This window comes from Melospiza georgiana, chromosome 1 (genome assembly GCF_028018845.1).
Source record: "Melospiza georgiana isolate bMelGeo1 chromosome 1, bMelGeo1.pri, whole genome shotgun sequence".
Classification (NCBI taxonomy): domain Eukaryota; kingdom Metazoa; phylum Chordata; class Aves; order Passeriformes; family Passerellidae; genus Melospiza; species Melospiza georgiana.
In genome coordinates, this window is record NC_080430.1 from 27,811,114 (window position 1) to 28,316,125 (window position 505,012).

At 37.3% G+C, this 505,012-nt stretch overlaps 4 protein-coding genes across 4 annotated transcripts; 2 read left to right on the forward strand and 2 right to left on the reverse strand.

Annotated features, from left to right (window-relative positions):
- Positions 1-45,642: 45,642 nt before the first annotated feature.
- Positions 45,643-312,125, reverse strand: THSD7A (thrombospondin type 1 domain containing 7A). The gene is made up of 30 exons (XM_058019397.1): positions 312,060-312,125; positions 270,459-270,592; positions 234,143-234,640; positions 161,409-162,240; positions 145,713-145,961; positions 143,997-144,178; positions 138,284-138,439; positions 135,696-135,899; positions 114,335-114,526; positions 106,366-106,600; positions 103,280-103,395; positions 100,983-101,115; positions 98,959-99,062; positions 89,427-89,621; positions 86,808-87,071; positions 75,524-75,702; positions 72,535-72,540; positions 70,863-70,996; positions 70,088-70,241; positions 69,123-69,264; positions 68,542-68,657; positions 63,109-63,226; positions 62,289-62,434; positions 61,540-61,714; positions 59,293-59,466; positions 58,219-58,314; positions 55,188-55,270; positions 54,647-54,857; positions 51,193-51,280; positions 45,643-49,532 (listed from the first exon to the last, which is right to left on the reverse strand). The coding sequence occupies exons 3-30, from the start codon at positions 234,282-234,284 to the stop codon at positions 49,448-49,450; spliced, it is 4,911 nt and encodes a 1,636-aa protein (XP_057875380.1). The 5' UTR covers positions 234,285-234,640; positions 270,459-270,592; positions 312,060-312,125; the 3' UTR covers positions 45,643-49,447.
- Positions 312,126-350,478: 38,353 nt separating this feature from the next.
- TMEM106B (transmembrane protein 106B) lies at positions 350,479-367,307 on the forward strand. The gene is made up of 8 exons (XM_058031077.1): positions 350,479-350,563; positions 353,701-353,922; positions 356,601-356,664; positions 357,975-358,134; positions 358,928-359,068; positions 359,175-359,224; positions 360,771-360,824; positions 361,567-367,307. The coding sequence occupies exons 2-8, from the start codon at positions 353,703-353,705 to the stop codon at positions 361,703-361,705; spliced, it is 828 nt and encodes a 275-aa protein (XP_057887060.1). The 5' UTR covers positions 350,479-350,563; positions 353,701-353,702; the 3' UTR covers positions 361,706-367,307.
- A 31,033-nt stretch (positions 367,308-398,340) lies between these two features.
- On the forward strand, positions 398,341-406,401 carry LOC131080449 (von Willebrand factor D and EGF domain-containing protein-like). The gene is made up of 6 exons (XM_058018747.1): positions 398,341-398,462; positions 399,019-399,158; positions 401,559-401,654; positions 403,833-403,937; positions 404,334-404,429; positions 405,985-406,401. Exons 1-6 carry the CDS (start codon positions 398,341-398,343, stop codon positions 406,092-406,094), a joined length of 669 nt encoding a protein of 222 aa, XP_057874730.1. The 3' UTR covers positions 406,095-406,401.
- Positions 406,402-411,376: 4,975 nt separating this feature from the next.
- VWDE (von Willebrand factor D and EGF domains) lies at positions 411,377-441,198 on the reverse strand. Its single transcript, XM_058034818.1, has 30 exons — positions 441,139-441,198; positions 439,184-439,415; positions 437,169-437,234; positions 436,172-436,431; positions 434,688-434,777; positions 434,227-434,371; positions 433,324-433,538; positions 432,948-433,021; positions 430,773-431,046; positions 430,483-430,691; positions 429,055-430,037; positions 427,759-427,895; positions 424,877-425,032; positions 424,187-424,291; positions 423,729-423,843; positions 422,157-422,407; positions 421,818-422,037; positions 421,149-421,286; positions 420,495-420,557; positions 418,323-419,003; positions 417,900-417,995; positions 417,714-417,809; positions 417,101-417,196; positions 415,745-415,840; positions 415,318-415,413; positions 414,728-414,823; positions 414,533-414,628; positions 413,169-413,264; positions 412,500-412,603; positions 411,377-411,425 (listed from the first exon to the last, which is right to left on the reverse strand). The coding sequence occupies exons 1-30, from the start codon at positions 441,181-441,183 to the stop codon at positions 411,405-411,407; spliced, it is 5,352 nt and encodes a 1,783-aa protein (XP_057890801.1). The 5' UTR covers positions 441,184-441,198; the 3' UTR covers positions 411,377-411,404.
- Positions 441,199-505,012: the final 63,814 nt, after the last annotated feature.

Here is a 505,012-nt window from a genome sequence, read left to right on the forward strand (position 1 = left end):
CTTTTCATGTTACCCAGAAAGCCAACTTTATGCCAAATTACTCTGGGATCAGGCTTGTGCCATTTACCTTATTGGAAAGCAATAGCTCCCCTTTATCAGTCAGTACAGTACTCATTTTCATTCCCATCTTTGCATTAAAGAAAGGGATAAGGTTTCTTTGAGAATAGCATTGAATTAGGTTTCATTCTGTGAATCCATGCAACTGTTGATAAATAATTCAATTTGCCAACATTTAAATCACTTGTTTTCACGATAAGGAGAATTTAAATTTTCTTTTTGTATTAGTTGAAATTGTATTGGTTGCAGGTTCTGTTCTACTCCTGGGACTCTCTCTGCCCCACTTAGAGAAAATGCCAAATTAGAGAACAAAGCAATTTTTTTTATTATTTCAAGCTTTATTCCTCCCCCAGAAACACAGACATGCATGTGCACATAATCATTTTGAGTGCTGGTCTTGGTCATTGCAAATGGCTTGAATTATTTAAAACATAGAAGGCAGGGACCTAGCAACTTTTTTATATTTAGCAGTGGAGCTTAACTGTGATGTTACTATGGCTCTAGTAGGCCATCTTTTCTGTTAAGGTTTGGTTTAGATGGTTTTCAGGTCTCTTAACTATATTTGTTAATTTTCTATTTACCTGACCTTTAAATAACTACTATTTTCTCTCAAGAATCTGAAAAAAAAACCTTTACATTGGATGCAGACACAAAAGAAGAACTTTGAGTGATCTGTCCAGCCTGTGAAAACCCATTTCCAGGTTTAAGATTCTGAGGGTATAGATTATTGCTGAGTGATATATTTGCACTTGATATTAAACAAGTAATGCATGTATGGAAGCAGCCAGAATGGCAAACAGTGGTTCCTTAATAGGGACACATGACACAATTATAAATTTTTGTCTTAGTGCAGGGCTGGTATCTTTCCCCAGTTCCCATCTTTCTAAATAAATTTGTTGTTTTTCGTACCCTACTTACTAATCAGGAAACTGGGAGACTTGCTGTCAGGGCAGAAATGAATGATGTGTAGAAGAAAGGAAAGCTTAATTTAGATTTAGGATTAATTCTTTTGGATCTTTTGCAAAATATTTTTATTCCACAGAGTGTGATCATGTTTGTAGTCCCTTCATGTCTTGCAACTCTTTTAATAATTGTACCTCTTTCTATGAAGCCCTTCTCAAATGATCATCAGTGTCCCTGGTGCTATATTATTCCATGCATATTTTGTGTCTGTTGCTGATTTAAGCCATAAACATTTCAAAAGCTCAAAGTTAAAAAAATAAAAATCAATGATAACATATATGCAGCATCCATAATATATAAAGACAGTGGTCTGAAATGGCCATTTGAAAGTCCTGGAAAATTAATCATCATAATATTTATTGCAGAACTGTCTCCTTTATCAACATAATTATTATTGTTATTGATATTAATAAAGGCATCCTATTATTATAGCCTTGTGCTTATTAGAGGGGAGCCTGTTTCACAGGAGCAAAGTTTCTACAGCTGTTTTGGCCAGGTATTTGAAATAGTGAGATGTATTTGGGCTTAGCTGCTCAGAGATGTTCCTGCTGCCCCACACATGTAGGGTAGCACTTCAGCACCAAATAGCTGAGCACAGTGACCCCCTGCTCTCTAGCCCATAGGCACAAGCGTGTGAAGCAATGGGAAGCATATACTCCTCGTGGCCTCCAGCCCTGATGTCTCTGAAACACATGGGCAATGTCCAGGAGATGCTGTCAAAACAGAGCTGGAGCTGTAATTGTACACTCTCTCTGGTTGCAGGCCTTTGGTGTCATGCTTGTGACTCCAAATGCTACCATGAATAATTGAATCCCACCTGGGGTTGCAACTCCCCTCTGTGTCTGATTTTAAACAATTATGAGTTTGGGGCCTCTGGGTGAAGACATATTATAGACATTTAAATCCCATATTCATTTATCGCCTCAGCTTTCTCTTTGTCAATTTGTTTTTCAATCCTGTAAAAATAAACTGCTGAGGACTATACAGGAGTTCAGAATTAAATGGCTATTAGCTGTGTGCCTCCAAATAGGCTTCACAGTTCTATGGGATTGCACTGTGCTGGTACTCTGCTGAGCAGAAATGCCCAGTGCCCAGGCTGAAAGGGCAGCCTTGCCCCAGCCAGCACAGCAGGTTCTGTGAGTTCCACACAGCACTGGAATATCTAACTCTACTTAGCTGGATAACCACAGTAATAATGATAACAATAGTAATGTGAATTTTACTGTTCTGTTGGGGAGAAACCAGACTGGCTGCCAACCCTGCAAGTTTCATCTGGATTTCCTCCAGCATGCTCCTCAATGCCAGTGACAAAGGCTGTGCAGCTGTGATTGTGCCTCATCCTGTTGCCTGCAGGTTTGGTCAGAGAGGTGTTTGCATGCAGCTGATGGGGCTGTCAGGAGAACTCTGGCCCTGAGGGTCAGAGACAGCTGAAGTCTCGGGAGTACCAGTAAAGTTTCTGAGTTTGCTGATTACAGAAAATTAACAATGTATTTAGACTTGCTGGCTAGAAATATTTATAATTGTAATAAAATAATTATTTGGGATGTAGACCCTTGTGAAGTTTTTGTAGGTAAGTTTTGGGAGTTTATATAAAAAGGATTATCCAGTAATAGAATTCCAGCCCACAGAAAGGTAAGTCCTGACATGCTTGTGACTTTTTGTGTATGTCAATACACTCAACAGTTTGCAGAGGTGACCAAACAACATTTTCTTTTCATAAAACAGTAAGATTGGGTAATCTGTTATACTTTCTCAATTAGTTGTAATGAAAGACATTGGACTACATTATTGGAAAACTAATATAATTATCAGATGTTGTATAGGAAAATTCATAATGATTTGGAGTTGCTGGGAACATTTAATGAGATTACTTTTTTTGCTTTCATTCATTCAAGTATGTCCTTAAGCAGTTAGATTGGTAAAGGTTGATATATTTTGGCATGAAAGAGTTTCTTAAATGCAGAATTCTTGTACAGTGGTGTCTGTTTGTGTCCCAAATCTTGTCTGAGCCTGATTAGAATGGAGAACATTTCTTTGGGGGTTTTTTAAATTTTTTTTCCATGATGAAGTTTCTGGCATAAATTATGAGAAAACTAGATTTTTCCTAATATCAGATTTCTGCTTAACCTGAAAATTGATTACAGAAAAAAAAAAAAAAAAAAAAAAAAAAAAAAAAAAAAAAAAAAAAAAAGCTGTATTGGAAGGTTTGAATACTCAGAATATTCTTGAGTTAAAAAAAAAGAGCAAAATAAAAAAAAAAAAAGACAAAACAATTGTTGTGGGCACTTTTATTTCTAAATTCTAAGCACAGCTTGTAGCTTGTGGCTATTCAATGCTGTAAGGCAGACTTCATGACTACATTTAAAGGTAATGGTAACCCAACAAAAATTCATTTATCCCTCTGTATTAGAAAAATGACTCCTGAAGAACAAAAGTTGTCTGGAGTTTTAAGTAATCTGTATCTTTCAGTGTAACTTTGAAGTAATTGTTTTTATGTTGTATAATATGACCCAAATATTGTGGTTTTGTCAGCATGTCTAATAGGCTGCTCAATACCCTTGTTTTGCACAGGTCATTGAGCCCATTCATGTTCAATGATATACACTATGAATGCTCATGGGTAGTTTGATACATCTTTAATAGAAGGTGAAGGAAATGGCTCAAGTTTCTTTTTTGACCTTCTGGAAGTGCATTTCTAGATGAAGTGAATTGCACTTTTAGCTTCATCAATGAAATGAGAAATTCTGGGGCAGAAAATGTTTAATTACTGCAGATAAACTTCTGAGAGCTGGCCAGTCATTTCCTGTGATTGCCATTATAATGCAAATTAAAGGAACATTTGTTTTAGATAAATTATTGTGCAAAGTGAAAGGTCATCACAAGCATTTTCATTTCACTTCTGTGTTCTTGGATTAGTTTATGCTACTTGAACAACTTTGTCTCTGCCCTCAGCGCAAAATGCTCTGAATAAGTAGCTCTGCTCAGGGGTTTTAGCTTGAGACTACATGAAAGAACTCTGAATAGTTCATCATAAGTAATACATACTAAAAGTTGATGTCAGGGGACATTAAAAAAATTAAAAGTGGGCAACTTACTTCTTAGAAAGTGATTACTTGATATAAAAAATCACTATGATGTTTATGCCAAAAATTCTCTAGTGTCCATAAAATGAATATTATATTGAACGTACAAATACGAAAAGAACCCTGAAAGCCTTGTCCTAGATGACCACTAACTTTATTAATGTAGAATTAATATGGTTTGAGGTAATTCTAGGCCGTTTACTAAGCTGCACAAAGCTAAATTCATGAGACACAAGGCAGGCACTCCAGGCATGGTCCTGTAACAAAGAGGTGGTAGAGGATAGTGCTGGTTATCTGAATTATGGAAATGCTTGTCCTCTCTGACATGCCACTGAACTGATGGGTGTGAGGAATAATGGCAGTGCTGTGGTGGAGTGTGACTGTGAATTGAACAAACTGGGGTGGTAACCATTCATCTCTTATGGTGGTCCTGGGAGAGGAGTCTGACCCTGGCCAAGGAAGAGATGTAGGTGCTCCTCCCATGTGCCTCTTCTCTGGCAGATCACCAGGCTGTGTCTTCTTGCTCTGAAAATTGCTGCCAGAGGAGTGGGACAAGTGCTCAATGACACATCGATAAGACAATTTATTGTTTTGTATCAGAGTATACACAGATAAAGAAGTTTTAAAACTTAGTGGAGGTACAATGTCACATATTCTGAAGGTCTGCATGGAGGGCTGATGTGGAGAAGTCTGGTAAAATAATATGAAGGGAAGAAGGATAAAGCAAATCTGTATTTAAGTGTCTTTTAACGTGGTGTGTCTAAGATCTGTAGCAGAGAAGTATCTTTCCCACTTGATGCCCTGTCTGTCCACAGCTGGTGGATGGCAGATGACAGTGTTGCTTACAGCTTGCACACAGTGTGAGGACATAAAGACCACAGTGGCCTCTCTCAAGCACTGTTAAGGTCCAAGAAGGACTTTGCCATGAGATAAGCATGGAATAGAGCCGCAGGCTGGCACTAACTCCAGACCCGGTGGAGGCGCTCTTGGAGTGGCACACTCACTCATGCTTCTGGGTCTAGGTTCCTTACTTTGGTGGAAAAAAACCAAAACCAGCTAGTGACATTGTTGTGTTTCTCTTCCAGCTTCAGCTCTTAAGAGTCTTCAGGAAATGGAAGTGGGGCTATTGTTAGTTACAGGACTGACTTATATCTGGGTGGCATTCAGTAAGGCATAACATTGCCATGTTTTTGGAAGTGTTCTACGATTGGAAAATGGCTAATGTTTTACCATTGGAAAATGGCTAATGGGCATTGCTGTGACATTGCTGTCAAATCATCAGTAATCAGTTTCCTTTTTATTAAAGAAGGAAGGTTATGAATGGGGAATGCACTAAGAGAAAGAGAACCCAAAAAGCTGTGCTAAAATGCAAATCAGCACTTAAGAGACAGAATGAAAACATTTAGAACATGGTTTGTCTAATTAGAATTTCACTGAAGTTTAGAGATCAAATACAGTGCAAAGTTTCTCCTCACTGTCATATTTCTGTTTGGAGATGTACTCTGCAGTTTCCAGCATATTACACAGCTTATTTCCAACCTAATTGGGAGGGAGTGGCCCTTCTTTATATTTGTCTTATATTTTGATTTTTTACTCCAGGCATACTTTATTAATTATGCCCCAGCAGGCATTAGAAATCTTACTGTACACATGCCAGTGTCCTGTAAATTGATCCAATGGGCATTTATGTTGATCTTTTGCCAACTCGTTGGTCCAGTTTCAATTTCCAGAATGTTTTTTAATCTAGTCTCAGTTCCACCCCTGGATTTATTGTGCCTTGTTTAAGATTGATCCAAATGTCTGCTTATTGTTGTTCTGTTGTGTTTGATAGAGAGGTTTAGCTGTTTGAAGGTAAATGGATGACAAATTAGTAACACTTCAAGAACAACTTTCAGAATTAGGAAAGCTCTTTGTGGTCACTGTAAGACCAGGATTTTGCCTTAGATGAGACAATGCAGTAATGCCAAAGCCTTTGCTAAGAAGGGGTAAAAGAAGGGACTAATTGCTTTGATACACAGTTTTGGAGAGTGAATGGATGCCAAAGTGTGCTACAAGAGAAGTGCAAAACCAGCTGTGAGAGACAGAGAGCTGCAGGGTGCTGTGCCACCAGGCAGCAGATACATGTGCAAGAGAGGAGAGCTCAGAGATGGAGCTCACCAACCCCACCAGAAAAACTATAAATGAAACATAAAAGGAGTGCAGTGAGTTTTAGGAGAGAAGGCTTCCTACCCCTGGTTTTATAGTCAATTGAAGGTCACAGGGATCCGTGCTGGCCCTGTGAGCACAGCTGTGGCTGTATCTTACCTGGGCTACCCTTGCCCAGGCTCTAGCATCCATGGCTGCTGGCAGGGAGCACACAAGGTGGAACATCTTTCTGGGCTCATGGCTCACAGGCCTGCTCTCACCTGGTCTTTGTGGTGGGGACACCACGAGACTGACATCAATCCCTTTGTCTTGGCTTTACCAGACTGGGTATGCACTGGAATCAAGACCTTTTCTTGGCCCTGGGGATTATTCATTTATGTAATTCCATGATCATTAAATAGATATCAAATAGTTTCTCTCCTTTATTCTCTTGATTTTTTTTTCTTATTTTCTTTTTTGCAGCAGTTTTGGTTGGCTACATGCTGAGTCTCTCACTCATTACAGAATTTAGTCTGTCTGGCAGATAGACTTGGCTTATGAATCCATTTTCATAATGTTCCAACATCCACATCATGGCTTTTTCCCTGACAAGTGGGAGATTTAAAAAAATAATAACAAAAAATAAGCACATTATAACCCAGCAGGAATGATTTTTGCAAAGCTATATCTTAATGCAAGAACTACATATTAGGAGGCTTTTTAGGTCAGCATAATCGAGCTCTAGAGTAGGTCTGGGTTCTGTTTTCTTGCATGTTTGTTTTTTTACTGCCTGCTATGGTTTGATGAACTGTGCCATGTGTGCTGTTTCAGAGACATCACAAAGAATCAGCAGTCACAGAAGGGGCACAACGTTGTCAAACTGGAGCAACAGGAATTTGTGATTGTGTCTTTTGTTTCAGTGCAGGAAAGTGTCAGATTTCAAAGAAATCCCTGTAGAAGATCAGTTTTGTGTATATAAATTTAAAAAAGATTACTGCTGATATGTGGGGGAGATAAGAGCAATCATATTAGAAAAACCTGCAGTGCCCAGGCTGAAGAGATGTTGCAGGTTTACAAGATGCCCAGGAGAGAAAGACCCTGCTATCCCCAGAGGCAGGCTTCTAACATCTGTGGCCCTAATTCTTCTGTTAGGGAATTAAACTTTTTCAGTCTTTAAAGAGATTTGAAAGGGATTTTACTGATTTATAGGCTCATCCTCCTACTCAGCAAGTCACCAGTGACTTCCCCTCAAGCCCACAAAATGTGATCCCACCAGCCAGAGCCATGCCAGGGGCTCTCCCTGCCACAGCCCGTGTGCTGCTGAGCCGTGTTTGTACCAGCCAGAGGACACAGCCCTCACTTTCCAGCAAAATAACTAAAAGAGGATGGAAGAAACAGAAAACCTTTCTCCTCTTTAGCCTTGCTGGGAAGATAAGCAGCACAGGAGCGTGTTTGCCAGGGAGATCATCATGCTGTCAGAAGGCATTAAAAGAGTCCAAGCAGCTTCAGAGCCCGATGTGCAAGGCAAGATGTGCACACAAAGCCACTGCTTGTGTCCTGGTGGGCTCACACTGAAAGACACATTTCAGATGGAGCTGCTTGCACAGGTTCTTCTTGGTCTGTTAAAATCTCCTCCTCTTCAACTTGGCCTGCACCAAACATGCACTGCTGAGCCTGAATATATATTTTTAATTTAGTCAGTGTTTTATTGAAATCAAATACTGCAATATGTCATGTACCATCAGAGAGTGTCTGGGGTTTTTTGAAGGCATTTTTTCTGTGTTTGTGGACTGTCTCACAAAAGTGGCTTTAGCTAATGAGATATAACCTCTACATTCACAGCATGTTCTGAGGCCACTTTGATGAAAGTAGTAAGCAATACATTTTAAGAGACAGATTGTTTTAAATATTTTATGAAATGAGTATTTTCATGTTTGTTTTAATTGCGGTCAAGGGGTCTTACATGCGAAACACTCTAAAAAGTTCACTTAGTGGAATGGATGTTTCTCTAGCTTGTTATTAGGATAAATCCTGTTCTTCAGAATATGGAAAAATTCTATAATTGACAGAATTCTATTGTTGACAGAATAAAAAATGTAATGTGTTTCTGCAAAATGTTGGAAATATAAAGACCTGAAGATTGCCTTTACTATACTTACAGTAATTATTTGCTTAATTTTTCTTAAATCAATAATTTAAAATTTTTAGAAGTGTTTTAATTTCCTCCTTGCTCATTCTCTAAAATATCTGAAATGTAATTAAAAATGGTCAAGACAGTTCTTTCTTAGCTGGTTCCAACAAACAGGCCTGTTCAGCCTGAGATTTGAAAGGCTTTCCACCCATCTGTTTTCTTTTTTGGTCTTTGGCATTTTACCCACTGAGATTAAGTGATAGAAGAGGTAACATCTGTACTCTTTCCAAACCTGGATTTCACTCTATGGGAAATAAACATAGGAAATTTGGTGGAATTAAATTTTTATAAAAGGTCTGAAACAGAGGAAACTCTGTAAGTGTGTGTACACAGTAAGTACAGCGAAGTCATTGCTTGTCCTCTGGGTTTCATGCTGGCATGGAGTGAAAGGCTCAACAGAAAAAAGAGAGTGGGTGTCCTTGTTTATTCAGGATTATGCATTTTCCTGACAAAGAGCTGTTTCAGATGACCTATAATGCTGGTTTTCTGCTTTGTGGGCTAAAAACAACTAAAGGAAATTAGAGACAATAAGGGAAATTCCATTTTATAAGAAATAACTGGAAGGAGTGTCACCACTTTTCCTTTTGTAGCAGCAAAGATGGCACTCTTAAACAGCAAAATCTTAAGGCAGAGCTTTTATACACACAGGGCTTCATTTATGGCACTCCAGCTTCTGCTAAAATTAGTGACTCAGAAATAAGGCATGTAGCCTGCCTTTGAAACAAATTCCTATTGCATGAATATTTCATGAAACTTTGTAGACAGATGGAAGCAGAAAACAAAACCTTGCCTTAGCTAAACAAAATATATCTCAGAATGAGAACCACTGTGCTGTTTGTTAGAAATATGACAAAGTTCTGGTCCATGTTGCAGGAGAAAAGGACAGAAAACCCAGTCATGGAGCTTACTGCTCCAGTGACCAATAGGAAATTGCCAATTTGGTATGAGTAATTATTACTTGGAACAACCTGAAAACACGAGTTCAATGGTTCCTGCTGTGGGCTTATGTTTGATTCTGTCCCCCAGTAGTGTGAAACTTTACTTCTGTTTTCAGGTGGTGGTTAAAAAAGTCACTCACTCTCCAGGACAGTTAATAGCAAAAGTGAATAATCTAAATAACCTCAATAAAACTCTGATTGTGAAAAATTTACATCCATTCTCTGATAATCCAATGGGGAAAAAAAAATTAAATAACCCAGACCTGCCTGTTGTAGTTTCTTACTTTGAGGGCTTTCCCTACAGAGTTTTGGGTAAAACCAGAATATTTCTATTGAAACTTTTGTCTAGGTTATTTGACCATTTCTTATCAGATGAAGAAATTCCAAATCAAAAAATTCCAAGAAAATTATGTTTACCTCCAAGAAATACCACTAGCGCAACATAGAGGCAAAAAAGAGAAATATATCGTGGCACAAATCCTACTTAAATAACTTATGTGCTGCTCTGATGTGTTTTGCCCTGTAGAGGGATTTTACTGCAAATAGTTGTATAAAAAAAGGTCAAATATTATAGGGGAAGCAGATTCAAAGGAGAAGTTGCTTAATAGATTGAATTGTTGTAATCATTTAAATCAACATTTAAATTGTTGAAATAGTTCTCTCATCATCTTGGAAGATTTAGAAATATTCTCCGTAAGATTAATTAGTCACATCAAATTCTGCTTTGTGCTCGCCCTCATCCAACTGGAAAACATCTGGCTTTGAGCTATCAGAGATCATAACTGTGTTAATAGAAGATTCTGAGAGCAGTGAGAATTATTTAACATTTGTCTTTTTGAAGTACTTAAATTGTCTTTTCTTAATGATGTTTCAGCTTCAAAAATTTGAAAAAAGGAGAAAGTTCAAATATAAAAGAGGAAAGAAAGTTCAGCACACACATAGAAGGATATTCTTTGAAGTCTTCAGCTACCAAGGACCATTTTTGCCATTAAGCCATGAGCAAAAAGAAACTTTTCACAGCTAGAACTGAAAAGCTTCTAAATGTTGTAAACTGTTGAGCAATAATGAAGATTTTGCATCATGTAGATCCAAGCTAGGACATAGTGAAATTGATCTCTGGAAGTCTGTACACACTTCAAGGTTTCAGAAATAATTTTCTACTAACACTTTGCCTGTGGTCTTTATAGACATTTTTTATCCATGCTTCAGCACAGTTCCTCTGTTATGATGCATCTTAGGACTAATGCAAACTTACCTTTTGGTGAAAATGTTCTTTATGCAATTTATGGAATGAAGAGCAGAGAAGTTTTATATCCTTTTATTGCTTAATGCTTCATAATATGGAACAAAGATTTTACATTACATTTCAGTGATGCTGATATAAGGAAGAGGAAAGGAAGGCAAATAAATACATCTTTAATACTATGTTAATTTGCAAAAGGACAAAGGATATCAGTGTTTGTTTCACTGACTTTCACAAGCTATCAAATCTTTGTGAAAATATTTAAACTTTTCTGTCAAGCATACTGTCATCACCTTTTCTCCTATGTTGGTACTGCATATTCTGTATTGTAATAATTCTTTAGGTAAAAAATCACTCTTTTATCATAATTTCAAAGTATTTTATAATCTAGCATAATTTCAAATGTTTTTGCAGTCATTTTCTAAACCTTAATCCTTGAACCTTTCTGCAATTATAGAATAAGACATGAGATATTTGTGGGTTAACATTCATCAAAGATTGTTTGAGTAATATGTTTCAACATATTCCCCCTGCTTATTGCAACAGCAGTTAACAACAACAATGTTAACAAAATGAAATTATCAATATTTCAGTTTTGTAAATTTTAAAAATTAATAACTATTAGAAGAGAAGTTACATTTGCAAACCTGCCTGAACTGGCTTTGTCTGTTTCAATGACAAAATATGATGACAACTTTGTGGTGTGATGAAAATACGTATTTACATATTGGTAAATCCACTCTTATAATACTTTTTAATTAATTCCACACAGTTGTTGCTAATATTGGTTATCACTCAGTAGTGTACACAATTTCAAGAAAATATACTTGTGGCTTATTTTTCAGGCCTTCTGCTAAGACTGGGTTTTTACAGACAGAAATTATAACACTTTCTTGTATGGAAATGATTCACCAGTAGACCTGATGTTGGATCATGCCTCAAGTCATTACATCTAGCCACGAGAAAAAGGAAAAGGGTATGAGGTTTTGGCATTCAAATGTTCAAAAATTTAAATGCCTGCTTACATTTTAGAATGTGGAAATCTGGGTGGTGCAGGGTGAAATATCTTCTCAGGATGAGCAACTGGTGGTCAAGACATGGTCAGAATTTGAAAAGTTAGAATTTTAAATGGGAATAAAATTTGAAGCTGCTTATAAATAAATCTGCTCCCAAACCAAACAGAAGCTCTTTATGTTAGAACCTCCAATTTTGAAGCAGAAAATGTGATCTGAAGTGGAAGACAACCACAGATTGGAAAAGTGGGGAAAGATAAGCAGGAATGCTCAAAATAGAAGAAAGGTTACAAAGGCGGAAAAAAATTACCTTTCCTATTATTGAATGCATTGATTTTTGGATTCAAACTCACCAATGTTCAAACTGCTAATCATGTCTGCAGTGTTTTTATATTCTGCTTCATCATTTACTCTTTCTAAAATAGCTGGTCCTTTGGAGTAGCTGATGGGATTTAGGTGCACACAAGGATGAATGTTGCACTGCATTGAAACGGTTTGTTTACTTCTTGTGATGTGTGGTCTAGGGCTAATGGAGTATTTAAAGATTGAGTGCCTTCACTAAATTAATAGAACTGGCATTTGTTCAGTCCCACAGGGTTTGGTACCTAATCCCAATTCAGTAGTGCCTTCTCAGGGTCAGTGGTGGGATTGAGACTAGATTGAGGAAAGGATTCATTAATGTTTGGTACAACGGAGGATGAAGCCAAAATGGTGACTGCAAGCAGCGTCTGATGTGAGGGCTGCTGTAGCTGAAGGTGCTTTTGGAAGCTGCTCTCTGCTGACTTGGCTCTTAGTACACTGAGAGGAATTTAATCTTGGTCTGGTGTGCCCTAGGAGAAGCTTCAGAAAAAACCTGAACCAAATGTGAAGCACACATGGAGTCTATAGAGGACAGCACAGAGGATGCACAGGCAAGAGTTTAATGAGGATGTTAAAAGATGATGGTGTGGTGTGCTTTATCTTTTCTATTTCTAACTATTTGTATGTCAGTAATGAATTAGCACATTTACACTGATATTTTTTTGTTATTCCTCCTGAACAGTTGGTTACAATATCTCTGGTTATTGTTAGCACTCTGTTGTAGGCATATTAGCAAGATGGGGAGTCAAACCCCTCATCCTTCTTCCCTTGAAGCATGTGGATTCCAAAAAACCCTCTAAAATTAAGGTTTATTGTATCCATTTGAAGCTTCCACTCAGGGGAATTTTCTATCAGACATCTTAAAGAAGTTCTATTTGTTCTGCCTACTTTAGCTTTTTTCCTACTTTGTGGATAAAATGAAAGATGTTTCCTTTAAAAGCAATTTTCTCAAATCCTCTGCAAAAGTGGAAATCAGTGGGTTTAATAATTCCCTTGGCAACCAGCTCCTCAGGCAACAATGCAGCAATTATAAATAATATTAATAAGTTCATCTGATTGCTTCTGATAACAAGCCATTTCAGAATCCCTCTTTTCTTTTTATAGCATAGGGCTCTGGCTGTTGAGAAAGAGGCAGAAATATTCATGTGAATATATGTGTGAGAGAGAAGCAGAACTGCTTTGCATAGTGAGGTACAGCACATAACTGGAAAAAGATCAACAGGAATTCATTTTTAGAGATTTACTCGTAGGGGCATTATGAACATCCTCTCCCAAACAGAACCAAGGCAAAAACCCAAAACTAATGAAAATTGTTTGTTATTCAGTAAACAACCCACATGAAAAATTTAATTGACTTACAAGGGTATAAAATGGAAGTGTGTCATAATCAGGGGTTTTAAGAACTAATTTGAATACTTCCATTTCTATGGCAGCAAGTCTGGAGTATTTTACAAGGCTTTGATCATTCATTAAGGGGCAGTCAAAGATTTCTGGCTGCTATGCCCAAAAATTAAATAAAAATATAAAGAAGAAGGATCCAGGCAAAGAAATCTTGAAATTCATGTTTTTGAACCCGAAAATATATCATGTTTTTTGTTAGGAAAAAAAGAAAAGGTGAAGATGGGCATGACAGAACCTGTACAGAATATTTCTCTGTGAAACATCTATGGATTCAAGAGCTATAATCTGAAGTAAACTAACCTGCTTTCATTCTTGCAATGTGACTCTGTTTTTCTTGAATTACAGAACTTAAAATACACAGAAATCTCATTTGGAATAATGCTTCAATAATTACAGCTCACAAAATAAATATATTTATGTAGAATAAATAGAATTTTTACTTCACAAACAGTGCTACCACTAGTAGGGGTTGATGTATATCATGTTAAAACAACCACTGATAATGAAATTTTTGCCCACATGTCCTCTTGAAGCTGTGTATACATGAGCATTTCCTTATGAAAAAAAATAAAATATATAGAAATCTTACTGTGTAGATTGTTAGGGACAATGTTCTGTCAGAAAAATAAATGTTATTTTATTTTGTGGGATGCAAAGGTCATAGGAAGAGATTTCATCACTTTCCTAGAATTCTCAAAACCATAGCTGTGTGACTGAATCTGATATATCAGTAATGGTTGTTCATCTAAATTACCTTCACTATTTTTTCCTATGTTTTTTTCTCATCTTTGACCCCAATAAACAATGATTTCATATATTTTCTAGTTAATTGCCCAAGGTTATTTAGTACTTTCTAGCCAAGAATGGGATGCAACTGGATAATTATTTCCAATTAGCAGTTAATTTATTTTTCCAGTAAAAATTAGTTTTATTTTTCACTTTGTGTTTTACATAATTTATTTTGTAATTTGTAATATCAGGAAATACCAAATCAGTACCTGACAAAAGACCAAGAAAACTTGAAACAGTGTAAGTCAATTTTCATAAAGAACTATTGAATAACTTCCCAAAAGGCATATAGAATTGTGTTATATACAAGTGATTCAAAAGTGCAATAATTTATCTAAATTCTGCCGGATGCCCTGGATTTATTTCTGTTAACTTTAAACAAAGATGATATTTTGCAATGTCTTAAATGTTCCAAACCTCTCTTGAGCAGATATTAATTAAAAGGAAAATAAATCTTGCACTGTTTTTTTCTTAGGCATTGCTGTGTTATTCAGACATCGCAGAGCAAACATTAAACTTCCCTGGGGATGGGACTTCCAGACGTCTCTGAAGACAATATTTTCATTGCACTGCACATACAAGAGCAGCTTTTAGATTCTGTTTCACAGTGGTATTCTCGCAGTACTATTCCACAACCACTGTTGAAGTCCAGAGTATCAGCTCTGTATGCCAGCCTAGTCTGAAACACGAATCTCAGTGATGATTGCCTTCATTTTAAGCACAGATGCAGAGAGATAAATTTAATTTGCTAAAAATGCCTTAAGTGGGATTATCCAAAGAAGTTAGGGAGTGTTAAAAATGTAAAAATTTACATTTTGTAATGTAAAAAACTAAAACAGATAAATGGTAGTTCAGGCTGAAACACTACAGGAAAGCTCAGATTCAAAATCGACCAGGATGAATGAGAGTTATTTTATTGATGATTTTTACTGCATCTGATTTGAAAAACCCAAGGAATTAAAACCCAAGTTATTTCTTCAACCCTGCTGCTGAATTTTCTGTTACTGTTATACATGGAGAAAATCAGTGATGATGTCAATTTCTTTGGTGCTTGGAATTCAAGTACTGGATTGAATATTTATTTACTTAAAAGCCATCATACATTTTCATTGTTCAAGGTGGTGGGGAGGGAAGAGAAGTGATTTTGTTGGTCTTGATGCCAGTGATAGGCACTGTAATTTCTCTAGGGAAATGACTAACTACATTCTACAAAAGCTTTGATGGTTGTCTTATTACCAGGAAGAGTTGAGACTTATAAAAGTGCATGAGATAAACTGAGAAGTAATGTCTTCTAGTTTGTTAATGTCTATTCAATGAATGTTAGAATTGTTCTTTCATAAAAATAAATGGAATTACAGAGAAGATAACTGATGGAATTACCAACTTCTTTTTCAAGCTAAAAACATCTCCAGAATAATTACATCTAATTTTAAAAATAAATAGATTATTTTTCCATGCAAAGTTATTTAATACTACTTTAAAGAGCCAGACATAATTTTGTAACATTTGCAGCCTGGCAGGCCCATAATCTGCTTGAGAAAGCACATACATATTCCACTCATAGCTAGTGGCACTAGTTACCTAGGCTGCTGTTGGAGTCCAAATTTAAAAGACAGGGAAGATGCATTTGGTGACTATAGCTCTGCCACAATTCATTCAGAGCTCCACTGCAGATGGACACAGGTAATATGGGCTCATTGTGTCTGAGCAGCAAAGGAAAAATCCCAAAAGAGCTTCACTCACACACCCTTAGGGTTGCTTTACTCAAAGAGATGGATTTGGGTTTTGACACAAGTTTCCTCATCTTCTCAAAAGATAAGGAAACCCCAGATCTGTGCTGAGTGCCTCCTTGCAAGACTCCTGGTTAAAGTGGTTATAAATTCCTATTTGCACATAATAGCCCATCTATAAAGCTACTAACAATAGCTGAGGTGTGCCAGTAAACACCTGCATTAAATCTGACTGCCCCAGTCGTGCTAAGCCTGAAACATGGCTCTCAATAGATGCTGGGCACACTGGAGCACCTTTACAAATTGCGTTGTGCTGTCAGTCCCAGAAGAATGACAAATTTCTGTAGAAAAAATAAGATTCAGTTTGGTGATCTAAAGCTTTTGTGTTGGCTTTGTTTTTCTTTTCAATGATCAGTACATTTGAATGCCACTGTTTTCCAGACAATTCCCTGATTGAATTGGGGACCATGTTAGTTCTCCCCATGACCCGTCAGAGATAAAGAATTTGTTTACTGTAAATTGCTCACCACTTTCTCCTATGCACCATCTGCCACTCTCACCCACAAAGAGCTGCATTCCTAATAATGGCTCTTATGACTTAAGGAAAGTAATACAAGATATTTCATGTACAAGCTTGGGATGGAATTGCAATTTTAATCTCCTATCCTTACATATAAATCCTTAGCGTCAGTAAATAAACTTATTTTAGTTTTCTCACTTTTATGTAACAGTTGAAGTTTTGCTTCAGAAAGTAATGAAGAGGATACTAATTTTTCCATAAACTTGTCCCAGCTGAGCCTATCTGTTTTTACTTCATAAGAAAATTAATCCTTTTTAACCAGTAATAGCCTTTTCTCATCACATATCACAGGACAATGAGGTCCTGTTTTTAGAACAAGGAGAAAAGGACCTTGCTAGCATATTGTCCCTCAAATATCGGTGTGCAGCCCCCAGGCTTATCTCTGGTGAGCCTTGTTTTATCCCTTTGTTCTTTCACATCTAGTTTAAAGCTCTTTGAGTGAGCCCTGCTAACTCCTAAGCAAAAAAACCTTTTCTCCCTTTGAAACAAGTTTTCATATAATTTTATTTGAATTCCAGACTTTCACCATCTTTCCTAGCACTTCTTTAGAAGCATCTGTCTAGAGGTGTCTTTCTGTCTTTCTTTTAATCTTTGGGATGCTCTTGTTCACCAAGTATCTTTTCTTGATTTATGCCATGAGTTTTTGCATTCAGCATTGTCCAGGACTGTGTATAGTGTATAACTCCTTTACTGGAAGCAATTTAATTCACTGGGTATGTGTCATGAAGGGAATATTCTTTTTCTTTCCTAGGTAATGGAACATTATTCAGCAAATCTTTCTGTATCCTAGCATTTTCATAGAATTACTGCTTTCATCCTTTATATGTATTTTTCCTCTGAAGAACCACAAATGCAGGTCTTCATACATATTAAATTAATACTTTCTTCTTTACAGAATTCAGTTTCATTAGTTCAACTAATCAGTAGGAGTTAAATAAAATACTATTATTAATACAGGTTCTTACTACATGTACATGGTGCTTAATTCATTTCTTTGCTTTCAGAACAACAGGTGTAAAGACCAAAAACTTTGTCAGCCTTCATATAAAATGCAACTTGATGTCTATCGCACCACCTGTTTTCAAGAACCCAGGAGCATAAATGAATGTAAACAAAATATGCTTGCCAGTTTTATTGTTATTTTTAAGGTCTTTTCCTATGTATTTTTCAAAGCACCTGTGGCAATGGTCTCTGGGCTCATTGCACGCTTGCTGCTTCCATTCCTGTTTCCATCTCCTAATGACTGAGGACTGGCCCAATGATTCAGAAACCTATCTAGATCTTAAATATTTTTCTTAGAAAGCAGCCACAGTTGTGCCTTTAAAAAGTGATTGCGTTGTTTATAAGAGTTCTCCAGAAGTTGTCAGACAATTGCTTTACAGGTAATTTCAGCTTCTAAAGCCAAATCTCTTGTTCTTCAAGAGCATTGTTCCCTGTAAATGCAAGTAATGTTGGGAACACTGGTGAAAATTGTGAGGCACAGTCCTTTATTGCCCTTTTCAGCCTCTTGTACTTGAGTTATGACAGCTGTTCATTAATTAAAATTCACCTATTTCCATAAAAAAAAGAATAATATCAAATTCTGAGATTATATGCATAACCAAAGATAATTTGGTCAAATTATTAAAATGTGGCTACTACTGGCTACAAAAGTCAGTAATGCTTCTTAAGAGGAATTTAAATATTGATGCAGAGGTCTGACAGTTTTGCCTTTGTATTAACTTTTACACTGCATTATTAAGAAACCCATTTTCCAAATCAGAATTATCATCTTTTTATGCTATTACTGTTGAAAAATCGTGATAGTTTTATTTAATTTTTTAATGCTATGAATATTAATCTATATTATTTCCTGATTCTACTCCTAGGTTTGTTATTTGTAGATAGTATGCCTGACAAGTTAATGCCTACCCTTTTATATTTGTCTTTTGTAGAGTAGTTGTATTGGTAAGTGACAAACTAGAGAACACATTTTTAAGGTATTTGTCTTTGGAAGACTGTGTAGTTTGAATACACAAGGAAGACTAAAAGCAGCCTTTTTAATAACAGTCAGCAAAATTTCACATGTAACTACCTGCTCATATATGTTGAACTTTGTAATTCAATGCCAAAAAACCCCAAACAAAGCAATTCAATAACAGAATTATTCATAAATACATAATCCAAATACATAACTTTTCCATTTTTATTTTCTGACCATTAGCTTGTTGTTGTGGCTGTAAAATGATCGAACATATTTACTCAAATCTCTCCTTTTCACCTGCAATGTCAAAAATTAGTGACACACGTTTGCCTGAACTACAGGTCAGCCTAAAAACGCAGCGAGAAGAAACAAAAATCATTTTCAGATTTGAATTTTGCCGTGTCTTCCTTTTGTTTACTATCTCTCCCCTTTTCTGTTAACAAGGAACTGCCACTTTCTCTTCCCTACACCACTCATTATCATCTTGTCTGCCCCTGCTGCTGCGGTGCCTCAGGATTTCCTGAGAGCGATGGGATTTGTCTCAGCTCTCTGATCATGGCAGAGGGAGGGGTTGGTTTGTGCTTGCTGGAGTGCACTTGTTCCTAATCATCATGCCAGGTCCCTGAAGCCTTTCTTTGCAATTAGAAAGCAAAGGCTGCAGAGAGCACATTCCTCCCTTCTGGCTTCATCTGCATGAAACACTGAAAGTTTGTAGGTTTCAGACTTATGTCCACTGCCTCCAACACCAGGCAGGCTTAATTGTGAATCAAAAATTAGTTTTTTCAGGTCTAAGTTTGAGAAGTGCAAGTTAGGAATGAGAAGACTATGAAAAGGGAAACAGAAACCACAATTCCAGTTGTTTAACTTCTCATGAAGGTCTCCAGGGCTTGTCCCTGTGCACACTCTCCCTGCTCCCTACCAGCCTGGATTCCTTTTCCTTCTCCCAATAAACAGGCGGCAAGGATAAATTGCGTTTCACATCTACACAGTCTTTCCGAGAAAATGAATGTGCTTGGTGGCTCAGCCAGACCCACTGGGTGTTCATGGGAGCCTTCCCAGCTCTGTCATGCAGCAGTGCTGCTGGCAGCTAGCTGGCTTTGCCTATTCACTCTTACTGTAGTGCTGCTGGTTTGGTTTTGTTTTCGTTTTTTTTCTTTTTTTAATAGGTTTCTATAGAAATGGCATGTGGTGCTTCATTAATAGAGATGGCAATTTTAGCAACAAACAGTTTTTCCATGGCAACATAAAAGGAGCTAATGCCCTTGGTATTCCTGGTGTCCAGTGTGGTTGTGCCCATTTTTTCAATTTTCTCTTACAAGAAATCAAGGTTTTTAGTTGCATTTTGGTGAGCTTTTTCACATCTCTAGTAATTTTGGTTTCTCCTTCCAACCTTGATTGTAACATTGGTATTGCTTTTTACTTTCTTCCTGCCACCCCATGTATATTGGGTAGATTTATACAGTGTTGCCAATATACAGTGATGTTTTCTCAAGAGAATATCTGGAAGATCACTGCTATTCATTGACTTCCATTTTAAAAACAAATTCAGAGCCAGTTCTGTATAGTCATTGCCATTCTGATTACAGCAGTGTTCTGATTTGCTTATCTTCCAAATGGTTTTTGTAAAATAAGAAGCTGTTTTTCATTAAATAGTTCTAGTCATCACTTATGAAAATTAAAATGATTAGCCTTAAAATATGTGGGGATAGGCAGAAACATTAACTATTTTTCTTTATTTTGCCAGATTCACAAAGGGAAAACTAATTTTTCTCTAAAAGAAATGATAGTATACAAGTGCTTCCAGAGGAAGTCTCATTTTTATTATGCTATTCACATGATTTATTATTCACAAAGAACATTTGAACAGAAACTGATCCATGTATGAGCAGTCAAATCCTGACTTTAGAAAGGTCCTTTGGATGTAGTTTCACTGCCCTGTGTAAATCAGTAGGGAACACTGCAAACACGTTGAACTTCCTGTTTGAAAGTAAATCTGACAAGATGTACTTACCAAAACATATATTTTAAAAGCAAATTAAGCATTTCTTTAATATTTTATGGTCTTTGTCTTGTGAGGTATAAAGAAATTCAAGATGCTCATTCTGTCCTGTATTTTCAGTACTTGTATCTTCTTAATTTAATTTTTAGGTTTGAAAAAGAAGTAAGAAAAATATTTAGGTCCAATCTAATTTCATTTTAATTTGGCTCAATATAATGTTAGCCAAAGGATGATAATTAGACTTGCTAAAAAGGAATGCAAAATGAAGAGGGGAAAATGGCCCTATTAAAAAAAATCTCAGACAGTAGGAAAAATTGACTCTTTTCTTAGTCTTTATGAACAATCTTCTCTCTCCAAAGGCAAGACATTTATTCTTCCTTACACCAATCTTCTACCCATAGGAAGAGATAATATGCTGGAGTATTTTGGGGCTTGTGAAATAAACACCTACAAATTCTTGGACTGTGTTGTAATTGAACAGTGTTCTCTTTTGCTGTTGGTAGATGATAATTATGCCATGCAAGGGAGGCTGTTGGCCTATTTACTAAGTTTTCATTTGTTCTGTTGTGAGAATTTTTCTTACAATGTACTTATTAAAAAAAAAAAAAAAAAGAAAAAAAAAGAAAAAAAAAAAAAGAATAAAAAGGAAGTTCTGGTATCCAGACTTATTTTCTTCCAACATTGCAGAAACCACTCTTTTATATACTATTGGCACTTCTGGATGTACATTTTGTGCCAGTGGCAGGCAGATCAGCATCAGGGAGGTGCAGCCTCACAGCCATCATGGGCTGGGAATCAGCTGGGAATGCAGCCTTTTGTAGGCAAATCTTGCTTCAAGCCTGTCCTTTTAGAAACTCATAATAGAATTTTCTTCCTTTTTCTATACCTGCTTCTCACAGCAGGAGGCTTGAAATTGCCAGAGTTAAGCAGTTTAATAATTACTTTGGAAAAGTGAAAATGCACATGGCCAGGCAATTTCATTTCTATTTCGAAAATAAGTTTTTCCTCTTGTTTCTGAAAAAGGAGGTGGAAATTATGATTGCTTATGAAATTAGTTTGTATAACTGGTTAGGTATTTGATTATTTGAGCATCTGTCTTTAACAGCTGAGGTAGTTCTGTTGCCTTAAGCAGAAATCAGTGAGGTGAGAGCAGACAGTGGGAAAAAGACAGAAATTGCTCTCAGGCTACTTGCCATACTAACAAGAGGTCTAGTTACAGAGGGCAGGAGTTGTACTGAAATGGCAGATGTAATGGGAAAATCAGAGAGATCCACTTTAAAAATGCACATTTCTGCAAGTGGAAATAATTCCATCTATAAATCATTTGGCATGAAATTCTTTTCCTTCCCTTAAAAATAACACTATGATGGTAAAGAAAGTCCCTTAGAAATAAACTAGTTGAAACTTCAAAGACAGTTCTGTGTTTTCCTGTCTTGCAGTAGTCCCATGATGCCTTGCAGTCCCTATGGCCTAACAGACATATTAGATTGAATAAAAGATATAAAATTTTGACCAGAGGAAAATAGTGATTCTCTAATAATTTAAAATATTTTGTAATCCGTCACTTCATGTAATTTTTCTTTTTACGCAATACCATGATTTTTGCATGATGCTGCCCCTTTGAATTCTTCCAGATCAGGTCATACATCTGTTCTTGTTCTCATGCCCCACACCTGAAAAACCAAATAGGGCAGGGAAACTGCAGATCAGCTAGGCAGCATCTCCTTACAAACCAGGCTCAGAGCTTTGCTGCTAATCCAGTTTCTGAGAGTTACCATTGTTTGCTGTTGGCTAGGATTAGCAGCTAGATACATGGATCAGGAATGTGACATGGGAGGCAAGGAAACACAAAAATTTACAGTGTATTAGATCAAATGGGAGAATACTTTGCTCTGTCAAAGGGATGAAGTAAGAATGTGGCATAATTCTGTTGCTATTCCTCATAAAGGAGAAGAAAAGTTAAAGTCATGATGGTCATGAGCCCGTGAACCACCTTGGGGAAGGCTGAGTGGGAATGGATCCCAAAGGAACTGTTGGCCTCTTACAGGATTACTGCCTTGTTCAGTCGGAAAGGGCAAGTTAAAAGAGTTTGTTGCACAGCTATTGAAAAGGTTTTTCTTTCAGGAGAAGTGAAGGACAGCACCCCCACGCCTGAAAGGACACACCACACCGTCTGCCAGCCCAGCACCTGCCTTCTGGCACAATCCCCAGGACCTCAACCTTGAGAGGCCAAAATATCTGACAGAGAGATAAGGTCCCCACATAGCAGGACTTCAAGTGTATTTGAATGATAACTAAAGTTCCCTTTTATGGTTCATATAAGCCAGCTATGCTGTGTCAAGGAAAAGGACCAAGTTTCTCAAAATAATATAAATTATGGATGAAAATATGCCTTGTCATTTGTGTCCAAACCTGGGAATGTGCCATGCTTTTTTATATAATGTGGCACATTTTTTACATCTACCCTGAATAAAGTAGTCAAAATGTGTAAAATATAGGAGCAGATTACTGTCCTCAAGCCCTTATCTTTCCAAAGTGTCACAAGAATAAATGACTCTGATGAGACTCCCTTGAAAAAGGTTTGATGGAGTAATTTTGTATTATATAAAGTATTAATATTTCCAGGTTTTGAATCCTATGCTAAGTTGAAACTATGTAACATGTAGTCATAAAAACTTTCTATTATTTGTGAATCATAGAACCATCTCAGAATATCCTGAGTTGGAAGGGAAGCACAAACATCAAAGTCCATCTCCTGGCCCTGTATTGGACACCCTGAGAATCACACCATGAGCCTCAGAGTGTTGTCCAAACACTTCTTGAGCTCTGTCAGGCTTGGTGCTGTGACCCCTTCCCTGGGGAGCCCCTGCCAGTGACCACCCTCTGGGTGAAGAACCTTCTCCTGATGTCCAACCTAAACCTCCCCTGAGGCCACTCCCTTGGGTCCTGTCACTGTCACCACAGAGCAGAGATCAGTGCCTGCCCCTCACAGGAAGATGTAACTGCACAGGTCTCCCCTCAGTCTCCTCCAGGCTAAACAGACCATGACCTAGCCACTCCTCATGTAAGTCTCTTTAAAATAATTAATAAAATTATATTTGGCGTTTAATTTTAATTTTTTTCCTTATATATCATAACTTTTTTTTTTTTATTTTGCTAACACAGTGTGCTGGCAATCTGTGAGTGGAGAATTTTTTTAAAGAAAAAATAAGCTTGATCACTGGTATGGCTGAAATATGGCTACTAATGTTTCTTCAGCCTGTTATGTGCAAGAAAGGTAAGAGTAAGAGAAAGGTATGTGTTGGGAAGAAACAAACCTTTTTATTGTCCAGGAAAGCAGAATTGGAATTGATTGGAAAATAGATATTAGGCAGGTGGGAAGTGTATCATTACCTAAAATGCAATTTCATAAGTGTCAGACACACAGTGCTGTCCTACAATACTCTGTCTGGTTCATAGATTGTCCTGAAATGAGTCTCAACCTGCCAGCCTCATATATTTCCCAAGTAACAAAGTTCTCTTGCACTCACGTCTTTTGCAAACGCCTGCAGTCTGTTATAAGCAACAGCATAGTGAGATAAACTACTAATGACTGCAAAACCATTATAACCCTTCACATAAAGTTCCTTAGAATTTGTGATGGAGCTTTTCTCAGCAAAAATAAGGATCATGAGGAGCAGAGACCATGACCAACCACAGGATTTCTAAGAGCAGTATATTACATTTGCAGATAAACCATTCTAGCACAAAGGGACATCTAAATGATGCTAATAAAAATGGTGCTTCTTTATCAGATATTAATAAAACTACATTTATAAAGATTAATGGAAAAGAAAAAAAACTCTGGGATCCTCTTGTTTTGCACATGAAGAACAGCTGAATTTTGTGTCTTTGAATTGATTTAAGGAATAGGAAGACAGATTGCATGAATCATTGCTAAATCCTTGTCATTGTTGCTTTAAATAACCTGCAATTATAAGGAAAAAAACCTTCAGTTTCTGGAGTTGTATCTAAAGGCCTTATTTGTAAATGTTGGGTTGTTTTTCCCCCTGCTCTTTATCTTTGGTAGACTGACAGAGCCTAATTACCCACAGAGCTGAGGACTAACATGAGTCCTCTGGGTCACATTAGTGATCCTGAAATGATGGAGAGCGACCATTTATTGAAGTCTGAAGTCCAAAATATTTAGGATATTCCAAGAAAACAAAATCATACATAGGACTATTTATTTGTTCACTTATGAGGCTGCTCTGGCACAGTTAAGTATTATCTTTAGACTGGAAGATGCAAATTGTAGTTGTTTGCATGGTTGGTTTCTTTAAAAAGATTGTATGTGACAGGATTTCTGCTCAAGTATCAATCTTGCCACAAATTTCTTTGATGGGGTTGTCTCTGAGGCTCTGAGACTCAGCCTCAGAAAGACAAAAAGCCAGTCAAACAGCTAGAGCCATCCAGATGGCTCCTTCTTTATTGATGACCCACCTCTTGTAGCACAATTTCTTTGCTGCTTTTAGGGAGAAAAAGATCAGAAATTCTTGGTTTTTTCCCTGCATGATTGTCTCTTAGTAATTCTTTTCATGATTCTATAAGTTAATATCAAAGAGAGAATCTGAAAGACATATATAACAAGAGGGCTTGTCTCCCCAGATGCAGGGGCAGGAGGGAGGGGAGAGCAAGCATCTTGCCCAAATAATGATAAATACTGTGATTTCCAGATGCACTGAAGTGAAGGAAGAGCCTGTGTGATATCTGTTGATGTTTTGCAACTGATTTAATGTTAATTGGCATCAGTGATAGCTGTTTTCTACATCACTTTCTAAATTATACAAACATCCTTCTCCCCCAAGCACTGCTTGAATTTAAGTGTGTGCCTGGTGTTTTTTCTGTCCCTTTGGCCTTCTGGCATTTTCTAAATCCCTGTAGAATGAAGCCTGCCTTTCACAGGGTATGATACTGGTGGAAACCACATTCAGCACAACAGTTCACTGGCAGCAGATGCTAATGGGAGCAGTCAGATATTTTGGCTTCTTTATTATTTATTTATTATTATTTATTATAAATAGAAAGAATTTTAGCCTACTGCTGCTCATGGTCCCTTTAACAGGACCAGCTAAAGTGCCTGTGCTCCACACAATCTCCTCCTTAAATGAGGAGTTTTAATTAAGTTTTTAAATCTAAACAGTCTTGTCCTTCAAAATATTTATTTTCTTCTTCAATGCTACTGCAAATATTTCTGCTTTAATGTGGAAAACTCTGGTCCCTCTTTTTGCAGAGTGACAGATGAATTTCTGCAGTTCTGCTTGGGCATTGGAGCCATTATGATTGTTTCTGTAGAGACCAGTAGTGTTCTCATCTGAATTTTAGGGTTTATGGAAGTGTGGAAAGCAAGCAGCTAAAGACATCTATAAAAGTTTGGAATTTTTTTCTGGAATTTTCAGGGTAAAAATACTCTGATGTCCAAGACGTTAAAAATTCTTCTTTCTATAGGAAAAAAGCCTGTAGAAATACTCCTACTTCTGTCTGCTACTAGTGTAAAACTCCCAGCATAGTAAAATAGAAAAAACCAAAATTTTCCATGAATTGAAGATGAAAAAACCATTTTTCTACTCATGCTTAGTTGTCCAATGCTCTTGAAACAATAATGAGTTTTACTACCTCAAAATATTTTCAGATACTTATCCCTAATAATGGATTTAGGTGTTCCATGATGTATCTGTGATCCATTAAAAAAATATATCCCTTTACTATAAATGAATATGTTCTTTAGAAGCTTCATGGTGAGCCATATTTTATGATTTTTAATATATAATTTCTCAGTAGTTTTCATGTTTCATGTGGCCACCTTCCACTTTGTCAGCTTGGAGTGAGATGGCATTTCCCTGACATTCAGGGACTGCTGTCATACCAACAGCCTGGGTGTGTTTGCATTCATTACCTTTTTGCAGTGGAATAATAATAATGGGAGAGGGGAAAGGATGGAAAAAGAGCAGCTCTATGTCATTTCTTTCTCAAATTCAAGTATATGCTGCTCTCTTGTGGAAATTCTGTGGTAGTTACAAGCATTAGGTAAAGGTGTCCTTGCTTTCTGACTTTTATTTTGGTCTATTGAATATTACTAAGAGAGATTCAGTGCATATGATGTAACAAGGTTTTTTTAAATACAAATACCAATTTTGCCTGTTAATGTGCTGTTGTTCTTTTTCCATTTTGATGGTGAGCATCCATTGTTGACATAGAGTTGTGTGCTGCATTTGGAATTTGATTTGTGCTGGTTTGTAAATAAACATACATTTTTTAATACTGAAAACTGCCTCTTCTACTCTTTAGGTAGTGATGAAGTGCACCTGTAGTTTTCTCTGGTTCACTTTTTCAATTAACCTCAGTGAGAAAACAAGTGCTTTAAAAAAGGGAATGAAAACTTGGGTATCTGTCTGCATGATGTTTGTTTTTGTGGGGGGTGTTGTCCAAATCATGGATTCTCTTGTCTTTTCTTGTGTATTATGAAACTGAGTGATGAGTGGAATTTTTAGAATAATGTTTCAAGGTGCATCCCCGTCCAGCCAAAGAATGGAGGCAGAACAGTCCCAGAGCCATCCTCACTGAGGCCCTGGGGTAAAAGAGCTCCACAAGCAGGAGAGTTTTGGTGCCCGATTTCCTGAGGGCGTCTGCAGGGGAGAGTCTTTGCTTTCCAAGGAATGTTTGTGAATATATGTATGTGAATATATATGTATTTGAGTTTCTCTGGCTGCTGCTCTGTCATAAAGAGAACGTTTCTACCTTGACATCTGTTTTCATTACAAGAAAGAAGTATTTAAGGTAGCTCTTCTGTCAGATGTGGTAAAAAATTTTATTTATTATTGCAGGATATAGAGGTGGAGCAATTTTATTACCTTTTTTACCTAAAACATATGTTAATAATCATAATAATAATAAGCTGTGTTTTTTGCCTGAACATGCCCTGCATTCTTACATATTCTACAGCATATTTGATCCAGTAAGCAATAGATAGGCTAAGCATCCCTCCTGAGAATTTCTACTGCAATCTTGATATTTTATTTGTTTCTGGAAAGTCTGGTTGAGTTCACTGATATAACACACACACAGCAAAATGCTTGACTACAAAGAAACACTTCCTTCCCTCACATAAATACTTGCTGCCACCTCTGAGGAAATAAATCTCCTTAGTACGATTAATAATCCTTTTAAGCAACAATTTTTGAAGATAAGTTATGTTAGAGCACCACCATCATTAAAATCACACAGGCAATTTCAAGAAGATTGAATTTACTCTTTCTGAGTGAGTCTTGTCCAGTAAGCTGAGGAATGATTCAGACCTTTGGTCTGCCCTAGCCCTTGGAGGAGCCCAGCCTGTTTCCAAACAGGCCCTAGAGGTTCCTTCAGTGCCAACTGAGCTTCCATGGGGCCGTGGCTCCTGCCCTGCCCCTGCAGCCTCTGGCTCCCTGCACAGCCCTTCTCTGTGCACCCCAGCCTGTGTTCTCTTGCTGGTGGACAGGGCATTATCTGGTGAAAAGAGGGAGTACAAAGAATCAAGTCATAATCAGCGTGCTTTTGTGAGTCCTGTGGAACAGAGTGAGAGCTACGAAGGAAAAGGAGAATTTGAGTGTCCAATATTTCAGGATAGGTTGGTAGAGGGTGTTTTTATGATATTCTATTATGTCTCCTCTTTAGAGAGAGGCTAAGCCAGTGCCAAAGGAATAGTTTTCCAATGTGCTATTTGTTCACAGGATGGATAGGGGCTGACAAGCTGACCATCAGAACAGCTTCTTTGTCCTTGGAGCTCCAGGTGGTTTAACAGTGCACAGAAGCTACGAGTTTTTACCAAAGTGACTGTTCATTCCTTTTTAGATGACTTTTCAGCCCTGTCCAGCTTATTTTCAAGGACTTTTTAAAGAAAAAAATATTAAGCAGTGTATATTAGGAGGGTGGAGGGGAGGTGAGGGTAAGGTACTGGGTGCACACATGATGTGGAAAAGGCTCTCTTGCCTTTTCTAGAAACACATTCATCCAGAGAAGGCTCAGACATAGAAGTATCAGTATTCATGACACATAAATATGTATCACAGCTTAATCATGCCTATAATCAGCTTTACTAGCAGCAAGATTAACATGAGTCTGTTACATCCCCTGCATTTTCTGAATGCATATTTAAGGGTGTAAAGAGTAATATTGAATTTATTCTCAAGAGAGTTACAGGATTTTTTAAATTATCATATTTGTTTATTGGTTTTAATTAAATATTTGAAAACTAAGTCCTTCATGACAGGTAAAGATAATTTGATAATTACCTAATGTAGGCAGCAAAAAGCACTGGCAATCATGATAATCTGGTTTAGTCCATGCAGATTGTGATAGAATAGAAGAATATGTTTATTTATTACTAATAAAGAAGCAGGGGTCATTCTTGTTTATTACTTTAGGTTCTGATTCTGAGAAGCTGGTAGAGATAAATTCAGTGCTGAGAGGAGCAGACTAATAACCTCCTTCAAGCTGTTGCTAATGCAGCCCTGTGTGCAGCTGGCTTCTCTGCCAGGGTCTGCAGCTGAGTCATGGTCAGTGTTTTGTCCACCAGGACTCATCTCCAGACCTGCAAACCATCTTAGCACCTCTGTATGCTCTCTGCAATAGTTTTAAGGAAATATTTCTTTTTTATTTTGCATCTTTTTTCTAATTATCTTTAAATTCCTTTCACCTTTGAAATCATCAAGCAAAATGTATAACTAGTTTAGCAAGTGGTTGTTAATTTTGTCCTGAAAGGGGTAGGAATAAAGAAAAGTTACTGCATGTATTCTCTGTTGCCTACTTGAGGGTGTAAAAAATCCTGACTTCTGTACACAGTAGTTACACCATTAGCTTTTTAGGCAAGAAATAGAGAAGAGGATTGCCTCATGTTGTATGAATTGGGCTAGAGACTTCTAATCTGTCAGTACTGGGGTGACTCAGCTAAGATCTGAGGAACATTGAGATAAAGAGGAGAATGGCATTGGCACCCTGAATTTCTGATAAAACACCATTGAAAATTCATCCAAAGGGGGAAAAGTATCAAGATCAGTGCATAATGGAGCAATTGTATTTCACTTTTATCATTCCTAACACCCAAAAGACAGATGTGATATTTAATGGAAACCTAGCCAGTTGTTTTGAAAGGCCTCACTGTTATATGTGTAGCAAATGGTTTTGTCTGAGCTTCTTTCCTGTACCACTTGTCCACTTTGCTGAGCTTCTGCAGGGAATGAGACAAAATCACTCTGCAGATTTTGATTAGTGCAAGAATGCCACTCCCTTAGTAAGACTGGTCTTTTTACCCAGGATTCACTTTTGCCTTTATGACTCCATTTCCTGAAAATGTTTGAAAAAGTTAAACTTTGGGTTCTTATTCCTTTCTTCCATTTTTTTACAGAAGCTGGTGATTGGTGCATGTGATTGTACCTGCTCTTCATCAGCAGCACGAACTGTGCTTTGAATCATCTCATCAGAAAACACCACTGTATTGTTTCCTTCTGTCTTGCCACTTTTACTTTCACCTTCTTTTTAAAGCTTATTCATAGCACTGAAACTTTCTTTAAAATTGTTGTGTTTTCATTAGACTTTTACCATGTGTGACATTCAGCTGCAGATGCTGGTGATGAGATAAACACAGGGCTGCATGAATAAGAGCTTGAAGGAGGTCATTAATTCCCTCTGTTCAGCCCTGAATTTATATCTGTATCAGATATCAGATGTGTGAAAAACATCAATCACTTGTTTTTAAAATTTTAAAAGTTTAATAGTAATAAAATGGTTATAAAAATAGTAATACAATTAGAGTAATAATAATTTGGACAATTAGAATTAGGACAACATGAGACAATAGAAACAAAGAGTTATGGATGGTTCAGGTACCTTTTTCTGGGCAGCATGAGCTCAAAAAAGGACCCCTGTTAACAAAGGATTAGTTCTTAAAACCAATAACCTGTTGCATATTCATACACCTCATACATGATGCATAAATTCCATTCAAACACAGGGTTCTGTCTGGTCAGTGTCAACTTCTTCCTCATATTCCTAACGGCATCATCCTGGCTGTGTGAGGCAGGAAGTTCATTTCTCCTGATAATGGATCAATAAATTCCCTTTCTCTGAAAGATTTGGGTGTCCTGTGACTGCTACTTCGGTGTGAGTCCTTTCTTTGGAAAAAAAAAGTATCCTACATAGCATAGTTTCTATTTTAACATTTTTTTACAACCTAAAACTATGTTTACCACAGTACTTAAGAGAATTAATACAGCATTACTTTCTAACACAACACATATAATATTCATTGTAATATTTGCGAAGAGCCAATCATAAAATATGCATTTTTCACAAGATGGGACATCTATATCCTGCAGTTTTCCGTGTCCATGTTCCTAGGAGTGCTAAATCGTCAAAAAAGCAGCACAAAGGGCTGGGGCAGTGGCAGCGGTGACAGCTAAAGCCAGGGAAAAACTTGGCAGAGCAGGGATGAGTCAGATGTACTGTAGTGGATAGTGCAATGCTGTATGCAAAGAGATGCAAATGAGAGAAGGGATAAAAAAAGGCAATTTTGGTCTCGGATGGGACATTCCCAGCGCAGTAATGCTGGCCTCTAAATCTCCACATTGCCCTGATTTGATTTCTGCGTCTGCTGCACAGGCAGCGTCCTGGGAGGATTTTCGGGACGCGCATCCCCAGGATGCGGCAGCGGCATCCGCGATCCCGGCGGGAATGTCCGCCCGCGCCCCGCCCGCAGCGCCGCCTGGCGGCCGCTCCCGATACTGCAGGGACAGCGGCGCCGCGGGCGGGACCGCGCGGGGGAAAATCACAGAGCTCCAAACTCACAGGGGGTGCCGAGTGTTTGATTGTCCGACAGGCACGGCTCTCACCGGGAAAGAGCTGCCTGGTATCGCCTACCTCCTCCCGACACAATGACTTAATTTCATTTCATTTCATTTCATTTCATTTCATTTCATTTCATTTCATTTCATTTCATTTCATTTCATTTCATTTATTTATTTTATTTTGTTACATTTTATTTTATTTTATTTTATTTTATTTTATTTTATTTTATTTTATTTTATTTTATTTTATTTTATTTTATTTTATTTTATTTCATTTCATTTCATTTTATTTCATTTCATTTCATTTCATTTCATTATTTTATTTTATTTTATTTTATTTTATTACAGTTTATTTTATTTTATTACAGTTTATTTTATTTTTTTATTTTATTTTATTTTATTTTTTGTTATTATTTTATATTTTATTTTATTAAATTTTATTATTTTATTTTATTTTATTACATTTTATTTTATTTTATTTTATTTCATTTCATTTCATTATTTTATTTCATTTTATTTTATTACAGTTTATTTTATTTTATTACAGTTTATTTTATTTTTTTATTTCATTACATTTTATTTTTTATTATTATTTTATTTTATTTTATTACATTTTATTACATTTTATTTTTTATTTTATTTTATTTTATTTTATTTTATTTTATTTTATTTTATTACATTTTATTTTATTACATTTTATTTTATATTTTATTTTATTTTATTACATTTTATTTTCTTTTCTTTTATTTTAATCTCTGAATCTTGCCTACCAAGTGCAGGATTGGCATGCTACAGCAGCACAGAGAGTTCCTGTGTCGTTAAGTGAAAGTTCCCCAGGGCTCCAGCAAAGGCGCTGTCCTGCTCTTGCCAGACCCACAGCTTCCCATTGATGCTGAAGTGCACAAATGCTGACGGGTTGTAAGAAGTCAGGTATTGTGTCTAGGTGAGAAAAGTAGGTTAGAGTAGGTGGGTCCTTTGCCAGAAAAAAAAAAAAAAAAGTCATTTTGTCATACCTAAAATATTCATCACCTAAAGATTGTGATGGATACAGAGATAAGATTTTTCAGGGCCAGCCATGGTGTTTTCACAATAAAAGACTCAATATTTTTCAGGTAATGAGGCCCTCCAATAACGAAATATGAAATATTGCCCATGGGTTCATTTCCAGTCTCATTTTCTATCTTTTTTCACTCTCAAAACGCATAAGCTCACACTGGCTACAATTTCATGAGCTTTGTCCCTTCATTTTATTGCCTATTGTCAAATACTTTTCTCTCCTCCTATATAAGCCCAGTGCACATTTCAGCATCAGTGCTGCCAGTCAAAATCAGCTGGGCAAAGTTTGTCCTAGAAGCTGTTTGCTGTAGTTTGTGAGGGACATTGGTGACTCTGTCCCTTGACAGCAGCTTTGCAGTCAGCCAAAAGTGGAGAAGCAATTTAATTCCACTGCTCTCTCCAAAGAAAATCTTTGAAGGGGCAACAATAAAGTAAGAATAACATCAACACAGAAAGAAGCAGCGGGCAAGAGAGACACTTCAGTTTTGTGGTTCTCATCCAAAAAGTTTGCCTTGTTCATTATTCATGTGCTCAGTGCAGGAGTTCTCATACCCATCTGTTCCTGAGCAGTGAATTGGAAGTAGATATTGAATTGGAGGAGCAATGGCATGAAGAGAGAGTAAAAAAACTTCTAGTAATAGTGTTAATAATTGTAGACTACAAGAGTAAAAATAGGGCAGAACCTGGTTTTATAAAAAAGGTATTATCAAAGTTGTTCTTCTGTATAGGGGTTTCTGTTGCAGGCCCATCATTAACCTTCCCAGATCTAACCTCTGGTAAAGGGCAGGTTTAACTGGCTTAGACTTAGAAAATTCACCTTCCCAGGACACCACAGGGACCACTTGTGAGAAGAAGACCTTCTTCTTCTTTTTAACTTGGTAATGTGTTTGAATGTGTCCACCTTAGTTCTTGGAGGTTTCACTCTGAGTTAAACTTTTCTTAGCATTGATACTAAAAAGAGATATTACTTTTCTTGTAGTGTTTTCATTTCTGAGAGAGATGTTATTTGATTTTTAAGATAAGATGAAAATAATTATAAACAAAAGCAGAGCTCATAATGGATAATATTAAGCTTAAAAATTAATAATTATCTTTCACTTCAACAAATATTTATCCAGAGGATGTCATTACTTTTTTCAGCCCCTCAAAAATGCAAGGCAGAGCCCTGGACACCTGGGTGCCTCCTGGGGGTTCCTAGATGTTGTATTCTCTCTGGTTTTTTGCAAGAGTGAAAATGTGGTTGTGACAGTCAGGACCTCAAAGTGGAAGCCTTTGAAAATGTATTGTCAACCACATATCCAAGTTAAGGCCTTACATATTCAAAAATAATCTTATATCTTGGGCTTAAATGTCTTGGCTCACTGGTACCTTGCTCAGATAGCTGGTACCCTGTGTGCAGTAGCTCCTACATCCATTGGTCATTCATGGTATTATTTATTTATTACAATTTATTAATGGCATTACTAGTATAGTTTCCAGAGCTAGGCCCCCAGCAATGGATGTGGGACATACACAAATTAAAATCACCTTATACTAGGAAGCTTCTGATGCAATGCTTTATTTTTCCTCCCTGGTCTTGTACCAAGACAATGCAACACACTGGTAGCTCCAGGTACACACATGTCTTAACACACACACACACACACCCACATATATATATACACACACATTTTATATATATGCAAGAAGATCTGTTTTAAACTATCAGTAAATTTTTCAGGAGTCTAAAGTTTGTGATAATTAGCACTTGAAAATGTTGTGAGGTTGTTCCTCATTCATGTTTTGACATGCAAAGACTAATGTTTGTTGCCAAAGATTCATTGCTTTCATTTGCACCTCTGTTTGATTAATCTTTTTTTCTTGGTCCATCACTTTTTTTTGTCAGTTATGGTTCTTTGCTGATAATCTAGCATGTTTGAAGTCCCTCTTTGATTCAAAGAAATGAAAGTTGGATGGTATTGTTTGAAAAGGTGCTATTCCTGCTAAATAATGAAGTCATTCTGGCTCAGTTTTTTCACTGATAGGTGTCCATTTGGCTAATTGGTCTGATGACATGTGAAAGTGTTTAGAGGACATCACAAAAGTGACAGGAAAACATGCCCCCAATTTATTTTGGTGTTCTTTTAAACTTTTCTGAAGTTAATCCTTTCTTCTTTTTAAAGCTGTAAACATCAGAAGGAGGCTTTGTTAAATTGCTTTTACCTCAGACTACAGGGGGCTTTTAATGGAAGAGGAGAAAATGTTTGAAACTGTTGAGTCTTTGTTCTGTTTCTAAGGCAAGAACACTGGGAGTCTACACAATGGGATTTTAATAACTGGTGTTATTACCTCCACAGCAGTAAAAGAGACGGGGGCACCTGGTTTTACTGGACTGGTTAAAGTAAACTAAGCAATTCCATACAATATGTACTTGAAAAAGCACACAGACCATAAACATGTTGTTTTCAAAAAGTCAAACAGTTCTACAGAACATATATATGAAGTTCTAAGAAAATATTAGCAGAATCTCCCTGTTTTGCAACATCTCAGGTACCACAGTGACACCTGGAAGCATAAATGCACTTCCTTGAGTAGTTAAGCCATTAGCAGCACCCTCAGGAGCCCTTGTGGAAACATCTGCACTAACGATGGCCCATGGACTGGTGCCTTCTCCAGAACTGAGAATAACCAACACGGCACATCTGCCCTTAACAGGGCTGCACTTCTCCTTTGCCTCTCCTTTAGCCAGCACCAAAACACCCCTCAGTGCCAGAGAGGCCTCGTGATGGCTCCATCCATGCACTGCCTGGGAAATTCCCAGCTCTTGCAGGGTGAGCCATCCTTGGCATTCTATCAGTTTCTCTGGGTCTGGATTGAAGGCACTTAAGACAGTAATTCATGTTTGGACTCAGGTGTTTTTTATTTCTTACCTGTAAAACAGTCTCACCACTGTGAGTGTGACAGCTTTTCATTAGCAAAGCACAAAATGGCCAACAATCTCTTGTTACAAGGTCTTTTAAGACTAAGCTATCCAATTAAGAACTGACACTTAGATTATTTCCCCTTTTAACCCAATAACTGATCCCACAGAGCCCACAATGGGACTTTTCTGTCCAAATTCAAAATGCCACCCAAACCTATGAAGAAAGAGGAAGAATGATGAAGAAGAAACCCAGGATGACACCCTGTGCCCTCCATCTTGCTTCCATCCACAACATACTAAAAATCCCAAAACCTGAATTTCTCACCAAGTGACACACCTACACTACTCTATATAATCTATTTCACACTTTTGTGGATTCTAGTCTATCTTGAAGTCTAGGAAACTTTCTCCATGAATGAGGGTCAAAATCAGTGCTCCCCTGGGTGTCAGGGCACCCCAGAGCAGACAGAGAAATATTGCCTGTGCCCTGAGTTTCCACAGCATTCAGGCCATGGCTACTTCACTTACTAGGTGGTGTGCAAATGTATGCTGTACATAGCAAGGGTCTCTTCTGTAAAAGTGAGCAGGAAAATAGATATTTACAGTATTATGTTACTGTATGTATGTTCCAAGGAGGCGTGTTTCATTTATTTTTAAAATTTCCAATTTTTTTAAGAATTACAATTGATGATATGAAATCAGACATATCAGATCCTCTATGACCTTGATGTTTTTCTATTACTTCCCTTGTAGTTTAAATAAATGCTTCATTTATTGCCTTCAAATCAAACTGCTGTCAAGACACCATAGCATTCTCGGTGGACTCTGTGTTGTCATGAATCTGAAATTCTGTAGTATTGACTCTGGGAGGAGATGCTTGTGGGTTTTCACACCAGTTTGCCCATGTTCTATGAATACTCTCTTTTTTTTTCTGTGTTTTATTGTTTCTTGGACAGTTGTTAGCACTGGACAAGAGAAACATGCAAATGTGGGAGCTCTCTCTGTCTGTCCTTGCTGCAAAGTCTCATAATGCTGTGGCAGCTCTCTGCTCTTCACAGCCCAGTACTCGCTGGAACTGCTGTCTCTAGTGCAAGCTGTAAGATCAAAGCAGATACTGTGAAAAAGATTATTTTGTATTGCTTCATTTCACATATTGTCTATTAATTGATCTCCTGAGTCATTTAAAGTCCTCACAACCTGTCATTGCTTTTGTAATTTCTCTTGTTTTGCCTTGTACCCAAACCCTATTTTTTTCAGCTTTTTTTTATGAAACAGAAGAAATTGCAATAATTAAGGAGTTTAATGCTAAAAAGTTTTGTAAAGTTTATATGTTTACCTAAATGTCTCATCTAGGTTGGTGAGTCAGGCTGACCAGTGAGGTATTTTTATACCCACTTCAGAGAAGCTGACTTTTTTTTATGCTTTGAGTCATTTGCTATTCCATGCTTTCAGAAGAGCTGTGTTGTTGCTCTGGCCGTCTGCTATGTGAATAAGCTTTGCTGCTTTTCCCTATTTTTTTTACCCTTTCCTAAGAGCATGATTGCTTATAAACTGTACCAGTGTTGTGGCTGTGGTTTTTTTTCCATAGCTCACCCAGCCATGCTTCACATCACTGTGCACATGCACAGAACTTGGTGCTCACGCCTTGAGCCTTGGCCCTGCTCTCATTAAACCATTGGGGAGCTTTTGGGAATCAAAACCGATTGGACCTGTTTTATGGCTACAAACATAATTTTACCTCAAGGTACTTTGCCTGGGAGCCCAGTGCATGAGAACCCCAAGTGTTAAAGAGGGTTTTGGGAAGTCATGCAGGTTCTGGTGGTGAAGCCAAACCTGGTGGTTGAGCTATTTCATCTTGCAGCAATACAGTGATTTTCTATGGAGCAGAAACAGAAGCCTGACTCTGTTTGCTATTGAAAGGTTATGAAATAGGTATTTGTTTTGCTAAAGGCATCCAGGTGCAACTACATCACCAAAGTCTACAGAAAATTTACATCATGCCTATAGATGAAGACAGGGGCCTACAAATGAAAAGGTAAGGCTTTTTACCAAAGGACTATCATGTTTGTTTTTTTAATTAGAAAGTCAATGTATGGTACCCAATTTTAGCTGAAGCTTTAAAACAATATTAAATCGCATAAAGATCAGTGAAAGTATCAGCAAGCAAAAACAGCTTGTCATAAAGGTGAGGTTTGCAATGTGTCACCCTGGACCACCTGGCCTATGAGAGCACAGCATTCCCTAATGGAAGGGAGCTGGGTGCCCCTCCCTGGCCAGCAGGATTGTTTGTCTCTGCAAATGGTCAGCTGCTGTAGGCAACTTGGTTTGAACACTTTGCAAGATGGGACTTCTACTGCTTTTTTCTCTCTGCTGCCTGGAGAGGGGTTTAATTGTAGGAATAATGAATATTGGAGCTGAAACTTGCTCTGATTTTCTTCAAGGTCATAGATCATATACCAAAGTATGTTTTTGTCTACATGCACTTGAGTTCCATGTTTTTCTTGCCTTATACTGAAGGAACACTGAATATCTGAACTTGCTGGAATTTTTGACTCTTCATATTTCCCTTCATTTACATTATGACATTTACATTCTTTCAAATCCTCCTTTCATAAGAATCTTGTTCCTCTCTCTTCAGGCCAAGGCTCTTTTCTCCATGCTGTAGCAGGAATGTTTCAGGTGCTTCCCTGTGTGCTGTGATCCTTGCTGCTCCGGGAACAGTCACACAGTGATGGAATGAAGACAGCCCAGCTCCCCTGCTTCTTGCCTTGCGTGATTCCTGGCCATGGTACCTGCTGTAGGCTGTGCCCCAGATCTGCTCCTAACCCACCACCCTGGAACCAGAAGGGCAGCAGATGCTAAGAGATGGAACAAGTTCGAAACAAATTGGGCCCCATCATAAAAGTTGAAACCACCTAAATCTGCCAGATATAGTGGCTGATGGACAATTGCTGCCCTAGGGAGTCCTGACACAAATAATATTTGGTTTCAGAGTGTAAATGCAAAAAAAAGCCTGCCAGGATGCCGTGAAAAGTTTGCATTTTTATTATTCTTTAAAGATTAATTTCAGATTTTTAACTCATTAATATATTTTGCTAGTAAATTGTTTTATAAGATATTTTACAACTGCTAAGCAATTCTTTGCTTATTCTGTCCCTGTCTTCATCAGTCATTTGCTGAGCTGTAGTTAAGGCACTATTTGACTATCACAAATGTAAGATATTTTGAAATAATTCTGCTCTGCTCTTGAGGCAGCCTCACAGCACATGCTTTGTCATGTTCTTGATCACGTCAGATTTTGCTGCGGCTTATTGCTTTATGACATATTTCCCCTTGATTTTCTTTCTTCCCCTCTTTCTATCTTGCAGTGCTTTGCAGTTAATTCCAGCTACTCTTTAGTTCACTTCAGGCACTTTTTTGTTCCAGTTGCTCATAATTTTAATACTTTCCATAACTAGCCCACAGGCTTCTTTACCATGTCTGCTCAGTCAGTATTTTTAGCATCAACCAGTTGTCTGTCCACATGGAACAGTTTTCTTGCTCATTGGTATATTAGTTGGACGAAATCAGTGTAACTGGTCACCCTTGTGACAAAACTTCTGCCATTATGGTTCAGATAAAAGTCCTATTCATGCTCAAAAATACTAATATATTTTTATAATAATTATAATAGTTGACTATTTTCTTTAATCACATTGCTTTGCAGATAATGCAGTTTTAGGATTTTATTTAGGATTTTTTTTTTCTGTTCTAAATTAAACTATCCTACAAAACCAGCTTGAATTTCTTAATTAAAAATAGCAAGAAATGCCTCCAAGGTAATGACAACCTTTTCTTTCATTTCTACACATTTTTCTAATGATTTGAAGCCAGAGTGTATCTAGCTTTCAAGGTTCTTTTGTTTCCTTTCCAGAACATGATGTACCAAGAGAAGATTAAAGTATGTCTATTCATATAACTCAAAAAGTCATCTATCCTTTTTTCTTATCAATCTATCTGCCTCAGAATTCCCTCTGCTGCTGTAGAGTTGTTACACTCAAAATCTTGCTCCTTATATAGGTAAAGCTAAAAAATTATTACCATAACTGAAAATGAAGCACTCTAACCACTGCTAGTCCAGATCCAACTGTTTAAAAAAGGAGGTTAATGCAGTTAAAATGTTTTTATATTCACCTCCTAGTGCCTATCTCCCAGTGCCAGGGATATCCCCACTGCTCCCTTGGGTGCTGAAATTGGTGGGGTTTCATACTGGTGGCAGTGGTGGGGTGTTAGTGAATTGCCAGCCTCTGGAGCTTCTCAGTGTGAGGAATATGATTTTTGTGTTAATCTTCATTCTAGAATCAATTTGGGGCCATTTTCATGTGCCTGCCAAAACCCTTTTACACTTCTGCTCTGTCTGCATTGGTCTGTTGCTCCATATTACACACAATTTACTACATAGAGTGTCTTTTGTGTATGTTAGACACTATTTCATTGTTATCTCTAAAACCAGTTCTGCCCAGCTCCAGGTCTGCAATCATCATGTTAGAGACTTAAACACTATTCTGCACAGAACCACTGATTCTTACTGCTATCTTTATAAAACTGTGGTCCTACTGTACAAATTAAATGCAGACATGTGGAACCCTTCCTGCTATTCCCACTTGTTCTCCTCTGTTGATGCTCTTAGCAATGAGTTCACCTGGGTTAAAAGACTTCCAGAATAAATAATAAAAAAATCCCATGGATGTAGAATAAAAACACATGGATGTGGATACATGTGCCTGATAGTCAAATATGTACAATGTTGATGAATAGAACAATGCAAAAGATTCTCCTCACTCCTGCACCCAAATAAACCCACCCCCCCCCAAAAAAGCCACCTGCAAAACAACAAGAAAACCCCAAAATTAAAGCAACCAACCAAACCTCCCCCCATAAACAAAAAAAAAAACAAACAAACACAAACCAACCAAACAAACAAAAAAGAAAATGTGGAAATGAAAAAGTCTCTGAGAATTTGAAGACATTGATTGTACCAGCTCTCCACAGAGAAACTGAGACCACAATGAACTTCCTTGTCCTTAAGGATTGTATAGTAAATGGTAGATCTGGAGACTTTTTTGAAAAGCAATTTGAATACAGTGATTTAGAGAATTCTCATAAATAATATTTTTTCAGTCTTTAAAAGCAATTTGGTGTAATTTTATTTAATTTTCCTGTGATGATACTACAAAAAAAACCAAAACAAAACAAAACCCCAAAAAACTCCAAAAACCAAAAGAAAAAAAAAACAACAAATAAACAAACAAAAAACCCCCCACCAAACAAACTAGCAAACTAACAATCCTCCCAATCCTGTTGCAGGATACATGATTTCTTGTTATGCCCATAATTCAATACAGTTAAGCAGACACTGCCCAGGATGCTTTGCATGCTAATTCAGAACTGCTTAAATAGGACACAAAAAGCTCTAAACAATGTAAATCAAGTAATAATAAATGGTATTATCACTTTTATTATTTTCTTATGATCTCTATAGTGTTATTATTGGTATATGAATCCTTAAATAATAGCAGACAGCTTCATAGCTCATAAGAATTTGTTAAACATAAAGACAATTTTTAATATGTCATGGCACAGCACTTTGTTGAGACCCATGAGTGATTCTGGAGCAACATACTGCACTGCCATTCCATTGATCTAAGGTGGCAGATGAAAGCCTTGTCACTGCAGTACCACCTCATTTCAAAGTGAATGCACTTAGACAGATGGAGTATGGCAATTTTCAATGTAAATAATGTTTTGCCTTTCTGAAGGAGCCATTTGCAGTCTTGAGGCCATTAGACCTCTGCTCTGGCTCTTCAGCACTGCAGCTCTGCAATTGGATTGGAGAGTCAGTGTGAGATTGACAATTAACTTCTCACTTGTGCTGCAGACCTTCCTTTTATATTTCTGTACAACTGAACAAATGACTGCTACTTATGTTTTGCTCATCAACTTGTAAGTGAAGGCCATTTAAGACAGAAATGTAGGATTTAGCTCCAGCTGCTGCTCTAATGTTGCAGAAAGCTTTTGCTGCAGTTCATTAAATTCAACTCCAAGCAGTCACAAAACTGCCAGCTAATTATTTTTTTCTTTCCTTGGCTGAGTGAATCCTGGTGTCACCAATTTCCTCTCACAAAATGGAGCTACAGAATTCTTCATTGTGAAGATTGAAGAAACAAAGCAGTAAGGAAGACACCAATATTATTTTGTTAAAAACAGGTAAGACTGAATCAGTGGAACTTCCTTTCCTACCAGTTTTTCAGATTGTCTAGGGAGTCAGACTCTGTATGGGAAATTGATTCTTTATTTGTAGGTCACAGGGCCTTTATTAATAACTGTTAGTTTATGTTTTGGGGAGTAATAACCAAATTGGAGCTTACATGGTTTCAGCCCTCTGGCTGAAAAGGAGCAAACCTGGGGCTGAGAAGTAATTTTCCTCAGTACTGAGTACATGAAGTGTTTTAATATCTATTATCTCAGTAAAAATCAGATTAAATTATGAAAATTTCATTTTGTGGAAAATCAAAACTGAAAATGAGATCCAAAATTGAAAGATACATGTATGGTGATGTCACTCCTGACCTTGCATACGGAATATCTACCTGGACACAGCTCTGTTAACACATGGATGATGCTAGACACCTCTTAGAAATTATTTTAAATATACCTCAAGATCATCTGTATAACCATGCCTTTGGATTGTTGGTATAGCTTATAGATAAAGTAACAAAAATCAGAACATCTATGTGTGTTTAAAATAACATTCCAAAACAGGAAATGTGAATAACCTCCTGCCATGGAGTTGTTCATGGAATGGGGATGTTGTGTGATTCCTGTGGTGATTCACTCTTTAGGGATGTTACAGCCTAAGAATATTTCCAAACTAGTTCACCCTGGAATTCTTGGAAAAATAATAGGTAATGGGAATTTGGGCTTATGTTAATGATTGTTTATTGTCATATCACAGTCAGGATTTCAAAGAGAGAATTCTCCCTCTTATTAATACACACAGAAGAGAGAGCCCTTACTATGATTTTACAATTAAAATATACACAAAATGAGTACAAAAGGGGAACAGTAGAGAAAAATGTAAAGTAAGAACAAAGAATGACATGATTAAAATATATAGAGTTAGGTATCTTCAAGGTTTCTAAGTTGCTTCTTTAGTTGCAGGAAGAGAGGAAAATATTACTTCAGCTTCAAAATTCACATTTTAAATATGCATATTTTTACTTTTGACAGCATGTTTTCATGTACTTGTAAGCTGTCAGCTGGCACCTCCTGTTGTCTCACTGCAACCTTAAGAGTGAGAAGACACATCAAAAGAGAATTGAGGCTATGATAGCACTCAGTGCAAATCAGAAAAGTTCCACATAAGGCTGAAATCTGGCAGTTGTGTCAAGCATCAAGACACAATGGGGGCACAAGAATAAAGCTGTTCAGGGAATTGAGTTAGAGTAGAAAGCAAGACACAAAATGTAACCCTTTGTCTTACATGACAATTTCACAGTTTTGCATGGCACAGGTTGTGTAAATTAGTTTGGGTTCAGCTTGGGAGAGGTTTTTGTGGGACTTCACTGGGCAGTGCATTAAAAATAATCTGTCAGTACTGTACCACCAAAAAACTGAATGTCCAGTCACAGAACTGTTAACTAAATTCTGGTCCCAGGCTCAAATCATATTGCTATTTCCGTATAGGTAGCTTAAGCAGCAGCACTGGAAGGAGTTAAGAAGCTGAGAATTGAGTCACATTTTGACATGTATAGTAAAGAAAGAGGGTTTGCTCTCTAATTGTAATTATTCAGAGAAGGAAAAAATTATATTTGTTTTGAAATGCAACAATGAAATTGTGATGAAACTTTTTTTTTGTAAGCTAAACAAAACTGATTGAGAAACAATTTTTTGTCATTTTAAAGAATTATATGATACTCTGAAGTGTAGTTTTGAAAATAAAAGAAAACCTCATTAATTTTATAATTGCAATTTCAGAATATAATTATGATCAATTTAAGGGCTAGGTTCTGAATAAAGTCCACAAAATATTAAAACAGACATGGGAGCCTCTGACCCCTCATCTATAAATTGACAAGTACTAAATCCTATTTTCAAAAGATTTTTAGATACATCAAAGATTTTTAGATACATCAACACATAATATAAATAAATAGGTTTAGTACTTGAATTGTTTGAAACGAGATTTCTTTAAACACGGAAAACAAGAGCTATGATCATGGATTATGATCCTGTGGCTAAGTTTTACCTTCACCATAATGATGGTAGGTCAAAGGACTTTTCCCTTGCCTAAAGGGGGCTCAGAGACCTTGGCACAGAGCCCAAGACACCTGTGACTTTGATTTTGACCCATGGAAAAGATTACCACCTCTATATGAAGAATTACAAGTCAAGAGAGTTTAAGCAGAATAATAGTTAGTTTGTCACGGGGTGAAAAATAGATTTTAGGGGTTTTTAGAATGGGGGCTCAGTGTCACAAGATGGAGGAATTTGGGCGTACCCTGTCCTTCTTTCTTCTTCCTAACCTCCATGTTCTCGGTGATGCTGGCACTTTTGGCTTGGTTTAAGGTAGAAACTCAATGTCTAACATAGGTGGTAGGTATTGGGAAACTATTGTAAAAAATGTACACATAATTTTTAGTATAAAAAGATAACACCACCCTGAGGGCAACAGTGTGCCTCTGTCTGACCTGCTGAACAGACCTGGGCAGGCCAGAGAAAGAACTTTATAGACAAGAAACAATAAACAACCTTGAGAATGAGAACAGATGAATCCTGGCTCCTTCTTTCACTGCTGGGCTGGGAAAAGAGACTTTCTAACGCGTCTCAGGGTCACTCTGACCAGCAGAAATCCTGAGACCTTCTCACTTTTCTGTTTAAGTAGGACTAAGGATGTAGAGATGTCTCACCAGGATGTCCCCACAGGAAATGCCCACCACAGCCAGGGGCACTGCCCAAATTCAGGTAAGCAAAATGACACACCCTCAGCCTCTGCTGAAAAATAAATGAATGGGCAAGCAGAGACTAAGATATCCACACATACACACCCCACCAATCCCTACCCTGTCCCAAAAAATGTGTTTGTCCATCTGCCTGGTCATTACCTGCTTTTGGATAGACAGCCAGCTTTCCTGTATCAAAAAACCCAAACCAAACCAAAACAAAAAACCTAATCAGAAAATTTAGAGATAACATTTTCTATAGCTAAACTGACAGTGGTGCCAAGCAGCTCAAGCTGCTCAAGTTCCCTTCTGTTTCAGCAGGATAATTTTCTAGATTTTCTAGGTTCTCCAATATTGTAGATTTTTATTGTAGACATTACTAGAAGGCTAAAACATTTACTAAGATTATCTAAGTCTCTTGATTTACCTCTCACTTCATGTCCTTTCATCACACTTTTACTAGAAAGTCCTACTCTCCTCTAATGTTTTGGGATTCTTTTTAAAATAAAGACAACCCTTTCCCATTAATTCAAGTCTTGCAAACATTGCCAAAATCTACCACATTTTCTTTACTGAATGTGAAGACTCTATCATCTTCATTATTATAACAAAATTAATTCTCTAAATTTAAATGAGAATTTAAATTTTCTTCTCAGATGTTTTTTAACTGGTTACAGAATTTTTGCCTTTATTGAATTAAACATATTTAAATGATCTTGAAAATCCTCTATTCCTCTATTAGGTTTTAGGTGGGAATTCAAGACCAATGCTTCAGTGGTTTTTCTGTGGATTCCAGCAGGAGAAAACGTAGATAGGAATTACTTGTGAAAATTCTGAAATGCCTCAAAAATCAGAGTTGTGTGCTCTCAAAATTGTGTTTAAATCTATTAGGGGTTAGCTTGGAAAGGTTATTGGGGAGGTAATAGTAACTGAAACAGGAAAAAACCCCATGATGTGGTGTGAAAATTACACAGCAGAACTAGACATGAAAAGAATTGAGTTTTGGAGAGCACACAGATTGAATACGAGCAATTATGAAAAAGTGCAAAGTGACTTCTTTTGTTCTTTTTCTTCTTGTGTAGGGACAGCAACAGATCCAGCTTGACTTGAAGTGAATAGATTTCTTTTCATAAGATCTTGATTGACCCCTTATTTTCTACAGAACAGTTGTTTTTTCTGATATAAAAGTGGCAAGGAAGAAAAGGTTATTTTTTAAAATTTCATTTATTGGGTATTTATCAGTCAACAAAATATGTTTTGTAAATTTCCAGGTCGACTAGGACTGTAACAACAGACTTGATTGTTACCATAGCATCAGAAAGTTTTTTTCTTTTTAAATAGAAAGACTAATATTTAACAAGAATGTGTTTCCTAATGCCTTTCAGAAAAAAGAAGAGACTATTTAAAAGGTGGTCATATTTTAGGGATCTGGCTTTTATTGTTACTCTGTCCCAGCATAGGATACTACATTTATTAAAAAAAGACATTAAATGATTTTGTGTTTATATTTATTGTCAGCAATATGTCAGTTATGTAAAAATAACCCAGATGAAAATGTAAGACTTGTTACATTTTCCGATCATCTGTATTAACTGAATAAAGCTTAGTGACAATATACACAAATTTGCAGTAGTAGTAGTACGTAAACATTTTGTGCATTAAAAAAGAAATGTACATAATTTAAAAAATAAAAATGCATTACACAATTTACAAATTAACATTAACCAAAAGAAAAGTAAACATTCCTCAGACAGCTGCCTCCTCGTTCTACAAAATAAATATTCAAGTAAATTAAGTTAGGCAAAATAAACTCTTAATTCTTAACGATTTACATAAAGGTAAAAAGACAGATTTCCATTTAATTCAAGGTATATTTTACAGTGATTTACACATAGACTTTTTAAATTGCTCTCTTCAAATTGTAAGATTGGAAAAAAAACTTTATTACATTTTGGCAGGAGGAAGGGGGTTTCAAAATTGATGCTTTATACCAAACATAAACAGGCTTGTGCAGTTGCATCAAAGCTTCAAAAAGGAACTGCTCCAGGACTCAAAGCAGACACAGTAAGCTAGAAACTACAGTTTTAAAAAGAAAAATATAAACCACCACATCAACAGGAAAATACCTACTTTGCTATTTTCTGAATGGTTTATTTGATCACTGGAAACATTACTTTCACAAACTAATAATCTACAGTAGTGGCTGCTTTAGGCACTGGATTTGTAGAAGCACTCTGATTTTTAAAGCAAATTGCTTTTCATTCTATATTGGTAATTCACATATTATTTACTTCAATTTCAATGCTAGAGGGCTTAATCACCTTTGCAACATTTAGATTTACATAAAATTTCAGCCTTCCTTACAGCCTAGCATTTTTTTCTTGATAATGAGGGAAGCCACTCTGGCTTCAGATTTCCATGCACTTTGTTCATAGAAAAAAATTATAATAAAAACACACTCTAGATTTTAAATGCAGCCCTAGTATGATGCAGATGGGCACCAGATATTCACTGATCAGATATAAAATGTAACACATACTAACATATTTGCATGGATTGCAAAGGCCAAACAGACTTGAAAAACCCTCCCATCTCTCTGTTTATCCATTTAATGTGGTAACGAAAAGGAGATGTCATATCTTTAAGTTATTAAGTACTTAGATTTAGGACATAAAAATCTTCAAGGCAAGAACTAGGCAACAGCTCCTGCTAAGACCAGCCAGTGTCATAAATAAAGATGACTCATTGCCAATGAAAGAAACCCTGTTCCCTCAATGCTCTCTTGGTTCAAAACTATTCGACAACACAGAATCAGACTATTAAAAAACCAGAAATCATCATAAAATCTGTTTCCACATGTATTTATTGTTCTTTAATACTTTATCATTTTTTCATGGCCTTTTTTTGGTGTCTGCCAAAAGAGGAACCAAGCAGGTTTTTATTGTTTTCTACTCAAGAATGCTGAAAATTAAAATGATCAAGATTTGTATTTTCGCAATGGACCTTTACAAAGTGATGCAAGACTGAATGCTCCAGTCCTGAAACACATATAGGAATGAACCACTGCTGTGGCAGGCAGCCATGAAACTTCATCAGCTGCAGCTCGAACAAGGTATAAAATGAGAAATTAAACCTGCACCAAATATTGTTACCATTGTTCCTCTGCTCATCATTCCCATTTGGGGAAAACCTACGCAGTGGGATGAAGGTAATTTTCTTGATGCAGTAACATCACACTGGTAATATGGCAGTTAAGCTAAAGTAGGACCATAATCTCTCTTGAATATCCACAAAATGCTCATTGGTTTCAAGAATTATTCTACATAGAACAAAGGTTTGTATTTTTAAGAACAGATGTGATGTCCATGAGATTCTTGTCATTGATTTCAATGGATCTGGGCCAAAGTTTGCAAAGTTAGTTTCACTCAGTGTGCAAAAACTGGTGCTTCTTGAGCAAATAGAGTGATGAGTAGGCAGAAGTGGTTTAGGTTATAAAAAAGACCTGAGAACCTAATACTGGACTTTATGTAACAATTCTTTTTGAGAGGTTGCCTGATAAAGTTTTGTATTGCTTAGTAGTGGCACAGTCACTTGCACGTTCCGGCTGCACACAGAAGCCATTTGAGGAGAATAACCCTTCTCAGGTCATGGAGCACATCCGTAACAGCCATGTCACATGAGTGGCAAGTCAATGAGCTTCATCTTGGAAGCCCAGCACTGAAACGCCATAAGCATGGAAGAGGTTAACAGTGAGTTTTCATACTGCCAGAGTTTTTGAAAAAGTCATGAGTATTAAAGTGGCAGAACTATTGATCTTATTGTTTACTTGCCAGTACACTCAGGAGTTTAACTGAATAATTAAAAGAGTCTATTGAATTATCCTAATTGGAAAAGACAAAACATCTCTGAGTATTGCACTGCCACTAACAGTGAAAGAGCTCTCATTAACAGAAGGAAAGAAAAGTAAAACCATTTTATTTCAGTTGAACGATCAGAACACCTTTTTAGACAAGAAGTATGTCACTCAGGATTACAGGGCAACCACTTTTCTTTTTCTTTTCTTTTTTTTTCTAACAAAGTTAACAAATATAAAAAATCTAGTCATAAACAGCCTTCAAAGTACAATTAGAAACCAGCAGGACAATCTATACCAGTATAGGTAGGTGGGGCAGGAAACTAGACACTTGTATTACTGCCATGGTGTAGAGTACAAGTGGCTGCTGTGGTGAGGAACGGTGTGTGTACGGCAAACGTCGCAGCTGATTCCATCCCGCCGCAGTCCAAACTGAACACTACTCTCTTCAGCATTCAAGACCTGTCTGCTTGACACTCCTTGCACAAGATACATCATTATCCTTTCTGAAAAGAGGCAGTTTCTATGGCAATACTAGTTAAGTGCATATCATGCTGCACTAATATAGTGCAAAAATTTGCCTTACATGTAGCAAAAAAGATGCAGGCAACACTTTGAGTTAGAGAAAGTAGAAACGTATTGTAACATTTACAGCAGGTATTTTTTCCAGACATCAACCACTAGAAAATAGTGAATCTGAGAATGCCTCCTCTCCGGATGTACACATGAGGCCTTTATAATTTGGAGTGGTAACAGGACAGAATTTTGCAAGTGAGTCATTGCCCTCTGAAATGCAGGTTAACACAAGTTATCATCAACTGGCAAACTGTTGAACTTGCTCAGTGGGTTAATCCCAGTTAAAAGTTAATATTGTACTAAGCACTAAAATGCTCTTCATCACATATATAATCTGATAGAGTAATACATATGGTTCAACCGAGTATATATGTTATGTTTGAATATAAAGAGTCATAGACAGCTTGGTACAAACTCCTCATGCGTACTGATTATACTTGGTTAATGATGCAGGGGCTTCCAAGTGTTAATACTATGTCAGATACAGTATTCTGGAGGCAGAAGTGGTGCTCTGTTCTAAGACTGAGGAAACACCACAAATCTCCAACTGCAGTGTCTATTAATGTGATTCTGCCTGATTTCTCGGTGCTGATGGTCTAAAGTAAAGCAATAATACCTTGAATATCAGTAGGCATTATGAAATCCATCCTTCTTTATCTATGGTGCAGTTACAAAAAAGAAAAATTCAAAACACTTAATCCACTCCATAGAAAATCCCTGTGGCTTTGGACACCTTCTGATTTCATTCCTATAGTTTAGACTCCATTTGTCACCAAGAGAAGTCACAGTTTACATGTCTGCATCTCCATCATAAGCCAAGGTTAAAGGTTTCAGTCGGTTGTTCTGCCTTCTCTGGGGCTTCTTTGGCTTTTTGCTGAAACAATAAGATAATTTTTAAATAGAAAAAGCAACTAATAACATACAAAAGTCGTAAATGAAAGATGAGCATGCTGAAATGCATTCAATTGTTTGTTTATAAAAGCTATAACCTTAAAACCTTCACTGGGATCACTAATTATCCCTTTATCAACCCAAAGCAATATCTAATTCAAAGCTCAGTTGTTCAGAAACAAGCTGTTATGATGCTGATGTGACTTGATGAAATCCTTGGCAGGTACTCCTGCAACATCACCCAGTTTTCAGAAGAATTCAGAGCCTGCCATGCAATATTTGGTCATGTATCAAAGCTGCAATCAGGTTCTTTTAAATTACGTGACTCAAATATTAAACTGCTCTTGACACATCAAGGGTTTCCACAGGAAAGATCCATCTTTTGATTGGTTTTATCTCATCATACTTGCTGGAATGCCTACAATTAATTCTAGATGTTATAATCAAACCAGTCATTAATAGCAGGTGTATGGTTGTTTGCCATAACATTCCTTGTCTAGCCTTGAATTAGATTTTAATCCAGCAGTATTTCCAATCCATTAGATAAAGTTTTAAAAAATTACTAGGCCAAAGGAAAATGAATGTTTATCCATGCTTTAGCACTAATCTTCTTTTAGAGTGCAATGTAAGCATTTCTTTAAATCAGGCCTGTGCATCCTCAATCTTGTCCAAAATCTTATTTCAGCCATGTCACTTAGGCTGCTCAAATCTGAATCTTTTATATGAAACTTTTTGTTACAATGACTTGCAGTAGCCATAGGTTCCAGTCCAAATAATCTGTAGTTGTTGAATACTAATGGATTTCCTTTTCCTCAAGCCCCACTCCCCAAAAAACCAACCAACTAAGCAAAACAGAAAGACCACAAAGAAAGCCCAAACAAACAAACCATAACAGCAAAACCAAAACAAACAACAAAACAAACAAACGCACAAAAAACAAGCAATGAATCAAACAAAAAACAAGAAAAAAAACCCAAATGAATTTTTATATTACTTAGACAGAAGTGAGGTTTTGGGCAAAGTTTACTGAATGGCAAACACACCCAGAAGCCCCCAAAAACCTACTAATGCAGTACAGCCAAGAGCCTGATGTATACAACCACACTACCCTCACCTTTCACCTGTACTTTCATTTGGATCAGAAATTCCTAACAGGACCTAGAAGACTTCAGGGAGCACATTCTCAAAGGTGACTTGTTCAAAACAGAATTCTTTCATGTATTAAAAAGATGAGAAAGCTTTCAGATTTTTTCTGGTTCTGTATCTCTATATCTTGTCAGATATAAAATATGATTTTTCTGGTTACTCAATGTCTTTGCTGCTATTTCTCTCAGCATTTTTTGATACAGACACAATAAAATTATTCTGGACATTGTATATATCATCCAAGATAAACCGAGCAAAAGTGAGCTGCACACTAAGCTACCCCGTGTTTGTAAGTTTTTATATGTTCAGAAGAATATGTGGTGATCCATCATCTAGAGTGCAACCAGAAACTGCTAACCTGAGTCTGGACAAAAGGACAAGGCAAATGAAACACTGCAGTTCACAGAAGTGTCTGCAGTTTCTACAGCAGCAGATGTAAACATTTTCATTACAGTCTATGAGGGGACTGTTTTCTTATAAATAATTAAAGAACTCACCAGGCTAGATAGATCATAGAAACAATAAAGATGAGTAAAACAAATGCACCAGCAGCTACACCATAAACCCAGGTCTTCAGCCTCCCATCTAAAAGGAATGAATGTTAGTCAGTAGTGTCTGAGTTAGTCTAGTTGAATTATTAGTTCAGATATAGCATAGAAATACTTTAATAATCCAAAATAAATGTCTTGAGTAGCAATTACAGTTTAATCAGAGTAAATATTGTTAAATAACTGAGCAATGACTTCTCTGTGCTCTGCTTTTCAGTTGGGGTCAGGATAATTCAAATGGAACTGAGATCTGGGGTAGAGGCAGCAGGTGAGAGACCCAGAAACTCAGCTTTGGGTCTCCCTAGTAGTGAGCAATCCCTCAGTGTGATCACAGGGCAGTGCATCAGCCTAGGACTCATTTAGTATCACTTTCTATTCTAGATCTGGTAAAGCAATCTGTCTGTTATTTTAATTCTTGTTCCTATTTACTTGTATGTTTTTAAATGCCCTTAGCATGCTGTACATCATCCATCCCTTAGCTGCACATACACAACCTTTACTACTGCATAAAGAAGCAAAATTTTAAATTTTCTTTCCCTACTAAATGCAAGTTTTGCTGTTATAAATAGCTTCTCCTCACAAAGTAAAAATACACAAAAAAAAATCCTAGCCCATGCTCCTAAATAAAACAACTGTTTGTTGATAAGGACTGTATTTATGTGCAGCCGGTGCAGTTTGTATTTTGGTCATGTCCCTGGAGATTTGGGCATACATACCACTCTCCTTCTTGCCTCAGGAAAAGAAAGAGGAAAATGATGTGGCTTTGTCTGTGGGGTTTTGCTTTGCCCCCCATATCACAACTAAAGGAGTGCATGCTTTTTGAGTCACCAGTTTTATCCAACTCATTTTTCAAATTTCTAAATGGCTTTTTTCAAGCACTGTTTTCCAGGGGATTAGCTAGCCTTGTTGCATCTCCTTGACAATAAAAAAATAACCTTTATAAAACTGAATTATTTCATATTCAAGTCGTACAAGTTTTATTTCATGAAGTTGTGTGTATTTTCAATGTAAGGAACTACAGCTAAAATTTTTCTAACCAAACACTTAGTGTTTCTTGTTAGCTCTTCAGAACCAAAAGACACCATCAATGCAGTTTTTATTTCCACAATGATATTAACAGAAGTCAGACTAAGATTGCTTGGTTACACAGTAGTGCTCTCCATTGCTATGCAGTTAAGCTCAGGCCTTCCGCTCTGCAGCAATGCAAAGTCTTGCTGTCATGTGGACAAGTTGTTCAAGACTAATCAATATCAGAACATTTTCCCTTCATTACCTTAATCAACTAATGAAACATCATAACTGATAATAACTGACATAACTTAAATAACAGATCCATTAAAGATTAATGGAACAGTAGATTTGACCTGACAAATCCTATGATACAATAATATCAATGAGAAGAATTCAGAATTTAGAACTGCTAAATAGGTTAGTTTCCTCTCTCCTTGCTTTGTTTCCATTGGTAAATGTAAGAGGCTTAGGTTTTTTTCAGGTTGGCTTCTTTTAAAATAGTTACATCTCCTTGGGAAAAAGGCTGGCAATGTCTTGTGTACAGATTTATTTGGTTTTGTCAAAGCAAGGAACTCTGCTAATGAGGTCATTCCTATTATGCAACTACTGACCTCTGACTCAGGCTTTCTGAATTCTCTCTGGACAGATTATTTCTAAGTATGCAAGGGAATTGGAATCTCAGATTCATCTTTTTGTGGTAATACCTCAGCCCAGACATTTGAAGAGGACAGTTTTAATACCTTATTTTCTGGAACTGCAATGTAATTTGTGGAAGAAAATGAAAGACCTATTTTAGATCTAGACTTAGAAACTGTGAGGAAAAATGATAACCATGCCAGAGTAAACCCAAACCTTTCCAATATATATCCAATCCTGAAATAAAACAACCATCCTGAATCTCATCAGAACTGGAAAATATTCACTTTCTCTCACATTTGCTCATAACTTCACTGCATAAAGTGTTCATTCTGTTAAACATGTTTAAGGTTATCTGAACTGAGCTATGTCTCCTTCCCAACTCAAATTACATAAAATTGGTGAGATTTCATGAAGTTTCTCAAACATACCTTGCTCCAAACCCCCCCCTGAGCTCACATGAGCATTCATATTCCTAAACTGTTGAAGGTGACTGTCTTATATTTGCTTATTGCTATCACTCTGCATGCTACAACATGCCCTCTGGCATTTTCAGGAGGGGTTAGCTGAAATGAATAAATGATAACATATTTGGTAAGATGTTGTTTTTTAAAAGAGGACCAGAAAAGTTTGATTTTCTATTTTTTATTTTTGATTAAAGTACTTGGAGTAAAGACTATTTTTATTGCAGGTATCAAATATAATATCAAAGTACAAATAATAGTAAATACTAGTAGGACTAATGGGATCTAATATAAGTATTTCTAATTTCTAGCCCAAACATTATTTAATCTGCATATTAGAAATATTTTTATAAATCTTAACTTGAAATACCTTATGGATTATGCATGTAAAGATATTACTTTCAATTCTGCAATTAAAAACATCAAAAAATCCTTTAGAAATAAATGACCACACTAATACCCAAGCATATTAGTATATTTAGCCCTATGTGACTTAAGAGACACTAGAGATGATAACCAATTGCCCTCTTCCATGTTAATAATATTTTGGACAAGCAACATATCTCTTATGTGAAAATATTTTGTTAATTAATTTTTTTTGGCAAATATTTAGTAAGACTAAAAATATTTACTGACATCTGATTACATGATGGACTTTATGAAGTATTTTTTATTAAATAACTTATATATTACACTCTTGCATGTAAGTTTTTGCACAGCTCTAAAGAACATGGTCCATCATAAAAGAAAATACTGCTCATAGATACTTAGACCAGGCCTACATTAAATATCAGTAATATGGTTAGCATTTGACTAACATGAATTAGTATAGATATGGATATGTCAGAAAAGCATTAGCATACTTATACCAATTATTTTCATACAATTTGTGCTATGTCAGCAAATTTTAAGAAGCCTTTACTATTTGCATTCTTCAGTGCTATCCTTTCATTCCTCTGTCAAGAGAATTATTGTTTAAGATATCACAATTTAATATACTGGCTTGCACCTTTGCAGCAAACTCACAGTCACATTTCAAATAGCTTCCGTGAATTTTAACAGGAAGAGTGACTAAAAGGAAATCTGCAATATATGATTTCACTAAATATATTGATGGAGTAGTGAGAGGGCTAGGTGTTTACTATGTTTCTTCCTATGTTTTCAGTGAGAGTATGTCTGCCTTCTCAAATGAACAGTCAAGGGTTCTTGTGGTCTTCCTAGGTACACAAAAATATGAAAGCCAGACCCTGCAGCAGTACTTAGCACTAAAACTGCTCATTGCATGACTTCACCTGGCCCAAAAGGCTGCAGAAACCAGGTCCTTCCTCGTCCTGTCTGGTTACTGGAAGGCTGGGTAGGGTTCACAGCTCGACTGGTTTTCACATCTCCCTTTTTGTCCTCCATGGTGGGGATGACCACCACCGGGATGAGAGTGCACTGCTGGAGTGTGCCATCGGAGGACATCACTTCAGTGTATCCGTCTTCACAACTGCATGTCCTGGTCTGCAGGGAACAAGTGTTGTACAAGGTGTAGTGGAAAAACAAGGCTTTCTGTGAGCCATAAAGCATAGCAACATGGATGACTGGAAGATAAGACTGTTTTGATGAGTGCTAGCCAGAAGAGTACTGCTTTGTATATTTTTATGCAAGTTCATACCATATCAACTCTTTAACATTAAATTGAAAAGTAGAAAATGGTGCAAGGTGGGTTTTAACAAATTTGTGACTTGTAAAATCACTGAAAATACTTTTTGTTGGCATAATCTTTGTAATCAAGAGATGTGTGGGAAGGCCTCCTGGGGGTGCTCTATGCTCCAATGCAGTAGCACATACCTCACTGCAGTAAGCGTGGGGCTGGCTGCACGGTGGGTTACATGACCTGTCAGCATCTGGTTGGCGCATCACTAAACAGCCCCCTGTAGGACAGAAAATCATATTTTCACATGGCAATACCTCACCACTGCTGAAATTACTTGCTGCACTGTATCATGGATGACAATCTTGTCGCTAATTTGAGTGTAAGAGTCCTTCTTTTCGAGGGTGAAGCATAATTGGAATCAAATGTTTTCTTATATGTAGAGTAAGGATACAGCAAATGTATTTAATTCCATGTGCATTTTAGAGAACTAGTATTTGAGAATGGAGCCTTTTGCTTTCCCCTTTTTTTTGATTGCCCAAAAAACCAATTTAAATGCTTTGTTGTACTCAAGGGAACAGATTTGGTTCTCTAGGGCCCTCCTTATGACTTACATATTGAAACTGTGGCCACAATAGAAATAAAAACACCTTTTTTATTTATATCTTTTCCTGTTGAACTGAAAACAAGATGCTCATCCTGTTTATGAAAGGATACCTGTTTTCCGCTGCTACTGGGTCACTTTTACACATGCCTTTATGAATCAAGGCTTCATGTTAGTCTGAGATTTTACGAAGGAAAGCAGATTTATCAGTAAAGCGTGTACTGAATATTACAATACTGATGATATTGTGGGTTTCAGTCTTTTCCCTTTTCATAGTTTTCATTTCTACAGCTTTATATACAGTGCAGTTACTGTTACGGACCAGTACACACCATCAGGATTTCAATATCACTTCAGCCAGAATGACTTTAAAATACATTTAGAATCAGTTTGAATTTACCTGTTTCCTTTTAGCTTATAGAAGAGAGATATACATCACATTGTTTAAAATTTAGACTGCTACAGGACAACTTATCATGCATCTCCCATATTAATACTATTTTTATACTGGTGTGACGTGATGATGAAATCCTGCTAGCTGAGGTTGGTCACAACCATAGCAGATGCAGTTAGTTGTGGTTACGCAGATCCAAGTGTTAACGGGATGGCTGATGAAGAACAAAGAAAACCCTGCTGGTTGCCATAAGTTTTCCCCACCCCCAGAAAAGAAAATCATACATCCTAGCATACAAATCACATGCCTGTGGGAATCTATGTAATAAAATATCAGTCATCCAAGGAAGCAGAAGGAAAGAGTTGCCTCATCGCCCATGGGAAATAACACCTTCAAGTAAAAAAGAACTATTCAGCACAGTGATATTATGCAAGTGAGTAAATAGAAAAAGACCTTAAAATACCAACAGAACTCACAATAATTATTTAATAATGTCTGAATTAAAATACACTATGTTGAATCCAAATGTGCAAGAATAAGGCTGACAAGACAAGTAATAGAAGATATGGGTTCTATTCTTCTGAATCAAAATAGGTGATCTCATTTTAAATCAATGGTGTATGTGCGTCTATCACATGAATGAGCTCATAAATACCATAGTTTATACAAAAACCTTTCAGAAAATGCACAAATGCAAATTAAAATCTGGTTCACTACTGTGTATTTAATGTAGAGAAGTTCCCTCTATGTTGTATATTAGTACAATAGAAGTACTGTGTTTGAAAACTATCATAAAATCCATTAGAACCATATTTTTGCATTTAACAGAAACTTATGAAAAACACAGTTTTGTGTTGCATGGATAGGGTTGCAATGGAGCCCAGTGATGCATGTTCTGGAATATTCCATTAGTCTTCCATTCAAACCAGAAATTTATCACAGCTTAAAGCCACGTACAAACAAACTTTGAAAAAAAAAGTGATACAATATAGGTCTGAGGTTTGTCTGCATTGGAGATCCCATTATGAAAAATCTACCAATAATACAGAGTCATATTTTGTCTTTCCTAAAATTTATCACAAGGCTGTATTCAATCACATCAGAATAAATTAGTATTTTCATGTGACTGTGATTTATGAATATACTCTAATTTTAACATCTCAGAGCTGTAACCTCCAAGATGCTATTTACTCCAAATCCTATAGGACTTCATAGATAATATCCTATATTAATCTCAATAAGAATTCTCTCTTATAGTTTTCCTTACCATAGAAGGATCTTAGCTAAGCAGGAAGCAATCAAGGTGCATGGATAATGATCTGTTGCAATTCTTGTGAATAAGATGGGTTTTAATAGTCCTACACAAGGTTGCAAGAGACTTTGAGTTATTATTTCAACACCTTGTAAAAATAACACAAATATTTTATTTCTATTGTCACAACAGAGAGTAGTGGTGGACTCCACCATGAATAAGTATTGTGGTGGCAATAAATTACAGCCCCTCTGCTGTGAGTGACCTGACAACAGCTGGCATTGAGGATATTTTTACACTCTCTGGGATTCTTTTAATATGACTTGGTCTGACACAAAAATTATTTAAATAAATGCATAACTCTGTGCTTAAATGAATCCCTATTGCCAATATATAAATCCATATAAATAGATTCATATGAAAGTTTTCTTCTGAGATCTCAGTCGTTCCTAATTCATGTTTTTTGTGCTTTGGATTGCACAAAACGTCACAACATCCCATAGCAGTCCATTATGTATCCTGATACAGATTTATGGCATCGAAGTAAAGAAATAAACTCATATTAGCACATTTATTAAAATTTTATATTTTGTAACATATATGGATGATACTATCAAGTTGTGCAACTTTCTCTGCCTTTGTATAGGCACTGGAATGACCTGTAATACATAAAAATTTTATTTGTTGTAGGGCCTGAAACCCTACATTTAGAAGTGTAAAGATGCCTATGGTAAAAACAACCCCAACTGTATACAACATAAAATATTTCAGGTCCACTACATAAAATAATATTTATATTTACCATAAGCATTACATACTGCATGATTCTAGAAAACAAACAACATCTTTAATATGCAAAAAGATTATTTTGATTCATACCCAGGAAGGGTGCGGGGGTGGGTGTTTTGGTTTGTTGGGAAAACACATTATCCACCTGTTTTTGAGATTTTTTTTTGTGTATATAAAATGAGTAGTTACCTGTGACGTTTAAACCATCTGACCTTTGGCACCACACAGTCCGAGAAGATCCCTTCCATGGGCTAGCCATCCACTTGTACTCGTAGCACTGCCCATCTGCACACAGAGAACATTCACATTTCAAGATATTTAATGACAATGTTTGAGACTACCATGGGCAGCAGCCACGCTCATCAGCTGACCATACTAATTTTGTGGTCACACTCGCTATGATTAATGGCTTTTACAGCTGTTAAGTATGCCCCTTTCTCCTTTATCCAGCACTGGACCACACATGTGGAGCTCCCAGGGTCTCCTGCACTTACTGGACACATTGAGAAGAGACCAGATGTGCCTGAAACACTAACTAGGATTATGAGCAAGCCTAATGCAGTAAATGGGTACAAGAAATGCTTCCAATAAGCTCATAATGGTTGTGGCCCATCTGTTGTGCAATACTCATTTAGGGATCCGGTTCCTTTCCTGGTGACACAAAGCTTCAGCTCCAGGGCTGGGTGAAGTGGCTGGGGCTGCATCTGGCTCCATGTCTCAGCTCTTCTGTGCACATCTCATATGGTTTGGGATATCTGGAATCATGGAGTCCTTCTGCACCTTAGCTCGCTAACATAAATATAAAATTCCTTTTTGTCTGATCCAGCCTCTGAATGGCCAAGTTGATATAGGAAACTACTTTTCTTAGACAATGTGTCAACTAGCAGTAGTAAGCATGGCTGAGATATTTTAATGATATTGTCATGCAATCAACAATTCAAAGAAATCTAAATCTGGTTATGAATCAAAACTCAGAGATTTCTTTTTGTTAATGTTACTAAGTGTATAGGGAAACTCTTTGTCCTATACAAAAAGAAATATCATTAAAAAAGAAATATTCTAGAGGAGTAGCATATGATAGTTACCACTTCAAAGTTTTTCTCTTTATGTTTGATCTATGGAAAACAACAATTTAGGTGCATTTCTGTTTATCAAATTTCCATTTGCCTAAAATTGCTACTACGAACAGAGAGAAAACAAAATTATGGTTGTTCTGTATTTTTTTCTTACAGGAACCAGCCTTAAGTATATTTTGGTGCTTACCATTGCATGGTCTTGTTTCCAAAGCCTGTTCTGGACAGAGATGTTGATTCTCCAAGTCCTGAATGATCACTGCTCTAGATCGGACTTGTACTCCTCCAAAACCAAGATCCTCACCATTAAAACAGGTTAGCTGGCAAAGGCTCCATTCTGACCACTCTCTCAAGTAACAGTCCCCTGTCAAAGAGCAGTTTTATAATATGAATGATCATTGTATGCGAAGAGTTTTTTACACTGAATATGTCTTAAAAAAAGTCCCAAGTACAGTTTTTTAATTTTCCTTCCTTTTAGTTCCTTTCCTTCCTCTTTTTAAACTTGACTCATAGTGTAGAAATCATAACATTTTGATACTCTCTGAATTTCTGTGTCATAGAAAATATTACAAAGATTGTACAAGGGCCCATTTGTTCTAAAGCAGTTTTAGTTTCTTGTAGCATTCCCATGAGATCACCCTCATTATGAATCTCTTTGCAATGCTCTACCCAATGTCTAGATTTATGTACACTTTAAGATATTGTGCATTTTATGTCTTATGCTAAATTTACATATTTTTTCAATTCATCTTTGATCTTAGAAAACATTGTCTAGTATTAAGAAGACTAATTATTGTTTATCTTTCTCTAAATAGACATTGAAGCAACTGATGGAAAATCCTTTGCAAGAAAGGGAAATGGGAACATGATTAAAATGTCTGTTCTTGCTATTTCATGTTAGGATAATAGACCTGTAGAATTCTATAGTGTAAAACTGAAAAATCAAATTATACTAATGACACTAATTAGCACAATCAGCTACAGAACATTTAAGGAAGATCTGAGGCACAACACAAAGAAACCATTTTGTTAAAACAGTAGAAAATGGGACTAGACTGTGCACAAACTCACAAATAAACCTCTTAGTTCTCATTATTTCAGAGAGAAAGCCATTAAAAATTCATGCTACCTTGCATTATACTGATGACAGATATAATCAGTACTGTGTTGACCGGATGCCTGATTAATGAAGGAATTTTATTTGCCAACCTTAGGAAAGCATGCAAAGAAATGAATAATTGACGAACTGATGTATACATAATAGGAAAACAAGTAGTGATTTTTGGAAACATTAGCTGGAGCCTATCATTAGCACATCCCCACAGGGCAGTTATTCTTGCTGGCTAAATGTGAGATTGTTGAAGAACAGGTCCCTGCTCAGCAAAATTTTTTAAGCAATCAATAAGTCACTATATGTTTTTTATAAAATTCACTAATATGAAAACATAACTGCAGTTTCTGTATTCTTCCAGTTTCCATTTAAGAAGCAAAAATAGATGAAAATTATGCAAATGGAATGCAATGTACAAAGCAGTGATGGAAATCTCTCAATCTTATTAATTTCTATTTATTGTGACAACTTTACCTTCAGTCCAATCTGAAAAAACTCTGGGAAAGAGGAGAGTTTCAAGAGAATGAAAATAGAGTGCTGTATGAAATGATAGCTACATTAGAACTGAAGGAGTTTATCACCTCTTCTGAAGACTCATCATTAATAGCTATTGAAAAACAGCAATATACTTCAAATTCTACAAGAAAGTGTTTGGAATGAACTGGAGTGTTTTTACTGGAAATTAAACGGCTCTTATATGATCTTAATCCTTCTCATTATGAGCAACATGGACCTGATCATTCAAAACAGCTCCTTTAGATTCAGTTCACAAAGGCAATGATAGAGCATGTCACATCCAGAGAGCTAAACAACTAGAGGCACTCATGTTTTCTCAGAGATCAAAACTTTAGTTTCATTTGGAATAAAACCTCTAAAGAAAAAAAAAGGAGATCTTAGTTTATCTTCCTTAGACACCCATAAAAGGCATCAAGTTTTTAGCCACTGGTAAAAGTATTAATAAAGCTGTTACATAGTCTACACACTTAACACTAATATTTATCTCTAAACCAACACCCTTTCTTATAGAGTTAAATACAGGGTTTATTTCAATGGATTTTGTGAAAAATATATACAAAATAGATACAAACTGTGACAGAGAGATCATGTCTTTTATAAATTTAAAATCTAGTATTTTTTCTAATTGATTGATTATCATGAAGCCACTCCTACAAAGTAATTCTGTTGGTCATTTGATAGACGAATCCAATCAGTAAAGCAGATGAAAAAGATTTAATTGCCTGTGGCTAATACTAGGCCCTAATAGCTATAATGACACCCAAGCAATCTTGGGTTCAAATGCAACATCTGTTTGAACAGCTTTGTTACCTGGACAAGGGAAAGTGCAGGTTTCCTCAAGTATTATCTTCTTGTCACCATCTATAATAGGCTCTATGTCTGCACAGAATTCCTCATCTACTATTTTGCCAACGTCTTCAATGGATCCATCATAAACCACACAGGAGATGTTCCTCACTCGTGTTCCCTCTCCACATTGAGCATCCTACAGAAGGAGAACATATATTGATTAATACTGAACAGAAGAAAGTGCCAAAATACTAGATTTGAGTTACATGTCACTCTATCTCCTATTATTTCTACTTAACTACTTATTCATTCCAATAAGGAGAAAAAAGAAGATGAAAAAGAGAAGACACGATTCACTACTTTTGAAACAAAATAAAAACCCAAGCGAAAATTTCTTCTCACTGTTACTTGTTCCTTAAATTACAGAGCTAATTATGCCTTTGAATTACAACCAGAGCAGTATGTCAAGTGAAGATCTCTTCTAATATGTGAATATATTTCCGCTGATATTCTTTTACAATAGACGTATTTAAATTATTAGCAAAGTTGCTGCTCAGGTACCAAAGTTTACATTTATACTCTGAAGATCTGTAAGACAATGTTGCATCTATTGATAAATATGAAATTTAAGGAAAAAAACAAACTTTAGTTTTTATGTAAGAGAGGCGGAAGCAAATTGTTTAAAGAGTTAATAAGGAGGTATCCAGGCATATCACAAATATGCCTCAATCCACACTTTCCATAACTTCTAAGTCCCATATGGCTTTTACCTCTACTTTGCAAGCAGACCATTGACCATATTGCCATCGATAACAAGGTTTTACTGGACAGGGTTTGAATTGCTCCATCTGAGAAGGACAAGGTCTCCCATCACCCTGAAATGGCTGATTTATGGTCCTTCTTCTTATCATTTTTCCTGTAACAAAAACCAGCAATATAACTAACAACAAAGTGGTTAGACTGATTTATTCCTCAAGATGGTTCTATTTTGCTGAAAAGTATCTCCAGATTTGACAAATTTAATTATAAAGCTGATCTGTTGGCTCTTGTCTGTTTTGTGGATTCATATTTTCCAAGTCAGGCACTTTATATTCTGTCATTTGTTTGTAGTGTAAGTGCAGAAGGATGCCTGATTAGGATTGCTCCTGTAACAGTAAAAGCAGTAATTTGCTAATTCAGAAGCCTGAAGAAAAATATTCTTTATGAATGTGACAACATGTTTGCCCATTTCAGTGGAGACTCCTGCTCCTCATCTGGGGCTCGCTGCTAGAAGAGGCCAGCATGCTGCGCTCTTCCCTCAGTTCCCTCAGAAATATGTGATCCATAATTGTCTGATTCCAGCAAACGAGAACTTGCAACTTTCTGTCACTGTCTGTGTGGGAAATATTACATGCAGATTTTGCAGAAAATGGAGGATTCTTCACTAAGGCCCAAAGAAAATTAAAATGCAATATGCTTGTCCAACAATTATCTCCTCTCCAGCCGTGATATGCTACCCAGCTTCACTGAGATACAGTTTCTATTTCAAATACTGATATAAATTGAAAAGGAAGTCTCAGACTTTAAAATATGCCAAAGGTATGTACTGACCTGTAAGGCCACATGTTTGAGAGCACTCAGACCAAGCGGACCAGTCAGAGAGCTGACAGTTCACAGGACATTCCACCACACAGGACATATTCATTTGCCATGTCTTTTCCAAACCAAGCTGAAAGACAATGTTAAATGGTTAGCACAAAACTCCAGGCCTTTATCATTAGTGCAAGGTAAAAAAGTGAAGTAACTAAGACATTTAAAATTCTCACTTCAAGACAGTCCTAATGCATATACTGATCTTCATATACATGCATAAATCCCATTTGCATCAATCAATTTCTAAACTAGAACCTATAAATGGAGGGCTTAATCTCTACACTATTACTTTTTACAACAGGTGAAGGCCAAAATAATTTCTGAAATATTTATAAAGAGGAATGCAAAAATACAGCTATTAATAAGTGAATTGAAATGATACTAGATGCCAAGTTCAAAACTAGCAAAAGGAAGAGGATAAACATGTACTAGATATTCAAAAGATGTTGCAGGTGCTGAAAGTTTACAGGAGCTCAAGAGAGACTGAACAAGTTAATGGAAGAGAAATCTCAAGGTTTAAACTCACAGAAACCCCATCAGGCAAATGCAGTTCAAGAGCTGGAAACAGGTGGAAGCTGTGAAAGGAGTAGGTGGAAACTCTTGTATGCCTGTGCTTCTTACTCATTCCTTACTAATTCTATTCTATTCTATTCTATTCTATTCTATTCTATTCTATTCTATTCTATTCTATTCTATTCTATTCTATTCTATTCTATTCTATTCTATCATGCTGTCCATACGAAGATATTGATATAACACTGACAATGATTTTTCTACAAAATATACATATTTTCATTTTCTTCTGAAAAACTTTGCAAAAAAAACAGAATCCTCTAACATCCATAAAGCAGAAGCTCCAGTTGCTGGAGGAGTCCGAGAGAAGGGGACAGAGAAATTTATCTCAAGACTCAAGTTTTCCCAAAAATATATTCTAGTCTCTGTTTTTCCCCAGGTGTGATTCAGCCTCATGTTCCACTCTGGGGAAGGAAGAGTTTTATAATCATGCTCAGGACATGGCACAACAACTACATGCCCCTTTGGTCTGATCCTGGACAGCCATTTCTATGTTCTTTCAAATTCACACTGCAGATTTTCCCTCATCCATGCAAGGAAAGACATATTCTCACTAGCACAGATGAAATTACATGATGCAAGATGAAATGTGATTGATGGCAAAAATATTAGCATAATAGCACCTGCATCCTGCACAGCTGAGTTGAAAGGGTAGGTCAGTTACAGGGTGTATGATCTGAAGTATGAAAGAAAATCATTCCTGCCAACATGAACAGATCTACACAAAGGACTGTCCTCTTCACTGGACCTCACCAGCAGACCCTGATCATCATTGAGGCATTTCAGAATCCTAGGCAGTTGTGAATACCTTTAACTAGAAAAAAAATCTCTACCTAGTTTAAAAAAAAAAGCAAACTATACATTTCAAAACCTATTAATTTTAATGACTGGAAAAGTTAATTATATAAAACCAGCATTTAAGACTTTAAAAAGGAGATAAACCCACGCTTTCCTACTAAACACAAGCATAGAGCAATAACTAGGCACAATATTAACATGCCCTCCATAAATAAACTACCACAAGTACTGAAAATATCTCCTCCTGATAGACTCACCAAGCTTTAAATTTGCATTTACAGTACCATTTATTGAGATAGATGAGGGTTTACACCTCTGTTTGCTTTTATACAGCAAAGAATGAGTTCTTGGCTTGTCTCGGTGGTTCACTATAGCCTTGATTATACAGCTATCACACACAGACAACACCTGAGACCTTTGGATAATCTGGAATTTGAATGATTAGAAAGCTAGAGAACCCTCTTTGAAGTCCATGTTTGGGTCAAACCTTCTGAGGAAAGGCTTTACAGCCTGCTGAACTGATTCCTGCCAATTATAGAAACATGACTGCTTTCTTTCAAGACTGGTCTTCTCAGCTGGACTTTAGCAGCTCAAGAGGGAAAAGCCCAAGAAAGATATTAACAGTGAAGAGGAGAAAGCTGAAGGCCAGATTACCCACAGTGACCTCCTATTTGCATGTCTTAGATACTGAAGTGCTGCTTAAATAGATCTGGGGAACAACTGACAGGTTGCAGTTCAATAGTATTCACATATTCCCTTCTCATCCCTCTCCTTCCTTGAACTGATGAGTCACAATCCAACTTGAAGAGCTTAGAAAATATTTGAAAAAGTGTTCATTAGCTCCCTGACCCTAAAGGTTTTGTTCTGGATGAGCTGTGGTTTGTGACTCAACCACGTCAAGTACTAAAGCCACCCCTGTGTGCTCTGTGCTTCTGGTCACACATGCCAGGGGCAGCAGGCTGCCACACCAGCATGCTCCTTAAATCCTGTGATCCTCAAGTATCTGTACTCATTTATGGGAATGTTTGGCACCAAAGATTAAACCCTGCGGCTGGAGGTTAATCATGTAATCTGACAAGCAGACTATTCACCAATAAACCAGCAAAGTCTGCTTTAATGCAGACACAACTGCTGGTTTCCAGGCTTTTCCCATCTTTAATTAAAGGTAAATGAATGCAATAAGTCTATAAAAATGAATATGAACAGGATCAGCTTGCTTTAGGTGATTTGATTTTTAAATATTCAAAGAAAGTCAAGTTCTTGTCATAAGCAGAAACCAAGTAATCCACGTATTACTATGCTTTGAGAGTTTGAAGAGAACTACATTAACATAACCAGGACTTGGAAATAAGCTCTGGAAATTGTTTTATCTTGGCAGTAATCAGGATGACTGGCTACCTTCTTTAGCTGATCAACTCAAATAAACACAAGATCACATGGACACATAAGGAAACCAGAACACAGGGGCTCAGATGGAATGTTAGCATTTAACTCTACTGATGCTCATACCTGGAGATGGTTATAGACAAAATTCTGCATCAAGGTTTTTTTTATATATGGCTTTATTGCTTTCTTGAACTATATATTATATAGAAACTCACTGCAATAATGAGACTTAATTTCTTAGGGAGCAGTGTAGGTTTATCTATTATGAGCTCTCGTCTTTGCATATAATAATAATAAACATAATTCAGTATATGTACCTACACATAAATTGAGCAGATCTTTACTCCTATATCTAGTACAAAGTTTTATGATAGCCCAGAGAAAATTCATTACCTAGGTCATTATAAAATTACTTCATATTTCTACTATTCATCAGATTTTCCTACCACATGCACCTTATTTTGAACTCCACTTAATATTTCTGCACTGCACATATAATGTGAAAACACAGTGGAAACTCCCACCCTGAATGATCATTAGCAAGAAGTGTTTAATATGTATTCACATTTTGATAATTTCTAGAATACTCTCCTCTCATGACCTGCAAGGTCACAGAGTTGGCTTTCACATCTTTAGAGTGAAGGGTCTGTTAAGGTCTGAACAGCTTGACTTTCCTGCTAATCAGGTTAACAGGTTTTACTCCTCAGTTATTGGATCAGCCTCTGACCTTGTTGGACCGCTGCTTACACATCCATAATTCAGCAAATAGTCTTAACTGTGTGACTAGGGAGTGGATCAGAGCTTTCTACAAGATGAATCTCTATATGATCTGTTGATAAAGCCAGGACATCACTGCAGTGATGTCTGTTGGCCAGCCATTTACAGCAAGTAGCTCTTGAGATATTATGTTCTTGCTCTCATTATTATTCTGAATAACAAATTTTCATTTCTTAAATGCAGAAAAACTCCAGAGGTTTTCTGAAATGAGATTTCAGTGTAAAATGTAATTGGTTCTAAATGTTGTTTTAAATCTTTGGATTTTTTGGAATAATTTCTTGGTTTTATGGTAGAAGAAATACATTTTCCCATAAAATCAAATAAATCATATTTCTTTCTGTTTAAATATTTATTTGCATGGATATTTTACATCATGTCTTGGTATTAATTAATCAATATTGCAACATCTTAGAAAAGACAGACATTTCTTTCTCTTTTCTAACACATTAAAATATTATAAAAACATTAATGCATTGCCTTATTAAATTCACAGCAACTTGCTGGTATGACTCAGGGTAGTCATACCCTGAGTTTTTTTCTTGAGACCTAATTTTTGTGGCTGTCCCATTCCTGGGAGTGTTCACAAGGCCAGGTTGGAGGAGGCTTTCAGCAACCTGCTAGAGTGAAAGGTGACCCTGCCCTCAGAAGGGGCTTTGATCTTTAGGGTGATGATCTTCAAGAACCCTTCCAACCCTAACCATTTTATGATTCTTAGAAATGATTAGATTTTATTAGAAACCCAAGAACTGTGAGGGAAGGAGAAACATGGGACAGAAGTTAAGTCTCAGTTGAAACTCTCTGCCTTTGATAAGAACTTATTGATTCAAGAATCCAGGATGTCAGAGGAGATTGGAGAAGTTTACGTAGGTCAGATACACCATTACAAAATTATAGTCCAAAATAAATTATGAGTTTCCTGACTCCCTCCACTTCTGATGAGACTCTTTTGTATGGGCACTTTCTGAGAGCAGCTAGTAGCCAGAAGGGTCCTGCAGAAAAGCTTTTGGTGCCAAAACTGCTATGGGGGCCTTTCCCCCTTTGTCTCCCATTGCCAGTTATTTTATTTCTGATGTCATTCTGATGTCATGGTGGTGGGGGAATGGCAGCTGAAACAAATGCAGTTACTTTCCACCAGAAATGCATGTAGAATGGCCCTTAAAGTAGTACTGGGTTTTGTTTTTTGTTGGTTTTTTTTTTGGTTTTCATGGTTTTTTTCATACTACAGACTCCAAGCAATTGAAAGCACTAGGATCAATGCACAAAATGTCAGAAAACCAGTGCTGTCAAACTAGAGGTTAGTTTGAACGTTTGCAAAATGGCTCTTTCAAAATTTTAGAGTTCCTGTCTGCTAGCTAGTTCTCCTTATACACTCCTATTTAATATTACATTCGTGCTGCACGTTGTTTCACACTAGCTTGGGTATTTTTTGCATCACACAGCTGGATACAACAAGTTAGCATTCAGCCCAGCTGCAGAATGACACGTGAGAAATATTTTCCAACACATTGAGTAAATGATTGATACTGGCAGGTGTCCAAGACTCCATGCAGAAGTTGTATCAAATTAGGATTATGATTAGTATTCTGATTGAGATTTATTACCTTTATTCTACTTTATTAATTATTGTTTCTAAGTCATTTCCTTCAGGACATAATAATTAGCATATGTTCACAGAGGCACTTAAAAGTAACCAAAGGAAATAGTATAAAAATCAGTTGATGGCTCGGTTCATTTCAGAGGTACTTAACAATCCATGAATAGCGTTGCAAAACATCTGGTGAAGATGCCATACAGCTCAGTTGGCTCAGTATTAATTAGCACAATTAGAAGGGAGCTTTCTCATAGGTACCCACTCACCTCTTCACAGTATTTCAGGTCAACCGATTTGCCATCACTGCGAACGCAATCGAGCATCCGCGTCTTGATGCCGCTGCCGCAGACAGCCTTCTCGCTGAGCTGACACGTGCTCCAGTCTGCAAAGGAGGAACTCATTAGCATTGCAGACTTTCAGATAGAATTCATAATGATCCAGTCTCCCACCTAATTCTGATGGCCTAAAACAACCCTCACAAGTAACTTTTACACATGCAAAAGCTCACAGAGCCCAGCTGCTACACGTTTTTGGAAACAGTGACCTTACTGCAAATGTCAATGTCATGGTACTCTCCTGAAAAGTGCAAATTTGATTTTGTCTGCGTGGATTTTGAGGAAATTACAAAATTATATGAGAAATACTTTTCCTGGAGTTAGAACATGCAGATTTCACACACAAATTATCAATTTAATATTTTTTCTAGATCAAACAGCCTGAGTCAGCTTCCAGCACAAGTTCCACAGCTGTGTCTGGGTAAGAATGGAAAGCAGAAAAATCCATCTTGTAAGGTGAATGGAAATGATCTGTAAGATGTGGTCCCAGGCTGTCACCATAACACAAATACCTGTCACATTGTAGTCATAGTGGTAGCAGTTCTTGTTCAAAGTGCAGGCTTCTGTCTCGGTGGCAGCAGGACAAGGCTTTCCATCATCTGGTTGTCTAAGGCATTCAGCTGACCTTTCACGGACACTACTTCCATTGCATGGCTTGAAGGTAAGATTAGAAACAGCTTAAATATTTTGGCACACTGATACCTCTTTATGTAGCAATACAATAACCTTTTAAATAATCCCTTCAAAAAACACAAGTGTAAAATAACAGGCTCCTGCTAATGTATAAGAGAAACCCTCTTCTTTAACCTAACTTGGTAACACCATTCTATTTTCCTAATCAATGCATATATGAGTGAAATAGTTCCAAAGTACACTATTAGTACTTTGGAACTATTTCACTCATAAACAGGATATTGAGATGCTCACTTTCCAAATGTTATAATGTAGTGCACCAAAGCCTCTCGGGGTTTTTTGGGTTGTTTTTTTTTTTGTTTTGTTTTGTTTTGTTTTGTTTTGTTTTTTGTTTTGACATTTCTTTTTGAAATTCCTGTCAGGAAGGAAGGGGAGAAGATACCCAAAATTACTTTTCTATACTCAGTCTTGATCTGCAGACTTTGTCGCTCATATCAGGATAGTGACATTTTTAGTTCAGTGACTGTGCTGCTGTGCAGAGGCTCAGAGCTAAGCTCAAAGACAAACTCACAAGCCACTGCCACAGCTATTCCACTACACAGAAGGCACCCCACAATGGGAAGAGTGACCACTGGGCACCTTTTAGTCTGTGTTCTGGAAGAATTTAGCTTAATGGAAAGTACTGTCACACTTCATTTGCAGCCAACACAAAACAACCCTAAAGATGACACTATATATAGATATATACAGGTGTTATCAGTTCAGCAGCTTTGCAAAACACATCATACATACACTTTTTAAGTATTCTCCCAAAACCAGAAATGTGGCACTTCATTATACTTACCAAAGAGCACTGAGACCACGATCCCCATTCAGACATAACACAGTCCTCAGGACAGGGCAGCGTGCATTTTCTAGCACCAAGTGGCATATCTTCAGGATCACACAGATAGTCTTCTACTGTATCAGATGGACCATCCACAGTGTTTAGCATGCACCTGGAAAAAAGAACTACACATCAACTTCACTTGCCATGGATTTCATATGGTATGTGCTCTACAGTATTCTGAGGCATTTTAACATTCTGCCAGCACATAAATTAAGTAAGTGTTGATCTAGGAATGCCCAAGAAAAGCTGAAGAGTCAAAAACAATCCTTGTTTTCACAGATGACAGCAACATAAAGGCATGCACATAATTTAGACAGTCCCTATCAGTGATTTCCTGGGAGGCCCTGGGCAGGTGATTTGCTTGACATTAGCTGACCTCTAAACCAGAATAATGCAAATCACCTATTGTTTAGACATATTTTGTGCATACTTCACTGGCAACTTTAAATCCAGAACTATTACAACTTCAAAAATTTTATATTCTTAGTATTAATCCTTGATTTACACAGATGCCTTTTAATTACCAATAGTTTAAATTAGGAATCAAGGTCTATATCCATTACAAGTAGACAGAGTCATATTGCACTCCCTGAATCCATTCTGATTTACATCAGCCAGGCTCCAGATCTGGACTCAACACTAGGCATTACATAGAATTACATCAAATAAAATACACCCAAAACTGAAAGTGAAGGTTCTTTAAAGTGAAGGAGGAGCAATATTGTTTTACCTGACTTTCCTTGTTTGAACACCTTCTCCACAATTCTCTTTTAAGTCCACGTTGGTCACCTTGCAGACACTCCAGGGCTCAGTTACCCATATGTACTGGCTGCAGTCACTGTGGCAGGGGACCACCTCATACACCTGGAATCCACACTCAGTGTCAGTTTTGGTGCACACAAGTAACATAAACATGCAGAAGTGATCATACAGAAAAAAAGCATTACTGCTCTTGGGAAGAATAAAAATAAGGGACTTGATGATTTAGACACTGTGATAATAATAAAGATTAAATACTTGCTAGAAAACTACTGAAATAACAAAAAGAAGCTATTGAATGCTGGATTCTCTGGTTTTCTCTGCCACTAAGCCCATGCTGTGCCATTTCCACCAAAAAACATAACAGAACTAACATAAGTTAGTTTATGAGTACAGCTTTTTCAAAAATGCTCTTAAAACTCTGCTAGCACTTTAGCTCTGTGCTTCACCTCTCTTCTCTATGATTTCATCCCACTATTATATTATTATCCCAGTTATTAGTTGTGAGGGTTTTGTATCACTAAGGAGAGGTGACCTCAAGAGAAATTATACAATATATATTGATTCACTTTATTTATTCATCATGTATGCTTAAAATCACTCTAATGTATTTGTGTACCAGAATTAGTGTTATGTTTAGATTTAAACGCAAATTTTTAAATGGCATCTCATACAGCAATTTCTACAGTGTTCCATGTACTGACTCAAATACACATTACAAAAAATGGGACAGACAGCACATGTTGAGCAAGAAGCACATGTTGATCTTAAATCTCTATTTTATAAACACTTACCTGTGCCTGAAGAAAGTATTTTCATGAACCCAAAAGAAAGGAAAAAAGCAAAGAGAAAAAGTTAGCATTGTATGAGTGAAGCATAAGTATTTAAACAGAATCAGTTTAGACACAATTTTATTGTATACAATATACAATTTTATTATAGACAATATTCTCTTAGTTCTGCAAAGAAAAAGGGCATTATTTTTTTTCCTCTTGGATCTCCTTTGCTATCATAAGGCAATTTGCAAAAAGCTTGCCCTTGGAAGAAAATAAATTTTACAAATCACAACTGGTGGGAAGAAACTGTACATTACCTAGTCTCTTGGTTAGACAGTTGAACTGTTTTCCCTTTTTGCCTATAATGAGCATCAAACTTTCACACAGTAGGGAATCCCATCTCTCTTAGATAAGAGAAAATCCTCAGTGTTTTTGGAGGACACTGGACTTCTCTATCAATTGAAATTCTTCTGACAGCATTAGATGCAATAGATTCAAACAAATAAATGGAACTGTCAATTCTCATCCTTCCAAAGTTCCTACATCCTTCATGGAATATCATAATTATGCATAAATTACTTAAAGCCCATTGCCTTGAAATTATAACAGCTAATTTAACATATCCTTCTAGGTATCAAGTCAGCAAAATCAAAACTGCTAAAAAATCTAAGACTTGTCTTAAACAAGTTCTTGATTTCTTTTCAGTAACCCTTCTTTTGTAGAAAAAGATTGCTGATGTTTGATGGTTAACCTGCAACAAAATACCACAGAAAATAGAATGCCTTGGACACTAAATGTGTAGTCTGGTATCATATCACTGTGCAGCTGATCAGCCCAGGCACAAGACCACCAGCATGGTCAACAGACTTGGGCCTTCTCTGAACTACATTAACAATAAAAGGCATAAAAGTGTGCGGTGAAAATGCATGTTAGAGAAGGTACTGGATTCTGTTGTCAATTTGTTCTTTAGAATTCTTCTCCAGAATTTCCAAAATGAGAACAGGGAAGCCTTAATTCAGGGAAATGTCTATATGTCTGACCCTGGTTACCATAAGAAGAAATACATAAACCCCACACACTCAACAGCTTTTGCAGTAACATAAAATTTGGATGTCTTGACAGAAAGCCAGAGGAGAACTTTATATAGCATTGCACATGTGATTGGTGTTCTCCTGACCTTACTGGCATTTTTGTAGCTATGACTGCAGATCACAGCAGTTTGGTGGTATAAGAATTGCATACCCATCCTGCTCCTGATAAGAGGGAAAATAATGCTTGTAATCAATGAAAAAATGGATGTCCTTAATTTCTCTAACAGTCTCAGATTAGTCCCTTCATTTGAAACCATCTTATGGCCATTGACATGATTTTATATCAAACCTGACTCCATTATTACTGTAATTATGATGTCTTTTAGCCTACTGAAGTGAGTACTGAGCCAGCTTTATTCAGCTGGAGTGTGGTTTGGAAACCACCCTGGCATGACATTGAGTGACACAATCAGCTTTCACTGTGCTCATCCTTCCTCAAATCACAGGCACACATGTCAGCCCTGAGAGACACTGAACGACTTCTTAACAAGGTCTTAAGGATTTTATTTCAGTGTTTCCCTGGCCTTACTATTAGAAAGTTTTCCCAAGGCTTAACCCAAATCTTCTTGCAGCAGTGTAAGCCCACTGCTTTTATCCTATCCATGATGGCCATGGAAAATGGATTATTTCCTCCTTCTTTGCAACAGCCCTTTATGTCTGTACTAGCAGTCTGCCAACATCCTCCCTCCCATCTCCTGTTTTCTGGGCTAGACAACATGTTGTAGGCCTTCCCCAGGTTCATAATTCCTAGATGGCATCTTACAGCATAGTTCTTCTGTAAATCATAGTACTCCCACTTGTGGGCACCAAAGATCCAATTTTACCACTATGGATCATATGTATGCAAATAAGAGTGTTACATTATTAAGTAATAAAAATGTAACCTAAATACATTAAAATGAATGATTATTAAATCATGACTCTGAAAGCCAGTTCTTTTCCAGCTGAATGGTGGATCATATTTAGTTTAAATAACTAATTCAAAATTAGAATATCTGAGCATTTCTCTGCAAGTTTCTGAATTGAAGGGGAATACATTTAAAAATGAAAAATACAGGTTCTATATTTTTCAACATCCTTGCATTATCTGTGGAATGTCCTTCTCATGAAAGTACTATATTTCAATTTTATTTTTACAATAATTACATTTGGAATCAAGTATTATTTGTCAAAGACCGTGTAACCACAAATCAAATGAGCCAAAGCACCGGCAGAGGGCAATAGTGCTGCATAGAAGTGGTGAACAGACCTCCAGCAAAATCACCTTTGATGCAGAAAAATACAAGCCTATTATGTACTACATGAATATTAAAGAAGGGAAAAGACTTTTGTATAGACTATAATTTGCTCCTATTGAAACACGTTCCCCCTAATTTAAAGCATATTTACATGCTGACCCAAATCCAGCAACCCTCATTCTAGTTCGTATTTTGTTAAAGTAGATCACAAACTTGGTTTATTAGCTGTGGTTAAACACTTATGATTTTCTAAATTAGAACTAATTACATCCCCTAAAGTAGAAAATTAGATCAACAAGCCATTTCATTTTGTTTTAGCAAAATGTCAATAGGATAGTATTAAGTACATGCATTTTTATTCAAATGTAAATTGAGAGCACATTTTTTTTTAATCTTTGAATATTTACAGAAAAGACCATGTGGTTGTTTAACATGCCTCTGCAGACTAAATTAAATTCAACAGTAATATGAATATAAATCAACTTTGAAGAGCATAAGTTAATTGACAAGGAATGTTTTTCCTTTCCAAAACTCTCCGAGGAAAGAAACTTCAGGGTTTAACTTGGGCTAGTGCTAAACTTGGTCCCAAAGACTAAATGCTTATTATCAGTCCAAGCCTTCCAGCACTGCCAGGGTGCTCTTGGATCACATTTTACGGTTTAGTTTCACTTGAAGAGGATGCAGACTGTATGGTCAGACTGCTCCATACTGCAATACCAAGTGCAGTTTGTGGGACAGCTGGGAGACTTGACTTCAGAATTGCATTTGTGACTGAACTGCACTGCCAGAGCAAGTGTACCCAAGAATGTCAAGCTCCAGCTTGAGGAGAATGCACCAAAGGACACTGGAATGACTGTGTGAGTTTTGTTTTCTGATCTAAGATGGTCAGGGAATGACACTAAAAATCTTCCCAGTTTGAACAACAGTAATGAGACATTTTACCCCCTGTCATATATTAGAAGATTAGAAGTTTAGAAGGGATCCTCTAGTTCCAAGCCCCCTACCGTGAGTAGGGACCTTCCACTGGACCAGTTTGCTCAGAGACCCATCCAATCAGGCCTGGAACATTTCCAGGGATGAGGCATTCACCCTTCTCTGCATAACCCATTCCAGGGCCTCATCACCCTCTGAGTGAAGAATTTCTTCCTAATGTGTAATATAAATCTACTCTCAGTTTGAAGCCGTTCCCCCTTGTCCTGTCACTACATGGCTCTGTACAAAGTTTCTCTCCATCTTTCTTGGAGAATCCCTTCAGGTAAGAGATCTTTGGAAACACAGTATTCAAAATCTGCATGTAAGCATGTTTTATTGTCTGCAGTCTGCAGTTCACAAAATATGCAAAATTCTTGCAGATGAGGAACTAAGACAGATCCTTTACTGCCTGAGGAACTCTAAACCAACACATACTCCTTCTACCTCCATCTGCTCCTTATGTTAGAATGTTTTTCTACAACAAAAAAACAGATAAAAGGGTTATTTGAAGTTTGGAAAATTCTATATCAATAATGTAAATATAAATCCAATTACCTGGTTGACGTGATCTAGCTTTGGACAGGGTCTTCCACCATTGTAGGGTTTTTCACGCAGCCATTTAGACCGAACCTTTACCCCACTCCCACAGGATTTACTACAGCGAGACCAGTTGGACCACTCACTGAGCTTGCAGTCTGAGGGACAGGGAATAATACAGGCTTCCTCAATATACCCTGGATGGATGGAAAAGAAAGTGAAATCTCTTCAGCATGTCAGTTTGCGACTTCTCCCTGAAGCCCTCGTCTGCTTCATTTAGATTCTCCAAAGTTTGACTTGACAGGACTGTGTGAATAGAGAGATCTCTTCATCATTAGGGATAAATTAAATTCTGCAGAAAATTGACACATATAGTTGGAGACTGTTAGAGCAGCAGCTGAGCATCCTCACTGCTCATCATCCCATCTGATTAGGATTCACACTCTCCAGATTTCAGCATTCAAACTTTCTGACAGCTTCAGTGTAATTGACACTAACCATCTCTTGGCGGCATCATTCTTACTCTGTAAAATGATACGTGTAATTTTTTAAAAAGAAAAAAAAGGTGTAATTAGAGGATACTCCACAACTGTATCAAGTAATTCAATTGCAGTTATACATCAAAAATCCAACTGAGAAGAAATGCATCTTGCCAGCCTGGAGCAAGGGAACTTAACACCTTGTGACCTTTCTAAGGCTAGAAAGAGAGAGTAGCCTGCCACATTAATGATCTGCCGATTAACAACCATCTGCCCCCAGCAGCACACTGAATAATTGCACTGAATGGAAAAGCAGATGTTTGTTTTGGTTAAGTCATTGGTCCAGAGAGCTTGGAAGGGGGTATGACATGGTCTGCAGGGAGTAACATGAGGCCTCAATTCACTGAATAAGTGAAAATGTCTTTCTTTCAAAAGCAGCATATGTCATAGCTCTACAATATGTATAATTTATTCCAATATTTAAAGGAGAAGCTATAATCCATCAAATAAAAAGCTGGCCTTAACTGCATGTTTACTACAACTATGTCCTGAACTCTCTTCTCCTCTTTCCTGTGTCAGATTTGCAAAGTATTTACCATTAGCAAATATTCACTTTACAAATTTAAAACCTTGGTGGATTTAAACTTGTATTAAAATATTTCATTAAAATATTTAAAAAAAACAGTTGCAAAATTTTCCATACTTGGTTAAGATCATCCCCAAAAGATTGCCATGGTTCACTAGGCTTCAAATGTTTCAATTGTTTGTCAGATATATAGAATTTCTTAAATTTGAAGGGGATCAATCTTGTCATCAGAGCTGAATTGTTTTTAACGTATGCTTCTAAACAAAGTTGTTCTGTCTCTTCTAAAAGGAACCAACAAAAACCACTCTCAAGGTTTGTAAAGAATCAAACCACTTAGTTTTCAATTCTATATACCTATTTCTAGTTAATTTGTTGGTTTAGATATAGTTAATTTGTTTTAGATAAAAAAATTTTTAAATATACAGTAGCATTTATAGTATTTTATGGTCAAGTTCAGGTGATGTTTTTATTTTGTATGGTTTTACTCTGTTTAGAAGTGTTAAATATTTAAATAAATATAAGGAGCACATCCTGGACTTGAGCACTGTGAAACTACGGCTCACCAAACGTGTCTTCGTTAAAATAACTAGAATATTATTACCTTGAATTACAATCATATTTATTAAATAGCTGTTACTATTTGAGCAACGAGTTCAGTGAAAGTGTATGAAGTGATACTGTGTTAGAAAAAATAAATTGTTGAGGATCACATCGCTGCATATAAGAGATGGTGACATAGATTGCCCTGCAGCAGTAGATGCAAAATTGATTATGCTTCACCTTACCTGACATGTCTGAGTCCTAGAAATCTAATGCACCCTATCTCAGAGCTCCATCCTGCACTGAAGTTTGATTGCATAAATACCAAAGTCTGCACCGGCATCAGAAATGAGTTTTCAACAAGTCCTCTCAGGTGCTATACAAAACCATGTACTCACACAATCAGGAAGCTACTGAATGAAAATGTAAAATAACCAAAGCAAGTTAAAAGAAACAATTCCCTTCAAACAAAAAATGTTTAGTGATATTTCTTGTCTGATAGAACTAAGTGAAAATTTCATTGCTTTATGAAATTTCTTGTGATTCTGAAATTCTGCTTTTACTTTCAACATAACTTCTAAATACTGTTTTTCTGGAGAAATCTTTCTACTATATCTCAGTTATGCCATTTACCATTTGTGAAATTTTCATCTCTGGTAATTAAGGACTGAAAAACCCAAATTCAAGTTGCTTTAAATATCCTTAAGCAGGTAACTTGAATTAGTACAAGCTGCTCAGGAAGACTTTATTTTAAGGTCCAAAGACCTCTGAGATTGTCTTAGTAACTCTCAAAGGGATCTTCCCAGTCTTTGCCAAGATCTTCGCTGGGATACCATGGTATTTTGGGATTTTGGTAACACTTTACAGCCTACCAAAAGGAGCCTGTGTGGAACATACTAAACTTAAATAATTGACAAACTAGAAATTATTTTGTTTCATTTCTCTTCAATTCATCCACACAAGGGCAAAAAGTTTAACACATTTAGAATTTGCAGAGAGAAGTTGTATCAAACACATTATACTGTATGCAATTTCCAGGTAACATTTTAATTACCCTGAGCTATATTCCAAGTGAATCCATAAATTTTCAAATGAAACCATGTCACTAGAGTAACATTTATACTATCCATGAAATATCAACATTGAAGTCAGCCACTAGAACTGAACTGCCTTACCATAGAAGGCAAAAAGGGAAAACAACATCCTACTACAGATACAGAGTCTTATTAAGAGTTATGGCATGGAAAACTGCAATCTGCATTTTACAGAGGATGCAGAGGTCCATATGACACTATCCACACACTCTATAATGAAAAACTACTGAATTGCAATCTTATACTGGCTCTTTAATCCTGCAAGCTTCATGGAATGGCTTCTGTTCACCATACAGCTCTTTCCTGCACCATCTCCATGATGTCTGGCCTATGATGTTCTCCCCTCCTTCTTTTCTATTTTCTCAGAAAAGCATCAAGACACAAACTCCACATCTGAAAGCTAAACAGCTGAACAAGAAGAATGGAAAAGGCATGTTAAGAAGAGAACAAGAATGGAGTCAATCAATGAAAACACCAAAAAGGAGCTCTAACAAGGTAGGATCACTTGGAGATTCTGGAAGTGTGGAGCATTTTTGGAGAGCAGAGAGAAAAACACTTATTATTTTGTAAGATGAAAGACAAGCATTTAAAACCCCTAACCACTGTTAAACTAACACAGTTAAGGGGGTCCACAAAGGAATTTCACAGCTTCTCCAAACAGACAGAAAAGAAAATAAATAATTTTTGCCTCTATCCAAGAACACAAAGACTAAATTATATAATAGAAAAATATTCTTCACACAGAGGGTGTTTGGGCAATGGAACAGGCTCCCCAGGGAAGTGGTCACAGCACCAAGCCTGACAGAGTTCAAGAAGCCTTTGGACAATGCTCTCAGGTACATGGTGTAACTCTTGGGGTGTCCTGTGCAGGGCCAGGAGTTGGACTCTGTGATCCTTGTGGATTCCTGCCAACTCAGGATACAATTCTATGAAGTTACTTTTCATGGCAAAGAGAATTCAAAACAACAGAGGAAATGCAAAACAAAAGAGGGACTAAGGAGGAATAGAGGAAAGGGTAAGAAAAGACAGCGAGAGGGAAGAGGAAATAAATGGCTCAGAACATAAAGTCAAGAGAATTGTAAGGAGATACTACATGGAAACAATGAAAGAGGAGAAAAGAAATAAACATCCTGCCAAAAGTAATATCTTGGTGAAGCACAAACAGAACAAAATGCTCTCAAGAGCTTATGCTGGCATTCTCTGGCTAGAGAGTGAAATGCAATGAAGAATGTTCTCACAAATCAAAATAGAGGACAAAGGGAAGAAATACAAACACTGTGCTCTCTGGTTTGTATTCCATAAGTAATTAGTATGCAGAATGAAAATGACCTTGTTATATCTGACATCAAAAAGTTTTTGGCATATTCATCCCTTGGCATATATTTCCTCTCAGGGGCCTCAGTATTTTGCTCAACAGACTGTTTGACATTTAGCTATTCTACTGGACTCCCTTAGAACTGAGGAAGAAGCACACTTCAAATTGCTTACAGAAAGCACTTTAGTCAAGAAAGAAGGGTGAATTAAAAAATAAATTACTTGTTTAAAATTACTTGTTCCACTCCACTTACTACCTATCAAATGGTACTTTTCAGGAAAAGCTTCTCTGGACTTGTTTTCACCTCAGATGACTTTTTTTGTGTATGAAGTCCAAATATCTTTTAGGGTGAATAAGGATGATCTCTGTAAGTTCATAGCAATCCTCCCTCAAATCCAAGAAAGCAGATGTTAAAGAACTTTGAAAAGTTTGCACTTGGTTGATGTCGTTGTTGCTGTTTTTGTTAAATTTCAGATGGTTTTACTTGTAAAATGTTCACACTGCAAAAATCTTAGCAAATGAAGACCGAATATTGTTATATAGAAAAATATTGAAATGAAGTCAGCAGAAATACTACATTCAAATGAGACTGGTGATGCAGATACATAGTTTCTGACATGAAAAGGATGTGAAGGAGCCATTTTTAAACTTTCAGTATTGTTTTCAGTTTGATCAAATCACCTTTGAAAAGGTGCTGCTTGTGTTAGACCAACCCTGTGTGTGTTAGCATAGAACCTTATTACAGAAACAAGCCTCCAGTGTGTGGGTAAACATCTCTATGGTGGAATGTCACCAAATTATATCACACAGACTGGTTGGTTAATATAATTGCACCAAAAGTCATACCAGAGCTTTGAGGTTCAAAGAAGCAAGAAATTACCAGGGTAATGGCAGGGAGAAGGAAAGAATGAGAGCAGTGAAATGTCTATGAAGAAGAGGTGAGAAGATGAAGGAGGGACAGTGAAATAGAAACCCAACACTTTAAGGGCTGAAGATATGTTCTCTGGACATCAGCAGTTCACTTTTTGCCTGCTGTTTCTCATCCTGACTGAAGTGTTCCACAGCATCATTTCCTTCTCCTCACAACATCTGAGGGATGTTGGAGAAATGGGACTGTGGTACAGGGTACAGCTCTGCATGGTCCAGAGAGGTGTTGGAAAGAGTTGCCTATATCTAAGGCCTGTGTCTGCTCCCAGAGCAGTAGTTTCTCAGTTATTTCAGCTCCTGTATGGCTGTGAAATGGGCAGTTGTCTGCTATGAGTGAGAACATGGCTATTCTGTCATTAAAGATTACTGAACCACAATTTAACAAATGGCTTTGAACCACTAGGAGCATGAACTGAACTCATTAGTAAAAGGGAAAAGTTTACTGTCCCACTGCTAATTGGCTATAAAATCTGGACTCCTAGAGCAAAGTAATTAACAGATGTGATGGATAATTTATAATGGAGGACTTTATTGGACTTCACACTTTCTCTAATAACAAAGCAGGATAAGTAGGTGGATATAAGACCTTTCCCCACAAACTGCATGTGCAATGTGTAGGAGCAGACTGACTACTCCAGTTGAAGGGTGCAAACATAAACATCTCACAAAATGTTTACATGAACTCTTTTGTCCCTAGGACTGAAAGAATTATGCTCCTGCTTTCATGAGTAAATGTCATGCATGCTATGTTTCAAAGAAAAAAATGGTTTATGTTGTTCTCATAGATTTTTTTCCCAGGAAATACAAAGTTCATGTATCACATCTTCCAGGATAAAGAAATATGCAACTATTTGTATTTCATTTGAATCAGAAGATATGTGTTTCTAGAGAGTGTTCATATTTCTGTTGATCCATGGAAAGATGTATTGAACACAATAAGATTTTTTTCTTTTTTTTTTTCAGGATTACCCTTCAAAGGCTCAAAATCTGAGAGCAATTCTTCATGCTTAACTATCTCCTGCATCTGTAATTCTTCCTCTGGTGAACTAACTGCAGCTCTTTGGATTGATGGATGACTGCTTTAAGACTGATGTCCTGTTGACAAGGCAGATGTGGAAGCACCAGAATTCAGAGGCCTGAGGTAGGAATTCTGGTGCAGGGCAATAGACAACATATTGCAAGAAAACACATGATATAAATATATATAGATTTTAAAAAATAAGAGAAAATATATAGGCTATGAAACAGTAATGTATCTTAATAAAAGTTTGAGGATCTAGGCTTACTACCATGCTAGATTAGAATTTCCAAGGGGAAATATATTTACTTTTGAATAAACATTCAACAGAAAGTCCCAATTAAATTTTAACACTGATTTTTTTTTTTTCTGTATAAATTTGCATTGCTTCAGGTTAGACTATTGAGAGTGAAAAAGCCACATCTAAAAATCCTAATAAAAGTGGATAAAGCAAGCTGTGATAGACATTTTGGACTATACAGACTCTGTTATACCATACAAGATTTTATTTTATTGCACATATAAGCAATTAAATACAAAATTCCTCCATTCACATTGATACTCCTAGCAGCTGTTGCAAAAGTATTCACTGATATGCAGATATTCCTCTCTAATCCTCCACATAAGCCTTGTAGCCACAGAGGGCTTTGTAGAGTCAGCACAAATCAATGCATCTCATTTAATTAATGCTGAAGGGGGAAATAATCTCACACTAATAAGGCAGCAGACAAACTATCCTGACTGCTTGACTGTGCCTAAGGTCTTAACAGTAAACGGACATGAATTAAGCAGAGTAATACGACCTATATAAAAATGCTGCATCTGTCTGCCATGCTACTCTGTTTGCCTTCAGCAGGCACACACAAACACAACCACCACCCAGCTTATGTGGGTCATGATTCATAATTGATATATGGTGGAGAAAAACCGAATACTGAAGAGCAAATAGTTTAGTTCATAAGCACGGCAGTGGCTTGCTTTTGGGTTTTTTGTCATGAAAATTTAAAGGTACAATTTAAAGGAACAATGAAGAGAATCTCTCTCAATTTTTTTCACAAATACATGGAAACAGATTGTTGGCAGACATATGTCATTATCCACAGAGTTCTAGAACACAACTCATGGCAGAGATAAAGCTATGAAAAACAACTGTGGCTTTTCTAATGGGGGAAAAAAACCTCTCACATTTGATTAACAAAATAAGTTATTATATTTCTCCAATAAAATTATCTATGTAGAATTGAAAAGCAGGAAGCAGAGAAAGGGCAATTCGTGCGTCTTCCACTAGGGGAAACGGGTAAAGAGCAGCTCAGTTACCCCTTTTAGCTGATGCTCCCACACCTGCTGATACCTGGAAGCTCTTAGCTCTTGCCCACACTCTGCAGAACTGGAATGGATGAAAATACCAGTGGCAGAATATTTCAAATGGCTGCTGAATAGTGTAAACTTTCTTACCAATAAATTTAACTCAAATGTGAAACAAAATATTTTTTAAATGAAAGTAAAAATACTCGGCATATATAACACAGAGAAAAAAGAAAGTAAGGAAAAAACAAACCACCTTGCCTCTCTGCAGCTGAAACTTAGGTCTACTTTCAACTGTGTGGGATTTTTTTTGAAGCACCTGTTAAGCTACAGAAAGCTAAGGACCCTCTGCAGAAGGATTTCTGCCCTCTTCTTCCCAGACTTCTAACCTAGCAGTACCAATAGAGGTACTTAATTATAATTTGCCTTTCTTTTTCTTTCACAGTCGCTCCTGTCTTCTTGAGAAACTTGTTTGCACTTGGTACTTTATAACTGCACCCAAAATTTCAAAAATTATCATGAGAATACTCAGACAGGTATACTAATTTAGGATGGTCCTTGTGTCACATCTGTCCTTTAGCTCCTTGGTGTGAAACACTGTTAGTTAACTCTTCTTAAATCTTTTGAACATGAGATGTGCCATGCAGGAAAGAGAGCCCTGAAGTATTTATTCTTCTGGCTCTGTTTACTTTTTGTTTTCTGAATAAATAACCAAACTGTGATGATAAGCAAGCAACATTTTGCAAAACAAAAAGCTTAAAAAATTTTTGGCACAGCAGAGCAGGTCTGTTTTCTCATTTCTTCCACTCAAAACAACATGGCTTGCAACACTGACCTGTTCATGGCTTTGTAAATTTACATGGTAATATTTACATAAAACTTTTGAAAGTCTCACTATTTGAGTTTCTTGTGTTATTTGAATATATCACAAAACATATCTCATGATGCATTAATAATATCAGTGTGGGTGCAGTTTGTCCCTCCTGACAGATTTAGAGGTTGTTGTCACAGCTGAAGAAGTTAAATTATCTCCATTTCCCATTTCAGGATTTCACAGTGTGAGAAGACAACAAAAGCTCAAGTTGGATATCAGACAGGAAATATCTTCCCTTAAATGTTGGACTTATTTTCCCTCCTAGTACAAGCTAATTTGCCAAATCATATGCTATAAAAATTTCAATTACATAATATATTATTTGGAAAAGAAATAAGAGACCCACAGGAACTAAGAGTAGAACAGGTAACATAGAAGAAAAATCTGATGACACTTTAGATCAGCCAAAAATATTAGCGAAAAATCCAGTGAAAAATCAGTTATAAAATTAGTGAAAAATCATTGCTGTAGGGAGATAAGATCCTCTGTTAAAATTTACAAAAATAACCCAAGCAGGCTTGAATTATGTGTCCTGTCAAGTTCTGCTAGAAAAGCCAAATGCAGATTGATGGGAAGCTCCAAGGCACTTTTATTTTCCAGCAGGTGGGGTACTATTGTGATACTACAGACGTCCCTTGTTAGTTTGGCATCATATAGCTTTTATGTTTGTTCTTAAAGAAAACAAAACAAACCAGAAAAACCTCCAAACAACAACAATTAAAAACCCCAACCAAAATAAAACAAAACCAAACCAAACCAAAACAAAGGGCATACTAAAACCTAGAGATGATGCCAAACTGAAAAACTGTCACACAACAAGAGCATGAGAATAATGAGAAAAGTGTTGTAAATAAGTCCTGGGAAAATATAAAATAAGATTTAAGTGGCAAAGCAGAAGTTTGTACACGTTGCAAAAAAATAAAACAAATCATCAGAATGTAATCCATGAATACAAAGTAGTTATTCAGAAAAGGCAGTAAACATATACTGAAATTAGATTGAAAAACCTATATAATTTGCTCTAGCTCCCCTGTATTTTCAAAAATATGCTAAATCTGTAAAAAATGCTGAAGGAAAACAATAAATTAGGTAAGATTTATGTAAACCTATACTATGTGTATGTACAAAACCTATCAATTATAGAGGATCTACTGGAAAGGAAACCATAAATTTAGTGATGTATTCATTAGCATCAGTTTAAAACTTTATCATCAGAATTATGTTAGATTCTTCATTCCCTGTATACATGAAACTCCTGCCAAGCAATTTTAGGAAAGTAAAAAGAATACAGGATTAGTTCAATATGAATTCCAAGCTTTATATGCTCACACATGTCACCATGGACCAAGTTAACGTGTACCCTCCCTCTCAGATGGAACTGATGGGAAAACACAGACAGGAGGGGTGTGAGGTGGGGGGTGGTGTAGTGGAATATCAAGGAACCAGACATCTTAGTGAACTGATCTAGAAAGAAAGAATTCAAAAGAAAACAACACCTAGAAACAAAGTTTTCAGGCATCCCAACCTACAATAAATACAGGAATGACAAGCAAACACTTCCATTTTACAAAGTTAAAAGAGACTTCAAGTCTCCTGTGACAAAAAAAAAGAAAGAAAAGATGGAACTTGAGAAAGAAAGAGCACAACAAAGCATTGCTATACTGTGTTTTTGGAAGGATGCCTGTGAGTGCTAATAGCATTTAAACTGTTGCCCTGGCTGTAGCAGGAATGACAGTAACACATTGTTAGCAGCTTTTCCACTGGATTATTATTCATTGTGGTCACTGTGAATGTAGGCCACATTCCCTGATAAAATCTATTGGATCAGAAATTACTATCATGAAGAGAGAATTCTATCAGGGTAAACAATGATGGTTTAGAATATACTTTTTTAATACATTTTTCTTCCTCTTCTATTTCTTTGACTCTTGCAATGGAATTGCTCCTCAAAATGCACTGCCAGGGCTTGAAAGCAGATACATCCATATTTCTTCTACACAAAAAGTTGTTCCTAGCAGAAGGTTTTTACTTACCACATACAACAACATGCTCTTGGACAAACAGTTTCTTTCCTTTCTTTTGATACAAAAGCTGGCAGTGCCCATTCTTCAAGTCACTGAAAACTGATTGGCAGTGGGCCATCACTTCTCCTACTTTCCTACATATTGAAGTGCTTTTACAATTTTCCACTTTTCAAAGGTCACTCTAAACTTAATGCTGAAAAAGTGATTAATTTCTAACATAGTATATGCTAACACCTTGGCTTGATACATTGAATTTCTAGTTTATCATATCTCTAAACTAGAATTAATAGTGCAAATTAAAATTGCCTTATTTAATTCAATCTCTTTGATTAGTTATTTTAAATATATCCAAGTAAATAAATGAAATATCTGTTATCTTAATTTAACAGTAGAAAGTAGAAGCCTTCTGTGAATTAAACTTAAATCAACATTTTAACAGCACTAACACCCAGCTTTTCATACCAATTGCTCAGATACAAATTTTCACTGCAAGCAGGAAAAAAATGGAGACAAAAACTCCACTGATGTCAATTAGGACATTTCTGGCTCACTGAAAACCAGAAACAGCCAGTTTTGATCCCAATGCTGCAGATGCATCCCCTTTAGGAAGGAACACTGTTCCTTCCTGGAGCAATGTAAATACAAAGAATATAAAGTCTTTAACCATCCTAGTTTTACACATCACAGATTTACACAGAGAAAAAGTGCTGTGTGCTGTTGAACTCAGGTCCTGTTGGTTAAGGTATTGAAGAGCAAATGGTAGAGACAAGGTTATTTAAGGGTTTAAAGCTATCTAAAGAATCTGTGGAAATAATTTCAGCCTTTCCAAAATAGTCCTGTGTTTGTTTAGTTTTTTTTTATTTGCCCCTTGTAAATGGCTTTATTCTCAGATTTCTAGCTACAGTAATCAGGAAGAATAACAAGAATTTAATTTTTTCAATAAAAATACCTAGTTAGTAGTTTACCATTACTTAATTGTACTATTTTAAAAGTCAGCAAAAACGTGCTAGGTTTGAAGGTATCTTGGGATAAAAGGCAGCCTAACCAATAAATATTAATCTGCTAATTCTACTTGTACATATATTATGTTAAACTTAAAGGTCATAAGTAAACAGATGAAAGAAAATAAGTTTGTAATACCATGACTGTTGCATCGCGATGTTTCCACAAGTCGATTGTTTTGGTCATAGCACGCCATGGCCTGGTAACGATAGCCTTGTCCACACTCCTTAACATCTCCTTGGACCTTCATTCCCAGCAGCACTTCTGTCTTACCCTCTGGTAAAATACAGTCTGACCAATTTCCCACAGGCTGAGCGCTGTACTTGTCACACGGGCAAAACTGATTCTCAATCAGAGGATACAGCTGAGAATTTCTACATTTGTCCTTTTTCTTACTCTTTCCTAGAAAGAAGAAATAGTTATTAGCAAGTTTGTATCAGTTTACAGCTTATCTCCCAAAAATTTAATTTAGGTTTCTGTAACAAGTGCTTGCAACTACATACATACATACACCTAATGCCTGTTACATTTATCTTCATTAAATTAGGTTATTGAATTGAATTTCTAAAGTAGTGGATACCTAAAATTTGCATAAAGGCAATTTCTTTTTTAAAAAGAAGATGTAATTTATATTTAATTTGGATAAAAAATGTTTCAGGAGTAAAGTTCAAAAATGTTAGCAATTAAAAAAATACACTCTTTTCCTGCTATTTCATCAGCAGTGTGCAGTTTAATAACAAGATTTCTATTGGGATCAAGCTTTTTCAAGTTGAAGGGAGTAACATGGATCTTTCCTACACTAGTACCTTCTTTCAAAATATGAAAATTCTTTCATCACCTGTTATCATACATTTGTTCATAATTACCATTCTTCCCCTCTAATAGAATAAGCTCCTTCTCTGAATTTGTTTCCATTCAGTACTGTTCTTGCTTTCTTTCCTGAACTGTAGCATAGCCATCACTCAATTTCCCCTTTCCAATAAATTTATTAAAATCTTCTCTTTGGTAAAGTTTGCTTAGTTTTCCTTTCCTAACCAGTTTATATAAATTAATGTAGTAGTCTTTGCAAAAGTAGTGGTTGTTACTAAGTAGTATCTAAGTAGCTGTTACTTAGATATTACTGTAAATGTAATATTCTGTTGTATTTTCCCGCTATTCAAAACAAGGCACTGGACATTGCAGCAACAACCTTAGTTCTTGTATTTGCTATTGTCTTCATTTAGAACAGTAGAATAGAAAATGGATACCTGGAGAAAAGTTTCTCATTCTTTTGACAACACAAAATGTATGCTTCTCCTCTGGAAGTATTTACCAGGAATAATTATGAATTTATTCCAAGTCTGGGTAACACATTGCCACAGAGAATACACCACAGCACACATCACAGAGTTGTCAAGTTTGAAGGGGTAACTTAAATGAGGACAGGAAGTATCACAAAGTGTTAATATTGTGGTAGGAAGAATGTGTACTTTCTTGCTCTGTTTTTAAAATAAGGAAAAACACTGTTAGTCAGTTTTGTTCATTTTTTCCCTTGTGGAAGCAAACCTGACATAAAGCTTACTGGAATTACTAGACAGTCACAGTGAGGCTTCTTGAAGATCATGAATTATTCATTTTCCACTGGTCTTCTGATTTACAGGGGGATGGAGACAGGGATAGGGTTTGGATCATATCACATTCTTTCTGAGCCTGCTAATGGGCACCCCCCTTAGCTACCTTTCCTGCACCACAGACAATACAGACTAATTGGCAAAGAGTGCTGTGACAGAGGCCAAGCCTCACTCTTGAGGTTTCAATTATAATTTAGAAGCAGGGCATTTTTTTTTTCACTTCATGCAGAAGAAAAAATAATTTAAAAAAAACCAAAACCAACAAACAATAGACTAAAAAGAAGTTGAAGAAAACAATGTTTGAAAGTGGAACAGTGTCCAGACTAGGACAAGTCTGTGCAAGGGCATCACTGATAAATCTTTTTATTCTGCTAAATAAAACTTAAAGAGCCTTCTTGGGACACAAAAAAAGAGCATTATTACTTATCTCAAGAAATAAGGCAAAAAACGAGCCATTGCCTTATGTGGTCTGTGGTGCTGTATGCAGACGATGAAAAATGGCGAAAGAAAGAACTGGGAAACATTCAGCCAGAGAAAGGACTGGCTTAATCATAAGGACTGGCTTAATCTGACATTCAAGACTGCAGCTAAGTTCAAAAGAGGTAAGCAAAAGCTTAAGGCTGAAAATGGTGGTTTATAACAAAATGCTGAAACACACTCAGCTGCCATAGTGGCTCTAAATGCACCAAAGAACACCATGAGAGAAGGAAGCCTGCTTTAGCTGAGACCAGGTGTGGGAAGAGGAAGGCAAGCGTGTTAACATCTGATCCTGTTAAAGTGAGATGACTGCTGACTTTTCTGACAAAAAGAACCCACAAAAAAAAAAACAAAACAAAACACAAAAAACCTCAACATAACAAAAAAAAAAAAACTATTATGTGCACTATATTTAGGGGGAAAAAGTATTCTTCTATGCTCTCCCATCTTCTCATCTCTCTAGCCACTTACCCATATCAAGAGCCTCTGACATATGGCACGAGTTTCTACTCCTGGGTATTGTTCCACCAGTAGCATACAGAGCAAGAAATTGGATCTGCTTTCTGCCACTGTAACACTTGTCAAAAGGGAACCTCTGAAGTCCTCAGGTTTTAAACAAAACATTATCAATAATAAATAAAAGCAGCATTATTTTGCTTGATACTCTTACCAACAAGAGTGCGTTTCCTTGTCCTGACTCCTCCACAGTCCCCATTACAGGGAGAAAATTTTGACCAGTTCGTGAACTGACAGTCGTCTTGGCAGGGAATCTGGCACGTCTGTGTCAAGGGTGGTAATGGGCCAGAGTACTTAAGGCACTCACTGATGTCAGCTTGTCCTCCATCTTGTCTGCGACAAGTAATTGCTGGAAGCAAAAAGAGATGGAGTCTAATTCACCGTTTGTTTTTTTTTTAAGGAGTGTCGCTATTCAATTACGTAAAGTCTACAATATTCTATCATTCTATCACACTGAAAGCCCAAAATACCTATACAACAGCTTAATATTTGATGCCAGTTTTACCTTGAATTGAATACATTTCTAATTTCTCACTTAAGATTTTGTTAAAAATAATTTATCAGGACTTACCAGGCAAAAAAACTACATACAACTGTAAATATAATAAATGCATTGCTGGCTTATGTAAAGCTCCTTGTCCACTAGGACCTGCAGGCAGAGCAGCTTTCCAAGAGGTCAGTCCTGGTGCATGGGGCTGGACCCTGCACTTGCCCTTGTTGAATATCAGACAGTTCTTTGCCCATCTCCCTCAACTGTCCAGATCCTTCTGAAGGGCTACACAGCTCTCTGGGGTAATAACTACTCATCCCAGTTTTGTATCATCAGCAAACTTGCTGAGGAGGCACTCTACCCCTTCATGAAAGTCAACAATGCTCTATAACTGTTTCTCAAGTTTTTTTAAGCATGGTTGCTTATCTATTCTAAGCTCAATAAACCTAACTTTAGGTCCTTCCCCAAAACATCATAAGACTTATTATACAGTAACAAGATAGGAAACTTCTAGTTGTTTGTTCACACAATAGAATTATATTTATGCTTCTTGGCATCTGACAGCACACAGTAGATGCAGCACCTCGACTGTAAAATAATTTGGGTCACCTATTGTTGCAGTACCATTGCATCCAAATATTCTGTATTCATATGAAGGAATATAGCTTTTTATATTACACTCCATAGTTTAAACATAGCTCTTCAATTGTGCTGACAATAATTGCTTTATTAGCACGAATTTTTAAAAAAATCAAGTTCAACTCTTGGAGAAAAGGGGAGTATGAATGCAGCACTTCAAAATAAAAGAGAAAACTGCCTATAAGTGGGCAAGAAGAGGGGCAGGTGCCCAGCTCTTCTCTCCGGTGACCACTGAAAGGATGTGAGGGAATGGCTGAGGCTGTGTCAGGAGGTGTTAATTTACACTTTAGAAAAGGATTCTTCACCCAGTTGGGAGCTGAAACAGACTTCTCAGGGAAGTGGTCACAAGCCTGACAGAGTTCAAAAAGCATTGGGACAACACTCTCAGGTGTATGGTGTGACTCTTGGGGCTGCCCTGTGCAGGGCCAGATGTTGGACTTCAATGATCTTTCCAGGTCCCTTCCAACTCAGGATATTCTATGATTTTATAACTATTTCCTCCTGGAGTTAAAAAAAGGAAGCATAGCTAAGGGAATTTTTTTTTTAATTTTTCAAGGTAATTGTAATGGTCTAGTGAGCTATGATTTCTTAAAAGGCTTTTTAGTCTGGCAGTTCTAAACTAAATTTCTGCCTCATGATGACTTAGGAAGCTGAACTTGCTGACCCATGTGTTCCATTTCAAGTCCATGTCCCTACTAAAACATACCCAAAGGTCCCAAGGGGATTGTTTTTGCCATACATCTACTGTAAAACACTGAGAGGGAGGGAGTGTGTTTTTCCTGAGATACTGAGCAAACAACTTCCCTGATCCTTAACTGCCCTTTGGTGCAGGGCTGCCAGCACTGTTTGTAATAGGCTCAGTACTGCATTAAGTTGTGCTTACTGGGGGACTGGCCAGCTGCACACTGTCTAATACAATTATTCTGTCAAATCCTATTACTATTTGTGTAGTTTACATGAGGAAATATTATTTTCAGATATAATTAAAGTGCTTCAGTGAGAAAAATCAAATATCCAAAAACTGAAAATCTGAACTATCAGAATTCTAAGATCACACAAATGTTTTAGAAAACCACAAGTCAAACTTGTGTGATCTTCCAATAGAAGCCTAGGCTATAGCTTTGGATTTTTGTGAGATGCTCTTCTCTGCTAATAGCACACATCAATATCTCTAAGGTAAAACCACAGTTCAGACTAGTTTTACCATGTGGAAATTCACAGAGGTCAAACCTAAATCCTCCGTCTTGAGTTTGGCCTTTCTATATGCACACATTAGCAAAACTAATTGCATTATCTTCACTGCACTCTCAGTGAGTGCAGGCCACCATTTTTAGCAGTGAAAACTATACCTAGCCAATGTCTAAATGACAGTCAACTAACTAGCCTTTAATTAATTTCCTTTAATAACTTTAATTTAATTAATATCCTTTACTAACTTTCTTCAAAAGTTTAATTCTCATTTTACATACTCCCTCTCCATCTAGCTCTTGGATAGGATAAGAAATGTTGTCCACCAAAGAACATTCTTTCTTTCTAGCTAAATTGACTTTTTCTAAAACCAATATTCATTCCCTCCTCTTTCCTAGTTATAAACATTACTCCATGAGCAGATACCCATTATGTCATAAATTTTTTCAGACTCATATTAATGCATCTAATTTACATCCAGCAGACTCAGGTGAAAAGCTCCCCTGAGAATTAACACTTTGGTTTTTTCCTAGATTAACTGTCAGTTGTACCATAGCAATCAAAGAAGGAAAACTTCATTCTCAAGATCTAAATATTTCACCTTAATAACAATACAAATTAGAGGACAGCGTGGCATACTAAATCAATTCCCAAATCTTAATTTTCACAGTGCCTGTCCATAACTATTCAGCTACTTCTAGTTGATAAGACTTGGGTGATTTGCTCTATATCCCATTTTCCTATTGTTATTTTCCAGATTTGGGTATCAAGGATTATATTCTTTATGACAGCTGAAAAATGTGTATTTTTCCACTATTAGAAGCAGGGATTTTGCCAACTGCATACATTCCATTAATACACTCTTTTGGCCAGCTAACAGTCTTAACATCTGAAATGCTCTCACTGTTAGAGAAGTTCCTTTTTCCACTCACAAGCTAACCTGGGCTAACTCATCCCTTCTCTCTTTGATCAAGCATATGGGTGTTTAAGAAGAGATTGCTGAGATCGATGATTTACTCACTATACAGAGAAGTGTCTTCAGCTACTATAAAGCTATACCATACCAGGCTAATTATTTTACTTATACAACCACCTTATATTTATTACACACATTAGCAGTAAGTGGAAAGAGCATGGTTCCTCCATTACTGAATTAAACATAGTAATTATTAAGTGAAAACATAAAACAAGCCTAACAGAAAAATCCAATTTAACATAGAAACCATTCACTTATAAAATTGTTCTAGTATTTAACAACTATTAGCTCCCAGAAGAAAGGTGTGAAATAAATAGCAGTCTAAATTTTATAGACAAGGGACTTTGATGTAATTAAAACTTTGTTGGATAGCATTGTTTCCACCAAGTACCCACAGGAGACTACAGGCTAATATATTTCTTGTTGGCATAATGAAACACTGAGTCTGTATTTTAGCAAGTCATGTCATGTGTGAGTTTATAGAAAAACCTTTCCAGTGTTTCATCATTAGCATACTTCACTGACATTTCACTGAGGTGTGAGATTCAGTGCCTCCTATATCTAAAAATTTCTTTTTAAATTAAGGTTCTTTATTGTCCTTTCTTTTACAATACATTTGTGATATTTTTTTCAATTGCTAACTATTTTTAACAACAAAAATATTTTTTCCTATTCTAGAAAACAAGAACTATTTCAGCACACTAAGTTTTCTTATGCCTTCTATCCATATTGTCTAAGCTATGATTTCATCTATTTTTATTTCTTTCTTTGTGGTACACAGTGGACTAGACACAGTGTGACAAAATATTCCTACCACAAAGTCTCTTAAGGAGTATATGCCCTTAATATTGTGAAAATACAAGACTGAGTGCTCCTTATGTTCCAAAGACAATAACAATGCATTTCTGCCAAATAAAGTTGTATGGAGATTGTGGCTCTGTTTTTGCAAATAAAAAGTTATGTTCTCATGTAAACACTGCTTTTTTTTGCAAATAAAAAGTTATGTTCTCATGTAAACACTGCTTTTGAGCAGTTGTCCAAATTCTTACTTATGACTCCTGAAGTTGATCACTGTACGTTGCAGTGACTAAAACACAATCCAGGCAATAGAGCACTCTCATCTGTTAAGGCTACAGTAAAATAGTAGTTTATAGCTCCATGAAGAGCAGCACTCCATGATTTTGACTTCTTTCCTGTGCTTTCAGTAAGGGCATGTAACACCCACCATAACTGCCTCCATAAGCGATGCCTGCACAGGGAGGCTGCTGTCCCTGTTAAGCTGTAGAGTGAGAAAAGAGATTTTGAACACTGGTTCTGCCTTCAAGCCTCCTCATGGCTCTAACAAGCCTGCAAGGCCTCTCTGTGTGCCCATGGCCATCCTGGGATGCTTCCTCCCATTCCTCTTTCAAATAACTACAAACACTCTGTGAATGAAGAACAGTGAGAGCTCAAGACCAGGTCTTCAATAAAGGCCAATTCCCAGTGACATAATGCAGCTACTCAGGTATTTTCTCTGACAGCCAGGTCACTTAAACTTCTGTTTAAATTTGCAAATAACTTTCCTCTTGCTATTGCAGAATATGCTGACATCACAATTTTTATCCCATTCCTCCTACAAGACTCTGAGGAAGATTCATGGTGGCAAGGACTTCAGGCTGTGCATCCTTCTGCCAATCTCTTTTGGGTCACTGGGATGGCCCTTACCATGTGCACCCATCCATACACATCATGATGTGATTCAGTTATTGCAGTTTGGGCACTCGAGCTTCTCATCTGCTACATGTCCTCTTCATTACCATTGGGATGCAGCCCAACAAGCCCTATCTTACACTTGCAGGAGCTACTGGCAAAACAAATTTTATTAACTTTCTTAGGTTTTCCTATACAATGCAAAAGGGATTTTAGCTGTCTTTCTAAGTTCCTTCACAAGTCACTGAAGCTGAGATTGACTAACACAGATTTAAGAGATAAGCATAACATCATGCATGCTTGCCTAAGTTGTTCACAATTTCAAACTTAGTAGCTTGGTTTTATTAAGCAATTATTCTCTAATCTAGTTTTTGGCTGGTGATTGTTGTCTTATTTTCATTTTCTTGTCAGGAGAAAGGTGCATTTTGTATTTGCCACCACTGTGCCTTTCTCTCCTGGTTTTCAGGTGACTCATCAATGCATCTAATCAAATAATCTTGTTAGCTGAGAAACAGCTTATGAAAATAAACATACATTTTGTTGCAGTCAAATATGGCTTTTCTCTGTGTTTCCTTTTCTTGTTGGGTAGGGTCAAAAGGAAATTTCAAAGTCCTTGCTGATGCACACATGTCATCTCCTCTTGAGGGTTTTGAACAAAAGACAGAAGCCTTAAGTTCCTGAGATCTGTAATACACTCCTGCTCTGCTTACCCACTGTTAGAAGACATTTTATCAGTGGTACAAATTCAGATTTTCATTCATCATAGGAGTTCAATACAATTGTCATGACCACCAACCTTCTTCAAATAAAGTTTATGACTACTGCAATGAATTTGCTACTCAGTATTAAATGCCACTTAGGATTAGATATAAATGCTTGCCCATTATGTGCATGAATAGCTAACAAACACTTAAAAAAATACTTTTAGAGAAAATCTTTTTTAAAACAAAACCCAGAAACCACCAAGCTCTTTTATTCTCTTTCCTCTGCATTGACCCAAGTTACAGTTTTACAACATTCATTTAACTTGACATGATTTGTAACAAAACCTCCATTATACAAGACAGATAGCAACAAAGCTGTCTTTAACAATGAATCACTATTCTAAACTTTATGATTCACCCAAGTATCTCTTTAGCCAAGAAGGATGAAATGTGATAAAAAAATCTGAAGAATGGAAGAGTAAATAGTAAAACTGTGATACAAAGCAAGGCATGCATATGTTCTCATTACTCAGAGACTCCTAACTGTAATTTCTAGTGATTTCTAACTTCTAGTTTTTCCTTCAGATTTAATTATCTTTCTAACTAAAACATTAACAGTAGCAGACTATTTTGTTCAAAATAAACTGCTAATGAATGCATGGTCAGATGTGCCTTTTCCCTGGTGTACATTCCTATACTTTCTCATTTAACACATTTGCTGATAATCTATGTGTTACAGCGTCTGTGTGTGGGCAATCAGATCAGAAGTAGGACAAGCTGATAGCAATGGCAACATCCCCTTGCATTGAAAAAGAGAACTCAGAACTCTTTCCACAAAGAAGAATGGAATTACTTGCTCTACTGAGTATCAACACAAAATGAAAGAGCAGTGCATGGGAAACCAAATGGCAGAGATTACTTCTAAAAGATTACTATTTTGTTTGGTCATCAAAAGCAAATTGGCACAAACAGATGGATCAATGTGTGATTTCTGCGTGCATGAGCTTGAAAGTTGAAACAGAACTCTTTCTCAACTGGAAAAAAAATGCTGGTGTGTCAACAATTTTCACAGTATGGTCAATATTTGTACAGAATTCACCAACAAACAGTTAAATGTACTGATCAAAATATCTGTATTACAGTAGCAATCATAAATGCAGCACCAGAATGTTATACCAAATGGATTTCATATTTCAGTGTTTAGCAAATTGTGATTTTGGAGTGGTTAAAAAGAATTGCACAGTAGTAGCTCAGTCTTTTCCGTATCTATATCACATATTAAAGAAATTATATATAGTACAGAATTTTTTAGCGATATATTATTATGCAAAGTTTTCCTCAGCCTGTGGAAATTTTATTTAGGAGTAGCTAAGTGTGCAGAAGGAGCCAAGAATTAACAGGGAGAGGAGATAAAACTTCTTCTCGAGTCTTCCTTCAGGTGAAATCTCTCTAATACTGTCCAGTGCACAGCTCAGTCAGGCAGATGTTTGCTTTCAGGTCAGCCTCCCTTCAGTGAGCACCTCACATTAAATCAGCTCTTGTGCAGGGGGCCAAACAAAAAAATGTGTGCCACTTAAAATTCTTACATGGCTATTTTGACGGCAGAATTTGAAAGGCAAGAGGGGATAGGGAATTGATACCCTATGTGGTATCAATTATGTGGGAGATAAATTATATTATCAAATAAAACACACTATTTATGGTCAAAGTGCAATTTTCTGAGGTGTGAATAAAAAGAATTAGCTGATAATCTCTAGTATTAGAGAAGTGTGTTTTCCAAAGTGAAATTTACTTTTGTGCAAAAATTCAACTTGTACTTTCAAGCCATATTCATTGTAAAGGGAAAATATTTCACCTCTGTCAATCTGAGGAAAAGCTGTACTACTGTGTTTAGCTGCCACAGATTATGAATTTACATTACTCAGTATAAAATATATGGTCAACACATTGTGAGGTATTACAACACTGAGACATGATACATATTAAACTTGAGTTGGAAACTTACATTATATGTTAATTTACATCACTTACATAAATGGGAAAAAATATTGGCCAAAATCCCCTCTGTCCTTAGTGCCTATAACTTTCAACCCTGCAGCAGCCTAAACAACATTTAGATTCATATTTTGATATCTGGACTGAGGTTCAAATAAACTTCCATTTTCCAACTTGAATAATTTGCTCTGTGAATTCTACAGTGGAATTTATATATGAGATAGACCTGACAAAAAGCAGTAGTAAACAAAAATCTTCCTTTCTAACAATTGATCTCAGAAACATTCACAGAATTCTATCAAAAACACCGGCTTTCTTCAGGCTTAGCTGCTCCAGGGGTTCCTAATTAAGGATTACTCATCCTACCACTTGACCACATTACACTGGAGAGCTACTTGCATTTTATCTGCTTGTGGGAACAAGATTACTGCTTGAATACATCATCTTTCACAGGATCGAAGTCTGTGTAGTACCAAAGGGAAATTCTGTCGGTCTCTTTTAACAGATTTGAAAACTACATGGCCATTAATTTCAAAATCATGTATTACTCTATATATGTGTGCCCTGTACATGTTTGGAATTACATTTAAGAAAATATAAAGAAACTCTCATGACACAAAAGAATAATAAAATCCAATCTGCATGCACTATTATTAACTGACTGTCTTTATTAACTGACTTTGAGACAAAGTCAAGGGATTTAGGTACTACCATGTAAGCACAGAAGATAACACTTTTTACTATTTGAATTCCTACCATCAAAGACAAAAATCTTATTTTCTCAGTGTGCAATCTGAATGTATCCTCCAGAGCTGCTAGAAATAGATTCCATTGTGATAGACCTTTGAAATAATTACCGCAGCCAGAAGTCTTTTGTATTAGCAGGCAATGCCTTAAGGTTTCATTTTGTGGTAAGCTCTAAATTGATCTCCTGTGACACTTTCTGAGTAAGTGGTAGGAGCTACTAGCTTAAGATTTACTCCATAACTTTTTAAGTACACCATGACCTCCTTTAATGCTGCAAGGAAGTTAATGACCTGAACATTTCACTTCTGCAGTTAGCAATGTCCTTCCTCAGCAATGGCACAATCCGCTGAGCCAATAGTGCTTTAACAAATACAAGTTTGCACTCAGATACAACAAAGGAGAAAAGCCTTCCTGGAATTCAAGGTTGACCAGTAGTTCAAAGCAATTTGATTACTATAACAGTAAATAGGAACTGCATTTATTTTTCCCATTGAATGTATTTAATGCATCTAAAAAACCCTTATCCTGGCTATATTTAACAGAGTCACATACACAATTCTGTTAAAGCCACAAAATTCTCTATGAAGACAGGTGACAGTAAAGCTGGATTTGGATGTAAAAATTATTTGCTATATAATGGAAATGGTGCAAAAATATCTGGATCATTGGGCTCAAAGGGTCAGTGGTTTAGAAGTCTAACCAGCAGCTGGTTAAGATTGTTTCACCTCAGTGGTTAACTCCAGGCACAGTTCTGTTTAGTCTCTTTAACAACCTGTACAGAAAGCATGCTCAGCAAGTTTGAGGACAATGACAGTTTTAGCAGTCAGTACCTACCTGGAAGGACTGCCATTCAAAGGACCTTCACAACCTGGAGAAATGGGCTGGCACTGAATTCTAAAGTGTTAATGCAAAGTCTTCAATCTCATGCTCTGACTGCTCTCTGTAACTATTTTAATTTGAGAGTATAGAGAAGAAATAGCCAAAATGCTCCCGGAGATGTGCAGAGAAAGGATAAGGGGTCACAGACAAAAATTGCATCAGGGAACAAGTGCCAGAAGAGTCTGTAGGATCTCCATGCTGGCAGAGACTCCAAACATACTGAGACATGGCCCTGAGCACTTTCAGAGTTTTCCTTTGCTGACACACATAAAGATAGATTAAATTAATGTTAGGTTACAAGGCCTAAAATGTAAGGCATTTCCCACACCAGTGTATCTATAGATTTCTGAGAATAAACGATAGAAACAAAGGGTCTAACCTCTTGCTTGTAGCCCAGGTCCACAAGTCTCCTGTGCTCCCGGACTGTCTTGGCGCACGTACCATGGTACCAGCTGGCACCTGCGCCATTTGTGTGTCTTCCACCTGAAATGAGACGGGAAGAAATCCATCTAAACCTTGTAGACATCAAACTTCAGGCAGCACATGTGCTAGATAGTGTTGTAAACCACCATAAGCTGTTGTTTATTTTTACTAATTGGTAACGGGAAATTCACAAAACAACCAATAACAATATCATAAACTTATCCCTATTCTCTTAAATTTTTTTCTTCTTTTAGGATGAGACCATTAAGAACACATGGAAGAAAGGAGGAAGCAAAGGTAGAAAGAAAAAAGGAGAAATAAGAAACAGAAAGGAAAGGTAGCTGCAGGAAATTATTGGGACAGTGGGCTTGAGTGACTGCAAGGGTGCCTCAGGAAATTCCTGGGATCTTGGGTTGCTGAGTGGCAACACCTTGCAAATGTGCAGCCAGCTAAGAAAACCAACACGATGGGTCCACCATATCAAAAATAAAACAAACAAAAAGAATTTTCAAAAACCCATCAATAACAAATACAATATTGCACTGCTTAAATTATTCTATCATTAATATAAACTGCTATGAAACTTTTACAAAGTTCCCTACTAGTGCTGTACAATACCCCAGCCCTTAAATATAACAAATCCAGCCAAGTCTGTTTGTTGTCACAACTCTACAATAATCCACAGCTCCAGCCATCAGCCGTTTGCATATTTTAAAGTATCTTAATGGTTTTGCACCCAGAGTTTCATTGCAACCTGCCTCTTTGGGACAGCAACTAAGGCACAAGCCAGCTGAGTATGTGAGTCCATCTGTCGCAGCATGTGTGACAGAAAGAAAGGTCAGAAAGATGCTAAAGGAAATATATGGAACATGTGTTTAGTATTAGTTCGTGTCATGAAATATAAATGACCCCATCTACCACTCTCTAGCAACTCTTCTTTCTTATGCTCAGCATATTATCATATAGCTCAGATACTGAGGATACTAAAGAGATGAGGAGCAGCCAGCATTTTAAAAGACAAAACTCCAGCTCTCATTCTGACTATAAAAAGTTCTTGATCTCTATTTCTCTGGTGTTTAGAGTACTGATTTTTGTAGCTCCCCAATGCCCTTTTCAACCTTTTCATATCTTTTAGTTGCATAGAGTGTGATCTCCTAATGAATTTGCAATGATAATTCTTATGAGATGATGAAAGCAACACATTACTTTAATCCCAATTTCCTTTCATTAAGCTAAGCTTAAATTCTATTTGTACCTCTGCAACAGATAGTAGCTTCATAGGAGTTGTTATTATTAATTTCAAAATATATTTTTTATTATTTTGTCAAGTAAATCTAACTAATGGCATCAGAATTTTCTAAACTTTGTCTCCATCAACAAGTTCTTCTTGTATGTCTAGACCTTCCCACACACTCAGATAGATATTACAGAACTACCCAAACCTGTTCTTAAGCAAAAATTGTTCCACCTTCTGGAATAGTCCTCAACATTCTATGATGAAGATCAGGGCAATGCAGAGGACACAGGGCATATGGGGGATATCTTCAGCTCTGGACTGTCTCAGGGCTTAGAGGGATAGAAAAATCAAGGCTATGGTAGGTTGAACAGTGTGGCACCAGGAATCAGCTCTCCTAAACACATAAGCTTGAAGTTCAGCACTTTGGATATTTTAGAAAGATCTGCTTTACATGTTTAGAATGTCAAAAAAGTTTCTATGAAAAATTTATTCTGGAAAGTAATTCTTAGTTCTTGCAATGTTCTTTCCAAGGAGCTGGAACAAAATGTACCACTGATTCCCTGTGGGCCCAACTGAGTCTATATATCTGTTGTGAAACCTTGATTCAGATGTGTATCCTACTTTTCTAAATAGTGCAGAGTAGAAAAACAACTACTGCTAAGTAACGGAATTCAGCAAGCTCTAGAGGTAGTGCAAGTTTAAAAATCATATCTGAGTTGTTTCTGGTTGATTGTCTCACATACCTGTAACTATGACAGACAGGAGAAGCTTCACATTCCCTTTCCTCAAACAAAGAGTCTGGGCACTCCCGACCCCCATTGGCAGGGAGCTGGATGATGACTCGGTGACGGGACTGCTTCCTGACTGTGACACCCCCTGCAAAGAGTACAATAGCTGGTTTCTACTGCTGATACTTAAGGTTGAAAATAATTAGGGTGAAAATAAGGTTTTTGAACCAATTGCCATAATATTGACATGCTATTTTACCCATAAGCAGAAAAATTAAGCCTAATAGAAAAAACACTTTAATTTCATCTCAAAGCCAGAAAGCAGAACTAAACAGAAAGCAATACCAGCAATACTGAACAAATTACAGTACACGAGAACAAAAACTAAGCTTGATTAGTTTGCTGCTACACTTTACAGTTTGAAGGTGTAAGCTTGCTTTAAACATTTACATGTAAAACTAGAAACAGAAATTCCACTCTAGAATTCCTTTACAGTTTGCAGTTTTTAATTATTATGGTTATCCATTATTAATGCTAAACAGTAAATAGTTCCTGTAGGAATTTTGATTTTAGTCATCTTCAGGTATCGGTTCCTCAGGCAGAAAATTAAGAGAAAAGCTACATATCTGTATTAGTTCCACAGCAATGCCTGTGTTAGGTAAAAATCTTGGAGGGTTTTTATTTTTTTCATAGAGAGCAGTAGAGCAGACATTTGGCTGACTGGGCTGATATCAGCTTTGGGTGGGTTATTACAGCAGCTGCAGCTTGTCTGATCACAGAAGCGTGCTGGACCACGGCCAAGCAATTGTAATTAGGAGTGAGCAGTAGGAGAATCCCGGCGGTGGCTCTCCACCACCTGGCCACTCTTCAGCCCAGAGGAAACCCTTCACTCCCCAGTCAAACAGCTCCAGGAGATGCCAGGAGCTGGCACAAGGGGCAAGACAGACGCGCAGCCCAGCAAAGCCACTGACCTTCTTGCTGGCACAAATGGGTAAACCCCATGAAATAAAAATTTTTCTGGTAGTATGGACTCACTGAATAGACAAAACACTCATAGTTCACAAATATACTGTTTTACAGAAGCTTGTACAATAGTTTGTGGTGAATACTCAGGAAGATATGCTCATTGCATCAAGAACTTTCTTAAAACCCACAGAAATGGGAACAGAAAACGATGGCATTTTTGCCCAGTATGATCTCCTCCAACAAAAATATTTCAGAAAGAACAATTAATACTGCTGTAAAATAACACATATATAATAATGAATAACTATTTCATAGATTCAATTCCCCGCTCTTTTTCAAAGGTTATGAATTTAGTCTTCTTAACTCCTTTTTTCATTTGTTAGAATGCATTGAACACTGATAGGAATTACTGTAGAAATGCCTTTATGCTTTTGTCCTTTACCAAGCATAAAGAATTGGCCGTGACAGCCCAAGTCTGGATGTTTGATGTAACAATATCTTTTACATTCTGAGAGTAGCTGTGAGTAATCACCATGTCCCACACAGGGATTAGCACCCTGTGGAAGAGGGAATATTACAGAGTCTGTCTGTAATAGTACACATTAGAAAAGTGCCTCATGTTAAGCTTAAGAAGAGAAAAAAAACTAATACTAGCATCACGCTAACTTCCTGTGTGATTTCATCGTAATAAAAATTCAGGGGAGACCTGCACTGTTTTAAAAAGCTTTGCCAAGTATATTAAACTGGTGTTGGATTTTATGTTGAAATGAGAACACTCACATCAACGTAAAGTCTGTTGATTTTTATTAACTCTCCTTCAATTTTCCTTGAATAGAAGTAGCCAGACAAAATTATGTACAACTGCATATCTACTTAGCTACATATGTATCTCCTTGTATATAAAGACTTGGGTTTTTTTGTATATAAAGACTTGGGTTTTTGATGAACAAACAGCATAAACTTAGGTATTTCCAAACCCCGAATCTGTCCATTTTATAATCTGACAATTAAAATGCTAACATTGTGTAAGTATTGATGTTCAGATGACAAGCTGATGATAACAGCTATGTGTACCCTGTAACTAGTTATCTCTTTATCAGTGTAAGATGCAAATAGGAGTTTGTGACATTAGGCAAAATATGGGGAAAAATCCAAACAGATGCATATAGGAATAACTGTTCTTTTCAGCAAAAATTCTATGTCCTCCCTGCAGCAGCTATACCAGATATTTCACGTACTCTGTCAGAAGAGATGTGTATAAGCATTCTCCCAAAAATGATTGCAAGTAATTGACTCCCCATCTTTTACATACTTAAAATTTATTAACATGCAATGGACAAAATTACCTTCTTGACAAGAAGAAGGACACGGTGTCCAGTCACTGAATGGAGTCACAATGCAGTCCTTCCTACAGGGAAGCAGACAAGGTCTCACAGTTTCAGGTCGGAGACTTTCAGGACATCTAACAAAAAAATTACAAAGAAGCATTATCAGATAAACAATCACTCTGCAATGAAGTAGTGAATTGTGTGAGGTACTCAATGCTTGTAGGCACATGAGGACAGTGCTTGTTGTCCAGAATTCACCAGGATGGAGCACAGCTATAAAAACTAGTAGCAATTAAATACATGTGGTGAAAGCAAGCCTAATCTAGTGTATGCTGCACCTCAGGATTTAAATAATCATCATCCCACACTCACCACACTAGACTTTGTATTTTCAGGGTAATTTTCAAACTTTCACATAATTATGAAGAAAAGCCATCCCATTATTTAGCTTAGTAAAATACATCTTCAGGTCTCATCACTTTATCATAAAATAAACTCTGGAAGGAGGCATATTTAAAATAAATAACACTGCCAACCCAGGAACAAATAGGCATAAGCTGGCTGTGTTTATGAAAGAAACCAGAAAAGGATTTGAAACTGCCAGATCAATGAGACTGAGAAAGACTGCCAGAAAAGGCAGAAAACCTTGCTTGTTTTAGGGAGAGTCTTGATCAGCATATAAAAAGGATTATTGGACTACCACATATGGGACTCATTACCCAGGTCATTTTCCCCATTCTGTGGGGATTCGGTCTTTTTTCATCAAGGAAAAACAACTCTCTATGCCACAATACTTGCTTCAGAATGATACAATAACTCTCACAGAAGTAGTAAAAATATTTGAAATAATTTCAAAATTTCTGTTGCTCCAGAAACATACAGACTGTAGACTGTCTGAAGAATATGTAAAGATGTAAGACAAACATAACATTCATGTTTGTGAGCTTATGGATCCTTATAGAAAAACATTACTATGATTAGCTTTTCCTGTTTTCAGTCCAGGGCAACTGGGATCAAAGAGGTGAGAGAGGCAAGTCTAATGGTAAAATATCAGGAAAATCGAGTCTCCATGGTCAGGAGAGAGCTATGCCTGAGCAATGTGAGGAGGACAAAAGCTGATTTGCAGTTTTACAGGAACATACTATAGAACAATAATACTTGCTTGTGCATGCTTTCCATCAGATGTCTCTGCATTTTCCTCAGCATGTGATCAATTACCATGAATGAGCACCAATTTCTTGGTGCCCTCTTAAAATGGGATCTCCACCCCTTCTCTTTTTTCCCCTCCCACCAATGTGAAAAAATATGAAATAACACAGCTATAGCAACACAAATCTCCATTGCCCCTATGTAAGTTCTCTCTACAATTTTTAGTCAACTTGTGCCTCAGTTCCATGTGATTCATAAAATCAGATTCTATATGCAAGGGTGTGTTTAGATATGATCAGATACACTTTAACAAAACCTCTGCTTCCAATTGCATATATTGACAATATTGTCAGAAATTTCTTTAAGATTAAAAGTAAATAATGTTTCTGAAAAGCAATGAACGTTTGCTTGCTAATGTTTTTTCTTACATTGGCTTTTCCCTTTAAAAACAGGAGAAATTATAAGCATACAAAACAGTCTGAAATACACACATTCACCATTTTATGGAGAGCTTCATCTTTCAGGAGTGCTAAACACTACAATTGCTCTTCAGATACTTAGGCAAGGCAATTAGTTCAATTAGAACACCATTTCTATGCTTTATATTGTTTGTGTTTACTATATATGGCTTAAAGCAAAGTATTGATTTTTTTGCAGTCCTTACTCAAGGTCAAATTAAACAGAAAAGATACATGCTGGAGTCTGTAACTTGTGAGGCAGATAAGGCCAATAATATTGATTGTATCATACCACAGTAATCCTTTTTATTAAGGGAAGTTTAAAACAAGGTTCCTATTTACATTTTCATGTTAAACGTCTGGGTCTTTAAAAATGATTCAGTGATTTTGATGTGACAATTTGAAGGAACAACCAAGACCTTTTTTCACTTCACATGATTCATTTATGAAAGAATAAAACAGTCCTCCTCCCAGAATTTAACATCAAATCAAAGGTAGTGGCATCTAGTAGATTTAAAAAGGATGATACATCATTAGAGATTTGTGGGCTTTTTTTTCTGTAAATGTACCAAACAAAAGATAATTCTATCATGACTAAATAGAACAGCAACTTAATACAGATACACAACAATTTAGATTACTGAATGTGCAGACATTACTCCCCACATTTCCATTTAAAGTAAATTAGGCTTAAATCTACAGCCAAATAAAACAGCAAATGGCAGGCATCAAGCAAACATTTTGTGTGAAAATAGCTGCCTCATGAACTTTCTAAATGACCTCTGCTACCAGTTCTTAGAGTTTTGAATCTGTTCTGAGTGGGATATATTTACAGACTGCAAATCCCTACAAAGATATTATCAAATGCATTTTACTAGCAGCTAATCTGTATTTAACCCTAGTAACACATTAAACTGTAAACCCAAATCACTGGGCCAAGGAAATAATTAAAAAAAAACACATAAGTGGGGAAAAATCCCCACAAATTTTGTCAAACTAATGTTCAAACTAATGCTTCAAATTAATGCCATGCCATTTTTCACTGTGCTGCAGCTCCTTGGTCTGGTTCTGAGAAGGGCTTTAGTGTATTTAGATTCATATCACTGTTTTTGAGTGGAACTGCACTAATCAATACAGCATGTTGCTTGTTTGGAAGCAGCACAAGGATCTTTGAAATGGTGCCGCTCTGCATTTCACACACATACTCCAAGAATTTTATTGTGACTCAACCTGATGGTGGTAAGGAACCAACTGGATTTATGTAGCTGTCAGCAGAACCACCATCATAAATACTATCCATTAAAATCCATACTGAGAAAGGTATTGTCTAGTTTTCCCGTTGTGCCAGTCTTGTATTTTTAGAAGGCGAAATGTCCCCTCATGAGAACACACAGAAGAGGGTATTTTTGCCTTTGCAAGCAGTTTTTGGTGATAAAAATATAAAGCAGTAAAATCCAAACATTATTACAGCATGAAGACACTTATAAAGATCGTTACTTTTTCGGGCCTACTTGTCCCACGTTGACTCTGACACAGATGACCTTTCTTGTCTGCATCCCCACGGAACAGGTGGCCTCCCCGTTCCAGCTGGCAGAGGAGTTGAAAGCAGAGACAGACGTGTCCTCTATGCACTGTCCCCACGGGCCAGTCTGCCAGTGGTACACAGTGCAGGAGTGCTCGTTGCAGCTGCGCGTCTGCTGCAGGGCGCTGCTGTTCGGGCACTGCACTCCTCCTGCAACAGTAACAGAGGGCAAATGATCCTTCACTGGAACGAGATATAACTTTTATTTTAAAAAACCCACACACCACAAACTCACTTTGAAGTTTTCTTAGTTATATATTATGTTTGATTACATGAAAGAAATGCTGTTCCTTTTTCCTCCTCTTCATATGCCCAATATCGACTTTCATAAATTTCAGTCAACAAGCCACACAGAACAGACTGTTCATGGACAGTATTTAAGTCTGTACCAAAAGGATAACAAAATAATCATAACTTCTATAACACTAATGTGCTTGGAGTGGTCTACAGCCTTATTTTTTCAGTGTTCTCTAGAAGTGAACACTGAAAGACTGCAAGAGATCACATAAGAATGTATGAAGGCTGTAGACAGAAGAAATAGTCAATTATTCTAATTATACATGTGTAAAGACCTCTGTTTATGTCTAATTCACAGATGAATTGAAAAGATTTTTGCAGCTCTTCTCCTAGCTCCCAGTGGATGTTTATCCATATTATGTGAACCAAAGAGGATGGCACAGCTGGCAATTCCAGGTCCAGATTAAGATAACAAAGCCTATTTCAGGTTAAGATTAAAATGCAATCAAGTGTCAATGATTGTGAAGAAAATCTATCTTTGTTGTGCTTGGTTTCTTTGATAGTATGTTCAGTTCATTATATTCAAGCACTTCAAACTTACTTTGGCCTCCCAGTCCTCCAGCAGAAATGAAGAGGTCTTTCCTATGAGTGCTGATCACAGGCTATTCCAGGTCCAGCCCTGTGAGCAGACATCACACCTGCTAAATATCTGGTGTCACTAGAATCTAGGTCTGAGATTCTGGCCTAAAGTAACAATGGGTCCCCTATCTCCAACTGATGGAAAGGCAGCAAAAAACCTAAGCAACATTTTAGCCTCTCCTAAAAGACAAGAAAAGTAGGAGAGACAATTGAAAGAGGAGCTTTTTATTAGTTAATGCTGATGATCTATATGACTTTTCTCTAAAATGCATGCTCCCACCAAATGCATGTTGTAGAGTATATTATTTATACCCTATCACTGAACTTCAGGTTTGCATGTCTGCTAGACAGATATGTGGGAGGGAGGGAGTTTTATGCACCCGTTGTTGAAATTAAACAAAAAATGTAAATGTAATGAAAGAAACAATGAATGCTTCAAACTCTCCAACACAAGAAAATCAAGTTGACAGTATAAAAATACTTTATACAAGTTTCTCTGTATGGTCTAGATCTGCAGCAAACATGAGAAAAGGTTCATTCTAATGAAAACACAAGATAAAGTCATAATTCTCAATTTATTTCTCTAGGAATATTTTTAATTTCTGGCTTTTTCCTAAAAATATTGATTCAACTAAGTGACAGGAAACATCATATCAGTTGAAATTTCATGCCACAGACTAGCTAATCTTAAATTTCGCAAAGCGGGATTAGAAAAACCTACGAATACGTGAATTTAATTAAAGAATAACTCAAATTTTTGGTAGAAAATGGATGCAACTCAAGTCTATCAGAACTGTTTAAAATATATTTAAAATATAGATTTAAAATATTGAAAAAATGTTAAAAATATTGAATGCCACAGGCACCATTTCTTAAGACATTTGAGAATAAAGGGATAACTTAGGTTCAGTTTCGGCAGCTGGGCAAGAATATATATTCAGGGGAAAAAAAGAGATTGACATTGACTTGTAAATGAAAAACATTGGGGCATGAATGTCTGCAGCTCAGTGGGAATCCAGTTCTGTTCAGATTAAACCAGGAGTTAAAAAACATGCAAAGACTGAACAAAATGTGGAAATAATACTACTAAAATAAAAATCAATGTGCCATTCCATCCAGGAAAACAGCATTCTCTTGTGCTTCCTCCAATTTAACTAGGTACAGAAAATCAGAAGGGGTTGGAAAACTGGCAGTTAGAGATGCCCTTTACAACATCTGTGTAGGGGTAATAACTTTATAGGCATATCCCCAGTAGAGGACAGGTTTGACAGGAATGTAAAAGTTAATGAGTATCACAGAAAAAAAATAAAATAGACATTTGAATTAATCAGAATATAGGAAAAAGGGACATACAATAATAAACACATCCTTTAATAATAAATGATCAGATGACAGTAAATGACTTCTTGGCAGTACTAAAAATAATAATTTCAAGGATACAAAAACCAATTGGGGCTGAAGCATTTAGTTTTGGGTTTGGATTTTTAAGCAAAGTAGACTTGGAAGGGAAAGCCTAGCTTTGCAGAGGGGCTTGCATATTGCTCATAAAGTAGTTGACAGAATTGTCATACACTTAGGTTGCTTTTCTGCCTGGTTTGGAGCTGCTAAAGGGGTAAGACACCTTGCTCTAGGATATTCAATGATTGGATTTTAAATTTTTTTTTTTGGTGACATTGACTCGATAACTTTGAAATTTCAAAATGTTAAACATTTTTTAAAGCATTTTGGATCATTCTAATTAATCATCTTGATATCCCTTGTTTTTGTAAAGGCATATAGTTTTATAAATGCATTTCAAAACAGCTGGAATAATCTCAAAGTTTGAGAAAACAGATGTGACTGAAGTGCCTGTTGTATTCTGGTGAGTGAAATGGGTGTAACTCATTTCTTTGCTGTATGCAGGAGGTATGCACTTCTTAAGGCAATCGCACTTCCTGAGGACAGACACAAGACTGTTCCTGCTCTGCAGACCAAGACTGTTCCTGCTCTGCAAACACTGATGCTCCCTCCCTTGGTTTATATCAGTTTCACAAACCAAGCAGACCTGTCTGAAATACACAACAGGTCAGGATGCAGAGTGGGCTCATGGTAGATGTCTGTCCTCAAGAATTTTCCAGGACAGAGTATGAACCCCTGACTCTCACCACACTCAGCAATCTGAGGAGATGGGCTCCTGAGCAAAAGAAGCACAGTAACATACACTGCCCTGGCTCACCTTTCTCACACAGGTGTCAGGTCACTTAGTAAGTCTTGCCTGAAAATTCAGGTTGCACAGTTACAAAACTAAGTGGGGGTTTTTTATTCCTGTTTCATGAAAAACCTCATGCTCTCCAAAACTTATTTTTTTGTGAATGAGAAATTTGCTGCTGAAATAAATACTCATTCTGTGCTTTCAGATTTAATTACCAAGCACTGTTCTTTCAAGCCAGGAAAATACAAAAATTAAAAACAAACTCAATAAATGTAGGAAGAATAAATACATTAAAAACCCCTAAGCATAATTACTTGTGTGCAACTATGTAGTCAAACTGTATTGGAATTTAACAGGAATAAAGCATATAAACAATAATCTGTTAAGTATTGATAAGAAACTCCGTTGATCCAGATATTTCTTACTTATTCAATAAATCAATCTTGCAGATAGATGAGAAGAGTTGTTGGTCCCTGTCAAACAGAATATCTGATGAGATGGACAACTGATATTCTATACTATCTAAATGTGATGTTTAGTGCTCTGTGCTGTATGGTCATGCCAAATAGTCCTTATGGCATTACACTTTGCTGATCTATGAGCATGTAACACCCATAGCAAAGCACTGGTGCACATATGCATCCCTGCCCTAAGTGAATAATATTAAAAAAAATTCCCTTCCCTCTCATTTTAATAAATTAAGCTTTTAAGTTTTCTTATTTTCCTCTTTGCATTATTTTCCTCTTTTGAATTTTTGGTTTTTTGGGTTTTTTGGTTTTGGTTTGGCGTGTTAAATCTTTACTTTTCCAAAATTGGTTTTACTGATAAAACTTAGGATGTACTCACAACATTACTGTTATGCTGTATTGCACCAATTTTCCAGTCTATGGCAGTGTATAATCAAAACAAAATCAATCTACATATTTATTACTTACTGAAAAACTAAGATTAATTCAGTTCTTTTGAGTCTCAGGTCCAATAGTAATGTGAAACAGTCTTAGTGCACACTACTCATTGTATAAGATTTATTGTAAGCAGGGAGTAAAAAGAAGAACAGAAATATTAAACAGAATATAAATCAAAAGTAGACACACCCTACATTTGAGAGACAGGCTGAGCTGTATACAATACCTTACTGGATTTATGCAGAACAACTGCATGATGTATCAGCTAACATCACTCTGTCCTTTGCTGTCATTTTTTATTTTGAGACAGTGACTTTTCTGAGTTTCTTACTGTACTGTGAAGATATATTTGACAGTGACAGAAATGAGCTAACACTATAGGCAGTCTCACAGGCAAATTTATAAATCACTTTGCCTTTCAAACCTTCAAGCTGAGGACAATGATCTCAGAAAAAATAACAAAAAATTTTTATTGTGACAGTCATTTTCACATGGAGTCATCTCACAAAGCACAGTAAGTCTTTATCTTGTGAAAAGACTCCTTTCTTTCCCCTGAATGCAAGTAAATAAGCCCATCCCAGATGTGCATGACCACACCGTGCCTGAGGCTCTGCAGTGTGTGGTTTGAGCACATGAAAAGGGTCTTGTATGGAATGAGGAAATGCTGATGAGAGGGTGTACAACTGAGGTCAGCTCCTGGCTCAAGCAGAAATCAGTGTAGTGCTGGAGGGGCAGTTGGTATCCCAGAGCTCATTAGAAAACTTTGTCACTGTTGTAATTTACATATGGCTTATATTTGTTGTATTTTACATACAGCTTATAGCTTTTCTGTGAACCTATTCTTTACACTGAGGAATTATTATAATACTACTGAATTATTCCTATTCCAAATCAAATTAAAAATTGATTAGACTGTGGTTGTTTTCTGGTGGCCAGTCGTGTTAACTTGATGGTTTCTTCAAACCACTTCAGCAGCAGAGATAGATTGGTACTAAGAGGAAAAAAATTTCTTAGGTGTGAAATAACATAGCTCTATTACAGACAGTTATATGCCTATGTTAACAAGAAAAATGGTAGAATATAGTATTTTTCATTTCAAAGAAGAGAGAAACTGAAGAATCACAAACAATACTTGATAAAAAGCCATCTGAGAGCCAGATAAAAACCTATTTCACATGTATCTATAGAGCCTCAAAAATTTCAGGGGGTGCTCATGTTTAAGTACCCAAATGAATGAGAATTAAATGTACCAGATACTTTGATGGATTGCAGTATTCATTGTGTATGCAATGACTGCAATGCTTTGATCTGTCTAGGCTTGTGCACTGAATGACTAGCAGGAGGATGTGTGTGATCAAGGACTCACACCTGGACTCCTTATGTCATTTTAGAATACAAATTTAGCCTTATTCATGGATTTGCAACAGTCTTGCATATTTTTTCTTTAATAATATCAAGTTCTGATATATAATAGGAATAGTATATATTTATTCGCAATATATTTTTTCTGTTGTGTTTTGAGTAAAAAACTCAAGGCAACAGGATACAGAAATTACTATGGAATAGCTCACCTACCCTGGTCTGTCGCTCATACCAACAGCTCAAGAAAAGGTTCAGAAATCCAAAAGAAAACTTGTGTGACTGTTCACCTGAACAGAACCGATAGCTGTTTTCAGAACTCAGCTTTAATGTGTAGACGGAATTATTGGTCTTACATGAGACTTGGAATTTTTAGTTTTACATGATGCTTGCAGAGCTTCCATCTACAGTTCTGGGCATTTTTCTAAGTTCTGAATGGAACTGAGAACTGCATGTTTTCCAAAAAATGCTCAACATGAAGCTTCCTTTTATATCAGTGGAATACAGATATTCAAACACATTATTATATTCTGTGCTCCTAGAACAAGAAATGAGCTCCCAGCACCCAGTACTTTATGTTTTGGGAACTCAGCTGATCTCAGTCATGGGATTCTGGAGGTGAAAAGTCAATCAGTTATTTGTCATGTAACAAATGACTAAGAGGCATAACAGGAGTATGAGGAGAAACATGAAAATAACTCTCATTCCACTGAAGCATAAAAAAAAGTTAAACTGATAAATGTTTTAATATAATACAAGAAAAGGTGAAAAGTACTTTCCAGTTAAAATTGTAAAAATACGCTAAACCTTGGAAGCTTCTTTAATTTATTTATATACTTTCATTCTCTGAGTGAGTACTTTTTAAGATTAAGCATAAGAAAGTGGTTTAATTTTTCCAGTAATTTAGGTTTTTGACTTCTATGGCATGCTTGTCAGGATTTAAATTTCTGTCACCAGCAAAATTACAAAAGTACACCAAAAATCTACTGTCTTGACCTGGACGGACAAGCAAGAAGCACATGAATATATATTTATTTGAATTATATGTCTCTGTTTCCCACAAAATGAGTCTGTTCGACACTCTATAAAAGAAAGGGAAACAACAAACCAAATTTTTATATAATTTTAAAAGTGTTTCTACTTTGTTACATTGGACCCATCTAAATAATTTATTATTTGAATCACCTACTAAAATAGAATACAGTTCTGATTGCCACTAACATTTCTAGCAAAAATTCCTTTCAGAGAAAAAGTTGGAAGTGCTCTGCTATTTTTTTTACAATCACCCAAATTCTGCCAAAAGCAGAGTACACTTTTAGCAATGTTAGCTGTGTCTGCAAACAGCAAAGTGTACAGCTGTTCCATTTCATTGCTTCCATATCTTGCAGCTTTCATTTCTCAGCTAAATTTGATCTTAAGATAAAGTGATAAAATGCTCAATAGTTTAAAAGAAGAACAAACACATGCATGTAATCCTTTTATATTGAGGCATTTAACTTTTCTCTCAGTAATACATGTGAGTAAACATCTTTCAAGAACTTTGTGGTGGCTGTGTCTCCTGGCTCCTGGTGTTGCATGAGGCATTGGCACACTTGACATGGCCATTTTTGAATCATGTTATATACAGAATATGTTTCCTCTATTACCCAGCCACCCCTCCAAGTACTTAAAACCAAAACAAAAAGAGCTGTAGGAACCATGGAAAATCATAAAAGAATAGCCATGAATCTGCATTTAAAACCTGTTTTGTCTTCTCCTTTATATTCCAGCTATGTCTTCTCTTTGCATACGCTGCAGACACTGCACAAGGATCACTTGAACAAATGGGAACCATTCAAGAATGAAGACTTGTAGGGCAAAACCCAAAGTTTTGCTATGAATAACAATGTTAGTGGGTTAACATAAGTTACCAGAGAAAAGAAACCCCAAAACCCTTTTGCTAACATTTGAATCATTAAAATTCTCATCTTTTCAGTATTCAGGATACTTCTATCTTTCCAAATTGGACAACATTTGAATCATTAAAATCCTCATCTTTTCAGCATTCAGGATACCTATATCTTTCCAAATTGGACATAAATTAGCATCGTTAACCTGTATCGGATGAAAAGTTTGTCTTGTTTAATTTTAATGAAAACAAGAAAATCGTATATCTGAAAAAGAAGCAGTAACATTAGGCACACTAAAAAAATATAGTAACTGAAATGAGCAAAATAAACCCTCTTTAAAACAGCTTTAGGTACCAGAAGCAAATAGTAAATATAGATATATGCCTACACATACACTTGTGTGTGCATACATCTGCATGTAACAATCAGTGAGAAAGGAGTTTTGTTCAAATGTAACCTAGTACGGTTATCCTAAATGTAGGATAACCATAAAACAGCTTTAGGTACCAGGAGTAAATGTAGGACAGCCATTTAAACAATTCTGTTTTATTTTAAAAAACTCAAAATATGATCTAACAGTTTGTTTCTGTCGATCAAGAGATCACTTTGACGTTACGGAGGCAGTGGAGGATTGGCAATCCCAGAGGCGAGGGCGAGCCCTTACCTTCCCCCGCGTAGGCCAGGATGGAGCGGGCGCGCAGCTGCTTCCCTTCCGTGGTTTTTCCGGAGCAGGTGTGCGAGCAGGAGGACCAGCCAGACCACGCGCTGAGCACGCAGTCCTTGGGGCACGGCGCTTCGCACACCACCGGGATCGGGTAGATGGCATCTCTGCACAGCTGCCTGTCAACCTCTTCTCCTGGGGGAAGAAAAATAAAAAAAAAGGCCGTAGCAGTCTATCATTTGCTAAATTAACTTAAAATGAGCAATCCAGTCCAGATGGGCGCACAAATAAATTAGATTCTGTTCTTGTGTATAAACAAGGTAAATAGATTTTTTTATTACTTGTCTCGTCTGCCTCAATTCTAGAAGAGCATACTTAAACCTAAGTTGATTTGATATTCTCATGAAGTGAATGCCAGCCTGGGTGGTATTTAGGCTTTTATTTTGCAATACATGACCCCACACAAAATCCAAATATAACAGAGTATATAACAACCCTATGGAAAACTGTACATAGAGATGCATGTATAGAAATGACCCAGTTTTCATCCAGATTTGTGGGAGAAGGGGAAAAGCATCCTAATTTACCCAGTTTATAATCCACGATTCATCCTTTGAATTGCAGCTATCCATCAAAACATGCAGTAAATTACAGTCAGAGTGTTGTTTGGTTAGAAAGATCTTCATTTGTTAGCAAATCAGCAACACATCACTCTTTGTGTCATGGAGGTATGACAAGATCTATGCATTTGTATTCTGTAGATGCACATTTCATTATAATCATAAGATCCAGGCTGGTGTGAATTGCTTAATGAAATATTAGCTAGTATTTAAGTAGCAGGGTTGCTTTTGTTTTCAATCAGGTAATCACAGGACCACTGTGTCTGAGGTCTGTCCAAACAGCTCCTTAATCACAACATGGATAGTTTTGTGAGGTGACATGATTTCTTGATCAAATAAGTTAATACTTATTAAGGAGGAAAGAATGAATGATCACATATTCTGGTATCAGTAAGCAATCATGATAGATCTTCATATTGGAGCAAATGATGGAAAAAACGAAGGAGAGAAAGATTCAGGTCCATGTTTTAGAATTCTAGCCTTGTTAGCACAATATAATGCCTGTTATGAAGAACTGAAAATGTTGAATCTAAGAAAACACTGGACTTCTGAGGCATTGACAACCACATACAATTAAGGAATGAAAGAGTCAGCTCATTTGTAAACATAAAACTTTTTTTTAAATTATTTTCTAAAAAGGATAATACTTCAAAGCATCTCAATGCCTTTGTGCTACATGATCTCTGCTGTACTAGGGTATAAAACCTTCTGTTATGATTCATCTATTGAAGCACTCTTGAATTTTACATAATCCTGAGCTGTCTACATTATGCACTTTCTAAGACCCATCACGTCAACCCCTTTGTTTTAATAGCCAGTGTCAACAAAATAATGTCTTATCAATAATTGCAAATGAATGTTAGTCTTCAATACAACAAAATATTTGTTAGATATATTGATCAAATACCCTGTAATTGAATCATAAAGGCATCAGTTACTGTTAGTAACTACCACAATGGATTCTGAAAGCTAATTCAGTAAGAACTGAGCACATTATAAATGAAGCTAGATATGTAAAAACTCTGCTTTATCGAGTCCCAAATTAGACTTTATTGCCCAAGAGACGTATAATAATTAATTTATTCAAATACTAATCAAAACAGAAACTACATAAACTACATTTTTGTCATTCAAAGTTTACAGTCTTTTAAATAAGAATCTCTTAAACTGAGTTCCTGAAACCAGGAGGTGTTTTAGTACTAAATCAGACCACGAGATCCAGAAGTGTTAACCAAATTCTTTGTGAAAGAGTTACAGATGAAGGCCATCCATTCAATATTAGATCCTTTTGAACAGTGCCAAATATTTTAGTCATACAGAATATTTAGGCACAACAGAAGTACAAACATCAATCTTCCCTGGTTCTGAAAACCCAGGAAAATTCTGCAGCTCATGTTTTTAAAATAGCCTAAAGTAGTCATAGTCATCTGAATTATAAAGACCTTTGAGATCAAGTCAGTCTCAACGGCTGTATTTTCCCATATTAAAATACAAATTTGAGCCCTGCCAAAGGCTTTGTGGTTCTCCCATGCCAAGTTCTGCTTCCCTCACTGGACTCAGTCTTTGCATCAACTGTTCCCTTTGTTATATTGCAGGTCATCACACCCTGACACCAGTGCAGGAGGGATTCCTTTCTGCTTCATCAGAAGGGCATTTGTTTGGGCTCAAGGACAAGAGATGGAGGAGAGGACTAAACTTCTTTTTCAGACAGGAAGAAAATCTAGCAAAGAGGTGAAACCTACTCTTAAATTGTTCCATTGCTAGATAAGACTCAATAAGGTAAACTGCTAGGACACATGCACACTTTGCAATAAATGCTACTATTACAATAGTGTGTCACAGTATAAACAAACAAAACTATACTGAACTTATTTATCACTTACTGTCTTTTAACTTTTTTTTTTCAATTTAAACTCAAGCTTAATTTGGTGCCACAACAAAAAATTTTTTGACCTAGTTTCAGTCTGTTTATATCTCAAATGAAACCAAGTCTTCACTCTCCCCCAATATCAAAGGCCCTATTTTTTGTTTGCTTTTACAGAGAAAACATTCTAGAGATATCTATCTTACATATTGACATTTCGTTTTTGTCATGTGTCCAATTCTTATCTGATGAATTCAATAGCATAGAAATGTAGTTGGAAGAAATATCTTATAATGGGTACTTCTTATCTTCAGGGAAATATTTTACTTATACTAAATTGTTTCTGACATTTCAGTAATGATTTTATGAACAACTTGACCTTTTTTGCCTTCCTCTTTAAAGGGTGTAGTGTAGTCAACCACCAGGAACCACTCAACCATAAGCTGGGAACAATGCCAGTGTAAAGACTACTTAGAAAAAGTCCCATTTGAAAATCTGAGTGTTGAAGCTGGTCCAGAGAAGGGCCATGAAGGTGAGCAGAGGACTGGAATATGTCTCCCATGAGGAATGAGAAAATTGAAGTTGCTCAGCCTGGAGAAGAGAATTCAATGAGACATTACAGCAGCCTTCTAGTGCCTGAAAAAGGCTGACAAGAAAGATGAAAAGGGGCTTTTTGAAAAAGCATGCCCTATGTAATGACAGGACAAGGGGGAAAGGCTTTAAACTAAAAGAGAGAAGATTAAAGAAAACATTCTTTACTACAAAGGAGGAGAGGCACTGGATAAGTTGTGTGTAGACATGGTGGATGCCTCATCCCAGGTTAAAGGGAGCTGTGAACAACCTCTTTTAGTGGAAGGTGTCCCTGCCCATGTCAGAGAGGTTGGAACTAGATGACCTTTAAGGTCCCTTCTAACCCAAACCACTCAATGATTCTATGATTTCATTTTAACATTACGGATATAAATTTATGTTGCATAAGTACTGAAGACAGAACTCAAAAAATTTACTGAAAGGCATCTGCCCTGGGTTACTTATACTCTGAACAACAGAATGACAAAAAAGTAAAAAGCAGAGACATGAAAACAAAATATGACATTTCTGTCAAGAGAAATCTTCACCACTTATCAGTTGACTTGTTCATTAAAATCTAGCAATGGAATCTAGCAATATTCCATATTTGCAGACAATGCCTATGTTGTTGAATTGTATTTCTCTCTTAGGCAAGAGACACACAATTTTGACTAAATTCTCCAAATAGCATTTAAGGAAATGACAGCATATAAAAATGGCAGGAGGCAAAAGAGGGTTTTTTTTCAGAAACTTAAAATATCAAAAGTTGTTTAAACCTTTCCTGGGATATTTTTTTTTTTTACAGATTTACATCAGTGAGGAGTGCTGATGGGATAGTCTTTTGAATACACATCTCTTTATCAAATAATTATGCTGGATCCATCTGAACAATCAGCAAAACAAGTTACTACATTAAGACCTCCTCTTGGCCAACTTCTTGGCTCAAAGACTTCCTGATATATATGCCCATGTGAGAGCCACTATTGAACTATAAAACCGTTTAGCTGTTTTAAAACAAACAAACAAAAACATCCAAAAAACACCAAGCCAACAAAAAAAAAAAAAATCCCAGACTACAGAATAGGCAAATTTTTATAGATCAGAGAGGTAGACTGTGAATAGCATTCAGGAGAAACTGATTAATAATATCAGTATTCATATCGCCATTCTTGTTTTATTACATTCACAAAGCAGGTACTGTATCTGTAAAATTTAGTCTGAATGCTAAAAGTTGAGCTAGACCACGTTGTGTGGTTAATGCAGTTGAATCATGTCAGCCCTTTGTGTTTTTGTCTACTCATCTGTAAAATGTATCTAGTATTTAAGTTTCTTGTAAAATGCTTTAAGTTCCAATGGGAAGCATTCCTAGAGCTGGAATCACTAGAGAGACATGTTAAAGAAACCCTCTTGCTTATTGTGCATCTTTTAACATGGTGCATGCTTCAGTGCACAGTAAAAAATTGCTGTCAAATTCTGACCTGTAGGAAATGGGATGGCAAGCACTTAAGAGAGAGAAAAATGTTTTTAAGCCTTAAAATGAACAGTAAAATCACTGCAAGAATCAATGAGGCATAGAGAACAACTTTAAAAAAAATCAGCATAAAATAAAGTTGCTGCTGGAGCCCTATGTAATAAGTCAATGAGCCTGGTCTCAGTTCTAAACAAGGAAAGCAGCTATAGTTTCTGAAAGGAACCTGTAGCCTGATATAAACTAAGTAAATTTTGACAATAAAATAAAAATAAGAATTAAATAAGAAATAATACAAAAATAAAATAAAATAAAAAAGAATTAAATCAAGAGAATTTTTTGAACTTCAATGGCTAACATTATTTTTAACATGCCTGTGTAATCAGTAAATGACAGGAATATCACACATTGATAAAACAAAGTTTACAGTAGTATTTCAAAGTTCATAAAAGAAGTAATGGCAGCAACTGAGCCCAAATGCTAAAATTGAACTGCAAACTTCATATTACTTATTGCTTGTTTCAATATATTCAAATTTAGTATTATATCTTCAACTTGAAATAAAAAAAGTCTATTTTATCGGTATCTTGTACATGATGTGTCATCCATTGGAAAACTGCTGGGCAGCTGAAATGTTTGGAAAAGCAATCCAGAGCTCAACTTTTAAGGTGATCGTGGGTGAAGGAGGCTTTGTCATTATTTAACTGCCTTCAGTAATGTCCCTAAGCATGGAGGCTGCAGGAGAAAAATGCAGTATTACTTCACACAATAGCAAAATCTGTGAGCTGTGTTGTTTGCCACTGACTGTTTCCTTCCTTTCCTGTGCAGAAAAATAATCAACAGGAAAGTATTGAACTGCCTCTAGTATGAGTTGTAAAGGCTGAAATGGCGGAGAATGTTCTTTGTCTTGAACTCCTATGCAGTCTCCCAAATGCATTCCTTTCACATGAGGGCCTATACCTGTCCTTAGACTGACCCTCTTGTCAACCTCAAAATGTGTCAGACTGGCTGAGGAGCCAAAAATCCTGTGTGGACTCTGTCCACCACCAAGAACAAAGTATGCCTATCCATATTCAAAACTTACTAAAATCAGATCTGTGCTCTGTGCTCAGTCCTTCTTTCAACTGGCACTAACTCCAACCATAGTCACAGTTAGTAAACCATATCCTTCTCCACTAAAAATCATCAGTCCATAATCCACTTGCCTCAATGTTACAGGAATGTTATGACTACACTGTAAGAGTAGAGAAGCAATGTTAATGAGTTTAACTGTAATGACTCTAAAGACAATTTTTAAAAAATTTGAGAAAATCATTAAGTAGGAAACTGTACAAACTTATCCAAATGTGAAATTCTACACTAGATTTTCTCTAGTAATAACCTGGTCAACACATCCATGCAAAATGGAAATTCTTCACATTACAGAAAAGCTATCTAAGTTATCAAATTCTTATACATTTTCACATGCCAGGACACCTTACATCTGCAAATGAGCAGACAGTAATCAATCATCAGGATAAACTGAAATTATTGTTTTAATTTCTAATACTTCTGCATTTCTGTCAAATCACTAATACCTTACCAAACTTCACCACAACAGGAAAAATCATGCCTGCCTAGTGTGAATGGTGACAGCAAATTGTGTTTTCCTTCCAAATCTAGAAGCTCCAGAAGTAGTGTGATGTTTTCTTTTTAAAATGTTTGGAAAAGGACCCAGAACTGGCTTTTTTTTTTCTTTTCTTTTTTTTTTTTTTTTTTTCTGGTAATTCTATTTTGTTGTTTGTTTTTCCCTATACAGGAGGAGTTCTCTGAGGAACACTGTCTTAGAGCACGTGTCTCTAATTAAAATGTATACACAACTTCAAAACCATGACCCAGATTTTTCATCAGGGAGAATTTAGAAGTGAATTTCTGAAAACCTAATCAAATAGAAAGGAGAAATGATAATATTTACATGAAAGTGATCATTTACCATTTTGTTTAATTGAACAATCTTAAGAGTATTTGGAAGAAAAAAAAACAGCACTGCAGCAGTATCTGACTGACAGAACAAGTTTTGCCCTTCAGTCAGCTCAATACTAGCAAATAGCACATATTTTGATAGACAATAGGAAACTTTAAATGTTTTACTAATCCCATTATCCTTCATATCACGTTGATGGTATTTATTCATACCTGCTCCAAAAAAACCTTTTAATGTTAGTAAAATGGCAATGTCTTTCAAAACAGCAGCAATTATTTTCCATTACAGTTCTTGAATCAAGTGTCAAAAAATATCGATAAACTTTCAACACTTGGAACAATTTTTAACCTCTCTAATTATCAAACTGTAACATAAACGACAGATTATGATCTCAATATATCCTACTTTGTTGCTATTAAGTTTTTCAACAAACTAAATGCGAAAAGATTGTGTACCTTTCCCTTGTGCTATTATTATCAAGTGAAGCTTTTACATTCCTTTCTAATGCTTAGGTGCCTAGCTGGTAGCTCCAAGTGTTAAATCAGTTGTTAATTCCCTAATCACATGCCTTTCTCTCAATCGCTTTTGCTAAGTAGCATTTGCATTTAATTAAGTACATCTTAATTAGCTGATGGTTAATATTCTTGAAGTAATTTTCTTCTAAGAAGCCTAAGCAGAAACGGCACTGATTTCAATGAAGACAAATACACTGGTTACTCACATCTGTTCATTATGCAAAAATGACAGAAAGTTGGTCTAATTGTTTAATGATATGTAAACATTGCAGGATTGTAAACTGTTTGATTTGATGGTTTGTGTGTACAAATTTTCTGTGGTTTTGCTTTCAGTGTAGTATCATGCACTCTATTCCTCACTGAAAGAAAAATGGCAAATGTGATACTTCTGCCACTTACTCAAAAAACCCATTGTGAATCTAAACATGTATGCTTCTGGTTTTTTCTTTTTTTTTTTTTAAACAAGAAAATTGAGAGTACAAGCACAGATATCATCATCTTATTTACATTTTTACACTTTCTGCACAGATAAACCAGAGACTTATAGAAAAGGCCACTGACTGCTGTTCTTTGCCTATGCAAATACTGGAAGATATATATACCTTTTAAAATTAAACACTAAATTTTAAAATATGATTTTGACTTTTTTAAAGCAAACATTTGCAATGACAAATTACTATCAATGATAAGAAGTAATAATATACAAAATGAAAATAGCTGGATCTTAGAAACCCACCATATCCAGTGTTTTGACAATCAAAGATAACAGCATGGTAACACACTCAAGGAAAAAATAATGATCTTTTAATTATTTTCTATTCCTTAATGAGATGAAACACCACATTTTACAAGCAATAACTTCTTGTTAATGGCTATATGCAAATTTCTTCTTTATTCACCTTATGGGAAAAATAATTCTGATGAGTGGGATGACACTGGCTTCAGGAACTCCCACATTCATGCAGAAATATAATTTCAAAAATAGTACCTGAACACTTCAGCTCCTTCTCTGGAACCAAACAGTAAATGAGCTCAGTCACAGCTTACAGGGTAGCATTGTGTTTGCTAACCTTTCCTACAACACAGCATATCACCAACTGTGTAGGCAAAAGGCAGAAGCAGGTAACACTCTGCAAGTGGTTTATAGGAGAGCTGAACAGAGTGAAAGCCATTCTGCTCCAGAGGTAAGACAGTGCTGGTTACAAGGTTTCTTCTCTGTCCTTAAATTCATCCAAATTTTCAATCACGCAAATATCAAGAAAAGTGAATAGTTGATAAAAAAATTCAGGTCAGTATTCGTTAATACATCAGGTAAATAATACAATAATCCACCATGAACCATATACAGAGCAGTTACAAGAATAACCAGAAACAAAATAACACCCTATACCTTGAAATAATGGTAATAATAAAGGGAAAACTCTGACACAAAAATTAAGAACATATATTTAAGATGGATATTTCCTGCTATAATTGCTTCAGATGGAAAATATCTTTGCATATTCTTTGGCAGTAACTTAAAAATAATGGTTAAATATAATGAACTAACACCTTCAGATAAAATATTAATGTTTCCAGTAATCCCATTTTCATGTCTGGTAATGACAGAACATATGTACCTTCATTTATATTAAAGTCATCCATCAGGATTACAGTCATGTAGACAGAGTCTAAATTTGCCAGATAAAACCAGGGAAAGAAATAGTATTTCTTTACCCAAATAATATATTTTTATTTAAAATGCAGGGACATTTGGCCAGATCAAACAGCAGTATGAAAAAATAATATCCCATAACTATGCTAAAATAGAAATATACAGAAAATTGAAGAAGAAAACCCCAAGAAACCAAAATCAAAACCAATGGAACTTTTTTTCCATGAAAGGAAAAACTTATTTGGGCTTGACTTCTTTACTCAATGAGAGTGAGAAAACTGAAAAGTAACTGTTCTCTTTTTGCCATCTTAAGATTTCTGGTAGCCACTTTGAAATGTCACTTCATATTCCTTTATGCCCTTTCTAAATTTTAACCATATTTTGCTAGATTTATTCAGGTTGAAAACATGAGTTTGCTCAGAAAGTATTGAAAAATATTTTTCCAATTCTCTCTATATTTCTAAGTGATGGAGGTGACAGAAGCCACAGTATCAGCTCTCCCAAGCATACAACAATCACTTGGCTACCAAGGTCTCAGCTAAAAAAAAAAAAAAAAAAATTAAAAAAAAAATAGATACACAGATGAGGCAAGTTCCTTCACTACACACACAAAGGCACACTGAGGGTGTCTTGTAGCACTAAATATGGTTTAAAAAGTAACACAGACCTTTTTATCTCTGACACAACCTGAGTAAGGTACTCAGCACATATTTTGTATTATATGAATCAAAGACTAATGGAAAACTCTTCCTACAGATGATACTTCTTTGATTCTTCACTACTTCTGATAGCACTGAATATTCAACAGCATGAAATAGGCTGTAAATGAACTACTAAAGTCAGTATCTGTGAAAAAGCCTGACCTAAACAGGGATACTGAAGAATTAATCCAAATTAATTAAACTGAGACTTTGAAGGAGATTAGTTAAACTGTATTAACATTTTATATGGCTATCTTAGTCAGAAAGAGAAAATTCTTGACAAATAAAATTAGGAACACTTTAACTTCAAATAAGAAGATTTACAGACACATTTAATATAGTTTAAGTAATTATTTTTGCAGTTAATGTGGATCAACTTTGGAAAGTGCCTTCATGCATATAAGCAAAGTAAACAAAAACTGAAACATGATATGCCTTTAGCTGAAAATCTCCTGGTCTTTTAACTTGATGCTATAGTAGACTTGTACCACAGGGACAGAAGTTCAATAATTCTAATAAAGACTCCAGCAGAGTACCCAAACACTGCCTAACAACAGGAGTAAAATTTTCCTACTGCTTGACAGGTAGTTGAAACATTTTCATGGTTCATTTGCTAATGTAGTCTTACTGAGAATGATAAAGAACAGAGAATACAAGTGTATTGATCATAACCAAGCAGAGTTGCCTTCTAGTGTCAAATAAGCCAATCAAATGTCATCTTGATATGAAAGAAAAAATAAGTTTGATGACAGGCTACGGTCCCATTGAGAATAAAATCAATATTAGTCATGGGACCAACTGGGATCAATATGTCAAACCAATAGGCCATTTTAGCAGGAAGGGGAAAGGAGGGGAAAAGTGCTGACAGAGCTAAAAGGAAAAAAGAGGACAGTGAGAACCTTGAGGATGAGATCACTTGAAAATTCACATTGCATTTCTAAAAACACTTGTCAAAAGCACCAAGCCACCTTGAAAAGATACAGCTAGTTCCAAGACTAGCTAGGTAGTTCCAAGATCAGTTTTTTCTCATTAACTTTTCTCAATCAAGCCACGATTCATATAGTGAAAAATATATGTTCAAGTATGACTTCCAGAAAAAAGATTAACAAAACTTCCTCCATTTGCATTTAAAATGTTAAAGAAGGTCTACTGTGTTTAAAAGTCAAGAAAAGTCTTTTCATGGGCTTTAGAAATAGTGATGGTGTTATCTGAATACTGGTAACAGTAGGATTTAAAATACATGGATTTGAAAATGCAACATGCATTTATTGAAATGTGTCCTTTTGATTATTTAAAAACCCCATGTTTTATTAAGCACTGAAAATTACTGTACTACTTTTTCACTGCTGAGTATTCTCAGCAAATTTTTAATTTCATCGTATATGGACACATAGACTGCTATAGCCTTTTAAAAGGTATTTCACAGGTAAAAGCCTTTTCACAGGTATTTTATTGTAAGTGCTATTTTACACATTTCCCCCTCCCATTCAGTAATGTCAAAATAACCTGGAGAACAAGTTTGGGAAGGGCACTGGAATGTCAATGACTTCAAACCAGTTTGATTAGAAAAGATATTTCTGATGTGCTGATCTGAACTAGACTAACTTTTAGGGATATGAGTTAGGAATAGAAGCATAAAAAGGAAATAATAGGCAAGAAAAGCAGTAGCACGAAAACAATGTGACAGTTCCATAATGTCAGTAAAATGACAGTGCTCACCACAATCATTCCAATGATTCCCTACACTGAGTTACCAGTCTGCATATTTTCAGCAGCTACCTTAAATGGCCTGGTTTTTCAAGACACAATACTTTCACTGACTTCAAGCTTCCCATTTTCAGCACAAACATTATCTTTGGTTAATAAAGTTATACATTTAAGCTAAAAAACTACAAAAAGTTGCATCGTAAATGGGTTTATAAATACTTCAGCAGTGCAGTATTTTCCTAGAATTTGGCCACCAACAGAGTAATGATATTCTTTTCTATAATGCAAAATCTTACCTCACAGATGAAGTGAATGATTAATGGCCTGCACCTGACAGAATATTAAGTGAATTTTTCAGTTGGTCAATTATCTAATATTTCACTACCATACTGTGAATTTGCAGCAAGTTTACAACTGTGCCTTCATATACATTGTCACACCTCCTGCCACACAAAGACACATGTAGCTCAAAAGGGGGTTTAAGAGAATAAGAAAAATTATTTTATATGGCAAAAGATGATTGCAAACATTTTCCTTGCATTATTCATCCAGCTGCAGCTAGTAAAGAGTTGTCACCCTCTATATAATCTGACAGCTCAATTCAATCACAGTTAAAACATAGGACCCAAGAGGTGTAAGAGAGATCACTGCCACTGTCATGTTTACACATTTCTGAGAAATGGTTTTTAAATTAATTTCATGGATGCTTTTGTCTGTGTCCTACTACTGGCAGATAAAATGCAGTCTTTGGAGAACACCTTTTTATCCATCTTGCAATGAATATCTCATCATTATGAGTGGAAGGCACAGCATGTCTTTAGGGAGCTCAGACTGTGAATTAATCTTCTCTTTTGGAAACATTTTCCTAGTCTTTCTCCCAAGAAGACTAAAACTAACCCATCCTTTTGACTTTTTTCTTTTATCTAGCTTCTACGTGTATGGATTCAGAGAAGGAGCTGTCATGAAAACAACCAGAGGTAAATGCCACTACATCCTATAAACCTACTCTGTGGAAGGAAATATAATAGCATTGTCACAAATAAACAAAAAAAAACCACCTCCAGGAGTACATCTGCAAGTTTAGGGACATTAAAACTTCTTCACTCTATTAATAAGTTATGCAAGATAATGTCCTAAGTCACAGAAGCCTGAGAAATTTCATTGTAGATTGACACCTACTCACAGAAATAAATTGTACCCTGAAAATAAGGTTCTCCTTCCCTGGTGGTTTTCTAGAAGCTTCCCACAATGTATAAGATGCTTCTAGCTTATGTAATTCTTCTTCTTCCCCTCTTTAAATAAAAAACCTCAATTCTGAGGCATCCAGAACAAGAAATTTCATGTATTTTCTTTCTATTATCTTTTCTCTGGAAAACATGAATACAGCAATTTACTATTCATAAAATAGTATCAGTACCAATAAAGGATGTCTAAATAAAATTAGAAACAAACATCTGATAATTCCTAGGACAAGATTTACATACTTAATCCACAAGTTAATCCCCCAAAACTACATCAAGAAACCAAAGAGTAAATGCCAAAATGAAAGGTACCTTTGTATAATGCAGTTTTTTTAACTGTATAATCACATGCTTATTATTTTTCCACTGGGTCTCTTCCTCCTTCAGTTCACAGATTGGAAACTCCTTAATGGGGAGCTATTTGGTATTTTTAGTTTTATTCTCTTTGTTCAAGTCATGATCCAATGTTTTATTTACCACACACTAATTAAAAGTGTTATTAAAAGAGAATTGGCATTTTTGCTAAGATCTTTCTGTCATGACTATCAGACGCCCACCAGCACAGCATTATTTTCAGAACACTGCAGATGTGGCAGGTCAGCATTATTTATATTTTGCTGATGCTGAACAAAAGCAGAGCAAAATTAAACCCTGAAGAATAGGACAACTAAGGTTAGTTGTTTCACAGATATTGCATTCATTACTACAAAATACCCACTTAATCACCAAAGGAGATATAACTGTCACACAAATAAGTGGCAGATTCTGTGGAGAAAATGCCAGGTTGGCACAGTTAAATTCTTCTTTCTGATGTATTCACATAAGGACTGGACAAACTTAATTTCCTAATGTTTGAAGGCTTTCTTTTGAAAATTAAAATATGAAATTTTGATGTAATATTTCTTTTCAGTTTTCTAGTTTAAAATAGAAGTCAAATGATAAATAGTATTTCTGCCATGGGTGTTGCACTGATGCTTGAAACTGCTGCTGTGTCTGTTCTCATGAGAAAAAAGTAGAAACAGACTAAAACTTATTGCATTCCAGCCCAAGAAGTCATGAATTTTCTTTTCTTCCCCATTCTCTGACTTCTTATCCAGCCTTATTTTCTCCAGACACTATTCTTAGTCTGTCACCTCACTGTCCTTTTCACCCATACCCCCAAATTCTTTCCAGCTGCTTGTCAAATCCTCCCATGGGCTGACCCTTAGCAGATTAAATACCTCACCAAATCCATTCCTAATGCTTGTCATGTAGAGACATTTTATAACTTTGAGTTCTTTACTTGGTCTCAGGAAATTGCCCTGGAGGAAACCAGGGTCAAATCCTATCTTTCCCCAGCTTTCAACCCAATTTTTTGGCCAGAACATTGCAGTTCTTCCTCTTGTCTTGCCTTCTTTCACCAAGTCCGAGGTATAAATCTGTATTTCCTTCTGCTGGGGTTGTGGCTACATAGTCACAAACTATCTGCACTCCAATATCTGAAAGAGATCACTGGGAACACTGAAGAGACTGGTATCTATTGTTGACCTTAATTTTCAGTAATCCTTGTGTCTCCACATGTTTTACTTCGAAGTTTCTGAAGTATCCAGTGAAGCTGCTGCTTGTGCTGTGCACAAGAGTTGCAAGAATTGCGAAATGACAAGTATCATCTTAAGGCTCTAAGTGACCACTGGAGCAGTTGTCTGGCAAAATCAAGTATCTTTTCGCAGATAAGGGTGATTTTTTCCTCAATCAGTACGCAACACAAATTATGATCTATGAGAAAGGTCAGACAATGAGCTGCTCTAGGCTGGAAGTACTAAGAGTAAAATTCCCATTTATTCTCTCTCAACATGAGTAGCTCATGATGAGGCCTTTATCCTCACCATTTATCAACACAGTGGTTTCACAGCTTTGAAATTTGGCAACATTTATCTAGAAAATGGACCATAATATGCAAGTTGTTGTAAAATATAAATAAGCCTGTGCAACATTTTCTCAGATGGAAAACTGACTCCTGTCAAACCTAGTGAGAGAATATACTGTCTTAGAACATTTTATCATAAAGATAAAAACTAGTAGTACTGTGTCATATAATCTTCTGAGAAAGTGGTACTTAATGTATAGCTATATAGTATTATTTTTATATATAACAGAATTAGATGCAAAATTGCCTCTTCTAAATAAGTTTTGTAAAAATATTTCAAATATTTTCTGGGTATTTTCTAGGCCACACAAACCCAAAACCAAAGGAGTTCAATACAGTTCTAGAAATCCTGTTCCATAATCCATCCATAACTCCTTAACCTCCTTTTTCTTTCTTGCCTCATAATAGCCTAATTTGAAGCAATAAATGGAAAAACTGTACCTCATTAAACTGACCTTCCTAAAGAAATTCTAATTGTTATGAAGTATATCCACTATTATCCCTCTCTGTATTCTAACCATGATGAACCTTGGAGTCTAATCAGAATTGGGTTCCTGCATTGCTGAATATTACACAAATCAAAATGCATGCATCAAAATCCCTCCCCTCTAATTTAGTAACATGCAGTTCTTGCAGTATCCTACTGGTGTGCCATCAAAAACAAAATAAAGATACTAATAATATAGATAATATAAAACACTGCACTCTCTTGGATACATTTAAAAAATATTTGCACTTCCCACTCCAGCAGCTTCTACTCTTAGAAGTCCAAAATTCTTACAATAATGCAGCATTACATTTTAGAAGTAAACTGGTCAAAATACATCAAAATTGTCTGACCAGACAACCACATTATGATCTATTACACTAGAGAAAGATTTTGGTAATTAGGTTGGCCCACCTGTTTTTACCTTAATTATATTATTTGTAGACATTAATGTTTCATTACACATTGTCCATACCATGTGCACCTCCATCTTCAAACATCTATGACAAATTGGAAACAAGGGCCTGATGCACTAAGTGCCAATGTTTATTTGACTATGCAGATGGAACAATGGTTTTGTTTTATTTATCCCTTAAACTGAAATCATCACATCAAACTACAGGCAAACTATTAAAGACAGGGATATAAAAAGTTATGTATTTTATTCTTTCCATATAATTAAATTACTACCTGTTACACAAATACTAAAAACATCCATTTTTTTATGAAACTCAGTAGTGACATGTCACTTTCCTAATATCAAGATGAGAGATAAAAAGGAATTGGTGTCATCAATTAAATGTGACTTTTTATTGACAGAAGAGTTATCAATTATCAAACTATTCTGAGACTTCAGAGATAGTTTAAGCAGTATACTGTACTCTTGTTTTTCCTTATTTTCCTTTATATTAAATCAAACATTTTTTTTAAAATAAATGCCTTAAAAATCCAATGGTGTGAAATATAATGGCCTGAGAGTGTCAGTTTTAAAGTCCTTTAAATTCAATTTATTTTATTGAAATTTTTGTTTCACTAAGAAATTTGTAAATATACCAAGCATCTAAGAAACATATTCAGTAGTTCCTTATGTTACCAGAAAAATTAAAGGAAAGGAAGGAAAAGCTTTGGTGTAAGTTTCATAGCCTATGTACTTACAGTGAGGAACAGAGTATACATTTTAGATTTGATTTAAATGCCTCAGATGGACATCCAAAAAGCTGTCAGCAGCAAAGAACAGTTTAAAACAATGCTATTATGATATTAGCTTGGAAACAAAATTGGGAAATGATGACTAATGCCAACATAACCAAGTTCCTGTAAGCAAAAGGCACTATGAGCTCAAAGGAACTGTCATTAGCGACTGTATTTTTCTGCTAATTGACGGCTGAGCGTTGACCAGATTTTGATCTGGGTTTTCTTACAGGCATAACTGAATAATTCAATGTAATTTGAACTTGAATCTGGCTCTTCATTCTTTATAAAGAACTAAGTCATAAAGTGACACAAAGTGGTATTTTTCTTTTCTAAATAATCATAATAAAATCCAACCAGTCTGATGGTTTTTTCGTCAAATGCATAAAAGCTGCACAATAAAAATGCCAGAAAAATAGATTCTTTACACGTGGGGACACCTACAAAATACCTCTGCTCAGGTCCATTGAATCTTTTATTGTTTCCCATCATGAAAATAAATGACGACCAGAAGACTACTCAGCATTTGATTCAAACCATAAATATACAGAAAGACCCAATTCTGAAACCAGCTAAAATAATTTAAATAAAAATTGTTGCACCAGCGAAACTTCAGCTTTTCCTGAAACTTATTTGACATATTTCATTACCTGCTTATGGTAAGATGATATAAAGCCACAACCAAAAAATTAAGGAAGGAAATTGAGATATTGATCAGGAAACTATAGAAGAAAATTTAAATTAGATGAAAAAAATTTGTAAGATTTACTTTAAAGTAAAATTTAACAAAAATAAGAGAAGAGGTATTTCAGCTTCTCTAACTGTTGAGAAAAACAGGAAGGCAAATGAAACATAGGATGTTTTATTGCTGAAGTATGGTGTCTTTTGTTAGTCTCACTAGCTGAGAATAAACACAGATAAAGGACAGAAATGTCCTCTGTTCCATTTTGGTCAGTATAGTGTTTTCAGCTCTTGACAAAGTGGCTAAACTATTTGGTTTGTTATGTCTCTAAATCAAACAGACCAATCTACCTTCTATGTCTTTTAATTGATACCAGCACTACTGCTTTGCCTCCAGTATTGGAGAACTGGTAAAATCCTCACATTTGAATCAGAAAACATTGATGCCAGTGGCGTCAGTCTCAGAAAAACCAGACCTGTGTCACCCACCTCCATACAGGTGCCAGAAAGGACCTTGTGGCACTCAGCTGCATCAGCATCCACCTCTGCCTACACAACTCCAGCAGCAATTCTGCTACTTCATGGAGTTGTAGGAATTTGCATATACACAAAGAGCCTTGATGTTGCCATGGCTTCCTCGTCCAAGGCAAGTGACTCTCAGCTGTGAGGCAGAAGATGGCAACGAGTCCACTCCTGTCTGTCCCCTGTAGAGCTACTGTAACCAACAATTAGTGACTCCAACAAGATCTGGAAGAAATCTGCACTTCAAAAGTGAGATCTGTTTTGTCTGGAGTAACACATGCAGCAGTAGACAGCCCAATATGCTATAAAGGCCGTAAACCAAATAATTATCTTTATCTATTATCTAAATTCTAATATTTAGCTATTATCTAAATTCTATTATTTATTATTATCTAAATTCTTAGAAAATGAGCAAGTCATTTGAGATGACTGTTTGAGGATCAGGACACTCCAGCCAATGCCAGTACCTGAGCTACAGCCTTCAGCCCAAAGGAAAAGCGAAAAAAACAAAGTGAACAAGCATTTTAAAGAATTTAATCAGTAATAAATATTGCAGAATTTTATGTCAGAAATTATATTTCCTTATTATATATGCGTATCACAAATATGTCTGTTAACAAAGTGGAGAAGCAGCCAGCTTTCCCACTATGGACTTTAAATAATGCAGAGATATTTTTGAAACTGTATTCTTCACAGACTGTCATAGCTACAGAGAAATAGAACAAATTAATCTGTTCTAAAATTACTCTTCTGTGTGTGAACTGTGTTAATACACTTAATAATAGATAGTGTGTACATAGGTGTGGGTGTGCATGAATGCGTGTGTATGCCTTGCATATGTTACATATGAAACAAAAATATTAATATCAATTTATTTTTTAAAAGGCCTTCTATCCTTACCAAAAGTTAATCTGTAGAATGGAACATAAGCAACTGATGTCTAATTATTAAAATTATGTATACAACAAAGGAATTCTGAACACTTTATATTGTGTCTGGAAGCTTCCAGTTTTTTTTCACCTAAAAAACTCCTTTGTAAATTTTCCTGGAAGATTTACTAAGAATATTTATTCAGAAAATGTTCTTTCCACAGTAGAAGACTGAAGTTCCATTTATATAATAAAATACATCAAAGTTAATTATAGCCTCTGCAATGACAACCTGGGGAATGTCATGTTTTTTCAGCATGAATGAAAATTCTGATTACTGCCATCCACTGTGGAAAGAGTGACAATCACAGGCCTCCAGCAATGAGATAGGAGGATAACTTATTGTTTGCTGTTGTCTCAGAGGCTGTAATGACTCTTATCTAAACACCAAAATGAAGAGAAAAGCTAATTCCAATTATATGAAACAACTTCACAAACATTGCTGCTTGGTTCTATCTGAGAAGCCAAACATCCAGGTCAAGACATATTATCCCAATTAATCATGCTTAAGATACATATGAGATGATATGATATGATGCAATGGTGCACAGAAAGAGAAGCTACAAATCAGTGTTGGGTTTATTTTACATTAAAGCTACGGAGCTTTATCCATCTAGGGCACAGTGCTTAGTCTGAAATATCAGCCTTTTTCATTTTATAAAGCAGAAGGCAAGGGCACAATATGCTCTTTTTTTGGATACATTTCAGTTCCTTCATTTCAACCTTTCCTATCCAAGCACTTAAAGATTTAAGGTTGGCTTAATACCTGATAATAATAATAAGATGATCACTTAAAGAGATGGAAGATAACATTGTCAAGCAAAGTTTAGTTTGAGGAACAGCAATCTTATGCAATAGTTAATGATTTCAGTACTGTTTTCTTTTGTGGTCCCTTTTATCTGTAAAACTGAAATTAAATCCCCTGTGTGCTACTAAGATCAAAAATTTAGGAATACATGATTATTATAGAAATTATGTGCCCTGTTAATAAAGGTACAGTATTTAACTGACAGTCAGTGCAGTCTTCCCCAAGATGTGCTCAAAGAGCAATGACTATCACAAATTCCTTACGATGAATAATTTAAACCATAATGTTTCAACAGTGAAGAGTAGCGTTCTCTAAACTTTATTTTAGTGGAACTAGCCTGAAGCTGTGGGGCTTGAAGCAAGACTTGCCTGACTGCAAAGTGTTTCTCTCTTGTATTTTGCAGAGCAGAATCTAGATGCCTACAACTTTGGTTGAAGGACACCATAGAGATTTTCTTGATTGCCAGGGTAGGAGGCCAAAACACTAGATGGGAATTATCTGGGAAGAGGTGGTGGTGTTTAGAAAGTATTTAAGAGTTGTCTACAGGATTTCCAGTGGGTTGGTGCTGTGGGAGGCAAAGTAATAAGATGCTTGAGCAGAGTCAGTTTTGGGGGGAGATTGCTGAGGTGAGTGGGTCTTTGTTTGCTTCTACTGCATCATACTAATACCTCTCAGGGGAGAGTGAAGCAGAAGACACTTGGTATTACTGGTGAAGTACACAGAAGATTGTTTACTAAGAAAGGAATTTCAAAGAAGGAATTTCAAAAGGCCTGGAGCAGTTCATTACATTACTCTCCATTGCTTTTGCATCTTCTCAAATGTAATTGAACACATATTTTTGTGACTGGACAGCTGGATCATCAGATCTTTACAAAACAAGGCATCATTGCAATTTGTTTTCTCCTTTCTTTGAAGCTAAGCGCACAGCTCTTCAATCTTAAAGACTGACAGGCCAAATCCTGACTTCTCACTCTTTCTGAGGCAGATTACTGATATAGGCAATGTAGAAGGCCATATATTTACAGCAAAATATAATTCAGAAAGAGACAAAAAATTGATACTGGGAGTAATAAAGTTAAACACAAGTCTTCAAAGTCACATTTGGCCAAAACCAAAGCCCATGAAGTGCCAAGAGCAAATCCTGTAAGCTTCAATAGAAAATATCATATACATAAAAATCTCAAAGTTTTTTTAATGGATCAATCGATTGCTCCAAATATGCAATAAGTTATAGTCATTATAAATTACTAAATTACAATTTAGAAAGAAATTATGTTAGATGTGTGAGAAAACACAATTCCTCAAAATAAAGGCAAGCCAAACTAACCATAATCTAGTAAAGCAAAACATAGTCTTTTTGTTTTACAGATTTTAAAGTATCTTCACAATTATTTAGGAAACACCTTGATTTTCAAGGAAAAGGCCATTTTTCATCTGAATATGTATACAAAAACCCCTGCAAATAGTTTCAGTATTGTTGCCAAGAAATTATCAAATTGCAAAGGGAAATTTTTTGAGTTAAGGACATAGAATATGGTAGATTGAATATTGTAATTCTAGGCTAATCTCTTTCTGAGCTGTAAAGATGGTTACTAGTTCTCTTAGGTGTATGCAGAAAAATAACATTATAACTAAGCATTTCAATTTAATCCCCAAAACTCAATTACAATCTAAAGTCTTCAGCAGGAAAGCTCAAGATTTAAATATCTCTATAATCAGTTCTTATTACTTCTGACTGATGTAATTTCAAAATATTTTTTGCATCTGTTAACACTCATCAGAGGTGTCCTCTTACTTAATTCTCTGTTGGAACTAAGAAGCTGCTTACCATACTACACTGCAGTCAATACAATTATTTTAATTTATCTGCTGCTCTAGACTATAATATTGTTAATGAATAAAGACTATTCTCTCAACAGTAATTCATGAACCTTCAGTAGATTAAAGTATTCTGTAAGCAGCTTTCAAAATTGGCTTTTATGAGTGTGTCATGCAAGATCTGTTTTGTCTCACAGAAGATAATTGAATAGTGGTTGTATTTTTTTTGACCTTTTGAAGAAGTAAGACAGCTTGGACTGTCAACCCAACTCTGTAACGCTCATCAAACCATCCTTTTTAATAAACATATTATTATTTTTCTTCCAGCTACACTTACTGCAATGCATCTTACTTTGCTCACATTTTATTTGTTCCTAGGCTCAGAGGATCAGCTTTGTTAGTGGGATTACATCAGGGAATTCAGTCAAGCCACTGCAGGCATGAATCTGATCCACTGGCAAACAATAGCTGTTTTCTATTTAATTTTCTCTAAGTCATTTTGTGAAGCTTTGAAACCATACACAGTGAAGGAGCTTGGTCCGAGAGCAGCTAGAGGTCTTACTCTTCCTCTCCAGTATTAATGGACATTTATATCTATTCCAGACAGCTTGGTTTTCAGGATCAAGAAAGCTGAGAACAACAACTGATACCCTTTTGGACCCCTTTTTAGCGTCTTCCCTCTAGCTGGCGTGGGCTGTAGGGAAAAGCATCCATCTTACCATCGCTGTTGACGCAGACGACGACAGGAACCTGTGTGCCAGGGCCACACGGCTTTTCATTGTCAGGAATGCATTCCTCCAGCCCCGTGATTCTCCAGTCATAGCAAGAGGGCTCTTCACATGGAATGGCTTCCAAAAGGTGAGGACAGTTTCCCGTTCCTCCTGTAGGCTCATTGGTGATGCGACGTTTCCTTAGTTTAAAGCCTGAAATGCCCATGAAAATAACAATTCAACTCTAAAAAGTGAAGTGAAACACTTTTTATCTGTCTACACCTGAGTGAACAGTTCTGTTTGTCTTCTCTGTAAAACATACCACAGACACTCAGCAGAACAATGCACTTCAGATAATTGGGTAGAAGAACTCAATAAAGAAGGACTAGAGATAAAATTTCACAAGTTTCAATGTTTTGAGCCTCCTCAGGCTCAGGAAGCTTTGCCTTAAACCCCTGTTTATCACAGTCATGCAGACTCCAGCAAGGAGACAGGATCATTTCCTGAGCATCACTCTTGCAAGATCCATCTCATTTTATAAATCTTGACTACATTGTTGGGTCACCATTTTCTCAAATAAATTGTTTGTTTTCTTCTCACGTATGTTCCAACAGAAATGGACTATCAATTGAAATCAGCTTACAAACACTCGTTCCCTCTCCAATCCTCCAAAATAAAACAGAATAATAAAAAGACAACTTCTGAGAAAAACAAAAGCAGGAAAATAAACTCAAAATAAACCTGTGACTACATTTTCAGTAATATTTCGTTGCAAGCATCTAGAAATTTCCTTAAGATTACCTAAACTCATTTTGGAATGGACAAACTGATGGACATTTATGCACTGTGTCATCTACTGGGCCAATGCCAGCAACAAAAAGCAATCCACTCTCTCCTTTCAGGATGGCTCATTGAAAAAAAACAGACTAAATGCAGTCAGAAAAACCTAACCATACTAAATGGATTCAAGAAATAGTTTGTCTTTTCACATCTTTTCACAATCTCTTTTGTTTTATATCAGTAGTCAGGCAAGCTAGTAATATACAGATATTTTTTATAAAATACTAAATATAATATAGTCTGTCATTTCTACCAAGACACAAACTGAACAGGAGAGTTTTTGCACACATGTGCAAGAACTGATTCTTTGAAGATATGCCTCTTAATTCAATTATAGTAAGTATTTACTTTAAAAATACTGTTCCATTTATCTTCAGTTGCTGTTTGTTCTCCTTTTTTCTAAATTGAAGTCTTCAGCTAAATTATGTGCAAAAGGTTTAGCAAGCCTGACACAAAAGGCTGATACAATTTCAAAAATAAAGAACTCCTATACCTACAAAGCAACAAAGGATGCAAATGATCTGGAAATATGTAGACAGACATGTTGCTAAAAGTGGGAGTGCCTGCACAATTTTCACATAATTCTCTCAGAAGAACTGTCAATGCAATTATAAAATAAAATGTAAGAATTTCCAGATAAGAGAAAAACATTGGCAGTTGAGAAAAGATCCCTGCTCATGTGTGCAGCAATAAAGGCTTGCACAAAGTGCATCCTAATGTCCTTCTATTAGACAGATGTCCAAATCAGTCTCACAAACCTAAACTTTACCCCTGAAAACATAGCAAATCTTTCAGTGATGGAACAGCAAGAGAAATAACAGACTATTTGACAGCTGTACTCAGACGAGACTTAATCTGATAGATTTGCAGAACTGAACTGCTTTTTCCTTCTTGAACTGATCGAGGTTGGGTCAGAGTTCCGATGAACAGCTTTGTAAAACTTTTATTACTGCTGCCCAGACAGAAGTGTAGCTAGCAGCATGCCAGAAATATCCAGCTAAGCAAACACAGTAATCACAGTTCCTCCTTCCAGTGGACATATGTGGCTGCCCTTTCTTACAACTGTTTTCAACCAAGAAACCAAGTCTGTATTCCCAATTTTATCACATAATCACTTTGCAGCAATGACTAGGCCAGTTTTTCTCATTTGCAGCCAGAAGCCCATAGACTTATAACATGAGGTCCCTGTCACTATATTCTTGCTTTTCTATTTTGATATCAGGTTACTACAATCTGTTCTGCATGGCAATAAGTTGTAAAACATGCTGAATTTGAAACCAACACATATGTCATAAGTAAAACAGCATCACGTATCAACAGTGAATGGTGCCATCTCTTTGCCAGATCATGATTTACGGTCTAATGGTGAATTCCTAAGCTATTACTGAACTGTAAATATCTGCCTTGTACACTACATACCTCAAAGAAGGTTTCTGTCCTCCTTTTGTGACAGTGCCAAAGTTGTGATTTGAACACACAAACTGTATCCCTTTCAATCTAAGAGGAAAGGTTGAAACTGGAATTGACCTGCAAAAACCCAAACTGATCTTGAGAGCCTAGTAAACAGGTTGCATTTTTGCTACCTTTGGTGTAACAGTGATGTCAAATGTAGTCCTAATTCAATAACTTTATTTTGATACCCAGAGGCACTAGATATACACTTCTTGGCACAAAATTTCGTGTGCTTGCATAACCTAGTGACTTACTTAGGAATAGTAAATATCACCATTAAAAGGCTCTGCTGAATTGTTACATACCCTTCTTGGCCTGAGGGTCATCACAGCTTTCATAGGTGCATGGTCCCCAGGCTGACCATGCTGAGGTCTCACACTCTGTAGGACAGGGAACGTGGCACAGCTGGGAGGTGCTGGGAAGAGGTCCTGTACACAGTTTACGGTCTACTGGCCTTGAAGCTGTCAAAACAAAATATTTCTCATATGTCACTGGTCGTGATCCTTAGCTCTAAGTGGACAGAACCATCCTTTAGTCAGAAAGGTTGTATTTCATAATTTTAATCGGATGACGTGATGGAAAACTGCCTGCCTTGAAAAAAGTTGAATGGAAGTCAGTTTACTCTTTGCATGAACAAAGTCAAATCCCATTATGTGGAGACATGGAGACTGTAGATATTGCAGCACCCTCTCAGACCCAGTCGTTTCCTTTGAGGGGTAAATTATACCAGCATAGTAATTTTTCACTTTGGATTCTACATAAATTGGTGTCCTGGTATCTCATTACTTCTTCTTTTAAGAAACTTAACACAAAGCGGCATAAACACCTTCGCACTTGGTATATGTAAGCTATATGATACTATAACTTCAAAGGCCTGGTAATTAATATTTAAAAGATTATTTTTAAGCTTTAACCTGAAACACAGCTAAAATTTTGGCAAAAAGTTTTTTCTTTAAGGACCATCAAGTGCACACTCAGCAGTAAGATTTGTGCAGCAGCAACTTTAGCTCAAGAAAGGCTTTGTTTCAGCTATATATATGCTTTGCATTTACTATATATGTGTCGATAAATATGTATAGATCATGTACATATGTAGTTGTAAAAACTGCACAAGACAATTTAGTTTTTAAAGTGTTATTAATCTATAGAGACACATGTGAAAGAAGACTCTTCTGTTCTTTAAAAATCAATAACTGAAATCATCCTTCCCCTTCCATACTTTATTCTTTTGAATAGTACAAGTAATGGGAAAATTCTACAAGGTGCCAGAGTAAGGCACAGCACTCAAACTGAAAATGTACTATTTAATTGAAAGCAAGATTTTCATTCTCTTTCATAATACAGGACTTGACAAAATATTACAGTAAACAGAGAATATCTGCTAGAAGTCTGCCACATTAGTTTGGTTGATTAAGGAAACATAAAATTCCTTAACTTAAAGCACTCTCCTTCCATTCAGTTTTTTTTTTTTCCTGTGGGAAGTCACATCATTAATTTTGCCACCACTTTTGATGGAAAGACTCTCAAATTAAATAGATACAGTATATGACAAAATATCTGTCTGAAAGATGAGATCAATAACCACTTATGGAATGTGAAAGTAAACACCAGGCTGTTAAAGTGCAGTCAATCTTGTAGACATGTGTGTATGTCTTTCCATTCAGATTTTCTAAGCAGATGATCTTTACAATTTTGGAAAAAGCATCCAATTCTCACTTTTTTTAAGGGGAAAATGAAATGAAAAATCCTTATTCTATTCTGGTTTTCAATGTTGCCTCCTTTGGCACAGTTTTCCACCGTGTTGCTCCACATAATGAAGCAACACCGTGTAAAACTTTAAGATTACTGTCTCTAATTTACCAATCTCTTGAAATAAATTAATAAGAAGCATAATATTCCAACATTTGCATAATGGTATGTTGAAATTAATTTTTATGACATACTATTGATTTTTAGAGTAATTTTTACATGCACAATGAGCATGCATGACACTCAACATAATATACCTATTTGGTGTAGAAAATGGATATAAGTAAACATAGTTTGCCCATTGAATTTGCAGTGAATAGTTTCTAATTAAAAAAGAAAAAGAGTAAGTAACTTCTGTTCATACATTTTAACCTTTATTTAACTAGGGAATCGCCCAAGTGAGACAGTTAAAATTAAGGGCCAATCACACCCCTGAGACAGTCTTGCTTCAGGTAATAGAGAAAGTGCTCTGAGGAATTCCATGCTTCATCTCTAGCCTTCACCATGATAAAAAACTTATCATCACAGTAGTTCAGGGAATTTTACTCAGAAAAATAACAAAGATCTTTCATTGGGAAGCTTTTAGCAGTAGCAGTTTTTTCATATCACAGGTAACAATCAATCTTTAAATATGCCAAAATGCTTTCCAAATGCTGTGTTTAGACACTAAGTGATGTATAAATGCAATCTCTTATATTTTGTTTTTACAACAAAACAATTCAACCATAGGACAGAAAAGTTTTATTTCAGGTTATTAAAAAATGTTTTCATCACTGAGCACTTAGGATGAATTTCATGCAGGATTACTCAAAATTCTTTTCCTGAGATAACAGTAAAAGAAAACAGCTGTGTCTGGGCATCTTATGACCATCTTGTTCCCATGAATTTAAATTAATTTCTTTCAGCATCACAAAAGAATGACTGAGCATAGGTTTTGACATGTATTGTTTAGCAAAGACACTCTGATGATACTGGATGTATATATTTACAGTTTAAAACCTTGTCTTATCTCTGTCCTTTCATACTTTCTTGTGTCAGCATTAAAGATTGTTCTTTATTCCTTGGAAGTAATGCTGAATGCCAAATAGACTATGTTTAATACTACAAGATCTATGTGAAATTTGACCAAAATTTGGGCCAAAATTAGAAAGAAAAGTTAATGCATTTTGATAACCTCTCTTTCTCCTTCAGTCTAACTAATAAATTAGATTCGGTTTTCAAGGAATTTCAGGTTTGAGGCTAGTAACCTAAAAAATAAAGTAAGATTTAATTATCCATTCCTGAAATAATCTATATTAGGAAATTTTAGCTGAATATATTTTATATCATTGGAAAACACCTCCTTGAATTACTGCATTTTAAAAACAACTGAAAAGAAAAAGAACAGTTCTGCTTTTATGCATTTGCTACACTTATCAAGACATAAAACTCTCCATCTTTCTCTAAAGACCCTCAAGAGACTACAGCCCAGTAATGACCAGGCTGGCAAAGAGACTGAATTTGTATGTGACTGCATCAGTATAAGCAGACACAATTTCGCATTTCTCTTTCTGTTCATTTGCCACACTGGTTTCATGGCAAATAACACAAAGAAACTTCTGCAAGTACTCTCACTCAAAAATCCCAAGAAAAAACCAAGCCTAAAACACATTATGACCAACAAGTAAATAACATTTTCTTCTCATTTTCTATAAATCTGAATTCTCTCACCCAAAAACATTAGATAATTCAGAACCTTATGCTCTGAGAAATGGCACAATTCCATGCATGTAAGCAGTTCCCCTGTGTTTAATAAGGCAACAAATGTGTATTTGCAGATGTAGAATAAATTTATGCCCATAAAGGAACTTTCCTCCTCTTTATTCTACATCAAGGGTTTTAAAGGTACTCAGAATAAGATGAAACAGTCCACCTCATATAGTAAGAGAAACTTCATGACTAAACCAGTTAAGTGGATGAACAGAGATGAAACAATTCAAGACAGTGGCAAGAAAATGGCAGTATGACTGTGGCCTTCAGGAACTTCATTGTCACGGCTTAACTGCTACAACAAATGCTCCTTCTTCTTCCTACTGACCTGAGTACTGCGAGGAATTCTGCTTCAGCTCAGTATTAGAAGTTCAAATTCTTACCAGAGGTCTAACTTGATGTTTTAAATCTACAGAAGGGACTGGAAACAGCAGCTATGATGGAAGCTGAAATAGAATTGCCGATGCTCAGAAGTGAGAGGAAAAGCAGTCACTAGCTAAAATGGTTCAGGAGTGGAGCAGGCAACTGGTCCAGCATCCCAACTGGCTTATGAGCTTCCTTAACTTGAATTTTGGCCTGTCACTTTCAAACTGATCTGAAATTTCCTGAGAATGCTCAAATCCCTTTAACTCTTTCAGAGCCACATAAACATGTTAAGCGTAGACATATAGCAAACAAGGTCCCCCAAAAGAGCATCGCCTCCTTTGCATGTTCTAACCAAGAAATCAGGTTGGAGGCTTTAATTTACCTACCTGTTATTTCAAAAGTGATTGATAGCAGAGGTGCAGCACTAGCCTTCGACTTGCTCTGTGACTGACTTTCTGAAATAACAGGGAAACGCCACCATGAGAATTTGAGAAGGGAGGTCTTTAAATCAGCCTTACCAAGACAGCATTTGCTACAACCAGCAGTAACCTACACTGAGATGAAGGCGTTTCCCCACACCATAATCTGGTGGGTGTGTGCCCTGGCTTTTTCCCAAATTACTCATAATTTTCTATTCTATGACGGGAGAGAGAGGGAGGATGAGCAGAGCAGCACCTCTTCTGAAAATCTGTCCCCTATCGTGGAAACAGCCCAAAGCTCCTTTTTAAACTAAGATCCACTTCACCCCCAGTCTGAGCTCTTGAAAAACTGTTCTCATGTTTATGCATCCAAAGACTAGTTACATTTTAATCAGCTTTCAGGAGCCTGCAGAGATTACCTCCTGATGGGCTCCATGTATTCCTGTCACAGTCTGATAAGGGTAAATTTCACACACGCCTAATCTGGCGAGACTTCACAGCCTACCAAAATCCTAATCATCATTCTGAACAGTAAGCTGCCACTGGTCTTATTGTTACCCCTCCTTAGCTGGGAGGTTTTTGTAGCTCACACTGCGGCAGAGGCATCTAAACTTTGTTCAGCAGAGGCGATTTACTAAAAGCCCTTGGGCAGAGCTGATTTGCATAAGACAAAGAGGCTTGAAAGCTTCTTCTTTTATAAATACAGATGTGGGGCTGCAGAGCTCACGAGTCACACCCTACTGATCTGAGCAGTCACGCTGAAATGGATGTTGGCATTAACATTCCCCACAAACTCTACCTCCACGGCAAGTTTGAGAGTACCTTTAAACCACAGCAGGAACCTTGCTACTCTGCTGTTTGGCCAGCCCTGGACAAAATGTGATATTACACAGGATTTGCATATTGATGTTGTTTTTCCTGAAGTATATGGCTGTGTGTTTGCAAGAAATAGGTGGAGGATAAAATTTAATCAAAAAGTTAAATGCATTTAGCTTAATTCACTGATTTCTGAATCTACAGTTCTGCATTACTATACAGACGTAGATGTAATATAAAATATTCAAGTGTTGTTCTAAAATATGTATACTACCAAATGAATTAAAGATTTTTGTTCTAAGCTATTCTCTCTTTCCTTAAGAAGCTGTGCAGGCTTTAACAGTAACCAGGAAAAATCTCTTTTCTCTTTCAGTTAGGTAAATAAATCCATGAAATTATATTGGCTTCAAGTACTGAAAGCTACTTAAAAACTTGACCAAATCAAGGAAAAAAGAAAATCAGTTCCTTGCAAATTAAATCTAATAATATTTTTGCATTTTTCTATATTGAGCTTACATGCCAGAATTTACATATTCCATCTGCACGTCAAACAGCACAGGTTCATCACCCAGATGAAGGACACACAAGAAATTGACAGTAGATGAAAATACCAAGTCTAGGACTTCTGACCCTCCTTTTCATGTTCTTTCTTATGGAAAGTTGTCCTGCACAGTATTTTTCAGTAGACACTAAGAAATAGTAATTTGTAGGAATTTATATTTGGAATCTATATTTGCAGCATAGAGAATGAAATCTTTGCTACAGCAATTAAGCGTTTTAATCTGAATTTAAAAAATAGCAGTAACTCACAAGATAAGGAGGCACTCGTGGCAGAAGACAATGAAAGTTGTGAAAGAGCTCTGGAATGCTGACACGCTCTGACTTCACACTAACTTAATTGCAATTGAATCTAGTTTACCTTCTTTCTCCTTGAGGGTGTTTAGGTAGGAGAGGAGGTTCTCATTGGCCTGCACACAGTACACCTCCCTGGTCTGAACGCCGCCTCCGCACAGCGCCGTCTGGTTCCCGCGCCTCTTGTCCTGCTGGCTGAGGAGAGGATCCACGCGGCACTCGGTCCACTCGGTGCTGCGCCAGCCGTACCTGCGCCACACGCGGTTAGTTGGGTCTCCAGGAATCACCCAGCCATCTCACACAGGATTCAGTTACACAAGCTGAAACGCCTCAGTACCTCATTAATTTCATAAAAGGCCTGAGCGCCGCCATTTCTTGCACACAAAGGTGCATTAAATCTCCCATTTCATGCATACGGAAACTTTTTTTGCATTATTTAGCTTTTTAAATCATTACCCTTTAGGAGGATCTTTTCTGTTCAATTCCTGAAACATACCACATATAAATAGTTTATTTGAGGGAAGAAAAACTTGATATACAGAGATATATAGTCCATGTTCAGATAACTTTCAAGACTGTGACTCTCAGCATTTGTTTAGAGCTTGACGATTTATATAAACAAAATCCAAAATATGAAGGAGATGTGAATGCTGAGAAACATAAGAGCCAAGAAATGAGGGAAAAACCTCACAACTCCCCCTCCCTCCACCCTAACAACCCAAAAGCCTATTGTTATCTTTGAAACAAAAAGTTTCTTCTGGATATCAAGGTGAAACTATGATTATACTTTTTATTATGACTTCAGGACAACTTTTCAGTCAGTTCTCTTTTTCACAGTTAAAAGGAAGATCATTCTGCAGTACAAGCATCCCTGCTGGGTACTGATGAATTATGAGAATCTGGAATCTTCCTAATCAGTGAATACACAGCAAAGATCTTTGACTCACAGTTAAAACCCCAATTGGGATTATGAACTGCAAGAAATGCCACAGAATTCCTTACCTAACAAGTACTTTAAGGCTAAATATAGCAAAATGCTTCCTAATGCAGCTGGAAATAAAGAAAAATGATATTTCAACTCTTAAATGAAAAATATATATCAGAGTCAAAGATGCTTAATATCAAGTGACATTTCTCCAGACCCTATTCTTAGTTTGATAAAGAAAAAACTCAGTTGGGACTTTAATATTAATTTTGATTAGATAAGGATTAGAGCAATCTCTTGAATCATAAAGTGCTCGCTGTCATTTCTCCTAAGGTTTATTTGCTGTCACTGTTAGCCTCTCCCACTTCCCATCTAGGGTCTTCCTTGTGCTGAATACAACTCTCACTAAAATAGTCTGTTAGCTAACCAGATGTTTATCACCCCTTTCCTGTGTTCAACACTTGGTCTGCAAACAGACAAGAAATTCAGAAAACAATGATTCTGGCATAAATGTTATGTAGGGAAAAGATCCTGACAAATCAATACTATTCCTTTATTTTTATCCTGCCTGAATCTGCATATGTGCAAACATTGTCTTTTAAAAACTGAAATGAATGAAAAGAAAATATATTTATTATTATTCCGGTATTTTGAGGAGGACCTGGTTACACTACAATGGGAACTATTTGCAGATTTTGGACTTTCAAGAACACTGAATAAACAGGGATAAAGAAAAAGGGTAAAGTCCTACCCATTATTTCTTTAATAATGGTTTGGTTGATATTCCATTACCAGCTTTGTAGGCTTAATTGAAATTGCTCATTTTAGTTAGTGGAGAACTGAAACGAGCCAACTTACGTAATGCAGGGTGCTACGCCGTCTCCTTGAGAAACACACTGCTCTGCTTCTTCTAGTTGTGGGCATTCACTCTCACTGCCAACGGGGAGCTGCTTAATGGTCCGTGACCTTGTGCGGTTCCCTTTAGGAGTTGTCATGTCAAAGCAGGTTTTGGAGCAGGGGGTCCATTCCGACCACTCTGACACCTGGCACTCCTTCGTCATCACACAGGACTGAAATGTGATGGGCAGCTTTTCCTGATTGCAGAAGCTGCAATGAGAGAGCGTTCACAGTCATGAACTCCTACAGCAAAAGCACTGTCAATGGTTACATGAAAGTCAGTAAATATTTTTAAAGCTGTTAAGTTTTACTCCACGTTTATTTGATCCCAAATAGTCAGCCAAAGGGCTTTTGATTAAAGCTACTTAAACCAGAAAAATAAGATATAATAAAAAATTACCAGTATTGCCATATCTGTGATCAAAATATTGCCATATCTGTGAATAAAACTAAAATCTAAGTCCTCCTACATGTATGGAAATATAACAGAGGAAATACATACATTTTTCACTTCTTATCTTTTATTTTTAGGCATACTCTTTTTTCCTTTTGGAACTAAGTACCAAGTAAGGGACAATTCAAAACCGAGATGACTAAAGGAGTTTTTGCTGAGAAAAAAATACTGAGTGTCACGTTGTCCTAATTTCCAGATGACAAATGGTTTAAAAACACAATGGCAAACATATTGAATCCTTGGCCACTACTAACTTACTTTGTTAATCATTAATCAACTATTGCCATAATTATGCCTCATCGTTCAAACAGGGAATGATCTCTAACCGAAAGTGAAGTGTTCCCTGCTACCCATAATGCTTTCCTGTTCCTTACGAAGGCCATAATTTAATTTCCATTTTCTATCTGATTGCCCCATTCACTTATCACATAGGCTGTCAGCAAGATTTTCTCCCTCTAAATCACTCTTAATTTTAAAACTTATATTCTAGGTAAAAACTAGCATTTCTATTTTAAAGTTTGATTCACAGTAGAAAAATGAGAAATAGAGAGGGTAAACTACCATTAAATAAAACATAACTTTATCTCCTTAATTACAATTACAACAGAGATTTCTTTTTTTTATCATGTCTGGGTTGGAATAAAAATCTGCCTTCTGAAGCAGTTAGACAGGAAAAATATTTACTGGTACTGCAAGTAGCACTCTGTTCAATACCAGGCCTATAAACTATACTATAAAGGCTTGATTTTTCCCTTTAAAATAACACAAAATAATACAGAGAAATTGATATTTACAAGTATTTCACTGCTATACAAAATTGGGTCCTACCCATATATTCAACATGATTTTGAACCTCTATTTACAAAATTTTGTAATAGAACTAGGAATACTTGATGAAACTGAGAGATTTAAAAACACCATAAATGAAAGCATAATATGCATAAGAAACAGACCAATTCTACATCTTGCTAGCAGAAGATCCTGGTTATGGAGACAGTGTCAGCATGTCCAAACAGAGGTTGACCAATCTGTGAGCCATCATCCCTAATACATTTACTTTGGATATTGGAGAAATACAAAATGAATGGACTTCAAAAGACAGTCAGGTGTCATATTTTTGGACTTTAAATTGCATCTCCCTCTACTACTGGAGACAATAAGCTGGAGACACTGCTGGGCTTGACAGACCATAGGGGATTACTCAGAAGGAGATTTCTAATGTTCTTATTATGTCAAAGGTAGTGGTGATGGGGAGCCCTAACACATGATAGTCATCTTTTATTCTGCTTTAGGACAAAAGCTATATCCTGTTTGTGGAGAAAGGCACTCAGAGTTTTTTAAAAAAATTGTTTTTTAATAATGTTTTTTTTCACCTACATGTAGCCCCATCTGGCATAGGACTACAGTACTTTCAAAATCAATAAATCAGTTTCTGTACCTTTGACAAAACATCTTAATGACTGGAGAAAAGACACATTCCTTATGGTTTCTAACGTGGGCAGTATTTGCAAAATTTTTTGTACAACAGATGAAGTATCCTCCCCTTCCAAGTTCCCATCCAATGTGACACCTCTGAGGGCAGAGTAAACCAACCTCTTCAACACTCACTGTGACTGGGGCTGAGGTTGATTATAGATGCACATTGCCAGGGAATAGGCACAAAATTGCCATCACAAAGTAGCTTTGGTGAGGAGGGAAGACGGTAGCTAATGACGAGCAACAGTCCCTGGGCTTTGCATCTGTTTCAAAACTTATTGGGGAGAAGTGTTACATGAGAAAGGCTAATGTTTGTTACTAATTATTTCCATGTGGGGATGAAGAAGACCTAAATAGAATTGTACCATGCTACTAACTTCATTGTTTATTTATGATCCTTAACAAAAATAAAACAATAAAGTGTGCCTCACTTCAAATACTTACTTGTAAAATAAAATAAAATAATTTAAAATTAAATATAAAACAAGGATGTTCTTAAGCTCTTGTAACTGGAACATAAATATTACTAGGGAGACAATCAAGAGGTAAGGTGAGCTATATTTATTTCCTTATTTGTTTACTAAAACCATTAACCACTTGCACTACTACTAACACCAACAAGAAACTGATAACCTAAGTCACCACTACACAACCTCTTTTCTCTTACACATACTGTCACATTATTTTGTGAGAGAGCAGAGATAACAACAATTAGAAAAAGGAGAGTTGCCCAAGCAAATTAGCTGCTGTTTATTCTTTTAACATTTGGTTTTCTTTGAGCAAGTTAGAGAAACTGTGAGAGCTAACTGGAAATGGCCACTATCAAGAGTTTTCCTTCATATTCCAGGCAGCAGAAGAATATGTGTTGTACTCTAACCAAGTAAGGAAGGGAAAAATCACATACTTAAACTTTATTTTACCAGAAGAAGACTGATTCTAAATCAAACCATAGCAATGTGTTTGCTAAACAAAATGGTTTCTTCAGTGGCTGGTACCTAATTCTACAGATTTGATCTCCACAAATAACTGAAAGCAAAGCTTACTTGGAAGTAAAGCTCTCTGCACTTTTTGATGGATTTATGTGTCTTGTTTAGCCATGGAGACTTGGTGTGAATCTTTTCACAGAATAAAAGGCAAATGGGCAAGTAACACAACAGAAAATAAAAACAAACAATTAACATTCATTTCTTGATACTGCCCAACTCACTAGAAGTTTTGCACCAAACATCTTCATGTCCTTGATTAATGTGTAAGTAGACAACATATGCAAATTTAACCATTCAAGAAGCACAGGGAGGACACAAATAAGTCCTCACTATCAACCCACATAGCTATGTCCAGAAAATTGCTTGGAAAGCTCAAAGAAAAGCATGAATTACATAAAAATGCTGTTAAAAGTCAACAGAGCTGATGGGATACAAGAAGCAGCAGCATAGGGGTAACATATAAAGTCTGCAGTATCTTGCTCTCAATCCAGTGAATATATTCAAAGGACAATGCCCCAAGATTTTTGGCAAGGAAGAAGGAATTGTATAAATTGAACTAAGGCTGTGGTTTGAGAAAGTACCATTTCACAAAACAGTTAGATATTGTGGGGAAATGAAGCTTAAAGAACAAAAGCACTTTAATGACACAATGGAAAGAGAAAGCAGTCCCAAACAAAACAATACATCACAGGGGATGAATGGTCCCTGTTGCTATTAAGTCAACAATAAACCTATTCCTGACCTCAAAGACATAGATTAGACAAAAGAAGTAAAGAAAAAGGTTCAAAGGACAACCTACAGAACACAATTACTGCTCAACCTCTTCTGCAGACATGTGTCAAGAATTTGTGTATACTCACGTTCCACAGCCTCGCTTGTGCTTCTACAGCAATAAATAAAAACTAAATATCACTTAAGAATTAAAAATAGGAAGGTTACACCCAGGGATTTTGAAGTAATTTATGGGATAATTAAGGCTAAAGACATGGGGAGAACAAAGGTTGACACATAAGCCTGGAGCAAATTACACCACGGTACCTGTGTACAAATGAGCAAGTTGTGCAGTTGAAAGAACTCTTTTCAGTCAAAAATAAGCTTTAAATGATGTGAAAAAATTAGATTAAGTCAGGAGAAAAAAAATACTTCTGAGGTATTCTAAAGATCTATTAGAAAATGAAAAATACTTTTATACCTTTAAAAAATCAGGAAAACTTGATTTTATATGCTATTGACCTGTATGAGTGTTTATAATCTCAATCTCAAAAGCTGTCTTTTAGGTTGTGTAGAAGTCATAGAAGAGACCATTGGAATTTTCTCCTCTACAAATTCAACTAGACAAGAAATGGGTTTTTCTGATAGATTTTTTGCAATAAATAAAGCTGTGCATACTGCATTCATGAAGCCAAATGCATGGTAATGCATGACAGCACAACTGATCTCTAACTTCATGCAAGATGAACAGAAAAAATAAATAGGCTTTAAACTAGGCAGTAGGACTCTGCTGCATGAGCATACTCCATTCATAACCTGCACAACTAAGAGATTTTCTGCTTTTGCTGGTGTTTGTCCATATTGGACTGGACTAGTAATTTGAAAGAAGAATTAATGAGAGAAGATGAAAAGCAGCATCAGAATGGCTGGGAGGTTCTAACTATTGACTAACTAATAATCCATGAAGTCGGAAAGCTGCCTTGGCAGTAGCAAATGGAGGGCAAAAATGGAAAGACAGCAGGTAGTCAGTCACACTATCCCAAGATACGCTCTGGTTTTCTAGCAAACTATGGCTCACAGACTTTTGGAACACAAGCTGAATCTTTGCACTGAAGAGTTTATAGTGCTCACCTCCATGAACTAAGACAAAAGTGTCCTAAACCTTGGCAAGATTTTGGTAGGTACATCATCTTAGAAACAATGCATTACAGAACTCATAATTGTAGATAGTTATTTTTGCATTAAAAGTGCTCAGTGAATTTCATTTTCTGACTTCAGGCCTTGCATAACTGTATTTGCTTTCTCTGTGGCATTTTTGAGCTTCAACACCTCTATAAGATCTTTCCTTGACTGTCTCATTGTTAGGTCCAAGAGTCCCCTTACACTTGATCTTGTTTTATTTGAACACAGTTACATCCTTGAGGACTGTTCAATGTTCATGCTGAAGACACTCCTAAAATATCTACACATTACTATATCTCAACAGTCTATAAGTTAATGGAAACAGGAGTCACAAACACAAGGTATTGAGGAGACACCATTTTGAAGTTCGATTTTGTGCTTTTCCTGATACACTGCTTTTTATGCTCAAATGTAATGGAAAAACACTGTGAAGTTTGTAATTTAAATCTAAAATTGAACAGTGAAGAACATGTCCTTTACAATAAATTCAATTAATTCGCTCAGTACTGATATGTAACAAGAACTGCTATTTATTGGTTTTGACTATAATGTAAAGATGTAAAGTAATGGAGCCCAACTGGCAAGGTTAATGCAAACTAAATAGTCTCTTCAATAACTTTTGTCTGCATTATTCTGCCTCAATTCCTTCACCATTATCAACATTCAACTTTGGTTTTCCCATTATCCACGTTCAGCTTTGATTTTCATTAATGAAATTTTCACAGTTACTATTCCTTACTTTCATTCACTATACTCATTCTCTCAGAATTCTGATATATTTGTTTTTCCTTTAGCTGATTTTCCATTTGATTACATACAGAAATTTCCATTATTCTGAAATGAATAACCTGGCTACGGTTCAGGAGACTGATGCTCTTGGCACTCAGGAGGAACAAAAGACAGGGCTTTGACTGAAAAGTACTTAAATAAAATTTCTCATTTTTTTAAATCGAAAACTGTGATATTTTAATCCTAGTTGACTGTTTGATGTAGTAGTGGATCATGTATGTCCACAGGGTCTTGGCTCCTGTCACTCTAGACTTCTTTGTAGATGTACCTGCAAATCTGCCCAGTTGCTCCAGTCCTGGCACGACTGACCTACTCTTGCCACTGATGTGGAAAGCAGACACAGAGAGTGTCAGAGAGCTCAGCACAGCCAGAATTATTAAGAGACACTCAACAGACATCTACATGGTCAGACACCACACACAAAACCTAGGGAAAAATGGCATTCTTCCTCCTCTTGACTCTCTCATACTAAATAGTGTCACAGTGATGAGATACCACACGCCCTTCAAGATCAGGAAGAGCTGTGGAGTCAGAATGTGTTCTATTTTCCCACCTACTGGGAAGGAACTTCATTATTCTTTTTCAAGTTCTGCTTGCATTCTCCAAAGCAAAACCCCGACAGAATCCAATTATGTTTTGAACAAATAAGACTGACTGAATGAATGAATTAAAAACTTTAGAGGACTGAAGAAGATGCAATCAAAAACTAGGCTATCTGCCTGGAAGAAACACATACTAAATATCATAAGAGGAGGTTCAGCAGTTCAGCAGAAAAAGGTAGCTGCTTCTGAAGGTGTCAGATCAAAGGACAATCAACATTCTAAGGAAATCCAAAATGCTGTAACAGGCTTCATCTAAATACTAAAAAAGAAGAGCAAGAACTACCTAGAAGATTAAAAGAAAAAAAAAGTCCACAGTGAGCTCCCTCAGAGTAGAATAATTTAACCATATCCTAGCTGCAAAGTCCTGTACACCATCAGGCATCTCCCACAATCAGCTACAGCATCAAGAACCATAGGATTTTCTCTTGAATTCTTGCTGATCTCATGAAACATTACTTCATTGAATACAATTAGAAAAATGGTTTCCAACCTTTACCACCAGCCACAAGATGAGAACTGCTGACATACAAGCCCATTTCACCAAACTCATCTGCAGAAAGACTTGGAACAATAACCAATTACTTGCAGAACACCAAAAGTACATGTTCATTTAGCACTTGAAAACCAAAACTGTGCACATACACAAATAAACAGAAGCAGGCTTGCAAAGCCTGACATTTTTGACTGAAGGGCAAAGTAAAACTAGAGAAATCTTTTGGAAAAGAGTCAGTAAGCAAATTTGTGTTTGAATACAGCGACTGTAAATCACATTATAACAAGTCACAAGGCTGAGCAGCATCCTTGCAAGACAACCTACAGGCCTGCATGAACATTGGTCCAACTCCCAAAGAATCCTTAAGACAAAGAAAAAAATTTAAAGTAGGAGCTGAGTACAAGCACATTTTGCCTTTCCCAGTGGAGAGAATATCAGCAGTTTGCTCAGAATTTTTTTTAAATCTCAGTAAATTGCTACAAGACTAGAGAATATTAGGAACAGTTTGCAAAGACCACATTTGCTTCTCATAAATGTAACCTTACAGCGAAGGAAGGGGTAAAGTCTGTACCACACCACTCATTAGCATCACATCCTAGAAAAGCTCAGGCTTAAGGTGCTGGGAAATCTGACGACCCATGGGCAGACCCACAGCCTAGATGCTCACATCCTTAACAGAACTACCTCACAGAAATGATCTGGTTAGGTCAGGAGGTCAAATCAACCTTTGAATTATAAGGACCCATGTGTGCAATTTTCTACATTGCAATTTTAGCGTTAAATGATCACACTCGTGGGCAGGAAGCCTGAGGAAACACAGCAGTATTCATGCTGAATATCAATCCTTTGTGTTATCTGGAATTAAATCCAGATCTTAATATTGCATGTGGAGTGTCTTCTCCTTGCTCTTTATTTGACCACCTGGGAACTTTAAGACATACTCTGAATGAGTAAGAGGGATTTTGGAGTTATGGGTAAAAGAATCAAGCACAATGTCCTGATGTGCTGCAACAAGCTATTTATTTTCCGTGCAGTGTTCGCCTCAGAGTTCATACAGCTTGTTGGAGGCTTTAATCTCTGAAGTAAAATAATCAAATTAACTCTGTGCTATACTTGGACCACAAGTATAGCTGGATTTTGAGACCTTCGCCTAAAGTCTTTTGCCTAAAGTAAAAAAAGGATGTTTTCTCATAAATAAAATCAAATTTTAAAGAATTCTATTTGATGTGCAGGTACTAGATAGCAGTAATAATAACAGAGTGATTTAATTGCAGAGCTTAGATAACTTCCATGATCTACTCTGAAGACGTAAAATGTCATTTGTGAAGTCTAGTCATGCTTGAGAGATTCAGTTTATGGTGGGTACCAACTTTTTTCTTGAAAGAAATCACTGAAAATACAGTGCCTGTACTTTTTCCTAGTAGAAAATGACATAGTCCTCATTTTATTTTCCATACAGCTGCACTGTTTAGTGTTGGTCATCTTGCACATTGTTCTGAGAAACTGTTAGTACCTTCCAGTATAATGGGCCATTATAATCACACAAACAATGAGCCCACTTCTATTCATTTACAATTCCAATACTGTCCACTTAAGTGTTTTTCACAAGACTATTTTCCCATGATCCTTTCACAAGTCTAACTAATTCTGCCAAACAATTTTGAAATAAACAAAACCACTTAGGCTTTCTACACTACAGAAGATAGAGGTTACATACAGCTACTGTGTCCAGAAAAAACACTGGCAAAGCAACAAGGGGTGCTACTATACCCAAACAAGTGTCAACAACAGCTGCTGTGGGGCTGTTGCAGATACCATGAGTGTCTGAGGAGACAAGAAAGCAAAAGTGCTCAGTGAGAGTGCGATCTTTCACAGCCCAGTGATACAGCGACATGCATGCACATCTCATGCTACAGATAATTTTGAAATTGGCAGAGCAGGTTATTTGGCAAGCATCTACAGGGATGACTTATTAAAGCTTTAGGGAGGAATTTCCCTTTGTCAGTGGGAATTTTCGTTACATAGCATTAATCAGAATCTACTTTGACTCAAAATAGCAGCTAGATTCACAGGGCTGTCAGCAAAGAAAAAATAAACTAAATGCCAAACTTTATGAATAACATATGCAGTATTAACGTTAAGATATAAAGAAATATATTACTGACATTTATATTACTACTATTAGTTGTGTTTTAGGCATTAGTTTAGATTTGGTCCCTATATTGATGCTTAGATTTGGCAGTAACACTGGCTCCGTTGCATTGTCCAGCACTTGGAAAAATGTGATCAAAATCAGGAGGTGAGTCACACATTTTATTTCCAGTGGGACTGCTGAAAGTTGGGCACTGAAATAGCCAATCCTGATGTTCTGGGAAGTCGTGGCTTCTGTGTGTGAGTACTGTGCATTTCCACCTTGAGGGACAATATGTCCCAAGAGGATGCTCAATTCACAGGCTCCCTTACCATAACTTTATTAAGCTGATTGAGAAAACAAGGGCATACTCTAAGTCCCAGACTATGCTTAGCAGTTTAATAAAAAAACAAACAAAACCAAAACACAAAATAAATCTAAAAAAGGAATACATTCTATTTTGTTCCCTATAGGACTCTTTACAGATTATGATATAATACCAGTATAGGAAACCAAAAATTTAGAAAAATACTCCTTGATTAACTTTTATTCTATCACACTGAGGTCAATTAATATTAACTGACAACGAGGCAGAAAAGCTGCATAAAAGTATAGTAGGAGAATCTTCATTAAAAATCTCAGTGCCTAATTCAATTTACCACTGTGCAACATAATCTCTAGATTGAAGTTGAAAATTCAACACTGCATTCATTCAAGGAAATTATTTATTCATTCATAGGATTTATTGCCACAAGAGATTATCAGAACATAGAGTACAGCCCTCATTACATTATAGCCTATTATATTTTGCTAAGGAAGAAAATTACATCTATTTGAATAAAAACTATATACCAGAAAGGCACCCAATCTTGATGATTTGCAGAGAAATATATGAATGTCATACATCTAGGTGGCAGAACAACTGTTCACTGTATGAAAATAGGTTAAAATATGATGTGGAAAAAGGAATCATTCATTGCCGTTTCAATTATTCAGCACGGTGTGTACGTTTCCATCCTAAATCTAGATTTGGGCATGGTATGTCAAATGTGTAGCAATACTGACAAGACACTGTCAAAACAGCAGCCTCAGTAAGATGATGGAGCAGGTACTTACAATAGAAAGGAACACCCATTGAATAATATTATGCATATCCACAGAAATTACTGTCTCCACCAAAATCGCATAAAAAACTACAGGATGATTCTACTTTCAAATTCATGGAAATTCTAAAGGCATAATGGAAAACTACAGGAAAGCAATGTTTGCATCCTGTTTCTCTAATAAGAGTTTACATTTTTATTATCCCAATGCACCTGAAAAATAACCCTTTAGTTTTTAGTTATCAAGAAGGTTTTCATCCAACATTCATTTCTTCTTCCCTGTTCTCCATTTATTAACAGAATGTGCTCTAAATAATTCCAAATTAATGAATCAAGATGACTGTGTATAGCTCATTATCCAAGTCTGTGATATTTACAGGTGCTCTGTGAGTGAACCACTTATGGCTTTTAAATCCTCACAGTATGGTGAGCTTGGAGGCTTCCTCTACAAACAACAGTAACATAAAAAGCAGGGGCATATACACATGCTCTCATCTGGTCCTCAGTAACAAAAAAAGGTTGTTTATGCTCCTTCATCTCCACAACCCATCCTCCCTGCATTGCTATTCCCCTCACCTTTCTGCAGCCCATCTCCTTGAAGTTATGCACCTTAACCCCTGCCACCTTCACACACATCCCCCTTTCTGCCTGTTGCCTCATGGAGGGGCTCAGGGAAGTACAGAGAATCTCTTAAGATGTTTTTTTAAGCAAGGGATACACTACCGGGCCCAACAAACTGTGCTGCTGTATTGTGTGTCTGAATCTTTTCTCTGTTTGCTGACAGCATATTCCTCTGGGTGACATGTCTGCTTTCCAAATCAATGGCATAAATAAAGCAACAGGCTTGTGATGGTTTGGCTTGGTTTTTTATTTTCCTCCTTCACATAGTTTATAATTTATAGGAGTGAAAGTCCATAAAGTGAACACAGACATTTATTTTGTGATTTGGAATGGGAGAATTGGGTTAAGAGGTTTAAGGACCTGGAAAAGAAAACAAAGCTAAAACGCCATTCTAGAGGACGAGATTCTCTCTCCTTGATTTTCCTGACAATATCTTGAGTATTATTCACTCATCAGTCTAAATACTTAATTGGCCATTTCCAAATTCCTTCATTTCTGTCTACTCAGCTTAGCACCTGTGGCCATTAGTGAATATTGTGACTCTGCTTTAAACAGATACACGTCTTTGTGAAGTAAGATGAAAAATTAAGTATTACATATGCTCAACATCAGCAAGACAATCCAATCATTTTGGTCCTACTGTCATCTCTCATGTCTCAACTATAGTATTGGAATAAATAGAAGCTCAAACTCTCCAAAACTTGAAATTTAGTAAAGCACTGCAATGAGATTATTAGGACAACTTCCAAAACAGTTAAATTTGTTACAAGATGTGGATATAGTTTTCTAGATGCATTAATGAATGAACAGAATCAGTGAAGAAGATTAAAATAATTGAAAAAAAAATTACTTTCTCAGATGAACAGATATGAAACAAATCAAAGATGATCATATGATCAAATGCATTAAGGCTAAGACAATCTACTAAATTATTGGTTGGCATGTCTAAAATTTTGGATTCTTTTCTGCCCCTTCATTTTGTTCCACTAGCGTAATTGCATATGGTCATATTCTAACAAAGAAATAAAAGCTCTGAATATTTATAAAATTCTACTGTTTTTTCTTGAATTCTTACTTCAGGTCATTTAGGTCACCAATAATGTTCATCTTCACATACAGGTCTCCCCCACAGTGGTGCTGCCAAGAGAGTATTAACCATTTATGGGGACTGAACCAGAGCTGCTGGGGATGGTTTCCTATGTGATCTCCTCCATTCTTCCCCCATTCAGAATTTTTTTGGTCCCAGACTAAGCAAGATAAGAAGTTATATCCAAATGACATAGAAAAATAAAGGAAACAGTGCAGAAATTTCTGGAAATTTTTTTTAAGAGGCAGCTATATCCTTGAAGAACTGCTTTAACTACAGCCCCCTTTCCAGCCATTTGAGTTAAGTGACTCTTAGCAGTGACAGCCTGTCCCCACACTTATGGAGCAGCTGCTTCAGGGGAACATGATGCGCTTTGTCACTGGATTTCAAAATCTTTGCTGAAGCACAGAAACATACAGTTCAAAAAGATACTATAGTTCTGTTCCATATTCTTACAGTTATAAATGACTATGATCAAGTCCTTCAAAATTTCCCAATCTAGTGGGGTCCCAAGAAAGCATTTCAGTAAAAAGGCTGTATGAATTAAAAGCAGTTTTAAAAAAAAGCTTTTCTTAGGCTTGTACAATTTGTACAAATCAGTCAAACACTTTTTGCTAAACTATCCCACAAAAGTCTGCTCACAAAGAAAATTATGACTAAATGTTTGAGATACAACAGCAACAGAGTCCATATTACAACAGAAAATTATAGGCTTAACATGAGGCATAATCATCACAACTTGTAATAGGACAAACAGGTTTGCAAGTCAAAATCAACTTCTTCATACATTCTATGTTTCTCTACATAGCCAGTTTGTTGTCTAACAGTTCTCTTTGGTAAACCCCAATTTCATCAAAGAGAAAACATTTCAGACAATCAAGTTTTGTCCTCTACACTAACAGCAGTGCTGCCCAGATTTTGTTAGCTGTCCAGAGAAAAGTCATTTTAATTACAGAATTTGTTTTTTCCTTCAACATTTCTATTTTTCAAATATTTTCAGTCCACCAGAATTTCAGACTAAGAGGAACATGAAGCAAACACAGGCTGTGTAACACATACATTATTGCAGAACGGCCAATACAAAATCCAATATTTCATCCTTCACGGGAGACTATCTATTGTTCACTCAGCAATAAAGTATATAAATTAAACTTTGATTTTCTTGTTTCACTTCTCTTTACCATGCCTGGTGTGCTGATATGTCAAGAGAATTTTGCCTTTTTCAAGTTTTGCTGACAGCGTTACAGAACCATTTTTCTCTGTAGCACCCTTGTGAAAGTTGTTCTTTTTTAAAGCACTTTTTATAATATATCAATTTTGCTATCTCTGCAAAAAAATATTACTCGCCTGAGGGTTTTTATTCTTCTTTCAGTCATGCTGCCAGGGGGCTGATTGTTTCTGATTGCTAAAGTCAAAACTCACTGAAAATGGACTACTTAAGCTGAAGAGCATTTCACATGAGAACGGCAGGTTTTCCAGTCACCTTACTTCTCTATATTATTTAGTAACACAGTTACTATGTGATGGGGATTATAAAATCATTTGAGCTGGCTGCATTGACACCCTGGGCAGAAAAATAATTCTATTGTTTCAGATTCTGGAATGGCAGTCATAGAACAAAGCATTTGATTACTTAGTGAAGGGTGCAGCATAAATGATGCAAATGGATATGCAGCTGATATACATTGGTCTCTAAAAGCTATGTTATCAGCACCAGAATTTCTCACATGAGTCATTTCACCAAATTTTCTTGTTTATACTATGTAACTGGAAAAAAATTCTATATTAAAATTGATGTGAAGACTAATAAAAATCCTTTGTGTAATTAAAACATATTTTTTCCATTAGATATAAAAATACCCACTGCATCATTTGTTTAATTTTCACTTCTTTGAAGAATTGATCCTACATTGTATTATCAATTGTTTCACTGCCTTAGGCAAGAGGGTTTCATTCACTTCCCTGCACCAGCCTGAAATTGCACAAGACACTGTGGTATCTGAACTTAAGACAGTGCTGGTGATCTAAGGGAATTCAAGAGTGAGTGAAAAGATGATGAGTAAAGTATACTACTGACTTCCAGCTATACTTTTACTTTCTTTTACCATTTATCAGAGCTTTGGCATGACTATGTCATTCCTCCCTTTTTTTTTTACTCAACAATTTCCTTAACCTTTCAAAAACTTAGGGACTTTCAAAAAAAGTGCCTGGCTGCTATCTGATAGCAACTGATGTATAATAAATTATTCCTTGTATTTAAAGGATAATGATGTTCCTGGGCTAGGCACAGTGAGGGCTGCATGATGTGAGGCTGGAAAAGGAAGGAGTAAAGGCATTTTTTTCTGTACCAACAATGAGATTGTGCTGCAGCCAACACCTGGGACTGCCTGAGCTGCTGATTTTAAGATTTCTTGTGAAGACCTTCATCGAAGTGAGGATCAAAATCTTAAAGAACTAAAGAAAACCAGACCTAGAAGAGACTGCAAAAAGACTATGCAGTCAGTCCCTCTTCCCTAATCAAGAGCTACTCCAGCTGTGTCATCACTGACACATGCATTTTTCTAGCCTTTCCTTATATACCTTTGAAGATGGAGGTGCCACACATGGCCCAAGCAATTTTCTCCAGGGTCTCACTATTCCCAGTATTGAGAAGCCCAGCCTCATTCAGCACTGCTGTGATTTGCCCATTATTGTTTTTTTCAATATATCCATAATATAGAGACTAGATTGTTCCATTCTTCCTTTTGATGGCTTGTTACATACTCATAGGCATTTCATTCACATTTCCACCCATATGTCCCTCCTTCAACTAAACAACCCAAGCATTTCAGTTCTTTCCTGAAACCAGGGAACTCATTGTTTTCCTGTTTCACTGCTCGATCATCTCCTGAAAGAAATTATACTCAAAAAAAGTTTTCTACACTTGAAAAAAAAGATATTATTGGGTTTCTAATTGAAAAGGTGGAAGAATTACATGTTCTGTGATAGAACGTTTAAATGACACAACAAAAACTCAAAAATAAAATACCTTGAAAGAAGTTCCTAAACACTAACATAGCAGCAATGACTGTCAGCCTCATTCAGCAAGATATCCTAGTCATTTCACAGTTGAAGTAAAATTGATTAATCAGGCATTGAACGAGGGGGCAGGAAATAGAATCACATCAAAGAAAGGAAGACTAGACTGAAAGAAGATTTTTTGAGTTGAATAAAAACATGCTGGGGGATAGGAAAGAAATACTTGAGCTAGCAAGATAATGCCAGAAAAAACAAATCAAAGGTAATACAATTTTAAAAATGCATCCAGAAGACTGTGGAAAGAATTATCAAAACATCAGTGATTGACAGAACTCTTGAAAAGTAAAGTAATAAATCCAGATATAAAAATAAATATCAGAAGAAAATCAGGGCAGACAGCATAAAGGCACAGATGAGAAAGAAATAGAGGAAGTACATGGAACAAACAAAGAGGTTTTACAGTCTCCCTTTCAGAAATTTTGCCACAGGAATCAAGAGGGACAAACAATATTTTATGCTCATCTATATTAAAAAATACACTGGAATGAGTAGCTGCTGCTTTCTCATGCATCCTTCTCTCTTGTTTTATACTTTTACTGTAAGTCTGACTCAGTCCAGTTTCCTGTTAGTCTTTGTGCCCATCCTCTACATCACCTATTAGAAAAACGCATGACTTGTTAGAGATCAGACGCCTGCCTGAACCCACAGAAACAAAGCAGACATTTGACATGTATCTTCAACCATTTGGGGGAAACCTATATAAAAAAAGAGAGGCTAGGGACTAGCTCAGTTTAACACTGCACATGTATGTGATGCTTAGTATGTACACCAGCACAGTTTGCATGTTTCACGTCACAGAAAATACTTGAGCTTGATGATGGATGTAGAAGTGGAAATAGCATGAATTTCATTTTGAGATTTGGGTTTATGGAAAAGAATCCACTTATGCATGTTTTACTTAGAACAGATAAAAATTAAAATATGCAAACATAAATAGTGATTACCTCAGAGCAGCGGTTTTCCCATTTTTGTGAGTACACGTGACCTGTCTTGTTTGGTACCCAATTTGTATGTCCCAGTATTTGTTCTCCTGTCTATTCTGTCTGTTACGATTCCTCTTCTTCTTAATTAACTCGCGAGCCTCGGGATCTCGAACCGCCTTTTCTCTGTCCTTTTCCTTGTCTTTGTTCTTCCCTCGTTTCCTCGCTTGCCTTATTTGTCTGGAATGGGGCACCGTGCACGCGCTCCATGGTCCCACGTTCAGGCTGTACAGGCTTTCTTCAGCAGCGCACGGGCTGGACCGGCACATCTGGAATTCCGTCAGGTTGGGGCAAGCTGACCCTCCGAACTGCGGCGGAGCCACCACGTGCCGGGTGCGGTGCTGGAGCCCACTGCCGCAGGTCTTGGAGCACTCGGACCAGGGCGAGAACTCGGCCACGATGCAGTCCTGCCGGCACGGGATGAGGCACGCCTGCTCCTGCCGCGGCTTCGGCTCAAAGTACTCGCAGATGACATCCTCAGCTGGAACCCCGTTGGACTTCTGTATGCAGGTGATGTCCCTTGTCTGGATGCCTTCCTCCCCTCTGAGGCACTCCAGGGGCTTCTCGTGGCTGCGGGAGAGGACGGGCCGGCACTGGTTCCAGCCGCCGATCTGCCAGTCGTACAGCTCCTTGTGCCAGTCACAGACACGGAAACAGCTCTGCTGGTTGTCCGGCCGCTCGGGCTGCTTGCAGTTCGTGGGCAGCGTGGTCCAGCCCTCCACGTGGGCACACCACACCGCTCGCGTCTGGATGCCTCCTGGGCCGCACTCATCGCCCATGCATCTCCCCCATGGACCTGGAAAACAAGAGAAGATGCCAACATTGTTCACTCAAGTTATTTCTCTGCTATATGGCAAAAGCAAGCTCTCAGCATTTCCTATATGTCTAAGAATTTAATCCTTGGGGAAACTCAAACTTTGAGAATACAAGCATGGGATTACTCTACATCTACATACTCTACATCTTCATTCTCTTCATCTTGTTATGATTAGAGATACATTTCACTTTTTATCCCAGAAACACTGAATATTTAATATTGAATATCCTGAATATCCAACATACACATGAATTAATCACATTAGAGAACAATGAACTAAGCAATCACATTCACAACTTAGTTTTTGCTGCCAAGGTAGGAGCCAAAGCTCTTCCCTTGAAGGCATGAGTTCCATCTCTCTTGTCCACTTGAATAACTTTTCCTGGACTGTTTAATTTTTTTCTTCACATTTCTATTGCACTACACTTTTACCTTGATGCCACTTAATATTGTCTTCTCTTCCTTCCATATTTCATGCCAAAATGAGAACAACTACATAATACATTTTGAAAAACAGTGGTGATTTCAAGTAGGCCACTTCTAGTCTTTCCTCTATTACAACTAAAATAAAAAATAAAATCTAGTTAAAAAATGTTCGTTCCACACAATCTGTGATATTATAGAATAGAATAAACTCTTGAAGACAGAGACATACCAGCTGGTAACTCTCCAAATAACAGAAGCTATTGAATCACAGAATCATAAAATACAGGGTTGGAAGGAATCTCAAGGATCATCTGGTCCAAACTTTCTCTGCAAAAGCACAGTCTAGACAAGATGGCTCAGCACCCTGTCCAACTGTAACTTAACAGTGTCCAATGCTGAGGAATTTATCACTTCCTTGGGGAGAATATTCCAACTTCCGATTGCTCTCATTGTAAGAGTTTCCTCTTGTGCCCAATTGGAATGTCCCCAGGAGTAATTTACACCTAACTTGTTCCTACCATTTTCTTTAATCTCCAAGGTCTAAGGGTAACTATTTGACATGCAATATGTTGTTATAAGAAATGTCAACAAAAATAAATAAAAGGCTATATCCTTGAAAGATAATGTAGTTTTTCTGCTATAAAAAATTGAAATATTCACCCAGTTCACCATGAAATTCACAAGCCAGAGGTTAAAAAATCCTGCATTTTTAAAGGTTTTTTAAGATCTCCCCTCATACACACTGTACATTGACTTACCACATAAGAGCAAAAGAATAAGCAATTCAGAAAAAAACCCTGCAACTATTTATCAAAGAAAACTTGTCGATCTGCAGACACTTGATCACACAGAAGACATTTCCTCTGACTGAGGAAGTCTCTGTCCTATAAAGAAACTGGGGCCAAGCCACACAATCCTCATTCACCTAAATGACCCCTGTACAAGACTATTTCTGTGAGCAAAGCTGTTGAAGAAGCCAGGCTGAGCCTTTACTACTTTCAAAGCAGGTTAACAGCATAATTTTGGTACTGCACAGGAATAAGTGAAATGAACTATGGCAGATACAAATTATTTACAACATCTTCTTATTGAATGACTTGACGGAATATGTGGCCACATCTTCTTATTGATTCCCATGAGCTTCAAAACTCTCATTGCCTTCCACACAATTTTAATCTGTTTATGCAGCATTAACTTCAGTACCAGTTTGGGAATGGGCTGATGATAGGCTATACATTCAGCCTGTGCTCCTCATTGTCTCTTTTCCAAGTGAACACTGTGGCTGAACAGTACACTTGTAGTTCTAAAACCCTGAGAATGAGCACTAGCCGGCTGAAAATAGCCATTGCAGCTGGCAGATTCAGCCCATGGAAAATCCCTGCAATTTTTTGCAAGTTAAGTTTGAATTATACTTGCCAAGAACTATCTAGCTATCCAGAAAAATTAATGCACATTAAATATAAACACATTTCAGTTTCCACTTCAGCAAGACAGCGCTACTTTATCTTTAACACAAATTACATAATTTTTACTGTATTTAATTTGGGTGTATTTACACTGAGTTGAGAGATGCCATTTTGAACACCTGCCATTTTTAAAAAAATAAAGACTGCAGAAAATCTTCAATTAGAGCAGAGATACAAAAAACACTCGTGATTGAAATAAATTGCTCATCTTGCAAACTATTAATTTCTGTCTTACCATGTCATTACACCTTGTGTATGGTTTGTGTGTTCAATTAAAAAATCCCTCTTTCTAAAGATCAGGTTGTTACTGTACCCCAGATGAAAAATTTGCCCACTTGGGACTCTATCACATCTCCATTCATCAAGTCAAAAAATCACATTGTACCTAAAAGACACAGTTGTTTTTACAAAAAACATCAAAACATCTTCAATCCAATTCTAAGGCAGGTTTACACTATTGAAAATTGTAAGAATCTCAGTCTTGATGCAGTAAATACTGCCTTTGGAAACGTAAATATGAACAAAAACTCTGTTATGTGACTGCTAACTGGACAAAAAACAAGTTATTTCATTAGATTATAAATATGTTGGTTTTGGAACTGAATACAAAACAATGATGAGATGCACAGATAGACTCATGTAGAACATTGCCTTATTTTGCTCATACTGTGAAGTAGTAGTAGTAGTATTAAATCATTATAGTGAGTAGTATTATAGTATAATCGTTATAGTAGAAGTATTAAATCATTATAGGTGAGTACCAACAAACGACATTGATGCAACCCTTTGAGCAGACTGCTGCTCAGTAATTCTATGTTCATGTGCATATCAACACAGAGCTCTTAGTGATATATCTGACCCTCCCTCTTATCTACATTACGCTGATTTTTAAGTTTAAAGACAAAATAACCCGCTTAGAGAAAAAGACTGCAAGTGAAAAAAAGCTTAAATTTTCACTCTACTCCACACTTCTTTACATGACTATGACAGGTTCTAAAAGGGAACCACAGCTTTGAGGCAAGGATTGTTTAGACTTTGTCCTCAGTGAGCTTCCTCAAAAAACTAAAGTGCTTCCACACTTGACCAAACCAAATTTCATTTGCACGGAAAGCTAAAATTAGGGGCAGGGGGCAGGTATTAAAGAGAAAGCAGAACACAAAACAAAACAAAACACAAATACATCATTCTTCCCTGCCCTCTAAGTCTTCCCTGATTTAAACGGCAGGAAACTGTCCCATGCTGTCTGGCCTCCAGAGATGCGTCTGGCCCTGCAGTCCCGGCCATGTACTCCCTCCATTCCCTCCTCTCACTCAAATGGTTTCTCTTTCCTATGCTCAGGATCCCAGGATATTCTTAGTTGGAAGGGACCCACAAGGATCATCAAGTCCAACTCTCTCCTGAATGGTCTATCTGGGGACCAAGCCCACAGCCTTGGTATTATCAGCACCATGCTCTAATAAACTGCTTGTTTGTGTTTCTTTTAACCTGGAAAACTTTAAACACAAACCTAAAACCCTTTTTCTATGTCTATGTGATAGAATTAAGGATGAATATTTGGTTTTTAATGCATGCTCTAATATGTACAGGAACAAAAAAAACCAAAAAACAACTGATACCATTCTTCTCAATCAGTTACATTTCCCTTTGAGATTATGGAATATACAGAAAAATAAAAATATAAAGAAAAAAGACCTCAACCCTAACACTTCCAGACTCAGCAGTCATTAAGAACAAGAGTATCAAGCTAATTTCCAATTAATTATTTTCAAAACACCTATGAATATCCAAGCAATTTCAATAGCTTAATTAATTCATCTTCTTTAGGATGAAGGACAATTGATATTTCATTTCTTTCTTTAGTTTTTAAAGAATAAAATATTATCATTTCATGTATTTCCAGCTGAATTAATAAAACTTGCTTTGACCAAAATTATAACAAGAAATATCATTTTCTTTTTCTTTTGAAAACTATTTCTGCCATCCACATCAACCAATATTGCTGTTATTTTTCAGTTGTGCACTTTGAAATCTTTAATTAAGTTACCAACATTTCCCTGTACCCACAAGTCACTGTAGGCAACCCCTAGCACTTGCTGAGGAATGTTGTTGCTATGCATTTGTATGTGAACATCACAAAAAGAGAGGGAGAGGTTTCTCTTCAATTTTCCTTACAACTACCCATCTCCCTCCCAATTATCAAGAGCCTAAAGTAATTCACTTCTAACTTAAGTGGCCCCAAAAACATTGCAAGCTTCAAGGTGAGGCACGGTTGTCCTTTTAAATTAATCACAGGAAAACAGGAAAATAAATGTCTCTGAACTGAGTAAAGGGGCTTTGTGACTTTTCCAAAAAACCAAAGACATGAATCCCAAAGTATTGCTAATCCACTTTAAAGTTTTGAATGATTCTCAGAAGTATGAGAAAATCACACAGAGGTTACCTGCACTATGCTTTTTAGACTGTATCATTATTCTGGGTAGTACATTTACCAGTGTGTTTGTAAATATGAAATTTTGGGATAAAATTCATTTCACAGAAACTAAAGTAGCCTACATATGCAACTCAGACTGAAAGAACACAGTGCAGAGTCTCACCCACCATTACTTAAAGGCTGCAGGAGGTGGGGGGTGGCTGCCCTTTCACAAATTTTCTGCTGATGTTAAGCTCTAGTAACAACAAGAATGTCTTTAGGAAACCTGTCAAGCCTAATCAAGGCTTTATATAATATTTTAATTTGGGCTTTATGAATATTCTTTAGGTTCTCTCCTTCCCAGTGAAGCAGCCTTCACACAGACACTGCTGTCCCTGCTGTGTGCTGATCCAGACCCGCCCTGCCAATGGGATGCACGTGCACTCAAACCATTTCACACTGGGGAAAAAGGCTGCTGTTGTGAATGCAAAATAGCTTCTCTTTGGATTTCTTCTAAACATACTTAGATGAACGAGTCATACTTTGCCTGTAGTGAGCTGAACTTGTTTCATGAAAATACTATCATTTATGCACTCTTAATTTAATCAGTGTTTCACAAACGGCAGCTACAGAAATAAATAGGAAGCTTGCTTCTTTTTGTTCTGGGAGTTGTCACTGAATTTTACTGAGTTTAAAATGTCAATTGTAATTCTTTGTCTTCTAAAGAGATTACTGTAAAATACAATATGAAGATTCCCTCTAAGCTTCTGAAGGATTAAGATTTATTTTTTTAGAGAGCAGGAACATAAGTGAATTAACCATTCATGCAAGTTTTTTTCTGAAATTTCAGGGACTGATCACAATGGAGTTGAAAACTGAAAACTAAACCCCCACTAAAGCACTGACAGTTTTGCAGCTGAGAACAAAGTAAGCAATCATTGTATTTATTATAGTATATTTAATATAGTAAATTTTAATACTGTTTCAGGTATTAAAATTATCTCTGTTTTAAAAAGAACTTACTTTGAACTCTGATCCAGGACAAATAAGGCTATGTGAAAATCCCTTGAGCTCTTCTCCTCATAGAAATACAAAGAAAGACAAAATAATCCCCCAACTATCCTCAAACATGAAACTCCAAACACATTTTAAAGCATTGAGCAAGATATTAGTTGCATTTTTAACAAATGAGGGTTGCACTGATCTGAACTGAACTTTGCTGTACTTTCCGTGAGAATTGGTTTTGACCCATTTAGTGTTACTGGTTTGGCGCCTGTAAGTAGCATTAACAGTTTAATGCCAGGGAGAGAGACTCAGACTGCATGAGACAATGAGCAGCTTAGTTTTCAGCATTTTGAGAGGATTGTATTTAATGGGACTATTGAGAGACTGATTAGCAAATATCTACTTTTTCTAAGTTCAGAAGCAACCTAACCTTACCTAATATTGGAGACCTCAAATTTCTTTGTATCATGAAAAGGTTCTGAAGAGGGCAAAAAAGGTTAACTGGGTGATACAGGGCTGAGTCAGAAGAACACAAGTATTACAAGATAGAGTTCAATCCTAAGCAGTAAATCTCGAGAGAGGTCAAAAAGACACAGATCAAGAAGTATTTGAAGGACTCAGAAAATGACACTGAATGCAAACTGCAGCTCCTGATAGTGGAGCTGGTCGAAGAGCTGGGTGAACAGCAGGTCACTAAGAATACAACAGCTTCAGATTGCCTAAATCACTTGCAGATCTGCTTGGCTGAATTAAAATATAAGCACATCTCGTAATTTGGTACAGTATACCTGTATTATTTATATTTGCTTTACACAAAGGAAAAGCAACCACTGCTGCAACAAAGTATTTCTATCACAGGCAGTAGCTGACTGTGGAAGTCTAGACAGGGAACAATCTCACTGATACAGACACACTGCCTGTCACACTGGCAAAAGGTAATACAGCAAAATGCTGTAATTCTAGATCAATTACTGGCAGCTTCTTTTTTTTTCTTTTTTTTTTCTTTTTTAATACAGAGTCTGTCGTGCTGCCAATACCACATGCTGGCCGCATTTGGACAGACAGATTCTATAATTTATAGTACTGGGAGTGCCAGCACAGTAGAAGAGCACTGATAGACAAAACCTTATTTTTGCGTCTTTCCCAGCCATGGCAGGGCTCCCTGGGTGCTGTATGACTTGCTGCCTGCTCTGTTTGCCAGCAAATTTTCCCCTCCAGGAGTGCTATGGATCACCTTGACTGCCGTTCCTATTTAATGCTTTTGTCTTTCCTGGCTCCTCTTTCAGAGGTTGAAAAGAACATGCAAGGCAGTGTCTGCATCAAAGAAAAGGGATTTAGGATATAGAAGAGAGATAAAAACAGAAAGGATTCTTAATATAATAAAACATAACACCTGTGATTCAGAGGAATATAATGAAGTATCAAATATGCCTACAAATTATTTAACGCTTAGATCAATTTTTTTATTTTCTAATAGCAGAAGGAAGAGTGTAAGCCTCAGTGCAATTCAAAGAATTTCAGAATCTGAAGAACAAGTTTTTGAAATTTCTCAAATTAACAATGAAATATTAAAAAATACCACTAAAAAGTAATGGCAATTGAACCAGTTTATAAATTGCACATTGTTTCCCCAGCTTTCCAGAGTACTTCAAACAGTGGAATAAAGACAAATCCAAGCATATCAAAATCAGCCTCTTAGTTACCTTTTTAGGTGTGCGCATAATTATTAAGGCACTTAATAAAATGTGGGCCCTTTTATTTTTATTTTCCTCTATTAATATCCATTGTGAAAATACATTCACACATGTTACTGATACTATTAATGGTATGGTAATTAACATTATTCATCTGTTTTCCAATTTTTCTAAAAATCATGAATGTAACACACATGACACAAACCTAGGAGTAACCATAACATTTTCAATTCTGACATCAACATCACAGTTATTCAGTGTTTCCCTAACAGCACTGTCATATTAAAACTTCACAATTACTAGAACCAAATATTTATTTTCCTCCAGCAAAGAGGAAATTAAATTTTGTACATTAAAAAATTGGTGAGTCTAAGGCAAGGTTGTATATTCCCTAACAAAAGTGTTGAATGCAACACGATTTCCCAGTGTTGATATGGTTTCTTGTGCTGTAATTCATGGCAGTTTTAATACCACATTTCACTTGGTAGAGAGGTTATTTGGCTGCTCTGTGGTTTTTCTGGGCTTTAATATTGTGACAGCTATAATAGAAATTGACTCCTTTTTCCATTTGTTATAAACACAGAGAGGTTAAAAAGTATCTATTTCTACACTACCAAAAAAAAGGAAAGGAAAACAAACTTAAAGAAATTAAATTATCTCAAAATTTTTCTCCTCTTTTTAATAAAATGGTAGTTCTTCATCTGCCCTAGACAGCCAGGGCTGAGAACCTAATTCAATACTCACATTAAAAAACCTCAACCACCTTCTTATATTTGTCACTGTTTAATATTTATTTTGTTGCTCTGGCAGTACATATTCAATTTTTAAAATAAACTGCATCAGGATCCGCACTTTTCATAACACATTTCTGCCCCAAGTAATTTGACCGTACAGTGGCGGAACACGCTGGAAATTGCTATCTGCACCGAAGCTATCAAGAGCCTTCAGCTTGCAGGACTAGTGCAACATGTTTTTCTGAAGTCCATACTGGCACATAAACAAACATGAAAGGTTGACAGCTCACTGTGCAGAACATTTCTGGCTTTGTGCTGTTGTTATCACCTGGAAAGAAATCCTCTCCTTTAGGCTTATTAAAAACTCAAGCTAATTCCCAAAACATTATTCAGTTTTAAAACAGTTCTTTCTCCAAATTTCTTTAGCACAAATTCCTCTCACTGTTCATTTCCCCTTTATATAGTATAGCAGTAGCAGACAAAATGAATATTAAATGAACACACAAAAGGAATATTTAATTGAAGCAGCATGGTTTAAAGAAAAACAGAGCTTCTATGTTCTACAAAGCAATTACATTGCTTTGAGCTTCTAGTCATGTTGGAATAAATACTTCTGATATTGAATAGAGTTTCTTCTAGCCAACAGTCTGTTTACATATAAAGCTGGTTCATGAATGTTTCTTAGTTTCATTAGAGGTGGTGTTAAACCATCCTAACATATTCCTCCCATTGCTCTTTTTATGTTGCCTCTCTAGTCACGCTGGTGGCTGAAAAGCAGATAACGCTCTTCTGACAAAATGATGATTCTCATACATAGCAAACACTCTTGCAGGCTTTGTAAGATGGATGAAAGGTTTTATTAACCTTTGCTTGTATCTCTGCCACAAGTCTGTTTTGGTTTTCTTCTGATCATCCGCAGTTGAAAGCCGCTCTGCCTCTCCCCTGTGAGGCAGCTGCACCGAGTCAGGCCAAAGACCCCCCTACCCCAGCAACAAAGAACTGGAGCTTGCAGAAGGTACAGAAATATGGTGAGCAAATATGATGTCTTCCCTGGTACCTTCCCAGCTTCCCATCAATTCCAGCTCACACACCACAGCAGACATGTTGGTACAAACTTTCTCATATAAATAATACTTATACATGGACATCAGATAAAGAAAATCCATGTGTTCCACCACCTTCTAAGTAAGATCAGTTTTAGAACTCATATGAGAAACTCCTAAATTTACTGTTCTTTTCTCCAAGCTACCAGAATGTAATGATAAAAATGTATAGAAATACCAGAAATTTAATGATAGAAAGAAAATGGAATGAACCTATTTTTTTCATATACAGTAGGCAAAGAAAAATGAAGCAAAAACCAATCCCATGAACAGCAGGGCCAATTGCAAGTAAATCCATGAAATCAGCAGTTACTCCCAATTATTATTCAGACTGTAATAATGAGTAAATATTATCATTTTACAATGAAAGCCCTATAATATGTGTAACAAAAAACATCACCATGAATTATTCTTATCTATGTCCCTGTAGACTTTTACAGCTCCGTCTCTGTCAGAATCTTATTTTAAAAGATAGGTTACTGAGAAAATCAATTCAGAATCCAATGCCTAGTAAAGAGAAGGATTTCATTTGTATAGATTAGGATGAAGTTTTCTCCTTGGTTTTGAACAAAGATTCACTGTTTTCTTCCTATAAGCATTTTATATTCATTTTATCCACAAATCTGAAAGCAAATTTTAACCAAAACACTGCTGAGACAACAACTCACATAACCTGAAAATCACACTGTCAATGAGTGTTCTCACTAACCATATGAGGAAATGCAGATTTTTGCACTAATTTAACTAATAGTGGCAGAATGAATCCCAACTAAATCTATTGTAAACACACCACTAGTCCTTGTCATGACACTTCAGGCATCAGCAGGTGTTGCAGCACCAATTTCTTGGTAATGTTAGGAGAGTTTATTTTTGTGCAGCCTCATGTAATCTAATGATAATTAGTCATATTGAAGAGTTAACAGAGACTTTAAATCAGATTTAATTTTTATCATAAATAATTTTGCAGTTCAGTTTGTTAAATGCAATTTTCTTTAGTGCACACAGACTGATGCCTCAAAAAAAAAAAAAAGAAAGAGTATTTCTGTTTCAATTTTCATCAAGACCAAGTGAATGCTTTTATTTTTCTGCCTCTGTTTCATTTTCTGCCCTTTGATTTCTTTCCCTTGTTCATCATAGCCTCCTGCTGTGGTGCTGATGGCCAGAAGTGCTAGTTGTGAGGCTGCTGCAACCACAGGGTATGCCTGTCAGCACAGGCCATCATGCTTGTGCCAGCCCAGTGGTTTGTAATTCCAGGCTCTACTCACATTAGCCAAGGGCAAACAAGTCAAAAACCTCCTCCACTGAGAAATGAAGGAATTCACTTATACAGCTTTTCAGAAACTGGCTACAGCTTTTCAGCTAGGCTACTAGAACCAGAAACCAGAAATTAAATGTAGCATCTTTGCACACTGGCTTGTTTAAAAGGCCAGACTTTCTGCAAGGTATGATGTCAGACAAGGTAGCCAGAAGCTGGTTATAAGAAAACACTACAGTTCAGCTGCTTGAAGTCATAAAGAGATTTTGGTTCTCAGTCCCAGTGCTACTAGCCTGCAGGGTGATCTATGTGCACCACTTCTGTCACCTTGCACTTCAGCTTCTTCACTGTAAAGCAAGGACTACAAAATGAATTTTTAAAGGCCATTATAGGTATTAAGGAAAAACTGTGTGCAGTAAGTACACAGTAGTAAGAATACATGTTCTGTCATTTTGTCTCTGGAAGCACACAGTTTACTCAATATCTTTCCCTGGAGTTTTGCTCTAAATCCCAGTTGTGTTGAACAGCGTGTATTAATAAAAAAGCAAGAAGCCCAGATGATAAACTAATACTTTTTCTTACTCTTGACAGAAATCTTATTCATAGAGCACAGCATGTACACTTCTCATCTGTGTCTTCCCTCTGACTCCTTGGCCACAAGAGAGTTAATACAGATTTTCAAAGATCAAATAAGGTTTTTCATACCTCCGGACTCTTTATAGCATTCTTTGCCACTAATGGAATGAAATAAAATAGCAGATCTGAACTTAATGAATATCACTTAAATAATGCAATGGACCTGTCATCCTTTTGGCTTTCTTCTAATTCATTGGAGCAAAGAAAACTTAATGAAATTGCATATACTGAAAATTATGCAAAGGGTCAAATGTATATAATTATCTTTATTTACCTTTAAATATTTCATTATATAAATTGCTTCATTCTTGGGCTGAAATAACAATTCAGTCATAACTCTTCTGAAGTGCACTAAGACTTTATGTCTTGCTGAGATACATTCTCCCAAGCATATGCTCTGTTCATTTATTATTCATTATCATCTGCATTTTGCCAAATTCCTTTGAAACCCCTTTTCCATTTAAAATGGCAACATTTCCATAAAACTGTGGTGCATTCATCATACACACATGGTACTCAAAACTCTGTGAATGCAAGGCAACTAAGTCTTGTGGATATGCCCAATATACAGGTGCCACTGTATATCAGAGAAGAATAGATCTATATTAGTTTTGAAGAAATCTCATCAGGACCATATGACACCTGTCACTGCAATGTATGCAAAATAAGCAATCTCTTCATCTGACTGCCCTGTAATCAATCATTTTTGTTCAGACATAACTGGGAGAAGTAATTAGCTCAAGAAAGTGACTATTACTTAGTCACTTATTTCCATCTGGCAAATGTGTTGTAAAATTGTATTAAATAAGCAGTTTTGTCTATTTTTGTGATATTGGAAATATATCTGAAAAACCCCTTTATGTATGTAATTTTTTCAATTTTTGTTTTAAAAATAAGTAATATGAAATATTAGTCTAGGCAGTTATTTCAGTACTGTAGACTATATCATAACATTGACTTTTAAACAGAAATCCCCATTAATCCCAGCAGGGACTGCTACTTAAAAATACATGAACTTGAGCTGATGTTATCACATTGATCTATCACAAGAACCCAAGATGTCCTATTTAAAATGCAATGAATCACTGTTACAGAAAAATTAAATGTACACATGTATTTTAAGGACTGCACCAGAAGAATATCTCAGAAATCTAGAAGATATCTTAAAATTCCTCTCACCCATCAAAGAAACAGAAACACAGCACCTAACCTTTGCTTTAGTCTTTTCTCCTACCATAAAACCCACTTTCCACTGCCAGTATTACCTTTGAATTTTAGAGTCACTTCACAAAGGTCATTTTATAAGTAACAGCAAAATCTTTTAGCAAATGCTCAAAGATTTTTTGCTATTTCTCTTGGCATAATTTTAAACCTTCTGTAAACTTGGAAGGATTTATTTGATTACTATATTGGGAAACCTCCCAGTTAAGAGAAGGTGAGAGGCAAAGAATGTATTAGGAGACCTCACACATGCAAAGCTACACAGTATCAGGGCAAACTGCATGTTTGTCTCCAGAAAGACAAAAACAAAAAATTAATTTCTGTCTTTTCTAATAATCTGCTACTTTGAAAACTGTGCTAAAGCAGTGAATTTAGCAGTGAGGAATGTCATTGATTACTCCTCTGGTACCCCTTTTTGTCACTACTATTCTCCTGTTAGATCCTCATTCAGCATTCAAGAAACCTTAGATTTTCATCAGACATTGTTAAAGTAAAATTTCACACAATATGTACCATGAGGTAGTAATCAGATATTTACCAAGGAAATTCTTTCAGGTTTAATTTTTGAAAGAAAAAAAATTTTAAAAAGTTCTAACAACACGTAGGTCTGGCAGAATTCTAGTGAAGATTAAAAAAAAAAAAAAAACTCTACAGGAAAGAGAAATACTTCCAGAGAATTTAGCATAAAGTAAAGTATAATAGGCAGTTATAACTGCTATTAAAATAAGTAGAGAGAGGTAGAAACGAAATAATCCTTCTGTTTCTGCTCTTCCAGAAAGCCAGCCACAATTCTAGAAGGTCATCCAGTAAAGATAAACCACACAGTATTTCTTCTACCAAGTACACCTCTAAGTGAAAGGCATGCAAATGCAAGTAATATTCATATTACTACAAGATTTTTAAAGGCACCCATTATACTTAACAAAGAATGTTTTAAATCTGATCTTGACTGTTGCCAAATTCTCGCAGTCAGCAGAAACTTAGGGACCATTTCATCAACTGCTGAGATAAAACTTGGCAGTACTTAATGTTCCACAAAATAGGAAGGCCTGAAGGAAGGGTGCGAAGAGGATGGAGCCAGGTGCCTTTCAGTGGTACCCAGTGACAGGACCAGAGGTAACAGGCACCACCTGAAACACAGGAGGTTCCCCCTTGGACATTAGAAGACAAGTTTTGGCTGGAATAGAGTTCATTTCCTTCCAAGTTCATAGTAGTTCACACGGGGTTATGTTTTGGATTTGTGCTGAAAATAGTGCTGATAATCTAGAGATGTTTTCATTATTACTGAACAGTGTTTACACAGAGTCAAAGCCTTTTCTGCTCATTATACCACCCTGCCAGCAAAGAAACTGGAAGTGCACAAGCTGTTGGGTGGGAAGACAAGAAACTCTTTTATTGTGAGGGGGATTGAGCACCTGAACAGGTTGTCCAGAGATGGCTGGGAGTCTCCATCCTTAGAGATACTGAAAAGCTGCCCTGAACAACTGACTTTAGGTAGCCCCACTTGAGCAGGACATTTGGACAATGTGAGAATGGGACCTCTGCTGCTCCCTTCCAACCTCACCTGTTCTGTGACTCTGAGAAACACACATATTGAAACACCCAATTTGAAACTTGAAAGTCACAAAAGCACTATTTGGTCATGTATTTTCCAGAATCTCTTCAATTTTCTAACTTCACTATGTCAAAGGTTAAAGCATCATACGAAGTCTTAAAGACATTAATGCATTTGTGAAAGCAGACACCAAGAAAGTGCTCTCTGTTAAGGTTTGGAATCCATGAATCATTGGCCTTTTTATAAAGTCTGTACCTTTCTAGGAATGGCTATTTAATTCCATGCCACAGAGTCTTTATCAGAAAGCTGACAGGAAGAACAATTTGTTATGAAAACCATTCACAGAATTTAATAATAGACAATTACCATAAACTTAAATGTGCAACATGTACTCACATTTCATTAAATATTAACTACATCAGAAACTAATTCCTAAATTTTTTTGTAATTATTACATGCAGTTGAGTAGAGAAAGAAATGTGACAGATACAAAATGGCAGAAAAGAAATTTAAATTATACATTGAAAAATATTAATAATGCACTTTTTATGGATTACCACAAATGCTAAATCTCATAGTTTAAGCTTCATTGAGCAATGTATACTTCTATTCTTTCTAAAAAGCCCTCAAGTACTACAAAGGATTAGACAAATACTAATTTTCTAAATAGTGAAGGATCAGTCCTTTTGCAAATTTCATTCAATAAAGAAAATTATTGAGATAATAATTTTCCACAGAATTCAGTCCATCAAAACTGCTGAAATTATGCTATGCTACCCGGTCAATCAAATTTCTAGGTAGGTAAATTATTTACTTCACATTCTTCAATTTTGCTAATGACTGATTATACCTGAATGCCTTGTGTAACTCAAAACAGAACTTCAAGAATGAGAGAAAGCCCAAGAGTGTCCTTTTATGGTATAATAATATTCTATGAAAGGCCATTCCAGAAAGCAACACTAGCTTAGTGGGAAGCTATTGTGGCACATCCCAAGGAGTCTCACTAAGCTAAATAACAAATCCTATCCTTTTAAAAGACTGAGATAACATTATACCACTTTAGCACAGCTCCTTTGGCTACATCACTTAGGAAATTAGAAATGTCATTCTCTATTTTAATTCACCTTCAAGAAAGAAGGTTAACTCATTGGCAAGGAAATTTTAACAGGCCAGATCTTTCAAAATCAATAATGAACTGCACTGGAGATATCTTTCCAAAGGGATAACTTCAATTAAAACAGCCCTCACCAGAGATAATGAGTAGAGAAGGAAGATTAGGGTTGGACAAAGAAACACCGGCCCCTTTGCCAAGTACGTGATGCAAAGATACTTATCAGCCTGAATTATGCAGAAATATCTTCAAAAGGCCCTGAAAAACAGAAAGGTCATGTTGTCTCAAGGAGACTCTCTGCAAAGGGCTAAGAGTGAATGAGAACCTTTCCTAATAATTTTTAAAAACTTATCAACATCAAAATGTTCACTGGGCTCAGAAACAAAGAAAAAACCTGTTATGGGAATTTCAATGTCACAAAGGACGTCGACAGTGATCGTATGGCCACTGTTTATTTTTCTGGAGAATGTACAATAGGCAATTATCCATCCGGGCTACATTAGCAGTCATAAAATCTCCCTCACCTTCTTCAGATGCACTATGGAAAAAGCAATGTGTTCAAGCAGGGACGCATCTGAATTTCACCTAAGTCTCCATCATAATGTAAAATTTGACTCAATTCCAATTTTACTGGAGAATTGGAGCAGCTCTTGCTTCCTTTTAAAATATAAAATCTATGATTGGATAACAACAACTGCCTCATGGGGAAGTATAATAAAACAATTAGAAATCAAATGCAGGAGCCTAAATTTGTCTATCTTGACCTCATTATTGAATTTTTGATTCCAGTGCCTTTTCATCCCTCTTCTTACTTTATAATAGCACCACGTAGGATGCTTCTTTTCCTTGAAGTGAAAAATAGCCACAGTCATCTAGACAATGGTGACACTTTAAGAAGGGCACATTTATTTGTTCAACAGCAGGTTATTGCAAGCAAAGGAAAGCTCAACCCTGTATGAGCTGAAACACTGAAAGAAACTGAAAAAAGTCAGCTGAGTAGCAAAGAGAATAAAATATACTCCCAACCATGGGAATCTTATTATTATATGCAAATCACAGCACTCTGTTTAATTAGTAAGCTCTGCATTTTTCCTTCCAGTTTAGATCTTTAAAGGCAATGGAGATATTCTAGAAAAGGAGGTTATAGCAATAAGAAACCTGACTTCATGCCAGTCAAACAGAATTTCAGTTTAGCATAGGACCATGTATATCTATCTTATCAGGCAGGGCATTGTAAAATAGAAAAGGAACTCAAATCAGAAAGGAGACTTCTTTCTTTCAACCATTCAAACAAACCATCAGGAAGACAGAACTCTCTCCCTAGAAACTTTGAGAATGAAACTAGATGCTGCCCTGGAAGATGCATTCCATTACTTACAATAATTTTTGTTTTTCTAAGATCCAAACACACCTGACCTTACTGTGTCAGATATTGTGTGATTCCAGAGACCTGGAGTGTCCAGGTGCTACTCCACAGTGCTCACAGGCTGGACTGGCTACTTTGAGATATGTACAATGCACATGCAGAATAAACAACTTGATGACTGTGTGTTAGTTGGACTAATGTTTTTCTTTGATTACTTGCTCTACTGGGCTTTCCTGGGAAAGTTTATGTCAAACAAAAAAAGGGAAAACTGTAGAGAAGAGCCAATAAGAAGTGTGAGTGGAACTTAGGTACTTCAACAATAAGAAAGGCAAGAAGAAATGTCTCAACAGTCAACCAGAAAAGGAAAAGAAATAAAAACAGTGGCTTTCACAGACAAAATCCACCTAATTTAGTTATTTCTGAAGCTGCTACTGCAGGTAGCAGGTCTTCAACTGTCTCAAAATCTACTTGCTTCAGTTAGTCAGCAATTTTTAATCATTTTCAAAACAGACAGTAATTGTGCAATCCACATAAATTAGTGCAGTATTTTGTTGCAGAACACCTGAAGACATTCACACAAGCATTTGCTTGCTTAGCCCTGACCCCCCTGCTTGCAGACTGCCAGCCTGAGCAGGGCTGGCCGTGCAGGCACACTGCCCACACCCTGCCCAGCAGGGCAGGTGGAGTGCTGCTCACACCCCTGATGTGAGATTGACTTCCTCCAGTCACACCGGCCAAGGAGCTGCAGCCAAAGAGCACCCCAGCCTGACCCACAGGCAAAAGGCATTTGCAGAAGTGGCTGTAGCTGCCAGATGGCCCATAGTCCAAGCACCCCTGGCAGTTTGCCACAGCCCTGGCATCTCTTATGACCCCATGTTAGCTATTGGTGATTAGGTGAGTGGCCATACGGGTGCCATGCTGCTCATCTTTCCTACTGCCTCCTCAAAGCCGTGGTTTATAAGGTCTTGTCAGATCCCATCACTATTTGAACTACAGCACCTCACCATGCATTCAAATTAAGACACCTGTTGCAAGTCCAGAATTAAATTTAAGTTAGATGATAACTCAGAGTAAAAATACCATTACTAGATCAGGAAGCATTTTTCCAGAATAAATTAGTTTGAAGCAGTCTATTAATATTATTCAAATAATGTATTATGATTCTATGTTAACAGAGTAAAATATGACATAAAACATGCTAGTGGGTGAACTTGCTTTCTTGCCTTTTAAGGGAAAGTAAAATAAAACACATGTTGTCTACAAACCAGTATTAATTTAAAGCTGCAGAGAGCACCAGTTTATGAAGTAACTGAGTATACTGATTCATAAATTTGAATTAAATTTATTTAGATCAGTAGCTCTTATTGAACCTATATTTTGATTTTTAAATAAGGAAATACACATTACAGTGAGAGATTTGAAAAAACCCAGCTCTTTTAGTGCTTTGCTTTTTCAATAATTCAAACACTAATAGCTAAAATCCAACAATAGAAGTTCAGACAGTGATTCTATTACTCCCTTGGTGGCCTTTAAGACCTTGGTTTCAGTCACTAATCACAACACTAAAAGACCTTTCTCTATTATTAGGAATTAGGAATATCAGGTTTCATACTTTCTCTGAAAGAAATGGAACACTTACCCAAGGAAATTTAGTATTATTTGCATGTTTCACTTCAAATGCTCTTTATAGCCAACAGGATTTTCACTTTCACTACACAGGTCAACTGTATTATGCAACCCGCAGACCAGAAATAAGAAAAAGTCTCAAAGGCAATGCAAGAGATTTCCTATAAAATTACCCTAGGTTTTCTTTAGATAATAAAAATTATCTGGAATGGTTTGTAATGAAATTATTCTTCTAATTGTTCTACAGCTTCTTTTTGTTTCTCTGAAACTTTCCAAATGTAAAGGTTTGAAAACAAGAATAATTAAAGATGTTTCTCTAACAGGGGATGTCCATATTTCCGTTGTGCTGCAAAAACCATCAGGCTGATGTCTTGATTTTGGTTTGCAAGAAACATTTGCAAAGCATAAAACACCTGCAAAGCATAGAAAGATGGACCCATTGTCATCACATAAAACCCTAGAAGTTTCAAGAACAAAATAAGGACGTTTCCCTCCCCACCCCATTATTCAGATACATACTCTTTTATCAGATGGCACAAAGCATCCCTAATAAACGTACTGCATGGTTTAAAAGAACTCTATTAAGAATAACTCAGTCCTAACTGAGGCCTTACATAAACATTCAATATAAATGGCATATATATCCCCTCTTTTGGACATTAAAGGGTTGATTTCTACCACACATATAACAGTAGCAAGGGAGGAAGGCTGTTTCTGTTACTTTGTGGTACCCATCTGTTCAATACATGCAGTCTATTTCTATTCAACAATGCTTACTTATTCCTGGTATTACTCTAGCCTTTAATGAGGTTTTAATACATATGGACCTCCTAGGGTTTTACTGAAAACATGGTGAATGCTACAGGGAATTATTTTAAAAATGGGAATGAAAGTGTTTTGGGGCTGTAGTGTTTGGAAACACTGAGATTGCAGCTTGGCACTTTTGATGGGGAGCAAAGAAAATTACTTGCCCAGAAACAACGATGTTGTCCTGAAGAACACAAAATTATTTTTCCTTTCTCACATCAACATCAACTGGAAGCAATGGAAAAAGGTACAGCTGCACATGAAAAAAAAAAAAATCTATATTCTGCAACAATACTGTGAACTAAGAATTTATTACTTCTAACAGCACAAAATTGGATCCCTAAAAATTTGCTTCAACACACGGAATTTCACATTCTGGGCTTTCACATTCCAGCTCAGTGCATTTTTGGTTCATGGGAAATACACAATGCATTTCTCTGACACTGCATTATGTGTCAGAACTACTTTCAGAGTCAAGATAATACAATAAAAGTTTCCGTGATACATGCATACTGAGAACAAACATTTCAAAAGACATTTCATATTTTTAATGGCATTTTCAGTTGGTTAAAAAGATTATTTTCTCAATCAAAGAGAATTCCATTAATATATTTCAGATGAAGCACAAGACCACAGCTACAATCCATTGGTTGCAACCATCAAAGCCTCACAGGAGCACACACACACATATATACGTATATATATGTGTGTGTGTATATAGAGATATATATATACACACACACATATATATGTATATATGTATGTATGTATATACATACATATATACATACACACACATATATAACTAACAATTTTACAGTCTAGTTTGCTTTGGTCTGTATATTTCAAGAGGTCCAAGATGCTGAATGATTAATACCCACATAGGGAATGTTTTCTTGATCTGAAATCACATGCTTGCAGAGTTCTAGAAACCAACTACAAGATACTTTTTTTTCCCCAGTAGTTCATGAAAGAGATGGACAAAATAGATAGGTCAGTCACATTCTCAGAAGTTAATCCAAAGCCAGTAAGTACACCTCCATCTTATATACAACTGCATTCATAGTGTGACAAAATGGAATCTCTTGATTGATTTTCAAGATGAAAAATGATCCAATAAGCCCTTGCCTCCTCTACACACATTCCTGTACCATCTAATGCTGTCAAAAGACCAGTGGCTTCAGTGTTCACATAATGTTCCTACTGAGGCGTCTTATGACAGGCTAACATTCCCAAAATGCATGTCAAGAAAGGAACTGGAGGTTTTGCAGAGAGGGGTGATGCCATTCAATGAGTTTAGCTTTAGAGACACTAAGCAGCAAACACAAGTCAGTGTCAGCCACTCTCAGGTGACTGAAAACCTCTACAAGCTCTGGGCCCTTGATTTACAACAGGTGATTGAGGGCACTGAGCCACATCTCAAAGATGCACACCCTCCCTCAAATCCCTACCCAGAAAACATTTTTCTAAACATACATCTCAGAGGAGACTTAGGCCATACTGTTCTCATGCATATGGAACCATGACAACTTTATTTTCCTCCATTCTTTAACACCCCCAACAAACCCCTTTTCAGTAGCCAACGCTTCATTGCAGATCTTGGATTGAATGACAAAGCTTCCTTTAAATGCCAGTAAAGAGCAAAGGGAGCAACTGAACTGACTGTATGCATCTCAGGCTTTCTCTTCACTCTTCTGATCCCTTAGGGTTCACTGTTACATCACCATTTAAAAGTTTGGCTCAAAAGAGGCAGGTCTCCAACACCCATTGACTAAGGGAGCTCGCACTTGAGAAGCTCATCACCCAAACTCGCCATATCACATTAGCAATGACACCAGCTTTTGAACCATGCAGAGAAGGTGTCCCAGATGAAGTCCATATTCGCAATCCAGACAAGCTGAGCCCCAAAAGACACTAGTAGGTGGCTGGACAGTGACAAACAATGGCTAAGCAGCAACTCCTGGTGGAGGCTTCCCTGTATTTTCTGCTGATGTCCTCCTTCAGAAACACAAGAAGGAATTGCATGCTCCTCTACACTCGTTATTTTAGAAATGCTCTGATGATCATGCCATGGTCAGAATTGTGACCTAGGGAAATCCTCCAACACCAGTCCAGAAAGCACAGTAGGAGCACTGCTAGTAAATCAATCTGCTTCACAACTGTAAATTTTATCATTGTCCTGGAAGCTGTGGCCTAAATAAATACACTAAAGCTGTGGAAAAACAAAATAAAACAACTCAAAACCAAAACCATACCAAACTAAAGAGAAAATAAGAGAAAAAGAATCCAACTCTGAGGACAAGAGATGATCTGCATGTTCAAACTGTCCCTGTAGGGTGTTGTGATGTTCCTGAGGCCTGCTCCCTGTGAAAGGCTAGATTACTAGCTGGGTTATCAGCATATAGGCTTTAATATTTGGTCAGCCCTGAAGTGGTGAGGCAGTTAGAATAGATTATCTTTGTAAATCCTTTATAACAGAATGCTTCTATTCTATTCTATATGACCATATTTTACCTGTGACTGATCTCCTTAATGAATAAATAACTATTTCTTTGAAATCTACTAAGCTCTTGACCTCAACAATTTTATAATTCTCTAATTCTATCATTCTCAAAAGAGCTAATAATCCCTAAAGGAAGGAACTTTAAAAACATTTATTTATTTTACAGGTTTTATAATTACACAATATTCCCGTGAAAAACTGCATAGATCTGAGGCATTGGAGACCCACACTGGGATTAGCATTTACACTTCTGCATACAAATAAGGTGGTGGGGACCCATGATGCTAAGATTTGGACAAGTCTTATTTTCATGAACTGACTATTTACAATATTTTCTAATAAATGAAGGAGGGTTTTCAAACATAAGTAGAACAAAATTGCAATTAAAATCATACAAAACAGGATGTTTCTCACAAAACATGTAAAAACAACTTGGAAAATTCTTATTGTAGGTGGTTGTGTGCAAAGATCAGCAGGACGTGGCTAGAGAGGAAAAAATCCACAGTAGTTATTAGACAGAAAGAGATTACCATTGGTTTAGAAAGACACAATTTGCTGGAGGCAAGGATAGTATTTGGAGGTGGTATCTGTACATAACTGTCCTCATTTCATACTCTTCCCCAGGCATCCAGAAACAGGCAAGGTCACAGAAAGGATATTCTGTTAAATTCACCTTTGTTTTGATTTGATATGAATGCTCTCTTTTTTAATTAGCATGCGTAAACATCCATGCTGATATAATTCTTCATTCTATCCCCAAATTATCATGTATGCTTCATTAAATCCAGTAAAGTCCATGCTGTCCTGTGTGTCCCAAATGTTACCATACTTAACACAAGGAACTCCTGAAAAAAACAAATTCTTACTGAACTGTGTGGAAGAGCATGAAAAGATACATCTTATGAAGAGAGTAATGCTTTAGAGGAAAATCAGGTGCGTACAGAAGCTTCAAAGAAAGCCTAAAAGAAAAAGGAAAACTTCCTAAAAGTTGTTATTTGTTCAAAGGGAAATCAGCCAGAGCTACTCTAGGCTTGCCTCTTCTTTAGCTCTGGATATTTCAGTAAATAAATGATGTGCAAGATAAATACTTGTAGGACAGTTTTCTTCATTATTATCTAGAATTAGATTAAATGTCTTTCTATGAGGTAGAAACAGACGACATTTCCAGGGCTGCTGCTTCTTTTTTTTTTTTTTAATACATTTACACCTGTGCATATGCACCTATCAAGTAACTATGGGAAAACATAAAGATGCTATCAAGTTTTGATAAAATATAGTTTACTCTTAGTGTTGCATATACAAAACACCAAGTGCCCTATTAATTAAGGGAGGAGGGAGGCAAAAGAATGAAAATTATGCAAGACGGCAAAAATTCCCTCAGATCTCAACAGTGGAATAATTTACTCTTATTTATCACTCTAATCAATAAATATGAAAATAAACCTCACATAGCTCTATCTACAATCAGAATTTTAAGGCTTTATAGCATGGCAAAATTTTTGCTTAATTGTTCCCTACTCAGAAAATATAAAGCAGCTCTCAAGAAGAAAATCTTTAAGGAGCCTGAATATTTTTCCATTTGAAGGGAATAAACCTCTCATCCCATGACAGCAAGACCCCATTACAGAATGTGCTAATTGGCTGCACCCTTAGGGAGCTCAGCACACTTCACCTTTTATTTGAAGGCTGATACTGCACCTTAGTGTGAGGTTATCACATTAGTCAGTTCCTGTTGTGAAACACCATGTGTGAAACCAGAATGGAAGTGCAAAATGACCGAGATTCACTCTGACTTCAGTCAGCACAAGGTTCCTGTCATATGCCACTGAGTGCATGTGATGTGTCTTTGTCCACCTTACTCACACAAGTATCATCAAAACTTTTCAGTTTGCACACTGATGTCACTTTATGAATGCCTGTTGTTACTTCTTTCATATTAAAATGTGTCTACCTTTCAGCAAAAGGTAGTCTTTATTACAAAATAAGGTATCATCTGTTTTTATTGGAATTTTCTTTATTGGCTTTAGGAAGGCAAGAAAACCTGCAACTGATCATAATTTTCACACAGCCTTATCCCTGCACATTTAAGTACAGTGAATAACATGGAGATAAACAGGAATTTGAAAGGTATTCCTGTGCTAACAGAGGCTGCATGAGCTGTCATTTTTAAAGATGCAGAAAATGATGATTGAAGAAAATCAGGAAGGCATCAACTTTGTTGTCCATCTACAAACTACTGTAGAATGACCAGAGTCATCATTAAACCTTGAGATTCTTCACTGTAACAGCATAATGAGAAGGACTAAATTATACACATCCAAAAACCCCTTAAAGAATGAAAAACTACTGTCCCTACTTCCTCAACATATGAAATTCCAGCCAACTCCATGTGTGAAGCCTGAGCATAAGCCGAATAACATCAGCTCACATGCAGTGAAACACCCAGCTGGTACAATGAGATGTCTGATTCTTGTTTCATAATATTATACCAGGAATCACAAACACATGAATTAATTATATACAACCTTTCTGAAAAACATCTTTTTCAGAAAAAGAAAAAAAAAGAGATCCCTTTTATCAAATACTGAAGCATTCCTTATTTCTTTATCTACATAGTTTGACATATGCACACACATTCCCATTTCACCAAACAGGCAAAAATATTCAGGATAAAATGTTGGTTTTTAATACCTAGGCAATCTGCCTAATAGTATGAAAGCTATACCATAGAAAGAAACCAAACCTAACCAAACCCCTAAAATGTGAATCTGCATCTCACATTCCCTATTAGTCAGTTCTGTTATCATATTAATTACCCCAAATACTTCTGTTGCTTCTTTTCAATTCAGGACACTTAAAAACTCCCCAAACTACATAACCAATGTTAGAAGCCAAACTAAATGCACACTCATTGTTCCCTCTTCCACAGGCTTCTGAAATTCCAAGATGTTGAAATCAGGCACAGAAAAAAACTTTTGCTCTGAATTATATGAAGTAAAATTATAGTTAAAATAATGAAAAAAATAACATTGACAAAATATTTTATGACATCTTAGTTTTCAATCACAGTGGGTACTAATAAATTCTTTATAAATCATAAAGAATTAATTATTACCCACTGTGATTAAAAATGCGGCTACCTGTCATGAACACCTTGTCCAATACTTGAACAATGCCACTGCATGGGTGGCATTTATGAAAAACCCCAGATATCAGAGTATTGACATGAAATTGATCCAGCCATAGAAATATTTTAGATTTTTATTTTTCAAACTACTTTTTCATTCCATGAGGAGGGATTTTTAATTCTTCAGATACCTTATTGTATTAAGACACAGAGAGGAATGTAAATAAATATGTATCTATCAGTCACAGTCTTGGGAACAAGAGAAGAGTGAGGCAGCAGAACACATTCTCAGGTCAGTGGATATGTCAGGCACTACCATCCCTTAGACTTTGGTTCAGTTCATAACAACTCCACTTCTACTTCCAAAGCCATAATGACATTTCAGATAATATTCTCCAAATTGCCCCTCTGAATTCAGACTTCATTACTTTTTATGAGAAAGTAGGAATCTATTAAGTTTTTGAAAAACAAACAAACAAACAATACAAAAAAAAAGCCTCCATTTAAAATCCCACTTCAAAGTGCCTATGTGCTTACATTTCTGAAAAATATCTTTATGGCTTAATACCATGTATAGCTTTTATTGTGCTACTTCATTTCCCAATTTTTTTTTATTTTTTACAGAAACTTTTTTAACAATCAGAATTTTATCACTTTCATGAGTTTAGGGTATTTGATCTACTCTGATTTTGTATTATAAGCATTTCACCTAATGCTTCCTTTTTTTTTCATTATCCTTCTACAAATTCAAAATAGTTATTTTCAGGATTAGAGTTATTTTGGAGATTATTCTAAGTGATTACATCAATGCACATTCCCTTTCTCCGAATAATGATTATTTGCTAGACATGACTGCAAGCCTGTAAGAACACTTGATGTCCCATGATCTCATAAAATTCATACTGCTTTTTGCATATAGCTTCTATTTAAAAGCATTAATAAATATATTGGTAAGTACCAGATCAGCCATTCTCTTTTTGTATTTAAGAAGGCTATTTCTTTCGCTGAATGTTTCCTTTTTTCTGAGTGAACTTGAAAAACATAAAAGTTGAAAAAGTGAGAAGAAAACAGTTACTAAACCAGCCACTAACAGGAATAAATAAATAGACTGAATAAATTAGAAGATTGTTGTACCTGAAGAAGAGTTTATTCTTTGGAGTAAACAGAAGTTTTGTCAATATATCTGTAGTTTTTCATTTATTAAGTTGCAATGCCAAAGAACCATATGTGGAGAGAAAAGGGGGAAATGTTGTGATGCATTTGCTTTGCGAAAGAAAAAGAAACTCAAGCCCCAATGAAATTTCTACTATAGAAAAAATATTAGCCAGATTGAGTAGAAACTCTTCATGAACATGTTTTGACAGTAAAATAGGGACTAATGAGATTGTAATTAGCAACAGTCAAAGACTGTTGCAGAAACAGAATAGATTTCTGAAGTTATTAGTGTACTACTTAATTAGTGTCTTCTATGAGGCATAAAAAATGTTGATACTTAATCTGCACAAGAAGAATTTAAAGGATAAATCTAAGTGAGTCTGCTGATTTGTTTTCAGCATTGCTTAAGCCTATTTACAAAAGAATTTTGTACAACTGTACTGAGGAAATCATAAAAAAGCCCAGGTGCATTTAACTGACATTTGATGCTTATTATACAGCCCTGAAGACAAAATATAAATCCAAGATTTTAAGAACTTATCAGCTGAAGCAAAATGTATAATGAGATATATAAAGGAATACCATGATGGAAAACAGTCAGGATAACATTCCTCATTAAGAAACTACTATGGACCAAAAATAATCCTTTTCTATAGAATGTATCTATTACTTGACATTAATGAATGATTTGGGAACTTTGAGAAATGCTTATACTGCTACAGGTTTTAGAGGGTTTGTTCAGAAGGCACAGAAAGAAAGAAGAGCCTTTACAGGCTGATTTGAAGGCAAGGAGGGTGAACTACACCCCTCACATTGCAATATGAGCAGGAGGAGAGGATTGTGGTAAAACTACAGCACCAACCAGCTTAGATTTTAGGAAAAAAAAATCTTACAAAAATAGTAAAGAAGTACTGAAATACTTTATCTCATGATGTCACAGGATTCCTAATTCTGGAATTCCTGAAAAATAAGTGAAGATAAACTCCTTTAAGGATGCCCACGGTCAAATTAGAGCACCAGCTCACTCTCTCAACATGATGATTCTATATTTATGCAGTGTAAAATTTCTGTGTACATTGCAATTCCTGTCACCAAGTGACAAGAATTTAAGTAAAACTCCTCAAGGGAGCAAAACTGGGAAGGCAGGTAGCTAAGGCAATACTGATACCAACATGTTGAGTAAGGAAGGGATCGGAAACATGCAGCTGAAATAGCAGTGGATAAGTAAGTTTACCAGGGAACAAAGCTTAAATCATTATGAGGAATCAATGAGGGAATGCAAAAGGCACTGGGAAAGTGCCAGAGTGAGAAGGGCCAGCAGCAAGAGGTGCCATTCAGCACAGCTGTGATGGATGATGCTGAAACTGTTGAGCAGATGAAAACAGAGAGGACCAGAAAAGAGGGAACGTGTCAGAGAACTGCCTTGTGACAAATGCACTGCACTGAATCAGCCTCTCAATACTCTCTAATTCTTGATGTCATCCTCCTTTCAGAAAAGGGCTCTCTCATTTGATAAGCTGGGCAATGATATTCTGATGTGCAGAGACTTTCTAGGCCTTTGCACAAGGGGAAGGAGACAGGCACCCAACAGAGCAGAGAGTAAGCACAGATATATTTGTCAAGGGATTTCTTTGTAGCACCATGACTTAGCTTTTATGGAAGATGCAAGCAGAGGCAAATGGAGTTACTTGGAAAAGTGTTGCTGATCAGCATCCTGGGATTCTGGTTGTCTCAGTGGGTAGGGTAGCACTGAGCACTGAGTGACAAAAGATGTAGTGGGGGACACAATTTGTGTTTCAAAGTAGTTACAGAAGCTGTGAGTCTCTCTAGAGAGGCTCTATAGAACCCCTCAAAATTCACAAAATATAAAACCTGAGGCATTTAAACAACATCCAAATGACAATTTGTTGCATCTAGTTAAGGTAGGTGCAGATTTTTTTGATGTCCAAAATAATTATTTTTTCAATTGGTAACAAGGGGGTAAGAGAGCTGAAAACAAGCTTATTTGTGTCATCATTTTAACTCTCTTTTGCATGAAAATATTTCTGAAATGTATTATGTTTTCTGAAAAAAATTAGGCCTTTTAGCCAAACTGCTACTATTGGCATGAAAACTGGAAACCTGTTTCCAAGTCTTCCTCTCCATTTCTATTTGCTACCATACATATATACATGTATCTATTTTTCCATCTTTGAGCTGTTAATGCACTATTAACAGCTTCTTTTCACACAAATTTTTCTGATATTTTTCTTTCTAAATGTGTTCAAGGACAACATGAAACACATTTTCTTTAAAGTTTCGCTTCTTGATTGAGCAAAGCAGCCTCATTTAAGCCCTTCCTGCAAAGGGGGCTGAACATCTCCTTGATGCTCACAAGTACATGTTTGATAACACCAGCCTTAGATATTGAATGGTTTACTTTATGAAGTAATATATATTCTCTTGGTTTACTTTATGAAGGAAGAGCCTGATTAATACAACTCTATTGCCACACAAAATAGAAAAATTTTACCCTCCATTTTAATTTCACATTTTCAGTGGCTACATGGAACCTTCAAGCCAGATTGTTATTTCAACCATGATCCTGAATTTGGCAGCAATGAGAAAAAAATTCCAGCTGCAAAATATGTTCAGAAACTATTCAATGTACAGGAACTGGTTTTGTATATGAATTTTTTACTACACTTTATTTTTTTTCCTTCTTTGAATAGTCAAAACCTCAAGCATTATTCTTTTGCAGCTGTAACAGTTAATTCTATTAATTATTTTTTCGTATCATAGTTTTTCCCCAAACATCAGAATATTGATGGTGAAATCAATCTAAATATCAGATGTGATATCTGATTGGATGTTAAAATGTTATAGCTGTGCTATATAAGTTTCTAAGAGCTTCACAAGCTACACATTTTCTATTGGAAAAAAATGTAAATCACTAGACAGGCCATCATTCTTAAAATATTACAGTGACCTACACATTTAGTTCAGAACCAGACACAATGCCCGTCATATCACAATATCATCATACACAGAAGTCTAAATAAAGGAAAGGTGATGTGCAAAAATGCTTCTTTATACATAACATTCTTTTCTGGCATTTCTGCACTCATAAAATATTGTTGCTTACATTTACTGCTTGCTTTTTGGGATCCCAATTTAAATCTTCGAGAAAAATATTCTGATTTATGTGACAATCAAAATGCAGATCTTCAATGGTTTATAAGCACTACCAAAAAGGTGGAAAACTATGCTTGTATCATAGTTAGAAGTGCTGAATTTGGGAGCAAAGAAGGGTAAACAAGGGAGTGAGTCATATATCAGATAGCAGTGTTTGTGCAGCTTTCACATAAACAGTAGTGCTGTGATCACTCTCGAGCTCTGCATGTGTCAGCCTTATGTTCAGAAAGCAAATATGCATTTTCTCTAACCAAAGAAAAATGTAAACTCAACATCAGCACTCATGTTTTTATTATATTAAACAATGCTTCAGAGCTCTAGTTCTGAATCTGCATGAGAGGCTGTGTTGAATATAGTAATCTAGAGGGACTTCTATTAGGAAAAAATAAACTCCAGAAGATGATTGTTACATTCTGATTTGACAATCTGACTCTGTCCCAAAGGCTATGCTTACTGCACTTGCAACACAAGTCCAATCAAATCTGTACCAAGCTAAAAAGTAATCACCTTCTGTGAAGACCATTAGCAGATTAAGCCTCAGATAAAAAAGAAAAAAAAGAGTTACATGCATTTATCAAAGAGCAGAAAACCAATAGCTTGTACATAAGCCATCTTTTCAATTGTATTTAGGTAAGTGATTAGTCTTTCTCTTATCACTATCATTTGACTATTTGACTTCATTGTGGCCATACTGTGACCCAAATACAGTAGATATATCAACAACCAGATCAAGTCTGATTCCAGCTGCAGGCTTTTTATGTCTACTGATATATTAGGCATGGTAGTTCTCTTGCTTTTACTTACAAATGACTTATTGAAATTAAGTGCATCTATGGGAAAATAAAAGAAATTCCAGAAATCATTTTGTTCTACCATCTTTAACAATCAAAAGGAAAATGGATTGTGTGAGTGAACACACATAGTAAGGATTCAAATACACACTGTTAGCATGCTTTCAAAGGCTGCAGCATTATGAAATTATGTATTTCAGGAGTGGGCTAGGAACAAAAAACTGTTACATTACTACTAAATTGAGACCAAATTTGGATATTCTGGAATGAGCAAAACTTTTAGGGCAAATGAAGGGGATGAATACTGTGAGGTTTCCATGAAGATTTCCCTGTCATTTTGTTCAAGAGAAGCAATGAGGATTTTCCAAATGAAGTAGGCAGTGATTCAGTGTCTAAACCACTTGATCCTGTGAACCCTTTGAAACATGAGGCCATCTGCTACAGAAACTTTTTTCCACCACTTGTAATATGCACCCATTGCTAGCCATGTCCTTTGATTTACATCATGCTATCAGAGTTTTCCCTGCCATTACTATGAAAACCAGAAGGATACACTTCTTGATTAATCAACTTGAAACCATGAAGTAAGAGAATATCCTTCTCTCTCTGGCTGCATTTTTACAGTTACCTTATATTCCTTTGAGGCCTTCTTTCACCCTCTAGTGTATATGGTAAACTTTCATTATTTTATTCTTTACAAGTCCCTCATTTTTCTCCAGTGAAACTTTTGATCAGAGAAACCTTTTCTCCTAAATGCCTTTTTTTTTTTTTAGCACATGGCAAAAGGCTTTTTTTTTTCTTGTACAGTCAGTATTCTTGTGCCATAGACAACAAAAACCTATTTCTGCTTTCTTCCAGGGCAAACATTCTTGCTGTGCTGACTTTCACTTCCCCCAGTCTTGTAAAATAAGTAACCTTTAATATTTTCACTGGTAAGAGCCTTAGGATCTTGCTCATGCCATGGCCATTGACTTCAGCTGTTACAGCACAATAAGAGTCAGTAGACAAAATGGTATTAATGTCTATATTTTTTCTAGACTCTATCACCCAGTCAAACTTAGCCTAATTTATATGGATGATGGGTATGGAATTCATTTTATGGGTTTGTACAATTTTTCAGAGTGCTGAGGTTATGGACCCTTAAATGCTTTCCACCCATTCCTATCATCAGCTTTCATGAAGGATCTGGCTGTGTCCCAGTCTCTAAATATACATCACAGACTTACAGGGATGGTGAAGTCTATCACATAAACTATGTATTTGTTTTGTACTGCCATTACATCTGGGACACCTCAGTTAGGCTGTGTTTGGATAGCTTTAGCATGTGGAAAAAATGGGCATTACACCATCACAGACCAGGAACTGTAGCCAGTGTCAAGCCCTTCATGCTGCCAAGTAGTTCAGACACAGCTACATTTCTGCCAGGAGTATTCTTGTGTTATGATTCAGATCTCCAGTTTAGGTAACAGCTGAAGCACACACATAGGCCCACATGCAGCTATAATTAATACTTAACATAGGAGATAGAGAAATTCAAAGAAACCTGTAAACACTTAACACTTGTCTTTGTCTGTGATCCATTATTTCTCCGAAGCACTCTCCACAATGAGCTCAGGATCCCCAGTCATTCTCCTTAGATAGTTACTGGAGGCACCCATGTCAAGAGGTGAAGCACCCTTCCCTAGGTGTATTAAAGTATCTGTCTGATCCCTCTCAGAGCCCACTGCACTCCTGCACTGACCTGAGTGCTTGCTCCTCTCACAATTCCTTCTTAAATATCAGACCTTTGATACTTTCGTCCTATTTTCCAGACTATACAATTGCAGTTCACTGTGGAAAAGTCAGGATAAACAAGCTTTGGAATGCAGTTGTCAGGTATCACAAATGACCCCTGAATGGCTTAACTACTAGTATCTGACAGATACATGACAACATTTTTATCAATTTATGCCAAGCTTTCTACACATTAAAAATTTTAGTACAACAGAAAGATGTAACACATATTACAAATAATTTACTTCAAATCTTTAACAGAAAGAACAATCAATAAATCCAATGCAAGGAAAAGGTCCAAGCCCTCAGAAAATCAGCTTGGCTATCGGTTATAATTAAGATCAGAAATTAAATTTAGAAAATGAAACAAAATCCACCACAAAATAAACAAAACCCCAGACCCTTGTTTGAGGGTTCAAGAAGGTCCAAAAATCTCAAATTGCACAGTGGGCTGACACAGCAGAGAACTAGCTATTACATCATCCAAGTGACATACATATGCCTCTATAATTATTTTTAATTATTGTTTTTCTACTACAGCTACAGTTATGAAATAGATCATTCCTGACTTAACCATGATGCCACTTGGATTCACTCCAAGTTAAAGTTGCATGACAGAGGTTAAATTTATAAAAGATGAAGGTTAAAATATTAGAAGCAACAGAAAGTGATATTAATGGAAAAACATATAATATATACACTTTTTGGACAACAAATATTACATAACTCTTTCCATCCTATACCCTACCTGCCAGTAAATCTTCCAAACCTCTGATAAATAGTTGCTCTCAAACATGGAGTTCTTTCTCCTCTCACACTCCTACAAATATTAGATGACCCAAGGTCAATTAGGTGTGTTAGTCAGTACTGGCCAAAGTACAATTTATAGTACAATATATCATAATTTTTCAGTGTCAAAAAAGTCAGTACTGTTATTTGATTAGCCGAATCCATTCCAATCTGAAAATGCCTCTGGCTTCAATATTCTGACAAGATTGCCATCTCACTGAACTCTAAACAATACAAGCAACGACCCCTGAAAGAAAAGGCAGTTTAAGTTGTGTGTGTGATTTAAGGGAGAACAAAACCAGGCATATAGCATATATATATATATATATATATATATACACAATTAAAATTACCAGACTATCTTTGCACGCATGCAAGCAAATACCACAGATTTCAGACTGCAGGTATCAAAAATATGTCTCTTAGCAGGAATACATTTGTGATACATTATGCTGAAACACATCATTTATTTCACAGCAAGGAATCTATTTCAGTGAATTCCATGTATGCAGCTATTAAAATTAGAGATAGAATGGTTTAGAACCATTCCCAGGGCACACCAGAAAGAAGGTAACAGGCTGTAAGGTTGTTACAGCAGAGTACACAAAAGTAGATATCTTCAGAAATATACCACCACCACACCCTTGCCTTCCAAGCCCATCACTTACCTTTTGTGGCCTTCCCTTCTCTGGGATTGTGAAGGAAGGCCCACTTGCCTAAAGTGATCTAAAGAATAGCCACATAAATCAGCTCTTCCACCAGGAGGATCAAATTAATTTTGTTTAGTATGCTGATAAATAGCAATGTTAATCAGCCTGAAATCAAATAGCAGCAGATTTGGGATGTGTTAATCCATCGTTTGTCTGAAACTCAGATGCCTGATTCAAAGCACCTCTCATAAAAAGTATAATCTAGAACTGTAGTTCAGTTTTCAACTATTTTGGTCTTTAGCCAAAATAATGAAGGAGAAAGGCTGAATTTCTTTTCTTAGAGAAAACATAATGGCGAGGCACTCTCTCAAGTACATGGCATTTCACAATTGAAAGTTATACACTAGAAGAACTGCTAAGCATTTGTCAGCCTACAGCAATTCCCAAGAATCTGATCCATGCATATTTTAATAACTTCTGGAATCCTGCCAGACTGACAGCTACAGTTAAAGGAGGCCAAAATGATATGTTAAATAGCACCATGATTACTTTTTATCTTCTTTATTTGGGATAGATGCAGAATCAGTCCAGCTGCAAGCCAAGCATAACTTTCAAGTCACTGACCAGAAAAAGAACATGCTAGAGTTTGCTCTTTCTTTTCAACTTGAAAGACTTTAAGGTTGTATCAAAAACATTATCAACAGCAACTAGGAAAATAATTAATCAATTTTTTTTCAGTTAGCTGAAAATAGAAACAGTCACATAATCATAATTTTTTCCGAAGCATTAGTAGAATATTATTGGATTTTATAACAGTGGCCTAACATTTCAAGTGAACAGCAGCCCCTTTGTGAAAAGACCCAACATAATTTTAAAAAGTGAATGTTTGACAGCATGCATGTAGTAGCTGCACTGAATGGATGGAATGGGAAAGGTGATTCTCTCTATGGACCATCCTCTTCCTTAAAAATAGCACTAACTGTAGCATATACAGTGAGGTTTATGCCTATTGTCCTCTAAGTGAAAACCTCAAATTTGAAATCAGTGTCAAAGGGTGTAGAGCAGTCTAGTCTTTTCATTTTTTACAGGACATATTTATATTGCCTTGCGTTTTTTAATCAAAGCTACAGCAGACTCTTTCACTCTTCCCCTAGATAAAAAAACAGCCATGCTTTGTCTTTTATTCACATTGTGTTGCAAAATACAGCTTTGTTTTGGTGTTGGGAGATTGGAAGGTGAAATGGAGGTCACCCAGTTCCCCAAGGTCAGCCAGCACTAATAACAGCAGCCTCTAGAGAATGCCAGCAGTGTCCCGTTTCTCTCAAGGTCAAGAAACTGCTGTAATCATTCAATGAGAGACTAATAAGACAATTCACAAGTCTTTTTTCTTCAGGAGTAAAGGACACACATCCATACTCTTCCAATGGTTTTAAAATATTGGAAACAAACTCTTGTTCACAGAAAGATTTAAAAATATGGAAAAGATGAGCAGTAACTTCAGTAACAATCACTTGGAAGCAGTATTTTTTTGTTTTCAATAGAGATGAACTAATAATTAATAAGTACAGATAACATATAATGAAACCTGTGCACTTGGGCCTTAATTCAATGTCAGGGAGTAAAAAAGAAAATCAATGAAGTATGTTAATTCATTTATTAAAACTATGCATATGGTCCTGCTCTATCCAGAATCGTGGTTATACATGCAGACCCTGGCCCTGCACATCACACAGCCTCTCCATCCTCATCACTCTTGCAGATCCACTTAAGCCAGCTTCTTCCTTCTCAGGGCTTTTCCCAGCCTTGCTTTCACAATCTCAATGCAACATCCAGATCTAAACTGCAGACTCTCTCAATCCTCCCAACACATTTTACTGTCTCAGAACACACGATGCCACAATCCCATATGTGCCTCCCTATGCACATGGTATTCAGATAAAGACTTGCTTTTCCAAACAGTCATGGACAGGCAACCAAACAAACAAAACTGGGGTGTGTCCATGAAGGAAATAGGCAAATGGTACCTTAAACTTTGGATATCAGTACATCCTGCACCTACTTGTATGACATTGAGGGTAATGTAATCTACTTCAGCCAAGGGGGGATCAATCAAATCCAGTTCTCTGCACAAATGTATGCTTATCCAAAAGTTTACAAAACGCTGAAAAATGCCCAAGTTATTATCAGTATCACTTAATTTAGAAGTTTGGGCAAATAAATTTAGAAAAGCTTAAAGAAAACAAAGCTATCTTCCTGCCTATTTGATAAAGTTAACAATTTATTTTGTTAGTGATATTTTACTTTTGTTTTACAGTACCTTTAGTATGACCACTGCTAAACGTGATGTTGGACAATTATTAAAAACCACACACTTAGAAATAAGAATATTGACAAATTACTTTGCTATATTTTCATTCAATATACATACATATCAAAATGGAATGTACCAAGCGATTACACAAAAAATATCCTACAATTCCAGAATCTGAGAATAGTACTCGGAAGCAAGGCTACAGGAATCCTGAGCAGGCATAAACTTGTTTTTTGAATGAGCTGCAATAAAACCCCCAAGTTTCATTACATCCTTTTATGACAGAGGTGTCACAAATCACCACGAGTTATAAGCAGCTGTATGTCAAAACAAAATGCTGGTATTACAGCAAGATGACTTTCAAATTTGGAGCAAAATTGTTACATTTTCTTTCTCTCTTGAAAAGTATTTTGCTTCTTATTTCACTGACTTACTTGAAGCTTATGGGGAGACTTTTGAGCATCTCAGACAGAAGGCAATGACTTTACATTTCTGCTCTGAAGAAATGTATGGCAGGATGGAATAAATTATTCCAGTCAATATATGATTACTTGCTCGGTGATAGTGCAACCTTGCAAAGAAGAAATTCTCTTCACCTTTCATCTTTTATTTTCCACAGTAGATAGCAATTCACATTTTTACACTTTCATTCTTTTTACTGCAATGCACTTGTTTAAAGAGCAGTAAAGAAAGCTCATGTCAAAATGCTAAAATATATCCAAGATCTGCAGATAAAACATTTTTATTCTTCTGTTTTAGATACCTCTTTCAAAATTTTTTGTAATGATGGACATAACAACAGTAGTTTGGGTGCTTTTCAAACAAAATGGCCAGCACAATAGAGAAAACTATAGGTCAAGTTGGTGTGTCTTACAGGCAATTGTGAAGTGACCAAAGAGGGTTAAATGTGGGTAGAATTGACTATATATATATATATATATACACATATACATGTATGAGGTATGTAAGAATTGTCTCCATAGTATTATTGATTTTTCAAAAGGAAAATTACTATTAATGCTATACTACTTTATGTCCACATAACCAGAAAGCACAAATCCTCTCTGAGACAATACATGCCACAAGGGGACAACATATTATCCACAGCTGGAGTTCCTATAAAATGCTCAATTAACATGTTAAAAACATGGCTTTTCAATGGTGTGCATCCACATTAGATATCTAATTTTGACCCCCATGACCATTCTCTCCAGGGCAAGGTAATGGGCCGGATACTCTGCTATTTAACCTCTGCCTGTTCCAAAAGACTTTCCTGAAGTTAAGGTGATACCCACCATCAGCACATGACCTGAATATTTGCTGAGTTTAAATCTTAAATTCCTCTTTGCCTATTTTTGGTTGGATAAGGAGAACAACAACAACCACAAAAATTAGTGGTATGGTATGTTGGTATTTTGGGGGTTGAAACTGGGGGTAGGAAGGTGTTTTATATGAGGAACAGTTATTTTATTGCTTGAAAATAATTTAAAGTTTTGCGGTTTTTTAACCTTTGGAATGGAAAGTAGGGGAGAAAAATGATAGGTATACATACATACACATATCTATATATAACAGTAACTATACCAAAACAGCCTTAATCTATAGAAATATCCATCTTCTAAAGTATTAACTAAAATGCTCAAAAGATATGCTTTCCTCTTACATAAGAAAGTTGAAAAAAAACTCTCATCAACATATTCTATTATTAAAATTGGGCAATATATTTACAGAAAACAATACAATAAAATTAAAATATTTGAAGACTATTAGATCATAAGACTACATAAGAACTTGCTTTTCATCTCACCATCACTGTAGTTTACCACATTTTAAAATTCTAGGACATCAAGCAAAATGAAAAAACACGGATGCAAAACAAATGAATAATTGTCACTACTAGAAACAGTCACCATGGGATTCAAATAGTCACCATGATATTCAAAACATAAATTCATTTTATCATTTAGTATTCAACATAAATTCATTTTATCATTTTCAATAATGCAAAGTCGATGGTTAACTACAAAGCTTGAGCTATGGCTCCTGTAAATGTCTGATTAAAAATCATTCATTGTCAGCTTCACTGATAATTTGCTACTAAATTACATCCTTCCACATATTTTTGAAATTCTTTCATAGTTAGGTGAACTGGACAAAATCTAAATTTACATTTCAAGCACAGAATAATTTCTATCAGATGGCAGAAAGCTGGAGTTATTCTATTTTACTGCTGCCTTTTGATCAAGATTAACCATCCAGTTTTGAAAACTTGTTTCTGTTTCTCTGTACTTGGAACTAAAATAATATTTACACTGACAGTGAACATTTCACAGTTGCTTCTCAGTCTAAACCATTTCTGCTTATCAAAACCATGTATAATTGTGACTCAGACATCAAGCTGAAACCGTAAACACACTAATCCAAAACTAAAGGTTCATTACTCACATAATAGAAGACAAGTTGAAGCATTTCATAATGACACAGAATTTCCCTTTTGACACTTTTGATCTTCAATCTATTTTGGCCTGAGGTCAGCTGGCAAACAGATACCATAGATTGATATCTGTGTATGTGTGTTAATGATTCCCCTTTCCATCCTTTGGCTCCAAATTGTCCTAAATTGGCATCGACTATGATGATATTCAAAAAATAGACTCCATAGAATTGTCCCAGTACTGGTTATAAATAAAACTGAAGGTTCAAAAGAAAAGAGTTCTTAATACTTCAAGGGAATACTGAATTTGATCCTAACACTATTTAAATATGCATAGTTTAACTGAGTTCATCACCTTTAACTCACTGCATTCCCCTTTTGTAAGCATAGAGAAACTGTTTTAGCAAATCTAGATTTTTCTATAAATACTGGATTCTATTTCCTTTCAAAACTAAACAATTTGCTCTGAAAGACACCAGCCTAGGAAATTTGAGCCTGAAAAGGCTGACCCCTCTCTCTCTTAGGATCAGGCAGTATCACACAGTCAGAATGTTTATTCATGCAGCACATGAGATAATTAAATGACTCCTTAACTTCTGAAAGTGTCTTTTCCTCTTGCAATGTTAACTCAAAAATCACCAGTACAGACATGACAGTTCTCTAGCAATTAGAGACAAAGTGTCTGAAGGGAGTGCATACACAGAGTTGGCCAGAATAAAGTTTACCCTTTCCAGCAGTCATGATGAGTTTACTTTAGAGAACTACTGAATAATACCAACACAAGCATGTGGTCCATGCCCAGATACCATAAATCTACAAGAACCAAATTACAATCCCTGTGTGAAGCCTTCCCTAAAGCAAAGAACTGCTGGGCCTCACCACAAGTAGTACAGGTGCCTGGCTGCTGGTGGGCAGAGAGCTGTGCCTCTTTTCAATATTGCTTTTGCAGCGTTGCAAATAAAATAATGGACTACGTGACTGCCTGGTGAATGAGCTGCCAAACATGTGCTCCTCTTACACCAGTGGGCATGTTACAGCAGTCTGGTCTCTGCTTGGAGATTTTTGAGACACAAGAAGGCAGATTTGATAGGAAAATATCCATGTGAATATAAAATTTCTTAAACAGCCAACTCCTACATTTTTTTCCAGAAGCCAATTCTTCTGTATTACAAGTGAAATAGCAAACAAATTGAACAGAATACTTAAATAGTTGTGACTTAAATCTTGGGTTCACCTTCCGACATAATAAGCTATCTTTTCTCATTTTATATTGGAGAACACAATCTTCAGTCTCCCTATACATATCATAACATATTTAGGCATTTTAATTTCCAGATTCAATCAGCTCAGGCATATTTACATATTTATTAGGAGAAATGTTAATACAAATCATTCTATTTGGATTCTATTGCAAGCTTTTTGGGTAGGAGCAATATAAGTCAAGTGCAGCCATTGCTAAATCACTAATAACCTCCTGAAAGCTTGATTTTTACTATTCCAGTTTCATATGCTGAAATAATTACAATGATAAAATGAAATGGAACTTCATAAATGGGCTTATTATTCTGATCTACAAATGAATAGAAAACCTTTGAATTCATTGTTACATAGATTGTAACAATAAAGGATTTTTACTATCATTACTCAAAATCTGAGGAACTTCATTATTTTCTTGAATATAGACCCTGCTCATCCATTTTCATGGACTTGTCAAGAAAACAGAATTATGCAACTGTCACTCAAATTAAATGAACTTAATATATTACTGTCTACAATAAAAGTGAATGTTTACCTAGGAAGCTTTTCCTTTTGTAAAGGGACAATATGAGACCTGCAAGACATTCAAAATATTATTGGAATGATAAGAGAAGGAATAAAGTATAAAAATATTAATATACCTTTCAAAGGAGGTATACAAGAGAAATATTGACCTAATAATCAAGTGAAATGCTACCCTAATATTCAAGTTCAGTTAAGTGACATAACTGTGACATAACTGAGTGCTGGACATAGATGCTATATATTGTAGAATTGACTGAACATAATAAAAAACATTCACAAATTTCCAAAACAAGATCTGCTCTATACGAAGTACAGCCCAACATGTGTAGGCTGTGCATGCGACATCTTTAAAATGCACTCACTTAAATACATTGTCAGCAGCAAAAGCAAGCTCAAAGATCTGGGTGGGTTGGATGTGGGCTGGTTAGCGAAGGATGATCTGGCAACGACTGACACAGTTCAACAAAACTTCATTGTCTTGTTCTTCACATAACAGCAAGCTTTGGGAAGTGTGACAGCCCAAACTGAATATAAACTACTTAAAGAAACTGGACAAATGAAAACCCATAGAATTAGAGATTATTTAGGTGAGGGTGCTGAACACAGGTTGCTGTGCCTTCAAGGCCATGTTTATGATTAAAAAAAACAGAGGGGGATAATGGGAGAAGTGACAACAGCTGGGCAGATCCAGGGACCCAGAGGCCTGGCCAGCCACAGCACAGTCACAGCCAAAGTCACAAAGCACATTTCTGAGAAATTACTCACAAGAACAGTAAGGACAATAAGGCAGTATCATGAAAGTTCAAAATAGATTTACCAAGGGAGGATCATTCCTGTGCATGAGGAGAAAACACTGCAATATAAGTTGATTTCAAGAAGATTTATGTTGACTCCTGCAGGATCCTCATTAACAAGATGAGAACTGGACAGACTTCTGGATGTTTTGAAAACTGTCTGGACTGCTGGGCTCAAAGTCTAGCAAACAGTAGCTCAAGCTGTAGCTGGTGTTCACTGTGAAGCACATTACCCCAGGGACTGATGCTGGGGCTCATATTGTTCATACTGCACTGTATTTTAAGTTAAGACTGCTATTAAGTAAAGAAGACTGCTTGACACCCTGAATTGCAGTTACAACTTACTGGCATCTTTAGAAATCTGAGGACCACTCAGTGTGTCAGCCAGACCCTCTAATTTACCTAAGTGCACTTAAATGAGTAACAATATTCTGTACGTGCAAGTTTCATGTTTTTTCTAAAATGAATTTAATACAAACTAAATACTGTTTGTGTTTCTGCATGGAGAATAGCTATGCTAGTGTTCACATCATTATCTAACGCTACAGAAATGACAAGATTAGATTCCCTACTACAAAGCAGCAACTCACAACCACCTAGTAATTTCTAGTAAAATTTTCAGCCTATAAAATTTGTTTCCCGGAGCTGCTGTTGATTTATATATGATTGGAAGTCAGCTACAAGGACATGTTTCTAGTGTGTGAATTGTTTTATTAGATAAACTGGTTCTTTCCCATTCCAAAAAGGCAACTAAAATCAGATTTTTAAGAGAAATAACCTTCCCTTGTAGTTGTTAACCACATTTGAGTTCCACATTGGAAAGAAAGAAAATGATCATAAGCCTATAAAGTGGGGTGGCATCCTTTTTCAATCACATATAACAGTCACACACTGAAACCAACTCAGACCAAGTGGGGAAGGAAGTAACATGTTCCCCAGTAAATACAAGTAGATGTTTATGTATTCTACACAGTCGGCACCCCAACATTTACAAAAAGTGACAAGAAACCTCAGAAACTGAAGTCTACTGTGATCACAGAATTCCTCATTCCAGTCCTGTATATGCTACTTTTACACTGGATGGAATTGAGGTTACCAAGCAAGCAGTATCAATGTAACACAGAAATCCATGTCTTCAAGGACTTCTGGTTTCATTCCATGGACCAAAATCTATTTAGGAGTAGGAGACAAATCCTACTGTGCTCCCAAACAGCACAGTTCAGCTCAGTTTCACCCAAAGGAATCTGATATGCACCCAGTGATTTCCAGTAGGAAGGGAAGCACAGCAAATGGAGACCAATGCATAGCTCCACACAAAAACCACATTCTGTCCCAAATAAAAACACTAATGCAAATCTACCTTGGGCATCCTGTAGTACCAGGTCTGGTTTAACAGAGATTCATCTTAAGAAACAAAGGTCTCCCAAGCTACTGTGCTTAAATGAAAATGTTAGGAAACGTTTACAGAAGACAAAGTTAAAATCAAAATTGCTTATAAATTTTTCAGAAAAGATACATTTATCCTATTTATGTATTTTATCCCCATTTCAGAGTCTTTGCTGGGACCTCTCATTGCAGATGTGGGCGTTTTTTAGAAAAATAAAAAAATCAGCGTCAACAAAAACTAGAGCTTTTAAGAAAAAAACAAATCTTGCACAAACCAAAAACTAAACCAACATTTTCTTTTACTTTGTCTAAGATATAGAAGGGCCAGATCATTAACTAAAAGTTAAATCTCAATTAATTCTCATCACAGAATTATTGCCTCACATTCCCTTTTCCTCCTCTGTCCATCCAGAAGAGTAGACAAGATGCCTGTAACCAAAACCCACACCACTCCCAAAGCCAAACCAAAAGCTTTAATACCTGAAGGTTCCCCTAAATCCAGGCAAATTTCTTAGCTAGCAGGAAACACAAACTTCAGATTTTAAAAAATCTACACTTTTACAGTGTCATTTGCATTCAGAGTGATTGCAAAGAGTGCTGAAAGTTGTTATTAATAAGGATCCCTGCTGTTGGTTTATGTTGTTTTACTTAGTGATTTATCATCTTCATATCTAAGGAGGAGGAGGCCAGGCCACAGAAAGGAAATTATTCATTCCAGGTGGCATTTCTCCTTCCATTGTCAGAATGGCTGCAGAAAAAAAAAAATAGCAATTTCTTCTTTCTTAAAGACTGCATATCAAGGGAGCACTATCGTGTTCATTCAGGTTCACAATAAAATGTGCTGCCCAAAACAGACTCTTCTGAGAATACAACTTTCTAATCTGACTGATCATTCCTCCTCAAATCTCCAACATATACAAATAAATAATACTTCATCTCTTTTATTTCACAATTTCTACAGAATTATGTGATTTCATAATTCATACTATTGCTAGAGATTATCACATGTTCTGTGACTTATATCACTAGGGTAGCTGTATTTATTTACTAGTTCTGGTTTGATAATTGCTTTGAAAGTTGACCAACATTGTTATGGTGCTGATGGATATAACAGTCGGTAATCAATCATAATGCTAAGTGTATAAAGCAATTGAAAGATTAAATGTTAAAGCATTAAAATACAATGCTGAAATGACAAGTAATACATTGTTGCCTGTTTTTCTAATGAAGTGGAAGTAATCAATCCTTCAAAGCATAGCACATGAGTCATCCTATTCCTCTTCAAAACATTTTTCATAAATCTCACAAATTTTTCACTCAATACCAGTCAAATTTGCAAAACTCTCTCTGACACATCTTTTTGTTCTCTGCAAATGGTGGCCAACAAAAAGGAAGCTCCTCATACTCATCCAGCTGTAATTTGCTCCATTTTTCCCAGCCACAGACTTTATTTTCCTGCTAGGATTATGGGGCTTTCCTACAGAAGGTGGACTACAAAGTGAAAGAAAAAATATGAAAATGTCATATCCTCTAGAAGCAAGCAAGAAGAATGGCTTCTATTTCCTATTTATGTCACTCCACTCCCCTTGCCAGCAATATCATCCAGAGTATGGTCTTCCTCCCAGCTCTAGTTTTATTTTCTACTCTCTTGTGCTTTGTGGGAATCAGTTGTCTGCAGTAACAGATCATCATTTTGAGCTGTTATATAGTATACTGACAAAAAGGCTTTGCTCATTTTTATGTTTACATTCAGAATATCAAGCCAAAATAATTACTTTTTTCTGAAATGTATCAGAATTATGTCCTGGATTTCTGTATTTCATCAGAGTTATTTCATCAGCTACCAGTAGAAACATGAATCAAATTGCATCATGCAAGTAAAGCTTATTTAGGACTTCTTCCTGCCAGAGTTATTGCACAGAATCAAGAGAACAAGATAACAAGCACAATACCAAATAAATCTACTGTAAGAACAGAAAAAAAATAATATCTTTGGTTTGAAAAAAGACATAATTATGGCAAAACACACTTCACAGAGCAAAAAGTTTGCTTCATGAAGAAAATTTTAAAAGTTGTCCATGGGAAATAGCACAAATAATTAATTTCATTTCACTGCCAAAAACTTAGCTTAGAAATTAGGAAATTAAAACATTATAAAATTAATGAGTCATGTAAAAGAAAGGCAGTTGACATAGTATCAGATTGTCCATGAATATCATGAAACCTCTACTAACATAGGCTTAAAACCAAGTAATCTTTAAAAGGCTGAACTAAATGTTCCTTATAATTCAATTTTCTACAGTGCTTTGACTTTGCTCCCTAGAACTGCATGTTCAGATACTAAAACAGAATACATTACAAATGTCAGAATTGCCATCACACCATAGTTTTAATGAGGTAGAAATTAAAATACTGGGCTTTGTGAAGCAAAAAAGTCACACCAGCTGAGCTTTCACTGTAGTCTGATAAAGACAGCCCCTGTTAAGAAGTATTGTAGAGAAGGGTTTGACAATAATAGGGATTCCTATCTGTTCAGCACAATACAGGAATGATGGCTGATACAAGCAGCCAAACTTCAGACAACCAGGATAAAAGAGGTGTTGTCACAGTACAGAAGGATATTGAAGGAACAACAAAGTGGAAGACAGAATTGACACTTGCATACATCTCATTAGAACGAAAAATTTGATTGAATACTTCACTAAATGTAACAGATCTTTCAAACCACAAAGCTAGCATTTTAATTAGTCCTATCTCAAAAAAACAAATGAGAAAGATTTATAACCATACAGAAGAATTATAACCCTGACAGCTGATGGCTTACAAGGAAAAACAAATTAACTGGTCAGGAAACCAAAATGTATCAAGCATTTCCATGTGTGGCCATGTATGTACATATGTGCTATACATAAGATGTCTAACATATTAGGCATTTTTCACATTAAAAATTGTATATAGTATTATAATAGTATGTTGTCTATAGAATATACCCCTTCTATTGGTAATCTGTAAAAATAGCAATGTGTTATATGTATGTTAATATGCATCGTATTAGTATGTTAATCAGTATGTTAATATTGATGGTATATAACTAATTCTGAATAAGTTATTTCTATGTATACATATATATATAAACACACACATTTTTTTGTAATGTCCATCAGAAAGTTCTCAGATTCAGATGAAAACATTTCACTAGATACATGAAACTCCCTAGATCAGCCACAGCTTGTAATGAGAGTGAAGCCTTTGTTTTCAACTCACAAGACTACAGTAGGTAAAGCAGGTAAGGCAGGTACACAAGCATAGATTTGCCATATTTCCAATACACTCTACACATCTGAGGTCACATCCTACTTCAAATATTTATACTCCTTTTTTGTATTTATTATGTCTTCATTTAATAGTGAAGTTGCTTTTTTACTTTACTAACACATTGCTAAGACTCTGATCTAAAAGTAGTCCTGTTGTGCTGCCTATAAATGGGGAATGTGCTTACCTTCTTCTAGTTTCCAGTTGGGGAGTTTTATCATAGTGCAAAAATAGCACTAGGAATTCTTGAAGATGATGAGAAACCAGTAAATTTGGAATAAAGCTGGTTACAGCAAATTAGAAATAAAATCCAACAACAAAACCTTAACCTCTGCACTGGAGTACAAATGAAACTTGCAGTCATACTTTTTTTATACATAAATGCACACACATCAATATGTAAAGTTATATAGCTCTTACCTACAAAGGATACATAAACTATGTCTGCCTTCTTTAAAATCAGTTTAAAATCAGCAGTTAATTGACTATGGACTTAAGGAGGACTTTGTGGTGACAACAGCAAAGTTTTTCTAATCATACTTTCTCAGCTATAGTAAACAGATTTTTGAGCATTCTTAAACTACTTTGAAAAAGAATCTTTCTAAATTACAAAATAAGAGCTTCTGTAGACATATTTATTTTTGTTATTCTCTGAATTTCAGCATCAAAATAGAACAACAGAAACTCCTTGAAAACAGGGGAAGGGTTACACTTTAATTAAGTGTCTTCAATTTTTTCCAAGGCAATCCTTTGGAGCTGCACAAAATCCCATTCAACAAGCATTCAGTTTTTCATTGAAAAGTATCAGAAACCAAAGCAAAACTTAACAAACAGAAAATATACTTTTTTGAATTTTCCTATAGACATATTTTTTGCAAGAAACACCAATATACAGTGTGTAGCAAAAAAAAGATATGCAGGTATTTAAGAAGGTTCACACTGAGGAGATGCTCCAGAGCCTTAATCATCTTAATCATCAGAGCTGGACACAGAACTCTAGAATAGAGACCTCACTGGTGCTGAGTGAAGGGGAAGGATGTCCCTCTTCAACATGCTGGCACTCTTCCTCGTGCACCTCAGGGCACTACTGACCTCCTTTGTCACAGGGCACACTGCTGGCTTGTGTTCAGTTTGGCACCACCAGGAACCCCGCCAGGAACCCCAGCTCCTTTTCTGCTGAGCTGCTTTGCAGCTGGGGAGCCTCAGCAAATATTGGTGCCTGGGGTTGTTCCTCCCTAGATGCAGAATTTGCACTTGCCCTTGCTGAACTTCAGGAGGTTCCTGGCAGCACATTTCTCTAGACTGTCAAGGTCCTCTGGATGACAGCGTGACCCTCTGGCATCCCAGGCACTCTGCCACGTTAGGTGTAACCTACAAAGCTGATGGGAGTTCACCCTGACCCTTCATGCAGATCATTAATGAGTAAGACAGGATCCAGTGTTATCCCTGTGATACAGTGCTAGTTACTGGCCTCCAACTACAGGCCAAATTCTAATCAGGATAGTAGTTTCAGAGTCTTCTTTTTTATTACATTTGTAGCTTTACCACAGAATGCTACAGATGACATGACATGCTAACAATGCTACTCCTATATTTCATGACAACATGAAGAAAATTAATTTATCCATATTACAGTAGAATAAAGCACAATTTATGGGTATAATTTCTGTCCAAGAGTCACCTAATTCAAGTCAGTATCTCCATCAAGAGAGCTTAAAAGAATTTGCCTCATCACAGTATCCACATCAAAAATCCAAAATTGGGACTGAGAATTTATCCCTTTTTCTTTACCTATCAAAGCAAAGCAACTCTAGCAGCCTGAGGGGTCAATAGACTGAACAGTAAATTTTTCATTAGATTTTTTTAACCCTCCTCATTCTCTCTTTGCTATTCTTTTTATATCTCCAAATTCCTGTTTTCCTTTGCATCTAGCATTTATCTTTCAGCAGTCAAATGCTTTCTTTTGTCCCACTTCTGATTGTCTCTCATTGTGCTCCCATATTTCCCATCTCCTAGATCTGCATATATTAAAAATCTTCCTTGCTTCATGTTACATTCAAGTATCTGGATATCTGATTAAGAGACTCCTGTGAATAAAAGTCTGAAATTAAATGGATAACAAATCTTGAAGCCAAAAGCATTGCATTAAATGACATATTCAGTATTAAGCAGCATTTTATGTTACTCAGGATGCAAAGTAAAATGTCTTCTTATCTTTCTCTCTTCTACACGTTTCATTACCATGGCCAGTTTTTGACAGCATTTTTCTCACATTCTGTACATTGCTGTGTATTTGCAGAAACGTAGGATGCCAAAACCTGCTGTTTATAGTCAATGAATTGTATCTTAAAATCAGAAAGGAAGACAAAACTTGCTCAAACATCCCAAATGTCGAACAAAGCAGATCACTTGCCGCTGCTGTCATCGGTCCCCTTAACTACCTGTGGTGCCCTAAGCAGAGTTTAGATTTTGGCAAGATGGGGCAGAGGAAGATGTCATGCCACTGCTGCCAGAAGTCTCCTAGCAGTTACTTGCCGTATCTCAACAAAACCTATGGCTTCTGTAAGCTGGTATTGGAGTTGAGGACAACAACTCAAGCACGGAGGAAGCTTTTCTTCCAGAGCAGCAGCAATTTACCAGTCATGTCAAAGCACACAATATGGCCTGACAGGGCTCTCCCACTCTGTTCACACATTGCTGAGTGCCCACTGTAACTATTTAAAAGCTTGGCTTGCACCAGATTCTTAACAGAGCCTGAAAATCTAGCAGGCAATTATATAATGGCTCAGGGAGGGAGGAAGAGGGATGCTCTGCCCAATGCTGCCAGCACAGGCCCCACAGCCACTGACAGAATTTCTTTTAAGTAATTTCTTAGCCCAAATGACACTGATGAACTGGAGTTGATGGTGCCATGCTCACTCAAGAGCTGGCACTACTCATCAGTGTGGGCACATGGCAAGCAGAGCAAGACTCCTCTCTGAATTGCTGTTTTGCATCACAGATTGAGGATCAGGAATTAAAACATTTTGGATCAGGTCATACACTGAGAAGAAATATAAAAAATACTATAAAATAAACTATGAATTTAGGGTAGATCTTTTATTCCAGCTGTATGATAGAATTTAAAGACTGACAGAGAAGTTTGACTGGTTTTGAGTGAAAAATGCAGAACTGATATACAACTGAAAGAGAATGTTGAAATGTGGCCAGTACATGAAAAAGTCATTTACCTGATTACCCTCAGTGGGGATAGTAGTTTCTGGGTTTCCTTCCTGGATATTTCCCATTTACACATTTTTTAGGAAATATTTTGTCTCTGAAGGTCTTCCAGATTTCAATTCTGCATTTAATTATTTAATGCAATTGGGTCCAAAATTACAGAAATGGATAACAGAAGAAACACATGTGACAAGGAGCACTGGTTTGAGTAAGGAAAGAAAAACGTAAAGTAAGAGAACCATAGGGGCAAGGCAAAATCATTTGGTTATTCCATTCAAGAGCTTTTCTTTCTAACATTTTCTCTTGAAAATAGAAATTAGCCCAAATAATGGTTTGAGATTCAGCACAAAAGCACATGGCCCACAATGGAGTTGTGTTTTGTTTTGTTTTTTTTTTGGTCTAAAGATTCACTTACTATATATTTTAAATTCTTTGGCCACTTTAACTCCAACATGACCAAAAAAAAAATTAAAGGTTACTAAATATTGTTACCTGAGGAGCAGTATAAGGGATAAACAAGTTTAAAACAACATCAGAGCAACATTTGCAACCAATATTCAAAGTAAGTTTTAGTAAGAAATAAGAAGTTCCATGTATTATTACTATACCAATGCACTCCTTAATTTTACAGCATATGCTATTTCCTCCAGTACCACTCATTATTGGAGTAATCCATTACCAAATTCCTGGTAAGAAAAAGAGCAGTTCCAAATATTTGTGTTTTTACAAGGACTGGATGCAGACTGGTATGTTAGGAGTCCTATAGTTCTATTCTGTATCACTAATACCCAGACATTTCTTATTTACTACATTATTTCAGTCATACAAGAAGCAATTAGATGAATGTGAGGAAGACAACTAAGAAGATACACTTAATAAAAATAATTCTAGAAGCCCTTTGACATACGGCACAAAACTTTGCCTTTTAAAAGACCTTGGCTTCATTGCTAGCACTAACAGGTGAAAAAAACCAACATATAACAAAGGAATGATACCCAGTTCCCACTCAACCCCAACCTGCTCCCTAACAAACTAACAAAGCTTTAAAGAGTGGAAAGAAAGAAGCACCAGCAGCACAGGACCTTGAAGGGGAAAGCTGCAGAGTGCACCTTCAGCACTGTGATAAGGGTGACAAAGAAAAGCAAGGTCAAGAAGCAGGAGAGCACCAGCCTGTGTCAGAGAGCAGATCATGCCAGCCCAAAGACAACAGGACCATATAAGCATAAGGCATTAGGACTAGAAGGTGAAGTCTCCTAAATAGTGCATTAATATACTCCAGACCAGTCAAGGAAAACTTCTTTACAGCTATTAAGGAAATACAATCTCAAATAAAACCATTCTAATTTAGATGCTGCTAATGTTACACTAAATGTTGCTAATACTGCTGCAAGACTGTGGCAAATTTGCGATAAATGGGGAAGAAAAAAACCCCTTGAGAGTTAGAATTATACATTGGGACTAGAAAGCCTTCAGAAAATAAAAAATTTAAGAGATTTAGATAACTGGGTAAAATAATAATGTGTGAATATCTAAAGATATTTGCTTCTTTCTCCTTTTTCTTAAAAGCCATAAACACGCTTTGAGAAGAAAACATGAGAATATAGCACTGTCATTGGAACATTTGGGCTCAGATTGCAAAAGCAATTCAAAGAGCACCAAAACAATCATTATTTTTCCATTATTTTTAATGTGACTTTTTAAGCCTTATAAAAAAATATCACTTATGAATGCAAACTGAAAACACAAAGTACAGCAAAGACTGCTGGCGGATGCAGAGAAAAGGACAAAGAAAAGTCTTTTCTGAAGAACATTTATATATAACAAAGCAAAAATGTGTATGAAATTGAACAGCTAACAGCATACTTTTCTGTTTAAACACTGTCTTACGTGTGTTCATAACCTATAAAGTTTAACTTATTATAAACCAACCTCGAATGTTTGGATGTGGATGCCTGGTTAATTACAACAGGGTTTATGATTTTTCAACAGATGTTCTACCTTATCTTTTACAAAATCCTAATATGCCAAACAGTTCCAAATTGCCACATTGCTCTGCTATTAATAGATCAAAAACAAACTTCTATTAACACTGCCCTGGAAAACAGTACCAATTAATCCATCTTATCCACCTACTTTTTAAGAAAATGATGTAAAAAACCCTAAAATCAGAACTGTATGTATTCATATTCAAAGCATCATAAAACAAAGAACAGAATGATAAATCAAAATATAAATAAATATTATTCTTCTGAAGTAATTGTAAATGTAAAAAAATTCTTAGTTTTCAAAGAAAACTAGTGATGTTACACTGCTATACAGGGATTGGGACATCTCCACCGGCAGCAGTAAAAGCTTGGATGTTGCAGCATCTTGAAATTTCTAATCTACATTAATTAACCTAAGTAAGATAGGCAGACAGGTTCATAGGAAGCATATTTGCATAAATATTTTCCTGGCATTATTTTAAATATTGGAAAAAAAATTGATATTTTTTTCTTATGAATAGGAAGAGTCAAATTTTAAAAAATAGTGTATTTTCTACAGGGAAGTATTTCCTTGAATTATCTATTTGCACCTACCATATGTTTTTGCTTTCCACAAAACAATCATCAACAATATTTTCTGGCATGCAACTTGCCTCACATTTTCCCTCCTGGAAAAAACAAAACCATACCTAAGATGCCCAAATGCACTCCTGTGAGTGCCCATGTAATTCTCTGAAAGAAAACAACCTTGATGGAAACAACGTATTATGTATGACAGTGGTTCTGCTTTGGAGCTGAGCTGGATATTCTTCCCACAGTTCTGGGGGAATTACTGGCAGAATTTCTTTGCAGATGGAGCAATACTACAGCTGTCCTTTATATAATGGGAAAGCTTTAGATACCAACTGTCCCCATTCTCATTTCCCTTCTGTCCTATTACTCTTAGGCAAACTGCATAAACAGATATTTTAAAGACACATCAGTAGGATTGTTTCTCAGCCTTGTCAACTTTCTTCACCAAACAAACTTCAACATTAAAGATGCCCTGTACGGGTTCAGAACACAGAGGTAGCATGTGTGAAATAATAGTTTATTTCCATTTGAATTAAATATGAAGAAAAACTTATGAGCAAATTCCAACAGATTAGCTAATTGAAGACCAACTTCTAATATTTTGACTGTTAACTCCTACTTTCTGTGGTGCGATCCTTATTAGAGCTAAATTTTCATAGGATAAACATCCCAATTCACACACCTCCTATAGTGGTGATTCATCAGGCAAGCTGCTGCCTCATGCTTGAACACTGACAGTGGCTGATATTCCAGAGTGTCAGCAAAAACATTAAAAAAAAAAATGCCACAGCTAATGCTCAGCACTTCATGCTCTCAGTGATGAGGAGCAGCTCCCCATCCCGAGCTTGGCAGCACCACTGGCTCTGACCCTGCCCCTCCAGGCCCAGGCCATCACAGCTTTTATGATGGGATTGGTCTCTGACCCAGATACTGCACTGATTATTGAAGCTCTCACTTGGCAGGAGTAACTCTGACCTACTGTGCTAATAATTTTGCTGATGGGAACTAATTAAATCCCAGACAGTCTACACACTCTCTTTAACCTAGCTGTTAACAAGCTTGTAATGAAACTTCAATCAAGTCACACTGTGCCCTGGGTAAACAAGCTTGTTCACACACATGCACGTGTGTCTGCAGTCCTAGGGAATGAGTGAAAGTAAAACAAAAACCTGGTGAAACAGACTGAAGTGGCCTGTGTTTACATACATCTCAACAGTGACCAAGATAAGGATGAGAAATGAAAGTGGCTCCATTTCTAACTCTAGGGCACTTCATACAGGTCAAGTTAGGACAATCCTAACTCAGGAGACCTGAATCTCACAGCTGTGTAAGTAGAGCCCTTCTCTGCATTAATGCACCAGTGCTATGGAAGCACACACTGAAATTTACCGAATTAAATACAAAAAAATAAGTTTATTATACAATCTCAATGATTTGAAGTAATTTGATATCCATAGCTACTCCTCGAACAGACTAACTTCTAAAGATACTAGCAAATTGGGTGCCTAGAGTGAAGAGTTGCATATACATTCATGTTAGAATAGACTTGGTCACTTAGATGATTCTGAAACAAAGTTTGCATCTACTTAAATGGTGCCACTCTGCTAACCCCCAGGATTCCCAACAGCCATGGTTAAGACTTATAACAGAACAAATCTAACAAAAAAATTATCTCCAGATGTTTCAGGTTGAAATACAAAAATAAAATTAAAAACAGAGGAAGTGAGGGAGCATTATCATACATGGCAAAAAGTCCTAACATACTATACAATATTCTAACTTGGAAGAAAATTCCTGTGTACTCTGTATGCATGCATCACAGGTAATAGATTAATGTGATCAGGTTAACAGAGAAAGCAGGAGGTAACAACATCACTTCTCTTGCTAAATCACTCCAAAATTCAGAATAATCAAACAGAAAATAATCTTTGTGGATTATAACAATATATGTTGAAGAAAAATATGCAGATTGATTGTTCTTCATTTCTCTTCGACAATTTTGAGCTTTGGCATAAAAGTGGTAACTAATGCCATTTGAATGAGGCAAGTTCTGAAACAGCAGAAACTCTGCAGAAAATAGCCTGTTAAATTAACCAAAATATCACATTTTAACAGATTAATATCTACCAGATTTCACTAAAGGTTTGTGTCTAGTTCTATGAAATATTAACTACATGTATACAAACTTTATGACATAACTAAAAAGTTAGATTTCTTCTGTGAAAATTGAAGACAAGTCTAAGTCTATAACTTGTATTTTGTTCTGTCTAATACCTATAAACTGACAGCCTGGGTGACACTCTAAAATCTTCTGTGCTACTGGTTTGCCTCCACCACACTCACCTACACTGGATGTGGACACTTGGCTACATCACGTACTTTTACCTCTGAAAAAGAGCACTAAAATTAAACAATCTTAAATCAGGCTCTTTGACCTTTTCTGATTACCAGTGTCCACTCAACCTTTCCAGGATGAATGGTAGATATCTTTGTCCCAGACAGTTTATGCAGCAATCACAGTACTTCCCCTAAGTTAGATAAATTAGGCGGTCACTTAACAGGGAGAGAGGCCAACATCAATTGCAGCAAAGGTCACTCAGTTCAGTTATCATACACTGTATTAAATTGTCATCAGATCTGAACAGCAATTTCATCAATAACCCATCCAGCCAGAATGACTGTGAATGTTTGAAAGCATACAACCTCTCTGTGGGGGACAGAGAGCAGTCAGAACACACACATGTAAGGCAGGGATACAAAAGGCCACAAAATAAACACCTGAAGGGAACAAAGGCTCTCATCCACCAGTCTGGGGCAAAAGAAGATGGAACACACACTGATAAACTAATGATATACAGTATAGACTTTCCCATAGGACTGTGAATACCACCCTATCTGCTACTGCTTGAGGGTACAAACTCCTTCCTTGAATCTTTGCCTCTCAAGCTTTTTTGGGTGTTCTAACAGCCACTCTGGAAGTACCCTGCTCTTTCCAGCATTCCAAAGCACCTGCTTAGTTCTGCTGGGACCTTTTCACCAGCAAAATGCAATAGAAGAAATAATTACTGGAAACTTTAAATAAATAAATATGAATTCTATCCAAACTCTGACACAGAAAACTGTTTTGTTATTTTGATCCAGTTACTAACAAATTTCTAAATGTCAATAAAAGCCTCTTAGCTTTTACTCTAAGCAAGTCTTTACATTGTTGAGGAAAGCATTAAGTCATCATTTTAATGAAATTAAAATACTTTAGTAACTCTAAAATCCTAATAAATGTGAAGCATTTCAACATGAAAATTTTATGCAATGTAACATTTATGCATTCTATGTGTTCATATTGCAAGGAAATTGAATACATGTAGCCCGATTCCATAGAGAGGTTTGTTTTTTGTCCATTTTTTTTAAAGAGATACAATTGATTACTTCTATTTGTGAAACTTTGTAAAAAAAACCCCAACAGTTTATGCATTACCAAAATACCCGAAAATGCCATGCTTTTATTTTGCATATAAAGTCCCAGATTGCTAACTGAAAATACTCCTACTTTTAAACAATATTCATACTTGGATGTCTCATATTTTCAAATAAATCTCAATCTAATTTTCAGACAATCCATCCTGAAAACAAATATGAATGCCTGAGCACTTGCAGATGAAATCTATACAGTCTACTCAGGAATCTGCAAAGTAACAGCTGGTGCTACAGCTGTTACATTCAATCAGGGAAGACAAGCAATACCATATGGCATGTTCTTCTAAAGCAGTTCTCAACACTGAATATCCAGGATACTATACTTAGGGGGAAGAAAGAGGGAGTCGAGATGCAACCATTACTAATAATTAGTCCAATCCATCACAAATAATTACCAAAATGATTTGCCATTAATAATTCCTTACTGAGGGAACATTGCCTAAAACAACAAAAAAGAAAGTCTCATGTAAGCCTTGTATTTTTCATTTAGAGAATCACTTAATTACTTTTCACTATATAAAACAGTGTTATTTCTAAACACCAGGAATAAATCTAGAAAGTATCATTTCATGTTGCACTTTTAAGCAGGGATAGCATCAAGAGCTTTGAATAAAGATAGATTAGTTCAGGAATCAAAATTTATGATGATAAAATTAAGGCTCATACTTGAAGGCATCAAGGTATCAAAAAGGAAACACACCTAAACATACAGGTTTAACCAGGAAAATGTTTCTTTTCTTCCCGTTACCTAGAAACTTTGTTTTTAACAAAGAACAAAATATAAACTTTTTAGAAACTGTCAGGAAGAAAATTTTCTCTACACTTTGAGAGAAGAAGCTAGTTCTGGTTGACAGAGATATGTATTTATAGAGATCATGATTTTATCTCTATATTCTGAAATGCAGTTATAACAACCTGTCACCAAATCCACTGAACTAATGGCAGAATACTCTGACACAAAGAGAACACATTATATGAAAACAACATGCTGAGAAAGTAGTATTAATAGTGCTGTGAGCTTTACTTATAACCAACCATTGTATTGACAGCTTTAACATATGTGCTTTTCAAAAAAAAAAAAAAACACCAAAAAACCCTACAAATCTTAAATATACTTTTTTGACAATGTACACTCTTCAAAAATATACTTTTATACAGTTTGCTCCAAATGTTCAGAAAAAGTTTAATACAAGCAATAAAATATTATATAATATGCAATTAAGTTGAAAACCCACATGAGGGAATTTCCTTATTTAATACATTTATTGCAAAATACAGATATCTGTTTCCTTATTTGGTCTCAGGTGCTCATCTTTTCTTAAACAAGGTTGGTTGACCTCCCTTTGACAACTGTAAAGGGCTTTTTGTGGAATAAAACTGTCATTTTCACAAATGAGGATTTTAAAGACATCAAAAGTCAAGTACAACAATCCCAAATGTCAGCAGCACTAGCTGCATTTCACAGCAACATTTACTGTTCCAAAGAGCACTCTTTATGACAACTCCACTGAACAGGGGGAATCCATCTGCCCCACTATTAGTCCACAGCTAAGAATGGAGCAGATAAACGCCAAACTTTCAGTCTGAGTTCACTGATTAAAGATCAAGTCTGAGACCATCTGCTGAGTTACAATAATCTGTCAGGATGTTAGAAATCCTGACACTGAGAAACAGACAGCAAAGATCTTTCTGAGGAAAACTACATTAAGTAATTCTGTGGCATCACTACAATGATAGAGTCATTTCCAAGAGGCTACTTAGAATCACCACAAAGTATTTAGGAATATTCTAAAAACACAGAAGCACAAGATTATATTCGTGAAATATAATATGTTCTTACAAGCAGATGAGTAATAATAAAAGAGTCTAATAAAAGAAACTCTTAATTACACCAGGCAGAGCATAAATATTGCATTTCAAAATGCTTTACCCAATTTCCTGTTTGTAAACAAACTGCCAGTGTGAGCAGTGTTAGCCACTGTGAATAGCTGGATGGCACTGAAACTGCAGGCAAACTTAGAGCTGCAAGAATGCTTATACATTTTTTACATCCCTGCAGCAGAAGAATTGTTTACCTTTCCAAATTGTACTGAGAAACCACATAAGGATACTAAATTGGAAAAGCAAAATCATCTTAATACTTCACAAAAACAAAGGCTAACCAAAATTATCAAAAAATAATGACTTAATTACTAATTCATCAAAAGGCATTGCACAAGCCTGACCTTTAAAATCAAAATGGGTGTTGCTTCTGTGCTGCTGGGATCAATTTCTGTATCTTTACCAGCATAGCAGATTGATGCATTATTATCAAGGCAGATAAAAGCAGCAGCTTGGAATCATTCTGAACTGCCTGACTCATAAATGGCTACCATGAAGTAAATTTCAATTTGAAAGCTTCTCCATTATGAAGATTTTTAAACAACTTGTTCTCATTTTGAAACTCTTCTTGAAATCACTTATTTTTAAACACACATAGCATTCTCTGCTTTGGAAATGGAATAGCTGTGAAAAGCTTATTTAGACACAAAATCATTGCCAACAGCCAAGCCATGGGTACTCATTTACCAGATTTCAAAATTATGGGTATTATATTTGAAAAACTTAATTTGCAGAGACTTTGTTATTGCAAGGAGTAAATTCCTTTTCACCTACACTGCATTGATATTTTTTCCCTACTAATCCAAAGCACCTCAGAGGTGTTAAGCACCACATGAGCAAGAAGTAATTTCCATTACTTCAATTCCATAGAATATTTTTCTTGGTAGAAGCAAAAAGGAAACAGAACCATTAACTACAAATATACAGTAGCTATAAGAATTATCAAAAATCTACATTAAACTTCCTCCTCACCTAAAAAATACATCCTTAATTACAACTGAAAAAATAAAGATGCAAGAATATCTTATGTTAATCTAAAACTCATATATTTGTTTGCTTACCAGATCTGCTTGATAAAGTTACATTGGCATTGTGCTCAGAATAGATTCTAGCAGGCACCCATATTCCTGAAGAATAAGGGAGTTACCTTTTCTAAAAATTATTCTAAACCAAGAGGAAAAACAGTCACTTAATTTCATCTTCTGCTTCCATCTCCTTCTGACTCAAGGATTAGGTGTTGTTCCTTACCTAAGGCATACAGGCTAAGCTACCTAATAGCCAAGAATCTTCTGAAAAGGGAATAAGATCAAGACACACCTCATAGCTTTTTTTATTAAGTAGGTTTTAACATGGTTGTTTAAACACAAGAAAATTGGCACTGAGCATTTTGTCTGAATGTATATTGTGTCAGCATCAGCAACTAAGACATATATATATTCATTCCTTTAAATGAAATTGAAAAAAAAAATATAAGTGCATGAGCTTCTGAAAAGTCAGGTGTAATTCCAACAAGACAGAAGAAAGCTTAAGCATGCCTCTGTGACGGGAAAAGCCCCATCATTGTGATCTATATTAAAATTTAATGGATATGACAAAGGAAGTCTCAGTGTATTGAGCTGCATGAAGAAAGTGATACTACAAAATACATATTAAAGAAGGTTAATATTTATTTAAAAAAATGTAAATTAAAATGCAAAAAGAAAACATCTAGGAATGTCTCATAGAGACCATTTCCTCCTTTACTATCCCATGAAAATGATGAGCACTTGCACTGTTACCTTGAGACATGACATTAAATTCACAGGAGATAAATGTATATTAGGTTGGACCAAGAAATTTTATCTTCCCAATGGAAAAATCAAACACATGCACACTGTTATTACAACAGTTAATTAGCTGAACTAAACTTCATCCTAGAAAGATTCAAATTTACCTCTCTCTTGACTGTGATGAAAAGAAAAAACTTCATACAGTTGTTGAATGAAATGGAATTAGATAAAAAGCAAAAATTCCTGTTTACAGATAGTAAAGCTATTTGTCATATTTTGTTTATTAAGCTTACACTAAAAGTTTCTCACTTTCTTAGGAAGTGAGGAAAAAGCTGTGATCTCTCAATGTCATAGACTGGATGATATCATGAGTATCACATGTGACAAGGTGGCTCATACCCTGGGAAGTAGAGCACAGCAAACCACTGACAGCTTTATCAATTTCCCTATCTGGCCTTCCAGGTTATCTTTGAGGCCCCAGGCTCTAGAGAACAGCAGCCTTCTGAAGCACCAAATGTCTCCACGGAGAGTAGCTGAATATTAAAATCCAGTTTGCATTGCCATCATGATGTGCCTGATATTCAGGGCTTGTAACTTACCCAGATCTAGAATATCATTAACAAAAGCACCCAATTGGCTCAAGCTTTGTCTTCCAATTTCCATTCATCTTTGATGAAAATTTTTAGATGTTGACAGCATGAGATAAATAAGGCCATCTTCATGGTTCAACTTTCTCTTTGGAAGTACCTTAACACAATGTGACAAAAAGGATGAACCACAATTTCTTGATGCAGGTAGAGGCCTGTGGCAGTAAAAACATGTTTCTTCTCCAAAATACTGAGCAGTTATTGAACAGGCAGCTGGAACAAACCCAGGCCACAGCAATCTCTCACAGAGTATCCATCAGCCCACTGAAACAAAAAAGGGGAGGATATGGAAGTGCTAATACAAGCCACGTGAGAAACTGGAATGAGGACCTAAAAACTATCCTATGTACCAAAAATAAATGGAAAAACAATATTTCTAGATGATAGATCTGAAAAATTAGTAAAACCTCTATATTATACAAAAACCTACTGTTTTAAAGAATTTATAAAAATGTTTCATTTCTCATCTATCTGTACTTGACATAGAGTTCAATATATTTAAGAAAACAATGCATATCATATCAAACTGATGGCAACTGAGATATCAGAGGAAAATATCCACATTGTAGTTTTTTGACTTTTCTGTTTGTGTGCATTGTTTTATTCTGCTTGGTTGTTATGTTGCTTATTTTTATGAATAGGTTCTGCATGAAAAAACTTCCATGTGCTTCATAATTTTATTAAATTAGTGATTAGGAGTAAACTCAGTGAGTGGAAAGTGTATGTATTTGGGCAATGATCACATTTCAGAAGGAAGTAATTCTCAGCCTGGGGTTGGAGTTCCATTAAACCAATTAGAGTAACCATTATGTAAATGGCAGGTCCTGTGCTGCTTGGCACAGCACTAGTCGGTGGATTTATCAGGAAAGATTACACTTCATGAAGCACAGCTCAGCTAAGTCATAGCTGAGGGGCATGACAACTGACAAACTACACTTGAGTAATCCAGCCACAAAGGTAAAAAGGATTAAAAAAAAAAAAGCAAACTAGTTATAGTGCAACATACAAACAATAGTGTAGCCTTTCTATTACAGTCATACAAACTCTACTGCTTAAAATATTTAGAATAAATGTAAAGCAGAAATTAGGAAAGACATGGCAGTTTGGGAAGAAAGGAGAGAAAAGGGGTGAATTATTCAGCCTCATTAAATTTTTCATCACAAGCAGCAAACTATCATAGCTTGAGCATTTTCTTTTTCATTAGAGTGCTTTTTAATATTGACATCCAACCAATTATGTTCAAACTAATTCCCAGAATGCTGTGAGACTGTAGCTACTTTCAGAAGTTTTTCCACATTAATGAACTGTATTATTTTTTCATTAGAAGCTCCAGTGTGCTCAGAGACATACAAAGTGGAGAACAGAAAACCACCCTGAATAGAACATATTCTCCAAAAAGTCTTTGGCTTTCTTAATGAATTTCTCTCTTCAGGGAGTCTTGTTCATCTTTACTTTAAAAATTCAAAACCAAAAGCAGCACTTCTACTTCAAGTGGACTCCTCCTTTATAACCAAGCGCAGCAAAATATGTGAAATCTGTGCCTAAGCTCCAGACAAAGGGGAAGTTACAGAACACAAAAGATTTATATATTTTTTTATTTGACATGATATCTTTCATGGTCTACATTCCAATTTATATATTTAGGGTTGTTTCATTGCTTTTTCAGATATGCCTGACTAGATTAAACTACTTTAATAACATTCTGAAGATTTAATAAGCCTTAGCTAATGATAGCTTGTTTCTTTTTTACATACTCTCAATGAAAAAAAAAAAAACAGTTAACAAAAAGGCATTGTATTATCTGATTCATTACACAGCAAGCAGGGCATCTTTTTTATGGCTTCTTAACATATTTTGTCTTTTCTTTCCAAAATAACTCTCTCTGGTAATATTTGCATAAAATGTGATGAATGTCTGTCCTAAAGGGGAGTGAAATTGCAACACAGAATTGCATTAGCAACTAATATAGGCATGACAAGACTGAAAACTAATTCTTTATTCTTCCTTTTAACATTTTGTTTTGAATTAAATTGCACCTTTTCTTCATCTCACTTTCTCCTTAAACCTATATTTTGTTAATTAACACCTGCCTCTAGTTGTGCTACTTATCACTCTCATGGGATTATATACAGAATGTATTCCATACACAGAAATGAATAAATAAAACTAAATAATTATAATAACAACAACAACAAGTTTCTGGATAGCAGTGTGTTACACTGTCTGAGAAACAACATACTTAGGACATGGGCTTATATATAGAAAAGTGCCTTTAATGAACTAAACCTGCAAATTCACAAGGCACATTCACAACCTTTGTGAAAATACATAAATTACTTTACAAGCAAATTATCTACCATCTTTCTTAAAATGGCTTACACCAAATAATAGCATCTATATGTGGATAGCAACAATATGTCATTTCCTCTGAGACACAGGTTCACTGGTTTGCTACTTTCTAGTCTCCAAATAATACTCTTACCAGTATGAGAAAACCCATTTCTTAAATAAGAGTGATGAGGACATTATATAAGCAACAGATTGTTCAAGAGACTTTTCTGCATGCATGGCAGGAATTTTTAGTTCACTGAATTGTCACTCCATTTCTATCCATCAATTTCCTTTTATATGTGAGGCTTCAGCAAAATATACCAATTTTAAATACCTGCTTCTGCAACCAAAAAGTAAAATTGTTATTGCCCAATTTGGCTTCTGTGGACCCTGACCCTTAAACTCTATTACTTTCCTGTTAAGAGAGAAACCAAGCTGTATAGTTCAGAAGAAACTATGAAGCACGCAATCTAGAAAATTCAGAGACTTCAAGAGAAGATATTCACTACATCACATCCTCAGAGCAATAAAATGAACTTCTTGCAGAGTTAAGATAAAAAAGGCAAAAAAGTGATACTAGCTCAAAAACAAGTTGTACTATAGTTTTACAACAAACTCACAATTTTACTCTTATCACATGTAATTGGCAGTATACCTGGCAGAATAGCTCAAATCTGTACTGTGACAGAAGAACCAAGACTCAGTTATAATCAGTACACGTGCTCATCACCTGGAGTTCTTCCATAAAGCTTTTAAAGTATATTTAACATAGAGGGGAACAAAATATAAATCACCTATACAAATCTGTCATGAAATTTACTTTGTAAGTTTCAAAGAGCACGCACAGTAACATTTTCCTGCAGCTCCCTACAAAGACATGAAGTACAGCACTGAAAATAACCTGAATTTCCCAGCTTTATGGTTCAGGTACCCAAACTACTCCCAAGGTGTTGACATTCATTTATCAGGCTGAAATATGGGGAGTCATGAGTCATTCATCCATGTCAAGTTAAAGACTACAAATCTTCCTTGCATGCTCTGTCACTTTATCACTCTTCCTGCTCTTCCTTTCATCATCTCCTGCGTGGCACCAAGAACACCTTACAGGAACAAGTCAATCTTTCCAACGCTGCCATCTAAAAAGCAATGCTGACTGTGAACTTCATTTAGGATTACAAAAACAAACAAATAAACAAGAAAAAAAAAGTTGTTTCAATGACAGCCTTCAAAGCATATCTCCTAAAAGTAGCAAGCTCAGCAGTCATGAAGGTGGAATTTCTAAAAAGGAATTAGTGGTATAGAATAAGTAGACTTCTTATTAGATATGATCACTAATTCAAGCTGCGCCATTGTTCAGGAAGAAGATGACTTGGGTAAAGTAGTTCTAACGAACCCATACAGAATTGTTCAACAGTGCCTTTAGACCATCACCTACACATCACATATGCAAGAATGCACATAGAGCATATGGCATGAAAATAGCTTCCAGGCTGATTCATTAGAAAAATCATGTTAGTTTAAAAAGTCTGTATCTGTTCATAGAAGAATTTGCTCCTTCACTCAAGCCCTCTGAGTTTTTCAATCTCACTCAATTTCTCTCAATTTTAAATATTTGATTTCAACATTAAAAAATACCCAAATATGCTGGTTGCTTACCCCATGCCTTTCATATTTGAATACTCCATTCATGTTAACCTCTTTCTTCCTTTCTCTCAAGTGTCCTGGTCTTCTCCATTACATCAATTTTTGCTTGCATATGTCACATACTACGAGGGTGCTAAAGCACTGGTACCTTGGGTACTGTCTAATAACTGTATCAAAAACCTCAAGACTCAAAGTTTGTCCTGTTCTGATTTTGCATATACCTATAGAAAACTATATTCACGTAAATGGCACTTGACAGACAAGCAGATTCCCAGTGTCACCTCTGCAAACCATGCGCAGAGCTGAGGCTGGATTCGAGATCCAGCCTCTTTACTAGCTTATAACATAACTTTTGCAAATAAGGTTTATGTTCCCTGTTGCAAGATGTAACAGCCTTGTGACTACTTTAATGGTTTTTTTCTCTTCTTGCTTCACCTTTTTCCTCTTAATCCAGGAATATTGTAAATCAAAGGCGACTCCGACAAAGACGAGAGAGAATGACGCATCTGACTCCATCATTAGAAGGCTAAAGAATTATTTTAGTATACTATACTATGTACATTGTATTTAAACTGAATCTGCCATGCACTCACTCTTGCTCACAACTGCTCCAGAAATGCACTCATCTCTGATTCCCTCATGACTGTCCTGTGACAGTCTGACACACACACACTTCTTGGCCCTGATAGGCCAAGGGAACAAAACATCCTCACTTTGGGTAAACAATCGCCACACTGCATTCTACTTTGGCACAACACAGGCACAGCAAGCAAGATAAGAATTGTATTTTCCTTCTTCTCTGCTTGTCTCATAGCCTCTCTCTGTTCAGAGGGCATGTGAATACCACACAGGAATTATTTTGACTGAAAGCCACAGGAGAATGAAATCAAGCAAAAAATTCCTCACAACATGTATTTGATTAAACCACCAGTAGAACACTGCAAAACAAGCAAAATTTTACACAACACAAGTGATGTTTTAGGATAATCAAGCACATTCATATAAAATTCAAAACAAGAGTTTTGCTACACTGCAAGAAGAAGGCATGACTGCCATATCTGTGAATGCAGTAATACTAAGTAACTTTTGCAAACATGTCTCTTCTCCCAGTGTTTTCTCCCAACAATGCATTTTGGAACTATCACACATAGAATCAGCTTTCCAAGGATTTTTATGATGCTGTTTTCTTATGAAAACAATTCTTTCCTCCAGTATCCTCTAGTACGGCATCTTGATATCAGCTATTTGAACTACTTGATGTTATTTGGATGCTCATTTAGAATGTTAATAAATTATCTTCAGATCTTTGTAAACAGCATCTTTAACAAGTCATAATTATGTTGTTTTGTATAAAGCTGTGGAACATAGGAACACCAGCAAATGAAGATAATTCAGTTGGGCTAGGCATCGTACAAACACAAGTTATTATAAAACAATCTCTCTCTGTTCTATTCTCTAATGGCTTGGTGGTAAAATAGCTATTTCCCAGCACACATAAGGAGAGTTATACCATTGTTCACCAATAAAACATTTCATTTTGCATAATACAGGAGGTAGAAAGTAATAATGTCTCTCATTAAGAAATTTCTTATTGGATTAGTGGATGTCATCAATCTCAAAAATGTTTGTCTCACTACATCAGAAACCCTTTCCAATTAGTACCCTCAAACTCACTTTATATAATACACACTGCAAGGAATGGTCACACAATCTCTTTCTCCCTCAAAATACCTATGGAAATCTCTTACTGGTATTTGGACATTGGGAAGCTTACTTTCTAGCAACATCATTCACAAGGAATCACACAAGAAACCTCCACTTGAGCCACTCAAGGTCTGCATCTCATGGCACTCCTCCCCTGAATCCATGCAAACACACCCGATTTTCCTTCTCTATTCCACAGACATGAAATTGCCAAAATAATCTTGGCAACGCTCACAAAGTACAGAAAGCAACTTAAAAACCTCCAGCTATTGTGGTCTACTGATGACTTTGAGCAATGTCAGCAGCACCAAAACTCAGAGTGCTAATTAATGCTGAGAACGTGCTGATAGCTACAATAAATGGCTGTTGGGTTGTGTTTGAAATTCCAGACACTGATAAGTTTAACACTGTACAGCACTCATATGAAAATGGTAAGCAATGGGATTTCCTAGGGGAGAATAATTTGTGCTAGCAGTAACAAAAGTGCTTGCATTTAATTTGACTAAGTTTTAATATCTATATAGTACAGTTATTTAAATTATGATTAACTAGGAAAACTTTTACCTAATAATATGAGTTTTTAGGATTTCTCTATATGGTTTTCTCTTCTAATTGTTCCATTACTTTAGTGACTCCATATATTTTTTCTGCCTCACCAGACAGAAACAGACATACGAAGAAAGAAGAAGCCATACTTAGAATCCAAGCCAGTGCTACTGCTGCCTCCCACTGTGGGCTCTGTCAGCCCATCATCTTCTCTGTGGTGCTACACAAATCTTAAACTTCTGTTACTGAGGATTTTAACATATCTCTACCCACCTATGGAACCCACCATTTTTTTCAGCTTCACTAGTCTATGAAAGCGAAACAGAGATTTTGACTGGACATGCATCCAGAAAAAAAGGTCATTCTGCCCTGTTACAAAAAGAGGACTTGTTTTTGAAGAGACCACAGAAGAATAGAATAAAAAACCATGTGAATCCAGGACATTTCAATCAACAGGATAAATATATGTATTTTCCTTTACCCCAGAAATTACTTACAATACAAAGTGTAATGCACAATTTAATTTATACCATAGAAAATTTTAACTCAAAATATTGATTCTTACTTGTCATTGATAATACTGTAGTTTCTATTTTGGGAATTGGGCATCCTGTTAAATCTGGAGTTATTGTATCAAAAGATACACATTTTTGTTATCTGAACTCAGAGGACACACAGGATAAAAAATAACATCAAGTGAAATAGGGAACTGTAAAGTTAAACCCTGGTCTATAGGTATTAAAAAACCTGAATTAATTCAACACTGGATCCCAGCCTGCAGAACAAAACCATAGCTTTTGAGGCATTCTCCTATTCCAGCATCCCTATGAGCTGAGGGATTGAGCTGATCCAGTTAGCATAAGCACTTCAGGGCACTTGCTAAAAACAATCCAGACATCCTCTGCAACCAGTACAACATTACCAACTACCATTTTTACTTTTCTGACAGCTTCAAAATGCCATCCTCCAAGTGAAATCAACCATTACCATAGCATATAGTACTTGTTTATCTTAACTAGAAGTTTATAATATCAGCCACACTTTTCTATTTTCCTACTTCAAATATGGCAAAGTAGATGCATAAGAGAAAAAGAATTTCACAGCACAGCATTTTTATCCAAACATTTAAATATTTACTTTGATTTTGTTAAATAAGGACAGAATACTAAACAACATTTATAAATAGTTTCCTTAAAGAACCCATTTTCTGCATCTCTGCCAAATATTCTGTTGCCAGGCTGCACTACAAGTCTTTTGCATTAATCAAAGACTTAATACATGCTTTGCAAAATTTCTTTTGAATAAAATATCTGAAAGGATATTTTATAAATGAGGGCAAAAAGCAACAGTGATGAACGTGCCTAATGAAAATGAATATGTCCTAATTCAAGACCCAGATAGACAAGCCCTATTTGACTCCATAAAATCAGATTTAACTAGGAGATGACAGCAAAGAGTGTGGTTGCTTAGATGCACATAACAGAGAGTAATAAAAGTGATAAATTCTAATTAATATGAATTTATGCAGTGTATGTGTAACCAACACTTAATCAGATTCTATCCTGGAGGATCATTTATATTTAGCAGTAATGTTTCTTTAGCATATTTTGCTTGAATAATTTTTATTCTTTGAAAAGGTGATAGAATACATTTTTTCTTAATATTCCTTTTATCTTATTCTTTAACTGAAGACCAGATAATCAAAAAGATGAATCCCCCAAAACACCTTCTACAATCAAGGACAGTTTAAAAATCTTGACAGACCTCTCTCCTCAAGGATATGCAGGCAGCAGCTGAAGTTCACCATGCCATAACTAGGGCTTAATTTCCCCTTGAAGAAGGTCCTCACTGCCCTCTTTCATCATCATATCTGAATTCCCTTCCTGACAGTTAGGCCTCAAGATAAAACATCTTTTTCTCATTTAGCATTTTCCCTAGCATCTAATCCTGTTCTTCAGATCATTTCTTCATAATCTCTTTAAAATCAGGAGTTTCCCAGTTACTGACACAGGCTTATCTGTCTTCAGTCTCAAGGTGCAATTAGTGCAAGGAGTCTTTACTCAGGTTTTAAAAACAAACAAAAAATTTAAAAAAATAAATCACAAAAAAACCCAATCAAACAAAAAAAAAGAAGAAATACTGGAACAAATGGGGGAGTTTCACCTATGTAATGGAACAGCTCAAGATGACACAGTCCTTGAAAGGCTTGTTTTAATCAGAGGTGTGGTTAGGTAATTTTTCTCTTTCCCTCTTCCCTTCTGATAATTCCTGTCAGCGTGTATTTAGGTACAATTTGAAATGCCTGCTGGATTGCCAGTCCTAGGAAGGACTTCTGTCCTCCTCAGGCAATAATATGAGATAGGAACACTCAGTGCAGTGAAAATAGGACAGTCCTAGGGTCACACAGAAGGAAAATAAAATAGACTTTTTATTCTGTGATTTTATGAGTTTTAGACACCAAAGATGTTAGAAAAGGAATTTCAGGACTGTTGAAAATTCCACTTTTGAAACCAAACCCTTAGAACATAAAACCTGACAGGCATGCAATGGTACAGATGTTGCATTTGCTGCTCTCTATGGGTAAGTAGAAAACCAAGGTGTTGAAAATCAGAGGAGTATTGAGACCCAAGTTCATATCAAGCAGTGAAGTGTGATTTGGTTACAAGATCCCAAAGTAACACCTTGAAATAGAAAACATTTGTTTATATGGAACTAGGAGGCCTATGTGCAGCCCTCTTGCCAAGGCAATGGAACAAGAATAAATCACGTACAGATACTGTTTGAAAAAGATCAAAAAGTGATTAAAAAGAGCTCTTGTCTGCAGAGTTTACAACACCCCTCTGGCCCCAGTAGAAACCACCTGGCCCCTGGTTTCACTCCAGGCCTCCACTACCCCAAAAGCACCAATGATATTCTGTATGTTGCCTACACACATATTATTGCCTTTCCTCCAGTTCTTGACTGCATCAAAGGTTGAACAAGTTATCATCTAAGGACCAGTTCTCATCTAGGAGACACAACATAAGCAGGAAAATATAGATACTTTATTGTTCTCTTGAGGAAACTGCCTTCTTCCTATTTCCACTTTAATTTTAAAGCAGCACTGTTACCCACAGAAAGCCTATGTCAAGTTGTACCCTTGTTAAAAAGAAGGGAAAATGTCAAACTGTGATTGTTGTACCAATAACCAGTCTCAGTATCAACAATTGCAGATATCTCAAATAATTCTGCAGAGCTACACCTATCTGTACTATCTGAGATCTGATCAAGTCTTTAAAACAAATAAAAATGGAAAAGGCACTGCCTCCTGGATTTTTGTCTCATGACTTCTTTTGTTACAGAGACATTAATCCAGTGCTGCATCTTCCACTTCAAAGGTGTCATGTACACTATTTCAAGCTGTTGGAAGACGTAATTTTAATGTGATCAAACCTTGCAGACTTTGTGCATTCTTCAGTAATTAATCTGCATATAATATATATATATATCATAGTAACTGTAGGCAAGCATTACACCCAACACCGACAGCACATCACACATCAACATGTGAATTCATTTAACAAAAACATATGAAAGAGAGGGTAGAAAGAAGTAAAAGAGACTTCTGATGGGGCAAGAAGCACCTATGCTTGGTCATTTGTGTAAAGGAATGGTAAATACATGTCCTGCACGATGACATGAGAGACTAAGAAAAATATGCACCTTCATGTAAAGGGAAAAAAGTGAAAACTTCATGGGTATCTTCATTTAAGAATCAGCAGTCATCACACTGTTCAATGCAGAATTTACAGATACAACAACATCTTAGCCCACGGTGGGCAGTATCACAAGATCACAAGGCATCTTTGAATATGAAAATCACAGAATGGGTGAGGCTGGAAGGGACCACAGTGGGTCCAACCTCCCCACCTAAACAAGGTCATCCCAGAGCACACAGGACAGGATTGCATCCAGACAGTTCTTGAATATCTCCAGTGAGGGAGACTCCACAGCCCCCCTGGACAGTCTGTTCCAGTGTATGGTCACCTGCACAGTAAAGAAATTCCTCCTTGTATTCAGATGGAACTCCCTGTGCAACGGTTTCTGCCCATTGCTTCTTGTTTTATTGCTTGGCAACAATGAGAAGAGCCTTCTTCCAGTCTTGACAACTCCCCTTCAGATTAAATTCAATAATATTCAGCAAAATTCTGAAGCAAATCATAAAAGTTAAGGCACAATAAAAATGGCATTTGAGAAACTCGCAGAAGTTAAGTGCAGCTGTGTAGAACCTGAAGCAAACAACAGGTCATTGCAAGTGAAATCAGTTAAATCAGAGAAAGGAAATTACTCATTAACAAAACATGCCATTAACATCTTTTCAGCATAAACAGTTCAACACTTGGCAGTCTGTGTCTGCCCCACACCAATATAATGACCAGTCCCCAGTTTCACAACTTCTCTTCCATGAGTGGCTAAAAGCTGCTGCTGTCTAGCTCAGATCATCAACCAGATCCGCACCATGACTCAACACTGGGAATCTTGCTGTTTCATCACTTTGCTTTAGTTTATGCTAAAAAGCCAAGATGGCTTTCCCAGTGACCACACAAAATGAACCAAGCGTGTATTTGTAATTGAATAAAATGGTCTGCATAGAATGGAATGAGAAAGTTTGGTGAGAAACCTAGTTCACTCACTTGAAGGTATAATCAACTATTGCTCATTAAAATGTGATTCAGAACGCTGAAGATCCATTAAACACACCAGAACATCAAATACCCATTCTCTCAAAAGATCAAAAAAAGTAACAAAAGCCAAAATTTCAAAGTTGTTTCAGCTGGAGCAGTAAAAATGACTCAGTGATGGCACCCATCTCACAGGATGGGTGGAAATTAGAAGGGACCTCTGGAGATAACTTTTGGCTCAACTTCCCTGCTCAAAGCAGATTATTCACAACACTGTATATGTTGAATCAAAGATAACTAAACCCCCAAATGGTTAAACTGAGAATTGCAATAACCTCAGATTTTTATGGCAGTAGACTGGAGGATGGTAGTAAACAGGAAATCAGGTCCTCTGAGAGCTTTTCAAGGATTGAAAGCAAACACTTGAAATTTGAATTAGAACACTCCTGCCCTCTTTCCAACAAAACAACAACAACAAAAAAAAAAACCCCTTCAAACCCCATAAATATAAGAAAACATAAAAAGAAAACTATTATTATATAAAACAAAGCATGCCTCCACTCAAACCTCATAGTCATTGCACATTATTGTCAAGGGCATCCTTAAGAAAACATAATGCAGTAAAGCAGTATAGAAGACACAAAGTAGACATTATTTCAAAAACCTTTAGAAATAAAAACAAGACAGATGCAAGTCATGAACAGCACTTAGAAAAGCTGATGACAGACTAAATTCAATACAAAAATAGCATGGTTCTCAAAAAATGGACATAAGAGGTCCCAGAAGGCCTATAATCCAGCTAATTGCCTTGACAAAGTCTCAGACACATTCTCCTGACCTCTCTCATTCACAGAAGGAGAAGGAAAATATCATCTCAAGTGCATGAGCTCACTACTGTTCAGTTTTGTTTATCTCTCTGATACTTTAGCTGAACTCTGTACCTCTTGTACTACATGTCACTTCAGACCACTGACCAGCAGTTCTTCCAGTTCACTTTCTCAATCCTCCCACGACTGGAGGGAGGGAAAACAAAAGAATTCAATACACAGCTGAAAAAAAGAGCGCAAAAATTTAATTTGGAGCCAAACACAGATGCAGTGTCTTATTCACTGCATCTTGCCTTTCATCATCTGAAAAGAGCCACTCTTGTTTTTCATTACTTGTTTTTCATCTTGTTTCCATTTCATCACTGATGTTATGGCTGCAGTATTTCTTACTGTAGGCAAAACAGGCGAGAGATGTCACAGAAGAAAAGATGAAGGGAAGAGCTAGCTCTTCATCAGGCAAAGTAATTGGATCATACCTGTCCTACACAAAAGTTTCTTAAGAGCAGTCTTTGCCAGGAAGGGAAAAGGGGGTGAAGACAAAAGCCAAGACAGTTTCCTTGGTGCTGGTTTAGCTGACATTACTTCAAAGCACGAGTACCATGTGCAAAGTAAGTGGAGTTAAGTCCATAGCAAACTGATTGCATGTGTCCTTAAGTAGTAGTTCACCAGAATTATTATTATCTTCAAACTATGTTACCGTTTTAACATTTTTAAATACAATCCATTACACTGTTAAATGGAGACATAATAAAATGCTGGAGAGTTTATTCTGCTGATGCCTAGCAACTTAGGGTAAATGTGAAATGCTTTATGAAAATGTTATATTATTACTGTGCCTTTCCATAAACCTGTGCATATATATCACCTCTTTTTAAGTGTGTGTTGAACATTTACAGATCTGTAATGGAACTGTAAATTGGTTTTGTCAACAGTTTAAAGGGAAAAAAGGTCACTGTCATTGTGTAACCCATCTTGCAGTTAGAAGTGAAAGTTGCAAAGGATTTTCCCTTCTTCAGATTTCTCTTTCTAGTGTTATTGGAAAGCTTGTCTTCTTGTTTAAATGAATTTCCTTTTAATCTCCTCTCTGAGCAGCTGGATAGATGGAGCCTCTTAAAAAATTCAGGATATCACTGTAATTGTAAATTGATCTGCTTCTGTGGCAGAAAGCAGTGTCCCTCCATCTAGGAAAGAGACTGTCTTCTCCAAGTTATTTTTCAGACAAATGATTAATTTGCAATCTCTCCTATTATTGTATTATCCTTCAATGGAAAAACACATTTTAAACAAATCTACTACTTTTTGGGTTGTTTTGTTCCTGGCAACATACAGGAAAGTAAGGTAACTGCCAAAGCCAATGTGAAATATTTCCCAGTCAGAAATTTTTAAATTTCCTAAATGAGAGTTTGATTTTACTTACATATGAACTGCAACTCTATCAAGACAACTAAAATGCACATATTCATCACTGCTTAAGTCCTGAATTAATGTAATATATTAATAGACACAAGAAAATTCCCCACTGATTTTTAATGCAGAGTTAAGTTTGAAACACTGTTATGACTATGCAATCTTTAAAACAGACACGTAACTCATTAGGATCAAAGTAGAGGAAATTATCCATCTACTGTGGTGCTGAATCCACACAGCCTATTTGCCTTTGGCTCTTTGGTTATGAGATCTGGCATCACTTGGATTATTTCACCTAATCCATCATTAGCTTTCCCGTGTCCTATATACCATGGAATAAACCTAAATTTAACAAACCCAACTCCCCATCAATTACCACACTGAATATATTACATGTCAGCACAGGACACAAAGATTAGATGTGCTGAATCACATATTTCTTTGTGAAAATTCAGTATGTTTAGAGCACTTTTAACGATGCTGACTCCAATTGTAATAATTGTTCCTTCTCACTGATGACAGGCACTAATGCTCTGACCTTTATGTACAACACAGAGCTGCTAAACAGATTTAAAAACATATAAGAGATCCCAGTAACAGTGGCACGGACTAAAACGTGAAGTTTTTTTAATTGCAATATGTGCCTGGATGGTGGAATCCCGTAAGATGACCTATTTTCCCCCTATAATCCTGCCAGCAAACATTAGTTATTTTAGATTAACTTTCTCCCTCCACATACACAAAGCACACAAAAAGGTCACTACTTACAACAAAAAACTCAACACGCTGCTGCTGCTGCGTTATCACCCTGACTTACCGGTCTTCCACAAATACACGGACGAAGTTTGGAATTCACTTTGCGCACGGGTGTCCCAGCTCTCCAGCAGCAGCAGCAGCAGCAGCACGCCGAGAGCTGCCCCCGGCCCGCGGGGCGCAGCGCTGCCCTCGCTCAGCCCCATGCCGCCCGCCCGCCCGCAGCCGCTGCGGAGCCGCCGCCGAACCTTCCGCACACGAGCCGCCCTCCTCAGAATCTCCTCGCGGGCAGAAAGGGACCGCAAGGCTCTCTCCCGCCGCTGTGCATGGCAGTGGGGAAGGAGAAGCTGTTTAACGCCAGGGAACAATAGAGTCCGCGCTGGCTCCGGCTGCCGCCGCTGCTGCAGCTCCCCGTGCCGGTATGGTCGCTGCTCCACGCTCTTCCATTCAGCGCTTATAGCAGTTTTCCATCAGCTAAAAGCGAGACAGCTGTCCGCAGGGGGCTCCAGCTGACTGAGCAGGTTATCTTGCTCTGGGAGGCAGCAGCAGTCATTTACACCAGCTGGAGAGAGTGAGAGACAGAGAAACAAGGATGAGGAGAAACACAAATAGCCCAGCGCTGTAATCTCAGTGCAGAGAGTGACTGCAAAAGGCTGGCTTCCCAGACACGTCTCTCCCAGGAATATCCCAAATGATACACGCTAAGAAGAAAAGAAGAAATCATCATCAGACATGCTTCAGAAACACAAGTCATTCCACCAGAACAGATATAAACAGAACAATATATAACAATTAAGAGAGCATCAGACATTTGTCCTGGTAATACCGTGTACGCTGCATTAACCATTTTGTAAACAACAAAAAAATAAGTGATTACACATGCATTGAACAGACAATTAAGACCATATGAAGGCAAATTGAAGAAAATCTAGAAAAAAAATTAAAAGCACTACCTTGTCTTGCATATATTTATCAAATCTATTTCAGGTAACGGCATACAGCTATCTGCTCTGAGCAAAGATTAATATGTGTGTATGATAATGTGTATGTATGTGTAAGCCCATCACTTCTGTGGTAGATGAAGTGTGCACATAATATATAACACAAGATAACATCCTTTCTTATCCAGCAAGTATGTACACATATATACATGCATAAACGTCAACTGTGTAATTTAAAATAATTTGAAGATCAAGTTATCAATCATTTTACATATGAAAGTATGCAGGCTACATTAGGCTGTCAAGATGGTACAAAAACGTGGAGAGAGACAAAGCTTTTTAAATAGGGATCTTTATCTCTCCCACCCACTAAGCAGTGAACAGACACTGTAACAAGCCTAAAGATTGGGCTTCTGACACCTATAAACTGGGAAGCAAATTAGGAATTTTAAAGAAAACCAATATTATATTCAGAAAGTTACATTAAAAATGCAAACAAAAAATACACAGGAAGAGCACAGGACCCAGAGTTGAAAAATGATGGAGCTATTGTTGTTTAAAGAAGAAACCTTCAGTCAAGCTCTCTTGGGACGCCTGTCATTTTGCACAGCCTTCCCAGACTCAGCCTTTTCACATGCATTAGATTAAAATCAGTTGTGATCAAATAATTCCCAAGTCCTTGCCTGTTTAAATATTCTGACATCAGAGCAAATTAGCAATGTTGAAGGTTGCAAATTCGTCTTTGTTTACTTTCCACTCTGTTACGCCTCTAAGAGGGAATTAAAGGCTCAGGGAGCTATAGCACCATGAGGCTGTGATTAAGAGAGATAAGCAAGTGTGGATTACTGTTCCTCAGCTGTTGAAAAACAGGCAACAATCAGGAGATTATAGGTTGATAAGGGATACATAGAAAGCCATGATCTTAACAAATTTATAGCATCCTGATCCAGAACTTGTACCCTCAGCTAAAAGCACTTCAGGAGATACATTTTATTCACTTCTACATCATGCTGCATTAGCTTTAGAAAGCATGGTTTCCTCTTCAGCTTTTGCCTTGGACTAGAGAGAACATTAATATAAACCAAAATTTTTTCTGAGTTCGTTGATTTACATCAATTTTAAAGCTACATCTGTGTTTAAGTTAATCACACACCCACATTATTTAACAGGCTGTGCAGAGGGACTTAAGAATATTCAACATAATAAAAACAATGCCAGCTTCACAATTTATGAAAAGTAGGATTCAGAATCTAAGGGTTTGAAGAAGTTTTAAAAACCTCAGGAAATCTACAACAATAGCTGTATTTACTTGCGTACTTAAAACATAGGTAGCTTATATATTCCTTTGAAAAATTAAGAGTAAGCATTGGCTTTTTAGCCAGAGCTATGCATGAGAGGAAGACTCAAGTTTATAGAGAGACTGGGGGGAAAGGCACCCTTTTCAGAGTTATTAAATACAATGGATTCTATCTGGAATTTTTAATGAATGTGTAAAGAAAGCCTCTGAGAATATTTTGTACGTGACTCAGATCATCTGGAAACATCATCAGGGAACAGATCACCCATGTAGTTGGCACAATGAATCAAAGTGGGTTTTGACAGCAGAACAAAGCAGCATCATGAGAGAGGGTAAGGACATGTACACAAACACTCAAATATTTTCTTATATTTGTGCAACTATAGAATTCCATATTTCAAAACCATTAAATATAGAATATCAAAGTAAAATATTTTCACACTACTTTTTATGGTTTTACCATTTTATCAGTCACAAAATCAATGAACCACAAAAGAATAATTCCACTTTTTTTTTTTTTTTTTTTTGTCAGAAGATATAATGAATTAAAACTGTTCAGAAATAGGTCGCAGAGACAAAATGGAAGGAATATTTATTATTCAAAAGTATTTGTGTGTCTGGAAAAAAAGAGGATTTCTGAAGAGCTGGTTTTGGGACTCAGTCGTTTATGCCTTACATGCAGTCATTTTCTACTCAGGATGGGGAAAGGCCAGTGATTCCCCAGGCCAAAGAGCAGGCTGGGGTCTGAAGACACAAACACCACCAACAACCTCCCCAACCTATCTGCAGGAAGTAGACTGCTCAAACAAGAGGGAATATATCCTGATTTTAAGTTTCAGTGGCTGTCAGCATGCCTTTCTGGGAATGCTGTTGTTAGCCATTTCCAGTGTACCTGATTCCCTATTATCCTCTCCCATTTGCTACAGTGAACATGGACCCTCCCTCCAGTAAACAATGCACTATTTCCAGCCTACTGGTAATCTTCTAATACATACTTAACAATCATAATTTATCAGTTGTTTATGGCTTAGACATTCCCAAATAAGTGGTTAAGTATTTCTGAGAAGAAGCTTCTAGATAAAGCATAGAAATGAGTTACAATTGACATTAGTATGCATATCACAAACTTAATAGTGCAATTGTTGCTCCTTAGAGCACCAACATGTGAGTCTGAAGAGATCCAATTATATATTTAGACTTAGAGGTGGCACTTGGGGTTATGGTTTAGTGGTGGACTAGGCAGAGATAGGTCAGTGGCTGAACTCCATGATCTTAAACATCTTTTCCAAACTAAATAATCCTATTATTTTATTTGAGGCAAAACAGCTACAAGAAGTCTGTAAATTACTCAAACAAATAATTGAAAACTTAGCACCTTTTCATTTCTCTTCAAAAAGTATGACTAACCTCAAAGACCTTTATGAAAATGACAAAGTGTTATTCATTAAATATTCTGATAACTTTGCTCACATTTCCTAGCATTAAAGAGTTAGAGGATGACAAAATAAGCATGAAATACCTTTTATTTTTTGGAGAGGGAAATTATAAGATACATATTTCAATATAGAATCCGGCTGGCAGTATTCCTCTGCTACCAGGCAGTCCCATGCTCACACCCTTCTCTTTATGAAAAGCCATGAATCAAAGCTTCAGGATCATATTATCTTATATCCTGATGATGTTGTATTTCTACACATAGTAAGGTCAAAAAGCATGCAAAGATTACTAAATATATACACACATTTGTTGCTAGAGTAAGCAATACACAACAAAGAGCAATGCTCAGCACCACTTTCTTCTGCCTTCAATTTCAGACTGGTCAAAACAGAAACCTTTAGAGAAGTTTCAGGCAATTTTTATAGATCTATATAAGATGTTTTACAAACTCTACAACTGCACTCCACTAAACCATCTCTGCTGCATGAGTACTAGACTAGTACAAAAAAATCCTCCAGAATGAATACTAGAATAGCCTAAATTCTAGAGAGTGAAAAAATGTTTTATTTCTTGTACAGAAAAGTGAAAGTCCTCTTCATCTGAACTGTGCTAGTTTTGATTGATCTCCAAGACCTTTCCTCCTCTCTTAGGTATGAAAATAACAAATATTGCCAAAAACAACTAGGTCACCTATCTCGTATTCATTTAGCTCTATGGTTATAAGGAGTTTATTGTAGCCAATGCCCACTGGATAATAGAGTAGCAAATATTTCTGATTAGTATTCTAAATTTGAAACATGCTAATCTGGTTCTGTTGCCATATGAGGTAGGATGTCCTTGGATATATCCATTTCATGGGATGCAGTGACATGGTTGCCCCACTAACTTTTAGAGAAGTTAGGAAGGTACAGTGTATTCCCTTACATGTGTATTTCCTTGTAATATCCATGATCTAATTAATTCACATAATAGTCAAAAGAAGCTTTTGTTCTCTTCATTCCCTGACAAACTCACAGGTCAAAAATTCTAGTTCTGCACTGTGTGAGAGCCTGACATTCATGAAGATATTTTACTACAGCTGCAAGCATATTGTAATCATTCTCTTCAGATGGGACCTAGAAGAACTTTGTTAGATATTGACTACTTCAGGATGGAATAAGCTGCAGAGGGCTCTTTTAATCTTTGCTGCACAGCATTAAGAACTCTTTACCAGATTCAGAAGGAGTCTCTTACTTTTCTTTATATCAATGCTAAGGATCCTAGTCAGGGAAGCCACAAAAATATGCTAAAAATAAAAAAAAAATTATGCTAATTTTTCAAAATATGCCTGCTCCAGTCTTTAAGTCCAAAATTGCACATGCTGCACAAAACTTGCAGCCAAAGTTATTGTTTAGGAATCCTAAACATATGGCCTCTAGGTGTCACACTCGACCACGTCATGCTATTGGAAATTTCTATTTTGCTTTCAAAGCAGGTAAGAGGTCTTGATTTTACCCTTTCAGGGGTTTTATGCCACATCCCCTTTGTAAACTTGCAATTTTTAAACAAACAAGCAAAAGCCACCCAGCTTCTTTCATACAAGTAGTACAATTATTTATGGTTTCCCCCAGAACAACTGTTTTTGCAAATATTAGAGGTATCACAATGCCTGTCTGTTAAATTTGTTTCATTCTCTTAGATCATGGATTTGGAGAACAAACTATAAACTTTAAGAGTTATATGTGTGAGCTGCAGAGAAGTAAGAAAGCATTACATGTACAAAGTGACTGGAGTATATTAATAATGCACACAAACTCTTCAGTGTTTCCTGATTACTACAAAAGAATTGCCACAAGACAGTTATTTTTGAAAAATTATTGAAGATTCTACTTACATGAATGATTAGAAACATCTCATCATCTAGTTCTGGTTTTATAAATTCTTTGCTTTTTTTAAGTTAAGATAGCAATTCTTGGACTGATATATGTTTTTTTAATGATTTATTGTTTCATTATACTGGAGGGTGAAGGGTGGTGTTTGTTTGGTTTTTAATCTATTTCATACCTAGACATTTTTCTAGCCATTCTTTCATTGGTATAGGGTGGGTTTTTCAATCAAAAAAACCATAAATGTAGGCAAAAAAATCAACATCCTTGGCATGAAATAGTCACAGAAAACAAGTATTCTTTGTAAGGAGAGCACACTGAGGTACAGCCTGGAATTATGTCTCGAACTGCTTGTTGGGAGATCAAGCTAGAAGAATTCAAGTAAGAAATCAATGAATTTATCAAGGAGGCCACTCAGCTTTGGATCAAGATACATGATGAAAAACTGTATTTACCATCTTTGTTTTCAAGAAAAATGTTCGTTTTGACTTGGTAATGTAACCAAAGTTTACTGGGCTAAACAGATCAATATCATGGTGAAATGCAATGGTCCAAGAACTGAAGAAAGTCAGATTAAACTGCCTAATTTTACTTTCTGGCTTTAAACTGTGAATAAATATTGTCCTTTCTGCTCAGATTACATTGACTTCAATGCCAACCACATAAAGAAGATCCTATCCAAAGATGAGAACTGACTGGGAAGATCAAATCTGGCTCCATTACTTTTTCTGCCTTAATAAAAAAGGGCAAAAAAACCACACGAGGAAGTGGTGAGATTTTCACTTAAAAACTTTTGGTAACCCCTGTTTTGGGGAAAAAACTTAACTTCATTTGTGCTGGCAATGATCAGTGTGCTCTTCCCATCACAACCTCCAAAGGGAAGCCTGCACAACCTAGAACCTCCTCCATAACTGTGATCCCAGTCTGCAGTTGCTTCAGAGTGCTGAGGGGAAACAAAATAAGATTGGGTACAAAAGTGGAAGATAATGGTGGCCTCTAAGTCACTAGGATAGAAAGCTTGGAAAATAGCGATAGGAAGAGCCAAGAAAACAGGCTGAAATCAGGATAAGAAACCTAACTGGAGGGAAAAAAAAAGACTGCAAGGAAGTAGGGACAACCAGAATTTGTGAGGGTGTGCTATAGACTGTTTATTCTTTTAATGCATTAGTCCTGTATCTATATAGTTTGTATAGGTATGTGAAGACTGCACACAGAACGGAGCGTTTTTAATCTAACTTTAGTTACTTCAGTTTTAGAGGGCCCAATAGGGACTTCACTAATGGACAAAACAAACCAACTCAGCTGACCATAATTGCCATTTGCTTTTTAATCCAAGCCCATTATACTAGATTTTCCAAGAGGTAACCAAAATACAATATTTTAATGGATCTTTCCAAGTCAAATCTGTTCCTCCGGTGTGTGCATGTACTTTTGAAATTTGTGTTCAATGGGAACAGCTAGCCCCCATGTCTAGCATGAACTTAGACTGAAAATAAATGTTTGTCTAGACAACAGGCTCACTGGAGAAAAACAGTGGTTAAAACTCATAGTTTTAAATGCAAATAAGTAAAATTATTCACAGGACCTGAAGAGCAGGCAGGGAGATTTCAAAGACACAATAGAGAGGTAAGTACTGAAATCCCTGGCAAAAGGGGAACAGAAAGAGAATGAAATAAACAAAGAAAATCAGTGCCCATTATTGTGTTTGAAAATCCTCTCAAGGGAGGGCTTAGTAATATGCACATACCAAATCACCTTAAACAAAAGCCACCTTCAGTCAATTTTAAAGCTTTTCCTTATTAAAATCCTATTGATTGATCATTCTTCATCTAAATGTCTGACAAGCCAATTTCCATTTTCAAGGAGGGAAATGTTGGTCTTCTTTTCAGGCCATAAATCACTCAAACATTCTGTTATCAATTCTCAAATTAGTTAGGTAATACAAATTAATAAGAAAATTAAACAAGGCTGATTTCTTTAGTGAGTTGTTTCATTGGTGCAGCTTTTTTTAACTTAACCAATACATTCAGTGGTTTCCAGAAATGCATAGACTCAGTAGTAGTGACAAATACAGTATAGGTGGAAATAGCTTTTAAAAACTTGTTAACTTCTTAAGAGTCTTAATTTAGCTTGCCAAAAGTACAGCTGTGTGTTTTGTGCTGGCTTCAACAGAACAGTAATCAAGAGGAATGTAACTTTAGTAAACTGATTAATGTATCTCACACCATTCGGACACAGAGTAAGTTGGTGTGAGATTTAAACCAGAATCGTAGGTTATAATTAAAGTTACAGCCCTAAATATGTTATCTCAAAATAAATCCTGTAATACTATACTAATACTCTGTAATACTATCTAAAACTTCACAAGTCTGTTCCACCTATCATACTTGCATTATATGGTAGTTGCTTTAACTGGGAGATGGAAGGCAAATCTGTTCCTACTGATCCATCTTACCATTGAAAACTATAGGTCACTCATCAAAGTCAACTCTGGAGCAAACTACAATGCAAAAAGTAAGTCTAAATAAGGAAGGTCACAAAGTTAGCAAATTCTAAGGGCATATTAATCAAAGCAAGTTATCATTTCAGAACACACAGACTTCAAAATTCTGAGTTATGATAACAAAAACTCCCATTTCCCTAAGTGCTGCCTTTTCTTCCCCTTCTGCTGCTGGGCACCATCCTCAACTCCAATTCATTACAGCAATATTTCTATGGCAAAATAAAGCAAGTAGCCAACCTGTGCACCAAGGTACCTGATACCACAACCACATATAACTTAATTTTCTGCATATACATCACAATGCATTTAATACATTCTGTGTGCTGCTGAAAAATGTATCCTAAATTATCAGCATTAGCATTACAACTAAAGCCTCATTAAAAGGGATCAAACCAAGCTTAAGGTGATGTGACATTTTCAGGATGGGAAAAACCTTCATAAAATTGGCAACATTCCTTTTCGCTGTGATGACAAAAGACAATATAACGTGGTTTCTCCAATCATTATTACATTTGGGTATCTGAAAATAGGATTAAAAGTTTTCCAATTAACTGTTGGTGTGAGCTCTGGTACTTCCACAGGTTTTTCCCATGAGATTCAAAGCCACCCTTGGTCTAAATAACCAACAGTGGCATACACTCCCTGCAGAATTATGACAGCTTCATTTGATATACTACTCATTGAAGGAAGAAATGATGTGGAGGAGATTCTCAGTGACTGAACTATTATTGAAATATTATAGAAACTTGCAAAGCAGTTGTCTTTAGATCAGCATGCAGTTCAGTTGTTAACATCCAGTTAGATGAATAGAGCCCGATTTCCCTGGGACAAGGAAATTTAATTTACACAGATAAACTGAGGTGGAGAGCATTAAAAATTCGAAGCATGACTTTGAAACCACCATGGCAATGCTTGAATGATGCTGAGTTCAGGTAAATAGATAGACATGATTTACCAGGGCAAAAAAAAAAAAAATACATCATGTATATACCAGAAGTCAAACTTCACATAAAAACCTACTTCCTAGATGTATCAATAGGAAAAAAATAAGTCGTTATGCTTTGACATTAATGATTTAAATACACATATTAAAATTCATATGTTAACTAGATACTAACACAATTTATGTCAGCTTAAATTCTCTTAGCCTCCATATATAAATACAGATACAACACACAACTTCAGTTGTCTGGCTGATATATCAGTGCCTAAGTATAAGGTTACTTTTCTAAGACATCCTACACAGTGAAAAGAAAATAGCAAATTTTGCAATATGTTGCTAAAGTACTCTCACCACCAGGTCCACCTCCACCCACTTCCTGCAGACACTTCTACATATGCTCAAATATTAATTTCTCCATCAGACAGATTGGTTCAGAGGGATTTTCAATCCTTAAATATGTACAAAACATACTACTATAATATTACTATTTAGTATTTTTCCTTATCAACTTCAAAACCAAATAATTCAGACTTTTGCATGAATTTGAAGATAAGAAAAAATATATTCTGCTTCCTCCAAGGTCAGTTAGAAAACAATTATAAGGAACCATCTTTGGAAACCTTGGAGGATAACTGAATGTTAAATCCCCAGATCATTGTAGTCCTTCCTTCTTTCTACAGATATACAAGAATAACCATAAGATATGTAGAAGTTTGCCCAAATCTGATTATTGTACATGGTCTTATCTAAAGGAAGTTAAATATCTTATGGTCTCTGATTGCATCTTGAATACTGAAACTCACTGAATAGCAGGATACATTGTACAGGAGGGTGCAATTCAATAAATTCATCTCCTGTAAAGCTACAGGGTTGCCATAGCAAAGTAATATACTGACAGGATTCAGGAAAGAACCATTATGTCAAACACTTTAAACATGCATATGCCTACACCAAATCCCCTCTCTGTCAATAAGTGGTTGACTGGCAGTCAAAAAAAATGCTTGATTTCCAACCTTGTGAATCAAATTTTTTTCCTTTAATATAAAACTTAACTATATTGAGTTATTTGATTGCAGTGGTCTCTGAGAAAGATTATTCTTGATTTGCAGATAGGCAGTTTGACAGGGCTTCCTCTAAACTCCCAATGCTTAATTTTTATATCTGAAAGGACTGGTGAAGTACAATAAAGGTTCCTTGCTTCTGTTAAGAGTCCAGGCTTCTGACTTCATATTCTAAGTCTTCTAAGTGAATACATAATTTTGACACAGGGAAGAACCACACACCTTGAATCTTTGGTGGAAAAGAGGAAAAAAATCTTCCAATCTCTCTTGCATGTATGCACAATGAAAATTGCTATTATCTTTGATTAGGACAAAATATCTTCTTTCCACCAAACTTTTAAAATTATCAAGAACATCTATTACTGGGAGGTTTTCACAGGGCTGTCTTTGTAAGGAATTCTACAGAAAGACAAATAATTGAAATGTTAATAGAGAATGGCATTTTCACTACATTCACGGTTGGTACATAATTCAGAAATCCACTCTCATTTTTTTTCCCCATTTGAAAAAAAAATTTGCAATAATTCCCTTTCTCTTCTGTGTTTCATATTCTATTTCAGGTTCCCATGCTTATGCTAATCTGTAATTTCAAGTAGTGATCTTCACACAATATCATAATGAAACAATCAAAAATTAGTTTCTTTGGCTTTGTATAATGGAATACAGAAGACTCTATTCATTTGATTTCAGAATGGATCATTAGCCACTGTATTCTTAAACCATTTAAGAGAAATAATTTGAAATCAAACAATAAATAAACCTAATGCGTACCTCTAAGCAGAAAGTAATTAAAACAGATAGCAAACATTTGCTTTATTGTTTCTTTCCCCCCCCTAAATTATAATTTTTGCAACAGTTCTTAAAAGGCTTTCACTTAAACTGCACTGCAAAAAATGAGATCATATTCATTGTATGCTCTTCATTAACTCAACTGATGGTGTTTTAATTCCTACAACATACAGAGTCTGATGTTCTTTTTGTAATTTGACATAGCTAGAGTGTGCTGAGAATAATTAGCTTCACTATCACAGAACAAATGGTTTCTTTGCAAAGCACACACACCATTTTTTAACAAAGATTATTGGAAAACTTTGAAGGTATTTTTTTTCTTACACAGAAACAACTCTTTCATTATTAATTAACTTTTCTGTATCCTGATTTTCCCTAATGAACTAAAAATCCATGTTCTATCTGCTGGTAAACACTAAGAACTAAAAGATAAGAAATGACACAGCACAAGTGTTATGTCTGCTCTACTGAAACACATTGGATTATAAACAGTAAATGCAATTTAAAAGACTAAGGATTAATCAGAGAGACAACAGCAAGGAAATCCATTACAATTTACCAATTCATTACAATTGCATTACAGATTATTAAACTATGATGGCATATTGCCTATGATTCCCCATAAAAAGCCAAACACCTATAGTTTGGTGAACATACTATGTTAACATATGTAGGTATATAAAAGAAGTTAAACATTTACAATATTCAAAAACATTGTTCTACTCAGTCTATTCTCAGAACTACAATATGGTTTCCATGTGGCATCTGGAAACATGCTTTATGTTAAAATGTTATGAACATCAGTACAGGCCATGGATCAGCAAGCATCAGGATAACACCTGACAGTCAGTAAAGGTGCACCTGATGCCACTGTGGGCTGATTTCACTGGTGGTCTGTGGCTGCCTGGCTAGCACACACAAACACACACACACAAACAGATTGTGGGGAAGTACAGGTTAGACATAGGCTCAGTAGCTTGCAGATGCAGAGTGCCCATATTTGGAGAAGTACAGGAGGCTGTCACTAACCCAGTGCCCAAAGCCTGGCTCTGGGACCAGCCAGAGAGAACACTGCCTTCTCTGCTCTCTCCAGGTCAACTGTGCCAAATCACTGCAGTGCTAAGTGGGGATGTGTCAGGTAACTTTCAAGACATGCCTGTTTGTGTTTGCACAAGTGAGATTTCCTGCACAGAGCTCATCCTCCCTTTTTAGTCCACTAACAAATTGAGCACAACAGCACTCTATTGTCTAGAGTTCAACAACTCCTCTCCCCACTACAGCACAGTCAGAATCTTCTCCCCAAATGCTGGTATTTTTTGTTCCCCATGCCAGAATTAACATTTAGCCGTTATGGTATTCTCTAAAAGCCTAAAGCAAGAGAATTAATCCTACAATCCAAGAACAACCACTGGAATATCTCTTATTCCTTATTCCCTACACCAATGATATCCAAGGTGTTTTTGCAGTAGTATCATTAATCTCTTACTGTGATAGCATAACTGTGTAGGCTCCATGAGTTAGACATAATCATTGGCATTTAGGCCAATTACACCTCCTTGAATATCATTCAGATGGGAAAAGGCAGTTACTGTGATCTTCAAAAAAAACCATGCAATGCTAATGTTGCATCCAGAAACGGTAACTAGGGTGGGTTTTTTCTCTTACTAATGAGTATCATCATCATGTGATACAACAATAATCCTAGCCTATTCTCATGAAGTTTCAAATTACCTGGGTAAGAACAAGAGAAAAAACTCCAACAATACATAATGAGAACTATTTATAGAACTGAATAGAACTCCTATGTAAAGAAACAGAAACACCAACATGAACTAGGGACAGTAGATAAACTGAGAGAGTTGAAAATGTTGAGATTTAATCATCTGTATATAAAACTAGCAAACCAAATATCATTTTTCTATAACACCCTGACATTCTACACAGACCAGGTAAGAAGTTTAGAAACAAAACCAGAACATAAACAAAACAACAGCAACAACAAAATCAGAAACAAGACTTCAAAAGCCAACCCAAACCTAAACCAAATGCCTCTAAACCCCAAACCCACCCAGAATATAACCCTGAGGCAAGCACAATGGTGGCAGGTGAGCACAGTCACCCCCTGAGCCAGTCCCTCAGCACGAGGCACTGTCCCACAGCGCTGAGATGAACACTAACCCTCAGCACCTTGGACAGAGGCTCTGGAGAAGCTCTGTTATGTCAAACCCTTTTCTGCTTCTATTTGTTCATTTAATGGAGCCCAAGGACCATCTTGACATCTTACTCCTTATTCTTACATCAACATTTGGCATTTAATACACATGCACAGCTAGTAAAACACAGATGGATTGGGATAAGCTTTAGGTCATCCATTCCTTGGTAAAAACACCAGCAAAGCCTAAAATTAGGCTACAATTTTTTTACACTCATCAGAGAGACACTGTGAAATTATAACCCTTAAAACTTCTTAACTATTTTACAGGAAATAAAATATTGTCTTTGAGATGTAGTCCTGTTGCCCAGTTGCCCACAGAAGTCAAATTATCTCTTTTGCTATTTCTCCTTGATTCGTCAGAAGAAGTCATACTACCAAATGAACACAAAATAAATTCAACAGCCGGATGAAATTAATTAGAATAATAGAAAAATAGAATGTTCAGAGTTTGGAGGGGCACACAAGGAGCACACAGTCCAACTCCTGGTCCAAAAATTGCACCATGTGCAGAAGAGCATTGCCTGAAAGCTTCATGAATTCTGCCTGGTTTGGTGCTGTGTTCACTTTCATGGGGAGCCTGATCCAGTGCCCATCCTCTTGAAAAAGAGCATTTTTCTAATATCCAACTTAAGAAACCCCTTACACAGTGTCCTGCTGTCCCCTTGGGTCCTGCCACTGCTAACCATAGAGAAGAGATCAGTGCTTACCCCTCCAGTTTCCCTCATGAGGATGCTGCAGACCATGATGAGGTACTCATACTTGATAAAAATATATTAACACAGTTGTTTTAGTAGAGGTGAGATAATAGAGTGTATAATATATACACTTCAATCCTGATTAATGTAATAAAATATTATCAAAGTGGTGAGAGTTTATGGAAAGGGAGAACAGAAACCCAAGTAAATACAATATCAGTGATTCTGCCTTTAAAAAACAGAAGAAAAGCCCAGCATTGAAGAACAAGATTGTTTGCAGGGCCTTCCCTTGGATGGCAAAATTTGTCACATTTATAATAAAACATTACACTACTTCTAAGATGAAAGGAAAGGGGGAAAGGGAAAGTTATTATTTTAATAATATGAAACAACTGTGATTTTATTGATTCAGTTTAAATTGTTATTCTTAAAGCCAATGTAAGCACAGCTAAATTTAAACCTCTAATTATCATGTAGATTATACTTAGATGAGACATAGGAGAAATTTTGCTGATGTTCACTACAAGAAATCAATATAAAGCTAAAAAAAATATTTCAAGGATGCTCTTAAAAATAGACTTAAAAACTACTATTTGGATCCACCTGCAGGCCATTTCAGAAAGACTGTAGCTGAGGGGATGAGACAGCAGGGAAACCCATTCAAGCTGATCCAATTTAGATATGCAAATTTTATCTTGTGTGTTTGAAAAGAACATTATGGCACAGGATAATTTGCACCTTGAGTTGCAAAGAATAATATTTCTAATCTAATGAAAACATGCCTCCATTGTTCACTTCCCCTCTCTCCAGGTTCAGGCCAATCTACTGCTCTCCTACCCATTTCAAACTGCCCATGGAATTATTTCTTTTTCCATATTTGAAACAATTCATTAGCACTAAAACAAAATTAAAACAAAACAGCACCAAACCCACAAAACAGAAAAGGGGAAAAAAAGGAAAATAGATATTCAATTTTGTAGTTACCTGGAAAAAAGTAATGTTAAAAGTGTCTGACTGATGAATGATACAACCTACAATAATCATGGGCCTAATGTAATTTCCACTCTAGGGATAAAATGCTAAATGAAACAACTGCAGTTGAAGATCACATGTTTGATATGGTGGACTGATACCTTTTGTTTTGTCTTTATTTTTTCAAATATTGATAGTAGCTTAGTGGTAAACTTTCATAAAAGCTGCACATGTTTTGGGATGTTTCAGTGGGAACACCATTTCTAAATCACAACATTAATAGACACATCAATCCTACTGGAGCACGAGAAAATATGTGAACTACAGTACCAGAACTGTAACTTGTACCTAACTAATACTTATCATTCTAATACAATTCTATAATTTTAAACCCAAAAAGAAATATATTTAAATCACTCAATTCATAAAAATTTAAGTGTAAATTAAAATGTTGAAATCATTGAAAAAAAAAACTTGATTTTTGTGAAATTCACATTTCAGATGTGCCTTTAATTTCAAAGGGGAACAATGCAGTTACACTATGTTAAGAAGCACATTTTGAGGTAAATTGAACATCTTTGTGGAACCTCTCCCACCCCAAACAGGTATAAGACTTATCTGACATTCATCCACTCTGCTCACAGTGGTAATAAAACAACTAACACTAAGTATTACTGAAGGTAACAGTTACAAGTACTTTAGCTATTAACCCAACTATACCTGACAATCCATTAACAAAGGTTAAAAAAGTAAAACAAAGACTTTAGAAAGAAGTTACTTCCAGATTCACTACATACAGCTGGTCAGACTGACAGTTTATTAAAAACATAGCTGGCCAAACTAAAGAGATTGGTAGCAACAGAGATATGGAAGCTTAAATTCCAGGAGTATGTCTGCCTCCATCACACTGTCTCTTAGTTATCTAGTAAAGATTAAAGTAATTTTGTAATATATAAACTTCATAGTTATATTGTAATGACACCATAACTAGAGGTCATGTAAATAAAAATGCCATTAGAAGACAGACCAGCAAATAAATGGTTAATCTGCTGAAAGTGAGCTTAATCGAGGACTCCTCCTCTGCTCTCCATCCAAAACAATTACTGGAATGGCCCCAGTCCTGACATTAGTGGGAGCTGGCACAAACTGTGAATCAGGAAATCAGCACAGGAAAAGTGCAAGACCTACTCTTGTGCCGTCCAAAACAGAAGAGCCACAAAAATAACTCCATAGCAGTAAGCTTGAAGCACCCCATTAAACAGTGCACAAGAATGAGAGTTCTGAGGGTGCTGCTCAGCCACGGCTTGGGGGACAAGGAATGAGCTGAAGGAGCTCAGCAGCAGCAGCAGGCAAGAGTGTGGGCTGTGCTAAAAGAGCCCTCTGTGGGAGGGGGCCTGGAAATGGAAATGCATCAGGAAAACTTCCACTCTCCATCAGATCACAGCTAAACCTGCAGTGTGCTAGAGAGGCTGGACCTTGGCTTTAGAGGAGGTACTGCTCTACCACAAAGTTTCATAGTAATAGTAACCTCATAAAAGATCTCTTTGTTTTGTGCCTGATTCCAAATTGCTACCTTAACCATGGGGAAAGTCTGATAAACATGTAAGGGAAACTGAGAAAATTAAAATACTTTAAATTTGATGAAGCCATTCAGAAATTTTCTAACTGTGAAAGGGCACAGAGGAGCTAAGTTGTAAGAGCACTCCATTTGTATGGGTTGAAGAATTCACTTGACATCCCTTTGAGTCAAAAGCACTTAGCCACACAGTTGCAATAAGAACTACCTTCATCATTCCAGCATCCCTCAACTGTTGTCTTCCTCACCTTCCTCACCTTTGCATTAGATTTTTTTTTTTTTTTAGATTTTTTTTAGATTTTTTTTTTTAGATTTTTTTCAGCTGGGACTTCTGTGGCTGTGATGCAGGATTTTGAACCCAGAAAATGCTTTAGCTAAATTAATAATTTCAAAAACAAAAAAGAAATGTATTTTTTGTGCATGTTAAACTTTATAAAAGATAAAGTTTCCAGATATTTCAGTCAGCACTAGGATTCAGAAACTGCCAAAATAACAAAACATATTTATACAACCTATGAGCTGTATTAGCAAAACATGAAGCTTGCTACATATCACAATTTGCACTTCTTCTATTTAGACACCTCCTATATATAATTTTGTTTATACAATAGGTTAATTCTGTATAGTTTTTATGTTTTTCAAAATCCTATTACAATTAACACTTTCCTTTCCTACTTTAAAAATAGCCCTCCCTTTCCTGTTAAATGTGCTTTCCAAGTAGATTGGAACATTAATTTCCTTTCTATATATCTGTCATAGGGCAAGGGAAGAGTAAGACTCAAGATTTGAAAACAAATCCTTTGACAGGAAACAAACTCCTCAACTGAATTAATAGGTTACTTAAATTTTATTATACCAACTTGTGTAAGTAGCAAAACACCAAACCACAGTTAAGAGGGAGGAAAAGTCTTCTGGGGAAAAAAAAAGTGAGGAAAAAAAATCTTCTTCAAAACAGATTTCACAGATCCACCTATTACATATTAGTGTCTGGTAAAAATAAAAGAAGGAAGGTGGATGTAGAGACAGATTTTCATGAATTCCAACTGTATTCTGTGTTTCAGCATACATCATAAATAAAAAAAGGAAATTCAACACATTCAAAGTGTTTCTAAACAAAGCTTTCATTCACTTCAATCCTCTCTCCTGTCATTTAAAAATGATCCTTCTAAGAATAAATCCTGAAATCTTTACTTGAACTCCAGGGAGAGACTTATTCCAAGCTGAAAGACAAGAATTTGAATTAGATAAATTAAAACTCTTGTTATAGCTACCACTTTGGTGTTTTATGTGGTCCTTAATTCAGAATAGCTGTTCACCAATTCACAATAGCTGCTCACCACTGCCTTTCAAATCTACCAGATTATCCAGCCATAAGAACACTTGCAGCCCAGCAAATATTTGCAGAATAGCCTCTGTTTTGGTGATTAACAATCCATAAAGAGATTTTAAGCAAAGCTGTCAGTTTAATCTGGAAGGGCTTTGCATCCCCTATGCCAGACTGAGTGGGACAGTTTTAGTAGCAAGGCAATGATGCAGCTCCAGCATCTGAACCAAGGCAGTGCATTTGTAAGAACCCAAGGGAGTTACAGCCCCATTTACTCCATCTGTGATACACCATGGGGGAAGAGAAGCAAGCTTTACTATGTACTTATCTACAAAATATGTTGTCAAGCAGTTATTTTCAGTACATAGAAGTAAGTATAATGTTTGGAATGAGTATAAAACATCTGGAATATGATTATTTTCAGCACAAACAAGCAATATTTTCATATTCTGACATGAAGTGTTTTTATTATAGTCATTCTGTGTAATTTCTGAGAGCAATAGTTTTCATTAGAGCTGACAGTGCATTTCTTCATAGTGAAGCCACACAGGTTTGTCCCATTACAAATAAGCAGGCCATTGTGGCCAAACCAAGGTAAGACCTCCAAGATCATTCAGGCAAATATCTGGGTGATTCTTGCCCTGCTCTAGCTTCTACCTTCTGTTTTCCATTCACTATTGCACTAACACAGGAAGACAATAATAACAATATGAGAAGTTGCTTCTGGCTTTATAAAGCAGGACTTCACTACACTTCATATGTACCTTACAGTACTCCCCAGCTAAGGACATCTTTCCATCTTTGTGCCATTGGTGAAGGGTCATACTACCCTGGCAGCAATCTGACCCCAATGGACAACACTGAATTCTTAGGGTGATAAACAACAGAACTTGATAGACACAATACACTTTCTAAAGTAAAGCAGAGACTATTTTCATTTAATGTAACACAACTACAGAAATGCACAAAACACAATTCTTATCTTTTACAATAAGCTTGAAACTGAAGCTGCTCTCCCAACATCAGCAAAGGTGATCAACCCTAAGTATTTTCAAGTTAAATTTGTCATCAATCTGTTGGCAGCAGAAAGACAGAATTCTAATTTAATGAAGTCACAGTATATGTCAGAATTTGACCTATTTTCTCCATATGGAGGTGAACATGCTATGTTTAAGTAGACTGCTTAGATATTGGCTCTAATACTCAGAAAGCTCAAGTAAATATGCACAAATAAATCCACAACAGAAAAGCTGTGTTATAGTAAAGTGAACTTATCTATCATTATATCTCAATGTTTTCAGTTTGATAAGACCCTAGAATTTACTTTTACCAAAAAATAATAGATCATCTGAAAAGAAAGAGACAATGAGGAAATTAACCAAAACAATGGTTGAAATAACCTTATTTTTGTGGAACACCTTGGTCATATTATTGTTTATTTTTAGATATTTTGACTAAAGAGGCTGACCACTTCCTACTTGCCATCACAGCATTTTACAATTTACTGAGTTTTGCAGTGTACTCTGAAGAATAAAATAATGTAAATAATGTTCAATTACTGGCAAGATTAGTCTGCACACACTTCAGATATTTTTTTTCTGAAATCTAATACCCAGAAGATTTACTTTTTGGACCTGTAGTTCATTTATCTTCAGCAGGTATAACCTATGCAAAATCAACAGTGTTGATTCCAAACTGTGTTGTGGAAGTTCAGGTTTCTACCAAAACCCAAAAAAGGTTGTCCAAAGCTTGTCTTTTTAACGCATTTATTTATTTAACTTTAGAACAGAGTACTGGCCTGGTTATTAAAATGCTGTCTTGAGCTAAAAAAAAAATCAATGTTAAGGTAAGAAAAGCCTGAAGACAGAAAGATCTAAGCAGTGCTGGTAGTTGCTCAGGAATGGGATTTCACAGAAAGGACAAATGTCTTCCACCAGTCAGTGTTGCTGCCTAGAACCCATGGTTTTACACTACAATAAAGTTTATGTTGACTGAGGATATCTGTATAAAGATACAGTGTTTGTAAATCCATGGTTTCTAATTATTCTAACAATGCATCTCAAGAATTCTGACCACAGTGAAATTGTATTAGTAATGTTTCAGTCTTCAGTCATTTGAAACTATAGGTTATTACTGCTTAAGAAATTCATATATGAGTCGCTTCTACTGTTTTCAAAATAATAATATAAGTTTGAATAAATCCAAATGCACTGTTGCAAAATCTCCAAGTCAAGGTCACTAAAGGTATTTTAGGCAAATTTTGTTATGCAAAATGTGAGAGTTCTAAGCTATAGATGACTGCAAAATTGACTATATTAAGTGCTTGAAACTCTCATTAACTCATAAATTGTAATATTATGACTTGAGTTATATCTTCTCTATAAAATTTCTAAACACTTTCATTAATATTTGAGAGAACATATAAATTAAAATGGATTCATATAACGCCATCATTCTACCAAGAGTTTGTTGTTTTTTTTTAGTTTACAGTGTAAGAAAAATATCAGACAGTTCAAGTATCAAGTATGGCATTATGTTAGTACAATGTGCTCCTGGAGAGTTCTCATACCTATCTCTCATTGTTATTTCAACATCTATCATTTCATTATCAATACTGCCAGGGAAGCATGAAAGTTAATGGAACATATGTCCTAATCCTGAAAAGACAGACTGACACTTCAAGTTACAGATAAAAGCAAAAGAGGAACATATTATCAGACTATTTATTGTAAGAGGTACTGGGGAAAAAAAAAATAACACTAAAAAAATCAAAATCCATACAGATTTCTTGCTAGTGATGGAATGTCTATTTGTAGTCCTCACTTCTATGATTCTACTGAAAAAAAAAATATGAGCACCAAGTCAAGGAATCATTGCAACACAGAAGAGAGATAAAAAATTACAGAGATGGATTTATTATCCAGAAGCCCTGGATAAACCAACAGAATTAGAGAGTACTTTAATTAATTTATAGTCCAAGCAAACTATATACTGAAAGTGATAAAAAATTTAATTTCATTACTAGTACTCATGGACATGCTTCTCCTTAAGATTCAGTTATCAAACTGTGTGCAGGATCCTGTTTCATGCAGAAAAAAAAGAAAAAGAATGAAGCTAACATGAACTGCAAAGAGAAGCCACTAAATATTACCAAAGGAAGCAAAAATAAGGTAACTCAATGTTTAACTTAAATACAAATGTTTCTATTCACGTAGTAGACCTTACAACAGAAAATATTTAGCTGTACAAGAGAGGTCTGAGATTAATTACAGACTGAATATGTATAACAAATACATCTAAAGCTACTTTGTAATTCACCTTGTATTGCAAGAAGATTTATTTATTATTTTATTTTCCTGGTTATTTCCCTGCATTTTTAAATAAATGCATGTTTTCTATATGTAGGCTCCTCAGAGAAGCTATTTGGCAGACATGGAAACCAAGACTAACCACTGAAAAGCCAATAAAAAGAAATATTTTCTGAATGGGATACTTCTATAAAGTGTACTCAGAAGTAGCATCCTCAATCACTGTATGAAAGCAGATAAAAGCTGGAAATTACTATTTCCTTAACCTTCAGTGTGGACCTGCCTTATTTCTAAAACCAGCAAAACAAAACAAAAAAAAATAAGCTGGCAAGAATAATTTTAAGCATATTACAGATATAACATGGAGACACTAATTTGGATTATACCATAAATATATATAAATATATATAAATATATATAATATAAATATATAAATAAAATATCAACAAAACTATCTTCCTTTGTTTACACTTCCTTCCATCTTTCTGTTAAAAGTTTTTAGTTTAATCCTTGCAAAAATATATGCTCCACCTCTATTAGGCCTTCATTCTACTTTTCTCAATTAATTACCAATTCCAGTTATTTACCAAAAACTAACTTACCTTGTGCATATTTAACAACTTTACACATGTGTTTATAAATACAGTGCTTGAAAGCACAATTTTCTGACGGACATTTGCAAGGAAGGGTGGTGGTATGGCGGGTCCTGTTGTCACCTGGCCACTGAGGGAGATGCTGGGGAGGAAGGCAGCATCTTGTGCCTTCTTCTGATGGTTTTTAGGGCGTCAGAAACTTGTGGTGGCTTTTAGGGCATCAGCATCTGAGGGTGATGGGGCACGTGACACCAGCAGGCAGCACGCCTTGGGCAGCACCTGAGCTCAGCACTGCAGCAGGAGCAGATCTCTGGAACAAACCAGAACATCCCCAGCAGGGCAAGAACACACCTGCAGGCTGAGCATCACCCTCCTCAGCCAGTCCTCAAAGCTGCCAGGTGCACTCATGTCCTGGGAAACACAAAGCTCTTGGCAGCCCTGGTTGTTTGCTGAACTCCTCAACTCTTCCAAACTTCCTTACACAGACAGGATGAAAATTTGTGCCAACAGGACACCTCCCTTTCGATGACTAAACATCTATTCATTTCTAAAGGGAGGTTAAATATTTGAGAGCTATTGAGGGAGATAATGGTGCTACATTTCAGTGTGCAAATCTATTCCCAGATCCCCTTCTGGGCATACACATGTGTTACCAGTATGTACAGCAAGCAAAACTTCAGGACTCAGCATTCCTGTAGAATCTGGAATAAGTTCTTGGCCTTGCAAATTCCAACAGGAAGTGTATAAAAGCAGGAATAGAATAACTGAAAAATTGCATCAAACCACAGCATTTGAGCACGCTTAATTACCAAAGAGGAGACTTTTTCCACTCCCAATTACTGTTCTAAATACAAACATGAGGTGATTCATTAACACAAAACATTATCAAAGCTCTTAAACTTTCAAATCAGTATTTCCATGGAATTTCCACAGGTCAGGAGGATACATACCATAACACAGCACGTAAGAAGTTTCCTTTACTCTCTGACATACAGTAAACATATCTAAATTGTTTAATTAATTATAGCCTCTCACACATCCAATTAGCTCAAGGTGTTAAAATGAATAGTTCAAAACAGCAGAAGAAACTCAAGTGGTCAATATATGCCTGATCACTTTGGGGTCACATGCTTTTATTCTATTCAACAAAAGAATAGAAATCAACAGAAATTATTATTCTTGAGTTCTAAAGTTCTCTGTTTCACCTACTACCATAAATATTTTAAAGCTACCACAACTTGTCCATTGATTTTATACCTTGTTCTTTTCATGAATAAATATCCTATCAACAGCTTCAGTCCTGCATTTTGAACTTTATTGACAGTTACATTCTCCACAAAATTGGAAAGGACACAGATGCTTCAATACTTCAATATTATCATAAAGAAGAAAACATTCCTTTCCTTGTTTTGAGACTGACCAGGAAGGCCATTGTAAGACTTTCCTGCATGCATTTTAATAATTTCTCTAAATATGAAATGTGTTGACTAAAACTTTAGGTGATATAGGAGCCTACTTGCCAGCTGATGCAAAACCACAGGGTTCTGGCAGCATCCCATTGCTTATTTTCACTAAGTCACCAAAGCTCTATTATTTTAATATATTGCATATTCATGGTATCAACACTTCAACTCATACAAAAGATTTCAATATTCTCATTAAAAAGTACAAACTCATTAAAATTTAATATCCAAGTTACATTAAAAGTAAAAAAACAATAAAAGGCTTATAGAAGTTCAATATTGAATCAAACAACTTTAACAGAGATTAAAAGAACAATGTCCAGTTTAACCTGGGTATGTTGGCAGTCACTTTAAAATACTTGTACTTCCTGTAAAATTATTTCTTTGAAGTATATAAATAAACCTCAACATCTGTGTGGAAAGGTACATGAACAAACACAAAAAGAAAGCTTAGGCAAAATACTTCTGAAGGGAAGAAAGTAGAGGATGACGGGTCAGAACCACACATCCAAACTTACCTCCTCTCCCTCTAAAATACCAGTTAAAAGCTTACTACAATTTATTAGGAGTGGGGCTGTTTCTCAAGCCTTCATTAATGGTATCCAGGACAGACAATGGCTAAAGAAATCTGTCCAGCTTTTGTTTGAAAGAACTCTTTTCTTCACATATCTGTTCAGTCACATCTGCACAGAATGTTCTGAAACAAAAGTTACATAATCCAGCCTGACCTGCAATCTGAGAGTTCAAAGATAAAGAGCATTTTTCAGCATAAATCAGCCAACCATACAATGCATTTGATTTCTTTTTCTCTATTAATCAAGTGCATGAACTTTCATACTGCTAGACTGAGAAGAATGGGTATAATTTTCTCACAACTATTTCAGAAGTACATGCATTTTTGATGGAAATTTGCAATATTGCACAGCCTGTGGTGTTCTGAATACATATCTTGAATAGGATTCATCAGCGTCCATTGATGTTAACTACATTTCAGCTATATTTCATTACAGTCAATAAAGACCTAGTCAATAAGATACTATTTATCTTGCCTGGAAATATATTTCTAAAAGCAGTCAGAAGAATCTTACCTTAAAATATCAAAATACACTTTGAACATAGAAGAAGTGCCATATCACAAACTCAGCTACAGACACCTAAATTAGATTACGCCCATGTTATCTGGCTTCCAGATTTGGAGTATGTTCCTTCCTTCCGTAACAATAAAAAAATTCCTATTTATATGGTAATTACAGTTCTTCAGCACCTCCATTCACAAAACACTCTATTCCCTGTTCTCATGCTTTTCATAAGCTTCCCTTCCAGCCAATCACTGTTCTGGACTGAGAAACATTTACAGAATTTGCTTTCTTACACTTCCAGTATGACAGACAACTGTAGAGATCTGGCTAGGCAGAGAAGAGAACAGCCTCTGCAGCCTGCCAACAATAATCAAATGCAGAAAAACACAGCTGCCACAGCCAAGCAAAAATGCTCTGAAGTCAGGCTGGAATGTTGGTTTGAGAGCTTAGGGTTGGGCTCTATGGGATAAATTGTGTATATTATCACCCAGCAAGGCAATGATTTTTATTATATTAATTGAACTTATTGTCATCATACCTGAAGTTCCCCTGTTTGATCATAACCAAAGTGCATAACCCAAGATATTTGTCAGGGATGGAACTTTCCTTACCACCAAAAGCTGGCCTCTAACTTTTACACAACACTCCCCTTCCAAAATAAACTCCATCAGCTATTTAAAAAGGAAACAAACTGAAATAATTATTATTTAAATAATTAAAAAATCAAACTCTTCACCAAAAGAAGATATTTATGAAATTAAATGGAGCTACAGAATCTCAGCTCACCTTTGGAATTATCAAATCTCAACCTAGCTTATCTGTGTCCACTACTACACAGAGGGACTTGTACTCCTCATACCACATCTCTGACTACCTGCAAAATATGCTGCCTCAAAGTTTCACATGTTCCTAGGATTTACTGGACCAGATTTTGCTTGGTTATTACCAATCTTTAAACTCCCCCCAGGTATTTCCATATCACTACATGCAATCCATTCCAGTTTTCAAAAACACATCTATTTTAACAGAATATTTTTTGCCCCCAATATTTATTCCCCGTCTGAAGGATTTATGCCTCTTATACCAAGTAATACTAAAGATTGCTATCAATGAAATAAACAGAGGGTTTTGTACTTTCCTCAAACAATATTTATGTGATATTTTTCTACATCTTCTCCTGCTCTTCTACAAGCTTTTAAACTATCAACATCAATCACTGAGAATACTTCCAGTATTGATTTCACAGATTAAAACATGTCTTTTAGTCTTTCTACTAAATGCTGATTTTCAGCATTTCCTACACTATTTCACAGCCAGAGACTGAACTAATATTTGTCAAACTGGTTGCTCTTGAGGAGTTACTTTTTCTTCTCTGACTCCCTAAGTCCTCTCTAGAGTCACTGTTTTCCTCAGTCAAGAATCCAGGAGCTCTCTGAAAATAAGGCCTGCACTTCTTGTTTCTAGAGGCATCATTTTGACTTTGTTAGACCAAATCATATTTTACCTGCATAAATCCATATTACCAGCCAGTCCAGATTATTCTGCAACTCTAAAAAACAAGTTATCAACTGCAAATTTCATGGGCATTGATTTTGAAAATTAAAGTCAGTCTATTAAGTAAAATACAAAATATCACTGTTTCCTAAAACACGTCTGTACAACACAAACAACACAATTCAACAATAAACCCGGTTTGGGTTTTCTTGCAGTGTGACCAATAACAGATTTTTTAATCCAGTTGATACATATTCCTTCATAGTTTTTTTTATTTCCCACTTCTAGACAGATAGTACATTTCTATTTAGAGTTCTGCTAGGCACTTTCCATGTCTTATGAGTAGCCTGGCTACTCATCTTCATCAGATAAAATTAAAATACCTTAGAGGGCATATACAACACATATAAAATAGGGTATAAAATACATAAAATTGAGGTTTAACTAGACCAAGTGTAAGGTTCAGCATCTGGGTGGGGGCAACCCCCAGTATCAACACAGGCTGGGAGATGAGCAGGTTTGAAGGAGCCCTGATGAGAAGGACTTGGGGTTGCTGCTGGATGAGAGGCTGAACATGATCCAACCATGGGCACTCAACCAGCCCAGAAAGCCAAACATATCCAGGCTGCACCCAGAGCAGCGTGGGCAGCAGGGCAGGGCAGGGGATCCTGCCCCTCTGCTCTGCTCTGCTGACACCACACCCAGCCACAGGGCTGCATCAGCTCTGGGCTCCCAGCACAGGAAGGACAGGAACCTGTTGGAGAGTCCAGAGGAGGCCACCAAGATCAGAGGGGTGGAGCACCTCTACTATGAGGTAAGACTGAGAGAATTTGGATTGTTGAGCCTGGAAAAGACAAAGCTTTAGGGTGATCTAATGACAGACTTCCAGTACCTGAGGAGAGCCTACAGGGAAGCTGGAGAGAAACTATTTATGTGAGTAAAATGTGACAGGAAGAGGGGGAATTGTTTCAAACAGAGTAGGTTTAGATTTTAGGAAAAAATTATTCACTCTGGGACAGTAAGACACTGGAACACATTTCCCAGTGAAGTTGTAGACACCCATCCCTGAGAGTGTTCAAGGCCGGGTTGGATGGGGCTCTGAGCAACTTGGTCTTGTGGAAGGTGTTCCTGCCCATGGCATGGGGCTGGAACTAGATGATCTTAAAGGTCCTGTCCTGGCTTGGGACACCTCAGGACAGGTCCCTTCCAACCCAAACTATTCTATGATTCCATGAAAATACAGAATTCAGGACAAGGTACAAAGAAGTGTCAGACAATATATTTCAAGGGAAAATATGTCCCATCAAACACTTTTTAAAAATCATTATTATTTTTACAAGCATTAAACTCTTTCTACACAACTCTTGGCTTGTGTGCTTAGCCACGATGGTGAGGAAACACATTAAAAATATTGGAGATATTTCAGCTCTGGGAAAGGAGAGTGGAGAAAGGCACCATATTCTGAGTTAATTTGAAGGCTGATAGAATTGTGATAGAGTTGAAATTGTTAGCAGTCAATCCTGTGGAGAAGCATGCAGATTCCAGAGATGAAGTACAAACACAAAAATAATTTTAAAACCTTAATACACAATATGATAAACTCAAACTGACAGTAATCTTGTGTAATTTTTTGCCCTGTAGGATTCACAAGGGTCTTAGGAAAAAGTGTTCCCACCACAGAAGCAGGTGCTGCTAAGAGCCCCCAGTGCTCCATACACAGTGGTGGCAACAACAGCACCCACAGACCAGAGGGAAACCCTGTCCCTGGCTGCAGACAGGGACAACTCCAGGTACACAGCAAACCCATCTCCACACTGCCAAAGAGGAACTCAGCTAAAGCTAAAGGCCTAAAGGTAAAATATTAAAAATAAAAAACAACAAGAAAAAAAAAAATCTACTGATGGAACATTTAAACTACAATGTCTAATTCTAGGCATGATGAAAAATGGTCACAATTAAATACATATTAAATATCTATACATTAAACAAAAGTATCTATACAATCAGATTTTTGACATTCATGCAAAATCAGATAATCTTAATATAATCACAGTGTAACATGATTTAAGAGTGTCCACCTGAAATAATACCAGACAAGGTGTATATGCTGTTCATCATTGTGGATTAATGACAACATGTGTCTTTGTGAGTCACTACTGTGAGACTCTTATCTTACAGACTCTAAAAGACCCTTATCTTGCAGTCTTAGAGGAGATGAGATTTTAGACTTCGGAAATAATATTTTTATAACAGATTTTCAAAACAGCTTTATTTCAATGCTAGCAGAAGCCCTCAGCCAAACTCCAAAAGAGAAATTATGAAAAAAGTAAGTAAACAAGCAAATCTAGCAAAATTATCAAGTGGAAACAGTGAATCACAGGTTTTAATATCAGTGTAACATCTTAACTAGTAGTTCCATTGGAATGGAGGAATCAGATCAACAAATAAGCTTAAGTAAGCAGGAAATACTTCCAAAATGAAAAATCTACAGAAAGACTTATTTCTAAAGATATGAAGATTTACCTTCTGCATTTATAAAGGAGAACAGACAAAGGCAATGGTAAATTTCCCATGATAGGTAAGAAAAGCCCATGAAACAGAAGAGTAAGAAATGCATCAGCACTAAAATCCACCAACTGACTGCATCGTCCCACCAACCACATCCTCCAAAAGAAAGAGAAAACCACAATCCTATTTTTCCTACAGTAACAAAATAAAATTATTAGAGACTCCATAAAAATAAAATTATGTCCTTTGGAATATTTCTGTAATATATGTAACAAGCTTTGCTGTTAAATTGTTAGTCCTAAATATATAGCTAATGAGAGTTATGCCTCTGCTTGATATTAACAATTTCCATCGAAAAACTATATTTTAGTTGATCATTACTAATTTAATCTAGCTATTCTGCAACCAAAAATATTCCTTAGGGTGATTCTTGTGGTCATGATTTGGGTTTGTTTTCCCTGGGTTCTCTTTATGGAGTGGGGAATAAGAAGTTAATTCAAACAAACAAACAAAACCAGAACACCCACAATTTAACAGATAAACATCTGGTAATGAATTCCCTTAAAATTACTACTGTGATACTTTTACAAGATAGAAGAATTTGAAGTTTAGGAAGCAGAGAGTGTCTGCCACCAGAGATATACCTTTTGATCTATTCAAAACAAGAAAAGAACTCTTAGAATTCTAATAAAAGTTTAAGAATCACAAGTCATGGAATTCCTAGCAGAGGCAGTAATCACAGAACATCAGTCAAAGGTTTCATTACAACAACTTCACTCCACATTCTGTATGAGACTCATTACCCAGGTGCAATCCTGGCACCATGAGAAGCACTGCAGCAGCCAAGCATGGACCTTTCTGGCACTTAATTTTGTCACTGCAAGGCAGACCTGGAGCAGATTCCCTTTGTTCCTACACTGTCTCCATAAAAAGGCTGGTAGGTAGTAGAAATAAATTTTCAGACTAGAGTATTAGGTAAGGAATTAAAAAAGACAAACTTGGATAAAAGAGTGGAATGGGGACAGGAAAGAGAGGAAAAACTGTGGGTGATACCAATATTGTTAGCTCAGGATTGAAACATTTCAAACTGGATCCTACCTAAAGCAAAAAGACCAAGTTTCATATGCCATGGGAGCACCCATTCCAAGGCTTCCAGTACTATAATCTAACACTTCATAAGAGAATCAGGGAATTATTTAGGCTGAAGAAATCTTCATGACCATGGAGCCCAACTGTTAACATGGCATTGCCAAGTCCACCACTAAGCCATGTCCCTAAATGCCACAACTGCACATCTCTTGAACACCTTCAGGGCTGGCAACTCATCCACTTCCCTGGTCAGCCTGTTCCAATGCTTGACAACACTTTCCATGAAAAATGTTTTTCCTAATATCCAATCTAAACTTTCCTTGGTTCTATTTGAGGCCATACAATATATTTTGCCCAAACTTTTATTCAGTTCATCTGAAATATGTTGTAGTTCCATACACATTCGATTTAATAGGAGAGCCAGTTTATGCTTTGTTCTTTAAAATGTAGAAAATCTCCTTTCAAATGTACACTGAATTCTATATAGTTATAACTTTATCACTGTGGTTACACTGAATTACACTTGATTTTTACTATTTTTTACTTTGTTACAAAAGGAAACAATTCTAGTGAGTAAGCCAAACTCTATGTCTTTGGAAAGATTTGTGGAGGCCAATGTACTGGAAGCTGTCTCAAAATATTGCACAGTAGTTTTAAAAAGACAAAGTCCAGTCTCAAAACCTGGTAGTTTTGAAAACAAAAGCCTTCAATTATCTAATCACAGATTTCTGAACATGTTAAACAGCTTTTATTTCCCCTGCTAAAGTGCACAATGCTCTGTGTCCTTGTAGTCTGTCCTCAGATGCATTCAGTTACACAAAGATGTGCAGAGCAATGATGGACATAATCTGAAGACAAAGCATTTTTCCTGAAAACTGTTTTTCCATAATAGTCTTCCTAATAATGCAGCTGCTAGTCAGGACTTCAATACACTGTTTTTTGGGAAGGTGGGTTAATAATGGGGAAAAAAAAGTCCAATTACCCTACTCAAGTAAAATGAACAAAAAGAATTTAGATTCTGTTGAATTAGGAAGGGCTTTTTACTTTTTTTTACATTCAATGTCAGAAAAAAAGAACTATTCCACAAGCTATATACAATGCCTTTCCAACCTCAGGAGACAATTCCACTGTTTAAAATATCATATGGTAAGGCTTGAATACATTTTACACTTAGTGAGTATCCATTACATAACTTTCCTCCACTGCCTTTAATTACCCCATTAAGCAAGTTGGTATTTGCATTTGCACTTCCAGCAGCTGCACTAGAGCTGCAGGGCACAAGAATATAAAACCAAGAAGAAAAATTAATAAAACATTATCTTTTCCATTTAGTAAGTTCACTTTCTTTTTAAATGGAAACATTTGTATTAGTAGACTACTCCAGCACTGTAAGATAATAAATCACATAAACCTTGTATTATTCAAGCCAACTGAACTGCCAGATAGAAGTATCATCACTCACTAACAGCACAACTTGCCCTAAAGCTTTTCTCATTTTATGGTATTTCTGAGGAGTCACTTTGTATCTGAAATTGTTATTCAAAACATAAAAAGTGGTGCAAATGTAATGCAAGAGAAATCTTTCTTGTTCTAAACCTTTCACAGAGAAAATAAATTAGAAGTTTATTTTAATGTATTGCACATCTTTACTAATCTGGACTCATTTCTGAGTAAACAAAGAGGAAGGTTTCAATTAATTAATTAAAAATCTGCAAGTCATCACACATTCTTAGAAACAGTTTCCAAGTTTCAAGACCATTTATTTTTCAGCTAGCCTATGTAGTTCACAACACATTTATTAAATATTGCAACAGTAATTATTACATAATTTTGCAATAATTAATATGTAACTATTAAAAACTACGTTACTTATTACATCCACGTTTTCTCTAAACATTACGTATATAATAAACATTAAGAAACAGAGCAATGAGAAGTATCAATTTATTCATTAAGAGCCATTGATCCTGAAAAGTCAATTCCACACTGCTGGCTGCTACTTTACTACTTCCAGGCATATGGAAGCCCTTTTCCTCAGAAAATACGGAATCATGCTTCTACCATGTATTAGAATACTGACAACCTGTGCATGCGGATGAAGGAAACAAAGCAGCAGTTTTGATTTTGCCTACGTCCTTCATTTTGAAGTCTTAATTTTGTATCTGCCACAAAATATCCTATTTGTATAAAAGTGTTATTCATGAGAATCTCACTACAACAATTTCTTGTATCTGGCAGGAATAACCCTATATCAGGCTTTCTGCTGTCTCCAGACTTTTCTCTTTCTGAAAATTACTCCACCTGAGATAATTTTCAGCAATCTCTATTTTACATTTTAGAGCAACACTAAAATACCTATTATTAATAAGCAGAAAAAACACTATTTTAGAAACATGAGAAGCATGTTACTGCATGGACTAACTGTCAATATCAGTTCTTGTGCCAAAATTCAAATATTAACACAATGTGAGCATGCTTAATATCCTAGAAGTTTCCCCCTTACACAAAGCAGGTGTAGAGAGAAGAAGTTCTTAAGGGGTGTAAGAGAACCATATGATTATGTACATTACAGCAGCTCTATAACTTTAATAATGTCATTTTCTCTGTGAGCTTTTTATGTCAACACAGGATAGGCCTAAGATACACTGGTTTGAGTGCTACAAACACTGGCCTAAATTAAATCCTACTAGTATACCATTTTTCATGAGCTGTTTAATTGCATTGTTCATGGAGAATTGTAAGGGCAAAGGAAATGTGATTCAGCTCAAGCAGCATATTTATGGAAAACCACATAAAAGTAAGAGCAAAGAATCAGAAGAGGCTGCATATCAGACATTTCAGACCAATAAGGAAGAAACTAAATTATCATGCAACTTTCACAAGCCTTAATCTGACTCTCCATTTCAGTTAAAGAACTGACTTAGCAATATCAAGACTTTGGGCACAGCTGCCAATTCCTCCCAGCTGGACAAGAAATATTTCTTCCTTTCTTTCTGAAAAATTTGACATCTGATTCCCATGGAGCATCTCATGCCAGTGGTTAATTAGGGAACATTTTACAAGAAGAACTAAAAATTGTCAGCAACACAGCAGGCAAATACTGACATTTTTTACAAGCACAGCCATTCCACAGCTTAATTTCTCTTCCCAGAGCTCTTGCAGGCAGGCAGCTGCTGCCCAGACAAGCTGAGAACCTGTACACTTACTGCAAATCCCAGATCTCAGATACTTATTCAAACTGGCAAGAAACATTCCTCCTACATCAATTTCAAACATTTGACAGCCTGGCCATTCATTAAATGCATCTTGTAGCAATGTCCATGTATAACTATATAATTCTTCCTGCCAGCTACTGGGAAGTAATGTAATAGGAAGCTGGGAGGACTCCCACGTCTCAGAGTCCCTGACAGGCAGAGGGAAAGCAGGAATAAAAGCAGGGAGAATGTGGTGAAGGCACGGGGCTGATGTGAGAAGGCCAGTAACAGATTACACTGATTAATGGCTGGGTTGGAGATATCCTCCTTCCCTGAGCAGCTGGAGAGCAGGGTTAGCTGCTGGTCAGGAGGTAATCAGATATTTGCAGTGAGACCTGATGCAGCCTATGGCCAAAAGTCTTGTCACTCAGATCTGTGCAAATGCAACAACAACTGCCACAGGCTCCCAGAGAATAAATAAGAGAAACCGGGAAAAATACAAAAATAGAGAAAAACAAAACAAAACAAAAATGGCAAAACCAAAATAAATCAACAGAACAACAAAAGCCCTAGATGTCCTTTCTTCTCCTTTGCCATACATCCTACTACATTTAAGGAAAATTCCACTTTCACTCTAAGCTTGAGAGCCTTGTGCCAGGTGTGGCAGATGTGATTCAGTAATGTCATCTTCCTGAGATGGAGATGGGGCCACAACCACTGCAGTGGGTATAGACATACACACCCAATTATAGGAGCAATTAGAGAGGATAAAAGACAGATTAGGTCCTCCCTCCAGAATACATACCCTGCCAGAGGAGCTGAGGCCAGGGTAAAAGTGGTAGGGGTTAATTACCAGCTGGAACCCAAATGCTTTCTTTTTCATGGTTCAAAATGTAAATCTGTATAAGTGCCATCATTTTAGCCAAGCACTGACACATTTTAACAGAAACATCCAGCTATTTCAGTTATTTTCCCACTTTTCTTGGGTGATCTGAATAAAACATTTCTTTTCCTTTCATTTACACACCACCCACAAGATTAAAACAACTTAAAAAAAAACTGTCAGTATTAAGACCAAACATTTAGCATAGCCATATTCAAACAGTTTCATAAATTTGCCACTGATCACACTCTGTTGAAGACATTGTGCTCTGCAGCACAAAGAAAAATTTTGAAAACTTCCAAAACATAGGAAAACCATTGTTTTATTATCACTGTAACACATGCAATTCATTTTCAGACAAAAGGTCACCTTCAGCAAACACTGCTGCATCTTTTAAGGGCTAAGACTGGTGTGTTTAGTGACGTTGTCATGGCCTTAGTTCCAGCAGCCCAAAATGCCCAGTGCCCACCCCTGCATGGCTGCTGGGGGCTGTGAGGGACACCCAAGGCAGCTGGGTGCCCCCTGGACCTCTCTTGGGGTGCTCCCTTTGTTGTGAGAGATCAGCTGAGGTCAGATGTATCAACGAATGAGCCTGAAGTGTCTCTCATTAAGCAAAAAACTGTTCCCGTTCTGAGATCTTCTTAAACACATATGTGCCTTTGACAAATTATCAGATGATGTTTTTCAGCTCCGTATGTCCATCAAGATGACATTTTTGCAAAGCTTTAGCTATATCAGATCAGCCAGTTGGACTCAGAAAACAATCATTGATTTTTTAATTTAAGACATACACACTGTTTGATTTTCTAACTTTACTGTCAATTCAAACTTACATCCAATATTTATTTAACATGTAGAAAATTTAATTAAAGCAAAATGAGATATTGGAGAACTTAGGAAGCAGTATCTTTTAACTATCACAACAACAGTTTTACATAAAACCAAAACAAAATGTTCTTGTGTTGATTCAGCTGGTAAAGTTTAGACTTTGTACTTCCTATGCTGCTACATTGCCAGGGACTGCATAAAAGAGCAACACTGCTTAATCAACAGAGTTCTTTTAACACATTTATCACCATGCCTCCTCTATTAGGAAGTTGAGCTGGTTGCATGAACTAATCAAAATGCCTTTGAACATCCATTAATACTGTTCAGTTAAATATCTATTGGGTTTAGAACCAATGTGAAGCTCATTTAATACTCTCCATGTTCTACTGGCATAAATCTTTTAAATGACTTCTCTTTTTTTTTTACCACTAAAAGGGCAAAGTAAATGGTTCCTCTTATTACAAAAGATTTCAGAGACCAGAGAGAGAAACAGCTAACACTTATTGCTGAAACTATTAATGATTTTCATTAATGACCAAGGAAATACTATTTGAACCAGAATAAATAATTAGGAGTTTAGTGCTTCAAAATATAAACACTTAATAGAAAACATGTTTTTCTGTTATAAAAATGCAAACTTTTAAGTTCAAATTAAAAACATACACATGCCATCATAATATTAACTTGAAAGCAGCATTTATAAAGAAGTGAAATGGAAAACAAGGAGATAAAACTTTTCATCTTTCCCAGTCCATGGCTGAATATGGAATTCCCAAAACAGATGGTAAAGAATATGCAATACAGTGAAGGTCCTCTGGGTGTGATATTCACCTGTCTCTTTCCAGCACCACCAAATTATTGTAACCACAATTAATATCTGCCAGAATCAGTAAAATGACATCTCGCTACTGTTAATACTATTTTGTTTGACCTTGATATCACGAACATAAATGCAATTATGATAATGTGCCAATTATTTTCTATATTATTTCTATATTGTATATGGAAATCAAAAATACTAGTACTCCCTGCCTTTCTTATGATAATACCTGAACATTCTGGCTTTATTTCATCTTCAATTTCTACCATCCAACCACTAACATTTGTTTCATTTTTATTTCTTATTTTTAACAAGAAAAAAAGCCCAAAACAAAACCAATCAGTGAAGTTTTAGAATATTCATAACAGCATGTTAGATGTATGATTTATGGAGGATAATAGACAAGTATTTTAATGTTTGCACTATTTTACTGGTTTTGCTGGCATAAATTTTGAATGACAGCACATCTGTCTGTTAGGACAACTAACTGTCAATAATGCATCAGCTACACCATACGCTCTGCATATTTTATGTGGTTAATATAAAAAGATTGTTGATGATTTTTGAGAGGATTTAAGCTTTTTTTAATACTTTTAGACAATCCAGCCATATCTGCCTACCATAGGATTTTTGGCCCACAATTTTTCCATGTTTCATAGAATTTTGTCCAAAATCTGTTGAACAAAACCAAATAATTTGGAAAAAAACCAGTGGCTTGCAGATTATGAAAGTAATGTGTACACTTTACTGTGAGGTCAGATCTGTCACAGTGGAAAAGCAAATAAATTAGAAGCCACTATGTAAAAGTGATTAAATAGGTTTGGACAGACTGAAATATAATTAGCACAAAACTGTTATCCTAGTCAGCTTATTGACTGTTAAAATAGTGGCTCCACAAAAAACTCCTGGCTTTGTTCTAAAGGTCATGAATTGACTAAAAATCAGGCTATTTCAGAGAAAAGAGTCTTTCCTATCCTGGTCAGAAATGAATCTTTGCAACTTTGATCATTGTAGGATTTATGGTCAAACTATACTGACAAGTAAGTTGCAGATGAAAAGAACAACGTTATTTCGTTACCTTCAATTACATTTTAAGTCAAAGATATGCTCCCCACAGATAAGTTCACTTGTGATGAATTGTACAATCAATTTTTGACTTGTAAGTGTACAATAGCAAGTTAACTATTATTTCTTAGAGACTTTCCTAACTTTCTTTACTCAGACATTTATAACTGGAACAAAAATATAAACCATAAACTCTCTATATTTCATTTAGATAAACTGCAGCTCTCTGATATTCACATAAGAATCATGTCCATTTTAGCAGTCTACTTGTGGAACTGCTTCACGCAGATTGCAGCTCTATCTGTAAATTACATCTTAGGTAAAGATAATTGTTATTGATTCGAGATATTTCAAATTTTCTGTAAGAAGAATCAAAGGGGTTTTAGGAAAGAAACAAGCTCCACATGGAAAGTAGCGAGTAGCACAGATTAAACTCACCTTTCTGCCACACCAAACATTAATTCTCCACTGCCAGCCCACTGGAAGAGACTTCACAACCATCATGATTCCAGAGCATGTCAAATCAATACTGTAAGGATGGGAAATGTCCGTGTAATGAATTCAGAAGCAACCTATAAATAAGCAGACAAAAGAAGGCAAAAATTGAACAAATTACCCATATGAGTTCCCCAGAGGATTCACTAAAGGAGAGGTGGTGATGATCTAAACCACGTAAAAGTGATGGTTAATTCAGTGTCAGTATCTCTGTATAGCCAAGCACATTTGAAGATATTTGAAGCACATAATAGCATTAATGGTTCTCTACATTTCAAAGTTTACTGTGTCCCACATGCCCCTGGATACTTTTGAATTTCCCTAAGTAGCGCAACGTTTACCTCTCAGTTGCATAATCATGTCTAGGACATTCCACACATTTTTTGTTTCTGTGAAAAATTGCTGCCAGGCATCTGTTTGGGACCTTTTCTACTCCCATTTTTTTTCTATTTATGCTATCTGAGCACATTACTTATATCCATCTCAAAGTTCTAATTTAAAAGGACATTCCTCTGAATCATGGCCTAGTCTTGCCCATTTCTTTCCAAGTCTATTGAAAAACACTTTTCAGTTGTGGGATCTCAGCACCTCAGGACAGAGGTGCAGAGTGGCCGAGAACACCCTTGGGGGGCTCGGGAGTCCTGGAATGTTGCCAGAAGTGTCTGGTGGCTGGACTTTGATCCTACACAGGAGATAACATCTGTATGAGGACTGGGAGGATTTCACTGGGGTGAATGGTGAAGGGATAAGTTAATTAAGGTGTAGAACACAGGGTTTAGGATTTCTGTACAGGGGGGTCTAGAGAAGTAAGATGGAGGAATTGGGGCGTGTCCTGTCCTTCTTCTTCTTCTTCTTGGCCTCCATCTTCTGTGGTGATGGTGGCACTTTGGGATTGGTCTTTACTAGAAGTGCACCGGTTAATAAGAGTAGAAGGTATTGGAGAAAAATCATAAATATTGTACACGTAACTTCGGGTATAAAGATAAGTGACCACCCCAGGGGCTGCGGGAGTGTGCCCATGGCTGACTGCTGTGCAGACCTCTGTCGGGCTGAAAGAAAATCTTTTAGATAAACAATTAATAAACACTGAGACCGAAACAAGATCAGAAGTCTCTCCTCGTCCTTTGAAGCGCGGGCTGCCCAAGGTCACTCTGGGCCTTTCCAGGTCTTTGAAACAGCCGAGAAACCGAGCAAGTGGCATCCCTGAGCTATCTCCGGACATAAAACAGCCGGGAAGAGAAACAGAAAACCGAGAACATGAATCAACCATAAAACAGAAGAGAAAGAGAAAAATGGGATCCGACATCTGGCGTCCCTGGGTGGGCTCGAACCACCAACCTTTCGGTTAACAGCCGAAATTATTTTTAAAAACTGAAAAATATATACCATTTTTTACCTGTCAGGGCTTACTGCCCCAAACTATGTGGATTAAATTTTTACAGAAGCTTACTAAAAATCAAAAAAGTCCAACCTTCTGATAAATTAATTGGCCCGGCAACCAAGCAATACAAATGTAATCCGGTAAACTAAGTGCAGAACATTGGCACCAACAGGCAGGATGATTCTGCATTTATACAATCACAGCTCCAAATTTCCTTAAATATGAGAAATATGCCAGCCAAACAGAAAAAAATAGCAACTGTTAGCCCTTCTCTTCTGCTCCACTTGCTCTATGTCCCAATTAATTTTTTTTTTGGAGTTCAGTGAAATCCTCAGCCCTACAACTAACATCCTATTCTATCTTAAGGACACAGAAAAATAGAAGAAGTTGAATATAAGAAGATGGACTACAATCAGGAATTTTCCCCTAGCTGCACATATTTGCCTACATTGAGAAAATTCTAGGATTATACCTGATCTCACTTGAGAGCTTCTAACCCTAATTTAGCTTGTCCTGTTAAAAGTCAATAAAGATAAATAAGGCTCAGGTAATGTATGTGTAGTTAAAACTTTAGGCAAAGAAGTTTTAACATAAGACAGATCTTTTTCTATAAAGTGCTTCTCTTCACATTTAAGCTGTAATATTACGGTTGCATATTGATTGCTGTAAAAGAATGGCAACAAAAGGAGACAATTGCATCCTTTGCATCATCATAATTGTGAATAAGAACATTTTATTGAAATCTCACATTACAAAAACTGTTTCCCTTTTCCCTCATGAGGAAATTTTAAAATAAGGAGCTGTCTGGTACTATCCAAAAGCAGTGCTGGTCTGTATATCAGTATGCCACCTCCTAGTTGAGGACTTGAAGCAAGAAGCCCATTGGAAAACAGAATGAATTATCCTTTGGGGTTTATTTTACATCAGTAGCAGGATGAGTTAGATACCTTCATTTAGCAGCAAATCTATGTAAGTAATCAACGTGAAAATTCACCTTACTTTGCTTTTAGTTCTCTTTGAATTAACACAATGTACTGGTTTGGGCTGGGATAGAGCTAATTTTCTTCACAGTAGTTCATAAGGGACTGTGGTTTGGATTTTTACTGAAACAGTGTTGATAACACATGGCAGGTTCAGTTATTGCTAAGCAGTGCTTACAGAGAGTCAAGGCCTTTTCTCCTGCTCACACAGCAGGGAGAAGCACAAGAAACTGGGAGGGGACACAGCTGGGACAGATGACCCCAACTGAACAAAAGGATATCCCATACCATGTGGGACCATACTCAGCCCCATATATAAAACTGGAGGAAGAAGGATGAAGGCAGGAAGGGACTTTTGGAGTGATGGCATTTTTCTTCCCTAGGAAAGGTCAAACATGATGGAGCCCAGCTCTCCTGGACATGTCTCAACACCTGCCTGCCCAGGGGAAGGGGTGAATGCATTCCTTGTTTTGCTTTGCTCCTGCACAACACTTTTGCTTTACCTATTCAACTGTCTTTATTTCAATCCATGAATTGTCTCATTTTCACCCCTCTGGTTCTCTCTCCCATCCCACCGGAGGAGTGAGCAGCCCACCAGGTTTAAACTGTAACACACATTTACTCTGTTTCAGGGAATTTTAGACCAAGCTGAAGCAAAAGGAAGTCTTACTGAGATGAGTTACTTTGGGAGATATCCATATATTAGTGTTTATTTTCCATGCATAGAAATGGCAACCATATAAAGTAAACACTCCAAGAGTTTCACATAAGCAGCACGAAAGAGCCAGTTACACACAAGCAGTAATTTGAGTAATGCACACAGCAAATGTGCATTTTTTGGTCAAATTTTGGTCAAAAAAACCAAAATTTCTTTTTGGATGAACCTTTGAACTACTCAAAATGAAGCCAAATTCAGCCAAATTTGATAAACCAAGTTTATCAAAAGGTTAATATTTCACATCCAGCTTTTGGCTTAAAGCAAATTTTTATAGCCTGAAGAACAGAATTATAATAAAATGCTGACAAGCCCATACCACAGAAACAACTTTCTGCTAGAGGGTGGTTTCTCTATTCTTGACATTTCAAAATAAATGAATCTACATTTGAGAAATAAGATAGAGCTCACATTCAGTAACTGTAATTCTTTATGGTTTTTTTCTATTTGATACATGGGAAATAATTATTAACAAGAAAAAAATTCAGATTCTTTTCCCTTCCTAAGTTCAAAGTTGAAATTCTTCAGAGTTCATCTGTAAGGCCAATTAGGTCTATTAAATCTCAGACAACAACAGTATTTAAAAATGTGACATATCATTTGCAAAAGCAGAAGGACACATGTTCCTGTGGCTCAATTCCAGCCCTTGTGACTTGAATACAGCCCCAATGATTTAATGCAACAAACAGTTGATGTAGATTTCTCCCACCTTCTGCCATATAATTGAGTTTTAACTTTAAAAAAAAAACAAAACTAGTTCTGAGCCTTCCATTAATAAAGAGTGGTGTCACTAACAGCATTCAGAAGAAATGCATAACCAGTGAAGGGCTGTCATTTGCTGTCATTTATAATAATCTGCAACAGATTGCACAATGAAACACCATGACACTAATACAGCATCCAAAACTTATAAATATCGTATGAATCCTGTTGACTTGCAAACAGATATATGACTATTAAAACTAGAATGCCAGAATATCCCAGTTTACTATTCTAACACACTGAAGTTTATCAGTTGATATGAATGTTTTAGACTTTAAAAAGAGACAATTTTTTATTACTGTGATAGTTGCAATAACTAAAATATATAAACTCAGAAAACAGGGACTTTCCACAAACTTTAAAGTAGCCTTGATGTGATGACCTCCTGTTCACAACAGGATATATTCCTTTCCAAAAGGTACAGCTTTTCATAAGTAATAGTTTTGTTTTAGTTGTGCTTGCTAACTTTGTGATATATGAAAACACCTGTAAACTACAAAGTAATACCTTACAGTATTTTGCTGACAGATGATGGACTGCAAAACTAATTTCAACACTATTTTTACTCATTCTGGTTTGCTTTTTCTTTTATTCAATCATCATTTGATAAACCTCATTTTCAATCAGAACATAGTCTTTCAATATTTGTTTGACTAATGATAATTTTCAAAATAAATGCTGGGTAGTCCTTTTCCATACAGTTTTTTTCCCATCAATTTACAGTTTTTATATTTACATTTACAGTTTTGAAAATATTTATTTTCAAAAATACTTTGTTCCATTACAACTGTTACTTCAGCAATAATGTCAATGGCACACTGTTGCATTCTGTAACTGTTATGTAGATCCATTAAATAGTCCTGAATTATATCGTGTTTTCATCTTGCATAGAGATGAACTGCATGAATACATACAGCTCATGCAACTCAGTTTAACTAACCCCTCTTGACAGAAATCCTAATTTTCTGAGGTAAAATACACCCAGAGCATGCTGACACACACACAGAGAGAATTTTCAACAGCTCCCTTTCTCCTTTTCCTCTTTTGGGTGTAACAGAGTTGGTGATCTTTTTCATTACACTTGGGAATACTCTGTGAGAAGTTTCCAAGCCTTTGGGAACCTCCTCTCTAAGTTAGCTGCTATACACCCAACCAGCTCATCAGAAGAATCATTTATGTAATTAAACCCAAGCTGAAGTATGAAGACAGCTCCTTATCTCAATTTTGCATATGTTAATCTGTCTTGAAATTGTGTCTCAGACATGTAAGGAGTCCAAATTCACTTTGGCTCTTTTCCTTTTGTGTCTTTTCTGACATTTACTATGTGTATATACTATTTGTATCTAATATTCCCATCTGCAAATGTACTTTATATCATAACACATATATCAGAACAGAATAATAATAAGCTCAGAAATAGCAATTTTACAGCAAGGCTAACATTAAATAAATCTATTTAAATCACAGAATCCCCACCACAGCTATAAACACTTTGGCAATGGAAGGTTTTCTTTAGATTTATTAGCACTGTGTGTGACTCCTTAGGCCCAAGCAGCCCTAATAGGGACATTACTGTTTTCATACCATTTTTGTGTCTTTAAATGACATAAAAATGAAAAATAATATAAATTTTAAAAATCCATTACAAAATCCTCTATTTTTTAGAGAAAAAAGTTCATCTGAACAGGGAGCAATAACAGCATGGCAGATGGATGAAGGTGTTAGATGAATGAGTAAAAAGGTAATATATAGTCAATGATATGTTACAAGTATTTCTAGGTCCTTATGCAACTACTGGAAGTAAACTCAAGGGAAGAAATGAAGTTTTTTTTGAAGTTTTTTCTGTGTTCTTCATAAGAGGAGGGGACAGGTTTTTTTATTTCTAGCCTTCATGAGTGGTATTATTTCATTCCTACCACTATGCAGAGAATTTAATTGCTATCATTTACAGCACACTGTGCCCTTTAAGGAAAACAAGCAAAATATTCCCCCATATGAAAAGGAGATCTGCCATCTTTTTTAGTATTTCAGGGCATTTATAGCAGGCAGAGATGCAAACAGTGAGTCACATCAGTATGAAAATTTACAAACACCACCATCCCAGTTACTTTAAGGGACAACATACATAAAGGAAGAGGGCACTCATCCAACTCCGCCTTCAGTGTTTACACAGAGCATTTTATTGCAACTCTCCTTTCCTCTTCCTTTCCTGTACTTAACCAGAATAATGCTATGAAATACTTAATTCTTGTACCTTTTCATTTCCTCACAACATTACAAATCCAGATCACTATCTCATCTACTTTATATCTGGTTTTGATGCCACTGAATGCCTAGCTTCAGGAAACAGCAAAACAATTCCCATGGGATTTTATGGTTCTTTCACATTATGCTTCAGGGATTGACACAAACAGAAAAATCTTGGATATTGCCCTCTGAAAAGTACATTCACAGCAGGGCAACTTGAATGCAATTTGGAATTCACTAAGGACTTTGATAATAATTTATATTTGCCAAATATATGTTAATTAATTCTAATGACATTAAAATAATCTCCCATTTTAGTGTTGTCATAGTGCAAACAGAAATTACTAAAAGGCAATTAATTCTTATATAGACTTTATTTCATAACACCTAAAAGAGGCTCTTATTTGATCAAATTTAACAATACTGTTTCTTGAAAAGTAAAGACCGCAAGAAATTCTTCAATAGACCATGAAAATCTATCACTTGAACTCATTAAAAAAATAATACATTCATTTTAAAACATAAAAAGTCATGTTCTCAATAGTTTCTAAATTAAATTGCTTTAGGATATGGTTATTAGTAGATAGAGTACCAAAATTTATATTTGGATCCTATTCCCATCTAGATTCAAGGGATTCAACAGATCACTAACTAACATCACATAAAATTACTTTCATGTTACTTGCTTTAACTCACAAGACAATGAAGGGTTAAATGCTGACATGGGACTGTACTTAGCATCAATGATGCAAGAGTACACATACACACAGATATGGCTTAATGAAGCTATAACAGCCCTGTTATCAGAGTGCAATCTCTGTTATTATGCAGCCATTGGTAGATTACTGCAAATTTATAACCTCAAAGGGTGTGTAAAAGTTAGCAACAATATATTACAGTTGTGTCCATGTCACAAAAGTCCCAAACTTTGTTGTTCACAATTTGTGATAGCACCTTAAACACAAAACAGTGTCTACAAATTGAGCAACACCCTTACAAGTGCTTACGGTAGCAAGCCCTTCGTATCATTCAAAAGAAAAATTCACAACATTTTACTGTGATTTTTTTACCTTACTTGACTGAAATCTGTGTGTAGATGGCTTAATGGTTTACTTGAGTACTGAACTGAAAGTATAAAACCTGTGTAAGCCTAGATAACATATGCTCATGAAGTGCTAAAATAAATATTCCCATTCACACTGTTCTGTAAACTGTGGTTTTTTACAGGGCACACAGGGATTCAACTGCAGAATTCATTAAGGTGAGTGGAAGGAATACAGCTAAAATTTACTGCCACAGGAAGATTTATCTTTAGAATACATCTAATAAAATTTAAGTATGAACTGCAGTATGTGAATACTTTAAAGAGTCACAGGAGAAAAAAGTGGTTGTGAGGCTGCAGCATAAAGCTGAAGGAAAAGCAGCTTTATATTGTCTTGGTCCAGCAATTGTGGTAAAATACTACACACCTCTTGTAAGTATCTAATTACTAATGTCCTGACTTTTATTTCATTTATTTTGACAACCTAAACTGTCTCTAAAGTGCCTATCTGCATTTGCATTTTAATGAATAATAATTGATATTTATTCAGCACATTATATTTGCATCTCTGTGGTTCATTTACAGATTAATATTCTTATTACCTAAAACAAACTATGCACAGATATTCAGGTTTGGGAATTATTAGCAAGCAAGCAAGACACTGTGGGCAGCATTATAATTTGGTCAACCTGTTGCCCTCAGCTTTGGCTTTTGCATGGTATTAGGTGTCAGTGGTGGCTGGGAATCCTGGACTCCAGCAAGTTGTACTGCAGTTCCAGGGAGATAAAGAATAAGACTTCTCACTGATTTCCCTAAAGGTTTTCAATTTATGCCATTTTTGATAAAGAAAGTACTGTAAATCACACAGAAGAAATGAGTAGTACTCACTGCTTTCTACAATCACACTGATAGTAAAGAAAAAATGGGAATATATTGGTATATTGTGATCAAAAAGAAAACCAAAATATCAAAAAACCCACAGATACTCAGGCTTGTATAAGACTTGTATAAACCAGACTGATACATATTCTGCCTTAACCATGCAAATCCAAAAAAGAGCAATGTAAAGGTCCAGAATTGATTCCAGAAAGTGCATTCCACCTGCATTAATTTGATTCCTGATTTTGACAGTCACAATTCAGTAGTCACTACAATGATTTCCTTACTTTGAAAAAAAAAATAAAAACACTAAACTTTACTGCTGTAGTAAATTTGATTACATATTTTACAGCTTTGGCTATTCACAACATAAAGAAACAAACCCACAAGCACAAAAGTGACATTTGGATTTTATATCCATGACTGGTTCTCTGGCAGATCAGGTTTAAATGTCAAGCTTCTGTGAAAAGATTTACCCCCCAGCATTAATCTTTCTCACCCATACATTCTTATCAGGACATTTATATTCCAGCATCTTGGCAAGTACTTGGTATTCTTTGCTCTATAATCTCCCTATTTCCTAGGATAAGGCTGGATCTAATATAAACCAAGCACTCATGCAATGGGCTCCCCTAAATTTTAAAACTGTCAAGTGAAGGCTGCTGTCTCTGAACACTCCTGTCTTCAGATTAACCTTTTATCATACAAAAAAGAATCTATTTAAAGCAGATATAAGGTAGATATCTAAGATAGCCTCCTAGGCAATGCAGCTTATGAACAAGGCCAGTCACGCTGGAAGCAGACATCTAGAATAAAAATGAAGATACCTTGAAGTGCCTCTTTGTCTCCTCCAGCTCTAAGTGGTGCTTATGCTAACTCAGTGATGCACACCAGCTCTGCAGGCAACAAAACCAGATCCCTCCTTATGAAAGATACTAAGACATGTTATCAATTCTGAAAGAATTAACAATATTTACATACAGACTTTGCAAAGGCATTCTGACTTAAGAAGGCTGCAGGTATGGGACTGCACTTTAAACCTAAATCCAATAACAGAATCTAACCAAGAATCTAACCAATTAAAATATTTTTAAGAAACTTGTAGACGATGAGGAAGAATATTACCATATGATGTCCAGTGGCATAACCTCTGGAATTATGAATAATCCAAAAAGAAAGCTACAATCAAACCATGCTATCCTTGGTTAGACAAAATGAACATTCTCAAACAGCCTCTTCTAGCTATTTTCTTTTTAGATGGAAACAGAGAAAGCATGGCTCTCAGAAAATTTCAGCTCACACTGACCAAACTCAAAAGCTAATGTCTACTGCAGCTGATAAGGAGATGAATTACTGTTCAGTTAATGCTAAAAGAACTAGTAGTTCTAGTACTTTTATCACATTGCTATATATATAGGTTTGTAAATTAGCATTCTTGTACCCAACCATCTCTTCTAGTGATGGTCCCCACACACCCTTCCATCAGACCAAGCAAGACCCAAGGGAGGACCCCCAGTGCTCACCAATAAAGAGGTTGGTGTGGAGATGCCTGCCTGAAATCCACTCTGCTGCAGCAAAGGCAAACAGGACTTACTGTGCTGAGTCTAACTGGGTAAGCACAAACCTACAGGATTTTGGCAAGAAGCAAAATACAAGGAAGAGAGCCCACATCAGTCCTTTTTTCACTTGCTTGAGGTTTCTTTTCTAAAGTCTTCAAGCTGATATGTTTTGCTGAAACCTTAACTCTTAACTGTTACAGTTCTTACTCCTTTCTAAACTATAAAGAAGTTCAAAACTGCAGAATTACAGAATTCTCTCTTTTTGGTAATGTGTAAACATTACTGTCTTAGCAATCTGGTTTACTTAAATTTTTTTTTTTTGTTTTTTGGGGTTTTTTTTGGTTTTTTTTATGTAAGAAGCTAAGGGAAAGAACAATTTCCATTCCAGTGCAGCCTTCTTTTCAAAATCCCAGGCTATTAACATCATTAATGTCTTTCCCACCTAATTATTTTTAAATAAGGGTGGAAATGAGCAAAGGCTGGCCCACCATGTTTCAAGTATTTCAAATCACATGGTTGAAAATGAAAGAGAGGAAAGAAATCAGATCAGACTTCAGAGCAGATTTACAGAAAGCATATAATCATTGCATAGCATGGGATGGCCTCTGGGCTGCAATCAGTCAGGAACCCTCAGTAAAATTATTACAGTGATACAATGGAGAGTTTCTGGCTCAAAAAGAAAGAGTATTAACACTGGGTGAAGTCCTTGTCCCATTTGATCTTAATAAAGGATTAAGGCAGAGAGATACATGGCTCCTTACAGGCAGATCCCTACAGCTTCACACAGCGGTTCTGGGAAACCAATGTCATTGCTGTTCCAGGACAAGCCTGCAGCAACTTTTTTTATATGCTAACTCTGCTAAAATAAGAAAGAAAGAATTTACAATAAAGATCATGATGTCTGGAGACTTGAAGACAAATGGGACTTGAGATTAGTAAAGATAAATCAAATATATCCTTGTAAGCTGAGAAAAGTGTTCTTTATCTAGTTAAACTTGATAACCATGAATACAAATGAATCTGAACATTCAGATACAAAGGAAAATTAAGCCTAAAACCAGTGATGAATAAAAAAAGTTTAAATCCCATTTTTAAGCTGTCTGAGGTTATCTGATTTCAGATATGCAAGATCATTATATGGTTATTCTTTTCTACAGAAGTGGTACACAATACTTACCTCCAGAGGAAGCATTTTAAAACATTAAAATTGAAATAACAAAGTAAATTTTCCAGGAAAGGGAATAACAAAAGCCTAAAAATATGTGATAAAAAGTATAAATAGAGATGAAGATAGAAAGAAAAATGGGCAAACTTCAGTGTGGAGGGAAATGTCAAGGTCATTAAGTCTGTTTAAACATCCTTTCCATGTAAATTACACATTAAGAAGTAAAAAAAAATCTGTAAAATACCAAGGGCTATGACTAGAAATGGTAAAGATACACAAGTTGTACAAAGTCATTTAAGCCACACAGGAATGACCAAGAGCTGTAAATGCCCAGAAATCTGTCAGGAGCTGGACGAACTCTTTGGTCTGCAGAAGCAGAGCAGGGATGTAGCACTGAAAAGATAAGAAAAGAATCAACCAATTCCAAGAGAGAGAAATTTATGATCTGTAAGTATTCTCATGGGCAATTCCAATTAAATGCATTTGTGTCTAAAATATCAAGAACTGAAATCCACCCTAGAACAGTGCTAGACAGAGAAGTTCTTTTCATATATATCAAATTCCCAAGTTTTCTTGAAGGAAAAAAAAATGCAGACACATTACTTTGAAATTACAGACACTGCAGAATGTTTCATGCTTTTAACTGATGGATGCAAATTTTAAAAATAGAAAAACTTCCCTCTTCCTTTTCCCCAACTCACCTCCTTCCCATGCACAAAATAAATAGAAACCCCCAAAGTCTTAACTATGCATAAATAATTTCTAAAAAATAATCCAAATTTTTAAACAAGTGGTCAAAGCCATAGTGTTGCTTTACTACAAACTGATTGCATTTCCCCATATTCTTTCATCTTTTTTTCTACATGCCGTCATTTTTTTTTCATTTGAAGGTCTGCATATCGTTATGCCTTGTTTATTAGCTATCTATTTAATGATTATTGCTGAAAAAAAATCTATTGGCATTGAAAAATTTTAAATTTATCTCCACTTAAGCATTCTTAGTGCTTTATCATGCTGGAAACATGTTATCTTTTTTAAAAGCACAATTGCACTTCATCCTAATAAACACTGGAGAGAGTAGCAGAGATGACTATAATAATGCATTTTAAACAGTTTAAAGACTCTCATTCAGCCAGACTCCAGGGAAACAGATACAAAATAAATGATCTATTTCTTCAATTAAAAAAATAAAATTAAATTTAAAAACCACAAAGAAAAAAAAACCAACAACCTACAATCCCATTTATAGACAAGCATTTGAATCTAAGGATTTTTAATTCTATGAAATGATCACATTATTCTCCACATTTTTGGTGTATACTTTTGTATCTAAGTGAATGTAAATCCAGATGATAGCTGAGATTGCAGAAGTTCTACTTTTAAAAATCATGAAACTTCATATAGTGTTATATTCCACTATCCAAAAGTAACTAAAATATGAAACCCTTTTTGAATGTGTGGCTCAGCAAAAGACCACAAGAATTTGATGCACATCTGGAAGCTGAGTAATGTGTGGGATGTGCAAAATAAAACAATGACCAAAAATTGTGGGTCAAGGGTCATTTGGTTCTATTCTTCTATTTAAAGAAAAAAATTGTTGAAGTTAGTAGAAATTGTGACAGCACCATATAATCTGTGCAAATGCTCAGGCCAAATAATAACACAGCAGGGCATGTTTTCACTGACAAAAGCAAAATGACGTAGAAAGACATTGCAAGGACATTTCTTTTTTTAAGGTCTAAATTCCTCATTTCTGGAGCTGAATGAAGCTAGAAAAAGTGTAGATGATGACAAAATCCTGCTTTATGTCCCTGTAATAGACTACTACTGAGAAAAAGAAAAACCAGAACAACTCTTCAGTAGAGGTAGATTGTGTGTTATCCAGGGCTCATAAGAAAAGCCCTTCTGAAGCATGATTGGGACTCACAACATACATCCACCACAGAGTGCAACACGTCCCACACCCAACACATTCCTCTCATTGCAGCATTCCTAGAGACAAACAGACATCTCTGCTTCACTGAAGAGAAATCTAACACACACTTTGGCATGTTCTGGACAGGCTGAAAATACTGAGCACATGAACTTCTTTGCAAAAGTAGAAGAACCTGGAATTCTAAACTACTTCTCCATCTAAGGTGCCAAATGTCAGGAATTTCAGACAAAAATTTCATTACAGATGCAGAGGAACTAATGCTGGTAAATACAGATGTGTACATACAGAGATAAAATGGAAAGTATCACTCATATATAATTTTTACCTTTGCTTTGCTTATTTAAATAGAGTTCAGCCTCTATCTGGAAAAAAGAACCCCACAACTCTACACAAGACTGGCCAAAGTGTCTCCCAAAAGGTGTCTCATTCTCATGGCCCTGTTTTTATCCTCTTTGAACATTTTTTCCCTTAATTTTATTTGTAACCAAGTGTTTTGTTTGCCCACTTCCTAGGGAAAGTTACACAATTCCAAGGGGCCACCTTCTCCCAGTGCTGTCAGGCAGACAGCATTCAGCTACACTTCAAGAGGAATGCACACTTCCAGACCCTCTGGAGTATGGCAGATACATCAGTAGGATGGCATAATTTACACTTTCAGGACAGACCCAATTCACAGCTCATGTCTGAATAGAATACACTACTTTAGCTGGAAGGGACCTGCAATGATAATCTGGTCCAACTGCCTGACCACTTCAGGGCTGATCAAGTAAAATATGGTTTTAAGGGCATTGTTGAAACTCCTCATGAATACTGTTGTGTGTCATGTAATCACCAACCTCTCTACAAAGGCTGTTCCAGTGTTTGACCATTGTCTCAGCAAAGAATTGCTTGATTAAATGCAAGAGCTAAAAAAAAAAGAAGATTAATTAATTATGTACAACACCTCTGGATATAATGAAAACATTCAGCTATTTCAAATAATAAAGCCTGAAGTAAGTTCTATGCATGACCAGTTCATCATGTGCCTTAGTTTTAATAATTGATACTGTTTCATGGCATTTGCATAAGCATTTCCTTCCGTATCATGTAGAACATGTTAAATATTTTAACTCATCTTCCATCCCAAGACTATCACTATTCTGGAAGGGAAACACAATTTAGGGCCTCCTACAGACAACAAATTATTTTACTCTCCACTCTTTCCTTTAGAGGAAGGAAGTCCATAAAGCTTTTTACAAATTACTGCAAAGATGATGGACAGTGAAACAAAGGGCAACTTGGAACATGTGCTGAAGCACCTACCTAACATCTCCTAAAGTGGAGCCATCTTCTGTAAAAGAAATTCCTGTCACAAAACATTAATGCCTCCCTGGAAGCTTTTAATCCATTAAAATCTTGGCATTAACATTCAGAATCAACTGCACAAATAAAACAGGTTGTGTTCTACAAGTTCCAGTAAGAGTTGTATTCCCCTGGAGCAGCAGAGATCAAAATCCAGAGTCACTCACCTGAGGCCTTGCTCAGGGAGATCTGGCCAGTTTTGTAAGGCAATACTGAATATTCACCAGAGGAAAGAGCAGGAATGACTATCCCAACTACAATTAGCTAACCTCTGTAACTCAAGTATTTTATGCTGCAGAATGCTTCCACAAAGGCAGAAAATATTTTTCCCCTAGTCTATGCAATCAGAACCATGGATACAAGTCCTCTGGACAAAAGCAAAAGGCTTACCACTAAAGAAAATGTTTGAATCATTGGTAAATAATTTGAAAGCAAGGATGGATGTTCCTCTAGTTCCAGCTCTTCCATTTCCTGACATCTACAACTGCACCAAGCTGAAAGAGGATGCCCTTTATTCTATGAACAAATTTAAAAATCAAACCTTAAATTAAAAATGTTTTTGCCTGTCACAAAACATCACCTTGAACAAAACACACTAATAGCCATAAAAATAATCTCATAAGCTTTAAACAGGAACTATAAATACTTTTATTCAAAACTGCTTCTGAATCAAGACCTGGGTATGACAAAGCTTTCAACACCTATCACCCATTTCAGGCAATAATGTGGTCTTGTTTTCTACAACAAAGACACGCTGTCAAACCACTTGCAACACAGCTCAGCTCTCTTGTATGGAACTGCTGGCCAAGGTCCCTGAAACCCACAGAGGGTTTCATTCCACAGCCATGGTGCACAGAGAAAAATCTGATACCAAATAGGTCTTGTTGACACTGGAATTATTCCTGCAGGTTCTCTCCTTCAACAAATCTTCACTTGCTTTAACAGGAGTTTTTTTAAGTCTCTCAATGATGACTTCATATACTCATTCTAAGTGTTCTAACAACAAACTGCCATGGTAATTACCTCTCAGAAAGCAGGGAAACCACTGCACAACTCTCTCACACAACATGCATTCAGATAAGGCTTCTGCATGAATAGTTTTAACACCCACTCTCATTTTCACATTCTTCTTATGTACAGAACAGTCACATTTTGTTTAACAAAATATGTTAGGATCTTCTACAAGAAATTCTACATAAAGCAAGGGTGTGTGGAACACTAGTAAACCATACAAAACCAGATATTTGCATCAAAACCCATATAGCTCAAGTGTTAGTACAAAAGAAACCCGAGACACTCAGATGAGTACTTTTAACTTCAGGTGAGAGAATGCTACCATATCCAGTGCTTCTGCAGTGTTTAGAGTTTCTTAACAAATTGCTAATTCCAAGAGCAGAGGTTCCAAACAGGTGTTGGAAAAGTTACATTAGATTTAATAGGAAGAAATTAAAATGGATCTTCTCTTTCTCAGAAAATGTAAATTTAGGCCAAACATCTTCTTTTTCTTCTCCCTAGGGAAGGCTTAGAAAAGCTTATTGCCCCATTTTACCCTACAGAATTTTGCCCCTAGCAATTTTCTCCAGTTATGGTGGTATCTGATATGGCTCACATCTTCAGCCTAGATTACATACTTAATTGGAATTCCTTTTAAAAATTAAGTGCTTAGTATGAGCATACAGTCTTACTCCGGCCTCAGAATTAGCATACTCACCCAAATCAATTCTCCCAGTGAGAGGGGTTTTTGTTGGGTACACAAAGAACTTTATAAACAATTCACCAGGCAGAAAAAAAAATCCCATAATGATCATTCTCATTACACACATCCTTGTGATTTCATGAAAGGAATGGATAATACAATAGGTTACTATTCTCAGTGAAAGAATATATGCTAATAGAGCACACGAAACAAATTCTGATTTCTGCTGTACCCATGCAGTCCTGCTGAGTGCACTGGAGCTGAGTGAATGACCATGGAAATACAGTTTGGCTCATGAAGGCTATTCACTCTGCCTAGCTAACATATATAACACAAGTAAATCTCCTCTAGGGTGCAAGCCAAAAGTATCTTCACTAAAAGTTAGGTTCTTGGCCTCAAACATAGTAGCTAAAGTAAATATGAGATGGAAGTGATGTGAATAGCTCCCAAAAATCACTGTGGAAAAATCCCCACCCTCTTACATGAAGCTGGTTCTAGTCAAAGACCACAACAAAATTTATTAACCAACTTTCACTCAGATACAGCTGCAAGATGACTTCAATAGTTCTGTGATGAAATTGAACACCAAATGAAATAATCTGTTTCAATGGCAGGACAGAGTTCTTGGATTTTATCTATTTTTTTTTCTTTTATTTTATATGAATTATTTTAAGTTCTATTTGCCTTTTTTATCATAGTAATCTACAACCCCCATAACATGACATACATAACATTATGACAAATAGCTAAGAGGCATTAGAAGATAAATTTTACTCACAGATAATAATTTATTATCTCTTAAATTATAGGTATCTCCTATTCACACAGAATACATAGAAGGAGGAAATGTAAATTCTATCTTATCAAATGTAATACAAAATGTGACGTGAATTTGTAAGAGAAATTGCCAAACAGAAAACAGAAACAGCAGCCCTAGACTTACCATGTCAAAATGCCTTGAGCTACTTAGAAAACTTGAGGCAATTTTCAAATACCCTAGAGCAGAACTGTATCTTTTTATTGCTTTTCCATTAAGAGGAATCATTAGTGAAGACAGTTGTAGTATGCATCTAAAAATAAATTTTTAAATAGTAACAAAGAAATTAAACAATAATTTTCATTTTAAATCTCAAATTATATACTTTTTATTTTAGAGATTGCCTACTATTACAAATGCACACAGTCCTTTTCCACGAAATGCTGCATTATTTTAATCTAGTCAATGAGATTATTGACAAGTTTGATTGCTAACTATGAGAATCCAAGTCAACCTTCACACCATCCAATGAGCAACTAGTGACAATGACAACAAAATGTTTTGTGTTGCTGTACTGCACATGGCTCTATATATACCTGGCATTTAACCCAATTTCTTGACCAAGCAAGGAATAAACACCAAAGCTAGCTACATGATTCAGTTCCTTTGTATTACTTAGGGCTTACTATATCTTGCATATAACCATTTACCTGAAACATTTCCAGGGAAGGGAACACAATGCAACACATTAGTTTTATGCTTGATAGCCTAGTAAAGAAACTCTGTAAAGTTTCAGTGTGACACATCAATCCTTTTAAAAAGGATATTATATCAGGATATTCAAATGCTTACAATTCCTGTCTGCCAAGAGGAAGTTGGACAGACTGAGGGGAAAATAAATCTGTTTTATGCAACTAAAACAATTAAGAAATTAATCTATCACAGAACAAATCTTATGCAATACAGATTTAAGTCACAGTTAGGATTCCACGTGGAAGAAATCCAAGAAAGTCTTGCCATCTGAGATTTTTTACAAGAGCTACCTCACAATACAGCCCAAATATAATCACATTCTACTGAGTGACACACAAGTTGTGAATTGCTGGAACATCCTCTTAGTCATTTTAAAGTCATGAGGAATGTGAATGACACAAAAGGCGGTGTTTAAAGAACAAATGGATAACTGTGATCCCTGTGAGCACTGCTGGCTGCCAGGCTCAGACAGGGTCCTGTGCAGCTTCCTCACTTTTCACTGACTTTAAGGCTGCAACAAATAAACAGCTATGAAAATTGAAACCAAGGGCAGCATGAGCTTGTGTATAATGTGCCCTTTGAATGTTCTACTACATGCAAATTTATATTTTCAAACTTTCTCCAGGCCTTCCTATTGCACATATTCAATGAACGATCTCTGTCTAAAAGCTACACACACTTAATCTTAAATTACAATATGGTTCATGTTGCACCTTGCTCTCATCCTCACAGCAAAAGGCCTGTTCAGTGAATTATTACTGCCATATTAACACAAGTAAGAAAATAAGCTTTGCTTCTACCCAAGTTAAGCACTCTCTAATGAAGTTAAGCTCAATTGAAATAGGCCAGACTGCAATAAAATAAAAGTCAAGATGTACTATTACATTTTTATGGAGAAAAAGAGACTATGAGTAGGAATCCAATTAGATGGCTTTAACTGAATATAAGCATTTTATTGTACTAAGAGGTTAAAATGATCTATCCAAATGGACACCTGGAACATATCCTTTAAAAGGGCTGTTTGAAAGAGCCCATTGAGGCTTACTCTGATTTTTGTGATTGATTTCAGAAGTTCAATTGATAAAATAACCAACCACTAGCATTGGAAAGAAGAACCACGTCTGAAGAAAGCTATGTAGACACACAATCTCTTGAAGCATCTTTGCCAGGGTGCTGAAGGTGATTAAAACTAGCCCTGAACACAGTCCATGAAGGCAGAAGATTGTATTTAGGAACAAGCAGATCATCAAGCCATAGAAGAGTTCTGGTATTTTTCCACCTCCAGCAATACAACCATGGAAGCTTTGTTGCCTTACCTAATCAAGAGACATTGCAAAGAGGGAGCCACTAAAGATTTGGTTTCTCTTCAGCTCATTTAGGTTTTACTACAGGAGCATCTCCTCAGAGGATGAGAGTCCCTTACAACGGCCCTGTCCTGGCAGGAGAAGCAGCAAGTCCCACCCTCCAGATTTATCACCCTGCCCCACTCAGATCTCCAGCCTTCCTTTGGCTTCAGCTGGCATGAAAAGGAAGGATGCTGTCTGTCTTCTAAAGGGACCAAACAGAGATTTACGTCACCACAGCAAGACTTCACCTTACATTTGCACATTCAATACTGGGACATGGACCTTACAAGTCTGGGATGTAAAACAGAGTGTGAAGCCTTGGCTCAGGGACAGCTATTTTAGCACTTACTGATATCTAGTTTCCATTAAAAAATCTGAGTTTCAAAACCACCACAGTGATCAAAATAAGGGAGGAAATAAGCAAGAAGTAATTTTCCTACTGGTGATCTATTTTGGACCTGCTACGCCAGGTAAGTGTTAAGACCTATAGAATAAGTAAGTAAGCTCAGGCCCAGACTCAGCTATGTGAGTTTCTGTTCCACCTGTGCCCCATCCCTACAACTCTTCACTGTGCTGCACTGTCACAAACTCACAAACAACACATCTCCCACAAACCCCAAAGGGTGATTATTATGTCCTCCACACCTTTCAAGTTTTGTCACCATGTCATTTCTCCTTCAATGCTCCATCACCCATCTGCCTGCCACCTCCTCTGCAGATACTGGCACTGCAATCACTCCATGGATTTTACACACAAGTCCAGCTCCTCTGAACTTTTGGATAAAAACTGGCATTTGTTTTCCTGGTAAGCATTTAAGAGTTTGAATAAGCTGCAACTAGACAGGCTACTTCTATTTCTATCCTCCCTTCACTTTTGCATTTACTCTTCTGATTTTTTCCATTATAGGTCTTTTGTCTTCCAACTATTTCTTCTGAGCACACAGGCACAAATACAAACCATGTCTTCAGTGTACGGGATGACTTAGAAAAAGGTCATTTAGCTACAAGATTATCTCCACTTGAAATTGCAGAGAAGATGAAGGAACATGACAGGTCCATTAACAAAATTAAAAAGGCAGACAGAACCCAAAAAACACAAAACAAAAAGCAAGCTCTTATTTATCAACTCACATGGACTAGGGAATCAGACACTGGATGTGCAACTCAGAGGTAGATTTGACAAACTCAATTTCTCCTAAAAGTCAGTCATTACCCTTAAAATTACATCAGGTGATTGCAGTGACACTAAACATTAAAAAAGCAAATGCAGAAATTATTTTATCAAAAAGAACTTCACTGCTACAGCATGGAGAAGGTGGATTTCAATAAAATCGAGTGAGCTATACCCAGTGGAAGTCACAGTGTCATCCATTTGTCTTCTGATACGAAAATGAATAAAAATCAGTATTTACAGTTAAATCGTATTGAAAAGTTTATGCCTACATTAAAATGTCGGGCATGAAAGAAGACAGCACATTCTGATTAAACAACATTCAGGACAGCTTTTGTGCCATATGATCATTTTTCTTCAATTACATGTAATTAAATACTAAAAAAGGATGGGGAAGAGGACAAAGTATTTAAAACATAACGTAATATTACTACTGCTTGTTAGTTCAGTGTTGATAGTGCCACATTCAACAACCACCCCATTTTCCATCACTTTAAAATAGCTTTATTCATGCTGAACTGTGCTATACTTTGAACTGATATATCAACATGCAAGAAAAAAAATAAGCAAACATTGTGATTTAAATTTTAAAAAATCAAAACTCACAACCAAAAAATCTGCTGCCTCCTCTCTCCTGTAGCTGGCTGTTGTCTTATGACTACTTTTATTCCAGATCTTCAAAGTCAAGCAGGAATTTTTTCTGGGACAGCATGTCCTAATTAAATTTATTTGTGGTGGCCCATTTCTAAAGATTCAAATTGAACATCTTTTCGGTAGCTGAATGACAGTTTCTAAATCATTTATTAAGCAAGGAGAGTTCTCTGTGGACAATACATGGGACTTCTGTAAAACAGTATTGACAAACACAAAAATGTAACTTATGCTTCCCAAATTTAGCTATAGATGAGGTGTGCAAAATCACCTTGCTCCTGAGTGAAAGAGAGAAAAGTGGATTCAGTAAAGGAAAAGGATTCAGTAAAACCCCTCTTTGTAAACCGTTGGAATAAAACCAGCCTGTAAGAGGACTCTTATAAAAAATCAAAAATCTAAAAATTTAAATTCTGAGTCCCTTGTGGAAAGAGTTAAAAGAGTTAAGGTATAAAAATAGGCTACAGTGTAATTTCTGAAGTAATAGCAGTATTCTTATGAGTGATGTGCATTTAACAATTGCCAGTCTGAAAACAATGGGCTCAATATCCTGGTCCCAACCTGGGAATTCAAAATTTACAATGGGACATTTTCTTTAGTTTTTAAGTACTCAAAATCAATTGTCCATTGCTTTAGGTTTTATGACAAAGCTTGTACTTAAAACAATCTTTCAACTTTTTTGGCAATCATGGGAAGCCTCAGAATTTAGCAATATTAACTACGATAATTCATGTAAGATTTCATATCAATCCAGATTGTTGCACCTTTGTTTTAAAGCAACCAAAGGAGAAAGATTGAACATATTAAAGGATCAAATGATAAAATCTAAGTTAAACTAAAATTGAAAGTCTTTCAGTCACTAGGAAGGTATTATTTCATACTGCTAATTACTTAGGAGACAGCTTGAGAGTCAAACAGAATTTGGGCCTAAGGACAAATTGATACCAGTGAATTTTATACTCCAATTCATACTTCAGGAACAAATAGCACAGCTTAAATTGTTTATGATGTATGAATGATTTACAGTGGTGGAGATGAAAACAGCTGTGAAAGTAAGACTAAAAATAAAGCCTCTGAATGAGAAGGGTGTATCATTACATTCTCTCCCGGTATATTGTCAGTCAAACACAAATAATAACCACAACTGCTCTGTGATTTCTGATACAATTTTCAACTTGTTCCTTTTATGATCAAATTATAATACTTGTCTTAAAATGCTCTGTGGTAGCAAAGACCCTGAAGCAAGCCCACATCTCCTGGCACTCATTTGTTATAACAGACTGCTCATAGGTTCTTAGCAACCTTCATTTTCATGTTCCTTCCCAAAAAACTGATAGGATTTATTTTTATAACTTCTTTGTTGAAGGACTATATGGAAGACAATCCCACATACAACCAACTGTTAATAGGCCTCCTGAGACCTTCAAAGATGTTATCAAACACCATGTAAGGGCTTTTATCTGTTTTGTTACCATTTGTTAAGGGAGGAAGCCTCACACATTCTGACAGCTGATGAACAGAACACACTTTTGAAGGCTCTGCCTCAATACCAACTTGTCACTTATACCTTGGAGAGAAAGGGCTTTTGTTTTCAAAGTACAAAGCCCAAAGCCCCGCCAAGCAGTTCCACCAGGGATCCAAAGGCATCTCAAGAGTGAATCACCTGAAGCAGTTTGTGTGAGAGATGCCATTTCTGGAGCGGCTGCACAGGCAGCCAGGACCTCACAGCCCAACCCACACCGACCCAAACACCTCCTCTGGATGATCCCTCCCAGGGCCCCCTCTCTCTGCTCTGAAAGAGCTTACCATAAGACACACAGTGCCACATCTTAGACTTGGGGTGAAACATTTCAATAGGTTCACTGTTCACTGCATGAACAGCTCACTGCGGCTTCCTCATAAACTAAAACCCATTACAGACCAACACGATCAAATAAATGTTTTCACGCCAGCCCATAGTCCCACAGGTAATGACAAAATTTCTCAAAATGATGGTGATGTCTAAGTATTTAAATATTTGACAATTTCTTATATTACATTTTTCATGGACATTAATATTACTCAAATCCCAAATAAGAGATTTCATAAGACCTACTCTTGATGAGTAAACACTCTTGATGATGATAGGGTATTATCAGCACCCTGCTCTGACCAACTGACGTGTTGTTTTTCAAGTTATTGGGTTTATTTCACAGTGGTTTTCCTTCATTATATCAGCACAGGAAAGAAAAACATTTAAAAATAAAATCAGACTGGGCTTGCACTAATTGTATCAGCATTCAGTTGTAGTACCCAAGCTCAGTTTCCTGAGCAAAAAAAGAATACCACCCAAGAACGACAAAGGGAGATTAAGAATAGTAGGGAACAGTGTTTAAAACTTAACAACGAAACAATTTCCTTAGAAGCACATGATAGAGTACTTGAAATCATGGGATATACTTTAAAGAAGTTAAAATATTATAATGCTTATTTATAAACATTAAAAGGAGACATAAAAAGAATGTGATAAAATAATCCAAAATATTTCCAACAATCCTAAAGATTCCCAAATATTTAGATAATGTGATGAACATATCCAAAGGGTCTTGACCAGAATATACATTACCCCTTTTAAAATAAATTATATGTTTTAAATAAATTCTCCTCTTAACTAAGAGAAACCAGTCTGTTTTCTAAAGGAAACATTTCTATTGCTGTGATATTTCTTAGTAACCAAAATCCCTTCTGTAGTTGTGTTGATTTCAGGGCCAGGAGCTGTCTGTTCTAATTACCTCAAAGAGAATTCACAGAGCAGATCCTAAAACACTTCAACATTACTCTTTCTATACTCTAGTTTCAAATAAAACCCAATTTACCAACACAGTTAGAGAAAAAGATTAATTGTGTCTCAATTTACTCTCAAACAAACACAAACCTATTTGGATCAAGCTTAATTAGACATTTAAAAAAAAAAAAAATCACACTAAACAAAAATCCCCACCCAAACTGGAATTATTAAGGCTATGGTTGAAACTCTCCTGGCTACTCTGGTCATGAAAGCACCACCTTTCACAAATTTGCACACTCTGCTGAAGCTCTCACAGTTAAATAAAAGGCACACCTGAGTTACCAAGCAATGTGTTCAGTTAAAAGCTTTTATCTTCTGATAAAGTTTTCTTCAGGAGACAAAAGGCAGAAGTGTTCAAAAAGTACCTCTCCTGCTTATAAAGGAAGTAGAACAATGTATCAGTGTTTTACAGTGATTATTACATTCTAGTTATTAAAAATTTATTAAATAATGACCATTTGTACAATAGTTTTAGGTCTTCAGAAACAGCACAGATCCCAAAGTATTAAAAATGCCAACAGATTTCCCCAGTGTTGCCTTAACAAAGGAAAAGTTCAAACAGTTACAAAGTAAAACAATATAAAATGACAAAGCTAATGGTGCTTTTAAAACAAAACCAGCCAACCAAAGATGATCCACAGATCTGTACTCAGTGTGACACTGATTCTGAAAATGTCACAGAAAGGTCAACAATACAGACAATTATATAAAAAAGCACCACCTCAACAGCAAATAATTGAAATGCTTTTAAGATTGTCTTATTGTTTTAATAAAATATGAGTTTTTAATGAAAAACATGTTAACAAATATAAAACAGAGCATCAGACATGGAATTGCTAAGGAGTACTGCTGTACTGGGACTTTTTTGGTGACAAATCCTTGCAGAATCCAGAAGTGAGGACAAAGTAATCATTATTAATAATTCATAATATTTGCAAGTTATGAAGTTGCTTCACTGAAAACAGTGACAGGGTTTGATCAGGTGGCAGCTTAACACACCCTGCCTAAGGTGCATGCCATCAGTTTTACCGTGGATGGAAAAAGAAAAAGAAAAGAAGAAAACAATAAAAAATCCCAAGCCTTACACATCCTCTCTCTCCTGATCCTAGGAAACACCAATAACTGGTTATTTATTTTACTCTCTTGGTGTGCTGCCCATTCAAACAAAATAAATTTTAGTTATTAAATTTGCATTGAGTACTAAATATTAGATGAAAATGCTTCAAAAAGAGACAGTTTCAAAATCACATATTTACCATTTAGAACAAATACATATTCTCTATGTAATGAAGTAGTGCTCTTTCCTCAGCATTGATTCAAGAACAAGTAATTTAAGAGATTCCAGGGGAAAACAGACTCCTTAGCTCTTGGCAGCACATAGCAGACAAACAGTGCTTCTAGAAAGTCCAAGTAGGCAAACTTTATCTCATGCCAGATCTAGTCAAAAGTATTAGATACAGTGGCTCTAGATCTTATAGCATGCATTTTTTCAGTCTCTAAATTTGCATGACCACCACCAAGTATTAAAACTGATCATATCATTAAAGATGACTTCAAGGACTCAGAAGTCTTTATCAGGGTCAGTAAGTTCACCCTGGTGTATTAAATCCATCTACTCTGTGCCTTCCCAATCTGTGGAAAAGGTTCTCCATATGCTGAGAGCTACTTTTCTTCTTACTCCCCACTGAAATTCATTATCTTATTCAACAACAAAACTATCTACAGCAGAGACAAAGGTGTTAGAGACCTGATATTTCAGGATTTAAAGCACCAAGAACCAGCCTGGTTCCTAAAGAATCTGGTCTTCCTAAAAGCACTTGTAATATACAGAATAATGGAGTGGAATTTCAACAGCAAAATAAACTATTTTAGTTTCACTTGCTCTTTTTCTCAGCAGCACAGTGTGATAGTGTGCAGCAAATGCTCTGTGACAGGTTTTGCCTGGTGCAAATTCCTCCCAGGAAGAAAGACCTCATTGCCTATTTCTCCTTACGGCAAATTTTAAGCAAATTAAACTGATAACCATGTCTTGAAAAACAATCCTGAGGACAGCAGTGCTGATAGGACCCCCAGAGGGACAGGGTCCGTGCCAGCATGACAAGTCCCAGCAGAGTGGCACTGCAGGGGGACGCGCTGTGCATTGCAGGCAGGGGAGACGAGCAGCCAGCCACGGGATGCCAATTAAAGGGCACTGAGATCTCTGCCAGCCACAGGGGCTCAGGCAGCCCTGTCCCCACCCCAGGCAGCAGCAGGGAGCACAGCCACACCATGGGCACTGCTTTGTGTGTTGGGTACACCACACAGCTCGCTCTCGGGAGCTTCCTCAAGTGCCTGGGAGCAGCAGCTGGTGCAGAAGCTGCCAGAGGTGCCCCTGCCCTGCTCAGGTGACTGAGCTTCAATACAAGGGCAGCTCTGGCCACTGCTTGGCCCCTTGGAGCTGGAGCAAGGGTCCCTGCCTCAGTCAGCTCTGTCCTGCAGCAATGGGAGCAGATCAGGGCTTTCCACCCCAGGGCTCATCAGTAATGTCCTGCCCCAGGAATTTCCTGCAGTGCCACAAGCAACAGGACAACCAAAACACTAAAATCGAGGCATTATGATTTAAAGTGAAACATTTTTCACAGCAAGGGGCTGAAGAGGGACCAGTGGTATTGCACTGGTCCCTGAGAGACACCAGTCATGGACAAATCTTGCCACAGAATACTTAACTTGGAGTCAGCTAACCATGTGAGGTAACAAAATGTTATAACAGGATTAAAGTTCAGCAGGTTTTAATCCTATTTTGTATTAAAGCCAGAGAAAAACCTGTAAAAAGAGTAATTTGCCAATGGAAAGTAGTTCAGGTCTCATCCAGAGTTTAACAAGTGCACAGCACCTTCTGTCCAACTTCTGGTTGACTTAAAGTGAAGGTGGATGTCAATCCTATGTAGAGAGGACCCCAAGAATGTGTCACCTTGTACCTTCAAGTGATGTATTTGTTTTTGTAATGCTAGAAGAAGCAGAAGCACACACAAAAGAAAGTCTGTTTCAGCAGATATGGTATTTAATGCAGTGAAACAACCACCTCTTGCTAGATCCTTCCTCTTCTTACAAACCTGACTGAATATACTTTAACAAACACTAAATTTTAATCACGGGTTTAGTTTTTAATTATCTCTCACAGAAAAACAGTCACAGAGTCATCCTTTGTCTTAATTATTTTGGTTATTTCTAACACCAACAAACAAAAAGTATTCTCACATAAATCAGATTATTGAATGAGAGAAACTAAAGTTCCTATGAATTTGTCTATTTTTTCCCAGCAATTTTTCATTCAGATGAGGAGTTATAGAGAAAATAGCACCACGGAAGAAGACAGGCAACATTTCTTGCTTATCCTGGCTCCCTCTGAGGCCAGGGGTAAGAAATGGCTCTACCTCAGCCCTCTGAGGTTTTGACTTTGCCTACAAGAGTAAATTTCCATCCTGTGCTTACCAGACAAAAGCTAATTAATAAACAGCAAACCACAAGGCACAACTCTTCATAGCTGACAGGCAAGATTAAATCAAGAAAATATAATTCCTACATGAATTCCTACTGTTATCAAAAATCTTCAGACTAAGCCTTGCCATCACTGCTTAAACTGGAACTCATATAAAAGCACTCACATCCAATAAATGGGACCATTTCAAGACACATGCAAACATTTGGTTCTTCTCCTAACAAGAAGTAACACATCTTAGCATGAAAACAAAGTACAATTCCAAGCCTAAGCAATGCTTTCCAGCTCATTCTTTTTAAAATTAAATGCAGATGCACTCTATTTCAACATTAATTATAATCAATATCACACAGGAGGTCACACCATATAAACAGTACTTGAGAAGCACTTCTCTGAAGAAAAAACAAACAAAACAAAACCCCCAAAACCCAAAATAAATAAACTTTAAAACAAAACAGCAAGAGAAATTCATCCAAACTCAGCTTCTCATTGCAACAACTTTCTGCTGGAAGCACTGCAGTGCAAAGCTGACTAGGAGACATTGGCTCAATCTCACCATGCATCTTTCCATCTTTAATTAAGTTTAAATGTGACATCCAGATTTCAAACACATTTTAAAAAACTCTCCAAGTTTATTTAAGCAAGGAGGTAATTGTTTTCCTTCAGTTTTATTTATTTTGTTAATACAGCCTCTCAGCTGGAAAAAAAATTGGTATAATCCTTTCTGGGTTGTTTGGAGAGCCTGATATTCCTTAACACTGTTGTTCAGACACAGCTGAACTCTTTACTGAGTTTGCTCAACAAACAGAGGCTCTTTGTCACACTCAACTGCAAGAAAAACAACCAACAAGGATGTCCTTACCCACCATGGGCTAAGAGCCATATTTTAAATGAGCTTATGGATTCCTAGACGGGAAGCACATCCAAACACACCAAGAAGTAACCACATGGAACACCCTCAGTGGAGCCCTCTCAGTGTCTGACTGGCCCCAGGTGTGACATAAAGCAGCATTACTATTGCACACAGACAACAAAACACTTCAAACCATAACCTTTGACAGCAGGTGAGCAGCCCTGACCTGGCTCTAACCCTCCCTTTCACCACTGCCCATGGACAGCACTCAGCTGCCAGCGAGTCCCTGGGGCTCTGCTGTGTAAGTGCAGAGCACACAGACAGAGGAACTTTCCCCCAGGTGAGGATTCCCAAAGCCCACGGAACATCCCCATGTGCTCAGCAAACCCCCTGCCCAGGAACACTGCTGCCATGGCAGCGTTGGCACCTGTGATGGGAGCACACACACAGATATTGCTGCTCCTTATGCAGCTCCTGTGCTGCTTCAGGAAGGTATGAGCCCCTCTGGTTCCTCTGTGACCAAATCTCCCCAGGATACAACAGCAATTGTAGGGAGAGAGCAGCAAGAGACAGGTGGAATGAAATGTCACTGATCTCTGCAGACTGGGCTTCAGTGATATTTTCCAGTTGTGGAACTTCTCTACCAGACAGCTATTTCCAAACACTTGCAAAATTACAGTGAATCGTTTGTAAATCACAATTGCTCTATCCCACTGCAGCAAAAGTTAAAACCACAGAGCCAGAGCTTTACAAAGTTTAAACATCATTAAAATAATTTAGTCTTGTACTCCAGGGCCTCCCCTCCATCCCCAAAAAAATTACTGTCACCAGGTGAATCCTCATTGCAGATGTGGGATTATTAAAAATTAGTTTTGATGCCAGCTGCCATTTTTAAGCATCTCTGTATAAGTCTTAGATTTGGGCACCCCATGATGAGCTCTCATGCAACATAATTTTGACAGTAGAAAAAATGGCTACAAAATTAGGAATTGTCTCTGGCAATTTTACAAAACCGGCACCATAAGGATTAAGCATAACATATGAAAATTACCAGTAAAGCTAAGATTAAACATGATTGTACTTTTATATTGATGGTAAAACCAAATATGGGAGTATATGAATTCATGTATGTGCATAAACACACACTTCTGTGTAAAATGGTGTTTTAATCAACATAAATAGACCAGTTATGAGTATCTACTGCATGTGTATTTAACAGTAGCACAAAGAGCACAACAGAAGACAGAAATTATACAGGAATTAGAGGATATATTGCATCTATAAAGGAATTAATTCATTACAACACATTGCATAAGTATAAATATATATTATGGATATATGATCTCTAAAATATAATATATTTAATCCATCTGTAGATAGAAATATTTACATTTCCACATGTAAGTGAAGAAAATTAACTGTTCAAAAATTGGTAATGAAGGAAAAACATACCTGCCAATAATTCAGAATGATGAAAGCTGCAGAAGGCTTTCACACAAGTGTGGAAAGTTGAATTACAGGTGAAATCCACTGCCTATAAACATAAAGTGATGTATTACAAAAATACACACACAAACCCAATTACAAATAAACAGAGATGGGCTCTATACCAGCTTATAAGAATGGCATTTTAAAGTCATCAAGAACAACAGTCTGAAAATGCCTCCTTGATGTCCAGCAGCAGAGAAAAATCTATTCATTTTGGCAATGGGACAGAGTGGGAGGAGATTTAATTGGAAAAGATTTCGATAGCAAAGCAAGAATCCTCAAAATGTGACTTCATGAAAGTATCTCGAATTCCAGTTGTTGTTTGTTTTACACCATTACAGAGAAGAACTAGAAAAGACACAGGGCATAACATGGATGCTCAAAGATTATACTGTGACTTTTAGATTTTAAAAAAGTGTCTTTCATCATGAAAGAGAAATGCACACAGAGTGGCTAGATGAGAAATCCATAAAATCAAAGGTATGAAAGACAAATTGAGGCTTACAAACTAGAGGCCATTTAATAAAATTACTGACAAGTCTCAAATGCAACTAACAGTTTTTTTACAGAAGCTTTGGTGTTGTGCAATTCATTGTCACAATATACTCTGAAGGTCAAATGCTAAAAATGAGGATTACAGAAGGCAGTAAAGTATAAATCATTAAATACTATGAATGTGTTTCATATATTGAAGACTGTCAAATTATTCTCTTCTTGTCTTGCCACACATTGTTTTCAATTGGAGAACTGTTCTTCAGAAATATTACACAGGTAACTAATGACTGTTAGCTTAAAAATGGTTATTTAAATTATTTACTAACAGATGTCCTTCTGAATTATTAATTTCTCTTGGAAGTCTATAAAGCTTTATAATGAGGCTAGTTAAATAAATGTTTTAGCTGTGACCTGAGGCAGAATTTTTTTCAAACAGCATCCTTCAGCTCATGAAGCCTGAAACCAGAATCTCAGTTCTTCTTGGTATTGTAACCCTCTCTTGGAGTTCATGAAGGAGTTTTCTACTCATTAGCATACATTTCCATTTATATTTCCAAAAGAAAGTCTCCTTTGTTCATGAGGAAGAAGCAAACAAAAATGACAGAAGTTAATTTTTAAAATGCCTCACAAATTGATTTTTCCCAAAGTCACTCTTCCCACGCCTCATGCACTGAATTGTAATTGCCTGCCATGCTTAAGCTGTGCTTCAGTCCCTATAAAGATATTGCATTAGGAAACTGCTTGTAGGGCTAACCACAGTATTACACAGAAAAAAAAATAAAAAAAAAAAAGAAAATCACAGAAGTTAAGCAACCAAAACTTTCTAATTACTTTAGTTGAATAGCTTTATTTTTCTTTTGCATTATTTCAGTAAGCATTGTTAGTCTTCATTCTCTGTACTTCTTATTTGGCAATTAGGACAAAAAAAAAAAAAAAACAAACAGGAAAGGGCTTTTGTTTCATCAGTAGCACTTTTATGACAAGTTATGCCTCAAGCATACACAAAGACCCTGCAGCATTCAGATGGGAGCCATGTAACCACTGCTACCCATGAGTAAAACTTCTACTCTGACACAAAGAATTGACACTAGAAAGCTGATTGTAGCAAAACTGTGCCAAATACTTGCTCTTTTCCCCAAATAAGTATCCTTCAAATGAATCTGCAAGTTCACTAAGCAGTTAGGTCACCAAATCTGCTGCCATCATGACAGAGAGTTATGATATTTTCTTCATGTCTTCACAAGCTCCTTTTGGAATACGGAAGAAAAAAGTGATAGTCCCAAAGGCTCCTAAAAACTTGAATAGGGCAGGCAAAATGATCTGAAAACCACCACATTCTTCTAACACAGACCCACAGAACGACATTTATTACAATCTGTTAATTGGAAGATATTTGCCCAGAAAGCAGCATCATTTAAAGTATTGCAAATGGTGTAAAGGGAATATAAAAGTGGTCCAAAAGGACCCCATCTAGAGTAAATTTTACAATGTCCTTGGCATCAGCTGATCAGATCATGCCATAATTTTCTCTGTGCTGGATGATTTCTACACCCACCTTCCTCCATTTTCAAGTGGTCCTTGCACATGCTCATGGGAAACTTGTAAAGCCCCATTAAGTCAGCATATAAAATACTGAATTACAACAGAATACTAGGGGTAGTCAGTGCCAAAAAGCCCAAGTGTAAATCTATTTGAACACTACAGGCGTCTCCTATATAAAAAAAAAAACAAGTTATAGGTCATTCTTTTATGCAGAAATCCTAGCAAATAAGAGCTATTGGGACTTAGTAGAGGATTTTGAAAGACCTGGAAAAACTAAAAGAGGGCAATCTAGATCAGCAAAAGAAAAACTGCAGTAACTAAGGGTAAATACCTCTTCTTTCTCAAACTTTTTTTGTATTCTGGTGGCCATCTTTCCACTTGGAAAAAGTAGAGACAGTAATTAAAAAAGCAACACACCAAGTCACATCATTGGCAGGCATTCCCAACATCACACTTTTACTAATGCTATTAACAGGGGTTTTTTTTAAATTAAGAATAGACTGAAATTTCCATAAATCTTTCCAACTCAAAAGTCAGACAATTTGTTTCTTCTGTGATGAACAGGTAATAGCACAATAGGCAAAGGATGTGGACTGTGATGTGCTTTCTGAGAAACTGTAGCATATTAACATAGCCAGAGACAGAGCTGATCAAAACATATTGGAGACTTGTGACACCAATCAAAGCAGTAGCACTTTGCAACAGTATCAATATCAGTTCTGTAACATTCTTAATCTTTTTAAAAGAGAAAAAGAATGTTTTACTTCTAAAATACTCAATTCCACTACTGGAAGAAGCAACAAATCATTAAAAATCAGAAGGAATCACTTTTCAGACATACCTTTTTAATAGACACATGCCCGGATAAATGCAACTTGAGCCTCCTCTGCTCTTACGCAGATAAAATTATAATAAACTTCACTTAAAACTCTCAGATGAAGAAATAAAGCAGCCTCTAACTCAGGTGCACATTAAATATATGAGTTTTTGGAACGAGATTAAGTCAGTGTCCAAACTTCAATAATTCCGTGCATCAAAAGAAGTTTACAAGATTTTTCCTTCAGCCCAGTTTCTAAAAGTCCCAGTTCAAAAATATAGGTCAAGTTACCTACTGCCTCCAAACTTTCTCAAAGTCAGCTCAAATAGTGCAAGCCTGACCCATTTTGAGTGGGCTCTTCAAAACTAACTAAATAAATTAATCAGGTGGCTTCATGACTTTTCATTATATATATTTTTCTGCATTAAAGGTCTTGCACATTAAATATATTGGCATTTGAATTCCATACTCGGAAAAGATTGATATGCAGAATTCACAGGCATTTGGGGCTCACTAGTCAGCTCAAGGTAAATTAGTTCTTTGTATGTTTTATTTAATAATTACTAGAGTAAAAAAATATTAATATAAAGGTTGAGCACAACAGAAAAATCACTACTTTTTCTGATCGCTATCCATTAGTTTAATTGAAGGAAAACCAAAGCATCAAAAATCAGAATATATAAATTTACTATTATAATACAATTACTATACTAATTCCTTCTTTGGACAACCTAAGCAATGAAAATTCTTTAACTCAATTCTACTATCTTCTCTTATTAGTCCTTGAACCAGAGGAATGGGGAGCAGTTGGGGACAAACATTCTCTACTTAGTAAAACTGACCCATACACTATCCCATGGGGGAAGGTCCATTGGGAAATCTTGCAAATTTCATCCAAAATACTTCAGTAAGAAGAATGATATTTCTACAGTAAAAGTCCCCATTTTCTGAGATATTTTTAAAGGTAGCTTCATTCTGATCATTAAGCAATATTATTCTGAAAATCACTTATGAGGGGTTTCTAGTGAATTGTTGTCTTTTTTTGGCTGATTCTGCCAAAGCAAATATCATTGCGGCAAGAGCCGGCATATATGAGTCCTCTCTAGATTCCTGCATTACATTTCAGCAGTAATGTATTCTGCAATACATTTCAAAGTCTTATTTCAGGTACAAATAAGGCAAATTTCTTAATATACCCACCACAGATTTCCTCTGAGGATAACTACTATGAGAAATTCAAGAGAAGTCCACTGATAAGAAGAGCTGCTCAGGTAAAAGGACATTTACAGCCTGAGAACTGCTATCTATAACCATGGCACTTTGATCTCTCAGAATAAGAACTAATGTATCTGTAATGTAGCTCATTATTAATAGTTAAATATCTTTAAATGGAGCAGCTTTGAAGATCAGTTCCAATATCAATAGCTTGCATTTATATAGGGCTTTCATTTTTAAGGAGAGTGGTACATGGTCCCTGAAACATGCACATGCGCACGAACACAGAGACTTCTATTTGCATTCAAACACATCACTAAGATTAGAAATATGTATCCATTTTAAAATAAATATAAATGCACAATCCATCAGCTTACATATAGTTTTTGGAACTTCAATATATAAGCCTAGGTGACAGTCCAAAGTATAATCACAGATATCAATGTAGTTGTAGTGATTAATTGTGGAGAACACCATCCAGGGCTCTCTGCAGAAAAAGTTATATCAGAAGATGATTTCTGTGCAAAAAATAAACAAAACAACCTTCATTTTTTAACAGGTTCTGAATATAAGGGGGAAAACTTTATCTTTTATAGAGGAATCTTCTACAAAATACCATTTGCATTATTTCACTTAATACAAGATAGGCATTTCAGTCAATTCAGATCTTCACAGATTCACTTCTCTTGAAAACTCTCAGGTAGGATACTTAAAAATTTCCACCGGGTTATGTTTAAATGAGCTGCAGAAGCCAGAGACTTTATACCAGAAAAAAAATCAACAAAAAAAAATCTATTAAAGACAAAAACAAAAAGTTCTGTTCAAAGATTTCTGACATAGCAAGCAACATTAGTTCCCCTTCATTTAAATTGATTTTACTTGCTATGCAATATTCCAAAGATACATTGTATTGTAATTTACTTCTTCCACTTGTACTTCTACAACTGCACAAATAAGTTTCACCAAAACATCTAAGGAAAAGAGTCAAGCCAGAAGAGACTTTACCATTTAAAAAAACCAAACAAACTAAACCTCTCTAAACAAACATAGGTTAACCTTTTCCTAAACACCAGTTTATGGCTTCCAAACAGGGAGGGCAAATTCCCTCCAGCACTGAAGCAAAAGGAAACTTCATTACCAACTTTAATGGTTATTAAAACAACTTTTTGTTGGATATCATCTCTCAAACTAAGGAAACCTGAAATGAGCTGAATTTATTACTTATTTAAATAACTAATCTTTTAGCAGTTGATCTGTTTTGTTAGATACTGCACCTTTGTAAAAGATTATTTTCCCATAATTACTGTAAAACCTTCCACAACCAACATTTGCAGTATTGCATCCTATTTCCAAGTGTAATGACCCTCAAAATCCAAGATTGATTTTGGCTTTATTCTGATCAATACTAATCTCCAAGATATATTTGACTTCGCACTGACCTAAACAAAAAGGTCACTATCCATGTATTAGTCAATCTCCAAAACATTTATTAAATTAATTTCAGAGACCACAAAAGGTGCATTGTTACAACTGTTTCTATCTGGGATTTCTATCCATCATCCTTAGTAAGATTTACATGCAACTGATAATCCACATAATCACATTGTCACTGTAGTGGATTTCTCAAAACGTCTTTATCTGTCCTCAATTATTTTAACATTAATCTTTTTTGTATTTATCTAATTGGAGGAACACTATCATCTTATTTAGTTACTGGACTACTGGAATCCAGTCTTACATATATTAAAGTCAATGGGAGAATACATCTCCCTTCAGTGACAAAACTGAACTCTTAAAGACTCGGGGGAATATAAAATACTGCATTTATACTTTAGGTCCCCCTGAAAGCAAAGCAGGAGAAGCCTTTTGAATCCAAGTACTTTGACCAGCATATATTTAAAGAAAATTCACAGCACCAAGAAGCATATTTCTATAATGTTCATTTTTTTTAAATACAGATTTCTGATTCGTTTTTTTTTAATTTATTGGCTAATTTCAAAGTAGGACTTAAAAACTATGCATGCATTAAGGCAGCAGATAACATGATAACTAAATTGTTACTGACTGATCTGGGGTAGGCTTCTCCTCACTTTTATTCTCTTTCCTCAAACAAACAAACAAACAAGCTTAGAGAAACACAAAGAAAAGAGAAAGACCAATAAATATAGGATATAATTATTAGTTGTTAAAATTACTACATTCATTAAATACCTTTTTTGTTCTTCTTACAAAATGTAGGTTTTTCTTCCAAGGACATTACAAATATCAAAAGGACTATCTGCATTTCTGGTAGATACCACAATTCAATCTTTGTGTAGTAAAGATCCCATATAGAACATTACTTGAGGCAAGAACCATGTGTTTATTTCCTCCTTTAGGTAATTTACCTTAAATTAAATAATTTTACAACTTGGCTAAAATTTTCAGCTAAAGTAACACTAAAGACTCCATGAAATTTCTGTCCAGAAGTATTATTAAAAACCAAGTACTTGTAAGTTACCCACGTATACTTCAATATAATTCTATTAGACCTTATACACCTGGAATTTTCACCCAAAAGACACATTTGCTTAAAAATTTAAATTTAAGCTTTCCACTGCCTCTGAAGTTGCAGACACTAAAAAACATAAGAGTAGGAGGAATAAAGTGAATAGTAAGTAAAAGGGAGATGTTACTTAAACAAAAATAAAACCAAAAGAGTGTACAGTAATCAAGACTACAGATGCAAAAAGACAGACAGGAGGCAAATAATTTCATAAACATAATGAAAAAATCATCCAAGTTTCCTAACCATGGTATAAATATGGGTCTCACAGCTATTTTCACTCTGGCTGGGTGATCACACCCCTATTTCAAACTCATCTGTTTGATGACTTTTAGACTCCCACTTCCATACTGCCACCACCACCACTGGTCTTGGGCCAGGGAAGAGAGACAGACTTACCTTTCTCCAGATGGAACCTACTTAAAATTACTCATGTAAAGTACCTTTCTACTAAATAAAGTTACATTAGAAGTAAACCTTTTTCTACCCTACAAACGGACAAACAAATGGTCCCAAAGCACCAGGTTACCTAAAGACCCTCCAAGGGACAGAGCGACTTTTGCCAAACTTTGACATCCTGACTTGAAGCAGGAAGAGTACAGCACACACTCTGCTATGGTTGCTAACGGATTCATCCAAAAGACATCTCTAAGGAACAACAGAGGGATAAACAGAACCCTGTGCTGCTATCTGAAATGTGAATAGTTCCACCAGAGATGCTGGCATACTAGACAAAAGCAAAATTACACTCTCTTACACACAACACAAAATGAGAGATAAAAAAGCCAACAAGATTCAGCAGACTAAAGCTCTTCTAAAATTTTATTTTAAAAATCTGTCATTTTTAGCAGAATTTCAGCTCCACAAACTACTACATTCCCTTTCCTCACTGCTTTTGGTATGTGAGGGTGACAGAAGAATGTCTAAAAATATCTACGTTGCCAATTTTTTTATATTCCTTTACCAAACAGCTCTCATTTGAAAACATTTTGAATATTATGTGTTTTCAGAAGAAATTTGTAAGAGTGTATGTGGAAACCCAGGGCACCAGGAATATTTCTCTGTCTGCTCTGGGGTGCCTGACCACCAGGGGAGCACTGACTTTGACCCTCATTCATGGAGAAGGTTTCCTAAACTTCAAGATAGACTAGAATCCACAAAAGTGTGAAATAGATTTTAGAGAGTAGTTTAGGTGTATCACTTGGTGAGAAATTTAGGTTTTGGGATTTTTAGTATGTTGTGGATGGAAGCAAGATGGAGGACACATGGTGTTATCCTGGATTTCTTTTTCATGCTTCTCTTTCTTTATGGATTTGGGTAGCATTTTGTAATTGAGTAGAAAAATCTGCATCGTGGGCTCCTGGGGATCAGTTATTGAGTTAAAAGGGGAAATAATCTAGGTGTCAGTTCTTAATTGGATATTTCAGCTTTAAAAAACCTTGTAACAAAGATTGTTAGCCATTTTTGTGGTGCTTTTCCAGTGCACTCAAGTCCAGTATAGACAATGTACAAAACTCTAAATAAGATAATAATAAACAAAAACCTAAAACCCAAAAAAATCCCGTAAGTTTCTCTTTCCTAACACAAAACCACTCCAGAAAAATCTCTCCCAACAAAAGAGCCCAGCCAAGAGGGCCCAGCCAAGTCCCAAAAGTCAAAAAAATCAACAACAAATACCCCAACAAGCCTATAAAGTCATTCAGAGGAAGACACAGACCTAAGTACAGGCTGAGGAGTGAGTGAGCAGAAGAGATTTATGTCCCACTTCAGCCAGCCCAGAGATCTGCTGAAGCAAATGCAAAAGAATCAAGAATAGAAAGGCAGGCTGCACACAATACAGCTTTAGCCTGCTAAGGAGCAAGAAGCAGCTTAAAGCTGACGTAGACGAACAATCAATCACTCAAGAGGGGCTGAACATTGGCAAGCACCAAAAAGCAATGAAGAGTTTCTGAAGCTTCATTATAAACAGCCTGAAAGGAGAGCTGGACTGGCATGCTGCATGGCACGACATTTAAACCTTGGAGGGGAGCTAAATGCAAACACTTCCTGGGCACATATAATCCCTTCTGGAAAAATAGAGAAACTCCATCTCAAAACTCCTGCAGTACTTCCCAACGACTCTCTGCTGCCACTGGGTGTTCTACAACCCATGTGCTCTTACAGGAGGATGTTCTCCAAATTTCTGCAAGACAATTTTTTCAAGGGTAGTAGTCAGTTTTTCTCTTGAGAGCAATTTTCTTTACCAAAAGCCTCTGCTTCCCTTCTGCTAGTGTCCTCCTGAGTTTGCAGATGGAGTCCTGGAGTCCATGGAGTCCCACATAGCTTTCATTTCACGTGGTCAAACAAATCAGGACCTCTTATCTCCTCATGACCAGACCATCCTATTGGCCCTTTACAGCACCTACCCAATTTCAATTATTTCTTCTTGAATATGAGTGATCAGAACATTTCCTCTCATCATAAAGTGTGAGTTTATACTATTATATTTACCAAATCTTTCAGAACCCTCTCTACACATGCATCATAAAATTACGTTTTGCTTTTCCCACTGCTACTTTATATGACCATCCAGGTAAATATTACCTTTATTTCTCCTCCAAGTTTCTATCACAAAACAAATCTTAAATAGGTTACATATTTATATATGAATATGAGGACTAATGAATATGAGGACTAATGAATTAATTACAACATCATTCAAAGACCACAACTTCAGCTGCTTGGATAGGAACATCTTTGCCAAATATATGACTGAGGAGATAAGGACAACTGTGGAAAGAGAGACTTGGTCTTCATACATAAATTTCAAGAAAGCTACTATGTATCCACATACCACCAGTCAACCATGTGAAAGTTAAAGCAGATATTAAAGTGGGTACCCATATATTACAAAAGTAATTTTCTGCTTGTAGTATGCAAATTATTTCCAAGTGGCCTAACACACACAATTAAGAAAAACTGGCCTGCATAAATCAAAACTTAAATGGCAAACTGACTACTGTAAAATTGCTCATGGTCTGTGAATTGAAATAAATGCAACAACCACTTCTTATATTATTTGGATACCTGCCTTGTATGTGGTAATTTGAGTTGAGGGCACAGTTCTGACAGGCATTCTATGCTTATGATAAACTAACAGCTCAAAGAAGATATTGAATATATTTAGCTCATGAATAGTTTTGCTTCTGAAAGGAAGAGTAACTTTTACATCATCACAGTCCATCAGAGCAGAGTGAAACCTGTGATCTATGTGAATATTAGCATTCCAGCTCATATTTTCCTGCATCTCCTTCACAAGACATTCAGTCCTGGTTGCAACCTCTGTCAAGTAAAAGTCTCAAGCACAAAATAAAGTAAATGAAGATGCAAGATTTTTTTTCAAATTAAAATAAGAAATTCTAGGATATCTTTTATATTATCTACACATTTACTTGTCAGTCTAATGAAATAGAGCTAGAAAAGTTACACTGCTATGGATAAAAATCAATTTAATACAGCTTTGCAGCTGTTAAAATAAAAACTAAAATTCTTTCTTTTCCTGATTACATTACAAATACATTTGGGATATTGGTTATCTATCAATTAAGTGTGATCAACCAATGACTTACACCTTTAAAATTCAAAGCAGTCAGGAAGACATAAGTGAAAAGGTATTTCACCCTACACATGCTGACCTAAGGAATTACAAAGAATGGAAAGCATGGGATTTTACTACTTCAATTAAGTTTATTAATTCAATAAAAAATTTAGTCTCAAGTACAACCTAGTACAGTAAAGTTCTCTTTTTCTACTGTCTACATTAGTGTTTCAACAGGATCCAAATAAAGACTTTGTTGCTCTCTTGTGGATGTGGATGGCAGGCCTGAGTGCAGCAACCCCTCCCATCAGATCTTCTGGCCAGCTGTGACAGACACGCTAGATATGATTGCTGTAATATATGGTACACTAGTGTGATGTATAGCCTATAGAAGTGCTATATCACAGTGTTATCACTTTGTCAGCCTCCCACTACTCCTCCTTGTCATAAAATGCACAATGTGGGAGATAAATGTGGACTCCAAGGGCCTAACCACAGCTGGAATTTCTGGTATTTTGTACTGCCTTGGAAAATGTATTATAAAGCATCAGAAATAATGTGGTAGTTGCTAGAGATGCTCCAAATTCCTTAGTTTACAAAGGCAAGCCCCTGACAATATTAAGACTTAATCTGTTCCAAGGAGACAAAATAGTGATGAATAAGAGCCCATACCATCTCACAAGAAAACCTGCATTACTCCAGAGTAGTGCCATAAAACCAATGAAGCATCTGATAACATAACAAGAAGAAACATCTCTACAGTCCTTCTGAATCTCAAGTCAGAACAGGCCTCACAAAATGAACCAGTCACATAAATCTGGATTTTTAAAAAAAACCCTTACAATCTCTAAATTATTGTCTCTTATTATATCAATGGCCTTAGGAGAAAGTGAGTCATTCCAAAGTAAAGCCAATAGTATAGCTGAAACAGGAACAAGTCATGGACAACTTGTACCTAAGAAAATCACCTGCTCCCAAAGCACAGCATGATGTTCTCAAGTGACTTTCACAACAATTGTCCCTGACTGTCTTCCAGGTACTCTCAAAGAGACTTCTTATAAAAAATGGCTTTTTCAACAGAGCCTTTGGCAAAAGAGAACTAAAGTCAGGAAAGGACAGCATAGGTCCTGTGACCTATACAAAAGGAGCAAATTATTTTAATATGTTATCTTACACGTATTAAAACTAAAGGATGACCTGGTCAGTCTTTAGAAAGGGGACATTTTTAGTGAAGTTCGAGTCTGTTAAACCAACTTTCTTCAGTGCAGCTTCTCTGAATTTAGTGCTGATTTATAAATTGTTAAATGTAGCCACATCAGGAAATTCACTCAGAATTAAGCCTCCCAAACTCAGTGTTAGACATAAAATATTTCACACAACATAGAAAGCCACACTCATAATCCAGAACCACTTTTTTTCAGTTTCCATAATAACACAGATTTACATTTCACTTAGGCTGAATTATTAAAAGGAAACATCCGTGACTTGAATTTAACTTTATGCCAACAGCCTTTACTACTAGCCTTTATTTTCTTTTTTAATTATGCCTTGTTCTTCACATTCCTTGTGGTTGGTTAAGAGAGCTCCAGAAGTCATCTAACCGTACGCGATGTAAGACTGTCCCCACGCCCCCTGTTCTCTTTCCAGATGAGTCTCGGCGGCTCCTGCAGCCTCAGCTCCGCCGGTCCCGTTACCAAACGCAGCCCGAGCGCGTCAGTGCCAGCGCTGAGCGCTCCCGGGCTCGGAGCGGCACTCGGCGTGTTTAAAGGGCGCAACCACAGCCCTGCTCCGACAACACGCACAAATGCACCGGACAAACGAGAGGTTTTTTCCTTAAAATAGCAATTATTGGCTTTCGCAAAGCCAATGACAGCTTCAGTCCCGGGCCAAAGGCTCGCTCACGGGGCGCTGGGCAAACCTTTTCCGACGGCCTTTTTACTTTTTATAGGCATGGGCTTCACGTCACGCCTTTTTGCTTTGCCTCCCCACCAAGGGCGCATCCACAGCCGAGCAGCGGCTCTGAGAGCGCAAAACTCTGCGTGACACCCACAAGAACCCTGAGCAAACAGTTCTCCCAGCCGCCGCCCGGCCCCTCCGCAACTCCGCGCCGGGAGCAGCCGCACCGCTGCCGGAACGCGGCACGCACGGGGTCCGCCGTGACCGAGCCGAGCGGCGGCGACAGGGCGAAGGGGAGGGCGAAGGGGAGGACGCAGGTGAGGCCGTGAGGCCCGGCTCCGCGGCCGCCCGCAAGCAGCTCCCGCCCCATCCCCGCATGGACCCGCACCTCCCCGCACCTCCCGCCGCCGTGAGCGCCCGCCCGCGCACTCACCGCCCCTCGCCGCTGCGCTGCCCAAGCCGGGACACGGCGGCGGCACCTCCCTCTCTCCCTCCTTCCCTCTCCCTCCCTCCTGCGGCGGGGCGGAGGCTCCGCGCCCCCGGTGCCCCGCGCCGCCCACGCCGCCTTCCGCGGGCCTCCGCCCGCCCCCGGCATCACGGGCCGCGCCTCCCCGGGAGCCGGCGCTCCATCCGCAATGCAGCTGCGGCCGCCCTCCCTCCTCTCCCGCGTGTCCTCCCCCGCCCGGCCGTGCGGGCACCTGCCCGCTGCCCCGCGGGTGCGGCAGAGCGAACCCACCCGAACCGCGCCGCCGAGCCCGGCCCCGCGGGCACCGCGCCCGCTGCCACCGCCGGGAGATCCCGGAGCGCCGACAGCGCGTCAGACAGCAGCGAGAGGGGGGGAAATACCACACACACACACAAAAAGGAATAATAAAGGAAAGAAGTAATAATGGGGAGTGAGGTGGGATGTGAGGAAAGGGTGTTAAAGGGTGTTCTTTCCAAACAGACTTCTGCGGGTTGTTTCTACCCCCCACAAACCTATTACTGCGGCGGACCCCTGGGACCAGCCGAGATTAATTGCTCTGTGTTATGAAGAAAATGATAGATGACATTAATCAGGGAAGTTGTAAGTCATCCACGTTTGTAGATGGAATTTGGAGATTAGCTGGGACAGATGGCAGGCAAACACTGCGCTCTCCAGGTCTGGCGTAAATCATCAATGTCTGGAATTATTAAACAGCCAATGACAAAACCTCATACATTTTCCTGGAGTGTATCTATCTTAGAAAGATGAATATTCACTGCATATCATGAAAAGCTTATCCAATCATTGTTCTGTTTCTCTTTCTAAATAATGGAAATATTTGGTTTTCCTTTCTGGATGTCAGAAACTTCAAGCTCAGAAGAGAAACTAGACTTTTCACGCCTCTTGTCCTTCAGGACGTTGATGAGAAGCAAAGTCAGGCAAACAAGTACCTAAACCACTGCTTTAATGCCCTTTCTTAAGTAAGCAGAAAAAGTTGCTGGTTAATAGGCTTGTCTTGACATCTCCAGTAGATCTATCGTTATTTGCAGTAATTACTGCAGCAAAATATTTTTTTATTTAGGTTTTATTTTTCTTCATGCACTTTGAGAAAAGGAGTGAATCAATGCAACTTTTGTTCATAACTCCTAAAGGAACATTAAACATTCTGTGGAATCTAAATAGTCCAAGTGGAGAGAGGAACTTTTTCTATTTGTGTCCCCTAATTTTTTATTTTTTTCACATAGCAAAAATGAGTTATGGTATGATCAACTTCAGTAAATCTTTCATGGTATCATATTGATTGATATGTCAAATGCTTGTCTAAATATAAGCTTAGCCCCAATACCTATGACTGAGTAATTGTAAGCTTGATTGCATGTCCTGCAATAATGTGATCCATCTACAGCAACATTCAGAATTTCACAGAAACCTGCTCTATAAATTCAATAATAGCATCTGTTCTATCACATTAGCAGGATCACTGTTCAAAACACTGAATTTACAATAGTTGTTCAAAAAATATTAAAATAGTAACTACTTGTATGTAAACTAAATATTCACCAGGCTTACCAGTTTAATATCCATTATTAAAAGCTTATTTTAGAAAAATTATTGTGATTTTTATTAGATTTAGGAAAACTGATGTACAAAATAGCAAATGTGCCTTCTTTTTAAAAATCTGCATTTGGATTTTGTGAGCACTCGACCTTGAATCACCTTTAAAATGCTTCAGTATGTGATGTAGAAACATCCTTCCACACAAGTACTGCCTTTCCTAACTTTGCTGTAACTCTAGGAGGAAATCAGTTTTAAGTTGTTTACTTTTTAGATCACAAGGGCAAGGCTAACACTTCAAGTGGAGAACCACATCATTGCTATGACTTACAAACATCACTATCTGCAATCAGCCATATAATTGAACAATATAATTTAGGTTGATAAGAGATGATCTGGTTCAACTCCCTCCTCAAGGCAGTACAACTTCTAAGCTAGATCAACTTCCTTAGCACCTTGTCCAGCCTCATTTCAAAAATCCCACAGAATGGGGATTCCAACTTCTCTGGGGAAATTGTTCAATTCTGACTATTGCTTATTGTAGAGAGTGCTTTTGTTTTTCCAAATAAGAATTTCCCTCTTGCTGCAGCTGGGATCTGTTGCCTCTCATCCTTTCTCAGGGCACCTGAGCGGAGTGTGGTTCTGTGTCCCCTGTAAGGACTCCCTCAGCAGTTGAAAATGGCAATTACAGCCTCCACCTTAGCCTTCTTTTCTTCAGACCTCTCAGAAATATTATTAACCTTTCGTGAATTCACTACTCTTTCCTTATTTCTTTTTTTTAATAAATCACACCAAATTTAATATTATAAGGCAAAAGTCTTATTTTGGGGATTTTTTTTCCCTTATCTCTGAGAGTATTAAAAATGGATAGTCAAAATGACTCATCCCTCTTCTAAATAGTGTACTCATGACAAATCCTACACCGATCAGCATGGTCAAAGTAAAACTTCATCCTATTTCTAAAGTTCCTATTTCTATTTGAAAGGCCAAAGATAAAGGTCAAAACAGTTTCTATCATTGGGCCATACAAGTTGGTCATGTGGTACCTTTAAGGGTATCAGTGCTACAGAGCAGACTGAGTTTCCCAAGCCTAAAGAAATGTTTTATACCAAATATTAGGATTTTGCTCTGGCCATAATGACTTTTTCCTGAGATGAAGCTTCTGAGCTATATTTGAAAACTAATAATATTTTTGTGCCTGTGGCCTGTGCACAGCCACAGGAGCTTGTTCTGTGACAGGCCATGAATTGAAGCTCTCAGGGGCAGTAGCACAGAGAGAGGCTGAGAGGGGGAAAAACAGGCAGAAAGGGTAGCCTAGGCTGGAACTCTTCCCTTTCATTTACAAAAGCTCTGGGTTTGTCCTCCATCTCAGCAAAGGAGAAAACTAGGATTTCTACTCATTGTGTTCATCTTAAACTATTTGACAGGTTTACCAGTATGCTCCTTAACACTACCTGTATTTTAACTTATTCTCTATTTTTTCAATGCATAAATTATGTGCTCTTTATCTTTATATACACATATACATAGGTACCTTATAAAAAATACATATAAGGTAAATAATCTTAAGCATCTCATGGATACAGGCATTCTTGTTTGAAAGAATCCTCATTTCACACTAGAACCAAGCTGCAGCTATACCTGAAATGCAATATTCTGATAGGATGCAGAATCACCATCATATTCTAAACAAATATATCAGCCTTGCAAGGTGTGCTCATAATTTGTTTTGTGTGTGTTTTTTTCAGACCCTTTAGAGCAAACCAAGGATGAGAACTGAAAAGAAATTGGCTGAAGTGTTCTGTGGGACTTTAAAGAAATACATTCATAAATCTGTTCAGAACTTCTGAAAGCTTTCAAAAGTTTTGTGATCGTGCAAAAAATAAATGGCAAAAAAATTATCCCTAAGAGACTTGACAAGTGAAAATACATGTTCATAGTCAAGGAACTAAACCATCCAACAAATTGGAGAGCGGTAAGGAAGCTCTTCCCTCTGTTCAGCAAAGCTGTGATGAATTGACTGAGTTGTCACTATTTTACACATCCTATGCTTTATGTGACATTAATTAGTTATTCCAGTGAGCAGAAGTCTACTCAAGAAATCACCAGCACAGCAGACCCTAACTAGCATCCCTGTTCACTCTAGAAAGCTTTAATTTTCTAGCACCATGTGGATGCAGACAGCACACACAACTAGACCCCTGATTACAGAGGAGATTTAAGGCAAAACTGATGAAACACAGACAGATTTACATTGTCCATGCATAACATGCAGCTCAGACTTATCTGCTCTTTTCTAAACCACTGTCTCCTAGCTTTATTTTAAAATCACAAACATATTATTACTGAATAAATGTATTTTTCCTTCCTCTATGTGAAACATTATCCCTAACATAAAATCAAATATCTGGTAATTTCTTTTTTTTATTCACAGACTGCTCCTTACAAATTTAAGTCATAGGGCAGTTTGAAGGCCTTCCCTTGGTATTTTGGCCACATGTCCTAAAACAGAAGAAACTTGAAATAATGCTTATTTTTCTATCTATTTATAGATGCCTCTGGTTTTGCCTCAGAAACAGAAATGTCTCTTGTCGTATCTGAAATATACAAATTGGGAAACCTTCCATCTCTTAGTTTTTCTAACAAATTAGCATCTTTAAAAAGGCTTCTGCTGGAGAACTTCCTAGGACGTCATTTGAATGGTTAGCAGCACATTTGATCTACTAGAAATAATTATATAAAATATATTTGAATTAAAACAGATTTTTGACATTTCTGTTCAAATCCAATTTTCTGTGTATTCTCTGAAAACTGAACACTTAAAAGTACTGGGATATAAATCAGTCATTGAGGAAAGTCCTGCCCTGCCATAAAGGCTTGAGAGAGAACTGAGATTTCAATCAGCTATTAAGAAGAATGGTATAATGATATTACTCCAGCAGCCATGATCAGAGCAATAAATATTTACAGCTATCAAGAGTAAGAAATATGGAAACCTTTGTAGGGACAGGAGGGAAGGCTGGAGACACCAGGCAGGAAAGGGAGAAAAAAGGTCCTGAAATCAGACTGCCAAGCAATATGAAAGGGCAGAACAGCAATGGGGAGCACAAAGGGGCTGCTGGGATCTGAGTACAACATTTATGTAGGTGTAGGAAGAAAATGTTTCAGAACAGAAAGAGATAATATTTAATTTTTTAATCCCCGCAGGAATTTAAGTTCTGAGGTAAATTTATTTTGCCTAAGGCCTGCAAGCCTTGCTTTATGCAACAAGCAGTAAAAATTTTATTCATATCAAGGAAGTTAATAGAACCATTCCAACACTGACACTTTAAGAAATTGAAAGAGGAAATAAAGTTAGGAGCATCCACTTCAATTTGTATCCGTGATCCTCTGTGCTTGCCATGCCAATAAGCACATTTGGTCACTTGAAGGGAATCTTATTACCATACTGTCTCTCCCAGCAATGTATTTTGAGTACATTCCTATGAAAAGGACAGGATGGCACACAGCTGGAGATGTAGGAATGTCAGTTGTCAGCCATGAGATGGGACAGCTCAAAGTCTACCCTACCTCTACTGTTAGGGAAATGTTATTAATTTAATGAAGATTTCAATGTATCCAATGGCTATATATCCTTGATCATCACAAGGGGAAGAAAATAGATGGTTTCATCCCAAGTTAATGACGGTATTTTAACTCACTTCTCCCTTTGTTTATGCTGAAGGTATAAGAAGTGTGTGAGGAGAACATTCTGCTCCTGGATTCACACTCCAGGGACACACTCTGCACTGGACTTTCTGCTCTTCTTTCACAATTACTTACCTGCAAATTTGAAGCTCTATCATTCACTGTACATTCAATATATACCAAATAAAAACATATCAGCTTCAGCATTATAAAATCTGACAAGAACCTTTATTGCACAACTTTACTACATTTGTAATGCCTGTATAAAACACCAGCTGTATATCACCTTTATTTAATAATAATAATGAGCCTTCTTAATATTAGTTATCTATTAAATAGAGAATTTTTTTGCCAGTTTAGTGTTTACAGTGGCATTAAAATGACAAAGGATAATTTACTGAAACATTCTCCTTTCTTTGCTCTTTTTTTTCAGTAGAGTTTGGAGACTAGAGAAACTCCAGGGAGCTGGCAATTTGAAAAATAAAGGTCAATTTTTGTTAACGAAAGCAGAATTTACATGGAAAGAAGAAATTTGCATGAAAAGCTGGCCCTCTGTGAACTAATTGCTCATTACTCTCATCATCCCTTAGGAAAGATGTGGATAATCCTATTTCAAGACATATAGCATTACTGAAATTTTGACAGAATGAACAAGGCTTGAATCTACTACAAAGGGCCCCATATCAAAGGCAGAAAGGACCCAATTCATTGCTAAGTCTGGAACTGTAAAAATCCACTCTTGTTGAAGCACACTAGGGTAAAATTTTCCTAAAATTGCCTGTAAAGAGCTAAAAATGTATCCCCAACAGCATCCTTAAGTGTCCTGGCAAAAAATCACTAGTTCATCAATAAGAAGAAATGTAACATCACTCAGCGAGCCCTTCCTATGAACTACTTTTCTTTCAAGGGAATCCACTTATTAGAGCTATATGGAGTAAGATCTGTTTGGTCCTGGGAGTAGATGTGGTGAGAAAAGTTCATGTAGGCTTTCATTTCTTTCAATTTTTAGCCACACATATGATTTTTTTAAAGTGGAGGAAATACCTGATGCCTATGCAGATGCTGTGTAAGTGGCATGCTGTACATAAAAAATTATTGTGTTTGGTCTGGCAACATAAACATTTATGGTTATGGGTTAAAAGCAGATTGGATGGGACTTGGGACAAGCCTTGCTTTCTCCACAGCTTCTAACCTACCCAAGTCATCCTGTCACTAAGACATATGAAATGATCATGGCCACTAGAAGTGGTTATTTTTAATGCACTACAATATAAAAAACATATTTTTAAATTTTAAAATTGATATAAAACTTCTCTCCTGTGTTGGGTTGCCCAGGAATGGCCAAATGCAGGCCACACCTCACTGTGATTTTGGCTCAGAAAAATGGCTCATTATTCCAAGAGACACAATCAAGGAATGGTGTATTTGTCAAAATGTACTCCATTTGCACTTTATTATTCATTTTACTGTGATAATGCTTTTATTTTCAAAATATGACAATTTTCTAGTAGACTGCAATATTGCATACCATACACAAATACTAATTTTGGAATTTTGCTATAGAGCATTATTCCAATACCTCAGAAAATGAGTCACATTGTCTAAGCTGACTTGATCACTGATACAGCATAAACTGTCGTGGTGTAGAATGGTCCATAAAGGATTATTTTGGAAATGCGGATATGGAGTATTTAGCACATTTTTAGACTATATAGAATATAAAAACATTTTGTGCTGTAGTATTCAGATATTTTACTGTCACACAGAGCGCTGTCATGGTTTAAACTGGTCTCACAGAGGCATAACCAGAAGAAGATATATCATAATAAAAATTGCCCAGCAGAAATGGTTGCAGAGCTGTTTGTATACGCTAAAATCCCTTGGGGAAAATAATAGCTGTGCATGTCTATTCTTATGACTGGGTCTTCTGAAACCTTAGGGAATTTTCCTTTCCTGACTATAGAAATATTTTGGGGCTGGTGGTTTTTTTGTTTTGGGTTTTTTTTTTTCTGGTTTTTGGGTTTATTTTCAGATTTTATTCAGATCAGAGTTGGGCTGGTTTGTTTTTAAATGAGGTAATAAGCTCACAGCATGTAAAGAAAGGATAGGTGTAGCTAAGAGAAAAGGCAGGAATAACTCATCTTCCTTATCCTACACAAAATTCTGTTCACAAGCACTACAATTGAAATCGGTACCATTATCTAAAATAAAGTATCAAAAAGGAATTTATAAAACATAAGTAAATAATAAACAGCCTCTCATCCTGAACTCAAAATGTTGCAAGACTCCTGGGTTGGATGGGACTTGGGACAAGCCTTGCTTTCTCCACAGCTTCTAACCTACCCAAAACTGACCAGTAATCACCCACACAGGAAAAACACAGTGGAAAGGAGAGGGGAGGATGAGGGAAGGGAAACAGAATCAAAGCAGAAATTTTTTCAGTACCTGAAAGCTTCTGGGATTTAGGACTTCAGTTACAGGCTTTTATTTTGTGGATGCACATCACCTAGTGACAAGACTGATAAACCCAATCAGAAGCATCTCTGTAGGCTCTGAGGTACTCAGAAAATTATGTAATTATTTCTTCTAATTATTTTTATTAAATGAAAGTGCTATTGGCCATTACATACTCTAAATAAAATAAAACTTTCATTCACCTTTGATGTAGTTTAAAGTTATGAGCATGATATTGGCTAGAAAGTAAAACAATGTTCAACTTTATATGTTGTTTTTTATTTTTGCCTTCTTATATTTACCTCAGAGCATAGAAAGTTGTTTATGAACATGTAGATAAAAGTCATATCAACCCCACAAGGCAGAAAAAATCCTCAGGTGACAGGTACAGAGAAACATTAAATGGGATCCCTGTAATCCTATCTTCTAGTCCACAAAGCATAGTTCATTACATTTTAGGTTGAATTTATTTTTAAAAGCCTTCCAGGGCTATCCCTTTGTAGCTGTAGGGTAACTGTCCTAATGCAATGTGGAGAGAAGGCAAAAGAAAAGCTCAGGAATTCAAGTTAAAGTCCTACTTTCAAAAAGCACTTATAATGTCTGACTGAAAACACATTGAAAAGCCATATGTAAATCCTTCTGAAAATGAGAAAATTATTGCAATCTGTCTAGGCAATGGTTTGAATTTCCAGAGAACTATCTGGCCTGATCAAAAGCTGTTGTTGTTCCCCACCCCCTTCCCTGCTCTATAGCTGCACAAAGCCCCTAGTGGCACTAATGATGCTATCGCTCCTTTTTGCAGAGCTGTCATTTCTCCTAATTATCATTTATATTGGGTTCTGCTGCTTTCTGATATTAATATTACCACATATATATTTTAATTGTTAGGCAACACTACACGGTGCTTATTCGTAAGAGAATTTCATCCCTCTTGGCTTCTCTGAAGCCTTGAAATGTTGATGATGTCTTTTAGGATGGTCTCTGCTTAATCTCATTACTGGGAAAGAGTTAGCTGTCCATAGAACCTTTAATTTCATATACACAGTTGTCCATTGTCTGAGAAAAATGGATAATTGAGCATCCAATTAGTGAATACCTGCCTGCACATACAATTAACCAATTTGCAAGATTAACCAGCTTGCAAAATGTCAGTCCCTTTCATAGGTGACTCCCTTTGATCTCTCAGGTTTCAAGTTACTGTCCTTTTGCAGAGGAAAGGTAGGAAGGGAATTATGCAGGTTTTGGTTGGAGTAGAGATAATTTTCTTCATAATATCTAACATGGGGCTCTATTTTGGGTTTGTGTTGCAAAGTGTTGGTAATTCAAGGATGTTCTAGTTATTGCTGAGCAGTGCTTACACTGAGCCAAAGCCATTTCTGCTTCCTTACCCCAGCAAGGAGCCTGAGAGGGGACAAGAAGCTGGGAGGGGGCATGGCTGGGACAGCGGACCCCAAGTGACCCAAGGGACATTTCTCACCATATGGTATCATGCTCAGCATATGGGGGAAGAAGAAGGCAGTGAGGGATGATTTTAGTGATGGCATTCATCTTGCCAAGCAAACAATTATGTGTGATGGAGACAGATGCCAGCAAAATCTTCCCCTTAAAAAAAAAAAAAAAAACCAAAAAAACCCAAACAAAACAAAAACCAAACCAAACAAGCAAACTTATAAAACCAACCAAACAAAAAACCCCTCCAAAACAAAGCAAACAAAAAGAGAGAGAAAAATGGATCCTGGTACGACACCACTGTTTGGCCTCTCTAATAGATTTAATTACAATTAGAAAGCATACTTAAATTTGAAGAAGTTGTATGAGATTCTAGAGTTCTCAAAACCTCTTTCTACTTTATGTTCTCTTAAGCCTTTGTAATGACTGAGTTCCTTATATCGTTATAATAATTTTATTATTTTCCCCTCCCAGAAGAAGTGGGAAGCATTGATTATATTTCATCATTTAAAAAGTATGATGGACGCAGTATGGGCATCTCTGGAACAAATTGTTGGTTAAAGTAAATTTTACTTATGAAGAGAGGTGAGGGGACAGATCCTATTTTAACTAGCATGAAGCAGAAGTAGAGTTTTTCATAACTTTAGGAAGCAATAGGATTCACTCATTTTACCAATACAAACCTGATAAATTCTAATTCTGTGTTCTACAGAGATTAATTTGCTGATTACCTTCGATTCACCTGTGAAAAACTAAGAAAAATAAGTCAGCTGATAACATTACATATTGAGGAACCTTCTGAGTTTCTAGAACTACTATTTTTTTTGTGAACCTTAATTCTGCCTTTATTTTCTAATTTGCAGAACTAGAAGTTGCCTAAAGCAATTTCCCAAATAGCTATCCTTCAATAATGCTGCTTAAAATAACAGCTTTTAAAATACATACATACATATATATATATCTGAAGACATACTTTGATTTAGTTCTATGCGGTGTGTTTGCTTAAAAAATAAAAGAACATCTACAAACTAAGCACTTAAGATTCCTAGTTTAAAAGGCTATTCTGTCCCTTCAAAACAAAACCAAAGGGAATCTATTGTACTTAAGAAACAGTCCTTAAGGGGATATAAACAATAGAAAGTGCCAAGCAGTCATTTTCACTAGAAAGTCACCCTCTAACGACAAGCAAACATATTTTTTATGAAGATAGCCTGCATTGCATCTGCTAAGAACCAATAATGAAATTAGTAGCTTCAGTATATCAAAGATGCTGCTATTTATGCCCTCCATTCATATACACCTGTTAGTAAAAGCCTTTTCATAGCTTAGCAACCAGTTTCAGTTACTTCATCCTCTGTTTTCATTGCCAGGCTTGGCCAGTTGATTTTTGCAAATTTTAAGAGTGTGCTCTTAAGTCCTGGAATCTTAATGGTGACCACATAATGGACAGTACGCCAGTGCAGCAACCTTCATCTGGCTTTCTGAACTTTATCTACAGCTGCTATTCAGCTCAACCATTTCATATTTACATAAATTATAGTTTAACCAACAAAGTGCAAGTTGAGAATTGGTGCTGGTGTAAAACTTTGAGAGCTCATTAATGTACAAGGGGGGAAAAAAAAGTGGTTTGAGATAACATTTCAATGACCAAACTAATAAATATGAAAATCCAACTCACTAGGCTTAAGAATCTCACTGAGTGTCCTTAAAGTTTGTAGTCATTTCCTCTAATTGCCCATAAGACAGTTATGTGTTATTTCTACGTGGGGGTTCTCATAATTCTGTCCTACTCTGCTGGTTTCATTAGGAATAAGGTCTGCTTGTTAAAAAAATGAAAAAAGGAAACAAATCCTGCAGATCGGTTCTTTTCTAAAACCAGTCCAAAAACCCCTTGTTAAAACACTGAAATCTGTAAGTTAGTGTCACTGCAAAGGACAGTGCTCAACTCAAGTTATGAGGTCGATGGGACATGGCTACTACATGCTTTAAATTACTATTTGAAGTATTCACATTCACTTTTTCTGCAGAAAAAAAAAAATAACAGTTTTCTGAACAGCCCTCCCTTATTGTTTCTCAACATGGGAAGAATATGTCCTTATCTGCCCTGCTATGGGCATTACATCATGCAATATACTGCTCAAAAGACAGTCTATTTAGAAACTTTATTCCCTGAAAGTCAGGAAAAGTCAGCACTATATGGTTTTTTTGGAACTCTAACCCTGCTGTTAGGCAACATTTAAATCATTTATGACCATGCCTTCAGTTCCCCTGCAACTGGTTCCTCCTTTTTAAGTCAAATCTGTGTTAAAAATACTGTAGACATGTGCTACTGTAGTCTACATGTGTAGATATGTGTAGGAATTGGAATTCCTACAATGGCTAATGCCATTGTGGCTATTCTGAGACAGTAGTGGTAAACCAGAAAAAAACAAAAAAAATTATCTTTTTGTTGCTGTGAAACTTTGCCTGTGCTCACCTTTCCTTCCAGTGTCAGCTGTAGCCTTCCAGACCTCCTGAGAGTAACAAGAGCAAAATTAAAATGTAGTTTAAATAAACCACAGAAAATTTATCCTCTCATGGTAACGCTGTGATTAAAGTAGTCAGTTGAATTATAGAGGCTTAGATAGCATGAAATGAAAGCAGAAATACATCAAGAATCACTGTTTCATGCAGAAAAAAATCATAAAATGTGTAATGGTACACAGGGTAATATTTATCTGGGAATAGATGACAGAGGACTTTATGAGACAGAGCTATAAGGCATGAAGGATATAAAGTTCAATAAAAACAGAATAAACTCAGCTACGCTTATAAAGAATAGATATACAAATATTAACCCCCAAATAACTGACATACCTACCATTTGTACTTCAAAAGTAAAGATTTTTATCTTAAACATTGCAAACACTTAAGATGACTCAAAAAATAAATAGCCTGATATTTAAATTTCTTTTGAATACCAAAATTAAATGTAATTTCCCATCTCCAAAGCTGAAATTATTATCTACACAATCTACTTCATCTTTCAATTCATCTTTTAAGAACACATTAACAACTTTAATAAAACTCAAAAGGAAACACATTACAATATATTTAAATTTGTCTTTTAAGAAACTCATCTAGTGATAACTGCTGAGATGTTCTTCTTGTTTAAATTTCCATTTATAGAGGTATGCACAATTACCAAATAGTATCAAAAGAAAGCACCATCTCCATCTGTGGGCTGCTGTATCTAACTGCATCTCCAAACCATTCCAAACCCCTGAACTTTCTGCCACTTCTGAGAAATGGGCTGCCCATTAAGTTACAACAATTAAAACTGGTCAAGATGAAAACAGGTCAAATCCTGTTAACTGTGTTGTTTAAAAATGTGTTTTTCCAAGTGTGATTGACTAGATGGCACGATTCAAATGCATAAAGTATGTTTATAACAATTTGTATCATTGAGGTCTGAGGTCAGCTGCATAATATTTTGTAAAATATTAAAAGTCTTTTTGATTTATGCCTAACAGTCCATTTTTAAATCTTCAAGGTGGAAAATGTCATCTTTGTTACCACATGCTTTTAATATCTCTAAAAGATGTGTCATTTATTTTGAGTCAAAATATTCAGCAATTACTTTTTCTTCTTGTTTTTCTTTTTGAACTACACTAAAAGATGCCTTGGATGTACATTGTCTGTCCAAGGCTAGTTTTAGTTTTCTTGAATGTTCCTTGTAAACTGAAAACTGGACTTTAACCATAGCTTCCAAAGGCATTTAATTGGAAGGTTGGTCATTACATACCATACATGTCTAGACAGGAAGGTGGCACTTTTTTACCCTTAAGTGAGTCAGGCCCACTAGTTAGGCTGCTGTTTACTGTGCAGTCAAGGAAAAAAGAATAATTGAGTGCCAGAGAAATAAACTTCCACCTTTTGAATCTCCAGCAACAAGAAGTAATGGTGTCTCATTTAATCAACAGCTCATTCCTGCACTTACCTATATTAAATTATATATTCATTCATGTTATCCACTCTGTAAGGGTATTGCATTAAATTATCTCCATATTTCTGTTTAGTTGGATAATTTTATGGTTTTAACATTTCTGCCTCTTAAGAGATGGGATAAGCAAATCCCACGCTGCAGGCTCCGAAGGAATTGCCTTGGGGAGTCCCTCCCATTGCTTGGGTCAGCATCACACACTGAGGGAGAAATGTTCTTCCCTCTGCACCTCACCTGCCATCAGCTACTGCAGGTGACAAGATACATCATTTAGCAGGCATTTAAGCACTTGAGATGCAGCATAATGCCCCAGTACAACATGCTTTTGGGACAACTCCCAAAACAAACAAATGATTAAGAGGGAACAGATTCTGTTTGTCACTGTAAGAAAAGAGAAATGCTGGACTCCAGAAAATGCATTCACTTTGTCTCTGCTCTGGCACTACATATGTATGAAGTGTGATGAGAAAACCAAATGGACATTCTGTTTATGCTCAGGCCAGGTTAGCAGCACACAAGGATGAGTTCACACTTCATCTCTCTTCCAAATGAATTTGAGTTCTCATTTGAATGAGCTCAGTGAACACTGAGGTAGAGGCTGGAAAGAATAAATCCAGTCCTAATTGCTCTCAGGGTTGTGGTCACCCCAAAGTCTAGAAATCTTGTGACTACATCCCTTTCAAAACCTCTTGACCACAAGAATGTGGTACTTTCTAATCCCTCCATTTTATCCAGGTGTAGAGCAGCTCCTCGCTGGGAAGTACAGCTTTGCTCATAATATATTCACCTTTGGATTACACTGAAGCATCTGTTAAGATACTTTTGTCTTTCTACACTTGTGTCATCATATCAGCATGCTGACTTGGGTTAATAAAGCATTATTTTTAATTTCTTCTCTTTCCTGGCTGTTTGGATTCCTAATCAGATGCTGTAGCTCCTTTGTGGCTATGGTGACTCCAGAAAAAATGCATGGCTAGGGACAAGGGCCTGCTGCCTGAAGCAGTACTGGCTTGATAAGAAAAGGGATGAGAATTTTCCAGAACTATGCAAACAGTTCATTGAGGAGAGTTTTGAAGCCCAGAAAACTTCTGCTGTTCAGCTTTCATAACACAGGGTTTCTCTTGTTCCAGAGCTGTCTGGAGAGGCAGCCCCCCTCCCCTGATTGTCTTATTTTCAGAACCTATAAGCTGGAGAATGCCCTTCCAAGCTCTCTGAAGGCCATGATTAGTTCACAAGGTTACACATCTCACCCAAATGTTTCATTTATGGTGTCAGGAGTTAACCTGACACTACTCAGATAATTTGCATAACTTGAATTATTTAGTTCTCTAAGACCAATAATTAAAATTCCTTCTTTGTTTTGGGGTATTTGGTGACCTTTCTTTTTCAACAGGCTCTCATAAAACATGATGCCTGGAAGTGTGAACCCATAATTTGCCTCACTTCAAACCTGATGTCCCAGAAGTCACCTAAATGTTTTGAAACTGCTGTGACTGATGACAATTATATTGTAAATTATAAAGAGATGTGGCAATGACTGAAAGAACTCAGGTTTTTATTATTATATAAATCACCATCATTGCCAAAGCTACACCAGAATTTCTAACATCTAAGAAAAACTTTAAACTTTCCAGAAGAAAGGCTTAAGATTTGCTGCACATTACAGCACTGCAATTAGGCTTAAAAATTCAATCTCACTAGACTCATTCATTCAGTTATTATTAATTATGAAGTAGTGCACTTAAATGACTCTTGCCACATAATTACCCTTTCCAAAACACTCTCCTGACAAACAGGTCCAGCAGCTAGATCCAAACAGCAGCTTCCTGCCATTTGACAAAACCCAGAACAGACAACTGCTCTGCAAATTTACAGGAGTGATGTAACTCTGCATGCTTGTCTGCAGTATTTACAGCAGCTCATTTGCAAAGCAGGCCTGTAAGTTGGACTTAAATCTAGAAACATTAATTATAATTCCATTATCTTCTTGTATATAACCCCAAAAACAGGGAAGAAATACATTAGCCAGAAAATAACTCAAAAGTAAGCAGGGCAAGATTCCCCACAAAAATAAAAAGGTAAATATTTTAGCACGAAAACCAGTTTAAACTTTTGACTAACCTACACATATTTATGAGAAAAAAATTATCTAGCTCTGCCTAGTGGCTGCTGTTGGTTTCCTGTAGCCATATGTCAGACCAGTGAGGAAGAGGATCCTGTCAGAGTCACATTCAGTGTGGTAAGGGGATCCCCTCTGGAGAAGCTGAGGGATGCAGCAGACGCAGGACTGAGGAAGAGAACCCTGAGAGTCCTGGGCTGCATCTGCCCCTCTGCCCTTCACCAGCGGCACCACAAGCCAGGACAGCACCTCTTGTGCCCAGTTCTGGCCCTGGCTTGCCACCTCCTTCCAGCTGAGAAGCCCTGAGGCAGTGACTGCCTCTCCCTGCTCAGGAAGCAGTGTGCCCCAGCCTGCTCCTGGCTCTGGGTGCCAATGTAGGAAGTCCCTTTGAAAGGAGTTCCCAGGAACTCCCTTCCTGTCCCAAGGAGCTGTGATCATAGCTATATTATTAAAGTCAATGCTGTTGACTAGCAGCTCAAAAATGCAATGAAATCATCTAGGCCATTGTATTTGGCCAGGTCAAAAATAAATGAGTTATATAAATAGTGCCAAGAAATTAACAGATTGAATATTCTTTTTATTAATAACGTACAATTTTTACACAAATGAGGGTAGAAGTAATATTAAAAAAAAAATTGGTAGCATCCTTGAGAACAGGGTATCATCACACAGTCCTGCTGCAGGCTGTCCTGCTGGAATGAGCAGCAGAAATACCCTTGATAGAAAGCTGTTTTATCAGTCATTTCCCTTCTAGCCATGTAGCCTTACTGGTTTAGACAACCACAGCCACTCCTGAAACCTTTTCCTCTTCTGTGCTTGCCTGGTTGAAAATGAACGTAAAGCATACGGAGTATCAGTGCCCTTTAGATAACCAATCTATCTCCCTTGATAGAGAGATGGTTTATGGATTTGAGACAGGTAATCCTAAAGCAAAAGGCTTGTCAGTGATCAGAAAGCCAGTTCAGAGGCTTTGATTACTTCATTTTTGGATATTGTGATTTTTAGATGCTTATTTTTCATAGAAGTGGCCCGAGGAGAATGTTTTTTTTTTTTTAAGGTAAGCAACCAGTAATTAATTAGTTTCCCACATGGCACTTTCACAATACCATTTTCTTTCTTAACTGTTCCCTTTTCCTTTTGTTCACTAACAACCCACTGCAGAAGAAACTATATACCTGTCTTCTGCAGTTTAAACCTCTGCTTGTGCACTAATGAATCTAACTAGGTGTCATAGCAGGCTCTAATGAGCACCACTCGCTTTCATTTAACTCTGCAGCTTGCCATTACACACTTTAGAAGATCTGTTGGTTTATTCATAGCAATCACTAGATATTCTTTTTCATTAGATAGATACGAGTTTTCCCTGTTGTGCCTTTCATTATTAAGGAAACTATGAAATGTTAATACTGGCCTCAAAACCCAGGGCAAAAAAAGTGCCCCCAACCCTATTTGAAATGCATTCGCTTGTATTGCAAATGATCTTACAGATCTGAGCACAAACAGCTTGAATTTTTCTTCATTTATTTATGAAAGAATGAAAGAAAGAAAAATCAAGAAGGTGGCTCTGTATGACCCACTTGTCAGATTTACCTTGTTAACTGAATTTCTTGTAGTTAATTTAAGCAGCAGGACTGCAATTATAAAAGCCTCCATAAACAACTATTAGGAATTGTCATATTCCCACCCAGGTTCTTATCTCAAATTTTAAACCCAAAAATGCTTACACTTTTCAGTTTAACTCTGAATCAGTTTTGAGAGGGTTTTTCCCTACAAACTGCTTTTGTAGATGCTAACAAGAATATTACAAAGTAGATCACAGCAACCACAATTTTGACAGTATGTCAAATAGCTTCTATTAGACTTGACATAAAGCTTTTTTTAAAACAATATATATTAAAAAACATATACTATTTGTCCAGGTCTAGGTTTAGTAGAACTGTTTAGCTCTGTTCTGATCAAACATAAAATTGGTATTTAAGTATCCTTCAGACAAAAAAAGGCGAACAGACAATTTTCCAGAGTTTACAGAACAAGTGTCATTTTTCAGACTATTTTATCTCATATCTGCACCTGATTCAGAGTGCAGACCCTAAATTAAGATAAATGAAGTCATTATTTGGATTTAAATTTCATTATTCTGTCACTTCACACACTGGAGATGATTCATTTAATTTGCTTGACAGTCACATCATCCTTGTATATAATCCGCCACAAATAATGTATCCCAAAAGATGTCCTAGAGCATCAATGGACTTCAACTAATTTATGCTACTTCCTAAATCCTGCCAATAAACACTTGGCTAAACAGTATTTTTGGTTCATTATGGTGCTTTAATTCTACTACATAGCCATGCTCTGAGTACTAAAGGAATCTTAAAAGCATAGGAAACTTTTTTTTCTGTAAGATTAGTGAATCTAAATGGTAATAATGGAGATTATCTTCAGTCCTCTTTAGCAATTACTAAAAAAAGAATATAACAAATTCCTTATGTCTCTGAGTAGTAAGAGATGCAATCAGTCATTTCCCTTCCAGCCATCTAGCCTTACTGGTTTAGACAGTATGTCTAAAACCTGACTGGATTAGACACAGCTATTCCTGCCACCTTTTCCTCTTCTGTGCTTGCCTGGTTGAATATGAACATAAAGCATACTGAGTGTCAGTGCCCTTTAGATAACCAATTATAATTAGTAACCCATGCCTCCTACTGACTGGAACACACCTAAGGATTCTGCTCCAGCAAGAGAAATTGCTTAAGGAGAAGGTGTAATTCCTGAAGAAGGTGTAATTCCTGAAGAAGGTGTAATTCCTAGCTAAGCATCTCTTGATATATTGGATAAACACAGATGTTAAGTATGTCACCAGTTTCTCACAGTGGAAATGAACAATAGGAAAAGACACACTTGTTGAAGAATTCTGTTCACAACACTTTGAATATGAAATGCAAGAATTCCTCTCCATATGTAGAAAACATTCAGAAATATTTTTCAAAATACTTTGCAAACTTCACCTGTGCATGTACGTGTACTACAGAACTACAGATAGGCAAAACTTTGTAGAAGGTACTGCCCAGAAAATTCACATTAAGTGCAGGTTTAAAAAAAAAATCAGCTGGTTTATCAGGTAGAGTAACAACTTGAAAAGACAGTAAGAAAAACCCTCTCACCAGCTTGAGTTAGACACAACTTTTTTTTTACGTCAGTATCTGATCTAAGATTACCTTTCATTCAGACCAGAGTTTAGTTCTTTAAAGTTCATAAGATTTCTTTTTTTGCAAACATAAAAACCACTAAGGTGGAAAAAGCATCAAACCATAAAAGCACCTGCTAACATGAGGTTTGATTGGCCTTTTGCCAACACTAGGCAAAGTCAAATCTTCCCTTTACAGACTCCCTTCCGTTTTCTCTTCTTCTTTTTAAGTGCAATTTCCTTTTTGTTCAGAAACTGTTAGCTTTTAAATTTAATATGTAATCAAAAATCCAATTTCAACTCAGAGTAACACACATAAAAAGAGTAAATTTGTTACAGGCTGTGGAGAAATAGGAAGAAAAATACACTTCACTGTTGAAGCCTTGGTTATTTATATAACCTTGCACAGACAATCTGTGATAAGACTCAGATTGAGCTGTGATACCTCCAAGGCTGAAGAAACTAAGAAGTCTCAGTGGTTTTTTTTTTTCTTTTACTTGAAAAATAATTGAGAATTAGAAGCCAACTTGGCAACTTCTGTGGTTCCTTCTTGTTTACCACCATAGAGCAGGAACTTGTTTCTTTGATATAGAATTGCTATCAGAAGAATCCATTAATTCACTGAGTTTTCTATTAACTCCATATTGCTTTCTTTGTATTTTCTTTTTTTCCTATAATAGTAGTTACACGAATATTTTTTTTTTCCGATAACACGGCTAAAAGCTCAGGTATTTTCTTAATTATACAAAAAAAAAAAAATCCCTAAAAGTTCCATTCACGCTGTTTGTATATACTTTGTCAGTAAAGCCATATGCCAACAGGGTATGATAGATTCATGCAAATTGTTCTCAGAGTAGTTTATCTTTAAAGGGAATAAGGGAATGATCATATCTTTACTGCAATCAGTTACAAAGTAAAACCAGAAGAATTATAAAGAAGCCTAAAGAACAAATACTAACTAATTTTTATGATGTCACCTTGCTGAGAGCCCAAGTGGTTTTTAAAAACTTGGCAACATCATTGCAAATGTTGAATAAAGCTGTAAATATGAAAACATTTTAGCTATTCCAGAAATTTATTCATTTCTAATTCACATTAGCATGCAAACATAAAAGGGGGTTCCCCCCTCCCCCCCCAGCAGCCTTTTTCACTTGTTAATTACTACTTTGCCCTTGGGCTCCTTTGTCTTTGGAATGACTGGAGTTTTGCATTTTAGTTTAAATAAGAATACCAACATTGAAGCATTGTTTGCTTACAGTTACAGACAGATAGAATTATTCCTTATTAAATGCAGAAAACAGCATTTTGCAAGAAAGTATTGTAGAAAGTTTCTGGACAACAAAGAATTTTGGAAGCATTTTACGTAGATAATTTTCTGATGTATTTCCTACTTCCTTTAACTTTGCTTTTCTCCCAGCCACACTTACCTCCTCATCTATGTTCTGTTACTCTATTTTCCCTGCACTAAGAGGAAAAAAGATTAGTGGATCAACAAAAAGTAGTGGAAATGTGCTCTTAACAAAGATAGTTATGTTATAAATATTCTTATTTTAAAGAGATACCAAAATTTTCCTATTCTCCCAAACTGGGTGCAAACATCTAATATAACTACAAAACTGCCAAACTATTTCATGTCTAAATTGCTGAAATTAAAAGAAAGAAGCCCTACAGACAGAATCACACAAGCACCAACAAACCAGTCTTTGTTCTCACACAGCTGCCTCACTGTCACCCACCCTGCCACACAGAATCCATCACAGCTCAGGAGCTGGCAATCCATCAGCATTTAAAGGTAAAATAACAACTCTGGGAAGGGAAGGGGTGGGAGGGGAGAGATAAATCACCCCCAGGCTTACACCTGAGATCCAAGAATGCTTCTGCAGGTGCTGCTCTGCCCCAGGGGGCTGCCATCTAATTAGGCTCCCTGCTCATTTAGTGAGGGTGTTCTAATGAAACAAGATTTGCTAATTTAGCTGAATTATACATTGAAAGTATTACATGTTCTCAAAGGAATAAACTGGAGACCAAAAGTCCCTTACTGGGCCTTCAGGAAGGAAAGGCCACACACATGCAAAAAATGGCCCTGTAGTCCTAACAGACGTTATACTTCACCTCTAGGGAAAGAGGAAGATTTGTGTAACATAGGAGAACCTGAAAACCTTCTTTCAAAAAAGTGAGAATAAACAAAACCACCAACCAACAAAATCAAAAAGCCCAAAACAAAAAAGAAAACAAAACAAAACAACAACAACAAAAAACTCTAAAACCCAAACCATGCTAACTCAGGCCAGAGGAGAACTACGGTGAATTAGACCATGAAAATATTCAAATATTCATTTAGCTCAATTATCCTTACTTTATGTTTCATAAGAATGCATAATAAAAGGAATAGTAGCCAGAACATGACTTTCAAATTAATTTCAAATAAATCTATAAAAAAACAATGTATTAGCATTTCAAATTTTTGGAAAAAGCAATGGGCCCATTAAGAGATCAAATCCCATTTCATCATTTCCAGTTCAGTTCAGACCAGAAGTAAACTACAGCTAATATGAAACGTTACTCGCTGACCAATATAAAATGAGTTGTTGGTCTCAGGCCAGTCCCTAACAGACAGATATGTACCACACAAAACCATCTGTGCTAATTGCTCCCCTGAGCCTTGATCTTGCAGATGTTGGCACATGAACATCGCTGACTCAAAGGCTTTCAGGTTTTGGCCTTGTATTCACAGTAACATCTCACATACGTGCAGATCAGTACAAGTGCAAGCATTTCAGTCTCAGAATACAGGCTGAGAGCCTGGGTAGAACAGTCTGAAAGGGAAAGAAGATAAAAATTAAACTACACATTCTCCTATTTGTGTGGGACCTCTAATTCTTAATGGAAGAGCTCTGATGGGTCGGAATCTGGCTGCGCGTCAGCAGGCTGCCACTGCACTGTCCTTGTTCTGTGGATAAAATATGTATTATTAGAAGAGCTTCATTATAAAAAACCAAAACCCAGTGAATTGCTCAATGCAAGTTTCAATGCTTCATCTGTCCCCATTCCTTGCCTTTCCAAGACATGTGACAGAAGCATTTACCACTTCATTAACTCATGGAGACTGTAATAATGATGCCTCTTATCAAAGTCAGATTGACCAACAAATGAAAACTCCACACATATGTATGAATAATGATTAATGTCTATTATAGCAATGAACAGATTGCATAGCTCTGTGCAAACCACAGGAACAAAAAGACCATTTTGTCACTGTATCTGTAGGTACATGGGCAAACAAAAGTCCATGTAAGTGATCCTCAGGAGACAACAGCTTATTTTACTGCAACTGGTCTCTTTTGTAGCTTATAGAAAGTTAGCTAGCTTAGACCTATTTCAATCTATTGGCAAATCAGTGATGGTCATGTCTTGCTAGTGCTAAAGAAAGAACATTACTTCCAGATCTCTTATTTCATTCTTTCTCTCTGCATACAGGCATCTCTTACCCGAATTACAACTATGCACCAAACAAAGATTGAGTCCTAGCACAGGTGAAGGGTGAGCCCCTAAATTTGGTGGTGTGAGCTGGATGTCAGTCTGAGGCACCAGAACTGGCAGTCACCTCCTAAGCTTGGAAAACTGACAAATCTACCTTATAAATGTATTTTAAAACTATAGCATTGAAAATGGTTGAGTGATTCAGTTTTTATGTAAATACGTGACTGAACTTCTTTTTCCATCAGGAAGATGAGATTTCATATGCACTGGCCATTGAACAAATGAGGAAAATCTTGTCCACACATCTTAGAAGCAAAGTGAAAAGAGCACTTCTAGTGTATGAATCAAAGTTCCCATCACACATTTTAACTTGGCCATAATATCACAGAAATTGTATCTTCCTGTAATTATGCCATTGTCTAGAGAATTATTTGAAATAGAGGAAAATCTTTAAATAACCCATCAATGTAGACAGATACTGAGTTAGTCACTTATTAGGAATAACAATTTATACAAGCAATGCAGATGCATCAGCAGACAGAGTTCAGGCAGTATTGATTCCCCATTTGTTCCTAAGGGGGAATAGAGCTGTACTTGACAGCTCTCCATATTCACTGTTCACCTGCAGTGTAGGATCACAGGTAGGACTGAAATCAAGCCACAGGAAACTTGGCCATGCAACTGGCAAAGGAAAAGAAGGAATGGGCTATATCTTTTGTAAGGCTGAGGAAAACCATAGCCATAAATTACTTTTAGTATTTTGAAGTGAAACTACTTGTGGTATTTCTGGACTTTCTGAGCTGCGGAAGCCATTATGGTGAACCTTAATGTTCCCAGAAGCAGGGCTGTACTACTACTGCTGACAAGAAATTACTATTATCTAGATATTCTCAGGAGGAGAATATCATGATGTCCATTCTGTAAGAGTTTCACTTGATATTTGGTTCATCTAAGTCAATTACCTAAGTAGCTTCTGTTTCAGTAGGTGCAGTCAATCTCTCTCAAGCGAGCAAACTCTGATTCAGTCAATAGGATCGTTACATTTACATCATTCTTCATTGTTAGCTTCATGCTGCTTGTCTTGATAAAAGGTGAAATAACTGGGAGCAGCCAAACCGAGTAAATAAATATAGAACAAATTTGATCTGGCAGCCACATGTACATTGAATTGACATATATTGATTTACAATTGCTAGTAGACTTTAAAGTGTTGTCCAAAGCCATAATCAGACTGCAAAGAAAAGTCTTATCTTTACGTGTGTTACATGGCTCACTTTAAGGGAGCTCTTTATTACCCAAAAGCAAACATAATCAAGTTTAAACAATTTATGCCTAGAAAGTTAAAGAATACATTGTTTCGTCAAGCTGTTAAGGCTAAATAAAAAACAAAAGAAAGATAAATTCACCCAGTACATTCAATCTCAGGTATAAGTGACTAGAGGCCACCAAAATGCTGAGCTAACAGAGGATTCACAAATACAGCTGATGGCACTGATGGGATACTGAGACAGGGCTCTGCAGAAGGATTCTCCCTCTGTGGAAGTCACCCTAACCCCAGGCAGCAGAAGTATTCTGCTATTGCTCACCCTGCACTTGTGCAGACAGACAGCAGAGTTAGTGAATGCAAAGGTGAGGGACTGTTACAAAGATATAAACCTGTATGGCCTTTATTATTGAAAGTTACACAGGACAAAAAAACCAAACAAACACAACAAAATAAAACACAAACAAAAACCGCAAGCAGACTTGGTCTTGCATCCTGTACTAATATCTCTAAGTTTAAAAACCAAATTTCAGATTGTGAATTCTATCTCCTTCTGCTTGCTTGGCTTCTCCTGAGATCTTCAAAGTAAACTTAAACTCTGAATTTAAAAAGTGCTTAGAATATCATCCATAACCAAAAGAAGATACATGCTTCATAATGTACTTTATGTCCAAAGCCAGGAAGGCCCCCTCAAGCACCACCTGCTACAGCTCTGAGTGATGCCTGGGGCTCACCAAACATCAAGTGTTTTGAGCAAACCCAAACTGCTCTTCTCAGGAGTTCAGAATTTACCCTTATTTGTAATCCTTAGTAAAACCTAGAAATGCAATAAAATAACTTAAACCTAAGAACAGGTGTGTGCTCAGCACAGCTGGTACTCAGCTGCAGTACTGAACCTTCCACAAAATATTTTAGTAAGTGCTTTATTTTAAAAACATGATTGTATGTTTTTAAATTAGTATGTTTCACTACTGAGTTATTCAGCAAGATTGATGTCATCACAACGGGATTATAGAACATCTCCGTTTCCTGACATGGACTCCAGTGAGCCAAAGGGCTTCTCTTTAGCGGGTCAAAATGGAAAATAGCTGCGCTACTGAATGGAAGCAAGTCTTTTCCCAACACTGTGGTTGGTTTTGATCCTTGTTTAAGCATTCTTAAATGAGACAAAATATTCAGAGTATATTTATGTTATTTTCTAGTGAAACCTGTTTATTGATCTGTTTTGGGTAGAAATGGGCCATCTTCACTCTGATCCCTGGAGCACGAGGCAGCTAATTACCAGAAGTGAGGCTAATGCAAGACAGAGACTGGTGACAAGTGCTGTCCCTCAGGAGTCCCACCTGGGACTAGAACTGTTCAATGCCTTCAGCAGCAGCAGCACGGACAGTGGGATTGAGAGCACCCCGGGCAAGCAGGCAGCCAGCACAGAGCAGAGGGGTGCCATCAGTGTGTCTGGGGATGGGATGGGATGGCATCCCGAGGAACCTGAACAGGTGGGTCCATGTGAATCTAATGAGTTCTGCACACGAGCCAGTGCAGCCCCTGGTATCAATACTGGGGATGAAGAGACTGGGAGAAGCACTGCAGAGAAAGACTTGGGGATGGAAAGAAAGACTCGTGGATGAAAAGTTGACATGACTCAGCAATGTGAACTTGCAACCCAGAAAGCCAAACATGTCCTGCCTACACCAAAAGCAGCGTGGCAGCAGGGTGAGGGAGGGGATTCTGCCCCTCTGCTCTGCTGAGATCCCACCTGCAGGGCTCATCCAGCTCTGGGGTCCCAGCACAGGAAGGACAGGGACCTCTTGGAGGGAGTCCAGAGGAGGGCCAACTCTGCTGATCAGAAGGATGCAGCATCTCTACTATGAAGACATGCTGAGGCAGCTGGGGTCATTCAGCCTGAGAAAGATCAGTGGAGATCTTTCAATAGTAGATTTAGACTAGGTATAAAAAAAAGAAATTTATTATTAAGAGAGTGGTGAGACTGACACAGGTTGCCTTGAGAGATGGTGGATACTCCATCCCTGGAAATATTCCAAGTCATGCTGGACTGGGCTCTGAGCAACTTTATGGAACTGAAGGTCTCTCCCTGCTCACTGCTGGAGGTGGGGGTTGGACTACTGGACCTTTAAAGGTCCATTCCAACCTAAACTATTCTATGATTAAAGTGATCAGTCCGCAATTCTATGAAGTTTGGCTTCTTTGAAAGGCCTTCTGACTTTCTGACACAAAAAATCCTTTCAGTGTTTGGGAATTGCTTTCATGCATTATTCCAAATTTCCCAGTTCAAGGAGGTTGAAATATCCTTTCCCATGCACTTGGGTTTCACTCTCCAAATTGTGACTGTAACTATTCTGAAAACATACTTAGATGATCATATATTGAGACTGGAAGTCATCTATTTGTCTTTTCTTCTAACCCTCTTACCCACCTGCACATTTTTAGTGGTCATCAGTTACATTTTATCTACAAAATCTGTTCCATCATTTGTTTTCTTGGAGGAAGGCAGCCCATTCTCACCCAAGCTCCAATCTGATCAATCATCAGATTATGATCACAATTAGTAGTGGAATTAAACATTTCCACACCTTCAAAGTCAGCTTCTGGATTTTTCAAGATACAAAACATGTTTCTTCCCATCAGGAAAAATACGTGTTACAGCAAAATGATTTTAAACAGATATAAAAGTTTGATATAGTAACTCAGGGTGTAACAATTTCAGTTTTCCTTTCCTGGTAAAAAAGCCTGACAAATTCTGCCTTCATTTCAACTGTCCTTTTCCAGGCAATAGCAGAAAACAAAGTTTGTCTTTGTAGTTTAATTGTCCCTTCTTCTAGGACAGCACTGAAAAATCCAGAAACCTGCAGGGAAAGCCTTTGACCCTTCCTTTCCCTCATCAACAGAGATATGGGAGTGGATTTGAAATACAGAAATAAAATTTTTAATACTATATCCATGAAAATAAAGAGAAGGGGATGAAAAATATATACCAGGCAGTTTAAAAGTGTAACATTCTCCAAGTCAAAACTCAAGTAATTTTCTACTTAATTTTATTTTTTCTATATGACACTATTCACAAGCTGATGATTTTCACACTCCATGTCATAGAGTATTGTATGTTTGAGAGATTATAGCTAGCTCATTCTGTCTGGCCCTGTGCTCCTTAACTCTTGAGCCATATATAAGCTTTGAGGTGTCAGCTGTCACAAATCAAGTGTCAAAAGTGTACATTTGGGAATAAAAATGAAGACAGAAAAACAACCTTTCAGTCTGACCATATTGATGGCAAAAGCTATGTCATTCCAGAGATCCACTAGGTGGACTTAAAATATGACATTAAATCAATGTGCTACTGTAATATATTAATAGGACTCCTATAAACACACCTACACTTCACACAGTCATTTCAGGCTCCTCTGCTGCACTTGCACACTAACCTCAGTTATCTCCAGAAAGATTCCAAATTCTGGGACACCATATATATGTTTATAAAATCATTATCATCCCCTCTGCGAACGAGCTAAAAAAAGCAAGGCTGTTGTCATCATATTGCAAAACTCCCATATCTTCTCAGTGATTGCTCATAGACAGCTCCTCACAGCACGGACTCCTGCCCAGCACAACCAACAAACTCCAACACTCTCTTCCCAATACAACCAACAAACACCAACTCTCGTCACCACCAGCTAACCCACTCTTTTGTAGCCCTCATCTCCTTATTGGACACAGCTGTGGCCTGTTAAGGGCAGGACTTTTCCTAATCTTTGGTGATTGGCACAGCTGCAACTCCTCAGGGGTGAGATTACCTTCTGCACTATTCTCTTACATTCTATCCCTCCACACAAGGCCACAAATTACTGACAGACTGACTTCTCCTTATAGACAAATGCATCTACCAACCTGCATCTCTTATGTTTGTGCACAGCCAAGACAGATACACAGATATAGTACTTGAATATCTGTATATAGGCCTTGCCCTGATAAGCCCTGATTGTTCTTGATGGGCTGCAGCTGTGATGTCCTTAATTGGGTGGCAGCTGTGGCTAATGAAGATAACTGGGATAAAAGGGGGGTGGGCTTGGCTAGTCAGGGAGAGCTTTGGAGGAACCCTGATGAAGAAGCAGGAACAATACTGCTGTAAAGAGCTGCTTGTGAGAAAGCTGCTCAGAAGGTATGGGACTCTAGAAATAAGATAACAATATAATAACAACAAGTGGTGACCTGGATGTAATAGACGTGTGCAGCCTGAGAGCTGTGGAGGTTAAGACAGCCAAGAGCTGTGAAGAATATGGCCTTTGAGTCATGGGAGAATGTATGTATTGTAATGTGGCCTTTGAGTCATAAGTAAAATATCTGTGTTGTGTTGGGGGAATATAGGTAGCCTTTGAGTCACAGTAAAATATCTGTATTGTCAAATATATAAATATGTCTATGTAAAATCTGCTCCTGTAAGTAAATGAAAAGGGGGAATATTGTACAGGTGGCCTTTGAGTCCTAGTAAAATATCTGTAAGTAAAAGAAATGGGGGAAATATAGTACTTGAATATCTGTATATAGGCCTTGCCCCTGTAGGTCCCAGTTGTTCTTGATGGGCTGCAGCTGTGATGTCCTTAATTGGGTGGCAGCTGTGGCTAATGAAGATAACTGGGATAAAAGGGGGTGGGTTGGTTGGTCAGGGAGAGCCTTGGAGGAGCCCTGATGAAGAAGCAGGAACAACACTGCTGTGAAAAGCTGCTTGTGAGAAAACTACTCAGAAGGTATGGGACTCTAGAAATAAGATAACAACACACAGATATAAGGACATGGAGCTGGCTGTTGGGGTAAGCTAAGTCTGGTGGGCTGCAAGACCCCAGGGTGTTGTCCTGCTGCTGAGTATGCTGCTGTGGTTTTCCTAGGTCCAGAAGTTTGGCTAGGCAGGTATCCCAAAAGTGCACGGACGTGTGTCTGGCAGCACAGAGCAACCCAAGGAGACAGCAGTGGCTTCACTGGCCCCTGCACACCCATAGATTTACACCAAAAGCATTAACATGAACAAAACTGGTGGCCTGATCATGCCTTAACTGCCAGCTAACCAGTTGCCTAATACTTGCTTGAAGACTTGCTGCCAGTTGTTCCAGGTCTATGGTCCCTACAGTGCCAAGCTCAGGGTCTTCTTACTCAACTCACTGGCTACTCCAGCTGTGCTGTTCAGACACACAAATGGGCCCCTCTGCCAGCTGACCCATGTCTCCAGTCACTGTCCACTGGAACTACAGCCCCCTTTTACCTGTGTAAATGTGTCAGCACCCTGAACGTTCATCCCCGCCAGAAGTTCACTATTTATCAGATACATCCACATGGAATCAATGGTTTAATTGCATGATAAGCTGTGCTGTGGTAATCAAGCCCAAAGGTTTAGCCAGGGAACTGTACTGGCCAGCAGCTCATTTCACTCTGGACAGATTCATTTTATTCTCCTCTCCTTTTTTCCTCTCTGGTTCTTCACCATCTCTTCCTTTCCCTGCATTTGGCCCCTTTTCGATATGTGATATAGTAAACTTTATTCGTTCCTTCAACCTGCTCTAGTAAGTTTTAGAGAATTTCTGAAGTCCTTTCAAATGTTCCATTAGAAGCTTGCACCTCCCCATAAGCTCTGTGACAATCTTGTTTCTTGCGTTCTTTGTTCTTTCAGCAACAAATTTCTGGTTGAACTTCTTCAAGGCCATGCTTCAGAGGTTCCTTCAGTGGGCATCAGTCAGTGTCCAAAGGACCCCTGTATTTCTTATTGCCTTGCTATCGCCTCTTCCTCAGTGTTGCTGTACTGGTGTTTAATGCTCCTCTTGCTTCTTGTCCTTGTTTTTTAAGGTAACTGGTTATTGGCTAGATATCCTTGCCCAACAGAGTCCACCTATCCTTATCCTGGCATGTCCTCTCTGAAGAACATTATTCTTCTCACAGAGCATGAAATTACATGAATGGAAATCAAATCAGCAGACTGGGAAAATGTAAGCCAGCTTTTTCCATATGTTTAAATTAAATTGAGAGATAAAATCTTCTTGCTCTTCACGCTTGCTAACAGAAATGTCCAAACAACATTATTTTGCACATAAACATTCTCAGAAACACAGATTTCAGTGACTGTGCTACATCAGTGAAATCTTCACACTTTCAAAATAAGCTGCGAACTCCTCAATTCATAAAATCTGTCCTTCAAGCATTTAGTTTTCCCCACACTTTCCAAACAACCTAATCAGTAATTGTATATATATGTTAAACATGCTCACCTCTAAGCTTTATTTTCTCATGGTCTAATCTAGGCCAATTCATGTCATCCACTCTGCTGTTTGCCTTATGCACAAATATAAATGTACAGTTTCCTTTGAATGTTCAGGCTACCTGTATCTGGTTCTAATTGCAAACAAGTTAGCTATTAATTTAATTACTTGTAATTAGTGAAAGGGTATTTTTACCATGGCTAAAACCTTCCTCAGACTTCATACAAAAGTTATACAGCTGTTTTTCAATTCACAACTGGCATAAATTATTTCTATTTTAGATTTTCCAGTTATGATGACACTATTTAGGATATGCATACACATGGGAAACTGGTTGTTAAAAGATTATGGGGCACACAACATACTAAACATCTAGAAATGAAGTGCACAGTTAGATTTTCTTACTCTTAATGATTGTTGCTTTATCTCAGACACCAAACCTTAAGCTGCAGGTTTATAATCCTGTTACTGGATCCTTTGCTAAGACAACACTTAAGGTCAACCAAAGCTGTGAGGCTCATAGCTGCAAGACAAAATGGAAATTCACTAATCTATTTAGCAACAAATTCATATTATTTGTGGTGTCTACAACTCAAAAAAGGAAGGAAAATGTAGAGGTTAATTTTTGAAAGACATAGCAACAGACATGTAATCAATTATGAATGAATAACACTCTATCTAGAATCAGTGATCTGTCCTATGTACATATTGAAATAAGCATGATTCCCTGGGGAAAAAAAAGATAAAAGTTTAATCTTTAAGAAACTAAAGTGTGTATTCTTCAAATCTCCACTGTGCCATACAACAACTAAAGCTTTCTCCTGTATCACCCAATAAAAAATAGATGGATAGTTTAATATGGTATTATTGTGTTTAGAAATGGCATTGTTCTTTGTTGGAATGGAATTCTCTGCTTCCTTTAAAAATAATTAAATGACGTTGGGTATTACAGGAATGAATACACTGTCACTGTGTACTGACTAGAGACACTATTCTGTAGCAATGCATATTTTGTAAAAGGTCCATCTAGGCTGTATTGGGTTAGCGTGGCAAGGTTTTGGTAATGGGAGAGGCTACAGGGGTGGCTTCTGTGAGAAGCTGACAAGGTTTTCCCCAGGTTTGCCAGAGCCCATGCCAGGCAACTCCAGTACAACCTGCTGTTGGACAATCAGTAATGATAGTATTGCTTCTGTGATAAGAAAAAATAAAATTATTGTGCAGATGTAATTGCCACCAGGGAAGTGGGGAGTAAGAATATGTGAGAACAGCTCTGCAGACACCAAGACCAGCAAAGGAGGAGGGGCAGGAGGTGCTCCAGGTGCCAGAGCTGGATTCCCCTGCAGCCCATGGTGAGACAGCTGTGCCCCACAGCCCACAGAGGATCACGGGCATGCAGAGATCCACCTGCAGACTGCGGAGGAGCCCCACACCAGAGCAGATGGATGTCTGAGAGGCAAACCCATGGGAGACCCCTGCTGGAGCAAGAGTAAGATTTTCAATCCCCCGTCCAGTTGTGGAGGGATCTGACAGAATGGCTTTGGTGTATATCTGGCATCCAGCCAGAGTCAACCCAGCACACTGGCTGAACTACTTTTGCAGTAAGATATCATGCAATAATAGCTTGATTAAATTATCAATAAAATATTTCAATGCACTTCTCATGACAGTAATGTAAAATATTTAATAGGATCCTATTTTGAAGAGCAAAAGTGGACAAAAATCAGACATAGCAAATTATACTTATTAAGATAATCACAATGTAATTATATGGTCATTTTTTCCATGACAAATTATTTTGACGGTCATGATATGTTAAAATATTAATTTCTAGTTCCATCTCTTCTATATGTATTCCATTAAAATACTGCAGAGTATATTACAACAGACACATGAACACTGTCTCTGATAGCACTTTGGCACAGTAAATATCAAATTATTATCAAAGTATTTTTCTAAAGAAATAAAATTAACTTTAGAGTAAAAACTTTAGCTGAACAGTTGCTTAAAACAGATTTATTTTCATTTGCCTTCACAAACTGTATGCAGTTTTTTAAAATAAACAAATATTTTCTAAGTTAAAACCTTTAAGAGATGGGCATGGGGGGAAAAAAGCGCTTTTGTTTATTAAATAAAGGATTAAAACGAAACCCTACCTGAGTGGACAAGAATGAAAAATTACCATTGCGATTATGTGGAAGACCCTGTTAAGAAGCAAGGGAATTCAGGGTGTTCCATTTCTAAGGCACAAATTTGTAAATCCCTTACAAAGCTTCTGACTCTGTTCCAGACCACAATAAGCAAAAATTGTAATTGCTAGAAAGCTAAACCTCTAGAAATGTAAGTAACCTCTGTGAACTGGTTGCCTCTATCTATTTTCCAAGAAATAAAAACTCACATCTTCTGGCACCTTCACTTGGCAAACTTGCAGAAGAGGCTGAGTGGGGCTAGACATGACCACAATGACAAAACCATTACAGTGGTAGTGTTTTGAACAGCATTCCCAAAATTTCATAGCTGGCAGGCTACTACAATGTGATTTTAACAGTTGACCAAGCAGCTTATCATTTTGCTACAATAGGCAGGCTATCAAAGATGTCTTGACATATGCTACTGATAAACATGATATTTACTGCTGCAATGCATACAATAAAGAACACTTAAGCTAAAATGCCAGGAACAGGCTTTAGGCTGTATGTGAAATATTTTCCTCAAAGTTATCTGTTCCCACTTTTGCTCCTGATGCTGCACCCTCTGTTATGTCTTACTTATCTGTTACAGGTACCATTTCTCATATTTTGTGGCTCAGAAAAGTACTTCATGTATCTGTAAGACCGATGCTATAATCAATATCTTTATATAAATAATAGAATAAACTGTGCAGAAGGTTGCACACATTGACTTTTGAGTCTTACAGTAGGTGGGAGATTCCTAAATGAAATATGGAGAACTCAATACCAGATTTCTCCAAAGGTGTTTCAGAAGAACACTATGGGAACTTTTTAAGTAAAAGTGGATTTTCTTGGCTCTGATCAACTTAAATAAAAAAAAATTAGCGAACTCGTGTATTTCTATTGCATTGTGACATACTGATTTTGTTGTTAGTGAAGTGAGTCATCATCACTCACACAAGTTTCCAACCACATGAAACTAGATCTTCTCAGAGGTTTATGTAACTCATACATACGTCATTACTTTTTGCAAATATGTGTTAAAAACATATTCTTTTTAAAACTTAAATAACTTTGAACGCTTAAAGGCCATATATTCCATTGGTGGTTGAAGTCTTCCCCTGAGGAGCTACACAATTTTAAAGGCCCCTCAGTAATAGGTTTAACTCTGCAGAAAGCCAGTTTGAATAAAGCTAGACAAGTCCTGCATTAGAAATAATAAAGATAGAATATCCTTGTTTGTACTTTCCTCCATCAGAAACTGCAGCACAGATCACATGTAAATTAGATGAGCCTCAGATCTATGGGAGCGCTCACTATAGTGTTTCTCTATGCCCTTATGCATGGCTGAAGGTGGCCACATCTGCCACCCAATGCCACTCCTCTAAGGTAAAGAAAAATGGTTCTGCATGTAATTTATAAAAATCTTGTTCTGAAAGAAGCTATTCAAAAGCATTAAAAGTATAATCACAAGGACATTCACCCAGTCAATCCAAAGATTTATTCTTTGTCTAGATCTCTGGACTGTTGTCAGTTTTAGTTTTTCCTCATCAATATTCAGCTAGTGTTTTTTCAAAAATAAAGGTGAGAATATGTAAACAGGAGAAGTAGGGGTCATTTTCCCCAGAAGGTGTAGGAAGCATGTATTGCAGCGTGACACAGCTCTTTACAGCCTCAGAGTTGTGGAGGAATGGGCAAAACCCATCTTCTTACCGAATGCAATCATCTTATTCATTTGTCAACTAATGCAGAATTTAAGGTTTGTGCACATGTGATGAACAAAGAGCAGCTGTAAAGTATACACAGCAGAAGACTGTGGAGTGTTGCAACACTGACAGCTACTTGTAGCTGTGAAATATATCAGAAACACATTGGTTATAAAATACTGCTTATGTTTTATTCATGAAAAATAACTCTGTGCTCAGCCCCCACCATCAGAAATTACAGAGCATTGAAAGTATCTGTGACAAATTGCACCCAAGTATCGTGTCTAAAATATTTACCATCGAATACCATTAAAAACAGCAATTCACAAGTACAGCTTATACTTTAGGAGGGGAAAAAAAGATGTTTCAAAACTGAACTTTTAGAAGTCTAAAATAAGACAGTGGAATATGTTTTTAAGATAGTATAAGATAGGATATCTTAGTTAGTATAAGATTTAATAGACATTAATATTAGAGGGTTTTTTTGTTTTGATCTGCCTGTGACTTTATCTGCCTTTCAATGATGGAACTTAGCATATTTTGCAAAACTGAAATTAAGTCACTGTTGCAAACCCTTATAAATCAGTCCAGTGCATCTTGGGACTAGGGTAACTTGCAAAAAAAAAAAAAACCAACCAGGAATAAAGGGTAAATTCACTAAAAATTAGGTTTCTTATTTGTGTCTGGTTAACTTGTATCTCTTTTCCAAAATTTTTTACTAAGAAAACTGTAATATAGGGAACGAACATTTTCTTTCAGGTGTCATTAACTAGAGAGAAATTTAGGAAAAAACATGATCTTTACCACATGGCAGGATAAGCATTCCCTGGACTACTTAAGGTGGAGGAGGAACCCAATCCACACAAACAACTGTAACAGTTCTGCAAAGCCTGCTTTTCCTTATATACAAAACTCCCAGTGAAGTAATAATGAACCTAAAGTAATTACAGGAGCTCATAAGAATCTTCTCTACCACTGTCAACAGACAAACAGACACAATCCCCCATTCTTTATACATTATATGAGATGAGGATTACAGTTTTCATAGTCTTTTATTTGATTTGTTGTTTGTTTGTTGGTATTTCTGGACTTGGAGATTGCTTGCAGATAAAAAAGGGTTCTGTTCCCTTCAGCATTCAGACAGGATGCCATCCAATTCTAGCCTGCTAGGCTACAGGAAAACAAGGTTTACGCAATCTCTGTCTCTCCCTGTCCCAAGTTCCAACCTTGAAAGCATCATAACCTTGAAAGCATCATCCAGCTTCAGTGGAGTTTGAGAGATAATATGGTTCACAGAAATTTCATAGAAATAGATAACCAAACAGGAGACACAAGGAACAGAACATTTAGGACCCAACATTAAACAACTTCCTATCCAGCCAGCAAATTTCTACAGATTTCCACTTCTGAGCATGGCAACCTGCTCTTTGCTGTCAAAATGTTCTGTAGTAGAAGATGTTAAGCATATGCAGCCATAACAGAAAATATCATTTAGGTAAATAATAGCCAACCAGGAAGAAACTCTGCAGAAAAACAGGCTTAATCACCTTCAATATTCACAGAATTAGTAGCTTATATTCCTAAAGGATGCAATAAATGTGGACAGCCTGAAGTTTTTTCAGATAACCAATGTTAGTCAATTGCTATTCATCTTAGGAGAAAATTAGAAGTAAATATAATTCTTCACTGGTATTTCAAGGGTCTAAGTCTCTTGCTCACAGGACCTGGGAGGCTGCACACTGGTGCAATCAGCTCCTTTATGGATTGCTAACTCCAGACCTTTCAAGGCCTTGACTCACTTATCATATCCCAGCCACAAAACTCAACTTGAAAGCAGATTCATTGCTTGGATTTCTTTACTGATGTACTATCAGAAGTATAAATTGCACTCCTTTTGTGATCTATGAGAACTAAGAGCTCATATTACTTGCAGCTGTCCCATAACTCAGTCCAAAGGTGATGATTCCAGCTTCTCTCCTTCTGCCATCTGAGTATTTCTGTTTATACCCTTCCTACTAGCACCAGTACTGCATGCCACCCCTCTACTATGTATTTTGAACTGATTAATTGCTGTGTTTCTGTTTAAGTATGCAATCCTCATCTAGATATAATTTATTCAGTTCATGCAATATTGGATGTTGTACATTCTATATCTCTTTACTGCAAAATACTCTTTCATAATCACAGGAACCCTGGCTTGATTATCCCAACCTCGGTCTCATTTCAGTAACATTTTAAGTTAAATAATATATTTAAGCTTAAATATGTTATTGACATTTAAATAGCATATTTAAGCCCTGCTTCTAAGTTTTACATCTTCTTACCACATATTTTTCTTTTTTTTTTCCCAAGACTATTCATTCAGTGTGATACTTTGTATTATTGTTTATTATGTTTTCCTTGAATGATTTTAACTTATACCAAATAAATTATATTCAAGGTGACCTTGAGGATTTATGGCTGAGCTTGATCCTTACAGTGTTTCCATTTCTCTTTCTACAATGCTATCTTTAACATGTACTTTCAAAGTGAAAATAACACAAAGCAAACAGATAGTCAGAGATATGTTCCCTTTCATCACGACAGCTGTAAAGAGACAAAAACCCCAAACCATTCTGTTTGTGTCAAAATTATGGAGGAAGGGCTCTGCCAAGCAGTAAGTGTTTAACCAGAAACATGTCTGTTTCCTACAGAATGGAGAACTATCTCTAAAGCCCGTACTGATTTCAACTATTGCTTCTATCGTGGCAGGGGAAAAAACTCTGTCCAGCAGTCTTATAATATCCTTGCCTGCATGGAGCCTTATAAGTAAGTTTGAGAGCTGGAAGCATTGGATAAAAAATACTGCAGTTTAAGGTGCAAAATTCTAATTTGATAAAGAATCTCCATGCTAATTACAATTTACCAGTAATATTTCTCTTGAAAAAATTTACCAGTAATATTTCACTTGAAAATTTAGTTGCCAGATCTCGGTGGGACCTCTCAAAGCTACTCCAAACCCCTTTTTTCTCGACCTTTTCTGGCACATCCCCTGTTGTGTGATGATTCAGGTCAATGTGATTGGCCACCACTACTATTTAAAACAACGTGAAAGGCAAAGATTTGGTGCTTACTTTCTGTTTGTACTGTTGAAAGCTATGAGTATTTTTCACAGTGCATTTTGTGCTCCCTGGATCAATGCACAGTTGAGCCAGATCCAAAAGCTAATAGCCAGTGAAATTACTAGCTAGACCTGAGCATTCCAAATTTGGGATTTGCTGATGTTTTAAAGTGAGATACAAGCCCCATATTGATCCTGAGCAGGCCAGGCACCTGTTCAAGGTATCTGACATGTACTGTTTTGTAGTTAAGAACTCACAAAATACCATGGTCAATATTGCTGTACGATGGGTATCTCAGGAACCTTGAACAGTGATGGGCCAAAGATTCAGGTGGAGATCTACCAGAAGGACGTGGAACATGCCAGCTTTTGCCAATATTGCCAGGAGCTTGACCATGCCTGGCTAGCTAAGTAGAGCCAAGCCAGCTGTGATGCAGGACTCACCATTACTTGAACTGGATAAATGAAAGCTAGAGACTGCTGCGAGCCAAGACTTCTAAAACTCCCAGAAAACAACAAGTTCCAAGGATAATGAGAATAAATGGGCTGGCATTAGCCTGGTTAAAAATAAAGGAAGATTTTTTTTTTTCTCTAACCACATGCTTGGCTGGGAAAAAGTTCTTTTCTGTGCTGATCCTATGCTGGTCCCACTACCAGATGCTGTGCACACCACAGGCAGATGGCCTCAGAGCTGCACCTGCTCTGGGTGGCTGCTGGAGGCAGCCTGTCTCCTCCCAGCCTCTGGAGCAGCCTGGCACCCTGCCCCAGCCTCATGATCACCCCAAGAGTCATAAGAACCTCTCTTCCTCATTCTCTCCCTCGAACCCTGACCCTGTGCTTGGCCTTGCACTGCAATACATGGTGTGAATCACAGAATTATCCCCAGCCTGATTCATTCCTGCGGCTGGGTCAAGATTCCCAAACCAGGCAGAGCTTCTGCCTGCTTTCCTTCTGAGTTGTGTGCCCTGTGCACAGATCTCATCCCTTTGGTGCTCACACATCCCCACGAAGTTGTCTGGAGCATTTCCAAGGACAGCAGGTAATGGTTGAACAAGAGGCAGACCCATGAAATGAAGCCATCACAACTTATTTTCAACGCACTTCATCTTGCTCTGGCAAATCTTTGGGAGAATATCTCATGTCCATGCCCTGATAAACATCCTCTGTACGAGCAACTTTGTATAATGTACAACATTGTATAATGTACAAACTGCACTTGCTTCGGGCACCTCTTCGTGCTGTCTTGCCACCGCTTTACTCCCATGAGCATCTCCTTTCTCCCGGAGCACAAGGGGGCGAGGAACTTCCACCAGAGCTATCGAGGGGGACACAGAAAAGAGCGATGGTGCCTCACAAGGCACCACGAAGCTGAGGACAGAAAGAGGGGGCGCTCATAGCTGCGGGCAGCGCGGCAAACTAGTAACAGGACGAGAGAACATGGGTTTAACCTGACCGGGGGTTAGGCTGTACATTAGGAAGAATTTCTTCACAGAACGGGTGATTAGGTACTGGAATGGACTGTCCTGGAAGGCACTGGAGTTACTGTCTCTGGAGGTGTTTAGGGAAAGACTGGACATGACCCTTGGGGCCGTGGTCTAATTCACACCGTGGTTCGGTCGTAGGTTAGACTTGACAATCTTAGAGGGTTTTTCCAGTCTAGATGATTCTGTTAATAAGATTCTGAACGCCGGGAACCAAGGAAATTCCGGATGGGATCCCTCTGTCCCCTTTAGACTCTCTGCCGCAAAGCGGGAATGTGCGATGTTCCTATTCCCATCTCCCCGACCTTTGGTCCCACTCCCGGATACGGGATCGCCCCGCACCCCTCGGGAGGGCGGTGTAAGAGCCATTCCCGAGCCTTGGGCCACCTGTTCCTTGGCACGGCCAGGAGCGCAGCCCCCGCCGGCTCCGCCCGCGGCCGGGCGGGACGGGACGGGCCCGGCTCCGCCCCGCGGCTGCGCACACGCCCGATCCGGGGCTCGGCGCCGGCAGCTGCGTCGCTCGCGGAGCCTCCGGTTCTGCCGCTGTGCCGTGCCCGGCCCGGCCCGCGGAGCCGCGCCGCAGGTGGGGACGGGAGCGCGCTCCGCTCCGCGCCGGGCGGGGGCTGCGGGGCTGTGCGCCGGGCGGGGGGCGCTGCGGCCGCCCCTGGGCCTCGGCGGGGCCTGGGCAGGCCCGCGGCGGGCGGGGGGGGGGGGGCCGGGGGCCTGAGCTGGGCCGGCCTTGCCTTACCTGGCCTGGCCTTGCCTTGTCCCTTGCCCTGCCGTGCCCTGCCCTGCCGTGCCCTGCCCTGCCCCGGGACGGCTCCTGCGCCAAGACCACCCCAGGCCGAGCGGGGACCGGGGGCTGGCCGAACAGCTCAGCAGCAGCCGAGCTCGCCGGGCCTTGGTCCAAGCCTGCCGGCTGCAAACTTCGCCATGTTTGTGAGAGCAGCTGGCGCTGACGGACGAGAAAAACCCTATACCGCAGGATTTTTGAGTCCTGTATTTTGGCTGCGCCCGCCTTACCGCTCAGGCGGTGTCCGAGGCGCGGCTCTGTGGCGGGGTCGGGGTAGGCAGCGCTGGTCGTGCCCAGCCGAGCTGGCCCAGCCTGTGCTGCCAAGTCACTGCCTTGCCCCGCCGCGGCCTCCGCCTCGCAGGAGCTGCCGATGCTCGCGGTTAACGCGCAGCTGATGGGGCCGACGGTGGTTGCGATTCGAAATCTTTCGCTGTATTGAAAAAGAAGTAGGTTTGTAATCTCAAGTTTATACGTGTGCATATAAAGGGTAAGAACATCAGCCTAACTTGCTGGAGAAGTATAACAATTTAAATTGACTCAGTGAAGTTCCACTGAGTTTATAAACAAAGTAGTTTCCTATACGCTTGCATGCAGCTCAGGATGTGGCGGTTCAGTCTGTCTTGTGACGCTGTTTGGGTTTTTTGTCCACCTGCTATTGTGCTGCAGTGCACGGCAAATTGAAGGGTGCGGTCGTAAACAAAAGCCACTTGTCACATTTTTAATTTACCGAAGCCGTTTTAACAAACTGTTAAATTCACGGAAATCCCGGCTAAGTTCGAGGGGATTGTACCATCAGTTGCAAGGGAGACTGCACCAAAGCAGAGCTGTTCATGAAGTAGGATTTCTGACTTGGGTGACACCATGGAAGCTGTGACATACGGAGATGTTATATTGTCGGAGTTACTACTGTTTAGCCTCTAAGTGCTGGATAAAAGATCAACGTGCTTTTGATTTGTGGTCAACTGTAACTCAGGCTTGGCTAGGGGATAAAGCATGTTGGTGAATCTAATTTTGCTTGAAGATGGTTCTGTGTTTTCCTGTTTGTGAACTGAGATGTTTCTCCCTGATCTCTGGCACCATTAAATTCAATTATTGAAGCGCAGGTACAGTTGGCATTGAAGGATGCACCTGCTTTAGTACTTTAATTCAAATAAAGGATGCACTCTTGAAAAAAGATCCCAGTCAGCCTTGCCTGCTTCACTTTGGTTCATGTCACAGTGTGATCAGGGAGTGTGTGAACTTTTCCTTCTGGAAGGAGCTAAAACTAGAAGGTGCATTTCAGTTGTCAGTGGGTGTTGGATGAAGTGGTGGCAGAACAGCACGATCCCTGAGCTTCCAGATCTGTAATTGTGACAGCTATTGCCTAAGCTTCAGGACTCAGGTTCCGTAGCTTGAGGGCTGTAGGTCAGCTGCAAGGAGAAAAGTAAACAAAAACCCCATGTGAAATAATTGTCAACAGTGTCAACAGCTTTTCCAGGATTTTTTTTTTTCAATAGCTCAGTAGTTTTAATTTTCAGTTCAACAATTTCCATTATTGAATGGCTCCTAAACTTGGAGTATTTAAAAAGTGCTGTAGCAGCAGAAGGGTAAATAGCTTTCCTGCTTGTAAGGGTTTAATGACATAAGTGGAAAAAATAATCCCGCATATTTGCTAGGGCAGTAACTGGGACTGGTTGGCATTTATTGACTTACTTTCCTTCTCTCACATTCACCTAGGCTTTGTGGCAATGTAATGAATTAATGTTGTGTTTGCATCAATCAGTATTGAGGTGTTTCTGTTCTGTCTTGAGTAGCTGGTTTAAAATCTTCTGACTTATCTTCCTCTTTTCATCTTCCTTCTAGGGCTTCCTTTTAGTGAATGAGCATGATAATTCCTAGCTGCCACTCTAAAAATACCTCTTAATGGACAAAAAAAAAAACCAAACAGTGAAGTTTTGCATGTTCTTTTTTAATCAATTGATTGATCAATTGATTAGTCAGTCAGTTTTGATCAAAAAACTGATTGAGTGATTGCTGTCTTTGTGTGTTAAGTAACCAAAATGGGTTATGTGGATCAGCTGAACAACTAAGTGCCATTGCTGTAGAGGTTTATTTTTTATTTTCTTGGAGGTTTTTTCCCACATGCTCCAAACTGGAGTGTTTCTGCTTACTGCACTTTTTCACAGACTTTAGTTTCAAATGTTCTGTGTTTCAAGATATTTTCAGTGTCATGGCTGAAAAGGTACAGTAATGAGGAAAAATTAAAATACACACAGGTAACAAAAATGTTTGTGTGAGTGGTACTCTTTTTTAAGCAGGTCTTTTTAAATGCTGTATATTGGCAGCTGCTATGTTTAAGTAACTCCCATTTTTCAATTGACCTCCCTGGGAACTGGTCCTCTTTTGAATTAAAGGGAGGCATCAGTTTAAACACCAGGTGATCTATATTTGTAGCTTGGAAACTAACAGCCAATCCTATGTTCTCAAAACAAGTCCAGGCTGAAAAATTTACTAAAATTGGATCTGGCGTGTGTAGAATTTACTCAAAATTGCTTTCTATGGCCCAGTGTTGATTTTGTTTTTTTTTTAATACAAAGATTAGTGTGTTGTGTTAAGGCCTGTACAGTAACAATCCTTTGAGAAGCTGTTGCAGCTTTTGCCTGCAGTTGTACTGTTCTAACTTTAAAGCCTGTCACTGACCCCCTTTCATCCTGTGCATATTGGGGAATCTGAACAAAGCTCCCAATTAATTCAGGTTCTTTACAGTTTGGGATTGACTCCAGCTTGACCAGGCCTTAGTGCTTTGTGGATCCTAAGGAGTCTGAGCAAAGGAGAACTGAGCCTTGTCAGACTGTGGCCACACACTAACAGTCACTTGGTGCAGAGGAATAAATGCAAGCCATGTTTGAATCGTTGTCCCTGAAAACATCCTTCTGCCTTTGTTTTAGACATGGGAAAATCGCTTTCTCACCTGCCTATGCATACGTGCAAGGAAGATGGCTATGATGGAAGCTCAGTGTCTGATAACGTCAGGAATGGTTTAGTTCACTCGGAAGTGCACAATGAGGACAGCAGATGTGGAGATGTGTCGCAGTTTCCCTATGTGGAATTTACAGGAAGGGACAGTGTCACCTGCCCAACCTGCCAGGGAACAGGGAGAATTCCACGAGGTAAGTTTCTTTGTTTATTATTTTATTTTTTTTAACCTATAAATTTACATCATAACCATATACAGTTGTAATAATGCATAACAAATAGCTTTTCAAGTCAAGATGAAGTTTTGTAGTCTTTTTGACTTTTTTTTCAGCACTAAGCATTTTGTTACACTAGATGAATGTAACAAATTGGGTCGACTGTTACACCTTGGCTGTTACAACTTGGATCTCCTATTGTCTGTACAATGCAACTGTTTCTTCCTCCTCAGCTTTGAATCCACCCATAACCCTAGGTCTTGTAAGTTAAATTAGCAAACCTTTAGTTTCGTGACATTTTATTGCATTTTTTGCTTTTGATACCTATTCTAAACTATTTGAATCAATATATAACTGCAAAAATGGCTGCAAATTCAGAGATGGAAAAGTAGACCTGGGCTGCAGCACCTCTTCCTGATTTATAGTGAATTCTTTTGCCCTCACTGCTGCCAGTGTCTCTTGTTTTCCTTTACCCTGCTTTTGTCCCACTGGTGCTTGCTAGGTGGATAATTCCAGCTTGGAGTTTAAAATTTATAGGTTCTTTGGCTGCCTTGGAAAGGAGTAGGCTACACAGCATTAGCCTCCATACCTAACTGTTTTGTTTGCTTTGCCCTCATCCTTTACTTTTCCTCTTGGTAAAACATGTTGCTTTGTTATGCTTCTGTCCTAAATGAAAAGCTCCCTCAATATTTATGAAGGAACTAGTGGAAGGAGAACATGGGTTATCTGAAACCTGGCAGAATGAGAGTCAAGTGGGCCAAGGCACAGCATTTTGCTTCAGCTGTGAGATTTTCCCTTTGACTGGGGAAGAGCTGATGACATGATTTCATGTTAGAGTTTCCTTTGCCAGACCTCTTACCCAAAATAGATTATTGGGTGTAAAAGCTCTTGGAACTGATTTTGAGCAGCTGCTCAGGAAACTTGAGTGGTGTCTGTGCCATGTTGTCCTTCTACATGTGCTTCAGTGGGATTAGGTTATGGCACAGCTCACACACACTTGTGTCTCACCTTTGTAGAAGGACCAGGGAGCACAGAATATTTCAGTGGTTGCAAATACCACAGGAAATTTGTGTTTTAGCTGTTAAACTTTCTACTAAAATGTATTCTTGGAGTACCTCTGAATTAATCAAATTTCACGCCTAGAAAAGCTATGAAATTAAAAATTGCCTTAGCCAGAAAGGGTAAAAAAGTTTGTTCTGTTAACTCGTTAACTTGAAATACTTGTTAATATCAATATAATGTTTTACTCAAAGTGCAGAAATAGCCAAATTTCCATGTTCAAAAGCTTCTTATTTTCACTGTAGAATCCTTGGATGCAGTACTTAAATAAATGTTAGTTAATTATTTTATTAAAGATTTTGCAGTAACTATAAAAACATGCACGTTGTGTATACATTCTAATGAAATAATGTGGTTGAACTTAAAATGAGTTATTAGAGCTAAGAGGATTGTGTTTGTAATCATTCCTTAGTATTTTAGAGAAGAAAAAATGTCACGTTTTGGGGTCATTTGAGGAGAGAGGGGAAAAATTAAGAATGACAGCATGACTAGTAGGACTGTGATATGATGGTTAAACTATAATAAATCCATGAAATTACGTTTTGTTACTTGAACAGCTTTAGTTTTTAGTATAATGTATGAAAGGATTACTGTGATATTTTCTTATGAAGTAGAGATGAAAATGTGTTTTAAATCGGTAGAGGCTGTTTAGAATGTTGATGTTTTGCATGCTACTGTATGCTTGGTTAGCATGTTTTGCTTAGCTTAGTGATTCAGCATGGACTCATTGCCAAGTGCTTGGTTAGCTAAGTGATGATTTGATCAAATTCTGCACTTGGCTTAAAAATTGCAAATTTGGCCTTGAGGCCTCTGTTCTCATACAGTTCCACAACAAACAACAAAAGCTCTACTGGCAGATGTAGTACACATATTTTTAACTACTCATCTGTGCATGTGCTCTTTACTTCTGCTGTTAAAAAATAAACCCTATAAAAATGCTGTCCAGTGACATAAGTTTCATGGAGAAATTCCAGTAGATATCTATTTTGACTCCCAGAGTGCTCAGCAGCACCATGATAAGTGTGGTTTTATATACTTCTGATTTCCAGAATGCAGTGTGTGCATAGCTTGTGTTGCCCAGATCACCTGTATTGTTAGCTTTGGTTGTTTCAGTTTGGGCTTGTTGTTTGTTGGGCTTTTTTAACCAAAACTAACTTCTGCTTTTTCAGAAGAGTACATGCAGAATGCCTTCCGTATCAGTTCTTACTGCCCAAGCTTCTGAACGTTTTGTCCCATGAGTTCATATGGTCTGGCATAAATAGCTCAGAGCTGTTCTGCATCTCTTTTTCTCCAGGAAGTGGTGCCAGAGGAAATACTGCCTCTGGTCATGTGTGCAGCACAGAGGCAGAATTTATTGCTGTTTTGGTCCTTGTGGACTTGGTGTTTTTTCATCTTGATGTTGTGTAAGCCATGCTCTATTTCAGAAAGTGACATCAGCTACAGTAGCATTCGACCTGGGTCCTTATCTGGAATTTAAATGTTTGTCTTTAGTGTTTATTCTTTGGTGCCACTAAGTTGTAACGGTTACTCTTTGTTTAAAAGAGCTTCAACAACACTTATTCTTTGTTTAAATTCTGAAAGGGTGTTTTTGTTTCCAGGGCAGGAAAATCAGCTGGTAGCCTTAATTCCATACAGTGATCAGAGACTGAGGCCAAGAAGAACGTAAGTCAATAGCTGTTTGTGATACCTGAATCTACAGTTAATTATTCTCTTCTAGTTAAAATTCAACAATTCAAAGGGAATAGCAATAAGAAGAATCAAGCAAAAAATCACTGGAATGCTTTCTTGCATTCATTATTGGAAGAACAGGGCTTGTGAGTAATATCAGCCTTAACCTCTAACTCTTGGTGAGTTATTTATTAACAGGTGTGCATACTTCCATCACAATACATCTTGGCTAAGTCCAAAGCTAAGGAGTACTGTATGACCTATCCATGTTTACAGTAATGATGTGAGTAGGGTAACATCCTAATTGATCTAAGCAGATCTTCACTGTTAGAGTTAATCAGTAGCGTCTTTGAGCCACTACTACAAAATAGGTCACCTTCAATTAATTAGCAACATTCTGGTTTTTGCACTAGACCAATCAACAATTTATGATACATAATTATATTTAATTTTACCATAGCATAACAGCCTATTTAATTTTTTTTTCTAGGATCTGCTTAGGGGGGTTCACTACAATCCTCAGGGCTTCTTGTTCTGACATGTTTTGGTTTTTACTTCTTTTTTTCTTTTTAATGTTTTGATATTTTTGTAGTAAACAGAAATGAGTGCCAGGTAAAAGAAATATATTAGCTTCACGTGATACTATTCTGGATAATGTATCTGATGTAATGGTAGTACAAATATGGGACATAGTACTTTACTGTTCAAATCTTGACAAAATTGGAGCTGAAGTAGATCCTTTTATTTGTGGAGGGTTTTTTATTATCTCTCACACCACTACCAGCACCCCACCCTCCTATGCACACACACACACAGCCACACCTATACAAACACACCCTTTTCTATTAGCTTAATTGTGAATTTCCTGCTCCTTAGCTGCAGTCCTGACACTTTCCCTGGAAGTCAGGATTCTCTGTCATAAGAGTTTTATTTGTGTTCTGGGTGGTTTTTGTGAGACTTCCACAAAATGATGGAAGTTGTGCTATAAATAAATGTTAAGAGGAAGTGAATTTGTTTCAAAGCACATAAATATTTACTTCTTCCGTTTTCCTTTGCAAGTTACAATTGCTGGGGTAACCACATGATTTGAAATGTGGTTTCTGATATTTATGCAAGAGTAACAACTGTTTAAAACATAGCTGTGAAGTGCAGCATAGGTTTTTTTTCCTTTTTTGAAGCTAATGGAAGCTAGAAATAGACTGAATTAATTGTATTCACTAGTCCTGCTCCTTATCACTTAAAATAGCATGTCATTGTTTTTTAATGTGCTTTTGACTCTGAATTGTCCTTTTTTTCTCCTCCAGAAAGCTCTATGTGACTGCTTCTGTAACTGTGTGTTTGCTGCTCTCTGGGCTGGCTGTATTTTTCTTGTTTCCTCGCTCGATTGATGTTCAGTACATTGGTGTGAAGTCAGTTTATGTCACTTACGAACAGGAAAGGCGGATAATCTATCTCAATATTACGGTACGTCTGACTTTCTGGGTGTTTGGAATGCATGAATGCAACAGGAGATAATGCTTTGAAAGTTTAATGTAGAAACTGTGGTCTGGCTGAAAAGCTTAGTTGGTGCCTTAAGAGCTAGAGTCGGTGACCAGTTTGAAAAATGTAACTGAGCCTGCTGGGGCTGGTTCCTGTAGCTGTAACTAATAGAGATGTAGTTGCAAGCTGACACTGGGTATTTTGTTTTCAAGGGAACAGTAACTTTGGAGTTCTCAGTGTTACTTCTGGAATATGTCTGAATTGTAGTGTGTGTATGTAGGAATGCTGTTTGCTACTGCCCTGGTATTTTGCCTCTGTCAGAGTTGGTGTCGAGGAAAAATACTTTTTTATCCACCTTAAAACTTAAGAGGAGCTCTTCCCACATAGTTCTTGATTTCTTCGTAATGACCTTCATACAGGTTTGCCTAAAGACTTTTGGTGGAGTTCTTAATTTTAAATAAAGCAAAGCTATCATGGGAGAAAGTGGTCCTTTGCTAGCTAAATTTCCTGGAAGGAATAATCGAGGATAGGAAGAAATGCAGTATCTTAAGTGGAGGGTTGTTACCACGAAAGTTGTGCAGAATTTTGTGTTACTCAATATTTTCACTAAACAAAATCAGAAGTGATGGTGACCCTGCTCCTGTCTGCAGTCCTCACAGGCAGGAAAATCTGCTTGCAGAATGTCTGATATTACTGTCCCATGCACAAGATTCAAAATGCTTGCTCATGGAGATACACAGAATGGATAAGTGTTACTGTTTTGTGTTTGTTTTTTCAGAACACACTTAATATAACGAATAACAACTACTACTCTGTTGAAGTGGCAAATATCACAGCCCAAGTTCAGTTTTCAAAAACAGTTATTGGCAAAGCACGGTTAAACAACATCACCAACATTGGTCCACTGGATATGAAACAGGTAAGTAGCTTAGGCTTTCACAGTTAAACATGTGTTAATCTTCATATATAAACCTACTTAGTGGTGTTTTCATTGATTTTTTTATTGTGGTTTTTTTTTTTTTTAGATTGATTATATGGTGCCCACAGTCATACAAGATGAAATGAGCTACATGTAGTAAGTGTACTCACTTTTAAATATCACATGGATCTTATTAAAAGTTGCAGTGCTGTTAAAAACAACTTTTTCCAAAGTTAGCAGGAATCTGTTTGAAGAGATGCTGGGGCATTTTCTTTAAGTTTAGTAGTACTGAAAGATAGGCAAACCACAATTGCTTGATTAGTTTCATATAGTGGCTTGCTGTACCTGGCTATATACCCTTTAAATGGTATCTCTGTTGTGGTATTTTAGGGATTGGTGCTAGTTAGGACTGCTGCTTTAGGGGTGGAAGTGCAGGTGTGTTCCCCTAACAAGTTCTCTAGTAACTTTCCCACAATTTTCTCTGCAGTAGAAGGAAATTTGTATTTAGTGGTATACAAATTAGAGGCTTCTCTTCACATGTTGTGTATATAGTAAGCAGTGTTTACAGCCTGCCCTTTGAGTGGCTTTATTCATAGCTCCTGAAAGTTCATTTGTCCAACAGACAAATTATCTCTTGGTCACAAACCCCAGTTTTAGTTCTCTTGCACTGAAATTCAGACTGAACAGAAAGAGTTAACTATTGAGGCTTCAGGTCTGTGTGCAGTTCCAGTGGATACCAGCCTCTTTGGGATGGGAGAAAACCTTGTTGCTTTCAATTGTTGAAATAAAGTGAAATAGATGTGAAATGCTGAAAGGCACAGACTTCAACAGAAAACATTGAACCTCTGTCACCTTTTAAAATTCTGTAAGTTACCTTTATGTAAAAAAAGAATCTTATGAATCTGCTCACACTTTGGATGCATGAGGAATAAATAAACTTCATAAATAGCCTTCATAGAGCTCCTGATAATGCTGTATTTTCTTACAATTTGGATAAGTTGAGTTCACTGACTCTTTATATTTTATTTTTGTTGGTTCAGGAGGAAAGAATGACTAAGGCATGTAAATATTGGTAGGCTGGCTGCCAAGCAGTCTTGCTGCAGTGATCACGTACTTTTCATTCTAGAGCTGATAAATTTGTGACCAAGAGCAATGATTTACAAAGCAGGGATTAAAAATATGCACTTACATGGTGCTGCTCTTTATGGCTGGTATGTAGGCATGTGTCAGAAAATGAAAGTCTGAAAAGGGTATCTTGCAAGAGAACAATAACCTTGACTTTGGAATATCTGTATGTTGCTTAAAGGTTATTTTGCGTAATATAGAAGTGGATGAGTTCAAAAAATAGGTGACAAAGTGATCCTGACTGGCTTTAAATGTGGTGGCTCAGATTAACCTTGGTTAGCTTCTGGAAGATGGAATGAATGCTTTCTGAGGACGCTTCTGTTGTGTCCTCAGCGTTACATGAAAGCAAACACTTGTGAAGACAGTACTTGTGAAAGACTGTGTATGTAGCAGCGGTCCAGGAACAGTCACTGTGATACAGTCACTGGCAAATTATTCTGTTGCCATTGCCAGCAAACTCTGTAGTCTCTATATATAGACAGCAGAATTTCCAGTTGAAGCCAGAAGTCTTGCTTTTCAGATGATTACCCTAGAAAAGTTTGATATCAATCTAACAATTGTTCTTCTTTTTTTGCAGTGACTTCTGTACTTTACCATCTATCAAAGTACATAACATAGTAGTGATGATGCAGTAAGTATGGTAGTCTTCTTATGTGTGAGAAACAACTTCAGAAGCCATGTAATTCTCATTAAAATAATACTCACATATTTAATCTAAAAGGTTTTGCATCATAAAAATAATGAAGTCAACTTGCTTTTTTAGTGCAGTAGCTTTATAGTTACAAAAAATGAACTGTGTCTTTTGACAGGTTCTGGTGGTGTAAGGACTGGATTGACAATCATTGTTACTGTATCTGCTGTGCAGCTGGGCTGTAGCCATGGAGCTACTGATGTCTCAAAAAATTTAAAATTGCTTTGTGTATCAGCCATGGTTCAAAACTTGCTGAGAACTTTGGTCTTGAAGGAGTTTATGGTTTTAGTACTCTGTCAGAGACTGCTTTGTGACAGTGCTTTTTTGTGACTTAGCATAAATTTCAGAATGGTGGGGTCCTTTGTTGGTGAGGGAATGGGGCATGTCTTTACAGTAGATGTAGCATGGCTTGTAGTTTGTTTAATCATTTGCTTTCTTATCACAAACAAGAAATATTATTTGTAATGGTAGATTTTACAAGTAAACCTCAGCTTTAGCATCTTTAGGAAAAGGAACCAGATGTCTGTCATGGAGAAAATCTATAGTGGTAAATCAGTAATGTTCTTAAATGTATTTAAAACATGTTTTGTTCCAAAACCTTTTCCTTAATAACCCTAGTAATATAAACACAGTGATTTTTAGAATAGGAAACTCAAAATCTCTTCTCTTCTGTCTTTTTAAGAGTGACAGTGACAACCTCGTACTTAGGCCACCCTGAGCAAATATCCCAGGAGAGATACCAGTATGTGGACTGTGGAGGAAACACGACCTACCAGCTGGGCCAGTCAGAATATTTAAATGTCCTTCAGCCTCCACAGTAAAAGCACCTGTTGGTTGGTGTGGAATGACTGCAGTTGGTGCTTGCAGAGATCCTTTGGACAGAACTGGAGTTCCATGGAGCAGAGAGTACATGTGATGTACAGCATAGCAAACGTGGAGATCTGTACACTTTAGATGCAAGGAGGGAAAGGTGCAAATTGTAAATAGGTGCACTTGTTAAATGTTGTGTTTTCCCCTTCTGTTTGCTTTCTGTTACTGTAAGCACTTCTGTCAAGTTGTGTGGTGGGGGGGAGAGGGGGAATATCAGATTCTTGAACAGAACTGGGACTTTTCCTTACAGTGTGGTACATCAACTTAGAGTAACTGTGTGTATGTCTGTGTTTAGGTGAAATGTGTCACTAATGAGCATTTTTAAAAAGTAATACTCATAAATTTTCAGTTTATACTTCAGTTCTTGATATTTGACTATTGAAAACAGAATGTTACTACTTAAATAACAAGATTACTTTGAGGTGTCTGGGTATGAAATTTCTAGTAGTGACCCAGTGGTAGTAGCTCTTTATTTTGGGATTCTACACTTTATTTGCTATCCATGATTACAGGTGACATGCAGTCTATGAAAGCCAGGAAAGCTCTCTTGGATGACACTATAGTTGAATGTCCAGTTTCTAGAATCTGGCATCTTTTCATTCATATTCCCTCTTGGTATCAATGGGATGTTATGAGGAGAATATGTATTGTTAGATTTAAAGCTGGGTTTAAAAACTAAACAAGAAACAACCTCCACAACAATTACTGACAAAAGAAAAATACAAGACTCTAGAAAACAAACAAGACTTTACCAGTCTGTTTTTTAGTAAGCTTTTTAGAACAGGAATTAAAATCAAGATTGCGCAGCTGGAACTAGGTGGGAAACTTTGAGCATGGGTTTGGAGAGCTTGGTGTAAATTTTTGTGATTTTTACTGTTTTAATATATTCTGTACCTAAGCAACTTTTAAGTGTTACTACATTGGGTTGTGTTCATTTCTGGCACAGGCTCAGCAAGCAAATTCTGTAGTTATCTGTACCTCCAGAGTGCTCAACGGTCACATCCAAGTTCTGTAAGGGAAGATGAAGCAATTCTTTCTGTAGGAGTATAAGCTGATGGAATTGTGAGATGACTGACTGACAGCACAAAATAGTTTCTGTAGCACAGTTTGCACATGCCAATTTCTGGGGTAATTGTCAATCATGATGATTATAAACTTTGGGTCCGAAGTTGTTTGACTCCTAAAGGCTGACTCTTCTGAGGGTTAACTTTTTAATTAGCCTCAATCAGGATTGTTTTATTTCTGAATTAGCTGAGATGCAGCTGTAAGAAAGTGCTATTGAAACTATTGCATTGTAATGAAAAATGTATTTTTTAAAATAGGTATTACTGATTTTGTGCTGCCTATCTCCTGGAAATAAGCTACACAAAATGAATTGGCAATAAACACAATAGAAAAAGGCTTCTGAGTAACTTGCCACTAACAATCTCTGATGCTCCAGTACTTCAGTGAAGATACATGTCTACATTATTCTCTTCTTTGCTGGCCTCTCTTAGATGGACCTAAGGGGTTGGGTGGGGAAAAAATGTGGGTGATGTAAGACTGATTTAAGAGACATTAATAACCACAATAAACCCCTCCCCCATCCTTTATGTCAATTGCTCTGAGCCCTTACTCTAGAGTCTATGAAAACCTTTGGAACCTCAACTGTCATATAGTTGTTGTCATATATCAGTTTCGTGTAGTTGTTGATAAGATGAAGACTTCATCTTTTGCCTTTAGAGAACTTCTGTAACTGGAGTAGTCAGTTGAGATGACTTATTGTAGTTAGATTCTGAAGGTTATTCTTGATTTTGGGCCCTTAAAGGTAAACATTCTTTATTACAGCTCACAGTCATGAGGGAAACTAGTCCACAACTGACTCACCTTTCTAGAGTTTAGGTGAGGTTCAGTCCTGTAGCTGCTAAAATGCATTTATAAGCTTGTCTGATAGCCTGCAAAGATACAGGTGATAACTAAAGACCAAGAGAGTGGAGAGCTGGCTGGAAGCAGAGAGGTGAACTCATGATAGCTGGTGTAGAAATATATGCTGATAAGAGCAAGCAGGGAGAGAATTCTGGTTTAAATATATCAGAACTGAAGTCTGCCAGCCAGTGATACAGGCTCTTTTCCTCTAGCCTTAAATATCTACACACTGGAGTGTTATTTTTGTTTGGGGGTTGTTTGTGGATTTTGAAATAGAAAAAGAAGAAAACAGCTGTAGGCAGATAGTAATATTGATTTAAAACAAATTTTTCTTCCAAGGATGAAAAGTAATCTAAAATAACTGGAATAGCACAATGATCAAATTATTTGGTGACAATAGTGAATGCTGCTTTTGCACAAGCATGGCAGGGGGAAGTTACACTTTATGCAGTGTTGAGACTCAAACTGGCTTTTGAAATTTTGGTGTACTTGTTGAGCTAAATCAATACTTAAATCTGTGATTGTTAACCTTGCATGAAGTGCTTGGAATTCTCTGATTTAAATTAAATAATTGAGTGGAGTTACTCTTTCCATGTATGTGTCAGAAGAGGATAAAACTCAGTTTATTTCATCTAGAATATCTAAACATCAATTTATGATAGACTTACTGAATGATCAAGAGTTCTCATCTTAAGAAACAAACTGTGGATTAAAAATCCCACTGAATTCACAAATTAAGTCAGTAATGGGAGAATAAAAGGCTGAAGGTTCTAAGAGCTAGAATTCCCTTGCACAGCTGTCAGCATATTACTAACCAAATAAGGCAAGTATTTCAATTTATCTACTGATTTTAATATAGCATTTCATCAGATAAACAGATAAACATCTGTGTGAATATTTAACTTGTACTTGCTTTATATGACCAAGCTTGGAAACATGCTAAGGGAGCAAGGGAACTCACTATTAACTTTTATAACTTTGTAAACAAGGTATCAGTATAGATCCAAGTGCCAGACCTTTTGTTTTTCACATTCATTTTATCTTGATCTTAAAATAAAAAAGGCAGATCTTTCCAGTTCAGTTGTAAATCAATAAATACAATTCTCTCTAGAAAGTCGAATTGAAAAAGTAAAACTTTTTCCTGTTTTTTCTTTTGTGTGTCTTCTGAAGTGATTCATATTTCACTTGTAACTTCCTCTGGTCTTCAAACACTATCAAATACCTTTATGCTGATATTGCAGTGTGTTTATTTCTAGTAGAATTCTTTTCACTTGAATACTTTGTAGCAATTCCTTTGCCAATTCCTGTTGCACTTTAAAATGGAAGCTCTGATAGTTATTTCTTAAAACAGTAAGAAATATAGTCTGGATGTTGCACTGTAATGGCACTATTGAAAATCAGCTTAATGTATTCTGTTTAAAATAACTATAAAATTTCAAAAATATAACTGAAGTATGGAACACTTAAATGCATTAAAATGTTGACTATTTGACCATTGGAGAACAAAATTATTGTATGCTTCAAATATACTGCTTTAAAAATATAAGAATTAATAAATAACCATCCAAGATCCAAACCATCAAAGATCTAATAATCAAATATCTATTTGGAGAGTTTTAAAGGGAAGCACTCTTATTAAAAGATGAAATAACTGACATTCCTGAATTTCTGGTGTGGGAAAAAGCCTGTAGAAGTTCATTCATAATTTCTTTACTCATCTCAATGTCATAGAGATGGTTGCTTAATTCCTAATATTTTGTGAAGACAAACCATAAGTATCTTTTTCTTCTGTGGTGTAACTTTGAAGTTCTTTATGCACTTCTGATGTGTGCATGACCTTGATATTAACATTGTAGTGTTTATATTTTGCCGGCCTGGTGTTGGCAGATTTGAGTACATGTTTTAGTTGACTTTGCTTCAAGTTGTCCTTGCAGTTCTGCAAATGAATATATTTTTTCATAGTAGTGCATTGCAAACATGCCTGGGCTTTTCAGCATGTGGTTTATAAAGGGAACCATTTAAACACCAAACCTCTGAGTGCTTGGATTGAACCATGAGAGTCTTTAACCTGACTGAAGAGCTGTGCCCTCATGATGGAAAGGATAGTGCTTGGAGTGGTATGAGAGAAATTTCTATATTCAGGGAGTGTCAAAAGAGAAACAGTGTTATTTCTTATTCAGCATTTAAGGTTTCCCTTTTTTTTTCTCCTTTTTTTGAGGGGTGGTAGTTGCGGTTTTGTTTTTCTTCCCAACCCCCTAATCTGTAGCAAGACATCTCTCTGTTCCCTTCTGAAATGGGTGATTTGTTCCAGAGTTGGGCAGCTGCAGGAAGCTTCACGTCAGCTGAAGTGCGCTTGTAGAGTTAAGAGATGAGAAAGACTAGTAATGGCACCTCTAAGAACTAAATTTTTTACTTGCCTGTTTAACAAAATGCCACAACCCTAGTAATGCTTCCAGGCTTTTCACTACTGAAAGGGAAGGATAAATAAAGCAAGTGCAACCAATATACTTTAGCAATGGACTACTTGCAACCAGCAAAATATTTGTTAGTGATGGTCCTGGTCACACCAAAAAGTCTCATTTTTTGCCTTTTGGCCCAGGGAAGGAGGAGGAATAGATCTCAGCCAAAAGATGTGAGAACAATTATGTGGCAGTGGCAAACACCCAGGGTTTGTTTCACATAAAAGTCACCTTCCTATTTTGTTTAGCTCTGGAATTGTGATCATTACCAGAGGGGTGTTTTGGGGTAGTTCTACTACCTACAGCTTTTGACATGTAAATCTGCTTTTCCATGGGTAGGCAGGCCAGGAAGACCAGTCTGGCATGGGATCTGCACACTTGGTGTGGAGAGCCCTCCAGTCTAGTGGGAGTAACATCCTGATCCTCATACTCTCCTCCAGCCATCACAGGGGTCCTACAACTTGGATGCATGTGTTTCCTGGGGACTGGAACTGCTTTTGATTTGCATGGGCAGGGATGTTTAGTACCACACATGTAAGTGTATTCGGGTGCCTGAGTATTTTGGGTCTGACTGACTGTGATTTAGTTCTTTTGTTTGTTTTAAGGAAGCAAATTTAACTGCTGTTAACATCCAATGTACAGAGTGTGCATATAATAGCTTGAGATATGTATAGAAATACTAATGAGTGATAACTATTTTTGTAACTTAAGATGTTCTTGTAAGTGTGTAGCAAACAATCTATCCAGTAAAGCATGATAAAAACTCTAGAAGTTAAAGAGTATTTTGGAATGACATGTAGGACACAGAAGCTATGTTAATGTAAGCTAACTGGGGCACAAGGGATCTTGTTATTCAGAGGTTCAAAATCTGGACCTAACTTCATTATGAATATGTTTCTAGGCAGGATTGTTTGACTCAAAGAATGATATTAAATTTTCTATTTAAAAAGCTTGGATCACGTATATTTTTTTTAACTGACTTAGTATTTTTCTCCCCTTCTTTCCTGTCTCCCACAGGTTTTCTCTCTATCTCACCATATTTTTCCACTAGCTTTTATGTATTTTCAAGGATATGACTTCAATTTTTGTAACTTGGCATTCCATGATGTGAAGACTTTGCAATCTACTTTTTTTATACTATGTTTTATTGTGTTTAATCTGTAATAAACTTGAGTATCTGAAAGCTGAACACCATATGTGAATGAATTAGTGTTGTCTCACTAAGCTACTGAAGTAACTGAGTCCAGACTTGGGCTGTTGTGATGGTTTGGCACCTGCCACCAGGTGAGCCCCCACGCCATTGCTCATATGCTCTTCCCTCTCAGTAGAATGGTAGAAAGAACTGGGACAAGCAAGAAAAACTGGGAAAAGCAAGAAAACTTGGCTCAGGATGAAGACATTTTAATACAAGAAGCACAGCTGTGTTCACAAGCAAAACAAATTAAGCAATTTATTTCCTTGCACCAGGCAGATGTTTACAACATGTAGATAAACCCCATAACTCTGATTAGCCTCCCTTTCTGTTCTTCCTGAGCTTTTATTGCAGGGCATGATCCCATATGGAATAGCCCTTTGTCAGCTGGGAGCATCTGTCCTGCTGTGTCCCCTCCAGCTTCTTGACTACTCACAGTCAAACCCTGCAGGTTTGGGCAGACACAAAGGGGGAAGATGCAATGAAAAAGGAAACCTCTGGTGCTGTGTGAACTTGCTCTAGCCAAAACATTGCTGTGTTATCAGCACTGTTTTATCCACAATCCCAAAGCATAGAGCTGTATGGCTGGGATGCTGTAAGGAAAATTAACTCCATCCCAGACAGACACAGTTAAACCTATCTGCAAAGCTACTTTAGGGAACCATTGTTGCTGAAAAACCTGAATCTTTAAAAACTGGACAACAAAGAACATGACTTTGGAACATTCAGAACACTCATAATACTCAAATATTACAAATAGCTTTACACAGATGTTTTGGAACAACTTAGTGGGATATTTTTTAATGTTTGTCATGGAGAAAACTTGTATATTCACAAGTGCTACACCAGTTTTCTGGTTTGGATAACAAATGGGGATCTTTTTAGGTAGAGGGTTTTTGTTACACCTTGTGAATGTCTTTAGAAAGGCTGACTTTTTTTAAACTAAGTTTAGGTGGGAAAGTAACTGCAGTCATTTTCTTTCTTTCTGTTTTCTTTTTCATAGAGTCATTTTCCATCCCAGAGTTGTCATAATCATTGTTACAATTGTCCAAGCCCTGTATGGAACACTGTAAATAGGAGAACAACCTTTAAGCATTACTGTCCTTTGTTTAGATAAGAGCTTGAAGAGATGGAAAGATCAGGTTCTGTCTTGTTCTACTGATCTGGAGATGGATTGACAGAAATGTATCTTTAATGGTGAACAGTTTTATTTGATCCAAAAACATCAAACTATATTATTTGGATTCCTCTCCTGTGTTGTTTTTTTTTTTTTTTTTTTTTTTTTCCATTCAAAGCATGGAGGGGACTACAAAGATGAAATTCTACCAGGTGAATTTCAAATGCCACTTTGCCTATCTGGGGAGTATAAAGAGCATTAAAAGTGAATAAATGCACTAACAGATGAGAATATATAATCAAATATGAATTTGGACAAATTGAAAGACCTAGAAATTCTTATTCTGGAACACCCAAAGCAGAGTATTTTGAGATCTAACTCCTGAAAGGTGTGACATCTTGAAATAGACTTATTTCAAAGACCTAACTGACAGAAACTTCGGAAAGATTTTCAAGTTTCCCTGGCTGTCTGTACATTGCTTTACTTTTAGTTCTCAAGATTTCATGGAAATCTCAGTATAACTGTGTAACTGAGTGCATACTTGGGATGTGGTTTTGGGACATATCCACCTGAGAGTGCTCTGGGTACACTGATTATGAATGACACTAATTGCCTTCCAGTGTAAAGGTGATGTCTATCTGGCAACTTAAGGAATACCAAATCGCACATTTAATTTTGCTAGAAGTCTCTTGATGTCAGATGAGGTAACAATCCTGCTACATTTCTGTTGTGATTTTTTTTTTCTTTTTGTTTTTCTTCAGGAATCTTTGCTTCTTAAGCCTCAGAGCTGAGGTGTTTTTCCTGTGGATGGGTAGCAGGTGCCACACAGTTTAATGAGCTGTCATGGGCACTGACAGCTGTGGAGCTGACCTTGCTCCATAATGGAGCTGCTTTTTCATGAACCAGTGAATCACCTAATGCAGGAAAAGTAGAACTTGATTAAGGAGCTTTGGCATCACTGTAATGTAACATTCCACTGACTGCAGTTATGGATACCTGGAAGGTAATGATGTATGTCATACCTGAGAGGTTTTTAGGAAGTAATGCTTCTAGTGGTCCTAGCATTATAGTTGATGTTGAGAAATGAATATAATTTGCCTCAGTCTGTCTTTTCTCATGACAATTATACCACAGGACTTTTGTTCTGGTACAGTTAGAGGAGTGATATAAGGATTACCTATATAGATGGTAATAGCTAAAAAACCAGGTAAAGCCCTACTATGTTTTTTTATGAGTTTTGGAGGCTTATATCCTACACATTATATATATATATATATGTGTGTGTGTGTGTGTGTGTGTGTGTGTGTGTAGGATATCCTATATATCATTCCTTAATTATGAAGTGTGTCTCAAACAATTTATGTGTGTGGAATGTTAGTGGCTGTCTGCATTGAGATCCATGCCTACAATAAGCCTGTGACCAAAGTTTACATTCAGTATGTTTAAACATGTTGAGACAATCAATGCAACTATTTAACTTTCCACACTGACACTAAATTTGTGAGCTTTTCATCAAATATGCAACAAAATGTTAAAATAAGACTTAAAAGCCCAAAATGTTGCTGCAGAAGGTAGATTCTAAAACTCATACTGTCTACAACCACTTTTGCTTGCTGCCAATCCAGAGATGGGGCAGAGTTGCTATTTTCATGTCCTTTTTAATATACTATGTGACCTGGCATGTCCCCTGAACAATATATGATCAGGAGAGGATCCTGGCTTCTTTAACATTTGTAACATCCTCTGTGGCATTCTGGGATCCAGCTCTTCAGTACTGGTAAATATTTTCGAGGGTCAGGGCTGAAATGTTGTTGTCTTGTAGACATCCTGAGGGCCAGCAGTGTTCATGGATGAAAGCTTTGTGTCCTGAAAGCAAATGAAGCTGTTGTGTAAATATACCTGGTGTCTTGCTCCTGCAGATGGCTACCAAGCTTGCCTTTGGTTTGCTCTCAGTAAAAATGCAAAATAGCAGGACAGAAGGAAGCTAAGACTTAGAAAAAATAAAATGTGCTAATCTTATGTTGCATGCTGTCAACTATACTGTTTGATATGCTAATGCTTGAAAAATCCTATTTAAACTGAAAGCTGGGCTTCTCAAACATGGGAGGGATTCAATTTCCTTCTCAAAAGAGCAATAGAAAAGCTAAATACAACTCAAGGTTACTAAGTAACCTTGATGAGGCCAGCTAAACCCAGGGGAAGATGTGTGCTGGGTCTTTGATTTAAAAAATAGAGAGAAGCCCCTATCTAAGACACCCCCTAAAAAACCATAACAAACAAACAACGTCCCACCACTATAATTAACAATTTATTTGTATATATATTAATATATACAAATATTATTTGTCATTTATAGTGCAGTCTGAGGCATCCTAGTTTTTATTGTGGGCGGAGGGATGGGTTGTAGGTTTTTTTTAATATGGAGAACTGATGTGCCAAGGTGATCCAGTGCTGCTGCCTTCCTCCACCAGTGATGCCAGTAGCCTGCAGCATGTGCCAGTGGCAGCAGCCTCCCTAGTGAGATGGGGGTAGTTCAGGTGCTGCTTGAGGAGCTGAAAAGTGCTCTCTGAAGAAGAAAAGAGGGTTAAAGTGTGTTTCTGCTTCCCAGCCCTTCACTGCCCACCTCACTCCAGTATTTAACTGCAGTCAGAGGCAAAAATAACCTCTCAGGAAAGAAAAGGGCTGTCCTGGTTGAACTGTTCAGATGAAATGGACTTTCAATCTCATAAATCCAGTATATGACTTTCATTCTGAATGTGTGAAATACCCCCACTCAGAGGTCTATTTCAGATTTTAAAATGGAAGAGGTCTGAATATGTGTTAAGTGAGCAGTGAAGAGAATCGTGTTGATGCTGAGACATTTAATTTACTGGAAGTTCTTGAGTATCCCTGTTTGTGTCTGTGTAGCTGATTTCTACAGACTCAGAAATGGCAGATTGACCTTGCAAGGGCATCAGCTGCTTCTCCCAGTACCCCTTGATGCAGAATTGCAGGGGGTGAGTCCACAACTCTGGAATGTCAGCAAGGGGCCCAGCACCTGAAGAATGAAGCAGTGAATTTAAGACCCCAGGCCGAAGGAAAGTTTTTGGAGAAGATTTTCTACTGCTGAGAAACATATTTTAGTTATACAGCTATAAATTTCAAGATTACTCTAAAAGAGAGTAATATTCTAATCTCCTGTAAATCAACATTACTTCATATCCTACAGTTTTACCATGACCCTTGGCTGCCTCTGCTTTCAGTCAGTTTGAATTGTTCCTAAATCTTGACCTTTGCAAGGTCACAATAAATCTGTGGGAGAGGATGGTGCTGGCACAGCCACTGACACCATTATACCAACAGGAATGTAGGTTATTGTATTTGTGGGGTGCCCCGTGGCAGGAAGGAATGATGAATCTGGCTCCATGTTCTTGAAGGCTAAATTATTATTTTAAGATACTACATTATATTAAAGAATACTATAGTAAACTATACTAAAGAATATAGAAAGGATACCTACAGAAGGCTAAAAAGATAATAATGAAATAATAATAAACTCTCCTTCCAGAGTCCTGACACAGCGTGACCGTGATTGGTCATTAAGTCAAAACAATTCACATGAATCCAATGAAACAATCACCTGTTGGTAAACAATGTCCAAACACATTCCAAAGCAGCAAAACACAGGAGAAGCAAATGAGATAATATTGTTTTCCTTTTTCTCTGAGGCTTCTCGGCTTCCCAGGAGAAGACTCCTGGGCGAAGGGATTTTTCCAGAAAATATGACAGTGACAGTAGGTAGAACTGAATAAGTGTGTGTTAGACACAGAGGAACTCTATGAGATACTCTGCTCATCCTCTGGACTAGGAAAACACCATTAAGAGATGATCTTGGTTAAAAACCGTAGCTGTAGACTCTGTTCCAGGGGCACATATGCTATTATTGAGACAGCTCCATGACCTTACCCCTCTGCATGCTTCCCTCCACAGTATCTGAGTGATGGCTTGAAATACATACTGTGTAAGAGAGTACTAATATGTAAATAATCTCTTTTTCATTGTGCAAATGTACTTTCTTGGTATAAATGTCTGATCCTGTTCTTCATGAGATGTCTTCATCAGCTATTTAAAGTACATAAAATCAATATTTAACATCAAAATGTAATTTTTGCTGCTGCCTAGGTAAGGAGATACAATTGTACATGCTCAGACTGTTAAGAGTTTTACCACATGACCATGCTTAAATAGTGAGTTTTTAACAATACATTGAAAAACCTATCCCAAATTCAGTCTCTAACATATACCTGGGAAAATCTTATTTCTCAGACATGCATCCCTGTGTAATTTTTAGCACACTCACATGGTAGACTTGAATTATGCATGTAGTCATTTATTTAAAGTCAATCATATCATATTGCTTAATGGCTTGGACCCAGCTGTCAAAACTAAGAAATTCCTGAATTCATTCCCATGCTCCTGAATTGTGACCTTTAAAAAGCAAATTGCCTTATTGTGAAAATTTGGATAGTCTTACTCCTTCATTACAGAAACACTGATTAGGATGCAATACTTTCGAGAGCTGCATGTTAATCATCATTATTAATGCAAATTAGAATATGAAAAGCAATTTTCCTATTGTATGAACAAGACTGTATTTAAGAGCTACATGTACCAGTGTATGTGGAGTGGCATCTATTTCCTGTAGACATTCAATTATATTTTAAAAAATGGATATCTGCTCCAAAAAATAGCCTGGGATGAATGAGTTATCTCTTCATAGTTGAGGGAGGAAAAATTCACTGGTAGACTGTAAAAGTGTAGTGTAACAACAAATGCAGTAATCAGGTTTGTTAGTGTGCCAGATGTTCTTTCATAGTTTTTACATCTCTAAGGCGCTGCAGAACATCTCTGCTGCAGCAGAATATGCAGTGACCACACAACAGACAAACTGGTCTGGGTTTTTAGGTTGATGAGAATAGCATTTTGTTTAATTTTATTTCTTTTCTTAGTCACCTGAATTATTTGAATAATAAATATTAGCAGTATTACCTTACAGGCTAATCAGTGGAGCGTTCATCTGGCAATGTAACACATTTAAGATTAGCTTCACTAAATACATTCCTGGCATTCCTGTTTTATTTTGGGAAAGTCTTCTGGAGAGCCTTTCTGTGCTACTGATGATGTGATACTGAAACAGAAACAGGGTGGAATCTCATGCATTACTGCTTCTGGATAATATTTCAACACCAATAGTCCATGTATGTATGATTAACTATATCCAGCAATCCAGACTCCAATTCTTTGCCGTTATATCTTCAGGAAAGCTTGGATCTGGGTTGGCAGCTTCTGTTGTGAGGCTGATGTGGTCACATTGCCAGGCACTGTGGCCATGACCTCTGGTGAATTGCTGTAGTGCAGCACTGCAGGGGTTTTTCGTGGTTTCGTTACTCAAGCTTGCCCATTTGAACTAACTGCTGTAGAGATTTGTGAATTCTATGCTGAAAACTCATGGTAATAAATTTCATCATTAGCGTAAGGCTGTTCACAAAAGGATGTTTTCAGGTCTGTAATTTGAAGGATAATCAATACTTTGTGTTTTCTTTGTGATTATCCTTTAACTCAAGTAAACAAATTCTGGTCTGAAAAACATTCATATTTAACAAATGCTAAATAGTGATGTCATCAGGGTAGTTTGGAGCTGATTTTACAGTTGATGATGTCAAAGAAGATCTGTATTTCTGTTTATTATCAATAGTCATGTAGTGGTGCAACTTTAGCCTGAGATTAGTGAGCACTTTCCCTGAATAACATCGAGTGTCCCTGTGAAAAAAAGCACAAAAATGACAAATATTGAATCCTTGTGTAACCACTAAAGCACAGTTGTCATAGGCATCTTTTTATGAAAATCCTTTCCTTAGGATTTTTTCCTCCTGAGAAGCTGAGAGGCCTCAGGAACAAATGTAAACAATGATTGTCTGCTGCTGCGGAATGCAACTGGTCCATCTGTGATTGGTCTCATGTGCTTGTTTGTAATTAATGGCCAATCACAGCACAGCTGGCTCGGACAGAGAATCTGAGACAGCTGCCTTTGTTATCATACTTTCTACTTTTAGCTTAGCTAGCCTTCTGAGAGGAAACCTTTCCTTCTAATCTTTTAGTATAGTTTTAATGTAATATATATAATAAAATAATAAATCAAGCCTTCTGAAACATGGAGTCAAATCCTCGTCTCTTCCCTCAACCTGACCCCTGTGAACACCGTCACACATAGTCATTATTAGGAAAGGTCTGGACATATAAGTAGGTGTAAAGTTATAGAAATGTTAAATTTTTATAGACAAAATACTTTTAAATGGAAAATTAACTTTGGAGTTTATGCAATACATCATGTAATGAGTGTGTTGGTGAATCCCATTGGAAAACAAAAAAGCTAACAAAGTAAATGATATATATACTAAATATACCATACAATGTGTAATATAGAGCATATAAATAATTTTCACATACTTTATATAATATATACTTTAGGTAATACATGTAATATATACACACTCACCAAAAAACCCTATATATATGCGTGTGTACATATATATATATGTGTGTGTATATATATATATATATATATATATATATATATATATGTATGTGTGTGCATCCCAATAGAAATTACCAGGCCAGAAGTACAAATGCATTACTTTTGACAGTACTTTACCCTGAAATGCTGAATCTATATTTGATACATTGATAAAGTGGATGGGTTTTTAAATATCCCCTGGACAGCTAATGAGATTTGCATTGGTGTTGTACCTTCCAAAATGAAACCATTCATTTCAAAGATGAATGAATACCCATCTCAGTGGGCTTCTGGACTTCGATCTTGGACAGGAATATTACTTCTCATTTATTATATTAAGATTCTGTAGTTCTCCATTTGGCAGACAGTGACAGGAAACAGGAGAATCTGGAGAAATTAAATTGTTCAAAGAATCACTGTCAATGAACTAACTAGAAAAAAATCCTTAAAAGGAAAATGAGCTCCCTCATAACAAAACTGTCTGTATGTAGGTATCAGAGGGAGGAATGCTAAAGTAGATACAAAAATTAACTTTATAGCATTGTTTAGTTGTTGTTTTCTCAGATTGAATAGAATAATTCTGGGTTTTTTTCTTTTTTTTTAAATAGAAATAAGTGTCAGGTTTTTTGTCATTGCCTGTTACAAATACACTGGTGTTTTCCTCATCAATTTAATCATTAAACTAAAAATATAAAGCAAATAATTTTAAATAATTTTAAAATTAAATGTCCTTCTAATGAAATATTAAACGTGTCATGTATAAGGAAAGCAATCATTCAAATGTAGCAAGAAGTAAAGTGTAATTAAATAATGTTAGTAGAGTTCCAAGGAGTTGGATAGAAAGATACATTGCTCTTTCCTAGTGGGTTTAAAATATGATTTATCCCTTGCACACTTAATTCTATTAAGAAGTAATATAAAACAAACAGGAAGGAAGAGCTGTTTTATTTATGTTGTACTACTATTGTTGTAGTACAACACCCAAAGTCCAAAGTAATTTTCTAGAAACACCTTTGTCCTTTGTAATTTTAATATCTTGATCTTTCTTTTTATAGACTGTATAATCTATAGATGTTTGCAAATTAGTACTCAAATGCCTAAGTCTTACCATTAAACTACCAGTGCTGACTAAAATTTGGTATCCATGGAAAAAAATTCATTTTATTATGAATCAGAAGAAAAATCATGAGTTTTCCAGGAAGCCTGGACAATGCTGATTGAAATATATTTTGGAAACTCAGACTACAAGGATGTTATCAAGAAATGTATTTTACTCATGGCACATCTTGCATTGCAATCCAAGACAGGGACATTTGAATTTGGTAAAGACTTAAATATGAGACCAGTGATTAGTGAATGGTTTGTCTGGTAGAAAACAAATAGAAACTATGAACTAGACATTAGCACTACCAAGGACCAATGCTGTTCTGACAGCCTTCCCCCATCAGGTTTGCTTCTCTTCTGTGCATAAAAGTGCATTGTATTTTCACCTCCAGCACACGAGAGGTGTGTATATGTGTATGTGTACACATACATGAGGAAACATTTTAGTTAATAAGCTCTGAAGGCCCATGATAAAAGACATATACATCGATGAAGTCATTGAGTCTAAGGATTGTTCTGGTTTTTTGCTGATGAATAGGCTATTAGGGTTTAATATAATACTGTTTAAACTACATTTTTGTGGAAGAGTTATTTTATAATGACTATCTCTGCCATCTTTGTAATATACTGATGCTCTTGACAGATTTTCAGGATCCATTTGTTACCAGTCCCGGGAGGGGTGTCATGATGATAAATAATGACTGTATCATCCAGGGCTGTCTCTAGAGAGATGTTCCCCCAGAACAGGGTGACTGGGGAAAAATGGCTGATGGCTCAAACTGAATTGACACACAGACTGAAGGTTTCATGTGACAGTATTTCAAGCTGAAGGCAGATTCTGTATACTGGTATACATCACCTCTCCTCTGTGTGTTGTTATAAAAATCATTTCCTGACATAGTTTATTCAACAGCGTTTCCTGCTTTCCTCTGTCCTAATTTCTGCCTTCAAATGGTGCAGCATCCATTCATAACGTGTGATGGAAGTGTCTGGTTTGTAGGCTGTATCTGAAAGCATATTAAGCAAAAACACAATGGTGCCTGGAAGCCATAAGCCTGGACATGTCAGGGGGATGATGCTGGAAATACAGTTTCTAGTTTAAATGTCATTTGAGATTCATTGAAAGCGAATAGTAAAGTTAATGTTTATATAAGTAATTGTTTTTTTGCGTTTTCCTGGGATATCCAGGACAAAACTTTCCATCTGTTCATGTATAAAATGAATCTTACAGCCTCACAGTCCTTATACTCTCCTGTCCAGGTACAATTTTGTGCCTAGCTCACAAAGCTGAATCAGCTGATAATAGACCTCCAGGCCAGCAGCTGAAGTGGAACTGTGAAGGAGGGAGGAACAAACATTAAAACCTTCTCTATTCTGTGAGTGAAATACTTGAGATCCCCAAAACACATTCACAGACTTGAAGGAAGGAAATTAGAACACAAACCTGTTTCTCCTTACATGTTTCTAACCTCCCATTTCCCCTCTGTGCTGCGGTGTTTTCCAACAAAGCCATCTCAAGAATAATTTTCTTACATTAAATTTTTGCTCTTCCCACCAAAAATAATTTCACCTTTTTTTGCTGGCTGGAGATTAATACATTGTTTTCCATATTGTCTGTTTCTATTTATTCTCATGAATATCTATGCCTGTGCATGTATCCAGAATACATGACTTGTACATCAGATTGTGGTGGAATCTGCAGCAAGAAACATGAACAGTATGAGGCCAATAATATTCATTAAAAAAAAATTGTTAGCAGAACCTTTTTCTACAGCTCTGGCAAACCTAAAGGATTCAGTCAGAAATATCCTTTTGTGTCACATTCTGCAAATACCAAGGTAAGCAGTCAATGCAGAATGAAATGCTTCACTAGAAATTAACTACAGACTAGGTGTAAGCCCCAATACAGTCAGCAGAAGACTCACTGAACTGGAATTTTGGAACACAGTTTAGCTGAATCAGGGAAATTAATTTTTTCTAAGTTTAGTTCATGTATTTAGTTACATATCTTAAAAAAATTTATTAGGTATCTGATTTTTAAAAACTTAATAAAAGTTTTGTGAAGTTTATGAAATTTTGTTAAGATCTTTGGTCAAATTTTATGTTAAAATGTCGCTGAAACTTTTAATATAATTTAAATAAGACAAGAAGCTGCTTTTTTCTCTTAAAGCCAAAAAGAATGTTGTAGATTAGATAATGAGCTTTAAATTTTTGGTTTGGGCAATCATCACTCTGCCAAGGACTTTAATGTAATCTGGAAAGGCTGGCACCTCCAGAGCTATGATAACATTTGCTTCCTGCACAGAGCAGTACAGAGCTGGAACTGGGGAGAGTTAAACAAGAGAGGCTGCTTGATCCAAATAATATCCAGAGGTTGTAATGTAATGTGAAGAACTGTCTGGACACTCTGCCCCATTCCATTTGCTCGTGCACTGGATGTGACACTCCTGTTGGACAGCTGGAAAATAGCCCTTAGCTTTGTGGTTGCTTCATGTACCTTCAGGCTGCTCATCTGGGGAACTTGTCAGTCACATTCCCCACTGGAAGTGCAGGGACAGAAGGACAGGGTGGCAGTGCCAGGGTGGCAGTTCCAGGTGCAGACACAGTGCCCATGAGGAGGGAGCTCTGATACACCTCACACCACCTCATGCCTTCTGCCTGAGTCCCCATGGCTTTCCACACTCCCCTGCCTTTTCCCAGCAGGTGCTCTGCCTGTGCCTGCAGGTGCTCCATGGCCATGGGGTGGCAGGAGGGATGAGCTCTCTTACACTTCTTGTGTGCATCCTGCAGCAAAGTCCCTCGAGCCTTTCCTCAGGAAACCTCCGTACCCAGTGTGACAAACCCTGCTTGTCAGACCGCATCAATGTGGGGATTTCATGTCCTTAGACAGAAGCTGTTTGTTTTTTTAATCTTATTTTCATGCCTGCATTCAAGGTAATGGCTTTGTGCACATGTTTCCTCCCTCAAATATTCACACTCACATTCTTGCACCCTTGGGTCATTGTACATTTAGGTGGAAAGAACACATGTATAGCTAATACACTTAATATTTAATCGAACCCTATTAAGATTTCCACCAAACTAATGTTCAGAGAACTGAACAGATTAAAAAAAAGGCAACCATCATTACTTTTTACAGTCTCAGGTGAACTAGGTTTATATAATATTATATATGATGGATAAAATACCGTACAGAAGATAATCTTTGTCGTGTATCTACATTTTCAGAAATGACAAATGAAAGAGCTGTGGGGGCTGCATACTGCAGATATGGTTCCCATGCTGTTTAAACAACATGTGCTTGGATGAGTTAGTGTCCCATCATAAATTCAAGCCTTCAAGCAAATTCTGACAAATCCTACACAGAATTTAATTACATTTGGACGAAGAAACAAAGTTATTTTTTAGACTAAGACTTTGCAGAAAAATATAAGTTCCATCCCTCCTTGCCTAGCTTGATGCAATGTACTGACTGCAGCCAGCTTGAACCAAGCCCTAGAATTGTCAATGGGCTTTTTATCCCAGGTTTCTTGCTGAAAAAGTTACTTTTTTGTGGTTATGATTGAACTGTGAATTAACATTACAAAAGACTGTCTATAGTCTCTGGTTCCTGACTGTACAGCTCCTGTTTGCACAAAGTCTCCTCTGAATTGTGGAAGAACAAGTTGAATCTATCCCACACTTGGACAAAAATTGCTATTTTCAATTTTGTGTGAACAAACACTTTAAAGTACTTTATTATACCTCATAAAAATGAAAGATTTTCTCATGTAGACAAGTCACATCACGTGAATGACCATGTTGACAGAATTTAACATTTCCACTTTCTTAACCCCATTTTCAGTCTCTCAGGCTACAGATTTCTTCAGACTACCAAGCCTCAGCCATGGAGTTGGCTCAATGTCCAAGTTAATCTTCTGCATTCTCAGTGCTCTGGAGAGAGATGAGTTTGTTCTGTCTCCAGCTTCCCAGGAACTGGGGTGGTTTCTGTTGGGGTTGCACCACTGTTCCTGTTCTCAGTGCTGCTTGGCTCATGGGCTCTGCACAGAGCATCCTTTTCCTGCAAAAGGTTTAGCAGAGAGATGAGTCCATCCCTGGCACATCTTCAGGGCACCACAATGTCCCTTGAGTGTTAACAATGAGAGAGGGCTGTGCCCAAGTTCCTCCTGGTGGGAAACTGCCTAGACAAGCACGTTTATCCTTGCACAGAAAGACATTTCCCATATTGTTCCTCTGTGACCTAATGACCACACTTCCATCATGTTCCCTGCTTCTGTGCCCCAGAATACTCTCTGCTCTAATGGCTAAAACAGATCATTGCAATGCTGGTCTTAGTGTGTTTGTATTTCAGATTAAAGGATATGGTTTTGACAAGACATCTGCTGAGCAAACCACTTTTTCCTTAATCAGCATGCTCTGCCCTATCTGCTTAATCTCTTCTAAATCTCATGACAAAAATAATTGAGGCCACAATCTCAGGAGCATGGGCTCTTAGGGGATTATTTATGGCACTGACTAATTTGGGATCTATTTCTTAGAGGGATGCTGTGTCTGGAAATCTAGGCACCCCTAATTTTCCTTCCTTTAAAACTTTTATTACACTTTCTCTTTTCCGTTTTTTTAACAGTAATTACAGTGTCAGATAAATCAGTAAATCTTTTAGGTTAGATATTTTGCAACTGGACCATTTCTGTGTGGAGTCTTCTGTGGTCCATAAAAGGTGGATTTTCCTACAATGGAAGTACTTTTGACATCTCTCTTTTATATGACTATCAATTTTTGCAGCAATTGCAAAGGCCTGATATCTCAGTTGTCTTTGCTTCTGTGTTTGATTGGTGGTGTTGAGCAGGTTCAAAGACAATAGGCAAGCTGGAGGCAGGCAGATACACTGTGTCTGTGTGCTTATTTGGGTCTCTAGAACCAAGCTAAAATCTCATAGTCTCTGTTCCATCATGACTGTACTTGTTAGCTACTTCACCCACAGATTTGATTAATGTGATTTTGATTTGGAGATGCCTTGCAAATCCTTATGTAAATGGAACTCTGCATGATGCAGGAGTCAACTGAATTTTCACTGAACATGAAAAACCTGACAACCTCTCTGCACCACGCCCTGCAGGTGAGGGATGTGGTCATGAAGGAACCATGAATAAACAAGTTCATTCATGAGATACACAGGCATCTCTCATCAGTTCATGTGACTTTGATATACCAGATTTGGAGCTGGTTTCTGAAACTCACTTCACTGCTGAGTTCACTCTGTGTTTGCAGAGGATGGTATAAATCAGCCCCAGGTCCTCTGTCCTGCTCCACAGGTGACTGACCTCAGTGTAATTATTTGCTCTCTCAATGTTGTAATCTTTCCACATCTGAAAAAAGGAGGGGTGAAAATGAACCCACCTTTTCTGCTGCCTGGACACTAAGGAAGAGCCCTGTCTAAATGCAAGTTATGAATACATTTCCTTCCCTAATGTCCTGATCAGCCTGTCTCTTATGGGAAGTGCTGAAATTCTTTATTCTCTTGGTGATTTTTTGGAGCAGGGGGTGTTAATGACATCACACAGGCAAGCAGATAGTCACACAGACAAACACAATTAAAGCTAACTTTCCCTGTTTGTCATTACAGTGAGAAAATATTCACATGCTGAACTAACTTTAGCTCTGAGATGAGGAGGAGGTAGCTGGTATTTGTGAATCTCTGGGAGGAGAGTGGAAGTTGGAGGGTCAAAAACCAGGAGGAATTGAAATCACTGCCTTTGATATGTGTTATCAGTTGTGGAGAGCAGAAGGAAACTGCAGTGGTGCCAAGAGCATGGTTGCTGTCTTTAATGACATATTTCTTTGGGGTTTGCTGCATTCCTGGTTCATTTCAGAAAAGTGTGGCTCCCTGAGCTGCTGTGCACACCCTCTGAGTGACGGGCAGCAGCTGGGGCAGAGCACACCCAGGTCACTCACAGCTCATGGCACCAGGTGTCTCAGAAAACCCTTGCCATGATGCCTCTGCTTTTCCTGCTTTTCCTTTCTTCTTCCCAGCTGCTTCCATTAAACATATTTCACCTCTGGGCAATATCCCACTGGATGAAGCCTGCTTTTCATCTTGGCCATGCACAGGTGGAGTCATGCTGGTCCTGGCATGCTCATCTGTGCCTTGTGACTGCTCAATTCATGGTGTGACTCTGTACAGGTGAATTGGTGCTGCAGGCACCATGTCAGCATTTGGCTTTGCCTGTTTTCCTGGCTCTGAGGAGAGCCTATCATCTTCCCCAGAATGGGAAGGAAAATTATGTTCCTTGATACTTTCTTTGTTCTATAGAACTGGTTTTTGTGAAAGGGAGGAAAAAAATGTTTCTCAGCTTCTGAAGTATTCTTACCTCTTAGAAATATGCTCATGAGATGCTCCAAATGAAAAGCTTTTGTCTACATATTTTATCATTTACCCAGAAGTGCCGCTGTTGTGGAGAGGCTGCATTTATTACTTTGCTTAAGTGTTCAGGTTTAATCTGAAGACTATTTCAGACTTGAGCTCTTTGGAAAAAGGAAATGAAAGTGGGTTCAAGAGCCATTTGTTTCTAAGCCCCTGGTTACCACTCAGGAAAATGCTTTTATGCTACAAATGGATAAAAATTACAAGGGTTCATTCAGGAATGTAACATCCATTTAATTGATCCATTCACAATCTCAAAATTAAAGACAGGATTTATTAGGCTTTGACATATGGGTTGAGTATGCTCCTTTTATTCTAGATGACGTTTTCCTCCTCTCAAATTTAGCTAAAAATGTAATAACCCCTCAGTTCAACAGATTCACAAACCTCCTTTGTCTCTTCTTGGTCAACCATTGACTCTTTGTAAAGCCCAACAAGGAATCACAGTCTCATGGACAGTCCCACTATGCTGTGGAGTAAAAAAACCAAAGGGACCATCATGAATTACTTATAAAGTTCACTGAGATACAGCCACTGACAAGAAGAGTAATGACTAGCTTCAAGGCTTAGCTCTTCCAGGCTTTTCTTCCTTTTTCCCTCACAAAAGACTTTCATTACTGAGCCACAAAGGTGTAAATGGGCTGACAGTGTTTCCTGCATTCGTGGAGTGATGGAAAATCTAACAAGTACTGTGGGACATGGATATTTTTCATGGCATCATGTTTTAATTTTAAGCTCAGAAACACCAGCTTCTTCAGATAAACATACAGTCTCCCTCAAACATGAAAGATACCTCCTGCCTTCTTCTTGACTCTGCAAGTCACAGCGGCTGGGCCTCTTTTGAGTCCACCAGGAGCAGGTTAATCAGACCTCACCACAATTTCAGTATTAAGAGGAGAAGCACAAACTAATTGCTTGGAATGTGTGTGTGAGATTGAAGGAAATGTGCTAAGGTGGGCTTAGGGCATAGCCCTGCTTTTCCAGCCTGTGCTGAGCCAGGGGCTGAAGCAGTGAGCAGCCCTCAGTGTAACTAGGTTCCTGAAATACACTGCTTAATGTCACCTCTGTCACTTGGCCCTGCTAAAGGGTCACAAAGACTCTTTCTGCAATGTCACAAGCTGCCCTGACAGCCATAAACTACATCAGCCAAACCATGCAACGCAAACAAAAACATTATTCATTTATTTACTTTAATTTCAACCAGAAACAAACAATCCCACTCTTTCACCACCTTACATATGTCAGATTTTCTTGCATGTCTTTCAAGATAGCTGAGTCCTCTCAAACTAAGCTGCTTATGTGGGTTAGGTAGAAGTCCAGACTTCTGGACTATAATGTTGATGAACCCTCTGAAAAACATCCTCCCACTCTGCCAAAGAGCTCTTGGAAAGGGCTTGAGGTGTTTCTCACCAGTTCTGCCCTCTCCCCACAGCAACTCCAGCTCCCCTAGCAGGTTTCCCTCGGCTCACATGAGACTGTCACATGTAACTACACCAAAGGCTCATCAAACTACAGGGGCAAGTGCTAGGGCAATATAAATCCTCTTGCAGTTAAAACTGGGAAACTCATCTCCTAACCTCACTTTCATGTTTGCATGGCCCTTCCACTGTTTTGTGCCCAAGAGCATTGATAAGTGCATTCTGTGGACAGCATTTTGCCAATTGTGTCCTATTGCATGCTGGGCTACAAGAGGCCTCTGCTCCACAGGTGAGAAGCTGCAGCCATTTCACAGACTGCATCCTGATTCCCAAAGTTACCATCTCAACTTCTGCTGGCCCCCTAGACAGCAGAGAGGTGCTTTACTCATCAGTCAGGAACAGCTCCCAGCCTCCTTCCTATTGCCTGTCCCTCTTGCCAGTGGTACTGTGTACCAAAATAGTACATTCTCTCACTTGGACATTCTCTCCCTCACTGTCTGAAAGCTGAACCCCCACTGTTTTGAAAGCTGTTTGCAACAGAGCTATGTGAGGGAGCGTCTGCTTCTTACTTTATTTAATGCCCAGCCCTAAAGGTTTTGTTTAATTATCAGTGTATCTTTTAGAAACAGGAGTAATCCTTGTGGACAGATACCCTGACTTCAAAGACTACATGTATACCACCTAGTTAATTAGGAAGGGGCTTTGCCTAGGACAGCTGAAATAGCTGTCTGTTTTCAAGAGAAAACCAGATTTTTCCATTCCTTGCAGCTTTAGCGCTATTTAATTAGAAACTTCTTATGAAATAGTCAAGCTTTCCATTGTAGCTTTAAAGTTATTTAATTTCTGCTGACTTTACCAGCTGATTCTCTTAATTGAATATGGTTGCAATTAGCTTCAGCAGGCTTCATTCAGAGGAGCTTGTTCAAAATCACTTACCAAAATCCTTGGGCACCATTACAGGAAATGCTTGAAGGTCTACAAACCCCCCCCATACAGATAAGGAGGGTGATTTTTTTTTTCTACAGCGTGTGCTTATTCCTTGTGCTACAAATGAAGCAAATTTTTGCTGCATTTACTTCAGTGGAGATATATAGCCTTAGCCTGGAACAAGTAAGGTAAGTGTGATGGATGTGAGGTTTCCTTTTGATGATGGTTTGTTTAAGCTCTGTTTGAGGTGTTTGTTTAAGCTGTGTCTGAGGTGACACCAGGATTTCTTTCTTAGCACTTTGAATTCAAACTGAATTCAAACTGAAGTCTACAACCCTTTCTTTTCAGGTGTTGTTGGAACAAATATAAAACATTTTAAAATGTATCCATTTTCTTTACATTTTGTGTTAAATTACAGGTGCCAAGTTAAAAGTCTCACCCTCTCTTTGTCTTCTGTGGGACTCATGTTGAGGCTTTTTGAGTTGCTGAGCAATAGAAAGCATAGCTAGAGCTTTACATTGATTTCTATGTGAATTACATATACATGGGAACCCTCAGATGTAGGCAATTTAGAGCCACATTTGCTGCCTCCAAGATGTATTCAAATTGCTTGTTTTACCCAGCTATCTTGGTTATAAACAGTTTTCAAAATGTTTGGTTTTGTTTTCTCATTTCTTTGCTTTTTAGCAATATTGAACCTGATGGAGAAACAGATTTGTTTTCTTTTTTTAATGATTATTGTCTATTCTGATGACTTTTCCCCAGTAAAATATAGGACAATCGATTAATGTTGTGAAGAGTAATTTGTGTTGTTTTGTAAAGCTTGAAACTATTTCTGTGTTGCTTTTATATTAGGCTGCAGACTGTAAGCCTGATTTGAGGGGGAAATTGTAAGTGGAATGAATATGTGTTGCTGTGAGAAAAGAGTGGGAATTAAAATGCTGTGACAGACAGTCCAATGGTGCTTTCCTCCTGCCTCTATTTTCAGGTCAGTAGCCAATATCTCTAGATGACAGGTCTCTCATTCTTCCACAGGGTTTCTTGTGAGTGTCTTCTTTCCAAATCATGTCAATCTGTGGAGTCCCTCTAAAAGTAGTCATAGTAATAAAGAAACTTACTCTGAACATTTTTACTGCTATCTAGTCTGAAATGTAGTCCAGACAGAGGCTGAATTTTTGCTATCAAACAAAAAGTGTGAGAAGAATACTGCAGCAACTAAACAACAGTATAAATAATAACTAAACAAATATCCATTTAGATGATACACCATAAAAATCGGTCTAAACAGTTCTCTATTAATCTGTTTATATCACTTTCTCTCACACTTCTCATCCTAAACCTTTTAAATCTGATACTGTGCATAATATCAAATGAATGCTGAGCAATTCTTCCCTGACAACATAATGTGGAGTTAATACTTTACACATCTGACCCAGTATATACAAATATAATAGCATATGGCACAAAATTAAACTGCTGGCTGCTGTTCCACTGAGCTAAAAGGCTCTTTCAGTCAGAAATGGATCACAATTGTGTTTTTTCCTGTGTCCAAATCTTAACACAGTAACATATTGGATCATAGTGAATTTAGGGTAGCTACCCCTATGGTACATTAGGGGATGCTAGGGCTGTAAAGCTACCTCTAGATAGGGCATTAAAAGTATTAAGGTTTGTTTACTGCTGAAGAGACTAACAGGCATTATCTACTCTGCCCATGTAAACAGGCCATAAAACAACGTGGTGGGGCACACACTCCCTGCTGGGAATGGTCCTCAAGGAGTTCATCCCTCTAAGTGCCCTTGGGGGTGGCCTGTCAGAACAGTGGCTCATATGGCCAGGGACCAGCCTGATCATGTGAACACAGAATTTTTCATTTTCCTGGAAATAGTCTCTGGCACTGTTTAATGCAAACCTACATATTTAACATGATCTTTGTGCTGGTTTCATATCTATTCTTGCTGTTCATCTATAGACTTGGTTCACCACATCCCAAATTCATCATGTCAGACCCATTTGTGGTTTAAAGGATTAGAGCTGCCACTTTGCCAAGCAGAGTATGGAGGGGAAGGATGACTGCACAGAGGGGGATTCAAAGCTGAACACTGAGAGGCCGTGGCTCACTTTGTCATGTAAACACATCAGGAAGTACTAGAATGCTGAAGTACCACTTGTAGTATGTACAGTCAACAATCAATCATCCAATTGCACAGTCTGGAAATGCAATGTACAGAAAACAGTAAAGGGAATAATGAAGTAGGCCAGAACATGGGATTATGTGTGATAGACACGCTTCTGTTGCCTCCATGCTTTGACTGCCTTTTATCCTAACTTCAGCTCTTTGATTCTTGGGGTTTTTTTCACTGTTTGGATTTTATTTGTTTTCAGTGCATTGTTAGGCATTTACAATCCCCCAACAGTTTCATCAGAAACTCCAGGGTAGCTGCATGTGATGCTCAGAAATGGACAAAAGACTTTTTCTGTAACCAGCTTTTAATGGAGATTGAATTTTAAAATCTACAAAATTGTTATTTTCTTCTTACAAGTGGAAATAACATAGGCAGGAATGATTTTCTGTGGGCTTTATTTATGTCTGATTCTAAGAAGATTAAATTAAACACTCATTCTTCTTCACAAAACCAAACTAAAAACCTCTTCCAAGGCAGTTTGTAGCATTACTGTGCATATGTAAATATGAAACTGTATTTTGGAGTCAAAGACTACAATCCAAGGTGATCAACAACACCAACCAAAAAATCATAATCATAAGTTCCAAGTAATTTTTCTGTGGCTGTCTTTTTTTGACCATGTCAGATAGTATATTGTATGCTGTTTTAATTTGGTATTTTGAAAATACCACTTAATTATACTCTATAAGTTTATTTGTTACTAAGTATAGTACCTGTATGCTGAATGTGAACAGAACCTAAACAGAACAGAAACTGAGGAATTTACTGACAGTGAAGAATAATTATGCTTCTGGCCAGTGAAAAATCTAGTATGTTTTGGAGTGGAAACAAAACCTCAGGGGAGAAGGAAAGGCAACTAGTTGCCATCAGCAAATAAGTGGCAGGAAGTCATACTTCACATTGAACTGGAAAAACACAAATGACACAGTGAGGCACAAGCTAATAACTGCAGCCATTTTGCTGGGGGCAAGTAATTGAGAGACATGGGGAGCCGTTTTAGGAATGCCAAAAAAGACATCATTATTGGCTATTTGATGGGACATGTCAAAAAGGCACAGTCAGCTGAATATGAAGACACATTTGAATAGACATATCTGTAGCAGCTCAGACAATATTCTACAGATGGAGAGCTAATGCTCAGGAATGACATAAGCAAGGAAGACACTAAGGTATTTGCACTCCACTTTAGCTCTGCTGTATCCATAATCTGTGCCAGTGAGACAATGTGATGCACTATGTGGGCTGTGCAGATTGCTGGGTCCTCTCCTTCTATTGCAAATTCATAATTGCCTGTAGCTAGTGTGAGGGTTCCAAGGAAGACAAAAGTTCTTACAGTCTCATAATAACTCCATTCACTGCACCAGACTGCATTGTGTGTTGGCTTCCATGTCAGCTTACAGATAATAGCTGTAGAGGAGAAACAGCTATGAATATGGAATTATTCCATGTAGGTGCTCTTAGCACTGAAAATAAGAAATAAAGCTTTCTTTTTCCAGGCTACTATTTTTATTCTTGTTATGAAACAGAAATATAGCACATGCTTCTATACTTCTACAATTTTAATTTTTGTAATTTCCCTTGTTTGATACTACTTTTAAATCAGTCTTGCTTCGCTTTGGCTATATACTGCTTATTTTATTTCTGTGATTAGCCTCACTGGGACACTGACAGTAACTCATGAAAACTATATCCACAAGCATGCCCAAAAATAGTAGCAGTGGCTTGCTACTGGCCAGTACCTGGGCCACAGCACAGGTTTTGCACTGGGAGACTCCAATGGGATGATTTTTGAGTAGGCAGAATGCTACATGGTTTTGATGGAGCTGCTCCAGAGGAGCTGGTGTCCTCCTCTCTTTCTCACAGTCTCTGCTGGCAGGCAGCCGCTACTGGGGTATTTCTTTATGAGGGGAAACATTCCCTTCTTAGGGCTATTCGGCTTCTCTAATTTTTCTCTAAGATAATTCCATGCAGGTTTAAGCACATAGAGCTTTGGCAATGTCTTTCATATATTTGGGGTTTTTTCTGAGGATCAGCACAATTTTCTCAAGAGGTTAATTCCATGTTTTTGTTTGTGCAGGATGCTGGTGCTGGATTGCTCAGAGGGCTAAGAAGGGGTGAAGTGACCCAGAGTCTCGGAACCATTGGGATAGTGCAGGTTCCTATTAGCCTTATCTTTTTTTGGCAGTATAAAAAAACACTTCTAACAGAGAGTCAGACATTAGTGATGTTTCAAATTGGTTACCAAGTGTAAAGGGCAGTTTGAATTGCATCTGAAACACTTGACTGCCACCCTTGAGCTGGCTAGGGAGGGAAGTGATGGCTCCCCTTTTGTGATCGGCAGCCTGCATGCTCCTCTGAGTGCCATTACAAAGAAAGGGAATTGGAGGATGGATGATTTATGGAAAAGAGCATGCCTGTTTTGTCATTTCTTCCTTGCAAATATATATATTGATTTGCGCATGCAGGGCCATCTTAATTTAAGGTGCCAGAGAAGCAGGACACCAACTTGCTCAAAGTAAGTGACCAACTCTAGAAATTCTACCAGACAGAAAAAAATAAGTTTCATCTTCACTTCATCAGTCATCTGGTTTATTTTAGCCTATAAGATAATACATAAAGTGTGAAAATATCAGCCCAATAAAAATTAAGTTAAACACCTTCTAACAATGATTTGTCTTAAAACAGGGTCCTGCAACCGACACTAATTCTGCAATCCACCTTAAAAGGCTCTTCAAATATCTTCACAGAGCAACATTTGACATCCTTTACTGTAGTATTTTTGGCAGCCTCTGTAATCACCAATATAGGGTCTTAAGACAGAGCAGCACATCTCAAAAAGTGAGCAAATATGTATGAGAATGTTACACAATTTTTTAATACAGATATGCTACTTTTTGAAAGATTTTGTTGGCAAATACTATTGATGACATCTTTGTTACTAGTTTTATTTGCGGCAAAATAAAATTATGGTACAAAATTATGTTTAGAAATGAAAACTGCTGCCACTGGGCAACACTCTAAAGAGAGGATAGAGATATCATAATCTAACAGTTTTAACTAAATTGTATTTGTGCTGTTTTATTTTGTTTTGATTTAGAAAAGTGCTAAGGCCCTTAATGAAAGTATGTTTAAAACCTAAAAAAGGGGAAGGTCTGTTAGATATTGTCTGGTTTTCTTGTTTAAGGCACAGAAGAGGCTAGTAATGCAGGACTGGACATTTTCATCACTGAAATCAGTAAAAATGAAAGATTTTGACAGTAGTATTAATCATTGCAGAGAGGAAGATGCTGCTTTAAGACCTGTTTGATTTATTGAGGCTGGTTTTCAGACTTCACATTTTCAACTTTGGTTATTCTTTTCTCCTAAAACAAGATAGAGAGCGTATGTTCAGCCTACTTATAAATCTCCAGCGAGCAACATTCAGTTTGGAACCAAAATCATCTTGCATACAAGCAGTGTGAGCTGAAAGTCAAAAGTGCTAAGCAGCTGGGCTTTTATTAGTCACATCTTAATCAAGTGTACTCAGTTAAATTTGTACAGTCAGTGTTTTGGTTTAAATTGTCTGAAACATTTTTTGCTGAGCTTTCTTCTACTGTATTCCAAGGCAGAGCTGTGTTTGCCACAGCTCTGCACTCTTCTGTTCAGCATCTAAGTTTTATATATGTGGTGCAATTTCCATTATACAGCTCTGGGTAGAATCAGCACAGAGATATGTGATCATTTTGTGCACATGGGATACATTTCACCCAAAGAGTTCTAAGTCTCCCAATGAATGGCAGTTAAGTGCAAAAAGATCTCTTTTATTTACATTGAATTACCACTTGTGAGGACCAGGATCCCAGACTTTGGTATCTGCCAACTATGTCAGTGCTGCATTTGAATCACTTAAGAACAATCATAAATAAAATGGGAAGTTGTGAAATGATCAGGTGATAAAATAAGAATTGTCCTCTCTCCACACTGGAGATTCTCATAAAACTTGCAATTGCAATTTTGTAAGAAAGAGAAGGAAGCTTCCCAGAAGAGATACAGCCTAAGAAATTGGCTTAAAGAAAAGTCAAATGTCAAAATCATTTGAGATAATGCAAGGGGTTACATTGCTGGTGCTTGTACATGGGATGTCTAAACCAGCAAAAGGAGAATCTTACATCTTGGAAGTCTGATTTTCAGGACTTTTGGACTTGGACTGTGCTAGAATGCCAGGCCACCTCAGGCTCTGTTTCATGGACATGTGTTCCCAGCTGTGCATGTATGTACAAAGTTGCTATTTTGCACTTATAAAAAGTGAAATTAGGATTATTGTTACATACCCTAGGAGTTCAAAAGATATACACACACAGATAAATAAAGTAAACAAACTGATATCATAGTGTAAAAATTTGGTTTATTTGCTTTAGTTTTCTAGGATTACATTCTTAACTCGTTGTCACAAGTTTAAAAATTCAATTAGTGCAGACGAAAGTGTCCATCTAGGGGTTGAGTTTAAGTGGAGCACAGTGGCGTATAAACGGCAGAGAGGAGAGCTGAGCAGAATAACTGGAGATCACCTATGTAATGTGATGTTTAAAGATGGACAATGACAGAGATGGAGTTTTTTCCTACAAATGTTAAAATTTTCTGGATAAATTAATTTCCTCCACCTGTAACCCACACATTTATGAGTCAGAGTAGGCTTGAGGCATTTTCATTGGTACTAATGATCATTTTCCCTTTTTTTGTTTGTTGGCTAACATGAATTTTAATTCATTATCAACCTGTTTGCTCTGTAGTCATTAAGGATTTATGTTTAGGAATTGTCACTTTCTAAGTTTCTAGGGATCAGATTGCAGCTCTGTTTAAGTTGGAGGTGTGCTCCCTTGACATGCTCATACCTATGCAGTTTGGAAAGATGACACTTGCCAGTGGTTTTTAGATGAGTGACAGAGCTCTTTAGAAATAAATTACTGTCTGACTTCCTTCTTTTCACATATTAATTTCCTGGCCAGACAGCCCCAGATCACATGAAGACACATTTCCATTAGTCATGTTGTCATATTTCAATTGTGGCCCAAACAATACCTTAGCTCTAAATATGAGTCGCCAAAGCACTTTTTTGTTGTCTCATCATTTGTAAAGTGGTTCTGCTGTTTAATTTACCTCAGAAGTACTGTGAAAATGAATACAAGCTGAAAACATTTATAATTAATTTTAAACATGTAAAGAAACTTTAAAAGAAAGAACTTCCAAGTACTGTTTAACTGAGCTACCACTTTCTTTGTTCAGGTGTAGATTTGAAGCACAATAGAAATAATGATGACAGGAAAACCAGAGAAATATGTCTTGAAGCAATTTTTTAACAATCAGCTGCCAAACCTAAGTCTTCTCTGCTGGCGGACAGTAAAGAACTGATTGTACTTTTTACTTTTTTTAAATAAGGGAGCATTGAGAGTGCTGATTCTTTGAATGAATTCCAGCATGAGTAATTACATCCTACCATATTTAAATATCAATTAGATGTGGGGGTTTTTTGCTCATTTCCTGTTTCACACTGGTGGATAATGTTGGCTGGGCCCTGCTGAACAGTAGCCACATTCACCCTAAAACTGGCAGTGTTTCTGGGGCAGACAAAGTGATATCTTTATTTCTTAAGGATGATTCTCTGAATGCTTCCACTCATACTAGTTTTACTCTGGGACAGCTTCAGTAGTGTCTGCTCTGACTTACAGCAGTGTGTGTATGGGAATTATGATACAATAACAACTATATAAATACTAAATCATCACTTGTACTTGATACTGCAGGAAGTTGATTGATATAGAGCTGAATTCTGTAAAATTCACTACTCTATATTAAAAAATCCCTATCTTAGAATTATTAATTTGCCTCTATCTTTTTTTTCCTCAAGATAATCAAGATGAATTGTGAATATGGACTTTCCACTTGAACTAATTTACAGAACATTGGGCCCCTGGTATTTAAACTGTGTACAGTAGTGGTATCTGAGTTATACTCAACAGTTACACCAAGTACTATTCAATAACTCTTTTCACTGAATATTATACCAAATTTGTTTGAGGAAAAAATATAATATTCTGGGACAAAAAAAACTCCATATGTATTTCTGAGGGACATGGCTGAGAGCCCATGAGTGGTGAAAAAATTAATTTTCACTTACTTGCAAGCCAACTTCATGCAAATCAGAAAGAAAAGCACATGAGAAGAGGACTATTTCAGTTTGGCTTTGATGGTATTGTGAGATACTAAGTCCTCTAAACTCCAGGCTGAATAGAATTCAAGGTAACTTTGGAAGTAACCTTGCAGCATCTGCCCTTTTATTTCCCAGAATATAGGGTCTGAAACTATAGTACTGACAAAAATAAGGAGGTTTCCAGAGGTCTCTAAAAGAAACTGGATATGATACTTAACTGTCTTGCAGTCTTGTTTTAGCTGTACTTGGGTCCTTAAATTATTTTTGAGTATTAATCAAAGGTTTGGGGTTCCACTGATGGATATCTGCTCAGCATGTTTCAGATGGTGCATCTATAGAATGGGGCTGATCCCAACACCTTTAGCATGAGCAGAAAATCTCTCTATTAAGGTGATACTGACCTTAGCTCAAGTGAAACTGGATGTTAAATTTGTGCAGAGATTTGGTCTCTCCTGGTTGCAGTGACTAACCCAGGTGGCCTGCGGTGGAATGTTAAGGGCTTGTTTTATAAAATTGCAATTTTGAAGTAATGCTTTATGCTTGTGAAATAAGTTAAAGAATCACTGATCTACTGGCTCTGTAGAAATGGAAGGTTTCTTAGACATCACCAAACTATCCTGAAAGATAGAACCAGTTCCAACAACAAATTAGGGTTACTGCTGAAAGCTGTGCTGTTTGCCAAGCAGCAAGACAAACCTTGATCTTTTTTCTCAGTAGTCTTTAATGGGCAGAAGAAATGTTGTTTCTTTTCCTGTCAGGCAATTTACATCCAATATTCAAAAGAGAGAGTAGTGACTGGGTGACCTTGACTTGCACAAAACAAAGCTTCAAAGAGAGTTAAACTGTTTGAGTGAGCCTGGCTGGTCTTTTGACAATACTCCTGTACTACTCTGGGTTACCCAGAGTCCACAGGCACAGATTTATTCTGCACTCTAATTGCAAATGCCTACATAAGGTGGCAATCTGAGAGATTTATAACTAATTGCAATGATTGAAGTGTTAATTCTGAAGTATCTCACTAACAAATACCTTTTTCATGTTTCTATCTAGTAAGCAAGATAAATCTGTGAACAGGCACTTCAGTGCACATCAGTCTTGCTGACTAAACCTCATGTATTGAGAGTTTGTTATGTGAAGAAAATTACTTATTAGAATAATGGTTTTGAAGTTGCATACAGGGCTGGCATCATTTGGATTAATGTATTAATTTCATATAAATTAAAATAGGGTTTCATATTATGGAACCAGGGCCAGGTGCACTAATGAGGACAATTTGTATATGCAGTCCACAAAAGCCCCTAATTTTGGACACCAAGAAGAGATGTGCCTGGCAGTTGTGGATGAATGTTTGTACATAGCCTGTGCATGTATAATATTTCTGCTCACTTAATTCACACATGGGCATGTTTGAAAATAAACCCATATATTATTTTCCTTCTTTTAGCAGAACTAAAGTGACTTTCACTGAAATGCCTCTGAAGCTCAATTGCACTGGAAGACAGATCAATATTCAAGCTCTCATCAAAAAGACTGATGTTGGTCATAAGTCCTATTATCTGACAGCCCTGATGTGGGCTTGAGTCAAGATACAGGTGTGATCAATGCTACTTAACTGTACCATTAACTGATGGCTCACCCACACATGGTAGAACAGAGACCAAATTATGCTGAAAAGCTCTTATAAATGGGGTTTCTACCTGTAATGTGACTCTGATAAAAAAGCATCATCTCTGGATGACACATTTTTTTGGGTGTACTTAAGCACAGCACCCAGTGCAGCTGTAACAGAGCAAGGATGACTGTGCCAGAGCTTGGAACTGCACATACTGCACAGGGCCACTGAAGAGGCAGCTCTGCAATACACCTAAAATTACCTCTCATCCAAGCAATTCCAGTTGATTATTGGGATACTGACATTTTATTAGCTGGTTGTGCATCACCTCTGCACAAGCACCCTCTGAGGTTTTGTATCCCAAGTTCTAAGCTTATTGTTTTCTTAGAAGTTACTGAGAGGAGGTTGTGCTGTATTACAGCTGGCTGGCCCATAAATTCCCGTGGCATATGAAGATCTGAGCTTGTACTTCCTGAATGTTTTTCACACTGAAATGAAATAAAAGTCATTGAAATAGGCAAGAGACACTTGTACATGCTCTAAGCTGGCCAGACGTGGTGACTTCCCACAGGGTTCTTGGGGACCCCGGTTTTGTACCTGCTTTGCCTTGGATGGAGCAGAACTCCAGGCTCCAGGTGAGCATCCTTATTCCCATAATGTACCACTCCACAGAGTACCTTAACTCTGATTTTAATGGAGAGCTCATTTCTTCCCTGTCTTCTTCTCTGGAGTGGCCAGCAGTGTCCCTCAAAAGGCTATTACATATTGCTATGATACAGTATACAGGAGGATGACACAAAATTGAGCCTGTGAATGTCCTACTGCTAAAACTGCCTTATTTTGGTTTTATTTTGAAAAGAAGTATTAAATATGACCATTATGACATTAGTGAATGAATCTTAATTCTCTTTGTCTAATTTTCTAATTAAAAACTTCATTTTTTTTCAAACTACCTGCTGGGTTTTGTTTTGCCTTTTTTTTTTTATCAGATTGTGCTTCTAAGGCTAAAGCATGTTGGATGCCTGGAAGCATTTCTGTTTTCAGTGAGAACCTCTGTTAACATGATTCAATCATTTTTAAATGCAGACATGCACTCAGCAAATTTGATAAGCTCTGAGATTAATTTAGATGCACAAAAATGGTGAAATAGCCTAATCCTTCCTACAGAAGATAATGTTTAAACAAATTTATTTCATTCAGTGAAACACCTGGGCGAGTTTATTTAATATAGTCTTTGCATTTAATTATCCCCTCTGATGGAGCACATGCCATATTTCAAAATATGATTATTTTCTTTGGTATTAATTATTTTAAGATCCTCAAAGGAAACCAGGGGAGAAATAAAAAGGGGGTCTTAATTAACCTGAGCCACCAAAAGTCATCTTGCTGCAATAGAGAAGATGGAATATGGAACTGAAAATAAATAGTGCTTTAAAAATCATGAATAATGAAGAATAGCTCTTAAAATCTGAAAAGAATTCTATATGAAGGAGTTGTTGCTAGGCATTAATATCAGAAAGACACACTTCCACATAAAACTGTCTTATAGAGGAAAGACAGTAATGGAAAAAATATTTCTGTGAAGAAATCAATATGCACAAAATTATTGCCAGAAGTCAAGGAGGTGCAAAATTATGATATACTCAGAGAACAATACAGCCCAGATTCAGTGTCTTCAGTTCTTTTCTCATTTTGCTCTTGGGGGGATGGCATAAAGGAAGCTATTCCTTTTGGGAAGAATTTATTCCACAATATATTTCTGGCAAGTAGTTTTACTAAAAATGGTGTCACTGCATAATCCTATTACTCCTGTCCTTGCAAGGAGTACTGCATGTGAGAACAGGAGACCCTGCTCTCCTCACCACAGCTGGAACTGCAACAGGGGTTTGGATGCTCTTATTCTAGACAGGAAATCAACACACTATGGCAAATTATGCATGTGTAACTAAATCACCAGGGCTTTTTGCTTCATCATTACTACCTGAAAGAATATTTGCTGTGTGAATTTGCACAGGACAAGTGTATGTATCCCCTAAATGTTGCTTTGCTTGCCTAAGCACAAGCAAAAGGGAATTGTGCATGTTTTAGGCAATTATTCAGTGTTGTAGTCTCATGTTACTCTTGTTTAATCATGTAATGGTATTTTGCTACTTGAAAGTCTAAATGCAGTCTTGCAAAGATAATGTTATATGTGCCTTAACCTTTGCAAGAAGCCAGACAGCACCTCATGCTATTGGCAGCAGATCTGCCTTGTATTCTACTCCTGCTATGAGCTGTATGTTCCATGCTCTGTAGGTGTGAAAAGGGATTAAAACCAGTTTTACAACACAAGTAGCTTTGGCTTTTATTCTGTCAATTACAAGGCAGTCACACAAATTTTAATTTCCAGTCAAAGTGAAAGCAGTTACCAAGTCATACTCCTGCTTCATCTGGGAAACAAATTAAGCTGTTTTATGCCACTTGCAAAAGTAATTTAAAGTCAACTCTCACAGTAAACAACAAGACTTGGTTTTCCCATAGTTTGTCAAAAGGCACGAGGTTTATTTCACTTTTCTGCAGATACTTTGTGTAGGTGCTTATAATCTCTCTTTTTCACTACTGCTCATTCCAGTGCATCTGAAAAAGCTTTGTTGGGCTAAGTCTTGATGCTGAAAGTGTGTGTTTTCTCTGGGAAACTTTTGAAATTATAAAAAATACTTGTGAAATATTGGAAATAATGAGAGAAAAAAATGTTTTCTGATCATCTATGTTTGTGTTCTTTGCGACAGAAACATTTTCATGATCAAATTGAAATATATTGCTATTTTGTCACAGAATTGTACTCAAGCCATTCCCAGAGACAGCATGGAAAGGAGAAAGTTCAGAGAAGAGAAGTCAATATGCTCAGAGGGCTGGGGTACCTTTTCTATAAAGGCAGACTGAGAGCTGTGGCTATTCATCCTAAAGAAAAGAATCTTCTGGGAAGAATTTAGAGCACCTTCCAGTGCCTAAAGGGACCACAGAAGAGCTGGAGAGGAACTTTTGACAAGGGCATGGAGTGACAGGACATGGGGCAAATGTCTTCAAACTGAAAAAGAGTAATTTTAGATCAGATAAAAAGAAGAAATTCTTTACTGTGAGGGCAGTGAGGCACTTACACAAGTTGCCCAGAAGCTGTGGATGTCACATCCCTGAACGTGTTCAAGGCCAGGATGGAAAAGGCTTTGAAGTGGAAGGTGTGCCTGTTCATGGCTGGGGTGTTGGAACCAGATGATTTTTAAGGGCCCTTCCAAACCAAGCCATTCTATGATTCTATGAGACCCATATTCCTCTCCTCTGTCAGGTGGCAGTGGAGAGGGCTCAGTCCCTCAGCCCTCTCTCTGAAACCCTCCTTTGAATGTTGTGTGATATTCACATATGGCATCTTTAAAGATGGAAATCAGAGTCTGTGGTGTCTCAAACAGGGCAGGAGTTCAGAGCTGTGCTGTCCTGGAGATGGTGGCAGGGCCAGCAGGTGTCGGGCATGCCAGCAGGCCGGGTGCTAAGGTGGGCTCCTTGTCCAACACACCTGGTGTTGGACCTGGTGGCTGTTCCTCTGCTCTTGGAGGCCTCTGGATGTGCAGATAAAATCACAGCACCAGTCAAGTTGGAAAAGGCCTATGAGAAGATTGAGTCCAATCTATGACTGAGCCACCACTAAGTCACTATATGCCACATCCTGCCTTTCCGCGAACACCATTAGGGATGATGACTCCACCATCTCCCTGGGCAGCCCGTTCCAATGTCTAGAAACCCTTTCTGTGAAGAAATTCCTCCTAATGTCCCACCTAAACCTTCCCTGGTGCAGCTTTAGAGTACGTCCTCTTGTCCTGTCCTGTCGCTGGCTGCCTGGAGAAGAGCCCGACCCCCCACCTGGCTCCAAACTCCTTTGAGGGAGCTGCAGAGGGTGACAAGGTGACAAGACGACCCCAGGGCCTCCTTTCTCGGCAGCCCGGCCCTGCTGGGGTCCCGGGCTCTCGGGGGGGCTCGGGGGGCGGCGGGCGGGGAGGCCGGCGCTGAGGAGGAGGAGGAGGAGTGGGAGCGGACTGAGAGGGTAAAAGCCAGAGGAGCGTGAAGGAGCGGGGCTGGAGGGCAGCGAGCGGAGCGGAGCGGGACGAGCCGGGGCTGCCCTGCCGGGCCGGGCCATGGCGGGGCTGCGGCTGCTGCTGGGGCTGTGTCTGTGGGCGCTGTGCCCCGGCCCGGCCCCCGCCTGCAGCCCGCGCTGCCGGCACGGCGGGCTCTGCCTCGCCGACGGCTCCTGCCTCTGCTCCAAGGGCTACGAGGGCGAGCGCTGCCAGCACGGTAAGGCAAGGCGGGCCGGGCCCAGCCCGGTAAGGCAAGGCGGGCCGGGCCCAGCCCGGTAAGGCAAGGCGGGCCGGGACGCGGCAGGGACGGGCACAAGCGCTGCGAGCGCTCTCGGTCCTGCCCGCCCTCCGGCCAGCAATCGCTGCGGGAAGGGCTGGGGAGATGGGGTTTGGATCTGGTGTGAGGCGGGTGGTGAGGTGCCGGGGAGGACCTAAAGGAGGCGAGGTGGAAGAAGAGAGTTAAGGCACTCTGTATCACACTCCGTGATAGCGAACTGATGGAGCGCAGCCAAAAGCCAGCATGAAACACCTCACGTTAGTAAACCGACCCTGCTGTCGGGAATGGCCGTGGGTCCACAGAGAGCTTTTTGCCACTTGGGTGGTGGGTAAGAGGTCACTCGCTGGACGGGCTTTGGTGTTTTATTCCTCTTACTGCTTTAAGTGCGTGCTGAAATACTTCCTGTAAGTATTTAAGGAATCACAGAATCAGTCAGGTTGGAAGGGACCAGGAGGTCATCTGGTCCAGCATCCCTGCCCAAGCAGGGTCATCCTAGATCACAATGCACAGGATTGCATCCAGATAGTTCTTGAATGCTTTTAGAGTCTTGACAGCATTCTAAGCCACAGCAACATTTAATTAGTATCTCTAGGTGCAATTAGTCAGGACTAGTCACTAACAAAAACATCAGAAGAGTGTGTAGAAAGTAGGTTATTTTCTGGATTTCGTTTTATTTGGAATATGCTATGCTTTTAAAAGTACTGTTGTTTCCTTTCTAGATGTTACCTGACACACAGAGTTATTTGTACATCCCATTTCCACATTAGGAGGTGTAAAGCTAGGGTGGAGTCTCTTCCTGTTGGTTTCCATGGAGAGACAAAGTATATTTTGAAAATGCCACCTAATATGCAAAAGCAAACATTGTGAAGAAGAGTTTTAGTTTAAACCCTGTTCAATGTTCCTAGACATTTTGGGTTTTAGGGGAGAGGTGAAATATTGGTGGAGAGGCAGAGCAGTTCTTAAATTAGAGAGGTGAACTGTCTGGAATTGTTAAGGAAACCACTGGATCCTTGTGCTCATAAGGTCATCAATGTAGGAAAAAAAATGGATAAATGAAGCTTCATCCTTTGTTCTGTCAAAAAAAACCAAACTGAAAACTGTGTGAAATAACACAGAAACAGAATTTTTCTAAAATTGGGAGTTCGTGTATGTATGGCACTTCCCAGGAAATGAGAGCATCTGGTAAAAGTTATGGAGACCTGAGCACTGGCTGGTCTTTTACATACATCTCTGTCCTTTCTTTGCCTGCTAGTACTCATTCTGTGGGTACTAATGTGAAAAGCATTCTTCATATAGAAGAATACAGTATTCATAGAGTATTCCTCTATTCAATTGGGTGTCTTGAGAGTGCAGTAAGCATATGAGGACAGAATCAGGATGGTGTTACTCATTGTTCATCTTTTTTACTTTTCACCCATCCAGTCAAAGAATAAGTAGAAAAGCTCATCTCACACCAGCAGCTAACTCAGATGAGACTCCTAGAAACAGATGGGTTTCTAAAATCTTTGTGTGAATAAACAAATCCTTTCTCAGACAGCAGGGCTAATTCAGGGGTGATTATGACTTGCAAAGGGTCTACATGGTAGGTAATTCATTTGCAATAAAGATTTTTATTCATACCTTATCAAACTTGTTCAAGCTGTCAGCAATGAAAAAGTTGCAGGATTTGTGATGATTATAGATGCTTTTCTCCCAGATTATTAGAGTTATGAGAAAAGATACATTTATCTTGGATGCTTGCTAAACAAACACTGTACATTTCAGAAAGGTTTCTGAAAAGCCAGCTGAAGCAAAAAAGGCAAAAAAAGAGTGTGGGGGAGAAAGAAATCCTGACTTACTTCTGGAGACATTTTAGAGAAGAGGTATAAGGAACAGAGCATGTAGTTTTTCTGAAGAGGAATGTAGGAACCCAGTAAAGAGTAAAAAGTCTGATATTTCTTCTTAAGAATCCCATGATGCCTCTCAAGTTGCAACATCTTTTTATTGAATTGTTTTTTCTTATCACCTATTTTCTGTTATTTCTCCAGTTATCAAAAGCTTTTTTGGTAGTCCAGCTGTGTTCCTGTTTAATGTGGGTGTTTCTTCTGCCTGTTCTGTCCAGGCCCAAAACATTCCTTAGTTGTGAGTGCTTAAAAAGCTTCGTGTGGTGGAGTGCTCCCCATGCAGGGAAATGGTTTCACCTTATCAGCAGTGTAAGATGACATGGCAGATATATCTTAGAAAATATTAAGACAAACTGATGAAAATATAACAATGTGCAATTTTTAAATGTATTTAAGTAGTAACTTTAGTAAGATTCACCAATAATTATCCAACCTTTCTTTGTTGTCTGTCTTACAGCTACATGTTATCCAAAATGCAAAAGTGGGGGAGAGTGCCTGCGACCTGGAAAATGCAGATGTCCTCCTGGCTATGGGGGGAGATACTGTCATAAAGGTAAAACCCAAGGAAGTGATAGCTTGAAAAGACAAGGAGTTTGAAAACAGACTAAATTAATTTAGGATGCCTCAAGTCCTGGGTCTAATACACTTTGAAATAACAACCTTAATTCTGTAAATCTCTGACCTTGCTATCAAGACAGGCATGGCCTAGAGGATCTGCATGCTTGCAGGAGGATGGGATGGAGTACATGTGCTGAAATGTGTTGTGAGAATCTGAGTGAGTTTTTTGCCTTGGAAAATACCCTTTTTATGTGCTATGTAAATATTCCATTTAGCTTTATAACAGATTCTTTCTAAATAATTGATTGAGATGGCTTGTGTAGATACATGTTTCTGCATTAAGTGGTTGAAACTTTTATGTAGTGTCTGCAAGATGGTAACATTGAGGGCCAGTCACTGAGGATATGTGTGGCAATGTATTGTTGAGAGGTAATGGGAGATGACAGAGAAGGTGTAGCAAAGATCAGTTTTGATGGCTTTGTGAAGTCTGTTGAATATATGCATGGATTGGAAAAGGCTGTCCAAGAAAACACTGTTGTACATGTACAAACTTGTGGTGTGGGGCAGTGTGCTATTACAGAATTTCACAAAATCACAGACTGGGTGAGGTTGGAAGGAACCTCTGGAGGTCATGATTTCCAATCTCCCTGCTCAAGCAGGGCTACCTAGAGTCAGCTGCTGAAGACCATGTCTTCATGGCTTTTGAATATCTCCAAAGACAGAGACTCCATGATTCCCAGGGCAATCTGTACGGGCATTTGGTCACCCTCTCTGTGAAACCTGCTGGTGATCTCCTTGTCCTTAATGTGGCTGGAAATGGTTTCCAGAGTCAGTCCTGGCATTACCCCACTAAGACCTGAGGTGAGGCAGACCAGCCTGTAGTTCTCTGGGTCCTTCTTGCCCTTCTAGAAGACTGGAGTAATATTTGCTTTCATCCCCCAGTCCTCATGCACTTCTCTCTGTCACTGTGATGGATCAAATACAATCAATATTAAATACATTAACTTACATTGTGTCACAAAGTAATATGCAAGCAAACAGTGAAGAGCTTTTCCAGCTGTGCTGGGTTTGACTTGCATGTCCTTGCATGTTCAGTATTTGTGTCAAAAATCTGTTAGCTGAAATTGTGCTGAGTACTGGTGGTTGAACAAGAGATTTGGATATTTTATCTCTAAATTATCAAGCAGACATCCAAACTGTCCATCTTTACAGTGAAGGATAGTTGTTTTCCTTAAATACAGTGAAGGTGGTATAGAACATACATTACTGCTTGTGAAAGGAAGCATTTGATTGTACAGAACAGTGATTGTGCTCTCCACAGTTGATACCAATCATATGTCTGGCATATGATGTGTAGAACAATTCTGAAATGAGGAGGCTATTAGAGGGACCTGATAAGGTCTCCAGGGTGAGAGAAGGACGAGAATCTTGTTTCTTGATCAGAAGGCTGGATTTACTAATATATGATATATAATACATTATAACTATACTAAATAGGAATATAGAGAGAAGTTGCAGAGGCTGCTAAGCTAAGCCAAGAACAGAAAAAATCTAAAAACAAGAGAATTCTCTGTCCCTGTGTTCCAGAGAGTTTGCCCTGTGATTGGCTCTAATATTGTACACATGGAACATGAACAAATCACAGGTGCATCCTATTGCATTCCACAGCAGCTGATAACAATTGTTTACATTCTCTTTCTGGGGCCCTTGCTTCCCAGAAAATGCAGAAATCTGAAAGAAAGGATTTCTGTGAAAAATATCTGCGACAGGAGGCTAACTCAAGTATTTGGCCTTTGGGAAGGCACTGCTTAACTTGACTGTAGTCATAGTTTCATTTGTCAAAGTAATATCCTCTTCTCTTCCTTCCTCTTGTTATCTGTAGGTCCTGTCAGGTAAGGAAATACATGAATCCTTCACCACATGTTATTGGCTTACCAAGAGTGATTTTGCAAGTTTGATACCATTATTGGCATGTTGTTAGTTCCAGTGGTGTAGCTGATGAACAGCTACACCACTGGAGTAGAGTAGAACAGTGCCTTGCCCTGAACAGTTGAAATTTTAGTTTTTGCAGATGTGATAAAACAAGTAGTTGATGCCAGACAAGCTGTTTAAAGACAATTATTTGAAGTCCCATGCTGCTTCTGAAATGCCCAATGTATGCTGTGTTCCACAGTAAGCTGTGAAGGAGGCTGTCAGAATGGTGGGGAATGCATCTCTGTCAATGGAGTCGTGAAGTGCCTCTGTGCTTCTGGCTGGACAGGCTCAAGATGCCAGGAAGGTGGGTGTCTACATTCATGCAAATATTTTTATTCATTCTAAAACTGCAGTAACAAAAACATTTTAAATGTATTAATGGAAATGTCATTGCATTACTACAAAAATGAGTGACCTACATTATGGATGCTTGCACAGATAAAATAATGTGAAAATGTTTTGCATTAAGGTGTACAACTGTTCACATTTAAACCAAGATTCATTACACAGTACCTATTTTTTTTTTTGCCATTTCCATGGTCCTAGAAATGCTTTTGGAGTTATACCAATTGAATATCTGGCCTAGAAGAAAATGTGTTTTGCCATTTTAACTTGTATCATCCTGAATCTTTCATTCTGTCAGGATTCTTTTGCATCAGTTTTATAAATCCTGCTGACTTACCCACTCTTTTTCTTGTAGCAATTTGTCCTCAAGGTTGTCGGAATAATGGAGCTTGTGTGGCTCCTGGGATTTGTAGCTGTCCAGCTGGATGGGTCGGTAGAGCATGTCACTTAGGTAAATGACTTCTGGCATTTTTCATTTATCCTTTCCTCTGCTTGTTTGATTTACCAATCAAAGTGTTCAAATCTTCAGGGCCTAACAAAGCTTCCAGGGAAAGTATCTTAGAATAATAACTGAGAGCTGTTTCCACATACTGGGGTTCTTGCAAGTATGTACAGGGAGTAGATGGCTGTTCAATTTGGTCAGAAGCACATAACTTTTTCACTTTGAAAGAGATTCAGATTTTGTTTGTCACCAAGTTAATTACTTGGTATGTTTCATTGGTATTTCTGAAATATGGTTTGTAAACTGAGACCCCAGTATAAGGAACTGAAAATTACTGAAGTACTATTGCTACTGATGTGGGTAAGAAGCTTCATTTTATAGACATTTAAAATTTAAGCTTGCTTCTTACTTTGAGGATAAGTTGATAGAATCAACTCCATGTGTTCTTAGAACTCTAAAAGCTGCCTACTGATCAGGATTAGTACTGGCACTCTTGCTGAACAGCCACTTCCATTTTCACAAACTTTGATTCACAAAAGCAGGCGATTGTAAAGTCTTTAATCTTCACTTCTTGGGCCTTGTATGCTTGTAACAGCACTGCCCTGATGCTAAAGGCAATAATCCTGAGACTACAAAAGGCAAGGGTTTCTTTTTTTGCTCTCTGGGAGTCTGAAAAGACCCTCATGCAAACATTGGTTTTGAAATGGATATTGTGGGTTCAGAGTCTCTGGATTAAGTCCTCTGCACCTGATATTTTCTCATGGCTGAAGGCATGGCCATGGCACTAAATTAGCTAGTGTAGTTCTTCTACAATATAGATGGTCCAGCAAACATTAAGAAGTAATATTTTGGTATTCCCATTGACCATCAAAATGGGTTTATATTCATCACTGTATTGAGATAGAGGGTGATATTAAAAGCCAAGTGTGAGAGTTGCAGAGAACTTAACTTAGAGAATACTTAGCTCCCTGCAGCTGCAGTAATGTCAGGTTCTTAATGTCAAAATAATCAGCTTCCAAACTAACAAGATCTGCATCAAGTTTGACTTCTTTTGTTTACATGCTCATACATAAATTGCTGCCCCTGGCTTGTCAGCTGAACTGGTGTGTAGCAGGGGACAGCTGAAGCTGTGCCCACTCAGCCCTCCTCTGCTCTTGTGGGGGAAGAGGAGGGCACTGTGTGAGACACTGGTAGGATGAGGTGACTGTTTCGTCATGGGTGTGGATCCAAGCACTGGGTTGAATAAGTTTCAGCAGGAAATTTTATTGGTCTCTCGCTTTTATGGGGCATCCATCTCAAAAAAAGCCTGTGCCTTAAAGAACAGAAATTATAGTATTTGAAAAGGGAAATGGAGCATGAATAAGACTAGACTGTGCCTATATTCCAGTGAAGGCCACAATGCCATAAATTGAGAGACACTGCTTTTCAGTTCTTCCATTATGCTTTTATTTATACTGTCCCAGTGCAGTCACCAGGGAACAATTCTGCTACTGCAGTGAGACAAAAAGAAAAATGATCCTGTGTTGTGCTGAAGATATGCTGTGTATCTGGTGTCTCATTTCAGCTGTGTGCAAACTGCCCTGCCAGCACGGAGGGAAATGCATCGCTCCAAATGTATGTAGATGTCGACTGCCATACTCTGGGCCACAGTGTGCAAAGAAAAGGAAGGAATGAAGCAACTTCAGACAAGATAATCTGCATTTCTGCATTTTTTTATGTGACTATACAGAGAGGAAGTCTGCAGCAGTGGGGGACCTTAAAATAAACATGGTAACTTGATTTCAGACAAATTTTTGTCCTCACTATATAAAGTACATGCTTTTCCATATGAAAGAAGGTATTGCTGATTGTAAGAAAGTTGTTACAAATATCCAGCTGTGTGCAGTGTATGACACCTTTTCTCTGCATTTTTTCTTTATAAGCAAAAGTATTATTCTTGATTGATACAGCTGACCTTGAAATAAAATTTTTCTCAAATCAAGTCAGAATAGATCTATGCTCTTCTTTTTGATTTTTCTCCCCTTTGACTAAACTTACTGTGTTATATAATTACATTTTTAAAAGCACATGAAACAAAAAGCCCTCAATTCACATCATCAGAAGTGAATGGTAGTTCAAATATAATTTGCCTTGAGATTAAACAGTTGCAAGAAGAAACTTGCAGAGTTTGCATCTTCCTGGAACATTACCAGACTGTAAAGCATCTTATTTAAATCATGGTTATCACTTTATGTCTGCTTGCTGTCCCTCCCTCTCCAATCTGATCTGGATCTCAATCAGCTAAACAGTATTTTTAAAAAACCCCAACAACTAGCACTCCCCCACCAATTTTTGTTCAGTCAATTCTGCTGTTACTTTCTAAAAGCTTAATCCACGCTGATACTCTGAGAGTTCTTATCTTGACTACTTCTAAGGTCATATTATCTGATCATCTCTCAACATCTAATTATTTCTTTTCCTTACCCCAGTGAGACAGGGAAATGAGTTTTTTCTTCTGGATACATTGATAATTCCATGCTATTCAAGACTGTGTTGTTCTGGGAGCAGTATAATGGGAGGCTGCTGACTAGCAGTGAGGAAAAGCACAGGATTTGTGCCTGTCACAAGTCACATGTGTGGGGGATGTTGATGTCATCTTCTGGAGATGTTCCTGTTTGGCTTCATTTAGGTTTTGCAGCCTTTTGACTGGGCTGCAGAACGGACTGAGTCTTCTGTGTTCATTGTTCCTTGTCTCATTTTGCTGGTTTTTGTATGGTGCTGTTGAGGAAGGCTTTGCCAAAACATGCAAACTGAATCAGTGAACTTTCCAAATGATGCTCAGATCAGCTTTTACTTTTTTTGAGAGATTGATTTTCCTTGTCTTCTAGATGTAACTGGAATTTTTTGTGCGTGTGTGTGAGAATTTCAGCTATGCATTACTTTTTGTTGGAACAACATTTTAACAGTGTTTAACTACCAGAACATGTAGCTCTCATGGGCAGTGACTTAGGTGGACCTGTTTCTCCTGAGATTACAAGCCACTGAGCAAAGAGGGAAAGGTAATGGGGTCTTCTCAGTCACCAATCTTCTCTACAAGAGGGTGCCCAAGCATGCAGAGGGCAATTGAAAGGCAATGGTTTAGTTCCTGAGACTCCTGTTTCCTGTTCTGAGCAATTGCATAGCTGAGCTTTCTCCTGGGCTTGCTTTGGAGGCTCAGAGGAAACCTGCTGCAGAGACATTGTGAAGGATTTCCTGCAGGGACAGGGCACAACATAAGAGGAATGCACTTTTTTTGTGCTGCTTTTGCTGGGATACACTGGCTATTTCAGAGCTACTGGTGAAAATTTGATTCTCATGTGTGGAAAAAATGATTTCATTAATGATTCTGAAATTTTATAATGATGATGATGATGTAATTCTGTGTCACAGTCCACTGCATCATGCCATAATTTAGAAATTCAGGAGTTAGGTTGAATACCTTAGGTGACATAACAAACATTCCTCTGTTTGCAGAGGAATGAATGGGAAAAAATTACTTGCACCAGACCCAAAATCTAGAAGAAATAATCAGTACAATATAAATACAAAGAAGCATAATATCTCAGTATTATTCCCAAAAAGACCGACTTCTACTAATAAGGACAAAAGTGACAGTAATAGTGACTAGAAGCTGGAAGAAATATTGGCATTGTCAGGAGCAAGAGACCAGAAGCAGTCGTTGAAAGATCTGTAATTGGTGTTTCTGAACAGGCCAAAGCAAAGTCTAATTTAGTTTCCTGTTTAGAAATGATTGAAGTAAGCAGTAATTTGATGCCACACAGAATGCAGTAGCATAATATTTCAGAAATATTACTTGAACATAGCACCATCTACTGGCTACAGTCTTCTTCATGGTTTTGGGTTTGTTTTTTATTTTTTTGTTTAAGAAATATTTCTTCTTATCATTCAATTAAACTTTAAGTGAATTTAAAAGTGATTTTTTAGTTAGTTAGAGTCCAACAATCTTAGAATGTATTATTAATGACAGTCTGTGTCCCCAGATTATTATTTCCACAGTTAAACATACTAAAAAGACTAAAAGAACTGCCAGTAATTCTTGTCTTTTGTTTGTTTTCTGCTTGCTAGAGAATTGAACATACTAGTTACAGCAGGTAATTTTTGGAGATAGCTATGTCTTCCTGTGAGGAGATAAGTATGCATGAAGCTCAAAGGTCGAGAAAAGCAACACAGAACATGCTAGATCCCTTATTCATTAGAGCTAACTGTAACACCTTTTGCAGAGACTCTGGTTTTCACAAAAACAACTGTAAAAATTGTAAGGGTATTGCAGTGGTTGCACTTTTGATACTCAGTCTTTCTAGAGTGTGTGTGGAAAGTGAGGTGTTTCTTCTTTTTAGTTTACTTACATGCACATTTTTATTAATGTTTTCTCTTCTGCTCTAAGTGCTTCTGGCAAGAATGGATTTACTTGGTTTAGCTGTAAAATACCATCTGCTAGCTAGACTGAGCTGTGGGCAGAAGTTGGTAAAATGACCTGTTATCAGCATATGACACCTTTAAATGACAGAAATTGCATGAACAACTTTAGTTATTAGCAAAACTTTCTAACCTCTACATTTGAGTTTGTATATGTACCCCCATGTTAGATTTTGAGAATTTAAACTGCAAAATCTTCAGTTTGATACAAGTTGCCCTTCATTCCTCCAGAGTGGAACTGCTTCAACTCCAACCCTTCTCCCCACTCCCACATCCCCTAACTCTTTTGGGCCTAATTGCAGGTTACAATTTCAGCAGTTCTGTCAACCTCTGTGCACAAGCCCTCTATATAAATCCACATCTTGTTACACTGGGCAATTTTACTGTATTGTTGCCATGTGCTTTCTAATTACAGTGAATTCTGTTTCATGTTTATGATGGACAATGTAGTAACAAAACAGTTTCAACTAATCACATAATTACTGGGCAGTTTTGAAGTAGCTATCTGGCATTTTGCATGTACTAATAATTTTTTTGCATCATGTGCTAGCTGGAAAACAGCAAAACCAGCACAGCTTAGCACTGAGCATTTTTAGCTACTGTAGCAAAACTCTAGATGTGCTTTTGTTCGCACAGCTTGCATTTGGAAAATGTAAAAGAAATAATTTCTGCCTTTAAAACCATTGAAAATGAACAGCAAACACAAGTATAATAAAAACCCCTTTATTGAGCCTGAAATCTTAGAAATGCACATATATGTATTGATTAAGTTTCGTGAGTGAAGGATTGCACAAACTCATTAACCAAGGTACTATTAGCAGTGCTCCAGACAGATGTTATCTTTCTTTTTTGCACGGTACCTCTGTAACACATGGAACAGCAGTGATTACAATAAGAGATTATGTGATATTGGTGTGTTTGTACTCTAAAAGCTTCTTCAGTACCTTGTGGAGCTACTCAGATTTTGTTCATCAACATCCCTTTGAGATGTGGGAAAGGAAGTGTCCAAGAGGAGTAGGTTTTAAATAATGTAATGGTTCCTAGATCATCAGGCTATCAGCCACGTTGATGCTTGATTGAAAGAAACTATGGAAACACTGAAATGTAAAATGCAAGTGGGGAATTGGACCTTTTTTAAATACACCAGTCAGGCACTTGGAAATCCATGAGGTATCATTCTGGAATGATGCTAAGCTCTCAAAATGCCAGCTGACTTTGTAAGATGACTTAAGAAACTATCAAAAGGTAAGGAGAAACCTAGGTACAGAGCTGCTAACAGCTATCATTTGGTAATCAGCATCCCAGAATGGCAGTAAATGGCAAAATTACCTCTATTTTCTTCCTGTTCAAAATTAGTGCATATAAACTGAATATTGCTCAGGAGAACTGGAAGTCATGATGTTTATTTTTGGCTTAAAAAACCAAAGCAGTAAACTTTGTCTTGGCTAAAGGGATGTTTGTGTCTATAATGTTTGTTATGGCAGGAGCTGAAATGTCTTTCTCAGCTCCAGGAGAAGATAACAGTCCTCTGTAGGAATTTTATTTTTTCAAAAACTATCTGGCAGCTGGTAGGTGCAAACAGTTCACTGTAGCAATTGGTAATGGAAAAACATCCTCTGTGAAGTCTTTACAAATACTTTCTGACGTGATGAGTATGGATGGCATGATGTACAACAAATTTCTCCTCTTATTAGTTCCTATTTTAAGAATCAACATTGCTGAAAGCATTGTTAAATTCTCTAAGAGTCTTGGGAACAAAATTTCCTCATATTACTAACTGCCATCTCAGACAGGGGCATAAAAATCTTACAGACACAGGAATAATTCAGTAGCTGGCTCTTCCAATTTGTGACTGTAAGTAATGAAGTCAAAACACAAAAGTTGGGATCTGGCTTCTGTCTGCAAAGGCTTGTCATAGATAAATCAGAGTCATTCTGCATCTGGCTGGCTGTTAACAGGGCAGGAGGCCTTGCCTTCATTGTTAGTAGCCCAGCCTCTGTTCTGGTTTCCCCTCCTTCCTTGCTACTGGCTTGTTGTTACAACAAGACCAATGGAAATACAAAATAGGAAAAACCAGTTCCGCTTTTTCTTCTGTCTGCAGCCAAATAATATCTATATAAACAGTGTTTGTAAACAGGAGGTACCATCCACAAGTGCAGAAGTGCTGCCTTCCTTGCTAGTCACCCAACAGCTGCTACAGTCTTGCTCCTTCAAGAGAAATTCCATAGTCCAGTTGAATAAACTGCAGGATTTTGGGCTCAGTCATGTGATCTGGGAATTCAATGAGGACATCAGAGGCTGTGGGGTTTGTACATGAGGTAGCAAAAAATTACAGGAATATACGTATGTTTTAATGACTATAAGATGGTTGTTTTAAAGCTCACCAACATTTGTGATTATATGAATCTTTTAAAATAAGGCTTCTGAATATTCCTCTCATTTAAATGACTCTGAAATTGCCTTCAACCCTTTTGCTATTTTCAAGTCTCATTCATCCATGCAGCATTGCAATTGAATTGCCACAGTTCTTCAACCATGATGTCTTTGTACCTTGGAAAGAGAAAACAAATATTAAAACCAGACTTTAATGAGGCAACACATTATTATGATTAAATTTATTAAACAATTTTAATGCATCTCTGCTTGCCTGGTACGCAGAATGAAAACATTAAGTGAAACCTGGGCTTATAATTTTTATTTCTTTAAGAAAATGTGCCATTTTGATCAATGTATGATACAGCATGTCTGACTGACAGTATATGTATTTTTTAGACTAAAAATAGACTAACTCAATGCAGGACATATTTAAGAAAACCTTTAAATCAAAATTATTTCTCTCTTTGGGTCACATTTTGGAAATCCATATTACAGTCTCATTGATATAGGACGAGTAGTTGCATGTTTTCAAAATATGTATGAGCAATTCTTTGTTTCAATTTCTGCAACAAATCTCCTCCATCTCTCAATTCTGCTGGCAGCACAAATGTGTCTAAATACACTGAAATTAAAATATGAGAAACACCACAGATTATGCAAGAGGAGCAGAATGATTTTACTTCAGACATCACAAAACAGTTAGTTGTAGCAAAATGTTCCATCAAATTACTTCAGTGAGTGAGCACTGGCACTCAAGCAAGGGAATCCAACAGAAAATTGCATGACAAAGCAGAGAAATTGTCATCATTCCCTGTGATATAAAAAACTAAAGTTATTCCCAAGTAACACTTAATTAACTGACTGGCAATGTAGATGGGAAAAGATCAGGGCTTGACTTGATGCAAGCTAAGAATGCCATCAGCAGGACACTCTTCCCTAAAATGAGGCCAGATGGAAAAGAAAATAGTGGTTATTGGGAAGAGGATAGTTATCAATTCCTACTGCCTGACAAGAGACAATCAGCTTAATTTGAAACAAAGGAAGTTTGGTGCTGAGAACAATTCTGTAAGTATTAGAACCTAAAAATTACTGGAAAAGCTCTTAGAAATTCCATTAATTTTCCCTTGCTGCAGAGTGAAAGGAAGGAATCAGACAAAATACACATTTGCTGCTTCACTGGAAACAGGTGCACTAGTTAATTAACTCCCAAATAACTGTATTGTGATGGTGTCTTGGCTCTACATGTACCTGAATTTTCTTCCCACAGAGGACTCCAGTATAACCTGGACGACAAGAGCACACGTTGGGTAATACGCATTTGCCTCCAAACAGACACTTCTGGTTGCACACAGCTAAAACAAGAAAGGTACATATCAGGCTTTATTCATGGACACATCTTGGTGAAGGAAAAGTGGATGTTATCTCTAGATACTTATTCTGTTTGCTATAGGAACCAAGACCTTGGAAGGTATTTTCACACGGTAACACCCCTCAGCATAAGGACACTTAAAGGTCATGTGGAGCCAACAGTGTTCTTGTGTCTATCCTACCCCCCTTTTGCTTTGATGCAGATTTAATGTGAGAACATGCTGAGGGCATGAATGAGACTGAGAAAAGAACATGAGTAAGGTGGTTTTTGGCACATCTTGCTATTTCAATCTATCACAATGGCCTCTCAGGGCTTGTGTAGCAGCATACAGCACTGGAGCAAACCAACACACACTGCCACGCTCCCAGAGTGCCATCAGATCCTGGAGGGCTTCAGAACAGGCAGAGCCATCTCTACTCTTTATCCTGCCTCTGACACAGATGTGGATAAACTACATCCAAGGTATAGGAGGATTTCTCTGCACTGTGCATGGCTGAAGCACTCTGAGCTGTGCAGAAGCAAGAGGTTTCAGGTCCCATCATTCTTACGTGTTTGACACTGGATTCCTTCCCACTGTGGAGGACAATGACAGGTGCTCGGTCCAATACACTCCCCACCATTCTTACACTCCTGAAGACAGATTGCTGCACAAACATCATCAAAAAGTATGGTTATATCCCAAGTGATTATACTGAGTTGTTATTCAGATTTCAGGATGCTCTCACAAAAGGTGGCATGCTTTTCGCACCCAAGAGTCACATCATCTTCACTCAAATATGTGTCTAAGGCAAATAAGATATTAAAGAAGGGAGACAACTAGAAAAAAAAAGCCCTACAACCAAAACCCACATTCAGAGGTTCTGCTGTGTCACAGATATTCACAAAAGCCTGAAATACTGAATTAGGAGAGGACCATTAAAGAGCTTTATTTTTTTCCAAATTTACCTTTCTAAAGCACACCTTGGTGGGAGACCTTTTGTCTGTTATTTAACTGAACATCCAATGAATCAACTCAAGAATATTTGATCCAAAGTTATTTTCTATGACCCATTTGCCTGCACATTTGTCCCTGCTTATTAAGCCATGATCTACCCCACAATTATTTCCATTCATTAATAGCTGACTATTTGATAATCAAATCTCTCCTCCACAGTGTCCAAGAATATCTCACCCCTGTAAATACTGGTAATATTTTTTTTTTCAAAAAGCAACCCCTTTCCAATAATCACAGAAAGTAATACAGGGAAATCTACTTTTCCTCCATGCCATTAGACAGCTTATTGCCCATATCAGTTCTTAAGCCTTGGGTGGGTACTCTGACAGACACTAACACTTTAGCCATCCTCATGCTGATTTTCATGCAGACTGTACTTTTATCCATGCTGACACAATTTATTTATGCACCATCAATAACTTTCTTAAGATACAATGTGACCCACAGATGTGCAACCACCACAGTCCAATTTCTACCTGTCCTAAACAGCTTGTGCCCACTGCATCATTTATTCACATCACATCTAACTGTTTCCAGTTTTCCAATATTTCACTGAACTTCTTTTTCTATTATATCTGGTTTTATGTCCTACAGCACAATTTGGATTTCTTTCACTTTTTGGACTCTTCTCTTTGAAGAAATGCAAATGTTTTTATTTAGACAAGAATCCAGAAAGAAACAAATAATATTTGCTATACAAGATTTTCACAGACATTTCAGTCCCATGATTTAGCCTAAGAACTGCATGGTATTAGTTCTCCATCCTAAATTTTGCTGCCAAGATACAGACTATTGTTTTTTCAATGTGTAAATATTCTTTCTTTGGCACTAACTTTGTATTACTTGCATGGGCAGAGTTGCCCTGAGTCTCGTATTACTTTTAAGGTATAGCTCTCCTGGTAAGTGCAAGGTACTTACGGGTGTTACACCTTTGTCCTCTCCATCCTGAAGGACAAGAGCAAATGTTTGGGCCTACACATCTTCCTCCATTCATACACCTTGGCTCACAGACACCTTAAAATCAAAAACATCTGCTGTTAAACATATTTAACTGACTACACAGTAATTTATTGTTTATTTTTGGATCACAGGAAGATTTTAAGACTGGCTTACTTTTTTCACATCTTCTGCCTGTGTACCCATCAGGACAAGTACAGACATTATTTCTCATGCAATGACCACCATTCTTACAAGGAGGGCTGCAGACAGCTAAAAGGTACAAACAGGAGGAAAAGGCTGTAGTTTGCATTTTGACTTAGTGATATACTTTTGGAAAATTAGAGTGCAACACTAAGATTCTGACAGCTTGTACAATCAGGACATTCAGTACTATCAGGCCTGCCTTGTAAAAATCATATTAATGTGGTTTGGTGTAAAAATCAATAGTAAAGACAAAATTACATAAAAAGGAGTCAAGGCTGGCAACTGTTTGTGTACAAAAGTAACCAGACTACACATAACATACAATGGAATGGGATGAAAGCTGCTTAAATGTTGAGTGCAATACAAGAATAATTTTGAGTCTTCATTCTCCTTGGACAGTTGTTGAATCCACCATACAATCTAAAAAATAATGTAATCTCTGTTTTACACCACTTCTCAGGTACATAATTTGATTGTTATTTTTGTGTCTTAATGTTTTTTCCCAGATTTCCTCATAGTGTCAACTAAGGAGTGGGGAGAAGAAAAAAAGAAAATATTACCATTCTGACAGTGGGCACCAAAGAATCCATGTGGACACAGGCAAACATCTGGCTTAGTACAGGAACCACCATTGAGACACACAGGATTACACATTGCTGCGGAAATAGGGTCAGGAAGAGTGGGAAGCATGACATCCAAATATAGTCTATAAAATATGTGTTTCTGTTTCAAGAACTGGAATTAAACACCTAAGATAACTGCAGGTAACATGATTCCCATAGAGTCCTTACCCCAAATTAAAGGATCAGCATAAGACTTCCTAGAGGTGCTGCTGGCAGCAGAACTAACAAGCAGAGACTCAGGGCAGTGTGGAGGCCCTGCACAGAGAGCAGCTGCCCACTGCTGCCACCCAAGCCATGCAGTTCTGAATTTCAAACAATGGGAGGTCCCTTGGACACTCTCCCATGGAAGCTGCAGGGGTGTTACCTGTGCTGCAGGTAGGTCCATACCAGCCAGGTTTACACTGGCAGGTGTCTGGAGTGAGACATTCGCCACCATTTTCACAGTGCCTGTTGCAAACCACTGCCATTCAAGAAGGTGGAAAAAACATAAGGCAGGGAGGAGACAGGGGATAGGAGGACAAGAAAGAGATACATCACAAATTATTCTCAATTTTTTTTTCAGCTCTTTCCCAAAAATTAACACTTGAAGTAACAGAGAATTCCTACCTGAAGAAGAATTGCTCAACAGAGTAATCTAGTCTCAAAACCCATAATAGCAAACATAGATGACAAAGGTAAACAAAATGTTTTTCCATGCAAATATCCATGATCTGGTTATATTTAGTGTTAAAAACATAGACACTTAAATAAAAAATTCCAAACCAAATGAGAAATGCAGTCCTGAGACAAATGGACTGTGTTACGTGATGCAAGAGCAGCTGCGTGCACACAGGAATATGAGACTGACAAGCAAAGACATTAAAATATCATGTCTGGGGAAAACCATGAATCACTTCTTCAGGAAAACATCTCATTCTCTTTAGTACTCCTTCACAAAGAGCAGCATTTTTTTGTCAGAATTGAAATTAGAACAGGAAAAACTGAAAACCAAAAGTCCTGGGATTTGAGGAGGAGACAAAGGATTTTCTGAATTCAGGGTCAATAAAGCAATAGTACATTCAGGTGAACAATATATAAACAGCATGTCTAAATTTGGATTCTCTGAAGGATACAAATTACCCATATAAAATCTATCCAAAATTTGGAGTTGCCAAATTGCAGCATGCATGATTTGATATGTCAAAGACAATTTATGTGAGACAAAGTAATTCCAATCTTTCAGCTATGATCACAGCAAATTTTTCAATTTTCAAGCCAGGTAAAAGGAAAAAAGACACCATAATGTGGTTCTGAATTCAATTTTCCTGTATTCCAGTCCTTCTGACACACCAGCTTCTGAATGTACCCCAGTATCTAATCAATCTAAGCTAATAGTAGTTAAAAAGCTGTCAGGACATATGAAACAGCTGCATGTTTTTCTGAAGGTAATATCACATACACAATGTACTCATTTTTTTCATGTTTGTGAACAATAAAATATAAACTATTTACAGCTTTTATAGTGCATTATGTTCTCACAGTTATGTGCAAATATTGCCTGATGTTTAAAAAGCCCAGGTATAGGCACCTTCAAAGAGGCACAAGTATTATGTCATTTGCTAGCATTAGACAGAAGGCATAAAAAATTTAAACCATAATTTTCTTTCTTGCTCCTGAAGAACAGGAAAAATACTGTATTTAAAAAAATATGTGTATTTTTATCTTGTTCTCTTTTGCTTACTTGTATCACATCTTGGTCCCACAAAACCATATGGGCAGGTGCAGAGATTTCTGGCCAAGCAGGTGCCTCCATTTTGACACGGTGGTTTACAATGTGCTGCAGATACAGAATTAAGTTCAAGGAATTGCCTCTAGAAAGATACATGGACTGGTTATGCTTTATAAAAAATGAAATGTTAGTAACTGCCAGTGAGCAAAAAACTGGAAATAAAATAAGGAGATATATGCAATGCCTTTTGACAGGAGTAAGTAACATGAACAACTTCACTTCAGCAGTACAGTCCCAACATCGGTGGTTACCTTGAATAAAAGAAAGCTGACACAATTTCCAGACAGTGCTTCCCACTCTTCAGGAGTGTTTAGCTTAAAGGCAACTACATTCACTGGTGAACTGCTCTACTTAATGTGAAAGCTAAATTTAGGAATATCCAATCATAAGCAACATTTACAGTGTGCATCAAGAAAATCAGGACATACACCAAAATGTAACTCAAGAGCTCTGTTAAAGTGACAGTAAAATGAACACACCTTCATGCTGTCAGAACAGTCATGGGAGCTGTTCACAGCATCCTTTGGGTAGTTAGGGATTTAAAAGCAAAGACTGCTATATTTACCTTCCTCACAGGTGGAGCCACTGTATCCAGGTAAACACTCACAGATGTTTGGCTTAATGCACTTCCCATGGTTTTTGCAATCAGGCCTGCATAGAGCTGTAAAAAAAAAAAAAAACAGCAACACTCTGTAAATCATTAATTTGTGCCTATGCGTTACCACAGGCAAAATTAACATGCCATACTCACCAGCCTGACAGTTATGACCAGCATAACCAGGCTTGCATTTACAAATATTGGGTGCCACACACTCCATATTTTTGCCACATGGTTGTCTACATCTTGCTGAAAGGCAAAGAAGAAAACAAAGAAAGGAATAAGGAAAATGAAAGTGGCATTTCAGCACATTGTGTCTTGCCTAATGTAGTGAACAGATCACAGAGAATCCATGATGTCTCTGCCCATAAATGCAGAGTCTAAGACACATCAGGTATTTTTAAGTGCATCCATACAACTAAAAGCCTGTAGGCTATGCCAATATTAATAATGAAAATGAGAAAATTCAATATACCACAATTTCCACTGATAATACAGTAACAATATACTTGCAAATTATAAAGACATCTCAAGATTCTTTTCTTCAAAGCATTTAAGTACAATAATTTGCACTACCTCTGCAAGTGAAGCCATCTCCATAATACCCATAAGGACAACGACCACACTTGACACTTCCATCCTGCCTTGGCTCACAGGGCACACCAGGAAAACAGGGTAAATCAGTACAGGTCACTGCTTTAGGAATCACTGCTTCACTCAATTCTTCAGGATGCATTTCTGGTGGGACAGTGACTTCCACAAGGGTAAAAGGTAAATTACTTGCTTGATGCTTAGCTAAAAGGTGCAGAACTCTTTGAGGATTTCCACCTCTGAATGCTTTGTTTGGCGAAGAATGTCCTTTGCTTATATTTGCTCTGTTGCTAGGGGAAGTCTTCCTGCTGCTCTCAAAATAGCTGAAGGCCTCAGCCTGTGCCCTTGTTTTCTTCTCAGGTGATACAGCACGGCTCCTTGAAGATGCAGCCTTTGCAGCAGGTACTGAAGAACTGTTTTCCACATCAGCAAGGTGACCACTGATGGTGCTTAGAGCATGAGCAATGTTCCCAGTAACAACAGGTTGTACAGAAGCACTTCTCTGAGAATCAGGTGTCTTCCAGGCCGTGATTGTTTTTACTGTGGAGGCTGGTAGTGTGCTGCTACTGACCATTTCTGTAGAAATAAATCTCTTTGGGACATCTGCAGAACTGGGAATATAACCTGACACACTTAAAACCTTCTCAAAGGATGATGGCTGAAAACCTACAGTATGTTAGAAAGAAAGGGGGGAGAAGTATGGGAATACCATCAGACTTTTTTCCCTTTGAGGGTAGGGAATGTTTTCTGAACAGATAAACATACAGCCCATCCATTCTGTACTTCAGGAAATCTCTCCCTGTGCTATGTCAGAATGTAAGTATGCAGTAGAGAGACTGGGAGAATTAGAGAAGATCAAGGTATTCTGATTACAACCTCTCCTGCCCTTACCATGGCCTTTTCTTGGCTGGAAGATAAGGATGAGGCATGATTTATAGGAGCAGAGATTTTCCCATATTATGTCGATAAACAGATTTACTGTCAGCAGATTATCAGCTCCATATATTGCTTTCAACTAGGTAACTGAAAGAATTCAAAGAAAAGATATTGCATATGGTTCATCAGTGTGTCTAAGCACTAGAAGCAGAGATAAAACCACATGTATGTAGATGTTTATACATACTGATGCACCATGGACAATATTATAGGGGAATAAGCCATTAACTCATAGCACAAGCATTACCATGTTCTATTCTTCAAGCTTTTTAATCAACTTTGTTGGAACCCTGGATGCTGAGAATTTCTGTGCCTTTCAGTACAGAAAGTTTAAAATTCTCAGCATTTTTAGTAGTGGCATGTTTCAACTGTTTAATAAACATCAGATACTGACTCAGTCTCCTCATTCAAGAGAGCACAAAACAAATGATAAATTCTTCATATTCTGCCCAGGGAAAGTGTGTGGTTTGTGCAAAGAAGTACAGCACTGTAATCCCAGACTGGTGGAATACTGCATATGGGGTTTTAGCATTATGGGGCAGTGGAGGAATGAAACTCTAACCTATTTATAACTGGAAAATGGTTTTAAAAAGGTTAAACTTTACTGAATCATCCTCAAGTGTGGTTTCCCACTGCTGAAAAGCAAACCATTTTGCAGCTGATGAAGAATTATCCAGCCCTAGCAATGCAGTGAGAGTTTTCCTTCCCCCCAAAAATGACTCAGAGACATAGGAAAAAGACACAAGACCTTCCTACAGAGAAACCCCCGCAGGCACAGACCTGGAAATGCCAGCAACAGCACTTAGAGAATTTCAGAATAAAGACATTCACTTGCCATATCCTTCACCTCTCCTCTGAGTTGAAGTAGGAAAATGGCATTCAACATAATGCCATAAACTTTTGTTTATCTCATATAACAGATGTCCCTATCCCCATGTTACCTATTTTATGTCAGTGGTTGGTCACTAAAACAAAAGGCAACTGTAAGAGTGTCATACATCACACTGTTAATAAAATCATTTGACTGACCCAGGGGATTTGTTGATATTGACATTTCAGTCTCATTTTTCAGATCAGAATACAACCCCAGTAATTAATATTAATGTGTCAATCTGAAAAATAAAGTGAATAGCATAAAACTGACTAGAACCTTTATCTGCCAGCTATATTCTTATCAGCATGCGAATCAGAAATTCCATTTTCTTCAGGAAAAAAAATCACCTTTATTCTCTCCAACTTCTCCTGTGGAATCCTTCCATACAACATCAGTGCCATCAAAGCTTTCTGAAAAGATGTGAAGGCACATTAGCAGTGCACAGAAGTAGCTCCATTTTTTAAAATTCAAATAAATTACAAACAGAGTTAAAATTTCATTACATAAAAACAACTAAAAATTCAGAAAGTAGATAAAATTTTAAAAATATTCATTAAAAGTTTTTTGGCAGAGTATTTTAAAAATACAAGTTATTCAGAAATTCCATGTAAATAAACGTTTGGCAACTGCCTTGGCTTGGGTAAACAGTTCTATGCTAATCAAGCTAATAAAAATACATTTTTTCAATAACCATTTTATTAATAATTTCTCAGATTATGAAAATAATGACAAAAAATACCAAAATTTTTCACTCTATTGTTCTACTCTGATGTAAAAGAATGAGGATGTGTTTTGTATCTGTTTTTTCTATGCTAGAGAGAGTTTTACAGCTGTGTTGACCCAGTACAGTCCAACATTGCCATCAGCAGAGACAGAGCCCTGCTTTGCTGACTACTGAAAAGAGTTCTAAGTTATTGCTAGAAACACGAAGCACAATCAAAGATGTTTTATCTGAATGACAGTAAGACAATACCATTCTTCTGAAAATCAAATAGTTTTACCATGACATGACTTCCCATCTCCTTGAAGATTATTTGGGCATGGACCACAATAGTAAGAACCAAAAGTATTGAAACAAAATACTCCAGGGAAGCAAGGACTGGATGCACATTCATCTACATCCTCTTGACAATTTTTACCTGTATTGAAACACAGATTTAAATTTTCTTTAAAATATTGTGTCACTAGACTTTGATGGTGCATATAAAAGTGCAATGTATGCAAGTGCTGAGAAAAAAAAAGTGCAACCATTCATTTCAGCACATCTAATAAGAACAGCTGATAAGGTTTGTTATTCACATTTTTCCTCTCATATCAAGCACTTTGCTTATTGTAGAATATGGAGAAGATGGGCTGTGGGGACTACATGCTTATCTGCAGGAGGAATCTCCTGTGTTTCCCTGTGTTGATGAATTTACCTTTGCAGAGGGAACAATGCAAATTAGCTTTCATAATGAACTAAAATAAACAACTATTATATTCATGCAAGAAAAATCTTGAAGTATATCATATATCTGTATCACAAGATCATAAAGTTTCTTCATAACACTAAACTTACAACAGTAACTTACTTACAGCGAAAAATTTAAAAAAATATTTTACACATAAAATTAAAAACTCCTATTTATCACTAAACATGATAAATGCATAGAAATAAAGCAGCAATTTACCTTGAAGTTCATGTGGACATTCACAGTAATAGCTGTTTATTCCATCCACACATCTGCCAATACCACACTGGTTAAGTTTACAGTCATCAGTATTCACTTGACAGAGATCACCTTCAAATCCAGCCACACACACACAAAGATATCTTCCACTTCCAGGTGGGAAATTAATGTTTGTCACACATGAGCCATTATTTAGGCAATCACATGATTTTACACTGACCTACAAGACATGCCAAATAAGACAGTTTTCTTTTTTTTTAATGAACTAGCAATGAGTTCTGAAAATAGATAACTTAGGTGTCTTGTTAGTAAGTGTCATTTTACTGCAATATTCATTACCTCTATTTCTACCTTGGTTGTTGCATTGCAGTCATCTGTCAAAGAAAATGTTAATTTGTGGACATTCATTGACACAGCTTTCCATGAAAGGAGACCTGATGGGGAAAGACTGGCACCTTCTGGACCAGAATCCAATGTGAAATGAATAGCAGAGCCCTCTGGATCTGAAGCCAAAAACTGATATAAAAAATCTTCTCCATAAAATGTCTGTAGCATACCCTGAAAAGTTTCAAGCACTGGAGGCTGGTTACCTGTAACAAAGGAGATATTTTCCTCCTCTAAGGAAAAGTTGCAATATACTTATAAAAATTAAAAGGAACATATCTTTCTACTAAAGAAACTCCACATACTTATTTCTCTAAAAATTCTGATGTCATTTGAGGGCACAGGAAAAACACTTGATATTTTCAATGCTAGCCAGTGAATGCTGTCAGCAAGAATTCACCCACTGTGGCAAAAAACATGAAGGAAGAAGAAGGCGTAACCAGTGTCAGCTGCTAAACTCCCTCATTTCTAACATCATCCTCCTTGCAGAAAGAGGTTGTGCTCCTTAGGTTTGGAGTGTTGCCTCTGGTTTTCGTTCTTGTCTCATTTCTGACTGTGGCTGTATTGAATTCCAGTCCATAACATGGTTATAACATGGAAATCCACTGACTCCCTCTCTGCTGGATGAGTTTCATTTCATTCCTTCTATTCACATCACATCCTTTTAGAACAGTTATATCTACCTTGGCTTTCACTACAAGTTTGAACTGGGACAAGATTCACCAGGACAGGCAGCAGAAGTCCCATTCAGACAGGACCTTTCCTAATCAAGGCAGAGTCTTGAGTTCATGAGCCTTTCACTCATGAAGACACTGATAGGATGGTTGTATTTGTGCTGTTATAGGCTGGGGTTGGCAGGACAGGCTGGATGGCCAGTATGAAAACTCCAAGAAACATTCCATTTGGTGAAGGGACCAAGTTGATGTGGATATCCAAAGACTGATATCTGCACCAAAAGAGCTACAACTTCTATGTTGGAACTTTGTACTACAGAAAAGGAAAATGAAAAATTTAGACTTAAGTTTTCCCTTCATAGTATGGTTTCTAACTGGACTGGAGTACAGCAGCCTTAGATGTACTTAGATTTAGGCAATGTATCTATGCCATCAATGTAAATGGTGCCCAGATATTAATGTCTAAATAAATATGACATGTCATTTAATTTAATTTGGGATCTCCAGTTGTTTGCCATCAGAATAATTTGTTGAAAAATACCTGTTACACCTGTATGTTGAAGACAAATATATATGGGTGTAGCTGTGTTAAATATCAAGACTCCAAAGCATTAATTAGACTGAAAGTTGTTAATCTTCATTAGTTCTTTGTAATTGCTACAGCAGAAGAGTTAGGGAAAGTAAATTAAAATATTACATATATGGTCTGGAAACAACAACATAATTTTCAGAAACTAATAGAAATGTCAAAACACTTACCTAGTTAAACTTAAAGCATCACTATTACCATAAATTTAAAAACTTCACAGATTTTTGACTATTTGGTATTAAAAAATAACCATTTAGAACTTACTTTCAACAACTGACCAAGTTAACTTTGATAAGTCAGGTCTGCACAGTAAGCAAGGGCTGGTTGGATTTGTGTCTCCTTCACCGTAACAGAGTCCATCTATGTTGCATGTTTTCTCCTTTCAGAGAAATGAAAATGCAATTCATTAATGGTTTTGGTTATCAAACTGGCTATGAATTTGTAAGTATCAAATAAAATCTAATCATTCTGCACTTCTATTAAACAACTAAGCTTGGTTTTAAATCTAAACAACTGATAGCAAGTTAGGTTTTACTTGGTAATTACATGAAGAACTTTTGGTTTGATTTTTTACATTTAAAATTGCCTCATCCCAGCTTCTCTTTCTATGCACTGATAATCCCTGCTGGAAACAAGAACAGGTATGTTCTGCTAATTTTTCTAGACTTTTTTCAGCCTAAAAAATTGCATACTTTCATAATAGAGAGTAGTGAAACACATACCTTTAACATACATAACCCAGATTCTTGTGGTTCGCATGTCTGACAGGCTCCATCATACAATATCATTGTTTCAGAGTTGCTATAAACAAATCCATCATTAGAAACCTGCAAGGTGAGCAGTAAAAATTGATTAACTGGTACAGGTATTGATAGACCCACCTGGTCTGCTAGCATGAGCTTCCATTCATTAATAGACACCCACGTGCAGGTGTCTAAACCCTCACAAAAATCATCAGAAATCTAATCAAATCTGCCAAGGAGTCTAGGCAGATGTCAGTATGTAAGGTAAATTGAATTGTGTGTAGGCTGTATTGACCTTATTGACTCCATCTGTATGAGAGCTCCAATATCTGCTCACAGGGATTTGTACATGTGGCTGAGCTCAACTCAGTTCTACCAAAGATGGATCCAAGGTCATTTGAAATACTCTAGGATAACTACTTGGCCTTTAACTTCTGCTCTTGAAGAATGCGTCTCTCTGCAGGCCCTAGCTGTATCTACCAGTACCCTTGCAGGACAACACTGTCAAACAATACTTGACACTTAAGTTTAGGTGACAAGATTGAGACCCCAAGTTAAGCAAGCTGACTTCTCCCTTTAGTACCATTAAATAAAGGATAATATCTATGTGATGTATTTTCATCTTAATAGGAATATCTGTAAGTAAATATTTGAAATTTCTGAGAGTACCTTTATTTGCCATCTGGCAATGGGTTTGTCATCAATCACATCCATGACATCAGACTGCTGACCATCACTTGGTAACTGGCATTCAACAGTCCTGGCATTTTGGAAGGCAGCTGGCACAGTTAGAGGTTCTCCAGGAATCCACTGTCTATCACTATACTGAATGTTAAGACAGAAAATTTGTTTTTTCACTGAAATACATCACAAAAACATTTTTACCAGAGAAAAACTCCCCATGTATTGCACAGTGTTTGAACCAGTCTAATGTGCCTGGATTAGAATGCAGTGGCAAATATTGCATGACAGTATTTGCACACACAGATTTTTACCTAATCCTGCTACTGTGGAGGAGCAGGCAGAGAAGCCTGTCCTGATGCACGGCCCTCTGGCACTGCATTGCCAAGGACAAACAGCCCTCCCAGCTGGAAGGGAACAGGAGGGTGAAGCAGTGGGTGATCCTCAAACACGCTGATCTGACGTGCAAGTGCCTCTGCTCCCATGCCAGGACAGGCTTTAGTCAAAGGAGCAGATGAGGGCTTTGGCAGGGCTCAGGAATCATTCTGGGTCCCGGGGCAATACTGGCAGTTGGCCATTTAGCCCTTGTATGAGCCAAGAGGTTGTTCAATGGAACAAGACACCATTGATTTTTATTGACACTCACAGACTTTTCTTCTAAACTGCTGCGAGGACAGAGCATCTAAGGATCCATCTTGAGAGCTCAAGATAACAGAATAAGGATGATAATACTATTTGTCTGAAGCATTGATGTGGAAGTAGGGTTAAGCATATGGAAAATAAATAAAATGACATGGAACTAAGACTCCAGGCCGACTAAGAATCAAGAGAACAGCAAGTAAAAAGGATTTTGAGCTTGAGTAGTTTTTACTGAGCTTGCATTTTTTTACTTACTGGAACCAATCAAAACATTTAGTCAATCTGAATCTTCACATGAAGAGCCATCTGTGATAAAGGCCTTGCCTTTTTTTTTTTTAGCAGAAAAAAGAACACTTTTGCTAAAAAGACGTATGTGCTGCTTCTGTTCCAGCCACTCATTGTTTTCTTTCACCCTATACTCATTTAATAAATTAACAGCAAAGGTAAGTATAAAAGCTAAATATTTCTAAACATGTAATTTTGAGTACATTTAGTACTGTAACCTTTGAAATGTGATACTGTCTACTTCTTCAGAAACCTTTTGTTACTAGCTGGAGACAAGTTCAGATAATTTTTTCAGAAACAGTTTAACCTTTCAAAAAACCAATTAAAAAGCCTTCAGATCTGTAAGAATTCTAGCTCATAAGGTTCATGGAAACTAGAGTTCAATGTAAACCAGAAGGAAATAAAACTGTATTTTTGTTTTGCAGAGATTAAACATACTCTTATCCTTTACCGTTAAATTCTCTATCTCTGTAATCATAGGTTCCTAGCCATTTCCTACCCAAACCTGTATCATATATCTACCCTAAACTGGGTAAGATAGCCCATGAACAATAGATTTGATTTAACATTTCAAAAGTGAAAATACTGAAATCAAAAAGAAATTCTAAATTCTGTCAACATGCCTCTTCTACAAAATTTTGATCATTTAAGTTCAATCTCAAAATATGTGCAGTTCTATACTGTTGCAAGTTCACTGACATTTCCTTAAATTAACTATTTCTCCAGCCAGAAAAAATAAAAAACAGTACCCCAAACTTCCTTTCTTTTGTATTCTCAAGGAAAAAAATCACAGCTTTCTCCTCAACTACAGCTAACAGCAGTAAAATGGCTCTTGTCAGTGAGAAGATCATCATTAAAAGTGACTAATTAGGAAGTTTTTGTGTTGGGAGCCAAATAACAGCATCACCAAGACAGATTTCACAATATCTTGCCATGAGTTAAAACTGAGACATTTCAAACTGTGATAAGTGAACTCCCAATAATTGTCTTACTGGAAGCTTGGTACAAAAATCTTTTAATATAAGGGGAGCATAAACCTACTCTCGACAATCATTTCAAGCCAACTTGAGTGGATATATGTTGAGTTTAAGAAAAATCTATAACCAGCCTTGCCTAATCTGTCAAAATAAATTCAGCATCTGCTGGAAATAGCTAAGGAAAACTATTGTCTCAGGAACCCATTGAATGGTTCCCCTTTTGCCAGCTCTCACCCCTTCCATCATCACACCAATAAATTACAGTTTTACTTTTAGGTTTTTTTTTCTCATATCTAACATGACATAAAAACTTGTATGCTGACCATTTATTCCAGGCTACAACTTGTAAATTCCTTATATATTTACCTTGATTTTTTTTAAAGAATGAGCAACAACAGCCTCTCCACACAAATTCCCCTTAAGTTTACAGTGAAACATTTTTTAATCTCCTGTTCAAACCTGAGATGTATCATTAAATACCCATGGTATTCTACCTCTGGGAAATGGACAACATATCAAAAATGCCTTTATCTTTTCCTAATAGATTTATTATGTTTATAAAAGGCTATTTCAAGCATTAGATTTGAGACAGAAATCTAGTAATGGCTTTAACCTTGCTGTCCTTTTTCAAAGACGTGGTACTTCAATTCCTCTCCATAAGCACTTAAAAATACAACGATGTGCTGGTTGTTACTAATAGGGCTGCCCTTGCCCTCTTCTGATGGATAGCTGCTGTGGGCTGTTATCTCCCTCCCAGCTGCTGAACATTCCCATTATGTTTTGTATTTCTCTTATCATGGAGGAAATGGCAATCTTGCAAAGCACTTGCTGCAAAGTGCTGAGTGCCTTTGCTTTTAGCTTCCACTAAACCATTGGGCTGTGCCCATGTCAATGAATAATATCTTGACATTTTGTCCCTTGTTCTCTAGGAAGTTTAAAATGTAATTGTCACTATTCAGGGAGACCTACTTGCAATTTGATGATTTCACATTTCAGGTTCAATGAGTCCCTGAAGCCATGTCCAAACACTCTCACAGATGTGCAGTCATACTGTCGGATATTGCACAGCCCAGCATTCTCCAGCTCTGTAATTTCTGGAGCCTGGTCTTGGAAGCAGAGATTAGACAATAAATGCTAGTATGAGAACTCACTCATATGCATTTACATTATGCAGTATGTTTATTTTTCTATCCAACCATGAAAATTATGTAAACAAGAAGATCTGAGATCAGCTGAAAGGAAGCATAAAGACTTTATATTGTTACACTGAAACTTTAAATTTAAAGCTAGGCTTCTGTCTTCTCTTGGAATCTCAGTATTAGGAAGCAGAGAAATTTCAACTGGTAACAAATGCATGTGAATACATGTTTTGATTTCTCAACTATGGTTCTTTACATCAGACTTCCAGAATAAAATTGAAATGAAACTAAGGCCTTAGAAATAGGAACTGGAAAGGAGGCATTTATGCAATAATTTATATAGGGATTATTTTTTATTAAAAACTAAAAACTATAAAAAAAAAAGAGGAAATTATTTCAGGATATAAAATGACAGATCAGAACACTCAAAAGCAGTTTTTATGAGGCAAAACCATCTTATTCCTCTTGAAGTCAAATATTTGTTATTCTGTTCTCTCTTTCTCTATTTGTTCTTAAGTAAGTCATTAAAACAAAAACATGATTGCAAACCAAAATATTTACAGGTTTTATGGAGCTCTGACTTCAGTAGTACTGTTCCTATTTTTCCAGTGTAATTGTTCAACTGAATTTTTAGTGAATATCTTACCTACTGAAAATGAAACAAACCCTGCCCAGCACTATTTGTTACAGCTCTTTTTTCTTCGCTACCAATTCTGCTCCCATCCCATCTAACAGCTTACAGAGATGTAACATCACTGAAGACAAAAACATCCCACTGAGATTTAATAAGCAGGATCACATAAACTATAAAAAACTAAGGGAGTGATGAATGTGGCATATTTTCCCTGAAGGAGACAGCATGTGGAAACACTGACAGTCTCTTGGGGCTACACTCTGCATGGCAAAGTCACTTTTTTAATCTGACCTATTAGAAACTAAGCTCAGTTTTTGGCCTTGGAAACAAGAAGGCTGAATGCAAAATAATTACAGCTGTAGTAAACTGTAACTAAACAACTGAGAACCCTTGCCTATGTACAAAAGCAGAAGAGAAAGAGTGCAAAAAAAAATACACTTTGCACAAACACTGAGAATATTATTGAAGTAAATGTGATTTCCCCTCCCTTACCAGACAGCATGCTGCAGTCATATGAGCTGTAGCCCTGAAAACATGCACAGCCCCATTCTGTACATTCTCCATTGCCACTGCAGAGACTGGGACACTTCAGAGCAGTAAGCAGGCTCTCAACTGACTCCTCAAGTTCCTCTGGGCTGCAATTTATTTCTTCTAAAATTCTTTTCTCACATTCATTCTCCAGCAGAGCTAAGGAGGCTTCTGCCCAGCTGAGGTCATCTTTCAGCAGCAGATCTTTAAGGCACATATCGATGGCATCCCCTGTCCGGCGGCCAAGGAGGGCACCACAGGACCTGCCTATGCTGGAATTAGCTATTGCCTGCTGGCACAGGAGCAGAGCACTAGATTCAGTAAGCCCTGAAGGGGTGGGCCAAGAAGGAAGGAGATTTTCATCTGTGTCAGTGGCATGGTCCTCTGGGAAAAAATAACTATATCCCTCTAAATCTGTTTGGCTGAGGCTTTGGAAGACAAATACTGGATGGTATTCATAATAATTCTGGCGTTTCCCTCTACTTGTAGCAGATTGAGTTTTGTGAAAATGACTGCTGTAATAGTGAGAATTTCTCCTAATGTCTAAGCTTGAACTTCCCTCTCTTTCTATACCAGTATTTCGCTCTGAGGTGGTAGAGAGACGTGAGTTTAATAGTGATGTTTTGTGAAGTTTGGTTTGATTATTCTGCCTCTGCAGAAGTGTAGTTGAATCCATTTCATGTGTAGATGAACGTTTCTTTAAGCCCCTGACAAGATCAGCAGGACCAAGATACTCAGCAGTGACATCCAGTCCTGGTATCAAAGAAAGAAATCTACCATTTTCACTTTCTTTACAAGCCAGAGGTTCTGACTGAGTAACTGTCTCCAGATTGGTTGCTGGTTGGTGTAATCCAGTATCTTCAAGTGTACAGTCACAGAAGAACACTTTTCTAGAAGATGTTAACAAAGCAGGTGTCTTGTCAAACAAGCTCTCCCCTGGTAAAATCCTAGTGAGGAAAGGAAAAAGTGAAACTGTATCATCTGAACTATTTTCTTTGTGTTACTAAAGTATAAACTTTTTTTGTTCTTTGTTGTTTCATACTTCTACAGCATGTCTGCATCACAGTTATATTTAAACACCAGTTAAAACACAAAACCTCAACAGTAACTTATAAAAGAATTGAGATGAGTGGATACTTTCTGTACACCTTGGTGCTTTGTTCCAAACCTAATCAAACTAATCTTACATCATAGTGCTTAAATACTTTTTTTGGCAATACAGTTTAAATTTTCTCTTAAATTAATTATGGAATGTAATTATGACATTCTAATATCAACTTAAAAACATAAGCAGAGTCTTATTATTTATTTTTGATAAGGTTTTAAGAGTGTTAAGGAAAGGTAGAACCAAAAATGGTGGCATTTGATTCATCAACAGAAGCATTTTTTTACCTCCATTCCTTAATGAAAGAAAAAGGAATATTAGCATGGTTTGGGATTTCCATGCCACTTGCAGTGTGATAGTCATTCTCTGCATTTCCATCAAAGGTGCCACAGAGTCCCACTGTATGTCTGTAATCTGAACTGGGTGCCCTAAGTGTTAGGCTCATCCCCCATTCACTCACATCAGCACGAACAAAAGCTCCAGAAGAAAACAAAACCTAAAATGAGATTGAAGATAGCCTCATGAGAAACTTGCTTTTTCATTTTACCTATTCTGTAAGCAATTATTTACCACTTACTGTTACTTTTCTTCCTAGGTAGGATTCAGTGATTCTGACATTGCTTCCTGTTGTGTCTCTGTTTATTACAGACAAGTGTGGCTGTGATTCATGAAGCTGACCACTGCACATGTCAAATGCAATTATATCACTTCCTTCCCTAGCAACAAAGCCACAGTTGCAGGACGCTGGGTAGTGAAGACTTCCACAGTCCCACTGGCGAACATGAACCTCAAAATCTCGAGATGTACTCTTATAGAGAACAAATGTTCCTGTTTTAGAATTGTCATAGGCTCTGGAATCAAAAGAACAGCACATGATATCACTTTGGTTGTGAACTAACAGTATCACTACATGTCAACAACTCTATTTTCAAGCAGATTTCTATCATTTGGTGAACACTGATACTGAAACTCCTTTTCCCAAATCAGAAAAACCACTACAGCTCACAGAGCACAACACAGCTTTATCCTGAGCAAATGCCATCATATCTTCCTCTGAGCAGCTCTAAAATGAAAAAACAAATCTTATTTTTACAGCAGAAAAGAAGGATCATGAGTGGAATATATGTAGATAATGGCTGTGAATGGAAACAGAAGCATGAAGCTACTGCTATTCTTTGATTCTAACAGTGCATATGGAGGGTACTTCTCAAGCTTTGTGTGTCTACAATGGTACACCTATGCAGCAAGAGCAATAAGATGCACAGCAGTGTGCATGTGGGGGCAGCTGCTGAAAACTGCACAAGTACCCTTGACAAAATGATTTAGAAAGTCACATCATTTTAAAAAGGTCTGCTTTATTAAGATGGAGATGGGGAGTGCTTATTCCCAATGATCATTTAAGATGAAAACCATAAATAGCAACTTGCTTTTTTTCCTTAGGGTTAGCCATCTGTCCCCTGAAGCAAGGTTAAAATAGCCAATTTAATGATTCAGCAGCAAAAAATAGAAAAAAAAAACCAGAAAGAAAACCCCCAAACTTTTGCTGTAAGTTTAATAGCCTCTTGGCTATAAATGGCATTTGACAGTTGATTGTAGCCTGTCAATTTGCTTTGTGTATAATGGAGCAGCAGACAAACTGCAGATGGCTGCACTACTGGGACTGCATCGGATTGTCCATAATTCAGTAGGTAATTTGTTTCTTCAGTTTGTAAAATAAAGTAGCAACATAATTTATCCTTAAAAAAGAGAGCTCTTTCTCTGCAGCATCATGCTTACAGACAGATCACACTGCAGTAAAACACTGCTTCATGAGAAAGCTTGATCACAATGCATCCATGGTTACAATGCCCAGTTAAGACATCCCTAAAACTTCTACTGAAGGAGAAACTGCAAGATTAGGATAAGCCCATTGACTTTACTAGTAGTAGTAGTCAAAGTTCTTTTAGAGAACCAATCACAACTTTTATTTCCCTTTCTGTTATCATGTGTGGGTTGAACATCCTTTTTTGGAGGCAGCATATCCTCGCCTTCTCACCCTGCTGCTTGAAATGTGCTTCTGCTGAACAAAGAACACAGAACTCCCAGGTGTGGAGCCCATGTTAGTTCAGACATCCTTTGTGAATCAGAAATACCTTGTAGGAAAGAAGCACACCAAAACCAGCTGTGGCTACAAAAGCTGTTTTCATTTCAAAATCCTTTTTGGCCAGTGATGTGCAAGTGACAGCAGTCAATAAGTTGCTTTCAATGCCACTAATAAATGCAGCAAAATGCTACACAGACAGCAGACAGCTTCTAGTAATTTGATCCTTACAAGGATTCTGATACTGACACACAAAAATAGGGAAACATCTTTGCATTAAAAGTTTTCTTTACTCAATCATTTTATGATGGTTCATATTTAATATATGAACATTTCTATTTTTTGCAGTCAACAGACTCTACAGCTACCACTCCTCTTATCCATTTGCTTCATTCACTTGCCACAACCCCAAAACTTGCTTTTAGAAATGCAAATATTACAAACCTCATCATGACAGGCAAGATTTTACCAACTAAAGCACATTAATCCTTATTGTCAAAAAAAAATTGTCAATCACTCAGTGCAATTGCAGGAAACTACAGCTTACTTGTATCACCTGCACAGATTTAGAACAAATATAGAGATAATTAAAGAAACAGAACACACTCTCCAAAACCCACCCAAAAATACTCCCAACACACTTAAAATTAAGAACAGCAAGCCAATAATTACCTTCCATCAAAAGTAATTATATGAGGGTCAGTAAATGAGTAACAGTAGGCAGTGGGTAGATCCTTAACCGTAATCTTCAAAACAAAGGAAAAAAAAGAAAACATGTCAGGTTAGGAAATAAATGCACTCAGCTACATTATTTGTGATAGTAGTTTACATTCCAATAAGTATATTATATTATACTTTTAATCAATCTTAGTAGTTACTTCAATATTAAAATGTAAGACAAAAAATTCAAATGAGAATTTCAAGGAAAAACAAAGCGCTTAAAAATTTTGGTGTGACTCAGCAAGTCACAAGCTTTTGAAATAAAAGCTTCACTAACACCAGCAACACTTCTGGACAGATTACAGATCTTAACACAAGGATTTTCAACCTGTGTGCTTTCTGGAACATAGCCATTCCACAGGAAATTCTCACTGGATACAGGTTTGACTGCAATTCTGGTAATCCTGTCTCCATCCTGCATGAAGTCTGTCACAGCACTGAAATAAATTACAGCTTGACTACAGATTCCATCATTGCAGGATTTCTGGAGAAGATCCACATGACAAGAAGAAAGAGCCAAGTTTAGACCTAACTGCTCTTTACCTGTTTTAAAGAAAATATATCATTAGTGAGTTCCTTCTCTAAGTAAGTCACATTCTCCATACTACATATGGAGATACTAACTAATGTAGATACTAACTTATTTACAGACACTTTCATAAATTAAAATAATTATGCATTTTTCTTGGGTTTAGTTTGGTCATGCAAAAAACCTCCTATCTACCTCTTCATATACACACCCGAGACAATGTTTTTGCATTCCCCAGTTTGACAGACAAATGGAAATCATGATAGGCTTGATAATATGAAAAAAAAAAGGTTGTCTGCATAGGCAAGGCTCCTCCTGGTTCACAGGATTTGTGTTTGAGAAAATATTACAGAAAATGGCTATAAGAGTAAAAAATAATGACTTCATGACTGCATATATAATACTTGCAATGCAACACGTACACAAAATTACCTGAATTATAAACTTTATAAGTATTACAGTATTCTATTCAAGTTAAAGAATGTAGCTCTGATATCAATGTCTACCAAAACACCTGCAAACTTCAACAAGTATTTTTTTTCATATTTTGCAGCAGCATCAATCAGAGACTGAATACTTCAACATTTTAGAAAGTATTTTACAGTGTAACCACTTCTCTGAAGAAGGAAACCAGCACAGTATTTATAAAAAAATATACAAAAATAAATATACAAAATGTAACAAAATCAGGGTAATACTTACCTTCATCAACACTGTTTAATGTTAATGAGATTTTGCAGTCACTTTTTAGCTGGCTAAATTCAGGACAAGGAATAGGAATGCTACTTTCTATTGTCAGTCTATATTCCTTCCCATCTTCTGATATATTGTATGTTTCTGGATGTATCTAGCACAGAAGAAATTGTGTTTAAAATGCAATCTTTGTGAGTAAACTGCAGCACTGCTTCCTAATCAGCTAGGAGTGCTTATTTACATGGGCTGAGGAGCAGCAGCATAATGAGGAGAAGATGCAGACACAGCAGCCACAGTCTTGAAGAGTTGGGTAAAGGGGCAAGTGCTTTTCGACAAATTTAAGCCCACCTCAGCTGACAACAGGGTCAATTAATTCACAGTTTATACGTTTTAAGTGCTTTCTAGTCAGAAGACTGACTGCTCTAGCAATACTCAAAAATTCCTACCACATCAAGTTTTTACAAAGTTACCTTAATTCCAGCAAAAAATTCCTTGCTCTCAACTGAAGAGCTTTGTATATCTGGCTTCTCCATGAAAAAAGAAGAACTGCTACAGTAGACCTGTAGGGTAAAAGCAGAATAAAAAAATATATTTTTGATATGAAGTGGTCACATGAAATCAAAACTTTGCCATCATGGTCAGTTCAATGATTCATCATGGCCAGTCTTCTGGTTGCACCATAAGGTACCAGTTGCCACTGGTAAAAGGTAAATACTACTAAAGAAAAAAAGCAGAAACAGACTGAGCATCCTAGGACCTTTTCCTGGCATATTCTATCATTGGTGCAGAGATATATTCAACTAATGGCTGCACACAAATCATATTCAATGAATACCTTAAAAATCTTTTCTGGAGCATTTCTACAATTAATGATATCTATGAAAATGTATTTTACACTTGTTTACAAGTTATTCACTACTCTTTGTTTGTATTTCATAGCTTTTGCTTTTTAATTTTATTTAGTGACCATCAGATCTTAGATTGTATTTTTCCTGATGTTATAGACCTGGATAATCTTCTTCAGGATGAGGAATTCAGTGTGGCTTCCCTCCATGAAACCAGTTTCATGCTACTAGACACTGTGATTTTGCTTTGGTTTGGTGTTTGTTTTGGCATTTGTTTTTATTTTGCTGTATCCATTTTGAGATGTGTTGACCATATATGCAGTATTTCTGATCCTGAAAAAAAAAATTGATTCATAGCAGCAGGAGATAGCTTATGATTGTGCCTTTCCTTTTGACTGTCACCAAGCCAACACTGTCAGGCAAGTCTTCACAAAGTCTCCAAATGATTTTCGGGGAATAAAAATTGCTATTCCTGTCCATAAGCCATCCAGGCAGCCGACTTTGGCTTGAACATACACATGCATACCAACCATGTTTTTTTTTTTGTTTTATTTTCTTCAGGAAAAATTAACCTCTATTTTGGTATATATAGGTGAAAGATGTATTGATTTTCCAATGCTTAGGCTTCTCATAGTTACCATGAGACCCTAAGTCTTCATCCTGGTACAATGGAAGGTAAGGCATCACACTGCTTGTGATGGCATAGATTAAAACATAAATCCTAGACACAAACCCACATCCAGAGAAAAATATGCCTCTAATGAATCAACAACACAGCTTTTCACAACCTCTGGCTCTTACAGCCTCTCACTGAGATGGAGTTGTATCCAAAAATCCTCTTAATTTACATTATTCAAATAAAAAACTTTCCTGGAGGGTCACTGCACCGTATTGAGACAATCAGTCTCAAAACTTCAGAGGCAGTGGTAGTTATATTTCTGTGATATTTACATATTCATATGGGCAGTTGGTGTAAGGAAGTAGAGGCAGTAGGCTTCTGCCAAGAAAAATTATACAGGAAGGTGCTGGACCCCTCTCTAAAAACTGTTAGTGTCTACTGAGCCATATTTACAAATACACAAAGAAATCATAATAATGTTTTAACATACTCTGTCTCCAAGTCTGACATTTATCCCATCAAGTTCTAGAAGTGAGAAGGTATGAACTGCTGTTTCATGTGTAAGTTCTTCTTTCACACCTTCAGGAGAAAGTCTTGACCAGGTGACAATGAATCCAACAGAGCTGTTTGCAAAAGGAATGCCAAAGATACACCTTAGGTAGATGCTGCCTTTGATCATCTCTGCTACAACTTCAGGAACAGATGGAAGTGGTGGTGGCACAGCTGGAGATGATGTAGGAGCCAGGTTACCTGGTCAAACAGAAGTGTGGTCTCTGCTTTTCATTCTGCACAAAATCAGTATTGGATACAATGGCATTGACACATTTTTTGCCAATTAATGCACTAGTAATATTTACCTTTTTATATGTGGAAATGCTACATAATTTCTTAAGAGAATCAAAGAAAAATACGTATCTTCCTGCTAATAATTATTAAATGGACAGAAAACTCTCTATGGGCTTTTGATTACATTCTAGACAACAGGAAGGTGCTAAAGAGGGAAAAAAACTCAATCCAAATAAATCTAAACCAAAAACACAAACAAGAGAATAAAATGCAATTAATTATTTTACCAGGCAGGAGAGAGCAACATGCAAGGGAATGTGCCTTACAACAAGAAGAATAATTTCACTATTTATGAAGAAAGTGGGGAAAAGAAAAAGAAAAAAGGAAAAAGAAAAAGGCTATTTAGAAAGAAACAGAAAAAGTAACAACATAATTCATAGATTCCTCTTATATTTTACTCCTGAAGAATCATTCAGCATCATTACAGTTACATTTTGACACCTATTCAAAATATTCTGAGAAAGAACTTTTGTAATCCAAGTTTGTCTGAAATTACCTTCAAACTGCTCATTTTGCCACAAACCAAGCCATACTGTTGATAACATGAACACGTTTTTATTCAAGTCAGAATATCACTAAGTGCTGACATTATTGGGTCACAGATGCACAGAAAATCTGGAAAATCAAAACAAAATACTCACTGCTACAGACGCCTTCAATTTCCATTCCCTCAGGATCACAGGTCTTTGGCCTTGCATCTGAAACAACTATACAGTGTTTTTACATTTTATATTCACATACAGAATATGAACAGCAGTGCTCTTATAGACCAAATGTCACAAAACACTAACTGAAGTGCAAAAATTCAGAACAGAAGCAATCTTGTAATCTGATCCATGAACAGCTAGGACAGCAGTGAGCACAATGTCTTCTGCTGGAAATCATGTATGAGGAAGGGTACAGAACATCCTACCACCTCTACAACCTTTACTGCTCCTGTGCTCAGCAAATACTTAAACATGTTGCTAGTGAATAAAAAGGAATTCTACTATTCTCTTAAATATATATTTTGCCTCCCTAAATTCACATCTGAACACTTATTCTTTAACCATAACCCTGGACAGCAAAATTCAGTGCAGACCAGCATTGAAAAAATATCACCATTCCTACAGAAGCCTAAGAAAAATTGCTCATGCCCTGCTATTGTTTTGTATTTTGAATGCTACAGAAAAATAAGTGGAACTTGACTTAAACATGAAAATGCCAGTTAGTCACTCTACCCAAACTACATCAGAAGGGCAGCAGCAACACTGGAAATCCCATTAACCAAAAAGACTAAAGAGCAGACTTTGCTGTTCCACACTTCAGTGGTATAATGTTTGAATTCCTTAGCATGTAGAGACAGATAGAAAATTTGCAAGAGGTATCAGGTATATCAGCTGTCAAGTGCTCTTTTTTAAAGAAAAAACACTGGCCACATGGTAACCTAGATACAAAAAAGGAGTACAACAGTACAATGTACTTGACAACATCATCTTAAATATGTGCATTTGAACTCAAAATGTGTTTCAGATTTACAGCGTTCAGTAGAGGCAAGTAGGAGTTATGCTTTTTGCCTGCTTTGTTTTGAGGTAGTAAAAATTTGCTAGCTTGCTGTCTAGGTGTGGTTTTGTATATCTTCTTTCCTCATCATGTACCAGGATCCAAAGTAAATGCAAGTCCTATTGTGCAAGAGTTCACTGTTTCAGGCACACGCTTGCTGAACCCTTGGAGAATGTTTTAACAACTGGATCTAAAGGTATAATGATGGGCCAACAAGGCACCAGAAAGCCCACTGATAGATTTGCTACTAAGCTTTTGAAAGTAGTCAGTAACAGAGAACATGACTCCAAGCAATACAGCATATGATGCATGAAAATCCTGCTAGTATTTTCATAATGGTGAGATATATGAGCTAATAAGAATTTCCTATTACACAAATTTGTCCCTGTTTCACCGTATTCATAACTCTAAGGATTTAACCCTGGCTTGCTTATCTGAAAAATCTGTCATGAATAATGAAATGCTGAAGTTTTGAGCTGCCAACACCAACATACTTTTGCAGCACAAGCACCCAAGACAGTAGGAGACATTGCAAAGGGTCTCCTTTCTCATAGAACTAATAAAATATGTATCAGTAGAGCATTTCTGTGCTGAATTTTCTTCTAGCAACAACATATATACACTCCAGAAAGATGATAAGAATTACAAGAAAAATACTCCTAACAGTGCTAAATAATAATTGATATAAACACATTTTGCTCAAGTTCCTAAGACAAAATTTATTCTGATACAAAATTCTATGCATGTTCAGTAATGGCTATTTGAACAGTGTGAGTGCCATGAACTACATTGAATTTTGGTACACTGAATTTTGACTTCTAGATGTGTCTTATAACCCCAGCTCTTTACATGGGAAATTTCAATTCCTAAGTTTCTGGTCTTTGAAAATTAGTCAAATGCTACATGTAAGTTGAAGAGGGGTGAAGTGAATCCACTTCACCGTTTCAGATCATTTCTCCTATCATATCAATATTAAAAGCAAGGATTGCAAGAAATTTTAGCATAACTATTTCCTGACATTTCCACTCCACCAAATAGCAGACAGATATAAATCAGAAAAACACCTACTCATAAACACACACACTTAGCTGAGTTAGAGCATGCATTTTCTCACCTTCTGCACAATACCCCATGCACCCTTGGGTGGGCTGCAGAAAGTAAACAAAGAAATCCCCACAGTTCCTGACCCTGACAGGGATTCGGAACAGGCAGCAGTCTTTGGAAGTGCTGAAGAAAAACCGCCATGTAGCACAGGCTGTTAACTGCTTCATCTCACCAGGTCCAGGCATGGATTCTGACTCCCTCAGAGACAGCCAGACAGGGGCCTGAGTCCCACAGTGATTCATCTTCAGCACCAGAGAAAAACATCAGGAAATGGTTAATGCTGCGCTTTAATTAGAGGTACATATGTAATTAATTTCTCGCATGAGCTTTCAGCCAAGTTCAGCCAGTATAACAGAGGGATTGCTGACTTTCCTCCTCAAGGCTGAATACAAATACGCACAAAAGAGACTTAAATGAATTTGTGAGTGAGTGTGCAAGAGTGTGAGTGAGTGTGAGTATTGGGCAAAGGTGTGAGTGAGTGTGCAAGAGTGTGAGTGAGTGTGAGTAGTGTGCAAGACTGTGAGTATTGTGCAAGAGTGTGAGTATTGGGAAAGGGTGCGAGTGTGCAAGAGTGTGCACAAGTGTGAGTGTGCAAGTGTGAGTATTGTGCAAGGGTGTGAGTGAGTGTGCAAGGGGGTGAGTGTGCAACAATGTGAGTGTGTAAGGGTGTGAGTATTGTGCAAGGGTGTGAGTGTGAGTATTGTGCAAGTGTGTGCACAACTGTGAGCGTGCAAGGATGTGTGAGTGTGAGTAGTGTGCAAGCATGTGAGTGAGTGTTGAAGGGTGTGAGTATGAGCGCAAGAGTGTGTGTGCAAGTGTGTGTGAGTGTGAGTAGTGTGCACGAGTGTGAGTAGTGTGCAAGGGTGTGAGAGTGCAAGAGTGTGTGTGAGTGAATTTGTGTTTTTTCTAAAGACAGGCTATAATTTAGTGTGTGAAGAACTCAACAGGAAGCCACATCTGAGTGCTTGCTCAGAAAAGCTCACAGCTGTGTTATGGCTTTGTGCGCTACTTGGCACCATTACCCTACAGTGAGCGACTGTGGGATGCTATCAGGGCACAGCAAATGCAGTGCAGAGCAGGAGTACACCGAGTATCAGCTAAAGGTGTTAAAGTTTTATCTGCCCTTTGCCATCAACTGAAGGCTCAACTAACCTCTTGGATTTCTTTTAAGAGATGTGGGCAGCAGATCCATGCATGTTTGAACTGCTTGGATTCATTTAAAAGCACTTAATTTTAAGAGACTGTGACAAGGAAATTTCAATTCAGTAGAAAAATCAAGACTACAATATTCTAATGACATTTTTAGGTTTTTTGAGGAAATAAATGTTTTAAAAAGGGGAAACTAAAAAGATGTATCTCCTTAGAATATAACAAAGCTCCAAAATAAAGCTAGAAATAAGCTCTGAAATAAAGAACTAGTCATCTGAAGTATTAAATATTTCAAGCAACTCTTGAGTCTTTGGAGGCTTGCAGATGACAAGGCAACTAATATTCAATTAGCTCTGTTAGTTCAAGTCACTTTAGGAGTAATCTCTTTTCTGTCACATGATGACTTTAAAAGCTCCACAATTACTGGATTCATGTGGCTGCAAGCCTTTATACTGCTCTCACAGGGCCTTCCTGACACACTGACCATCACACAGTGCCATTTACAACATGATTGCCCTGCTATGCTGCCACTGAGAAAATTTCTTCAGAACTGAGTGGAAATTACAGTTTTTGAGTGCTCTAAAAGGGATTTGATTTATCATCCTCTGCTATTGCCCATTCAGTGTAAAATTTTCAATGCTTAAGACTTAATTTTCCAGTCAACACATTTTAATATAATCAAGTATTTAGAGAAGATAGGAACTTTGCATTGATCCACATCAGTCCCCATAATCACACTATTTTTTGTACCTATCCTACTGAAAAATTCTTCACCAAAATATCTATTTCTCAGAATGAAACTATTTGTAACAATACCTCCACACACTTGGTTGGCATCTCAGCAGGCTTATCAAAAACCATGAAGCGATACCATCCTGGAGTCAGGGAATGGTCACAGATTAAATCCTGAATAGCTGATTGCTGGAGGTGGGATGAATCAAAATGCACACTTCGGTAAGGGCTCTGCAGGATCTGATGTCCACCAGGAGAGCATTCCAGAACTGTGGAGCAAGAGCATTTAGAGTATCAAGATGGAATGCCTAACAAGTATTTTCGAAAAGATGTTAAGCATTTTTAAAGGAAAATAAGGATATGTTGCAATATTATGCAAAAATAAATTTATGAAAGAAGATATTGAAGTTCTAGTAACAACAACTCTGCATGTTAGCACTCTTGAAATTTAACAGAATTCATTATGTCATAACTTTTTAGTGGACAATAAATGCAGTAATAACCACATAGGCATTTACCCTAGATGCAAAACCAGTGGGAAGGAATATGTTTATACATTCTACATGGATTCTTATTTCCCAGTTTTACTTATATTTATGAAATCTGAATACAAATGAAGTGTCAGATATATGAGAATACAAAACTTAGCTCAGTAGAGTAAGGTTTATCCAAAGGTCTTTTCACAATAGATTACCATTTTACAGAACTCCTCTGCCTGAAATTAACAATTCCCTCAAATGGATGAGAGATAGCTGGATAGTTGCATGCAGTTTGCATGTATACAGGCAGAACACAGCAAAAGTGTGCATTAAAATGGGTAGATACTTGATTAGACATTTTAAGTAAATTTGCATTAATGATGTAATAAATTATAATAAAGAAACACAACTGCCAAACATTTTTTGACATCTAAGTGACCTTGTGGCCTCGAAAAATCTCTCAAATTTTCTCATAGATAAAATGAAGGATCAGAATCTGAAGCAGTCTTTATCACAGTTGTTTTTATTTGGCTGGTTTGTTTGGTTTTGGGGTTTTTTGTTTTTGTTTTTTTTGTTTGTTTTTTGGTTTTTTTTAAACATAAACTCATTTAGAAATAAAGCAGAATGTCAGAATTTCTGAGTCTGATCTGGCATGTGAGTTGACTTCTGTCGAAAACAGTGACAACAAAAGTTCTGGCTAATGGCATATTTACATACAACATACTGAAGACTCATTCTTGTTCAGGAATCTGCTTGGAAAGTGAAAGAATGGAAAAATAAAGTAAGAGAACGTTTATATATAAGTGACACTAAAAGTATACCTATCTATTTAAGTTGCTTTTAAAATGGATACCAATTGATGCTAACTGTGAGCAGAAACTTGGGTTATACTGAATGATATAGTGAAGCTTAATTTTTGCCTTCATTATGCATTGAATTTAAAGATGCAGCTGTAAGCAAAGCTGTCAAATGTTACATTTTGAATATAAATGCTCTGATCTCCAGCTTTTGGTCCCAGGTGTGTCTGTATTTGTTGTACACTTTACATGGTATAATTGTGTTACTGATTAGAAACATTTTAGTTTATTAATATAAAATAGTTTACTATCTTCCACATTTTTCATGTTGTTCTAGATAACCACAATTATAAAACAGTTTCAAAATCAGGTAATTCCCCATCTTTAAATGGAGAAGATGCCCTATTGAAGGAATACACTTTATCTCTCTCAGCACAGGCACAGTATGAGAATCCTACAGTCTTTCAAAGACTAAAGATTTAATCTGATACAGCTTTAGGCTACCCAGGCAGGTAACAATAGCTTTATCTTCTATCCTCTAAGGGCAGCTGGAAGTCACAGTGATTGACTGTGCCACCACTGTGTTTCTGAGTTTCTTGTAGTAGCCTGTGGGCTATTCATGTCCACACAATTTGACCTTACAGGGAACTTACCCTTCACTGGAATTTAGAGAAAAGCCCTTGAAGAATCACAGGTCAGTCATGTGTGTTATTGAAATGTTTTCCAAGCAAGCTACAGCACAAGCAGTTTACGAACCATGATGAAAGTTTCTTCCTGTTCTCTATTTTTCACTGGAATTCTCCCTTTCATACAGCACCCTCATTAGTTTTCTTTCCTGTAACTGAATCACTCCTGAAACAATTAATATCTGTTACCTTCTCCATTAATATATCAGGCTAGACATGAGACAAGTCTTTATTTTCTTTCCCTCCACAGTTTAATTAGATCATCATTTGATAGATCTTTAAAACAGCTGACTGTAGTCACTTGTAATAGGGTTATAAATCCTACTAAAGATCAAATTATAAGTTTCTTATTATTATGCATATCACTTTAAAAGGCCATCCAGCTCTTTATGAATCCAGTGTATCCTTTTATCCTTTCTAGAAGCATGCTAATATTTTCATAGTTATTGTTTGGAAATCTTATGTTGTGTTAACACTGGTTGATTTTTTTTTCTTTTTTCTTTTTCATTCTGAAAAACAACTAAAAATAACTGTCATCATCAATAACACAAATAAAAACAACTTTTCTGCACACCTGAGTGTAACTGAAGTGCTGTCTAACTTCAGCAACAGCAAAAACAAATAAATTATCATGTTTATGGACAGACACTCAAAAATTAATGTCGTGTTCTCTGCAAAAATGTTACCCCTGCAGAACAGATCTGCTCCAACCAGAAGCATTTAAGAGGGAGTTGGCTACATTTTCCATTGAAATAATGATTTTCTTATTCAGGATGCCTTAAATAAAAACAGATTTTGATATAAGATTATTTCAAATATTATTCTCAGAATGATGAATAGTGACTTTGCTGAAATGCTCCAGAAAAGCTTTGCCTCTGTCTAACACCCAGCAATTTTATACACTCATAGAGCAGTTTGGGCTTAGAGGGACTTTAAAGATCATATAGTTCCAACTTCCATGACACAAGCAGGGACACCTTTCACTGCACCAGGTTGCTCAGAGCTCCATTCAAGCTGACCCTGAACATTTCCATGGATGGGGTATCCACAGCTTCTCTGGGCAACCTGTTCCAGTGCCTCACCACCCTCACAGCAAAGAATGTCTCTCTAATATCTAATTTAAAGCTACTCTCTTTCAGTTTGAAATCACCACCGCTTGCCCTGTCACTACAGGCCCTTGTAAATGACGTTTCTCCATTTTTCTTGTAGGCTTCCTGATGATTCAAATCTGACAAAATTATAAGGATCTGAAAACAGGTTCTGATAGCTTTGAAGTGCTAAGGAAGGTTACCTACAGGGCAGGATTACCCACCAGCTCTGCCCAGGATGTGAGGAACATTAAATTAGGGGAAGATTTCTGTGCTACTGGCATGGCTTGACTTCATCACAAAAAATCCTAACATGTTCTGACACAAACCAGAAAACTCATTTAAGTTTTAACAAAATTTAGCATTTACTCATGATTGTTCTTGACAAAAACCTCTCCATATACATGGGAATATTATTTTTAGTTCTTTTACGGACCTTTAAATGTATTAGTGATTTAATAAGTTTCATTTTAAATATTTGCTATAGAATAGTGAAAGTTCAATTATAAAATACACAAATGAATACTTGAGAAATAAGACCATGATATCCAGTCTCCTTTGTAGACTGTGTAGTTGTGTTTTCACTTAAACTAGAGGAGATACACACAAAAGGTTATCAATAGGTTATTAGGAGAGACTTGTTTCTAGAAAGTTGTAACTCTCCCATTCTGTTTGGTGGTCCAGATACTACAGACTACATTGTCCAGACTACACTGTCTGCTGAAAAAAAAAGCAGATCATCCTGGGAAAACATGCAGATAATTCCCTAGCATTTGAGTTTACTTTATTTTATCATATTCTGTGCTTCTTTCCACAAACACCTTATATATATACTGCTCATGGCTCTCTACCTTTCTTCAGTTTGTCTCTCTGCACAGCAGGAAGAATTTGATTCCATATTTGCTTTTTCCTGACTGTCTTCAGGATTGGTGCAGTGAGCTTTGCTTTGATCCATCCCAGACTTCCTTGGTCCTGATGGATACTGAGAAATGTGAACCTAAACTGCAACATCTTAAACACATGTGCTAGAGGATGAGCCTTTTGGGAGAGATACAGATGCAATCTCTGCAAACATGTTGAGGTTTCTACCATGGCTGCTGTAACCTGAGTCACATAATACCTATGAACACCTTAACCAAAAGTCAGAGGTTCCTGAAGTCAACACAGGAGCTCATTTGCCACAAAGAGATCTGAAGTGGCTCCTGATGGCTATCTCTGAGGCACTGGGGTGGAAAATGAGTTCCCCAAAGGAAGGGCTTTTCAACTTCCCATTCACATCTCTATTCCATCCATGTGCAAAGAAGGGTCAATGATTTTCCACCTGTCCAGAATGTTTCCAACCCAATGGAACAGTAAGGAACAGAGGACTGCCAGGTACCAACTGCAGTAGAGAAGGGAAAAAGAGCCACAGCCGAGTACAGATAGGGAAGGGCAGAGTGGCAGCACTGGCAATCCAGTCCCTTAGGTACAAATAGCTTTTAAGTGTATAAGTCCTGCTGCCCAAAGGCTGAGGCCTGGCAAATGACCCCTGATAAACTAACAGTGCCTTTAGTAAGTGCCCACTGTGAGCATGAAAGTGCTTTTTATTGCATCTACTGACTGAAAAGGATGCAGCATACCAAAATCCCAGGGCAGAAATTACATCTACGACTGAATTTAACAAAAGTATTTGTGGATCTAAACTCTTCCAAAAGAATAAAATAGAAAAAAGTTCACTTTTTGGAAGAAGTTATCCCGGAACAACTTTTTAGAGTAATACTTTTAAAGGAGAACATAAAAATTACTGTAACTACCTAAAAAATAGCATTTTCTTTGATGTGGCCTATAAAAGAACATGAGCAAAAATGTTGTAGCAATGACAGGATTGCCATCCCATGGAACAGGAACATGGTGACTCCTATGCATGGACCAATGAAGAAAATCGAATCAACATGCACAGATTAATACATCTTTACAAATAACCTCATTAAACTGGTGTTAAGACACTTTTCAGCCACGTCTCTTCATTTCTGCACGAAATGCTGTGCAAAGGTAGTAAATAATCTCATAACTTATGAAACTGTAACATACATGTTTATAGAACGTTTTCTAGTAGCTTACATTGCAATACGTTGTTGTTTCTACACTTGATGTAGATTTTCTATCCGAAACCTGAAACTATACGGACACAGGTTTAGCAGAGCTCCCAGGTGAGGATGCGCTAAGGCGCTGCCGGCGCTCCAACACAAGAGAGAGGATGGGAGACCCAGCACTTTGGCTCCTGGAGTTCCCCTGGGCAGGTTTTCCCCGCAAGTGCGCTGCGACAAGGACACTTCCTACTTGGAACCTACAGGGTTCAGCCCGTTCCAGTGACACCTGTGGCACGCAGCCCTGCGCTGTCCCTGCCACAGGAGCCGCCCGCGCCCGCCCCTCCGGCCCGCTCACCTGCCCTTCCCCGTGCCCGGGCTCCCTTCCCTGTGCCCGGGCTCCCTCACCTCTCTGGCGAGCCCCGGCCGCCGCCAGCCATCCTAGCACGGCCGCGCCGAGCCAGAGGCGCGGGGCTGCGGGCGCGGCGCCCGGCATGGCCCCGCCGCTCCGCTCTGCTCCGCTCCGCTCCGATCCGCTGCCGGCCGGCCGGCACCTCCTGGTGCCTGCGGCCGCTCCCCGCGCCCACCCCGCTCCTCCGCGCAGCCCCTCCCTCGGGGGCCTCGGCCCGCCCCTGGCCCGACCCAGACCGGCCGAGGGGGTGTCCGAGCCCCGGCCCGGCCGAGACCGACCGAGGGGGTGTCCGCGCCCTGGCCCGGCCGAGGGGGTGTCAGTGTCCCGGCCCGACCCAGACCGGCCGAGGGGGTGTCAGTGTCCCGGCCCGGCCGAGGGGGTGTCAGTGTCCCGGCCCGACCCAGACCGGCCGAGGGGGTGTCCGTGTCCCGGCCCGGCCGAGGGGGTGTCCGCGCCCCGGCCCGACCCAGACCGGCCGAGGGGGAGTCCGAGCCCCGGCCCGGCCGAGGGGGTGTCCGCGCCCCGGCCCGACCCAGACCGGCCGAGGGGGTGTCCGTGTCCCGGCCCGGCTCTGGGGCCGCCTCAGCCCGGGGCCTGTACCAGGCCGCTGTGGCACCCCTGCCCCGGGCTCCCTCATGGGGACTCTCTGCGAGAAAACCGAACAGTCCTTGGTTCTTGTCGGGGGCTCTGTGAAGGTGCTTGTCCGTATCCCAAAGAGGTCCAAACAGGCCAAAGCAGATCAGCATCATGAGCAATGTCCAACCCAGAGCTGTATTTATTTTCTGATGTGCAGTAAAATGCTGAAGAAGACCCAATTTCAAATTGATCCTTGAATAGACCTTTATATTTAACCTTTACTATATTGAATCTTCATTACCAATAATGCAGACTGAGTTTGGCAAATATTTAACAGTTCCAAGAGCCCAAGCTTCAAGATTTGCTAAAAGTTGCTCCTCTTCAGAGACGTCAGTCAGAGGACAAAGAGCAGGACAAATCTCAGCATTCAAGATTTGGCATTGCTGGTATTTTCCACTGTAGGCCTGAGGTTGTGCAGTCGTTGAACTACTTTGCACACACCAATGTTGCACACAGAAATGTTTCACAATCTCTGTAGCATATGTATGCCTAAATCTAAAAAATAAAAGTTGCTGACACTAAACACACCTTACTGCCCTCCACAGAACATCTGCCAGGCTACAGTGGTCAGCAAGGCTGCTGCCTTGGGGTACTGACCTGGATGGCTCTTTGCAGGACAGCTTTCCCTGCAGGAAGAACTATCAGGGCTTGGAGTCAAGGCGGAGGCAAAGCAGCATTGTTGGGGTAACCTCAGTCATCTTTTCTTCACATATCCTGAGTTTCTTCCTTGAAAGAAACAGTTCAGCTCTATGATGGCAGTGAGTTTCTTAAAGGAATCGCTGGCACAGCCTGAGAATTGAATCTGGTGTCTTGGATTCCTCCTCGTTGTTTAAGGAAGATACTTTTGTCCTAAAAATTTGGGTAAATTTTAACAATAAGTTTTCTTAATTGTTTGCTCAACTTTCTCCATTATTTGTCAGCAGATATGACAAACTTTTATCCTGAAATACTGTATATGTCTGAAACTAGTTTGAGCTTTACTTCTCTTCTTTCCCAAACCACGTGTTTAAAAAGAAAACAAGAGGATTAAAAGAGATATTTTACAAAACAAATTACAAAGTCAAGAGCTAGAAGGAGAGATGTGAGAAGCTTTGACAAAATTTAAACATTAAGCTACTTCTTTGACCCCTGCTAGTCATGATGGAGTGGTATTTACAGGAGGATTAGCACCTTTTGTCATGGATCACTCAGGGGATAGAAAGAGGAGGCAGTAATGGCTGCTAGAGTACAGGCACCTTTCATCTTTTCTGGACTGGTTTTCCTCTGCCAGCTCCCTCTGCTACTATCAGCCTTGTAGCCTCTTGCAGTGACAGCAGAGAAAGAGCATATTGTGGTTCAAAGAGCTGACAACTTGCCAAAAGTAGTTCTTGGCACTCAGGGTAATAGAGTTGTGTCAGTGACAGTGAATTTATGGAAAACGAAAATAATTCTAGGGCTTATAATAGTAGAATAGGGCTTTCCAGCAGGTTGAATTTCAGATAGTTTCTGTCAGTAATTTCCATAGTTTCAATTAAGTAAATCATAGGCTAGGTAAAATTGTGTTTTACTGAAAACACAATTGAAAACACCTCTTTCATTTACAATGGAATGTGAAGTCAAACTGCAATTTTGTATGTGTATTATTAAAGAGCAGGATGTTTGAGAGGAAAACCAAGAGTGTTGAATGAAGAATTTAAGATTCTATCGTGGTTATGTAGTCCAAGTCATTGCTTAATATTCCACTGAAAATGTGGCACAAGGAACGATGATATCAATTCTAGGGAGCATTTAGATGCTGCAACACAAAGTAGAATTTCCCAGAGTGGATTTCATGATTAACAATGAAAGAAAGAAATATTTAAGGTTGGTTTTGAAAATAATTTTAAAACGAACTTAGAGTTTAGTAATCTCAGCCTGTTTGGTGAAGCTTTTAAATATATATTTATTTTAAGGTGGATTCTGAAGTCCCGTCTATGAATAAATTAAATTTATTATTTGAACAAAGCCTGAGCAGAAGTGCTTTTGCTGACTCATGACTGTCTCATAAGGCAGGGAAGAGCATAGTGTTAAATTGAAGAAAGAAGACGTGTTGGATGACAAGGAACACAACTTGGGCAATGCTGAAAATAGAGTTAAAAAAACTCAGATAACAAAGAAGGCGGTTCTTCTGATGTTAAGTTCTTGGATCTGCAACTAGATTGTTCTGGTTTAAGGGTTATCTGCATAAATTCATGACTGTGCAGCTCCAGCATGTGGGAATGGGTAACAGGAATCCCAGGAAAAAATGTCCAAGGGAAAAAAGGGAATTTTCTCATAAACCCAGCCAACATAGCAACTTTGTCATGTGACACTTCCATTGCTAACATGCCAGTGGGATGTTTGTAGCAGTACACCTCAGATCATTAACTTAATGTATAGAAAGCACATGTCTATACATTATTTAACAAGATGTCATTGTCTCACATTGCAATAAGGGGGACAGTCCAGAGTGAGCAGCAGCCAAGTGGATAGCAGGTTGATTAAAGATTTTTTTGGTAACTAAGCTAAGAAGAACAATCAGCAGTGTTTGCCAAAATGTGTACAAATAGGTGTGCATAGCTGCTCAGGTGTAAACTGGAAATGAAAAATCACCTTGAGTTTTAGAAGTAGTTGTTTCTAGACAATGCCACAAAAGTTTTTTCTAGTTGTATCCAAACCCCCAACTGGAAGATAGATAAGAGGATCACCTGCAAGAAAGGCAGTCTTTGTGGTAGGCTCCTTGGAATAATCAGTAATTTGTATGAATGGTAGGGCACAAGCAGGGGGAAGCAGAGGGTGAGAGCTGAAGACAGCTGGGTAGATGGATGCTGTCCTGAACAATGAATCCCCAGGTCTGACACTTTGGGATTTGCTTGCTCTGACACTCAGAAGTTCTTAGACAGATTTTGTAAACTCAGGTAAACACTTAGAGAAGAATCTGATTAAGCTTAAGCTAAAATTGCCCACTATATCTAATTAATTATAAACCTTTTCTTTCCAACTGTTTAGCTTAGAGTACAAATGGAAGTCTTTCTTAAATGAATCTTTCATGCTGTACCATTAAGCATGTCTGTAGTGTAAGGCAAGGTAAATCTGAATAAGCCCTTCAAATCTATGTTGCTGTATTTGTTATCTGTGCAGAGATAGAGCATGGATGATCACTCCAAATAAAGCTGTGAGCAGAACTTGGAAGCTGGGAGAAATTTCCCTGCAGAGCTTCAAAGGGTTATTGCAGTATTGCCAAGTGCTGAATGTTTGCAAAGAGTTGCCTTCAGCAGATAACACCCCTCCTGTAAGGAGCAGATGGCTGAGAGATAGCCTGCAGCCCTGGGCAGATCCAAAAGGATCAGAGAGGGATGAGTCCTCTTGCATTTTCCCCTTAATAGTTTTAGTTCCTTCTTTGTGTAAAAATAATTTCTTTTTACTTGTGCCAGTTCATGTATGTGAATGGTAGGTGAACTCATCCTTTCCAAAGCAATAAATTGTTAACATTCTTTGTCTAATCAATTCTGCCCTTAAAGTCAAATTCCAGTCTTCCCTTCAAATTGTAGGTTGTGTGACTTTTAACTTAGCTAAAGTTCATTTGATTTAAAAACATGGTTTAACAGCTCTGAAACTAATGTCCTGAAACATCACTAAAACATAGGAAGACACACTAAGACACATTGCCTGTTCCAGTTCAGAATGAGATATTTGATTCTATCCCCCTTCCTATCTTTGACACCAAATAAATAGAAACAGAGAATAGGTAATGGTCATGTGCATTTATTCATTTTGGTCATTCTGTGGCCAATATTGCAGCATCACAAGAGGTTAACTTTACTCATGCTTATTCTGCTGGCGGCTTTTTCAGATAACTGAGGGGCTTTTGAGTGACACTTGTTTTCCAAAATGCTTTTAAAATTTGTAGGGGGTATTTTTTAAGCTGCCATGTAAGTGTACTTAGCATTGACAGTCTGTTTAACTTTCAGAAGTAATGACATCTTTAGTATGTTTTAGTCCCTAATTCTCTTTTATATTTGACCTCTTGTATATACTATATGTGACTTATGCAGTAAAAGACTTCAGTTTAAAAATCTAATGTAATTTGGCTTTGATAAGCAGTATAAGAGCTAATGTAAATCATGGGAGATGTGTCTCCAGGAGTTAATAAGAGTCAAATAAAATCAATGTTAGGCTTTTTATTAACTTCAATCATCTTTGGATCAGCCACTTACTCTTTTATTTTTCTCAAGTATTTTTATATCCTTAATTCATGGCCTGTCAGCTGTATTTACTCAGAATGTGCCAGAATATTTTGAAGTCTAGGAAGTCCCTTGGCTAGTGGAATATTAATGGAATAATCTTTGTTTTACACTTACTGAAATGTAGCACTGACATATAATTACACTGATAAACTGAATATGATCTCTTTCTGTCTCACATGCAATTTGTGTATGTACAGCTCACTTAGTAGCAATTTCTAAAAAGTAGGACAACATAGAATTAATTCTTTACCCTTTGTAGAATAAATACTACTTGAGTAAGGTGCAAAATGTTGATCTTATAGGTAGCAGTGTACTTCATACTCAGTCTTACTGGCTTTCATCTATTTGTATTTGCACCACTATTCTATTTGTATTTCACCACTATATTTGTGAAATAAAAATCAACATTACTTGGTAAAAGTCTTGACTAAGTTATGGGGTCTTCTAAGATGAGAAAAAATGCTCTTAAAATATGTAACCTATGCAGATGAGAAACAAATAATACAATATTTTTCTCAGATTTCTAGATTACCTTTGTTAGTACCAAAACCTTTGATCATGTAGACACTAAAATGTGTTTTAGTAAAATCCCACAAGAAGAATGGGGATTAAAAATCTCCCAAATCCCACATCCTAGCGCTAAAAGCTGTGTTCCTTCTTTCTGGGCCTATAATTTCTCCTTCTAGTTTTTACTTTATATGTGGGAACAGCTTTCTGGGTAGTGAGTCAGTAAGGTCACTGAGCAGCCATCTCTGGCTGTGTCCAAATACAGACATGGCACCCCTGATAAGGGGACATCCTACACACAGTCCAAGGCTAATTGATAACCTGAATATAAAAACAAATAACCTGTGGCTGCCCTGGTAAGAAAAAGATGCATTCACCAAACCAGGAAAAGCACATTCTTTGCCTTTGTTTTATGAAAAGGTCTCTATAGTGTCTGAAAGAAGGAGTTCACAGCTGAGGATCATAAAAGGAAGCAAGCACATGCAGAGGGGTTCCTCAGCTTTAACTACTCCACTGAGCTAAGCTGTGACTTCCTGTAAGCCTTTCCCTGCATTGTAAAGAAAGAAAATATTTATTGACTTAATAGGGGATGGAACAGTAAGAATAGATGCACTCTAAAGGAGCAGAAGCAGAGATTATCAGGTAGCTTTACTGTGTGATGTTCCCCTGGTTTTTGCTGAGGATTTCACCCAGCATGCCTGTTTTCATGTGTATCTTTATACAGTAAGAAAAAAACAGAAGTGTCCTCACAGGGAGAAGCAGATGTGATTTTCTTCCCCTTCCCAGGGGGCTTTGCTGAGGCTTTAAACAAGTATTTTGAGGAAAACAGATCCCCCTGCCTCACTCTAAGGGAAAATATATTTCCTGTCTGTTCCCCAGATAAAATTAAGTCTATCTCTTGGATAGGAGTAAGATATCTACAGAAGGAATTTTCTTGGCACAGCAAATTATGAAAATAATTTGCTTTTTATCATCTATAGTTTGAAAAAACTGGAAGGACAATCTCTGCGTGCTGTCCTGTTTACTTCCCTCTCTGATGGTTTGACCATCTCGATTTTTAGGTTAACACCATTGGTTTTTATTATGCTTAAAAAAATAGAGCATGACTTGATTTGACAGAAGTCTTTTGACACAGGAACAAAGCACAGACCTGGTTTTAAAGAAGTGAACAAAGTGTTCAAAAACTATTTTACAAATTCATGCAATTTGTGTAGTGTTGCTTATGTGATTTCTAAAAAATCAAAAAATCTGAAAATCCACTAAAATATTAATTCAGTAATACACCAGATTTAAAAGGCTGGTGCTAAATTAATTACATGGAATTGAGGGCTATTAATCTGGTGAAGAGTTATACATGAAGAAGTGTTAATCACAGCTACAGTTTCTGGCTCAGGAAAACCAAGCATCAGATTGGACAAAAGTGAGAACATGACAAGGAATTATTTCACCTGTGTGTTCTGTTTTCTCTAAGCAGGATGGTATTGGTCCCTGTCAGGCACTGGTATTGAGCAATACATAGTTTGATTTTCCTTATGCTCTTAATCTTTAGTAAAGAGTAGAAATGTGAAAAAAGGGTTACATAAAATTATAAGGTAAACAGCTCCCTAATCATTGCCAGATTTAAGTGGAGAACCTTAGCTGGCTCAAGAATCTATACCTCAGGTTCTTAAGATAACAATAGGAAAGAACAGAAATTTTGTCAAAGGAAAGCTATACTGAGAGATACAGAAAAAAATTAAATTAAATTAAATTATTAATTCTCATTTTATTGGCAGTATAAATATGGTAAATGCTATGCAATTTTTTAAATTGTATGTCTTTTGGGCAATGCTCTCAATGTTACTGTAACATGAAGGTTCTGTTTCACTACCTTTCTTCCTCTGGAGTTAGGAATTTTGATATGAACTGTATTAAATTTAATGTTATTCTGGCACCCAGATGGGACTGGACAGAACCTGGTAATTAAATGGCTTATGGAGACAGAGTTTTGAGTAAGGATAAAAAAATAACTTTTGTATTCTGACATTTAATATTGTTAATCATCTCAGTTTTGTCATTTTAGCAATAGATCATAAGTAGATCTGAGAATGAAAGCCAGATGGTCAGTGGGGGAACAAATAAATCCTTATGGCTTCTTTTTTTTCTTTTTTTTTTCATGATACAAGTTTGTTCCAGTGACTACAGAGGGCAAGAATTAATAAAACAATATCATCAATGAAATCTAGAGTGAGATATTACCACTACTTAAAAAACCCAAGAAACCAGCGACTTCATTTCTTCAGCTAGCACAAGGCTGTATTGAACCTGCTTCCCCCAAACTGTGTCTCCTACAAAAACTATGTGTAGACATTTGTCTTTGCCTTAATCCTTCCCCAAACCCTATGCTCATAACATAATTTCTTGGGTTTTTTTCCCAGTTAGACATGCATCCCTTCTGTACCATAGCTGTCTGGCTTCAGAGCTGCTACATCTATGGCCCTGACAAAGGGAAATCGTGGCTGATATTACATTTGGTAGAGTGTTGTTTGTGTTTGAGAAAACACATAAGCACCTGAGTTAAGAGTGAACTCCTTCTTTGTGTTCCTTAAGCAAAGATTTGCTCCAACCTGTTGGAGCAACTTACCTCCCTTGCTGTAAAAAAGATAATATTCTTAACCTGAGTTCATAGGTTTTTCATAATTACTAATGTCAAGGCATCATATATGTGGTATCATATAACACTCCTTCAAACTTGAAAATATGCGGAAGACGTTGGCAGCTTGTGCTCTTTCTGATGAGGAAATGTGATTGTGACAAATACCTGAGGTTTTTGATAGGTGACTAGAGCAAAGCCATAAGCCCTTATGTCTCTTCTGTCAGCAGTGGAAAGGCTAGTGCTGCTAAAAAACAGACCAATTTCCTGCCATGTCTCAATTTAAAGTTTAAAATTCATCACCTGGAAGAGCTTGGAGCTGCAGTGCTTTAAGGAGCAACAGAATTACTGTTATAGCATCCTACTGCCATTGGTATTCTAAATCTTCATCTTGGTAGGTCTGAGCTATGAAAATATAAAATTAAATAAATGTGCTTCATTAATATTAATCTCCTGTTAGGCCTATTGCTGTACAATACTGTTCGGTTTTCAACTTCTTTTTTGTATGGCTCAGAGACCACCCAGGGGCTTGGAGAATACTTTCAGCATGTCATTGCTGAAACTGTCACATGAAATCAACATAAAAGATACCAGAAAAAACCTGCAAAAATCAAAGCCAAGTTATACTGTTGAACTGCACAAATGTCTGATTGCAAATTGAGGGAAAAAGCTTGAAAAGAATGGAAAATGTTGGTTGTTGTAATAGTCTCTGTTACACTGGTGGGCCCCACGGAACTACATGACTTTGTGCTGATAAAATTTGACTGCTGGATTTATCTCATTTTTATGCAGTTCCAGTAATTAGGAAAAGAATTTGCATTAAGTGGGTTTTCTTTCAGTCCCACTTGTGTGTTTTTAGCTCTCCATTGCATATAATACTTTCACAGAATTCACTATCTTGAATTTAAAATGCTGTCCTTGAATATAAAAACAAAAACCAAGGCAATGAAAAGCACCGGATAATAAAAGTTCCCGTATCTTCGACAGCCCTCAAACACCTGTTAAAAATTTGTTTTGTAACCTGCCCTGAAATTGGAAATTAATGCTTATGAGTCCCTTGTGAGAATGTAAAATATCAGAGTTTAAAGTTTCACGTACAGACTGATGGATAAAACTCTCAAACACATCACCTGTTTCCCACCACGACTATTCCAAGCTGATGCCCTCTGCATTCCAATGCAAAGAGTAATTACCCTGGTCAATGCTGTTCTTTAACTGTCGTAGAGCAAATGTGATTTGTTTAGTTACTAGCCTAATGTGATTATCACTCAGAATTGTTTAGAAGTAAAAGCAATTAATACAATTAAATATTTCCTTTCATTCAGCTGGATTTAGACTGGTCCATGCTTACACATATTACAAAGGAACAGGGTTTAAAATGTGCTCATTTTTGTCGACTTGTTCATAGAAAAAGAGACTGCCAGTCAAGAAGAAGAAATATAATGTAGTGGAGGCTAAAAGATTGCTATTTGCCTTGCATAGAGTGGCAGTCTTAGAACTAAGAACATATTTTTAAGCAAATGTCCTCTGTAGCATTTCTTTCCCACCCAGTCCTTAATAACCTCCTTGGCTTCTCTTTTCAGAATACTGCTGCGTATGTAGAAGCCAGCTCATCTGAAGCTCAGCTTCATCCTCATTTTGAGGATGAAGGGTAATTTTAAACTTCACAACCCATTAACAGCTTGTTTAATGAAGTTAAAACATTCAGTCTTTAACCCCTCTCTGGAAAGGCAATCTCATCAATCAGACCTTACATCTTTCCTCTTTGATGACACAGACTTAATCTAGAGCTTTTACATTTGCTGTTTTGCAGAACTAGGAATTCTGCTTCTCCAGATCTGTGACTCTGTGATGTTCTTACCTCCTTGATTCCAGACTTGCTGCCATGCTAAGAACAGACATCCTGCTGTTCAAGCTGAGTCTTAGCATTGTGTATTTGAAGATAATCCCTAGACCACCAGCATCTTTTCGGCATCTGTGAGCATAAAGGTTATGATAGTTGCCCCTTCTGACTGTAATCTTTGGTTTTACAAGAATTCTACTAAAAGACTTTCAAGTTGTAATTATCTCTTCCTGCTTTGTGTGGTATTGCTAAGGAAAAAAATATTAGTAGTTTTAAAAGCAATACATTCTGCTGTGTTTTAAAACCTTCAATTTGCAACGAAATTATGTACTTAGCTTTACACACTTGACTTCTTCAGACTATTTAACAGCTTACACTGCAGCAGATGTTTAAGTGTTTGCAAGATCAAGATCCACATCTTCTCTGCACCATTAAATGTTTTGCAGTTGAAGAGTGGCTGGATTCCCCAAGGGGTTGTCTTTTATGTATAAATGGAGAACATCCATGGCTTGCATCTGGGATTTATCATCTTTGAGTGATCTAATCTCCTTAGTGTGTATGTGTGTACTCATGAACTTACATATGTAGACATGGCAATGACAAGAATAAGCTTGCTGGGGAGAAAAAGCAAGCAGAGAAAGGAATTGCCAAATATTTCTTAGAACATTTCCCCCCATTCTGTGGAATTTTTAAAACATTTTGTTTTCTGTCCAGCTCTATAAACTATCCACTGATTCTTTGTATTCTGTTCTGTCTAGCAAAGCTCCAGGCAATTTTCAATATTCCAGAGCATTGATTAGGATTTAGTTTACAAATTAGAAAACAGATAAACCCACCAAATATTCCTGTTCCTTTTTTCTTCTCATCTTGAATTCCATCTCTACATCTTTGTGCCTCCATTCAATGCTGGTCTGAAGCGGTTCATCATAACTTACATGTGCGTGTATGTAAGTTCATATACAGAATATACTTGTGCGTGTCTGTGTAAATGCGTACACATGTACCTTTCACATATAAAACATACTTAATGATATTAGTGAATATAATAGGCTTATTGTTTTGTCCTATGGTTTAACTGTAAATCTGCCTAAAGCAACTGTGCATAATTTTTACTGCATGATACCATAGTTTTGTGTTGAATGCAAGTCACATTACAGACAATAAATTTTAATATATATGGAGTGGTTTTTTGCATTCATGACCTGATACTATCAATTCTCTGCTAAGATCCTTAAAGTCTTCTATAAGAAAATTGCTGGGTTTTTTTTCTTTTGTGTAGCCTTTAAGAATCACCAAAAAAGTTATATAGGGTAGCTCCGGAAAGTATTGCCCACTCTTATCACAGAACAGATGAAGGACCATGGAAACAGTCCAATCTTCATCTCCTTGTACTTGGCACAGGAGTTAGAACTAGACGATCTGTAAGGTCACTTCCAATCCAGGCCATTCTACAATTCTATAATTCTAAGATTAAAACCTACTGACATGTTCCTTTGGAACATGAAGATCAGCCTGGTTAAGTACCTTCTCTGAGCAATTCCATTTCAGCATTGATTAATTCAAATATATTTATGCCATTTACATATAGATGTAACGATAGATTGGTGGAAGCCCTAGACATAAGTTAAAACCTGTCGTCTCTTCCTTCTAGCCACTGCAGACTTCTTAAACAATGCTCTCCAGTCCTCCAATGTCCTAAGGACATTCTCTTCCCCATCTCTTGTAGTGTGGTATCTGGCTTCAAAATGCAACCTCAGCTTTTGAACATAAATGAAATATGATTGTGTTTTGACACTGAGCTGGCATTTGGCAAAGTCAAGAGGGAAACATTGCTGAATCTGTTACTGAACTCAGCACAACTGTAGAGCTGGGCAACTGTAGAGCTTTGAACAGAGGAACTGTAGACAGCAAATAAATCATCCCAGATGGAAGAGGTGTAGTGCCACGTTATCTCCTCCATGCCAACAGGTTCTTTGAATTCTGGAAATTCATGCATGTGCCATACAAGTTTCAGTAAAAGATTCAGCTGTACACACAGACACTACTTTCTTCTTTTCCTCCTCTTTGATGTGTATATGAGAAATTTAAACCCTAATGCACAGCACTTTGCACAGAAAATACACATGACATTAAATTACATAGTAGTGAAGGAGGCATTTCTGCATAATATGTTTCTTTCCTCCTCTTTCAACAACATAAATTGTTTTGGCATCTATGACTACTACACTGGAAAGCTTAAAATACCCTTATAAAATTTGAAGTAGGCAGTTATGTTTCCACTTAAAAGAATCAAGGACTAATTTTATATCCTTGAGGAGAATAACTGCTAATCTTTACAGTAGCAGAATAGCTGTTTTGTTCATCAGGTATGGGATCTGAGGGATCAAAAGAAATGTGTTGTATTGGTTTTTTTTTTTTGTGATAGCACTTATTTAAGTCTACTCCTTATGCTATACTTTTTCTGTCAAGGTTAGCTCACATATTAGTAATTATACCTTGTAATAAAGTTACATTTTTAACTGTGTCATCAATCAATTCAGAGAAATTCAATTTTCTGTAAGAATGGCTTTAGGAAAGTGGTACCATCTACAGAGTAGCCATTAGCATATGTAAATGAAAAAACATGGTAAAGAGGATGAGATCTGTCTGTGGGCTCTGAAATGATCAATCTCTGAGACAAGATAAAAGAACAGCTCTCCTGTGGGAGACAATGACTTACTTCTTCATGATAGTTATTTAATGTCAATGTACTTTATTCAGATAAGAAATAAGAGGAGTTCCCCTGAGCCTGATTGCTTGTATAATGTGTTCTCATATATAATTATAAAGAGAATTAAAAGCTGAGCGGATGTGTGAGGCAGCAAAATAACTTCACCGCCCATCAGTTCTTCCCATGTCATTGGCTGCTTACCTGGCAATGCATCTGTAGCTGACACTGAACTTTTTATCTGAAGGCTGTATTTGTGACACTTTTGTTACACATTTGTGAACTTTGTTTCTCTAACAAACTAGTCTTTAGTAACACAAACCATCAATTTTTTTTTCTTATAGAAAATGTTACATAGAAAGTACATAGCGCAATATACCTTAATTTAGGAAAGTAAAAGAACCCTTAAGGACTGACCCTACAGGAGAATGAACTACAAATTAGATAGCCACACTGCCTTCACCAGATTTCAAGTGGGATTAATTCAGCTTTAAGATAAGAAAAAAATAATCTTAACATCCCAAATCTGATAGCCACATGATACCAGATGTTTAAGACATACAAAGATAAATAAGATGCTAAAGTCCCCAGAAGCTCTTTGACTTCCAGTGAAGAGCTAGGTATTTATATTTAGCTAGGGATTCATAATTTTAATGGTCTGACCCACAGTCCCCACTGTATGAAAAGCAGTACAAAGCCAGTGCATCACTTAAGTCCTATTAAACCATGATACAAAAGCCTCATGCTGACTTTTGCAGAAATGATTCATGCTGTGTTCCTTTCCTTTCTACACTGCCAAGTTATTCAGGTACACATTGAATCTGTGTGTTGATTTTGCATAGCCTGGTTTTTGGTAGCAGGTTGGGCCACAGAGGTGGCTTCTGTGAGAAGCTGCCAGAAGCTTCCACCACGTCCAGCAGAGCCAGTCCCTGATGGCTCCAAAGATGGACATGCTGCTGGCCAAAGCTGGGCCAATTGGAGATGTTGGTAATGCCTCTATGATAACATATTTAAGAAAAATATCAAAACAAAGTGGGTACAGCTTTTGCTAGCCAGAGAAGAAGAGGAAGTGAGAACATGCGAGGGAAAAAAACATGACCACATTGAGGTCAGTGCAGAAGGAGGAGAAGGAGGTGCTCCAGTCCTGAGAGCCAAGATTCCTCTGCAAGCTGTGGTGAGGACCAAGGGGAAGCAGCTGTGCCCCTGCAGCCCTTGGGGATCCATGGGAGATGCAGAGATCCACCTGCAGCCTGTGGAGGAGGTGCCCATGCCAGAGCAGGGGGATGCCTGGAGGAGGCTGTGATCCAGTGGGAGATCTGGGGGAGAGAGGGGGCCCTGCTTCCAGGCTGGAGCAGCCTGTCCTTGGATGACTGCACCTTGTGTAAGGGTGACCCTCACCACAGCAGTTTTGGGAGGGCTGTGTGCCTGTGGGAGGGACACACTTTGCAGCAGGTGCCAGATGGCTGCTGATCATGAGTGAACCCATGCCAGAGAAGTTCACAGAGAACTCTCTCCTGTGGGAGGGACCCCATGGCCTCACAGGGCAAGGACTCCTTACCTGGAGCAGTGGAAGATGATCTTGGGTGATGAACTAAACAAAACCCCATGCCCTGTCTCCCTGCACTGTCAGTGGGAAGGAGGAGGGGTTGGGGGAAGAAAAGGTATTTTTATAGGCTTATTTTACTTCTCATTATCCTCCTCTGATTTTGTTAGTAATAAACTCATTTTGTACCTCTAAGTTGAGCCTGTTTTGTCCTTGGAGTATTTTTCTCACAGCCATTAATTCATGAACCCTTTGTTTAAATTTTTCTCTCCTCTGCCCAGCTGTAGCAGGGGAGTGAGCAGCTTTTGTGGGTGCCTGTTGTTTGGCCAGTGTCAGACCTCAATAATATGCAAAAAAGGGATTTGGAAATACAGGCAGGCAGAAAATAGCAAAAAGCATACAACATCTAAATCTAAAAGTTGTAAATACAGGAATGTTTTCCTAACTTCTCTCTTCTTTGGTAAACATGCATGAGAAGGAGAGGTTATAACAGAGAAAAAAGTAATTTGTAAATATGTAGCCATCACTGTTTTCAAGCAAGCACCACTTTCTTGTGAAAACTGGGCAGATTAGCAAAATTGGTTTTATGTAACATCCTAGTAATTTCCTAGGAACTTAGGATGTTTGCAAAAAAAATCTCTGTCTCCCTTCAGTTATAAATGAAATGGCATTGGTTTTGTGGAATTCAAGGCAAACACTTATTTTAAAATCTTAATGTACAGGGTGTCATTGGTTTGAGTTAATTTTCTTTATAGCAGCCCATATGGAGCTGTGTTTTGGATTTGTGACCAAAACAGTGTTGTTGGCACATCAATGTTTTGACTGCTGCTGAACAGCACTTGCACTGTGTAAAGGCTCTCTGTCCTGCTACACCACCAAAGGCCTGGAGGCTGGGGATGGGCAAACGGTTGTGAGGGAACACAGCTGGGACAGCTCTCCTTAGCTAGCTACAGAGTCCATATAATGTCATATTCATCAGTAAAATTTGGTGGGAATTTTTCCAATGCTGCCTTTGTTCAGAGACTGAGCATCAGTCAGCTGGTAGTGCTGACTACCAGCTTTTCCATCACTTGCTTTTTTTCCCCTCTCTTCCCCCAATCTCCTATGAATCTATCTCGACTCTCAAGTTTTCTTATTTTTGTTTTCTGATTCTCTCCCTCATCCTACTAGGGATGGGCTTAATTTGCCATTTGGAATCAACCCTCTACACTCAGCTGAAAGAGTTCTGTACTTCTAGCTTCCCTGTTTAATTGTTTGGGATTCTTAGCCTCAGAATAAATCATGATGGAAATGTTGGCAAGGACAGTCTTAGCAGACCTGGTATCCTAAGCGGCCTACCTGACAAAAACCCAGATTATTGCTTCACTGAAATTTCACAGGAATTAAGGTATTTTTCATCAGGGAAGACTGTTTTTTTGGAAGTTCTGCCAACCTGCTCTAATTTGGACCGGATTTTTCTTCTTCCATGCATTCACAGACCTCCTGGTAGGAAATGGAAGGAGTTGAAAGCAGGCACAGTTGGGGACCTAATTACAGCATAATTACAGACCTGTCCATGTTGATATTTTGGGAAACCTTAGAATGAATACAACGTAGTTATCTCTACCTCACTGGAATTTTACATCAGTGGACTTTAATGTCATTCCCTCAGAATATTTTATCTGGCTTTATGGCCAATAAAATCCTGAGCCTACTGCGAGCCCACCCACACCAGATAAGAAGGCACATGCAGTGATGTCCTGTGGTCTGACTTTTCCCCTTCCACCCATTTCTGGATATGAAAGGCAATAACAGTTCTAAGAAAGGAGGCTAAATGAGGAGATTGTCCTCATGAATCACACACAGCAACAATTAATGGAGCTCATTTTCAAACAGAAATGTACATGAGAATATGCCTTCATTACTAATGAATATGACAACAGATGCGTATTTAAGATGACCGAGTAGGATTGAAATATGTATATCCAAAGCTGAGGTCAGTAATAAAACCAAAAGATTTCATAGACAGAGAAATATCAGACTGAGAAGTATTTCATGGACAGAGAAATATTGCAAACAAAGGTATAAATCAGGTTTCCATAAAGATATTTTATTTTGCCGCAGAACTTAAAGCCAGCAAAGTTTGGCTGAGTAGGGACTACAGAAAACTTGATAGTTGTTTCTAACCCTTCAGCTTCAGTTTCACTCCTAAGCCAATTTTTTTTTCCTGCGTGTATAAGATAGGTGAAGAGTATTTTGTACAACTAGGCTTTTTCTTACATCTATGTGTTTGTGTGCTTTTGCCTCATATATACATATATAGGTAAAATATATTCTTAGACTCACAAAACAGATTAAATACTTGACTTGCCCACTGATATTTCCAAGGTTATATTTGCTGCAAAATTCAAATTAAGCCTATCATGTCCTTGAATGGCACAACAGAAGAAAAGTTTTCTTTTTAAAGGAACCTGTAAAATGAAGAGGCAAAGATCACTACAACATACAGAATCTGTTTATAAGAGCACCAGAGGCTGAACAAAATTTTCTCCCCAGAAAATTCAGTTGCTGCTAGCATTGTCATAACAAGAAGCAGTGATTAGGAGATGCACTTTTTTGAATAATAAGAGCTGAATAGAAAGATAAACTGTGAAGTAACACATTGCTTCATTCAGCAAGCAGGTTTGCCCATTTTTTGAGCCCTGTGTTACAATCCTCCATCAGCACACTGTTTTTCATCAGCTCTGGAAATAAATTGCCCCTTAATCTGGCAATTTATCTCTTAAAAAGGAGATGGTCAGGAAAACATGTACCCTGGAGCAATGTTCTGCATTTGAATTGGTTAAGAAAGCAAGCCGGTTTCAAAGCCATCGTTGGGGTCTAAAGACCATCATTAAAGTTGTTTTCTAATTGCACCCTTCACAAAAAGCTACTTGTGCTCCAAATCCTCACACCATTCTTCATGCTTCCTGCATTTCTACTTAGAAGGAACTTCTGAGATATGTGAAAAGTTTTCAGAGAATGTGATTTTATTTTTTTAAGAATAAGTTCTCAAGTAGTTAAATATTGACATCTAAGCAAAAAAAAATACTATAATATCTAAGGAATGGTTTTCACATCTACCAAGAATTCAGAATTTTATTAAAGCCACTTCCAATTGGAGTAATTATGGTTTTGCTTTCTAGGAGAAGGAAATCACTGTATTATGGGGTATTATTATTATCATGGAGGGGTTACCTCCATGTTCAGTCATTGCTGTCACTTACATCTAGTTTAGAAAGTCACACAAAATTAGAGTGATTCCTATACATATAATAAAAGAAGTCTTGTCTGAAATACTTGCCTTAAAGCTGAGTCACAAGATTAAAAAAATGTCTTACATATTTCATGCAACATTTTAATTTAATATTATTTTTACTCTGCAAGATTCTTTCAAATATCCCATTTCTTAAATTATGACAATACTTTACTCTGTAATTGTTTACAGTGAAATAGTCTAAATACTGAGGGTTGTGTGTGTGTGAAATGTGTTGAAAGTCTTCCAGGTTTGGGGCAGCTCTTAAAGAGCCTGGGGATTCTTCAGAAGATAGTGTGTAGAGGGGAGAAAGAAATTCTTCATTGCAGGATGTTGCTGCAGCTCTGTGCACATGATTTACGTGAATTGGAATGCTTGTAGTCAAAATGGTTTTTCTTTTACTTTTGTAGAATTCTGGCCTAAAGCACTCTACATACTTGAGAAAACATGACACAATTGTCCTCATGATATTTTGTTTGCAAATATTTCTAGAGACAATTAACCTTTCTGACTGAAAGCCTTTTTTATCTCCTACATTTTTGACAGAAAAACATACAGAATAGAAAAAACATTTTAAAAGGAAAAAAATGCTATCTTACCAGTAAAAAAAACGTTGGTTTTATTTCATTAATGTACTGCTATGAGAAATGGCAGATATTCAGGCTTTTTGGTTTCTATTGTTTTGTTTTGTTTTTCTGGAGCATATGCTTGAGAAACCTGTGATAGCAGAGCTTTTAAAGAAATAAACAGATGTTTTTATTTTCTAGTACAAATGAGTCTCAGCGGCTTACAGCTATCTCATCTAAGTTTTCTCGGATGTTTATCCAGTAAGCTTTTATAGAACTCTTTTTTTCCTGCAAACTGCCTTCAGCCAGCACTGAAATAACAACACATGCATGCAGAGTTACAGCGTGGGATATCTCCGCTGAGAGCCACAGTGCCAAATGGTTGTGCTGCAAGTGCAAGGTGGACACACAGCCAAGGACAGCGAACACGTCTTCGTGCTGAACTGCTGACAAAACGTGCTGCTCCCAGGCAGCTGAGAAATGTTTTTCTACATAGTTTTGATGCTATCTATTAATCCCTTGACCCCTCTGGAGTTTGTGGACTACAGTTACAAAAACTTCATGCGAAGGTAAAACAATATATTCTATGCACTTAAATTAGTGAGGACCTGTAAAACTCACTTACAGATTTATAATCAGCTTATTTAAGTACAAGCATTTTGCAGGTATGTTCTAGTACCTCATTTTCTTTCACTAAGATGTGCCTAGACAGGTATAGCTGTTCTTCAAGATTTAGGAAAAATCAAATTTATACACATTATTAAAACTAAAATGAACTTACACTTTTACATAAAGCTCATAGAAAACCATAAGCAATTCCTTGTGTTTATTGAATGCTGTGAATTTTTCCATAGAATGAGACACAAGGTCTCATACATGAAACTTGATTATTGCATTTACACAGAGCAATGTTTTTAAAAATTTTAAGTCACAATTGTGCCCTATTAGACTGACAATATGTTATTAAATACATTTTATTTTTACTTAGATGAATTTTCTCAGATTGGAAAAGTAGTCTTACTATTTACTGTACAGAGAATACATCCAATGTGAAATCACAGCTGAAAGAAAAGGACTCTGGTTTAATGCTTTTGTTCCAGTAGCAATGCAACTGCAGTGTTTGAAATTTTGAATATTTTTGTAGAAACCTGAAATTTTTTGTAGAACATTAGTAAGATTGTTTTGCAACAACTGATAATGCTTTACTTGAGCTACTATAAGGTCCAGAAATAAAGGAAGAAAGTACTGAAGATGCTGAGTGTTTGAAATCTAACAAATGAAGCTGGTTGAATAATTCAAAATGAACTCTCTTTAGTAAAAGGAAGATTAGGTTAGGGAACATCTAAACAAACTGGACATAAATTTTTGGGACTGTGTGGAAAGCAGCCAGATGTGCTGAGGGAGCTGGCCAGTGTCTCAATTAACTTTGAAACATCATGGCCCTCTGGGGAGGTTCCTGAGGTTGGGAAGAAATCAAATGTCTCCCCTGTCTCCAAGAAGTACAGAAAGAAGGATCCAGAAGCTGTAGACTGATCAGCCTCATCTTGAACCTTGGGAAGGTGGTGAAGCCAGTCATCCTGGTAAGCATTTCCAAAACCATCAAGAACAAACATAGGCAGCAAGGATTTTCTCAGCAGCTTTTCTTGAGCAACCTGAAGCAACTAAAGTCCCAGCACTTTAATGAATGATGTATTTCTTTTTGTCTCTGCTGAACTATGGATATGTCTAAGAGTATTTTCTGCCTGCTTTAGTTTTTGCCTTGATGCAACACTTTGGATTTCAATAATAAAGTAGTGTTCAATCAAGCTTCGGTTTGCTCAGAGTGAGCCTAACCAAGTATGGATATAAAATTGCTCCTGTCTAGTCTGGATCTAATTTGGGAGTAAATGTCACAATGTATTGCCAATTAAAGGGGGAAGGAAACTCAGGCAGAGCCCACTGAGTTACTCATATTCACAGAATGCTGAGTGTCAATGGGTAAAATTCATCATAGGAGTTTAAGGCCCTGTCTTTCTTGGTTATTGCTTTGTCCTTGTTAGTGGCATATGAACAATAGCAGAAGGGACACTCAGAGCTTTTAAAATAGCTATTCATAAAGGCATTTATGTATTGTTTTCTTCAAGAATTTTTTTAAATGTGTGTCAAAGCCCAAAGGTTTGACAGTGTAGGAGAACAAGTGGCTTTGTTCCAAGAGATTGAGCCAAAGTACTTGACAAAATGAGGTAAAGTTGTTCTTTTTCATGATAATATAGCCTATTTTAAGAAAAAAGCACAATGCAGATGGAAGTACACAAAACATACTTTTACATCAGCACGCTAGTGTGTGTATTCAAAGTTTATACTCCTTCACAGTGTGAATTTTGTCATACTTATACCAATCAGATAACCATTTGGATGTGCAACAAATATTTTCTCAGACATAAAAAGTGAAAATGGCCAAGAACTTGGTTATACCACAGTTGGGATGTGTATTTGGTAGCAGCGCTGAAAACTGTGAAAATTATAGCTCTTTTCTCTGTTCAGCAGAATTTCCCCTTCTGGTGATGTTGATACAATTAAAGTTGAGTGCTGTCACTAAAAGAAGTTTAATCCTTTTGCTGCATTGCAGTCATATGGTAAATTTTTATAGCTATAACTACTCCTGCTTTATCTGTTATCCCAGCAGGGCATGGCTGAGACACAACAATATTGCACAGCAGGGCTGTCTCTTTTCACAAAACATTTCACTGAGGCTTTTTGTGCTATCTCCTACTAATCAGATTTCTCACTGAGGTGCCCACCCACCCAAATCAAGTGTGGTCAGTGGAGCTGGCAGATTACCACTTTCCAAACACATTAATGAATGTCTACCCATTTATGTTTGCTTAAGAAAAACCAGCAGGCTGGCTTCATAGGGTGGGATTATTACCTCTTCATCCTGATGTTCTTGACTATAAATTTAATTCCTGCTTGTGCAATGAGCTGGTAATTGTAATCTGAGATAGTATATTTGATCTTGCTGCTCCTGGCAATGGAATCCCATTGAGTCACCTATTGCAAAATCATGTGCAGAGGTTTCTTATAAAACTAAGTGTTGCCTGGCATAAAATAGCCTATCTATCTGCAGAGCAACAGCTGGCATGCTGAGGATATATTTATTCTCACCCTTCTGCACTGCTTCAAGCAGATAGTTCTGTGCATTAAAAGAATTGGAAAATGACATTAAAAATATTATTTGTAGAAATGGTACTTGTTTCCACAGATGTTTTCAGTCGTCTTTTCTTGTTCATAGCATTCTGCACTTTTTTTCTTGTTTCTCCAGTAGCATCCATGATGCCATTTAAAAACTTTCATAAACAATGTTTGTTGCAGAATCTTTCATGTAGAACTGCTATTTCCTTTATAATGTTCCAGTATAGATCATTAGTTACTTCTTCAGCATATTATCAGACAACTTTCCTATCAGAAGTATTAAGAAATTAAACCAAAAGTAGATGAAAAATGAATAGTAGATAACTTGGATAGGTTCTGAGATATCAATAATTTTGCTGTCTGGTTTATGCCTTGCACAGTACAAGGCAGTGCAGCATTCAGTCTCATTTCTGTATATAATTGTAATCATTTTTGATAGCTGCATTCCAACTTTATCATTATGGATTTAGTTGTGCAATTGCTTCTGAAGAGATTTCCCATTTAAGTCCCTGAACGTGCGTTCAGATTACAGAAAAAGTCTGTTGAACTGTGATTGCAAATACAGCTATAAACAATGGTTCCCTAAAAAAGTCGTACAAAAGAAGGCACTTAGCCTACAGGTTTTCAGCTGATCATAGGTTCCTGTACTACAGTAAGAATCATACAGCTTACTTGCCTGCTTGCTTGCTTTCCCACAAAAGCCCCCAGTCTATAAGGTCCAATTATATTGAACTCCACTCTACCTTTTACTGTGGGATTTGAAAAACATTAGAGGCACAGCTCAGAGGCATTCCTGAGCACACTGTCTCATGGAGAAAGAGTTTGCTTTGTTTGTGACTAAATGGGTATATTACCTCTTAAAAAAAAAAAAAAAAAAGAAAAAAGAAAAAATCTTTTATTAAGTCAAAGCCGTCAAAGGGCATGACATGCCATCAAGGGCAGGGACAAGCACCAAAGATTCCTCTATTGGTCCCCATTGAAATCGCAAGATTCCTTTTCCCTTCCCGAAAGGAATCACAGAGGAGAGGATACCTCAGAAAATAGACACTTTGATCACTCCTGTTTCCAAATGCATTTTATAGTCATTTTTCTTTCAATCACCCCACACAGCTGCAGCAGAGACTCTCTTCCTTGCTATTCTTATTTCTCCTCATTCATATTGAGTAAGAAATTTTACACGTCAAAACTGAGATTCTTCTTAATTACATCTACTGTAGAAAATTTAATTTTACTTGCCTCTTTTGAATAACTACATTTTTCAAAGACTATGAAGTATATATACAATACAGGTCAAGAGTTTATGATTCTCCAAAGGCAGAAAGCTGAAATTATTGAATGAAATAGAGAAAATAAAAATTGAACACAATTTCTTAACATTTTAGTCAGAGAGTGTTCCAATACATCTTCTGAATCATTAAAGTATTTCAAAATGAAAAGAGGAAAAATGGAATATACACACATGCACACAAACACACATACTCGCAAAATCTCAAAAACACCAACCAAAAAAACAATCTGAAAAAACCCTACAAAAGCAACAAAAAACCCTATTAAAATACCTGGTGAATAAAGAAAGAATAACAATAACTTTTGTCTGGACAGAGAATCACAGAATATTCTGAGTTGGAAGGGGCCCACAAAGGTCATTGAGTCCAGCTCTGAAGTGAGTGGCCCATACATGTATTGAACCAACAACCATGGCATTATTAACGCCATACTCCAATAAACTTATTTAGAGGAATTAAAAAATATGTTTTTAAGAAAGTTTTAAAAGCTTTCCCAAAGTCCACAGAGAAAAATATTTTGGAGTTAGTGACCCAAACATAAAATGAATGAATACAAAATATTCTTTGAATAATGCGATAGCACAATATGGTGATAGGGTATTTTTGAAGCCTGTGATTAAAAAGTGAAAATAAGCTGCTTCTGTGACTGCTGGTTGCAGCTATGTATACGAGTCTATGGTTTGAAAGAACAGAAGCGACTCTCCTGCAGTGGGTACATTTTTGAAGGCTAAAGGTTAGTATCAGGTAAGGTACCTCCTAGAGGTCTCTCATCAGTCAGTTCTTCTTGCCTTTCTCATTACGAAATGTAACACCCCAACAGTTCCCAAAATCACAGACTTCACAAACTTCCCAGTAGAAATCAGAGAACTGTACAAGTCTCTTTGGGAGCAGAAGAAACTTTAGATGTTTTTTTTTTTGTTCAGGGAAATGGCAGGCTGTGAAGAGTCTTCATTTTTCTGCCAATTGTTGAAATATCCTTTATCATTTTATTTATAAAATTATTTCACTTATAAAATTTCATTAAAACCCCTACAGTTTTACCTTAAAAACTTAACCAAATTGGATTCAGTCAGTAAGAGAGAAATCCAGCAATAAGGAAGGGATTGTCTCACTCTGCACTAGTGCAGCCTTGCCTTGAATATTGTGTGCAGTTTTTGGCCCTGAAATACAACAAAAATATCAAACAATTAGAGAACACTTGAAGGAGAGCCATGAGGATGGTGAAGGGTCTGGATGGGAAGCCATGTGAGGAGTAGTTGAGGTCACTTAGTCTGTTGCACCTGAAGAAGTGAAGACTGAATGGAGACCTCAGTGCCATCTACAGCTTCCTCATGAGGGGAAGAGGAGGAGAGGGAGACATCTCCTCTCTGTGGTGGCCAGTGACAGGACCTGAGGGAATGGCCTGAAGCTGTGTCAGGGCAGGTTTAGGTTGGATATCAAAAAAAGGTTTTTCACCCATAGGGTGTCAGGCACTGGAACAGGCTCCCCATAGAAGCGGTCCCAGCACCAGCCTGACACAGTTCAAGCACTGTTTGGACAACACTCTTGGGGACATGGTGTGACTCTTGAAGATGGTGCTGTGCAGGGCCAGGACTTGATGAAACTTGTAGGCCTCTTCTTAATCTGCATATTCTGTGATTAAGTGGACCCAGGTCCTGCATCACAGCATGAGATTAGTGCTCATCCTCAAAGCTTCAAGTGACATAAGATTGTGTGGCCCCTTCCTCCATTAGGATTAGGCCTATTTGGGCATGATGAGCTCTAAGAATGATCCTCTTAGCACCTCTTCAGAGAAGACATACAGACCTCTATATTTTCTCTAAAGTTACATTTGTTCTGTTTCTGAGTGATTTTTTTTAGGATACCAAGTGCTATCTATTTTTGCACAGCTCCTTCTTCCCCTTTCTGTCTCTGGTGGTATCTTCTAAAGCTGCTATATCCCTTCATATTTAGCCCACACTGATTTTAATTCCTTTGCCATGTTAGAGTTAAGCATGTTCACTTAAAGGCAGGTGACTATTCCATTTATTACTAAGAGACACCCTGTATAAAAGATCTTAAAGTCCAAAGAGCAGCATATCAAAAAGGTTAATGGCAAATGAATTGGTGCATTTCAGTGTTTCTTAGGAACTCTGTTAAAATTTAGTACCCCTTATTGGTCTTTTTAAGATCTTAGCTTCCATTGAATCATCTGATTTTGTCTTTGTATTTTCATTAATAATTCAAAAACTTTTGTTTCAAACACCTCATGTCAGCATCTTTGTCAGTGTCATGCTAATAGCTCAAACTTCACCTGCATATAAAAGGAAGAAGATCAGCACAGACAGAGAGAATGAAACCTGAATTCCAGGCTTGCAGTAGCAGTCAATCAGAAGAAATGTATTTTACACTGAGTGATAATAGCAAAATAGAAGGTTTTTTAAAGTTATTTTACTGTATGATAAATAGCATCACATGGTTTTACTGCAGGGAATATCCATAGAAAAATAAGCTATAAAATATGAACTACAGATTATATCATAGAGGCATCTCATAGTGGCTCATTGCCTACTAGTCAGCATAATATTGCTAAACACTTTCATTCCAATTATGAGAAATGGAGAGGAGAACTTTAAAATAAGTTCCTACATACTCTTTCACATTTATAAAATTCCTCTATACATTGTATCTCTGCAGAAATGCCCTCCTTGGCACCACAAATAGTTTCTGAATAAATATGCTTAAATCCTGAATGTGGCATGGCTGAATGCATTATGACAAAAGCTGAGCAAAAACAGATTTCTGACCCCATATTATTTTTACCCTTGAAAATGGCCTAGAAGAAATAAGGTCACAGTCAATAACTTAAAAGACAACAAAGATCCAGTAATTGGTTAAATAATGAGCAGTATAAATCATTGCCACAAGAAGATATGGTTCACTTGGTAAACTAGGACAAGAAAAAAATTCCTTTCAAAAACGAAACAATGCAAGCTATGCATACAGAAAGACTATTTTAAGAAGAACTATACCTGAAAGCAAATACTCTAAAAGACTAAGAGGATAATTAAATAGGAATTTGCAATAGTCTCCAATAGCATAACTACAACAGGTAATTAATGAACCAGGAAGGGGGAGTAAAGAGGTGCCTGTTACAGAGATCCACACCTTGAGAAGGGCCCTAAAACACTCAAGCGATTTTAAAACAGAAACAAATCCATGGAATATGCTGGTTTGGAAGAGATGCATCAGGATCCCAGACTCCAGCACTTGACACTCCACAAGACACCCCAAGAGTTACACCAGGAGCCTGAGAACATCGTGCAAACACTTGTTGAACTCTGGCATGCATGGTGCTGTGATGACTTCCCTGGGGAGCCTGTTCCAGGGCTCAACCATCCCACGGACAAAAAACTTTTCCTGAAATCTAACTTTAGCCTCCTATAACTCAGCTTCATGCTGTTTTCTCGAGTCCCATAATTGATGATAAAAGTGAAGAGATCAGCGCCTGCCCCTCCTCTTCCCCTCATACAGATGTTAAAGACTGCAATGAAGTCTTTCCCCAGCCTCACCTTCTCCAAACTGAACAGAACAAGAAACCTCAACTCTCCCTTGCCCAGCTGGTGATGCTATACCTGATGGCTCGCCTCAGGACACGCTTGGCCCTCCTGGCTGCATTCCATTTGCCATTGACCAGGACCCCCAGGTCCCTTTCCACAGTGCTGATCTCCATCCTTACGTTCCTCAATCTATACACACAACCAGGGCTGACTTAGCCCAGGCACAGTATCTGGCACTTGCCCTTGTAAAACTTTGTACAGTTGGTGATTGCCCATCTCTCTTAATTGTCTCACTCTATCTGCAGGGCCTCTCTGCCCTCAAAAGAGTCAACAACTCCTGCCAACCCAGTGCTGCCAGCACACTTAGTATTCCTTTGAGCCTCACGTACAGGTGGGTAATGAACCTGTTAAGGAGAGCTGGGCGAGAGCCCTGCAGAGCCCAGCTAGTGACAGATCACTGGTCTGATGTCACCCCATTCACTGCAACCCTTCTTGCCTGACCCATGAGCCAGTTGCTCACATATCACTTAACACAGTTACCCAGCAAAGGTTTTGATACTGTCTCTCACAGGTTCCTTCTGGACATTTTGTGCAGAAGAAACCTGTGAGAGACAGTATCAAAAGCTTTGCAGAAGTCCAAGAAAAGTCCATCTGCTGGCTTTCCTAGATCAACTAGGTGAGTTCTCCTGTTGTAAAAGGAAATCAGGCTCTGTTATCATTATATTGCAAAGATTCCATATTGTTGTCTCCTTATTACAAGACTTTCATACCTCCTTGATGTTTCTCATAGGCAGTTCCTCTAAGCACTGACTCTTCCTTCTTCTTGCAGCAACCAACTGACTCCAGTTTCCCTCTCAAGCAACCAACCCACTCTTTTACAGCATTCTTCTCATTGGCTACAGCTGTGGCCTGTTAAAGTCAGGCCTGTTCCTAATCTCTAATAATTGGCTCAGCTGCAACTCCTTAGAGGTAAGATTACTTTCTACACTACCTTTATTTTCTTTTATTCTATCCCCCTACAAGGTTCGACAAGCAGGACTTTACCCTAATGAACCCATGCTGGCTGTGACCCGGCCTTAAAATAATAATTCTATGTGTAGTTGAAAAAAAAACATATACAACTCTCACCAAAACCTTAGAGTTTTAAACTTGAGGCAACTTGAAAGAGTAATTTGATCATACCCTTTACGTATTTGCATAGCTCTACTTAAATCTTAGGTGTACTTGTATGCCTTTGTAGTGATTTTCATTCTAGTAAAGGAGGAAGTTGTATCACTATTCACTAGACAGTTTGCTGGATGTGTTAACTTTATTTAATTAATTTAATGCTCTGGCATTTAAATGACAGGATCAAGTTTTTGAAAAGGACATTGAGAATGGCCTGCCATGTGTAGAGGCCTGAACTAACCACTGGCCATCCCATAAGAGTACACTGCTAATACCAGCATAGCAACTGGTTTTGAAGATGTGGAACCTCTTTTCCATACTGGAGAAAGAGAGGAGGAAAATTGCAGCTTGGACGAGGATCACGGTTGCCCGCTTTTGTGATTATGACAGGGGCTGGTTCAGAGAAACAAACCAAACCAAGATGACACCCAGAGTTACAAAGGCAGAAAAGAATTTTTAGTGTGCAACAGTTCTGTGGGTCCCGACTCAGGAAGAGATCAGTTGCCATTTGGTCTGAAGAGGACATAGACAGAAACCTGAGTAACTGGAACGTGATGAAGACTTAAAATTTGCATTTGAGGCCAGAAAATTATCAAATTTTGAGATCATGAAGAAAATCTAGTTCATCCCAAGTCTAACATAACTGAAAAAAAATTAGCATTACTTTTAAATTATTATCATTCAAAATTACATTTTTAATGGAGAATGTTGTCAATACTTGTGTTTAAACATCTCACTGTAGCTTTCAGGAAAGAATGTGCAATTTTTAAATGTTTGGAATAATTTTCAATCTCTTCCATATTGACTGAAGTAGTTCTTAAGCAAATTTTTGCATATGTAATTAGAAAACTGTATGCCGGAATATGTGCAGCAATTATATTTTCAGCACTGTACATTTTTGGACATTTATACCATTGAGATTAGTTGCCTCAAATATTTACACTTATTATTTAATTTTAAAATGTTATCAGAGACACTTCAGTTATACTAGAAATCTATGCTGTCTATGTTATTAGTTCATGCACATACACTATGACCTTTCCTTTTTTTATCCATCTGCTTTTACTTCATTTTACTCTGAAGACAGGGTAATTAAAAATTTCATAATATTTCATTTTATAACAGATTTTTTGCAAGTGTGTGGGATGATGAGGAAAAACTTCATTGCTTTGAGTGTCATATCTTTTATTTCTGTTGCAAAAAGCACTCTAATCACATGTTCAAAAACTAATCTGAATTCCAGGAATGTTTTAACTTCAAGATGTGTACAACTGTCTTCCATGTCACGACTAACAATTATGTTAATGGAAAAGTATATTGATATATAACTTGGACAACATTTGTGAGTTTCTCAATCTAACCAAAGAAAGTCTTTTATTTTCTAAAGTTCTATGGAATTCTTCTGTGTTTCTCAATGAATTATTGCAACTTTGAAACTTACAGTTTTGGAAGAATAGGCTTGGGTATATTGTTAGGACATTTTTGGAGTTTTTCAAATTTGTGTATCTAATGAACTGAAAGGTTGCTGTGATGAAGTAATGATTTCTGGTCTGATCCCATATTCATTAAAAATAAAATATGAGAGTTCTTCATGCTGAACTGTTTTTTGTTTTACTGGCTGAAGTACGTTCAGTTGTTGTTTAGCAGGGCTCATGGGGCATATTTTTTGTTTGCACTTTGACCACTCCAGCTTCAAACACAACTGCTAAAATTTATAACAGATCCCAAATCAATGACAAAATTACCCTTTCCATGATCCCTAATTGGACTCACAAATATTATAAAGTTTTATTTTTAATATGCCATTTACTTACTTAACCAGTTATTAGCTTTTCTCTTGTAATAGGAAAGTGGTTCTAAAATCTGTATTTTGATAGTGTGATTGTTTGCCAAATATGGCTATAACTGAGAATTAAGACAAAACTCAGCATTGCTTAGGTGTTGACTCAATATGAGTGAAATATTAAAGGAACACAAGGAAGGTCAATGTCACTTCACTTTGATAAGTGCTTTGATGAAAAACTCAGACAAAAATATGTGTGGATGTATTTGTGCTTTCAAAGCAAATGAATTGAGCAGAGTGATAAAAGAAAATTTTCTTCCCAAGGAAAAGAAGGCTATCTGTACATCTGCAGTTTGAGATGACAGGTAGCACAAGGACAACAGTGCTTTCATTGGTGATGCTCTTCTCCCATGATAGCTTGGCCCCACAATGCTTCATTTATCAGGAATGTATTATGGGAGACAGTTTAAAAATATCCAAGTGTTAGATATTATTTTCCTGTTGTATTTAGAATAAATGGCCTACTGTAATACTGGAATTGTGGAAGAATTTAGTTCAGAACTTCTGGGAAAATGAACTTAATAAGCCCTTAAAGCAGTCATCTATTTCTAAGCCTTTGCAGTATTTTTGTTAAAAGACTAAGCCCATTTCAAAAATCATTGTCCATATTTTTCTAATATTTTTGTGGTATGAGTGACAAATGCACATTTTCCTCACTGCTGGTCTATTTTTCAGACCTTTATGTATATCACAAATCTCATTTCTGGAATAGGAAGTCTATAGTTTTATCTGTATTTGAAGACTGAGTCTCATTAATTATACATCATGAAAAAAATTAGTTTTACAAATTACTTGTGATACCTTTATAATGATTTCTGCTGCATTTACAAGCATGTTTTCTTAGTTAAACCATACCAACTAAGATACATGTACCAACACAGCAGTGTAGGAATATTCTGGGGAGAAATCAGCTGTAATATTTAACAGTATGAACCTTTGTGAGGACATATATCTCTCTACCACTTCAAATTTTACTGTGTATCTCATTTGAAAGTGAAATCATGAGACAGAGACTGACATTAAAGATACACACTGTAGTTCTGGGAGCTGAGGGTGCCCTGTTAAGGCTGGTTCCACAACAGCAGGCTCAGCCTGAAGGGTGCCAACAAGGCTTGGCCTGTCAGCCACAAGGCTTGACTTCAGACAGAAGCAAAGGGCAGCTCAGACCAGACAGCAAAAGTAGTCTGTTATCCTTCAGATCGCCGATCAATCCCTTGGGGATGAGTCCATAGAAAAGAATGGGTAAGGCTCTTTAAAGGCAGGGATTCCCTATGCACATTTCTCAGTGTCCCTTTCTGAAAGCAAGCCCACCATACCTCCTGGACTGGAGAGTTACTGAAATTTCTATCTTAATGCAATTCTCTGTGCCTAGTTTCAATGCAGAGCAAGGACCAGCTCATTTACTGTGTTCCTGAAGAACCTATGCACTTTGCTACCCTGCCAAAAAGATTTAAGCTTCTTTACTGAGCAGACAACCAAAGCACTGGGAACTATGAGTCAAAATGCACAGCAGCTGCAGGGATCTGAACATGGTAGGAATAGGTCTCTGCTGGACAGAGATTGGACATTGTGGGACAAAATGTCAGGGAAGGAGGCAGGCTGAAGACAACAGAAACACTAAAGAAGCTGATGGCCGAGGCAGCAGAAAAACCAGAGAAAATTTTTAGCATTACTTAAAGGCAGAGTTCATAGGGAGAGAGTTGTCAGGGGTAAAGCATGGAGATGTTAGAATTCAGCAGCATGAGGGGCAAAGAGTTGGTCTCCCTTCTTCATTAAGAAACCTTCCTTGGCCAGAGGTAGCTGAGGCTCGAGATCCCTGGCAGTGCTGGTAAGGTTCAAGATCCCTGGAAATGCTGGTGATTGATCACCTCAGGACTCAGTGAGATGCAACAGCTCAGCCTAGAGAAGGCCTTATATTTATGCCATATCAGCTCATCTGATTTGCTTTTATTGAAGCAGAGAGCACCTGACTGAATAGTTATGCCAGCAGGTCCACAAGTCAGTAGCCCCTGTAAATAGTGCAGATAAACAGCTGGGAACAAGGCAGGGCTGGCAGTGTCTTCACTTGGCTCTGCTGCAGTAAGGTCAGGATGTGTGACCACAGCCCCAATATGGTGGTCAGCCACTCTGGTCAAAATTACCATCAGAGATGCTTTGTTATTTTGGTACCCATGTGCTAAATTGTGAGAAAGCAGCACAGCAGGTTTTTTTCCTTTACTTGATTCTTGGGAAAGAAGGGGACTCTTCATCATTCTTCTGTGATTACAATGTTCAAAAATAAGCTTCACTGTCGGTTTTCATGTTTCTCTTTGCTGATTTATGTCCGGAGATAGCTCAGGGATGCCACTTGCTCGGTTTCTCGGCTGTTTAGGTGGCCTGGAAAGGCCCAGGGTGGCCTTGGACAGCCCGGCGCTTCAAAGGACGAGGAGAGACTTCTGATCTTGTTTCGGTCTCGGTGTTTATTAATTGTTTATCTAAAAGATTTTCTTTCAGCCCGACAGAGGTCTGCACAGCAAGCCAGCCATGGGCACACTGAGAGCCCCCGGGGCGGTCACTTATCTTTATACCCGAAGTTACGTGTACAATATTTATAATTTTTCCCCAATACCTTCTACCCTTATTAACCGGTGCACTTCTAGTAAAGACCAATCCCAAAGTGCCACCATCACCACAGAAGATGGAGGCCAAGAAGAAGAAGAAGAAGGACAGGACACGCCCCAATTCCTCCATCTTACTTCTTTAGACCCCCCTGTACAGAAATCCTAAACCCTGTGTTTTACACTCTAATTAACTTATCCCTTCACCATTCACCCCAGTGAAATCCCCCCATCCTCATACAGGTGTCATCTCCTGTGTAGGATCAAAGTCCAGCCACCAGACACTTCTGGCAACATTCCAGGACTCCCGAGCCCCCCAAGGGTGTTCTCGGCCACTCTGCACCTCCATCCTGAGGTGCTGAGATCCCACACTTCACTTCTCTTTATTAAGAAGATTCAGCTTTATTATTTTATCCAGATAAATTTTAGAAAACTTCCTGTAGTTTTTCTAAATAAGCCTGAAGTCAGCTGAGTGTCCATCATCATCATCACATGCTAGAAGCTTTCACCTCCCTTTCGATGAATGTTTGTCCTCTCTGGTTACTCTTCTCCATAGTGGGGAAGGTGATGACCTCTCCACATGAATGTTGTTCTCCCTCTGTCACACTCAAGGCTCTGAATTGCTACTGTGGAGCGACACAGGACAATTTTTCCTTTGCTCAGCTTTCTGGCTGTGTCATGTTTTTGCTCAGTGACCACACTTACCACGTCCCTACCATTTTGGCTTCCCTTTTCTTTTGGCGTGTGTGCATTTCCCCCTGCAGCCTCAACTTGTTCTGTTCACATCCCTGTCAGGATTATGTGGTGCTGAAACTGCAATGACTCAGAGAGTCACTCTCTGGGCAGCTGGAATTGCAGCAGAGCTGAGCACTACAGGGGGGAGGACAGAGAGCTTAGGCAAGGCATGATGCTGAGCTCTGGAGCTGGGAGACATCCTGGCAGCCTTACAGGCCACCAGGGCAGCTCTGGGACTTCTGTCTCCGTTTTGATTCTGGCTGATCAGTTTCTCCCAGTCAAGTAATCTCTGATGGCTTTCTGCAGTCATCAGAGGAAAACATGGAGGGTTGATTTTTCATTTGGAAAAAGAAAAAAAAAAGACAAAAGGAGGTAGCTTTAGGCATATTTTCACCAAATTACATAATTCCTCAAAGAAGGCTCTAGGAAATTGTTATCTATAATGATGAAAAATAGGAACAGAAAGACTTGTGGTGAGCTGACTGAGAACTCTTTGTTGGTTAAAGTGGTACCCTATAGATTTCAGATTGAGAGGAACTTTACCTCCCAGAAAGAAACAAGGGGAGTTCCAAAGAAGCTTTTATTTTTTTGCTACTTGCTGCAAGTTATATGTGATGATACTCAGAAAGAACTGGTTGGTGGCCAAATAAAGTTTCAGATATATAAAGCTAATGTAATATGGTTCAGATATATAAAGATTCCGAAAAATAAACTATCATTCTCATCTCCCAATATGTGGAAAAAGTTTGATTTTCAAACTTTTACGACTTGTAGTTTTGATCATAGCACTGTAATACTTCTTTATGTGGGTTTGTTTTAATAATGTCTGAAGCAGGCACACTGAAATTGTGGCTCTTCTGTAGGAATGAGGCTGTTTCTCCCTTTTATTACAAGACTTCTGTTGGTTCCAGATTTATGAATCAGTGTTGTTTCCTTGTGTCAGATTTACTTGCAGTCAGGCTACTTGTCTGAACTTCTTTTCCTATCAATGGAAGGTAATACAATTTGCTCAAGTATGAGTCATCTCGTCCTTCAGCAGATTTCTAAGGCAGGTCAGATGAATCATTTTCCTTGGTACCTACTTCTCCCTGCTGTCAACAAAGGGAATCTAACAGAGCAGCTCTGATATATCCCATACATGTTCTAAGTGTCTAAAGCTACCTGAGATGAAACCCACTTCCAGTGTTTGTGGAAAATGTACACAATCTATCAACATCAACTACCTTCTGGGTGAAATGGAAGCAATGGGTACCTAACCTTCCAGCAGAGGTCTGTCCTTAAGTGAGGGAGTCCACGTAATCATGTTGCCTACACTCGTGACTTTTGTCTCTTCAATAGGCTTGTTGAGTACCAGCCAATGCCCTAATGCAAAAAGGCTTCCTGTTACGTTTCAGGGGAGATAAAAAAGAGTATTTAGTCTGATTAATTTCATCAAGTGTATGGCACTTTTCCAGCAAAATCTCTCATGCCTATTTTATTTAGTTCAAAAATCCTGGCCTCTTTTATTTGAGGTATTTGCCAACATGTAGGAGCAGTAGCAGTAACATCTGCCTTAGATGTCCACATCTTTGAATAGCTGAACTTGGGGCACAGGCATGGTACCTAATCAATGCAAAGAATTATGCTGTGGGCTTAATTAACAGCAACAGACCATTCAGTAATGTTAGTGCACACACACAGAGTCAAAAAGAGTAATTAATCTGACCTACAGTTTCCTCTATAATTTTTATTAAATATTTGAGAATATAGAAAAATTCATAATGGGCTAATAAGATATAGCCCTTTAAAATGAAAATATGGACTACATTAACTGAAGACCAAAACTGTAGGATTTGGACCATTCCTCTTTGAATCTTAATCAGAAATGGCTCCTAAAGAAAATGTAAACTAACTCTCAAAAGAGCTAGATATTTTCTAAAAGTCACAGTCTTAAGTGTTCCAAGCAATCAAGACATTCTGTTACCATTTTGCAGTCAGAATTGTTGCATTTTTTTCCCATGTTATTATTCATAATACTTTTCATGGATCTGTTCTGCACTTGGACCTTCCCTAAGAAAATAAGAATATATTCAGTGGCTTGCAACCCAAAGGTAATCATGACAGAATTTGGAAGATGGTCTTCAATGGGATCCCTCAGGTTGGAAGTGACCTCAGATAAGCATGTGCTCTAACATCCTGCTCAGATTTATGTTTCCTATGCAAGTATAAAATGACTTTAATGCCTCCAGATTTTCTGTGGTTAAAGGTCCATACTGAAGAAAATCTCTCAGAAACAAAAAAAACCCCCAAACCTTTTCCAAAGGTTTGCCCCTTATTGATGGAAACAGGCTACAAAACTGTTTAAAAGTTGAAACCCAGAAAATACAGGATGGGCTCCAATTACCTTAATAGGTGACCTGGCTCCTGATAAGCCACAGGTGTACTAATTACCAAATCAGAGGAATAACCTTGCCCTTAATGGGTTGCAGCTGTAAGTAATTCAAGTAAAGGTGATAAAAAGGTGGAATGGAGGGTAAGAGAAAACAGTAAGGAAGAGAGCCTTGATGAGGTAGGTAGGTCTCTTCTCCCCACCCCTCTTCTCTTCCCCTCAAGTACGACGAAATATTTGAAAATAGAAGGTAAGACCCTTGCCCCTCTTCTCTCTCCCCCTCAAGTTCAAATTGCCATTTGGATAGCAAGGTAAGACCCTTGCCCCTCTTCTCTCCTCCTCTCAAGTACGACGAGATATTTGAAAATGGAAGGTAAGACCCTTGCCCCTCTTCTCTCCTCCTCTCAAGTATGACGAGATATTTGAAAATGGAAGGTAAGACCCTTGCCCCTCTTCTCTCCTCCTCTCAAGTACGACGAGATATTTGAAAATGGAAGGTAAGACCCTTGCTCCTCTTCTCTCTTCCCCTCAAGTTCAAATTGCCATTTGGATAGGAGGGTAAGACCCTTGCCCCTCTTCTCTCTTCCCCTCAAGTACGACGAGATATTTGAAAATGGAAGGTAAGACCCTTCCTCCTCTTCTCCCTTCCCCTCAAGCAAAAGTTGCCATTTGGATAGGAAGGTAAGACCCTTGCCCCTCTTCTCTCTTCCCCTCAAGTACGACGAGATATTTGAAAATGGAAGGTAAGACCCTTGCCCCTCTTCTCTCCTCCTATCAAGTACGACGAGATATTTGAAAATGGAAGGTAAGACCCTTGCCCCTCTTCTCTCTTCCCCTCAAGTACGATGAGATATTTGAAAATGGAAGGTAAGACCCTTGCCCCTCTTCTCTCTTCCCCTCGAGTTCAAATTGCCATTTGGATAGGAAGGTAAGACCCTTGCCCCTCTTCTCTCTTCCCCTCTAGTACAACGGGATATTTGGAAATGGAAGGTAAGACCCTTGCTCCTCTTCTCTCTTCCCCTCATGTTCAAATTGCCATTTGGATAGCAAGGTAAGACCTTTGCCCCTCTTCTCTCTTCCCCTCAAGCACAAATTGCCATTGGGATAGGAAGGTAAGACCCTTGCCCCTCTTCTCTCTTCCCCTCTAGTACAACGAGATATGTGAAAAAGGAAGGTAAGACCCTTGCCCCTCTTCTCTCTTCCCCTTAAGTTCAAATTGCCATTTGGAAAAGGAAGGTAAGACCCCTGCCCCTCTCCTCCCCTCAAGTATAACAAGCTGTTTAGAATTGGAAGGTAAGAACCTTGCCCCTCTTCTCTCCTTGAGTACAAATTTCCATTTTGAAATGGCAGGTAAAAACCTTCCTCTCCTCTCCTGTTGTAAATTCTGCCTCCCTCCTCTCTTGTATGCAGAGACTCCTCCTGCCCTTCTCTCTCTTCCAGGGCCTTTTGGAAATGGGAGGTAAACGCCTCACCGACATTTTTGAATGGAAGGTAAAACTTGCTCTACTTTTCTCTGGATTGGAAGTGAAGCAACTCTGACTTGGTAGGTTTTTGCTTTTGTAGCCAAACTTACACAATGTATTCCTTAAAAAACTTCAGCTCTCACCATATATGAGCACCCGTGTATAAATAATAATTTCTTGTACAACTTGTAGCTTGGGAGGCTTTGGCTTAATGCAAATCTTACATTAATTTATGTGGCTGGGAATCAAAACCCAATAGGCACATCTCTACCACATGCAGGCAGTGGGGTTTTGAACAGTCTTTTCCCATCTTTCTAGTACCTTTTTAGAGCAAGAGGTAGATTTTCTCTTAAAACAACAGGTAGAAATTCTTATTCAGTCACAGCTCTTAAAGTTCAAATATTTTCTGCATTTCTGCAATTTATACCCCCCCTTGAACCATCTAGATAAATTTCACCAGGCTGTTAAATCAGGGGACATGTATCTTGTTTTCTTCCCCTATTTTTGGATTTTGATGTTACTTGATTTGAAGTTTATAAATGTCAGAACATTAAGTAGCAGTACTGTTTATTTTTATCTTGAACAAGGAACTCTAGGTTTAGATCTGCTTTATTTTGTGAAAATGTGCTAATTTACCTTTTCTGTACCATACATTTAAGTTTATATAACATGCAGGAAATGTGTTTGCTGGCATTTGCAAGAATTAAAAGCACTTTCCAAAATAGCACATCTTTTTCAGATGCCACCTGAAAAACAATATTTGGAATAGAAGATTTTGGCTACTTGAAGCACAAGTAGCTATAGGATCTTTGGGATTTTCACATTCTAACTTGATGCTCTGATTTCTTGCAAGAACATCTGTCTTAAACGGTGGTGTCTATGCTAATTTATGTGCCATTTGACTAAATAGATCCCATCAATGACCAAGAGGAAAATATTTACATCTTTTGCTCCAGTGCAATTGTCTTTTTGTTTTTTGTTCTTTTTTATATTCTTTCCAAGAACTCTCATAGGTATTGCATTTGCCATTATTCAAATAAATATTGCTACAGGTAATTCTCAGCCAGGTTAGTCACTTACTGTTGTAGATGATATGCAAACGTCCAGTGTCTGCTAGGCTATGCCCCAGAGCAGTCATAGTTCGAAAACACAAGTTGTAACTGGTGGGTGCCGAACAAGGAAAGTTGTTGCTGCAGTGTGAGCTCATTCCCTGTTTTACTTCCCAGTCCCTTCCCAGGTGTGGCAATACCTCTCTCCCTTCCCCCTCGCCCCCTTGCTGAGTGAGTTCTGTCAATCAGGCTTAACATTCCAGCAAGGCCTTGTGTGGCTGGTCAAGGTCAAAGGATGCCCTTCAGGCCTGGGGTTATTGGCCTATGTGTCCCTCATCCCCTGAGACCCTCCTCCTCCCACCTGGTTGGTGCTCACCTGTCTCTTCTCCTCCCCTTGTCCCTGGGCTTAAATTTAGCCAGGACCATGTGCCTAGTATTCTGTTAGAGCTGTTACCAAGATTCAGATGTCTGTGACCATGGAATAAAACTCTGGATATTAACCCTCCGGCAGAATCCGTCTCCTTTTCCTCTTCACCCTAGCCTGAAGCCTTTCCACCTGAGGTGAACTGAGGTTCTACAAGCCTGGACTTGTTTCAGCACCCAGCTGCAACATCCACCCAGCCAAAAGTGTCTCTGAGGTGAAACACCACAGTTGCCACCTTTGGCCCAGCAGCAAGGGTCAGATGGGGCCAGGCACAACCTACCTGCTAATATTGGGATCATATTCCAATATTTTGGTGTCCAAGCGTGGGGCTGTGCAGCCTAAAAGCAAGAGCAAAAAAGGAACAGAGCTCACGGTAGAGCCTGTTTTTTGAGCTTCTACTCCACCAAGGAGCAGAGATACTCACTGAAATTGAACCTGTTGCTGGCCAGGTCCAGGCAGGCTGGTTGCCTCGCCAGAATAGGACCCCCCCAGGCCAGGGAAGGCTCTCCTCTTCTCCCCTGGAAAATCAGCTCACCAGAAAGGAGCTTCACTTTCCAAAGGCACCGAACAGTCCACGAAACTTCTTGTGGGTTAATCCCAAAGACTCTGCTGAGAGCAATGCAGTCAGAGCTCTTTCAGCTGGATGCTCAGCTGCCGAACTTGTTCTGAGGTACTGAGATTCCTTCTTGGGGCTGCAGAGTCACTCTGCCCCACGCTTGGGTGCCAAAATATTGGAATATGATCCCAATATTAGCAGGTAGATTGTGCCTGGGCTCGTCTGACCCTTGCTGCTGGGCCAAAGGTGGCAACTGTGGTGTTTCACCTCAGAGACACTTTTGGCTGGCTGGATGTTGCAGCTGGGCGCTGAAACAAGTCCAGGCTTGTAGAACCTCAGTTCACCTCAGGTGGGAAGGCTTCAGGCTAGGGTGAAGAGGAAAAGGAGACGGATTCTGCCAGAGGGTTAATATCCAGAGTTTTATTCCATGGTCACAGACATCTGAATCTTGGTTACAGCTCCAACAGAATAATAGGCACATGGTCCTGGCCCAATTCAAGCCCAGGGACAAGGGGAAGAGAAGAGACAGGTGAGCACCAACCAGGTGGGAGGAGGAGGGTCTCAGGGACAAGAGACACTGAGACAGGCCAATAACCCCAGGCCTGAAGAGAATCCTTTGAACTTGACCAACCACACGAGGCCTTGCTGGAATGTTAAGCCTGATTGACAGAACTCACTCAGCAAGGGGGCGAGGGGGAAGGGAGAGAGGTATTGCCACACCTGGGAAGGGACTGGGAAGTAAAACAGGGAATGAGCTCACACTGCAACAGAAGAAACTCTTACTGTAGAAGGCTTTAGTACAATTAATTAGTTGTGCAACTGAAAGCCCATTGGTGACAGCAATAAAGAAATATTTTGAGAAAGACATAAATCTCAATATCTCCTTTTGAGTTTCCCAATAACATACACAAACCTGCTGTCAGCAATACTTTAGCAGCAATTGTCAATTTTTTTTGCAATAACAAGGCAGTATGATCTACCCAGCTGAGTAACCAGCCTTGGGAAGACTCAGAAAGCTTTTCTAAAGCATGGACTGTAAAATAAAAATGAAATATTAGTTTAATAACACTAGACCAACAGTTTAATGTGATTATCAAAGAACCTAAGCATCAGGAGCTTATATTAAATTCTGTTTTCTTTTCTACAAATTAATTAGAGGAGTTTCTCTGCTTCTGGTGATTTTTGGACTATCAGATGATACTCAGCTAGAAAGAGTGAAAATATTCCATGGCTACTGATATGGGATTCAAGGTTTTATTATGTGGCCTTGAAGAGGTATCTTACCATAGTTAGTAATGATTGTTAGAAGAGGTCCTGAGTGTTATGATATAGCAGCAATTTTACAACAGTAAGTTAGACTAAAATTCTTCACGTTACTTTATAGAAATACAGACTGAAAATATGCATGGGAAAAATAATTTGCATCACCCTAAAATTCCTATTTCTATGTCATGGCCGAAAGTACCTAAAGAGTTGACATCTATCAGGTGTTATAAATAAAGTTATTCTAGTGCTACTTATTTCAAAAAAAAAAAGTAAAAAAACCAACCAAACAAAATGACAAAAAGAAACCAAACAACAATAACACCTGTTCTGTATTACATGTAATACAGTAGTAATACAGCAGTCCCATGTAATACAGTAGTAATCTCAACTATTTCATCTCATACAAGTAAAAAGGGCAAAACTTCTTTTAACATATGTATGTTTATCCATTTAGTCTTTCTAGATAGATATTTTATGGCATCCTTCTGAGTGAATACAAGGTGAAGCGTTCAGCACTTTGAAAATGTTTAAATAACTTGCCTTGTATCAGCTTACTGTACAGAAATAAGTTTTATAAAATTCTTGTATTTGAATACACACTAACCAAAACCTTTATATATCACTACTAAACAATTCATTTCTTTATTTTCTATGATTTATCATATTTTTGTTTGCCAGAGCTATATTAGATGACTTCTTGAAAAGAGGTTTCTTAAGTGTCTTATAAATATTTTCAGCTTATACCATGTATTATTTTGTTCATATGCTTGTGTATTTTCTCCTTGAACTAAACAAAGAAATATTGTGTCATTTAAACTACTAAATGTCACTTCAGCAGAGTCTTTTGTCTGCAGCGTAGCATGTCAATCAAAACCAGAATTCCCCAGTTATATTTATGCCTATGAGCTGAAAACATAATGATCAGGCAATGATATTTACAATACTGTGAATGAGTTTTAAATAGAGCCTTACTGTAAAATTCAAGAGCAATGACATGTTCTGCCCTGTTTTGTTCCCCTTTCCTGGCTCCATTCGTCCTGAGTCTCAGAGAAGGGGTTTTCCTGTCAATTCTTTTCCAGGTGGTGAAGAGGCTGACGACTCTCTCTTCTTACAGTCTGCAACCTTATCAGAGTGGATATTATTTGAGTGTTACTCTTATCTTCAAAGAAAAAGACCACATTCAACTTTATTTCTAAGAAGATACTTTGGGTTTGGGGATATGCTTTTCCTTTTCTTTTCCTTCCTAATGGGCAGAGCTGAATCTAGACCAGATGGAATTTAACTTTTGTCATGATCTGTGAATTTATTTAAGTAAGAAAGAAAAAATAATTCCATATTATCTTTGATACTATTCACTTACTTTGCTGTGGCACTGATACTTTGAATAGAAGTATAAAACTTATGTTTCCAGTGATAACAGCATGCCAGAAAATATGTATGGAATGTTGGTCTAAAGGAAGGAGAAAAATTCTGCAGCTTCAAGTATTCTGTTCATAACTTCTACTGTATTCCATTAGCTTGTCACATGATGACATCTGAGTGATTCCTGATTCTTTTCATAGTTGGAATTAAATAGGAAACTAGAGCTGTAGTCACCCTGCCTTACATGTTGCAGCAGCCTGTGATGTGCCTTAAAAAAAAAATCAAATATTTAAAAATGTATCCAAGTAAGGAAGAGGTAAGAAACAGAGAGCTACTTAGGGAAAGCTACAAAGAAGGGTATGAACATGTTTATCTCACCATGATATCAGTTTTCAATATCAAATATATTTAATGCTTGTATCCTGTATTGCTAGTAGCAAATAGGCAAACTTGAGTAACTGTATTTGTGTGCTATATATATTAGTATATAAGAGAATAGCATAGAAAGTTGTTACTATCCTAATATATAGCCTTTAATTTGTTCTTGTGAGTTGCCTTATAAAGTTGTACAGCTATTGATATTGCCAATATTCTAGAAGTGTAAGTCTAAGTGTTTCTGGTAATATAAGTTTGAGTAATGAATCAAGGTCAGTGTGGAAACACATTCCAGAGTTCAATAGAAATTACACAAAAAATATTTGTACTGGGTTTACTATCTTTTGCAAAGGGCCCTGCAAAAGATAGAAAACACAACATTAGTTTATGAGAAGCCTTAGGTTGATGTTCTAGACTGTGAAAAGCAAAACTAAAGCAGAACTTAGAAATGCATGTTTTTGCTGTGACATCTTGCCTGAACATTTGTATACTGTTAGTCCTAAGTGAGATATGTGAATATGCTATAAGTTCAATTTACTCAAACATATCTTTCCAGAGATGCTGCAACTTTTGATTACAAGAAAAGGGGGATTGTGGAGGGATAGAATGTAAGAGAATAGTGCAGAAGGTAATCTCACACCTGAGGAGTTGCAGCTGTGCTAATCACCAAACTTTAGGAACAGGCCTGCCCTTAATAGGCCACAGCCGTGTCCAATAAGAAGATGAGTGCTACAGTAGAGTGGGTTAGCTGGGTGAGGGGAGAGTTGGAGTCTGTTGTTTGTGCTGTGAAGAGAGTTGGACTTTGTTGGCTGTACTGTGAAGAAGAAGGAATCAGTGTTGCAAGGAGGTGCCCATGAGAAATCACCAAGAAGATACAGGAGCTTTTGCAATATGATGACAACATATGTGCATTTGAATTAAAAATGCTTATTGCTCTAGTGACAAGTAGATTAATTTTACTCTGGAATTCCTGGCACTGTTATAAAAGTACCCAAGTTATCAGCAGACCTCCTTCTGAGAGAAAATAGCACTATTTCAGGCTCCTTTAGTGTAACATTTTTAGACTCATTATGTTCAGTAGGATTCTGATGAACATGTTGTTTTAACATGATGTTCAATATCGATCAAAGATAATATACATGTAGACTATATACCTCTGTAAAAAGAGAGGGATTTATAATTTTTTTTCATACTATACCAAGCAAAGAGTGTGGAATTAGGGAGCTTTTAATCTTACTGTTTAAACATTTCTCCTATCTGTTAGTGTCATTATAGATTGTAAATTCTTCTATTTGGAAATATTTGAATAATTCCTTGCCAATATTCTTTGGAGTTTTGGGGGTATTTTTTTAAATTATAGAACATAGGAGTGCGCACATGTTTAATGTACATATAGAGGAAAGTGTTCATAAGCTATTGATATTATCAGAAAACCTGCACAGAGATTTAGGTAATTAAAAAAAACCACATTCAAGTTCATAGTGACTCAGGTGAGGAGAAGATAATCACCCTGAGAACTGATTCTGTTTTGTCTTGTGTGCAATAGAAATAATCTATTGGCTATAAATCTATTAAAGCATCTCTCTCCTCCTTTCAATTTAGCTATATCATAGAACCAAATTAATGTGTTTCTGTGAAGCAAAGTGAAAATTTTCCAGGAGAGAAATCCATTTTAATTTTGGTGAAATGTACATTTTTAAGTTGAGTCTGTGGTTAGAAATTGTAGTTACTTAGCCATACTGCAAGGCCTAAGCTCAGTGAAGTTACTTCAGTGAAGGACAGATAAAGGGAAAAATCGTTCCCTAATTTATAAAATAGGCTGTGAGGAAATGAGCTGCATTGTAAGGAACCAAAATATGCCCAAGCTAATCTCACAGATGTTGCAAAAGCAGGGGAAAAAGTCAAGGTGGAAGACAAAACTTGTAGGGGAAGATATGAGGGACATGGCATGGATACTTAAAAAAAGAAAACAAAGAAAATATCTTTCCCTAAGTCAAAGCCATCAAAAGGCATGACATGCCATCAAGGGCAGGGACAAGCACCAAAGATTCCTCTATTGGTCCCCATTGAAATCGCAAGATTCCTTTTCCCTTCCCGCCCAAAAGGGAATTTCATTTCCAGGGGAAAACATAAGTGACATGGCATGGATACTTTAAATAGGATATTTTGGATACTTTGCCGCAGACATGTTTAGGAATTTTACTATGCTGTTTTGGTGATGCAAAAAATTATTTTAGTCAATTTTTATCTCAGTAATTTTCCTTTTTCTACATGCCATGGTCGAGTTGTGAAGACAATAAATAACCTACTGTATGCCATTAAGTAAAAAACCTGAGAGAATAATAAAATGGAGTTATTAGACTAGTTAATGAATATGCTGAAAGTGACGGTCTCTTATGTTTGTAATTTTTCAAAAAGATACTAATTTATTTTTATAAAACTGACTGATTGAATGAATAATGAATTAATGGAATAGGAAAAACACAAGACTGTTGCATTGGCAAAAAGGAAACCCAATTCTGAAGAGGTACTGGAAAAGAGAAATTTTCATGTTTTTCATAGAGTCACTCTCTAAATTCTTAAGGCCCATGTTGAAAAGTATAAAGTAATACATTACATTTCCTGGCTTTCAGTTGTTGCATGTGATAGACCTTCATGGGATATATTTCCTGTTCATGTAAATTCTGAGCTTCTGGAATAAATCAAAATATTTTTTTCTTCCAGGACCATTTTCAAAGGACACGAGTGAGAGATGCTGTCAAATTTTTGTTTGCTTTCCCAGAATTTGCAAATTAAACTCTTTATAACTGCATCTCTCATCAGGAAAGTAAAAATATTGAATACCAAGGTTTTTTTCTCTCTCTTGCTTAAGAACAAGATTGAATTTTCCAAAGTCCAGAAGATTTCTAGCTTTCCCCTGAATGTTCTGTTCAGCATCAAGGCAAATCCCACGTTAAGCTATCAGAGACAAAAACCAAGACCTTATCTAAAACTTTCCTTCAGAGGATTCAAAGCATTCAGTAAACATTAACAAGTTTAAGTAATACTCTGCAAAGGAGATAGTCAGAATTTTCACAAGTCTCTAAGTGCCAGGAAATCCATTAACTCTCTGTTATCAAAGAGCATCATCCCTCAGTAAGCCAATGAAAAATTGAGTGTGTTAGAAGAAAGTCAGTCACAGATTACACAGACTCTTACTGTCCAAAGAGTAAAACTTGAGAAGGAGCTGATGTATGCAGTTAGTTTCTTTCCTTTTAGCTTCTGATTAAATGCTCATTAATGTTGGTAAGAATTTTCCCATTCATTTTCAAGGGACTTGGCTCCCATACCCAGAAAGATTTCTGAAATACAGCCTGAAAAAGATGAAAAAAGTATCTGAAGTTGTGGCACTTTTTGAATCTAGAACTGAATTCTTACCCTTGATCATGTACAGTGGAGTAGTGACTGAGGCAGAACCCTTCCAAAATTTTGAGATTTCTCGGTCATGTGCCAAGCCTCTCATGAACTCAAATCTTTATAGTATGATGGGACATTGATTAAGAGAAACTCAAAGATCAAACACCCATCAAATCTCACTGTTTGTATAAAATAAATAAATCCATTTTTTTTAGCCTGGAAACTGAACTAAGTCTCATATCTTACTTCTCTTTCTCCACACTTCCTTGGTGGGTTCAGCATCTGAAATCTTCTGGCACAGCATAAATAACCCATCTAGTGAGCTGTCATTAGACATATTGGTTTTACTCCCCCCCCTTACCTGGTTGGTATAAAATAACACCATCAATCTTGTGAAAAGGACTCCTTGTTTTACTCCTCCAGCCTAGTTACCAGTGCTGTCTCTCCATAAGTCATGAATACTCCCAGCAGAGCGGGAACACATTAATGATTTATTTTTTCTGGGGAATACCCTTATTACAAATGATTTTGTTACCTGGCTGGGTACTCTCACTGCAGGACATTGTTGCTAATAGATCCCCTTGAGAATTTGCAGCCTACATTCCTCATTTAACTGGATCCCAAGTACTGTGCATGTTAAATACCTCATCTATTATCTCTTTAAGCATGAGATTTCTGCCACAATCTCTTTTGTTGATTAGGCAGTTTCTCACAGAAGTAAAAATGGTGCAAGACTTTTCTAAAATTAATGGGAGAAGTTACTATTTGTAGTTATACCCAGCTGCAGGCAGTGACAGGCTCATATCATGAGAGAGCATCAGTTCCAGTAGTCCTTATCTCAGCTACTCTGTATGATTTTTCAGTTTTCTGAAACGCTGGATCACTTCAGACTCTTCCTGCTGTTTTCTTTTACATGTCTTGAATTATGGCAAGAGAAATTTGGGCCCATTAACATTCAAGCAAGTTTTACCACAGACTGCAGTACAGATCAGAGTATCAGGACAGACTGCTTTTAAAAATTATTAAGATTTTTGCCTTTTGCAAAATTTTCTTCATACATCCCTACTAAAATGCTACTGAAGTCCTTAATTAGCTGAGGTGAACATTTCAGAGGTAAAAAACCAGAAAAACTCTGGATGGATGGTAGGTCTGGCATTGGCACAGGCCTACAAGTAGTGGAGTTCACTGGATTGTGCAAGATGGTGGCTGTCTGTGTGCTACTGAAAAACTGAAATCCAGTAAAATGTCATTTGGGTTGGGGATGAAGAATGGCTCTGTGCTACGAGAGAGGTTGGTGCCTGCCTGGTGACCTTTGAGGTTGTTGTGTGTTTTGTTGGTTCTACAGCAGGTCTGCACAGTGTGTAGCTGCTAGGGAAATGGTATTGATCATGTATAGGGAGCATGCAAGACTTTTGGATTTTATGGGGTTCACGTGGGTTGCAAACCTTGAGCAACCTGGTCTAAAGGAAGGTGCCCATGGCAGGAGGGGTTAGAGTCTTCAAGGTCCCTTCCAACCCAAACCATTCTATGATTCTATAATTCTGTCATTCTTAAGGACAGTAACGTGAAAGGCCTATGCTTCATGTCATCATTTTTTCATAAAGAGAGAATTTTTTTTTTGGAGAAGTCAAGGACTAACTTTATCATTTTTCCCAGGGAATTTTTCATTGCCCATTTTCTTCCATGCTTTCACACATACTTCTTTATAATTGTAATTGTAGATGATGCTTGTGTATGATTGGTCAGACATGAGGAACCAGTTTCTGCTAATTTTTAATGCACATTCATCCAGAATAAAATCTTAATAAATCTAAGTAAAAGTCTTTGAGCATGGTTCTGTACTGCTTGGTATGTGCAATGCCTTCCAAATTTTCTTCCTCTTTACAAAGAATCAGAAAATATAAGATTAATTTTAAAAAGAATGGAAGGATATGTAAAAATTAAGAAAAACATATTATATTGGCACTTTTTATAAACAAAAACTGAATGACAGCCTTTAGATTTTTCCAAGTAGGTGTTAATTCAAATGTCCTATTCTAGTGTTCAAACAGTGGTAACACTTCTGTTCATATATGGAGAAAAAAACCTAAGATACTATATTTCATTTACAGTATGAATGAGAAATTATGAAGAGAACTCCTCAGCTTTGCAGTTACCACTGAGAAGTTGCTTCCAAAGTTTTCTGGGCACTTTAGTCTATTTCTGAAATCCTTATACTTTTACAGGTTTTGTCTTGCAAAGAGACAGGGTAAAAAAAATACAAACAAAATCCCAAAATGACAGGGATTTTGGAACTATGGAGAGCTGCCTAGGGGTAATTCTTCTTGTTTGTATGTACAGCTTGCAGTCTTTACACATTCCTTTAGAATCTGTCTACAGGGTACACAGCAGATGGGCCTGATGTGAGCTGCTGAGCATTTTCTCTCCCTCACCACTCTCAGCAGATGACAGAGGCAGGAATGGCTGGCGAGGGAATGCTCTGCTGCTCAGGCACTGCTGGTGGCAGCCACAGCTCTGTCCCTGCATGCTGCATGACAGGCAGGCTCCAGAGCCAAGTGAGCCCTGTAGATAAAGCATAAAGGGGCAGCCAGGCTGCTGCTGCAGGGAAGGGAGGGGCTGTTGTATTTTGTTAAAAAATAAAACAGTAGGGGACAAGGGGTCAGCACATAGTGCAGTAAGGATGGTGGCCAGAGACATGGCAAAGAAACTCCATCAAAGTAGTGCATCAAAGCAGAGCTGATCTGTCCAGTTTTCTGACTCCAGAATAGCAGCTGATTCTGGCCTGTTACACAATAGTTATGTCTGAGTCAGGAACAACTACACAAGAATAATTTCCTTCATGGTTAGATTTCTGTAACTGTAATTGACCAGCTTTCTTTTCCAACAGGAAGTGTTTTCCTGTATTTGCTAATACACACTTCCTGAAATGCATCATAATCACATGTCATGAAAACTGTAATTACAGAGAAGCTATAATGGCATTTATGCACCATCTTTACAAATAATGAGCTACCTTGTGGAGCTCATTTCTTCTCACTGGGACCCAAAGTCTTGGTAGGTGTCCTGAAACCAAGACAGAAGGCAAAAGGCATATACTGGTTTCCTCCTGGACTCCCAGCACCTAATTTTTAAATATTTGTTGTTTTGGTACTGAGCACTAAATTCTCTAGAGCTTCTTCCATATTTGTCATTTTTCTTATGTATTAGAAAAGCTGATCCACAAATTGTATGTATTGTGTACAGGTTGAAAAGTTTTGATAGTGCCTCAGGTATATAGCACATCTTGGCTTCCTAACTGCACCAATGTAGTTGGAAGAGTTGTGCTGAAATGGAATGCAGAATAAGTTTCTCTCCTGAGATGCAAAATACACTGGCTTTATTGAAAATGTCTCTACAATTCCGCATTTACCCTATATAAGTAACATCTAATTTTTATTTAGTGAAAACAGACATTGACACCAATGGCAGGAAGGAACTTGATAGAGTAAGAATGTTTGGTTTGGATTAAGGTGTTGTTTTTTTCCTTTTGTACAACCTCTTTCCCAAAGAAAAGACTCACTGAATGAGTAGTGTTTGCTGGGACAGAGTCATTGTCTTTGGTTGAAGATGAAAGATTGAGGGATTAACAAATGGACCCCGTGGTTCTCAGATAATGGGTTTGTTTTACCAGGACACTTTGCAAGTGTCTACATCCTGTAAGACAAACAGTGTTTGTTTCAGTGAATCAGGCTCATCCAATGTAAAATGTAAACATTTGAAATGGAAATTAGATTTTTAAAATATTTTTGGGAGCATTTAATAAAAAACAGCCTCTTGAAACTCTGACAATCTCTATTCCTCATCATTTCAGTATTGGTTTCGTGTTTCAGTTTGTATGAAGCCAGCAGGAGAGCAGAAATACCTCTGCTGCCATCAAAAATATTTCTCTTTCTTAATGGAATACAGGTAGAAGGTATAGGCTTAATGCTGGAAATCAACAGATAACCCCAGGGAGTAACCCTGGGGTGCTGCTGAATGCTGGTCCAGTGCTGGCTGTGGCACTGTGCCTGACATGTCTAAAAGCAAAAAAACGTGTGGAGTCTTCTGCATAGGAGACATGCACCGAGCTTGGAGGCCCTGAGAAACACTGAGAACAAGACTTTGCCTGAAAACTCTCTGGTTCTAGGGATTAGGTACAAGCCTGGCTTTCCAGCTGATACTTATGGGAGTGCTCACTTGAAAGCACCTGGCCCTTGGCCTGGACTTTGCATTACTTTTTGTCCCACAGCACGACTCTACTGCTTGGAAATGAAGTAACTCAGGTGAGGAACCTGCTAGGGATTTATCAAACTTGAGGGTGGTAAAGAAAATAAATAGGAAAATATTCTCAGAAAACAAGGACTAGAGGGCATTTGCTCAAAAAAATCAAGTTTCCAGTTAAAAAAACTAACAACTTTTTTAAAGCTGTGTAATTAAAACAAACATTTGGCCTACCAGACTTCTAAATAGTTCAAAAAATGAATTCTAGAAATTCAGCAAAGAAAGCTATCTGAGCACAATTAGAGAGATGGACTTGAAAGTCAGCTGCTGCATCCCATGTTAGGACTGACAATACTAGGAGGATATACCAAAGAAAGTGTCAGTTTAAACTCATCTCATTTTTTCTTAATGCAGCATATTACTCCTGCTAGAAACAAGACTTTTCTGCATATATTCCTTATTTTGCTGAAAGCTTTAGACCTCACCTAAATGTATGCTTCCACTTACATTACCTGACCAAGACATTCTGTGTCACAAATACCTTTCAATAAAATGCAGGCAGCTACACCCTGACTTTGGGGTGCCTAAGTAAAATAAGATGTAAGGCAGTCAGATACTACAGGTAGAAACACCAAAGTGAATGAGCAACCCCACAAGGCTGCTGTTACAGTTTTATGTTAACAGGGATGCAGACTTAGTTTGAGATAAGCTTTGGTGAAAAAGTGCAGATTTTAATCTCAGTGATATTTGATAGTAAATGTCTTACTGAGACATTAGAAATGTCCATATATTGAAATATTAGAGACAACTGAAATCCTGTGAGTCTAGTTCTGGAAACCCTGTAGTGTCATTAGTATAATGCTCTGCTCAATCTAAATTGCTTCTGCTCTATGTCAACTTTTGGTCCCTCTATGTTTCCTCACAAAAACAAACAGCTGCTTTCAATTTGGAAACAAAATTTAACATTCCCATTTTTGTCTCAGACTTGCAATACAATATTGTTTTAATCCTATATGTATTTTATTTATTGTATCCACTCCATTTGTAAAGGAGGATACTTCTTTCTCTTAAGACAGCTCACCATATAGCAAACCCAAAAATTCTCAAAAAGAAAATTACAAGCAGTATAAAATAATTTTATTAAACCTTATCTCAAATAGATTGCAAGAAAAAAAATGTTCTTGAGACCTTTTTACGTAAGAGGTCAAATCAGAATGGCTTTTCCTTGCATTAAAATACATGCACAGTTAAATTTGGCAAACCAAGTTGGAAAAATAATCATTAGAAAAAGCAAACTATATTGTTACACTACATAATTAAACTAATTCTTTTATATCCTTATTCAGAATATAATACATATACTGAATTGGTGATTCAGTATATCACAAATTCTTCTATACAAAACTAAATCTTGCTGGTTTATGTACTGAACAGTATTTTTCTTGGCGTACTATATGCCTGTAACTTTGCTAACAAGTCAAAAAGTGGCCTCAAGAAGTTGAAAAAGCAAATCTTGGATACATCATTATTGTCACAAATTAAGTTTTCTTTTAACAGGTGTCTGACATCAGACTAAACATTGCTGTTGGTTACTGAGGACTAATTTTTGAAGTGCATTTTGCTATGGAGGAGTAAAAAGCTTTTTCTGATTTTCACAAGGCTTACTTATGTGGATTTCAGCTGCATCCACAGATAGGCAAGAACAGGAATTATTCAGCTGTGAGCTCAATTTAGTCTTGAACCAGTGACCTGTCATAAATCTTTCAACAAAATTAGTTGATTTTAAGGTCTTAGACATAGGGAGGGTCTGACTATTCCAATGATCATGATACAAGAAAACTTTCTAACTTTGAAAGGAACAGACAGTTACTATTTCAAAATTATGCAATTCACATAATGTAAAGAATGTGGTGCATTTTAAAGGAACATAAAGCTTCTATTGTGATTCCTGATATCTTTCAGGACCTGTGTTTTGCCACAGAATGGAAAACCATGATCCTACCAGCTCTATGTATGCAACTTGTTCTTAAGAGTGTTTAACTGAAATACATTGTGTGAAAATCTGGATTTATTAGTCAATAGAAAGGAAGCTGCAGGGCCTGTGTGATAAGAAACAAGGTGTGCTTTCTTTTTTTTTTTTTTTTTTTTTGAGTAAGCCTATTAATTCCTGACATGGGAAACCATAATTTTATGATAGATTGGCTTAAGAAGCTCTTGTCTATTCAGCTGTGTGGAGACAGATGTTTTTATAAAAGCTATATGTCAACTGTAAGTATCCATTCATTTTTAACTTCTTTTTCCCTGCTTAATTGGGCAATCTCATATTCCAGCAATCTAGAAAAGTTAGTCTTCCCTTCCTTTATTTTCTGATAAAATTTTCCTTCCTTTCTCGCAAAATCTGAAGTTTAGGCAAAATAGGAAGCATATGGCATCAGCTCCACCCTTCTTTCCTCCCACAGGACGAGGATGCGCAACAAGTTCTTTAGTGGATTCTGCCTCTGCTCGGTACATGTAAGTCAACATCACAACTGCAACTGCATGGCGCAGAGTCAGGTGTGAATTAAGCAAGATAAAGGTTCTGACCTTTCCAGAGGCTTAACTACACAGTTACAATCCTCTTCACATATCTCATCTTATCAAGAAAATTTGTCTCCAGACCTGGGCATGCTGCAACAAACATGAGGTGGGGAAGTGAGAGAATACCCCTACCCCAAAAAGGAAGTATAACTTGTTTGAATCTGTTGACTTTTTTCAGTTTTGTTAGAGGTCAGAATTACATTGTGAGACCTAGACATCAAAGCTGGAAATTGGGCAGAAAGCAGATATTTTACTATCAAAAGACTGAAATGAGAAGTCATTACAAGGCTTTTCTTGTGTCACTTTTGAAATGGTAACAGCTGATTTAGAAACTCAGTCCATCTCTAGTTTGGTTTTCAGTATTTACAGATTAGGAAAAGCATCTCTGTTGTTCCCTGTAAGGCCAGCAGTAAGCCATGGTGGCAGCTGGAGAGAGTGATACCATTCAGCTCCAAGTTTCTCTCAGTCTAAAGCAGATCCTCCGGAATACTACACTGACTAAAAAATAAAAGGCATTTTCTGAGGTGGAAATATAATCTATTTCAACATCCTTAAATTAAGTCAATATCAGTCTGTCAGCAAATTAATTTATTGTCATTATGAGTTATGATTGTCATTATGAGTGGGATTAGGAGACAAAAGAGATTTTCCTGTTACTTTATCCTGGCTTTCCTGAGGTATTGTAATTTTCCCCCCATGACCTCACCGTGGCAGACAATTTAGGCAGAGTATTTCTTATGAATGTTTATATTATACCCACACCCTCCAAATTTATAATCCAAAAGAACTTTGAACCTTTCTGCATCCTTCAGTTCTGTGATCCATGTATTGCCTTCTATAAACACTGCTAATTTCTAACTCTCTGGTGTCTCTACTTCTGTGTCAATTCCCCTTCATTATGCAATGCATTTTTCCTTCCAGAAACCAAACACTATTATCCTTGAGAAAGTGAACTAACAATAAAAATAAGGTTTTCAGGTATTAATATTTATTCCGAAAACACTTATCTATATGGCTATTCTCAGCCAGGTGTTTCTACAGGCATAGTGTGCATACGTAGTTCTTGCAGGTGAAGAGACCTCAGCACAGCAGTGCACAAAAGAGCACTTTCACCTTTGCTAACTTCTATTTTCCCTTTTACTTTGTCACAATGATTGTGTTTCCACTCCATTTCAAGATGGAAATGTCTAGCTGTTTTTCTTCAAAGCTCTGTTAATAGCTTATTCATCTGTACATTCAACTGTCCTGATTCAAAGCAATTTGAAGTCAGAGAGGCTTCTGATATTCTGCTGTATCAATCACTGTTACAGAAGCTCTGCATAAGCCTGCTATTAATTTCCAGGTGATTTTTATTATGTAGTAACTTCACTCATTGGTAGTAGTTTCATTGACTGCTAAGAGTCATTGCTAGCATTCATTGGTACCACCTATTTTTTTGAGATGCAGCACTGGGGAAATATTCCAGAATATCTCTAACTGAGGGGCATATTTGAAGCCTCTCAGAAGATGAACTGCTTGTCTTTTAAAAGTGAGGGATATTTGGAGCTGATCTCTTGCTTAAAGCACAGCAGCTCAAATTGTGTCTAGTGAGGGACACACACCCGGATAAGCCTTGCCTGACAGATGACACATCCCAATCTGGATTTAGGGGTTATTCCTTGTGGCTCCACTCATAAGCTTCCACTGAACTTTGCTTCACTGCCCTGGATTTTACTGTCTAATTGTCTGTGTCAGCCCTTACCAAAGGGAATTTGTCTGTCAGCCAACTGTACAAGATCGATACCTTCTTGTTATAATAGAAATTTATTTTTTATTTGATCACTATTAATGTAAGCATGTATCGTAATTTGGTGTGAAGTGGAAAATTTTAACTTTACTTTTTTGACTGTAAATATTGTGAGTGTCAAAGATGTTTCCCTGCTTCATTTTTATACAGATAGCATTCATAAAGTCATAGAAATAAAGATACTCAGTGGACAACTCTTCCTTCTGATTTTTTCACTACCTTTTTGCCAAGACAACTGGGAGTCAAACTCCAGTACATGGTGTTGCACTTGCATTACAAGAGCTGCATTTGGAACCCGAGCATGTACACAGATGCCAAGTACAGAACACTGTTATCAGATTTGGCACAGCAAGTACTGGGCACTGGCAGGTTTTAATCATGTGTCACACAGGTTCATGCTTTAGGACAAGCATCTCAATTCAGTAAGACCCTTATCTGTGTAATTAAAGTTATAATTGTTCAGAGAATCTCTTAAGTACATGGATGCATTTCACCAAGCAATGGGGTTGACATTCTCAAATTAGTGCCTAATTGCTGCACGAACTGTAAAATAAAACAGTAGATAGTAACAAAAATTTTTGAGTGTGTTGCTGTTATAATCAAATTGCAGATCTCTCTAACAAGTGGTACCTCCTTTCAGTGGGAACCATGCAGCTAATGTGAGACACTTGATAGAGAAAAGTCAGGAGGACACAAGATGAAGCTCTAGTAGATGCTCAGTTTCATGTACAAAGTAGCGTGTACCAGCTCCACGTGACATCAACACCTTTGAGATGATACAAGGAAATATTGAAATTGAACAGTTCCAGACAGAGAAAATGTTCACTTGGAAGATTTGTAGAATCTGGTATTTTCTCTGAAAAAAACCCTGAATTTGACAGGACAAAGTACAAATGTGTTACAAAGAACAGCTCCTTGCTTTCCCTTCGCACATCTGCAACAGTCCCTGTATAATGGGCCACAAAGACATGAATTCTAGAGCAGTTCACTAAAAAATGCTCTGCCTCTAATATCTCAACATTCAGCTGAGTTAAGAGAAAAGGTGTCCAACCTCTGCAGAGCCACCAAGAGATGTTATACCATCCCTGTAGTGGGACAGAATAAAGACAAAAAGCAAGAGACTAAAATAAAGATAAAAGGAGAAATAAATATGTAAAGAATTAATAGAATAACAAGCTAGCATTTCAGCAAAGGATGGTGAAGGCTCTGTGTTTTCATGGTTCTATCACAAGGGAACTCTAATGCAAAAGTTTAGTTCATAAGTGAGAGGGTGCTTTCACCAACACGCTACGACAAGAAAAGTTTGGCAGAGATATTTTGAGAGATCAAAAGTAACATCTGGGTGTTGTTAGATAAGTATTTTCTTTTGAAATTTATTTTATTGCTGAATAAATAAAAGCCTGGCTTTTTTATGCACTGATCTGCTCACATCAATCTGACTCATTATTGTTTTCCATTTATTTTTGGAAGGTAAGGATATTGAATAATGAAAACAAACTCCATCCACCTTGATGTGAATATATTGCAGGTCAGACAATGTGACAAATTAACATAATATAGTGGTTGAATAAATGATTTCCATTTATAAATTAATCTGATTTAGAGCTGTGCATATACACAATCTATTTAAGTTTATATTCAGCCTTTGGAAGCAGTGTATATTTATTAACACCTTTGTAGTAATGCAAATTATACTTGATTTGACTTCTGAAACACTGAGCAAAAACTCTTGTGACTTCAGTACTCTTAACTCCTTATTATGCAGTTTGAAATTTAGTGTGTTGGAAAATCATTAGTCAATTTACCTGGAAGAGTCCTGGCTGATATATCTAACCTCAAATGGCAGAGTTTTGTGTTTATACTATAAAGCATTCGAGACAGCAGATCTTCATTACAAAGACATTGTTCATTTGGCTGTTTCATAAAACTATGCTTAGCTAAAGGACTTTAATGACTTAAAGTTATTCAGCAGAGCCAATATAATTATTTTCATCTATTACAAAAATACGGGGCTTACTGGAAAAATAATTTGTAAGAGGAAATAACTTATATAATTAAAGAAGTAACTTCATTAAGAAAATATGGAATTCTAGTAAAACAAAATTTTTTCTGCTGTTTAATAAATTAGTTTCCAATAGTAAAAACATCCTGCAGAAAATGATTTGTATTTAGCAAATGACAACAAAATAATGATTGAAACTTTGAAATGTCTTTCAAAGACAATTGCACAGAACATTTATTAGGTCCCTACTTATTCACAGGGAACAGAACCAGTAGGTATTCTCTTGTTCACTGTCTGCAAGTCTGAAGGTAGAGCTAATCAAGACTTGTCTCAGTTCCTCCTCCCATATCATGTCCATGCCTCTGGTGCTCTCTGGGACTTGGCAACTCCCTCTTGCTTTTCTGGCAGCTCACTCTCCCCTCTGCCCAGTTTGCAGAGGTGTGTGAAGAATCACCAGGATGGATCCAACAGAATATTTTAGGAGCTATACTGCATAGTGCTGCAGTACCTTCAGGTTAGGAGCCTGGCTATAGAATTGATTCATACAACTGAGACAGAGCATATTTAATACAGACAGTTGGATTACAAGGATTCAATTTACAATAATCCAGTTGGCTGTAGGAGCACCTCAATCAAGAAACAGGGCTTCTTCTGGTGTCCTGTTTCTTGTTTTAAAAAGAAATATTGTTCTTGGCTATAGTTCTATGAGATTATTTTGTTATGCATTGCTCTTAATTTGTAGAAGTTGGTCTGAGTCATAAATATCTGATAGGCACTTCTGTGAGGATTAAAGAAGAAAAGGTCTGGAAAGAGAAGTTAAACCCTTGTTTTCCTGGGTATTTACAGATGTTTCCCACTCCTCCCTACTTATTTCGGCATGTAGGAATGTATTGTAATTTTGACAACTATAAAAGACTCACAGACTAGTAGCTTTTCAGAACATTTATTATATTGTATACATAGTTCATATCTTGTGCTTAAACTCATTAAACTCTCTGTTGTGTATGAATGTGAGGCATTTGAATAGGCAGTCCAGAGTAGTTGTGGATGTCCTATCTGCCAAATTATTTAACCAAATAAATATAGACTATAAATTCTGAATCACTGTGCCTATCTGTTATAGTGTCTAGCTTTTTATTAAGTCAAAATTCAGAGAATACAGTCCCACTGAACTCCAACTCAGAAAAGAGAACATTTCATCAGCAACTAATTCAATGACTCAAAACCACAGCACTGTAGATTTGCTGTTTTGGTTTGGTCAGCAATTTTAAATAAAATCCTATTTGTGAGGGATTTAGAACTTGGTGATGAAGGCTAAGGCCATAACTTGGCTTAGACTGAGATTATGGGATAATAATTGTTTCAAGGTGTAAGAACACTAAGTATATATAGGTGATAACTATTTTAAGGTGTAAGAATAGCAAATACATACAATCTGATTTTATACACATATAGATATTATATTTTCTGCTCTTACTGGAGAGGAGAAGTATTAAGGGAAGAAAATTACTGTCTGGTTTAATTTAGCTGTAGAAGGGCATTACAAATCACAAGAGAATTTTTTGCTATTTTTTTGCTGTTTCTACTGCTGACTTATTTTGTGTTTATTTTTTCAGTTCTTTGTTACTTGGAAACAACAGAATTAAAGATTGTTATCACAATGGCAAACTGTGAAAACTGAAACAATTTTTCTTATGACTTTAATTCCACTTTCTAAATTTTCCATTAAAAATAATTTTGTGGTAATTCTCACAATCAAACTTGATGAGACTTTCATTTTTGTGTCATACAATATCTTACATATATCAACTATAAATGAGATGTTTGAAGGCATACCCAGATAAAAGGAGAAATTTATAAGGACTCAAATTGGACAAGTGCTGATGTAGCTTTAAGGTTTCAGCTTTGTTATTGTTTGGTTTGTTATTCTAGGTATCCTAGCTGTTTCTCATGTTTATTACATTTGCAAGAAATAGGAATTGCCCCTGCCAAGACTTTGAGGCTGTTCTATTTTTCCTTCATCTCTGTGAAAGGAATGATGATAAGGAATTATCCTCACAACTCCTTGTGCAGTGCAGAAGAGCCTAAAATAGCTCTGAGCTGCCTGCATTTCTCAACTCCATCACTGAAATGCAAAAGAGCTGTGTTTGCATGACACTGAATAAGAAGACTAATTAGCAACCATGGATGTGTCACCTTGGCCTGGACCTGTAGGCATTGATCCTGGAGTCAGCTGGGATATTTCAGTCTTGCATTCCCTGGTTTGATGAACAACTGCTCAGAGTGAGGGAAATGAAACAGTTATTTTAGTGTAAACCAGGATTTATTCTACTCAGTCTCTAATAAGATTTGAGAAGTAAGAAGTGGATTTATGAAATCTGTAGGCTTGTTCCTTACTTACATGAGTTATAGCAAGGGAACGCTAAGCCCCCATTTAACCTCAAACACCACTGCATACCCTGGTTAAGGAACAATGAAATATTATCCTGTTATCACATACTGATCAGCATTTTATACAGAATCCAAACTGCTGTAATGTAATCTTTCTTCCTGTTGCTCCAGCAGTGGTTTTCAATAATTAATTCTGATTCACATTACCTTTACACTGACTTCAGTGGACATACTCTGATTCTGCATGGGTGCAAGGACTTAATCAGATACAGCCAGTGTCTTCTTTCTAATTTTTTTTACTATTGCTAGGATGTGTCCCTAACAAGTGCCCTGAAATCTTTTTCCTTAGCTGACACAGAAATACAGGAAAAAAGTAGGTCACTACCCCAAGAACCTGAGAAGCTTTCCAGAAGGAAAGAAAATATTCCATTTCTAACAGAGGCTGGAAAGTGGTGATAAGAATTATCTGTTTTCAAAATCAAAAGTAAACTTCCTTTTTTCCTTGTTTCTTTTCTCTTTTTGTTGTTGTTGCTGATTCTTTGGAATCAATACAGCATAGAACAATTAAAAAACCCTAAAAAATCAAAGAACACAACATGCTCCAAAGGTCATGCTTATGGTCCTGTCAAGGGATGAGTTTTTCTTATAGTCTTGGTTTGACTGATAACGTGATTGAAAAAAATATACTTTACCACTTTTTCCTTCACCTTTTAGAAATAATGAATGGGAAGATTTTACTTTCTTTTTTGCTCTTTCTGGATTTTTGATGTCGTTTTTTTTTCCCCTGAAATACCTTCTCTCAAGGTAAAAAGTCTAGATACTGTTGGCTACAGCTCCAGTGTTCAAGGTTAAATCTGGGTATGATATTCCATCTGTGCTTGCTTGT

Excerpts from the sequence above, each read along its gene's own strand:
- THSD7A (XM_058019397.1), bottom strand. The coding sequence starts at position 234,284 with ATGGGGCTGAGCGAGGGCAGCGCTGCGCCCCGCGGGCCGGGGGCAGCT. Across the intron at positions 162,241-234,142 it reads CGTGTATTTGTGGAAGACCG|GTCCATGGGGGAGATGCATG; the intron begins GTAAGTCAGGGT and ends CTTGTTTTCCAG. Across the intron at positions 75,703-86,807 it reads ATCGCGATGCAACAGTCATG|GGTATATTGAGGAAGCCTGT; the intron begins GTATTACAAACT and ends CCATCCATCCAG.
- TMEM106B (XM_058031077.1), top strand. The coding sequence starts at position 353,703 with ATGGGAAAATCGCTTTCTCACCTGCCTATGCATACGTGCAAGGAAGAT. Across the intron at positions 356,665-357,974 it reads AGACTGAGGCCAAGAAGAAC|AAAGCTCTATGTGACTGCTT; the intron begins GTAAGTCAATAG and ends TTTCTCCTCCAG. Across the intron at positions 359,069-359,174 it reads GTCCACTGGATATGAAACAG|ATTGATTATATGGTGCCCAC; the intron begins GTAAGTAGCTTA and ends TTTTTTTTTTAG.
- LOC131080449 (XM_058018747.1), top strand. The coding sequence starts at position 398,341 with ATGCCAGCAGGCCGGGTGCTAAGGTGGGCTCCTTGTCCAACACACCTG. Across the intron at positions 401,655-403,832 it reads GGGGAGATACTGTCATAAAG|TAAGCTGTGAAGGAGGCTGT; the intron begins GTAAAACCCAAG and ends TGTGTTCCACAG. Across the intron at positions 404,430-405,984 it reads CGGTAGAGCATGTCACTTAG|CTGTGTGCAAACTGCCCTGC; the intron begins GTAAATGACTTC and ends GTCTCATTTCAG.
- VWDE (XM_058034818.1), bottom strand. The coding sequence starts at position 441,183 with ATGGTTTTTGATAAGCCTGCTGAGATGCCAACCAAGTGTGTGGAG. Across the intron at positions 427,896-429,054 it reads TGACTGCAGCATGCTGTCTG|ACCAGGCTCCAGAAATTACA; the intron begins GTAAGGGAGGGG and ends TCTGCTTCCAAG. Across the intron at positions 415,414-415,744 it reads TGGACCTACCTGCAGCACAG|CAATGTGTAATCCTGTGTGT; the intron begins GTAACACCCCTG and ends CTATTTCCGCAG.